The sequence below is a fragment of the Diabrotica undecimpunctata genome, chromosome 3 (assembly GCF_040954645.1).
Source record: "Diabrotica undecimpunctata isolate CICGRU chromosome 3, icDiaUnde3, whole genome shotgun sequence".
Classification (NCBI taxonomy): domain Eukaryota; kingdom Metazoa; phylum Arthropoda; class Insecta; order Coleoptera; family Chrysomelidae; genus Diabrotica; species Diabrotica undecimpunctata.
Genome location: NC_092805.1, coordinates 67,311,048 through 67,887,763, shown reverse-complemented (window position 1 = coordinate 67,887,763; position 576,716 = coordinate 67,311,048). Strand labels below are relative to the sequence as shown.

The following is a 576,716-nucleotide window of genomic DNA, read 5'->3' as shown; positions in this document are numbered from 1 at the left end:
TAAAAGACCACCTAACTGTAGGGGGGCCTGGCTGGTCCTACTCCGCGATCTACGTTGGCAGCTGGGGCGTCTAACGTCGAAGAAGGCTGGCTCGTCGAAGGTATCCGCACACCGGCGGTCTCAGGTCTGCAGAAGGCTCGGATATCGGCATGTTAGCTGATGTGTATTTGCTAACATCCGATGCATCTCCTCGCTGTCTTCATGAATGTCTTCTGTGCAGGCGGGTCGTGGATTCGATTTTTGTTGGGCGCCATGTCGTATCGGAACTAGTAACTATGTGGATTTTATATAGTTACTAGTTGTTATCCAACATTGCACAATGTTACGCAACATTGCGCAATGTTAGTCCGAACGCTCTTTGTTTGGATCTCGTCTTGAAAAAGACAAGATCTGTTATTTACTCTTGTAGGGGCAAAGAAATAAAACAACAATATTTGGTAAAAAAAACTCAGCCACAGAGTCTTTAGAAAATACGCAGAGCCCTTAGAGCAAAGTGCTCTAGGAGCGCCCGTGAGGGGCTGACCTCGACTAGGCAACTACTGACTCGAGATCCGAAATGTCCAATATTTAAAGGTGTTTTAACTTTTATATGAGATTTTTTGATCCCTCGTTCAATCAAATTTAATAAAAGTTCCAGAAGGACGGGCGATGCGCATCAGGGTGCGTATATGTTGCACCAGGATGACAAGAAGGTAATTATCTAGTCAATTACTGTCGTAGATTCCTGGAATTGAAGAATTAAATGTTTGATTGTTGAAACCCTTACTTCGTGGAATGCACTCATTTCAGATAAAATAAAACGTTTTATTTTATCTAAAGAATTAAACTTTATTTTGCAAATAGGCAAAGAATTAAACTTTATTTTGCAAATAGATAAAATAAAACGTTTTATTTTATCTAAAGAATTAAACTTTATTTTGCAAATAGGTAGGTACTTATTAAACTTTTATTGGTTATATATAACCAATAAAATAAACATCTTACATTTCTTGCAAATTCATTAGTACCTGTTAACCTCCATCACTCCGACACTGGCAACCTAATTTAGGGATTAGTAATCCTCACAACTATTGTATTCTATTCTGCTCCAACCTTTATACCTGGTGGTCATACTTAATTTAAAATTGTTTTCCTATATACTTCTGTAAACTTGTTGACAAATATCTGTTTTTCATTGAGTCACCCGTATCAACAGTTTAGGGATTTGCATACATAATTTATTGTTTTATTACTCTCTCATAAATAAAAATACACTATAAGAAACATACTAAATTTTAAAGTACTTAAGCAGGTATATTATGCGTTTATAGAATCGGTAATTGGTTATGGCATAGTAGTTTGGGGAAATGCGGGTACAACAATTCTTTCAAAACTCAGAATAGCACAAAAATGGGTCATACAAATTATGCTGTTCAAGAATAGAAGGTATGCAATTAACTTATTATATAGAGAAAGTGAAATATTAAATATTGGTCAACTGTATAATAAGTGCGTAATTAGATTTATGTTAAAAAATACATATTATAAAGTAAACATACAACACGGTATAAAAACAAGAAATGTAACCCTAAATAACGTAAAAGTGAGCAGTCCTAAACATACACTATGTCAGAACCATATATATACTGTAGGACCAAAATTATTTAATAAGTTACCAAAGAATATTAGGGCAAAACCTTACCATAAAGTAAAAACAGAAATCTTTAAATGGATTAGAGACAACATAAAATAGGGAATTATTTAAAACAAAAAATTACTTTTAGTTTAATTTTATTAGAAAAATTGTATGTTTAATTTATACTGTTTTTATTATTTTTTGTTAAATGATTGATAAAAACCTCATTAGTTAATTGTAAATGATATGGAAAATGACACACTCACAATATCCTAGATATCATAGTGTGTCAAAACGGTTAGCAGTAGGATTTAGTGTTAAGAAGGTGTAAAAGAAACTAAATTATTGTTAATTTTTACTACTATTTTATTACTGAAATGTGATTTATTGTCTAGTATTTGTATTTACACTGTACTATTGCTAATAAATAAATTAATATATATATATATATATATATATATATATATATATATATATATATATATATATATATATATATATATATATATTGTTATATGTGAATGCGATGTAAGAAAACTACAAGTTGCTCTTATTTACCGGCTAGCTTTATGAAGATAAAAATAATTTTTTTTTTTAGGTTGATTAATTTGTAATATTGATAAATTTAGAAATGCTTTTAATAAAATTTATTGAACGCCTGAAAATATAAAAAAAAATTTGACAAACATTTATTCTACTCACCTTGTATTCTCTAAATCTCACAGGATCCTGCCTTTTTTTTATGCAAAGTGAATCTTTTCTATTATTGATAAAAGAAAATTTCGTTTGTTTATCTAAAGTATAGAAAGAAACGTGCTGTATTTTGAATTTGAATTTTTACTTATTTTTCTTAGAACATGCAGACTCTTAACTCAAGCGAGTTCTGTGACCTGTAGTGCTTGATAAAGAAATACAAAATTATATAAAGCAAAAATCACCACACAAGAAGTTTTATTTTTAATGTACTGTGCAATTATTCACAAGTGATCAATTAAATATTACACAACGATATCTTGTATAATATATAAAAAAATTATTTAAGATTCTTCCAATAAATAAGCCAATACTTAACCGTTTAATACTAATATGAATGGATTTAGATTTATGACGTAATACAATATTGAAGTAAGTATATGAAATTAGTGCTTTGTGAAGTTGCAACAAGAAATACTTGTTCTAATACACAGACCACTAATAACTAGACGTTTCACGTAGGTAGCTCAAGGTCAAACTAAACTAAATGTCATTTGTAGTACCGATACAAATCTTCAGATGTCGCTTTACTCTGCCTTTACCTTTACTCTACAGTTTAGGTTTAGAATACAACTAAAAATTATAATTATCAATATGTCAATCGCTAATTGTCAGTAATTGATTAGCGTCTATATAGTCAGATTTTAATTTGAATTTGATGGTTATTATTGCAAAGAAATTAAACTAAACTTGGTTTAATATCTCTGGGTTATTGTTAGCATTAACCTTAAATTAGTTTGTAAATTACAAATCACCTACCTCAGTGATCTGTGTTTTAAATGTTCGTGGCGGTGTTCAAACAATATTTTGCAGATTAATAATAATTAGTTAAATATGGTTTTTCACAATAAATATTGTATCCTACAATGTACCAATTCGTCATCAATTAGACATGCCCTTCCAAATCCTGATAAAGGCATTATACGATTTAGGAAGTGGCTTAGTGTTATAAAAAATCCATGATATGATATGATGAATTCCAGTACAGTTTTTAAAACAAAACGAATCTGCCACTGACACTTTGAAGATAAGTTTTTTTCTTCATGGAGCCATAAATTGTATAAAAATGCAATTCCTAGCTTACATTTGTATGGTGAGTCCAATAAATATTTGATATTAGAGAACAAATAACTGATTGATGATTGATTTTAGATTCTTCTTCTAATGTACATCCCAGAAGTATTTCAATGTTGAGTGTGGAAGCAAATGTAACCGAAAGTAAGTAACACTAATATGTAATTAATAAAAATTATTTTACTTGAAGTGAATCATGGTATAAATTATTATATTAACTTTTTATTTTAGTTAAGAGTCCTTCAACAAGTAGAGATGCACAATCTACACACATGTTTCAATCATTTGAGATACCCCATTGTAGTAAGTATTACGAAGATAACAATAATTTTCAAATTGGTTACTATTTTATGAATTTTTTTTAGTTGCCGAACACAATGATGCACAGTTACCAAACGAAGAAATTTTAATACAAACTGATGAGAGTAAGGATTTAAAAGGTAATTGGAGTTAAAATTTTATATTTTGTATTGTCATCAGCAGATTTGTAAATAATCTCTAATATGATTAACTATAAAATTAACAGTTTGCTTAACCTTCGGATAGTGATACCAGAGTTTTTAAGTTTAGTTGCCTCAGTGTCATAGACCAGCTGGGGCTAAAAACTAGAAATAGGAGCTTGCCTGTGTTTATAATCTCCCATTGCTAAAATCTAACAAAGATATATGAAGGTACTGAAACATTCTAGTACTTACCATAAATTGTTTAATACTCACATCAAAAAACAGTCTACTAAGTCTCTCACGCAGTAATGCCACTACACGAAGGTTAATATAATGTAACGATTTTGCCTTGTAAGGATTGAATAAAGAAATTAACATCACATTTATTTTTAGGTGTTGCCTTAAGGTATTGCCTTATTTTTAGGTATTGTGTTAAGAATATCAGACCACTGAAAATATTGCAGCAGTGTAATATATCAAGAGGTACAATTACCCCTAAAAAGAAAAAATTATATGAAGCATTAAAACAATTACACCACAAATACTCTTTAGAAAGAAATAGCAGAAAATCTTTTCAACGCAGACTGTTTGAAGCTGAAGAGTTTTATAAATAAAATAAGTTGGGTGATCTTCAGAACGTTAATAGAATGGCAGCTCTGCTAATTCAAATTCAGTACAGAGAGAGCTGTAAAGTAAAAAAGCTTAAACGATTTACTCTTAATAAGAAATTTTTGGCTTTGTCTTTATACAAACAAAGTGCTCGTTCATATAGTATTCTTTCCAATATATTTATCTTACCCAGTAAATCAACATTAAATAGACTTCTGGCTCAAACTATTGGAGGCCCAGGAATTAATAAGTTCATATTTGAGTCACTAAAAGCAACAACATCAAAAATGGAAGGAAGGAAAAAAGTCCCTTCATATCGATTTGTTAAGTACGAAACTAGCCTCAGCTTGCTATGCAATAAGATCTGTTTTAAAGAAGATTAATTTAGCATCTTCCAAAATAACACATTTTTCTTTTTTCGAGTCTCACCTTCGATATCGTCTTCTTTCTTGGGGTTCTAGAACAGCTGCCCAATCTGACAGCTGTTTTTAAATTACAAACAAAAAAGAGCAATACGGTATCTTTTTGGTCTCGGTAGAATAACATATTGCAAAAGATATTTAAAAAATCACGGGATTTTAAGTCTTCCTTCTTTATATATTTTAGAAACTGTTTGATTAATTCGTAAACGCATACATGTTTTTTTAGCAAGACCAAATCATGACTATCCCACCAGAAATTCAACCTTTAATGCGTATTTACTGATCCCGTCCACTGCGTTAGTAAAGAAATCTATATTGTAGCGTGATTAAATAAAACGAGCGGTTCGAATTTATATACATATATTTATTTATAACTTTACAGTTCGGTAGTATCTTAACAACTAACTCTACTTCTAACATTGTTACCTATATATACTACAGTTACTAGGTTCGAGAATATTCTTGCGTTGTCCCACCTCTAATTCGCCTACGTGACCGGTTATTCTCTCTCGCACTCGATACGCCGCGAAATTTCAAGAGAGTATTAGAGATGCAATGCAACCGTTACCTGGGCCATGGGCATGTTCGTAACACTGCTCCCCTCTTAAATCTGATCGTCCCGATCAGCAACTCTATATGTAGGCACAGGATGGCGGAATCTACAGGACTCTCCAGCTCTGCATGAACCCTTTAGAAAGAAATAACAGTCTACTGACTTTGAAGGATACGATCTCATCGGGTTAATGCAACACACAGTAATTCGTACGCCGGTTTCTCGGAAGATTACTTCAAGCATGCTTCTGACAATCTTCCAGTCCAGATTATCTAGTGCATGGCCTATCTTGGGTAAGGCCAAATTCTTGATGTCGTAATTGCACACAATTTTCTTTAAATTAGTTAGAGCACGCCATATATCCTCGTAGCTTGCCCTATCTGTATAAGACTTCCTGGCCACCATATACAGCAAAGATCGAGAACCATCTTCTAATCTCAGTACTCTTCCAACTTTAGGTTGCTGGTTTTTTAACTCGTCCAAACGACCGAATTTCTTATAAAATACGGATGAGATTCCGTTAGTCATCTCAAGATCTTGGGTAACACAGTGGGCTAGAGAGACGTTATGCGGAACACTAAAAAGATCCTGCTGAACTTCTGTGGTCACGCCGAATCTAGCACTCTTTCTCTCTGCGTAATTTGACATAAATTCATTAAAGCTTGGTCGCCGGTCATCTTTGATCTCATGTTGAAGGGTTCGTGCTTCTTCTGTTTCATTTGAGCCAGCATATGGTGCAAGACGATTTATGTGAACTACTTTTGGTTTACCTTTCGGCAACTTCTTAATTCGGAATATTACGTCATTTATTTTCTTTTTAATTTCATATGGACCTTCCCATTGTCTTTGCAGTTTGGGAGACAAGCCTCGACGACGTTGTGGATTATAAAGCCAAACAAGATCACCTACTTCATAGCTTTCACTCTTACATCGAGAATCATATTGATCTTTCATTCTGTCACTGGCTATCTGGATGTGTTGTCGGGCAAGTTCATGAATGTTGTTCATTCTTAACTTCAGGCGGTCGACATAATCTTCGCTTGCAACATGTTCTTCGGAAGGTCTGCAGCCAAACTCTAGGTCGCAGGGCAAACGAACTTCACGACCTAACATCAGGCAGGTTGGAGTCTGGCCTGTAGTTTCATTCACGGCCGAGCGGTAGGCCATTAGGAATAAATGAATATGCTGGTCCCAATCTCTTTGATGTTCTGATACAACTTTGGACAGGTGTTTACCCATTGTTCGGTTCATTCTCTCGACCATTCCATCTGACTGAGGATGCAGGGGTGTCGTTCTGGTCTTATTGACACCAATCAATTTACAAACGTTTTGGAAAAGGGTTGACTCGAAGTTTCGCCCTTGGTCGGAGTGGATCTCCAAGGGAACACCAAATCGGCTAAAGAATTCTTTAACAAGTACTTCTGCAACGGTAGCAGCTTCTTGATTTGGTATCGCATAGGCCTCAGTCCATTTCGTAAAATAATCCATGGCTACCAGGATATATTTATTTCCATCATTTGTCTCTGGAAGTGGACCTGCAATGTCGATTGCTACTCTTTCCATAGGACTACCAACATTGTACTGTCTCATGGGTGCCCTCTTTTTACCAACTGGACCATTACTAGTTGCACACAATTCACATTTCCGGCACCATCTTCTTACATCATCTTTACAGTTCACCCAATAGAACCGTTCTCGAACCTTTTGCAGAGTCTTCGTGATACCAAAGTGTCCACCTGATGCACCGTCATGCAACTGACGCAATACTTCTGACACTTTACTTTTAGGTACAATCAACTAAAGCTTAGTTTCTGTACCATCATCGTTCTCAAAGGTTCTATACAGAAGATCATCTTTCAGCACAAGACAATTCCATTGGCTCCAGTAACACTTGACTTCTGGACTACATGCACTAATGTCTTGCCAAGAAGGTCTTTCACTTCGACGCATCCAATCCAATACTCTTTTTATACATGGATCATCTGCTTGAGCGTCTTGTAGCTGTTGAGGCTGCCATTGATCATTAATGACTGTGGTTCGTCTCACGGGGCAAAGTCGTTCTTCTAATTTAAGACAGAATTTAAGACAGTGATTACAATTTGCACTGCACGGCCGTCTCGAAAGGGCATCAGCATTTGAATGAACTCTGCCAGCCCTGTGTTCGATCTCGTAATCATATTCTTGTAATCGTTCTAACCATCTTGCCATCTGGCCCTCTGGATTACGAAATTGTAGGAGCCATTTTAGAGCAGCGTGATCCGTGCGAAGAAGAAACTTTCTGCCATACAAGTATTTATGGAAATGCTCACAAGCCTTCACTACGCCTAGCAATTCTCTCCTGGTAACGCAATAGTTTCTTTCTGGTTTTGACAAGACTTAGTAAACGAAGCTAAAGTAAGCGATGACTTTCTCCTGCCCATCTTAGATTTGGGAAAGAACAGCTCCTATTGCACTGTTGCTTGCATCGGTGTCCAACACAAATTTTCCTGCCTGTCTAGGGTAGCTTAAAATCGGTGCGCTGGTCAGAGCCATTTGTAAGTTTTCGAAAGCTCTTTGACACTCTTCGCTCCATGTATATTCTTTGCCTTCTTCTGTCAACTTTGTTAATGGCTTGGAGATGTTGGCAAATCCTTTGACAAAACGTCGGTAATATGTACATAGGCCAAGAAAACTTCTAATTTCGTGTTTATCTCTTGGTACAGGCCAATCTTTAATTGCTGAAAGTTTTTCAGGATCTGCTGTTACACCATTACTTGCTACAATATGTCCCAAGTACTTCACTTCTCGTCAAAACAAGTGACATTTCTTTGGACTTAACTTTAAATTCGCTGCCCGCAATCGTTGAAAGACTTCTGTCAGATTATTGGCATGTTCATCGAAGGATCTTCCAACTACAATTACATCATCCAAATAAACCAGGCATGTTTTCCATGTTAGACCTCTTAAAACTGCCTCCATTAATCTTTCAAATGTGGCCGGGGCATTACATAAACCAAAGGGCATAACTGTGAACTGCCAAAGCCCTGATCCTATCGAGAATGCGGTTTTTTCACGATCAGCTGGCTCCATCTCTACTTGCCAATAACCACTTTTCAGATCGAGTGTGGAGAACCAACGAGAACCAGAAAGTGTATCCAAAGTATCGTCTATTCTGGGCAAAGGATAACTATCTTTTTTAGTTACTGCATTGAGCTGTCGGTAGTCAATACAAAAACGTGTTGAACCATCTTTCTTCTTTACTAGCACTACTGGTGATGTCCATGGACTATTTGATGGTTCAATTACCCCTTGTTTGTTCATATCTTTGATGATGTCTTCGGCTTCATCTCTTTTCGCAAATGGAAGTCGTCTAGGTTGTTGTCTGATTGGCTGAGCGTCTCCGGTATTAATTTTATGCTTTACTATGCTTGTTTTGCCATTATCCTTCTTATCCATGGCAAAAACATCTTGAAATTCTATCAGCATAGCCTTCACTTTTTTAGTTCGTTCATCATCAAGATCTTGGCACGTTTAAATCATCGTCTCAACAAGCTCCTTTGGATACTTAGATTTCGATGGTTTCTCATTAGTATTCATGGAACAAATCGAAGCCACGGGAACACACTGTCCAATCAAAGTTCTTTTACTTAACTTAATAGCAGTTCCCTTTAAATTCATAACTCTTACAGGAACGATATCTCGAATTCTCACCAAAGCTTTTGCCGTTAGGAACTCGGCATTATTCACATCTTCGACCATCCTTAAACTTCCCTCTCGGCAGTAACCATCAGGTCTGGTCATCAAAATTTTCTCACTATTACCGGGTATTGTTACGTCACAAGTAGTTATTAAGCTGATAACATCTTCTTTGTCTTCATGAAACGGCAACTCTTCTCCATTGATCTCGAGAACTCCATCTTTGACATTCAATTCAGCACCAACTTTCCTTAGTAAATCCATCCCCAATATGAACTCATCGGAGATCTCTGCAATTAATACTGTATGTTTCACTGTGGTCTGGCCAATGGATACTGTCATATTAGCCTCGCCATATGTATTAATTATCTCACCAGTTGCTGTTCTAAGCTTTACTGTTGCAGGCAATAATTTAAGATGGCCTCGTACTACTTCTGGCCGTGCAATAGTTCTCGTTGCACCTGTATCTACCAAAAACGATCTACATTTATTATTGATACGACCCTCTATGTACAAGCTATGAATTCCACCTGAGGACGTAATGTTCACAGTTACTATGGGGACTGTATTTCTCGAGGTCGGCAGTTGCCCCTTGTTGTCGACCCGTTGTAGTTTTCCGACTGTTGTATCGTTTTCTTGCAATTTACGGCGAATGTGACCTACGTCGTTACCATTCCAACATCTGGGTTCACGTCTCTTCGGCATCATGTTACGAACTACTTTCCGTACGATTTCCTCCAGACGTTTCTCGTTTTGTTCGTCGCTTTCTTCAGAGGTTCGTACTCGATAGCTCCGTGAAGCTGTTTCATGTTCCAAGGCAATAGCGAACGCTTCATCTAAAACTTTCGGTCTTGCTAGTCGTAAAGCTTTCTGTAGTTCACTGTTTCTTAACCCATTGACGAAGGGATCTACAGCAATTTCTTCCAAAATGTTGTCTGGTGCCTCTGGATAGGCCAACAGCGCTATACGAGCAATATCTGCTTCAAATTCTTGCAAACTCTCACTTGCTCGTTGGATTCTACTTCTTATTTGTACTTTGTAGACTTGTTGTAGATGGACATCTCCGTAACGTTTGTCTAGTCGAGTGAACAAGGTCTGGTAGCATTTTTCTTGACCCTTAGGAATCGATCTTAGGATATCTGCAGCATCACCTCGTAAAGCAGCAGTCAAGGAAACAGCTTTTTCTTGTTCTGTCCAATGATTGGCTGTCGCAATAGCTTCAAATTGTCTAAGGTATATGAACCAAGAAGACTTTCCATCAAATGGTGGCAATTTGAATCTCATATTATGTGTCGTTTCGTCTCTAGGTAATTCTTGTTTCACTACCGGATCTAAGGCTATTGTATTAACTGGTGGTAGTACTTTTGTGTTAGTTATCATGGTCTCTAATTGTTTGATCTTCTCTTCTACGTCTTCTATCTTGTCGTTTACATTTTTCTGTATCTTATCGAATGTTCTTGAGACTTCTTCAAATTTCTCATTGTTTTGATTACATACTTCTTTAATTATTTGAGAAGTCTCATCGAATTTTCTAGACACATTTTCAAATTTCTCGTCATTTTGTCTAGCTATTTCTTTAATAATTTGAGACGTTTCATTGAATCTTTCATCATTCTTTCGAGAAGATTCTACTATCATTTGAGACGTTTCATCGAATCTTTTGGAAACAGTCTCGAATTTATCATCAGTTTTTTTCGAAGTTTCTTCTATCTTCATTAAAACTGCTTCTTCTGCTGACTGAAAATGGAATGTCTCTGGGTCATCTCCATTCTTGTTAAGAACAGTTTTTAGTCGTTCTTGGAGTATCTTCTTGGACCCGCTGCAGTCTTCATCGCGTTCTTCCAGTTGCTCACGCAACTGTTTTACTGAAAGTTGTACTAGCAGCATCTTTGGTCAGGCACACACGTACTTTTTAAATGTTCTTTTCGTACAAAGATCACTACCGAACTACGCGGATGTTCCCGACGAACAATACTTTTCAAAAGTTCAAAAGTCTTTTTCAAAAGTCACTGCTGAATTTATTTATTTTACTCACACCGTAACACCACTGTAGCGTGATTAAATAAAACGAGCGGTTCGAATTTATATACATATATTTATTTATAACTTTACAGTTCGGTAGTATCTTAACAACTAACTCTACTTCTAACATTGTTACCTATATATACTACAGTTACTAGGTTCGAGAATATTCTTGCGTTGTCCCACCTCTAATTCGCCTACGTGACCGGTTATTCTCTCTCGCACTCGATACGCCGCGAAATTTCGAGAGAGTATTAGAGATGCAATGCAACCGTTACCTGGGCCATGGGCATGTTCGTAACAATATTATATTCAGTAAAACGATTATACAACCATCTCCCTTTGCAACTTAAATCTGCAACTTCTTTCCTTAAGTTCCGTAAAAGAACAAAAACCTATCTATCTGAAAGACCATATTATTCAGTAGAAGAGTTTTTTAACGAATAGCTTTATGTACAAGTAACTAAAGTATTTGTATAAATATATATTTGAGTATCACATGCAGAAACTTAAACGTATTAGATGCAATTTATTTAAATTTTGCAATACATTGTGTATTTTATTATCTTTTATTTTGTGATATTAACCATTTATGTAATTTCAGTAAATTTTAAATTGTTATTTTTCTGAGTCTTTGTAAGCTTTGTCCATAAAATTGTACAATTTTCAGTGGTAATAAAGCATATTTCTATTCTATGCTAACTTTATATACAAAGTTGTTTTACATGTAATAAATAAATAAATAAATTATATTTTGTCTTATTTTTTCGTAAACGGTATTGTGTATATTTGAATTTAAAAATAATTTGCAGTATTTAAAATTTCAAATACAATTTTTTTTTCAAATATACCAAATTATATTTAAATATTTTAAGCTTTATTTAAATTTTCCCACCAAAATTAAATTTTGAATTTCCCGCGTAATTTATCGCTTGAATTAGTTCCGATACAAATCTCTTGGAGCGCTGAATTTCATATCCAACTAAAGTATTGTCGTGAAGCATCTAGAGGTTAGGTGATCTGTGTTCTAATACGTGTTTGTTTGTCAAAGTATTTATAACCTCACTCACTATCTTTTTAGAGCGAAAACAAAGGTTTATAATCCTTCAATTTTTAGTTTAATATCGATTAACTGTTTTGTTTAATGATTTTAGGAAGCAAAAGAAACGGCGAATTATATTTGGTTAATATTACAAGAGCGATAATAAAATTTTTGTGAACTTGACTTCAAATTATTTTTTTTTTTTAACACAAAGATGATTTAGAATGATATAGGCTGTTTAAAAAGGTAAGATTATTTCTAAAGAAATTTCAAAACTTGCGTTTAACTTTATTAAAGTTCACTTTCGTCTTTCAGATAATCCCTTCTCTGAAAATTTTATGGAAATCTTCAATAACAAAGATTGCATCTTTCAGTGACGTCTTCTAATGGATTAGGGCCGCAAAATTGTGATATAAAATAATGTTCTCTGTGCAAACTATCAGAATTATCTCTCCAATGGTTGAGAAATATTTATAAGTACCCAAAATGAATTTTAAATGATCTTCAGTCAAAAATAAACACCAAACGGTCTCTTTATTCAGCGAGAATTCAAATGAGTGGAAAAAACTCACCTTTTTTGTAACTGTTAACCTCTTTATGATGGCTGCTAACAATTCCCTTATCGGAAAATGTACTGTTAATCTGCAGGCTCTGCTGAAATTTGATCAGAAACGATGGTTTTCTTATCGGCAAGGTAATTTGAATATACTTTGTTATAATTCAGGACTTTTTCAAGGTTTTTAAAATAATTTTGAAAAATTGTGACTGCTGAAAAATCAAAAATTTTCTGGACCTCTTCGTAACTATTGATTTTCTATCTTCTTATTTTTCATTGCTTACCAGATCTCCAAGCATTTTGACAATGTTTTTAAAGATCTGACAGGATTTTTGTATATTTTTGACATTTATGATTAAAATAAAAAATATTTTAAATTTTAATAAATTGTTAAATCTTGAGAACTATATTGACTTCTGAAATGAATTGAAACAAATACTAGAGAATTTAAGCTTTCTTTTGACATATAATTTCTACAATAAATGATAATTTAAATATTAAAATTTTTACTAACAAATTTGACATACACCAATTTTAACATGAATTAGTTGCTTTTATTTTGCTTTTATTTAATTTTAAAGCTATCTGAAAGCACTTTTGATATTGAATCACTGATAATTGTCTTCAGATTACCTGTCCATTAAAGATTATATCATTCTGAACTCTTATTTATGAGCTATATCCTATTTCACCTCCTAACACGTTTTATTTTCCGAGCTCTATCCATGTTAACTATGTTTACTAACAAATTGAAACTTCTTACTTTGTGAATAAATGACTTAAATATTTTATCTGTTTTAGGACTGTTGAAGATTCTATTGACTTGTATATATTAAAATTTGGATTATAATGAAAAATGAAATTAATTAATAAATACAAATTTATGGTTTTTATTTCCATTCGATCCGAAGTGGTTTGATATTTGCTTTTTGTATCTTTATGTTGTGGCTATATTGGCTTATTCTGTAAGTATCTCTTACATAAATAATATAATATATATAACGAACAATAACTTTAATAAGTTTAAATCATAATCAATTTCATGATCAACAATTGTTTTTGGTTTAATTTTTTATATATATTTTTTTTTTAATTGAAAAGTGTTTATCAACCAACTATAACTCAGTGGCTATAATAACTCACGTATTAAAAGAATCTTATTTCTATTATGCTAAATTTGTTTATAATAAACCAACTGGTTTTAATTATAATAATAATAAAATTATTTTGAAAACAAATAATTAAATCTGGTGATACAATATAGTCGTTATTGGTTTGTTATATATATATATATATATATATATATATATATATATATATATATATATATATATATATATATATATATATATTATTGTGATATTTAAAGTCTTGGTGCGCCAAGCAATAATTAGCTAATTAATTTTTTTTTGATTAATTAAAATTATTTAAATGATATGATTATGACTCTATCACAATTTTTAATTCTTTTATCTCAGGGTTAAATTCGTGCTTCAATATCTATGCTATTACATGTGAAAGGTAAGGTCCAGAGAATACCGGAATAATAAAAAACACATATGATCTAACACTATATATTGAAATAAAAATAATGAAATAATTCACACTCAAAGGTTTTCAATAAACAAATCTCATATAAGGATTCTCAAAATTTTGTTCTCCGTACGTGAACAATCAAAATTAATGGTACAAACAATATTAATTGAAATCTCAAAATCCCAAACTATTCTAACTCTCCTAATCAAAATATTTATATCCTTTCTCAATTACGTGTAAAAATTTTGTTATCAATAAAAGAAAAAAACTGCAGAAACAAAAATATCTCTCTCTGATGATGAGTGGTCCAAATCCTTGTTCCTTGTAGACTATAAAATCTCCTCTCAACCGCTCCCTATGTAAACAGCAATCTTACACAGATTGTTGCAAGTATATCGTCCTTAATGATCTCCTTCAAAAGCACAAATCATTCAAATTATGATAGCCTTTCTCCTCTCGATAAACTGAATCTCTCGTTGGCCCGAGTGAAAAATGACTCTTGGAATATCTTCTCTTTACGATAAACTGAATCTCTCGTTGGCCTGAACAGTGACTCTTGGAATATAAGTAGAGAAATATGACTTACAATATTTTGCTGCTTCAGCTTCTGTCAGATACACTAACTCCACAAAAACTCACTAACATTCCACTACTGCTTGCTACATTTCAGGAACCGCCAGAGAACAATCACCGTTCCTCTCACAGACTTGGAAACCAACTGATCTTTTTCTCTCTCCTCCTCAATCTCGCTAAACTTTTTCCTACATACTTATCCCACCTTTTTCAATCTCCGCCAATCAAAACTCGTCACAATTCCCCCATTTTTTTCATTTCGATACCAAACAAATTTTTACCTATAATTATAAAATTTCCTAAAACTTATTTACAAATAATATTTTCTATAATTCTTAAAAACTAACAAAAACCTCTATCTAAAATCTCTTCTATTTGTCCCTAATCACTGCATTAATGTATTTTGGAAAACCCCGTTCAATTGTCTTTTTGTTTTCACTTAAAATTATGCGGGTCACTCAAGTATAACAAAGAAATAATTTATGCAAAGCTTACTTTTTGTTTGGTACAGGTAATTCAAGAAATTAATAACTCTCCTTCTTCGAAATGTTTGTTGGATATTATCCTACTTATCTGAATTATTTTAATGTTATTGAATTTTGAAATATTTTTAAACAAACCAATATTTTTCTCGATTTTCCATATCATAACAAATCCCCGCCATTTGATCTGCCGAAAACTCTTTGTTAAATTTTAAAAATGACAAAAGTTTTCTAGGATCAAATTATTTCACTATGTTATTAAAATCTACTTATGATACTGACAAATGTCGTGAATGTTAAAATACCCCGTATATTGCCTGTCTTTATACGGGATTGGATATATTTTCGTTTTAAATTTTTCCAAGTATTTTCCCTTAAAAGAAAGTTCATAATTTTTAACCACTTGATTTACTTTATTAACAAAATCTCCATGGTTTCCTAAAATCTTCTCTATTTCCTTCTCCATGTTTTTTCCACAATTTATTTTTCTTTCATCCACCTTTTGTTCACATGTGTTCACTGTCCATAATACTTCTTCACAAAATTCTGGATTCTCGTCCATCAGTGCCATTTTTTCTTCTGTTTTCTTTTTATCCTCTAATTCCCTTTGGTATTCCGAGCACCATGTTTCTATTCCTTTCACTTCTCTGATGATACCTTCTTTTTCTTCCTGCTTCCATTCTGTTTTATCGTCGGTTGCCAACAATTCTTCTGTACCTTCTATTTCCTGTTTTTCTCTGGTCTCCATCTTATTTTCCTGCTTTCTTTTCGAACTCTTCTTCTTTTTCTTCCTTCTCTTTTTCTTTTCTGTTAGATCTTGTTCTTGTACTTTCGGTTTATCCTCTACAGTCATATCGATTTCTTTGCGTTTTTCCTGTGCATTGATCCTTCCAGAATTTGTTTTCCTATCTGTTTGCTTTTCTTCTCCTGTGTTGTCTGGTTCTGCTCTGATTTCCAGTTTATTTTCCGAACAATTTATGGTGATATCTTTTTTCCTCAATTCATCAATTCCCGCTATCATATCATGATTTAAATCTTCAATCACCACACATTTCATAATATGGAATTTGTTTCCCACTCTTATCTGTACTCCCAAGCCTTCGTTTACTGTCGTCAAATTTTTATTGTTTGCACCCACTAAATCAACCCTAGGAATCTTATACACAAATCTGTCCAAATTTAATTCTTTTACTAGTTTTTTATTGATTAGCGATATCTCCGATCCAGAATCAATCACAATTTTAATCGCTTTATGTTTTATAAATGCATCTAAAAATATTAGATTAGAATTAGAAATTTGTCTGTCGTTTCCTATTGCTACATGATTCATCTCCCTTCTATTTTGTTGTTGGAAGCTCTGGTTATTTCTATCGTCCCTTTGTTCGTTAGTATTCCTATTCGGAGGATTTTGTGCATCTCTATTCCTGTTGTGATTTTCATATGTTCTCTGTTGTGTGTCATTCCTGTTATCGTAATTTTGTTGTCTATTGTAATTATTGTAATTTCTCGGCCTATATTCGTTTGTTGATCTGGGATGTCGGTTTCTCTGGTCATAATTTGATGAATACCTTCTTTCCGCTCCATTATATTGGTCATGTTGTCTTCTATTTCTCATTTCTTTTCTTTTCGCTTCTTTTAATTGAAGGAATTGGCACAAACTATCAATATCTTGATAGTTTCTCAAAATCACGTGATCTTCCAACGTTTCCTCAAAATGTCTGCTGATCATTTCTACCAGCTGTTTGGTAGAATATTTGTATTCTAGATATTTTGAATTGTTATATATCTGCAAAGCATATCTTTCTTCAGATATTCCCATTTTTTCGTGATATTTTCCATTCTGTAGCTCTTGGTTGATTTCTCTCTGTTTATTTTTCCCCCAGAAATAGTTGAGAAATTTATTTTCAAAATCTGTCCAATTTTCAAACTCATCTTCCTTGCTTTCATACCATAACGCTGCTCCTTCTTTCAAATGGTTTCTAATTGTGTCTTTGCAATCGTCAAAATATCTAATATGTTGTAATTTGGTTTTCAAATTTTTGACAAACGGTACTGGGTGTGTTTTCCGAATATCCCCGCCAAATTGTATTTTCGCCTCGCTTGTTCCATGGATGATAACTTCTTTTCTCTCTACCCCTCTTAGTTCAATTTCTGCCATTTGTTTTTCATTTTGCTTTAATCTTCTTTCTACTTCCTTCCTGTCTTCTTGTAGCGCATTTTCAAATTTTATTTCTAATCCCTCCAAATTATCTTTAATTCTCATTTCTTGTTCTTTCATATTATTTTTAATTTCATTAATCTCTTCTATTTGTTGTATCAGTTCTTTCTTTGTCCCCTCAACACATCCTTTAATTTCCTGTTCATAGTTTTCCAAACGCTGCTCTATATTTCTGTTATTTAGTTCTATTGTTTGTTTTGTTTCTTGTTGATTTCTATCCATTTTATCCATTTTCTTTGATGTTTCATTTTGGTTTTTCTCTATTGTTTGTTTTGTTTCTGCCATTGTTTGTGACTGGAGTTGCATTAGTTGTAATATTTTATCTATTCCTGATAGTTCTTTTCTCTCCTCAACTATTGTCACATTTCCTTCATTATCCGATACTTCTTCCAAAATTGTTTCATCTTCTCTGTTATCCTCCTTCCTTTCCTGCATTTTACTTTGTCTCCTTGTGACAGACATGTTGTTACTTTTTGTTATTGTTTTTGTCCCCGCCAAATGTGAAATTTTACAACACTCTATATGTTTCAGAACACGACAATATTTCTCCCCAAATGTATTAAATTTTCACGACAAATATCAAATATGCAATCAGTAAAATTCAAATAATTCAAAATAAATATCAAATGTACGATTGGTAAAGAAAATAAAATCAAATAATTCAATAGCAGTAAATATCCACTAACTACGATCAATCAATAAATCAAATTTATATTCCCTGGAAAAATTGTCAAAATACTTTCAAATTCAAATTCCCTCAATGTTATATGTTTTTATCTCTGGATCACCTGTACTTATTCCAGATCTCTTTCCCTTCCTTCAAATGTAAAGCTGCGATATCTTGGTGCGCCAAGCAATAATTAGCTAATTAATTTTTTTTTGATTAATTAAAATTATTTAAATGATATGATTATGACTCTATCACAATTTTTAATTCTTTTATCTCAGGGTTAAATTCGTGCTTCAATATCTATGCTATTACATGTGAAAGGTAAGGTCCAGAGAATACCGGAATAATAAAAAACACATATGATCTAACACTATATATTGAAATAAAAATAATGAAATAATTCACACTCAAAGGTTTTCAATAAACAAATCTCATATAAGGATTCTCAAAATTTTGTTCTCCGTACGTGAACAATCAAAATTAATGGTACAAACAATATTAATTGAAATCTCAAAATCCCAAACTATTCTAACTCTCCTAATCAAAATATTTATATCCTTTCTCAATTACGTGTAAAAATTTTGTTATCAATAAAAGAAAAAAACTGCAGAAACAAAAATATCTCTCTCTGATGATGAGTGGTCCAAATCCTTGTTCCTTGTAGACTATATTATCTCCTCTCAACCGCTCCCTATGTAAACAGCAATCTTACACAGATTGTTGCAAGTATATCGTCCTTAATGATCTCCTTCAAAAGCACAAATCATTCAAATTATGATAGCCTTTCTCCTCTCGATAAACTGAATCTCTCGTTGGCCCGAGTGAAAAATGACTCTTGGAATATCTTCTCTTTACGATAAACTGAATCTCTCGTTGGCCTGAACAGTGACTCTTGGAATATAAGTAGAGAAATATGACTTACAATATTTTGCTGCTTCAGCTCTGTCAGATACACTAACTCCACAAAAACTCACTAACATTCCACTACTGCTTGCTACATTTCAGGAACCGCCAGAGAACAATCACCGTTCCTCTCACAGACTTGGAAACCAACTGATCTTTTTCTCTCTCCTCCTCAATCTCGCTAAACTTTTTCCTACATACTTATCCCACCTTTTTCAATCTCCGCCAATCAAAACTCGTCACAATTCCCCCATTTTTTTCATTTCGATAACAAACAAATTTTTACCTATAATTATAAAATTTCCTAAAACTTATTTACAAATAATATTTTCTATAATTCTTAAAAACTAACAAAAACCTCTATCTAAAATCTCTTCTATTTGTCCCTAATCACTGCATTAATGTATTTTGGAAAACCCCGTTCAATTGTCTTTTTGTTTTCACTTAAAATTATGCGGGTCACTCAAGTATAACAAAGAAATAATTTATGCAAAGCTTACTTTTTGTTTGGTACAGGTAATTCAAGAAATTAATAACTCTCCTTCTTCGAATTGTTTGTTGGATATTATCCTACTTATCTGAATTATTTTAATGTTATTGAATTTTGAAATATTTTTAAACAAACCAATATTTTTCTCGATTTTCCATATCATAACAATATATATATATATATATATATATATATATATATATATATATATATATATATATATATATATAAATTAAGGATCACTAGGAAGAGTGGTGGGTTTTTTCGGTCAAAAGGTGGAGAAAAAAAAAGATGATGGCTACTTCATCTATTTATTGAAGACGTTTCGCTTTCTTAATTAGAAAGCATCATCAGTTCATCTAAAAAGAACAATATGAAAAAACCACACAAACATGGAAAAGTTGTTACATGTGTTACCTTAAAAAGATATGTAGCAGTCAGTGATATTAAAATTGTAAAGCCGCTTAAGTAAATGGACATTATACGATTACGATGTATAAACAATAAATTGAACTAAATACAGTTAACAATTTGTTCAAACTTGGCACAGCAAAAGAACATGTGGTTTTTTTCACATGTATAAGTAAAAAAAACATTGAAAAAGAGTATGAAGAACTAAGAAAATCAGTGATGCACTTCCAACAATATAGCAATAGTTATGATTTAATTTTAACTTTAGGTAGCATTATTAAAGTAATTAATATTGAAATTGAATAATTTAATGTATAATGAAATTACCACTCCTGGCTTCTTGAATGCTGTCGGTAAAATGGTGTTATATTAAAACAAACGCGACAACAACGTGAAAAGACAGTAACCTTGAGGTCATTAATTATGACAGAACAACAAGGTGAAATACCAACCCTAATAATAGAGCGGTTTATTTAAATGATAGGATGAGTTTGGGTGACAACATGTTTGTAAGGAACCAATAAATGAAAGGAAAGGTGCTTACTAACACCAAATTTCCCCTCAGTGATCGGTTAAGAAAAAACAAACAAACAAGTGAGGTCAGTCCAAAAACTCCCTTTTATTAAGAGGTATGTGGATGATTTATTATTAGCCTTACCCCGTGACCCCGTCACCAATAGTATTCCCTTCTTAGACATGCGTGTCATTAGAATGGGAAATAACACCTTAACCACAAGTTGGTATAGGAAACCGATGCAGTAGGGCACCTAGAATTTGCCTCTGGGGGGGGGGTTTGGTTGATCACCAATTTTTTTTTATGATTTTGCCTCCATTTTGAGTCCTTAAAATGTGTAAGTAACAGTGTCGGAATAGGGTCCTGGGGGGGTTTTAACCCCCAAAACTCGGTGCGCCACTGAACCGATGGCCTCTAATAGGTTTCTCAACTACCATTTTTGTCATCCTTTCAAATATAAACTAAACCTAATCAAAGCTTTAAGCTGTCGGCTAAATAGATTGACACATCCGATTAATCGAAGGGAATCACTTCAATTACTAAGAAGTATTCTGATTGAGAACTCCTATCCATCCTCTCTCATTAATAAATACCTTTATTTACAAAGCTATGGCTCCTCTTTAGATGACATACCCAATGGTGACCAACTTAGAATAATATCATATAATTCAATTAATAGCATTGTTCTGCCTGATACTGATCTTGGGACTCCTACTACCCATTATTCATCTTTACCTTATTTTCCTCAAGTTACTGAGAAACTTATTAAACTGTATAAACAGAATAACATACCTGTGAAAATTTCTGTTAAGAATTCTAAGACTGTTAGAAATTTGTTTTCAAAAACTAAAACACCCTTGTCCCTTTTTGAACAAGTTAATACCATTTATCACATACCTTGTGCTGAGTGTGACTCATGTTACATCGGTCAGACTGGGTGCTCTTGCCCAGCATGCTATCAATACCAAGCATAAGGTAGACTTTAATGAAGTTAAGATTCTTGGCACAGAACGCGATCTCGTCAAATGACAGTTTTTTCAAATGTGTTCAATCCTTAAACACCCTAATGCTCTTAATAAGAGAACAGACATTAGTAACTTAAGCCAAATATATCATGCTTTAATATTGCAGAATTAGGCTTAATAAGCTATTTACTTTATCATTGTCCTTTAAGGTGTACAGGTCTACAATATTTTCTTATTAAATAATTTAAATACATATAAACATATTAAAATAAATTTAAATATAAAATAAAAAACAAAGAAATATTTCTTACTTATATTAACTTACACTTATGCAACTTTTGACATAGTCACTCGTTGCATATACACACATACATATAAACATATAAAATAAATTTTAAATATAAAATAGAATATAAGAAATATTTCTTACTTATACCAGCTTACACTTATGCAACTTGCATTACTTTTGACATAGTCACGTGTTGCATATACACAGATTTGTATTAATTGTTTTTAATCAAATAGTTTAATACAGATATATAATTGATGTGATTCATAGAATCCTTTATCATTTGCAGCTCCAAGTGTATGAGCCTTGGACTGTTGGAAATTATAATTGATCCTCACCTGTGGCTGATTGAACCTGAGCCACAACGTTGACGATTTATATATGAGTTTTGGACTGACCTCACTTGTTTGTTTGTTTTTTCTTAACCAATCACTGCGGGGAAATTTGGTGTTAGTAACCACCTTTCCTTTCATTTATTGGTTCCTTACAAACATGTTGTCACCCAAACTCATCAAGTTTGAACAAATTGTTAACTGTATTTACTTCAATTTATTGTTTATACATCGTAATCGTATAATGTCCATTTACTTTTTACAATTTTAATATCACTGACTGCTACATATCTTTTTAAGGTAACACATGTAACAACTTTTCCATGTTTGTGTGGTTTTTTCATATTGTTCTTTTTAGACGAACTGATGATGCTTTCTGATTAAGAAAGCGAAACGTCTTCAATAAATAGATGAAGTAGCCATCATCTTTGTCTTTTTTCTCCACCTTTTGACCGAAAAAAACCCACCACTCTTCCGAGTGATCCTTAATTTATATTGGATTGACGGTCGTATTCCTTTTCTATATATATATATATATATATATATATATATATATATATATATATATATATATATATATTGTGACAATTGGGGTTTATAGAAAATAATTTATAAGTTATATACTACATAATATTAGATATAAAAAAGTATTTGATTATTTTAAATAAGTTATATACTAGAGAATTTTATAAAAATATATTTATGTGAGGGCATTTTTAATAAATTAGCATATATTAATTGTAAAAAGTTGTATTTTAATGTTGTAAATATATTTAAGTGAGCCATGTGCATAGGCAACCAACTATACAGTAAGTGATAGACAGATATACATACTCTGAAGTGACGTTTAAGAATATTTACGAATATAAAGTGGGGTTATAATAATATATTGTTTGAATTGTGTATTTTATTAAATTAGAGTGTTAGTTACTAATTTGAATGTTTATTCTGATCTGAAAAGCCTAAATGTCAACAAAATTATCAATGGAACATTAACGAATTCTCCAGAGTGCAGAGTGTGACCATTGTTTACGGTCGAACATTCTGGAATAATGATTATGTCGGTGGATGGAACAGATATTTTTTTCGAGAACATCCATATCGAAGAAATAGAACGGGATGGAACATGATCTCTTACCAGATGATTCTGGAATATCCAAAAAGATATAAATACCCGTGATTTGGATTCAAGAGGGCAGTTTTTAGTCAGAAGTCAGACCAGTTTATTATGAAAGTTAGTAGACACATTTAGTTAGTAAATTGTTCAGAATTTTCAAGAAGTCAGTCAGAAAAGTTTAAGAAGAAATATGAAAGTTAGTTGGAGTCAGTGAATCACTTACAAATAGTCCAATTGTTTAATATAGTGAGTTAAATGAAGATTAAAAATTATGCATATATTTAATGCACATTTATAATTATACACAAATAATTATTGAAGATTATAAAAGTATATTAGAAGAATATTGGATGGACATTGGAAGGAATTAAAATTATATTATGATTGGAGATTAGTATAAATCAACTTATAATAATTGGATATTGGTATATTGAAAAGAAGAATAAATATAAATGGTGTTTGCTGGTTTGCTTGGTGGTGTATAAATGCTGGTGAAGAAAACTATATCTTAAATTGGTAGAAGCTGATAATTGGAAAAAGTAATTTCACAAAAACAAGGATAACCGAAGTACGAAGACATTCAGTGGTGATTAGAATCTATATAGTGGAAAACAGTTCATTTAGGCATTCAGTGAAAGAAAGGTACAAAATTTTGTTAATATAATTTAGTTAGTGTCATAACAATTTCAATTTTGAAGATAGTTTGTTTAAATTTTACATTGTCTATAGAATTTAATTAGTTTTATAAGAATATCAATTTAAAGATAGTTTATTTTAAATTTATATTGGCTAGGTTAGATATATATGTGTGTTTCATAATAGTTATAATAAAGATAATTTAAAAAAGTACTTACAAACTAATTCTTTGAGAACCGCGATAAAAACCCTATATTATTAAAAATACTCATTGCTCATCATTCAAACAAACAATACATCATAACAATATATATATATATATATATATATATATATATATATATATATATATATATATATATATATATATATATATATATATATATATATATATATATATATATATATATATATTTAAAATATATTCAATGGTTGAATAGCAGAGGTTTTATCGGTCAATAATTGGCAAATAAAAGTCGTCAACTACTTTATTGATTTATTCGAATACGTTTCGCTTTTATTTTTAAAAGCATCATCAGTTCACTATAAATAAAAAAGATTTTAAGATATAAGTAAACAACCAACAGGGTTCATACTTACAAAAACAATTTGTAGGGTTTTTGTAGATGTTATAAAAATTCTACGATAACTTAACATTAAAGATTAACAACTAAACGAGAGAAACGAAACAAAAAAATACAAGAAAAACTGTAAGAACATTTTTATTTTTTTTTATAGTGAACAGGCTCGTAAAACGTGGGAAAACCTAAGAGACACGTTTAAAAGGAAATATAAATAGCAGCATGAAACCAAGAGCGGTCAAGGAGCGTCAACTTCTACTAAATGGCCTTATTTCCAAAACATGATATTTTAAAATATATTATAAGACCAAAGAATAGTTCTGGAAATTTGCCTGCTACAGCAGTTGTCGAAGAGAATAATTCGCCAAGTTCTACAAGTCTTTCAGGGGCAGTTGAAGAAATTCAAAAAGACGATGAATTAACTATGAGCTCAACAGAAACAGAGGCATCTAGTGCACTCAAAAGACGTCAAAAAGAAGATAAATTAACAATGAGCTTATCAGCAGAAACAGAGGTATCTACTGCAGTCGCCAAAACTTATCAAACATCAAAACAAAAAATCAACGAAAACGCAATAATTCTGATTCACAAGCACTTGAAATTGAAAAAAAAAGAAGATACACCTGATAGAACAACACCTGCTTACAAAAAAAAGAAATACCAAGATGATCAGGATCTTTCATTTTTTTTTGAGTTTACTTCCAACTATTAAGCAACTTAATCAATTGGAGAAAATGAAATTAAGAATTAAAATAATGGAGGACGTAACTGAAACACTGGAGGCACACAATTTTGTGAATGAAGTGAGGTGTTCAGGAATCATACTATCCCCAGTGGTTCTAATTTGACATCAGGTGCATCGCCCACCACACGCATCCACGAGATCCCACTATCCAAAATACTTGCCTGAGTCTCAGATGCAATCTGCCCAACATCATAATAAGTCATCACCTCAATACAACCCGGATTTGGATTATATAAACTTGTGACTTGTCGACAATTTCAAGTTCAAAATTTTAAATGTCAATTTAAAAATTTTAACATCAATAATTAAAAAAAGAAATAAATCAATATGTTAATAAAAAATAATGTAAATTTACTTACCTTATTGTGACACTAAAAATTTTTTTTCGGGCCTGATGCATTCTCTGAAGTTAGATTGACCGAATATGATTTCTTCTATTCCTTCAAGAATATAATAAAACGTTCTATACTCATGCGGTGATACTCTTTGAATTTATGAGGATAGTTACGTAATGCTTGAAAAGTTTTATTAAAATCTACTGAAGATCTGTCTTCGTTAAATTTATGTATCTATGTACGTTTTCTTCTACGTCTTTTAAGAACGTTGCTTTTTAACAACAGCCAACACATTAAATCTTCATCGGAACTCATTGTCGGTGGTCGGACATTAACTAAACGAGTATAGGCACTCACGTCGGATCGAAAAATCTGCCTACATCGGATAGGAAGAAATACGGTTCCAATATAGGTGTACCCTTACTATATTTTGTCAATTTAGTTGCCTTTCCAATTAAGAGATGGCGTTCATTCGATCCGAAAGATCAACATGGTCGTGGAACGTCTCGAGTATGTATGGTATGGTTTGTGATGTATCAAAAAAAGGTATTTTAATACATGTAGCGCCATTTTTGTAAAACTTTTGTAAACACTCGATGTATGGCGTGTTGCCAATATTGCTTATTGAAATCAAGAAAAAGTCGTTGCTATCGAACGAAACATGGCGTTTGTTATTTCAATGTACCCCAGAAAATCCTCACTTACACTATAATTTTCAAGAGGTTTGGGCCCAGCATTCAGTTTTAAACTTCTATAACCTGAAGGTATCAGTTGTGAGTTTTTTTTTTGGTAACGTAATCACGTAGGGTCGAGTAAAATTCGCAGTTTGTTTTGTGGACTGAAAATGGCGGCTACGAATTATTTAGCCAGTGTGCCAAAATTAATGGGTCGCGAGAACTATGATGATTGGTCTTTTGCGATTGAAAACGTTTTTGTGCTTGATGGTTTATCGAAATGCCTGGAAGAAAATGGTGAAACAAATTCAGACACGCAGAATAAAGCGAGGACAAAGCTTTGTTTATCCATTGATCCATCCATTTATGTGCATATTCGAGAGGCGGCAACGGCGTTGGATGTGTGGATAACATTAAAAAAACTGTATGGTGAGAAAAGTTTTACACGAAAAATTGATTTACTTAGGACTCTCATAAGTTTGCGGTTGGATACTTGTTACAGTATGGAGAATTATATAGGGCAGATGATTAAAACAGCCCAGAAATTAACTCGGAGTCGATTCGAAATTACTAGTGAGTGGATTGGTTCATTGTTGCTTGCAGGATTGCCAAACAGATTCATCCCAATGATAATGACTCTGGAATTCAAATTACAGGGGATGCAATAAAGTCCAAGTTAATTGATATGCAGAAAGATGGAACTGGTAGGAACGCGGGCAGCGAGAAATTTACTGGTAGTGCTTTTGCCAGTCAAGGCATGTTCCGAAAACATCCCAAAGACGGCGGTGGCAGTGTTAAAAATGACAATAAAGAACATGTGATTTGTTTTGGATGTAAACAAATAGATCATTACAAAAACAAGTGCCCAGTTTTGAAAAGGGATTTTGAGAGTTTTCAAAAAGAGCAGAGAAAACCGGAGGATAAGAGTGCTTTTAGTGCGGTCTTTTTAAATAGTGAATTTAACAATTCAGATGAGTATATTGACTCTGGAGCAAGTGTGCATTTAACGTCAAGAAATGACTAGATAAAAAATGCATCCCAGGATATACAGCTCAAAGAAATTTTAGTAGCCAACAATGAAAAAATGCCAGTGTTGTGTGCTGGAGAAGTAGAGTTAACTACAGTAAGTAGCAATAAAAACTTTGACATTGTAGTTAAAAATGTTCATTGTGTACCCAATATTACAACCAATTTACTGTCAGTTAGCCAGTTGATTTTAAATGGTAACAAGGTTGTTTTTAAACAGAAGGGTTGTGAGATTTTTAATAGTAAAGGTACAAGTGTGGCTACAGCTGATTTAATTAATCAAGTTTATAGACTTAATTTTGTCAAGTCTGAGCCAGTGGCGTTCTCTATGTATGCTCAGGACTGTTGTGATTTGTGGCGTAGACGTTTTGGTCACATCAACTTTGGAGATTTGGGTATAATGTGGGACGGAGCAGTTTTTTTGGCATAATACTCTGCGGAGTTTGACTTGTCAATAAGGGATAAAGAAGTAGTGGATATTGGAAAATCATCGCTTAGTAGATACATTGTTTAAAGACATCGGATTTAAATTCACAAAGGATGACAATCGACGAGCTTTAATTGAGCAAACTAGTATTGCTGCTCTAAGAGCCAGATTCCTTCGTAAATATATGGAAAATCTTGAAACTGTATTTACAAGAGAAGTTGTTTTTTAGATGAACAAATTCTTGGCAAGTGCCAAAAGTGTCCGAAAACCAGGAGGTTAGGATGGTAAACGTTTTGTAATTGTTCACGCAAAAAATTTTTTTCGGTAGCAAATTTATTATTTTGTTTAAAATCTAAAGTAGCTGATTATCATGGAGAAATGAACAACGAACTTTTTACTGTGGAAAAGAACACAATTAATACCTAATTTAGAAGAGCCATCATGCCATCATTGGTTGTAATGGATAATGCTTCTTACCACAGTCTCCTTTTAAATAAACAACCTTCAACTACATCAAGGAAAGATGAAATTATTAGTTGGTTGATAAAAAATAATATTAAATATGACCCACATTTTTCAAAAGCTGAATTGCTACAAATAGCCAAAACTAACAGCAAAGAAAATATATATGTAATTGACCAGAACAATGTAATGCATATATTTGGGGGAAATGTTTCAGACATACTAATGAAATTATCAAGAGTGATCGCTCAGATTCAGACAGTGACGGGAATTAAAATACATGAGTTTCTATTCCGGTTGGCAGTTTATTATTATATAGTTACCCAATATTTTATTTCAGTCTTATTTGAAGACATGTTTGGTATTAATATAATTGGTATTGATATTTGGTATTATTGGTATTTGGTATTAATATAATACTTTCTCTAAGAATATGCTATGGTATGGGGCGTTATCTATTATAACTATTAGGGATGGTTCAGACAAAATTTTTGATAGTTGATTTTCAAATCACGATAAAAAATGTGCTTGATTCATTTCTTAAGGCCGTTCCTCGCGATTCTTGGCATAGCTAAATTCCAATGTAAAAGTTTATATCAAATAACGCAAAAACTATGGCAGATATTGAGATGATTCTTTTTTTATATGAAAGGTCTTAAAAAGTTCTAGTGCACTATTTGGATGTAAATTAATAAATTGTTTAAACAATTTTTTTTTTCAAATATTTTTGGTTAAAATAAACGTAAAATTTTTTTTTTTTAAATAGGGCACTACCGAATTTGACCCACTTTCCGAATCTGTTTTTATTTTTAACATAAAGTGTAACACAAAACAGCTATTTGGTATAAACTTTTTAAAAAATCTCAAAGTTCTGCTAAATGTTACTCTCTCTCGGTCAGTACAGGCTGTCTTTGTCGATAGCTTCTGGATTCTCGCCGACAGGTAGGTAAGAAATATACACCCTCTCATAAATAATGTTGAATAACATTATTAGGGCTTATTAAAGAGTAATACCCAAATATTTTGAAGTATTTGAATATGGAATTTGATTTCCATATTCATATAAATATTCCAATAACTATTTATAGTTATTGGAATATTTATTTTAAACGTTTTTGTTAGTAAAGTTTACATAATATATGGAGTTTGTTTCGTCACTTGCTTGTCCAGTCATATTAGTCCAGGGTAATAAGGATTTTCTCGTGACACTCAATAATCCAGGTAGCTGACAACTTTTTTAGTTATTGTAGACCTATAAGAAGAAAACCTATCTGTTTCCTGCCTAAAGTTCTTAGCCGTTTTTTAATGATTAACAATTTAATGCAAAAACGCGATTTTTTCTATTTTTTGCACTCCATTAGAAAGCTAAATATTTGACATAGAATTACAAAATTTTATTTTTTAGAATATTGATAAAGCTTCAAAATGCCGATTTTTGAAAGTTGAAAAGTCAATTTGTTGCTTCGCAAACTGCAAAATAAGTGACAATTGATATTTGTTAAAAACTTTTAGTAAACTTAAACTTTAGAGATGGGGTACTTAACAACCCCTCAAAATTTGGGACCGATATATTAATTAGTTTAAAAGTTATTGTATTTGTTTATCTCAAAGACCTTTTTTACAATAACATAAGATAGAAAATAATAAAGATAGTAATTCTGTGGGTGACAAACGAAAGCAAAAGACTTATACTATCAATATGCATTAAAAAAAATAAAAGAATAATTTATTATAGTCAAAAATCCTGATGTCAAATTTTTGAAATTATGTAGTTTATTAACATTTAGAATAACTTTTAAAACATTGTCCCTAGAAAAAATCTTTTTTTACATTCGAAAAGCTAGTATTTTCACCCGAACTTTCAAATAAAAAAATTTGGCCTAGGTTAATTTGGGCCAAAGTTAGCCATGTTTTTTTGTTAATTCACAGCTAATTTGATTATAATAATTAAGGAACCTCATTGACGCCATGTTAAAGAATGGGATTTGTATTTTTTGTTAAAAAATTTGCACAAACATTGTACCTTTACAGGACCCTCTACGAATTTTCGAAAATGTAGTTCAAATAGTGACTAGGAAGAACCCACAAATCCATGGCGTTTAAATACCGAACAAACAATTTTAAACTAATAAAATTTTCTATATCTCCGGATCTACTCAATGGATTTTGATCACTCTTTTTTTAATTTGTATGTAATTTCTACGTACATTACAAATATGTAATTTGTTTATATATTAATTAATTAATAAATGGTTTAGTTTGTTTAAACAATTCGTGAAAAAATAATTTTCTTCCAAAAATCTATTTTTTTAATACTAGTATCATTAATAATCATAGAAAAACTCGCGTTTTTTGCATTAAATTGTTAATAATTAAAAAACAGCTCCAAATTCAAGGCAGGAAACAAGTAGGTTTTCTTCCTATAAGGTCTACAATAACTAAAAAAGTTGTCAGCGACCTGGATTATTGAGTGTCACGAACATGGTCTATTTTTTGCTTATTTCCCTAGAGTATATATTTGATTAACATCTGTGTAATTTTTCTGTCGCTTCCTCGCTGGTTTTGCATATTGCTATGATGATAGCAGTATCATCGGTAAATGTTGCAATTGTATTATTTTCTAGAACAATAATATAACACGTATACAAAAGGTAAAGACACTTCTTTGTGGCAGCCCTGCTGTAATTTCTTTATATAATATATATATATATATATATATATATATATATATATATATATATATATATACATATGACTATAATATGATATACTCCCTACAAAACGTCTTCCGACGTCCATTTTTCATTCAATTCGGTTGTTCCATTGTTCTTTAAGTTCTTTCGAGCTCATTGAGTTTCTTATTCCTTCCATCCGTGTTTTCTAAGGTAGTCCTCTCTTCTGAATTCCTGTTCATACAGGTACTGTCTTTCATTCATTGGACATGTCCGTACCATTTGAGCTGCTTTCGTTGTATGCCATCCATGACTGTCTGTACCTACTATTCTCATACTTTATTGCATCCAGTTCGGCTTCATATCTTTCTTCGATGTCTCTGTTAATCGTCTCGTTTCACAACCGTGTAAATAAAAGCATGCTTTTTACCACAGTTTCATGGGTTGTAGTGCTAGAGAGAGCATGTCAGCTGAGCCAAAATGAAAAATAATCCTCCTTATTGCTTCCACTGGAATAAGCTTGACCGTTCAACTGGGCCCGGACTACCTCCTTCTAATTCTTTAAACTCCTGTTTTGAAATTAATAATTTCAAAATAATACTCATTATTTTGTCTAATTACCTATTTAGTTGTCAAAACAGATACATTATTACCTAAAGAAGTGAAAGTGGTTCAATTTAGAAATTATACAGTAAATAATAAATATTTGAAAACTGATGCACATATTCCTCCCGCGATTTGGGCTTCAAGTACTAATTTTATAAATCGCACTATTAATAGACGTAAATCCTTTCATTTTAATTTCATGAATGTTTTTATTCGCTACATCTCAACATTTTCCATTTCAGAATATTTATCATCAAACTGTAATTCTACGTTAAAAGCCAATTTGTCAGTAAAAAAGTAACAAAAAAAACAAAAGAAAATATAAGACATAAAAAAACGAATTCGGCAATACTGTGACCTCAAAATATCTTGTTATACATACCTGGATGTACCTTTGCTAAGTTGTGAATTAATTATTTAATAAATAATATTACTCTGGTATACTCGTATTATTCTAATTAACCCATAAACGCACTGAATAGAAGACCTCCCGCTCGCTTTAATGTATAGACCCAAGACTTTTCACTACAGGGGGTGGGTGTCCGGTTGTAAGTAGGTAAAAAGCCCAACTCTAGTACAAGATGACGTGTAGAATATTCTTCGTGAATGGATTTTGTTTCGTAAAGAAAGATATTTTTGAAATAGATATCGCACTGAATTTTACCGTTAGGATTTTCGAGGATAAGCCTTAATAGTAATCCATTATAGCCGATTTAGAGGAAAATATAACTTGTGCACCCTTAATGAAGCCATTTTCATTATAATATATCTACAAAAAAATTATTTCAACGCCGTCATGTTTTCAATATGATTACGGTTATATTATTATGGTGAATATAAATATCTTACGGTTTTCCATCACTTTTAATAGATTTTACACATATTTTATTCTCATCTTGCCATAAGCGATAGATCTATATATTAAGTTTCATCTATAAAAACAAACTTGTACAGTTCGTCATGTTTATATTTTGTATATAATCTCAAAGATTCTGCTCTCTTCACAGCAATATGAGATTGTTTTATCAGTCCTCGCCTTGGATCATCTTTTAGCCATTTAAAACCAAAATCTTTCAGTACAATATTGAGTGACACACTACAACCACTAAACAGATCTGTTTCCTTTAATTGAATCCATAAATGGGTCAAAGTCACATGAGTGGCAAAAGGAAGAGTTGCAATTCTGACTTTTGGGTCCCCAGACAAAGACGAGTATTGTATTGTATTTCTCAACATTAGGTAATATTAAATCTTCTTAACAATATTAACTTTGTTGTTGAGATTTTTTTTTAATTTATTTATTACCGTTCTATACTCGTATTTATGTTTATACTAGTAATAGTCGGTATGAGGTTTAAGCTGTTCAATGTTGAGTCCATGAATCTCCTCAATAGTGAAAAAGAATAAACATTTCAATAAAAAAAAAGAGTGCGTGTACTTGATAGGCACGTAAGAAGTTAGACTTCTATTATTTGATTTCAATGAAATAAATATATTTTAAACAGTTTATTTGTTTTTTTTAATATTAAACTCATTTTAAGCAAAAAAGTCCTTAAAATAATACCAAAAAATAAAAAAAAAGTAAGGCAACAACACGAGGTGTTCCAGAGCTATGTGGTCCCGTAGCGGTCACCCATCCAAATCATAACCGCGTTTTACAATAATGCTACGTGACAATAGAATAAAATTGATAGACAATTAATTATTTTGGCAGAATGTACAAATAATCTAAAGATTACCTTTTAATCTTCCTTTCATCATATCTTTATTAATCGCATTCCCGACGAATACTAATCCAAATACACAAAAATTATAATAATATATTTACTAAATTTAACTTTATAAAATAAATTCACCGGAATAATAGCCATTTCGTAATTATTACATTCCTTTAACTATAATACATATAATAAATTGCATATTAACCAATTTTTTGCTGACGCTAAGTTGAAATTCTTTCCCCGTCTAAAAAATATTTTTTCTCAAGCGCGCCTATAGAAGCCTTCACTTAAAAACACCTAAATTTGATATTATGATATCTTAGATATTTAAAAACTTGTTGGGTTTCTTTTAATTTTGTGTCTAGCATAGTATTTATTTATTGATAATATATATTTTTGAATGGTTACATCTAAGACATGTCCAAATGCATTTTTTCTTTTTAATTACTATTTTAGACGTAACTCCAACAATAAGAAGACATATGCAAGCCTTACATATAGTTCGCTTCATGTCTATTTCCCTAAAACAAAAAAACTCACTTTATATACAAAAAAAACAAACATTCGAATTTTCAAGTTTATCAAGAAAAACCTCTTTTAATCTCATATAGTCAGTTCGCTATTCCCACTCCGAACTGACTAGTGAATTTAGTAATTATTTTTTTGTGAAATTAGTTACTTTTTGACAGACTATAAGTTGCTGGAAATTACTAGACAACGAAGCACACGTGCTCTTAGCTAATATTAATGTAAACAAACGTAAATAAAATAGAACTTAACAAATTACCGACAATCAATATTTACACCATATATGTATTGATAAAAAATAATAAAATTATTTATTGTACAAAACAAAAATATTTTGAGGAAATAAATTTCACAAAATTAAGCTGTCACCAGTCAGTCAGAAAAGGTCTTAGGACATACTTAATGGTTGTTGACGTTTTCATAGGATGGAATCAACATAAACTTTGCTTTTATTGTCTTATAAAATAAGTATACTTATGTATGCAAAGAGGATTTAAGCACAGCAAATACATGATATCAATGTTTAAAAAAGTGATGATACTATAACAAACAAAGCAAATATTAACCATTTTCCAACAATTCATTCATTATGCTAGATATTCATGTCCAATGATATAACTTGCGTGTAAGTACAGACAAGTTTCAAGTTAAAAATTATTGACAATCTTGACAGAATTTTAGTGAATAAGTTATATAAATATATCCATATATATATATATATATATATATATATATATATATATATATATATATATATATATATATATATTCCATATATTCTTCTTGATGTTATTCAGTTCTAGGCGAACTGAAGAAACCACATATAGCTCCCGCGGAAATTTTAAATCCAATATATATATATATATATATATATATATATATATATATATATATATATATATATATATATATATATATATATATATATATATATATATATATATATAAACTAAGGTACACTCGAAGAGTGGTGGGTTTTTCGGTCAAAGTGGAGAAATAAAAGACAAAGAAGATGGCTACTTCATCTATTTATTGAAGACGTTTCGCTTTCTGCTCAGAAAGCATCATCAGTTCATCTAAAAAGAACAATATGAAACCAAACATCCATAGAGAAGTTATAACCAAAGTGTGTTACCTTACAAAGACATGTAGCAGTCAGTGATGTTAAAAATATGAAAAAGCTTACAAAGCTGGACATTCAGAGTTAACGTTGTATATAACAATTAATTGAAACTAGGTAAAGTTTGCAATTTGACAAAATTAGCACAGCAAAAGAACATGTGATAAGAATACATGTATATATAAAAAATTTTATAAAAACTTAGTAAAAAACATTAAGGTTTATTTTAAAGTGTAAAGAACTAGAAAGATCATTAGATTGCACTTCCAACAAATTTATTTAAAAAATTATATTTTAATTTTAACTTTAGGTAACATTATAAGTTATTAAAGATTAATAGTAATAAAGATAAAATGAAGTTACCAGTCTTTAGCTTACTGAGGCTCGTTGGTAAATGAATTTAAAGGTTTGACACCCACGCACAACAACGTGAGTAGAAATGGCCTTGAAGTCACAATGACATAAACAGCAAGGCAAGCTACCAACCTCTATGTATTAAGGCGGTATATTCAAAGAATGTGATAAATTTGGTTGACAACTTGTCGTTAAAAAACCAAGCAGTGAAAGGAAAAGGTGGTTAAGATCACCATTTAACCCTACAGTGATTGATCTGTCAACAAAGAACAAAGCAAGAGAAGTCAATCCAATATATCATATATTATAATATTATGACGTCACTAGTTAGCCAGCTAACAGGTGAAGATTAATAAAAATTTCCACAGTCCAAAGGTTCAAACATTAAGGACCGTAATGAAAAGGATTCTATGAATCAGATTCAATTTAAAATTTTATCAAACAAGTTCATCAAAAAGAACAATTACTTAATTATGTAAAAGTGATATTGACAAATATTAATAAAAAGTAAGTTGATAAATCTTAATTAAAGAAGGAATAATTTATTTATATTTTATTTTTATTTTTATTTAAATTTATTATAAGAAAAAGTGATAAAGAAAACCCCAAAATGGGACAAAATTTAAGTAAACAACATATCAAGCCTAATTCTGTAAAATTAATGCATGATAAATTTGGCTCAAATTACTAATGTCCGTTCTCTTATTAAGAGTATTAGGATGTTTTAATATTGCACACATTTCTAAAAACTGTCTTTTAACGAGATTGCGTTCAGTGCCAAGAATTTTAACTTCATTAAAGTTTACTTCATGCTTAGTGTTAATGGCATGTTGGGCAAGAGCACAAGTATGCTTAGATAAATTGATATCACTGCGGTGTGTCGTAAGACGCCCTCTCAGTGATCTCCCAGTCTGACCGATGTAACATGAGTCACACTCAGCACAAGGTATATGATATATTACATTCACTTGTTCCAGAAGGGACAGAGGTGTTTTAGTTTTAGAGAACAAATTCCTGACAGTCTTAGCATTCTTAATAGCAATTTTAACAGGTACGTTATTATGTTTGTACAGTTTAACGAGTTTCTCAGTAACTTGAGGAAAATAAGGTAAAGAGGAGTAATGGGTAGTTGGATTCCCAAGTACAGTATTAGGCAGAACAGTGTTATTAATTGAATATATATATATATATATATATATATATATATACATATATATATATATATATATATATATATACATATATATATATATATATATATATATATATATATATATATATATATATATATATATATATATATATATATATATATATATTAAACTTAGAGCTAAGATTAATATTATTATAAAAATTAATATTAAACTCACCAGTCTTCCGGGTTGAACCGCGTCGATATCCATTTTGCCGAGCTTTCGACATCCTCTCTGATGTCTTCTTCAGGGCTTCCGAGGTCTCAGTCTCCCGAGCCCCCAGACACTACTACACTCACTAGTCACTTCTAGTTCACTCATTAGTTCACTACTACGACTGGGACCAGGGGACGGTTCATTTATACCGTCGATGGTGACGTGGCCTAGGTGGGGGTTAGGGTGGGGATTGGCGCGAGCATTTTCGACAGTGGGATTTTGATTCGAAGATGGAGGGGGCGATATTTTGTTTACGAGAGGTCTCCATGTAGAAGGTAACCGTATGGCGTCATCTCTTTTATTAAAGCAATTTGGTCTTTTTTCTATTTCTATGGCTTCTCGGATAATTCTTGGTTTATAAAAGCGGATGGGGGCTATGGTTCTGGAGTTTTCGAAATCAATTTTGTGACCTGTATGAAGATGGTGTTGACCGAGAGCTGAAATTGAATCGGAATTGCGAACAGAAATGAAATGTTCATAAATCCTATTTTGAATTCTACGATTTGTTTGGCCTATATAGGATCGGGGACAGTCTGCACAAGGAATTTCATAAACTCCGTGCTGTTCATTTGGAATATTATCTTTGATTGATCGGACAAGAGATGAAAGTTTTTGTTGGGGGGTAAATATTGTTTTTATTCCTCTTGGTTTAAGAATTTTGTCGATTTTGTCAGTGACACCTTTGATGTAAACGCTTTCGTATGATAAGGGTCTGAGTCTTTGGATTGAGATTGAGTGGGAGATTGATGTCTGTGGATGCTCCTATTGATGTGATTTTCGCGGTAGCCGTTTTGAATGAGGGCTTGTTTTAAACAAGAAAGCTCAGCGGATCTACTTGCATCATCGGAAAGGCGTATTGATCTGGATACAAGGGTATTAATGACTGAATTAATTTGTGAAGGTGGGGGGTGAGAGTTGGCATGCAAGTAACGATTGGTATGTGTGGGTTTTCGGTAGACAGAGTAATAAAAACCTTGGGATTGGTGTTTCTTTATGAAAACATCGAGAAACGGTAGGGATGAATCAGTTTCCACCTCCATCGTGAACTGGATACTAGGATGTATACCATTCAGATGGGTTTGGAAAGACACCAAAGCATCCCTGCCATGGGGCCAAATGACGAATGTATCGTCACCATATCGTAGCCAACATGTGGGTTTGAGCATTGATGTGGATAGTGCTCGGGTCTCGAAGTCTTCCATAAAGATATTGGCAATCACTGGAGATAGAGGGGAGCCCATTGGGGCACCATTTATTTGTCTGTAGAATTGATTTTGGAAGATGAAATAGGTGTTGGACATACAATGTTTAATGAGAGACAAGTGGTCTTGTTGAATACTGTACTTAGTTTTCAGAATGTTTAGAGTTTCATCTATAGGAATGTTTGTAAAAAGTGAGACAATATCGAAACTTACTAGAATGTCTGACGGTGATATAGGGTATTGTTCAAGAAGTTCGATGAAATGAAAAGAGTTTTTGACGAAGGATGAAGCATTTTCGACGAAAGGTTGTAGAGTTTTGGCCAAATATTTGGCCAATGGTTGTGTAGGGCAGTTGTATGCACTGACAATGGGACGTAGAGGAATATCGGGTTTGTGAATTTTGGGGAGGCCATATATTTGAGGTGTTCTTGAAGACTTTTCACGAGGAATTAGAGATTTTTTGATGTCAACAGGAAGAGAGGTTTTATTGATAATGGCTTTTGTTGTTTTCTCCAGATAGGTTGTTGGATTATTAGGAATTGGTTTGTAGTCTGGAGTGTTAACGAGATTTGAAAGTTTATTGATGTAAGAAGAAGTGTTTAGGATGACGGTGGCGTTTCCTTTATCGGCGGGAATAATGACTAGATCTGGATTTGACCGAAGTTCTTTCAGGGCTTTTTTCTCGGATTGGCTAATGTTCTGAGCAGGAGGCTTTGAGTTTCTAAGAACTCTAGAGATGTCTTGTCTGGTTATTTCAGCATCTTCGGAAGATAAACTGGAGATGGCTTCTTCAGTTTGACAGATGATTGTCTCAATTGGAATGTGACTTGGGGTAACAGAGTAATTGAAACCTTTTGCTAAAGCTTGAGTGGCAATGGCAGAAATAGGGGTATCAGAAAAGTTATGGACCACTGTAGTGGGTTCCAGCGTTGAGGTTTTTGGAATTTGTTCGGAAATGAGATGCAATAATTTGCGCTTCTGAGTTTCACTCTTAGATTCGAAAGTGTTTAGGGCTGATTGTGTATTGATACGGTCGAAACTGTTCCATAATATAGGATGTACATTGAAAGAATAAATAGAAAACCAGATATTGAAAATATTTCTATTTGTGACATCTAGTTTTCGTCTAGTGGAATGAATAGCTTCACGGAGAAGAGCAAAACTGGTTTTCCTAAGAATTTGGGAGATAGAAGAAGAAGAAGAAGTGTGGTGTTTAAGTTTCACAAATTTGGGAATGACTTTATGGTCTCGGCAGGCTTTAAGGAAAGTTAAATCACAAAGAAGACGATTTTTACGTAGTAGTGGGTTACTATATGATTTAGTGAGCTGGTAAAATTCCTCCCCGTAGAGGCGAATAAAATGTTCGGAAAGATTTCCGCGGTTAGTACAATTAAACTTAGACCTAAGATTAATATTATTTTTTATTATTAATATATATATATATATATATATATATATATATATATATATATATTAATATAATAATATTAATATATATTAATATAATAATATTCAGATCTATCCGCCATTCTACATGGAGACCTCTCATAAACAAAATATCGCCCCCTCCATCTTCGAATCAAAATCCCACTGTCGAAAATGTTCGCGCCAACTCTCGCGCCAATCCCCACCCTAACCCCCACCTAGGCCACGTCACCATCGACGGTATAAATGAACCGTCCCCTGGTCCCAGTCGTAGTAGTGAACTAGTGAGTGAACTAGAAGTGACTAGTGAGTGTCTGGGGGCTCGGGAGACTGAGACCTCGGAAGCCCTGAAGAAGACATCAGAGAGGATGTCGAAAGCTCGGCAAAATGGATATCGACGCGGTTCAACCCGGAAGACTGGTGAGTTTAATATTAATTTTTATAATAATATTAATCTTAGCTCTAAGTTTAATTGTACTAAACGCGGAAATCTTTCCGAACATTATATATATATAATATATATATAATATATATATATATATATATATATATATATATATATATATATATATATATATATATATATATATATATAATATATATATATATATATAATATATATATATATATATATATATATATATAATATATATATATATATATATAATATATATATATATATATATATATATATATATATATATATATATATAGATCTAGCGGTTAATGGGGGCTCCGTACTAAAACAGTATTATACTAACTCCAGGCGAATATACATCGTGTATATTATTATCTGGGTAGCGCTTTATGTGGACTCCGACCAACACGTCGGATTAAGTGGACTCCGTAATAGGTTAAAACACTTTTGGGATCCGTATACATTTCTTTGCGTATACAACTAAACTCCTCCGATGTTGCCAATAATTTGATTAGTCGTAGATTTTTAAATTTTACAGCAGGTACGTTTTGGAACTTCAAATTTATTTAAATATCAATCAATTTAGTCATCGAGAAATTTCACAAATAGGTACTCGGTTAATGTAGTTAAATATTTTATGGTGGTTATTTATATTACTTGCTTTAATTATTTTCAAACTTAAAAAAGTATTTATTATAAGCTTGGAAATGGCTAGTTTTCGTTTTATTTATTATTATTTTTTGTTAAAATGAATATGCACTTAAACATTTAGTCTCTAAATGTACTAACATCGAGTAGAGTAGTCGTGTAACAGTTTAAGAAAGTAGAAGCCCTTCGGTAGGATTATAATAAACTACATAAAATTAAAAGAAACTCTGTAAACAGGAGATCTTTGTAATTTTTCAATTCCTGCAATTTATGACGTGCAATATTTGTTTCATAAAGTAGTTAAATTTAAACTATAATAATTTATGGGAAGCGTTTAAAGAAGTAATCGCTAACCTTAATTAGAATACGGCACAATAAAAAGATGAAACTTACTGTATTTTTACTTATTATATTCACAAAAAGAATATCCAAAGTAAAATTTAACACGTTTTTATGGAGTTGTAGTGAAATTTGACTTCTTATTACGATACCGGATCCTGTAAAATTTTAAATACATTAAATCTCCCGTAAATTATTAAACTTATTCTTAGAATAAAATAACAAACTTCTTAGTAATTAGGTACAATATACCGTTCACAATTATGTGATAATGTGTAGGTGTCAAGATTGCACGGTCATGTGCCATAAGGTTTCATCTTTCATATAAACATCGATAGTTTTTAACTTTGGGTGTATTTGATTCCACCGTGCTGTAACCGATCCGACTTGAAAAGTGTTATTTTACATAAAATTAGCACGTTGGCCCTAATAATGACCTATAAATATACATTGTTAAAAATTGTATACATTTATCAATTTAAAACATTCTTTGTCGTCTTCTGATCTTCATCTCCATTCGTTCCTAATTAAGCACATGTTATCCACAGGATACCTCTCTCATTTTTAAATCATTACTCTTTTTGCCTTTTGCCATGGATTTCTTTATTTTGTTTATTCATATCGTTTTTACTCATAACAAATATTGAGTAGATTATTGTATCATTAAACTTTCTCCTTATATGTCCGTATCATATAAGTTGTCTAGTTATTTTAGCGTATATAATGTCGTATGTTAATTCCATTTTATTTAACAATAAAACAGCAAAACTTCTACAAAATTATTTCTATCTTATCACTACAGCTGTTTCGGAGAGTGCCTTTCTCAAGTCTCAAGTTTCTCGAATCCATCAATCATCCATTGTATTTCTTATACTTTCATTTAAATCCTCTCCAATCAAAGATTTTGAAGTAGCTTTGCTTTATAGTCCATTTTTGTTGCTTTTTGTCACTGTTTCTCCTTTCTCTTTATCATTATCAATACGTAGCGCTACAACACTGGGTAGGTCTTCGCTGACTACAACTTATCTCCAAGTTGATCGATTTTCCACGAATCTGCAATCAAATGAAATGTTCATTTTTTGAGATATGATTGGATGTTTTCTCTCCATTGTATACTGACATGCCCAAGTGGCATTCTTCTGTGCTAACTTCCTTCCACACCAGTTCTACAAGTTTGACATTTTGGCGTCTATGCACGTGTCCGATATACCTTAAGGGATTTATTTTCCTGAACAATATCGTTATGCGAGATTTCTTTATTCAGTATGTTTTCTTATTCTATACGGATTTGTAGCGATATGATAATGAGTTCTGAAGCTATTTTCTCGTGGCATTTTAAAGTAATTACTATTTAAATGGGAATAAGCCACAATTAAAGCTTAAAGTTAGTTTATTGACGTTTCAATTTCCACTTCGGAAATCGTTCTCAAAATACAATCATTAGTGAGAATGATTTCCGAAGTGGAAATTGAAACGTCAATAAACTAACTTTAACCTCTAATTGTGGCTTATTCCCATTTAAATAGTAGTTATGATAATAGGGTTAAATAAAAATTTCTGATTATTTTCCTTTCAAATATTCGGAGTGCTTCCTTATTTGTTTTAGTCATTCTCCATGACTCACATCCATGTATTAAAATAGGTCTGAAGTTTGAATTATGCTCTGTATTTCTTTAGTGGCATTATTACTAACCGTGATTAGTGATCTAAGATATTTAAAGTGCTCCATACTTTCGAAATTGTAGTTGTTGACTTTAATGTTTTTTCTAAATTTATTGAATTGGTTGATTGGTTTTCTGTTGATTCGCTTGTATTTGGTTTTCATTTCGTTGATTTTAAGTCAAACATTTTTTGTGCTCTCTTCACTTTATTGAAGTTTGTGGACGGAAGAGTTTCTCATTAGAGTTATGAGTTCTATATCATTAGCATATGCTAGGAGTGCTTTGTCCCTTGGGCCGTTAATGGATTACATCTTAAATAGGCGTTATTTCTATTTTAGTAAGCTGTTCATTAATTTTTTGATTATTGGAATCGAGAATCTGTATTTTATTCGACTGTTTTATAACACAAAGTTTCTTGGAGCATATTTTCATCTTTGGTTTCCAGTATCATTATTACAAGGATTTTGCTGGATATGGACATAGTGAACCCGGTGGTATGTACATGATGTTTTCATAACCAACGTTCAAAAATTTTTCTTACTGTAAATTTTTGATTATTTTACTAGGAAATATAGTGTTGTTTAATAATAATAAAGTTCAAGCAACAATTCCTATATGCATTAACTCGGTAATGATAATTCTGCTCCCCGATACCAGGTAGCAGTCCCGAAAACATTAAAACTGCTACACTCATGCTTCTCATTATCCAACAATTAGCCAGTCCAGAACTATACGCCTTATGATGGTACTGATATTGCTGCTGCTCTTCATAAGTGCATAGAATATGCAAGGAAGGTTTTGACAATTTAATAGGATTTTGTGTGTTAGAATATTATTTCTGCGAGAAAGTAAAGAATATCTATTTGCTATCCGGATTTAATCCATAAATTAAATAATAGAATGCTCTAAAATAATGCTAGTAGCAGCAAAAAAAAGCGGTCTAATAGTCATCATCATCATCACCAATCAGCCCTGAGTTGTGCATTGTTGAACATAGGCCTCCTCTAGACTTTTCCATCTGCTTCTGTTCTGCGCCTCTGGTATCCAATTAGTCACCATTCTTTTGAGGTCGTTGGTCCATCGCTTTGGGGGTCTTCCTCGGCTTCGCTTTTCAGCCCGTGGTCTCCACTCAAGCAATTTTTTTGTCCAACTGTTGTCTTTCATTCTTGCAACATGTCCTGTCCATCTCCTTTTTTGTTTTTTGTAATATGTTCGATAATGTCTTCCACTCCGGTTCTTCTACGAACTTCCTCGTTTCTTATTCTATTGCTTAAGTTTATTCCAAGCATTTATCTCTCCATCTTTCGTTGTGTCCTTCTCAATTTTTCGGCTGATGTTTTTGTGAGAGTTAAGGTTTCTGCTCCGTATGTGAGGACTGATAGAACGCACTGGTTAAAAGCTTTTCTTTTTAAATGGATCGGTATATTTGTTTTAAATACGTCTCTCATTTTTCCGAATGCAGCCCAACCCAGACTTATTCTTTTGAGTAGCTCGCATGTTTGGTTTCGCGTTAACCTTATTTTGTGACCCAAATACACATATTTTTCTACAAGTTTTATGGGCGACTTTTTGATTTCTATTAGCTCATTGGGGACGATATTGGTCATCACATTTGTTTTTCCATAGTTTATTTTTAAACCGACTTTCTGGGTTACTTGCTGTAGTTGTTGTAGCATAACTCTGGCTTCTCCTAAGTTGTCTGTTATGAGAACAATATCATCGGCATATCTGAGATGATTGAATATCTTTTCATCGATTCTAATACCCTTTGATTCCCACTCTAGCCTTTTAAATGCGTACTCCATAACTGTTATAAATAGTTTTGGCGACAAGGTCTTCTCAGTGCAATGGAGGTTAACGGTTGTTGTCGCATTTGTCGCATGTCGTATATATTTCGAATAATATTTGCATACCTTTGATATATTCTGCATTCTGATAGTGCTTTTAAGATAGCAACTGTTTCGACTGTGTCAAATGCTTTGTGGAAGTCGACAAAGATAAGAGCAAGGGGTCTGTTATATTCGATAGACTTTTCAACTAGAGTTTTAAGGCATTGCAAATGGTCGTTTGTTCCGTGTCCCGCTCGAAATCCTGCCTGTTCTTCTGATTGATAGAAATCGAGTTTTGCTTCTAATCTGTTTGTCAGTATTCGAGTAAACAGCTTGTATAGGTAGTTAAGCAAACTAATTGGCCTATAGTTTTCGAGATCTGCTTTATCCCCTTTTTTGTGGAGGATAATTGTAACCGAATTTTTCCATTTACTTGGAATGTTTTCACTATGCAGACATAGATTAAAAAGTGTTTGGATTCGGGACATCAAAAGTGGACCTCCTAGTTTAATTGTTTCAATGACTACACCATCTTCCCCCGGACCTCTATTATTTTTCATATTTTTGAGGGCATGTTGAATTTCCTCTCGTGATATATCTGGTATATCCTCCGATCCTACATTATGTACCTTTTGTATTGGTTGTTCGATGAGCTCTGGAATAGGTTGACTTTTATATAATGTTTCATAGAAACTTTCCACTATATGTAATATGCTTGGTCTATCTGAGATAATATTTCCATTTTTGTCTTTAAGTTGGAAGATTTCTATTTTGTCATTTTCTATTTTTCTCCTCAATGCTTTCATGCTTTTGTTGTCTTCTATAGTTTTTATAATTTTCTCGTTGTTGTATTATCTAATATCCCGTCTGATGGCTTTAGAGATTTCTTTATTTATGTTGTTTATATCTTGTGAGTCAACATTTCCTTCACTTCTCAGTATTCTACGATCTTCCATTTTTTGTTTCGTTTCATTACTATTTTTTTGTTCTTTTCCATGTTTAGGGCCAAATTTTTCCTGAGCTTGTGTTAATGTATCTACTATTTTTTCGTTTAGGTTATTTATGTCTTCTCTTGTTGTATTTCTGAGTAAGTTACTGGTGATATATTTTTCAAACTCAAGTTCATTCGTTGGGCGCATCCAAGGTTTGAATTTTTTACTTTTTATCATCTTCAGTCTTTCTTGCTTAATATTGACTTCTACAGTTGCTCGAACCATTCTATGATCGCTTGCAACCGAAAATTGATTTAAGACTGTAACATCTTTGACTATATGTTTTTTGTCAGTGATGATGAAGTCGATCTCATTTTTTGTCTTACCATAGGGGCTCTTCCAAGTCCATCTTCTATGGATCTTCTTATAGAAGAAGCTATTCATTAGAATTTGTAGATTTGTAGATGCTATAGATTGTTTTCTTATAGGAAATTTAAGAGTATTTCGCCCCCTTCGTTTCTACCTGGTCTGCCAAAATTTCCGAGGGCATTTTTTAGCTGGGTCAGTGCTTATTCCTATTTTGTCATTAAAGTCGCCACATATTACCGTAAAATGTTCTTGATCTTCTGAAACAGCTGTGTACAAGTCATCATAGAACTGTTCTATTTCTTCGTCAGCGTGACTCGATGTTGGTGCATAGACTTGAATGATCTTTATGGAGTAACTTGTGTTTAGTTGTAATTTTGCAAGTATAACTCTTGTGGAAACTGCTTTTACTGATATGATATTCTCAGTTAGTTTTTTATTAATAAAGAGCCCAATGCCTCCATTCCCATAGTTTTCTCCGACATGATAGAAAATGTGACCGGATTTTAAAGTGGTTAGGCCTTCTTCTTTCCTTCTGACCTCAGCGACTCCAACAATGTCCCAATTGATTTTATCAAGTTCAGATTCCATTTCTATGAATTTTTCTTCTGATAGCAGGGTTCTTGCATTGAAAGTTGCAATTTTTAGAGATATATATCTGTTAGATGGTTTTCTAAAATATGTCAGAATTTTGCCCCCCCAGAATCCGTGGGACTGACTGATAGTCTGACTGATGGTCTAATAGTCACTAATGAGAAAAGCAAATAAATGTTCTTTAACATACAAAAGAGAGGATCGAGAGTAGGGCATAACGGAACAATAAAGCCATATAATTTTGAAAGATTGCAGCGTCTTAGATGCCGTAGGTAATGTTGTTACATAAAAAATAAAAGGGAATATTTAGGTAGCTAACTGATGTTTATGTATATATAACCCTCTTTATTAGACCAGGATTGCTAGAAAAGCCATCAGAGGTATTTTCCGACTTACAGAGGTCCGAGTACTAACCAATACCGAACAGAGCTAATTCCAAGATCTAACACATATATAAAGATAGCAACGTCGTACAAGAAACTAAATCTCAGTGCTAAAGTTGCGCTGGCTTTATCCAAAGACTCTATAATAACTGCATTGCCAAGTTAAATTGGGAGGATGCCCCAAGAGAAAAAATGCCTTTAAGACTTCCACAAATGAAGGAGGAGGTAACATATGGTCAGATTTAGGAATAATCAGACCTACAATCAATACTTATCTGTTGTGGAATATCAAATCAATTACATGTAATTAAACGAACTGGGCTTAAAAAAAATATCCAAGGAAAGGCACTTCAGAAATATTGACATAAATTTTAAAAACGTCATTTACCTGGCTGTATTTTCAATAGGAAAGGGAAGACAAAAAGAAGAAAAGGCAATAGAATCTTGTTCCGTTCTGACTATACGATGACGATGATCTTTATATAACATATAAGGAGAAAGAGAGAATAATGTTTATGTTTAATTTAGAACTCTCAGGTTTTCTCCCTTTTGAATTGGGTATGTATATGTATTACCATAGAAAATAAAAGCAAGAGAACTATAATTATAAAACGAAAAGATTACGAAATGAAAAGATTATATAAATCCCTTATATTTACACAGACTGTTTTACAAAAGGTGAACAAATGAGCATAAACGGACAGCTGTTTTACAAACTTAATATTATTAGACGCATTTAGGATCAATTTCACTCAAAATATGATATGCTAAAATACGATACGACACGAAAAAGGCAGTGACTTTTACAGCTGATTGCCACATAAATATCAATGTATTGTAGTTGTTGACTTTAATGTTTGTTCTAAATTTATTAAATTGGTCTCTTCTGTTGATTCGCTTGTATTCGGTTTTCATTTCGTTGATTTTAAGTGAAACATGTTTCGTGCACTTTGTTAAAGATGTTTGCGGACCGGAGAGAGTTTCTTATGAGATCCATATCATTAGCATATGCCAGGAGTGCTTTGTACCTTGGCCCGTTAATGGATTACATCTTAAATATACGTTATTTCTATTTTACTAAGCTGTTTATTGATTTTTTGACTATTTGAATCAAGAATCTGTAGTTTATTCGACTGTTGAATAAAACAGACTTTCCGGGTGCATATTTTTATCTCTGGATTTTTGTTTGCCGTCTCCTTATTACAACGATTTTGCTGGATATCGACATAGGGAACCTGGTGGTATGTACATGATGTTTCCATAACCAACGTTCGAAAATTTGTCTTACTGTAAAGTCATGATGATTTTACTAGAAAATATAGTGTTGTTTAATAATAATAAAGTTCCAGCAACGATTACTATATGCATTAACTTGGTACTAATATCTCTGCTCTCCGCTAACAGATGGCAGTCCCGAAAACATTAAAACTCATGCTTCCCATTTTCCAACGATTAGCCAGTCCAGTACTATACGCCTTATTATGGTACTGATATTGCTGGTGCCCCTCATGAGTGAATAGAATATGCAAGGAAGGTTTTGGCAATTTAATAGGATTTTGTGTGTTAGAATATTATTTTTCCGAGAAAGTGAAGAATATCAATTTGCTATCCGGATTTAATCCATAAATTATTAGAATACTATAAAATAATGATATTAGCATAAAAAAAACGGTCTAATTGTCAGTAATAAAGCATATAGATGTTCTTTAACATACAAAAGAGGTGACGTAGAGTAGGGCATAACGTAACAATAGACCCATATAATTTTAAAGGATTGCAACATTTTAGATATCGTAGATAACGTTGTAACATAAGAAATAAAAGGGAATATTAAGGTAGCTAAGTGATGTATATATAACTCTTATAATACTTTTAAATTCAGAGGTCTAATACGACTTTCTTAAATCAGGATATATAAAACAGTGATTAAACCAGTGCTAATGTGTGGATATGTGGCCAGAACGCTAACAAAACAATGTACGTAAAACTCAGGTATTAATTAGATCAGGATCGCTAGAAAAGCCATCAGAAGTATTTTCCGACTTATAAAGGTCCGCGTACTAACCAATACCGAACGGAACTAATGCCAAGGCCAAACACATATATAAAGACAACAACGTCGTGTAAGAAGCTAAATCTCAATGCTAAAGTTGCGCTGGCTATATCCAAAGGCTCTAGCATAACTACATTGCCAAGTTAAATTGGGAGGATGCCCCAAGAGAAAAAATGCTTTTAGGACTTCCACAAATGAAGGGGGAAGGTAACATGAGGTCAGATTTAGGAATAATGAGACTATCTACCGACCCATCATATTTATCAACACATGCCTGTTCAACTACCTGCTATCCTACCTATAGTCAATACTCATCTGTTGGGGACTATCAAATCAATTACATGTAATCAAACAAACCAGGCTTAAAAAAGTTATCTCAGGAAAGGCACTTTTAAAACGTTATTTACGTGACTTATTAAAATTTAAATTTTTAATGAAAAGTAAAAGATTAGCCATTTGTTATGGGGTTCAGAGAAGAACCTTCACGATGTTAATTTTTTGAGATATGATTGGATGTTTTCTCTTCATTGCATACTGAGACGCCCAAGTGGTATTCTTCTGTGCTAACTTCCTTCCATAACAGTTTTACAAGTTTGACATCTTGGCGTCTATGCATGTGTACGATCTACCTTAAGCAATTTATTTGCCTAAACAATATCGTTATAAGAGCTTTTTTTATTAAATATGTGTTCTTCTTCTATACGGATTTGTAGCGATATGATAATGAGGTTAAAACAAATTTCCTATTATTTTCCTTTCAAATATTCGTAGTTCTTCCTTATCCGTTTTAGTCATTGTCAATGATTAGCATCTATGTATTAAAATAGGTAAAAAGATTAAATTATGATCTGTATTTCTTTAGTGGCATTATTATTAACCGTGATTATTTATCTAAGATATTTAAAGTGTTCCATATTTACGAAATTGTAGTTGTTAACTTTAATATTTTATCAAGATCTATTAAATTGGTCTCTTCTGTTGATTCGCTTGTATTTCTTCTTAGCTTGACGAATTCTTCTTTTTTCATTCTGTGAACTACTATCTATCTATCTTCTACGGCACTACAGCCCAAAATGAGCCTTGGCCTCCTTTATTTTTTGCCTCCACCCTTGTCTGTCTGTGGCTGCTCTTCTCCATACACGGACTCCTAAAAGTGCTTGTGCGTCGCTGCTTACTGTGTCTTCCCAGCGCTTTCTTGGCTTTCCAACTGGTCTCTTTCCCTGCATTCTGGCGTTCAGTGCTCGTTTTGGTAGCCTATCCTATCCCATTCGTATCACATGTCCGGCCCATTGCAATCTTTGTATTCTAATGAAGTCTGACAGGGGTGTTTCCTTATACAGTTGATAGAGCTCGTTGTTATATCGAATTCTGAAGATTCCGTTTTCCCTCACAGGTCCTAGTATTCTCCTCAGTACTTTTCTTTCGAATGTGTCGAGTTTGTTTTTGGATGTTTCCTTCAGGACCCATGCTTCGCTGCCATAACATGCTATTGGCCGAATTAAAGTTTTATAGATTCTCATCTTTGTATTTCGGTGGACACTTTTAGACCGAAATATATGGGAGAGGGCAAAATAAGCTTTGTTTGCCTGCGTTATCCTTTTTCGTATTTCTCCATCCTCTGCTCCATCGGCATATATTTCTACTCCCAGGTATGTAAACTTTCCAACCGTTTCAATGTCATCTTCATGCATAATGTTTTGTGGGATTATATTTCTTCTCGTCTGTACCATTATTTTTGTTTTTTCTGTGTTAATTTCCAGACCTAGCCTTTTCGTTTGTGTTTTTAACTCTGCGTATGCTTCCTGTGCTCCTGTTGATGTTCTACTCATAATATTAATATCATCGGCGTAGGCAGCCAGTTGAACCGTTTTATTGGTCAGTAGGTTTTCTCGTCCAGTTTGCATTTGCCTAACCGCATACTCCAGTGCCAGGTTAAACAATGTTGGTGCCAGCCCATCTCCCTGCTTTAGTCCCTGCGAGATTTTGAAAAAGTCTGTCCGGTTGTTTTGTATTCGTACACATGCCTGAGTTTCATCCATTGTGGCTTTAATGAGTCTAATCAGCTTATGTGGTATTGCTAATTCTGCCAATATATAGTATAGTCTGTCCCTTTTGACTGAATCGTATGCCTGTTTGAAGTCTACAAACACGTTGTGAACATCAATGTCGTGTTCCCACGATTTGCTCAAGACCTGCTTGACTGTAAATATTTGATCCATCTGTGAACTACTAGTGGGTTCTTTTTACGGAATTTTTTCATCACGTTTAGGTAATCATCAACGGTATATAAACGTTGTTGAAATTTTAGGGCATTTTCAAAATCTCCAAAATCACTACCATTGGGTAAAAGCTATGACTAGGAAAGAAATAGCGTAATGTAATTTTTTCAATGGTAGGATGAGTTTCCAAACTCATTTTCAGAATCAACTATTTTAATGCTGCGGTTTTGGCCGCCACAAGAGTCTGACCACAAAATTACATGTTTTGCAGAAGTAACATTTTCTTCAATGTGTTTCTTAAGACAAATGCCTACGTCCTGGGCTCCCCGACCAGCTTCACCTTCTATCCAAATATAACAATGACCTTTTTTATCCTTGGCGCTATGGATACCAAGGTTGTAAATACATAATTGACGCTTATAATATACAATATTTATTAGAATTCTCGAAAGGGGAAGAGTTTTTCTTTAAATCAAAACAAAAGGTTTCCACTTCTGGTTGATCGTTGCTTATCTTCATGTCTAGCTTTCTTTCTTCTAAGTGCACATTTTTTCTTTTTTTAACGCTTAATTGTTCGTTATCTGCGCAATTTTTAATTTCTAATTCGAAACAATCACATCTACTACAAGCATCTTTTTTCAACTTTTTTCTTTGAAGATTAAATCGTGTTAAAAACATTTTTTTGTAAAACGAAAATTTAACAAGGTCATTGTCTGCTTCTTCAATATACAATTCATACATTTTACTTAATGTTATGTCTTTTGTTAAGTATTCTCTTTCTGTGTTAGCTCTTCTGTAATGTGACTATTATAGAAAAATTTAAGCAATAACTGCCACTACTTCTTAACCTAAACGCCTCAACAAGTTGCCAACGTCACCATTGTTAACCACGTTTATGTACATATGTTGCCAAATATTCGATTTACAATCATTAAAACGCTCGCAAGAGGCGCGTGGTCCAAAACTAATACACAAAAATTAGTCGCTTGCTCTAGTTATGCAAAATTCAAAATCCAAAATAAAAAGAAAGGTACTTAATCTTTTTAAATATATCTGGTTATCCGTTACTAACAGGTTAATGGGATTTATTACGTAGATAGTTTATGACTTTTTCTATCTTCTTCTTTAAGTTCCATCTTCTATCGAAGGTTGGAAATCATCATGGCTATACGGACTCTGTTGACTGCCGCTCTATAAAGTTCTGCTCTACTGCATTCAAACCATTCCCTTAAGTTTTTAAGCCAGAATATTCTTCGTCTTCCCACATTTCGCTTTCCTCGGATTTTGCCTTGCATAATAAGTTGTAATAATGCGTATGTTTGCCCTCTCATCACATGTCCTAAGTACTCAAGTTTTCGTCTTTTGATAGTTAATAATATTTCCGCCCCATTTCCTATCATTCTAGTTACTTCCACGTTTGACATTCTTTGAATCCATGATATTCGTAAAATTCTTCTGTAACACCAAAATTCAAAGGCGGCCAACTTATTCAGATGGACTTGTTTTAGTGTTCACGCTTCCAAGCCATAAAGAAAAGTAGGGAACACGTAATATCGAAGCATTCTCAGGCTCTAACTTTATATCCCGAAAACAAAGCAACTTTTAAAGTTTAAAAAATAATGCACGTGCTATTTCAATGCGTGTCCTAATTTCTTTTGTTTGGTCTACATCTGATGTTATCCTGTTGTTCCTCTTTTCCACCAGAAAGCGCCATAATCCACAATTTAAGAAATTGGGACTGGGTCTAGTGATGCATAACGCCGTTCATATAGCAATTTGTTATCACATGTTTATAGTTTTTCAAAAAATGAACTCCGATTTAAAGATTAAAACGTAAAACAAAATATAAAAACCTATTGAACCTTATTCAGAAAATTTCAGAAAAGAATAACTTTTGTGAAAGATTGTGGGACACAGTCATATTTTAAGATAAAAACTTCAATTCAGAGAGTGGACATTCTTAATAAATGTATAATCTAATATGGAAGCATGTTTATGTTTTACAGACTTAGAAAGCACTTAGCACACAAGTATTTATTTTTTTATGTACTAGGTCGTAAAATAAGTATACTCAAAACAAATAAATATTATCTACCAAGTATTCTACTCCACTTTAATATCAATGCATCAGATATATTATAAAGATTTCGTCGTAGTTGTAAATTAATAGGAGATAAAGCCAAATGTAGAGCATATAGTGAAATCTGAATATCTTAGAATAACTATATCGAGCGGGAACATTATTGATGAGCAAAAGGGAGACCCATCGCTGAGAAAGTGACAAAGCAATTGGCAAAAGCAAAGGGTACTTTGTACTAAAGTACCCATACTCTAAAGCATAAGCGGGTCTTTTCGTACTCTTTTAGTAAGTGATTCGACCGTTACTTGATGGAAATTCATTTTATCTAACAATTAAACAGGTATGCGTTTACACGTCATATTTTGTAACTGAATAAGTTGAGGAGGGGATAACTGTTTGTCTCAAGTTGGTCATTCAGAATTATGTCTGTATTTTTTAATTTGCTAATTTCCATAGATTTTAATATTCATGGAATCTACAGATAGCTTAAGGCCTTTATTATAAATACACTTTTTTAGTAATAAAAATATATAAATAGAACCTAGAATACGCCTGTAAAAGTATGTAACTTTTGATCTCTGGGATAAACCCATCTCCTGAACAATGGTGCCGATATATGTAGGTAAAATTTTCTACACCTATTTTAACCTGTTTATTTCCTCATTATCAATATATATATATGAGTTGTAACCGATACCACAAACTCATTTACTTATAGAGACTATATATTGACTGTTATTACTATACAAATCTGACTAGAAATATCGTCTTAAAATAACAGTAACAGCAAAGTGAAAGATTAGTCATTTTTTATGAAGTTTAAAGTAGAAGCGTTCACGAAAATTGAAGTACTAATAAGACCACCGCAATCGGGCGTACCCTGGGTAATGAATAATTAAGTAATCGTTAATTCTTAAATCACCCGTTCAATATGTTTTTTGTTAAATCGGTGCTTTTTAGGACCAACTATTCTAATTATGTGTATAAATATTAAGAGTATATCTAGAGATAAAGACACTCCACTTTACATAAAAACTTATAATGAGGGAAAACAAAACCAGTCAGCTGAGAGAACCTTTTAACGATGTTGAGCTTGGATCCGCTATCCACGTATATAATGAACAATATTACGGCTCCTGGCTGAGGATCTGAGCACAAAACTATAAAATTTGAACTAAAAATACAACAATGGCTAATATCCAAAGTCTTTAGACAAGCAAAGCAAAGACAAAGTTGTTGCCTTGCTTAAACCTGGCAAAAACTCCAACGACCACAAAAGCTATCGGCCAATATATCTATTTATTTTGTCAGCTATACAGAATACTTCTGTACATGATCCTTAATATAAACCGATAATAGAAGAAAAACTCAAATTAAAAGACAAAAGTGGCTATATATGACAGGTTAGATCATATATGTCACAAATACTAAATCTTGCCCAACACAGCGAAGAGAAGTACGAAAAATACCAGGTATGAGGAGTGATATTTGTTAATCTAAATGCCGTTTATAAATAGTTATTTAAATAACTTATAAAATATTTAGTTATAAATTAGTCAGCCAAATTCAGGGAATATTAAGACTCATATCCATACATAAGCTCTACAATATCGTAGCTATCAATCCACCTAATATCCGAAGATAAGTAGCTAGAGAGCAAAAAAAACAAAGTCCAGATTCGTGACATCCACTCCACGAATACCAGCCCATTTTATGACTAGAATCAAGGAAAAACTGGCTATATCAACACATCTGCAAGATATACAAACAAAAATAAGCTGCTCCTCTCCATCTGATCCCTCGAACGGAACTTCCTTATGGTAGTTATCTTCCTTAAATCTGCCAGGAGGACTCTTGCCTGCAAACACCGGTTAACTTATGTGCATGTGGGGTGGTACAAGACTTATCACACTTTCTTAGTTAACTTTACCGTTCAAATCGCTCTTTTTGAAGGGACAAGGTTTATTTATGTAAACTGAACATGTAAAGTACAGTCAGTAAGCTATTACTTATAAAGATTATTGCAAATTTGACACTAACTCCACTTAGGAGTTAGTGTCAAAGTGTCACTTCCACAAGTGGTATAATTCATGTTAGAAAAATTAATCATTCTTCCCTTTTTTGTGCACTACTACTCATTTTAACAAAAAAATATCTATTTTAGCACTTAAATATTTATTTTGAGATAACCTTCTATTCAGAATTAAAAAATAGAATAATAAGAAATAGAATCCAGAAAAAAATAAAATAATAAAATAGAAGAAATAAAATAATAAAAAAGCTGTATATAAGATATCATGAAACAATAAAAGCAGTTCTTATTAACCGGATTCTTAAATAAAACGTATAAAGACATACTCACGTTAACAAAATACATTAGGAAATTTTCGCATATGAAAAAATACATCCAACTTGGTAATGAAATCCTTTTGTATCTATAAATCTATTTTTAGAAAACCACGTACCTACCAAAAACAGGTATTTGGTAGTACACATATATGTTACATACTGTCATGCGTATGAATGATAACAAAAGTAAGGAGTCTATATGAACCGTTTAGAATATACGCTGGAAATAAACGGCTTAATCCCATAGTTGCCAAACTATCAGAGCTTACTTAAACCGATATACGTATGGTTCCAATATACACGGAACAAGATCTGAACGACCCCTATAATATATACACGTGAACTAAGCGATATACATTTATGATACAGGGGTACTTAGGGGCTCCACAAAATTTTTAAAAATTGTGAAACTATACATGTTGACGAATCGACAGAGCCAATATTATGGAATGGTCAAGTGAGCTCCGTATATCGGTGGCCACTTGACCACGGAGCTCACTTGAACCTGAATTTTAACATGGACGGAGTCCACTTTATGCCGTAGATATATATATATATATATATATATATATATATATATATATATATATATATATATATATATATATATATATATATATGTATATATATGTATATATATATATATATATATATATATATATATATATATATATATATATGTATATATATATGTATATATACATATATATATATATATATATATATATAGATATATAGATATATATATATATATATATATATATATATGTGTATATATATATATATATATATATATATATATATATATTGTTGTACTTTTGAATGTCCATAAGCAATAAAAAACCGATATACAAATTTTATTACTTAAATAAAAATTAAAATTATTGATATTTCATAAAGACACGGGCATATGAATTTTCAAACATCCTGTATAAGACAAAATATGTATTTTAAGTTGTTCGAAGAATTGTTCATTAGGCCTCAGAGACAAGACTTTCAAATATTATCGATAAGAAATTTAAATAAGTCGGTTATTGTGAAATGGTTTTACCCGGAATAAAAGTGTATATAGAAAGTGTTGAACAATAGACCGGGATTTGCGGTGGTTTTCTCCCCGAAAGATTATATCGGTAAAAGTTTATTAACAAAAGACATTGAATTGAGAAACAGGTATCGTTTGTAGCTATTAGTAAGAAATATTTGTAAAGTAGATAGATTTAGTTAGAATAATTAAAGAAGGTTGTTTTTTGGAATTACCCGAATGACGTTTTATAGAGAGAGTTGGGTGGTAACGATATACGTTACAAGAGGTGGATGATTTTTATTGGTCAAATTTTGAATGCAAGGAGGTTGGTTTTTGGCTATGAGATAGGAGAGAGAAAAAAAAGGGAGTTAGTCAGTTTTCGTCGTCCAAGAAGGAAGGAGCTTTGTGATTTGTGTTTGTTTGAAGTCCCGAAGACGTAATTTACCGGGTGTGTTTATTTGCGGTGTAAAAGCTGACCAGTGTGAGGAACGGGGTACAGAGAGATAGAAAACCAAAGGGCATAAGAATATTAATAGCAGACGAAGCCGGAAACATTTGGAGATACAAGGACAGATAGGAGAAAGGTGTACGTCATCTGGACCACAATAGGAGCAGAAGCAGAGAAAGGTTTTTTTTTTGTTGTGGCGTGGCCATAGAATTGCAACGGCAGAGAAGGAAAGGTCAGTCAAATTTCATTAGGGCCGGAGTGTGATTTTCATTTATTAATTAAATAAATTGAATAAATAATAGAGACAGTTAATTTTGCGATCACTTAAAAAAAAAGGAATTATAAAAAGAGCTTAGTTATAACACATATTAAAAATCAATGTAAAATAACATTTGGGTCCATGATAGAAAACAACTTCTTATATATTTAAAGTTAGTATATTGCAAATATTACAGGATTGATTGTTATATAAAATTTCATTAAAATAAAGGACTTCTCACATATAGTTCAGTTGAAATTCTATGTATTTTTTTCAGGTCATATTACCTATCCCGATTAGGACGTAAATTTGAGAATATTTATAATCCACGATCAAAGGTAAATCGTACAATTTAAATAGCCTGAGATTGTAATTAATTAATGCTGATTTATTGTGATTAATTGGAGATTAGTTCATTTAATAAATATAGACAGGATTTTTCCTAAGTAAGCAATATAATACAATTTAAATAGCATAACAAAATGGCCCCCAACGTGTAAAGCTTTGAAAAATATTTCTAGTTGGCAAATTTGAAAGGATAGGAGTAGACGAGCAGATATTTGAAAGTTTATATGCCGGGGATAAAGTGAAATATTATGTAAAAATTGAGGACATAAAGATTTATATATTTTTTTTAAGATACAATTTACCATAATTGATTTATTCGTGATATTGACAATTTATAGGTTACCATAATTGATTTATTTGTGTGATATTTAAATTTGATAATTTTACCATACTTGAATTATTTGATTGATTTTGACATTTGATAATTTACCATTTGATTTATTTGTGGGATATTGAAATTTGATACTCGTACTCAAGAGTTATTACATTTGAACAGGAAAAGTCCCGTTTGTTGCAACAGACCAGTAGAATTTTATATTTGGCGGGGATATTATTGCACAAATTTCAAAGTTTCATATTTGGCGGGGATAAATAATCTAACGAACATGTCGACCACAAGGAGTCAAAGCAAAACGCAAGAAAGGAAAGAGGATAAGATAGAAGAGGAAACAATTATTGATGAAGGATCGGATAATGAAGGAAATGCTACAATAATGGAGGAAAGAAAAGAAACAGGGATGTTAGAAAAATTATTAGCTATGATGCAAATACAGACACAACAAATACAAGAATCGTCACAAAAAATGGATGAAAATCAACTGGAAACAAAACACATAATGGATGAATCACAACGAAGAACGGAACAAAAATTGGACAATTTAGAAGAAAACCAAAGAAAAATGGAACAAAAAATGGAAACGCGTATGGACAAATATGAAAACGAAATAAAAGTCTGTTTAGAAAGAAGTAGGGAAGAAACAGAGAGGAAAATAGAATTGGAGAGAGAAGAAATCGAAACTAAAATGAAGGATATTCAGAGTATGCAAAAAAGGGAATTAGAACAGATAGAAATAAAATTTGAAAATGCGCTACAAGAAGACCGGAAAGAAACGGAAAGGAGATTTAAACAAATTGCAGAGATGGAGATAAGAGGAGTAGAAAGAAAGGAAGTCATCGTACATAGCACAGAAGACGTAAAAGTACGATTTGGAGGGGATATAAGGAAAATACACCCAGTGCCTTTTATAAATAACCTAAAGGAAAAAGTCAAAAACATAGGACCGTTTGCAACAGCAAAGGAAACCATCAGAAACCATCTCAAAGAAGAGGCAAATCTTTGGTTTGTCAGCAAGGAAGAAGAATTGGACAATTGGCAAGATTTTGAGAGAAGATTCTTAAATTATTTCTGGGGAAAAATCCAGCAACTACAAGTAAATAAAGAGTTACAAAATGGAAAATACCATGAGAGGATGGGCGTATCAGAAAAGATGTACGCATTACAACTCTATAATAATGCAAAACATTTGCAATATACTTATTCATCAGAACAATTGGTAGAGTTGATATCGCGACATTTTGAAGATACCTTGGAAGACCACATAAATCTCCAAAATTACAAGGACATTGACAGCTTATGTCAATTTTTGCAAATGAGAGAATCACGTAGGCATGAAAGAAGAGAAAGAAGACCGCAAGAAAATTATAGACAAAGAGAAAACCAAGAATATAGAGATAGAGGTCAAAATTTTAGAAGAGATTATACAAGACGAGAATTCATACCTAGACGGGGATATGAAAATAGACCGAACGGAAGAGAGAATTATGAACCCAGAACCCAGAGATGGAATGAAAACAGGGATCGGGAAAATCAGAGTAGAAATAACCGCCCATACCAAGGAAACAGATACAATAACCCACGGAATGAACAGGAATCTCGCGGTAATCGATACGGGAATGATAGACCAAAAGAGAACAGAAGAGAAATAAATAATATGCAAAGAGAAGAAAATAAATATGAGAGAGAAGATGACGGGAGAGAAAACACAGAAGAACAACAGGCGTGTTTTCAAGAAGGCGCTCACTAAAAACGAAGAAACAAACAGGAATTTTTTGTCACCCCAAGGAATTTATTAAACTGGCAGGAAACAATGAAAAGAGAAATGGAGTTAATTTAAAATTTGTGGATGGATTTATAAATGAGAAACCAATTAAAATTATGATAGACACAGGCTCTGAAATAACACTGGTCAACAGAAAATTAATCGAAGAAGTAAATTTAACAAGTCTAATTTATAAAATACCTAGGGTGAATTTAGTGGGCGCAAATAAACGGACATTGGCAACAATAAATGAAGGTATACGAGTAATGGTACGATTGAAAAAAAATATGTATGCACTTCAATGTGTAATAATGCCGAATATGTCACATGACATGATTGTAGGCGTTGACGAATTAACGGAAAAACATGTAGTGATCGACTTCAAAACCAATACGATGAAAATAACAAAGGAAGAAGAAGAACAGGATAAGGAACAAGAGAAACAAATTACGGACGAATCAGAGAAAGAACAAACGGTGGAAATGAACTTGGCGACGAAGAAAGGAAAAGGAAGAAAGAGGGGAAAAGGTCTGAAAAAGATCACAGAAAAAAAAACCTGGGATTCCTCAAAAGATGAGACGAGCTCAGGAGAAGAAGATGGAAAAATTTTGACAAGAAATGAAAGCAAAACTTGGGATTCCTCAAAAGAAGAGACGAGCCCAACAAAAACAAAAACAAAGGAAAATGAAGAGGACACAATGGAGACAGTGGTGTTTGAAGAAGACACGGAGTACACGGTGAATATGTGCGAAAAAGTTGATGGGAGAGACAAAAAATTGATATGTGGAGAAGGCAAAGAAAATGATTTGCGTATAATTTTAAGAGACTATGAAACGCTGATAAATGAGGAAAACCGAGTGGCCACAAAATACGAGCACTCATTTGAGGTGAAAAACTTGGGAAATTTTCGATCGAAGACTTATCCAATTCCTTATAAGTATCGGCAAGAAGTAAAGCAAGAAATCAAAAAAATGTTGGAAGATCAAATCATTGAGAGATGTGACTCACCCTATATTAACCCAATTGTGATAGTGAAGAAGAGCAGTGGAGAGTTAAGACTCTGTTTAGATGCCCGAAATATCAACCAACACACAGTATCACAATATGAATCACCGTTAAATATCGAGGCCATTTTTGGAAGAATCACGGGATCACATATTTTCTCAAAAATTGATCTAAAGCATAGTTTTTGGTTAATACCTTTGGCTGAAAAGTGTAGAAACTACACTGCCTTTTCAATTGATGGTATAGTATACCGATTTAAGGTAGTTCCGTTTGGATTACAAAGCGCATGTGCAGCACTTGTACGAGCTTTGCATACCATTTTGAATCACCATGAAGAGTTCATCGTCCATTACATCGACGATTTATTAATTTTTTCACAAGATATGCAGAGTCATGTGGAACATATCAAAATAATTTTGAAAGAATTGGACACAGCGGGATTAAAACTAAACATTGAAAAATGTCAATTTTTTCAAAAGGAAGTGATTTATTTGGGTTTCAAACTTGACACCGAAACTGTAAGTCTAGCCGAGGACAGAGTAAAGCTCATCGACGAATACCCAAGACCAACAAATCTAAAAACATTGCGAGGGTTTCTCGGTACGATAAATTATTTCAAGAAATTAATTCCCGATTTAAGCCAAAAAGAAATTCCTTTAATAAAATTGTTAAAGAAAGGGACAAAATGGAATTGGAAAGAAGAACAGGAGGAAGCTTTCAAAATATTGAAACAAGAATTTGCTAAAGGAACAAAAATATATCACCCTATTTACAATTTGCCGTTTATACTCCGTACGGATGCGTCGATACAGAAATTTGCAGGAGTGTTGTCGCAAATACAAAACGGCCAAGAGGTTCCGATATGTTTTATATCTCGAGTGACTAAAACACATGAGAGAAAATACAGTGTCACCGAGTTGGAATTCGCCAGTGTACTATTTTGCGTAAACAAATTAAGGTTTTACTTATTGGGAGCTAAATTCACCATCGAAACGGATCATGCAGCATTGATACACATCATGAAGAATCGATTGGTAAATAACAGAATACACAGAGGCATTCTGCTCTTACAAGAGTATGATTTCCAATTTCGATACATCAAAGGGAAAGACAACATAATAGCTGACGCTTTAACACGGGACGAAGATACAGGAAAAAAGGAGACAATTACATTACATGTGGGATTGAATATACTGACACAAGACGAAGGGATATTTTCGTTAAATGAGATAAGGACCGACCAGGAAGGCCTAGAAGAAAAAGAAAAGAGAAGAGCAGAGCTAGAAAACGAGATATTTTTTAAGAGAATAGACGGAAAGGAATTATATTTAGTGACACCGACATTGGCAGAAAGAATCATCAAGAAACTACACGAGGAAAAGGGACATATTGGCAGTAGAAAGGTATGGCTTGTATTTAGGGAAAACTACATCAGTCGACAAGATTACCGCATTGCAAAAGAGATCACACAGAAATGCGAAGTATGCCAGAAATACAAGAGCAGGAATTTTAAAAACGAAAATATTGCAAAGAGCATTGTATCCCGGAACAACCTGGACATTATAGCCATCGACATGTTAAGCGATCTAATTGTGACCACGCAAAGGAACAAGCATATTCTGGTGATGGTGGATGTGTTCTCAAAATACGTAAAATTATATAGTTGCCGCACCACAAAAGGGGAAGAAATATTAAGAAAAATAGACAATTTCATCGCTACGGTAGGAACCCCAAGAAAAATTTTACTAGACAATGCAACGTACTTCCGAAATGATCGTTTCAAGGGACAGCTTAGAGAACGGGGAATCGAGACGAACTTTGTAAGCATCAGGCATCCCCAAAGTAATCCTTCTGAGCGATTTATACAAGAGGTAACGAAATTTCTTCGCATTGCAACGGATGGTCAACATCGGCGATGGGACAGAAAATTGGAAGAAATAGAGATGTACCTAAATTCCATGCCAAGTACAGTAACGAAAGAAACACCAGAATACATCATGAAAGGCGTCATGCCGATAAGACCGTGGGAAGATCCAGAACAAAGAGAGTATCGACAGGTTATAGAAACCGTTCAGAGGAGATTAAGAAGAAGCAATGAGAAATACATCCAGAGACAGGGCCATAATAGGAAACGAAGACCAGTAACTTTCCAAAAGGGTGACAAAGTAATGGTAAGAGCATTAAGAGTGTCAAATCTTCAGACCGGTATCTGCGCAAAATTGATGCCTGTTTTCGAAGGGCCATACATAGTAAACAACGAAGATGGAGTAAACAGCTATGAGTTGAAACATATGGATTCTGAAAAGATCAGAGGTATTTATAATATCCATGATGTATATAAATATCACGAATGAAGATTTAAATTTGTATAAAGTAGATAGTAGGATAGGATAATACGTAGCATAAGTACAGATAGCATACAGGAAGTGCGTTTATTTTGCCTCGAGAAAATTTAGTTGCATAAATTGATAAATTTTATCGATTACAAAGGCGGGGATTTGTTGTACTTTTGAATGTCCATAAGCAATAAAAAACCGATATACAAATTTTATTACTTAAATAAAAATTAAAATTATTGATATTTCATAAAGACACGGGCATATGAATTTTCAAACATCCTGTATAAGACAAAATATGTATTTTAAGTTGTTCGAAGAATTGTTCATTAGGCCTCAGAGACAAGACTTTCAAATATTATCGATAAGAAATTTAAATAAGTCGGTTATTGTGAAATGGTTTTACCCGGAATAAAAGTGTATATAGAAAGTGTTGAACAATAGACCGGGATTTGCGGTGGTTTTCTCCCCGAAAGATTATATCGGTAAAAGTTTATTAACAAAAGACATTGAATTGAGAAACAGGTATCGTTTGTAGCTATTAGTAAGAAATATTTGTAAAGTAGATAGATTTAGTTAGAATAATTAAAGAAGGTTGTTTTTTGGAATTACCCGAATGACGTTTTATAGAGAGAGTTGGGTGGTAACGATATACGTTACAAGAGGTGGATGATTTTTATTGGTCAAATTTTGAATGCAAGGAGGTTGGTTTTTGGCTATGAGATAGGAGAGAGAAAAAAAAGGGAGTTAGTCAGTTTTCGTCGTCCAAGAAGGAAGGAGCTTTGTGATTTGTGTTTGTTTGAAGTCCCGAAGACGTAATTTACCGGGTGTGTTTATTTGCGGTGTAAAAGCTGACCAGTGTGAGGAACGGGGTACAGAGAGATAGAAAACCAAAGGGCATAAGAATATTAATAGCAGACGAAGCCGGAAACATTTGGAGATACAAGGACAGATAGGAGAAAGGTGTACGTCATCTGGACCACAATAGGAGCAGAAGCAGAGAAAGGTTTTTTTTTTGTTGTGGCGTGGCCATAGAATTGCAACGGCAGAGAAGGAAAGGTCAGTCAAATTTCATTAGGGCCGGAGTGTGATTTTCATTTATTAATTAAATAAATTGAATAAATAATAGAGACAGTTAATTTTGCGATCACTTAAAAAAAAAGGAATTATAAAAAGAGCTTAGTTATAACACATATTAAAAATCAATGTAAAATAACATTTGGGTCCATGATAGAAAACAACTTCTTATATATTTAAAGTTAGTATATTGCAAATATTACAGGATTGATTGTTATATAAAATTTCATTAAAATAAAGGACTTCTCACATATAGTTCAGTTGAAATTCTATGTATTTTATTCAGGTCATATTACCTATCCCGATTAGGACGCCAATTGGAAAATATTTTGAATCCACGATCAAAGGTAAATCGTACAATTTAAATAGCCTGAGATTGTAATTAATTAATGCTGATTTATTGTGATTAATTGGAGATTAGTTCATTTAATAAATATAGATAGGATTTTTCCTAAGTAAGCAATATAATACAATTTAAATAGCATAACAATATATATATGTATATATGTATATATATATGTATATACACATATATATATATATATATATATATATATATATATATATCTATATATCTATATATATATATATATATATATGTATATATATGTATATATATGTATATATATATATATATATATATATATGTATATATATATATATATACATATATATATATATATATATATATATATATATATATATATATATATATATATATATATAGATATATAGATATATAGATATATATATATATATATATATATATATATATATGTGTATATATATATATATATATGTATATATGTATATATATATGTATGAAGTGTTTTCATCTCTGCTGTTTCTAACATCCTTTTTGTTCTCTCTGTGGCAGGTCTTATTTCTGCCGCCTATGTCATTATTGGTCTGATGGCTGTTTTGTAAATTCTGCCTTTCGTTTCTTTCCCGATATTTTTATTTCTCCATATTGTTTCGTTTAGGCAGCCTGCGGCTCTGTTTGCTCTATTCACTTGATCTTCCACTTGGGTTTCAAGCTGTCCGTAGCTAGATAATGTGATGCCTAGATATTTAAACTCCATCACTTGTTCTATTATTTGACCTTCCAGCTCCAATTTACATCTTAGTAAATTTGCTGTTATAACCATGCATTTTGTCTTTGTTGGGGAAATTAACATGTTAAATTTTCTGGCGGTTATATTAAATTGGTGCAGCATACGTTGTAAATCATCTTCACTTTGAGAGAGTAGTATTGCGTCGTCTGCATTCTTCTTCTTCTTCTGGTTCCTATCCGTTTCTGATGTTGGAAATCATATTGGCAATCATAACCTTGCTCGCTGCGGCTCGAAACAGCTCCGTTGAGGTTTTCTTAAACCATGTTCGTAAATTCCGCAGCCGTGATATTCTCCTTCTACCGGGTCCTCGCTTACCTTTGACTTTACCTTGCAATATGGACTGCAGCAGGGAGTAACGGTGCTGATTTCTCATAACGTGTCCCAGATATTGCAATTTTCTGCGTTTGATCGTGAACACAATCTCTGGTTCCTTCTTCATTTTTTCTAGAACTTCCTTGTTCCTGATCCTTGCTGATCATGCACCGAGCAGTCGTCTGCATAGCAGATTATTTTAAGTTGTTTTTCTCCCATTTGCTATCCTTTTTTAGTTCTTACTTTTTTATTATTTCATCCATAATCAGGTTGAACAATAGAGGACTCAGGGAATCTCCCTGTCTTATCCCATTGCCAGTTTAAATAGGGTCGGTTAGTTCTTCTTCTACTTTTACTTTTATTGTGTTGTTTTGGTAGATATTTTCGATCGTTTTGATTATTCCTAGAGGTATGTCTCTTGCATTCAGTAAGTGGATAACGTCTTTTAATTTGACCCGGTCAAATGCCTTTTTAAGGTCCACGAAACATAGATATGCCGGTTTGTTGTATTCTAATGTTAATATGTATTCTAATGTAAAACCTTGTTCTTCTGATAGTGTTATAATTTCATTCAATTTATTTGTTATCACTTTGGTTGTTAATTTGAGTGTTGTGTTTAATAAATTAATTCCTCTGTAATTTTCCGGGTCCGATTTGTCTCCCTTTTTGAAGAGAGGTATTAGGATGCTTGATCTCCATTCTTGAGGAATTCTGTTTTGTTCCATTATTTTTTGAATTAATTTTAGTAGTTGTTTGTTCAGATCTGGTCCTCTATACTTTAGGGAGTTCGTTCGGTATTCTGTGCTCTCCTGGTGATTTTCTATTTTTTAATTTCCTTAATGCTTCCTTTACCTCTTCCTCCCCAATATTTATTTCTTCGTTTTTTCGTCACCTCTGGTGTTGGTGGTTCATCATCGTCACCTTTAGCAAACAAGGATCGAAAGTAGTCTACCCACGTTTCCTTCTGAATGTGTTTCGTTTTTATTAGTTCGTTCATCTCTTTTCTTTGTCCTCTGATCATTCTCCATATTTCTGTTTGTGTTCCGTAGAAATCGTGTTCCATCTGTTTTGAGAAACTCTGCCAGTGTTCCTTTTTTATTTTTCTAACCAAAGTGTTAGTTTCATTTCTGATTCGTTTATAGTGGTTGTATGCCTGTTGTGTTTGTTGTGTTCTGTATTGTAAAAAGGCTTTCTTCTTTTCTTCACATTTTGTCTTCACTTCCTCTCTAAACCAATGTGTTTTCCTTTTTGATATGTTAGTGTTTGTTACTTTCCTCTCTCCAAGTGATTCTGTTGCTGCGTTAATTATATTATTTTTGAGTTTTTCCCAGCTTTCCTCGATGTTATCGTTTTCTAATATTTTATTCTCAGCGATCTTCTCTGATATTCTTTTCCTGTATAAGTATTCCGTCGATTCCGTATTTAGTCCTTCGACTTTGATTTTTGTGTGTGTTGGCGCCGTTCTCTTGGGTGGGAAGTATTTCAGAATCCTAAAATGATACACCTGATACAGAAAATTATCAGCATTTTCTTTCGCTACCCAATCAGAACCATCCTCCAGTACATACGAATCTTTCAACCAATATTATGAACGTACAACAACAAATCCAAGCCCTCAATTTGGACAATTTCGATCCAAATGTGAATTTCCCCGAACAGAAATTCCTGTAAACCCCTTTCACACAATGAGTTTTAAAAATTTGTATTATATCAATGACGCTACGAATACTTTTAAACTTCTAATTGACACCGGTGCACGAATTACAGTTTTCAAAGAGAATACTACACGAAATTATCATAACCGATCCCCAGAAAATGTTACCATTCAAGGCATAACCGACGAAAAACTCTTAATTACAGAATCTGTCCTTATTCCTTTTACCGATGACAACCCTCACAAAGTTCTCATTTTTAATCTAGACATTGACTTTGACGGCATAATAGGCCTAGATTTCCTAGACCATTACGAATGTATAATAGACCTTAAAACCAGACAACTTCATACAAACTTTAAAACTCTTACCCTGCATAAAGTTGGACAAGACACACATAAACCCACAGAAAATATTCCGATGACATTTTCTACAAAAATAGTACCACCAAATAATTTTCAAACATATCCGAAATCAAACACAAACATTAAAGCTCAACAAATTAGCAGCTCACTTCACGAAACCACTCATGATCAACAAAGACACATCCCAAGACCAGAAAAAAAAACGAATAAAAGAAAAAATAAACCAAATTTCGATTGATAGCCGAACAGAACAAATATTTAAATTAAAATGCAACCTATTCAATACAGACGCAATACTGTCATCCCAAGAAATCGAAAAAGTTCGAATTTCTCACGCATTAGTCCATGTAGACGAAAATGGAGACTTTTTAACTTCCGTCATTAATGCTAATGCAATGCCAAAAATAATCGAATTTTCGAATATTTCCATCGAACCTATAGAAAACTTGGAGACAATCTTCACCTACGACGAAAATCACTGCGAACATCCAATTATAGACAGAGAACAAATAATTAAAGAACAACTGAGAATTGACCACTTAAACTCAGAAGAAAAGGAACAAATTCTAAACATTTGTACGGAATTTTCAGATATACTTTACGTAGAAGGTGACAAGCTAACATTCACAAATGAAATTAAGCACGCAATCAAAACGAAAAACGCGAAACCGATATACACGAAATCTTACAGATATCCACAGGTTCATAAAGAAGAGGTAAAGACACAAACCAACAAAATGCTAGAGCAAGGAATAATTCGGCATAGCATATCGCCCTGGTCAAGTCCAGTGTGGGTTGTACCCAAAAAACTTGACGCATCTGGCAAACAGAAATGGAGAGTCGTTATTGACTATCATAAACTTAATGAAGTTACAATAGAAGACCGTTATCCACTTCCACAAATTTCAGAATTGTTGGACCAACTTGGAAAATGTCAGTACTTTACAACATTAGATTTGGCGTCCGGATTCCACCAAATTGAAATCGATCCAAAAGATATCCAAAACACAGTATTTTCAGTTGACAACGGACATTACGAATTTGTTCGTATGCCTTTCGGATTAAGGAATGCTCCTTCCACATTTCAACGAGTACAACATCCTGTTAAGAATTCAAAACGAGAGATGTTTAGTATATATGAACGACATAAGCATCTATTTAGCAGCCATTCACGGGAATATGTCACGACTGACAGAAGTATTTAAAAGAATAAGAAAAGCAAATCTGAAGATACAACTGGATAAATGTGAATTCTTAAGAAAAGAAGTCGTATACTTAGGACACCTCGTAACTGAACACGGAGTAAAAACAAATCCTGCCAAGGTATCATGCATAAAAAGTTTCCCAGAACCCAAAACAACTAAAGAAATAAAATCATTCTTAGTCCTAGTAGGTTACTACCGTAGATTTATCCCGAATTTTGCCAAAATTTACAAACCACTGACTAAATTACTTCAAAAAGATGTCCCTTTTGTTTTTAATGCCGAATGTAAGGAAGCATTCAACGATCTCAAAAATATTCTAGCTACATTATCCAGTGCAGAAACCAAATATTCTACAATAGAGAGAGAATTACTAGCTATAGTATGGGCAGTAAAACATTTCAGACCATATCTTTTCGGTGGCAAGTTTACTCTTATCACTGATCATCGACCTCTTACATGACTATTTTCAATCAAAGACTCAGGAAGCCACCTAGCACGCTGGCGCCTAAAACTTGAAGAATATAACTACAAAATAGAGCACCGTTCAGGAAAAATCAACAGAAACGCAGATGCACTCTCAAGAATAAAAATAAACCATTATAAGGACTGTGCAGATTTTCAATTAAAACTTGCCCTGCACGCATCTAACAAAGATGAAACCGAGACAGAAGAAGACGAATAAGAAAAAGAGGACACAGAAGAAGGAATAGAAAAGATGTCCAAAAATTCGAAAAGTTTCTAGAATTATATAGAACAAAATCCATTATCGATTACTTCAAAATAGAAACGTCAAACGCAGAACTGTTAGATAAATCTCACAAGAATATCGTTACCTTTTTCTGGCAGAATAAACTTGAGGATCTGCACGAAAAAATAATAAGTGACATATTTGAAGAAAATATAGAATATAGAATACAGTAATCAAAGGATCAATATCGTATCTAGTAAAACCGTAAAAGATCGAAAATATTTCATTATCCCATTACCTTTCGATCCACAAGGAGTAATGTCATACTTATTTCTCATACTTTATGCGGACCAACAACAATTTGACGAATCAAAGACTTATTGCATAGAAAATAATCTCGAACTTCCCATTCTAGAAATATTTTCCTATATATTTGCAGACAAAGAACTTAAATTAAAAATCTGCCAAAATGTAATTAAACAGGCAAGTGAAGACTAAACCCCACGAATATCATAGAACATTACCATTGTGGCAAAAATAACTTGCACAGAGAAACCGTTAGACGTATAAAAGAAAAATATAATTGGAAGAACTTAGCAAAAGATGTCGGAAAATATATAAAAGCTTGTGAAATTTGCCAAAAGGTCAAAATTTACAGAAAAAATCTAAGTGGACCATTAGTTATAACGGAAACACCGAAAACGCCATTTGAAAGGATCAACATAGACATATTTGAATATCCCACTAGAAACTATGCATTAACCATTAGAGATGAACTAACTAAATTCACTCAAGCATACCCTTTAACCGATAAAAAAGCAGTCGCCGTAGCGAGTACACTCCTTCTATTTTTCCAACATTACGAAACACCTTTAAGAATACACTGTGACTGTGGTCGAGAATTCGAAAATGCCATAATTAAACATCCATAATAAAGAAGATTAGCAAATATGTTAGAGACCTTAATAACCGTATAGAATACTTTTATAAAGTAGCCAGAGAGAAAACAGAAAGAGCAAAAGGAAAAGCTAAAGAAAGATTTGATGAAAATATTTCAACACAACGTCCTGATTTTGAAATCGGCGACAAAGTATACGCAAAAGAATCCCAAATAAAATCAAAATCTGAAAATTTATTTAATGGACCTTTTCAAATTCAAGAAATATTTACAAATTCTGCCATTACCCTAAATCCCCAAACAAGTAAACTTCTACAGTAAATTTTGACAGGTTAAAACCATAATTTGAATAAATTTCTTCTTTACAGATTCTATGGACTATTTTCAGTCGTCTACTCCCAATTTCACCTCTCTCCCATCAATAATACAGTCGGAATCTTCTATCACTAAGAAAGTACCATTCGAATATCTAACGATAAATGGACATTACTTGTTTACAAGGAATTGCTCCCTATAAAAATTGCCATATCCAACAACGATAGAATTGTAGAAAACTTGATAGATAAATTTACTAATGCCGATACACCAAGAAAACTTGCATTTCAATCCGAAGTACAAACACACATTAGTTTGATAAGACAAATTTCAAATTCCGTAAATTTAAAATATAGAGAAGTAATTGCCGATACACGAGCCTATAATCGACGCCAAAAACGAGGATTAATCAATGGTGTTGGAACCTTATTGAAATCCATTAGTGGAAATTTAGATGCATCAGACGGTGAATATTTCAATCAATGTATAAATAGGATCACTACAGATGAAAATCAAATAGAAACACTCCTAAAGAACCAAATTTCTGTCATAAAATCTTTTAACACTACTATCCAAAAATTACAAATATACGAAGAAACTTTTAACAAAGACAAACGATATCGAAACCACTCTTATAGACATTGCTGACAACATATCATTTTACCGCGCACAATTACAAACCTTAAATTTGTGTGAATCGTTAATGGAAAGCTGTAACAAGATTATACTTGATTATACCTGTCAACCATTGTGACGTAGGATGCTGTCAACGGTTGTCTGCCATATTCATTGGCATTGTCATATTGTCTAGATAGCAATCAACATGTGTGTATCTGTATAATGTAGTTTTAATAATGTCTATTGTTTTATTTTTCATCGGAATACACCACATCAAGCAATGTGTTTTATTATCATTTACATCAACCTGTGCGTTGCTACCTATTTGCAGTGAAGTTATTACGAAATGAACCCTTACTTCTCGAGAATCACATCCCCACCTAACCATCCCCTTAAACCTGGCTTCCAACTAGTGGCCGAGAATGAACAGTATTTCGTAAGTGTTAAAGTGCTTTTGATACCGTAGATTTCGCTGTAAGTATTTTTTTGAATCATTAACCCTACTTTCACAGCACGGCACCGTCCATTTCGCGCGGTTTTACGCTTGTCCGCTTGTCCATGCCGGCGTATCGATTTTGCATCGACGTGATCATGACAGTACGGAAATCAATTCATTTCGATTATTCTAGCGAATACTCGTTTTCGTTTGTCGTTCTACGCAGTGTTGCCTATGTCTAACATAATTTCGCAGTTATTCAAATTTTTTCAACATTTTGTTGCCAAATGTAAAATTTTATCCAATTTGTTCAGATTTTCTATTAAAATATATAATTATACAACTTTTTCAATAAAATAACTTTTATTGCGTATAATTATACAAGTTTTTCAATAAAATAATTTTTATTGCGTATAATTATACAAGTTTTTCAATAAAATAACTTTTATTGCGTATAATTATACAAGTTTTTCAATAAAATAACATTTATTGCGTATAATTATACAATTTTTTCAATAAAATAATATTTATTGCGTATAATTATACAATTTTTTCAGTAAAAATAACTTTTATTGCGTATAATTATACAATTTTTTCAATAAAAATAACATTTATTGCGTATAATTATACAACTTTTTAAATAAAATAACATTTATTGCGTATAATTATACACTTTTCTCAATAAAATAACTTTTATTGCGTATATAATTATAGACCTCTTTCAATAAAATCTTTTATTGCATATAATTACAGTAGACTCCCTCTATAACGGGAACTGAAATGGCAGACTAATTACCTCGTTATAAGCCGCTCTCGTTATATCCGATAACAATATTACTGTGCATACATATGAATATGTAGTTTTCTAAACCATTAACTTCCTGTAGTTAAGCCATTCCGAGCAATATAAGATGCTAATAAATATTGTTTGAATGGCGTTTTTGAAAAACAGATATTTACTTTTATTGTCAATGAAATACATTCAAACAAAAAAGAGTTGTTTACTTTTATTGCCAATGATATACGTTAAAACAAAAAATCTGTACTTACATTTTTTCCAACTACATAATGTATAAACCGTATTTCCAAGAATAACATAAACTACTGCTTCTGCAATTTTAAGAACTCTCTCATTTTTAACTGCTTTAAATTGTCCAGTTTCATTCTATCTATCATATTTTCTAAAGATGTGAAACAGTTGTATTTATTCATTGTAAAGAAGTTTATTGCGGGCGGCAGTTACGTTTATTGGAGGGCCGTTTAAAAAGGTATTTATTTATAGCCACGACTGGACCAAAACCGTAAAAAAAACACGTTTTTGGATCTTATTTTCTCTCGTTATAACCAAATTTGCCTCGCTATAGAGGGTTATAGTTCAATAGAAATTTCACGGCACATCTAATGTATCTCGTTATAAGCGAAACCTCGTAATAACCGTGTTCGTTATAGAGGGAGTATACTGTATATCCCATTCTCAATAAAATAACTTTTATTGCTTATATAACCATTTCAGTTTTACAATAAAATAATTTTATTGCATATTTAGTGATATTTGGTTGTCTGTTATATCTTGAACAATGCCGAAAGCCAATTCACAAAATCTTACAGGAGAGTGTTCTGCTCCTACTATGATGACAATGTCTCAAGATGAGTTTCAATCTTTACTTTCAGTACTTACTAATTCTAATAAACAAGTATCTGAAGATCTTTTGGTACAAATCAGAGATCTTACGAGAACTCCTACACATATAAGTAGATACTCTATACCATTCCTGGTGCAAAATGTGGTGGGAGAAACCGGTTCCAATCAAGGTCGGCCAAGGTCATATGAAGGTCAATTTCAAGATCGCATGATGGTCAAGTTCAAGGCCATCTAAAGGTTAAATTCAAGGTCACCCAAAGGTCAAGTTCAAGGCTACGTAAAGGTCAAGTCCAAGATTACTTGTAGGTCAACAGTTCAGGTCAAGGTCGGACAAGTTTAAGACCACAATACTTGTTGTGCAAAATAGGATCAAAAGCGGTTAGACTGATTCCAATCAAGGTTGGATAAGTTCAGGATCACCAAGACAAAGTGTGTTCAATTGTGACCTGAAGGTCACAATTCACTAGAACGTCAGGATAAAGTAACCTGAAGGTTGATCAAGGTAACCTTAAAGATACTTTACAGATGTAGTTACACTAATGTCAGTCAAAATCGTATAAGTTCAATATGAAAAAGTTACGTGAAGGTTACGATAAGGTCACTTAAACGTCACGATAAAATGACCCGAAGGTTGAGTTCAAGGTAACCTCAAAGTTACGTTCGTTATCCATCTTAAATAAATAACACTTGTCTGTTACCACGATCCATTTAGTATCGCAGTACGACAAACGACATTTGTGTATTATCTTCGTCCTTGATGAAACCTTTATAACCACCCTGTCATCGTAGTCACTTAACGAGTTAATTTAGTACCAGGTATACTGATTTGTGAAGATCCTATTTAACCTTGTATAATTTGATAAATTATACCTCAATCATTTTTTAATTTAGTTTCTTCTAAATTTTTTAAATAAAGTAATTGTAAATGCAAATTTTAGTAATGCCGCTGCGGCAATTTATATTTGTTTTATCTCGAAATAAATTTTTTTACAAAATTGCAATTACAGTAAACTTTTTTAAATTTACTATAACATATTTTGTTTTGGTCACAATTCTATTCTGCATTTTGTCGCCAACATTGTTCGATGTTTACTCGGACTAGTTATTTAAAAAAGCACTTGAGAAACAAATATATGGAATAAAAATCAAACGGGAAACTACGTAATGTGATTAGATATGCACACGATACAGTAATTCTATCAGATAATATTGAAGGTCTTCAAATTCTGCTTGATCCTATTCACGAGGTAGGAGAGGAAATGGCCATTAAAATAAACTCAAACAAAACCAAATTTTTAGTGTTTAGTCGTGACCCAGATCCCAAGTTGAGAAAGTTCACAAAATGATATATTTGAGAACTGTGATAATGGACCAACTAGATCCAGACATAGAAATAAAACGTAGAATAGCAATGACTAAAACTACTTTTATGAAAATGAAGTCATTTCTTTGCAATAACCATCTCAGTTTAGAACTAAGGCAAAGAACGGTTAAGTGCTATGTTTGGTCCGTACTTTTGTATAGTGCAGAAGTGTGGACGCTAAAAGTATCGATCATGAACAAAATTAAAGCATTGGAAATGTGGGTTCATAGACGAATGCTGAAGATACCTTGGACAACAAGGAAAATTAATGAAGAAATACTAAGGAGCGTCAACAAAGATAGAAAACTGCTAATTCTATTTCACTTTGTATAATCTGAGAATATACAAATTATATTTTTAAGTAATATGATTATAAAGGCCAGGTAGCACCGCTACTGATAAGATAATAAATAGTTGTTTCTTTACAACATTGTACTCTCATTATCGCATAAGATTAGTACAATCAATATTATTTTAATTATTGAAACCTATTTGTATAGTTATTAGTATCAAATTAATAAAAACAAAGGTAAAACATAAAAATATATTTATTTACAATTATAAATTTTTAGCATATCTGTTTGATATGAAACAAATTGATTATTTAAATTTTCTTTCTTTTTTGTTAACTGTTTCTGTTCTTCCGCTAGTGTTTGTTCTCTTGCTGCAATTTGTCTTGTCTCCTCCGATACAGCACATATCTTGTCGTATAATAACGACCAGGATTGTTGATTATTATACGACTGATTGTACCGGTCAGTCATCTGTCTGTTGTATTCTTCCAACTGCTCTATGGTGAGAGTTGTCGAATACGACGAAGCTGATGGTCTCGAGGAAGAGGATGTTTCTGAGCTAGAGGATGGTCCCGAGGAAGAGCCCTCAAAGGGCCTCAAGAATTCCTTTAGAAACTCTTGACTATCAATGTTAGTCAAATCAATCTAAAACAAAAAGTACATTAGAATAATTTATTTAAAATTAAGACAGAATGTAAAAGCTCCTAGACAGAGTTAAAGAAGCTCATAAACAGGGTTAAATAAAATGGAAAACAAAGAAATAAAATACTACAAAACAAAGGAAAATAATACAGTAAAATAAAAACAAAAATACTACCATAGGCAAAACTGTTTTCTTGTGACACATATAATTTATTATGTTTTATTTAAGATTGAGTCACAAGTAGTGGTATCAATATCCAAACGTAATGTGAATAGAAACATCCAAAACATACAAAAATCCAGAAACATACAAATGCAACAACAATACAGAAAATTAGAAAATAACAATAAATCGTACACATTTTACAAATAATGAATACTTACATGAGTTTTCGGCGGCTTCGTCAAGAGCTTTTCCAATTCCGACACTGTTTTCTCTATTTTGGGCTTTTTAATTTGAGTATTTGAAATAATTTTGATATTTTTAGGCATCCTGTTTACTGTATTCACATACTGATAATGTAAGGTAACATTTCGGCTTTTATATACACAAATTAGTTTTAAAAATGCATCTGAAATGTATCCCAATTACCCAACCTACCTTAACATGCCGTAAAGACGCATTCACAATAATCGTGAAACAAAGACCTCTGACGTCAGAAAATAATAAACTTTACAAATTATTCCCAACCAAGCAAGCCTTTTGTATACACAAACTAGTTTTAAAAATGCATCTGAAATGTATTCCAATTACCCAACCTACCTTAACATACCGTAAAGACGCATTCACAATTATCGTGAAATAAAGACCTCTGACGTCAGAAGATAATAAACTTTACAAATTATTCCCAACCAAGCAAGCCTTCTGTAAACTGAAGTCGACCTCCAAACGTGATTTTGCTATAATTTAAGAATATTATGAAAGTCATAAAAAAGTAGAAATTTTCCGTACTTACCGATACATGCATATATACGCAATTATTATATAGTATTTATAAAATCAGTTGAAACACCCAAAAAATTGGTTGCGGATAAACATTAAAAGAATAATATCATATTACCAGACATGGGCGCATCATTTATTTTTATATTCAAATATAGATTAATGAAGAACAGAATAAGCACAATTTTAATTTACTTAAAACTGTCGTAAAGTACATAAGTGTATAAAAAAGTTTTTAACATGTCATATTTAGCAACAAAAATAATTTATATATAAGCAATAGGCCATATTGACAGTATAATGATTTAAAACAGTTACTTCGTAAAATAATAAACATTTTAGCTGTATAGCACTGGCATGAATCAACAGCGTTTCTTATCTGTACACCATCGCCGTCGGCTGGAAGCGAACCTCCAAGTAGTTTGTTAAATATTGGTGATTTTGAATAACATATCAATGTCCAATATTTATTTGATGGGATGTATCTTTCATTCTTTCTGTCTTCTATCTCTTTCCTACGAAGTACGGGGATTGTTCAAATACGTTTGAAACATTGACGCGTGTTATTTATACTTTAACTTGATTACTGGTAAATGTAATATTGAACTGCCCTTATAAATCTCGTCGGAGTGAAATGTTTCAACTGACTTTATAAATACTATACTTATATATGTTTATAGTCATTCCTTTGTTTTATCCATAAAAACGAGCTGTAAATATATCCTTTGAAAAATGTCGGAGAAAATGCATTCTCTCCGGCAAAAATTTTTTTTCTCAAAGTGAAGTAGTCCAAACGCGATCAAGTATGCATGAATTTTATTTCAGAATTATTATTTTAACAAATATAGGGCGATTCAAGTAGGTAATTAAAAAAATAGGAAAATTTATAAAAATAATAGTCTTCCGTTTTATATTGCTAACGCGGCTTTGGGATTATAACAGGGTAGTTTTTGCTATATCTGGGGTCTACGGTATACAAGGAAGGTAACAGGGTCAGTACTACGCTTCAACCGCCTATAATTACCTCTGGTTTTCCCAAGTTACTAGTTTTATTCAAGCTGCGTCGACCTGAAATTTATACCAGTAATAAATAAATAAGAGGGTTAATGATCCAACCTTTAAAGTCCACTGCTGAACATAGACCTCCTCGTGTTTCCAAACCCGTCTATTCTTCATTACTCTTTACACTATGGATTTTTTTTGTCCCAATCTATTTTATCTCTTGTTTCGAATTATTATTTTGACAAATATAGGGTGATACAAATAATTAATTAAACATGAGATGAATTATATCAATTACAAATAGATCAGAGGGTTCATATTTCGACCTAAAAAGTCCATTGCTGAACATAGACTTTTTCGTGTTTCCAAACCCGTCTATTCTTCATTGCTCTATACACTATGAATCTTGTTTATCCCAATCTATTTTATCTCTTGTTTCGTATTATTATTTTGACAAATATAGGGTGATCCAAATTATTAATTAAACATGAGATGAATTATATCAATTACAAATAGATCAGAGTGTTCATATTCCGACAAAAAAGTCCACGACTGAACATAGACCTGCTGGTGTTTCCAAACCCGTCTATTCTTCATCGTTCTCATACAGCTGTTAGTTCATCTTGTAAATAGTTGACCGACGCTTCTTTTGTCTTTTTTCAATCTCCATTCTAGCTATATGCCCTATCCATTTTAGTCTGACTATCATTTCGATGATATTAGTCACTTTGACTCCTCTTCTGCTTAGTTTAATCTTCCTCACAAAGGTTTGCTAGTATGGTCCATTCTTTCCTATATGACTTTCAGTATAAATGTTAAATGACTTTCACTTGAAAGTCGAGCAGTTTATTCAAGGTCAAAGTCATTCAAGGTCATCTAATGTCAAGATCGAGGTCAAGGTAAGTGTCGAGGTCAAGATCGAAATCAATGTCGAGGTTAAGGTCAAGGTCAATGTCAAGGTCGAGGTCAAGGCCGAGGGCATGGTCAAGGCCAAGGTCGAGGTCAATGTCACGGTCGAGGCCAAGGTCGAGGTCAAGGCCGAGGCCAAGGGCAGGGTCAAGTTCGAGGTCACGTTAAGGTCAAATTCAAGGTCGAGGTCGAAGTTGATGTCAAGGTCAACACCGGATATCCTTGACAAGTATTGTTGGAATTGGTATAAAAGGCTAAAGCAAAACAGTGTTTCAGAGTAAGTTAAAAGCCTTCACTGAAAGCATTACGTTACGTTAAGTAACTCAGTCAGTGATATTCAGATTTAACTCGGTGTGATATTTAACAGTTCGGTATGTTATTTAACAGTTCGGTGTGTTATTTAACGGTAAGTTAAGTGTTTTAAGTGTTAACAGTTTAGTAATTTGTGATACGTTTTCAAAAAAAATGGATTTAGAAGCACTAAATGAGTTTCTTCTTTTAGAAGGACAACGAAAACCTATTATAAAGTTAAGTAAACTTCAAGTAAATGTTCCATACAAAATTTCTGAAGCTAAGGTGACTGCATCGAAATTCGGAGATTCTGTTGTTTTGGAACTGGATGATAAGGTTGTGTTTTTACCACCTAGATCTACCGAGGTGCTTAAAAATCATATTTTGGAATTGGGAAATGGAAGGTATTCGCTAGTATTCATTGGAGAAAGGGACACAGGCAAAGGTAATCCGGCAGCTTTATTTAAATTTATAAAATCTTAAGGTGAGTGTTAGTTTAAAATGTCAGAAAGGTTTTCTAATGATGTAAACAAACTAGTTAAAAAGTTTTATGAAAAAAATTATGATTTTACTGTTGAGGAAATTGAATCATGGCTTAAACATGTTGATATTGCAATTAGTTTATGTTTTAAAGCATTAAAAACAAAAAAATTTGAAATCGGAAATATTCGCATGTGGCAAACAAAATTAAGTCATTTAACAGTTGTTTATAATAAGCTTAAAGAATTAAAAGATAATAATTATACAATTAAATGGGAAGATTTAGCCACAGTTTATCATGGAAGGGTTCAAAGTGATGTAATAGTAAATTTAAAACAGATGTTTTAAAGTTTTTAAATGATGCTATGTCTTTATTTAAAACTAAAATTTTGTTAATTTTATCTAGATTTAACATAATTAAGGTTAACAGTACGTTTTGTGGCAAGTTTATAAAAAAAACAGTAGATGATGAAGAAACGATAGATACATTGATAAATGGGAAAAACTCATATATATATATATATATATACAAGGATTTCCACAGTTTTCACTGTATTCCTTCACTCAACCGTTTTCTCCAATTTTTCCTGTTTAGCCAGTCCCCTTCCTGTAGGTTTCTTCTACTCATTGCTTCGTCCACCTCATCTCTGAAAGATCTTCGGGGTCTGCCTCTCTTTCTTCTTCCTATCGGGCTCCACCCTGTTATTCTATTTATCCACCGATTTTGGTCTGCTCTTCTGACATGTCCGTACCAGGTTAACCTCTTCTGTTCGATGTAGTCTATTATGTCGGAGTTCATGCCCATTCTCCTCTTAATCTCCATGTTATTTATCCTATCTCTTCTTGTTACTCTGCAGCTTCTCCTTAGAAATTCCATCTCTGTTGCTCTTATTTTGTTTTTGGTTTTCTTATTTATTGTCCAATTTTCACACCCATAAGTGAGGATACTTCTTGTCATGGTATTATATATTTTTTTCTTTGTTTTCATGCTGATGTTCTTATCCCATAGTACCGGGTTCAATTTTCGTATGCAGTCTCTTGTTTGTCCTAGTCTATTTTTTATATCTTCCTCCGTTGTTCCTTTGTTTGATATTATGAAACCTAAATACTTATACTTGTCTGTTCCTTTGATTTGTTTACCTTCGTCTATTTCCAGCTGTTTTATTTCTGTATTCTCCGTTGTTAGGTATTCAGTTTTCTTTAGGTTTATTTCCATCCCATTCTTTGTATATTCCTGCTCCAGTTTTCTCATCATAAAACTGAGGTCATCCTCGTCTTGTGCGATCACTATTTGGTCGTCGGCAAAACTTAGCGTATATAGATATTCGTTCCTTACTGGTATACCCATTCCTTCGCACTTTCTTTTCCATGGTTTCAGGGTTTTTTCCAGGAATATTTTGAACAGGGTGGGGGATGTGGAGCAACCCTGTAGTAGTCCCTTTGTCGTCTTAAATGGACTGCATATTCTATTGCCCATTTTGATAGCTACTTCGTTATTCTTGTAGAGTGCTTTTACCGCGTTTATTAATCTTCGTGGAACTTCGATGTTTTCCATTGCTTCCCATAGCTTGGTTCTAGGTATTGAGTCATATGCCTTCTTAAGATCAACAAAAGCCAGATGGACGGATCTATTTTTGGCCATTCTTTTTTCTATTAGTTGTTCGACCGTGTAAATGTGATCTAAGCATGCTTTCCCCGCCGTGAAACCTGCCTGGTCTTCTCCGATTTTATCTTGTACATATATTTCTAATTTTTCCTTTATGGTCTTTCCATACAGTCTGCCTATAGACGATATAATGCTGATTCCCCGATAGTTTTCGCAGTTTTTTCTATTTCCTTTCTTGTATATTGATGTCATATATGCTTGGGTCCATTCTGCCGGTAAGTCTTCTCCATTCAGTGCTCTCTCAAACATTTTATGTATCATACGGAATAACTTTTCCGATCCGTTTTTTATCAATTCATTTGGTATTCCGCCGGGACCTTCTGCTTTTTTGTTCTTTAGAGTTTTGATCGTTCTTTTTACCTCAGCTAGACTTAATTCGATTTCGTCATGTGTGTAGATTTCTATTCCGTCTATTTCTGATTGTTTGAATTCGGGGCGGTCTTCGGTTAGCAATTTTTTATAGTATTCTTGCCATTCGTTTTCTTTGATTTGACCGATCTTGATTTTCTCTGTCTTATTTCTTTGGAGCGACTTTAAGATGCGCCATGACTCTGAATTTCTCGTTCCTCCTATGTGCTGTTCTATCTCTGTGCATGTTTTTTCCCATCTTTCATTTTTTTCATTTGCTACTTTTCTTTTCACTTCTTTATTTTTTTTTCTGTAGTTCCAAGTCCTCATAGTTTTTTGTGTTCAGGTATTTTATATGAAGTTCTTTTTTCTCTTTTATGCATGTTAGTGTGTCTTCGGTTAATTTCGTAGTTTGGTGGGTGTATTTTTGGTCCGCTTCTCCAAGAGCTTCTAGGGCTGCTGTCTTCATGCAGGTTTTTATGTGTTCGTATGTTTGTTCTAATGATTCATACCGAAACTCTTCTAGCTTTTGGTCCAATATTCGCTTATATAGGTCTTTTATTGAGTCTTCTTCTAATAAATTGATTTTGAATTTCTTTTCTTGTGTTGAGCACGTATTGACAGGTGTAGCCGGAGCCGTAAATTGGTCAGACTCTCCCTGGGTCGGTTTCTGTTGGGTCCATATGAAGGGGAATTCCATCCAAGCGATTACTAGTTTGTGATCTGTGCCGCATTCTGCGCCTCGCTTTACTCTCACGTCTTTTATTTTTATCGAGCTTTCGTGGTTTACTATAACATAATCAATAATAGACCTCAATTTTCTTGTTTCTTGTATCCAAGTGTATTTGTGAATGTCTTTATGTTTGTAGAAGCCGTTTGTGATCTTTAAGTTGTTTATTTCGCATATCAATCAATCTCAATCAATCTCTCCCCGTTATCGTTCATTATATCTTCTCCAAATCTACCAACTGTTCTGTCGTTTTCTTTTCTTCCTGTTCTTCCATTTAGGTCACCGGCGATAATTATTTCTTGGTTCTTCTTTCTCTTTTCGATTTCTTCTTGCAGTTGTTCTATGAATTGTTCTTTTTCTGCAATTGAGCTGTCTTCTGTTGGACCGTATACTGCTAGTAAGATAATTTGTCTTCCGTATACTTTTAAGTTAAGCTTGGCAATTCTTTCGTTTATTGGTTCCCAGTTTTCGATTGCGTGTTCCCATTTCTTTTTCAGTATAATTGCAATTCCTGCTTTTGCCCTTTCTTTCTTATCTATTCCGCTCCAACAGTGAATGACTTCTCAACTCAATGAAACTCAATTACCATCACCAGAACATTTTTATAATAAACTAAATGATGAAGCTTTACCTAATGACAAATATGAACATGCACTTAATGTTTGGAAACAATTCAATATACAAAATTTGGGAGAATATTCAGATTTATATTTAAAAACAGATATATTTTTATTAGCAGATGTGTTTGAAAATTTTAGAGATATAGGTCACAGGACTAGTGGCTTAGATCCAGCATGGTACTATACCATTCCCGGATATTCCTTTGACTGTATGCTTTTGTACACAAAATGTGAATTAGAGCTACTAGGTGATGTAGATATGATATTATTTATCGAAAAAGGAATTCGTGGTGGTATTAGTCAATCTTGTTCAAGATATTCGGAGGCTAATAATAAATATATGACAAACTATGACCCAACCAAACCAAATAAATATCTTTTTTATGTTGATGTTAATAATTTATATGGTTGGGCAATGTCTCAACCACTTCCAATAAGTAATTTCAAGTGGGTTAATACAAATATTGATGTAACTGATATACCTGATGATGCATTTTTTGGATATACACTTGAAGTGGATATAGAATATCCGCAAACACTACATGATTTACATAAAGATTTTCCATTCTGTTCAGAACATCAAATACCTCCGGGTTCAAAGTTACCAAAATTAATGACAATACTATCAAATAAAAAAAATTATATTATTCACTACCGCGCTTTAAAACAAGCAATAGCGCACGGATTGATCATTACAAAAATTCATAGTTTTACAATTTAAACAATCTGCATGGCTTAAACCTTCTATTGATCTTAATACAGAACTTAGAACTAAAGCTAAAACTAAGTTTTGTCCTCGACGCATCAAGGAATTTGGATATCGGTTAAAATACTTGGGAATTCCAAGGTTGGCCAAATCCAAATTTCTAATTGATTCGATGCAGGGAAATTCCACTTTCGCTAAGTAAAACAAAGGATTTGTTTTACATAAAAGCAGGTAGATTTTCTCTCATCGGTCAGTCGAGCTTGCCTCTTCTACTGTAGACCTAGTCGGTGCTATTATTGTTCCAACTAAGTTATTGTTTTATTTCTGATTTTCTGTATACCTTTTTATTTTAGCATTATTGTATATTCAGACCTTTTCAGGTTAGAATATTACTTTGATCTATATTTGTTCATATACTGATTGTTTGATATTTTAATTAGTTATTTTGATTGTTTATTTTTCTTGTATTTTGTGTCTAAGTTGTTCTTCCGTAAGTTAAGAACACTTAGAAATATTTATCTTGCTTTTTTCTATTTTATATTTTGATTTGTACTTTGTCTAAGTAGTTCTTTCCGGTAAGTCAAAGAACTCTTAGAAATATTTCTCTGAATATTTGACTTGTTGTTTTAATTGTTTGTCTAAGCCGTTCCTTTCCGGTAAGTCAAAGAACTCTTAGAAATATTTGTATAATCATTGTTGCATTATTATTTCCGATATTTTATCTAAGATATTTTTCTTAAGTTAAGAAAATACTTAATACATTTGTTTCTTTCATTTTCTATTTTATGCTAAGTTGTTTCTTCCGTAAGTCAAGAAACACTTAGCAATATTTTCATATCTTTTCTATATTTGATTTTTCTTATTTTCTTTTATAAGTCGTTTCTTCCGTAAGTCAAGAAACACTTATAAATATTTGTGCATTTATTTTACTATATTTGATTCTCTTGTTTATTTTCTATTCTAAGTTGTTTCTTCCGTAAGTCAAGAAACACTTAGACATATTTCTATAATCTGTTTCATTTTTGCATTTCTCGTTTTATATTTTGAGTATTTTATTTTTCCACTCTAAGTCGTTTCTTCCGTATGTTAAGAAACACTTAGAAATATTTCCATATTTTACTCTCACATTTACATATTTCATTTATCTATATTTCTGTCCTAAGTTGTTTCTTCCGTAAGTCAAGAAACACTTAGAAACATTTTTTTCTTTGCATTATATTTTTATACCATTTAATTTAATTGTTTACTAAGTTATTCCTTCCGTAAGTCAAGGAATACTCCATTTTTGCTCTGTTACTTTGTAACTGTTCCTTGGAACCGTTACCTATAACAGATATTTGTCACTGGAACTGTTATTTATAACAGCGGTAGTATTTAACCTTTCTACCAGCGACAAACCAAAGATGGTGAATACCCGATCCAATTCCGGGGATAGGAAGAAGCCCGAAGAGCCGGCGATGGGTCCTACAGGCCCAAATGCCCCCTCTCGGCAACAGTTTGAGCAGAATCATTGTAAGCTTAAAGTTAACAGTATTTACGGCAAAACGATGGAAAATATCCGGAAACATAGAATTGTGAAATTGACGAGACAATGGCAAGGTCGATATGGTGCAAAAAATTTAATAGCTAGTCCCAAATTTCATAACAGAACAATATTTGACGCTGATTTAATGGCAATTGAAATGAAAAAAACTGAGCTAATTTTTAATAAACCTTTATATATTGTAATGTCTATTTTAGATATTTCAAAAACATGTATGTATGAATTTTACTATAATTACATATTACCAAAGCTAGGAAATAATTGCAAAATTATGTATACAGATACTGATAGTTTTATATTTAAATTAAATGTAACGACTTGTATAAAGAAATTATATGTACTGATATTCATAGATTTGATACAAGTGACTATGCTTCTAACAATCAATATAATATACCCCTACATAATAAAAAAGTTCCAGGTTTAATGAAAGACGAAGCTAGTGGTAGAATTATAACGCATTTTGTTGGTTTAAGATCTAAAATGTATAGTTATAAATGTGAAGATAATACTGTTGTAAAAAAATCAAAAGGAGTTAAATATTGTGTTATTAATAACAAAATTACGTTTAATGATTACATAGAATGTCTTCAACAAAATTCGGAAAAATTTATTTCTCAATGTTTAATTCGTTCAGATGCTCATAATGTTTTTAGTATAGAGCAAACAAAAATTGGTTTAAGTCCTTTTGATGACAAAAGATTTTTAATTAATAATTCATTTGATACCCTTCCTTGGGGTCACTATAGTTTAAATCTGACATTTTAAACATTAATGATTTTGTAAAATCTTGAAAATAAATATTAATTTAACTGTTCTTGTTATTGTTGTATTATTCCCACCTCTATAATCCTACATAAAAAGAAATTAAACTGCAAAATCAATGCAGTCATCATGTGTAGTTCAAGAATTTACTTGGGTGAGAGAAGATTTTACTTGAATAGAGCAAATCCTAATGAATATGTTGCTGTAAGTATACTTGAATCATCTTTCGAACCATGCATCAGAATATGTGGAACTACAAATGGCTCCATCATTTTTAATTATGAAGAGTGGAAACAATTTTTATTGAATAAAGAACTAATTGACGTTTATTTTCACTATTCACAAAAATCAGAGAAAATAAAATTTGAAAAGATTTGGTTGCAGTTTGAAAATATTAATAACATGAGGATGTTAAATATATCAAGGGATATAAATACAGTTTGGTTAGGAACAATCTCTATTTCGGAACTCTGGAAAGTATCACCGATATTAAATTGCATTTTGGATGCATATAAAAATATAAATTTCATCATTTCATTTAAAATTTTGCAGTTGGGAGTTAAAAACTGCAGTAATATTACAGATGCTGTTTAAACGTACTTAAATATATAAAAGATACAAATCCACTAGTATACACCATAGCAATAGAAATTATTTATAGATATCCTGAGCTACTTAAATGAAAAAAGTTACATTTAACAAGAATAATGAAATGTATATACTACGCACTTGGAATTTTTCTTATCAAGACGCTAGAAAAGGAAATTGGGGACAATATGTAGTTGATAGGTATCGGTTTCATCGTCGCATCAAAGAAATGGAAAAATGTATTTCTCCAATTTTAAGTAATAGTCATAGAAATAAAATGTATAAAAATTATTATTGTAATGAATAAAACATAATGTAATAATTTATAAGTTTTTATTTAAAAATATATATGTAAATTATACAACATTATTTTTATTAATCCAAGACTGATGTTTCAATCCAAGCCATTTTACAAGAATCTTATTTCCTTTTCGTTTCACCACTTTTTCAATTAAATATACATCTGGATATTTAACTTTTTGTAATTCTTCTCGATAGAATGATCCTTAAATTTCTTCATGTTGTTCATCTTCTAAAACGTATGTTACAGGATGAGTTAAATTAATTTTAACAATTTTAAAAATTTCAGTAGTCCAATTAGGAGTATAGCCTTTGTTGAATGCATGACGGACCTTGCTTATACGCACATAATCTCCCTTCTGAAATTTTGGTCTCCTAGAATCTACAACTTTTATATGATTAAATGCAGTAATATATTTCGCATTGTGATCGTTTACCTTATTAGGTATAGCGTTAATAGTAGAGTGTTTTGTATTATTATATTTTGATATAATTTCTGGTAATATATCCAACCATTTGTAATTACCTTGCATACTAAATCGTTTCCAAAGTAACGATTTTAAAGTTCCAATTACTCGTTCAGCCATACTTGCTTTAATGTTAGAAAAAGTACTGTAATGATTAATTCCAAATTTTTTCATTAATGTTTGAAAATCTTTATTGTAAAACTCTGTGCCCTTATCAGTCTGCAAGTTTTGAGGAGCTTTTTTCATTTGAGATAATATGTCTTTCATTGCATTTGTAATTTCTTTTCCGGTTTTAGTTTTAACAGGTGCAGCCCATACGTATTTACTAAATACGTTAATAACAACTAAAATGTAATTATAGCCTTTATTTTCTTTAGTAAATGAATTCATAATAGCTAAATCTGCTTGTATAAGATCATGCAATCCTTTAACGATTACATGTCTCCGGGGGTAATTAATTCGGGCTGGAGCATGAAGTTCATGAACAACTTGAGCCTTAGACATTTTTTTCTACAGGACACTGTAACAACAGCTCTATGCAGATATTATTCGTTTTTCCTATTTTAAATTGTATCACATCACCTTTTCTAATTGTGATACCGGCCAACTCATGAAATTTATATGTTTTTGAACTTATTTCAACATCTCCATCTGCTGCATAATGTGCAACACTTTCAATTTTAGCTGTTAGAGGACTTTTAAATGCTGTTCCACCGTTATCGAGTACGTAATATTTTTTATTTAGACTCGTTTTCTTTTCTCCTCTTAAACGAATTAGACACTTTACATGAAAGTCAAATGAATCACAAATATAAAAAGCTGACTTTAATTGTGGTAAAGGCGTTGACACAATATCATCTGATGAGCAGGTAGGTGACAATGTAAGATAATGTTGATTAAACTTGTTTAAAGGCATTTTTTTTTAAATAATATATTATTATTATTATTTTAAATAATAAATAATAACCTGTTTATATACTAAAGCAGGAGGGACATGTACTATATATGTAGAAAAACTCGGATTCACGTTAGTTGTTCAATATGTATACAGAAACGATTTCTATAACAGAGTTTAAAACAGATATTTCTAAATCTTGAATGGGATGCTCAACATGAACTAGTATATGGAAGAGGATATTTTGATGACAACTATTGTATACACCTGTCAGCGAAATATAAAAAAGGGTATGAGACTTGCGATTTGTTTTTAGAAAAGCAAATTTGTCTACATGGGTTTGTATCCTTGTTAAGAAAAGTGGAACTGGATACTTATTTAGATCGCTTAAAAGATTATCTTCCGTCTGTGCTATATGAAAGTGATGTTGATAATGCTGATAAAGAGTCATCAAAATAATTGTATTTTACAAAAATAAAAAAATTCAAAATATATATTGTTTTTTATTTACGTTTTTACTAACGGACAAGATAGTGTCAATTCAACATAAATTTCATTATATGACTTAAACTGAACAAGTGGAACTGATAACACATCATTTTTTGTAAAAACATTGTTATCAACCAAATCTTCTAAGATGGTTGATGAACTATTATACTTCATTTTAAGCGGTTCTGGGAAACATTTAATTTTTTTTATTTTTCCAGTTACAGGCATAGTATCTAGAATGTTTTTGCCATCCAATACAAAGTAATCTTTGCTAACATTTAAGTCTTTACGTCCACGAATAGTAATTATACACACACTACAATAATCGGCAGGTCGGCAAATGTAAAATTGAGATTGTAGTGGCTCTGAGACAATTTCATCGACATTACAGGTTTGAGATGTTAGGCAGTGTTGGTTGAATCTGTTAAGAGGCATTTTTGCACTGAATGATATTTAACAAAAGTTGCAATATTTATGCACTTTATGCGATAACTCCACTTTCCCGCAATTCCTCAATTATTGAAATAATTTCATTGTTGTGTCCGTTATTACCCGCTGCTTGAGAAGCTACTAGCAATCGTAATCTATCAATCAACTCATTAAAATCATCAAAATATTTGTATTCAATAGGATTTTTATTATAGGACATTAACGTCATTTTCCACCATTTTTGAAAGATTTCAACGTTAATTTTCCACCACGTTTGGAAGACATTCCCCGCGTAAGCACACCTGATGGTATTGAACCAGATCTAGGACGTATGGGTTCAATTAAGTTAGGTTTTACTATGTAGAGCCACTTGTCTTTTATATCGTTTGGAAATGTACGAATAGGTAAAGCCCTATTATTATTCCTACGGTAAGCATTAGTCTGTTCTATAATATCAACATAGTAGCTTATGTCTTGCTCAGTATACGTAACAGGTTTTTTTAAAAATAACAACTCATAAACTCCGAGAGTACCAGGGTAACTCACTCCTTTTATTCCAATAGTAGACCCATCAAAGTAAATCTCTGAATCTCCAATGAAAAACTTTTTTTCTTTAGGATCGTAGAATATGCCCAAAATATGATCATATTTACCTGTCACATCACGCACCATTCCTTCAATAAAATCTCTTGGAAGTGGTGCTGTAAATTGATCAAAATAATCATGCGATACTTCAGGATCGGTTCGATAAAATTGTGAAATAGTATCATCTATAAATTCATTCAATTGTGTTCTGGATTCATAAGGTGTTTCAATCAAATTAGTGGGTTCCGTAGGGCGAGTGCTGGATCCTAATTGTGTGCTGCTTAGTTGAGGTGGTGGTGTCAAAAATGCTATTTTTCTAAAGGTGGATGGATCTCTCCTAATAGGACTTAAGTTTTTATTTCCAAGAAGTTCTTTTTCTGATTGTGGTGTAATAATTTCTTGTTTAACAAATGGTTGTTTTGTTTCCAATGCGGTAAGCAATTCTTTATTCGGTTTAGTAATGGGTGTATAGTTTTTTTCCAACTGTATTTGTGAATCAGTTATACCACTTTTTAAACGTTTATATTTTTGCTTCAAGCTTGCCTACCTTTAATTAGTTGTTTGGCAAGCTGAGGATCCATTATAACTGAGGAAATATAAGTAAATTATAAAGCTTATATACTAATATACGCATCAAAGCCTTTTCTATATCGACCAGATGATAATTGACAATCTTTGTCAATGGTTAGAAAACAAATTTATCTTTCCAACAGTGAGAACACACATTTTTAAAATATTGAAAGGACATATCAATATTCACATGATCATCATATATATGTTTTAAATTTGTCATATCTTGTTTAAAAATTATTAGAAAATTTGCATTATCTCTAATGAGTTGTTTAGGTATTGCTGAATAGGTTTGACATAAATAAAAAGCATCTGTGGATCTATGACGACCAAAGCAGTAGTAACTTTGAATAATTTTTTGATAGCATGAACCTACATCATCAAATATAACAACAGAATTATTTTTTATATCTTCCGGAGCAATGATGTCGTCTACATTACCATATTCCTCATAACCTATTTCTTTAATCGGACTAATTAAAGTTCGCAAATATGCATATTTTGGTTGATGTAAACTTTTAGAATACACATAGATATTTTCAAATCTTAAACCATTAGGATGATCAATTAAAGATAACATAGTATTGGTTTTTCCTGAACCACTAGCCCCAACAATAAGACCTTTTTTAGAATCACCTCCAAACAAACAACCATGTTTTCCCGTTTTAAATGCATCGTTATTATCATGATTTTCAATAGGTAAACGATTCTTTTGTTGAATGATCTTCATAACGTTCAAGTGATAACTGATAGTATAAATAGGTTGTAATATATATATACTATATATATATATATATATATATATATATATATATATATATATATATATATATATATATTATTGTGATATTTAAAGTCTTGGTGCGCCAAGCAATAATTAGCTAATTAAATTTTTTTGATTAATTAAAATTATTTAAATGATATGATTATGACTTTATCACAATTTTTAATTCTTTTATCTCAGGGTTAAATTCGTGCTTCAATATCTATGCTATTACATGTGAAAGGTAAGGTCCAGAGAATACCGGAATAATAAAAAAACACATATGATCTAACACTATATATTGAAATAAAATAATGAAATAATTCACACTCAAACGTTTTTCAATAAACAAACCTCATATAAGGATTCTCAAAATTTTGTTCTCCGTACGTGAACAATCAAAATTTATGGTACAAACAATATTAATTGGAATCTCAAAATCCCAAACTATTCTAACTCTCCTAATCAAAATATTTATATCCTTTCTAAATTACGTGTAGAAATTGTGTTATCAATAAAAGAAAAAAACTGCAGAAAACAAAAATCTCTCTCTCTGATGATGAGTGGTCCAAATCCTTGTTCCTTGTGGACTGTATTATCTCCTCTCAACCGCTCCTATGTAATCAGCAATCTTACACAGATTGTTGCAAGTATATCGTCCTTAATGATCTCCTTCAAAAGCACAAATCATTCAAATTATGATAGCCTTTCTCCTCTCGATAAACTGAATCTCTCGTTGGCCCGAGTGAAAAATGACTCTTGGAATATCTTCTCTTTACGATAAACTGAATCTCTCGTTGGCCCGAACAGTGACTCTTGGAATATAAGTAGAAAAATATGACTTACAATATTTTGCTGCTTCAGCTTCTGTCAGATACACTAACTCCACAAAAACTCACTAACATTCAACACTACTGCTTGCTACATTTCAGGAACGGAACCGCCAGAGAACAATCACTGTTCCTCTTACCGACTTGGAAACCAACTGATTCTATCTTTTCTCTCTCCTCAATCTCGCTAAACTTTTTCCTACATACTTATCCAACCTTTTTCAATCTCCGCCAATCAAAACTCGTCACAATTCCCCCATTTTTTCATTTCGATAACAAACAAATTTTTACCTATAATTATAAAATTTCCTAAAACTTATTTACAAATAATATTTTCTATAATTCTTAAAACTAACAAAAACCACTTTCTAAAATCTCTTCTATTTGTCTCTAATCACTGCATTAATGTATTTTGGAAAACCCCGTTCAATTGTCTTTTTGTTTTGACTTAAAATTATGCGGTCACTCAAGTATAACAAAGAAATAAATGCAAAGCTTACACTTTGTTTAGTACAGGAAATCCAAGGATTTAATAACTTTCCTTCTCCGAAATGTTTGTTGGATATTATCCTACTTATCTGAATTATTTTAATGTTTTTGAACTTTGAAATATTTTTAAACAAACCAATATTTTTCTCGATTTTACATATAACAATATATATATATATATATATATATATATATATATATATATATATATATATATATATATATATATAAGTACCATAATGGTAAAACGTGCGAAAGCACGTGGAAAAACGTGAAAACACGTCGACTAGGAAAAGGATTAGTCAACAGTCTCATTAACAAACTTCCATTCGAAGCACATATACCTGGATATCAATTTTGTGGTCCTGGAACTCACTTGCATCAAAGATTAGAGAGAGGGGATGAAGGAATTAACGCATTAGACGCTGCGTGTAAAACACACGACATTGCGTATTCACAACATAAAAATTTAAGTGAAAGACACGAAGCAGATAAAATTTTGGAAAATAAAGCGTGGGAACGGGTAAAATCAAAGGACGCTAAGCTAGGTGAAAAGATTGCAGCTTGGTTTGTAACGACAGCAATGAAAGGTAAACGTAAATTGGGTATGAGATTTTCTAAAAAACCAAAAAAAGGAGGTGCATTGAAAAAAAAAAGAAAACGCATTATTCGAGCTCCCAAGAAAGGTGGTTTTTTACCTTTGTTGTTACCATTGCTCGGAGCGTTAAGAGCTGTCGGGGGAGGTGCAGCTGGAATTGCCAAAGCGGTTAATGATGCCAAAGCTGACCGTGAAAAACTTGCTGAACAACAAAGGCATAATTTGGTAATGGAACAAACGGCAAAAAAAGGAGCGGGGTTTTATTTAAGACCATACAAAGGTTACGGAATAAAACGTCGCGGCAAAGGTTTCCGTTTAAAGCCGTATTCAAGAAACTCCCGGTAAAGCTACCTAAACGAGCAATGACTGATGTAGATCTTGTTAAATATGCTGGTTTGTTACATATTCCTCATTTTCGTGGAGTTTTTATGCGTGATTCTGTACCTCATGTAATACGAAAACATGAATCAGGTATAGTAAACCACGATACGAAAGACGGAAATGGTACACATTGGACTGCATATGCTAAACAAGATACAGTTATCACTTATTTTGATAGTTATGGAAATTTACCTCCTCCTACTGAATTAGTACGATATTTTAAAAGTAATGGAAACGTTACTATAGTATATAACTATGATGTCATTCAAAATTTTAATTCTTTTAATTGTGGTCAAAACTGTTTAAGATTTTTATTTAATTACTATAATTAATCATTGAGCATCATTTATACTTGAACCACCATGTCAGTCACATTCACCCTTACTGGAGAATCATCAATTCTCAGTGATGATTACAATCCTCCCATTTATCTTGATGAGAATTTCAATTATGAAATTGGTGTTGCAAATTTTGACACTTTCAACAGTATTCCAAATGTCGATATTCATAATAATGTATTTGTGTGGGGTAAAAACAGCGAATTTACCTTTAAAATTCCTGTAGGTGCCTACGAAGTTGATGATATTATTAAAATTATTAAAAATGAAATGATTCAAACCGCTAGCATAATTAGTAGGAAACCCGATATAAATACAAATAGAATTAGTATTAAAAGTAGTGATTGGATTAATTTTGATGTTGATAATTCTATAGGAAGTTTACTAGGTTTCGAAAGAGTTAAACTAACACCAAATAAACTTCATATATCCACGAATGTGGTAAATATTTTAAAAGTTAATACTATCTGTATTGATTGTAATATTGCTGTTGGATCTTTCTTAAATGGAAAGGCTGTGCATATTATTCATCAATTTTTTCCTCAAGTTCCTAATGGGTATAAAATAGTCGAGCAACCGTTAACCATCTTGTATTATCCTGTAAGCAACAAGACGATAAGCAACATAACTGTTCGAGTTTTAGATCAAGGAAATTAAGTTAATTTTAATAAAGAGACAATTACTGTTCGGCTACATCTTAGAAAAATTGAGTAAAATGGTTTTGCAGTTTCATCAAAGTAATTATCCCAAAGATTCCTATAAAAGACGTCATCTCATTAAAACAATAAGGAGAAGGATAACATCTAAGCTGTTAACATTTAAAAATCGTAAATTTTTGAAATCACTTGGTTATCAAGTTTTAATATAATGGAAATGTTACATGTGTTGGGTCAACCTTTTAGCGATCCAACTATTGAAGATTATCAGTATCACACTTATCAACCATATACATCAAATTTAAACTATAATGATGAAATTAGAATTCCTATCCAAGATCTAGACGCCTATACTTTACCATGTAACAGTTATATTTACATTGAAGGTCAAATGTTAACCGATAAAAATCAAGTTCCAACAAAATTTCAATTTATTAATAACGGTATATCATATTTATTTAGAGAATTAAGGTATGAGTTAAACGGTGTTATAATTGATTCTGTACGAAATATTGGTTTAATTTCGACTTTGAAAAATTATTTGTCTCTTAATGAAAATCAGAGTACACTCTTACAAAATGCTGGATGGTTTCCAAAAGGTGATAAACTGGTAATTGATAACCATGGGAATTTTAACGTATGCATACCGTTAAAAATTTGGTCCGGATTTTTCGAAGATTTTCAAAAAATTATAATAAACATGAGACAAGAATTAGTCTTAATACGAGATAAAGATGATATTGATGCTATTATTGCTTCAGATGAAACAGAAAAACCAAAAATTGCAATTAATAAACTATATTGGAATGTACCTCATATTTTACCCAATATTAGCGAACAATTGCGATTAAACAAAATAGTTCGTAGTAACATAGAACTACCTATTAAATTTAGAAGTTGGGAATTGGTTGAGTATCCCACTTTAAATAATTCAACACGTCATACTTGGCCAGTAAAAACAACTACAAAGCTAGAAAGTCCTCGACACATTGTAGTAGCTTTCCATGATGGTCGAAAAGGAAAAATGCTGAAAGATATGAGTAAATTTGATCACTGCAATCTAACAAATATCCGTATGTTTCTTAATTCGGAGCGATATCCTTATCACGATCTCAACTTAGATTTTGACACCAACCGTTTTGCAACGTTGTATGAGATGTTTGCCAATTTCCAAGAATCTTATTATCATATTCAAACTAATCAACCAATATTCAGTCCAGAAGAATTTAAAAAGAATGCTCCTATAGTGCATACTGATTGTTCAAGACAAAAAGAAATAATTCAAAGTGGCTCTGTTGTTTTGAGAATAGAATTTGAAACTAGTAAATCTGTAGGAAACAATGTTTCCGCTTATTGCTTAATATTGCATGAAAAAGAATTCTCTTACAATCCTTTAACTAAAATTGTGAGAGCAATAAAAGGTCTGTATCATAGTCAAAATGTTAGTTGTTAAAATGAATCTGGTAATAGACGTTCAAGGGTTTAAAATAGAAAATAATAAATTTGTAGTGAAAGAACTTGCTGCTTTTAATGGAACACAAATTTGTCATTATGTATTCAAGTCTCCGTTTTCTATTAGAATGTTGTCTTCCGATTTACACAGACAGGCAACTTGGTTAACAAGAAATCATCACTGCATTGATTGGAATTTTGGTTTTACACCCCTTTATCATTTTGCAAATATTTTAAAGGATATTACACAAAACGCTGATGCAGTTTACGTCAAAGGGTTGGAAAAGAAAAATTATTTAAAAAAATACATTGCTGTTCCTTTATACGAATTGGATGAACAACCATCATTAGAAGTTAAGGAACCTGCTTGTTTTTATCATAATAGTAAAAAATGTATTTGTGCTTTATCTAATGTATTTTGGTTGTATAATACTTTTTTAATGCAAAAATAAAAATATATATTACATTATTTTGTTTTATTTCTTAGTTATAAATATTGTAAAACAAACAACCAATTAGCATTAAAATCATTTATTAATACAAAATTACATAGTATACGGTTTAATTTTTCTGCGAAATTTACTTAAGTGTAGTTTACTAAATGATTTAAACATTACTTGCTTGTCTTCGAATTGTTTTATTTTTTCTTTTAGTTCTTTAATTTTTTCCATAAATTCCTCCAATTCTTGTTTAAACGCTTTGTTGTGTTGAAATGAAAACTACAAAATAAAATATATTATTTATTTATTGTATTTACATGTATTTACAGTATCTACCCCTTCATCTTCAAAACAATGTTTAGGTAGAACATCTTTGAGTTGATGTAAAAAATCAGTCAGCCCTAGATTTTTAATTTTTTTTAAAAAGCAACACATGCATATTTTATCAGATAAATAATCTTCGCAGATTTTCGCTCCCGTATGATATGTTGCTGATTTTTTATTACACTCTTCTACCGTATATCTTCTCATTCTTATGGTAGCTCGTTCGGCTTCGTATTCAAAATCGTATGCCTTTTCATTCAAAACCCATTGCAAATTTCGGACAGCTTCAGCTACGTTGAGAGTTTTTGTACCATCTAAACATGCATCCATGACTAAATTCTAAAAATTAATAATGTTAGCAACAATATTGATTGAAAAATATTTATTACCTTTCTAATCTCACGACGAACAAAATTTTACTAAATTTCTGAAAATTATTTACTGTTTAACTTATATTACGACGAACTAAATGTTACTAAGGATCGCTTTTAAAATCCTCAATTTATGTAGTTTACATTTTAAACACTGCGCATGCCTTAGTTGCTGAGTAGAGGTGACCTTGATTTACATAAATAAAAAGTAAGTACATTTGATGTTTAAGAACATTAACAGGTTAATAGCAATGGAGTGTTGTCACAAAGCAAAATTAATGGTTCAACATCCGCAAAAACCTTTGTACAAGTTTACTGAAGCAGAATTAGAAAACTTTACCCTACCATACTTTAGAAAATGTGTGGAACCGTTGGAATTACTTCGATCTTGGTATAAATTACCCACAAAAGCAGTTCAAGATTTTGAAGTTCAGACTCGTCTGCCATGTTTTGTACATTTTAATCGTCCCGAGTGGAGAACAGAAATTGAAGGTACAGCACCGGCGCAATCCAGTTGTCATTTATGTAAGTCTGCGCTTGAAAATTTAAGAGATATGTATAACAGTGTAATAAATAGTTAATAAATAATTATTTTTTTAATAATAGTTTTTATTATACTAATATCCTATCCTAACCTTGACTGTCACTGTGACCTTGAACTTGACCATTACACGACCTTTAATCTCATTTACGTGACCTTAAACTTAACCTTTGGGTGATCTTGAACTTGACCTCCACGTGACCTTGAACTTGACCTTTTGCGTGACCTTTACCTTCACGTGACCTTGGATTTGACCTTTATGTAACCTTTACCTCCACGTGATCTTGAACTTGATAGACCTTGATTAAAACCGGTTTCCACCACCACATTTTGCACCAGGAATGGTATAGAGTATCTACTCATATATCAGGTGGAAATTTCGTTAAATGTACTGCTCGTTTGGATGGTACTATTAACGCTGATGTTTAAGCATTTCTTGACAATGTAATCACTTTTAAGGACTGCTCCAAAATAAGTGATGAGAATGCTCTTCGTGGTTCATCCATGCTGCTTAATGGTTTTGCTGCTACATGGTGGCAAGGTACTAAAAATACAGTTCTCACATGGGAAGATGCTGTACAGGCCTTAAAAGATGCCTATTCTTTAATATTTCGAGAAGTATTCTCCCCTGAACAAAATTCTAGTGAACCTACTGAATTATTTGTTTCTTATATTCGAGCTTTGCTTGCAAAATTACCTTATACCCTAACTGAACAGGTTCAGTTGGATATAGTTTATGGCTTACTGGTACGCAAATTACGAAAAAGGCTACCAAGAAATAAATTTAAAAAAAAAACTTTTTAAGGAAAGGAACTTTTAATGGAATCTCGAAAAATCGAAGCATCCTTAAAGGATGGTTTAGTTGCTACCGACTCTGATCGTCGACAAAAACCTCAATTAAATCCAGAAAAGGACCCTTGCAAAATAAAATTCAAATCGAAGTATACGTTTTGTAAACATTTTATCCATATTCAGTCAGAATGCAGAAAATTTAACAATATTAGTCAAAAGACTAAGCAATCTAATTCTAATGATTCAGTTAGCACGTATGTACTTCCTAGTCGTCTAAATACGAATCCTAGCAATTCAAATGTACCTCCTCAACGTTCTTCCAGTGTAGTTTGTTATGGTTGCAATACTCCTGGTTATGTTCGCACTAATTGTCTTAACTGTAAAATTTCTGTAAATCCTATTACTACAGAAGCAGCCTCTTCTGTAGAGCTTCTTTTAGCAGAAACTAACAATTTGAATAATCGCCCCCTCTTACCAATAAATGTCTTAGGTTTGAGTGGTTGCGCATATGTTGATACTGGAGCAAAATGTACTATAGCTGAAATTAAGCTATACAATCATTTTGTAAACAAAGGTCTACACTATGTTTCCAAGGAAACATTCTCTGCCACCGTTTCATTTTATTACTACAAGAATACGAATTTGAATTCAAATATATCAAAGGGAAAGATAATATCATCGCCGATGCTCTAACCAGCGATAAATATTTTAAAAAAGAAGAAAAAAATGGAATTTCAGGTTGGAATAAATATTCTAAGAGACGACGACGGAATCTATTCTTTAGAGGAGGTCATGAGAGACCAAGAGAATTTGACAAACATGAAAAAAACAGAGGAAAGAGAATTATATGTGATTACGGACGAACTGGCTAACAAAATATTGATTGACATACACCGAAACAACGGACACGTCGGAAGCAGGAAAATATTTCTTGTGTTCCGAGAAAATTAAATATGCAAAGGCGATCATAAGTTGGCAAAGAACATCTTGAAAAGGTGTGAGATCTGCCAGAAATATAAATCGATGAACGTTAAAAATGAAAATATACCTAAAAATATAACATCTGGCCAAAAATTCTAGTAGCCATCGATGTGCTGAGCGAACTGAAACTCCTCGTCGAAATAAGCATATTTTGGTGATCGTGGATATTTTTTCAAAATATGTAAAATTATACCCTTGTCGAACAACGAAAGGAAATGAATTATTGCGGAAAATAGACAATTTTATAGAAGAAGTTGAGACACCGAGGAAAATACTAGTAGATAATGCTACGTATTTTAGAAACGATAGATTTACAGGTGAGCTACAACAAAGAGGAATAGCCACTGTATTTACAAGCATCAGACATCCTCAGAGTAATCCATTCGAAAAATATATACAGGAAGTAACTAAGTTTTTACGAATTGCATCTAACGGACAACATACAGGATGGGATAGAAAAGTGGAAGAGGTAGAATAATACATTAACTCTATTCCAAATACAATAACCAAAGAATCGCCGATGTATGTGATGAAAGGAAGAATGCCACCTAGACCATAGGAAGTAACTACAAGATTAAGGAGAAGTGGAGAAAAATATATCCAAAGAAAGCAAAGACAACGACGAAGAAGAACTGTAACATTTCAACAAGGAGATAAAGTAGTGGTGAAAGCATTGAGAGTGTCAAATTTGAATAACGGCGTTTGTGCAAAATTGATGCCAGTGTTTGAAAGTCCATACGTCGTGCAAACGGCAGATGGTTTAAACAGCTACAGATTAGGGCACATAGCGAATGGCAATATTAGGGGTATATTTAACATCAACGATATATACCGCTATTTTGAACAAAAAGTTTAAAAAAAAATGTAAATAATTTAGATAGAAGTATAGAAATAGGAGATAGGACATAAGTAAATTTTATTGAGTAATTTGGGTCTGAGAAAAAATTTTTTTTCGCCAATCTCAATTTATTTTCATACCCAAGGTCGGGGAAGTTATTGTAGATAAATAAAGGCATAGAAGAAGAAGAAGGGAAATCTAAATATATATATATATATATATATATATATATATATATATATATATATATATATATATATATTATATATATTTAGACACACCGGTATTTAGGCGGTACGTCCTTCCGGTAGGGATCTATGGAGGAGTATCACCGAGACTCAAGCCATTATCTCTTGCCGTACTGCTCCACCATAGGCCGATCAGGCACCAACATATTCTAGTCTAAGCCGCAGATTCATTTAGAATTTTAAACTGCTGCGTTAGCCTTTTTGTTTTCTGTACTCCGAGCTGGGGATCGAACTCACATCCACTGAAACACTCGCAGTGAAGCGAATGAGAACCGGCCGCCCAGCCCGCTTGGCTATCTGACCGACTAAATATCTATCTAAATATCTAACTGTATAATCATTTGTGTCACAATCACGATTTGTGAGTGAAAGTGGGTAGACAATGCATGGGGGTTTTATGGAGATTGTTAGCAGCGATTAAGATCGAGGCAAAACAAGTATTTAGAAATCGGAGGGTAGAATTTCCTAGGAACATGTAAAATTATTACGACTGGATATTCAAAGACTTTCAAAGGATATTTGTGTTGACCAATAAAAAGAAAGGAATGTTCATTGAGAGAAGGTGGCTGCATCAGAGGAGAAATTTTGGAAATAGAAAAAACACCAGTGTGTTCGAGATAACAGATAGGAGTAGGTGCCGGTCTACGTTAACAAAACCTTTTTTGGCATCCGTAAAAGTTAAAAAGTAGACAGTGATTTTTTTTTTTTTTAAGCAAAAGATTAACTCAATTAATTGTATCCTGACATCGTATATAGAAATTGTTCCAAGGTGTTCACCTATATTTCTAACGATATTTTCTTCTCCCAATGTTTATCAACGTCTACAAAGACTAAAGTGAAATTTGACATAACCAATTTCGTAATGTGTTTTAAAAGTATTTCTTAGAACCAGTAATAATTTATTGTGTATCTATACTCGGTAATTTGCTAATTTGCGGTATTTTTTATATTGTACATTGAATTAAATACTCGTTTCAGAGAGTATTTGTTTAAACAATTTATTCTATCATTAAAAATTTGCATTATTTCTTTGGTATAAACACAATATTTTTTATTATATGGTTATAATTTATTTTTGAATTTTATTTATCCATGAGCTTCCTCTGAGTATTGGTTTTGTATTTCTGTTGTTTGAATGACGTAAAACCCTGAGATTACTTATTAATTTGAGCTAGCCCAAGAAGAGTTTTGATATATTAAGAAAATTAAAAATAAATATAATTATAATTTTGCATAATTACATTAAGAAAATAAGTAGAATCAAAACAATATATATATATATATATATATATATATATATATATATATATATATATATATATATATATATATATATATATATATATATATGTATATATATATATATATATATACAGTAGACTCCCTCTATAACGAGAACTGAAATGACAGACTAATTACCTCGTTATAAGCCGATCACGTTGTATCAGACAATAATAATACTGTGCATACATATGAATCTGTAGTTTTCTAAACCATTAACTTCCTATAGTGAAGCCATTCGGAGCAATATAAGATGCTAATAAATATTGTTTGAATGGCGTTTTTGAAAAAAAGTTATTTACTTTTATTGTCAATGAAATATATTAAAACATAAAAGAGTTGTTTACTTTTACTATCAATGATATACGTTAAAACAAAAATTTGTACTTATATTTTTTTCCAACTACATAATGTATAAAGCGTATTTCAAGGATAACATAAACTATTGCTTCTGCAATTTTAAGAACTCTGTCATTTTTAACTGCTTTAAATGATCCAGTATCATTCTATCATATTTTCTAAAGATGTGAAACAGTTGTATTTATTCATTGTAAAGAAGTTTATTGCGGGCTGCAGTTTAGTTTATTGAGGGGCTGTTTGAAAAGGTATTTATTTATAGCCACGACCCGACCAAAAACGTAAAAAACACGTTTTTGGATCTTATTTTCTCTCGTTATAACCAAATTTGCCTCGCTATAGACGGTTATAGTTCAATAGAAATTTCACGGGACATCTAATGTATCTCGTTATAAGCGAAACCTCGTAATAACCGTGTTCGTTATAGAGGGAGTATACTGTATATATATATATATATATATATATATATATATATATATATATATATATATATATATATATATATATATATATATATATGTATATATATATATATATATATATGTATATATATATATGTATATATAATATATGTATATATAATATATATATATATATATATATATATATATATATATATATATATATTTAGTACACTATAACTTACAGTCTTTGAACCGTTTTCCTAGAAATATTATTAAGAAGGTTTGAGTAAACAGTAGTAGCTGCATTATTTGTCCTATTTTCAGTGATCATCACATTACATATCTGAAACAAAGAATAAATAACAATTCCCACAAAAAGCAATATTTAACTAATAGGAGAGAAAACGAAGCACTAAATCTACCAATTTTCCGCAGTAAGATGAATTGATGGAATTGCATTCGATTCGGGAAAGTTTGTGAACAAAATTGATGGTGGTAAAATGAAAATTACATTTTGTGCACAAAAAATGCATATCCAAAGTACATAGAAAATGAAAAATTTGCAACTACGAAAATATCGTCAGGAATAAGTTTTATTTAATTACTCGGGTGTTTTTGAAGTCGCTGAACACGAATATGGAAATGACGATGTTCCTCGAACTATCTGGTACCCTTGGTAAACCTCGTCTCCTGGAGTAACTTAAGGGTTGTCACTCCCGAAGGTACTTTTTAAAAAGGCCCTTTTAAAGGTACAACTGACAGAGTAACAGCACTTTATTTAATATAATTACAACTGACTTTAAAATGAAAATTTACAGTATTTATATGAAATTAATTGATGACAACTTGTCTGCAATATGTGTCGAAACTGCTGATCGGCTGGACTATTGAACTGCAATACTGCTGACAATCGGGGTTAATGTATCGTAATTTCTCCATCCCCTGGGGAAGTTTTGTGAGGGATGAACAAAACTCTGTGAACTGTTTCTGAGGACTCTGGGCTTTGGTCAGGGATGTCTTCTGCTGTGGTTGGATTCTGCTCATCTTTTTCTTTTTTCAGTTTGCGTAGCTTGAGAAAACCAAAAATTAAAAGGATTGCTACCAGTATATATATCGGTGGTGTCCATATGTAGCTGTGGTCCATTTGTGTTGGAAGGATGGATTGGAACCTTTCTTCTTCCTGTGATAACTTGTGTAGTTCGTCTAAAGGAATTCTGTCCAATTTTAGGGGTTTGACTATTGGGTGGTTCTTCAGAATACTGGTGGTCTTGACTTTTGGTAATGTTAGTGGTTCTTCTTTAATTGTTGTTTTGGAATTTATGTAAACTTCATTATTGGTTCGTAGTTCACATCCTGGCGGTAACTCAATTAGATAGGTCCCTTCGAGTACTTCTATTTCAGTGGTGGTGCAATGGGTAGACACTTTCGTAGCCTTTGGAAAAACGGCAATGTAGTGTGCATCGGATACTTTTTGAATGATCGTTGTAGTGACAGTGACGGGAACACTTTGGCATTGGGCAGCATCATTGATTAACTGGAGAATTTGGATGATGCAGTCATTAGTCTGGTCATTCTCTTGTGGAAATTTCTCAGGACAGATGAATGATTTGGATTCGCTTCTTTTGCATGGTACATCCATATATTGAAAAAGGTCTGAGTTGTGGACTAGGTATGGACCAGGTGGAATGATTATTGTGTGATTATTAGTTGGAAGGGAGTATAAATGGAAGTATGTGAACGACTTGGAATGAAGAATAGGAAAATGTAAAATAAAAACAAGGGTGTGATTCGTGTAGTAACCATCAATGTCTATGATTTCATAGTATTTGGTTAAGTCTTCTTCCTGAATATAGGGAATCTGTGATGCAGGGTGGTGTTCAAGCATCTTTTGCACGGTCCATTTTATTTCTTCAGGTTTAATGAGACCGTTGTGTAAAGTTTTGATTCTTGCAAATGTAATTGCTGTTTGTAGATCATCCAGTATTTGTATAATTGTTTGTAAATTTAGATTTATCTGGTCAAGGATATTTCGAACTTGCATATAATCATTAAAATCGAAAACGAATTGGTTCATCTCTAAGCTAATTTTGCTTGTCTCTTCAGCTATGATTTCTTGGTTGTGTGTAAGTAATGAAATTGTTTGGTTAAAATTTGTCATTATTCTTTTATTGAGACTGAGTTGGCTATTGATGTTAGTAATAATGTTCTGTTGGTTATTTTCAAGTGATTTAATGGCAGCGTTGTATCTTTCAGCATCTTCTTGATCTAGATTACCAGAAATAGATTTTATTACACTTCCCAATCCGTTTATAAGTCCTCTTTTGCTTCTGGATTTTGGATATATTGTGTCTAGTTTCTCTTTTGCTGTTTGGAGGAGGTACTGTACAGTTTTATCAAAGTTTTGTAGGCTGTCAAAATATGGTTGACTAAGTCCATTTTCTATTGCTCTGTTGGTGGTGATATACTGAGATTCTATGGATTCAATCTCTTCTGCGATGGGTTCTAGATGGAAATAGTGGATGAAGTCATGAGTGCTGGTCTGTATCCTCGCTTGTCCAAGTTTAACTGGGAGGATTCCTGGATTGTCCTTCAGGTTTTGAATTTGAACTTGTTGGGCTGCTACTAAGGTACATCTGTAAAGCAGTTTTAGCATTAGTCTTTGGCTGGTGTTTGATGTTCTTTTTGTGTATTGACGTATCTTGAGTGTCTATTGTTACGGGATTATTATTTTTCACAATGCGGGAAGAAAATCTCGGAAGAAGTTTATTTCTTTTTACTGTTTTTCTAGTGTAAACTTTTGTGCTGGGTTTATAAGTTATTGGTGTTTGTCTTTTTTGATTTATTTTTTCAATATTTTTCTGTTTGGTTTCTTGTAGCTTTTTGTTTATTTCACTGTAGATTTCTTTTGTCTTTAATCTGTGGCTCTGTGTATAGTTATTTATTAGAGTTCTGTTAATATCGATGTCAAATAGATCCTGGGGATCGATATGGCCATTTAGAATTTCGATCGGCTTTTGTTTAGTTGATGAATGAATGGAATTGTTGTATCCTAAAATAGCATACAACATATGTTCTTTAATACCCAGAGTCTTCCTTTTTTCTCTAAGTATTCTTAGGTGTTCCAAAATTGTAGAGTGAAAACGTTCTATCATTCCGTTCGATTGTGGATTATCTGGTGTTGTGTAGTGAATCGAAATTTTGTGTGTATCGACAAATTCCTGAACAAGGCCGTTTTTGAATTCGGTTCCACTATCTGCGATTATCATGTGTGGGAGTCCATGGTGGGTTATAAATAGCATGAAGGCATTAAGGACATTTATTGCGTTGGATCCTTCTATGGGATATGCTTGGCCATATTTCGAGAATGCATCAATTATTGTAAGGAATTTTTGTCCGTTAGCTTGGAATGTGTCCATATGAATGATTTCTAACGGTTTTGTTGGAGTTGGTGTTACCATAAATTTCGGCTTAATTGGATTTCTGTCATACTTGTTAGCTTGGCACGTATCACAAAGGTTGATAACTTCTTCGATGCCTTTCTTTAGCGTAGGCCAGTAGTAGCGTTTTCTTATTTGAGCCTCGGTTTCGTTAATTCCTCTGTGGTTAGTCTTCCCTTGATGGTAGTTCTCTATAATTTCTTTCTGTCTCTCTGTGCTGTTTATATCTTCTAGGAGGCTGTTGCATTTGACAAGATCGAATGCGGAATTTTTAAAAGTTTCTCGTAGAATATTGCATAGGGATTTGTAGAGTTCATCATTTTCGAACAGAATGGCGTACTTCTTTTTCGGATCTATATAGTTCTTGAAAAACTGGAAAATGTCGTTGTGAAGATCATTTTTTCCCAATTGGACATACATTCTCTTCTTTGTTACAAAACACTGCTCTATGATTGGTTTCGCCGGGCTATAGTTTACTATCTTGAGAATTATTTGATTATTGTAACAATTTAGTGGTTTCTCGCTAATTGGAATTCCCATTATTGGATTTTCTGCCGTGGAATGTTTGGTTACATCTGTATCGTTATCTTCTTGTAAGTATTGGGAGTTTGATGGCTGAGCTTTAGATTTTTGCTGTTTGCTGTCTTCATGTAGGATTTCGTCTATTATCTTTATTTCTTCGGGAGTTAACGTTGCAGTTTGATTTTTTTGGATGATTTTATCTAAGTCATCTAAAGGGGTTGACGGATTCAAAGTTTTTTGAGACTCTTCGGCTGGGTCGGTTAGAAATTCTTCCAGATCGGATAAGGAACTGGGGTGATTAATCATGGAGATATCATCGTCATCTTTTGAGAGGAGTTTCATTATTTCTTCCATATTCTCGTCTACACTGTTTAATTCTTTCGTGTGAATTTCGACACGGGATAAAGCATCTGCATTGGTGTTGGATTTGCCTTTTTTATATATTACTTCGTAATCAAATTCCTCCAGCTTTAATCTCCATCTGACAAGCTTTGAGTTTGGATCTTTAAGTGAAAATAGCCATTGTAGAGGTCGATGGTCAGATAAAATTTTGAACTTTCGTCCGAAAAGGTATGGGCGGAAGTATTTAGTAGCCCACACAATTGCTAACATCTCCTTTTCGATAGTCGAATATTTCAGTTCTGTTTCATTTAAAGTTCTGGATGCATAGGCGATAGGTTTATCATTTCCTATTGGACCTTGTGATAGTATGGCTCCTATAGCGAAGTTGCTTGCATCAGTCGTGAGGTTAAAGGGTTTAGTGAAGTCTGGATATTGCAGAAGTGGTTCATTAATCAATAAGCTTTTACAGGTTTTGATACAGTTTAAGAATTCTTCGGTGTGTTCAATTTTTGCATCCTTTTTAAGACATATGGTAAGTGGTTTTGTAATTTTGGCAAAGTCCTTTATGAATTTTCTATAGTAACCAAGTAATCCTAAAAATCCTCGAATTTCTTTTGTTGTTTTTGGTACAGGATAGTCTATGATGGCTTTAATCTTAGTCGGGTTTGGTTTAATTCCCTCGCAGGTTACGACGTGACCTAGAAAATCGACTTCTTTCTTAAGGAATTCACATTTGTCAACTTGTATCTTAAATCTTGTTTCTCTTAATCTTTCAAAAATTTTCTTAAGATTTACCATATGTTCTTGAAGAGAGGTTGAAAATACAATAATGTCGTCCATGTAGACCAGACATATTTCTCCTATTAGTCCTTTTAGTACGTTCTCCATTACTCTCTGGAATGTTGAGGGTGCATTTTTGAGTCCGAACGGCATTCTCATGTATTCATAGTGGCCATTTTCAACGTTAAATGCAGTCTTCTGGATATCTTCTTCGGCCATTTCAATTTGATGGAATCCGCTGGCTAGATCTAGGGTTGAGAAGTATTGGCAGCGTCCTAGTTTGTCCAGAATGTCTGTTATATTTGGAATTGGGTATCGGTCATCGATGGTTTTCTCGTTCACCTTCCGGTAGTCGACAACTATTCTCCATTTAATTTTTCCTGAGGCATCTGGTTTCTTTGGAACGACCCAGATTGGAGATGACCAGGGTGATTGACTCGGTCTGATAATTCCTTGATCAAGCATCGAAGTGATCTGCTTACGTACTTCTTCTTTATGGATGTGTGGATACCGATATGACTTGGTATAAACTGGAACTTCGTCTTTGGTTCGTATATGGTGCTTTATTTGGTTAGTAAATGTTAAAGGATCGTCTGGATGATGAAATATCTCTGCAAACTTCCTGCACAGTCGTCTTAGGTGAGATTCTTCTTCGGTATTAAGATGATCGGTTCTAAGGAGAGGATCGACATCTTTTAGATTACTGTCTTCGGTAGGTATGATATCTGACGTATATATATGATATTCCTCGAGATTTATGGGTTGACTTTTGATGGGATCAGTTAATGCTACTTGGATGTATTCATCGGTGTTATTGACTAGCTCGGTCCAGGCGAGTTGATTACAGGCAATGGTGAGAGTTTCTTTTAGGATGGCACCTTCGACTTCTTGTCTTGGGATGACGATTGTACCTGATGTTTCCTTTACTGGTAAGCGGACTTGGGTAATTGATTGGGGCTCTAGCTGGACTGTATAGAATTGGGCTTTGTTTGTGACGTAGTAATTAATAGGAAGAATAGAATGCTCTGTGGTAAGAGTAGCTTGGGTAAAATCGAGATTTGCTTTTAGAAGTTTAAGATTATCGAGGCCGATAAGACCGTCAAATGTCTTGTGAAATTTGAAAAGATAAAATTTTAGGTTAATATCGGAGTTAAATTCGGGAAAAATTGGGATTTCTACACAATAATCCTGTGAATGATTTTGAAAAATTGATGTAACGATAAATGGTTCATATTTAATATTATTCTTGTAGAATTTATTGGCTATATCAGGATTAAGGAAAGATTTAGTGGCTCCTGTATCAATAAGAAGTTTAAGAGGGGGATTTTGAATTTTAATGTAAGGAAGCTCTCTTTTGTCGGCATAGGAATGCAATTCTACTACGTTTCTTCTTTTTCGTCTTGAAACGTTTGAAAATTTACATCTTCCTCATATTCTTGGCTTTCTTGCTCATAATAAGTGTAATCTGGGTATGTGTCATCGTCTATACCTTCATCGTAATTATTTTCCTCTTGTTCGATATTAAAGAGTTCTTCTACGGTGAATCGGGGGCTGGCAGTTTGTTGAAAGCGGAAGTTTCTTTGAGATTGGGGTCTATTAAAGCCGGTTTGGCGTGTAGATACGCTCATAGGTGTTGGCTTATATGATTGAGATGGAACTGGTTTATGAAAATTGGGTTGATTAGCCCTAGAATTTTGTGCATATGGAGTGAGTTGATGATTTTGTTGGAATCTAGGGGGTTGAAATGTCCCTCTTGGACTATTATTGAATGATTGTTGTTGCACAGGAATTTGATTTGGTCTAAAGAATGGCTGTGGCCATTGGGGCTTAGGCACCTCAGGCTGCCATCGTGTAGGAGCAGGTGTATGAGTTAAATTGGATCTCTGTGTTTGTGAAGTCGCAGATGGTTTATTAGAAGATGGCAAGGAATAATTATGAGTTTTTTGGAGATATCTAATGTTATTTTCTTCCTGAATATATTGGATAGCAAGAGCGAGATTGGGTGGTCTCATGGATCGAATCGTTGATCCTAGGGGTTCTCTTAGGCCTACCAAAAATGTGGTTAGAGCTTGTTGTTGGAAAAATTCTTTTTTACTTCTTTTAACTTCCTCGTTTTCCGTGTGTAATTCAATATGATTTGAAATGATATTTAAAAGACTCATAACTTTTTCATGAAATTGATGGGGGTTTTCGTTTGGAGCTTGCCGAAGGTTAACTAAATCTCTAGTTAATGAGTTTTCGTTTCGTTGGTCTGCAAAATTTTGGACAAAAATTGATTTTATTGATGGCCAGTCTTTACAGCCGTATACAGAAATAATTTCTCTGGCTCTTCCTTTAATTTTGTTCATAATTCCCCGGGTAAGCATATGATTTTGAAAATTTTCGGGATTTGTATGATCCCAGAAATGGTTTAGAAGCATGGAAATAACATCAATAAAATTGTGGAGTTCATTTGGATTGCCGTCGTACTCTGGTACGATAGAAAGGTCTTTATTAACATCAAAAATGGGTGCCATATTAGAATTATTTGAAATGGATGCTGGTGTAATAATTATAGAAGGTATTTCAAACAAATTTGTGGTTTTAAAAATATGATTATTATCAACTAAATGTAAATCTGGTTTAATATTTTCACTAGATTCTATATTAGATTCAAAAATTGTTGAAAGAGAATCGCTTATTCTAAAGGATGATACTTGTGAATTGATATTAGAATTAGAAATAAGATGAAATTTGCTTACAGTAATAGGATGATGCTTGGATGCATTCCTTTTAGGTACAAGTTTCTTTTCTTCTTTAAGTTTCTTTTCAGCTTTCTTCATAAATATGTTTCTGTGCCAATTTGCCTGGAATCCGTGGGTTAAATAGCTGCAGTTTTCCCTGGATTTGGGTTCGGTAGCGGGTAAACGTTTGAGAACGACGAGGATCTTCTGGAGACTCTCCCACTAATCTACTGAATGCGCCACTTAAGGGTTGTCACTCCCGAAGGTACTTTTTAAAAAGGCCCTTTTAAAGGTACAACTGACAGAGTAACAGCACTTTATTTAATATAATTACAACTGACTTTAAAATGAAAATTTACAGTATTTATATGAAATTAATTGATGACAACTTGTCTGCAATATGTGTCGAAACTGCTGATCGGCTGGACTATTGAACTGCAATACTGCTGACAATCGGGGTTAATGTATCGTAATTAGTATGTTACTTTCATTCTAAATCAGTGAACAGTCATAACTCGTGGATTTTCGAGATCGCTGAATACAAATATGATAATGACGATGGTCCTCTAACTACCTGGTGCCCAAGGTGAAACTCATCTCCTGGAGTTTTGTTATTTTCATTCGAAATCAGTCGAAAGCCATTACTTAGGTGTTTTAGAGGTCCCTGAATACGAATATGATGACGGCGATGATTCTCTAGCCACCTGGTGCACAGGTTGAACCTCGTCTTCTAAAGTTTTATATTATTTTCATTTGAAATCAGTCTTAAGTCGTTATTCGGGGGTTTCGAGGTCGATAAACACAAACATAATGACAGCGATGATCTTCGAGCTACATGGAGCTCAGTGTGGATACCGTCTCCTGGAGTTTTATGTTATTTTTATTCAAAATCAGTCAAAAGTTATAATATATTCACGATATAATATCGACATTCCTGTCGATATTTTCAGTGTTGAAAATTTTTTATTTTCTATGTACTTTGAAAATGCATTTTGCTTATGAACAAAATGAAATTTTCATTTCACCACCATAAATTTTGTTCACAAACTTTCGTAACACTTCCCCGAATCAGATTTCAAAAAGTTGCACAGCGACTCATCGTACTGCGGAAAATTGGTGTGTTTAGTGCTTTATTTCCTCGACTATAAACATGCCACAAGAAAACGAAATAACCATGTAAATTTGTACCTGATAACAACTCTGTTTCGTTTTCCTTTGGACAAACTGTATATAAGAAGCAACATGCGATCCAGTTATTTTTGTAATCCCACCATTTTAGAGAATCAAAGCGTTCGAGTACTCATAATCATTTTTACGTTAGTTTCTTACCTTGTTGATTTCTCAGATTTTCCACGAATAGTTTTCTATTTGACAGAAAAAGTTTATAAAGTTTGAGCGAAGTATCATTCGTCATTTTTGATTGTCATTTTATCTATAAGTTATATAGATAAAATGACAATCGAAAAATCGGACAGAAAGGCATCAGCAACTAATGACAATGGTGTCAGGTCATGTAGATCAACCACTCCATTATCATGATGCTAATACGCACATATTTCCAATAAAAGAAAGTACACAACGGCACATGGAACTCTCTTTAAATTAGACATACCATGTTGGAATTGTGTCAGACACATTGGATGTCAGAAACCCTCAAGGCGTAAATCTAGTTTCAGGTAAATAGCTATAGAGCGTTCCACGTTAAGAAAATAACATTGCGGAGATAGGGCCATGTATTTCTTATGGACGATAAAAGCGCAGCGATGCCACGATGAACACGAAGCACGATTCAGGGTTGTATAATTATTTGTATTTTCGGTTTCACAGATATAAATTAAATTAATGTTTTTTAACGTAATTGACCAAAAGTGCCCATTCGAAACAAGAGATGAAAAGTAGGGAAAATGATTTTAATTAAATAAATAGTATTTACAAAAGATAATTTTATTTTATCTTATTTTAATTATAGTAACGACAGGTTATTTGTTTTTCGGTAAGAATATCATATACCATGAATCATAGAAATCAGTAGAAAATATTGTTTAGTTAAATCATGCACTTTGCCGGCTATTAAAGATTTAAAAGCAAATAAACGGACCGCTTGGAATGCATATATCTAATTACTAATTGCAACTTAAAATAATACGGTGTGCGTATGTCAGCGATTTTATGTCGTTCTCTGAGACTACATAATGATAATAAGGCTTTGTGGTTCTTCAGTTGTTATTCTGACTTTACAGTTAAATGTTAATGGAAAATGGAAATTCGAAAAATATATCGACAATCTAGTAAACCGCATGCCTGAGAGTTTTGGCAACACTGATCTCCATAAGCCTAATGTTATTTTCTTAACGTGGAACGCTCTATAGTAGAAAAATATTACTACCTAAGAGCAAGAATATTGAATATTACAGAGAAAATAGGTGGGAAAAGTTTAGAAATCGACACAAAAAACAAAGACCTAAAGAATGACACAATAGTACTTGAAGACATGCAAAAACGTCATACAAGAAAGAAAAACCAAGAGTTTATGGATTAGATATGTGTAGAAGTAAATAAGGAACTATAATAAACGACAAGAAGAAAACCTGAAGTAACGGGAAGAAAGCTATCAATAACAAATGAGACCAATAACGGCTAGATTGAATTTTCTCACATGGACACTGAGAAGAAGCTACCATATCCTGAGATTAATTAATTAACTAATTAGTATGCAATCAACAAACTAAAAAATGAAAACTCACCAGGGTCAAAGAAAATTACAGCAGAACTGATTAATTGGTGAAAGCCTAAGACAAGCCCAACACAAAATATTAATTGAAATCTTGGGACTCAATGGAATACAACTATAGAGGCATCACCCTGCATTTTTTTATCACCATTCAAATTTAAAATTCTCTTAAATTTCTCACCCAGGGCATTCTTCTCCGGACCGGATTCCTTCATTTTTCAATCTTCCCTTCATTACATTCTGTAGTAATATGTATTCTTGTCCCCACATTGGGGACGTTGGTGACCATCATGGCAATCTGTATTTTGCAAACTGCTGCTCTGAACAGATTTGTGGTTGTTGTGTTGAACCACGTACGTAGATTTTTCAGCCAGGAAATCATTCGCCTTTCTGGTCCTTGTTTACCTTCTACTTTTCCTTGTAGAATTAATTGCAGCAACCTACGTCTTTCGCTGTTCCTCATGATGTGATCAAGGTATTGGATTTTGGCTGTTTTTATTGTGGTTTACAACTCTTTTCCTTTTTGCGTTCTCAATAAAACGTCCTGATTAGTAACGTCGTCGATATAGGTCGATCTTCAGGATTCGACGATAAAACCACATTTCAAAAGCCTCAATTTTCATGTAGGTAGCGTCTGTGAGAGTCCACGACTCAACTCCGTACAACAGTATAGGAAATATATAACATCGTAGTAACCTGATTTTTGTGGGTAATGATAAATCATGGTATTTGAATAGCTTAGCCACTTTTTGAAATGCAGGTCTTGCTTTTCCTATCCTACATTTTATTTCTAGGGAATGGTCCCAATTTTCATCGTCGTTCGTTCCTAGTTTTTACTCCTTCTATTGGTTGACCATTCACACTAATTCTTTAAATTTTCTGTTCCTTCTTAGAGATCATCATACATTTTTTTTCTTAATATTCAGTGAAAGTCCAAATATCTGACTCACTTCTGTGATTCTATTCATTAACTCCTGGAAGGCTTTATAACTGTCAGCGAATACCACCGTATCATCCGCGTATCTGATGTTATTGATACATTCTCCGCTAATTCGAATTCCGGCTTCAACATCCACTACTGCTTCTTGATAGATTTCCTCAGAGTATATGTTAAACAGCAAGGGGTGATAGTATACGATAGACGATGTTTGATTCCAGTAAAGATTGCTAATAATTCTTAGATCACAGGTGTTTATTCAAATATTTGTTAATATCTCCATCAGCTTGTCGTATTTGACTGTATCGAACGCTTTATGGACGGTACGGACGATATACGATGGAAGACGTTAGAAGAAAGGATACCAGCACGATGGAAGGAAAACATAATAGTACCCATCCACAAAAAACGGGACAAAACAAAATGCGCGAATTATAGAGGAATTTCACTCCTAAACACGGCATATAAAACCCTCTCAAACATCATTCTTAGTAGAAAATGTCCTAGGCGAATATCAAGCCGGTTTTAGGGCAAACAGATCAACAATAGATCAACTATTCACGCTGAGACAACTTCTAGAAAAGGGTTGGGAGTATAACAGACCCATACACAATCTTTTCATAGACTTTCGACAGACATATGATAGCGTAGAAAGAAGCCAAGTATGTAATGCCATGGCGGAGCTCTCAATACCAAAGAAACTCATTCGGATGACCAAAGTCTGTATGGAGGGTGGAATATCTAAAGTACGTGTAAATAATAAACTGTCTGGCATCTTTGAAATCAACAGTGGACTCAAACAGGGTGATGCGTTATCTCAACTACTTTTTAACCTTGTATTAGAGAAAGCCATGAGGTCGGCCGAAATAAAAACAGAATTGCTATCGGTTCAAGGTCCCAAGCTATTACTCGCATATGAAGATGGCATAGATCTCGTTGGAGACTCCATCCTATCCACGAAAGACATCTTCAACAAAGTGGAAGGAGCAACAAGTGAAGCAGGGCTGAAGATTAATGAAGAGAAGACGAAATATATGTGTATAAATACACGAAGAGACAGAATAGGACAAAATGTGACGATAAACACCTTCAATTTTGAAAGAGTACCACGTTTTAAGTATATGGGGGGCCTTAATCACAGCTGACAACGATGTTACTGAAGAAATAAAAGACAGAATCCAATCTGCAAACCGCTGTCTATTCGCACTGGATAAGCTCATAAAATCAAAAAAACTTACAAGAAGTTCAAGATCAAAATCTATAAATCCATCGTCAGACCTGTAATAACATACGGATGCGAAACGTGGACCATGACCAAAGCAAACGAAGAAAAGCTCAGACGCTTTGAACGAAAAATACTTAGATAAATTTTCGGACCTCGCCATGACATCACCACAAACCAGCATAAGATCAGAACCAATATCGAATTAAAAGCAATCTACAATGACGCCGATATTGTCCAAGAAATTAAATCACAGCGACTAAGATGGGCAGGCCACGTGCACAGACTGCATAATGATAGACTTGTAAAACTGGTATGGGAAGAGATTCCCACAGGCCACTCGGGCGTCCCAGAATGCGATGGAGAGATAACATCCAAGCAGATCTCCGGAAAATGAACATTCCATTTGACCCTAGGTTGATGGAAGACCGAACAAATTGGAAAAAAGTTGTACAGTCAGCCAAGACCCACCCAGGGTTGAAGCGCTACGTGATGATGATGATGAACGCTTTATGGTAACCAATTAAACATGCATACATATCGCAATTCACATCTCTGCATCGTTGAAATAGCACTTGCATGCTAAAGAGAGCCTCTCTCGTACCCACTGCATTCCGAAAACCAAACGGTGTACTGCTGATTTTTTTCTTCGCATAGTCTATATATCCTTTGATGTATGATTTTTAGAAATAACTTTAAAATGTTGCTCATTGAGCTGATGGTCCGGAAATCATTGCAGAATACGGATTTTGTTTTCTTCGGCAAAGCAATAAACGTTGACTTCAGCCATGATCTTGGTATTCATCATTATTTTGGCTTTACAACCCTGTGTGGGTCCTCGCCTCCCCAAGAATTTTTTCCAGTCGTCCCTATCCATCGCCTTCCTCCGCCAAACACGTATTTCCATATTTCTCTATGATCTATGTTATCTAGGAATCTTGTTCTGGGTCTTCCTCTTCTTCTTTGACCAATAGGTCTATCAAGGAGCGTTTTTTTAGCTGGGTCGGTTTGCTCCATCCGCATTACATGGCCTACCCACCTCAGACGTCCTATCTTAAGAGCAGTGGCGACGCCTTCTGCCTTCAACAACACAACACCTACCAACTCTCCTACGGCTACTCAATCCCAATTTTCAATTTCGTCCACCCCCCAAAAAAACAATTTCTCTCAACCCCCCAATCTCATAAGAGAAGCCGACACGTTTACCCCACCTGTCACCTTTTATCGTGACAAAAAGCCTAGAGGAGTAAACCTCGATAAAAAAATCCCTACTATCACGGTGGAAGGCATCGTGCCAAAGATATGAGAGATGCGAGGGTTAGAGCATCACAAACGATCCCTTCGGAATACCTGGCGACCTCCCGAAGTAACGTAGCCTTAGCTCGGTAAGGGCGCACTGTGGCGCCAGACATATAGCACGTCCCCACTCGTGGGAATTGAATGGACTTTACACACAAAAGGAAGGATGAAAACGACGAAGACGAACATAAGCAAACGAACAAGGAAGAAATGAAGACAAATGAAAACGACAATGCGGTAGAACAGCCGCAAGACGGCAGATTGAGCGAACCGGAAGAACAAAAGAAATTCGAAGAGATGCTGAACTGGCATAAGAGTCATCCGAAGATGAACAGGTCAGGTCTCCAAAACATTCAACATTGGTGGGAGAGGATATTTTAAGAGCAATGAACAAAATAGACGAAGGGAAAGAAGAAAATTCAGGGGAGGAAGAATCATCTATAGAAATCACAGACGTGGTGGACATACAATAGGAAGAGAAAAATGATGATCAAGGAACCACAAACTGGCAGTACATGGAGAAAAGTATCCTGACAGCCTCGCTGTTCGACGATGACGACCAAGAAGAGATGAAAGAAATTAAAAAGAAATATAAAATTAATGGGTAAATCCCAGTAGTTGGCTGTATACCATAGTTAAAAAACTAATATAGAAGTAAAAACTTCAAAATTTGTATATTGGTATAAAAACATTTATTAAAACTTGTTAAAAGTGTCGTTCAAAAATTATAGATGCATAACGTTTTCGATCTAGCTCAGATCATCCTTAGTGTATTCTTTTCTATCCTATATCTACATATTTAAATTTAAAATATAATGCCACCCTAGGTCGATGACAATGGTTGTAATTGTTAATACTTAAAGAGCAACGTGCTTCCTTGCTCGACTTTAACAGGTTGTTACGATAGATAATGACGCATCATATGACTCAAAACTGTAAACATATTTATTACTAATATCCTTATTCATTTGAGTATTTTCTAGTAAGAAGATCCACGGGTCTCCCTCGGCTAAAAAAACAGTATGGCGTGACCTTCCAGTCTTTTTGCCAAGGGTCAGGAAGGTCGACGTCGAATGCTCAAAACAAGAATGGAATATTGGCTAGAATCCAACCGCAAACTACCAAAATATCAGTTTGGGTTTAGAAAAACTCATTCCACAATAGAAAATATTACTCATCTAGTCACTGACATTAATATTTCATTCTCATTAAATCGTTCTACCATAGCTTTGTTTATGGATATTGAGGGAGCCTACGATAAAGTAAATCTAGGAATTCTACATCAACAAATGGTGCGAATTGGTTTTAGTTGTGAATTTTCCAGAAAAATAATAAAATTATATCGTAATCGCATAATAAACCTTAAAATAAATGAGGAAATTTTAGATACAAGAACAACAAGTCTAGGATTACCTCAGGGTAGCGTTTTAAGTCCTATATTGTATACAATCTATACCTTTGACCTAGAAAAACTAACAGACGAATTCAGGGACATTAAGATACTGGAATATGCTGACGATATATGCATTTACATTAATAATTGTGATCTTGAATCTGGTTAGAGTTCTTTAAATCAATTTTTTCTTCGATTTAACCAATGGTGTCACGAGAAAAGTTTAAAGATTTCACTAACGAAATCGAAATCATGTATATTTACCCGGAAACGTACTATTCCCAATCAGATTGTTTTACAAGAGCATAGTTTTCCCGTTATTTCTCATGTAACATACCTAGGAGTAACAATTGATAGAAAATTAGTCTGGAAAGAGCACATAGAAAGAATATTAAAAAAAGCCGAAAAAGGATTAAATATATTAAGAGCTGTAAGTTCTTACAGTTGGGGAGCCGATTCAGAAATGTCCCTGTTATTATACAGGTCATTTACTAGATCGATTCTGGATTACGGATGCTTTCTATACTCTCAAGCAGCCTCCAGTAACCTAAAAAAGTTAGATAATTTAGTGAATAAATGTCAAAGATTGTCCCTTGGAGCCTGTAAAAGTACACCAATTTCAAATCTTCAAGTTGAATGTTGTGAAATGCCTTTAGAGCTAAGAAGAAAATATCTCTGTAATAAATTTTTGTGCAAAATTCTATCTAAAAATAGTAGTCTAGTTAGTAAAGTTCATAACCTATTTATAATGGATTTAACTAATAAGTACTGGAAGAAAAAAGAATCACTGGTTTTATGTAAATCATATCAAGACTGCTTACAATATAAAGACAATATGTATAAAAACGAACTGGTACCGATATACCAAACAAACTTAACTGATGTGCCTGAGATAGAAATACGCTTTCTAAGAGATTATTCTAATTACCCAAAGTCGTTGAGAAATGTGATGTTTAATTCAGATATAGAAAATGATTTTAAAAATTATCATATCATATTTACAGATGCATCAAAAAAAGACGAAAAAACGTCCTGTGCATTTTGGGACCCTACACAAAACTATTTCGAGGCCAAAAGACTTCTGAATGAATTTTCAAGTTATTCAGCTGAACAACTCGCTATATTAGAAGCATTAAAATATATTAAAAACAATTTATTTAATAATAATAAATTTTTAATAATATCAGATTGTAAAAGTGTTTTACAAAAACTTTCAAATATATGTACTAATATTAATATTAATTATATCTTACAAAATATATTAACCAATTTTAAATACTTGTATGAGGAAGGAAAAATAGTTAAGTTTGTTTGGGTTAAAGCTCATTGCGGGATCATCCACAATGAAAAAGTAGACATACTTGCCAAGGAGGCATTAGATTCCGATACTTTTGTAAATTATTCATTAGTTCCTGAAGACCTTTATATTATTTCAAAAAATATAATTGGGCAGCAATGGATGAATAAATATGATCATTCCAAAAAGGGACTTTTTTATAAAGGCATTCAGCCGAAAATTCCTACCAAACCATGGTTCTGTGATTTTATAACAAAAAAAGATGCAATCAGAATTATCTGTAGAATTCGATTCAATCATTCCCTAGCACCATCTCACTTATTTAAATTAAAAATTGTAAATTCCCCAAACTGCGAATGTGGAGAATATGGCACACTAGAATATATGATATTAAATTGTAATAAAAATAGAATAAAGACCAAAATTTTTATGGAAGCCATTATGAAAATAAAAATTTTAGTAAAACCCACCAACCTTTATGGGTTAATAGTTTCTAACAATTTAGAAGTTTATAAGTTGCTATATCAATACATAAGCAGTTTAAAAATAAGAATTTTTTTTTTTATTATTTATTTATTTATTGCTAATTTACAATCTACTTCAATACAGTAATAAGTAAATATGATGTATGTTCTTGGCTTGTGGCAGGTGTCGTCCATTGACGACTCTCTGGAATTTACCTAGCAGCTAGATCTTCTGGCCAAAGTCTTTTTAGACGTCTGTCAACCAGTGGGGGTTGAATAATTCGTCTATGAGATGGTTTGGATGCTCTGCGCTGCGATTCATGTATCTTCTGGAGTGGTCGGCAATCACATCATTGATGAAGGGGATGTTGAGGTCTGCATGAAGGGTTTGGTTTGACACATACCATGGGGCTTTAGCTAACATACGAATAGTTTTTGACTGGAATGTCTGCAGTATTTTGGTGTTAGATGGTTTGCTACAGCCCCACAGCTCAATTCCGTATGTCCACACTGGTTTGAGTATTGTTTTATAGATGGTCAGTTTGTTTTCTAATGAAAGTTGCGATCTTCTGTTGATTAGCCAGCTCATATTTTTAACTTTTAGGTCGAGGTGTCGTCGTTTGGCTGCAATATGTGATTTCCAAGTAAGTTTTTCGTCTAGATGAAGGCCCAGGTACTTTACTTCTGTTTTTATAGGTATAGGTGAATTATTTAGGTGTAGTTGTGGACATCTAATTCTTCGATTTGTGAAATTTACTTGACAAGACTTGTTTGTGTTGACATTTATTTTCCAGCATTTAAGCCAGTCTTCTAGTTCATTGAGATGATTTTGCAATTTGTTAAATGCTAATATTTCGTTGATGTCTGATGCTAGTATACCAGTGTCATCCGCAAATGTTGCCATTAGTGTATTTTCGCTAATAGGAATATCAGCAGTGAAGATTTGATAAAGGAATGGGCCAAGCACACTGCCTTGAGGTCCTCCGGATTTTATTTGGTGGTAGTTGGATAGAGCACCTTCGAATTTAACTTGGAAGTATCTGTCGGACAAATATGATTTAAGGAGGAGGTAGATTTGGTCAGTTAGCTGAGCTTTTATTGTAAAGAGAAGACCCTCGTGCCACACTCTATCAAATGCTTGCTGTATATCAAGGAATGCTGATAGACAGATTTGTTTCCCTTCTAGGCTCTCTTTTATTTTGTTGACTAATCTATGGCACTGTTGTATGGTTGAGTGATTTGACCGAAAACCAAACTGATGATCTGGGATAAGGTTTTCTATAGGTATTATTGTTTCTATTCTGTTAAGGATTAACCTTTCGAAGACTTTTGATAAAGTCGGAAGGAGACTTATTGGTCTGTACGAACTGGCTTCAGTTAGAGGTTTAGCAGGTTTAGGTATCATTATAATTTGTGCATACTTCCATTGCACTGGAAAATAGCAGAGTCTCAGGAGGCTATTAAAAATAATGGTTATTAAGACGACACCTTTTCTTGGGAGTTTTTTTAAGATTTCGCCAGTTATAAAGTCAAATGCTGGAGCTTTATGAGGGTTAAGCAGGTTGATTTCGTTACGGACTTCGTTTGGTGAGAAGTATTTTAGTGGTAATGATAGCTGACAGGGTGCATTAAGGAAGTCTCTAATTTTTCCGTCGTTAATATCGTTGGCCTGTGGGGTGGAGAAGACGGTTGATAGATGTTCTGCAAATCTGTTGGATTTTTCTATATCTGAACGAGCCCAGGTTCCATCATTTTTCCGAATTGGTGATTTCATTACTACCGGCCTTTTGAATTTCTTTGTGGCTTTCCAAAGAGAGTTGTCATCAAGAGAAAGGTTTGTGACATATCTTTCAAAAGATTCGTTTTTGGCTGTTTGGATAGCGGAATGAAGTCTGTGTGTGAGCCTGTTTAGATTTGTTTTATCTATCGCGTTTCTTGTTCTCTGCCATTTGCGACAGGCTTTTCTTCTTTCTTCTACTAGTGTTCTAGTGTGGAGGGGTATACTATACCTTTCATCAATGGCTTTTTCCTTTTCAGGAGTAGCTTTCCAAGCGGCTTCTTGTATTTGTTCCGTTAGATATTTTACAGCTTCTTCAATATCGTTTTTGTGTTTGAGTCGAATGTCAAGAGATATTTTTTCATTGATTTCTTCTTTGAATTGAACCCAATTCGTGTTACTGGAACATAGCCTTGGTGCAAGAGTTTTCCAAATTATATTGGTACTTAAAGTAATCAAGATGGGACTGTGGTCCGAATGTAGATCAAAACTGGGGGTAATGTCGCTGTGTATTTCAGGTATTCCCTTAGTTATAGCAAAGTCTAGCAGATCAGGAATTTTGTTGTTATCAGTGGGCCAGTATGTGGGGGTACCAGTTGTTAGGTATTTCAGGTTATTATCTTGTATGATCTTTAATAGATTTCTGCCTTTTGGAGATATCAGTCTTGCTCCCCAGGTTGTATGTTTTGCATTCCAGTCCCCTGCCACTAGGAAATGTGAGCCAAGTTGTTCAAAAAACTCTCTGTATTCCTCCAGGTTGATGGTATGGCGTGGTGGGCTGTAGATAGAAGCTATTGTTAATGGGAAGGTGAGCGCTTGCACTTTTATGATAGTACTCTGAATTTTGTTGGTGATATATGGAGCAAGTTCGTAGTGTTTTATAGCTGTACGGATTATTACAACTGAACCAGCGTGGGCTGTTCCATCTGGATGGTTTGCGTAATAGACAGAGTAGTGTGGAATTTTTATAAAAGACCTCTCAGTTGTGTGACTCTCAGATACAAGTAGGATGTCTATTTTGTTTAATTTTAGAAATAGTATAATTTCTTGCACATGGTTTGTTAGACCATTTGCGTTCCACTCTGCTATTCTAAGTGAGTTAGCCATTACGACGTTCTATTTATCACTGTTGTAAGCATGCTTAGTATCATGCTGTTTTGGTTTATCAATTGTTCAAACATATTTTTAAATTCGTTGAGGAATTCTGTAAGTTTATTTGAAAGGTCTGAATTATTGTTGTTGTCTTGTGAAGAAGTATTAGTTGCAGCAACTTGAGCATATGTTACATGTGATTGGCGTATGTGGTGAGCATTATTGTTATTATTATTTAGGCTTGCAACTCTAGGTATAGGAATGCTGCTTGTTATATTTTTGTTTTTCGAATTTACTAGGTCTTTATATATAGCACATCCTTTATAGTTTGCTGGATGATTGCCATTACATAAGGCACATGTTGCTGATGTGTCGCGTGCTTTTTTGCAGGTTTTTGTATCATGTGATCCACCGCATTTAACACAGGCGAATGGCCTCAGGCAGTAACTTTTTGAGTGCCCGTATTTTTGACACCTTGTGCATTGTACTATTGTATTTTTTATTCTAGGTGGTTCTACTGTTATTATGCAGTTTCGTAGGACTTGCAGGTTAAATATGTTTTTGTTGTTTTCATTTGGCTCTATATCGACAAAGAATAAGGGCAATGGTTCTTTGGTAACTCTATGTCTAACATTAATTATGTTGCGAACTTTAAAACCCTTATTATTTAATTCATGCGAGATATCTCCTGTGGGTGTTGAATGATGTAATCCTCTTATGACAACTCTATAGGCCCTCTCTTGTTTCGGTTGGTAAGTGTGATGTACAATGTTTTCTTTTCTAAGGTGCTGTATGAGTCTCCTGTAGGTGTCTGAGTTTGTATGGTTAATTTTTACTGTATTATTTGAAATGGTTTTGGTGTAATAGGTTTCGGCCGCAGTTGCAGTTGAAAAGTTTGCTATCATAGCACTATAGTTAGTAACTCCATAAATATAGATTGGTGGCGGTGAGGGATCTTTTTTGGTTATATTTGTGTTTGGTGTATTTAATAAATTGTCTGTTTGTTCATCTAGATTTTCTTTTGAGAGGGAATCAAATCTGTTTTGTGTTTGGATTTGGTTGGGAATTTCTGAAGTTTTTTGTCTTTTCACCCTTTTTCTCTTATTGCCAACTTCTTGCCAAGGATGTTTATTTTCGTTTTCTGTTTCGTTAAGTTCTACGTCGCTATCGCTATCCGTGTAGTTATTGATGTTTTGTGATGATGAGAGTGAGCATTGAGGGTTTATGGATACTGTTGTGTATTGGGACTGAATAGGGTTTTGAGTGTTATGAATATTTTGTGCAGTTGATTGACTAGGAAATTGTACTTGGTTTGGTATAGCTATTTGGGTTGGAATAGATATTTGGTTTAGGCATGACATTTGATTTGTTGTCTGGTTAGCAGATGGTGTTTGATTAAAATACAAAAATGGTACTTGCGGTTTTACTGCTGTTTGGTTTGACTGGCTCTGGTTATTTATTGTTGGGACATCCTGTATAGTATTCATTTGTTGATAAATTGGTTGGCCATTATTATCAAATCCTAATAAGTTCCCCGAAGGGAACATATTTCTTTTGGTTGTTTGACTAATCACTTAGTTTTTGTTACTTTTCACTTTAACAATTTTTTGATGCTGATAAGATAATTACTAGTTAATTAGGTAGTTTTACGATAAGAAAGTTCTCTAGCGCTTTGAATGACGGTACGTGTTCACGCTTCGAGAATCAAATTACTACTACGAAAAATAAGAATATGAAACAATAGTTTATAAAGACCAATGTATACCAAAACTTGTACATAAATGAAAAAAAAAGACAAAACAAAATATAAAAAAGCATATTAACAAAAAAATAATATTAATAATAATAATAATAAACAATAAACAAGACTTTGCTTGGCCTCTTATCTCGTCCATGATGGATCTTCTCCAAGTTTGTACTGGGCGACCTCTTTTTCTTTTCCCTTGGGGATTCCACTCTAGGGCAGTCTTTGCGATACTGGAACTATTTTTTCGGAGTGTGTGACCGATCCAACCCCACTTTCTGGACTTAATTTCATTTTGTACCCTCTTTTGTTCGGTCAGGTGTAGCAGATCTTCGTTTCTGATGGTGTTAGGCCAGAATATACGAACAATTCTTCGTAGACATTTGTTAACAAAGACCTGCAGTTTGTCTGTGAGGGTGTTTGTCACTTTCCAGGTTTCACATCCGTAGAGTAGAACAGACATGACATTTGATCGGAATATTCGGATCTTTATCCTTGTAGTATACTCGCCAGATCTCCAAACAGGGTTGAGCGTGCTGAAAGCTTGTTGGGCTTTTCGTATCCTCATACAAATATCGTCTTCTGTTATGACACTTCCAAGATACGTACAGTTTTCCACATTTTCAATCTGCATATTGTCGATAGTAAATAGCGTGTTGTTCCTTGCATTTATTCTCATGGAGTTGGTTTTACTAATATTGGTTTTCAAATCTATTTTATTGGCTTCAGTGGAAAGTGTTTCCAATTGGTAAGCCAGATCTTGGAACCTTTGACCTAATAGGCAGATAATAATAATAATAATAGTCTCCCGTTTTTATACCGCTCGCGGCTTTGGGAGTATAGCAGGGTAGTCTGCTATATCTAGGGCCTACGGTATACAAGGAAGGTAACATGGCCAGTGCTACGCTTCAACCGCCTATTATTACCCCTGGTTTTACCCAAGGTACTCATTTTATTTCAGGCTGAGTCGACCTGGGGCCTATAGACATTTTTAAAAATGTCTAGTTATTCTTGCCGGCGGTAGGATTCGAACTCCGGACCACCGGCATGCGAGGCAAGCATCCTACCGCTTGCGCTACGCAGGCCCAGATATCGTCCGCGTATTCTAGATCGCTTAGGCGTGTGGTTAACGTCCATTGTATCCCTCTTGTGTCGGAGTCTAGTTTGGAGAGAACATAGTCTATAGCTGTGTTAAAAAGAAACGGAGAAAGCACGCATCCCTGTCTAACTCCAGTAAGTACGTCGAATTCGTCACTGTTGATACCATTGTGTGTCACGCTGCATTTCGCATCAGTATATAGTGACTTTATAATAGAAATTATTTTTTTTACGGGATGTTTCTTAGCTCTAAAATTTTCCATACAGCAGCGTGAGACAAGCTATCAAAAGCACGTTCAAAATCAACAAAAACCATGTATAGGGGTGTGTTCCATTCAACCGATTGTTCCATTATTACCCTCACAGTATTAATGTGGTCTATGCAGGAGGATTCTGGTCTAAAGCCTGCTTGATTAGCTCAAACTCAACCTTGTTTGTTATTCTTTTCAGTATGATGGTCGTGAAAATTTTATTTATGACAGTAAGCAAGGTTATTCCTCTCCAATTTTTGCACAGTGTGAGGTTGCCTTTTTTTGGAAGCTTGATAATGTTACCTTTTTTCCAGCCCGTTGGAATGTGGTTTGTTTCCCACACCTCTCGGATTATGGGGAGCAAAAGTTCAGCAGTTAGATGCGGATCAGCTTTAAGTATTTCAGCAGCAATGTTATCGATTCCCGGTGACTTGTTTCTCAGAGATTTGATAGCTGCTATTATTTCCGTTTTGGAAGGGGCCTCGCAAGAAATATGCAAGTCTATATTCTGCGGGTTTTCGACAATTTCGTCTGCGTTATCTTTGGGAATACCTAGCATCTCCTGAAAATGCTCTTTCCATCTCTCTACTTGGTCATCTATTGTAGTAAGTAATTCGCCTGTCTTGGATCTTACAATGTTCGAACAGTTGGACCCTTTTTGTGTTAGTCGTCTAGTAATTTGGTAAAGCTCCCTAGTTCTGTTGTGTTGTGCAGCTGTTTCTGCTTGTTTTGCCAGTTCTTCGGCCCACCTTCTTTTGTCTCTTCTTGCTTTTCTTTTAACTGATTTATTTATTGTTTGATATTCCTGTTGTCGGTGTGCTCTTCTTTCTACAGTTCTTGCTTGCAGGATATCTTTTTTTCGTTGTTTTCTTTCCTCGATAAGATTCCATGTTTCATCTGATATCCATTCCTTTCTATCTTTCTCTTTTTTACCCAGTTTGTCTTCAGCTGTTTCTGTCAAAAGTAATGACAATATTTGTCATGACAATATAAGTAATATGCCATACCGTATAAAGTAGTCTATTGTTTAAGCAAAACACGTAATAAATTAGATTAAGACATCTTAATCAAAAAATTAGCTTTGAAAACTGCAAGAGAAAATTAGAAAAAAAAATGTCAACATTTACAAATTGCGAGATCTGAAGAAATAAGTAAGTAATAGAAGTAGTAATAAGAAGTAAGTAATAAATTCATGGGGAGCACCATGTTTGAAAAGGGCAAATATTATGCATTGTGCATTTTTCATTGTAACTTCCCTATTTTTTAAACCTAATCTGTAAAATTTTAATATCTGTAATATTGGTTGATAATTTAAAATGATACACATTTGTTTTCTTTTTTTATTCACAACATATAAACTAAATATTTTCAAAAATTATCACATTTGCTTTAGACGAAAACCGTTTTTTCTGTTCGCTTTTGGTCATTAATTTTTTATTTATTTATTTTTATTATGTGTTTAGTGGAATTATGTTTATGTAGCTCTTGATACAATTTAAATTAGCATTACATTATATTAATTAATCTTAATAATTTAAATGCTTTTTTTATCTTATTTTAGGCCAATTAAACTCATAAACCAATATATATATATATATATATATATATATATATATATATATATATATATATATATATATATATATATATATATATATATATATTATGTGATATTATATTCAAGTTGCTTCGCTATGACGTCAAAGTGTGAGAGTAGTAGACTCAATATTCATTTGCTCTCTCTGCGCGTTAGCATACCGGTGTAAGTGTATCGCGATTTAGCCCATAATAATATATCATGTGTATTATTGCCATTTTGTATATTTAAGATAAGTGAGGTTAACTTACTTCATTCTTCTAACAGCATTAATCCAATTTATTCTTCGATCTAGTTTTTTTTGGGAACGAGGAAAATAAAAATATTTCACATCACTATTTCTCCATATATTTTTACACTAAACAACACAACAACTAGCGTGATACGGTATTTTTTTTTAAATATATACGATTTAAACACACACAAAAGCGTCCTGATAAAATTTCAAGCAATCGCCACAATGAGCAGGTCAGTCGATTTTGCTTTGAGACTTTGTTAACCCTCGGAGCGAAAAAACTATTTTGATAAATTGTTTGAAATACTAAATTCTTCGACAACTAGTCAGGGCAAAGAATATAATCAAGCATTTAAAAATTTAGATTTAAAAAAAAAATTTTAGAAGACTATTTACAATTTTTTGAAAATGTCAGGTTCTTACATAAAAAAAATGAAGATGTCACCAACCGCATGAAATCTATTAAAGGTTGGAAAATATCTAATAGTGTTTCACTTGATTTGGGCACAAGTAGGTGATGCTGGTTTTGAATATTTAATGTCAAGGCGGTTAAACCAAGATGCCTTAGAAAATTTGTTTGGAAAAATCAGACAACAAAGTGGAAATTGTGTTAATGCAACTGCTTCACAATTTCAAGCTTCCTTTAAGAAACTGGTGTGCGGAGATATTATTAACTCAGGGTCAGAGAACTGTCAAGGGGATACAGATAGTGTACTTTTAAAAATGTTTGATTTTCCCAAATACTCTGTAGATACTGAAACATCTAAACAGACACCTGAATCTGTGCTATTTATTGATACAGATTATCAGAATGATAAAGACATAATGGAACAAAAATTTTATAACATATGTGTGTGGATATTTAATGAAAAAGTGTTTAGAATTCCATAGTTATGAAATGTGTGGCAGATCCGGTGACACATTTGGTAATCTAAAAATGCCTACTGGTGATTTTGATAACTTTATTAGTATAAGTGATGGATTCGACCGTTACTTGATGGAAATTCATTTTATATAACAATAAAAAACTGAAAACTTTGTTTTCAAAACTTCCACAAAATTTATTATAAAATCGTATCACTACAGTTGTTTCGGCAGAGTGCCTTTCTCAAGTGATCTATTTTTATTCTATTGTTATATACACTGTCCTACTAATCGCAAAGGGGGTATCTATATTAGACCTCAAACTGAGAAAACGACGTTTTAAGTTCAAGCCTCATATATTTTGGTATTTTATTAGGTAAAACCTTCAAACCTTTTTTATTGAGTTTCTTATTTTATTCTTTAGCTGAATGTAGTTTTAATAGTAAAAATTATTATTGTACATTAATTATACCAGATACTGCCAACAATACAACAAAAAATACTAAAAATGCTAGAATGTTTTAGTTGTAACTGCAATTCACTACGCGTAATAAGTGGTAACTGCGTAGTTACGTCCAAAGTAATTAAGTAAAAGCGTATACAACTAATATGGCTTAGTATTAGATTAGTATTTACACTGGATACTACCAATGATAAAATAATATATAAAAGATATAACTATATCTATACGACCATTAACGCTTAGTAATCTATCTAATAATACATTTGATCAGTTCAAAGTTCTAATGATCTTTTTTTTAATTTTGTTTATGTATTCCCATTAACAGTATATGATATACCTATTTCATCAAAATTGTTTGACTGGTTAGAGAAGAAGAAAAACATTTTATTTTTATGCAAACTTTTAATAGGAACTGTAACAGTCGTTACTTTTATTACAATTGGTATTTAAATAATAAACAATTTATATGAAAATAATTTCAGAGATGTAGTATGGGTTGCCTAACTTTAAGTGTTCATTTGCCCATTAAGTGTGTATTGTTAATAATTTAAGTTGTCACTCTGTTCTAATTTGGTACCATTGCGGACAAGAGAAATGACAGGAGATTAAGGGAAGTGGAAATTGGCTCTTCTTGGTTAATTAACCGTGAATTAAAATTCACTTTTGATCGGGAGTTTGAAGTGGTACACACAGGTGGCAGTTAGCGAAAGAAAATCCAATTATTGCATAGAATTTCCTTCACTTCAAGAAGTTAAATATTCTAAGTATACCATAACGATTTAATTGACGGTGTTTTCGCAAACTCGGGAGGTGAAGTGAGATTTCTAGCACGGAATTGATTAGCTATCTGGTAAATAATAATTTTTTATATTATAAACATTAGAGTATTTTATCTATATCCTATTATTCAGATTCATTATTTCATATTTTAATATAGTATTTTGTCCAAGGCCATTATATTTTTACTCTATGTGAAGCAAGGTCACGCTACATCCGATTGGATGGTTTTTTTATCTACCATAATTATCTTTTTGCTCCGGTTTCTTATGCTGAAAGAAACTTTCCTCACTTCTTCTTTGATTTCTTTTTATGAATGTTGAGATTAGAAGTAACGGGGAATTGTTTTCAGCCACCTACCATGGAATTATAAATTTCCCTCAGAACATCCGAGGGAGAGTACCACTTCAACTCTATTAGAATCAGGGTCATTGGGACAAGCCACAGGGAGTATTGTCTACTCCACCCTCATTTTTTCTCCAGCCTGCACCTAGAGGTAGGGCAGGACAGTCATCATCGAACTAAGCCAATTAGCACCAGCTCCGTGCTAATTTCGGACCTCAAGGAGGACTTCGCTGGGACACCGAAACCATTCGGGAGTATCCTTCCAGACAGCTGTAGGAGGACAGTTGGTTTTTGATTCAGAACTATATATATATATATATATATATATATATATATATATATATATATATATATATATATATATATATATCTTGTTTCACCAGTTCTAGTTTTTTTTTATAACATATATATATATATATATATATATATATATATATATATATATATATATATATATATATATATATATATATATATTAATTAATATAACTCCCCTTGGTGTAAGGTATCGGTAAGTTTGAGCTCAAATTCTACCCAGAGATTATCTTCCATTGTTTTTTTGTATTAACCATTTATTTCATTATTAACTTTAATTATTTTATTATTTGTTTATTTAACTAATTTTTTATATTTCATCTTGCGTTATTAACTCCGGTTATTATCCCTTCAGGATAATATACCGTTTCAATTGTTTAACTTGGCTTGTTCCCATTTATATATATATTATTTTGTTTGTATGTGAATTTAGAGGTGTTTAACAATATTGTTGGTCATATTGTAGGTTAGTATGATATATTTACTTGGCTATACGTTCTTCCAACGTTAGCATTATTTTTGTTTAAGGTTGTTTTTTAACCTAGATGTAGGTTGTACACTCTATCTCAGAGTTATTCTGTGTAGTTTTCAACTTTTTATTATAGTTGTTTTCAACATTTCTTTTTTTAAATATTATATTGTGAAATTTCATATACTTTTTGGTAACTTAGAGATTGTCAAAATCTAAGAAGTTATATTTAATAAACTTGAACTTGTTTTGCATATAATTTTTTTATTAATATTTCCTTACCTTTTTACATTTACAGCATTTTTGTTTATTAAATCAACTTTAATTAATATTAGCAGTATACGATACCTGGAAGAGTGACCGTTACTCTTTTTAGAGTAGTATCCCTCTTCTGGCGCCCTCAATTTGTTTTCTTTGTTAATTTTCATTATATATATTCATTTTTCATATCTTCTTTTCTATCCATCATACATATTTTCCTGATTTACTGTCTTAAAAAGGCATGCAAATTGGCCGTATCCATCCTTGAGTTTCTAGTGGTCATTCTCTTGCCTACATTGCTAGCCTAGCCACATTCCGTTCAATATTTTTTTTCATACTTCTTTACTTAATTGTTATCTATTTTATCCCATATATCTAGACCACTCTTCTTATACATCTCTCCTCCTATACACCCCAGTATTTTGTTACAGAACTTTGAAAAAACAGTAGAAACAGAAGTAGTTTACGTTGAAGCAACAGGGAGTTTCTCCCAAAAAGCTAATCTATTTGGCGGTAAAATCCCCTTTTGGGACTGAATGAGTGTATGAATCTGAATGGATTTTTTTTTCCTCTGAGACTCCCACAGGATTTGCGTGACTAGGCGGTAGATTAATCCCATCTTTCATCACCGACTGAAGTAAAAAATGTAAGGGTTTCCACTCTTCTGTGCCTTCATATGATGTTTTGTATTGTAAATGCATAACACCTTTTTGAGTTTTTAGCAGCATAACATTCTTCAATAATGGGCGCTCATCTGAAAATCAAGAGACTGTGAGTACCTATTTAAAATGTGTTTGGTTTACAAATAATGTTATAATTTAGTATGAGTTTAGTATTTTTAATCAAGAGAAGTGTAAAAAATTTTTTTAAGTTATAGATTAACACACCCTTAAAGATTAATTAGTTTCTTTATGTTAATTGTAAATAAGTGTTACCTGTTTTTTGTTCCACTTTTTGATCTGTTGGAGTGGCCCAATACAGGCTTAGATCTAGGTCTGCTTGGCTTTTTCTGTTCGTGATTCTCAGGCTTATTTTTTGCTTTTTTGTTTTTTTTTGTGAAAGATCCCTCCACATAAAGAAATATGTGTGAGTCATCTCAAGGACACTCACATTAGGTGAGCTGCTACTTGTCTGGACAGGTTTTTAAAATCTTTAAAGTCATAGACTTTCTTCGCAATTTTTCAACCATTAGGTGGAATGAGTCACATGACATAAGCGAGCAGTTGTCCATCCACAATATAATCTGTTTGACGTCCCGGCAATAAGTTGTTAAGAATTTGTAAACAATACTTATTAGTTCTTCTTTGTTTCTTCCTCGAATGGCATCATGCCATAAACAGACTACGCTAGGCCATGAGTTTTTTTTTTCCAACCGGAACAAAACCTTTCATTGTACACTGTCAGTCTTTTTGTAAAGATGACATTTTTGAACATTTCTCATCTGGGTAGCATGATAACTTTCTCCATGTCCACAGAATAAATTATACATTCATCGTTTGAGCCTTTGTTGGCATCCTTTTGTTACTCTTCTCTTGCAGCGATTGCCTTGGTTATATGGGTATTCCAAAGCACACATGTTTCACAATCATCGAGTTTCGAATTATTCTGAGAATGACCGTTTAACTTAAAATGTTCACGCACCTCACACTCCTCGTGTCCAAGTTTAACAAAAGAAATGTTTTGCTTGGGAACTTCACTCCTGTACAGATCATATGAACATTTCGTATTTGGGTTCTTTTTTTGGAAGTTTTCATGCATTTTTATGATAGTCAAATCGCTTGGTAGATATCTTCTATTTGGAGCATGCTCTCGTCTATGATGCGAGATTGTAGGTTCATAAGAGTTAATGTTTTCTATTATCAGGTCATGATTTGCTTTGTTTGAGGGCTCCTTCCTCTTCTTCTTCTCGTAGCACTACAACCCGGGGTGGGTTTTGGCTGACTGCACCACTTGCTTACATCTTGAACGGTTTCCATAATAGTCGGGTCAGTGGGTAGCCCCATTGTTCTTAGATCTGACCATATATTGTCTCTCCATCGCATTCGTGGACGTCCTAAGGGCCTTCTTCCCGTGGGGGCTTTCTCCCATATTAATTTGGCAAGGCGGTTATTAGGAAGTCTATGGACATGGCCAGCCCATCTTGGGCGTTGGAATTTAATCTCTTGGACTATATCGCTCGCTCTATACATCTGCTTGACCACAGCATTTGTTCTCATTCGGTATTGGTTGCTATTAATGTCATGATAAGGCCCAAAGATTCTTCTGAGGATTTTCCTCCCAAAACATCTAAGTTTTCTTTCAGTTTCTTTGGTCAAGTTCCACGTCTCACACCCATACATGAGCACCGGTTTAATCTAATCTAATAATCTAATCTAATCACCGTTTTATATATTCTAATCTTTGATGTTCGTGTTAGGCTTTTAGATTTAATAGTATTGTGGACGCTGTACATACATCTGTTTGCTGCCTGAATTCTTGCTTTAATCTCTTTCGCGATATCATTATCTGCAGTGATTGTTGCTCCGAAATATTTAAAACTCTCCACTCTTTCAAAGTTATATGGGTCTATTGTAACATTTTGCTCTATTCTATCTCGTCCCTTTTGTCTGTTGATGCACATGTATTTGGTTTTCTCTTCGTTTGCTCTTAAATCAGTTTTCTTTGCCTCTACCTTCAATTTATTAAAAGCCTCCTTCACATTGGTGACTGTGTTTCCCACAATGTCAATGTCATCTGCGTATGCTAGTAGTAATTTTGGTCCATTTACTGTCAGTAATTCTGTTTTAAGTTGTGCTGCTCTTACTACTTTCTCCAGGATATTAAAGAGTAGAGGTGACAGCGCATCTCCTTGTTTCAGGCCACTACTTATTTAGCAGTGTTACCTGTGTTCCAAAAAGTTTTTTTGGAACTGAAAGTTCTGCCATTGCATTCCACATCTGATCCCTTTTAATGCTATCGCACGCTTGCTGGAAATCTATGAAGAGATTATGGATAGTTCTATTGAATTCCCATCCTTTTTCAAGCAGCTGTCTTAGAGTAAAGATCTCATCTACGGTCGATCTATGTTTTCTGAAGCCGGCTTGGTATTTCCCCATGAAATTTTCTACAAACGGTGTCAGCCTACTTAATAGGATGTTCGATAAGATTTTATACACCGTATTAAGTAGGGAGATGCCTCTATAATTAGTAACTTTTCTTTTCTCAGGGGCATGGGAAATTTGGCTCTTTTGCTTCAACATGTTTTGAAGTATTTTATCATTATTCTTCTTATATTCCAAAGTATTTAGGAAGAATTCTTGCAAACTTTTACCTTAGTACCATCGTCAGTTTTTAAAAAATACTCGTTTGTCCACTGGCGCCTTGAATCAGACCCACTTGTTTTTCTCTTTACAGTCATTTGGCTCAAGGAATTCAAAACAAATGTCTTCCTTTCTTGAACACACTCAATAGCCCAGAACTGGTTATTGATTTCTTTTTGTCTGTCTTCTGAGATTTTGAAAGGACATTTAATTTTACAATTACTCGATGCAAAAGTACACTGCGCATAATGCACATTCGCTTTCTCCAACATTTTAGCTTTTTTCCTTTTTCTAAGCTTTCCCTTTTTTGTATATAGATTTAAGTCAGCATTTTTTATGATTTCTTCCTCTCCTTGTTCATCAATTGTTATCTCTTCAAGTTCCACTTTTTCACCATTTTCATTATCATTTTTTTTCCAACTCAGGATCATCCACATCAAAAGAAATGTTGGCTTCAGATATGAGGTTTGTGTTTAAAGGAAATATATTAACTCCATTGACTGTGGCAGTTGTCCATGTATTTTTCTAAAACAAAGTAATCACAACGTAATCTAGCAAGGCTAACACACATGTCATGTTATCATGTAATAAAATTCATATACAGTAGACTCCCTCTATAACGAGAACTGAAATAGCAGACTAATTACCTCGTTATAAGCGGATCTCGTTATATCCAACAACAATAATATTGTGCATACATATGAATATGTAGTTTTCTAAAACATTAACTTTCTATAGTGAAGCCATTCGGAGCAATATAATATGCTAATAAATATTGTTTGAATGGCGTTTTTAAAACAAAGTTGTTTACTTTTATTGTTAATGAAATGCATTAAAACAAAAAAGAGTTGTTTACTTTTACTGTCAATGATATATGTTAAAACAAAAAATCTGTATTCTGTAAATATGTATAAAGCGTATAAAGTTATTTTGTCATTTTTGGCTGCTTTAAATTGTCCAGTATTCTATCTATCATATTTTCTAAAGATGTGAAACAGTTTTATGCTTCTTCATTTGCGTTTTGTCCTTGGATAAAGTTTCTGACAACCTTTAAAACACTTTCCACATCTTGTCTATTAGGACCCATATTATTAGGTGTGAATGGTCAACCCAATACAATGACACTTGTGAATCATAAATTTTACATTTCCGACTAAGAATCATAAATTGTAAGAAGTTTATTGCGGGCGGCCCGCAGTTAAAAAGGGTATTTATAGCTACGGCCGGGCCAAAACGTAAAAAACACGTTTTGCAATCTTATTGTCTCTCGTTATAAGCAAATTTACCTCGCTATAAAGGGTTATAGTTCAATAGAAATTTCACGGGACATCTAATGTACCTCGTTATAAGCGAAATCTCGTAATAACCGTGTTCGTTATAAAGGGAGTATACTGTATTTCTTTTCATTAGTCCATAGTGACATGTTTTTGTGGTTCTTCAAAAAATATTAGGCTGTTTTAATATTATTTAGAAAGCAAAAAGTAGGCCAGCCATCAATTAGTTCAATACTTGTTTAGGCTCCATTTTAATATATTAAGTGAGACTAGATATAGGCTGGTTTGTTTTATACATAATTGGTAACTGAACTTCTAAAAATTAAAACTCTAAATCGCTACCAACCTATGTCAGTAAAATATCCAAATGTACTCACCTTGTCAATTTCAACTTCATCATAGCTTCTTTCATTTGCTACTTCAGTCGAGTTAAACTCTTGTACACTGCCATTATCATTAATTATGTCAGTTTTCAAAACACTCTCCTGTTGAACAAAAAGTAATTTTAATTACTTTAAATCCATCCTTTTAATGACAAATTTGTCCTAAAATTTAATTAAATTCCTTAATGTAAAAACAGTTGTATATAAAGTTAAAACAAAATCGTTATCTGATCAAAGGAAACTAAGACATACATATAGCCAAAAGTTTTATATAGCCTATCCTATAATAAAATTATAATACTTATAATACGTATATACGTACGTTTACAAAAACCTAACCTTAAAATGGTGATTCCTAGCCCAGTGAATACATAATTAATAGTTGGTCAAATGATCGAATCTGAACTCACCTTGTTTTTATTACTACCCTTTTCAGCTAGTTTTAAGCCAAGTTTAGCAATAATAAGTTTGCCTCTGCTTCCACTCATGTTCGTAATATTTAAACTAATCACTGATTGAAATGAAGTTAACCAAAGCACAATGACTGCGCGCAGGTGGAGCTACACAGGTGTTAATAATTAATGGTAGTTAGTAAAAAAACTGCTACCAATATACCGAAGGGATTATGCTAATATTACACAGAGATATACTAATGCAATAAATGCGTATCTACCAAAAGCTAAAGGAAACAGCTGTATCTGTGAAGATACTACTTATATATCTTAGTATATGTTGGTTTCACCCAATTATGCCTAGGAAAATAGATTGTAGTTTCTACCAACATACTAGGGGAAAAAGGTGATAGTGATATACTAAGGCAATAAAGGTGTATCTAACAAAAGCTAAAGGAATCAGCTGTATCTGCGAAGATACTATTTTTATATCTTAGTATATGTTGGTTACATCCAATTATGCTTAGCAAAATAGGTTAAAACTGTAGATACGTCAAACAAAACATATTTACGGTCAAAAAGCCTTAGGAACTTGTAGAAGAAGGTCCAAGAATTTACTAGACATCAAAATCTCAATTTACCCAAAAATGTCAGAAACCCCCTTTGCGCTTAGTAGGGCAGTACAGCTAATATGCCAAAATTCTTTCACAAGAATTTTGGCATATTAGCTGTACAGCCGAATATTATTAAAATATATGTTTCTCTATTTAGTACCATAAATTTTAGCCACCCTTGTGAATAATTTCCACTAAAATATTGTATAACTTTATTTATCCATGAACGTTTGTACTATTCATTAAAATTCATGAATAGAAATTTCAAGACTGAAAAACATGAAAATAAAACTAAAAGAAAAAATAATAAATAGATTATTTGGAAACATCAATAAAATATTATTTACTTGTTTATAACAATATAACAAGTCAAAATACTCTTTTATTACAATGATCAGATAATATCGATCAATAATTAATATACATATTTAGGGGTTTTCTTCACATCCTCTTATGTTTTTAGTGAGATGTAACTAAAATATCATATCATATTCCATACAAATGTATTGGACTGTTACTTCTAATTAATTAATAATTAATTATATTGACATTAATCAAGATGAAGTAAACAACGATGTAAAATAACATTTAAAATCCTATTTGAACAAAAGCAATTGTTTATAGAATAATCCAATCTCCTGAATTGCTTTAGCTAATTTGTATTCATATTCCTCCTGTCCACTGTGTCAGAATTTACATTTCCATGTTCCTCATCATAGATTTTTTATTTTCATTTCATTATGGTTCAAATATAGGTATGATCTGATTTCTCAAGCATGCAAATCAGTGCTCATGAAATAGAATTTGTTTAACTTCTGAAATTCTAAACTACAAAATGATACTTTGTATAACTTAATGTGTACTTACTTATGTTATTCATGTATATTTTATTTTTATCTGTAATTGTATTAACTTGTTTTTAACATATTCATTAACGATATTGGTATGGCTATCAAAACTCACACTTCCTGCTATTTGCTGATGATCTTAAGTTATTTTGTTGTATACATAATAAATCGGATAGAGATCTCCTGCAAGATGATGTAAATAATATATGTTTATGGTCAAAACAAAATGGTTTAAGCTTAAATCCAACTAAATGTTCTTGTATTTCATTTGGTCATACAAATAATCTAATAGCTAATAGATATGTTCTTAATGATGTACTCTTGGATTCAGTTACTGCGATAAGAGATTTGGGTGTATTATTGGATTGTGCATTGACATTTAGAAGCTATTTTCTTAAAATTAAGGAAACAGGATCTTGATTTTATTTATCGTAACAGTCATGATCTCTCACCTATTGTATTCAAATTATTGTATTGCTCTCCGGTACGCTCAGCTCTTGAATACTGCTCTGTTGTTTGGTCCCCATTTCATCAAGTATACATTGATGGATTAGAGAGCGTTCAGAGGAAGTTTCTAAGATCTTTAGCTTTTAAAGCACATATTAATATAAAAAATACTGAAAATTATTTCATAGATTATTCTATAATAATGTCTCAATTTAACATTGCTACATTGACGAACTGCAGGTTGAGAGCTGATATGTTATTTTTGTTTAAAATTCTAAACAATGTTATTAATTGTCCCTCGTTATTAGCCAATGTACACTTAAACACAGTACATAGAACTCAACACTGCACTCTTTTATATTCCTTTTCATAGGACTCATTATGCTCGTCATTTTCCCTTGCTGAGAATGCTCAGCTCTTGCAATGACCTCCTATTGAATCCTTTCTGCCCAAACATTAATGCTTTCAAAAGGCAACTTAAGAATGTAATTACTAATCTAGATATGTGATATTTTTTTTATATATATTTCTTCTAAGTTTTGTGATTTGACATACTGTTTCAATGTACAAATTTTAACTGTTTACTTGTTTCTTCTTTATTGTTTTGATGTTTATTGTACATGATCTTTACTTTTTACTATTTGTTGTATTTTATTGTAAATGGTTCTACCATTGAAATAAATAAATAAATAAAATAAATATTGTATATATCTATAATGTTGTATTTTTGTATAATTTTGACAGTGGGTCTGTCACCTTTGTTATTAATAAATAAATAAATGTAATATATAATGTAACATGTAATAATAAATGTAGTTCATTTAAAAATTTATTTTTCATTTCCAAAAATACATTCTTAACATTAGCAGGATGGTGCTACTTTTAGCACTTTGTATGATGCCATAAAAGAAATGTGTAGATAATGTTACAATTCAAGACTATATGGCAATTACATCTAAATTTTGTCCTTCGTTAAATTTAGCTATTTTCATAAGTGTTCAAATTTTACAGTCTAGAAAAAAAGGCAAGAAGTAGAAGATTCAGAGATCAGTTTAAACAGGATGTTTCTTAATGTACTTCACGGGGCCAAAAGTTTTACACAAATGTTTTATGTAACAACTTTTTTTTACCCAGCCCTAATATATTTATATAATTATAATATACCAGACAGCTACTCAAAAAGTGTAACTAATTTGTCTGATACTACTGTATATTCATATTTTAGGGTATATGAAAATAGAACCGGTGGCACATTTTGTAATCTAAAAATGTCTACTGGTGATTCTGTTGACTTTATAAGTAGGTATACTTGACATTCTCTTTCACAGGAATTTTTATACATTAGCTGTACAGCCGAATGTTATTAAAACATATGTTTCTCAATTTAGTACCATAACTTTTAGTCACCTTTTTGAACAAATATCCTCTGACAACTCAAATATTGTACAACTTTATATAGCCGTATATGTTTGTACTATTTATTAAAATTCAATAAGAGAAATTTCAATACTTAAAAACATGAAAATAAAACTAAAAGAAAAAAATAATAAAAAGATTATTTGGAAACATCAATAACACATTATTTAATCGTTTATATGGAAATAATAAGTCAAAATAGTCTATTACAATGACCAGGTAAGATCAATAACTAATCAATATACCTAATTAGGAGTTTTATTCACATCCTCTTGTGTTTTTAAAGAGATATAATTAAAATATATTAACTGATTCCAAACTCTGTATTTGAATTGATTAGTTTAGAGCACCCAACATAATAAAATATATTTTCCTCAAGGCACCACGTCACAGTGTTGCCATATATTTTTTTGTAAAATATGAATGATTAAAAAAATATAAGTAAAGTTACTTTTACGAAATTATTATTTGTGTTATGAGAAGCTACAAGTTTAGAATAAGTACAAAACAGCATTCATAAATATTTTTCTTTTACTTTAAATGCAGTTAAACATTGTAAATTATTTGTGGCAATTCAGTTTTAAGTTTTAAAATAAATTTAAGTTTAGTTTATCTTAATTTTTTATCTTTAATTTAATTTAATTAAAAACTATGAATTTTATATCATTTCAATGTATTTCTATTATGTATGAATTTTTTTTAAATTCATCTTTATGTAATGTGAGAGTATGAAATAACTGAGGATATGGCAACTCTGTCATCATTTAAGTAAGCTTACATTAAATGTTAAATATAAGTTTCGATAGGAGGCAACAGCGCGTTGTGCGAAATAAAAGTGTTAAACATTTTTACCAGTGTTTATTCCGATTTTTGAGGTAATAGTGAGAAATAAAAATCCAAACTATACGTGAAAAATTGTATGAGGACATAAACTCTCTGCAGTGCAAAGAAAATTGGCAAAAAGTGACCTATAAGAAGACAAGTCTTGATCAAATTGAATGCGACGTTGCCGGTTATCCAAAAAGTTTCAAAAATCCAAGAAAGGAAATCCGCTAATTAATAATATTAACTAAATAAACAAAATTTAGAAGAAATAAAATATTTAATAAATTTAAATTTCATACTCAATTATTGCTTGAGAAGTTCTAGAGCTTCTGACGGGTTGACCGGAGAACTAGAACTTACCGCTTGCTATAATATAGAGTAAAAAATACATAAAAAAGAAATAAAAATGGATAGCGATGATGACTACACCTCAGAAGACAATAAAAAAAGAAGTCGAAAGGAAGATGATGAAGATATTTTCAACAAGAGCAAGAAACTTACCAGAACACCAACCAAACAACAGAAAGATGAAAACAAAATAGATCAGCTTTTAAAAATGATGCAAAATTTAACAGATCAAACAAAACATCTAACAACGGAGGTAAAAGGAATAAAAGAAGAACAACGAGAATATAGAAATGACCTCAGAGAATTAAAAAAAGAAATAAATGAATTCAAACAAAGTAACCAACAACTAAAAAAGGAAAATGATGAAATGAAGCAGGAACTAAAGATAGTGAAAATGAAGGTAGAACAGCTCGAGAAAGAGAGAAAGGCTAACAATGTTATTGTCCAGGGTCTACCGATGGATACAAATAACCCAAATGTAGTCAACGAGATTATGGCAAATTTCGTGGAAAAAGAATTAGGCATTAAAGTAGAAATAGAAGATGCTTATAAAATAGGCGACAAAACATGTCTTGTAAAACTAAAAAACAGAAATGAAAAAATTAAAATCATGAAGAACAAAAACAAACTAAGGGCATCAAAGCCAGAAATATACATCAATAACGATCTAACGCAAGAAGAGATGAAGATCCAACAAGAAATACGGAAAATTGCAAAATTTCAACAAGAAAAAGGTATGAACACCAGAGTAGGTTATCAAAAATTAAATATTGACGGGGCTATATGGAAATGGAACAAAGAGAAGAATGAACTGGAAAAGGCAAACCAAGACACGCCAAAAAACCGATAAAACAACAAATATCGTACACACAACAAAAAACGGAAACGAAAATGACAAAGGAAAAGGACATGAATAGATTAGATAAGATAAAACAGACGAGCAGGAAAAAATATAATAGAAAAATGAAAAAACGCGATGAACTAAAAATAAGTACGTGGAACATCAGAACAATGCTTGAACCAGGAAAAATGCAGGAGATTGTCTCAGAACTAGAAAGATACCAAATTGATATTGCAGTGATTCAAGAAATTAGATGGGCAGGTCAAGGAGAAATAAATAAAAAAAACTACACACTACAGTATTCGGGACATGGAAAACAAGGTCAATATGGAGTTGCTTTCATAATTATGGGAAAAATAAAAAATAACATTATGCAATTTAAACCAATAAATGAACGTATGGCTTACCTGAGAATTAACGCCAAACCATTTAATATATCAATCATAAACGTATATGCTCCAACTGAAAGTGCTGCTGCGGAGGAAAAAGACAAAATGTATGAGGAACTTGAACGAGAAATGGAGAATTTACCTAGAGAAGACACAATACTGATAATGGGAGATTTTAACGCCCAAGTAGGTAAGGAAGACTACATTAACCAAGTAGCAGGTAAACACACATTACACGAAAAAACAAATGACAATGGTCAAAGATTATGTAACCTAGCAGCTAGTACCAATATGATTATCATTAGTACAAATTTCGAACATCCTAAATACCATAAAGTAACATGGATTTCCCCAGACCAAAAAACATGGTCCCAAATAGACCATATTCTGATTACAAGAAGGAAACAAACATCGGTTACGGACGTGAGAACTTACAGAGGTGCGCATGCAGACACAGATCATTTTATGGTGACTGCAAAGGTAAAACAAAAAGTCAAAAGAACTCTAAAAAACACGACAATGAAAGACAAATGGTACGTAGAAAAACTGAATGCTCCAGACATAAGGATTAAGTATGCTGATGACATGAACAAAAAACTAAAGGAACAGTGTAAATATACAAAGGATATAGAAACAGAATGGAGAAATTTAAAAAAATGTATAAATGAAACAGCGGATGTACACATAGGAATAAAAAGAAACAAAAAAAAACAAGAATGGTATAATGAAGAATGCCATAACATGCTAAAAAAGAAGATAGAAATTAGACAAATGTGGATAAGAACAAATAGACAGGATTATAGGGAAGAATACAATAGAATAAGGAATGAATGTAAGAAAAAAATAAGGAAAATTAAACGTGCCTGGTTAGATGATAAGATAAAAGAAATAGAAAAAGAAAGTAAGAACAGAAACACAAAAGCATTTTATAAGAAAATTAGCGAGCAAAACAAAACTTTTAAAGGAAAGATAAAAGGCATAAAAGATAAAAATGGAAAAGTATCAGAAAATGATGAAGAGTATAAAGAAATTTGGACTCACTATTTTAAAGAATTATTAACAGAGCAAGAAGATCAAGACCTAAATGAAAACGTAGAAGAAGAGACAATGATGTTAGGAAACCAGCTAGAAAGACCAACAAAAGAGGAAGTTGAGGAAATTATAAATAGCAGCCGTAATGGTAAATCTTCAGGATCAGACGGGATCAATATGGAACTTATAAAATATGGTGGTGAAGAATTAAAAGAAAAACTGTACAATTTAATAAAAGACATATGGGACGAAGAAAAAATGCCGGAAGAATGGAACAAAGGACAAATTATCACGATTCATAAAAAAGGAGACCAACAAATGTGTAATAACTACAGAGGACTGACGCTATTAAACACAGCATATAAAATTATGTCGACCTTAATACATCGAAGACTGACCAACGCTATGACGAATATCATAGGACACTATCAATGCGGATTTATTAAGGGAAAGTCTACAACAGATGCCATACATACAGTTAAACAAATTATGGAAAAAGCTCATGGATATAAAATAGAAATTGAACTGCTTTTTATAGATTTTCAGCAAGCATTTGATACAATAAAAAGATCAAAATTAATGGTAGCTCTGAAAGAAATGGGAATACAAAACAAATTAAGACGATTAATAAAAATGACAATGAGTAGAACTGTAGTGAGTATAAAAACTCAAGTAGGAGACACAGAAGAATTTGTCATAAATAAAGGGGTTAGACAAGGAGATTCGTTATCAGCAACCCTGTTTAATCTTGCCCTGGAATACATCGTCAGGAAAATAAACAAAGGTACCCTTAGAACTAGAGAAGGACAAATAATAGCATACGCTGACGATATTGTGCTAATAACAAAAAATAGAAAAACAATGGAAAAAATGTTAAATGAAATGGTAACAGAAGGAAAAGTAATGGGATTAAAAATAAACCAAGAAAAAACAAAAATAATGAGATTTGATAAAAACTTCGAAAACAAAAAGGTTAGACTAGGCGAATACATTTTTGAAGAAGTCGAAAAATTTAAGTACTTGGGAATATTAATAACAAACAATGGAGAAAGAGAAACAGAAATCAAAGAAAGGATTATTACAGCAAATAAGACCTTCCATGCAAATAAGAAATTACTAAAAAATAAACTATTGAGTAAGAAATCGAAAATGAAGGTATACAAAACAATAATTCGACCGACGATGATGTATGCAGCCGAAACCCTCAGCATGACAAAAAAAACAAGAGGAAAACCTTAGAATACAAGAAAGAAAAATACTAAGAGCAATACTGGGACCAATAAAAATAAATGAAAATGAATTTAGACAAAGAACGAACCTTGAGCTACTGGAAGAAATTAAGGAAGATATAGTGTGTAAAATAAAACAACAAAGAGCAAAATGGCTAGGACACGTATGGAGATCAGGATCAACTACGACGATATTCTCAATATTGGAATGGACACCAGCTGGCAAAAGAAGACGTGGAAGACCAAGATCTACATGGTTACAAGAAGTTGTAAATGATCTCAACAAGGCGGGCATACGACAGTGGAAAGGAAAAACCAGAGATAGGACACAATGGAGAAAAATAACTGAGAAAATTAAATAAGGAACATGAGGACTGATCTACCTCAAAACATACATCTAGAGAGCGTAAGCGGCGTAACCCCTAAAGGGGTGTTTAGCCACATATATATATATATATATATATATATATATATATATATATATATATATATATATATATATATATATATTTATTAAAAATTGTTGCATAACTCTCCATTTGATTTTTTTATAATATAAGACAGTTCTGTATTCTGTAACAAATAGTTATGAAACATTAGAAAACAAAATTATAAATACAACGCAGTGAAAGAAACAGTTTTATGTTTTTTTTTTTTAATTTCTCGAAGAATGAAGGATTAACAAGAAAAGAGTTTTGAAATTGGTTGACTCCAATATTTGTAGGTATACTGTATCCAGAAATTTAGTGTCTCATTATAAAAGTTATTTTAATAACAGCTGTAAAACTGAATAATCCCTTGTAAATACTCTATTGTTGTATAATTATCACAGCTACCAAAGCTGCCAGGGCCGGCATAATAGCCAAGCATAGCACGACTGTATATAGGTATATATAATCAGATCAAATATTATCATTCAAGCATAATGTCAAAAAACTCTTTTTATAAACATACAAATTTCCCATAATTATTGTTATTAATCATTATTTTAAGTCTCAACGAAGAAAATGTTTTGTGTGTGTTTTGTGTTTTATTGGCACTAGTTTTCACACTGGCCAGTCAATTTCATAATGATTTTTTTAGACTATAACTTATCACTAACTCAGGGGAGTACTGTGTAGTGTCTGTGTTAAGTAAATGTCTTGTTACTTTAGTAAAGTCGACTTCATTGTCTTTACAAAGAGACGCTAATTGTATCTGAACGTCTGAGGTCCCTTCGGTGAGTACCGATTTACTCGTTTTAAAAGGTTCATATTTATTCATGTTGACTTGTTATGTTTGTTTTCCGTTTCATGTCTGAAAAAGTTGGCAAAAAATGGGAAATATTCTTTATTAATAATTTTACGAAAAAAAATTATTCTTCATTAAAGGTTATGCATCACATAGAAATCATTAACAGATAATCTTATAAAATATTAATTGGTAGATAGGAAAAATCAAAATTATTAATTAATACTGAAGAGGAAAGTGATTTTAAATTTAGATATGCAAGAAAATGTAATTTTAAAATGTTTGTAGCTATTAAAAATTATGTCCAAGTTTAGATTCATGGCCTTCTAATAATTAAATAATACATTTAAAGTAAAAAGTAAATAAAAAAATACTTTTGCATTTGTTGATTTTGTATATTGAATAAGGTAAATTAGAAATAAAATTAAAAATTAATGCACCTACTGATACATCATTAAAAGACCATGAATCTAAATTTAAAAATAATTTTTAAATCCTACAACCAAATTAAAATAACATTTTATGCTGCACCTAAATTTAAAAGCACTTCACTTTTAAGCATAAATCAATATTTTTGATTTTCGGTGTATACCACTTAAACTTTTATAAATTTGATTATATTGATTATTGATTTCTATGAAATGCAGAAATGTTTATGAAGAATAGTTTTTTTCATGAAATTAATAATAAAGAAATTTCCCATTTATTGCCAACTTTTTCAGACATACTTTATACCTTACTAACAATTAAAACACTTCTTTCCTTACATGAAGTATAAAATATAATCATATTTAGCTATATGTATGTATCTACATTAATTCATTTTAATTTTCACTTCACCATTTTATTATTTCACTTGCAATTTTTTTAACAAAACAAAAATTGTTTATGACTTTCAAAATTTGGATATATTTAATAAAGAATCGAGACAGAAAATATAATAATTAATTCTAATACCCCATCAGTTTATGTATTTTTTCCCTTAATTATCTAGATATTTATTTAAATTAAATATGTAATATAAATGACAAATAAAATATAAAATTCGTTAAGCCGGCTCTTTTTACTATTTACCTGAAGAGGCAAATCCCTTTATGGCTTCGACTTTATCAGCGGGATACTTTTAAATTCTGCATAAGTCAGTTCTTATAATTGTGAATGAAGTATGCATATCAATTTCGTTAAATAAATTTTCAAAATAAATCAAAGCCGGCTCTGTCGCGTCCATAAGTCCAGTGCCATGCAGGTCACCGAATTTTGACTAAAAAGATCAAAGGTACTGCTGTAGAGTGAGAATACTGATTGTTGTTATTTTTGTTATTTATACTGTGCCACCTTTATGATACTTGTAAGGTTATGTTAACAAGTAGTGGTAAAAATGCTAAAAAATAATATAAAGGTAATGGTGGTAATTTACCTGATACAAATAATTCATTCTTTGCAGTCCTTCCTTCTGGATGTACTTTTTAAGTTTATTTACAGGCATAACACTTCTGTTTTAAAATTCAAATTGCACTAAAATTGTAAAATTCGCCTTGTCAAAATCTCAAGAATCAGGGAAATATTTTTACTTTTATAGACAGGCAACTGTGTCAAAGTGTGTTCTGTGTGGTTCTGTGCAATGTTCAATGAACTGTCAATGTCAATTGTGGCATTCAGTTTTTATCATTGACAATTGACATATAAACTTTCAGTTAACCTGTTTTGTTAAAATAAATGATTGATATGGGGCAGTCATCGATCGATGGGGGCAGTCAATGACGTATAATATATAGACTAAGCAGTCCCGTATTCTCCCTATATAATGGGGTGTCCTAAAGATCTCCGCTCAAGGTATGTTTACCAGAACAGCGGCGTGCTCATTTCTATTTTAATGACAATAATTATTTTTTTAATTAAAATTAAATATTTGTGATTTTTTTTTGTGTTCTCGTCTATAAGAGAAAAAATTATTTTTATAATGTTTGTAAAGTACATTACCTGAATTTTAATCATTTTACCAACAGGAAATATTGAAGTTTCGCCTAAAGATTAAAAATTCTCATTTTTTAAATTGTATTAAGGACTATTGATTATTATTTAGTGTGAAGGAAATTTTGATAAGTAAATCTAATCAGGTTTGCATTTTTATTAAGTGTTGCGAGTCTATTTAGAGAGTCGAAAGATTGCTAGAAGTCTATAAATAGTAAGTGAAAATTTATATCACGTTCATATCACTTTTCAATCAGCTGTGTTGGCATCTATGGTTGATTTTCTTTTTCTAAAGCCTGGCGGATATTACCCTAGTGTATTTTCGGTAATTTATCTATTTCCCAATATGCTTAACAATATTTTGTATGTGGTGTTCAGTAACATGATTCCTCTGTAGTTACTGATATCCTTCGGTCTCCTTTTTTAATATCGTTATTAGATGACCCTTTCTCCACTACATCAGTATACTTTCTGAGTATTTTTTATTAGTTTAAGAATCCAGTGCATCAAATTGTCTTCTTAATTTTTGATTAATTCATTTTTTATCATTTCCTGGTGGTTTTCACTGTTGCAATAATTTCCTTGTATAAAGCAACTTTTGAAGTTTATATTAAGGAATTAGGAAGAAAATTAATAGGTTACTTGAGTGCAAATAAACAAACTTTTGAATTCTAGTTTAGTGTTTTGTTGTAATTAATTAAAAACAAACAAAAAAACATCAAATCAATTATACATTTTTAACAAAAAACATACAAAAGAAATAAATCATAAAACATTTTGCAACATAATTAGTAATTTAATTAACGCATTAATGCACATAACATAATAAATACAGTTTCAATTATTTTCTAAGACATACAATATGTTGTATATAAAGATACAATATGTTATAATAATAAATAAGTTGTATACCAAAGACTTCTATAATTGTAATGGTGGTGTGAATATACAAAATAGGACAAGATAATGCCCTGCCTAGATCGCACAGGCCGATCAGTCTTACATCATTTTTATTGAAGGCAACAGAAAAAATTCTTGATAGACATATTGAGGAAAGACCTTTGAGGGATCATTCTCGCAATGGCAACCAGCATGCATATCAAGAAGGAAATCAACAGAAACAGCAGTGGACAAAGTAGTTCAGAAAATCAGTCACTCAATTAATAATGGAGAGAATATTTAGAAGGCACATTTAATATTATTGCCCTATCAAATAGATCCACTATCAATGTGTGTTACTATGTGTAACTGGATCAAAGCAATGCTGGAAAATATATTGTTGAGTGAATAGAAGATTGTCACAAAGGTGCAAGGAGAGATTTTGACCAAAACTGCTGAGGGTGTCCACAGGGGGGAGTGTTTTCTCCCCTCCTCTGGTCACTCCTGGTGGATCACTTGATGTCACTTCTTAAAGCACACGGGGGAAGAAGTACATGCCCATAGGGATGATCTAGTAATTATGGTAAGAGGAAAATATGGTAATTTTCATTCCAGCACACTCCAAAGAACATTAAATATCCTTAGTAGGTAGTATGACATGGAAAAATTCTCTAGCAATCTTAGTAAAACATGTAGGAGTAATATTAGATAAGCAGCTTACATGTAACGCCCAGTTGGAAAGAATAATCTACAAAGCAAAGGTTTCCCTTTCTACATGTCAAAGAGTATGTGGGAAAATTTGGGGTTTGAAACCCAAACCGATGTACTGGCTATATATGACTAGTCAGATCTATGATTACGTATGGCGCACTTATATGATACAACAAAAGACCACTTAATAGAAGCTGAATAAGCTTCAAAGACAAGCATGCTTAATCATAACATGAGCAATGTTGACTACCCCAACTGCCTCATGGAGGTCATGCTTGATCTCTCTTCATTACACATATGGATGGAGAAGGATGTGAAGATAGGAGCATACAGAAGGTGGATAAGATGTCAGGAAGCAAGGCAAAAGAATACCTGGATCAAATCTGGAGAGATAATTAAAAATTACCTAGATTTGGAAATAGTACCAGATGCAATGCAACCTAAATATAATTTTGAAAAGTCGTTTACCATCCTCTTTATGGGAAGGTACAAATAGGAGTTAAATAAAATCAATGCATTGACCATTGATAAATTGTTGGCAGCACCATCAAAAGTTAATCAATAGACTTTTATGCTTGAATCATAAATAAAATTTAAGCAAAGATTTACTAAGGATGCTTTTTCTTATCCACCAAAACTCTCAAAATAAAAAATTTGCAACTGGCACTTTAAAATTGTCATTTAAGGCTACTAACATAAACACCAGTGCCTCTCATGCTTCTGGTATATTATCAGATTCTATATCTGTACCAAAATCTACAGAGCCAATAAATTTTTTCCCACCCCATTTTACTAGCTTACGAATAGACATTTCGTTCAGAACTAAATTACACACAAGTGTTTTATTTTGCTTCCCTGCTTCTTCAACTTTGTTTTTCAAAGCATTTAAAGCTTCTTTGAAAAATCCGGGTGCGCCATCAACAGTTTGGTACCATTTTGTTATGGTTGATGGGTGTGGTAATGAATTATTAAAAGCTCTTCTTACAAAATCATAGGCTTTTGCTGAATACAATTTAAAGCCAGTGCAAATGACCTTAATTCTGAAGAATATTTGGCACCCTTTAAAAATCGCTGAAACAAAGCTTTGGCTGATTCTGGTAAAGAGGCCTAAAACAATAAAAAATACAAAAATAAAAGAATATAATAATAATTTAATTTTGTTCCTTATAGTATATGTGAAAGAAAACTTACCAACAACACAGATTCAGCATTTTCTGTAACATACAATTTTTCTTTTAATGATTGTACCAATGCGTTTAATGTTGTTGCTTGTCGTTTTCATCTTTTAGTAGATTTTCTTAGGGTGTCAATTTGTTTCTTTTTTTTGCTATATACATGTTTACTGATTCCATGTATCTTTTTCTTTTTCTTAGGCAGTCTAAAATAGACTTTACATTACATGATTTTATCATATGACAATATCATATGAGATTTGTTATGATTCCTCGTTTCTATGATGTTTTAAAAAATCGTGTTTACACTGCATGATAAGTTATGACTTATGATATGAGTGACAATGAGTGAGATTTTCTTGATTTTTCTTTTTGTTTATGGTCATAGAGATATTAGACACAGTATAGGTATCAACTATTAGATTTTTAAACCATTATAATGGAAAATAAATCGTTGATTGCAATGACTTCCCAACTTTTAATAATAACACGCCGGCAACAACTGCATACAGATTACAGCAGTAAGAAGAAAAAGATCAGACGCCTTTGGGCTTGCAGGTGGCTCTTACGAAGAAATCGTGGACAGGGTATATCAAATTTAGTGTTGATATTATACCAAATTAAAAATAATTAATAAAGAAACTAAACTAAAAGTATGACTAAGAAGACTATAAAACACTAAACTAAGAATAAAATAAACTAAATAAATAATAAAAGAAAAATACGATACAATAGCACACATTAGATAATAGGTTCAATATCAATGCAACAAACAAAAAATAAATAAATAATAAAGAATGTTGTCTCTTGGTAAGGGAATGTAGCTGAATTGACATAAGAATAAGGCGGGATATTTAAATATGTTGGTGTTACCCGTATTATTACCGAAAATCATATGATTTTATCATGCGGAATAGGTATCGTCCTATTCTCCTGTGACAAGCTATGACGAGCCGCATGACAGTGCTTATGACAAAATCATATGACAAATCACACAGTGTAAACATGTAAATTTTACTTTATGATCAAATCATATGACAAATCACATGATAAACTCGGTTCGCCATTTCCAGTCCGAACTGTCTAGTGAATTTAGTAATTATTTTTTTGCGAAGTTAGTTACTTTTTGACAGACTAAAAGTGGCTGGAAATTACTATACAACCAAACACACGTACTCATAGCCAATATTTATAGTAAACAAACTAAATAGTAAATAAAATAGAACTTTGTGAATTGCCGACAATCAATATTTATTGATCTGCACCATATAACAAATAGTTATGTTGAATTATAACAACTAAAATATATTTTTTATACTACCCAAAATTTGATGGGTTTAGTATACATTTCCACTATTTAGAATAATTCTTCTTTTTTTAAAGAAAGAAGTCTGCAATAGTAGGATACTTGAGCTATTAATACTGAGAAGTAGGAATTGTTGTGTTGTAGGTTTCCGACAATGAATCTGTCAAAATATGCCCGAGCTAAGCGAATGGAGTTTAAATCATGTAGTGTAAAGTGTGTATAAAATAGTAGGTAAATGACTCTCAAAAATTTTAAATAAAATTTGCTTGTCACAAAAAATATGTAAACACACAACTTCATATCAAAACAATAACAAAGGTAACTATCTCCGCGAACAAAACTCATGTTGCGGACACTTTTTAAAGCATTCACGAGTCTATATATTATACGTCATTGGCACAGACCATACATACTTTTGTATGGTTTGTGGAGTATAGTATCAAAAATTATATTGACAATGTCAACTGTCAAGTCAGATCATTTAATCACAACGAATCTTGAATCTACAGTATTGTGCCTTGTGCCTGCCTGTGTCTCTAATTTGTCAAATCATCTTTAGTTTCATAAATATTGTAATTTTACAATTCTTTGAATTCCAGACATTATTCAGCAGTTTTGACAAAAACCTTAAGTAAATTCTTTAACGGAAGGAGTTTAAATTTTACTGGCAAAATGGTAATTATTTACTGGCAAAATTGTATTAATATTATTAAGTAATTTCTTATTTAAATAGTATATCGCACCTCCAGATCTATAAGGGCACAACTCAAAAAGTATAGTTTTGAGTAAATCACTTTTGAAGTTTTAGACAAAATAGTTTATGCTATGAAATCACATATATTGTAAATACAAATAATTTTACTACAGCTAACTATTTTTATTCACCAGTATTTTACACCAGTATCATTAAAAAAACTTAAAAATAAATATTTTAATTGTTTTTTGACATGTGCCTATATTACCACTCAAAAATGTACATCTCAAGCATGTCAACCCCAAAAGTGCCTGTTTTGCCATTAATAAAATGGATATGACACTATAGGTCATCTTTAGGTTTGTTAATAAAACAATATAAAACAATTAAAATGTTTATTTCATTATACAATAATACTTGAATTGGCATCAGAAACAATCTTACTGCCTAAAATTATTTAATTCTATTCTACTAACTTATTCTCATTACTCTATTGACATAAATAATGAAAATACATTTAATACAATGTTGGTAATCATTGGACTTGTACTATTAAAATATTATGTATTTCAACAATGTAAATTACTTTAGTAATATTTAAAAAGATAATTAACTTTTGTGAAATTAAGATCATATGCAACTGCATCATTCAATATCATCTGCATCGTAATCATTAAGATAAGCTGATGAATTCAAATTTTTATAAAAATTATGGTAGGGCTTTGTAATAAGATTTGCTTCGCAGAGTGATAGCAAATCATTTTTCTTTATAGAGGAGGATATAGAGGGTGGATGGGAGAATGCTTTTTCAAGCACCAAGTTATTTAATTTTCCACGATTACGTGATCTGACATTTATTTTTAAAAACTGAGAAAAATTTGATTCCTCGTCATATTCAGTTTTGTACAGTAAAATAAATGGTTCATTTTTATTAGCATGCATTACTTTTATTTGATTCCATGTTACTTCTGCCCTGATAATCTTTTAAAATCAATTACATCATCTGTAACTATTTCTGTTATTTTAAATGGACTGCCGGTTTTCTTTGCATTTTGCAGTACCGTAACCCACTGGGAAGGAAGATAGTACCAGATTTTAATTGCCTTTGTTTTTGCTTTTCAATTAGGGCATGCATAATATCCCCTTCATTTTGTGTATGCCCTACTTCCAAATACTTATGTGTAATACTTTTGATACCTAACTCCTGAACTGCATACAAATACAAACTGGCCAAGTACTTGTTTTTGTTTTGTCCTACACAATTATCACTGTAAAATATAACATCTTTGTCTCGGCAGTGATCTTTTAAAAACATTAATAAACATGAGCCAATTTCATTGCTACCACGCTTAGCAACACCTTCATGCCAGACGAAACAGAAACCTTGGCTGCTTCCAATTTCATAAATAGTGAAATTAAAAGTGGACAATTTTCTTTTATAATAAAATAGGGAAGCATCACCCTGTGGTGTTTGCATCACAGCTTGCAAATCGAAACAAGCACAAACACAATTTCCTTTTTTTGCTTCAGCGGCATCAAGTAGTTTTTGCTTCCGAGCTAATTCTTTGTTTCTTAGGTGTTTGTCATGTTCAATTTTTAGTCCTTCTTGTTCATCAGGACTAGCATTTTTGAATGTTTCACACTTTACACATAAATTCTTTTTTGGTTTAAAGAATCCTATGTTAAAATTATTACTAAAAATATGAGCATAAAGAGCATAAGTTACTTTTTGAGTACTAGTGTCATTAAACTGTTGCACAAACATTCTATGCATTTCTGCTATTGTAAGTTGGCCTTCAAGGTATTCCCTGTCTGTGCTCTCAAATAATGGGATGGAATGTGAGGGAAACTATTGATGTGGTCTTTTATTTTTTGTACAACAGCAGCAGTAATAACTGGGTGATTTTTATGTTTCCCACATTTATCCTTTTCAAGAACTCCAACAGACAGGCTTTTGGCAATATCTGTGCGAAATGCCTAAGCAGTGATATCAAGAGTTGATAAAAAGAAATGTTTACAGACTCGTTGCAATCCCTGACTAGTATTAAAATTAAACGCATGATTATTACTTCTAGTGCTCCCCTCCCTTATATACCTATACTTGGGCTCAATTATTGTTACATGCCTTACAATAAATTCTCTTTGGCGATTAATATCACACATGCCCCAGTAATTATTAAAAATATCTTTTCTATCATCGTGGCTAACCTTAGTAGTACACTTCAATCTACATTTTTGTTCATTACAAGGTGGCTTAATACTTCTACTAGCTACTTGATTTCCTTTAGCATTTGTGTATGACATCCCAGAATTGCGCTTTTCTTTGGCTTGAGCTGACTTCCAGCGTCTGATATTGCGTTTTCGTTTTCTTGTCTTGTTCTGGTCTAAACAAAAAAAATATGATTTTGATGTCTTTAGCTAATGCTACAAATCTATGACTTTCATTTAAGTGAATGCAGTTTGGAAATTGTTAAATGACAAATTCATTAGCTTACCTTGAGAATGTAAATCCTCATAATATGTTTCATTGTCAATAACAGGTACATACAGGTTAAAAGATCAGCAGAGATATTTAGTTGAGGCTGAGGCAGTTTTTGGAGCTGACCACGTTATATTTTGTAAATTACGCCTTACGTTTTCTACTAATAACTTCATGATGCCGTTGGGGCAATTTAGCTGATGGAACAGCATTTTTCTTTAGTCTTCTCAATTTTGTTTCAGGTGTTATTATAAAATAAATTTGGTATCAATATATTAAAATATAAATAATATTTTAATCAACTTTCTTTGTGGTAATACGGGCCCAACTAAAAATTTAATTGTTTACCTATTACTTCAAAGGGCACAACTCAAAAAGTGCCTGTGTTTACGGTACAAAGGAACAATAAAATATTGTTAAAAAGGCACATCTAAAAAAGTGCCTCTATATTAATTTAAAAATCTAACATGACGCATAGAAAAAATAGGGGTATAACTCAAAAATAAAATTAATGGACAAGATTAGAAACAGGACGATATTACCATTAAAAAGATCGTTCAAAACTACATATAAATAAAGGCCTAACTCAAAATGGTGAATTTTTGAGTTTGCTTCTATAGATCTGGAGGTGCGATATATGTTTTATACTTGGCAAGGGTAAGATATTCACTGTATATTTAAAATAAAATAACCCTTCTATATATATAAAAAAAGTTGTGGCATTGTTTAAAGCATTATTTTTTAGTCCATTCTAGCTTACAATGGTGGTGCTATGGTGGCGATGAAGGGAGAAAACTGTGTAGCCATTGCAGCAGATAGGCGATTTGGTATTCAAGCCCAAACAGTAGCTACAAATTTCCGAAAAATCTTTGAAATGGGACCACATTTATATGTAGGTCTTCCAGGATTAGCAACAGATACTCAAACAGTTATGGAAAAACTCCGTTTCCGAAAAAACTTGTATGAACTTAAGGAAAATCGAAAAATATCTCCAAAAGTATTTGCGTCTATGATATCAAATATGTTGTATGAAAAAAGATTTGGTCCATTTTTTGTGGAACCTGTAATAGCTGGACTTCTACCTGATACTTATGAACCTTTTATCTGTAATATGGATTTAATTGGTTGTATAAACCAACCTTCAGACTTTGTTGTTGGTGGAACAGCCTCAGCACAGTTGTATGGTATGTGTGAAGCACTTTGGGAACCTAACCTAGGACCTGAAGATCTTTTTGAAACAATCTCTCAAGCACTCATTAATGCCTTTGACAGAGATGCCATTTCTGGTTGGGGAGCTACAGTGTACATCATGTAAGTATTAAATATTGTAGTTACTAACTAAGTAAATATTAACATACCCCGCTCTTTCTTTTACACTTTCTTTTTTTGTGTGGATCCTTTAGGGTTTTTCAAATTATGGGTATTTTTGTTTAGCAAATGTTGAGTAAATGGCTTGTTACTATGTATAGATTTAACACAAAAAGGGTTGGTTTTATATAATTTTATGGGATTGTATATAAATCTATTAATATCTTATATAAATATTTTTCTCTTTGAATAAATCACTAACAGTTTTCGTTTATTTTTTTAGAGAAAAAGATAAGGTGACTATAAAAAATTTGAAGACACGTATGGACTAGTTGATTATTGTATCTTTTTTCATTTATATTTAATTGATAAAATAAACTATTTGATAAGATGTGTTTGCTTGTGTTTCATATTTTAGTCTAATATCTGATATCTAAACCTTTTTTAACAATGATAATGTAAGTCAGATTTCAATACAAAGTTCAACCACAATTTTATCCCTTAGCCTTTTTGTGTACTGAAAATATCAAATGAGATAAGCAAAAAGAAACAGAAATTTAGAGTGTTTGTTTTTTTCTAAAAATAGAGTTTTTTGTATTTTCCACAACTTTTTCAAGTTAACATTTTTTGAAAATGTTGAAAACTAAAACTTTCAAATGCCATGACGAAAATGATGCCATTGACCTATTAACATTACATGTTTAGGCCATAATTACACCCTGAGGGCACCAGTAGCCCTTATGCCAAAATTAATTTTTTTTTAATGGCATAGGCATTAGTCATTCAGCCAGTTGCAATAGATTCTCTAATCAGACAAATACACAATCCTATCCCTAATACAAAATTAATAGAACAAAATATGATAAGGAAACATATGGGCTCACTTGCTTCTCATCTAGGGTCCCATCTAGATATTTTTAAAGACAAACAAAACTGGACAATGGATAAGGTGTTATAACATTTAGGGTAAACGAAGGATGCAAATCTGCATGATCATGGAAAGTTTCATGCTTGAGTACAAATCTTATAAAACCGTGCACGTGTCTGACAAGAGATCTATAATGATATTGTATATTTGTTGTCAGCCGTAGTTGTTTGCTGTAGCCAGCAGATGCATACATATTAAATTTTTGTAGATAGAGTTTGAGAAGTTTTTAAAAATATAATCAATTTGTAAAATGGCATAAGGGAGAAAAAATTTTATACAAGATTTTCTTAAATTTCTTAGGAAACTCCACAGTTTTTATGTATTTTATTCTCCTTGATTTCATCTTTCATATTCAGGCATAAGGGATTAAATCGTTGCTGAACTTCTATTGAAATCTGCTCTTTTTTGGTCACCGCCAAGGAGGAAGACAACATAAAAATGAAAAAAGACACTGAAATAATGCAATGCTACAACTGCCAGGGATTCTTCCACAGATCAAAGGTCTGCCACTGCTGATCAAGATGTGCTAAGTGTGGAGAAAATCACTTGAGCAAGGAGTGTCAGAAAGACAGGAGCACAGACCCAAAATATGCACACTGTAGCAAATTACAGGGGTTGCTCCAAGGGACCCAAAAAGGGAAATTATGCCCAACAACCAACAAGAGATACAACATGAAACGTCAACAACACGAAATACATTCAGTGAATAAGGGCAAGCAAATCACAATCCAATTGTATTGATCTTGTGTGCAGTAGAAACAAACTACTTGTAACCCTAATAGCACACGAACGTCCATAGTACGGACTTTAAAAGGACGTCCGTTTTGGTCCCAAGGACGTCCTTTATTGGTCCGAATATCGCTGTGCCAAACGTCCTGAGCGGGCGTTCGTTGGACATACAGGGACGTTATCTGGACCTTAATCAGACTTACTTGAGGGACTTTTAAGATGTCTCTCGGACGGCTATTTTAGCGCTGAGAATATACATTAGATGTCTAACACCATCGTATGAAGTAGGTACTAAAAGTGGCGTCATCCTGTTCATATTAAGAATGTATTTTGGGAAATAAAAAATAAATGTCAAAAGGAATTTACAGTTATTATTACATATTACATTAGATATACTATATATTTATTTTCATAAATAAATAAATCCGCTGTCAAATTATACCAAAATGCAACTTTGTAGAAATAGACAATATATAAAATTACAGATAAAAATAAAATATACATAAACAAAATAAATTAGTAGACATTTATTTAGACAAAGTATCATTTTACATTTTGTGTTTCAGTATTTGAAATATTACCTAAAGCTATAGATACGGTAAGTTAAACAAATACATCTCATGAGATAATAATAGATGAAAATGCCTAAAACCGGATCACCATTTTGTTTTTCAGTTCATGTGTATGAAAAATAGCAAAAAAATATTATAAAAGTACATACCATTTACTTTATAATGTTTTTAATCATTTATATTCAACTTTCATTAATAATAATTAAAAATTAATATAAAAAATATATATTTTCCAAAATCCAGCGTTTGGTGAGTTCGAAAAATAGTTGCTAAAAGTGGACCCCCTTAAAAATTATTAATAAAGTTTTACCAAGAATTGAAAAAACGTATTAAATAAGGGAAAACATGACTACTTTCTAAATATTGCAACAATTTCTAATATAATACATCGAATATACAAAAATATTTAGGACAATTATTAATTTATCTACAAAAATCGCAGATGTAGGGATCTTTATCAGCCCCAGCACAATCCACATAGCCCTCAACGAACACATAATGCACAAGACCCAAAGTTCTCCTTTACAATCTTGCGAATATTTTCTATCACAAAGCATCACCCTCTTTAGATGGTGACATTCCCGGAATAATGTCCAATTTAGATGTTCCAGAAGAGACACTGATTTTATCTTCGGTGTACGATTCTTTTATATTTTTCTCAAAATTTATACATTTTTTTACTGTCTCTTTAACTTTTATAGAAATTCCTGCTGCCGAAAAATCTTTTCTGTTACGGTTGGTTTTGAAACTTTGAGCACGTTCTTGCTGTTCAGTTTTCATGGATACCATGATACTATGATTAAGAAGATAAGATATTGCGCATAAGTCGTGACGTAATTGGAGACTTGCACGTTCGTAATGTCAGTTTTTTGTATGTGTCAATAAATAATCTTTATTAAATAGTTTGGAGATATCTTTTTGTGTACGATTATTGTAATTATTAAACCTTTATTTAATATTATTATTTTGCTAATTAAATAATTTCATCACAGAATGCATAAAAATCCCATTTAACTTTAACAAGAATTCAAATCTGATCTCCAATGACGGCATGCGCGAACACGACCGATTTTGTGCTACGGGAAGATCCTATCTTGTTAGTCATAGTATCATGATGGATACTATAGCTTATTTAGCTTTTTTAGATTCCATCAACTTGGATCTATAAGGAGAAGATGTGATGATTGTTAAACTGCAGGGTTTTCGTCCCCTATCAGCGGTCTTTTTTCTATTTTTGGAATAGGAGTGATCTCGAACGGGCTTATCGTAGACGATTTTGGACTATGAGGATTGTCAAATGTAGATGGTAATACAGGAGTGCCCTGACCTGCCGAAGATGTTGACGGTTGATTCGGGTCAAACTCTGCATTAACTTGTGATTCATCCATCGTCATAACACGTTGTTCACTGATTCCTGTAAAGCTTTCATTACTTGCCGTTTTTTGCTTTGACATGGATTCGTAAAAAAATGAATCTCGCATTTTTTTGCTTCTTCAATATATTCGGCATCAGAAAACAGCTCCTTGTTCAGTGGATATATACCTGTGGCTTTAAACCCATTTTCTAATCCAAACTTTTGTCCAAAGGTTGAAGTTTGTATGAAGATTGAGGTGGTATGGACACAATGGTAACAGGTTGTATTTTTGCCAAATCCATCACTTTAATATTTTGAGTGTGGCTATAATGGTCATCTAGAGTAACAACACAGGTTTCTTTTTTGTTGAATGGACAAAGTCGATAAAGTGCTTCAACCATTGAGTGAAGGAGTTGGTTTGAATCCAATCTAAAGGATGCACTGCAAAAATTGTTCCTGATGAAGCTCCTTTTTTCAATTGTTCACTCATATTTTTTCTCGAAAAAATTAATAAAAGAAGAACGAATAGGCCAGTGGCATTCATACAAGCATCAATCGTTATAACACTCCTAATGTAGGCTCCACGTTCTCCTTAAGTCAGGGAAGTACCTAACCTGTCTTTTACATTTGAGGCCTATAACTTTGGGTATTTTAGATTGCACCACACTGATTCCGCTCTCGTCTACGTTATAGATTATATCAGGAGTAAATTCATTTTTAACGTACAAATCCTCCAGAAGTTTATAAAATTTCTGCGTATTTTTCTTATTGAACCCGAGAGCCCTGCTATAAAATGTTCCAGTGGGCTTTTTTTCTGACAGTTTGGTTTTGTGCCGTTTAACAAATAGATTGGCCCACTTTTTACCAGCTCTTTCTTCTTTGAATGGATGATTAATGCTATTTCTCTGGGCCATCTGCGCGGTCCTTCTTCTTAAATCTCTTCTAGTAAGTCCAAAAAACGATGTTTTCATTGCACGACAATATTGGACTAGCTCGTCTTCCAGATTTTCGCCCAATATTGTAGGTCGGCCTCTTTTTGTTTGTGCTGCTTCGATAGACGTACCATACTTATCTTTACTTAATCTCATTGGTGTTGTCTGCGGCACATTAAAATGTTTACTCACCTTCTTCTCAAATGTTATAAATGTGTACACTTATAACAGCGGAGTTTTAAATCTAAAAGATAAGAGGTCCGATTTAGGCAACTACGGGGGGTCCGGTTTAGGCGGCTATATCATACATTTTCTTAATGTCATAATTTTTTAACCAAAACATGATGTGAACTGTATTAGTGAGAAACAATAACTTCAAACCCTATTATTTAAAATACTAAATATATTGAATAGCTTACCTGCGAATATCTCGGAGAAATAATGAAAAATATAACACAATGTAAAAACTTTCCACACAATCAATACACGTTCAGGACGAATGGCAAGCGATAAGTGACGTAGGCCGTAGCCAGCTTGTGCGCTTCACCAAGCAAGCAAGCAATTTAATTAAACCCAGCCTTTGAGACATGTTCACCCCTAAGAATTAAGTTCGGGTGTAAAAATTCATTGGAACGAGGTGTATTAACTCGAGTAAAAACAGGAGTCACTCCACCGCGCTCCAATGCTCCAGACCATCCCTTTCCCCCCTATAGCACTCTGATGCGCGATAGGGGCACAACTATCAGCCAAATGCTCTTCATGTGGGAGTCCTAGGTAATAACCGAATTCTAAACCCTAATAATCCTAACCGAATTCAAAACTCAGGACAGCGCATTGTCGCTATAATCCTGTTATCTTACTGTGGCTTATCCGCGAACTAAAATTGCTTACTTGGGCCTCAAGTCTCCGCTCTGAGCTAGGCTCAGTTCGGCGACTTGGTGCTCAAGAGGTTGGGCCCTACGTGCCCGAGTTTTTAATGGTTTTTGTTATTATTTTTTTGTGGCTTGCGTCGGTTTCTGTTAGTAGTTTTTTGATTTTTTTGGTGGCCGAAACCGTTTTTTGGGTTTTTTTTTGTAGGATGCCTGAAACATAAAATCAGAATTAGTGCATATTAGTATAATAATTATCTACTTAAAATTAACTGAGTCCACGCTGTACGTTGCGATTGTCCACGAGTTTTTTGAGCTACGAACTATCTTCTTGGTGCGTTGTTTTTGTTGTTTTTTGTAGTGTTTTCTCTGGTGTTTTGTTTTCTCTCTGGTGTATTTACTGATTTTCTCTCTAGTACGTTTGGTTTTATTCTACTATTTGTCGTTTGGGCCTCTTGTGCTTCCATCTGTGGAAAGCGTCGTACCTCATGATCTCTCGCAATATGTGATTAGGATGGTTCTCTATCTGCGCGAACTTTGTCCTTGCTTTTTCCTTCATTATATCAGTCACTCTAATTTGTTGTAATTCTCTGAAGAGGAATCTTTCTGCAACGTATCTCGGTACGTTGACTGCTTCTCTTAGGCTGCTGTTATATGCCGCTTGTATTTTCTTTTTTTTTTGTGTTACATATGTGTCCCCATGCGAGAGATGCATATGTTAGTATAGGAAAAATTATACTATTTATTAATCTTATTTTGGTTTTTATTCTGAGTTTGCTTTTTCTTTCTGCTAGGCCTCTTATTGATGCTCTTGCCATGTTGGCTTTTTGTATTGTAGCGTCTACGTGTTTACTAAACGTTAAACCTTTGTCCATGATTACTCCGAGGTAATTTGCTTCGCTTTTCCACTCGATGGGATTGTCTTGCACAGTCACGTGTTCTTCTGGTTGTTGGTGCCTCTTTTTGAAAAGTACAGCCTGTGTCTTTTCGGAATTTATAGCGATTTTCCATTTTAAACTCCATTCTTCTATGTCATCTAGCGCTGTTTGTAAGTTGTTTACCGCTATGTCTAATTTCTGTGTTTGGCCGCTATCGCTCTGTCGTCGGCATAGAGGCTTAGTAATGTACCTGGTGTTCTAGGTATATCTGCTGTGTATATCGTGTACAGTAGAGGTGACAGTAGCGCTCCCTCTGGCACTCCAGCCTCCGGGTTTCAGAGTTCAGATAGAACTTGTTCTATTCGAACTCTGAAACTACGATTGCTAAAGTACAAAGAGATTAGTCTTGTCATTGCTCCGCTGTAGCCGTATCTTCTCATTTTGTAGATTAGTCCTTTATGCCAAACTCTGTCGAAAGCTTTGCTTACATCTAGGAAGGCAGCTCCTGTGTATTGTTTATCATTAAATCCAGCTGCTATGTACTCTGTTAATCTGAGTACTTGTAGTTCACTGGAGTGTTCTGATCTAAAACCGAATTGGGCTTCGGGTATTATATCTAGTCTGTCTGTTTCAGCTTGGAGTCTGCTGAGTATTACTCTCTCTACAATCTTGCTGATGGCAGGTAGTAAGCTTATTGGCCTGTAGTTTTGCGGGAATGTGCTGTTTTTTACGGGCTTTGGTAACATTATGGCATGGGCCTCATTCCATCTGTTTGGGAATTTCTTGAATCTTAGCATCGCATTGATTATATTTGTTAAATATACTATGGCTCTCGCTGGTAAGCATTTTAGAGCCCTGTTCGTTATTTGATCTGGACTAGGTGCCTCTTTCGGCGAGCTGTTTTTAATTAGCTAGTTTAACTCCTCCGGTGATGTAGGAGGGATGATTTCGTTTGGATTTTCGGGTCTTTGTCTTTCGACTTCTTCTATGAAGTCGATGTCCTCGTCTGGGTGGTAATTAATTTAATATACACTCTCTCTAGAGAGTACTCCTCATTACCTCTGCTTTTTCCACTGTAGTGTAGACTATTCCGTTGTTTTCTCCATGTAATGGAGGGATTGGCTTTCTGTCATTTCTCAGTATTCTCTGAAGCCTAAAAATATTTTGCATATTTGGTCCTTGTTCCTACATATCTCTTATGTGGTTTTCCCAGCTTTCACTACGGTGTTGTTGTAGTGCTGTTTGCTTTGCTCTGTTCTTTTTCTTTATCAAATCTTTTATTTCTTGCGGTATATCCTTAAATATTCCCGTGTGCATTTCTACTTCCTCTTCTGTAGTGCTGTTACTGAGTGCTTGTTGGATGATGTTTTCCAACTCTAGGACTCTGTCTTCTATTTCTCGTGGGTTATCTATCACTGGAACTATATTTATTCCAGTAATTACGAGTCTTTTGAAGTTCGTCCACTTTGTTTTCTTTTTAACTCTTTTGATTGTACTTTCCTCTTCCCACGTTGCTAGTTCTAATCGGATGGGATTGTAGTCCGTTGTGCCTTCGTTTAATGTTTGTAATTCTGTGTGTAGTCCTAGGTTTCTTGCTACTACAATGTCTATGTGTGTAGGAAATCCGTTTCCTGGGTAGTGTGTTGGGTCTGTAGGGCCCATTGCCATAGCGTCGTCATTGTTTTTAAGTATGTGTTTAGTAGTTTTCCATTTGTGTTCGTAGCTCTGTCGTTCCAGTTTGGGGATCTTGCATTTAGGTCCTCTATTATAATTGAGGGTTCGTCATTTAGGTCGTCTTCGATCAGTAGATCTTGTGGTCTTACGTAGGCAGAGGTAATTCTGACTTCTCCTTGCCTCATTTGTATTCTTACTGTTGTTGCTTGCATAGTATTTATTTGTGGTGTTAGAATTCTGATATGACCTATGCCTTTTTTCACTAATATTGCTGTGTTATCGTTCCTGTATATGTCGTAGCCCGGAAACTTGATGTTGATGTTGTTCGTGAGCTTTGTTTCCTGTATTGCCATGACATCCATTTCATATCTATTGACCAGTTCGTCCAGTATATTCTGGTTGGTCCTTATGCCTCCTAGGTTCCAGGAGCCTATCCTAGTCCGTCTTGCTGTTGTTTCGAGATCAAGATGGTGTTCTCGGTATTTGGCGCTTTCTCTGCCTGTGCGTAGGAAGGTCCGCTTGATGTTTGTTGCGGAGCTTGTTGTCTTTGTGGTTGTTTTCTTTTCCAGGTTGGACATCTGGGGCATCCTCTGAAGTTTGCCGGGTGTCCCTGGCAGTTGGCACATTTTGCCTTCGGTTCTCGGGGCATTTGGCAATTTATTGTGGAGAGATTTTCTCCGCATCGTACGCATCGAGGTGTCTTAAAGCATGCTCTCTGCGCGTGGTGGTACCCCTGGCAGTTGAAACACTGTGTGGGCCTAGTTCCTTTTCTGAGGTCCTCGATGTGGAGCTTCATATGCCTCAGATTAGTGCTGCGCCTGGCTTTTTCCACGTCCTCTTTCTCAAGTGTCAGCACAAACATTGGTAGTTTTTTTTTTTGTCGCTCTTTTTCTTCTTTTTCTGAGCAATGTCTAGTATTGCTCCTGTCTGGCTGACGCTCTGTAAATTAATTACAGGCGGCTTTGGATTCCACGTTGGTTTATCGTGTTTTGTGGTTGGCTCTCCGTCGGTTTCCATTGCTTGTGCTTGACATGGAGTCGGAGGGCGTGGTGTAGCGCGCGCATCTCTTTCCTGATGACTCTCTGGTGCTGTTGCACTAGGGGTCGCTAGCGGAGGGAAGTCTTCCTTCACCTTGTGTTCTCTTTTTTGTCTTCTTTGTGGTCGTTTTTGTCTTTGGGATTGTTCCCGTAGACTTTTCTGTGGTTGCTTTTGCCTTTTGGGATTGTTCCCGTAGACTTTTCAGATTTTGACGTCTTTTTGGCCTGGGTTTCCCAGGTATCTTCTTTGCTGCTCTCTTTTGGAGCCGTTTCTGTTGCCTTCTTAGGTTTTGTGTTTTCTTTTCCATTGTTAAGTTCTTGGAACTTTGAGTCAATGTGGCCAATTATTGTTCTTTACGAAGCTACTATCGTATCCTGCAGTTCTTCTATTTTTTGTTTTAGTGCTGTTATTTCGGAATCCTTTTCTTTCAATAACGACTTAATCTTTGCCAGTTCGGACTTTTCGTTCTCACTGCTCCTTTGTCTTATCCTTTTTGTTATGGCTCGTTTATCGAGGGGTACGTCGTCCTCCGTGGTGTACATTTCTTTTTCGCGGTTTCCCTCCGCGCGGTCTTTTGTCCGCTTGTTGCGCGTGTTAGTGCGCTTCACCACTGAGCCATGGAACTCTAATATACCATTTGCACTCATTGCCGCCACGATTCAAATTAAAACGTACCAAGAAGGCTAGGGGTCAACACTTTAAACACTTACGGGGGGCTTTAAACACTTACGAAAATTATAATTTTCTTATTAATTCTATTAATGAATCTGCTTCAAAATCTATCCCTCAATATAAAATTCTTAAACTCAAAAATCGTCCCCCACCACCATGGTGGGACCCTGAATGTGATATTATAATTAATGAAAGAAAAAAGGCTTTAAAAGCTTACAAACTTTCATCGAGTTTTGATAACTACTTAAAATGTCAGGAAGTTACTGCTCGAACAAAAAAGCAGTTGAAGCAAAAAGCTAAATCCAGTTGGATCAAATGGTGCTCCAATTTAAACAAAAATACCTCTGCTAAGCAAATATGGTCACAGGCCAACAAAATGAATCGAAAACCGCAGAATAGTATAAAACCTTTCAGCAATGAAGTTTTAGATGACTTCTTTAATAAAGTCTCTCCTCCCTGGGTTCAATATTTCTCTAACCAATCCGAACAAAGTCACCAATCCAATCACTTTTTGTTGAAACCTTTCACTAAATCTGAATTAGATTTCGCTCTCAAAAATTGCAATAATACCTCCCCAGGGATTGATCAAATCAAATACCCTATGTTAATCAACCTACCAAGAGCCGCTAAAGATCTGCTGTTACAGGTATTTAATGACATCATTCAAAATAACATCGTTATTGATTCATTTAAAAACGCCATTGTGGTTCCTATCCTAAAGTCTGGTAAAGATCCAAATATTGCAAATTCATACAGACCAATATCGTTACTTTCCTGTGTTTTTAAAACTCTAGAGAGACTCATAAAATTTAAACTGGATTGGTGGTTACAAAAAAATAATTTGCTACCAGAAAATCAGTTTGGTTATAAAAGAAGCTTTGGAACACTAGATGCTCTAACAACCATTGTGGTAGATGTACAAAATACCTTAACCAGAAACAACTATTTAACAGGACTATTCTTGGATATTGAGGGAGCATACGAATCAGTTTGCTTGTCAACTTTAAGAAATAAAATGGTTAATTTATTTCATATGCCAATCGCATTCGTGGATACAATAATTGGATTTTACACAAAGAGGATCATCTATGTAAGAGATCATAATAACAAGCTAATTGGACCGCGATATAATTATCAAGGTATACCACAAGGCTCAGTTTTATCTCCAATCTTATTCAATATATACAGCTCTGACATACATAACATCCAAATAAATAACAGTTCATTCAAAATCGTACAGTATGCCGACGATTTCTGCATCTATACAGAAAACAAAAAATATGAAACCTGTATACAAAGCCTCAGCAAAGTATGTGAATCCCTTTTTTCATGGTTCTTAGAGAATGGTCTCAATTTATCTATAGAAAAATCAGTAGTATCTATCTTCACAAGACACAACATTCCTACAAATGAAAATATCATTCTGAACGATCAATGTTTTAAGCTTCAAAATCATGTCAAATATCTAGGCCTTATTTTGGATAAGAAGTTAACTTGGAGACAACACATAGAGTACATGCTTGATAGATGTAACAAAGGCAGCAATTTCCTCAGAATGACAACTAAAACGTGGTGGGGTTGCGATGTAGAAACATCCTTGTTGTTTTATCGCGCATATATACGATCTATTCTAGATTACGGTGCTACTCTTTATGGTTCCGCCTCTAAGAACCTTTTAAGAAAAATCGACACGTTTCAAAATTCTATTATGAGGATATGTTTGGGTGCTATGAGATCAACCCCTATACAACCCTTATATGTTGAAGCCGCTGAGCTACCCCTGGAAAATAGAAGAAATTTTTTAAGTGAAAAAAGCCTTCTTAAAATTCTATTAACTAACTCCCAGTTATTTTCAAGCGTCCGTCAACTTAACGAGTCAGATCTTACAAACAAATATTGGGAGAAAAAACCTTCCCCGCCTTTATGCATGGCATTACAGAATAATCCTATTTTTTTCAAGAAATTTGACACGGTTGACAGAAGCTTAGACTACTATTCTTTATTCCACAGAACTCAGGTTATAATACCCACTTATAGTGAGAACACCATTATGAGTAGCAATCTTCTAATATCTCTATTGCAGGATTATAGGGAAGCCACAGTAATATACACGGACGCATCAAAAACAACAGAAGGGACGGGATGCGCATACTTTTTACCTGCTACAAACGTAGATTTCAAGTATAAACTACCATATGAATTTTCAATCTTTTCAGCGGAATCAATAGCTATACTTGAAGCTCTAAAATACGTTAAAAACACCTGTAATAGACATATCTTAATTCTGTCAGATTGCCTTTCAGTTTTGCAGAGCATAAAAAACATTGAATTACCCTCAACATTTAGCAACCCCTACATATTTGAAATAAAAGACCGATTGTATCATTTATCATCGACTGGAGTCAACATAAAATTTATTTGGGTCAAAGCACATATTGGTCTCAAACACAATGAATATGTAGATCACTTGGCTAAAATGAGTGTAACAACTGGCTCTACGTTGAAATATATGCTTAACACATCAGATGTAACTACGATTTTCAAAAAAAATCAGCAACTTAGATGGAAAGAGCAATGGAAACATTACTGTTCTACAAACTCTAAAAGGTATACCTCTTTACAACCAACTCTACCTCAAACAACCTGGTTTCAGAATTTCAAAGCTCCTCGTAAATATATTACTACTATAAATCGAATACGCTTTGGACATGCATGCTACCCATGCCATTTATTTAAAATTAAAGTCATCGATGATGATAGTTGCAAACATTGCGGCAAGCTAGGTGACCTCGATCACATCTTCTTTGAATGTCCTAAATTTATTCAGCATTCAAACTCCCTGTATACAAAATTAACTAAATGCAATACATACGCTCCTTATAATATACAGTCTTTGTTAGCCATAGGTTCTGTAACAATATATAATTTAATTATAGAATTTTTGTCAGACACATGCATAGCTTTATAAATCTGGTACTCGTTCATGAAAATTTTCATGAGCGTGTATAGGATTAGACTTGTACCCTTTGTTTATCCTATATGTAACAATACCTTATCCGTGGTCCAGTATTGTTTGTCTGTTAAAATAAATGTCTTGACGGACCCCTAGACGAGAAGCGAGTGTCCTTGTATTTTCCTTCGACGTGTTCTTCTATTAATTATTCGTCTATTTCGTTTTAGGGATATCGCTGTGCATTTGTCTGAGAGAAATAATCTGTACTTATCTGTCTATACTTTTTTAAGGAATATATTATAACCTTTCGAGACTGGCTGAATGACGAAAGTCAATGCCACAAAAAAAAAAAAAAAGGTCCGCTTTAGGAGGAGGGTCCGGATTTGGGAACTTTCCTCTAATGATATCGTATGGCAGGTTCGGCGTTGTTTGCCTCTTTAACCCTATTTCAAGTAGCCAATGTCGATGCACACACTAGCCCAGAGGGCCGACGGCTTAACGTACCCTCCGAAGCACGGTAAAAGGCTCGTATCATTTTAGAAAGGTGCCGAGATTCGAATTCGTGCGCTCTTGGTTACGAAGCCAGTATCTTGCCACATGTATGACAAATAAGACCATAAAATATTTGAATCTCAATTAGTTATACGATAGGGAACATGAAAATATGAATTCTGACACAGTGAACAGGGAGAAATATGACAACAAATTGATGAAGCAATTTAGGAGATTGGATTAATTCATTAGCAAAGCTTAAAAATAAAGATTAATTTATTTTTAACTCTTCTGGTGAGAAGCGAATCCAGATTCAAGAAATTGATCATACCAGAATAAGAATATGGTATACACATAAACTGCGTTAGGCTTTCACGGCCATCGTCTAACTTGTTAAACTGTTTGTTCGGGCTGTTAGGCCATTGTCTTCTGAGATTAGTTCTCGACTTTCGCCAACACTAGGGGTTGGCATCTTCTGGAGATGTTACTGCTTCGTTTGTAAGGTCAGTTTCAGGTTACAAGCGAAGCAGTAACGTCTCCAGAAGATGCCAGCCCCTAGTGTTGGCGAAACGTCGAGAACTAATCTCAGAAGACAACGGCCTAACAGCCCGAAAAAACAGTTTAACAAGTTATGGTATACACAATTTACGAGAACAATAGATCAGAGATCTTTTTTCAACTCTACTCTTTGATACATGTTTGTGATACATGAGTAAAGGGAAACCAGAACATAGTTAAATTTTAAGTTGAGAGTGGACAAGAAAAAATTATAGTTTTTAGACATGCAATGCTACGGAAATCTCTGATATGCCTCTTAATGAAATCAAGCTGTTTCATAGTGTTGTTGCATATAAGATCTATATGCAAATTGAAGGACAAATTTCTCTGAAAATCAACACCTAGATCTGTGACATTATTTACCCTCTCAATAAAAATATTATCCAAAAATATTTCACAGTCAGTCAAGAATTTGATAGCCTCATGAACAAAAACTGTGAAGAGAATAGGTCCCAAATAGGTACTACAGAGCTAGATAAGTATTCAGTTGAAGAAAAGTCCTTCAGTTTAACACACAAAGATCAGTCTGGCATATAACTATATTCAACCAGTAAATAAGTTCGCTAGACACTACAAAAAAATTCCAGTTTATGCAACGATCTACCCTGTCAAATATGCTTTAGAAAAATCAGTATAAATGGAATCGACCTGAAAAATGTTTTTTAATGCATTTATAATGTAATCAGTGTAAACTAGTAGATTAGCAGAAGTTGAACTACCAGGCCAGAAACCATGCTAACCAGTATGAAGCTGATTCTTCAGATTAACTGTCAAAAAATTAGTCAGTAAAGCCTTAAACATTCTAGGTATAGCAGAAAGAATTGTAATGGTACAATAATTAGAAATCAATCCATAAATTGTGATAAAAAGTGACCCTAGGTCAGAGATTTTTTAAAAATATTCCATAAAGATAATGCACTTATCTTTATTCATTCATGCAATTCTTTAAAAATAAGTTATGATATTCTATCTGGACCAAGACCTTTAATGGTATTAGGACACCTGTAAGCATGCTAGAATGTCACAAATTTTAATAGTGTTACGAACATACTCTCGGCATGGCCCACGTAACGGTTGCATTGCATCTCTACTACCCTTCTCGAAACTTCGAGGCGTATCGAGTGCGAAAGAGAATAACCGGTCACGTAGGCGAATTAGAGGTGGGACAACGCCAGAATAATCTCGAACCTATTAACTGTAGTATATTTTTACGATAAATTCTGACCCAAAACCGTAAATATATTTATTACTAATATTTTCATTCATTTACGTATTTTTTAGGTAATGCCTACCTGACACACGATGGGTCCCCCTTTGTAATAAAAACAACAATTCGAACCTTCTGGAGACAAGCCGATTTAACCATACCGGTTCTGAGAACAATTCGCCGCTCTGTCTAGAAGGCCGTAGACGTTTCTCGTCTAACAGTAGTGAATATATAACAGGACTTTTTGGAGAATAGAAAACAGTTAATTCTCAAGACGCGCTCGCGAATTTAAATGTTACGTTCGCTTTTTAATAAATTATGTATGTTTAGTGATAAATAAATTAATATCAGTTATTGTGCTTTTTAATAAATTAAGATAAGAACCTTTTGATAAAGACATTATAAATTAAATAGACATAAATAAAAATCATCACATTGGTGTCAAAAGTGGATATAAAATAAATTGTGAAAATGACGACGATTTATGAGCTGACAGTGACTAATTTAAGAAGACATCTCGAAGACAGAGAATTAGCTTCTACCGGAAAAAAGGCTGAGTTAGTCCAACGACTAAAGAACGCTTTGCTAGAAGAAGGACTAGATCCAGAGACTTATATATTTGAAGACAAACATGATGCTGTCCTCTCGTCGATTTCGAAAGTTTCTGGTGACATCGCATCATTGGAGAACAAAGTTTCTGGTGATATTTCAAAAGTTTCTGGTGACATCGCATCATTAGAGAACAAAGTTTCTGACGATATTTCGAAAGTTTCTTCTGATGTAGCCAAAGTTTCCGGCGACATCGCTTCGTTGGAAGACAAAGTTTCTAACGAGATTTCTTCGCTGGAAAGCAAAGTCTCTGCTAACATCTCTTCGGAAATCTCTAAAGTCACTTCTGAGATGTCTGCCCTGGACGATAGAATATCTTCGTTAAAAAACCAAGTTGCTGCCGATATGTTGGCCTTCGAAGAAAAGATATGGAAAGAGATGGAAAAGAAGCTGGAGGAAACAGGGACGGCAGAGAGAGGAAACAATCCGATTACAGTGGAGATAAAAGAAGACGAGACGAAATGTAAGTTGGAGACACGGCCGAAATTTGAAGGAAGTGGAGGTTCTATTCATGTTAAAGTCCCAACTTTCGACGGAAAATCATCATGGAACAACTACATGAAACAGTTCGAATCAGCCGCAAGAGTGAATGGATGGTCTGAAAAAGAAAAGGCTGTAAACCTGACTATCGCTCTTCGAGGAGATGCCTTAGATGTGCTTCAGACCATAGCCGTAGAGGAGACCGATGATTTCGAACAACTGAAGAAGAGGTTAAATATGCGATATGGCCACGAACATTTGGAACATGTATATCAGTCGCAGCTTAAAAATCGTAGACAGAAGAAAGATGAGGCTCTTCAAGAATATGAGGTAGATATTGCCAGATTAGTACGATATGCTTATCCAACAGCTCCCGAAGACATGATGGAAAAATTGGCCGTTCAAACGTTTATTGATGGTCTTCGTGATCATGAAATGCAGAGAACACTACGATTAGCTCGTCACAAGACGCTGGTTGATGTCTTATCCGCCGCCCTCGAATACGAGTCAGCAGGCCTCTGGAGGATACAGTAAAGTTAGGACTGTAAAAGAGGAAGGAGATGAAGATAAACTTGACCAGCTCGTTAATATGATGAAAATTATTACATGCAAGAAAACGAAGACCATAAAATCAAGAAACTCACCATCAGGAAAACCAGAACGAGTCGGCTTTAGGGGAGCAGCTTCGACCCGGAACTTTTCCAAAGACCCTCTTATACTAATAGCTTCTTTGAAATGTCGTGAAGATAGTGTATATGTAGATGGAGAAATAAATGGTAAAAGACATACGTTGTTGGTGGATACCGGAGCGACCAGAACCATTATACGCCCGACAGTTATAAACAGCCGAAAGAAACTGTTACCAACGAGGTTGCAACTTCGGACCGCTACAGGTGAAAATGCCAACATTCATGGAGAAATCCAGGTACAATTGGGAATTGGAGCAGAAAAGTTTGTCCATACTGTTATAGTTGCTGACATCGAAGAGGATGTTATATTAGGAATGGACGTAATGAATATGCATGGATTCCAATTGGATTTTAAGAATAAGGTAATCAAAGTTGGCAACGAGGAAGTATTTCTCCATCCACATAATGACAACACTGTGCAAGCAGCCATTAAAGAAGATACAGTCGTGCCTGCGAGAAGCGAAACGATCATAGTAGCGCGGCTACAGGGAATTGTGGACGAAGGGAGACCTGTTATGATGGAGCCTTGGAACCACGAAGATGAGGTTGGCCGTGGAATCATAATTGGAAAGGAATTGGTGACTTTGGCTAAGGAAATTCCTGTGAGGCTTATCAATGTCAATGACTACCCAGTGACCATCAAGAAAGAGACAAAGGTAGGAACTTGTGTACCTGTGACATCCATAATCCGTCAGGCGACAACATCTGATAATGCCAACGACAAATTCGACCAAATGGTTGCAGTTGCAGGACAGTCTCTAAATCAGATGGAGAAAAGGAAATTAAGGGAATTTCTTCGGCAGTATCGTGATATTTTCGTACCGAAAGGAGGAAAGACGGGAAGAACTACCGTTGTTAAGCATAAAATTGATACTGGTAATGCTAAGCCAATTCGTCAAACAGCTCGACGATTACCACAGGCGAAAAGAGAGGAAGCTGAAACGATTGTTCAGGAAATGAAGAAAGACGGGGTGATAGAACCTTCTACGAGCCCATGGGTCTCTCCGGTGGTCCTGGTTAAGAAGAAAGACGGAACGACGAGGTTCTGTGTGGATTACCGTTTGCTGAACAACGTTACCAAGAAAGATAGTTATCCTCTGCCTCGGATCGATGACACATTGGACACATTGGCTGGAAGTAAATTGTTTTCTACTTTAGATTTGAAGTCTGGATACTGGCAGGTAGAAATGGACCCAGTCGATAAAGAAAAGACAGCCTTCACCACAGGATCTGGATTGTGGCAATTCAACGTTATGCCATTTGGACTTTGTAATGCTCCTGCGACATTTGAGAGGCTTATGGAAAATGTGTTGAGAGGGTTATCTTGGAAAACATGCCTGGTTTATTTAGACGATATAATCGTCTTGGGGGAGACATTCGAAGATCATTTGAGGAATTTAGAAAACGTTTTTAATCGACTTAAAGCTGCCCAATTGATGCTAAACCCCAAGAAGTGCCAGCTATTTCAAGGTAAAGTCAATTATCTGGGTCATATAGTCAGTAAAGAAGGAGTGGCCGTGGATAAGGGAAAAATCGATTCCATTAAGGAATGGCCAAAACCAACTGACAAACATCAAGTGAGAAGTTTTCTTGGACTATGTACTTACTACCGGAGGTTTATTAAGAAGTTTGCAGATATCGCTAAGCCATTAACGCGACTTACAGAGGAAGCAAGAGAATACCGCTGGGATACAGACTGCCAAAATGCCTTTGAGACCTTAAAAAAACATCTAATAACAGCACCAATTTTAGGGTATCCACTGCCAGAAGGAGAGTTCATCTTAGATACGGATGCAAGTAATGTGGGAATTGGAGGAGTGCTGTCTCAGATTCAAGGAGGACAGGAACGAGTCCTCGGATATTTTAGTAAAGTTCTTTCAAAACCTGAGCGGAATTATTGCGTCACGAGAAGAGAACTTCTAGCATTAGTTAAATCAGTAGAGCACTTCTATCAATACCTCTATGGCAGAAAGTTTCTAATCCGAACCGACCATGCCGCCCTTAAGTGGTTGATGCAGTTTAAGAATCCAGAGGGTCAGATAGCCAGGTGGATCGAACGACTCCAAGAATACGATTTTAAGATTGAGCACCGAGCCGGAGTTAGCCACAGAAACGCTGATTCTCTTTCCAGAAGGCCATGCCCAGCAGAGTGTTCCCACTGCAACAAAACGGAATCCAAGGAAGCAGCAGTGCTAAGAACGACGATTGTCAACGACGACTGGAGCACTAAGATAAGGGCAGAACAAGAGAGAGATCCAGTTATACAGAAAATCCGAAAATGGAAAGAGGAAAACCGTCGACCACCTTGGCAGGAAATATCAAACCTATGCTCAGTAGCTAAGACGTATTGGGCCCAGTGGGACTCATTTATCATCGCAGATGGCTTGCTCAAACGAGTCCTGGAAAATGATGACGGTTCAGAGAAGAGAAGACAGTTGGTGATCCCAAAGAGCAGAATAGCCGAAGTACTTCGTCAGTTACACGACAGTCCATCGGGAGGGCATTTTGGTGTAAGGAAAACCCTTCAGCGAATTCGGGAACGGTTTTATTGGATGAACAGTTCCGACGATGTAAAAGACTGGTGTAAGAAATGTACTATTTGTGCCACGAGTAACGGGCCTTACCGAAAAAGGAGAGCTCCTATGAGACAATATAATGTTGGAAGCCCGTTTGAAAGAATAGCTTTGGACATCGCTGGGCCATTTCCAGAAAGTGAAAATGGAGGCAAGTACATGCTGGTAGTAATGGATTACTTTACTAAGTGGGTCGAGATTTACGCACTTCCCGATCAGAAGGCCGCCACCGTTGCAGATAAGTTGATCCAAGAATATATCAGCCGATTTGGAGTGCCTTTGGAGATACATAGTGACCAAGGCAGGAACTTCGAAAGCGATCTATTCCAAGGAATATGTGATAGACTAGGCATGAAGAAAACAAGAACTACCGCGTATCATCCGCAATCGGATGGTATGGTAGAACGAATGAATAGGACAGTTGGCAAGTATTTGACAAAGATGGTGTCCGATCATCAGCGAGACTGGGACCAATACCTTCCGTTCTTCACAATGGCCTACAGATCTGCTGTTAACGAATCAACAGGCCAGACACCAGCCAAAGTCCTATTCGGACGCGAAATGCGACTACCTTGTGATCTCGAGTTTGGATGTAAACCTGGAGAAGATGTAGCAGGTGAAGATTATGTGATCGAATTACGAAGAAGAATGGACGATGTACATGAGTTGGTCCGTTCCCACCTTCAGATCGCTAGCGACAGAATGAAGAAACGGTACGATACACAAGCCGAAAAGGGTTGCTTTAAGAAGAACGACAAAGTATGGCTGTATAATCCCAAGAAGCGAAAAGGTTGTTCTCCCAAATTGCAGCAGTTTTGGGAAGGTCCATACCTCATTATGGAGAAGATCAACGATGTCATCTACCGAATAAGCAAGATTCCGAGGGGAAAGCCAATGATAGTACACCATAACCGGTTGGCGTCTTTCGAAGGTGACCACAACGTAGATGAAGAAGTGGAAGTAAACCAAGTCCACGATGTGTCTGACCTCACGTTTGAGGAATTCATGGGTGCCTATGGAGGTACCGGTAAAGCGAGACATGGTGTTACCACTGAAGAAAAGCAAGATCTACTTGCGCTCCCCGATGACTACTCGCTGGCCCTTACCATCCCGGCCAGTATCAAAGACGCACCAGGGTTGGCATCCGTCTTTCGAAGGAAGTTTGGTCGAGTTGCAGAACTTCAATGCCAAGTGACAGCTCCCGGTAAAACCTTGAAACTCCAAGATGCATCACGTTACCTTTTCTACCTGGTAACAAAAGACACTGCCCGTGACCAACCTACCTACCGAGATGTATGGGAAGCCTTACTTCAATTGAGAGAGCACGTACTGGAGTCCGACGTGCAAAAGTTAGCCATGCCAAAGTTGGAGTGCCGCCAATTAGATTGGAGGGTTATCCGAAATATGGTGGAAGAGATCTTTAAAGACACCGAAGTCCAGGTGTTAGTCTGTTGCAATCCGCATAGTTACTGGTGCGGAGAGAAAACCGTCCCTTGTCATTTTTATACAACTGGAAGTTGTAAAAGAGGGTCCAGTTGCCGATACCAGCATACCGTTCCGGTTCCAGTCCCGACAAGGTTCCAGGAGGAACAATCTTTTAAGAGGGGGGCAATGTTACGATAAATTCTGACCCAAAACCGTAAATATATTTATTACTAATATTTTCATTCATTCACGTATTTTTTAGGTAATGCCTACCTGACACACGATGGGTCCCCCTTTGTAATAAAAACAACAATTCGAACCTTCTGGAGACAAGCCGATTTAACCATACCGGTTCTGAGAACAATTCGCCGCTCTGTCTAGAAGGCCGTAGACGTTTCTCGTCTAACAGTAGTGAATATATAACAGGACTTTTTGGAGAATAGAAAACAGTTAATTCTCAAGACGCGCTCGCGAATTTAAATGTTACGTTCGCTTTTTAATAAATTATGTATGTTTAGTGATAAATAAATTAATATCAGTTATTGTGCTTTTTAATAAATTAAGATAAGAACCTTTTGATAAAGACATTATAAATTAAATAGACATAAATAAAAATCATCACAATATATAGGTAACAATGTTAGAAGTAGAGTTAGTTGATAAGAGAGTACCGAACTGTAAACTATAAATAAATATATTTATATAAATTCGAACCGCTCGTTTTATTTAATCTCGCTACAGTGGTGTTACGGTGTGAGATTTGCAAATAAATTCAGCAGTGACTTTTGAAAAAGACTTTTGAACTTGAAAAGTATTATTCGTCGGGAACATCCGCGTAGTGATCTTTATATAAAAGAACATTTAAAAAGTACGTGTGTGCCTGACCAAAGATGCTGCTAGTAGAACTTTCAGTAAAACAGTTGCGTGAGCAGCTAGAAGAACGCAATGAAGACTGCAGTGGGTCCAAGAAGACACTCCAAGAACGACTGAAGACTGTTCTCAACAAGAATGGAGAAGACCCAGAGACATTTCAGTTCCAGTCAGCAGACGAAGCCGTTTTAACTAAAATAATTGATGGAAAATTCGAGAATGTTTCCAAAAGATTCGATGAAACGTCTCAAATGATAGAAGAAACTTCTAAAAAAATTGAAGAAACTTCTAAAAAAAATGATGATAAATTAGAGAACGTTTCCAAAAGATTCGATGAGAAATTCGAAAATGTATCTCGAAGATTCGACGAGAAATTTGAAAATGTTTCTCAAATGATGGAAGAAACTTCTAAAACGAACAATGAAAAATTTGAAGAAGTTTCTAAAACATTTGATAAAATACAGAAAAATGTAAACGACAAGATAGAAGACGTAGAAGAGAAGATCAAGCAATTAGAGACCATGATAACTAACACAAAAGTACTACCACCAGTTAATACAATAGCCTTAGATCCGGTAGTGAAAGAAGAATTACCCAGAGACGAAACGACACATAATATGAGATTCAAATTGCCACCATTTGATGGAAAGTCTTCTTGGTCCATATACCTTAGACAATTTGAAGCTATTGCGACAGCCAATCATTGGACAGAACAAGAAAAAGCTGTTTCCTTGACTGCTGCTTTACGAGGTGATGCTGCAGATATCCTAAGATCGATTCCTAAGGGTCAAGAAAAATGTTACCAGACCTTGTTCACTCGACTAGACAAACGTTACGGAGATGCCCATCTACAACAAGTCTACAAGGCGCAACTAAGAAGTAGAATTCAACGAGCAAGTGAAAATTTGCAAGAGTTTGAAGCAGATGTTGCTCGTATAGTGCGGTTGGCTTATCCGGAGGTACCAGACAACATTTTAGAAGAAATTGCTGTAGATACCTTCGTCAATGGGTTAAAAGAAAGTGAATTACAGAAAGCTTTACGACTAGCAAGGCCGAAACTTCTAGATGAAGCGCTCGCTATTGCCTTGGAACATGAAACAGCTAGTCAAACTTCACGGAGTCATCGAGTAAGAACCATTGAAGAAGGCGACGAACCAAACGATGAACGTCTGGAAGAAATGGTACGAAAAGTAGTTCGTAACACGATGCCGAAGAGACGCGAGCCCAGATGTTGGAATTGCGGTGACGTAGGTCATATTCGCCGTAATTGCAAGAAAATGATACAACAGTCGGAAAACTAGAACGGGTCGACAACAAGGGGCAACTGCCGACCTCGAGAAACACAGCCCCCATAGTAACTGTGAACATTACGTCCTCAGGTGGAATTCATAGCTTGTACATAGAGGGTCGTATCAATAATAAATGTAGATCGTTTTTGGTAGATACAGGTGCAACCAGAACTATTGCACGGCCAGAAGTAGTACGAGGCCATCTTAAATTATTGCCTGCAACAGTAAAGCTTAGAACAGCAACTGGTGAGATAATTAATACATATGGCGAGGCTAATATGTCAGTATCCATTGGCCAGACCACAGTGAAACATACAGTATTAATTGCAGAGATCTCCGATGAGTTCATATTGGGGATGGATTTACTAAGGAAAGTTGGGGCTGTATTGAATGTCAAAGATGGAGTTCTCGAGATCAGTGGTGAAGAATTGCCGTTTCATGAAGACAAAGAAGATGTTATCAGCTTAATAACTACTTGTGACGTAACAATACCCGGTAATAGTGAGAAAATTTTGATGACCAGACCTGATGGTTACTGCCGAGAGGGAATTTTAAGGATGGTCGAAGATGTGAATAATGCCGAGTTCCTAACGGCAAAAGCTTTGGTGAGAATTCGAGATGTCGTTCCTGTAAGAGTTATGAATTTAAAGGGAACTGCTATTAAGTTAAGTAAAAGAACTTTGATCGGACAGTGTGTTCCCGTGGCTTCGATTTGTTCCATGAATACTAATGAGAAACCGTCGAAATCTAAGTATCCAAAGGAGCTTGTTGAGACGATGATTTAAACGTGCCAAGATCTTGATGATGAACGAACTAAAAAAGTGAAGGCTATGCTGATAGAATTTCAAGATGTTTTTGCCATGGATAAGAAGGATAATGGCAAAACAAGCATAGTAAAGCATAAAATTAATACCGGAGACGCTCAGCCAATCAGACAACAACCTAGACGACTTCCATTTGCGAAAAGAGATGAAGCCGAAGACATCATCAAAGATATGAACAAACAAGGGGTAATTGAACCATCAAATAGTCCATGGACATCACCAGTAGTGCTAGTAAAGAAGAAAGATGGTTCAACACGTTTTTGTATTGACTACCGACAGCTCAATGCAGTAACTAAAAAAGATAGTTATCCTTTGCCCAGAATAGACGATACTTTGGATACACTTTCTGGTTCTCGTTGGTTCTCCACACTCGATCTGAAAAGTGGATATTGGCAAGTAGACATGGAGCCAGCTGATCGTGAAAAAACCGCATTCTCGATAGGATCAGGGCTTTGGCAGTTCACAGTTACGCCCTTTGGTTTATGTAATGCCCCGGCCACATTTGAAAGATTAATGGAGGCAGTTTTAAGAGGTCTAACATGGAAAACATGCCTGGTTTATTTGGATGATGTAATTGTAGTTGGAAGATCCTTCGATGAACATGCCAATAATCTGACAGAAGTCTTTCAACGATTGCGGGCAGCGAATTTAAAGTTAAGTCCAAAGAAATGTCACTTGTTTCGACGAGAAGTGAAGTACTTGGGACATATTGTAGCAAGTAATGGTGTAACAGCAGATCCTGAAAAACTTTCAGCAATTAAAGATTGGCCTGTACCAAGAGATAAACACGAAATTAGAAGTTTTCTTGGCCTATGTACATATTACCGACGTTTTGTCAAAGGATTTGCCAACATCTCCAAGCCATTAACAAAGCTGACAGAAGAAGGCAAAGAATATACATGGAGCGAAGAGTGTCAAAGAGCTTTCGAAAACTTACAAATGGCTCTGGCCAGCGCACCGATTTTAAGCTACCCTAGACAGGCAGGAAAATTTGTGTTGGACACCGATGCAAGCAACAGTGCAATAGGAGCTGTTCTTTCCCAAATCCAAGATGGGCAGGAGAAAGTCATCGCTTACTTTAGCAAAGTCTTGTCAAAACCAGAAAGAAACTATTGCGTTACCAGGAGAGAATTGCTAGGCGTAGTGAAGGCTTGTGAGCATTTCCATAAATACTTGTATGGCAGAAAGTTTCTTCTTCGCACGGATCACGCTGCTCTAAAATGGCTCCTACAATTTCGTAATCCAGAGGGCCAGATGGCAAGATGGTTAGAACGATTACAAGAATATGATTACGAGATCGAACACAGGGCTGGCAGAGTTCATTCAAATGCTGATGCCCTTTCGAGACGGCCGTGCAGTGCAAATTGTAATCACTGTCTTAAATTAGAAGAACGACTTTGCCCCGTGAGACGAACCACCGTCATTAATGATCAATGGCAGCCTCAACAGCTACAAGACGCTCAAGCAGATGATCCATGTATAAAAAGAGTATTGGATTGGATGCGTCGAAGTGAAAGACCTTCTTGGCAAGACATTAGTACATGTAGTCCAGAAGTCAAGTGTTACTGGAGCCAATGGAATTGTCTTGTGCTGAAAGATGATCTTCTGTATAGAACCTTTGAGAACGATGATGGTACAGAAACTAAGCTTTAGTTGATTGTACCTAAAAGTAAAGTGTCAGAAGTATTGCGTCAGTTGCATGACGGTGCATCAGGTGGACACTTTGGTATCACGAAGACTCTGCAAAAGGTTCGAGAACGGTTCTATTGGGTGAACTGTAAAGATGATGTAAGAAGATGGTGCCGGAAATGTGAACTGTGTGCAACCAGTAATGGTCCAGCTGGTAAAAAGAGGGCACCCATGAGACAGTACAATGTTGGTAGTCCTATGGAAAGAGTAGCAATCGACATTGCAGGTCCACTTCCAGAGACAAATGATGGAAATAAATATATCCTGGTAGCCATGGATTATTTTACGAAATGGACTGAGGCCTATGCGATACCAAATCAAGAAGCTGCTACCGTTGCAGAGGTACTTGTTAAAGAATTCTTTAGCCGATTTGGTGTTCCTTTGGAGATCCACTCCGACCAAGGGCGAAACTTCGAGTCAACCCTTTTCCAAAACGTTTGTAAATTGATTGGTGTCAATAAGACCAGAACGACACCCCTGCATCCTCAATCAGATGGAATGGTCGAGAGAATGAACCGAACAATGGGTAAACACCTGTCCAAAGTTGTATCAGAACATCAAAGAGATTGGGACCAGCACATTCATTTATTCCTAATGGCCTACCGCTCATCCGTGAATGAAACTACAGGACAGACTCCAACCTGCCTGATGTTAGGTCGTGAAGTTCGTTTACCCTGCGACCTAGAGTTTGGCTGCAGACCTTCCGAAGAACATGTTGCAAGCGAAGATTATGTCGACCGCCTGAAGTTAAGAATGAACAACATTCATGAACTTGCCCGACAACACATTCAGATAGCCAGTGACAGAATGAAAGATCAATATGATTCTCGATGCAAGAGTGAAAGCTATGAAGTAGGTGATCTTGTTTGGCTTTATAATCCACAACGTCGTCGAGGCTTGTCTCCCAAACTGCAAAGACAATGGGAAGGTCCATATGAAATTAAAAAGAAAATAAATGACGTAATATACCGAATTAAGAAGTTGCCGAAAGGTAAACCAAAAGTAGTTCACATAAATCGTCTTGCACCATATGCTGGCTCAAATGAAACAGGAGAAGCACGAACCCTTCAACATGAGATCAAAGATGACCGGCGACCAAGCTTTAATGAATTTATGTCAAATTACGCAGAGAGAAAGAGTGCTAGATTCGGCGTGACCACAGAAGTTCAACAGGATCTTTTTAGTGTTCCGCATAACGTCTCTCTAGCCCACTGTGTTGCCCAAGATCTTGAGATGACTAAAGGAATCTCATCCGTATTTTATAAGAAATTCGGTCGTTTGGACGAGTTAAAAAACCAGCAGCCTAAAGTTGGAAGAGTAATGAGATTAGAAGATGGTTCTCGATCTTTGCTGTATATGGTGACCAGGAAGTCTTATACAGACAGGGCAAGCTACGAGGATATATGGCGTGCTCTAACTAATTTGAAGAAAATTGTGTGCAATTACGACATCAAGAATTTGGCCTTACCCAAGATAGGCCATGCACTAGATAATCTGGACTGGAAGATTGTCAGAAGCATGCTTGAAGTAATCTTCCGAGAAACCGGCGTACGAATTACTGTGTGTTGCATTAACCCGATGAGATCGTATCCTTCAAAGTCAGTAGACTGTTATTTCTTTCTAAAGGGATCATGCAGAGCTGGAGAGTCCTGTAGATTCCGCCATCCTGTGCCTACATATAGAGTTGCTGATCGGGACGATCAGATTTAAGAGGGGAGCAGTGTTACGAACATACTCTCGGCATGGCTCAGGTAACGGTTGCATTGCATCTCTACTACCCTTCTCGAAACTTCGAGGCGTATCGAGTGCGAAAGAGAATAACCGGTCACGTAGGCGAATTAGAGGTGGGACAACGCCAGAATAATCTCGAACCTAGTAACTGTAGTATATATAGGTAACAATGTTAGAAGTAGAGTTAGTTGATAAGAGAGTACCGAACTGTAAACTATAAATAAATATATTTATATAAATTCGAACCGCTCGTTTTATTTAATCTCGCTACAATAGTTAGGGAGTGAATATGGGACTGATATTGGGTCTTTGAGTCTACTTGTCTAGACAGGAGAAAGAAGGATTGTGGACACTGTTAAAGAAATTGGCAAAAGCGTTGACAATGACTGCGGCCCACTCAAAACAAAATCATTCAACTTCATTTAACTTGGAATATCAAAATTGTTTCCCTTGTGTAAAATTACAATTGTGTGGTCTGCAAACAGAAGCAGCCAAGTCAATTATTGATTTTTAAAATTAAAATTGTAAGTATGAGAAAGATCAATATTTGATATAAAAAATTTGCCTGTTTATTTCAGTCGTAGATAATTTTTTTTAGGTAAAGTGCCATAATATCGGATAGTTGCCTATTATCGGATAGTTCTGTTTTAAAGAAACCTGTAATCTGATTAAGAAACCTCTGTTCAGTTTAGCATTGGGCTGAACCCAGGTCGCCGAATAATATTTTAGCGTCTCTAGTAAAACATAGAGGGCACTAGAGTAAGTTATCCGAATTTTTGAATTAGGAATTTTTACACGTGCTAGTCGTAAACGCAATTTTTACACATTCAGGTAAGTTTTTAAATTTGACTATGTAGTTTAAGTTAGTCTATAATATGTCTACTTTAATTAAGTGCATATGGACAGTGGATTACTAAGGTTTTTTTAATCCATAAACATAACCTTCACAACAGGTGATAATTTGCCTAATATCAGATGGTCGCACTGTCTTAATATCAGATATCCGATATTAGGACAAAATATTTCTTAATTGTTTTTATATAGAATATCAACTATAATTTCTACGTAGTTAAGGTCGTGTTAACAATTACATTTTAATGTTTTCGTCGACAAAAAGAAAGAATTAGGCTATAATTCTTGCACTATGTCTGCTTATTTTATCTCATTTCTTACGCTTTTTTTTAAATTACAGAAATAAAATGTCATCGAAATCCAAACAAAAACGAAAGAAATGGAATAGTAAATCCATGCAAGCAGCTGTTACTGCAGTTAAACACAAAGAAATGGGGTACTTGCGAGATTCAAAAACTTTTAAAGTACCCAAGAACACGTTGGAAGACTACATAAAAAATAAAATAAAGTCACCTGAAGAACTTATTCAAACCAATATGGTACGTCCACCAGTATTTTCCAAAGAAATTGAAGCGGATTTTGTCGATTATTGCCAAGAAATGGATAGAAGATTTTACGGACTGCGATCTTCTGATATTCGAAGATTGGCCTTTGAATTAAGTAGCTATTCGTAACAATTTAAAACATCCGTTTTCAACTAATCAGAAAAAAGGAGGTTACAAATGGTTGCGTTCATTTTTAAAGAGGCATCCTGAACTAACGTCTAGGAGACCACAGGGTTTATCCACAGATCCACAACAAGGATACATAAACCTTATACCGTTGAATTGATCTCTGAAAGGACTACTCATTTCTTCAAAATTTCGATGAAGTCATAAGTTCGATAAATATAACAGAAAAAATTAGATGTATAACAAAAAAATTATAAAATCCGTAAACTAATGTTCGAAACCAAATCTTGACTGTCTTTTTCTTTTTAAAAAAATTATTATTTGAAAATAAAAATCGACCTGGCTTTGTGCTTTTTCAAACTTATCTCAGGTACAAAATTATAGATTTTATGCGTTACCTTTGGGACAGAGTGTATATACACTTCGTTATTCGGATCCAAAGTAGTGATAGGAGAAAAGAAGCATGTGTTTCCTCGATTCTGTAGATGGTCACTTTATTTACATAATTTCCAGATCTTACTTCCTAATATACAACAGAGACAGTATGTTTAATTAATATAAATGACGCAGACACAAATAAATTTTTAAAGTATATTTTCTACTTATTTAATAGTTGACAAAAGTTTAATTACAAAACATGTAATAACAGCTTGTTACAATAAAAAATTATTACATATCACTTAGAAAAGTAAAACCTTAGTACTGAAACATAATCATAGTGGAATATTGTTATATGGAAGAGTGGATAAATCTAACTCCACGACACATCATAGCCCTTCCAATTATTTGACGGTGTAAAGTGTACCATTATTCCGTTGTAGTGAAAGGTAACAATTCCTTTATAAGAAGTTCTTGGAATGCCACTCTGTAATAAATATAATACTTTATATATAAAAATATCGTGTCACGATGTTTGTTTACGTTAATCTCCGAAACCACTGATCCGATTCCAATTAAATGTTTTGAAAGTGTATTGTTTGGTCCAATTTAAGGATAGAATATTTCTCATCTCCCTAAGTGACCTATATTATTTTTAATTGTAAATTCAAGATTTTTTAAAATACTCCACCTCTAGAGTTGTAGATATATTGTAGAAATATTTTTTAAATTAACGTATAAACTATACTAAACAGTGGTCAATCTAAAAAACTGATATATGATGTTATAGTTACATCTCTTATAAGAGATAAGGGACGTAAAAAAATAAAACAAACAGAAGAAGAAAATAAGAAATGATCCTGGAATTCCTAAAATATCAGCAGGAGGTTCATAGTTTAGGAGAAGAAAATATAGATCTGAAAAATAATATTGAGGTGTTTAAAAAAGAAAACGAGGGAATCCAGGATAAACTAGTACTAGCACTAAAGCAGGGGAATAAAAATTATGGAAAAATCCTACAAGGAGAACAAAGTCATAGGTTAGGGCCTAACAATCGATACAACCAACACTAACACATTAAAGGAATCAATGGGATTTTTTTCAATAAACATTTACAGATACAAGTAACAGTGAAGGACGTAGTGAAACTAGGCGGAAATACGTGCCTAATAGAAACTCTATAAACTACATAAGCCATTTAGAACAAATTAGATGTCTTACAGAATTGGATTCGGCAAAGCCAAAGGTAAAAAAAATAAGGAAAAAAATTCCAGAGGAAGTTAAAGATAGGCACTTGGAATGTAAGAGGTACAAACATCGAAGGGAGATACAATGAGGGAACTCTAAAACTACTTTCAAAATAATTAAATAAATATTAGGTTCATATCCCAGCATTAAAAAAACAAAGCAGAAAGAAAATTTCGCAATTGAAGTAGATGACTATATCCTTTTTAACAGCGGGAGAGAATACAGATTATTCGGAGTATGTTTTTTCGTTAAAAAAAAATTAAAATTATTTTTAATTTTAATTGTTTTTCGTAATTAACCATTTTGGGCATGTTTCAAAAAGAATTTCTAGTATAAGGATTAAAATGGAAGTATTATAAAAGTGTACAGTGAATATAAAAAAATGAACAAAAAAAAAACTGTTTAATAAAGATGTAGAAAAGTACTTTAACTTATTGTTAAAACGAGATATAAAGCTGATAATCGAGGATTTTAATAAAAAGATAGGAAGAGATTTTAATGCAAATTAGTAACGATAATGGGCAAACATTGATTAACCTGACAAATATTAAAAGTCTATCAGCAGTAAGTAAAAAGTGCCAACATAGAACATCCATAAAGGTACCTGGTTAGCACCAAATAAAAATTACTCAAACCAATTAGTCTCAAGTATTCATACAAAAAGAGAATGAAAAAATGGTAACAGGTTGCCGAAATTCGAACGAGTTAGAAATTACACTCATCTGAGAATAGATGTAAACCAAAATGGAAAAGAAGAATGTGAACTAATAACAAGATTAAACGATTTAAAAAATCTGTGGCGTTACATAAGGTCATCAAAAGATTTTTCAAGAAAATCAAAATTACATAATTTAAGTGTTAATGATGGTATGTAAAGCAGTGAATGATAACAGATGTTCTGATTTTTAGAAACAATGTTCTGAGATTTCGTATAAAAATGGTATTATATTGTTCATATTAACAGTATTGCAAAATAGGAACCGGTGAAAGACTGGAGCCCATAGGACTACCAACAATTTGTAGATAGAATTAACATTAAATATGAAAATATTAGAATCAAACACAAAGTTGACAAGTGTTTTGAAATGTAACAAGTCAATAGTAGTATGTTGTGAAATCGCATTCCAATGCTTTTCAACACTGCTTATGATTAAATCCAAAAATAAATTGGTGAATAGAGAAGTTACATCAAAACTAACTAACACATAATTAGGTGGTAATTAAAAATTATTGATAAAAAAACTAAAGTCAAATGAATCTTTAGGGCAGATATTGTTGTTGAAATTATAAGTTACGATGTCAGTAAGAAGCTGTGCTGTTGGTCCATTAGGAGTGCATAAAGATGAAACTATTGGTCTCATAGATATAGTTGATTTATGTATTTTAGGTAGAGCATAAAAACGTGCACAATGAAATTATATATTTTGAGCTCATTATTTGCTTTTTGTTGCAGTGTATAAACATGACTCCTTCTAAATTTAGTGTAATACGGAGTACCATTTAACAGTTCTCCAGATTTTTGTAGGTAATCTTCTTCCCACATTGCAACAGTTACGTTACCCTGATGGTTTCCAGGGCAACAACTAACAATAACCACGGAGGAAGCTACAGCTACTTGGAGAAAGGAATGCCAAACTTTGAAACGTTTAAAACACATGGAAAAGGTTAAAGCGACTGAATAATAAAAGTAAAATGTAATGACATGTCTCGCAAAATAGGAAACCAAAAAACGTATATCCATGGAAGGCAACCGTATATACGTATTTCTGACTATTGGTCGTCTTCGGTACAATGCAGCCAAGTTAGAAAAAGAGCATGTTAACTTGAGAAAGGATCCTTTCCCTTTCTCAAGTTAACATGCTCCTTATATCCTAGAATTTTATACAAAATAATCTAAAGAAATCTCAATTAATTAATTTTTTCGAAAATTGCTAAAACTCTAGGTCACTGCAATTGTAAAGTAAGATCAACGACGTATAATATATATTTATTATGTCACTGGGTAAGATAAACATACACTTTCTATAAAAATAAAATGACGTTTAACAAACGTCAACGCTTTACCAAAATAAAATAACTAAATAATATTAAATAAAATTAAATAAAGGTAAATAGAATTAGGTAAAAAAAATTCAATCAAGTTAGTTACATATCGCTACATGAAACAGAATTATGTAAAATTAAATAAATTTTTGAGCGTTTTTGGTGGGGATAGAATAGTTCGTCGGATCGTAACGTATGATAGATCATTCAAAAGGAGAGGCGGTAGCGAATATGTTGTATTTGGTCCAATTGAGGCGTGTGATACGTTAAGAGTCTACATTAGCGCGTCATCAAGACGGAAAACGCGTTCCAAGATTGCAGCTTCAATTTTGAATATTTTGTTGAGATATTTGGCACACATATAAGTGATATAGTAAAGAATGGCGGTACAGATCCCAATTTAAGAAATATGTTAGTATGTGGAAATTACTCTATAACTAAATAAAATATTACAAAAACGAGTCTGTACCGCCATTAAGAAAAACAAAAAAATACACTTTCTTCAAATAAACTTTTTTATCCCATGCCTAGATTTTGTGTCACATTGGAATTACTAAAATCACCTAAAATCAATGATCTATAACAAGAAATCGAACTTAACTGAGTGAGTTGGCAACATTAGTCAGCGCCATCACATTTGCACACCTGCGTCTGTTTTCTGTGTAAGTGATAGCACGATTCTGCTATGTTATCTGTATCGATATCTGTTTAGCCAGATATTGGAATATTATTTTGGATGTGGATTATGGATATTATTTTCTAAGATATTGAAATTCGTTATTGTTGATTCATAGTGAAGTAGTGTTTGTTTAGAATGAATTTATTATATTTGTGTAATAGAACTAGGTTGTTGGACTATTTGAAAAAATAGATTATTATTAATTGTGAGTTTTATAGTTATATTTTAAGTAAAAATATTTCAAATTCTAATGCGAGTATACAGGGTGTTTCAAAAAGGTATTCCATAAATTAAATCACGCATTCCGGGGACAAAAATAAATTGATTGAATCCAACTTACCTTAGTACAAAAGTGTACACAAAAAAAGTTACAGCCCTTTGAAGTTACAAAATAAAAATTGTTTTTTTGCATTATCTCCTAAACTACTTGATATTTTGAAATAAAAATGGACACGTTACTTTCCTGTTCTGAAAGCATTTTTCATAAAAAAGAAACAACAAAATCTAAGCGCACAGAAAATTTTTAAGGGGGTGTGCAGCCCTAAATCCCTCAAAACTTTTGAGTACGTTCAAATCAAATGAATTTTGTGGCATCATTAGTTTAACACATTATTTTTAAAATTTTTTGCCTCTTATCACTTTTTTTAAATAACTGTTTTTATTGAGTTACGACCCTTTTCATTAACCTTTAAAAAATTACGTGCAACTAAATAAATGGCTTAAATGAATTAACAAGTACAAAAAATGTTTATAACCTCTATAAATATGATATTACAATAAATGTTCAAAATGATCCCCATTTTCTTCAAGACACATTTGGTATCGTTTTAATAAGGAAAACCGAATGCGCTGAAAAACCATATTTTTCTGACGAAATTGATTTGCAGCTTCAATTATTCTAACCCTCAATTGTTGTTCGTCCTCTTTTGTTACAGAATACACTATCTCTTTCATAAACCCCTAAAAGCAAAAGTCCATGGGATTAAGATCTGGACTTCTGGGTGGCCAAGAAATAGGTGCGTCACGACCTCTTCCAATTCACCGACCAGGATACTGCCTGCAAAGCTATTCCCGGACTTCATTACTGTAACGCGGTGGAGCGCTATCTTGTAGAAACCACATATTTTGCCTTATTGCAATATTCACTTCTTCCAAATACTCTTGTAAATCTTTTGCCAAGAACTGCAAATAATTATCACCATTTAAATTGCTGGGAAGAAATATTGGGCCTATTAGATTGTTATCCACAATTCCTGCCCAAACATTAACTTTGAAAGTCCTTTGGTGATGAGTCGTTTTTTTTTAGCGTGAGGATTTTCGTCGGCCCAAATGTGGTCGTTATGATGGTTTATTATTCCATTTCTACTGAAGGTACCCTCGTCGGTAAACAAAATATTTCTAATAAAATTAGCATTTCCATTAGTGTTTTCCATTAACAACTAATCGCAAAATCCAATCCTTTTAGGATAATCTTTAACCAATAACTCTTGAACCGTTGTTAAGTGATAGGGTTTAAGCAGCTGATCCTTCAAACGCCTCCAAACCCTTATGCGAGGAACATTTAGTTGAGCAGCTATTACCCTTGTACTTGTTCCAGGGACTTCTTCAATTATTTCTAAAATGTCTTCATCAATTGCATCCATTATTGGACGACCACTATTGCCAGCAACTTGCGGTTGGAATGTACCCGTTTCCCGTAAACGACGATTAATCGTCTATCGGGTGCATTTCGATTTTAGATATTTTACTGCATAACGCCTTGGGCTGCACTATTTCCTTGACATTCACTTACGATATTCCCGATAGTTTATTGAAATCATAATTTAATCTGATCCAACTTACCCAAAGTTAAATACATATCTGCCATTTCCCGAAATGTGTAGGCCATTGTAATATCAAAATTTTTAATATTAATCCTATTCACACAATAAATGATAGCTTCAAATTATTGACTATTATTGATGGAACTGTTTGTAATTATTGTATCCGTAGAAACTAATTGTAATTTTATGGCCAACTAGGAAAAAACTAGTTTTTCGAAAAAATGATAAGAGGCAAATAAGTTTTAAAAATATCTAATGTGTTTATTTGAACACATGATGCCACAAAATTCATATGATTTGAAAGTACTCAAAAGTTTGGGGAGATTTATGGCTGCACACCCCCCTTAAAATTTTTCTGTGCGCTTAGATTTTGTTTCTTTTGTATGAAAAATGCTTTCAGAACAAGAAAGTAACGTGTCCATTTTTATTACAAAATGTCAAGTAGTTTAGGAGAAAATGTAAAAAAACATTTTTATTTTGTAACTTCAAAGGGCTGTAACTTTTTTTGTGTACACTTTTGTACTAAGGTAAGTTGGGTTCAATCAATTTATTTTTGTCTCCGGAATGCGTGATTTAATTTATGACATACCTTTTTGAAACACCCTGTATAGTCTTAGGAGGATTTTTTATTCTAGAAATATAAATATTTTTAAAACAGAAAAATTTCTCAAGCGAAAGATAAAGTCACGCCTTCCAAGAAAAAGTCCAGTAAAAACCGTGCTAAAATGATTCGAAAATCGAAATTAGAGCCACCACAAATTTTAATAATGTAATTATAAGCAATCTACTGTTGTCGTAAATAAAAAGTGTGAAAAGTGGTTTCCCATTTTTGTTGGTTTCTTTTGACTGTGATTTTCTCATTAAAATGAAATTGGTAATAAATCTGTATTTATGTACAGAAATAGAAAATAGAAAAGTACAAACGCCAATTTTTTCCGGTAGGTAGACATTCATTGGCGTCAATATTTTCGAACTTATATTTTTTATTTGCTATACACCACTATGCATCAATCTGTAGTTCATTTCTTACGGCTAAACAATTTCAAAAAAAATTCGAAGTTATTATTGTTACTTTTACTATTATTTATATTAAAACAAAGTGTAACGAAACAATTTTGTCTTATATTATTTTAAATTTATTTTAGTATTCTGCCTGAACCTTTAAGTGTCCGAAGGATAGTAGACATAGTATTTATCCGCTGATCACTGACACATTGGAATCTGATGATAATCTTTTAAACAATAAAATGACTTTCTAACAAGACAAGGCATCCCCACATTATCATATACGCGTAAGACAATTTGTGAATCAACGTTTTCCAGGGCGCTGGATTGTCAGAAGGGATCCAATAGAGTGGATCGGACACCGGATCTTTCGCCTTTAGATTTTTTTTGTGGGGACACCTAATATCAAAAATATACGCCACTCCGCCTATAGATCTTGCAGAGTTGCGACAAATAATTGTGACAGAATGCCCATTATTCACACCGAAGGTACTTGCAAATGTACGAAGAGGCTTTGAAAATATACTGTATTATTGTATGGAGGTCACAGGAGGTCATTTCGAACATTAAATTGGTTAATTTAATGAAATTTTATGTTTTTTGTTATTACTGATGTTCAACCAATAAATTAGCCAAAATTATCTTCAAAGTTATTTCGTAAATTAAAAAAAAAGTATCGTGTAGAGGAAAAAATACCTTTCAGATGGTATGCCTCTCGACCACACTTGCTATTTAAAAAAAACTAGGGGTTGATGCGTGGCAGTAGGGAGTTACATTTGAGGGCATGAATTTTGCATGAAAATTCGTCCCGCACCCACTACAAATTGACGAGTTTTTTTTTATTTTGAAAAAACTCTTGGTTTCTGAGTTTATGGGTGGTTCAAATTTTTGTTGGAACACACTGTATATTATTATTAAATTTATGATAGGTACTTACTAACTCTTAAGCTAAGATGTTTTATACTAATTTTCGTAAAAAAAAGGTTTGTTAAAATTTATATGCTTATGTTTATTCTTTTTTGTATAATAAATAAATAATAAAATATTTTCATAAAATCTTAATGCTTTTTTTGCGTTTCTTTATACTTTTAAATCCGATCCGAACTCTAATTATAATTATCACAATATTGTGCCTTCCTTTTTGATAGTCTCACGTACTGCCGACGCACTGTTGCCAAAGGTTCGCAGAACTTTCGAAAGACGGTGCGGCTACTATTTCTCGAATTAATAGTGATGACGCGCTGATGTAGCCTCTTAATATTAGTGCCTGTTATTTCCCTAATTTTTTAAGAAGGTTTAAGTTATCATGTTTCTCTACCTGTTCAATCTCTTCGCATCTGTCACTATACCATCTTTCCTTGGGATCTCTGATCTTTCTCCTTATTTCTGTATGTATAATATTATACATGTTTTTGTCTTTGGTTTTATAGGATCTTCTTGCTTCCATGAGATCCAGAATCTCATCGGTCATCCATTCATTTTTGTTCTTGATCAGCTTAGGTGTTAGTGTTGTCTCACATGTACGTATAAGAGCATCTTTTAACATATGCCATTTCCTGCTCGTATCTTCAGTAGGAATAATTTCTATTTTGGTGAGTGCTTCTTTAATTTTTAGCGTGACTTGCTCTTTTGTTGATGGATCTCTCAAACGGGATACTTGTATTGTCTCTACTTTAGTTTTAGCCACAAGCTTTTTTACCACAAGATTTTTTTCTAAGATGTAAAGGAAAACTATAGCAACCTATTAAAAATGAAACAGGCATTAGACAAGGAGATTCGCTGAGCCCATTAATATTTAATCTGATAATGGATGAAATCATAAAGAAAGTTAAAAAAAGAAGAGGATATAGAATCGGAGAAAAGGAAATTGTTACGTTCCAAATTTAAAGTAGAAAGTCCCACCTCTATTTTATCAAAATTTAAATAATTCAAGACGTGTAAGAGCGGTTGCCTATAATATATTATAAGCAAGGTGGCGAAAATAAAATTAGTAATTTTCAAATAGGGGTAATGTCTGGCAAATTGTGCTGAAGTTAAGGGAAAACGTCCTCTTTTTTGTGAAGAAACTAATTTAGATCGTTCTTTCTAGAGTCATCTTGGAAGAATTGGGATCACAAAATTGAAATGTTTGAATCTCGGTATTATTCGGTGACCTCCGTGTATCAAGTTGTCAACTGTTCGGAAAGACGACGGAAAGGGAGTGATTCTAGGTGATTCTAGGTTTGACGGTGTTACTGAAAGGTTGGGCTAGATTAAAAACGGCATTTTGTTTTTTGCTGCTGTTCCATGTGGGATCTGGACTAGTCAGAACCGTGTGGATATTCAAGGGGATTTGCTGCCTTCGTGGAAGGGTTTTTTTGGAATATCCACAATTTCGCTAAAAAAAAGCGGATCTACAGTACACGTGAATACTGGGAGTCGCATTTAGATCAAGAAATTAGCCTTAATCACGAGTCCAAATAGCCGACTACGTTTCGGTCCAATTTGGGATATTTCAAACCCCTAATCTCGCTAAGAAGGGTGAGTGTTAGAACATTTCGTTTTTAATTAATTAAAAAGTTGTAGTTATTTTTTTTATCCCATCTCTAAAAAGCTATTCACATTTTTATCAGTTTTCATACATTCAAGTTCGGAGAGAAGTTTTTTTGTATTGCTCCATTATCGCCAAAAGGCAGATAAACAAAGTGTTAAAATCAATATATTTATTTCCAAATAATTATTTTAGACACAGTTGGTAATTAATGTTTTCTTGCTTCAGGGTTTGTTTTTTTCTGCTTCTTCTTCTTCGTATTTTTCCGTCTGGCTGTAATTTTCAACTTTTCAACATTGTCACACAAGTCTATGTACATCGGCAATCGTATGGGATTTTGGATTGAAGACACGCTGAACTGTAACTGGAATTCCACGCGGTGAAGTATATGAAAATTCGAGGTATGGATCGATAAATTAATTTTCAACGAAAGATTTAAGCGCCTTCTAATTTGGTTTGCGGAATACAATAGTTTTTTTTAAAGATTATTTGCTGTTAGTTTTTATTTTAATATTTACAAATACTTTACAGTTTTTTTTTAAGATTATTTGCGGTTTATTTTATTAATTAAATATTTACCCATACCTATTTTAATTTTGTAAACTGCGTCTAAGGGGGGGGGGGTTATATATTTGAGATTTATTTTTTTATATTATTTTCTGCGCACGCACTTGAGCTTACGTGGTGTCCTATTTGCGTTAATTATTTTTTTTTTGTTGGTATTGAACCGCACACCCCTTAGCGTCCGGTACTTTTGATACGTCTTACCTTTTATTTTGTTCTGTTAAATAGAAATAACTTATGAATTTTTGTTAGGCACGTAGAAGCCGCATTTTTATATTATTTTTTTATTAAGCCTATGGTAAAGTTAAATAATATTGTAATATGTATTTATTTTCAACTATCTTGGTAATCTATTTATTAAAATTTACTAAATTCTAATCTGACAATTTCATTTATTTTTTTATTTATTCAGGTTGTATACTGTTACTTAGTATTTTAGTAGTAAACCTATTGGTAAGTTGGTGGTTTATTGAATAGTAACGTAGGGAAGGCTGTGGGCCAATTTACCTGGCGCCCTTGATATAACTTCGGATTTTTTTTGTTTTGTGGACCGCACGACCATCTCCACTGTTTTGTCTAGCCGCGAGCCATTCCCAGATTGTCACCGTATAGTACTTTTCTTTCCGGGTGTACGTCTGATTTATATTTGGTACATTTTGTAACTTTTTTTATATAGATTCGGTTTTGTACGCCACAAAATAAGGATAATATGCTACGCCGACAACGCCATAATAACAGCCGAAAATGAAGATGACCTACAAAGATTAATTAAAGAATTCGAAGATACGGCGCTCATATACAACATGGAGATCTCAACAGAGAAAACTAAAGCGATAGTGATATCAGCGGAACCGAGACGATGTAAACTAGTCGTAAATAACAAAATAATAGAACAAGTGATGGAAACTGAATACTTGGGAATAAAACTGTCAAGCTACGGAAAAGTGGAAGAAGCGGTACAAAAACAAGTGAACATGGCAAACAAGGCAGCAGAATGTCTCAACAACACAATCTGGAGAAACAAATACCTCACAACGGAAACGAACACCAGGATATATAAATCAACAATAAGACCGATAATGACGTACACAGCGGAAACAACAGCAGATACGGCGAAAACACAAAGACTACTGGAATCAACAGAAATGAAAGTCTTACGAAAAATAACAAACCAAACTCGTAAGAGACAGAGTAAGAAGTGAGGAAATACGAGCGAGATGTGGTATAGAGGAAATAAACGTGTGGACAAAAAGAAGAAAAGTGGAATGGAATCAACATATCGAAAGAATGACAGAAAATAGAATAGTACGAATAGCAAGAGACAAATCGCCAAATGGAAGATCATTGGGACGACCGGGGAAAAGATGGTCAGACAACGTCAATTGAGGCTAAAAACCGAAGTAAAACAGGCATTTTGCCTATTTATAAAGTAGGAAGAAGAAGAAGAAGCTTTTTTAGGTTAATTCTAAACCTTCCTACAACTGGGTTGTGATCTTATCTCACATCAGCTCCGGTGTATGATTATACTGATTTTATGGAATTTCGGTATCGTTTGCAGATGAGAAGGTAGTCGATTTGGTTTCTGATGACGTTATGTTGGTTGTCTGCTGGAGATTTCGATGTATAGAGTCTCCTGGGCGGCAGATCATAATAAGTATTCTCGACAATAAAATCGGTCTCTTGGCAGAATTGAGCCAATCTGTCTCCTCTCTCGTTACGGGTACCCAGTCCAAAGTTTCCAATAAAATCACCTTGACTTCCTCTACCGATTTTTGCATTTAAATCTCCCATGACTATTGTAACGTCTCTAGACTTGGTTACTTCTAAAAGTTAATACATGGTATCTCATAAACATCATGTGATTTTTTGAGTTTTGTAAACCATGAGATATCAGATATCAACTTTTATTTGTCACTTCATTAATGTCAGTGTCCCGTTTTACGTTTTGGTAAGTTATATATATATATATATATATATATATATATATATATATATATATATATATATATATATACATCATACTATCATTTTCGCATCGATACATTATGCTTTTACCATCAATTTAGCATCGTCTTGCAAAGTAGCATCTGTATATCGACGCTACTTTACAAGACCTTAATAACTTTTTTGCTGTACTTGTTACAAGAATTTTAACCATCTCATTGATTAGAGTGTTGATACAGTGTTGATATTTTAAAATATCCGCTTTCTCTTTTTATCCCTTACTGAGTTATACAAGTTTATTCCAGAAAATGTTTGAGTCTAAAATGATGGTACAGTGAAAATATTATATATATTTAGTTCAGGGTTTTACCGTTTACTCGATGCCATTATATACATGAAAATGTATATCCCACTTTCATTATCAATCATTTTAGCATCAGAAATTTGGCATCGCTGTTGAATATAATATTACCCACAATGAAATAGTAAATTTAAGAATATATATATATATATATATATATATATATATATATATATATATATATATATATATATATTCTTTTCATCCACAAATCATTCTGGCATCATGGCTGGTTAAAAGTAACGGGTTATGATATATTGCAACTACCTATTGTATCTTCGCTCCAATTGATCCAGTCGCGACGTACAGCCCCTCAAATGATAGAATTTAACCAATAAAATACAATAAGACAGAAAAATCAAATATAGCAGCATGTCAAAAAGGCATTAATTATATATCTTCGTTTTTATAAGTCCAATCGTGACGTACAGTATCCCAAATGACAGGATTTAACGAATTGAAAACAATGAAAAAAAAAATTAAATACAGCAACATGTCAAAAGGGCCGTAGTCACGTATCTTCGGTCCTATTAGTCCAATCGTGATGTATAGTACCTCTAATGATAGGATTTAACATAGAGAATACAATGGGATACAAAAATCAAATACAGAACAATGTCAAAAGGGCCTTAGTTGTGTATCTTTAGTTCTATTAGTCCAATCATGACGTGCAGTACCTCAAATGAAAGGATTTAACAAATAAAATACAATGAGGTATAAAAATTAAATAAAGTAGCATGTCAAAATGGCTTAGTTATGTATCTTCGGTCCTATTAGTCCAATCGTGACGTACGATACCTCAAATGATAGAATTTAACTAACAGAATACAATGAGATAGAAATCAAATACAGCAAAATGTTAAAATTGCCTTAGTTACGTATCTTCGTTTTTAGTAGCCCAATCGTGACGTACAGTACCTCAAATGATAGGATTTAACCAATCGAATACAATAAGATAGAAAAATAAAATACATCAGCTTGTCAAAAGAGCCTTAGTTATGTATCTGCGGTCCCATTATTTAATGAAGCCCTCACAAACCTAGACATGGGAATCCGAGTGAACGGTGAATACATAAATAATATCCTCTACGCCGATGACACTGTGTTACTAGCAACCAGCCTAAACGATCTGCAGGCCTTACTAGACCGAGTGCGAACTGTGAGCGTAACATACGGACTGAACCTCAATATTAAGAAAACTAAATTCATGGTTGTCAGCCGTACAAATTTAGATCCCGGGGCACTAATGGCAGGTAGCGAAGAGATCCAGAGAGTCGACAGATTCACTTACCTCGGAACTACCCTCAACGTACAATGGGACTACGCTCAAGAGATTAGATCCAGAATTGAAATGGCACGGTCTACATTTATTAAGTTGAGATCCTTGCTGTGCTGCAGTGATCTCAGTTTGGGAACCAAGATGCGGATAGTGAGGTGCTACGTTCTTCCAGTGTTACTATATGGAGTTGAAGCCTGGACACTGACGCAAGCCACTGAAAAACGAATCGAAGCCTTCGAGATGTGGATATACAGAAGGATACTAAAAATATCTTATGTGGACCATGTCACCAACGTTGAGGTCCTACAGCGCATGACAAAAGAAAAAGAAGTGCTTAATTTAATTAAACAACGTAAGCTTGAGTACCTCGGCCACGTGATGCGGAACGAAGAAAAATATTGAATTCTTCAACTTGTTATGCAGGGTAAAGTATTTGGCAGAAGAGGACCGGGACGCCGTCGTATCTCGTGGTTGAAAAATCTCCGACAATGGTTTGGGATGACCTCAGCGGAGCTGTTTCGCAGAGCAGTCAACAAAACCATGATAGCCTTGATGATCGCCAACATCCGGACCGGATAAGGCACTGAAGAAGAAGAAGGTCCCATTAGTCCAATCGTGACGTTTCGTACCTCAAATGATAGAATTAAACTAATAGAATACAATGAGATACAAAAATTAAATAGAGTAGCCTGGCAAAAGGACCTTAGTTATGTATCTTCGATCCTAATAGTCCAATTGTGACGTACAGTACCTCAAATGGTAACATTTAACCAATAGAATACTACGACGTAGAAATCAAATACATCAACACGTCAAAAGAACCTTAGGTATATATCTTTGCTCCTATATATGTTATGTCAAAAGAGCCTTAGTTGCGTATCTCCGGTGCTATAGGTCTAATCATCACATATGGAGCCTAAAATGATAGGATTTAACGGAGATAATAATATAGAGTGTAAACTATATTTCCAATGCTTTATGAAATATAACCAGTTTATAATATTCCGGACAACGTAATAACACCTTATTTTAGAATATTGGTCGATGAATTGAAATCATTGTTCAAGAAACGAATTATTCATGTGCAGATGTTTTACTATAAAAATATGTAAAACCAAAATCTCGATTAAAAAAGTTGTAACCAGTTACTCTCTCAGTTGCAACATTTAAACATAATAGTTGTATCTTGGTTTAATCAAATGAAGAGAAAAATTATACACAAGTACTAAAACCACAAACTATTCTCGATTATAACTTGGTGAAAAAGATTGTTGATTTTAGTGATCAAGTGGCTTCTTACCAAAGCCTGCAAAATGCTGAAGTGGTACCGGAAAGTGGCAATGGAATTAATATTTAATACCGCAGTAGTCAATGCTTAGTTGGTAAATAATAGAAAACGTAAAAAAAGCGACAACCTATCCTTGAATATTCAGACTGGAGTTCGCGAAGGCATTTAAAAATAAAGAAATGTAACCCTCACGACCAGTTACACCCAAAAATACCATTTAACACAAAGCGATGTAGATAATACAAAGAGAAGAAAGTGTACAAGATGTTACAAAGTTTTAAGAAGAAACCTGACTAGTAGAAAAGCCGATAGAAAAGTTAAAAAAGTTAAAACTCTGAAGAATGTGATTGCAAAACTGAAATATATCTAGTGTGCTTCAATGAAGCACATTAAAAAACAATTTTACTTATACAGGAACTATTATTGAGTAAAAACGTATTATGCCTCAAGTGGCCTTATAGTATTGGAAGTCGTAAGTTGATAGTTTCCAGTAGAACGTTTTTATTGTTAATTACCTCCCTAAAAGTGAGTTATAGTATTTATAAAGAAATGGATGTAAATAATATGCCTTCGACATCTAAAAAAGCTAGATGTGAAGATAAATGTAGATTGACCACTGCTGAATTACAATCATTGTTAGAAGCATCTGGCGAGGACGATGTAGATTAAATGAATTGTGGAAGTGACTCTGACGAAATACTTGCACAAAGTCGTTCAGAAAAATCGAGGATTGCGTTTTGGAAAGAGGCAACACAAACAGAATTTAAGACTTTTCTCAGGCTTATGTTCCATACGGGAAAAATTAAGATGAACCGTCTGCATGACTACTGAAAAAGTATGGGTAACTTCTATAATAGTGTTGACTTGAGTACACAATTGTTCATAGCCCATATGAAGAAATAACCGAATCCTCTCTTGTCAAAGAAACTAAAAAAACGTTAAGTGGTCGAAAAACCAAAAATTAAAAAAACTTAATAATATGTTAAAAGTTTTTTTAATATACCCTAAAACTGAAAGCGCAAAGAATCGATTGCAAGTTACAAAATACTTGTAGTCATACGAGTTTGGACAAGTACAGTTGTTTAAATAATCGCTTTCTGTGATAAAAAAATTGAATAAATTGTAAAATATTTTTTGATCTGCTTGATATTTAGCACACTTTAATAACTCATCAATTGCCATGATTTCAAGTAGCTATATTACCTGTCGTTAGTCAAAAAACAAAGTTATTAACATTTATAAATTACTACAAACATAATATCTTAGAGTTTATGGTTTTTTGGAATTATCTCAATTATTTATGTATTTAAATTTGGTATTTCTCTACATAGAAAACTTTTTATGTTCTACAACTTTTATTTAAATTATTTTTCTTTAGAATGTATACAAAACGTTTTATAAGCAAAAATTTTTTGCCATTTATGATTGTTTAAAAAAAACAAAGCAAAATCAACTGTACGTCTTTACGAATTTTTCGTCGGCTACCCCTCATACTATTTAGAATTTAAATTTCTGTATAAGATTTTTTTAAACTATTTAGCGAGGATCGTGAACTACTTTCTTATGGCATGGTCAAAGTCAAATATTATTTTTTTATGTGATTAAGCCACAATTATTGGTCGATATTGAGATGAAAATTACATTTTTAATTAACTAATATTTAACGATACGATTTCCAATATTTAACCTTGTTTATTGAACAAATGATGTAAAAATGTGTATGCACATTTTGTACAAAAAACGTTTTTTGAGAACGATTTCCTGAATGGAAATCAGAATGTTAAACATTAAATAATTAAAAATGTGATTCTAATCCCAATCACAACCAATATTTTTGACCTAATCCCATAAAAACCTAATATTTATCTTAAACTATTCACTGAGAGCTTCGATTAAACAGCTTGGAAATTTAAATATGTAAAATATTCCCCTACACAACTCTCTGGGAAAAATATCTAAATTGAATAATAACAACTGAACATTGATATAAAAAACTTGTTGGTTGACCCCAGCCGGCCGGCAGGTAGTTTCAATGTCTTCATTTGAACTTGACCCAAACCGATCGATATTTTTATGTTTTCAAATATTATTTAAGTATTAACACTGGCAACATCTATTGTCTTTAAAATGATACCAAATACAGTAATTTTACCTCCCAATGTTAAAATGATGGTTTGATGTAAAAAATTTAATTTATAAAAAAATCAGATTATTGAAAAATCGACAACGGTGCCAAGCCTACAAAGGTGCACTAAACGAACATACACGACTTATAAATAGAAAATGATAGCATTTCTTGGTGATGCTAAATTACTGCAACGTGGAATGAGCTTAAAACGATAGCGGGATGTATATATATATATATATATATATATATATATATATATATATATATATATATATATAGAAAAGAAATTTAATCTTTGCAGATTAGTTAAATAGTAAACTCTTAAATATTGGGGAAATCTGCAAGAAAGACTCTAATGTGTATCAATTGTTTCGCCGAACGTTTTCGCCAAAGAGAATTAATTTGGCTTCTTCAGGGCTGAAAGAGAATAAATTATAATTAGCTACCATATATTATCTATTAAAACATTATTGATCTTACCGTAACTTAGAATTGTAGAGTTAGAATATTAAAAAACTTAGCTAGTAACATAGTGGTGTTTTTTGTTACTATGTGCAAAAAAAGTTTTTTGTGAGGTTTGAAATGTATGGTAGCTTTGAACTTGACACGTAAAGGCTTACCCAAGGTTAATCGAAATACCCAATGTAACTACATTTAAAAGGAGGTAATTCTTTGAATTGTCGGCAATAACTAAATTTTTGATTTTTAGATAGTTTAAAAGTGAGGTTCTGTTTTAGCCAGAACGCAAGCGCTGACAACTTCATTGTTCTTATGAATCTTTATGTCGTTAAGGTTCATTGGTAAAAAACGAATGAATTTAAATCCCAGTATAGGGAAATATTATTTTGATTTACTTTATTTAATTATATTATATTGTTCATGTATTATTGCATCTTATTGAGATGTATCTAAGAAAAGCAAGGGAATGTTATATATTTTTTTGTGTTAATGAAAATTAATTATAAAGGTATGTTAGTTGTTAATGGATATATCAGTCAAGTTAGTTATCTGTGATATAGTATTGTTCTTGGTATCTGATTTAAGTAACAAGTGGTATATATCGCTTATAGATTTATTGTTCTCACGGTGGAGAATTGTGGTGTTAGTATAGTCCATGAGATGACAAGTGGAATAGACATGTTTGGCTAATGCACAACGGTCAGGGTGAAGTCGAGAATCACTTTTGTGTAGTGTAATACGTGATTTCAATAATTGAGATGTTTGACCGATGTAGGAAATGTTGCAAGAGAGACATGGAATGTTGTAGACAATATTACTAAGCCTATCTATGGGAGTCTTATCTTTTATCTTAGAATAAAGATTATTAATTGTTAGAGCTGATCTACAAGCCACATTAAGTTTAATGTTGTTATTATTATTGCCAAAGCTATTTTCAACACTTTTCAGAATCCTTGTTAACCCCGGAGTGATATCTCTGAAATATGGTAGTGAAAAATATTTGTTTATAGGAGTATTCGAGACTGGGTTCCCACTTAAGACATCAGGATCAGCATTGTTAGTCGCGAAGGAAGGTGTAATATCTTCGTCATGGATAGTATTAAACAAAATCTTATTATCTAATGGTGTTGGATAAGCGTTTGAAATAAAAAGTTTCTGTAGGATTTGTAGGTTTTTTGTATGAAATGAAGGATCTGATAGTTTTGTTACTCTATTTTTCATCTGTTTCATTAAGGGACGGACCAATTACCATCTTCCCTCTCTATAGTGAACTGGATGTAGGGGTCATAACCATTAAAAGTATCTAATAGTTCATTGGCTATACCCAATGACAAGGTAGATGAACTATTAGATACTTTTAATGGTTATGACCCCTACATCCAGTTCACTATAGAGAGGGAAGATGGTAATTGGTCCGTCCCCTTTCTCGACATAAGGATGATCAGGGAAACCAACAACATCAAAATAGATTGGTATCAAAAACCGACCCATTCTGGTAGATACCTTAACTACAACTCATACCATAACAATTCTACCAAAGTCAACTTAATCAAACAGATGAAAAATAGAGTAACAAAACTATCAGATCCTTCATTTCATACAAAAAACCTACAAATCCTACAGAAACTTTTTATTTCAAACGCTTATCCAACACCATTAGTTAATAAGATTTTGTTTAATACTATCCATGACGAAGATATTACACCTTCCTTCGCGACTAACAATGCTGATCCTGATGTCTTAAGTGGGAACCCAGTCTCGAATACTCCTATAAACAAATATTTTTCACTACCATATTTCAGAGATATCACTCCGGGGTTAACAAGGATTCTGAAAAGTGTTGAAAATAGCTTTGGCAATAATAATAACAACATTAAACTTAATGTGGCTTGTAGATCAGCCCTAACAATTAATAATCTTTATTCTAAGATAAAAGATAAGACTCCCATAGATAGGCTTAGTAATATTGTCTACAACATTCCATGTCTCTCTTGCAACAATTCCTACATCGGTTAAACATCTCAATTATTGAAATCACGTATTACACTACACAAAAGTGATTCTCGACTTCACCCTGACCGTTGTGCATTAGCCAAAACATGTCCATTCCACTGGTCATCTCATGGACTATACTAACACCACAATTCTCCACCGTGAGAACAATAAATCTAAAAGAGAGTTCATTGAAATGTCTTATATTTTCCTTAACGATTTCTCCATTAATGTTAAGAGTGACATCAAGAATCTAAGCGATATATACCACTTGTTACTTAAATCAGATACCAAGAACAATACTATATCACAGATAACTAACTTGACTGATATATCCATTAACAACTAACATACCTTTATAATTAATTTTCATTAACACAAAAAATATATAACATTCCCTTGCTTTTCTTAGATACATCTCAATAAGATGCAATAATACATGAACAATATAATATAATTAAATAAAGTAAATCAAAATAATATTTCCCTATACTGGGATTTAAATTCATTCGTTTTTTACCAATGAACCTTAACGACATAAAGATTCATAAGAACAATGAAGTTATCAGCGCTTGCCTTCTGGCTAAAACAGAACCTCACTTTTAAACTATCTAAAAATCAAAAATTTAGTTATTGCCGACAATTCAAAGAATTACCTCCTTTTAAATGTAGTTACATTGGGTTTTTCGATTAACCTTGGATAAGCCTTTACGTGTCAAGTTCAAAGCTACCATACATTTCAAACCTTACAAAAAACTTTTTTTGCACATAGTAACAAAAAACACCACTATGTTACTAGCTAAGTTTTTTAATATTCTAACTCTACAATTCTAAGTTACGGTAAGATCAATAATGTTTTAATAGATAATATATGGTAGCTAATTATAATTTATTCTCTTTCAGCCCTGAAGAAGCCAAATTAATTCTCTTTGGCGAAAACGTTCGGCGAAACAATTGATACACATTAGAGTCTTTCTTGCAGATTTCCCCAATATTTAAGAGTTTACTATATATATATTCATGGCCGCCAAAGCAGGTAGCACCTCTGTACGCTAACCATTGCAGTGGTCAAGTTTTAGGAGACATTCGTTGGACTTTCCGAGTTTGAATTTGTATCAGCCCAAGTGTCTGATGAGGCTGAGATGGGCCGAAATGATTCATAACACTTTATTGATACCGATTCGAGCACGTGAAGTTTAACGAATTTGTCCTCCTAGGCCATTTAATTCAATAAAGCGATAGCAGCTGTTGCTAGAAGATTTAATCTTTTGCATATATATATATATATATATATATATATATATATATATATATACACGTATATTATACATTATACGTCATTATCGAAGTTATTTTATAATATAATTTTCATGTGGCTTCCATCGGTATGTCTATCAACATATATGCGCAAAAATTTATATGCTACGGGTCAACCATTTAGGATTTATGTATATCTTAAAATAAAATCCAATTACTCAATTACTTAATAAATTTACCTATCGGCAACTCTTAAAATATATACAAAACTTAGCTATAACTTTGTTACACAAATTAATTTAAGTCAAAAGATTATTCTATTATAATAAAATAATCCAATTAATTACATTTTTTGTTTTTTTTTGTAATTTGCGTTGCTGCCAAGGATACAAATGTTTCCTATATTAACTTAAAAGTAAGTAAATGCCTTTCATTCGGCCTATCAATTCGTCTTATTAATGCTTATTTTCACATTTCAAAACAAATCAGTGGCGGAACTAAAGGACCCCGGCAAACAATTGATTTCTGAGTTTTGGCGCAATAATAACTTTGGATCCGCATGACCAAAGCTAACTCTCTGCAAAGTTTCAGCCAAGTCAACTAAAACCACTTTTACATAAGAAAAGTAACGGGGTCCTTCATGCAAAAAAAATCAAAACTTTTTTTCGGCTTATTTGTTACTACGCACGAAAGAATAAACAGGTTTGACTTCCATGTAAATCCTCACAATATTAATTTAATGCGAATAATAAAAAAGAAAATTAATATATGTATTAGTTTTTATATCGTGACAAATCAATTTTGTTTATCTTCATTTTTATGTGAGACTGTTTAAAACTTTTATAAAGAGTTTCCCTTATTTCTAGTATTAAACTCCTAACTAAATATTTAAATTGGGGATATATAAAATTGAATACCTACTTTAAAGTCATCCATGAGTCCTAATTTTTTAGTAATAGTTTTATATTCTTCTCTAGTTCTATAGATAAGTCGAACAGGCGTATTAAATTTAACCTGATTTAGATCTTCAAAACCGATAACTGGGCTCTGGTAAACTTTTTTAACAAAATCAATGTCATAATTTTCCTAAAACGAAAGAGTAAGGCAATCAAATCAATAGATATAGAAATATGGAGGACAGATGATAACTTCATAAAGGGACTTTTGATACTAGTAATCTACTAGATACTAGACTAATATAATACATACATAATAATACATTGACGAATTTTTAAGATTTAAATAGTACTAAACACACAAATTCTATTCAGTTCTACACGAAACGTATTTCAGAGCGGTTGTCTTTCGTGTAGTGTGTGAATCTAATTAACAAATTAGTCAGGTATTTAGGTACTGCATATAGTATACATTAAATACGGTAAGTACATTGGACAATTATTATGAATAATATTTCCGACGGGGACAATTACCGTCTGAGAAGGATCCCCTAGATAGAGATGTCATAGAGAATATCATGGATACAGGTAACAAAATTTATAATTTAAATAATAAATATAATTCCACACACATTGGACCATACTATGTTATTGTAGAACTTTGTGATTTAAATAGTCGATTATCAGCTGTCAAAGTTCGGTCATTATTTATTTAAAAACTCAATATTTAAAAAAGACATTATCAGAAACAAGGTAAAAATTATATTTAAAACATATAGTATAGCAAATTTCATTATAGGACATCAATTGATTAAAGATAATAATTTAGTTTCTTACACTCCAAACGTTTTTAATCATAAAAAAGCTATTATTAGAGAAGTGGACACCTTTTTGGACGAAAAATACAAATTAGAAAATATTGAAAGCGACAAAAAGGTTGTTAACGTTAAAAGAATGAAACGCAAACTTATTGATTCTGATAATTAAGTACAGTTTATATAAAGACAAATGGTGGTTTTAAAATTTATAGGAAATAACCTACCACAATGTGTTAAGATTAATTTAGTAAGATTTATTGTTGAACTTTACATTTACCCGGTAATGCAGTGTTTTAAGTGTCTTCGGTATGGTCATACAGCTAAATATTGCAAAAGCACAATAATTAAATGTAAAAACTGTGGACAAATTAATGATGACAAAGAAGATGCCGAATGCACTTATAACGATTATTGTATATATTGTGAAAAACATGATCATAAATCTGTATCAAAAGAATGTCTAAAATATCAGGAACAATTTAAGATTAAAAAGATTATGTCTGAACAAAATGTATCTTTTAAGGAAGCCGAAGTTTTAATAAAGAATCCATCTTACTCCAAAATTGTTACAAATAATAAATTCGAAATTTTAAATAACCTCCAAAATTTTCCAGAATACAAAGTAGTAACACAACACAAGTAGTAAACACTGGGTACCATGTCCCTCTACCCAACAACCTAAAAAGCGAAAAGCAGTCTCTCCAGTTTCCGTAAATAAATAATCCCTTTCAAAATTAAAAATATAAATGCAAACTCTATTATTCCTAATCCCCACAGGGAATCTTTTCAATCATATAAAGAAAAATTAGAAATACAAATCTTACAGAAACTCCCAGATATTTTTGAAAATCTGTTTAAAAAATGTAATTTAATAATCCCAAATCAACAAATACTACAAGAGCCACAAAGAGAATTAGGAACAATTTTAGGTACATTACAATACATTACAATGATTCTGATAGTGACGATAATTATTATTAAATGAAAAATATAATCCAATGGAATTGTAACTCAATTAATAAAAATAAACCCAATCCCTTTAATTTTCTTAACGAACCGTTTGACATAATATTTCTAAATGAAACTTGGCTATCTCAAAATACAACATTCAATTTACCAGGTTTTAATATTGTACCGTTTTTTAAATAAAACGAGCTGTTCTAATTTATATAAATATATATATTTATAAGTTTACAGCACGATTATATTTTATCAACTAACTTAGCTAATATCAGCGCTACGTATATATACAAGTTATTATGTACTAGAATATTCTGGAATAGTCTACCTCTATTCACTTGCATTAACGCTTCGATTATATCCCAGTCGATACATCCGGAAGGTTCTCGAAGGCAGATCATCGTCGTCTCGAGATGCAACCGTTATATGGGTTACTTCGAAATAAGCAAGTTCGGTACACTGCTCCCCTGTTAGATCTGAGCGTCCCGATCAGCAACTCTATATGTAGGCCCAGGATGGCGGAATCTACAGGACTGTCCAGCTCTGGATGAACGCCTCAGAAAGAAATAACAGTCTACTATCTTTGAAGGACATGATCTCTTCGGATTAATGCAACACATGTATGTGTGTCCGTAGTTCGTACGCCGGTTTCTCGTAAGATCACTTCAAGCATGGTTCTGACAATCTTCCAATCCAGATTTTCTAGTGCATGGCCCATCTTCGGTAAGGCCAAATTCTTGATGTCATAATTGCACAAGATTTTCTTCAAATTAGCTAGAGCACGCCACATATCCTCGTAGCTTGCCCTGTCTGTATACGACTTCCTGGTCACCATTCCTTTAATCATCTCAAGATCTTGGGCCACACAGTGGTCTAGAGAGATGTTATGCGGAACACTAAAAACATCCTGCTGAACTTCTGTGGTCACTCCGAATCTAGCACTCTTTCCCTCTGCGTAATTTGACATAAATTCATTAAAGCTTGGTCGCCGGTCATCTTTGATCTCATGTTGAAGGGTTCATGCTTCTCCTGTTTCATTTGAGCCAGCATATGGTGCAAGACGATTTATGTGAACTACTTTTGGGTTACCTTTCGGCAACTTCTTAATTCGGTATATTACGTCATTTATTCTCTTTTTAATTTCATACGGACCTTCCCATTGTCTTTGCAGTTTAGGAGACAAGCCTCGAAGACGTTGTGAATTATAAAACGAAATAAGATCACTTACTTCATGGCTTTCATTCTTGCATTGAGAATCATATTGATCTTTCATTCTGTCACTGGCTAACTAGATGAGTTGTCGGGCAAGTTCATTAATGTTGTTCATTCTTAACTTAAGGCGGTCGACATAATCTTCGCTTGCAACATGTTCTTCGGAAGGTCTGTAGCCAAACTCTAGGTCGCAGGGCAAAGGAACTTCACGATCCAACATCAGGCGGGTTGTGGTATTATTATATATTAGGATTTAAATACCTTCATTAAAACGGCCGAATCATTGCAAATACAAGGACTCACTGGAGATAGAAAAGTTTTAAACGATAATAACATTATGGAAATTTCGGATGTAGAATATACTTAAAATGTAGAAGATTTTAAGTCAGTTTCTTTACCTGTGACAAAGAAACAACAACCTATAAAGAGGGAAAAACATAGCGACACGGAACAAAAAGAAACCATGGCTCTACTATCAATGAATTTTTAAATATTTCAAGCAAAATTGGACCGAGTGAGTTGGACGGAAGTATAGGTACACTATAGTCGGACAATTTTCAATTAAAGGTGACTAATCTACAAATGAACTAAACGGTAGCGGCAACCATGTAAAATGTCAGCAGTAAATTCTTACCAGGGTGATTTTTATTGTGTATGCTTCGCCCATGTAAATAAGTGAAAAAGTAAGAAAATTTGCCCCCGTAACAATATAAATTGGTGCGATTCACGAGTGTATAGTGAGACAAGTTCATTGAATAGTTTGAAACATCGGTAAACTTATCAATATTTTGCTGGTCTATATATATATATATTTACGTTCTTAGAAAGAATGAGAATGAGAGAAATATGATATTTTAGTTTATTCAATCAACATTTCTTATGCACATAGGCGTAGTGTGTTCTATTTCTTGGGAATATATTTATTAAATAAACTTTATTATTAACTTTAAAATAGCTTTGAGGTAAGTAAAGTAAATTTGAGGCAAGTTTATTCTTTATATAGTATTAATCCATTAACGGCCACTCAATATACGAATTTACGAGAATATACGAGAAATTTCAAAATTAATTTATTAGATTGGATTAAAAACACATAAATTAAGACTAGTTTACAACTAAAAAGATTTTCTTTCTAATTTTCAAGGAAAACAGTACAATTTTTAATAAAGGAACATATTGTATCTTAAATGTAAATTAAAATTTAAGGTGAAAAGTTTCGGAACATTCGGGGTGTAGATGCATTCTACACCTTTTACATAAATAAATAGTATTACTTTTGCACATCCTAAATTCTTGCACTATCGTCTCTTTTTGTAATGTTTCCAAAATTTCGAATCTCGTTTCATCTGGTAAGGCAAATTTAGATTGACGTTCATGTAGTAAGTTTGACACTGATGTAGAGGTTTCTTCAGTATTATAAATATAAATCTATGTCGGCTCCTGCTTTCTCTTATAATGTGCACTCCTTTATCCTCATCCTTTGACCAATGCATATCAACTTGAAGTAGAGTGTTAACCAGATGTACTAATGTACATGTATTAATATTTTCTTTTAATCTATGTTATTCATTTCAAAATCGTGACGGTTATTCTGGAATTCATAAATATTTGTAAAATATAGAATGCTCTCAATTACTTTTTTATCAAAAAAGAGTGAAAAAACTTCAATATAGCCTCCATGGTTGGCTTTTGTATTGTCTAAATATCAATCAGACTCATGTTGAATTACTACTGAGCACGAAGGAGTATCTGTTTTTACAACTTGAGACAAATTTGGATTTACTATTTTTGCCTGATTTTTTCTTTGCACGTTTTATCTGTGGTTCAGGAATATCATAATCAGAATCGTCAGAATTCCCAATCACTTGTATTTCATATGTACCTGCAATATCCGATTGTATTGGTTCTTCACAAATAATATGTAATATATATACATATATATATATATATATATATATATATATATATATATATATATATGTATATATATATATATATGTATATATATATATATATATATATATATATATATATATATATATATATATATATATATATATATATATAAACTTTCTAATCTAATCTCGGCGACAAATAAACCACATTAAGTGAGTCAGCATTTTCATAATCTGAGTCTTCTTCTAAAAAAGCTATTAACTCTTTAGTAGTTAGTGCTATCTTCATTGCATATTACGAGAATTTACTGAAATAAACAAATGCACTACTATATACACGCATTCACATGATAATAGTTTAGCTTACTTCATTTTAATTTATATGAACTTCATAATACACTCATGGACAAAAATATCGAATATTTTGGAATTTTCCAATTTTTTTTTGTAGTCACTATTATTGACGTGACAACGTCTTAAATTAGGTTGTGCTCGGAGTCATTCATGAAAAAGTGTAACGCCCGCTCACGTCTGTTACGATGAGTCACCGAACGAGAGAGAGGCCCGCCGGACCGGCGAATGCCTTGCGTCTCTCTCCCACTCAAACATGATCGGTCCGCTGCGCGCGCAGCACTAGAGAATTAGGCGCGTTGAATCGGTGCGTGCTTGTGTCTCTGCAGACACATTACAGCAGAAACAGTTCCTTTCATTTCATATTTCTCCTATCATCGTCCTATCCTCAACAAAATCACTCAAATAGAAATTAGTTAAGTTTAAGTTTACATGTACAATGTTTTAGTAAACAAGATATATTTCTATTGTTTAAATTTGTGCAATTCTTATTTTCATTCAATTCCTTGTTCCTATTGTGCAATTTAATAATATTCATATCAATAAATATTCTACCGAGAAAAAGACGTTGTCACGTAAAATCTTCGCCCGTAAAACCGACTTTACAGGCAACCGATTTTTTTTTCAAAATGATTTTAGATTACTGATAATACTCATATAGTAGGCTGATGTACTCAACTGGTTTGAAATATTTTGATGTTTATTTTGACGTTTATTCAGTGGTTAGTGTCATTTGTACATTTTATCATAAAAAATCTTCTTCACGTAAAGCAAAAATCGTACTAATTCGGTTATTTTTAGTTTAATTTATTAAGTTTAATTAAATATTGTTTTTATTTAACTAAGTTTAAAATAAGTATCCCACCAATCTGACACTGCGATGAAGCCCAAGTAGCACATATTGTAATTTTGTAAGAGGAAGGATATGCACAAAAAGATATCGCACGACGTCTTAGCAGAACTGAATCTATAGTTTCGAATACTCTAAAAAGGTACCGCGAAACAGGAAATTTTGTACGAAGGCCTGGTCAAGGATGCCCAAGGTGCACAACCGCAAGCGTTTTTTGGTTCTTAATTTTACACAAAATGGTTCATTGACATCAATGTACCTCAAAAATAAGCTATTAAATGTTAGACAAGTTAATGTGAGTTCACAAACAGTTAGACGAAGATCAAAAGAAGCAAACTTAAAGCCCAGACGCCCCGCCAAAGTTCCACGTCTTCTCCAAAATCATAAAGCTCGTCGTTTGGAAATTGCAAGAACACATATTTAGTGGAATATCGACAACTGGAAAAACGTTCTTTTCACTGATGAGACCAGAATCCTATTATGGAAGCCAGATGGTCAAAACTACGTCTACAAAAAAGTTGGAGAACAATTCGCCAGCTGCAGTCTCGCCAAGACCGTTAGTTTTGGAGTTGATGGCATAATCCTTTGCGAAGGTATTAGTTGGGAGGTAAGTACCGCACTTGTGGAAGTGATTGGACGGATGACTAGTAATTCGTACGTTTAAACATCCTGCAAAATCATGTTTTGTCATATGTTGGTTACATTGGATATGAAAGATTCACGTTAATGCACGATAATGCTCGACCACATGTCGCTGCCATAGTGAGTAATTATCTTGATGAGGTCCAAATTCGAAGATTGGATTGGCCACCGTTTAGCTCGGATTTAAATCTAATAGAGCACATGTGGGATCACCTAAAACGCAGAATACGACAAAGAAATCCCGTTCCAAATACGATATGATACGATTGCCTTTCTCAAGTTTGAACTTAAGAAAGGCAATCAGCCGAAACAGCTGTAGTGATAAGAATTTAAAATAAATTTTGTAGAAATTTTGAAAACAAAGTTTTCAGTGTTTTATTGATTTATTTATTTTTTTCACAATTTTCTCTGCATAAAAACTTAAAATTGTTCATTAAACATTGTTAAAATAAACTCTATTTTACAATAAACGACTTGATTCACCAGAATTTATTTTGAAAAAACAAAAATTTGAAAATTCCAAAATATTCGATATTTTTGTCTATGAGTGTATATTTTTATATTTATATAAACAAATAAACACAAGAAAACTTTCAAATTAAGTTAAAAAATATATATAATGTTTACAGCACAAAGCAATTCTATAAATAGAGAATGATATGTAATGACGAGATCGTATGTTTGTATTGTTTAATCTAATGAAAAAAATAAGTATTTTCCAAAGTTTTCTGTTTTTTGAAGTTCTGTATTAGGTCCTCTCTAATAAGAATAAAATTTTACTTTAATTTGTTAGACAACTATAAGATACCTGTCAAAAGACACATGATAATTTAATAATTATATCGGTCTTAGTTTGAATTTTTAAGTAATTACTTATGTGTTTAAATAAATAATTAAAAACAAATATAACGTTTATAGCAGACAGCAATTCTATAAAAAAATAATGAAGTGCAACGACGAGATCGTATGTTAACATTTCAGATTGTTTCGTCTAATGAAAAAAATAAGTATTATGCAAAGATTTCTGTTTTTTGAAGTACTGTATTAGGTACTCTATAATAAGAATAAAAATTTACTTTATTTTGTTAGACAACTAGAAGATACCCGTTAAAAGACACATGATAATTTAATAATTATATCGGTCTTAGATTTAATTTTTACGTAATTATGTGTTTAAATAAATAATTAAAATTTTTTTTGGTATGCCTCTGCAAAATTGATAAGTGAAATATTATTTCGTTGAAAAGTTATCGTTAAGTGCGATGTTGCCAAGTAATCACCTTCAATTAAAAATTGTTTTAGTATACAACCCTTCTTAGACACGCTCGAACTTTTGCAGAAAATAGCAGTAGGGCATGAGGAAACAGCGATAACCCTCATAAAAACAAGATTAACAAATAAAGCCAGAAATTTAATAACCACAGAAGACACTATTTTAGATATACAGGCAACACTCAAGAGAGAACTAAAAGGTGACACCCCGAAAATGGTGATAGCTAAACTCGGAACAACGAAACAAGGACATAGAGATGCAGCTGTGTACGCATCTGAGGTTGAGGAACTAGCGAACAACTAAAAGTGACATACATAGCAGAGGGAATGCCAGGAGATTTGGCTAAGAAATACACAACAGAAGCGGTAGTGACTAAAATGAAACGTAATGCCAGCACAGACAAAGCCAAGCTAATATTAGAGGCAGGCAACTTTAAAACCTCACAAGAGGTAATGTCAAAATTTTTATCGATCGACGAGACAGAAGATAGCACACAAGAAAAAGTGTTAAATTATAGGAACAAATACAATTTTGATATAAGGAAAGAAGATAAGAATATAATATATGGATATTATAAAAATAATTTCGAAGGAAGAAAAGAATATAAGAACAAAAATTATAGAAATGTTAGTGAATATGAAAGACATGATATGAGGATATATCGTAATAGATTTAATAGGAACAGAGGAGAATGGCAATCACAACGAAGAAGAAAGAATAATCACTGGACACAGGTGAGATGCCACAGAAATAGAGGCACAGCGAGAGAATATTTAGCACCGCATGCGAATACGAATACAGTGCCAGAAGTAGATTTTTTTGACAGGAATGTGGCAGACTGGATATGGTTCGACCTTAAGGGTTGAAACCTACGTCGAGCAGGAGGCTGCTAAGAGGATAAGCTAGGGTGGTACTTGAATCCCAACCCGCTAAGAGTCCTGCGGCTCCAGCACGACAATACGGTAACTACATAATGGATTAAAATGGAGAAACGAATTTGGAATTATGATTTTTTTTAATAAAGTAAATGGAAAAATTATTGAAAAAGAATTTTGTCACAATGAAAGACGATTCCCTACAATTATTATATTTATATACAAGAGAAGAAAAGATGTTGAGTAAATTAAGTACGCCACAGGCAAAAAAAATGATGAATCAGATTATTTTGAAAAGTATATGTCAATATTATTACATATTTGACGAAATTAATTTCGAGATCGAACCGAAAAACAGAAGAAGCAGTTACAGTAATATCGAAACAAGAAGTTGCGAAGGAATTTACAAAAGGATTATTAGATAAACCGATTACGGGTATGTTACCTATAGGAATCATAAATGTAAATAATCCAGAAATATAAATTAGAAGTTTTATTCCGAAGATACAAAACTAGGAAAAATTTTATATATTTTATATGGAAGAAACAAAGCAAAGAGTAAAAAAGCGTCGAACGACTATGTAGTAAAAACCATTAATATTTGAAGAAAAAAGGCCCATAGAAAAAAGTGCAAAATATGCAGATGTTTTTTATTTGGGAAAAGACCCATATGTACAAAGCAAAAGTTAGTTTGTAAAAGACGAGAAACCGAACAAAAAAAACCGTACCTATAATATTTTATAGCGAACACAGTATTCGTAATATAAACATTACATAATGACATTAGGTTAACTTTATAGCCGACATATTATATAGTAGTCTAGATGATATTTGATACAGTTGGAATGCGCGTAGTTAGCAAGTCCATAAATTTTAAAATGAGTACAATATTATAACTGACCAGGTTAATTATTTTATTATTATGATCCGTATATTCAAAATTTTATTTACGATACAAGAGGAAATATCAAGACCTTCGGAGAGACTTGGTGAGATTTTGGCTCACAAATGTGAGTGCAGAAGATTATAAAGAAAATGATATTAATGAAAAATGAGAATAAGAAGGGATGAAAAATAAAAATCAGCCAATGAAATACGAAAAGGTTAAAAAAAAAATAATTTTTTAAGAAAAAGGTATAAAAATTTGTATAGTTCAAGATAAACATAATACAAGCACTACATAATACATAGTACAAGATAAACAGGTCAAGAAGAGTTATAATTAATGACTTCCACATGTTACCTATAGGATATGGAAGAATAAATAGGATATATATATATATATATATATATATATATATATATATATATATATATATATATATATATATATATATATATATAAGAAGTACTTGTGACTCGTTTGGAAAAAATATATAAATGTTTTGGATGGGTAGGAGTCAATAAAAGGGGCTATTTTTTAACTATTTATTATCAAGAGCTGCTAAAAAAGACAAAATATCTTACAAAGTTGAACTAGAAAGAAAAAAATTTTTGTTAACTCACCAAATAAAATTAGTTTGGTAAATAAAATTGCTGCTAATACATCTCAAAAATTTTTGTATTATTTATTTTTGAAATGTATTACCAGCAATTTTATTTACCAAACTAATTTTATTTGGTGAGTTAACAAAATTTTTTTTCTTTCTAGTTCAACTTTGTAAGATATTTTGTCTTTTTTAGCAACTTTTGATAATAATTGTAAACACAATTGAAAGCTCGAGATAATAAATAGTTAACCAATAGCCCCTTTTATTGACTCCAACCCATCCAAAATATATATATATATATATATATATATATATATATATATATATATATAGTACAGAACTATAAGGAAATACTATTTCTGGAACGAATTACGAAGAAATGTTGAGAAATACGTGAAATGTGAAGAGATGCGACGACTGCCAAAGGCATAAGCACTCAATCATAAACAAGGAACCAATGAATATGTACATGGATGAAAATGGGAATAGACATATATTGACTTACAATGCGAGCAACTACATAGAAAGATACATAATACAGAATAAAATAAGCCGAAACAGTAGCCAAATCATTGGTAGAAAATTTTATTTTGAGGTATGGAGTAGCCAGAAAAATAATAATAGCGGACCAAGACACAGAGTTTATAGCTAGAATAATTATTAAGAAAGCAATACTTGGCATTGCTGCAAAAAGAGTCAATGAATATACTCGTAATATACAAATGTACTTTTGAATGCGAATAATATATAAAAATATATTTAAATGACTATAATGTGTAAATATACTTTTAAGTTCGTACAATATATATTTAAAATGTGTATAACAAAAAAATGTTAGACTGTATAGTAGTCATCGAGCAAAAAGACAGAAGAGGGAATGTAAAGGTAGTGGGGGCAAAAATATTGTTAGACAGGAAGTGCCGTCTTGAGAGGCCACATTAAACAAGGAAAGAGAGACTCTTTCCTTGTTTAAGAAATCAAATTTAGTTGGGTTATGTTATTGCTGATGTTATTGTTTGTCCCAACTGTCACATGAAAGATTATTTGTATTTTCTATTGAAGTTTTTTAACAATTGTTTCACATTTTAGACTATTATTGTTATTATTTAATTAAAACTTTATTATGTTCTAGTGTTAAAAAGACTGTATTATGTATTAATATTACGTAATATTAATATTATGTAATATAACAAATAAATAGATAAATTAGAACCCCTACACCACTGTATGATTATTGTGAAGTGTCATGAAATTTAAATTTGGCGCATTCACATTTCCGGATATGTCCGCCATCAGAGGCCACTTTTTTGGTCTCCTTTTCATAACGATTAGATTCCCTCTTTTGTCTTTTTGCTCGATGATAGTAGTTAAACAAAAGAAATGGGGATAAATGAACAAAACGACAAAACTTTATTGTGAGATGTCAAAGTGATTAATCGTGTATACGAAAAGTGAAAACAGAACTATTACTTGGTACCAAGAATTAATATAAGATTTTATCAGTGTAATTTTGATTTATTATGTAAAATATGTAAATATTATTGTAAATATTATGTGCACATAATAACATAATAGGGGGTAATATGTAATATAATCTAAATGATTTAACGTAAGGAAAAAAAATAACGTAGGTAAAATATTAAGCTAATAAATAACATAAGACATAATGAAGGATAATAAATAGTATATTACAAGGGAGACATGTAGAAAGAATGGAAGAAGGCGAAATACCAAACAAAATATTCAAACAGATGCCAGTAGGAAAAAGAACAAGAGGAAGACCGAAACTGAGATACTTAGAACAAATAGAAAATGATATAACAACCTTAAAAATAAAAAACTGGAGAAAAAAAGCACGAAACAGATCAGAATGGAGAAGAATCCTGGAACAGGCCAAGACCCAAAAAGGGTTGTCGAGCCAGTGATGATGATGATGATGATGATGATATTACAAGGGAACAATCAGGGTAACCTTATAATATGCTGATGTTAGGTTAGGTTAGGTTACTAAATTTAATAAATACTAAATAATAAAAAAAATTTTTTACTAAATATAACGAAATATGTACCAAAATTTGTATAAATATGTATACGGTAGCATAGGTAAACAGTACTTATTTGAGGTTGAAAATTTGAGAGAAATTTCTTCTGTAAGGGGGATGGTGTGGTATTATCCCTAAAATATTACAATTCATATAAAAAATAAGTTAAAAGAAACGTGTAACACATTTCGCATTTGTTTATATAAAATATGTTTTTAATAAATCAAATCGAGGACACACACAAGAAACAACCTCGGTTGGAATGTGTGAGTCAGCAGAATCGTGGATCGCTTGTTGTTGTCGTAGGCTGATAAAACAAACTTGATCCACTTATGAATGACTGCTGATATATCAAGGACTATTATAAAAGAGACAACAATTATTATCTCGGGAATCAGAACTAAATTAACGTCAAGATGGCAAGTCGATATACCACGTATTGGCGCAACGTCAACTAATTACTAATTACATTTAGGATAAGTAGGATAAGCTTTATTTATTACAGGATTGGAGTCTGATCTGTAGTTTCATTCACAGCCGAGCGGTAGGCCATTAGGAATAAATTAATGTGCTGGTCCCAATCTCTTTGATGTTCGGATACAACTTTGGGCAGGTGTTTACCCATAGTTCGATTCATCCTCTCGACCATTCCATCTAATTGAGGATGCAGGGGTGTCGTTCTGGTCTTATTGACACCAATCAATTTACAAACGCTTTGGAAAAGGGTTAACTCGAAGTTTCGCCCTTGATCGTAATGGATCTTCAAGGGAACACCAAATCGGCTAAAGAATTCTTTAACAAGTACGTCCGCAACGGTAGCAGCTTCTTGATTTGGCCTCAGTCCATTCCATAAAATAATCCATGGCTACTAGAATATATGTATTTCCATCATTCGTCCCTGGAATTGGACCTACAATGTCGATTGCTATTCTTTCCATAGGACTACCAACATTGTACTGTTTCATGGGTGTCCTCTTTTTACCAACTGGACTATTACTGGTTGCACACAGTTCACATTTCCGGCACCATCTTCTTAAATCATCTTTTCAGTTCACCCAATTTTATTCACTTATCCACTTATTCACGGATGGTACAGATTTGTAATTTGTAGACTTGTTGTAGATGGGCATCTCCGGAATGTTTGTCTAGTCGAGTGAACAAGGTCTGGTAACATTTTTCTTGGACCTTAGGAATCGATCTAAGGATATCCGCAGCATCACCTCGTAAAGCAGCAGTCAAGGAAACAGCCTTTTCTTGTTCTGTCCAATGATTGGCTGTCGCAATAGCTTCGAATTGTCTAAGGTATATGGACCAAGAAGACTTTCCATCAAATGGTGGTAAATTGAATCTCATATGATGTGTCGATTCGTTTCTAGGTGGTTCTTCTTTCACTACAGGATCTAAAACTACTGCATTAACTGGTGGTAGCACTTTTGTATTGGTTATCATGTCTCTAATTGTTTGATCTCTTCTACGTTGTTTACGTTTTTCTGTATCTGATCGAATGTTCTAGAAACTTCTTCAAATTTCTCATTGTTCTGACTACATACTTCGTCGAATCAATCTTCTAGAAACACTTTCAAATTTCTCGTCGTTTTGTCTAGCTGCTTCTTTAATAATTTGAGACGTTTCTTCGATCATTTGAGAAACGTTTTCAAATTTCTTGTCGAATCTTCTAGAAACATTTTCGAATTTCTCGTCGTTTTTTTCTAGAAGTTTCCCCAATCATTAGAGAAACATTTTCAAATTTCTTATCATTATTTCTAGAACTTTCTTCGATTATTTGAGAAACATTTTCAAATTTTCCATCAATTATTTTCGTCAAAACTGCTTCCTCTGCTGATTGAAACTAGAATGTCTCTAGGTTATGTCCATTCTTATCGAGTACATCCTTCAGTCGTTCTTGAAGGATCTTCTTGGACCCGCTGCACTCTTCATCCCTTTCTTCTAGTTGTTCACGTAACTGTTTTACTGATAGTTCTGCATGCCCCATCTTTGGTCAGGCACACACGTCCTTTTTTTAAATGTTCTTTTTTACAAAGATCACTACCGAACTAAGTGGATGTTCCCGATGAACAATACTTTTCAAAAGTTCAAAAGTCTTTTTCAAAAGCCACGTTGAATTTATTTGTATAAATAATTACACCACACCTGACATCAACTCTAGCGTGTTTAAATAAAACAAGCGGTTCTAATTTATGTAAATATAATTATTTATTTATACGTAAACTCAGCTACAAAAAATATAGAGGCATATCCTTACTCTGTGTGAGCTATAAGGTGTTTACGCGGATCATAAACAGGAGATTAAGTCACTTCACAGAACAAATTATAAGAGAATACCAGGCCGGAATCAGACCAGAACGGTCTACTATTGACCAGCTATTGAACGTAAAACAAATATTAGCTAAAGCCTGGAGCACGATGTAGATATCTACCAAATCCTTGTAGATTTTCGACAAGCCTGTGATAACATAAACAGAGATAAAATATACTTAATTATGCGAGAATTTGGTATACCAAGGAAACTGGTAAAATTAGTTTAAGTCACTTAGAGGCGCAAGTACGAGTTCAAAATCAATTGACAAACCCCTTCCAGATAACTAAGGGACTAAAACAGGGACATGGGCTGGCTTCGACTCTGTTTCAACATATGTATGGAATATTTTATAAGAAAAATGTCTGTAAACCCAAACAATTTATTGTTTATTAATTCTAAGCAGATTGTGATGTACATATGTAGACGATGTAAACTTGATGGGATGAACCGCAAGAGCAATCACAGAACTTTATGTGGAGCTTGAAGAAAATACGGCAGAAATAGGGCTAGCCGTCAAAGTAGATAAAACAAGCAAGAAAACTAAAGAAACTCCAATACAAGCAAGGAAACAACGAATCTTGCAAAATTTTACAATAGATGAAACAAATATTGAAGTAGTAAAACAGCACAGATACCTGGGCGCATTGGTAACTGAGGACAACATCGTGGAGGAAGAAATACGGAAAAGGATAATGCTTGCTAACAAAGCATACTTCTCCCTGTTGCGGGTGTTTGGATCAAAGACATCCATAGTAGACAAGATTGCGCTGGGCAGGTCAACTTATAAGAATGGAATGAGTTAGTGAACCTAACAAAGGTGGTGGCAAATACAAAGAACAAGATCAAACAAAGCCGCAAAGATACGGCGGATTTGGTGCAAAATGAAAAGAAACATTAGAGAGTTAATGTCTAGTGCTACAGAGTATATTGAAAAAAGGGAAGGTATAAGAAGATGCGTAACAACAATAGGGACGCAAACAAAAATAGCTGTAGCAACAACTACGAGGTGCTTAGGGACCCAGGTAGAAGTAAATTGGGAAGAGAACCCAGAATTACAAAGAAAAAGGATTGAGGAACTATATAAGAAAATGGATACGAGAGAGAGCACCGAGGAAATAAGTGAAGTACTAGATCAAGAATGGCCAGAGGAAGTTTATGATAAAGTAACCATCTGTGAAAAAGGAATTTTAGAGGCACCGGACGATGTGGCAATCTTGGTACAGAAGATGCTGCTGACGCAAGAGTGAAGGGGGATTTTAGTACAAGGTACCCAGACCTCCCCGGATTATACGTGGAAGAAGATGAAAATGGAGGAATTGGGACTGTCTCAAATAACATTTATAGTAGAGGAAAATAGAAGAGAGAGGACATCAAAATAAATTGTCCACAAGCTGAAACAAAGGAGAGGAGAAGAATCAATGGCTGTTAAATTCTTGGCGGCAGCCAAGAAACTATTCGACCGTATGGACAGAATGGATAGAGAAAAGATAGGGATAGCAGCACCAGCAGCACTAGGAAAGAAGGTAACGGCAACGATATACGGCAAAACGTTTAAGGAAAGGCAAATAGAAGCCACGGAAAAGAAAGGGATGGTAATCATCACAAAACCGAAGGACAAGCTCTATGCTGAACTTGTAAAAGAGTTAAGGAATGAGCTAGGAGAAAGAGAGGATGTCGTCATAAATAAGGTTAGACAAACCAGACAAGAAGGTGTGGTCCTAGAATTAGATGGAGGCAGGAAAATGGCGGAAAAAGTCAGGAATTTAGTAGCATCAAGACAAGAATGCGCAACAAGAGTAGTGGCAAAAGGTGGAAGAGTAAAGAAGGGTCTGATGCTGGCGGACATGGATGGCCTAACCACAGAAAAAGACATCGTCGAATAGGTGAAAAAATTTGCTGGTAGAGAGGAATCATGTGAAGTAGTTGGAAAAATAAGGTCAAACAGGGGAGAAAGTAGAATTTGTTATGTGGTATGAGGTGGATGAGGACATGGCCAAAAGACTTTTAGTGGCAGAAAGAATAAAGATCGGGATGGTACACGTCACGGTAAAGGAGATGGTGAAGGTGACACGATGCTATAGATGCCAAGCACATGGCCACATAGCAAGAGACTGTGAGGGAGAAGCAAAAGGGGGCTGGTGGAAGTGTGGGATGGAGGGCCATGTGCAATCCCAGTGTCAAAGTAACACTGTAAAGTGCTTTAACTGTGACGAGGAAGGTCATATATCTAGCTCCACTTGGTGTCCCAAATTCAGGGGAATTATCAGAAGAGCAAGAGATGAAGGTGGAAGAAGGGTAGGAGGTTACTGACTGAGCGACAAAATGGGGAATAAGCGTGAAAGAGAGCGTGTGTTAAGAGTGCTGCAAACAAATGTTGGGACGGCTAGGCTAGCTCACGACTTCGCTGTGGTCTCCGCAATCGAAAAAGAAATTCATATTCTGATAGCGGTGGAGCCAAACCCCACATTAGTGTGCAGTAGGGAATGGTTCGTGGATACGTCGGGCGTAGTAGGAGTGAGGATACTTAATAGAAAACTGAGAGTATATTTTATTGATACGCATGAGAGATTTGTGACGATACGTATGGAGGGAGTAAATGTGGTATGCTGCTACATTTCGTCGAATTGTACAGTGGAGAACTATGAAAGTAGACTGGATGAGATTATGAATGAGGTAAGATTATTGGGAAGAGAGTGTGTAGTTCTGGGGGACTTCAACGCCAAAGCGGCAGAGTGGGGTTCTCTCAGAACTTACGCTCGCGGACAAATGCTTATGGAATGGATAGGAACTCTGGACTTAGTTGTCTTATTAAATAATGGTCGCGAACCAACGTTCGTGAGGGAAAATTCGCATACATATATCTATGTCACCTGTGCCACACAGAATGCGGCGAGAAAAATTAGAGACTGGACCGTGCTGCCCCGGATGACACTGCTACAGAACACCGCTACATTGGCTTTTCGATCGTCGGAATAGGGAAAACCAACGTGGAGTCGTCAGCGAACCAAACAGGAAGCAGAGGTGGAGATAGAACGGACTGGCTAGCGTTTGATGAGTATTCTAGATGGTTGATAGAGAGAAGATGCCAACCACCGTCGGCAGAAGGACTTGAAACAATAATAAGAGAGACTATGAGAAATTGCATAAACAGGGTAGATGAAAAAAGAAAAATGCCTTATTGGTGGTGCGAAGAGATCACCAATAAGAGGAAGGAATGCATTGCCATCAGAAGACAGGCTACGAGGGCAAGAGGTAGAGGAGAAGTAACCGAAGCTCTCAGAATGGATATGGTATACAATGGGCGAAAGAAGGAACTAAACAGGAAGATCCGAGCCGAGAAGAAGAGGCACTGGCGAGAACTTGTGTGACAAGTTGGATGAGGAAGTTTGGGGTCAGGGGGTACAAAATCGTAATGAACCAGTTCAAGCTTCAGCCCTCTGTATGAGATGCCACTGGACAGGAAGCTTGAGGTTACCCGAGAGCTATTTCCACCCGACCATTGGCATGGAGTGCAGTGGGACGGCGAAGCTGAGCGAGCTGTACCTTTTACCGTAGATGAACTCAACGAAGCGTTGAGTGCCCTAAAGACACGAAACCACCAGAAGCGGTGAAACGCATTGGCAGTATGGAGCTGACGTGGCTTTTGAACCACATGAATGTACTGTACATGTACCACAGGAGACCTTAACGGCAGAACCGGAAGGAAAGAAAACGATAAAGTAGTGGGGAGATTTGGAGAGGATGAACAAAACGATAACGGAGAACGTCTGATTGAATTATGCGAACTAAACAACCTAAAAATCACCAACGGATTCTTCAGACATAAAAATATTCATAAATATACATGGACGCAAGAAACACGAAAGCTGAAATCGATAATAGACTACATAATAATCAAACAAGATACCACAATAAAGATCAAAGATGTGCGAGTCAAAAGAGGAGCAGAATGTGGAACGGACCATAGACTACTGACAGCAAAAATGGGCATTAATTGGAAACATAACAAGACCCCCTCCACAGAAGAACCGTTGAACACTATAAGAGAAAAACAATACAATATAGAACTACTCCAAGAACAATCAATAAGAGAACTATACCAACAACGTCTAGACCAAAAATTAATAGAATTTAGATACGGCAACATCGAAGAAATATACGAGCATATAAAGGCGAGTATAATGCAAGCAGCATTCGAAGCCCTTGGGGAAAAAGAACATATAACAAATAAACAGCACTATTATGAAATAAATGAACCAACAAAAAGAATAATTGAAGAAAAAAGCAACTATACAGAAAATGGCTGACTACAAATAACGATGAAGTTTATAAAGAATATAGAGAAAAAGATAGAGAAGTGAAAAAACAAATAACACGGCAAAAGATTGAAGAATGGGAAAGAATCTGCTTAAATATTGAAACATATAGGAGGTACAAGAACTTCGGAGTCATGGAAAGTACTGAGAGGATTGAAACAAAACTCAAAAGAAAAAATTAAATTGGGAAATATACAGGACAAAGAATGGAAGGACTACTACAAGGAACTATTAACAGAACAAAAACCACAATTCATTGGAAAAGAAAACAGGCTAAGACGAAGCAGATTCCCACAACAAGAAATAGAAATAACAGATAGTGAAATGAGAACGGCCATAAAAGCAATCAAAAATAAGAAAGCACCGGGACCTGGAGGCATCTCACCTGAGCTTATAAAATACGGATCAAAAAAATTACACCGGATGATACAATGGATATTTCAGAAAGCCATAAATGGAGAACAGCTCCCAAAGGAATGGACGGCGGCATATATGACATCTATATTTAAGAAAGGAGATAGAAAACGATGCGAAAACTACAGAGGAATAAGCGTAATATCATCAATAGTAAGATTATATGGGAAGATACTGCGAGAAAAGATAGAGCAAGCGATAAAAGGCAAAATCGGGGAGGATCAGGCAGGCTTCACGGCAGGAAGATCATGCATAGACCACATATACACACTGGAACAACTGTTGGAAAAGAAAAAAGCAAGAAATAGAGATATACACTTGGCATTTGTGGACCTGAGAAAGGCGTATGACTCTGTACCAAGGTCAGAACTATGGGAGGCAATGTACAAATTAGAAATACAGACGGAACTCATAGAAGCTACAAAAGCTCTGTATAAAGAAAATAAAGTGTCTATTAAAATGGGAACAAGAATCATAGGAGACTTCACCACAACAAAAGGGCTCCTGCAAGGTTGTTCCACATCTCCAACCCTATTCAAAATATAGTTAGAGAAAGCCTTGACTACATGGAAAAGAAAATGCGAAGGCATGGGAGTACCGGTACGGAACGAATACCTATATACGTTAAGTTTTGCAGACGATCAAGTAGTGATTGCACAAGACCAAGACGACCTCAGCTACATGATGAAGAAACTACAAGAAGAATATACCAAGGCTGGCCTAGATATTAACCTCGCGAAAACAGAGTACCTATCTACAAGTGAAGAAGACAGAGAAGATCTACAGATTGATGACAACGTAACAATCAAAGGAAAGGATAAATTCAAATACCTGGGGTTTATAATCACGAAAAAGGCAACAACAGAGGAAGAAATTACACAAAGATTAGGACAAACAAGAACAGCAATCCGACAACTTAACTCAGTATGGTGTGATAGACACGTAAATATGAAGACAAAAACGCAGATTTATAAAACATTAGTGCGAAGTATTATGACATATGGGGCTGAAAATTGGATCATAAACAAGAAAAACAGCAGTAAGATAGTAGCAACAGAGATGAAATGCCTGCGAAGATGCTGCAGAGTAACAAGAATGGATAGGAGAAGTAATGACGAAATAAAGCAAAGAACATCAATAGAAACAGACATACTAATATATATAGAACAAAAAAGACTAAAGTGGTATGGACATGTAAGAAGAAGTAGCGACAGCAGATGGATAAAGAGAATAACCGGATGGAGCCCCATAGGAACGAGGAAAAGAGGACGACCCCGAAAATCCTTGAGGGACCAAGTAGACGACGCCATGAGTAAGAGAGGAATAAACGATGGAGAATGGAACAACAGAGAGAGATGGAAACGGTTGAGCGAGGGAAGGCAGTGAATACTGTAGAATCCCTATATATATATATATATATATATATATATATATATATATATATATATATATATATATGAATGTACTGCTTGAAACTCAGCGATTTCAGGCAAATTGGAAGATCTCGAGACTCGTGCTACTCCCAAAGGGGGAAGACAAATATCGACCTGTTTGACTTCTGTCTTGCATAGGTAAATTATACGAGAGGCTCCTAAGAGGGCGAATAGACACAGTGATTGAAGAGTAAGGCGGACTGTCACCCAGGCAGTACGGTTTCAGTAAGAACAGGAGCACGGTGGATGCGCTGATGGAAATCTCCCGGGAGTTACGGGGGGTGGGGGTTAACCAGAGGTGGGCAATCCTACTGTTGTTTGACGTCCGGAATGCGTTCAACACATTAAAATGGAAAGAGGTAATGAAGGCTCTACCAGAGAGAACGTGTCCGAGGTACTTGATGAATTTGGTCTCCGACTATTTGTGAGAGAAGAAAATTGTGGTAGAAAAAGTAGTGGTTGACGCGACGGCTGAAGTGCCGCAGGGGTCGGTCCTAGGACCCACGCTGTGGAACTTAGCATATCACGGGGTTGTGAGCCAACAATACGGAGAGGGTGTAACCCCTTTAGCATTTGAGGACGACCTCGCTATGCTGGTAGTGGCGCGGAACAGGGAGGATCTTATCTTTGGTACACAGCGTACATGCAACCAAGTCGAGGAATGGATGAAAATGCAAGAGCTAGAACTGTCTCCGGGTAAGACCGATGCTATAATTCACAAGGGACCAAGGAAAAGGGACGGGATAACATTTAAATGTGCAGGAAAGAGAGTGGTTCCAAATAACTGCGTGAGGTATTTAGGGGTGACTCTGAGTTAAAACGGAAAGTGGGGGAGCACCTAAAAGCGGTGACTCAAAGAACTGCGGTGAGATTCGCCGCATTGGGAGGGATCATGCCCAACATCGAGGGGCCCAAAATTGAGAGGAGGAGGGCCCTTCATTCTGTTGTGCAATCGATCATCCTCTACGCTGCGCCTGTTTGGAGTTCTGCAGTTTTAACAAAGGCGTACAGAAAGCAGCTCATCCGAGCAGATAGGAAGAGTCTATTGAGGGTGGCGTGTGCATACAGAATAGTCTCTGTCGAGGCGTTAGGAGTTATCACCGAGTGTATTCCGATGCACCTGCTAATGAAGGAAAGAGGAAGAATATACGAGAGAAAAAATGAAGATATAGCAACAGAACGTTTAAAAAAAGAGGAAAGGGAATGGCACATAATGGTATGGCAAGCGGAATGGGATGAGATGAGAAGGGTGGCGCAGTGGACAAAGTCGTTGATTCCTAATCTCAGAAGATGGGCACCGGCGTTTGGATTATTTCCTGACGCAGATGCTCACAGGACATGGTTGCTTTAGGGCATACCTTTACATATTTGGAAAGGCAGAAAATGACAAATTCCTGTCTCACACACTCTATTGGTATGCGATACGTGGATAGGTGAGAAGAGCCTGCTTCAGAGAGAGCAAGGAAGTAGGGTGAAATCAGTCAAAGAACTGTTGGAGGAGATGCTTAGGTCGTCACATCGGCGGAGAGCAGTTCAGAGATATGTGAGGAGAACATTGGAAAGAAAGGAACAAGAAGAAAGGCGACCCGAAGATAGGCAGGGTGTCCAGGACCAAACAAGGAGATAAGGCAGAATGAGAAGGGGTGAGATTGAACATAAACAGGGAGCAATAGAGGGAGAGAATACCGTCGCAGTGGGAAAGTGTTAGAATGCGTGAGAATTGTGCGTGAATGAAAGATCGGGTGAATGCCGTGCCCATGTTGCGTCCCAATCAGGGCGATCCGGCCGGTAATTCACCGCTGAGAAGGATGTTGTTTTAGCAGGTAGGTCTCTGGCATTGACGGCGATGGTGTCCAAACAACCCTAGTGCGCGGCCTCGGATATCATCGTGGCCACGCTGGAGGAGTCCTGCATAACCGAAACTGGAAGGCGGTTCTGCCCACCTTCTAGGACCGAGGTATGTTTCGAACATTTGGACCCCCCTCATAAAAGAAAGAAAAAGGACCGTGGTATGTTTCCAACATTTTAATCACCTCCTCAGAAGAAAAAAAAGATCTCGGATACTTGTATGGATGGGTCATGCCCTGAGAAGTGACAATGGGGGAGCTACTATAAATATAGCTCTTTCGACGCCAGTTAGAAATTGTCCACCGGGTCGACCGCGACAAAGACTGGTTAACAACATCAATGAGATGTATATCACCATTAAAAAGAGCTGTAATGTACGACAGCGCGACGAGGCATATACAAGGAGTCTAAGACTCTTAAAGGGTTGTAAGTGAGTCTAGAAATCTTAAAATTTAAGCAAAGTAATATTTTTTTATTTATAAATTCACGATACTTTTGATTTTCCAATAGAACTGGAGACGATCTTAACCGGCTAGATCCTTTCTTATTCACGACAAATCTCGCTGAAAGCGGTACCTCCTGTTAATTCTTAGTTAGAAGGAAAGGATGTGGTAATATAAAATTGGTGTCCAAATTTTATACACACATATTTGGTGCCCCACTCGTCCGATAATACTTACTTTTTTATAAATCGGGTCATCTCAGTATCTCTAGTTCTTTCATTTTCCACCATATGTGGTTTGTTTCTATCTGTTGCTGCTTGGTATTTTCCAACTTTTTTCTCCGAATATTTACTAACAGTATTTTTCTTGTGCAATTAGTTATATTAGTTATATTACAATTTGGACACTATTTTGCTTTCCTTTTTATATATGGGACATATTTTAATCTTTGTGTATTCATCTGTCAGTGGGATTTCTTCTTTTTAATTTGTCCTGTTAGACTTTATAATTGTTTTTCTAATGTGCTAATATTTTTAAGAATAAATTTAATACTTATATATGTTTGTTTTTATTTTAATAATTGATAATGCTTTATATTCCGTTATAATCAATATTCAGTGTAATTCTATAATAATTACTCAAACAAATTAATAAATATAAATAGGAAGTACTACTTACTTTTTGTAAATATGTCAAATTTTGCTTTGTGAAAGATACAAATTCTTCGTTTAGTTTAATATATTTTAAATGCTTCTCAAAAAACATTCCGCTGGAAAATAAAAAATGTCAAGAATTAAAGAGTACCTTGGTTATTGAGTTTGGCATACAATTATAATTGCCCCAGAACATTTACGAGAATATGTGATGGATTCTTACTTGATGGAAGTTCATTTTATCAAGCAATAAAACACTGAAAACTTTTGTTTTAAACACTTGCACAAATTTTATTATAATTTATTATCACTACAGCTGTTTCGACAGAGTGCCTTTCTCAAGTGAACTAAGTTTGTTATGCATCTAACACTTTATAGTCTTTAACTAAATACGTTGAGGAGGTGAGAACTGCTTGTCTCAAGTTGGTCATTCAGAATTATATCTGCATTTTTTAATTTGTTAATTTCAATAACAGAAAAACAGATTCTACTTAACGCTTCACCTTCTAGATCATAATCACTCTTTTAATAACCAATTTCAAATTCTTCGCATTCAATATAAAGACCTTAAGCTATCACTATTAGAATCTATGGAAATTAACAAACTAAAAAATACATATATAATTCCGAATAACCAACTTGAGACAAACAGTTCTCCCCACCTTAACTTACTCAGTTAAAGACTATAAAGTGTTAGAAGCATAACAAAAAAGGCTCACTTTGTAACAATTTATTATTTGCTTATTTGGAGTTGAAAGGGTGGACTGAACAATTACTAGGTCTGGACATAGGGTAAGCAAACAAATTCAAACGTTTGCGAACGGCTACTCGTGTTTTGCTCAGAGAGCTAAGTCATGGATAAGGATTCCTTTATTTGGGGAGGATTAACTACAAAAAAAAATCAAAAAAATACTTACAGAGATGTCCTGGGCAATACTACACAAGAAGATTCCTAAACTATTTAAAATAGAAAGCCGTTTAAAAGAATCCTGTTGATTTTTGGAAAGAAAGATTTTTCTCTCCTAAAAAAATTTGAAGAGTGAATATCTTTTTAAAAATTTTTCTCTCATAAAAAATTTGAAGGGTGAATATCTTTTTAAAAGAAATAATTTTAAACTCCTGGTTTAAAGGGAAACATTACATCTTTATTTTTATTTCACATAAACAGTTATTACAAATAAAAATATCCAAATTTATCAACAAACCTTACATTGAGTTTAAACAAAACAGAATTAAAACTATGTTTATCAACAATTGTTACATTGAACCTTCTAACAAAACAGACTTTAACATTTTGGTTATGTACCAAATGACAGAAAAGGATATATTGACTGTCGTATGTCGAAATAAAATACCAAACTTTTCTGAATTAATAATTAATTATCAAGGTTAACTTTATTTAAAAACAAAACCAAAATATGACAATTAGCTGATCCATAAAACTTACATTTATTTATAAACTTTTAAACTGTAATGAGAGCAAGTCTTGGTATATTAAAGATAAATGTATAGGTTAGAAAAATTTAACAAAACTACTTTTCTTCACTGGCTGATTATTTCTTTTTAAGCTATTAAGAAACCTTGTTACCTTGGATTTGAATAAAAAATATTGTCCCACACAAACTTTAAACGATCTAGATCCGACCCATGGGAGACACAAAATAAAAGCTGGACAAATCTTGGGAGAGGTCAAACATCAAACATGGTTTGGTTATCCTGGTCAAAATGTTTATGGTTAAAAAGGTTATCCTGGATAACAGCTATATATATATATATATATATATATATATATATATATATATATATATATATATATATATATATATATATATATATATATATATATATATATATATATATACATCGGTATAAAACCGAAACCGATGATAGCAATATATATTCTTCAAAACTAGGCTCCTTATTTTTCACTTAAAATCATGTAGTCCCACTTTGCCCTCAGAAACGCTGTGATCAGATTCCTTGACACGGAATACAGCATCCAACAAACAGGTGATTAACTAATTCAATCAAACAAAGATCGTTCGAAAGTCGCTTTTTCGTTCTTTTATTATATACGGGGTAAAACGAAAATGCTACGACTTGAGAAAGGCACTCTGTCAAAACAGCCGCAGTGATAATAAATTATAATAAAATTTGTGGAAGTGTTAAAAACAAAAGTTTTCAGTGTTCTATTGCGTTACTTACGAGAACACAGGTTCAACGTAACCGCTATTTATGTACTTATATATTCATGAAAGAATTAACTCGCTATATGACAATATATAACAAGAAAATAAAGAATATTTTCATTACTATTAACTACAACGGTTGAAAACGGGCACGATTTATTATTACACATTATTTATGAAATGAGTTTTTTGAAAATAATTCATAATATTCACCATGTACAATCTTGGTGCTGGTATAAATGGAAGAATCTGTAGTAATTGGTAATGCTACTTGTACTTACTTTGAAACACCAATTTTTCCAAATGTTCTTGTTCTGGAGATTTCAGGTCGAATACATGATCTACCTTTTCTTTGAAGGGGATCCCTAATCCAGTCGTCCCAATAACTAAGGAAACGATATATTTTAGGGTAGAGCTTTGAAAGTAACAATTACAACATGCATAATCTATACATCTATATCTCTATATCTCTATATATCTGTAGATATATATATATATATATATATATATATATATATATATATATATATATATATATATATATATATATATATATATATATATCTACAGGGTGTCCCGGAAAATAGCGCGTTCCTTAAAGGTATGGGCTGAGTGTAGCATTTAAAACAAAAAAGTCTTATAACATTTTTTTTAAAGTCAACCGTATTAAAAAAAAATATATATTAAATTTAATCCATTTGATTAGTGTCCACAGAAAAGCAAATAGATCCGGCAACGTTGCGCTCCAAAAGGTATGGGCAGAATGCGATAGTTTAATTTATTTTGATAGGGAAAAGGTACATTATTTGTAAACAGTTGTAATTACCCGTAGCTCAGGAATAAATAGTATTGTCATGTTTTCGATTCGTGAGTATCACGATATGTTAATTACGTACGGTGAAGCCCACTGTGAAAGTAATAGGGTTGTTAGACTTTATGTTGAACGCTATCCCGAACGACGACATCCTAATGCCCGAAGTTTTGTGAACGTGTCCCAAAGGTTATCAGAGACGGGTTGTGTGATATCTAAAAAAACTAGCGGTAACACGAAGTAACCGTAGACTAAATGCAGAAGATGTGATTTTGGATATAGTCAGTAATAATCCAAGAGTAAGTACTCGATCTGTGGCTAGAATGGTTGGCATTTCAAAAAACATTGTTCACAAGACATTTACGGAACAACTGTTACATCCTTACCATTACCAACGAGTGCAAGATTTACACCGAATTTACCTCGAAGATTAAGATTTTGTAGATGGTTTCAAAACAAAATCGCCAGAGAACCCGAATTTCCGTGCAAATTGTTGTGTGCAGATGAAGCTTGTTTTACGAGAAATGGTGTGTTTAATTTTCACAATTGTCACGTGTGGAGTGATGAAAACCCGTATGCTATACGTAGGACAAATTTTCAAAAACAATTTAGTATAAATTTATGGGCTGGGATTATTGGTAATCGTCTGATTGGACCGTACGAACTTCCCAGAAGATTGAATGAAGAATCCTATTTAAATTTTTTGCAGCATGTTCTACCGATACTTCTTGAAGACGTTCCGTTACAAATACGCTCTGAAATGAGGTTTCTTCATGAAGGGGCTCCAGCACATTTTACGAGACATATTAAAGATTTCCTCTACATCACTTTTCCTCGTCGTTGGATCGGTAGAAATAGACACGTTCTGTGGCCACCCAGAATACCAGAATGCAATGTTATGGACTTTTATTTTTGGGGACATCTAAAATCATTAGTATACGACAACCAGGATGAAATTAAAACAGAAGCTCAATTGCGACAACGAATTTTTGATGCTGCTGAAATAATCAGACATAATTTACATACTTATATTATTAAGAATAATTGGATTCGTCGAATAAACGCGTGTATCTGTGCAAATGGTGGCCATTTCGAACATTTATTGTAATAATAATTTTCCATGTAAGTAAAAACAGTATTCAAACTTTAATTATTAAATATTTAATAAAAACAAATACATGCTTTTTCTGTATCACTGTTATCAGTATCAATACATATTATGCCTAACGATCGATGATTCATGATAGCTGATTTACAGTAATTAACGAAGAATAACAAGGAACGCAACGTTGCCGGCTGTATTTCCTTTTCTGCGAACAATAATCAAATGGATTAAAATTAATAATTTTTTTTTTTTTGAAAACGGTTAACTTCATAAAAAAATGTTTAGGACTAAAAAAGGACTTACATAACGTTAACTTCATAAAATAAAAAATAGGACTTTTTTGTTTTAAATGCTGCAATCTGCACATATCGTTAAGGAACGCACTATTTTCCGGGACACCCTGTATAAAATATATATAAATATATATATTGTGACAATTAGGGTTTATAGAAAATAATTTATAAGTTATATACTACATAATATTAGATATTTGGTTGTTTTAAATAAGTTATATACTAGAGAATTTAATAAAAATATATTTATGTGAGGGCATTTTTAATAAATTAGCATATAATAATTGTAAAAAGTTGTATTTAGTAATTTTAATGTTGTAAATAGATTTAAGTGAGCCATGTGCCTAGGCAACCAACTATACATACTCCAAGTGTCAAATTAAGAATCAGAATTACGAATATAAGTGGGGTTATATTATTTGAAATATGTATTTTATTAAATTAGAGTGTAAGTTACTAATTTAATTATATATTCTGATCTGAAAAGCCTAAATGTAAACAAAATTATTAATAGAAAAGAATGGAATTCTCTGGATCTCCAGAGATGACCATTGTTTACAGTCGAACATTCTCGAAATAATGATTATGGCGGTGGATCGAACAGATATTTTTTTCGAGAACATCTATATAGAAGTTAATAGAACGAATGGAACATGATATCTTACGAGATGGTTCTAGAAATCCAAAAACATATAAATACCCGTGATTTGGATTCAAGATGGCAGTTTTTTGAAAGTTTTTAGTCAGAAAAGTTTTAGATAGTGCAGTCAGAAGAGTTTTAAGAAGTTTTTAGGAGTTTTTAGTCAGAAGTCAAGCAGTTTATTATAAAAGTTAGTAGAAGATAGACACAATTAATTAGTGAAGTCAATTGTTCACAGTTTTAGTAAGTCAGTCAAGCAGTTTAATAAGAAATATGAAAGTTAGTTGGAGATAGTCCAATTGTTTAATATAGTGAGTTAAAAGAAGATTAAAAATTATGCATATATTTAATGCACATTTATAATTATACACAAATAATTATTGAAGATTAAAAAAAGTATATTGGAAGAAATTAAATTATATTATGGTTGGAGATTAGTATAAATCAACTTATAATAATTGGATATTGGTATATTGAAAAGAAGAATAAATATAAATGCTGTTTGCTGGTTTGGTTGGTGGTGTAGAAATGCTGGTAAAGAAAAATATATCTTAAATTGGTAAAAGCTGATAATTGGAAAAAGAAATTTCACAAAAACAAGGATAACCCAAGTACGAAGACATTCAGTGGTGATTAGAATATATATAGTGGAAAACAGTTTCATTTAGGCATTCAGTGAAAGAAAGGTACAAAATTTTGTTAATATAATTTAGTTAATGTCATAACAATTTCAAATTTGAAGATAGTTTGTTTAAATTTTACATTGTCTATAGAATTTAATTAGTTTTATAAGAGTATCAATTTAAAGATAGTTTATTTTAAATTTACATTGGCTAAGTTAGATATATATGTGTGTTTCATAATAGTTATAATAAAGATAATTTAAAAAAGTACTTACAAGCTAATTCTTTGAGAACCGCGATAAAAACCCTATATATTATATTATTAAAAATACTCATTGCTCATCATTCAAACAAAAAACACATCATAACAATTTGGCGCCCAACGTGGGGCTCTCTATTTAAAAGAATTAGTTTGGGAAGATAAGTGCTCTCATATAATTAAATTAATTATCAGTAGAAAGGAAAAATTATAGATTTTATTTTTAATTATATTTGAACAAGTAAAGTCTCAAAATGTCTCAAGGAAAGAAAGGTACAAGAAGCAAAAAGAATGAAGAAGATGTGGAAGTAGAAACACAACCTATACAAGAGGAGAGTTTAGTTGATGTCATTAATGATGCAGATGAACAAGACAATAGAAGAGAATTCAAAAGAAATCAAAGAAGACATAAAAAAATTGGAAAAGAATTCAAAAGAAGTCAAAGAAGACATGAAAAAAATGGAACAGAAATTGGAAGAGAATTATAGAAAATTAGAAAAGAAAATAGAAGATAATAATAATAAAATTGTAAAACAAATGGAAAAACAAATGGATAAAAAACTTGAAGCTGCAGAGAAAAAAGTTACAAATGAAATAAAAAGTATACGGAATGACTACAAGAAAAGGATAGACAATGAGAGGACAGAAGTAAAGAGGATTATTCAAGATAATAAGATAGATATAGAACAGAAAATAGAGTTACAGAAATGTAACTTAGAAGTAAAAATTAACGAAGACAGGAGAAACACAGAAGAAAAATTAGACGATATACAACAAAATATCCAAATAAATAGTAATCAAATAAGAAATGTGGAACAGAGAATAGATGATATTTCACAAATGAGAGACATAGGGAGACCTTATTTAAATTTAACAAATGAGACTGGGATTAAATTCTCTGGTAATATAAAAAATTTGCATCCTAGAGTATACATAAATAGTTTAAAACATAAATTAAGATTTGTGAATAATATTAATGATATTAAAGATTATATTAGAATGACATTAAATGACAATGCAGCAACTTGGTTTGCTAGTATTGAAAATGATTTAGATAACTTTCAAACATTTGAAAATAAATTTTTAAATTATTATTGGGGTGAATTAGAGCAAGCAAAGTTTAGAGAAATTCTATATTTTGGAAAGTATAATCAAAATTTAAAATCAAATATGGTAGATTATGCATTGAAATTGATAACAGTTGCAAAATATTTAGAACCACCACTTAGAGAGGATGAAACAGTCTTAAATGTATCTAGACATTTTGATGCTGATGTTGTGCAAACCGTAACTGTACAAAATATTCAAACAATAGATAGTTTTATTAATTTTATTCAAAGAATACAAAGAGGCAATATGACAAGTAATAATAACAACAGAAAAAACAATAATGACTTTCAATATAATAAAAATGATAATCAACAATATAGACAATCATATAATAATTATAGATATGGTAATAATTTACAAAATTTTAATAATAATAACAGTAATTATAATAGACAACATTTTAATAACAGTACTAATAATAATAGACAAAATTTTAATAATAATACTAATTATAATAGACAACATTTTAATAAAAGTACTAATAATAATAGACAAGATTTTAACAATAGAAGAAATACAGAGCGACCTAACTATAACAGACAGGTAAATTGTGTTCGAAGGAATAGAAGCTGCGAAGACAGGGAACGAAGTACTACAAGGCAGGAAAATGTGAGTAGAAGTCATAGTAGGGAAGGACATAGGACATCAGATTCAAGTGGTCAGATACAATCTGACAATTCTAATAATCAAAATTTTGTGCAGTAAACTTTCTGAATTACAAGTTAGGCCATTGCTATTATGAAAAACCTTCTGAATTTATTTCTTTAGATGAAGAGAAAATTATTGAATCTATTAATTTAATTTATATAAATGCTTTGGCCAAAAATAAAATGATTAAGATTATGATAGATACTGGTTCAGAAAGTACTTTAGTCTCGGAGAATTTTATTTTTAATACATTAAAACTATCAGATATAATAAAGATTCCAAAAATTAAAATTATTGGTGCAAATAATAAGAAGTTGGGTGAAATTGATAAACTAGCCAATTTTAAAATTAATATTCTTAATAAAGAAATTAATATGCAAGGATTTATTGTCAAGGATTTATGTGTTGATATATTAATGGGAAATGATGAATTGGAAAAGAAGAAAGTAAAGATAGATATTGAAAAAAAAATGGTAACTTTGGAAGGGCAAATAATTAAATTTATGCAGAAAGATGAGGTAGAAGAAGGAATAAGAGTTGATAGGATATTATTAAAAGAAAATAATGATGTTTATGAAGAAGAAATGTATTTTGATGATAGGGAAATGTCCCAAAAGAATGTAAAGAATAATTATTGTAGTGAATATTTAAGGAATGGAAGTTTTAAGCAGATGGATGCCTACGAGGCGGAGTGCGTAAAATTGGAAGCAAGGAATAATGAGTACATAATGAAGAATAATTTTATTGGTAAAGAAGAAGATATAATGAAAGTTTTAAATTGCCCTGAAGAATATAAATCGATAGTCATTTCCATATTGCAGCAACACAAGGGACTTGTCAATAAAGAAAATAGAATTGCACAAAATTATATCCATAGTATAAAAGTTAAAGAAGAAAAAGATTTTAAAACAAAATCATACCCAATACCATATAAATACAGAGAAGAAGTAAACAAAACAATTAATAATATGTTAGAAGATGGGATCATTGAGAAGGCAGACACACGTTTTATTAACCCCATAGTAGTAGTACGAAAAAGATCAGGTGAAATCAGGTTATGTTTGGATGCAAGGAATATTAACAAGATTACTGAAAAGCAATTTGAAGCACCAATGAGTATAGATGGAATATTAGGAAGAATTACAGGAATGTCATTTTTCACTAAAATCGATTTACAGCATAGTTTCTGGTTAATACCTCTAGAAAGAAAAAGTAGACAGTATACAGGATTTCAGATAGATGGAGTAGTATATCAATTCAAAGTAGTACCATTTGGACTTCAATCATCTTGCAGTGCTCTATGTAGATGTCTTCATGATATTTTGGATCAATATGAACATTTTGTAATTCACTACATTGATGATATATTAATTTTTTCTAAAACGGCTGAAGATCACGAGAAACACCTAAAAATTATAATAAATAGATTAGACAAAGTTGGACTAAAAATAAATCAAGAAAAATGTACATTTTTTCAAAAAGAAGTCATATATCTAGGTTATAAACTTAACACCAAGGAAATCGAAATGGATCCAGAACGGACACAAGTCATTCAGGAATATAAAACACCACACAATTTAAGAACTTTAACAGGATTTATTGGAATAATTAATTATTATAAAAGGATGATACCAGATCTAAGTATAAATATCATGAAGAGATTGAATAATGATTTCTATACCTTTAACACAAATATAATAACACTAATAACTTACTGATATATCCATTTTATTCAATAGACTTGATTTGTTAAATAGATGGTAGATTTCATTATTTTGAATCAATTTGACATCATACTTGTTGAATTTTGTACATATGGAAATTGTTTGGTACCCTAAAAATCATAATTTGGGGTTAGATACAGAATTGATTGTGTAAATGTCTTTATAAAAAGTGTAAAACTTACCAATTCATATGGATAAAAGCCTGTTGAATGGAAATAATTCCTAGATTTTGTCTATAAATAAACAGAACACAATATCCATTATATTTTTAATTAAGGTTATATTTTATTCTTTCCATTTGACATGACAGTTTGACCATAGAATAGCCGAACTGTGATCCGTTGTTCTCTGTTTTGACATAGACAGCGAACAGGGATGTATTTAACACATTTTAAATAAAAAAAAAATTTTGATTTAATAAATTTAATAAGGTATGAGAAAATTAATATTTAAAAGAATAATAAGTAAATTATTTATTTTAAATATTATTTTTGGGGTATTGTGACAATTAGGGTTTATAGAAAATAATTTATAAGTTATATACTACATAATATTAGATATTTGGTTGTTTTAAATAAGTTATATACTAGAGAATTTAATAAAAATATATTTATGTGAGGGCATTTTTCATAAATTAGCATATAATAATTGTAAAAAGTTGTATTTAGTAATTGAGCCATGTGCCTAGGCAACCAACTATACATACTCCAAGTGTCAAATTAAGAATCAGAATTACGAATATAAGTGGGGTTATATTATTTGAAATATGTATTTTATTAAATTAGAGTGTAAGTTACTAATTTAATTATATATTCTGATCTGAAAAGCCTAAATGTAAACAAAATTATTAATAGAAAAGAATGGAATTCTCTGGATCTCCAGAGATGACCATTGTTTACAGTCGAACATTCTCGAAATAATGATTATGGCGGTGGATCGAACAGATATTTTTTTCGAGAACATCTATATAGAAGTTAATAGAACGAATGGAACATGATATCTTACGAGATGGTTCTAGAAATCCAAAAACATATAAATACCCGTGATTTGGATTCAAGATGGCAGTTTTTTGAAAGTTTTTAGTCAGAAAAGTTTTAGATAGTGCAGTCAGAAGAGTTTTAAGAAGTTTTTAGGAGTTTTTAGTCAGAAGTCAAGCAGTTTATTATAAAAGTTAGTAGAAGATAGACACAATTAATTAGTGAAGTCAATTGTTCACAGTTTTAGTAAGTCAGTCAAGCAGTTTAATAAGAAATATGAAAGTTAGTTGGAGATAGTCCAATTGTTTAATATAGTGAGTTAAAAGAAGATTAAAAATTATGCATATATTTAATGCACATTTATAATTATACACAAATAATTATTGAAGATTAAAAAAAGTATATTGGAAGAAATTAAATTATATTATGGTTGGAGATTAGTATAAATCAACTTATAATAATTGGATATTGGTATATTGAAAAGAAGAATAAATATAAATGCTGTTTGCTGGTTTGGTTGGTGGTGTAGAAATGCTGGTAAAGAAAAATATATCTTAAATTGGTAAAAGCTGATAATTGGAAAAAGAAATTTCACAAAAACAAGGATAACCCAAGTACGAAGACATTCAGTGGTGATTAGAATATATATAGTGGAAAACAGTTTCATTTAGGCATTCAGTGAAAGAAAGGTACAAAATTTTGTTAATATAATTTAGTTAATGTCATAACAATTTCAAATTTGAAGATAGTTTGTTTAAATTTTACATTGTCTATAGAATTTAATTAGTTTTATAAGAGTATCAATTTAAAGATAGTTTATTTTAAATTTACATTGGCTAAGTTAGATATATATGTGTGTTTCATAATAGTTATAATAAAGATAATTTAAAAAAGTACTTACAAGCTAATTCTTTGAGAACCGCGATAAAAACCCTATATATTATATTATTAAAAATACTCATTGCTCATCATTCAAACAAAAAACACATCATAACAATATATATATATATATATATATATATATATATATATATATATATATATATATATATATATACATAATATATATATATATATATATATATACATATATATATATATATATATATATATATATATATATATATATATATATATATATATAATATATATATGTATATACAGGGTGTCCCATAATTAATTGGACATTAGCTAATGGGTGATAGCTGACATCAAAATAAAGCGTTTGAGCTCAAATTGCTTAGGAAAAATGTTGCTAGTTTTCGTTCTACAGGGAGATTCATTAATATTTTTTTATATTATTTTTATGGATGTATTGAAAACTATTCAACCGATTTAAGTGAAAATAAAAATTCACTCTCAACATTTTTCCCAATTGCACCTAAAGAAGTATAACTTCAAAAACATGAACTAACATTCAATTCTACACAAAAAAGGTACCTAGTCTTCTTTCACATAAAAAAAGTACAGCGTTTTCGAAATAAACGTATTTTGTTAATGATGCATGTCTCTATTTAATTTTTTGCAAAACAAGTATGCTTTGAACTTAATGACAACGTCAAGACGTAACTACGAATTTATTTATTATTAGTTGTCAAAGGTAACTACGAATTTATTTATTATTGGTTGTCAAAGTGCAGTGCGAGTCATTATTTGTCAAAGTGCTATTAAGTTTTTTTATAAACCACTTAAGATAAAGAAAAAATGCCACGTCATAGTGAATTTTCTAATTCTAATTCTAATTTTCTCATTTCTAATGTAGAAATGCGCGATATGATCTGTTTGTATGCCCAGGAAAATTTTTGTTCTCGTAAAGCAGCTGAACTCTATTTCGAACTTTATCCCAATAGAAGGCAACCAAACCATAAAACTATTAGATCATTGTTCGACAGATTAGGCGAAACAGGGTCATTTCATCCCAAAAACAGGAATGCTGGAAGACCGAGAGTAATTGATGCGGATATGGAGGATGAAATTGTTGTGCGTGTTGCAGAAGATCCAGAAACCAGTACAAGGCTTGTTTCTGCGGCCACTGGCATAAGCAAATCTACGATGTCAAGAATAATACGGACAGAAAATCTGTATCCGTATCGTTTTACTCCATACAGAATCTTTTACCACAGGATTTTCCAGCAAGGCTCCGATTTAGTCAGTTTATGATGGGGCGGCATTTAGACGATCCAATGTTTTATAATACAATTTTATTTACCGATGAAGCCACATTTACTAGAAGGGGTGTATTTAACTGGCGCAATAGCCATACCTACGCGACAGAAAATCCTCATGCATTTTAAGAACATCATTTTCAACACGAGTTTTCCATAAATATCTGGTGTGGCATATTTGGGGATTGTATTGTAGGACCATTCGAATTACCAACTACGCTTGACGGAGTAACGTATCTAAATTTTTTGAGAAAAGATTTACCAACTCTTTTAGAAGACATACCTCTAAATTTGAGACGGAACTCTTGGTACATGCATGATGGTGCACCACCACATTATAGCCTAGAAGTTACAAATTATCTAGATGAAATTTGTCCTCAAAGGTGGATTGGTAGAGGTAGTGTATACCCATGGCCAGCACGCAGTCCCGAACTAAATCCCCTAGACTTTCACTTGTGGGGCTACCTAAAGTCACTTGTTTATAAAAAAAATAAATAACCGTAAAGAGTTATGGCAAAATATTGTAGAGGGAGTTAACGTAATTAGGGCCCAAAGAAACTCATTATTTAAAATAAGACAAAACTTACACAAAAGATTTAGATTATGTAGTTTATCTAATGGTGCACATTTTGAACACTTAATGTAATTTTTTTTCGTTTCGTTTTGAATTATTCACTTTGTTAATTGTTTTATATTCACTTCATTGTTTAATTTAATTTCTGATTTTTTAAAAATTTGTTACTGAGTCAAAGGTTTAATAAAAATAATTGTTTCAATCATATGCATTTTGTTTGCAAAAATTATCTACTACTAATACATTTAATATTCACTTTTATTTAAGACCTTTTGAATAATGTTTGAATTTACATAAGTTTTTGTAAAATCTTTTTATTTTATGCACGTCTCTAAAAATACGTTTATTTCGAAAACGGTGTACTTTTTTGATTTGAAACAAGAATACCTTTTTTGTGTAGAATTGAATGTTATTTCATGATTTTTTCCTAGAATGTTTATACAGGGCGGGAAAAAAAATTATGGCTCCATTAATGAACCAATGTTATAGTAGGTGGCGCCACCTAGTGTCATCGGTAAAACTAATATCATTTTCATATTAAGCATACTAAATAATAGCAAGATACCAAATTTTACTTAAATCGGTTGAATAGTTTTCAATATAATAATATCCCTAAAAATAATATAAAAAAATATTAATGAATCACCCTGTAGAACGAAAACTAGCAACATTTTGCCTAAGCAATTTGAGCTCAAACGCTTTATTTTGATGTCAGCTATCACCCATTAGCTAATGTCCAATTAATTATGGGACACCCTGTATATATATATATATATATATATATATATATATATATATATATATATATATATATATATATATATATATATATATTATAGAGCGACGCCTATGGGTTTATTCAGGCCTTGGACTTAGAAGAGCTGACATGGTCAAAGACATTGAACTTAAGAGTGCTGACGCTATGTTTCGTAATATTGTGAATTGTATAATTGCAACTGTATATGTTTTATTTAGCTAATATTTTATTCAGTTTAGAATCTGATTTTATTGTAATTAGTCGTTTTAGCTCTAATAATTTCTTTTTTAAAAAAGGACTTTTGGCATTCCCAAATTTGAGTGGCGCAGTCAGTAGCTAGGTCAAACGGGTTTAACGAATATAAATTCGGTTCGTTTCAACGATTTATTGACCTTAATTCGGAAGTGTTATATTCCTGTGGGTGGATTGAATAGCCCTTTATAACAGGAATTGTGTTAAGTGGACTTTTCGAGTGAATATCGAAGATACCTGCCTAGTCAAACCTTCTGAGAGAACCAGCTTACATGGAGTGGACAATTCTTCTCTGGTAAGTGCTTATGTCGTATAGAGAGCCTAAAATTCTAATAAATTCTGATTCATCAGACTCATATTCTGACTCAAAACTCCCTATTAAAGATAATTTTTGTTCTAATTCCTCCTTAATAAATAATCGTACTTTTAATTTAAATTTTTACGTAAAAAATAAAAGAAAAATGACAATCCCACAATTAAAAAAGGAATATCTTGACATGATTCCAGATTTCCACAGAGAAAATACATTACTTCCTAGATTCGTGGAAATCTGTAAAAAATTGATTAATAAATTTTAAAATACAGTTGATTCAGATGATTTTCAGAATGAATACCTAATGTCTAGCATATTAGCAAAAGTAAAAGGTGAAGCTGCTATTAACATGCATGTGTAGTTAGGACCTGGCAAGATCTTAAAGATGCCTTGCTAAATACATACGCTGATAAAAGAGATATTTATACTCTTAGTATAGAAATGTCAGAATTAAAGCAAAATAATGAAACTCCCTTTGAATTCTTCAATAAAGTCCAACATCTTCTGAATTTACAAATATCTTTAATTACTACACATTCTAATGACCAAGAATTATTAATTTTATCAAACTATTTTAGAAATTTAGCCCTACGAGTATTATTACGTGGTCTAAAAGAACCACTTGGCACCTTCATGCGAACTAAAAACCCTAAGGATTTGAATTCTGCACTAAGTATTTTAACTAACGATTTTCAAATTTATTTAAATGAAAATAATTCTTCACAATCTAGGCAAACAAAGCCAAATTTTCAAAATAATCGTAATCCAAGACCAAATCTTAACTTTCAACAAAAATTTCCTCAAACGAACAGATCCTTTACATTCAATGAACCTCGACAAAGAATTCTAGCCCCACCTATAACAAACTCCACACAATTTCAACAAGCAACAAGACAATCATCAGCATCAACCTCTTTTTCAAATAATAACAGAGGAACTAAAATTTTTACAAATAACAGAAGTAGTAATGTCTTTAAATCAAATCCAAATCAAAGATTTCAAGCCCCAACTCCAATGAGTACCACTAGTCAAAATACTTTTAGACCAACAAATTTTGGAAATCAAAGAGGCTTCAATAATACATTTTCAAGTCAACCACAAAATATCATAGCTGAAGAGCTACATAATATCATAATATTGGCGATACCGAGGAAGTTGAATTAACTAATGAGAATAATTTTTTAGAGAACAAAGCCTCGGAAAATCTATAATTACTCAAGTTGAACTTTTAAATCTGATAAATAACGAAAGTGAATTGCCGTACATTGTATTTCCTGAGCATAATTTTAAAGTACTAATAAACACTGGGAGCAAAAAATCGTTTGTAACCCCAGAAGTCGCTGAAAAATATTTTAAAAATTCAATCTTTCGTAAACCCTTTCAAATTTCAACAGCACTTAAAGCAAAACAGGAAAATTACTGTACTAAAATTCCCTTATCAAAAATTTTTAATACTAAAAATAAATTAAATTTAAGTTATTGCGTTTTTAAATTCCATGACTATTTTCAATGCTTATTAGGTCTCGATAATTTAAAAAAAAATTAAATGCAAAAATTGATTTGGCCAATAACGTTTTAATTACTTCGCAGAGTAAGATAAAATTAAATTATTATACAGCCGGAAATAGTAGCAACACGAATTGTATAGTAGTGGCGCCACGAACCCAGCAAGTTATCAGTTTCAGTGGCGCACCGAGGGAAGGGGGGGGTTTGGGGGTTAAACCTCCACCCCAGGACCCTATTCCGACACTGTTACTTACACATTTTAAGGACTCAAAATGGAGGTAACCTCATAAAAAAAATTTTGGTGTCCAACCAAAACCCCCCAGAGGTAAATTCTAGGTGCGCTACTGATCAGTTTAAATGTTGGAAATATAAAAAATGGCGATGTAATTATACCATATACGCAAGTCGGTAAATTAGAAATTCCGGAATGCCTCACGACGGTAGAAAACAATAAGGCTATTTGCACGATTTTGAATTCTTCTGAATCTTATTTTAAATTGGATGTAACTTGTCTAATCATGGTGGAAAAGTTCGCTGAATACGAACAACTTTTAAATCCAAATTTTAATTCCATAAATGCTGAAGAATTCAAATTCGATATTTCTAAAGTTCGAACAGATCATATGAATTTTGAGGAAAGAAATTCAATATTAAAGTTAATAAAAGAATATTTAATAATTTATAATAAGATATAAGAGTTATCCAGAATCTCTATTGGAATCAAAAGGCACGTGTGAGGCTGAACAAATCAACAAACACAGAGGAATTCGAAATTTTACGAGGGGTGCGACAGGGGTGTATTTTGTCTCCTATGCTGTTCAACCTCTATGTGGAGAATGTTTTTGCAGAGGCACTTGAAGGCACTGATTGTGGTATAAAGGTCAACGGGTACCCGATAAATAACATTCGTTACGCTGACGACACCGCAATAATCACAGATAACGAACATGATATGCAGTTGATACTAAATAAAATAAACACCACAGGAAAAACATATGGCCTGAAGATAAATGCTGGAAAAACAAAGTGCATGACAATAAGAAAGGGCGCATTTTTCAGAGTACAACTGCACGTAGATAATGCTCCAATCGAGCAAGTGAAAACATTCAAATACTTGGGAATGATGGTGAATGACCAATGGGATCCTCAACAAGAAATAAAATGCCGTACCGAACAAGCAAGACAAGCTTTTTTTAAATTTAAACCGCTACTTTGTAACCGCAATCTTTCCTTCAATCTCCGTTACAGAATGGTTATGTGCTATGTATGGTCCATATTGTTATACGGCATGGAGACATGGACGTTGAAAATATCTTCCATTAACAAGTTGGAAGCCTTCGAAATGTGGACCTTGCGAAGAATATTCCGCATACCATGGACAGATAGGGTGAGAAACGAGGAAATACTGAGAGAGAATTGCTCAGCTTGATCAAGGCACGAAAGATTGGATACCTGGGCCACATCCTGAGAGGGGAAAAATACGCAATACCTAAACTAATTATCCAAGGAAAGATTGAGGGCAAGAGAGGAGTAGGTCGCAAACAAATGTCGTGGCTGCGAAATATAAAGAACTGGACAGGCGTAACTAACACTGGCGAACTTTTGCATGCCGCAAAAGACAGACGTCTGACCTTAAGATAATTCGCCAACGCACTATAGGTGCACGGCACCATAAGAAGAAGAAAAGAATATTCCGATATCTTCCATGTCGAAGGTAACCAATTAACTTTTACTAATAAAATTAAACATACAATAAAAACAACAAACGATATACCAGTATATTCAAAATCCTATAGATACCCAGAAATTTATAGGAAGGAAGTTGAAAATCAAATCCAGAACCTTCGGATTCCCCTTGGTCCTCTCCTATATGGGTGGTCAATACTTTACGACACTCGACCTCGCTTCAGGGTTTCATCAAATCGAGATGGATGAAAGCGACATTCAAAAAACTGCATTCAATACAGAAAATGGTCACTACGAATTTTTGCGAATGCCTTTCGGACTACGTAACGCCCCAGCAACATTCCAACGGGTTATGGATAATATCCTCAGAGGTATACAAAATGAAAAATGTTTGGTTTATCTTGACGATATAATTATATTTAGTACAAGTCTTCAGGAGCATCTAGTTAATTTAAAAGAAGTGTTTCAAAGATCAAGAGAATAAAATTTCAAAATTCAAATAGATAAATCTGAGTTTTTAAAGAAAGAAGTAGCATATTCAGGTCATATCGTAACGCCAGAAGGTGTTAAGTCGAACCCAGACAAAATAAAAGCGATAAAAAATTTTCCAATACCCAAAAATACTAAACAATTAAAAGGATTTTTAGGACTTTTAGGTTTTTATAGAAAATTTATCAAAGATTTTTCTAAACTTACTAAACCACTAACTACTCGCCTAAAGAAAAATGCTGAAATCAATGTAAGCAATTCAGATTAAATCCAATGTTTTGAAACTTGTAAACAACTTCTTTTAAATTAACACATATTACAGTATCCTGACTTCTCCCGTCCTTTCAATCTCACTACAGATGCTAGTAATTTTGCGCTAGGAGTCGTACTTAGTCAAGGAAAGTGTTAAAACTTTCGAGCAACCCGGTATAATATACTTTTAGTTAAATTTTAACCGACCTATATCTTACACCCCGAGAGAGGGGCTACAGGTAGTTGCGGACAGAAGACTGTCTCATCACAACATCGTTACAATAAGGACGCTAGTTTTAAATTTATACTTACGAAATATTTTACATGTGCCTTTTTTATTTCTTCAATATAGTTTAGTTTTAGTGATTTGTTTTTGTATTACTCTACGTGAAATTCTAATAAGATTTAACTTACATCTCCTACACAAATGGTCTAGCCAAATTAACCAGTTATCAAAATATATTTTGCTGTACATTCCATTGGAAGCTGTATTTTTTTCGACGAATTTGCATCGTCCCATTCACACAGCATCGGAAGAAGGCAGGTATAATCTTTCGTCAAAGTCAAGGTTAGTGCATAATTAATTTCCTATTACCCATTTTAATCTTATGGTCGTAAAAAGGTACATTTTGTATTTGATTTAATTCAGTGGTACCACAATATTAACGAAAAGACGCCCAAACGCCCCCCATTCCCCCAATAATAACGAAGCTACGTCTCAACGTAACCAATGAGAACGATGTTCAATAGCTGGTGGGTGACTGTGTTCTAAATTTTTTCAATTTATATTTTACGAGTTACCTCGTATATATTTTATCGATTAGCATAATAACAAAAATTCGTTTATTTTTCAATTTATACTTTACATGATCATTTGAAATCTTTATAAAATATATTCTGCTATCATAAAATGAAAATAGATCTTGCTACTGAGAATAATGACATCATCGTATACGCCGGCTATTAAAAATTTCTCACGCGATCACGATATAGTCGGAAGCGCGTGCACATTCTATTTGATGTGAGATAAAATATATTCGCACGGACGCCAGAAACACGTGCACATTCCTTTCTATTTTATAATTAAGCCAGGCATGTGATGCATAAATGAATAGTCTTACGAAATATTGCGCAACATAGTTTTAGCGTGGGAGAAGCAGTTGTGGAGAGGTAAGAAGATATAATTAAAAGTTTTCATGTTCACAGCTTTATTTCGTGAAACGTAGTCATTACAACATGAACAGTGTGGAAGTAAAAGCCAAAAGTGAAATGATGCTGCTTAATACTTTATATAATTTTGAGAATTTAAAAGTATTAGTTGGATTAAGTTCAGCTCGATCATTTGAGCCGTGCTCAAAGTTAAATTAAGCAGCGAGAATAATGAGATATCGTTCGGTATATGTGATTGGATCCAATTCATCGATGAACTTAATCGTAAATATAATCAGTTTTTCCTGATGCCTCTACAATGCTATTGTGAAGATGAACCTCGAGAATATTGTGAATTTAAGCTACAGATCAACTTAAATGGCTCAATGTTAAGAAACTTGGTGTTACTTTGCAGATATTTGAAAAAGATGTTAAAAATCTTATTGAAGGAAACGAAAAGTTAATTTTACCACGCATTCGTTTTCTCGAAGGACTGAGATTTTTAGATTACTATTGTAATGCGTTGAAAATTGCTACTTCATTCAAAAACGATTTACAACCAATAGACATTTTATATTCATTTTGTGAGGCTTCTTGTGATACTAGTATTTTAAGTTTAGCATTAAGGGAATATTTGTATTATTATAATGAAGATACAATTAGTGAATTAAATAACAGTATTTTTGAATAAAGGATTAAAACATTTATTTCTATTTATTATACCATGGTAGTGGGGGTGATTAAGAATATTATTTATATTGGCTTTTGGAGTGAAAGACATTTATTTCATCAATGTCTTCCATACGGTGTAGATTAGAAGAGTTTTACGAAAAAATACAAAAGTTAAAAGCCGATATACAGTGGTACGAAGATAGAACTGCAATTGAAAAACGATTTTAACGAGTTTAATTTGTCAGAAAGAAAGTTACCAAAAACAACACAATACCCGTTAAAAAGAATTCAACCGACAAGATGCCTCCACTAACAACCTCATTCATCATCCTCACAGCTATTGTTAACAATGTCCTTTATACAAACGTTCCAAACAACGTTAAGAACTAGGCGATATGTTTTAATGATGTAAAAACTGATTGTAATCGAACTAAATGGACTCCAATGGATCATGAAGTGGCGAATTATGGACAGCTTTCAGTATTTTTCAAAGCGATACCAAAATCAGGAGGAGCATTCTACAAGATCAAGCTAATATCCCCAAATAACACCGAAAGTGATTCAAAATGGTACAAAACTAATAATGATGACATCGGTCAATATGGTTTATCGATTATACTGTTAACTATCATATTAGTAATAACTGTATTTCTAACTATTAATATCATTATAAAATTTCTTGTAAATCGCAAATGTGAATCATCTTGCATTAAAATAAATATGTAAAAAAGGAAAATAGTGTTTTTTAATAAAACTAAAATAAAACTTTTAATCTTTTATTTAAAAAAAATCCAATTTATATAGGTAATATTTTGTTACACAACCATTGGGTTGTGATCCACATTTATCGAGGAGCAGGAAAATAGTCTAGTAGCGTGGCAGGGGTATTCATGTGGAGCAAAGCCTCCAGTGGAGTATGGAGAATCATCAAACTTGCAAACATCGATAATTATGGGAAAGACGTCAAGCATATAACATTTGTATCTTAAAAATTCTGCTTGTTGTTCTCCGCGAACGTAGATGTAGTCAGCTGCATACAACAACTTAGATTCCAGTATTTTATTTATTTTTGAATATTTAACATCCCCATTAGAATACCGAAGACCATGCACGTTTTTCTCCAAGTACACAGCAGTCTTCTTATCTTGATTACTTAATGTAGCAAACGGTTGTGGAGGTTTAAATATATAATGACAATGTTTAAAGCCAATTTCAATGCTGAGTTCTTTGGGAACAAACCACCCATCTACGGCGAATCCTTGAATGTCAACTAATGCGATCCTCATGATGGCTGATAGTATACTGAATTGGGTATGATTGAAAGTCAATTTAAATGATATTTTTGATAACTTCAGTTAGAGGAAAGTATTCGAGTAGACTGTCGTGAACAATTAATCAGTACGCTCGAGTGCCTGCAGGAAAACCTTCATCTGCTTCGATTTCCAACTTAATATCAACGATTCCCGATCTAAATGACGTATCATCCTGTTTGGAGCAGTCGAAAGTAAACAAAGCATATTTTTTAAATGCATTATAATCCAAGATTGGATGTTTTGTTGACGAATGAGTATAACTGGGAAAGAATTCGGTATAGTTGTAGTGAGCTATAGCATAATCATTTTTCGCAAAATCCAATTGCATTCTCTCGTTAGGCCAATATTCACCATTAATAACCACTCGTACGCTGGACACCTTAATGTTATCGAATAACGTTGGATCGACGTGAATGTCATCTCGTTTAGAAGTTTGAAAAGCTACAATGACATAGCGTGGACGTTCAACAGCTGAAGTTGTCTTTACACTCCATATCTCACGTCGGGATCCAGCAGTAAGTGAAGGTAGTTCATTAAGTTCCCATTTACGGAAAGGTATAGTTATCGGCGTATTATTCTTAATCGGAGTCATTAGGTCAATTTTCACATCATCATTCGGAAAGACATGTTTGACCTTCAGTTCCATGCTGGTAACAGTTAGACACTGTTGTTGTTGTGGCATTAGGTTCTTCCACTAAAATACAGTCTCTATCATTACGTGCTCGAACAAATCGAAACACTTGACGACCATAGGTTAATTTATTGTAATCGTTAAAAATGTTGAAAATATGTTTTATCGGAATCAGTAAACTAAAGCTGTCTCCCGATAAATGTGGATTATTGGGATAGTTCCATCCTGCAGTACTGAGAAACTTGGAATCTTCAGGAGTGCGAATAGTGCTAACTACACCAGGATCTCGAACTATTTCCATGTCGTGTGAACTTTGGATGTATGTACATGTATCAAACAAGAAGGCTCCAGCATTCGGTGCAAGAGAAACAGTTCCATTACCCACTTTCTTTATACTTCCTTTAATTTCCAAAAGTGTTTCGTGTATGGCAAAAAATGCATCTGAAAGATTTATGATAAACTCGACAACGTCGCTATTATTAAATGACTTGATGTAAGGTGTATATGTACCAAATTCTTCTTTTCTAATAGTATCGTCGAACTGAGGTTTCTGGTAAAGATCTAAAATAGGTGGTTGAGGTTCCTGAACCTGTCGTCGAATGTATTGACGTTTTGACATCTTTTAGCTGTAATCCAATGGAAACAAGAAAGGCTTTATTGACAGCAGACACGTCACGTCGCTTGTAAGATTTGCGTGAGACTAATGGATATTGATGTGTAGAGCTTTGTTTTATAATTAAACCCATCTATATCGTTTCCTTAAAATCCAAATGAAGTGTACTTTTCTCTCCTGTAAAGTTGACGGGTCTTAATTCTTGATCAACTACACTAACGGCAATTTTGGTAATTTCACGTATGCTGTTGCTTACTGGTATGTATATAGGATTATGAGAACGTTCGTCAATAGAAAAACCTGGATCAACACTTATCGGAAAATGTAGAATGGTGTGCGCAGGTCTATCCTCGTAGAAGGCTCCTTCGGTAATGTTGCATTCAAACAGTAGACTCGATACTTTTATAATGTTTACAGGTTGATCTGAAGAATGCATTTTTCCTGGTTCCAACACTCTATTTGACGAGAAGCCCAATAATTTTCCAAGACTATCGTCTTTATCGAAAGTAATGGTGTGATCCAGACAGAAAATTTCACATTTAAGCGTATTGTTGTTCGGTCTTAAAGTAAATTCCCGAACCGAGTTGTATTTACGTATCAATTCATTTTGAATGTACGCTTCTATATCTGTAATTTTATAATATCCTGATGGAATTTCGATATGGCGCAACTTTGTACGATCATTTTGCTCATAGAAATAAAACTTTTCACCATCGATGTTTGGAATTGAATTAAATGTATGAAATCCCAACACTGCTACATAATACTGTCGAAACGGATCAAGCACAAGAGGTACTTGAGGAGTAAACGAAAACTCGTTTGAAGTACTTGTCAAGGTCAACAATCGAGACATGACTGATATATGGTAAAAGGTGTAGTAAGTTAAATACCAAAATATGTTAAAAATTTCTTTATTTTTTCTTATACTGTTACATGTTTTTTGTTTTTCTCATAATATGGCACTTCACAAAATACACATTTACTTTCCATATACATGCCGCAAACATCACTCCATTCATGTTTATCATAGTCTTTCTTGCAGGGTAAATAATCTTCTAGTGCGCGACGAATATCTTGAGGTAGTTCATACCAAACAACGCTTGTTATATTTTCCATAAAAATGCAAATGGCACTTCTCAATATATCGTTAGATGGTTCCATTGTAGAGAAACTTTAAACAAAGATGTCCACAGTTAATTTGGTTATAACTTTGATATTGATCGTTATTGTAGAAAATTCTTCCACCGTTCAAGTAGGATACTAGTTCTCGCGGTGGCTTCAAGCAAACATATGAATCAAAGTACTCTATATCGTTGTTTATCTTTCTGTAAGCTACCCAATGTGTACCGGGGTTTGTGGAAATGTCGAGATTAATAATAGCACATTCATGTTTACGAGGGCTACGTGGTAAATTATCTCGCATGAACACGCCGCGGAAATTTGAAATTTTAAGCAGTTTAACAAATTTTTTCAAGTCCACATTGGTTAAAGGTCTATTAGGTAGCTTCAGCGGAAGTTTTTTGCCTTTTTTAAATATAATCCAAAGCCACCTTTAGCGTTTTTTCGTAGGTATAATCCTTTGCCTAGATGTTCCATAGCTTTATTGTGGCGTTTATCCTCTTCTAGTTTCATTTGAGCATTCTTAGAATCTATTACAGTCTTGGCAATAGCGCTCGCTCCTCCAGCCAAACTACCGAGAGCGGATAGGCCTGCAAAGATTAGGATCAACGGCAAAATACCACCAGATTTTGGTTCGAATGGAATGATTCTTGGAACACGTACATTTTTCTTTCCACCTACATTCTTAACGGCTGTTCTAGCTGCTGCAAGTGCAAGTAGAGCGGATTTACGTAGATTTGGTGACAGAGGAGCACGTTTCAACGTTTTAATGATGTGCATGATGCAAAGATGCGTCTTTTGCTTTAACTCGTTCCCACGCTTTGTTTTCCAACACCCAATCTGCTTTATGTCGATCTTTCAATGAATTACTTTGGGAATATGCGATATCGTGATCTCTCGCAGCTCGATCTAACGGATTTACCCCTGGATCTCCACGAGCTAGACGTTTCTGTAATTTTGTTCTAGGTCCTAGATATTGGTAACCAGGAGCATGCAATTCAAACGGTAGACTGTTGATCAAAGAATTCAACACTCCTTCGCCTTGAACGACCAACATTGAAATGAATCGCTTTTTTGCAAAATGTCTTTATATAACCATGTGTACAAAATACATCTCAATGTACAAAACATGGTACAATGTACAAAACATGGTGCATTGCTACCACATTCTTTTCGTAAAATCATATGTGGTCCAAGCGGATGTGGAAAAACTAATGTTATGTTGGCATTACTTTTTGACCTGAATGGCGCTAAATTCAAAAATGTTTACGTTTATTCAAAGTCGTTGTTTCAACCCAAGTATAAATTTTTGAAGGAAGTGTTGGAGTCTGTGAAAGAAGTAGGTTATTTTCCATTTAAAGATAATGATGATGTTATAAGCCCAAGTAAAGCTAAACCAAACTCAGTATTCATATTTGATGACGTATCAACGGATCCACAACAAACAATACGTGAATATTATTGTATGGGTAGACATAAGGATATCGATTGTGCATACCTATGTCAATCATACAGTCGAGCAGATAAAGAACTTTTGCGTGATAATGCCAACCTTATTGTATTGTTTAAACAGGATGAGCTCAATTTGAAACACGTCTTTGATGACCACGTATCACCTGACATGACATTTGACCAATTTAAACAATTTTGTTCCGAATGTTGGAAGGAAAAATACGGTACATTCGTCATTGTTAAGGATTTCGATACTTCTAACGGACGATATCGTAAAGGCTTCGATAAATTTATAAAATTGTAGGTATGATCGAAAAACACGCATTGTATAACAATATGTCAGACAAAGAGGTAGCTGCGCGCAAGCGTAAAGTTGCCGAACTAGCTCGTGTCATTCGCAAAAAGTATTTGGCATTAAAGTTAGGTAAAACAGAACAAGATGAGTCGCTAAATAAACTCTTTAAGCCCATAGCTAAACCTCTAAAATATATTGCGCAATCGTCAAAAACGTTGCATCATGCTATTAATAACAAGCTTAGACACGTTAAAAAGGAAGAGGTGAAAACGGAGGAAGAGATAAAAAAAGAAGCCGGCGATGACGATGTATTTTCCGATGCAGTATCAATAGATCAAGTTAACGAACATGAAATGTTTGATCCTAATAATGTTTCGAAAGAGGCTATTGATGAATATATCAAGCAATATCCTCCAATGAGCCATAAGTATATAAAAGAATTTTAGATGAAAGATAATAAAATTGATAAAAACTACGGACCTATTTACAATGATGAAATTGGCTGGATGTAGGGTAAACGACGAATAAACTTTAACAAAAACAAAGGTAGTATACAAGTCATCAGTGATGGTAGTGGGGAAGGAGGATGGGTGCCGGGAACGCCAGGTCTATACCAACTAATTTTCTATGATAACCCTGAAGATTATAATGATAAAGATTTAAAGCACTATAAAAGTTTATTAAATAGTACAGAAGTTCATCTGGATTCCAAAAGTCGTCTTAAAGGTGCAACTGGGAAAAAATATCATCATATTATCAAACCGCTATTTAAACCTACCGATGAAACAACAAAGAAATCGCCACCGAAAACTCGATCTACTGCATTAAAGAGACAACCTTTCGAAGGTCTTGTTCGTTTAGCAAAAACGACTCGTTCATCATCGATAACAACGTCTCCTCGAACATCGTTATCTTCACCATCTAGCGCCAAAGGGTCAGGGCTCGTCGATAATTCTCATTTGATCTACAACGATAATCCTATTGAATATGTATATTGGGATGATCCAAACGAACTATGCGACAGACTCAAATTGCTGATTGCTTCCCAAGAAGCAGGAAACACATCCCACAATAACGAAATTGTTGCCATTATCAACGAATTACGTGAAGCAGATATTATATATTAATGTTTGGATTATTGGAACATCATTTCCAACATGAATGTTGACAAGTTTGGTCGTCATCATTATCGTTCTAATGAACGAAGTTGTTAAAAAACTACGTGAAGGCTTAAAGCAATCCATTTTGGATTTACAAAACCAGATACATGAAGTACATAAAGACATTAAACGAGATCCTCCTGTAGCAGGTATTCATCTTTCCAATAAGAAATATGTAGATGACAGCATTGTTCGTGCGAAAACTTTCTAAGAAAATTTGATACAAAAAAATAGAATTCAAAAAGATACTCAACTCGAACAAAAAACCTCAAACTCCATCAGTAAAATAGAAGATAATTTAAGTAAAAAAGTTAACGAGTTGTCTGATGAGAATAAAATGACTGCTTCGAAAATATTTGATTTATCAAAACAAATGCATGAATTTAAAAATGATCTTGATATATTTAAACAAGAAATGACGAAGAATATTACAGATGCTGCCAACCAAAATGCACAAATTATGATGAAAACGTTGGAAATAGAAAAAAAGATTAAAACAGCGGATCTTAATTCACATGATTTAGATGAGCGTCTTAATGTAATGGAAGATTACCTCTTACACTATAAAGCTAACGGGACAACGAATTAGCGTTAGTTCAAAGAATCGAATCGTTGGAAGCTAGACATGGCATTTACCAAGGAGAAGATACAACTAGTTAACGAGCTGCACAAGCCTGAACGAAAAAATTATCCTCGTCGACGAACAATCATTAAAGGATTAGATGATTTGTGGCAAATGAGACCTTATGCCAGTCAAAATAAATCTTACAAGCTCATTCTTGTTGTAATTGATTGTTTTTCAAAGTTTGTGTGGACTCGACCATTAAAGACGAAAACAGGTGAGAAAATTACTCGAACATTTTCGGATATTCTCGCTCATACTCGACGATGTCCGAAAAATTTACAAACAGACCAAGGCACAGAATTTTTCAATTCCAAGTTTCAAAATCTCATGAAAAAGCATAGTATTAATCACTATAATACCTTTAGTGTTAAAAAAGCAGCCATATGTGAACGAGTTATTCGAACATTGAAGGAAAAACTTTACAAGTATTTCAGTCTTAATGGAACTTACAAATGGATTGATACCTTGCCTCAAATTACAAAAGAGTACAATAACACGAAACACAGCAAAATTCGACTTAGACCTATTGATGTTAATAAATCTAACGAAAAGGAAATTTTACGAAAATATTATACTCACTTGAAAATTGCTGGCCCAAGAAAATTGAAAGTTGGTGATGTGGTTCGTATTAGTAAAAATAAACACATTTTCGATAAGGGATATAAACCGAATTGGACAACAGAACTGTTTAAAATTACTGAAATTAAAATAACGAATCCCACAACATACTTGATTGAAGATATGACTGGAGCGCCTATCAAAGGATCATTCTACGAAGAAGAATTACAGAAAACAAAAAATAAAGACATATTTAGTAGAGAAAGTACTGCGCAGACGTGGAAATAAGATGTATGTTCAATGGTTGGGACTCGATGGTAGCCATAATAGTTGGATTAACGTTAAAGATATCATTTAGGATCTACTTTTACATACATCGCGTAGATATACACTAAATGAGTGCGGGATGACAAAAAGTATAAATTTCATAAATGCTGCAAGCTCACTCTCAGTTGTTCCTGCCAGTTCATCAATATGAGTTCTCAAGATAGTGGTTATAGTTCATCAGACGATATGGTTGTAGCTGCTGATTCATCATCAGATGATATCGATTATGATGCTGAATTAGATAGAGTTTTGGCGAGATTCGAAGAAGCAGCAAAAAATGAACCATATTATTTACTAGAAGCATCCTTTCCGCTTGACAACTGTATAACCAAAGTTGGCCTTTCTCCAGCTCGTCATTTCTCACCAGCCATTATTTTGTGTCAGCACAACAAGAATGCAAGAATTAGTTTAAGCACGTTCGAGTGGGATGATATAATCGGAGTTTTTAAGCAGAAGATTAGCGATTTCTTTAACAGCACCTCTCAAGATGATTACAATCCTATCGAGTTTCAGTGTGGAGACTATTGTAAAATTAAACAAATAGTGTATGATTCAACCAAGTTCCTCGTTATTGAAAAGCATGGTCTGGAATACTATCTAGATGAAAGTGATGTCAACCAAATCCTAGAAGTAAACAGCAGTCTGGTGTGTCATCGTGTATCGTTATTGGACAATTTAAACTTTCATGCTTATTATAGAAATGTTATCAACTTAATAAAATCAAACTTTTGCAGCAGAAGCAGTTTATATGGACCACTTGAAGCTTTAACTGCGTTTTGCGAAATTTCCACAGACACTTTGTTAAGTCATGCTTTAAGAGAATATTTATATTATTATAAAATTAAAGTTGTAAATGATTTTATGTAATAATCAAAATAAATGCTCTTTATGCAAACATGTCTTTTTTATTTTCACGTCGAATGTCTCACAACGCTGTATAGTACATCCACTAATAATTTTCCAACATAAACATGCCTCATTCTGGTATCAAAGAGACCGCCTTTCAAATCAAGGCTGTCAGACATATTTCCTAAAATTCCTAAGGTTATATTTAAAAAATATTCTCTATTCGTTATTATTCAATTGCTAGTCGACGAACGACACTCTTAAAAAATAATATGAACATATTCTCAAAACATATATCTATAAATTAATTAACTAGGTACTAATATTTCCATGGACTCTTTACTAATGAATTAAAGCAACCGTGAACTTTGTATATATTACTTATACTCTAAGTAATTTTCGAATATCGGCAACATTGTAGTCTGGAGAGAATTTGAACGTTCCGTCTATATCGACGTTGCCATGTTGGTGAATTTAGAGGCAATACTTTTATAGATATAATGATCGACTTTTACGAAATCAGACAACTTTTAAGAATCCAAGTTCTCAAAAACGGTTTCAAGAATTGTATTATTTTTTTTCAAATTTCATTGATTTTATACCTTACCTGGAAACATGAAAAATTGCAGATATATTAATATGGTATTAAAGTTATATTCACTAATTTTAAACTCATGCATTATGGCAACAGCGAAGCGCAAAGCCATAAATCGTAATGAACACCTGTTTGTCTCGCTATGTGATACCCTAAAATATTACATTTTGCAACCAGCTATCAGAGGCGGAGGCTTATTATAAGGTAAGTAATATTATATTTTTCTAGGATGGCATTTTGGAGACCATTTATTTGATACGAATGATCAAGATGCATCAACTTCTGTGATATCAATAAATAATGACAATTATGTTAATGACAGCCCCGAATTAAAAAATAAAGATTTGCACGTACAACCCCAAAGAATAGTTTTAAATATGTATGAGTGTTTGAAAAAAGAAAATATTGGGATGGCTGATAATGCAATTGTTTCGAGAATTCATGTATTAACAAAAATCATATATATACAATTATTAAATTAGACACTGTTACAGATCATTCCTTAAAACGAAAGCGACCAAATAAAAAATTGGGTAGGATTGACACTGCTGCAAAAGACGTTATTCAGCGAACAGTTTACAATTTTTACAAAGAAAATAGAGTGCCTACTTTAGAACTGATTCGTGAAAAATTGAAAAATTTCCCTGAATATAATTATACTACATCTTTGGAAACACTGCGCGAGATTTTGATAAGTTGTGGATTTAAATATAAGAAATTAGATAATCGAATGGTAATAATGGAATCTCGGCGTATTGTTGAACTTCGACGAGAGTATTTGAGTAAAATAAAACAGTATCGTAATTCAAACAGAAACATAATCTATTTAGACGAAACCTGGTTCGATACGCATGATGTTATCAAGTACAGCTGGGTTGACAACACAAACAAGTGTGCGTTAAATACACCGTGTTCACTAGGAAAACGTGTTATTATTCTTCATGCCGGAAGCAAAGATGGTTTTGTATCTAATGCATTGCTATTGTCGGCCAAAAATATAACAAAGTCTTCTGCCTATTATCACGAAGATATGACAGCCGATTTATTTGAAAAGTGGTTTGTTGAACAACTCTTGCCCAATATTCCGCCGAATTCAGTGATTGTTATGGATAATGCGTCGTATCATTCTCGCATATTAAATAAAATACCTAAAATAATAACACGAAAAAGGACGAAATTTTAAAATTTATGCAACTCAAAAACATCACTGTTCCTAAAAAGATTCCAGTAAAGAAAGAATTAATTAGAATGATCAAAAGTCAGAATTTTAAAAACGAATACGTTATTGACACCATTTGCAGCAGGCACGGCCATACTCTTTTGCGATTACCCCCATACTATTGCATTTTTAATCCAATTGAAATGGTTTGGGGTACCGTAAAAAAACGATTGCGAAAATATAATCAGTCACCAACATTAAGCGCAGTGGCCATTGAGAATATTCGAGAAATAATTAGTGGCATTAATAGCGATATGTGGAAAAATTGCGAAGCTCATGTTGTAAAAATAGAAAACGAATATCCTGTTTTACCGGCAATAGCACCAAAGGTTATCCAACCTGGATACGATTCGACTTCAGAAGACTCTGACGATTCTTTTTAGTCCTTCTAATTAATTTCTTTACAGCTATCGCGATGCATCTTGAACACTAGTATTCATTATTATACAGTGTGTCGCATTTAAGATGAAGACACCTCTATATATCGGCTATCAAAATACATACAGATTTGAAATTTTGCACAGTCATACATGTTGATAGTGCACATTTTTTTAAGATAGTCATCTGAAATTTAAATTTTAAACGCGGCTTACTGCGAATCCACAAACAGGGTAAATTTTCGATATTTTGCTTCGCGTTAGAGAAATCGGAAAAACTTATTTGGAAAAGTTGTTCCACTTATTGTAACCGCACATACCAAATTTCATGACAAAATTCGCAATTTTAGCTTTTCAGTATTATTTGTAACCTCGATCCTAAATCTACAATTGGCTGTCTAAAGATGCATCTCGGGACAGCCAACTGTCCGTTTTAGAATCCTGACTACAATTGAAGAGCTTATTTCCAAAGTGTCTTAAATCCATACAATGAAATCCATGAAATTACAGATTTTCATATAAATTTTACATACAAATTATACAATTTTACAATTTTCATATGCACTTTTAAATGGTAAATAAGAAGTTGTTTTGGTAAATATAACTTTATTCTAGACTTGAAGAAATCTATAAAGTTTAAAAAAAGAAAATTAAAAAAATCGAAATTTTGGATTTAAGACACTTTGTAAATAAGCTCTTCCATTAATGAAAAAAGTAAAAGTGCGAATTTTGACATAAAACTTTGTTATGTGGGGTTATAATAATATTTGGAACATCTTTTCTAAATAACTTCTTCCGATATCTCTAACTCGAAGCAAAATATTGAAGATTCACCCTGTTTGTGCATTAACAGTAGGCCGTGTTTAAAAATTAAATTTCAGTTGACTATCTTAATTGCTGGATAGACAATCTTTTAAAATTTTCTGACAGAATGAGCCATTATTTACAGATAATTGTAAAAAAATATTATGGTTTATGTAAAAACCAATATTCTCATAAATCACTAAAATTAACAAGCTTTAATTTGAAAGAATTAATTTGTTATTTATTCGATGTTGTGAGCCCGCTCCCATTTGAAAAAAAACTGATTCTGTCCTTTGAAGAGTCCTATTCAAAAATGCCCCGTTTAAACAAATCGAAGGTTGAAGGGTGCCGGACATTTTTGCCGGAAACAATTCAAATTCAAAAGATCACCTTTTTCTGCTACGGAAAATATTGCCCCGATTTCTCACCAAAATCAATGCTGAGACTTTAGTTTAGATACTCTTGAATCTCAAAAATACTCATTTACATATTTTTCAAGCCTCGAAAATGCATATTAGGTATCGCATTTTTCGGATTTTAAATCGCCTATATCTCCAAATCGATTAACTTTTGAGAAAAATGACATAGATCTTATTTAGAGTCACCCAAAAACCTAAAAAATATTTTTTGGAGCACAAAAGGTGATATTTTGAATTTGTTTAAAAATTGTTTAAACAATTTCTGCCCAAAAATTGAGAAATTTTCCTGAATATAATTATGTAAAAATTAATATAAATTATATGATTTTTCTTGAAATATGCGTTTGATGAACTGATCCCTTTTCTTAATTTCCACGCCAATGGTCGGCACTGGCATCAAAGAATCTCAAAAGCCGACGCTTGGCAAACTGACATTGGAAAAAGTATAAAAGATAAACTGAGACTTAAAATTACAGGAAAAGAATATATATTTTTTAAAGTTTTTTATTTTCTACTTATGATTACAAATTGATTTTTAACAAAATTACAATTATCGATCTACATATTCATTTAAAAATAGCCGGTCCATTTTCCTGTGGAGAATAATAAAGCTATAAAAAAAATTGGTTATGTTTTCATTTATTAATTTTTGTTTTTACTCAATCATTGTGGTTTCGTAATGACCCCAAGGTAAAGTGTCATGAGAATTTTGTTGCAAGTAACGTTTATCATCATACGGACTTAATGCAATTTTTTCTTGTGTTATTGTAAAAAGATCATGGGCGTAGGAACGAAACGTTGATTGGGAAACACTTTTAGTTGTAAATTCGTTTAAACACTTAACATAATCATCGAAAGTAATGTCATTTTTTACCGTTGAATATTTTACACCCTTAGATTTTTTTGTGACACCTAAATTATTTGCAAGTCTTTCAATATTTGCATCATCCATATTATTCTTGTATTTATCCCACAATGCATTTCGATCCTCATCCGTCGTACTAATCTTAAACGAATACATTTTAGATCTAAGTCCGACAAAATGAGTCATAATGCGACCGTTTGCCTCATGTTTCATCATTCCGAGAACTTTTTTGTTGACTTGAGGTATTCCATAAATATTATTCTCAGAATAGTCTGATGTATCGAATTTAGATAAATTTGCTTTAATAACATCTCTGTAAACGTCATCACATTTTAATTCATAGATAAAACTGTCAGTGTCCCCATACATTAGCTTACAATTTTCAACTCATGGCTTAAGCAAAGCGCTCTGTTTGAATTTCAACACTTTATGGATTTTTGTTAGTTTGAGTCCTGCATTCAGAGCTTGTTTTAGATTGCGATAGTGCAAAGTGTACTCTTTTTTATGGTACAAGGTGGTCATAAGTTTTGGAAGCTTACTTCTTGGTGGAACACGATGTTCGCATCAAAACTGTAAATCTCGATGTAAGTCATGCAAGTGTTCTGGGTATTCCAAATCCACTTGTAGTATGTATCCGGTATCTCCATCATCAGGAATAGACAAGACATCAATATTGGTATCGACCCACTCGAAACCCCCATATGGTAAGAATTGAGACATTGCCCAACCATACAAATTGTTGACATCTAATTATAGCAAATATTGTTTTGCATTTTAATGGGCTGTTTTTAACTTTTTGCAACATTGACTCAAAATCGGCATAGACGACAAAAGGAGTTGTTTGTTTATAAATATGATTTTTAAATTCAACATTCTGATATGATGGAAGAGAAACTTTACATTCATTAATTTTCTCACAGTATTTTGCATGATCATTTAATCTGTCAAAATTACTAAAATAATTCAAACACCTATCACATAAAATTTTTTTATTACGGTTCTTACTTAACTGCCTGGACATAAGTCGAGACATATCTTTAATCATGCAATAATGATACTTAATTTCTACAGATTCATCGTGAGCCATAGGTGCTTCGTAGTCATTCAATTTTGGAAAATATTTATCCTGCACAATCAATAAATTTACATGTTTAGTTAATTTGGTTTTGCATAGCCTTACCGGTGTTGTTACGTAAAATGTTCTCTCTTTAGCAACATTCATTTCTAACCCGTAAACGTTTACAGAAATGTTATTTAACTTTTCAAATTTTGAAATACCCTTTATAGTCATAGGTGTCTCTAGCCCATCGATATTTAAGACAGTCGCATAATGTGGATATGAAGATGTACGATCTGAACTGCATTTAGCTGGATAAATCGCTGAAACTGTGCTCCAAAAAACGCATTCTTCTTCATCGTTTATGATATTAATACATGCATGCTTCTTTTGGATTGGTTCTGGTAGTCTAATGAACGACGAAGCTCCATTTCCCACTTCATATTTATTTATATTGACTTCCAAAGAAACTATTTTTTTCAAAGCCCACCCTAATCCCGTTTCTTCAAATTCCGATAGCTTAGACATTAATTTATCGACTATGTTTGTGTGAAACCATAAAACCAAGTCCGTTCCTGCGTCTATGGCTTCATTCTTGGTATTAAAATATTTAAATTGGTTAATATCACCTTGATTTGATTTTCTAATAAATTCTCCACATAATGTCATATTACATTTTATCATATTTAATTTTTTTAAAATGTTTTTAATTCGAATTCTAAATATCTTAAAACAATCCCCGAAAAATTGCATTAAATCTTTGTGTCCTAGATTAATAATTATTCCTGTGCTGATTCTACTCTTGAATGCGGAATTTACATCTTCTTCGGTAATTTAGTTAATTTCAAGTCCCCACACCGAATTGCTTTAGTAAACAAAGCCAAATGCCTTTTAATGTGATTTAACCAAATATTCGCTTCTCGCGGTGTATAATTTCGAAACAAAACATCACGCGCTTTAATTAAATGTTGTACAATGTCACTACTAAGATCACCAATGTTTAAGTAAAAAGCAATAAATCAATAAATGAAAAACTCACCAATATTTTTTAATGCTCAATAATCTCGAAGTTCGCTGCTGGCTGCGTTGTTCAGATGTCCACCACTCCTCGAAATACCAGAGAATACTTGTTACTGGAAAATTCCGGTATGAATGGAACGTAGTCCTTTGTTACGCGGTTTGGTAGGAAAACCACGTTCTCCTCCAATTCCAGTAAAACTGCTTCCCCGTATTTCGCCTTCACCAACTTAGCAGCTACAATTTTGAAAGGCGCACTAGTGTCAGCTCCTTCAGTTTACAAATTGTCTTGATTTTCTTCTCTGTAAGCGGAGAGGATGCATTAATCTTTTTTAGATCCATCTGCAACAATATGTATTTTCTTAATTTAACAATGAAATATCTTTGACTTCTTCTTCTTCCTATGCCGTCCCCATTAACGGAGGTTGGCGACCACATTTTTAAAGGCTTCTCTATCTTTTGCAACGTGGAATAATTCGTCTACAGTCATGTTTGTCCAGTCTCGAATATTTCGCAGCCATGACTCCCTCTTTCTACCTATTCCCTTTTTGCCATCGACTCTACCCTGCATGATGACCTGCAGAAGACTATATTTAATATTTCTTAGTATGTGTCCAAGGTATGCAGTCTTGCGTACTTTTATCGTTCTCAACAATTTTTTGTCTCGACCCATTCTTCTCAGCACTTCCTCATTGGTGACCCTGGCAGTCCATGGGATTCTCAACATTCTCCGGTATATCCAAAGTTCAAAGGCTTCAATCTTTTTAACTATTTGCGCTTTTAGTGTACATGTTTCTACCCCGTACAATAGTTGCGACCAGACGTAACATTCAACAAACCTCAGTCTCAGCGCAATATTCAGATTTTTGTCACAGAACAATTGTTTGAATTTTAAGAACGCTGCCCTTGCCATTTCTATTCGTACCCGGATCTCTTGGTCTGGATCTAATTCTGTGTTGATGTAAGCTCCCAGATATTTATATTTTGTCACTCTCTTTATTTGCTGTCCACCAAGAGTTAGTTGTTCATTATTTATTGGACTCCTTGATACTATCATAAATTTGGTCTTATCTGTGTTGATGTCAAGTCCCATTTGAATGCATTCACTATTTATTGCATCTAGTAAAGTTTGTAGATCTTCTATACTCTCAGCCATAATTACCGTGTCATCTGCAAATCTCATGGTGTTTATGATTTCTCCACCAATTCTTATTCCCTCTTTTCTTTCCCATAAGGCTTTTCTGAATATGACCTGTGAGTACACGTTGAAAAGCGTCGGAGACAAGACGCATCCTTGCCTAACCCCTCTCGCAATCGGTATATTATTTGTTTCTATATCGTTCACCTTTACTACTGCTTTCTGGTTCCAGTATATAGCCTTAATAAACTCAATGTCTTTTTTGTCTAAATTGATGTTTTTTAATTCATTTATTAACTTCATATGCTGCACTCGGTCAAAGGCCTTCCTAAAGTCTATGAAGCATACATATGCACTCTTGTTACATTCCCGACATTTCTGCAAGAGTACCGTCAACGCAAATAATGCCTCTCTTGTACCCATGCCTCCTCTGAAGCCAAACTGAGTTTCATCTATCTGCTCCTCACATTTCTTATAAATTCGGTTTTGAACAATTTTCAAGAGAATCTTTAAAGGGTGGCACATTAGGCTTATCAATCTATAGTCATTACATGATTTGGGATTGTTGTTTTTTGGTAGTGGTAAAAATATCGATTTAAGCCATTCTTCCGGGATGTTGCCCTCTACATATATGTGGTTGAGAATTCGGGTGAGTCTCTTTATATTACCGTCATCTAAGGCTTTTAACAGTTCAACTGGAATTTGATCAGGACCCGGTGCTTTTCCTTGTTTTGCATTCTGTAGGGCATTCTTTACTTCTGAGGGTAAAATTTGTAGGTATTGTTTTTCTTCACCTATATCTTGTTCATTTTCTCTCTCGTCATGGAAAAGATGGATTATATATTGTTCCCATACTTCCTTTATTTTGCTCTCTTCAGTAAGTATTTCTCCATTATTATCTCTTGTTATGAGTGTTCTTCTTTGTCTGGTGTTGCCTGTAAGTTCTTTCATTTTTTTATGTAAGTTTGAGGTGTCATGTTTGTTGCTGAGTTCTTCCAATTCCTGGCATTCTTTGTTCATCCATTCCTCCTTAGCCTTTCTGATTTCATATTTGATTTTATTCTTGATGGTTTTATATTTATTTTCATCTTTATTTTTGTATTTTCTTTTTTCAGTTATTAGCTCAACTATTTCCGGTGTCATCCAGTCTTTTTTAGTTATTTTCTCTTCTTCGCCTAGGACCTCCTTTCCCGCTTTTAGTATGGCTTTTTTCATATCTGCCCATTCAACGCTTCCTTCAGTTAATTTATTTATCTCTGCGTTTAGTTGCTGTTGGCAGTTGTCGTCTTTTAGGTTTTTGATGTTAATTTTGGTGGTTTTAACTTTTTTCTCCGGTTTCCTGAGTTTTTCTTTGATTAGCAATATTATTTTACAAAAATTCTATCTAGTACAATATGTATATTTTTAATTTAACATATAAAACTTACTTTGTATATTTGCCGGCACTACACAAACACAGAACTTCTCCGAACGGTACTTTGTATAATTGGTGACGCTGCACAAAACACACAACTTGTCTGAAGGATGATCAGAATTGAACTAACGATATATGCAGAGCGTATGCTATTTATCTAACTGCCTCTCCCACGCTAAAACTATGTTGCGCAATATTTCGTAAGACTATTCATTTATGCATCATATGCCTGGCTTAATTATAAAATAGAAAGGAATGTGCACATGTATCCGGCGCCCGTGCGAATATATTTTATCTCACATCAAATAGAATGTGCACGTGCTTTCGGCTATATCGTGATCACGTGAGAAATTTTTAATAGCCGGCGTATCCGATGATGTCATTATTCTCAGTAGCAAGATCTATTTTCATTTTATGATAGCAGAATATATTTTATAAAGATTTCAAATGATCATGTAAAGTATAAATTGAAAAATAAACGAATTTTTGTTATTATGCTAATCGATAAAATATATACGAGGTAACTCGTAAAATATAAATTGAAAAAATTTAGAAGTTTTACGCTAGTGGTCGTAGGTTTTAATTAAAAAAAATACGAGGAACAATTGCTCTCTTTGTCTGTCATTCTTCTTCTTCTCTTTGCCAATTCATAGAACATAGTCACCGACCAGCGATTGAACATCGTTCTCATTGGTTACGTTGAGACCTAGTTTCGTTATTATTGGGGGAATGGGGGGCGTTTGAGCGTCTTTAGTTAATATTGGGGGAATGGGGGCGTCTTTTCGTTAATATTGTGGTACGACTCCACCATTGGCCTCCAACGTCACGAGGATGTCCACCATTGGTCGAGGACACGTTTCTGTGGCATCATTGGTCGAGGAAAACGTTCTAACGTCACGAGGAGGGCGTTACTATGTCACCATTGGTCACTGGGGGTGTTGCTATTCCCTCCACTGACGCTGCTATGCTGCCATTGGTCCCTCGTCGCTATACCGCCATTTCTCTGATGTTTATTCAAATTCTAAGCTGTCATTGGTCGCTGGGGGTGTTGCTATTCCCACCACTGACGCTGCTATGCTGCCATTGGTCGACGACACGTTCCGACGTCACGAGGACGTCCACCATTGGTCAGCAAGACATGGGAGGGACGTTCCTATGCCATCATTTTCTGAGGGGCGTGGCCTAGAGACACGAGTTACGTTCCGACGTCACCATTGGTCGAGGGGCGTGGCCTCGAGACACGAGGCACGTTCCTACGTCACGAGGGGGGCGTGGCTTTGATACATGAGGATACGTACGCTTGACGATCGACGTGTGACGTCACTTCCGCTCCAGAAGGAACGTTATACATCTACTAATGTCTCCTAAAGCTTCACCACGGTAGTGATTACAGTACATAGGCGCCACCTGCTTTGGCGGCCATGAACGAGAACGATATAATAATATCGTTTTCTGTCCTCTGGGCTATGCTTAATATGTAAAAGATTAAATCTTCTAGCAAAAGCTGCTATCGCTTTGTTATTAAATGGTCTTATATATGGCCTAGGAGGACAAATTCGTTAAACTTTCCGTGTTCGAATCGGTATCAATAAAGTATTATGACTCATTTCGGCCTATCCCAGCCTCATCAGACACTTGGGCTGATACAAATTCAAACTCGGAAAGTACAACGATGTCTCCTAAACTCCTAAAGCTTCACCACCGCAGTGGTTAGCGTACAGAGGCGCCACCTGCTTTGGTTACGTGCCACGTGCATGGTTAATTCTATCTTCTATTTTAAAACAAATTTTTGGTAGTCCTATGGGCTCCAGTCTTTCACCGGTTCCTATTTTGCATTACTGTTAATATGAACAATATAACACAATTTTTATACGAAATCTCAGAACATTGTTTCTAAGAATCAGAACATCTGTTATCATTCACTGCTTTACATACCATCATTAACACTTAAATTATGTAATTTTGCTTTTCTTGAAAAATCTTTTGATGACCTTATGTAACGCCACAGATTTTTTAAATCGTATTTTTAATCTTGTTATTAGTTCACATTCTTCTTTTCCATTTTGGTTTACATGTATTCTCAGATGAGTGTAATTTATAACTCGTTCGAATTTCGGCAACCTGTTACCATTTTTTCATTCTCTTTTTGTATGAATACTTGAGACTAATTGGTTTGAGTAATTTTTATTTGGTGCTAACCAGGTACCTTTATGGATGTTCTATGTTGGCACTTTTTACTTACTGCTGATAGACTTTTAATATTTGTCAGGTTAATCAATGTTTGCCCATTATCGTTACTAATTTGCCTTAACAGCAATTTTAACAGGTACGTTATTCTGTTTGTACAGTTTAATAAGTTTTTCAGTAACTTGAAGAAACTAGTTTCACTACCTCCTTAAGAAATCATTGGAATTATATCCAACCTAACTGTCCTGTATCCTGCGATGTATTTACAGAACTGTTGCAATTAGTATTTGATCTGGATACAGATAGTGGCGGCCATTAACGAGAACGATATAATAATATCGTTTTCTATCCTCTGGGCTATGTGTAATATGTAAAAGATTAAATCTTCTAGCAAAAGCTGCTATCGCTTTGTTCTTTGTTATTAAATGGTCAAATATATGGCCTAGGAGGACCAATTCGTTATGACTCATTTCGGCCTATCCCAGCCTCATCAGACACTTGGGCTGATACAAATTCAAACTCGGAAAGTCCAACGAATGTCTCCTAAAGCTTCATCACCGCAGTGATTAGCGTACAAAGGCGCCACCTGCTTTGGCCGCCATGAACGAGAACGATATAATAATATCGTTTTCTGTACTCTAGGCTATGCGTAAGACCATATTATGGATTTTGATAACATTAAAATTGTGCGTACCTAGTGAAAGTAATAAATTCAAAAGGACTTTTTTAGAAATGGTTTGTATTAGCAGAAGTGATAATAATATAAACAAAAGATCGGAAATTCAGAATCTAAACAAAATTTATAATTATATTATTTCTTTTAAAGTTTATTTATAACGCCAGTAAAATATCACATTTTGATTTAATTTTACATATACTTGTTAAATTTTTTCAGACATCTATCAATGATGAATAAATCTTCTTTTTTATTACTAAATAAAAAAGAATTTTTAAACAAAATTTTAGTTTTTGGCAATATAATTGTCAAAAATGAAAATTTTAAGTTGGCATTAATGACATTGAGGCTTATTTGTAATTTGTCGCTATTCTAACTTATTTATAAATTTAATTGTTTTTGTGTTAAAAAAGTTTTTCAAAATTATATTACAAAATTTAAGAGAAACATTTATTAGATAAGAAAATTTTTAGAATAGTTTTTAGAATAAATATGTTTAGCACCGTAAATTTATTAACAAAACTAATTTTATTTGGTGAGTTATTATAATTTTTTTTTCTAGTTCCACTTTGTAAGATATTCTGTATTTTTTAGCAGCTCTTGAAAATAATTGTAAACACAATTGAAAGTTCGGGATAAAAAATAGTTACCTAATAGCCCCTTTTATTGACTCCAACCCATCCAAAACATTATATATATATATATATATATATATATATATATATATATATATATATATATATATATATATATATATAAAGTAGTTAGGTATTATTGACTGACACGTTATGTAAAATAAAGTTTTATTTTGAGGTTGCAGTCATTAATAGGGCAGGAAAGTGAAACTCTTTGTTCTTATATCAAGCTTTCGCAAAATTTATTTGCTTCTTCAGGATATGCTAAAATATGGTATCAGTAAATACAATGAAATTAGAATTAAATAACATTGTATAAAACTAGTATAAAAACTTACAACATGAGGTTAATCCATTAAATTTTTAAATTGACAAAACATTAAAACTTAACTTATTAAAATTATATATTTATGTAAGTACAATATTTTAATTTTATTTAATTTTGTTTAAATTCATTATGACATTGATTATTATATTGATGTTTGATTTATGTCAGAAAGACACTCGTTTCTGTTTATTATATTTTTTGTTGTTGATAACTAGCTCTTGATTGTTATTATGGTTACGTACAAAGTGGCGCCAAATATGAATATTTAAATTTTTTGAAATCATAGTATTTATCTTCAGAAAATCTAATATTAGAAAATTATAGTATTCATTTTCGTAAGACAGAATGTAATTATAGATATTGCTTAGTTTATCAATATCAGTTTTTTTATTAACGCATTGATATTTATTTATGCATACCATTTCTAAGAATTCTCTTTTATTTAATTGGTTTTCACGTCTTAATATACGTTTTTACGCCATTTTGTATGTAACTATAATAACAATTAAGAGCTAGTTATCAACAACAAAAAATATAATAAACAGAAACGAGTGTCTTTCTGACATAAATCAAACATCAATATAATAATCAATGTCATAATGAATTTATACAAAATTAAATAAAATTAAAATATTGTACTTACATAAATATATAATTTTAATAAGTTAAGTTTTAATGTTTTGTCAATTTAAAAATTTAATGGATTAACCGCATGTTGTAAGTTTTTATACTAGTTTTATACAATGTTATTTAATTCTAATTTTATTGTATTTACTGATACCATATTTTAGCATATCCTGAAGAAGCAAATAAATTTTGCGAAAGCTTGATATAAGCACAAAGAGTTTCACTTTCCTGCCCTATTAATGACTGCAACCTCAAAAAAAACTTTATTTTATATATATATATATATATATATATATATATATATATATATATATATATATATATATATATATATATATATAGTTGAGAAAGGCACTCACTCACTCAATTTCGTGGAAGTTTTGAATTTCAGTGTTTTATTGTTACATAAAATTAAGTTAATTAAAATTTGATAACATATGACATTATAGAATTGACCTGAACTAAAACTAAATATTAAGTAAAAAGAAAAAACAAGTCATTATTATCGTGACCAAGTAATTAATTAGTATTGAATAGTATTGAATATTGAATGAATTAAAGAAAGTTGCAGATAAAAATAACACGGTAATCGTCATAATCACAAATGTACTTAAAATAAATAAACACTCACGCCCGTGGCCATTTCTGATAAAGTTCCAGCCAAATATTTTTTGTAAGCATCCAACCTAATCCAGGAAAAAAATCTGTCCGATATAGTAAATCAGGTCGCTTAAGATTTATGAGACTTTCTTTTCCATTATCATTCCAGGCGGAAATACACCAAAGCGACGAATCCTTTAATAATAAAGAATACAAACCCAAAAAATATTCAAAAAAATCTGGAGAAACTTCAAGATCATCTAAAACAAACGTTTTATTAATTAGGAAATAAATGCGCAAAATAGATTCATTATAATTTTATCATAATATAATCTATTAGGTACACCTGCTAATGTGATTGTTCTAATTAAAGTTTTTTGTCTATGTTATATTACTTTTTGTCTATGGTAAAATGTTGAGGCGAGCGTCACGGAACTAGCGTCACGAGAAGACGTGACAGGCAGCCTCACAAAATTGCGGTTCTTAACATCGATTCACTTTTCTCGATAAATTCGTTTCTAGTCATCATATATTTATTCTAAACAGGCTTAAGTTAAAAACTGCATAAAAAATAACTAACATTAAATATTAACTAACATTAAATAACTACTTCTTAATATTTTTCTGAAGCAATTTTCTTGTGGCATTTTAAAGTAATTACTATTTTAATGGGAATAAGCCACAATTGAAGATTAAAATAAGTTTATTGAGTTTATAAGTTTCACTTTATAAGTTCGGAAATCGTTCTCAAAATACAAACATTAATAAATTAAACAAAGTTTTTTGATACTTGGTGAAAAATTCTTCTAATAATTGAATTGTATCTGACTGATTTATATTGACAATTCAGACATATATTATGCATTTTATATTAGACGATTTTAGAATGATATTGCCAATATTGCTGAGTTGCGTTCCTGTGACGACTTTATTGTAAGATAGTTTATTCGATTACATGAAATCAACTTTAACAGTAGAATTTTACTGTCATCATGGCATGTGGTTGTCTTTTTAAAGACAAATTACATATGATTTTTTCTGACGGATATTCAAGAATTATATGTAAGAATTATTCGAAGATACAGCACGAAGTCCGACTGAAATAAACAATCCCCACGGCCCAGAAATAACAAACCAAGAAGTAACTATGGCCATTAAGCGGATTAAAGATGGGAAATCGCCAGGACCTGATGAAGTGCATGGTGCAATCTTAAAGCTATTAGAGGCACACCAAATCACAGTTCTTACGAAGCTATTCAACAGCATCTATGAGACTGGTTACTTACCAAAAGACTGGCTACTATCAATTATTTATTCTACTTCCTAAAAAAGTCAACGCTAGAAAATGTGTATATGTCAATATAGCTTAATTAGTTTGATGAGCCATGTACTTAAAGTACTCCTTACAATCATTCACTCGCGCATATATGTTACGAGCAATGTCCGAAATTGGACAATCCTAGCATTGTACAAAAAATCTTGTCCACTTCTAGCATTGTACCCCTTTACTGTACAATCTCCGAAATATATATAATCGGCGGACTTTGTATAAAAGAATTGCTGTACAATGTTCGAATTTCAATAAGTAGCCATGCGTCAAAATTTTAGATAATATATCAGATATCGATTCATATCGATTTTTACGATTATTCCCCATTTGTTATTAACGACAAACAAACATCAATTGAGGTTAGAATTAAATTATTTTAAATTATCATACATATCTCTTGAAAATCTAAGATGCTTTACAAACATCTTCCCTATATTATAGTGATGTATCTATTTCTTGAAGCTTTGAAATGTTTCACTAACAATATCTCTATTGTAGAACAATTTCTTCTTTGACTCGACTTTTCAATTTTTGATTTGGTGTGTCGCTTATCAATAATAATCGATTCGAACCGATGAGCGTTTCGACAATTATTTTGATTATTTCGGACATTGTACAGTTTGGGGGTACAATGCTAGAAGTGAACAATAATTTATGTACAATGTTAGGATTGTCCAATATCGGGCTTTGCTCGTAACATATACACCAAATTAGAAGAAAACCTGAGGAAAGTTCAATTTGGATTCAGAGCAGGACTCGGAACGAGAGAAGCACTTTGTAGTTTGCAAGTTCTAATACAGAGTACCAGTGATGTCAACTGAGATGTGTATGCATGTCTCATTGATTTCGAGAAGGAATTTGATAAAGTCCCACATGGAAAACAAATCGATATCCTGAAAACATCATGACTCGATGGTAAGGATATAAGACTAATCTCAAACTTATATCTCCAACAAAAAGCAACAGTGCGATTAGAAAATGAACTGTTCGAGATCTTCACAGTCGAAAAAGAAGTTAGAAAGGCTTTCATAATATTATCACCGGCATTATTTAACATATATACTCTGAAAACATCTTTAGGGAGGCCTTGGACGAATCAGAAGACAGAAGATGGGATTGCTGTAAATGGCCAACTTATAAACAATATTAGATATGCAGACGATACAGTGTCGCTGGCAGATAGTATGCAGGGGCTCCAAAGAATGATGGATAACGTTGCAGAAACATGTAACAAATACGGCCTAAAACTAAATTTCAATAAGACACAAATAATGATTATTAGTAAGAACACCAACATAAACGCCCAAATTACAATAGGCGGTACACCGTTAGAAAGAGTGGAAAAAATATGCTTTTTGGGCTGCAATATTAAGGATAATTGGGATCACAGCTACGAAATAAAAACTTGTATTCAAAAAGCCAGAAGAAGCTCTTTCAACAGCCTTAGGAAGATTCTCTGCAATTTATCTTTAAGTATCAATACACGCATAAGAATTCTTAGATGTTACGTCTTTAGTGTCTTCCTCTATGGAGTAGAAAGCTGGAGCCTTACCGTTCTTCTAGTTGGGGTTTTTTAGCGACAGTTCCCGTGGTTTTTGTTTTTTCTTCCGTTTGGGGTTTTTTGGGGATTGCTCCTGTGGCTTTTGTCTTCTTAATGTTGGCCTGAGTTTTCAGGTTTTCTTCTTTGTGGCCTGGTTTGCTTCTAATTTATGGATTAGAAGCAAAACGAAAGTAAAAGACGCAGGAGAACATGCTGCCAAATTAAAATGGAGCTTCGCAGGACACAATGCCCGACTGAAGGATAAGAGATGGAACCACGAAATACAACAGTGGAGGCCATGGTTAGGAAAGAGAAGCAGAGGAAGACCACAAATGAGATGGGCTGATGATATTAAGAAGATCGGAGGACACAACTGGAAGCAAGTGGCGCAAAATAGAAGACACTGGATTGATTTGGGGGAGGCCTATGACCAAAGTTGGATTACTGAAGGCTGAAGAAGAAGAAGAAGAAGGCATGGTTTTCCAGGTTATCTTCTATTTTCTTGGGTTTCCCTTCGTTTAATTGATTAAACTTTTGGTCCATATGTTCAATGATTGACCTCTGTGAGGCAACCATTGTATCCTGAAGTTCTTCTATCTTCTTACGTAGGGCCGTTATTTCGGCGTGCTTTTCCTTAAGAGGTATCCTTAGTGCCTGTAACTCAGACTTCGTCGTCGCTACTCCTTTGTCTCGATCTTTTGTTTGTTTGCCTTTTTGAGGTGTCGTCATCTGTTGTGTTCGGTTCTGTTTCGCGGTTTCCCTCCGCACGGTCTTCTTATTTCTCTTCTTTTTTTTTTTGGGACGTTTGAAGTCCCCGTCGTTGATGTTATCGTCGTCTATCAGCAGCTCCTTGAAAATTTCATAATTACAGTTACCTTCGTCTATTTGGGGCAGCTCGTCACAGATGTTGCATTGGAGTTTCCTCTCACTGCAACCATAGGGGCTGGGGGACGCCTTTCGGTTTGGCGGGGATCGAAAGCGATCCATATTTTGGGGGGATATCCTACTTTTTGGACGAAAGCTTTTTTGTTGACCTTCTGACCCGTCTCTAGCACGGCTTCTGGGTGTCACCCAGTGACCTCACACGCGGTTGTTCACGCTCTAGGCAGAACTAGAGCGGTATCCACTTGCTTTTCTCACCTCCCTGACCTTGGGGCCGTGTCTGCCACATATAGGTTTCTAAAAAACTATATCTCACAGTGTCATCCCAAACGGTGGCACAGGGAGTATCCCGACGGGCTAAAAGCCCGTATGCTTCTTCACTTTCCTACCCCTCAATTTTGGCCTCCATGAAAACTTGATTAAAAAACAAGTAGGTTTCGGTTTCGGCGTAGGTTTTTGCCTTTTATCTGGCCTCGGCCGTTGTGGGCGCCGTGTCTCCGCTTAACCGTGCCTACAATCACGGTTAGACTGAAAAATCTGGCTTCGACTCGGTCGCTGCAGCTCCTCGGCGGTGTGTTCGCTTGGCTCTCGCACGTATGTACTGTTCAGCGGCTGCTGGCGCTGAACTGACTACTGAGTGGTTCCGGCATCTGAAAATGGTAATTTATAGGTTTGGTATAAAGTGCTGAATCGATGTTCCCATGAATATTGGCCAACTGTTCGTACAAAGTTCTTCTACTGCGTGCTCAGCGGTTTCTATGGGAATGAGATGATGGAATCTGAAGTCGGCGAACTTAAGCTAGTTCAGGTTAATATTTTCACATAAAACAGCTCCCCTTATTAGTGAAAAGTCAATGATTGCTTTGACTTTTACAGAGTAATTGGTGTTTCTGCTTCTTCTTCGCTTTCTTGTTGGGCATTGGATCTTCTTCTGAAGGAGGTTAAGCTTTGAAGTTTCTGTCCAATGAAATTTCTGCGTGGTAGTGAAATTGAAGGCTAATCCTGGGACAAGGAGATTGCCATTTTTGGGAATATTTGGGTTCGGTATTTGCAGAAAAGGTATAAGATAACTAGGATAATAATCAGGGATAAGGTTAATACAGTCAATAAGGGTAGATGTTCCTCAATGAATGATTGGCTTATAATATGGTCCAGTTCTTCTGAATATTGGTGCAATTTGCTGAGAGGTTTCAAAAGCTGGGCTTCACATATAGCATCGGTGTCTATGTGATACGGAAGAATGTCCGTACACATTCTTTGGTTTTGACTGATTTGTTTGCATTTTTCGGTGTCCATGGGTAAGACGTATGAAATTGAATCATCATATCTCGCTATGTATTTATGAACAGTTGAAAGTATATGATGAAAACCAGTTTGATTATCTAATATTGGTATTGAATATAATTGAATCAAGGTGAAGATTTCGGGATCAACTAACGGAATTTCAAGAACAAAAACCATTTTTGAATCAAGCTGATAAGCTTGTAGTTTTATTATGTCAATATACTGAGCTATATTTGACATATAAGTGGGTAGAGGCAATACGTTATTTTGTAATGACTGAGATTTCTTTTATTGCGTTCATTTTGTCTATCGGTGAAATAATAGAACTACATATGTAGAATTTGCAGGCGACAGAATGTGATAGAATTTAGTATATCATTTAAATAATTTTCTAAAAATACGTAGGTTTCCATTAAGGACTCACATAAATCTAGTATTTGTAACTATGCTTGGTAAAAGGAGATGTCATTATTAATGTCCAGAAGTATAGTCTCGATAGTTTTTAAGTCTTTGTTAAAAGTTTCTTCTTCTATTTGCAATTTTTGCATTGTAGTGTTGAAAGTTCTTATAACTGAAGTGGTAACAGATATTTGATTTTTTAAGTGATTTTCAATTTGAGTTTCATCGGAATTTATCCTATTTATACATTTATTAAAGTATTCGCCGTCAGAGGCATCTAAGTTTCCAGTAATAGATTTCCAGATTGTTCCAATACCATTTACTAAACCGCGTTTTAGGCGTTTATTATAAGATACTGTGTCAGAGGATATTTCTATATAAGTTAACGGAGTTTAAGATTTGTTTTAGCAGACTAAGATGTGTCTGTACTTCGGCTTGAAAGGCAAGTTTTCTCGGTGTATTCGTGTTAGTAAATTTTTTTAATAGGTTTTCCAAAATTCTGTCATTGTTGGATATTTTAGTTTTGATAGGGAATAATTAATTGTTTGTAAACATGTAAAGTCCATTTGTCGTTAGATATTCGTATAGTTCCTTTTTCATGAAAAAATATTCAAATTGTGTTATTAATGGGTGTGAGGAGAATTTGGAATTGGACTATAAAAAGGAGCATAGAATCTGTGTGTGTGTGTGTGTGAGAGAGAGAGAGATGGCATTAGACAAAAAATCTTTTTGCCACAGAAAAAGAGCATAGAATCTGTAAAGGAAAATTATTCAAAATAAGTTTTTAGTCTGTCAAAATTTACTTTAGAGGTTTGGTTAGTTTTGGGGTTAAGGATAATTGTGGAATTTGTAAAAACTTCTTGAATTTCGAAAGGTCCATTAAAAAGATTTTTCGATTTTGATTTAATTTGGGATTCTTTTACGTAAATTTTGTCACCAATTTTTAAATCCGGTCTTTGTTCTGAAATATTCTCGTCAAATCTTACTTTCGCCTTTTCTTTCTGTCTTTCTGTTTTTGCTCTGGCTAATTTGTAAAAATATTCCATGCGATTATTCAGGTTTCGAATATATTTACTCTTTAGTGTTTTTTCATTGTATAGAGTTTCTGGTGGTCGGCCTACAGTGTGCCCAAATATAAGTTCATATGGTGTAAAACCGTGGGTCTTATTTTTTGTATTATAATAGCATATATTGCATAAGAAAGTATAGCGAAGGGATGATCGGTTGTGTTCTCGGCTTAATTTGCCCATTTCTGAGAGTGTGGCATGAAATCTTTCTACAGATCCATTAGATTGTGGACGGTTAACACTGGAAAATGTTTGTTTGATGTCGTATAATTCGCATAGATCTTTGATTATAGCAATCTCGAATTCTCGACCGCAGTCACAATGAATTCTTAGTGGTGTTCCATAGTGTTGAAAGAAGAGTAGGAGTGTCTTGGCTACTGTTACTGTCTTTTTGTCTTCCAAAGGATAGGCTTGCGTGAATTTTGTCAATTCGTCACAAATAGTTAAAGCATAGTTCTTAGTAGAGTATTCGAATATATCCATATTTATTCTTTCGAATGGTGTTTTGGGAGTTTCTGTCATGACTAGTGGTCGACTTAAGTTTTTCCTGCAAATCTGAACTTGTTGGCAAGTTTCACATGCTTTTACAAATTTCTCTACATATTTTGTTAAATTCTTCCAATTGTATTTCTGCTTTATTCTTCTGACAGTTTCGTTTATTCCTCGATGTAAATTGTTTTTACCACAATGGTAATGATCTAAGATTTGAGGGATTTCGTCTTCACTGGCTGTTTTAATTATATTTTGACAGATTCTTAAATTTAAATCTTTGTCAAGGAAAATAAAAGAAAATATCTCTAGGATAGGTAGTCCGAGCTTATTATCTACACAATATATTTGTGATTCATCGAATTGATCTTTGTTTGCAAAAAGTACAAGAAACAGATATGATATTACTCGTTCGGGATCAAACGGTAATGGTATAATAAAATATTTTCGATCTTTTACAGTTTTGCTGTGTACAATATTAATTCTTCGGTTACTATATTCCATGTTTTCTTCGAATATGTCATTCATTATTTTCTCGTGGAGTTCTTCAAGTTTATTTTGCCAAAAAAATGTAACAATATTTTTGTTGGATTTGGCTAATAAGTCCGTATTCGATATTTCAATTTTAGAATAATCGATTATTTACTTAGTTCTATACAGTTCGATAAACTTGTCAAGTTCTTCGGACATTTTTTCTATATTTTCTTCATCGTCGTCTTCGTTTTCTTGAGTTTCCGTGTCATCTTCATTTGATGCATGTAATGAGATTTTTGATTGAAAGTTTGCACAATCTTTGAAATGGCTAATCTTTATTCTTGAGGGGGCATCTGCATTTCTGTTTATTTTTCCAGCACGATGTTCTATTTTATAATTGTATTCTTCGAGTTTTAGGCGCCAACGCGCTAATCGGCTTCCGGGATCTTTTATCGACAAAAGCCATGTAAGGGGCCGATGATCGATAATAAGCGTGAATTTTCGGCCAAAAAGATATGGTCTAAAATGTTTGACTGTCCATACGATAGCTAATAGTTCTCTCTCTATAGTCGAATATTTTGTTTCGGCACCGCGTAATGTTATGGAGGCATAAGCTATGGATAAATCTTTTCCAATGGGGCCTTCCGATAGAATGGCTCCAATCGCGAATGCAATAGCGTCAGTTGTTAGCAAAAATGGTTCCTCAAAATTCGGATATATAAGTATTGGATCTGATGTTAAAATATTTTTGAGTTCATTAAAGGCTTCTTTGCATTCAGAATTAAAATTAAAAGGTACGTCTTTCTGAAGTAGTTTCGTAAGTGGTTTAGAAATTTTGGCAAAATTTGAAATAAATCTTCTGTAGTAACCGGCTAAGCCTAAGAATTATTTTATTTCTTTGGTGTTCTTTGGTTCCGGGAAGTTTTTGATGCAAGATATTTTAGCTGGATTTGTTTTTACACCATTTTCTGTTACAAGGTGGCCCAAATATGCTACTTCTTTTCTTACAAATTCGCACTTGTCTCGCTGTATTTTTAAATTTTCTTTTCGTAACCTTTTAAAACTTCTGTTAGTCGTGACGTGATCATGAATAGTGGGTGAGTAGATAATTATGTCATCCATATACACTAAGCATCTTTCGTTTTGTATTCCTAAGAGGATGTTGTCCATTACTCTTTGGAATGTAGATGGAGCATTCATTAGTCCGAATGGCATGCGGACAAATTCGTAATGTCCATTTTCGACGGAAAATGCCGTTTTCTAGAGGTCTTGTGGCTCGATTTCAATCTGGTGAAATCCAGACGCTAAATCTAGTGGTGTGAAGTATTGGCATCTTCCTAGTTGGTCCAATAGTTCTGATATTTGTGGTAGAGGATAACGGTCTTGTACTGTGAGGTCGTTATTTTTTCGATAATCAATAACAACTCGCCATTTTTGTTTTCCTGACGCATCTAATTTCTTCGGTACGACCCAGACTGTACTCGACCAGGGTGAGACGCGTTTCTGGATTATTCCTTCTTCTAACATTTTATTAATTTGCGTCTTTACTTCTTCCTTATGTATTTGAGGATATCTATAGGATTTACTATAGGATTTAGTGAAGATAGGTTTAGCGTTGTTTGTTTCGATTTTGTGCTTGATTTCGTTTGTGAAGGTCAGTTTGTCGCCTTTGACATAAAATATATCTGCATATTCAGTACATATATCTAGAATTAGTTCTTGTTCTTCGCAATTTAGATGATAAATTCTTAGTTGTTCTTTAATTATTCGTGTTCTATCTACTACGGGTTCTTCAACATAATTTCCGTTGTAGGATAGGATTGTCTCCGAATTTTTGAAAGGTGCGATTGAAATGTCTGAAAATTCGATTGTCTTCGGCATAGCATTAGCATTTAGGACGGAAGTTAAGAATTATTCATTTACGTCCACATGTACTAATGTATGAGGTAATCAAACTTTTTCTATTTCTTGAGCTGATAATATGGCATCCGTATTTGATAAGTTGCATTTTAGTCTGCATATTTGTTCGGTCCGGCTATCAATGGTAATTCTGTTTTTACCTTTTATTGGTTTTCTATCCGGTCTTTCAAGATTTTTGTGTTGATCTCGGTTTTTTACGATAGTGTATTTGTCATTTATAGGGTTTTGGTATTTTAAATTTGATTCCTGTTTAGAATCTGATTTAATTTTTATTTTAGGTTCGTTTTGTCTTGTTTTTGTAGGGTGTGTCGGTGATTTGTCTTTAATAGATGTGTTTGTCTCGTGTCCTACTTTGTGAAGGGTGAGAGTTTTAAAATTTGTATGTAACTGTCGGGATTTGAGATCTATTACACATTCATAATGATCTAGAAAGTCTAGTTTAAAGACTTTGTGACGATTATCGTTAGTGAAAGGAATCAGGACAGATTATGTTATTAACAATTTTTGATCGGTTATACCTTGAATAGTAACGTTTCAGGAAATCTATTATGATAATTGCGTGCTGTGTTTTCTTTGAAAACAGTGATTCCAGCACCTGTGTCAATTAAAAGTTTAAAAGTGTTGGTAGCATCGGTAATGTAATATAAATTTTTGGAACTAAAGTATAAAATGGGGTTACATGAATGTCTGTTCGGGAAAATTAAGATCCGGATGAAAGTTGTCCAAGTTAAGTGCTTGGATTTGTTCTTGGATATTCGTAATATCCGTTGAGTGGTTCGTATGATTGGGAGGATGATTTTGATTCTGAAGTGAAAGAAAATCCTGATAATTTTCTGTGTCGAGTGTGTTATTGGTTTCGTAAAAGTTAGGAGGTCAGGTCTCTACTGTCTCCGAAATGTAGATTTCGTAATTGTTTTATTTATGTATGAGAAAGTGGTTTTCTAGAATTAATAAGCTGTGCAGCTTTACCTTTGAGTTTATTTTTATCCGTGAATCGTTAATAGAACGCGGTGATCGCCTGTAGCCATCTTAAAAGCACAGTCGCACGCATCTAAAAATGTAGAAAGACAAATCGGATCGCCTTCAAATTCTTGGATAAGGGAAAGTATTTCCGAAAGCTTATATGGTTTAATTTATTGTTGAGTTTGGGAACGTGTGTTGGACATTTTTCGAGATATTTTTAAACGAAAATGAAAAATAGAAGTATGAAGAAATATAAAATGTATCAATAAAAATTAAAAATGTTATATAGAGACAAAAATGTATCAATATAAAAATATCAAATAATATATCAATAAAAATGTATCAAATATATCAGATAAAAATATATCAAGAGAAAATATACCAAAAATATAGCAAATAAAAAAAATATGTCAATAAAATATCAGTATAAGATAGTATGAAAGAAATATGTTAATATCAATAATTTCAAATATTAGATAATCAACTTTTCGTAAATTATTATAACAAAATTATTAACGAGATGATTCAAAATCCACTTAGATAAAGAAGAACATCGGGACGCCTTGTTCTCTCTGTTCGGCTACCATGGGCTTCACTATGTGTTCCTTTCGTAGATTACAGGAGTGAGGTTGTTCGGAGATGTTTCTTCTTTAAGGGTCGTCTTGTTCTCTCTGCTCGGCTACCAGGGGTTTCACTAGGTGTTTCTTCCGTAGATCACAGCAGTGAGGACTTGAGTAGATTCTTTGTTCCGTTAAGGGATGAGAATCCGCCGCTGCCAATGAGTATACACGTGTTCTAGCAACGTTAACCGGATTCTACTGTCTGCGCCAATTGTTAGATCACTAATCACGTATTTGACATTTTAAAAAAGAACTTTATTTGTTAGACATTAAATATTAAACGATAGTACAAAATTAAATTAATTTAAAACGACTACAATAACTGGACTGGTCGAAGTTGCAGCTAAGAGTGGTTCTGGCATGTTATCGTCTCATATACGCACTGCGTAGATTACATACACTGTCCCGAAGTACTTCCGTTTATTATACGGAGGTAATGACAAAGTTTTGAATATTAAAGTAGATAAATTCATTAATAAGATCCATAAAAAACATTAAATTTAGAAATAAAGATAACTTGCAATAATGTTTTAAATGCGAAGAATGATATTAATAAGATTAAGTGTGAATTGCAGCAGTTTGTTCCTACTAACATATTAACTGAATATGAATTAAGGTTAAAAAAGAGTTTTTCAAATGTTCTTAACAAGGTGAAACTTACTAACATAAAAAAATTTTAACAGCATTGACAAAAGTAAATGTGCCCTTAGAATTATAATTATTGTGATATTGTGATAAGTTAGATATTTGTTTAGCTGATGTAGAAAATATCATCGATGAGGTGACAGTTGAATCTAAGGATATTCTTAGGGCACAAGTAACAAATGTAGTAACTAATTACTTACAGAATTCAAAATCTAAACGTCCGCCCCACGACAATGAACAAAATGTTTAAATATGTAAAACAATATTTAAAGTTACATTCAGACATATACATTTTACGATCTGACAAAAGTGGATGTACGGTAGCATGAACAAAGAGGAGTATATCGACAAAACCTTAACTTTGTTAAACGACAAATCGACCTATAAGAGTTTGGATAAAGATCTTACGTCAGTGATACAAAAAAAACTATAATTCATTTAATTCATTTAATAAACATCTTCAGTTTACAATTTAAACTGAGACAGATTTTAGTATATCATTTTTAGACACAATGGTAATAAGAACAAATGGCAATATTTTGACATTGGATTGGTACCAAAAGCCGACAGCATCAGGCAGGTATATAAATTACTATTCAAATCATACCACCCGTCAAAAATAGAATACCGTACTAGGTATAAAAAACAGGATAATGTCCATTGTTGATGACAACTTTTTACAAAAAAATCTGGACATGTTATACAAAATTTTTTGTAACAACGGCTATCCTAAACAAACTTTAAAAAACTGATTGACAGCAGTAATTTCTATGATGGTCCGGTCAATGATTCTAACAACAAATCAATTGAATATAAAAAACTCACCTTTATTAATGGTCTAACTCATTCTGCCATATACATATTCAAAAATGTTCCTAATATGAGTATAGCTAAATATATTACCATGAACAGCAAACAACTATTTTCAAAAATCAAAGACCCAGTAACAACCTTATACAAAAGTAATGTTTATGAAATACCGTGTCTATGATGTCAAAATAGCTACATTGGCCAAACATCACAAAGGCTAAAATAACGCATAAAAGTGATTGCTTCTTGGGAAAAATACTTGCGCAGTAGTTGAGCACTATGAAAACACCCGTCATATGCTAAACCAGTGTGGTCCAACCTCAGGCACGCGGGCCGCATGCGGTCCGAGGCTCGTTAAACTGCGGCCCCTGCAAACACATTTTAAAAATATTGCCATTGATAACTTTTACCTGTTCCAACCCTGTCCAACTTTCTGTAATCTTAAGAAAGTAGTTAACCTTGAACACCCACTCGATGATAGGGCAGTTAGCTTCAGTCAGCTGCACGTGTCGTGTTGAATTAACAGTGGCGAATAAATTGAATGTTAAATTCAGAATGAATAGTGCCAAAAGCACAAAACAAAATACGACAAATATCAAGGTGAAGCTCGCAATACTCTTGTAAAAGAACTTAAAGCTAAATTGAATAAACAAAAATCTCTATTTACAAAACAGACAGCTGTTCAATCATCAACCTTAGCAGCATCATTTGAAGTATGTTTAGAGCTTGTCAAAAGTAAAAAAGCATTTAGAGATGGAGAAATGATCAAGCGGTGAGTCGTTAAAATGGCGCGATCCTTTGGAGATGAAAAGATGGCCAAAAATTTTGAATGTGTTTCAGTTTCCCATCAAACTGTATCTAGAAGAGTTGATGAACTGAATACTCATGTATTTAAAAAAATGGTCGACACAGTTCGTGATTGTTTGTACTACTCCTTAGACCTGGACGAATCTGTTGATATTACTGACAAAAATCAGCTATTAATTTTTGTTAGATGCATCAGTGAAGATTTTTGTGTAACTGAGGAACGGGACGCATAACGGGATTGGCTGGACTTTTGCGGGAAAATGATGTTAACTGTGTTATGTTTCATTTGCGGGAAAATTGTGTTAACTGTGTTATGTTTCATTGCATTATCCATCAAGAGGCTCTCTGTGGAAAGATAATTAAAATCAACGATACTATGAAAACTGTAGTGCAGATAGTAAACAGCTTAAGAGGAGGAAACAGAGCTCAGCGCCACCGAAAATTCATCTCTTTTTTGGAGAAATTAAATACTGAATATAAGGACGTCCCCTACATTCAGAGATACGCTGGTTGAGTGCAGGTAAATGCCTTAGAAATTTTTTTTCTTTAAGAAAAGAGATCTTACTGTTTTTTTAAACAGAAATTGTTATTAACACGGACGTATTTATAACAAAGCTTAAGAACAAAACATTTCTTCATGAACTGGCATTTCTAACAGACATTACCTCTCACTTGAACACATTAAACCTACAACTCCAGGGGAAAAATAAAACAGTATCACAGTTGGTTAGTCAAATTGAGACATTTCGCGAAAAACTTGATCTTTTCGAGAACAGCATGAAAATAAACGACCTCACACATTTTCCTGCGTGTTTCTAAATAAATCAAGAAGAAACCATGGTCGATTTCTCAAGGTTTGGAAAAGTTCTTACAGAAATAAAAAGAGAATTCGATGAAAGGTTTTCGGAATTTAATGCACTAAAACCCGATCTTGAGCTTTTTAACAATCCAATGGGAGTAAACATCCAGAACCAATCAGCAGAATACCAATTAGAGCTGTGCGAACTACAGCCCCATTCGTTTTTTCAAGAAAAGAAAAATGAAGACATTAGTACCTTTTGAAAGTTAGTCTCCAAGGATCGTTTTCCTAAACTTCGTAACTTTGCGTTGAAACTCTATTCAATGTTTGGTAGTATGTATGTATGTGAAAGTACATTTTCTGCTTTGAAGCATATAAAATCTAAAATACGTAATCGCTTGGAAAACGATTCTCTGGAAGCGTGTATTAGATTTACTACGACTAGCATAGATATAGATGTGCAAAAGTTAATAGAGGATAAGCCCTTGCCTCAAATATCCCACTAATTTTTTATTTTATTAAATTATTTATTAATATTAAATTTTAAACATAACATGTAAATTGTAAACCATAACAAAATACTTGTAAATAATATTTCGTTTGTATATTATTTTTTAAAATAAACTTTTTTTGAACGAGTCGAGTCCTCTGGCCGTTCATAATAATTTCAAATTTAGTACGGCCCGCAACGTCTAAAAGGTTGGACCACACTGTGCTAGACTATAACAGAGCTCACATTTTGGCACAGACTGACAACTACAAAAGTAGATTATTACTTGAGATGTATCACATTAACAAAAATAAAAACACTTTAAATTATAAAACGGACAGTGGGCAGTTAAGTAACATATATTGTAATGTATTGAACAAAATTTATAAATATTCAAAATAGCTAACATTCACCTTAATAACAACTAACCTTAATATTTCATCAAAGAAATCCATGCCTTTTTCAAGAAGTGGATATGGACTAAAACATTTTATCAAAGACATAATACGGTTATTATGTCTTTGATATAACCGTATTATGTCTTTGATAAAATGTTTTTTAGTCCATATTACTTCTTCAAAAAGGCATGGATTTCCTGCCGAGACGTCGAAAAAAAAATATAAAAATGTCTTAGTATCAAAACAATTTTTTTATGAACACAAGCCCAAGAAAATCCACTAAAAAATATATATTATTAGCTTTCACGATAATATCGTGTTCTAAATAAATAGTTTATATAACTTAGAACCCATCGTTTTATTTAAAATCGGTGTCACGTATGTGGGATAATTTATTATTTAAACATTAAATTAAACAGTGACTTTTGATTTTTTTTTAAAAGTATTGATCATTGGGAACATCCACGTAGTTCGGTAGTGATTTTTGTAAGAAAAGCATTTGGAAAGTAAGTGTGTGCCTGACCAAAAATTCAACAAGAATGGGGATCACTCAGAGACTTTTCAGTCAGCATAAAAAGCAGCTTTAATGAAAATTGAAGAAACTTATAGAAAGAATAACGATAAATTTGAAAATGTTTCTCAAATGATTAAAGAAACTTCTAGAAGCAGCTAGACAAAACCACGAGATATTCGAAAATGTTTCTAGAAAATTCGACGAGACTTCTCAAATAATTAAAGAAGTAGGTAGAGAGAACAATGAGAAATTGGAAGAACATTAGACAATGGAATTCATGGTAAACTATCAAAACGTGCATAACTAAAATATAATTGTATATTATGTAATGTTTATGTAATTAAATTGTTTATTGAGAATGGCAAATAGTCGAAACATGTAAGCAATAATTAAGTGTTTTATTTATAATAGACCGACAAACCCAGGATTTAAAAAAGTTTATATTTAAAAATTCACGATCAGGAAATAACAAACAATATATATATATATATATATATATATATATATATATATATATATATATATATATATATAAGAGATTTAATCTTTGCAGATAAGTTAAATAGTAAACTCTTAAATATTGGGGAAATCTGCAAGAAAGACTCTAATGAGTATCAATTGTTTCGCCGAACGTTTTCGCCAAAGAGAATTAATTTGGCTTCTTCAGGGCTGAAAGAGAATAAATTATAATTAGCTACCATATATTATTTATTAAAAACATTATTGATCTTACCGTAACTTAGAATTGTAGTTAGAATGTTAAAAAACTTAGTAACAACATAGTGGTGTTTTTTGTTACTATGTGCAAAAAAAAGTTTTTTTTAACGTTGGAAATGTATGGTAGCTTTGAACTTAAAACGCAAAGGTTTACCGAAGGTTAATCGAAAAACCCAATGTAACTACTGTTACGTAAAAATATGAGTCATATTAAAAACCTGTAAACATGTTTATTACTAATATCCTTATTTATTCGAGTATTTTCTAGGTCATGAATACCTGACACACGATGTTATAAAAACAAAGTTCGAGGCGAGTCGATGGGAAATCCAGTTTGCCCTTACCGTTTTCGCCGCCCAGTCTAGTCGAGAGGATTGTCGACTTTTCGAGATAACGGCAGTTTTTGTATATAAACGAAACATTTTATATGGAGGGACAGTTAATGAAGAAGATTCGCGCCCACGATTTAAATGTTACGTTCGTCTATATAAATTATGTATTATTAGTTAAATAAATTGTTATAAATTATCGTGCTTTTTAATAAATTAAAATAAGAACATTAAATTAGAATTAATTCACAACAAATGGTGTCAGAATAGTGGAATACATAAGATAAATTGCGAAAATAAATTACAAGTGAATATTTGTAAATTGTGAAAATGACGACGATTTATGAGCTGAGAGTGACTAATTTAAGAAGACATCTCGAAGACAGAGAATTAGCTTCTACCGGAAAAAAAGCTGAGTTAGTCCAACGACTAAAGAACGCTTTGCTAGAAGAAGGACTAGATCCAGAGACTTATATATTTGAAGATGCGATTTCGCCTCTCGTCGATTTCGAAAGTTTCTTCTGATGTAGCCAAAGTCTCTGGTGACATCGCATCATTAGAGAACAAAGTTTCTGGCGATATTTCGAAAGTTTCTGGTGACATTGCATCATTAGAGAACAAAGTTTCTGACGATATTTCGAAGGTATCTTCTGATGTAGCCAAAGTTTCTGGTGACATCGCATCATTAGAAGACAAAGTTTCTAACGAGATTTCGTCCCTGGAAAACAAAGTTTCTGCTAACATCTCTTCGGAAATCTCTAAAATAACTTCTGAGATGTCTGCCCTCGACGATAGAATATCTTCGTTAAAAAACCAAGTTGCTGCCGATATGTTGGCCTTCGAAGAAAAGATATGGAAAGAGATGGAAAAGAAGCTGGAGGAAACAGGGACAGCAGAGAAAGGAAACAATCCAATTACATTAGAGACAAAAGAAGACGAGACGAAATGTAAGTTGGAAACACGGCCGAAATTTGAAGGAAGTGGAGGTCCTGTCCATGTGAAAGTCCCAACTTTCGATGGAAAATCATCATGGAACAACTACATGAAACAGTTCGAATCAGCCGCAAGAGCAAATGGATGGTCTGAAAAAGAAAAGGCGGTAAACCTGTCTATCGCTCTTCGAGGAGATGCCTTAGATGTGCTTTAGACCATAGCCGTAGAGGAGACCGATGATTTCGAACAACTCAAGAAGAGGTTAAATATGCGATATGGCTACGAACATTTGGAGCATGTATATCAGTCGCAGCTTAAAAATCGTAGACAGAAGAAAGATGAGGCTCTTCAAGAATATGAGGTAGATATTGCCAGATTAGTACGATATGCTTATCCAACAGCTCCCGAATACATGATGGAAAAATTGGCCGTTCAAACGTTTATTGATGGTCTTCGTGATCATGAAATGCAGAGAACACTACGATTAGCTCGTCACAAGACGCTGGTTGATGTCTTATCCGCCGCCCTCGAATACGAGTCAGCTACGCAGGCCTCTGAAGGATACAGTAAAGTTAGGACTGTAAAAGAGGAAGGAGATGAAGATAAACTTGACCAGCTCGTTAATATGATGAAAAGCATGACATACAAGAAAACGAAGACCATCAGATGCTGGAATTGTGGCGAAATAGGACACGTACGAAGCTCCTGTAAGCACCCTAGGTACGACGCAAATCAAGAAACTCACCATCAGGAAAACTAGAACGGGTCAGCCTTAGGGGGGCAGCTTCCACCCAGAACTTTTCCAAAGACCCTCTCATACTAATAGCTTCTTTGAAATGTCGTGAAGATAGTGTATATGTAGATGGAGACATAAATGGTAAAAAGCATACGTTGTTGGTGGGACAGTTATAAACAGCCGAAAGAAACTGTTACCAATGAGGTTGCGACTTCGGACCGCTACAGGTGAAAATGCCAACATTCATGGAGAAATCCAGGTACAATTGGGAATTGAAGTAGAAAAGTTCGTCCATACTGTTATAGTTGCTGACATCGAAGAGGATGTTATATTAGGAATGGACGTAGTGAATATGCATGGATTCCAATTGGATTTTAAGAATAAGGTAATCAAAGTTGGCAATGAGGAGGTATTTCTCCTCCTCCCCACAAGCAGCCGTTAAAGAAGATACAGTCGTGCCTGCGAGAAGTGAAACAATCATAGTAGCGCGGCTACAGGGAATTTTGGACGAAGGGACACCCGTTATGATGAAGCCTTGGAACCATGACGACGAGGTTGGCCGAGGAATCATAATTGGAAAGGAATTGGTGACTGCGGCTAAAGAAATTCCTGTGAGACTTATCAATGTCAATGACTACCCAGTAACCATCAAGAAAGAGACAAAAGTAGGAACTTGTGTACCTGTGACATCCATAATCCGTCAGACGACAACATCTGATAATTCCAACGACAAATTCGACCAAATGGTTGCAGTTGCAGGACAGTCTCTGAATCAGATTGAGAAAAGGAAATTAAGGGAATTTCTTCGGCAGTATTGTGATATTTTCGTACCGAAAGGAGGAAAGACGGGAAGAACTACCGTTGTTAAGCATAAAATTGATACTGGCAATGCTAAGCCAATTCGTCAAACAGCTCGACGATTACCACAGGCGAAAAGAGAGGAAGCTGAAACGATTGTTCAGGAAATGAAGAAAGACGGTGTGCCCATGGGTCTCTCCGGTGGTCCTGGTTAAGAAGAAAGACGGAACGACGAGGTTCTGTGTGGATTACCGTTTGCTGAACAACGTTACCAAGAAAGATAGTTATCCTCTGCCTCGGATCGATGACACATTGGACACATTGGCTGGAAGTAAATTGTTTTCTACTTTGGATTTGAAGTCTGGATACTGGCAGGTAGAAATGGACCCAGTAGATAAAGAAAAGACAGCCTTCACCACAGGATCTGGATTGTGGCAATTCAACGTTATGCCATTTGGACTCTGTAATGCTCCTGCGACATTTGAGAGGCTTATGGAAAATGTGTTGAGAGGGTTATTTTGGAAAACATGCCTAGTTTATTTAGATGACATAATCGTCTTGGGGGAGACATTTTAAGATCATTTGAGGAATTTAGAAAACGTTTTTAATCGACTTAAAGCTGCTCAATTGATGCTAAACCCCAAGAAGTGCCAGCTATTTCAAGGTAAAGTCAATTATCTGGGTCATATAGTCAGTAAAGAAGGAGTGGCCGTGGATAAGGGAAAAATCGATTCCATTAAGGAATGGCCAAAACCAACTGACAAACACCAAGTGAGAAGTTTTCTTGGACTATGTACTTACTACCGAAGGTTTATTAAGAAGTTTGCAGATATCGCTAAGCCATTAACGCGACTTACGGAGGAAGCAAGAGATTACCGCTGGTATACAGACTGCCAAAATGCCTTTGAGACCTTAAAAACGCATTTAATAACAGCACCAATTTTAGGGTATCCACTGCCAGAAGGAGAGTTCATCTTAGATACAGATGCAGGTAATGTGGGAATTGGAGGAGTGCTGTCTCAGATTCAAGGAGGACAGGAACGAGTCCTCGGATATTTTAGTAAAGTTCTTTCAAAACCTGAGCGGAATTATTGTGTCACGAGAAGAGAACTTCTAGCAGTAGTAAAATCAGTAGAGCACTTCTATCAATACCTTCATGGTAGGAAGTTTCTAATCCGAACCGACCATGCCGCCCTTAAATGGTTGATGCAGTTTAAGAATCCAGAGGGTCAGATAGCCAGGTGGATCGAACGACTCCAAGAATACGATTTTAAGATTGAGCACCGGGCCGGAGTTAGCCACAGAAACGCTGATTCTCTTTCCAGAAGGCCATCCCCAGCAGAGTGTTCCCACTGCTACAAAACGGAATCCAAGGAAGCAGCAGTGCTAAGAACAACGATGGTCAACGACGACTGGACGCCTACTAAGATCAGAGAAGAACAAGAAAGAGATCCAGTTATACAGAAAATTCGAAAATGGAAAGAGGAAAACCGTCGACCACCTTGGCAAGAAATATCAAACCTGTGCTCAGTAGTTAAGACGTATTGGGCCCAGTGGGACTCATTTATCATGGAAGATGGCTTGCTCAAACGAGTCCTGGAAAATCATGACGGTTCAGAGAAGAGAAGACAGTTGGTGATCCCAAAGAGCAGAATAGCCGAAGTACTTCGTCAGTTACACGACAGTCCATCAGGAGGGCATTTTGGTGTAAAGAAAACCCTTCAGCGAATTCGGGAACCCTGTAAGAAATGTACTATTTGTGCTACGAGTAACGGGCCTTACCGAAAAAGGAGAGCTCCTATGAGACAATATAATGTTGGAAGCCCGTTTGAAAGAATAACTTTGGACATTGCTGGGCCATTTCCAGAAAGTGTAAATGGAGGCAAGTACATGTTGGTAGTAATGGATTACTTTACTAAGTGGGTCGAGATTTACGCACTTCCAGACCAGAAGGCCGCCACCGTTGCAGATAACTTGATCCAAGAATATATCAGCCGATTTGGAGTGCCTTTGGAGATACATAGTGACCGAGGCAGGAACTTCGAAAGCGATCTATTCCAAGGAATATGTGATAGACTAGGCATGAAGAAAACAAGAACTACAGCATATCATCCGCAATCTGATGGTATGGTAGAACGGATGAATAGGACAGTCGGCAAGTATTTGACAAAGATAGTGTCCGATCATCAGCGAGACTGGGACCAATACCTTCCGTTCTTCACAATGGCCTACAGATCTGCTGTTAACGAATCAACAGGCCAGACACCAGCCAGAGTCCTATTCGGACGCGAAATGCGACTACCTTGTGATCTAGAGTTTGGGTGTCGACCTGGAGAAGATGTAGCAGAGCAAGCGAAAAGGTTGTTCTCCCAAATTGCAGCAGTTTTGGGAAGGCCCATACCTAATTATGGAGAAGATCAACGATGTTATCTACCGAATAAGCAAGATTCCGAGGGGAAAGCCGATGATAGTACACCATAACCGGCTGGTGTCTTTCGAAGGTGACCACGACGTAGATGAAGAAGTGGAAGTAAACCAAGTCCAAGACGTGTCTGACCTCACGTTTGAGGAATTCATGTGTGCCTATGGAGGTACCGGTAAAGCAAGACATGGTGTTATCACTGAAGAAAAGCAAGATCTACTCGCGCTCCCCGATGAATACTCGCTGGCCCTTACCATCCCGGCCAGTATCAAAGACGCACCAGGGTTGGCATCCGTCTTTCGAAGGAAATTTGGTCGAGTTGCAGAACTTCAATGCCAGGTGACAGCTCCCGTTAAAACCTTGAAACTCCAAGATGCATCACGTTACCTCTTCTACTTGGTAACAAAAGACACTGCCCGTGACCAACCTACCTACCGAGATGTATGGGAAGCCTTACTTCAATTGAGAGAGCACGTACTAGAGTCCGACGTGCAAAAGTTAGCCATGCCAAAGTTGGTGTGCCGTCAATTAGATTGGAGGGTTATCCGAAATATGTTAGAGGAGATCTTTAAAGACACCGAAGTCCAGGTGTTAGTCTGTTGCAATCCGCATAGTTACTGGTACGGAGAGAAAACCGTCCCTTGTCATTTTTATACAACTGGAAGTTGTAAAAGAGGGTCCAGTTGCCAATACCAGCATACCGTTCCAGTTCTAGTCCCGACAAGGTTTCAGGAGGAACCATCTCTTGAGTGGGGGGCAATGTTACGTAAAAATATGAGTCATATTAAAAACCTGTAAACATGTTTATTACTAATATCCTTATTTATTCGAGTATTTTCTAGGTCATGAATACCTGACACACGATGTTATAAAAACAAAGTTCGAGACGAGTCGATGGGAAATCCAGTTTGCCCTTACCGTTTTCGCCGCCCAGTCTAGTCGAGAGGATTGTCGACTTTTCGAGATAACGGCAGTTTTTGTATATAAACGAAACATTTTATATGGAGGGACAGTTAATGAAGAAGATTCGCGCCCGCGATTTAAATGTTACGTTCGTCTATATAAATTATGTATTATTAGTTAAATAAATTGTTATAAATTATCGTGCTTTTTAATAAATCAAAATAAGAACATTAAATTAGAATTAATTCACAACACTACATTTAAAAGGAGGCAATTCTTTGAATTGTCGGCAATAACTAAATTTTTGATTGTTAGAAAGTTTAAATGTGAGGTTTTGTTTTACCAGAACGCATGTGCTGACAATTCAAGTAGTTCTTTTGAATTTTTATGTCGTTAAGGTTCATTGGTAAAACCGAATGAAGTTAAATCCCAGTATAGGTAAATATTATTTTAGATTTTCTTAATTAAAATTTTTTTTTTATAATTATATTATATTGTTCATGTATTATTATAATATCTTATTGAGATGTATCTAAGAAAAGCAAGGGAATGTTATCTTTTTTAGTTAATGAAAATTATTATTAAAGTAGGTTAGTTGTTAATGGATATATCAGTCAAGTTAGTTATCTGTGGTGTTGTATTGTTCTTGGTATCTGATTAAAGTAAGAAGTGGTATATATCGCTTAGATTCTTAATGTCACTCTTAACATTGATGGAGAAATCGTTAAGGAAAATATAAGACATTTCGATGAACTCTCTTTTAGATTTATTGTTCTCACGGTGGAGAATTGTAGTGCTAGTATAGTCCATGAGATGACCAGTGGAATGGACATGTTTGGCTAATGCACAGCGGTCAGGGTGAAGTCGAGAATCACTTTTGTGTAGTGTAATACGTGATTTCAATAATTGAGATGTTTGGCCGATGTAGGAATTGCTGCAAGAGAGGCATGGAATGTTGTAGACAATGTTACTAAGCCTATCTATTATCTAGAATAAAGATTATTAATTGTTAGAGCTGATCTACAAGCCACATTAAGTTTAACGTTATTATTATTACCAAAGCTATTTTCAACACTTTTCAGAATCCTTGTTAACCCCGGAGTGATATCTCTGAAATATGGTAATGAAAAATATTTGTTGATAGGAGTATCCGAGACTGGGTTCCCACTTAAGACATCAGGATCAGCATTGTTAGTCGCGAAGGAAGGTGAAGTATCTTCGTTATGGATAGTATTAAACAAAATCTTATTCACTAATGGTGTTGGATAAGCGTTTGAAATAAAAAGTTTCTGTAGGATTTGTAGGTTTTTTGTATTAAATGAAGGATCTGATAGTTTTATTACTCTATTTTTCATCTGTTTAATTAAGTTGACTTTGGTAGAATTATTATGGTAAGAGTGGTAGTTAAGGTATCTACCAGAATGGGTTGGTTTTTAATACCAATCTATTTTAATGTTGTTGTTTTCCCTGATCATCCTTATGTCGAGAAAGGGGACGGACCAATTACCATCTTCATCTCATTGAGAATGATAGATCTTACATTTCACTTACATCCAATCCCACCTCTTCTCTACAAAGGAAATGCAATATATTAATCGCATCCTTAGCCTCTTCCAATGAGATTGACCGTAACACAAAGAAAAAACTAACAACATATAATGGGAACATTGCAAAGTTTTATGCTTTGCCAAAAATCCACAAACCAACACTATCGGTTCGTCCCATAGTAGCTTCCATTGGAACTCCCACTGAAAATATCTCAGCTTTTGTTACAGACATACTTACTAATGCATATAATTATGAAATTCAATATTACATTAAAGATTCTTTTGAGATGGTAAATAAATATAATGGTTACATACTACCATCAAATTATGTTCTCGTTAGCCTTGACGTTGTATCCTTATTCAGCAACGTTCATCTAGGAATACGTTTGACATCAATAGAGATCAACTGGGACCGTATTAGAGGTTGTTGTTCCATGTCTTATGACAGATTCATCAGCATCGTCGAATTTCTCTTTAACAACACTTACTTCTCATTTAATGGTAAATTCTATCAACAAACTTTAGGTACCCCTATGGGAGCAAAGATTTCTCCTATCATTGCAACTTACGTTATGGATTATGTATTAGACTCAGTCATTCCTTTACTATCCTTTCAAATTCCATTTATTAAAAAATATGTTGATATCATTTTGGCTATACCCAATGACAAGGTAGATGAAATAATAGATACTTTCAATAGTTATGACCCCTACATTCAGTTCACTATAGAGAAGGAAGATGGTAATTGGTCCGTCCCCTTTCTCGACATAAGGATGATCAGGGAAAACAACATTAAAATAGATTGGTATCAAAAACCGACCCATTCTGGTAGAAACTTTTTATTTCAAAGGCTTATCCAACACCATTAGTGAATAAGATTTTGTTTAATACTATCCATAACGATGATACTTCACCTTCCTTCGCGACTAACAATGCTGATCCTGATGTCTTAAGTGGGAACCCAGTCTCGGATACTCCTATCAACAAATATTTTTCATTACCATATTTCAGAGATATCACTCCGGGGTTAACAAGGATTCTGAAAAGTGTTGAAAATACCTTTGGTAATAATAATAATAACAACATTACACTTAATGTGGCTTGTAGATCAGCCCTAACAATTAATAATCTTTATTCTAAGATAAAAGATAAGACTCCCATAGATAGGCTACATTGTCTACAACATTCCATGCCTCTCTTGCAGCAATTCCTACATCGGCCAATCCTCAATTATTGAAATCACGTATTACACTACACAAAAGTGATTCTCGACTTCACCCTGACCGCTGTGCATTAGCCAAACATGTCCATTCCACTGGTCATCTCATAGACTATACTAACACTACAATTCTCCACCGTGAGAACAATAAATCTAAAAGAGAGTTCATTGAAATGTCTTACATTTTCCTTGACGATTTCTCCATCAATGTTAAGAGTGACATTAAGAATCTAAGCGATATATACCACTTCTTACTTAAATCAGATACCAAGAACAATACCCTTGGGTAAACCTTTACGTTTTAAGTTCAAAGCTACCATACATTTCCAACGTTAAAAAAAAACTTTTTTTTTGCACATAGTAACAAAATACACAACTATGTTGTTACTAGCTAAGTTTTTTAACATTCTAACTCTACAATTCTAAGTTACGGTAAGATCAATAATGTTTTTAATAGATAATATATGGTAGCTTTTTATAATTTATTCTCTTTCAGCCCTGAAGAAGCCAAATTAATTCTCTTTGGCGAAAACGTTCGGCGAAACAATTGATACTCATTAGAGTCTTTCTTGCAGATTTCCCCAATATTTAAGAGTTTACTATATATATTGTAACGAAATAGCCCATCTCCGATACGTCATAATTCTTAGAAGGAAAGATCTAGAGAACACAAAAATTGGCATTTCAATACCCCCCCGTCTTAGAATGGTTCTTTCGATGAGACGAATTAGAGGTGGGACAACGCCAGAATATTCTAGAACATAGTAACTTTGTTATATATATATATATATATATATATATATATATATATATATATATATATAATATGTAACGTTTTTAGGAGTGAGTTTAGTTGTTAAAATACTACCGAACTGTAAAGTTATAAATAAATGTAATTATATAAATTCGAACCGCTCGTTTTATTTAATCTCGCTACAGTTGGTGTCCGTTGTGAGATTTGGAAATAAATTCAGCAGTGACTTTTGAAAAAGACTTTTGAAATTTTGAAAAGTATTGTTCGTCGGGAACATCCGCGTAGTTCGGTAGTGCCCTTTGTACGAAAGAACATTTAAAAAAGTACGTGTGTGCCTGTACAAAGATGCTGCTAGTACAACTCTCAGTAAAACAGTTGCGTGAGCAGCTAGAAGAACGCGATGAAGATTGCAGCGGGTCCAAGAAGATCCTCCAAGAACGACTGAAGAATGTTCTTAACAAGAATGGAGATGACCTAGAGACATTCCATTTTCAGTCAGCAGAAGAAGCAGTTTTAATGAAGATCGAAGAGAGTTCCAGAAAAAATGATAAGAAATTTGAAAACGTCTTTCAAATGATAGAAGAATCTTCTAAAAAAAATGATGATAAATTCGAGAACGTTTCCAAAAGATTGGATGAAACGTCTCAAATTATTAAAGAAGTAGGTAGACAAAACGACGAGAAACTTGAGAATGTTTCTCGAAGATTCGACGAGAAATTTGAAAATGTTTCTCAAATGATGGAAGAAACTTCTAAAAAGAACAATGAAAAATTTGAAGAAGTTTCTAAAACCTTCGATCAGATACAGAAAAATGTAAACAACGTAGAAGAGAAGATCAAACAATTAGAGACCATGATAACTAACACGAAAGTGCTACCACCAATTAATACGGTAGCTTTAGATCCAGTAGTGAAAGAAGAATCACCTAGAGACGAAATGACACATCATATGAGATTCAAATTGCCACCATTTGATGGAAAGCCCTCTTGGTCCATATACCTTAGACAATTTGAAGCTATTGCGACAGCTAATCATTGGACAGAACAAGAAAAAGCTGTTTTCTTAACTGCTGCTTTACGAGGTGATGCTGCGGATATCCTAAGATCGATTCCTAAGGGTCAAGAAAAATGTTACCAGACCTTGTTCACTCGACTAAACAAACGTTACTGATGTTGCTCGTATAGTGCGGTTGGCTTATCCGGAGGTACCAGACAACATTTTGGAAGAAATTGCTGTAGATACCTTCGTCAATGGGTTAAAAGAAAGTGAATTACAGAAAGCTTTACGACTAGCAAGACCGAAGATGAAGCGCTCGCTATTGCCTTGGAACATGAAACAGCTAGTCAAACTTCACGAAGCCATCGAGTAAGAACCATCGAAGAAGGAGACGAACCAAGCGATGAACGTCTGGACGAAAAGAAGTTCGTAACACGATGCCAAAGAGACGCGAGCCCAGATGTTGGAATTGTGGTGACGTAGGTCACATTTGCCGTAATTGCACGTAATTATACAACAGTCGGAAAACTAGAACGGGTCGACACCAAGGGGCAACTGCCGACCTCGAGAAACACAGCCCCCATAGTAACTGTGAACATTACGTCCTCAGGTGGAAAACATAGTTTGTACATCGAGGGTCGTATCAATAATAAATGTAGATCGTTTTTGGTAGATACAGGTGATACGAGAACTATTGCACGGCCAGAAGTAGTACGAGGCCATCTTAAATTATCGCCGGCAACAGTAAAGCTTAGAACACCAACTGGTGAGATAATTAATACATATGGCGAGGCTAATATGTCAGTATCCATTGGCCAGACCACAGTGAAACATAGAGTATTAATTGCAGATATCTCTGACGAGTTCATATTGGGGATGGATTTACTAAGAAAAGTCGGGGCTGTATTGAATGTCAAAGATGGAGTTCTCGAGATCAGTAGTGAAGAGTTGTCGTTTCATGAAGACAAAGAAGATGTTATCAGCTTAATAACTACTTGTGACGTAACGATACCCGGTAATAGTGAGAAACTTTTGATGACCAGACCTGATGGTTACTGCCGAGAGGGAAGTTTAAGGATGGTCGAAGATGTGAATAATGCCGAGTTCCTAACGGCAAAAGCTTTGGTGAGAATTCGAGATGTCGTTCCTGTAAGAGTTATGAATTTAAAGGGAACTGCTATTAAGTTAAGTAAAAGAACTTTGATCGGACAGTGTGTTCCCGTGGCTTCGATTCGTTCCATGAATACTAATGAGAAACCGTCGAAATCTAAGTACCCAAAGGAGCTTGTTGAGACGATGATTAAAACGTGCCAAGATCTTGATGATGAACGAACTAAAAAAGTGAAATCTATGCTGTTAGAATTTCAAGATGTTTTTGCCTTGGATAAGAAGGATAATGGCAAAACAAGAATAGTAAAGCATAAAATGAATACCGGAGACGCTCAGCCAATCAGACAACAACCTAGACGACTTCCATTTGCGAAAAGAGATGAAGCCGAAGACATCATCAAAGATATGAACAAACAAGGGGTAATTGAACCATCAAATAGTCCATGGACATCACCAGTAGTGCTAGTAAAGAAGAAAGATGGTTCAACACGTTTTTGTATTGACTACCGACAGCTCAATACAGTAACTAAAAAAGATAGTTATCTTTTTCCCAGAATAGACGATACTTTGGATACACTTTCTGGTTCTCGTTGGTTCTCCACACTCGATCTGAAAAGTGGATACTGGCAAGTAGACATGGAGCCAGCTGATCGTGAAAAAACCGCATTCTCGATAGGATCAGGGCTTTGGCAGTTCACAGTTATGCCCTTCGGTTTATGTAATGCCCCGGCCACATTTGAAAGATTAATGGAGGCAGTTTTAAGAGGTCTAACATGGAAACATGCCAATAATCTGTCAGAAGTCTTTCGACGATTGCGGGCAGCGAATTTGAAGTTAAGTCCTGGGTTTTCCCTCATAATTTACTATGGAATCACTAACAGGGGAATTTTACTGTCATCATGGCATGTATTTGTCTTTTTAAAGACGAATTACATGTTATGACCTTTTTTGGCGGATATTCTCAAGTTAACGTTGATTTCATGTAATCGAATGAACTATCTTATAAGTAAAGTCGTCCCAGGAACGCAACTCAACAATATTGGCAATATCATTTTAAAGTCGTCTACTTTAAAATGTATAATGTATGTCTAAATTGTCAATATAGATGAGTCAGATAAAATTAAATTATTAGAAGAATTTTTCACTAAGTAACAAAAAACAAAATTTGTTTAATTTACTAATGTTTGTATTTTGAGAACGATTTCCGAAGTGGAAATTGAAACGTCAATAAACGTATTTTAACCTTTAATTGTGGCTTATTCCCATTTAAATAGTAATTAATATATATATATATATATATATATATATATATATATATATATATATATATATATATATATATATATATATATATATATATGTGTGTGTGTGTGTGTGTGTGTGTGTGTGTGTCTAAATAAATTTGTATCTGTGAATAGTTACCTTCGACGATAATTACAGCACTGAAGTTAAACTTAAAAAAAATTTGGTTAAGAGCCCAACCGTAATGTCTAGCAATTTTGAAGTAACCTTTTAATTTCTTTTCCTTTGGAGGAACTTGTATTTCAGATTGATCTGGCTGTTCGATAAGAGAGACTTGACCTCTGTATTTGAGAATCGCCTTTTTCGTTTCTGTATGATTACAGTCCTGAAAAAATTATATATTTAAAATTGTGGCTTACAAAAATATTTGTATTTTATAATTTGTCAAAATGTCGTAAGGCAGGTTTTAGACCCTCGGTTTTTTTTCAACAAGAAATTACAATAGTGATTTATAAAACAAGCCAGCAAAAAATTTATGGAGAGTAAGATATGATATTGCACGAATTGTTCCACTCAGGGTCGCCGCAAGCATCAATGATGCCTTTGTGCAAAAAATAAGCACCTCGTCAACCCAAATTAATTAAAACAAAATGTTTTTATTACAGTTACAAAATTTTACTACGAATGAGATATATCTTATATTGAAGGTATTTTAAATTGAAAATACAAATAGAAAGTATACACAAAAATCAATATTTATATAAAGTAATATATAAAGTAAAAAATGGGAACATTTATTGGCGATTGCACATAGATTAGATTAAAAATAATAGTAAATAAATATCAATACAATAATTTATAAAAAATAGAAAGTATACATAAAGATCAATATTTTTATAAAGTAGGTACTTAATAAAATAACATAATAGTAAGTTTTCTTGCTTTAATACTGGCAAATTTATTAATTATATCACTCATGACGATGATATCTAATATTTTGTGCTCCATTGATATTAACACTATCAAAATAAGGAGATAGGTAACAATTACAAAATTATTTGCATTGGTACATAGTAAGTAAATAGTATAAAAGATAAAACTAATAATTAGTATCAATATTTACAAATTATTTATTATTACTATCATCAGAAGAATAGCAATCCTCGATTTCGGCGGATTGATTAGACGTTCGAAGACTTTGGTAAAATTGGTGGCAATTTTCACGCATTAGCGGTAACAAACTTAACAAATCGGCTTTATTCTTAGGGTTAATTGTCAATGGATTGTCATAGCATCTTAGTAGATTTAAATTGTTAATATTTTCTGGCCTTCCTCTTTTACCTCTTCTAAAATCCAAGGTCTTGAATTCTTCATTTTCATCTAGGCTAAATTTAATTTTAAGAACTCCAAATAGTTTTTCATGTCTAATCCATCTTATTTTTAACCAATTGATTTTACTCCCTCCATTACTTGTAGTTTTTTTTTAATTAAAATGTCATTTAAAAATTGGAAAATGAGAAAAAAATCGGTGTGTTAATTTGTGAACTCGAAACGGCTTGCTATCACGAACTGTTCTTACAAATTGATGCCAGTCACGAGGAATCATGGGAATATCTGTTGGTTTTTTTTTATCTTTCTATTTTAGCGTGTTCGATGTCATACTCTAGATGAGTGTGACCAGGCAGTCGGAATTTTTGATCTACCACTTTAATATCCGGTAAGGTTGCTACTACGTAACTCATCATTACGCTCATATTAATATTGCGGTTTTGTCCACCGCAAATGTTAGAATAGGTTATTACTTGTGACACATTAGACGGTAAACTGCACAGTTTCTTAAATAATCAGGACGCAATATCTTCTGATCCTCTTTTTGCAATACCTTCATGCTACATAAAACAATCGGTTATGGCTATAGGCTAACTGTTAAGTTAAAAGTAGACAATAAACGTTTATAGAAAGAAACGTTTGCTATCAAAGATAGTGTTAACACTTGCTGCAAATCGAACAAGAGAACTCGTTTTTCAGATGATATTACAGCAGCAGTTCACAACTTGTTATACAGATACCGACAGTGTGATCGTGGAAATACGTGAACAAGAGATTGTCATAAATATTTTGACACTAGTGACTACACCAAAGATAATATTTATGGTATCCCCCAGGTTAATAAGAAGGTGTTGGGTATGATGAAAGATGAGAATAATGGCCGAATAATGACCGATTATATTTGGCTCCGATCGAAATTGTATACGACAAAACTAGCTACCACAGAAGATGAAATTAGAACAATGAGGGGGAAGTTTACACGTTCAGCTCCGTCTCTTTTTTTAAGGGGAAAACAGTGGGCCACTGAGATGTATTTGTGTAAACTAATTAATTTTTAAGGTACACTTTAAAAAGTCATTTATAATAAATATGGGTACAAAAAAAATTAATTTGGTCACAAAAAAAAACTCACCGCGTGAGTCGCGTTGGTGGCCACAGGGCAGAAAATGTGTCGGTTGAACTTTTCTTCATGAAAATGTCTAAAACAATTTTCTAAGCACAATCCCGGATGTTCAGGGCACTCCGCACAATGAAACAATGAGTTTTCTTTCTTTCTTTTTTAGTTTGCCAGCAATATTTACACCGTCGTCGTTTTGTAATACCATTAGCTGATTTAGGGCAATGAGATGGCAAATGAAACGTCAAATTTTTCTTGACTTGAGGGATTTTTCGGTTTGGTCCCAAAAGACTATCAATCACCGACAATCGAAAGTCATACAATGACATTTTTTTGTTAGAATTATTATAGAAATAGTATGCGTTGATTAGCATAATTTGAAAAATATGTATGCCTATTTTTTTGTACCACCTCATAGTTTTGTGTTCGCAACTTTAATAATTTAACATCTGGTAGCCTAAGTCAATACCACCTTTATTTTTGTTATATTTAGCGACTAAACGGGGCTTTTCTTTATCAATTCCTTTTCTAGATATTGTTGGAACCATTTCATGACCAAATTCGGAAGAGATCATTAAAATATCTCGCTGATCTTTCCATTTACACACACATATCCCTTTATTATTGTAAGCACTCACCAGTTCATTTTGTTTTAATTTTTGAGGAACAACTTCGTGTGGATTTCCCGCTCTTCCTGTTCTCAATGTTCCTGTAAGATAAGTTTTAACCGAAAGTAGTTTTTTACACAATGGAACACTATTATAAAAATTATCCATATATAAGGAGTGACCAACATTTAGCACTAAATAGAAATAATCCATAAAATTTAGCACTACTTTTTCCGTATGATTACGTCCTCCAACTACAGGGTCACTAGCTCCACTATAAACTAATATGCGTTGAATCATCCCGGTACATTCTGCCACAGTATACAGTTTGATATTATACCATATTTGTGTCGTTTGCCCTTGAGGAATTGACGAAAACTAAGTCTTCCTCTCCATAAAATCATAGATTCATCCAGGGCTAATTTTCTTTCTGGATAATAAAGATTTTCCATTTTATTATTAAAAAAATCTAATAATGGAGATATCTTGGCAAGTTTGGACTGGTTATTGTCACTATTATTGATAAAATGTAACGCACGCAAAATTAACAAAAACGATTTCGGCGCATGTATTGTCCAAACACTGGAATACTAAATAAATGATTTTTCTTCCAATAATCATTCATACGATTAATTTTTATGGTTCCCATGTGAAACAACAAACCAAGAAAAATTTTAAATTCCTCTGCAGTTATATCCTTTCAAGCTGCAATTCTACTTTTCTCAGATTTACTTAGAGAAAGAATATCAACGGCATATAAATTGCTATTTTGAATAATCAGGTCATAGAATAATTCACATGCCAATAAATTGAAGTAATCAATAGGATTGCTGCCACCCACATTAATTTTTAATCCTGGTATTGCTGTAAATGGTAGCACTGTAGGATGTTGAACCTCTGAAGACCATTCAATAATATTTTGAGACTCATTATCACCATCATCTTCTTCAGATTCTTCTTGTAAATTAGGATCGTCTGTCCGATCATCTTGATCACAATATAAATCTTCATCACTAGCGTCATGTGAATCTTCTAATATGTGTAATAATTCATCATCTGAGATTGGCTGAGAAGTTTCCCACCTACCTCGTTTAGAAGTCGAAGGTTGGCAATATTCATCACTCATTTTAAAAATAATTTAAAATTGAAGTCTTTAGCAAAACACGTGCAATTGTAACGAGTCCGTTACTTAAAGAACCATTTACCTTTTTGTCACTGGAATCCTTTAATTTAATTATAAATTAAATTCATTTTTGAAATATTCTTAGACCAAATATTTAAAACTCCCAGTAAATTTTATTTTCTGATATTGGCATTAAACTGCGCCCTCAGCGGTGAAATTCTGAAAGTACATTTATTCTGCGACGTGTAAAATCTCAACTTGTCACTTGTTAACTGGATGTGAGTGAATAAACATCTCAGAGTAGAGCGGCTGGGAGTCCATTTTTTTTCCCGAATTTAGTTTAAGTTTATTTTTTATGTGAAGAGCTGTTATTTTAGAAGAAACCATTTGAGTTATTTTGTTGTGTTGTACGAGGATATTTTCAGTTGGATCACCCTAGCCGGTAAGATAACATTACAAATAAATTATAAGGAAAAATCCTTCATACCATCCGCCATTGTTAGTAAAATTCAGACTTATTTTAATTTCGTCTTTGATAGGTATCTCATATATTTGATACATGTTATATTTCACCTTATTTCATTAAGGAAAAGTTTTATACCTAAATAAATTATAAGTATTAGATTCTATATCTATCTCAAATTTTTATTTCCTTTCAAGAGTTAAAGTAAACAATTATGTATTTCAATTTCATACCATTTAAACCGGCTAATATTTCTTTTTTTTTTCTATTCTATTTAATATAAAGATCATGTTTTCCGTTAAAATTATCTATTTAATATATCCATACATTATAAAAACATTGTCACACCATTCGAAGGTCACTATTTACCGAAAACCATTAAGGTTTTTATTTCAATTTAAGGTCACTTGCTGACATTTTTTGTATCGCCTTCCAAGGTTGATAACCCTTGTGTTTTTCCTTAACTTTTGTATGTACAAAAACTTGGAGTAACACAACTATTTTTTTAGCCTACTCAAGAATCCAGTTACAAGTCAGGGGAAGAATTATTTTTTAGTTGGGGTTATACTTAATAAAGATAAGGGGAAGGAGTTTCAAGTTGGTTTTTTTATGGGAAATTAAGAAGCAGTTTAAAGGGACGTATTTGTCCAATAGTACCTGATCCAGGGAATACAGGTTTGGTATCTTGTTACCACCTGAGTCCAGTTCTCCACTCTTCGAGGGAAACCGACAGGAAGAACTGACTTATTTTTTTTTATTATCATTCAATTACTTTAAATAATTTTTTTTATGTCCTCTTCAAGGTTTAACTTTTGGTTCAATTTTTAATAACAAAAACTATCCTTAATAATAAATATTTTCAATTTTTCCTAAAAAAAAAACATTTTATCATTGTAATTTAATTTAATTATTTATTGTTTACCAAGGGATGAGGTTATAACTCTCCCTTGAATTTCTCTTTGTTAGGTTATTGTGTGCACACATATCCCGGAGAATTTTTACTTAAAAACCTAAACAATTTTTGAACGAAAACTAACTATTAGTGAGTAGTATATAATTATATTTATTATTTATACATTATTATTGGATCTAACTTTTGTCACAATTTGAAATTTTTAAGGGGTATATCAGGGGTAAATTGTTTTATAATTATTCAGGGATTTTACTGTAAATATAGATAAGTTAATTGTATATAAGAGGTGATGGGTCATATATAAGTATTTAAAATAGTCTGTACATAAAATTGGTAGTTATTAAAGTTGGGTTAAAACAATTCAATATTTCAATTAATACCTATCTTTCATATTTCAGCAATACAAGATATCTCGGAAGAAAACATTTAACTTCCTGGCGCCCAACCATTCACTAGAGCAGCTTTTATTTTTTCATCTGTTTATTTCTTGGTGGTTTTCTTGTCATTAACTCTTATATCATACGGTCTCTGTAGGGCATGCAAATTGGCCGAAGCCTTCTGTGAGTGTCAAGTGGTCATTCTCCTGCATAGTCGCTAGCCAACACTTAATTCTGTTATATTTTAAAATTCATATTTACTTCATAAAATTCATATTTATTTCTTTTACATAATTTATTTCTATCTAATCCCTTCCATCTTCCGTTATTCCCCATATTAGTTCGTTGGTGTATCAAGGTGCATTTTAGAGTTCACCCTTTTGCTACACTGGATAGAGTCACCCAGACTTCCTCTAGCACAATTGTTGCTACATAAACATATTTTTGTTACATTGGCGCCCAACGTGGGGCCTATTCTCAGTTCAGACCGTACATTCTGTAATATATTTCTCGTTGCAAAATATTCTTTATTATTTCTAATTTGTTCCTGTTGCTCTTTGTTTATTTTTTTTTAACTTCCTTATTTATTTATCTTTTCTTATTAGATTTACATTTATAGGTATACTTGTATTGCTGCAGTTTACTTATATTCATATTTAAACCCTCACCTTCTTAATCATTGTGTACAGTTAACAATCTATTTTACTATTATTGAACTATAAGAATTTAATAATTTAGATATTACTATTTTTATATATATATATATATTAGCCAATATTGGTGGGTTTTTATATTCAATTATTTGTTAATCATATACTTGTTGAAACCATTGTGTGTTGCTTCAAGGATTGTGTTATATTTAACTTAACTTTACTTAATTTTTTAAACGCTTAATTATATATAGATATATATTTTTTGGATAACTTTAGTTCCTTGGATTGATTTTGTGGTGTGTTGGTATATATATATTCATATTTTTTTTGGAAACTTTAGATTATTCTTCGATTGATTTTGTGGAGTGGTAATACATTATTTCCTTTGTCTATTCCTTTATTCATCTATTTTTTTTCACAATGTCTGCATTCAAGGTAGAACATTTATTAGTCAAGGAATTAGATTATGAGTTGAGAATTAGGGACATCAATATTGATGAGTCTTCCAATGTGGATTTAAAACGCAAACTATTGCGTGGGGCTTTAAGGCAAGAAGAAGGAAACAGAAGCTTTCGACAAATTTCTGCCACAAGTATTCCTTTTCTAGAACAGCAAGAAGAGATTGATGAGACTGTGGATGATTTGGCTAAAAGGATATCCGATTTTAGAGGGACTGTCCAAGATAGCCTATACTCCAGGCTGATATCACGTCTAGCTCATGTCTCAGGCCGTGTTCATTTATTGTCGTGTTCGAATGAGGATCAGCAATCTTATAAACGCTCAATTTCAATCCGAATTCTTAGCCTAGAGGGTGAACTTGATTCACGAGTAAATCCAATTGCTACTTCAACTCCTATTTCTTCTGTCCAAGCAGCTAACTCATTTCTACACCCCAAACCTGTTCAGGTACATAAATGGGGCATTACATTTTCTGGTGAAGGTCATTATGACCAAGTAATTTCTTTTTTGGATAGGGTGGAATGTCTTCGAGTATCGAGAGGAGTAAGTGAAGATGATCTTTTTGCAGCTTCTGCTGAATTGTTTACAGGCGCAGCTTTTACGTGGTTTAGAAACAACCGCAATAATTTTTCTAATTGGTCTGATTTGGCTCAGAAACTTAAATCTGATTTTCTACCATATTCTTTTCAAGATGACCTTCTAGACCAAATCAAAAATCGTAAACAGAAGCCAAATGAGTCTGTTACGATGTTTATCAATAACATTGTGGGTATGTGTAGTCGCCTTGAGACTCCTCTAACAGATTCTGCAAAAATTAAGATTATTCTAAAATGTCTATTGCCTTTTTATCACCAGCAATTAGCTTTAGTAGACATCACCAGTATAGCAGACATCACCGAGAAATGTAAACGTTTGGAGGAAACTTTATCTTGGTCTTCTCAACCTCCCACCACTTCCAAACACTCTTCTGACTCTTTCGGTCACCAAAATCCTTTTAGGCACCGTTCTTGGCAATCTAAGGGCCCTGAGCGTAATATCTCAGTTGTAAGTTCTGTAGTGTGCTGGAATTGTCGTGAGTCTGGCCACACTTTTTATGATTGCGGCATCCCTCGTACCCGTGTTTTCTGCCACGGTTGTGGTAGGGAAAATACCCTCAAACGAAATTGCTTTAAGTGTTCGGGAAACGAACGATCGGAGGTCCGTCCCCTGAGCGTTTCTCCGTCCACACCCCCATCAGGGAATCAAACCGTTACATCAAACGAAATCACTGGTCCAACCACGTCAAGTCACCCAAACCCATCTTCCAGTCGGAAAGGGAAAGGGGTTGTTCAAAAAAAAACCAACACACACCACACCAAGTCATTCCAAGAAGTAACTTCTCAATATAATACATTTGATTCGCATAGATTATCTTCCCCAAATATCTTCCCAAATCTTAGTAATAAACATAATAGTAGCAGTGTAGTAGTTCCAGTATCTATACCAGAGTCTACCACAATTCAGGAGGATTCTTTTATTTCTGATTCTTCTTGTTTGCCTATTGCATCCTCTGATTGTGTAGGTAGAGATAATAAGTTTAGTTTAGTACCACTTAAAATTTTTGATCAATCAGATAATAATTGTTTTGATTTGAATTCGCTATTAGTGAGAAAACATAATGATAATAGACCTTATCTTCCTATTAAGATTTTAGGACAATCTTGTTTAGCTCTTTTAGATAGTGGCTCGAACATTTCTGTGATAGGTTCACATTCATTAGCTTTACTGAAAAATGCTGAGATTTCTATTATGCCCATTTCTTCTCTGCAAGTGTCTACTGCAGATGGTACAGTTCAGTCTATTACAGGCAAATTTGAAACTGAAATCACAGTAGCAGATTTATGTAAACAAATTACATTCTATATTATTCCTTCAGTTCAGAATTCTATAATTTTAGGTATGGACTTCTTAAATGCTTTTAATAGCACACTAAATTGTTCTAATTTTTCCTTTTCTATTTCTCAATTTAATCTGTCCTTACTTAGTGCTATTCAGGATTTTACTAGTTTATCTAGTTCAGAACAAAGTCAATTAGAGAATATGATCTCTAAATTTACAACCCTTTCGTCAAAAGACAAATTAGGTCGTACATCCTTAATATCTCACACTATCGAAGTGGGAGATACCACACCTTTTAGACAATATCAGTATCCTATTCCTCAGGCTTGGCAAGTTGACTTGGAAAAGGAAATTGATTCCATGTTAGAGTTGAATATCATTGAACCTTCCACGTCTTCTTACTGTAGTCCTTTGTGGTTAACCAAGAAAAAAGATGGATCTTTTAGGGTTTGCTTCGATGGTCGAAAGTTGAATAATATTACTACAAATCGGGATGCTTATCCTATTCCCAGAATGCTAGGTATATTTCTTCTATCGATCTATCTAAAGCTTTTTTACAGATTCCTTTGAGTGAGGAAAGTAAAAAGTATACAGCTTTTGCAGTTAGTGGGAAAGGATTATTTCAGTTTGTCACTATGCCTTTTGGTCTTGTTTCAGCTCCTCAGACAATGTGTCGTCTGATGGACTTAGTCATTGGTCCTCAGTTAGAGCCCTATGTTTTTTATTATTTGGATGACATTTTGGTTGTCTCTCCTGATTTTTCTCTTCATATGGAAATTTTGGATAAGTTGTTTTTACGTCTCAAAGAGGCTAATTTAACTATTAATTTAGATAAATGTCAGTTTTGTCGTCCTAGTCTTAAATTTTTAGGATATGTAGTCGACAGTAAAGGTTTAAGGACTGATCCTGATAAAGTTACAGCTATCAAAGATTTTCCTATACCTAAGACTACTACTCAAGTCCGTAGGATATTAGGCATGTGTGGATATTATCGTCGGTTTGTGCCGTCTTATTCTACTTTGTTATCTCCACTTACAGATCTCCTTAAAAATAGGAAAAAAGGCCAAACTATTACATGGACTTCAGAAGCCGATGATGCTTTCCGGCGTATAAAAGAAGCTCTTACTAGTGCACCTGTCATGACATCTCCGAATTTTAAAGAGCATTTCTATCTCATGACAGATTGTTCCAACACTGCTTCAGGTGGTGTACTGTTTCAAATGAAGGATGGTTCGGAACATCCAATAGCTTATACCAGCAAAAAGCTCAATAAAGCACAGAAAAATTATTCCACCACAGAGAGAGAACTTCTTGCAATTATCCATGGTCTTGATGCCTTTCGGTACTATCTTGAGGGTCGTAAGTTTACTATCATCACAGATCATAGTTCTTTATTATGGTTACATTCCATGAAAAATCCGTCACAACGTTTATCCCGTTGGATTTGTAGGCTTTCTGTCTTTGATTATAATATTGTTCATCGCAAAGCCAATGGTGTTGTGGTTGCAGATGCGTTGTCACGTACATTCGATATCAATCTTTTAGATCTGTCCACTTTATCTCCAGATAATTGGTATCGAAAGATGATTCATAATGTCACCCAAGAACCTACTAGATATCCTGATTTCAAGGTAGAGAATAATATCCTGTATAAACATGTAATCAGTCCAGTTGAGTCTTTATCGAATATGTCTGATTGGAAAATAGTAGTCCCAACAGCAAATAGGGATGAAGTCTTGAGAACTTTTCATGATGATGTGACATCAGGTCACTTTGGTTTTTATAAAACATTTAGTAAAATAGCTGAGTTATATTACTGGCCTGGTCTGCGCAACTCAGTTAAGAAATACATCTCTAGATGTGGAGTTTGTGCAACATGCAAGCCGAGTAACCTACCTCAAGCTGGATTAATGGGTTCGTTTAGGAACATTAATTTTCCTTGGCAAATGATCTCTTTAGACCTTATTGGACCGTATCCACGTAGTTATGCAGGTAATACGTATTGTTTGGTTGTTGTAGATTACTTCACCAAATTTCCTTTAGTTTGCCCTCTTCGTAAGGCTACAACTCCAGCTATTTTGAAGTTCTTAGAGGAGCAAGTGTTCTTACTATTTGGTATTCCCCAAATAGTATCATGTGATAATGGTCCACAATTTATTTCTAAAGCCTTTAAAGATCTTTTAAGTAAATATAAGGTCCAAAAGATATTCTACAATGCAGCTTATCATCCGCAAGCTAACCACACTGAACGTGTAAATCGTAGTATTGTTACTGCTCTTCGATCTTACACTTACACTGATCATAGAGCTTGGGATCAGTACATTCATTCAGTTGCTCAAGCCATTCGAACTTCTGTTCATGAAACCACTCAGTGCTCTCCAGCTTATGTTAATTTTGGTAGGCATGTTCCATTGTCAGGTGATTATTTCGGTTTAATTTCTGAAAATTCAACAACTCTTCCTCAAATTTCTGAGAAACTTCACCGTATGGAAGATCTCCAAAACTTACCTCCAATATTCGCTGACATTAGGAAGAAGTTGAAAGCTTCTTACCATAGAAATCAGCATCAGTATAATTTGAGGAAACGAGATTTGCGATTTTTTGTGGGCGATCGAGTTTTGAAACGGAATTTTGTAAAATCAAATAAAGGTGATGCCATTTCTGCTAAGTTTTGTCAGAAATATGTTCCCTGTACTGTCGTTAGGGTAATATCTCCTTTAGTATATGAATTAAAAGACAATTCGACAAATAGACGAATTGGTCAATTTCATATAAAGGATTTACTCCCTGATAATACAACAGATGAGGCAACATCTTCATCTTCAGAGGAAGATTAACTTAATGTCTATTAAGTTAACTTATTCCTATGAGTGTTATTGTTTTGGCTCGGTTTGGTTACGATTTGATATTTTCTTAGATTTTTGTTATTAATCACCAGATTTGATATATCTACAAGCTTATATTTTGATTAGTATCTGTTATAATAAGTTAAAATTATTAAGGCCATTAGAGTGTTTACTTATATTAGATGTTGCATTGGTATGGAACTAAATATTGTAATGCTACTATACTGTGCTATATGTTTATGTGTTGTATAACCTATGTTCCCATTTTGCTTACTTGTTTTGCCAGGTTGGAAAGAATGTTGTAATTTTTTTTATGGATTTGATTCCGTTTATTGGTCATGATCAAGTTATATAGGAACATGTATCTGGATTTGCTATGTGGGACGTTTTTTTTATGTCATTAGGAATTTATATAGACAATCATTATGCATAATTTGAGAACACTCCTATATTATATAGACTATTCTGCCTGTGTATAGGTGAATGAATACGTGGGTTCGAAGTTTTAGTTCAATTGTTGGCCTCAGTTGTTCAATGAATTTCGGAATTCACCATTTTCATGACAAGTTGTACAGTTATCTAGGCATTAGAACGTCTTAGGATTTGAACATTTAGCTTTAATCCTTAATATTTTCAGACTTTGGTCTAATATAAGAATTGTTGTTCCTTAGCTGATTTATTATTCTTACTTATAAAATAGTTTATTCAAGTCATGGATTGCTCCCTTTACAGCTAACATGTTTAGATTACAGTTATGGATAGTGATTCCATATTTTGGCAACAAATGACCATTTATAGTTATTTTCACTTCTTTCCTCAGGCACTTATCTATATTTTGGTATATTGAATTAGGAATTATCTTGTTCTCTTTTATTAATATCAGAACGAATTATAAATCTGCAGTTTCTTCAGAAATTGGTCTACTCGTTCTTGATGTTCTGTTTTGTTATTACTCCTACCTTAACTCTTACTGTTTTGCTATGGTTGTTAGAGTTACTGGCACATTAAACTCTTTTTTAGTGCTCTTATGTTAGATATTCTTATAAATTTGTTGTAGCTACCTGCTATAGTTATCGAGTATCAGCATAACTTAATTTTGTTGTTTTTTCTAGTTTTTATTTTTGGTCTTTATTTTGGATCCCAAATGTACTGATGGCAGATCATCAGGATGGAATCGATTTTATGGCTGTCCTTTTGTTTAAGCCGTTAGTCCCACATTTTGATCCAATAATTTATTTGATGAATTTTTAGGTTAGGCACATATTACCGGATGTGGGTATATGTGGACCTACCCTATTTGGTTTATTTGGTTATAGTGTGAATTGGGTCATTATTTGCCTGATTGATTATCTTTGGATATGCTACTTTATAAATCTGTTGTCCACTGTATGGTCAATTTTGGATTTACCATCCAATTCGACACTTATATTGTTGTCTATACATTTGGTATTTTTATTGTTACTTATATTGTTTTATATAAGTACGTTGGTATTTTTATTATTACTTATTATTGTGTATCGGTCCACCTATTTGCCTGATTGATTATTCCTTGGATATGCTCTTCTATAAATCTGTTGTCCATTGATGAGTCAATTTTGGAACCAGGGTCCGATTTCACATTATTTTGGATTATTTTTATTGAGTATTTGTATTACTAGTCTATACTATGCTATGTTGGAGTTACCTTACTTTAACTTTACTCTAAATAGTATGTGACTTTTTACTTAGTTACATGTGGGTATCTTTAGATGAAACCATTTCTTTATTCCTACATCCCTCATAATCTGCGGTTAATTATAATCATGTGAATCGATGTAGATTGTTTTGGAAGTATTTTAGTGAGTTAATATAGTTTATAGCTGTACTTGGCAAATTGTTGCCATGGCTATAATTTTTTATATATAAGTTTATTTTTTTTTTCTCGATTCTTGATTGCTCCACATATGGTTGAAGTATTGGTTAACCTACATCTAACCAATCAGTCAAGTAAAAGGAAAAAAAATTTTTTTTCACTTAAAAATTTTTTTTCTCCAAGTAAGAGGGGAATGTAACGAGTCCGTTACTTAAAGAACCATTTACCTTTTTGTCACTGGAATCCTTTAATTTAATTATAAATTAAATTCATTTTTGAAATATTCTTAGACCAAATATTTAAAACTCCCAGTAAATTTTATTTTCTGATATTGGCATTAAACTGCGCCCTCAGCGGTGAAATTCTGAAAGTACATTTATTCTGCGACGTGTAAAATCTCAACTTGTCACTTGTTAACTGGATGTGAGTGAATAAACATCTCAGAGTAGAGCGGCTGGGAGTCCATTTTTTTTCCCGAATTTAGTTTAAGTTTATTTTTTATGTGAAGAGCTGTTATTTTAGAAGAAACCATTTGAGTTATTTTGTTGTGTTGTACGAGGATATTTTCAGTTGGATCACCCTAGCCGGTAAGATAACATTACAAATAAATTATAAGGAAAAATCCTTCATACCATCCGCCATTGTTAGTAAAATTCAGACTTATTTTAATTTCGTCTTTGATAGGTATCTCATATATTTGATACATGTTATATTTCACCTTATTTCATTAAGGAAAAGTTTTATACCTAAATAAATTATAAGTATTAGATTCTATATCTATCTCAAATTTTTATTTCCTTTCAAGAGTTAAAGTAAACAATTATGTATTTCAATTTCATACCATTTAAACCGGCTAATATTTCTTTTTTTTTTCTATTCTATTTAATATAAAGATCATGTTTTCCGTTAAAATTATCTATTTAATATATCCATACATTATAAAAACATTGTCACACCATTCGAAGGTCACTATTTACCGAAAACCATTAAGGTTTTTATTTCAATTTAAGGTCACTTGCTGACATTTTTTGTATCGCCTTCCAAGGTTGATAACCCTTGTGTTTTTCCTTAACTTTTGTATGTACAAAAACTTGGAGTAACACAACTATTTTTTTAGCCTACTCAAGAATCCAGTTACAAGTCAGGGGAAGAATTATTTTTTAGTTGGGGTTATACTTAATAAAGATAAGGGGAAGGAGTTTCAAGTTGGTTTTTTTATGGGAAATTAAGAAGCAGTTTAAAGGGACGTATTTGTCCAATAGTACCTGATCCAGGGAATACAGGTTTGGTATCTTGTTACCACCTGAGTCCAGTTCTCCACTCTTCGAGGGAAACCGACAGGAAGAACTGACTTATTTTTTTTTATTATCATTCAATTACTTTAAATAATTTTTTTTATGTCCTCTTCAAGGTTTAACTTTTGGTTCAATTTTTAATAACAAAAACTATCCTTAATAATAAATATTTTCAATTTTTCCTAAAAAAAAAACATTTTATCATTGTAATTTAATTTAATTATTTATTGTTTACCAAGGGATGAGGTTATAACTCTCCCTTGAATTTCTCTTTGTTAGGTTATTGTGTGCACACATATCCCGGAGAATTTTTACTTAAAAACCTAAACAATTTTTGAACGAAAACTAACTATTAGTGAGTAGTATATAATTATATTTATTATTTATACATTATTATTGGATCTAACTTTTGTCACAATTTGAAATTTTTAAGGGGTATATCAGGGGTAAATTGTTTTATAATTATTCAGGGATTTTACTGTAAATATAGATAAGTTAATTGTATATAAGAGGTGATGGGTCATATATAAGTATTTAAAATAGTCTGTACATAAAATTGGTAGTTATTAAAGTTGGGTTAAAACAATTCAATATTTCAATTAATACCTATCTTTCATATTTCAGCAATACAAGATATCTCGGAAGAAAACATTTAACTTCCTGGCGCCCAACCATTCACTAGAGCAGCTTTTATTTTTTCATCTGTTTATTTCTTGGTGGTTTTCTTGTCATTAACTCTTATATCATACGGTCTCTGTAGGGCATGCAAATTGGCCGAAGCCTTCTGTGAGTGTCAAGTGGTCATTCTCCTGCATAGTCGCTAGCCAACACTTAATTCTGTTATATTTTAAAATTCATATTTACTTCATAAAATTCATATTTATTTCTTTTACATAATTTATTTCTATCTAATCCCTTCCATCTTCCGTTATTCCCCATATTAGTTCGTTGGTGTATCAAGGTGCATTTTAGAGTTCACCCTTTTGCTACACTGGATAGAGTCACCCAGACTTCCTCTAGCACAATTGTTGCTACATAAACATATTTTTGTTACACAATGACTAACAGTAAAACCAAAAAACATCTAACACTGAAGGCGTAGAAAATATTACTGAATGCATAGCAAAATAAACCGACGGGATTAGATTATAATAATACAACAAATTATTGCAAATGCAATATAATCTAAATACATCTGATTCTTTCAAAGCTTACCGATGCTTTTAATTTTATTACTTTACAACCTTTTATTACAGCTAATTTTGTCGTTTTCGAGCACGTCTAGCTTGAATATTTAAAAAGTATGCAATGCAATTGAGGGTTTCATATTTTATCATCCAATTTATCAATGGGACAGAAGATATTTGTTATAATTTTTGAAAAATCCGCCTAGATAACATTCATACATTGTCATATACTCAGAATAAAGTTTAACATCAGAATTCGAAAACCAAACACAAATTCCAGTATATGCCAGTGTTTCGAAGCGGCCAGCAGATATTTGTTGTAATTCGTGAAAAATCCGTTGAGATAACGTTCATACATTGTCATATAGTCAAAGACCGCGCGACTCGCGTTGGTGGCCTCTGAGGCTATATTCACTGAACGCGACAGTCGCGTTGTCGGACTTGAACGTGTTAAAGAAGACGAAGAGTATGAGGATGATGAAATTGATACAATTATTCGAAATTAGGGTGTGACTAAGAAGGCGAAGGGGGTCAAAAAATCAGTAGTAAACACTAAAATTACATTTGAAGACTATATAGAGTGTTGGGATGACCTTACATATAAGACCGCCACGCAGAATCTTATAAGATCAGATAGACATCATGTATATACAATTATCCAGGAAAAGGTTGCGCTTAGCTCCAATGACGATAAAAGAAATCACATTCCGGAATCTTATGATACTTTACCTTGGGGTCATTATTTGATTGATAATCCGATGGATGTTGATTAGAGTTAACATAAAGCATGATTTCGCTAAGTCCTCAATTTTAACATTTATCCTTGATGATTTGATTAACTTTAAGATGGATGCAAATTGTATATTATCATTTTTTTAAACTTTATTTTTCCTTTTATCACTCATCGTTTTTTATATAATAATTAAGCATAGCATATCAATGGCTGAAAGCAACAGTGGGATCTTTTAAAAAAAATTCAATTTTCAACAATATTACAGCAAAGCAACCAAAAGAGTTAAATTTATCATAACAATACTTAGATAACATGTATTAAAACCCAACTTAACGGCTATGGTGAATAAACCAGTGTTATACTAGAAGCAGTTAAATAATTTAGTCAAAGCAACACTAAGACAAACTGTCTTAGTGTTGCTTTGACTGTACCAAATACATGTAGAAGTACAGCATCGTCCATGTCATTATCATCGAAATCAGATTCCCCAAACATTTCAATATTAAGGATATCTTCCATTCTGCTGTAAAAGCAATCAAAATAGTTCATAAAAAATCTACCTAAACCAGGCAAAAAATATAAAAGGACACTGTCTAATCATTCAAATTTGTAAACAACCAACAAATCTGAGTAAAAGTAAGGTTAGAAACACACGTTAGACGTTAACGTTTTACCGTTTTACACTTCACAGTTAAAACGTATAGTGGCCGTAAACGTAATTTCTTTACGTTGACGTTAGTGTTAACGTTTACGTGTTACCTGCTTTAACTCTCTATTATAATTTATTCATCACACACAAATTTATTGCACACCTGCTGTTTTAATCAAAAACTTTATCAAAGTATCAAATATAGTGAAAGTGCTATAAAAATGATTTCAGCTGGTCAATTTATGTGTATTCTTGCAACTAAACAAGTGGACAAAACTGAGACTATAACAGGTAAGCATTTCCCTTTTTAAGATAAAGTTTTTGTTTTCATTAAAATGTTTCCGTGTAACAATGATTCTTTCTTTTCAAAAAATTCGAATAGCACTATTAAAAATGATGACGTAGTGAAGCGTATACAAACGCTTCACTGAACTTGGAACAATGCAGGTTTGCTGATGAGGTGGAAGAAATATTGAATTTCAGAATTTTAGGTACAAATGAGGTTTTTATTATTACTTTTACTCAGATTAATTCCATTCTGTGTTCTTTATTGCTGGTAGTTATGACATATTGAATTGGTAAAGCGTAGTCATTTTCTTTCAGCTAACAGTCCAGCTCATGATGGAGAATTTGAGCCCTTTTATTTAGACTCAGATTATGTACCAGACGCTGATGAAGGTATTCCTGCAACTTCTCGTACATTAATAAACTGTAATAATGGTAATTCAGACTTAGATTATGTAGCAGACACTAATGAAGATGTTCCTGTAACTACTCGCATGTTAATAAACTGTGAAAATGGTGATGAAGTGTTACCTATCTTTGACTTAGACTATGTACCAGACACTGATGAAGGTATTCGTGCAACTTCCCATACATTAATAAACTGTAATAATGGTGATTCAGACTTAGATTATGTAGCAGACACTAATGATGTTCCTGTAACTACTCGCAGGTTAATAAACTGTGAAAGTGGTGATGAAGTGTTACCTATCCTGGGTGTAGCTTAAAATGTCCAGAACAAATTTTAGAAGTTAAGCGACAAAGTTTACTAAATTCTTTTAATGGTTTAAGTGACAAAGGAAAGCAAAGGGGTTACTTGGCTCGCTGCATCATGAAAGTTTTGCCCAAGAGAAAAAGGTCCAGCAATGCGAAGAGAAAGGAAAACTTTAAAGGAATCTATCAATAATGTACAGATTGTACACAGAAAAATGTTGTACAGAACAGATTCAGACTGTAAAGAAAGATATATATACTAGAGTGGTTAATACAAAGTTTAATTTAAGTTTCTTCAAGCCAAAAAAAAAGATTTATGTAATTTTTGTACACAGTATGAAAATATTGATGAGCAGCAACGTTCATTAAAAAAAGAAGAATATGAACGTCATCAATCAGATAGTGCTTTGGCTAGGCAGGAAAAAAACCGAGACAAAACTATAGAAGTCAATAAAATTATAGCTATTTTTGATTTAGAGGGGGTGTTCCAGCTTCCTTGTGAAAATACATCTGCCTTTTTTTAGCACATCAGGGGCCCATTGCTTCTTTTGGAACGAGGGTGTGGGCAAGAGAGGGGCAATAGAAATTTCTACATGTCTATATAAATATTTAAAACATCATTGCGTAGGAAAAGACGTCATTTTCTGGAGTGATAACTGCACTGCTCAGAATATAAATAAATATCTCCTCTGTATGTAGAACGAGCAGTGATCGTTCAGATAAGATTCATGTTGAGCAGTGATCGTTAGGCTGATATCTCTATCGAATAAGATTTTTTTTTGTTATTATGGTTTGGTCATACTGTACGAATGGTATATGCTCTTTTTAAAGAGCAGGTGTATGATTGAGGTGGGATCCATGTATTGATCGGCCACTGTAGACTTATATATTATGGTGAATGTTTGGTGGTTTGGTCATACTGTAAAAATGGTATACGTTCCTATTCGTTTTATTTCCGGCGATAGCAGCTACTGTACGTTATATCCAGTTTAATGGCATATGAATTATTTGGAGATAAAGAGAGAGGGGCTTTTTTTCGATAAGGTCTGTTTTTACCTCCTCCCCTTTCATTTAAAGTGTTACATATAGCAATCTGGCCAATAGAAACGGAGATATGCTGTAATGCCGTTTTGGTATTGTCTTTGCGTTTTAACATATTCATTATCCTCTGACCTTTCGTTTGACGCCTCGTACTTTACAATTGGACCATTAACAATGAAGATATGATCTGGTGCCGTTTTGGCATTGTCTTTGCGTTTATTTTTTTTAACATATTCGCTACCACCTCCCCTTTTCATCGATTCCTTGCACGTTGTTGTACGTTGAGCCGTTTAGAAGTTACAAGTTTGTGCCCTTTTGGCAATAGGCCGCCATGTTTTTTTTCTGTGTCTACGTATTTGTTATCACCTCTCCTTTCCAACGCTAACATGCACGTTGTTGTACGTTGAGCCGTTTCAAGCTTAGTGTCCTTTTGGCAATACGCCACCATGTTTTTTTCTATCTCAACGTGTTCCCCGCCCCTTCCCCTTTCCAACGAGCCATCGTACGTCGCGATCTGACGACCAGTCGCGCCTCCACCACAAAAAGCGTCAAAAATGACCAGAATCGACCTTAGAATTTCTTATGGAGATTTACATGGGAAAATGACCTGTTTTGTGCTAGAACCCGTATAGCCCTTTTACTGTCCTTAATCAAGCAGAACTCGTGGGTATAGTGGATTGAACGTTACCGTCAACTCTGACTCAGAGTATAACGTGGATCTGCACAATCGAATATTTTGATTGCGAGAGCGTTTGGCGCTTCCGCTGGACTGAGGTGGAAGCGAGTATAAGTCTGCGTGCGATCGAATTCGCGTATTTCATTTTCTGTTAGTAATAATAATTTTTCTTTTACAGACGTCCGCCGGAAATTCACTCTCGCGAGATCGAGAGATGATATAAATTCTTGAATCTAAAATATCCAGTATTGTGTTAAGTAATTCAAAAATTTGAAAGATTGCATCAGGAGAAAGCCGGAACGAGTACGGTACGAAGCAGTGAAAGGAAAGGAGAACAAAATTTAGCAGAGGAGCAGAAACATTCTTGGGGGACGTGGACGAGTTTTCCTTTGATCGAAACACCAGCAAGTAAGGAAACGTGTTATGGGTGAAGACAGTGTATAATCATCAGCAAAGGTCAGTCATTTTCTGTTATGATATGAATGTATTGTTTTTCGTGTTAAATACGACAGGGCATATGGAACTACATATTTCACTATTATAAAATCATCAAATTTCAATCAGTTTTGTTGACTTATTATAAATCATTCTAGTTGACTTTTTTTATGATACAATAATACTGATAAATAAAAATTGTTTTTATATCAAGAAAATTGAACATCGAGAACATTCTGTAAAGCAGAAGTAGAGAGATTCACAATTATTGATTTAAAAAAATTTGGAGAGAAAAAGAAATTATTCTTTTTTTTTTGTAATTGTTATATGAAATAAAGATAGGAGAATAAATAAAATTTGCAATATTGAATATCGATTTCCGTTTTGATAAAATAAACGATTTTTATAATTTCTAATCGAAATCCACGTGTGTATTATTTTGATTCTCTTTTGTCTATCTCTATAAGGAAACCACTGAGAAATATTTGAAGCCACAAAAGTAAGTATTGATAGGATCATTCAGCCCTGAGATTTATATTTTATTTATGTTTTGATTTGTTTAATTAATGTAATAATTAATTGATTAATTAATTGAAGAAGATCTATAAACATCAATAGAGTCAAAGTAGATCATAATAACATGGCGCCCAATGTGAGGCATTGAAAAGTATTTCTAGTGGCAAATTTGAAAGGATAGAAAAAGAAAAAACCGGTAATTGAACATTTATCGGCCCGTGGTTAAAAGTGAGATATTTGCATTTGATGACATAAAATTTTAGATCTCTTTAGGTACAAATTTCCCATAATTGTTTTATTTGATTGATATTTACATTTGATATATTTTATTGACAATTTATTACATTTGAGTGAGAAAAGTTTCGTCTTTGCAACATACTAGTCGAATTTCATATTTGGCGGGGATAAACGTCTAAAAATATGTCGATCACAAGAAGCAGAAGCAAAGAAAACAAAAAACAGGAAGAACAGTTGGAACAAGAAGAACATTCAGAACAAGAACTCGTTTTAGAAACAACAATCACGGAAACAGAAAAACAGAAAGAATCAGGAATAGAGAAATTATTACAACTGTTGCAAATACAATCACAAACAATAAATGAAACATCAAAGAAAATGGATAGAAATCAACAGGAAACAAAACAAATAATGAATGAAACATCAAAGAAAATAGATGAAACAAAAAGAACAATGCAACAAAATCAGAAGGAAACAAAACAAGCCATAGAAGAGAACAACAAGAAAATGGAGGAACGTATAGAAAACTATGAAAAGGAAATAAAAGGATGTTTGACAATGATAAAGAATGAAATGAAAGAACAAGAAATGAAAATTCAAAATAAAATGAAGGATATACAAAATTGCCAGAGAAAGGAACTAGAGAACTTAGAAACCAAATTTGAAAACGCGTTATAAGAAGACATGCGAGAAATAGAAAGAAAAATGGAGGAAATCAAGAATCAACAAAATTCCGGGGAAAGAAGGGACACGATTATCCATAGTACAGAGGAGGTGAAAATACGGTCACCCCAAGGAGTTTATTAAATTGGCAGGAAACAATGAAAAGAGAAATGTAGTTAATTTAAAATTTGTGGATGGTTTTATCAACGAGAATCCAATTAAAATTATGATAGACACTGGCTCGGAAATAACACTGGTCAACAGAAAATTAATAGAAGAAATTAATTTAACAAATTTAATTTACAAAATACCTAGGGTAAATTTAGTGGGCGGGCGCAAATAAATGAACATAGGCAAATATAAACGAAGGCATACGAGTAATGGTACGATTGGGTAAGAGTTTATATGCACTACAATGTGTAATAATGCCTAACATGTTACATGACATGATTGTAGGAGTTGACGAATTGGCAGAAAAACATGTGATAGATTTCAAAAACAATACGATGAAACTAACAGAAGAAAAAGAAGAACAGGACAAGGAACATGAGAAACAAAATACGGACGAATCAGATAGAGAACAAACAGTGGAAATGAATTTGGCAACGAAGCAAGGACAAAGAAGAAAAAGGAGAAAAGGTCAGAAAAAGATAAAAGAAGTTAAAACCTGGGATTCCTCAAAAGAAGAGATGAGCTCAGGGGAAGAAGAAGAAATAATATTAACAACAAAAGAAAATGAAATTTGAGATTCCTCAACAGAAGAGATGAGCCCAAAAGATTAAGAAGAAATAAAGTTAACAAATGAAAACGAAAAGGATATAATTGAAACAGTGGTATTTGAAGAGGAGGTACATAAAAACGAGGATGCAGAATGCACGGTAAACATGTGTGAAGAATCTGAAGAAAAAGACAGAAAATTGATATGTGGAGAAGGAAAAGAAAATGAATTGCGTTTGATGTTAAGAGACTATGAAACTTTAATAAATGAGGAAAACAGAGTGGCTAAAAAGTTCGAACAATCATTTAAGGTTAAAAACTTTGGAAATTTTCGATCGAAGGCGTACCCGATTCTATATAAGTATCTACAAGAGGTGAAAGAAGAAATTAATAAAATGTTGGAAGAACAAATCATCGAAAGGTGTGACTCACCGTATGTTAACCCAATTGTGATAGTAAAGAAAAGCAATGGTGAATTGGGATTATGTTTAGATGCCAGGAATATTAACCAGCACACTGTATTACAATATGAATCACCTCTAAACATCGAGGCCATTTTTGGAAGAATTACGGGGTCACACATATTTTCTAAAATTGATTTAAAGCACAGTTTTTAGTTGATACCTTTAGCTGAAAAGTGTAGAAACTATACCGCTTTCTCAATTGATGGTATTGTCTACCGGTTTAAGGTAGTGCCATTTGGATTTCAGAGCGCTTGTGCAGCACTCGTACGAGCTCTACATACCATTTTAAATCGCCATGAAGATTTCATAGTTCATTAAATCAATGATTTATTAATTTTTTCACAAGATATACAAAGTCATTTGGAACACATAAAAATAATTCTGGAAGAATTGGACACCGCGGGATTAAAATTAATTAAAAAATGTCAATTTTTTCAAAAAGAAGTAATTTATTTGGGTTTTAAATTGGACACCAAAACAGTAAGCTTAGCCGAAGGCCAACAAATTTGAAAACATTGAGAGGTTTTCTTGGCACGATCAATTATTTTAAAAAGCTAATTCCCGATTTAAGCCAAAAGGAAATTCCTCTAATAAAATTGCTGAAGAAAGGGATAAAATGGAATTGGAAAGAAGAACAGGACGAAGCTTTCAAAATATTAAAACAAGGAATGAAAATATATCACCCCATTTATAATCTAGCTTATACTTCGAACTGATGCGTCCATACAAAAATTTGCAGGAGTTTTGTCACAAATACAAAACGACCAAGTGCCGATATGTTTTATATCTCGAGTGACTAAAACACATGAGAGAAAATATAGTGTAACAGAATCGGAGTTTACCAGTGTACTATTTTGCGTAAACAAATTGAGGTTTTACCTATTGGGAGCTAAATTCACAATCGAGACGGATCTCGAGACGGATCTGGCAGCTTTGGCACATATCATGAAAAATCGATTGGTGAATAATCGAATATATAGAGGCATTCTATTATTACATGAGTATGATTTTGAATTCCGGTATATCAAAGGAAAAGACAACATCATAGCTGACGCTCTAACACGGGATGAAGACACCGGAAAAAAGGAAGCAATTACTTCACATGTGGTACTATATACATTAACATAAGAAGAAGGTGTATTTTCGTTAAATGAGATGGGATAAACAGTTAGCGTTGAGGCATATGGACTCGGAAAAGATCCGAGGAATTTACAATATTCACGATTTGTACAAATATCACGAATAAAAGACGGAACTGCATAAATTAGATAGTAAGCTAGGGTATAAGACAGATTAAGAGAAGGCAATATACAGGGAGGTTGGTTTGCTTCGAGAAAAATGAGTTGCAGATGCGGATAATTTATATCGAATACAAAGGAGGGGATTTGTTATATTCCTATTTGACATGAAAAATAAAAAAAACTATATTGCTATTTAAAATTTAAATTAAAATAAAAAATTTCACGTCTCTCAACCACGAGCATATAAATTTTTAACGCCCTGTATATGACAAATTTTGTAAAAATAATTATTGCTAGTTTTAAGAGAGTGTTTCGCAGAATTGTTTACTAGCCCCATGAACAATGTATTTCAAGCAAACAATTAGAGACGATTAGGGTTAATGGTTTGAAAGTGTTCGTCGAACTGTTTATTAAAACAATTAAACATTAAACAAAGGAGAGAACATTAAGATTTCGAGATATGAGGGTAGGTTACTCATTAATCCGTACGGTACATAGAAGATAGATAAAATCTACCTTTGTATTAAGATTCTCAAAAATAGATAAGAACGTGACTAGTTGTAGAAATTAGAATAAGGATACGAAATTTTATTTCTTTCTTGGAACTCCATAAAGACAAAAAGATAAAGGTCTCGTCATTTCGGAAGGCATCTAATTTGCATATTATCGCACTGGGCAGAGGTCAAAATTTGACATTTCTACCTAAGCCACGCCTTAGCAGTAAATAATTTCAATACTCAGTAGCGCAGCAGTGCAGTTGAGAACAAGTTGTGTGTGTTAAATATTAGATAATTTTATTTTCAAACAATCTTGCTGAAAATGGACGGAAAAAAGCGTAGCGTTATTAAAGAGCATGGTCGTCAAATAATATTTAATGTGTATAATTATTTTAAAAATATAAAAAGTGAAATGGACACTCTGCTAATGGTAAAAAATAAGACTGCTGAAGCAACAGGTAAGGAGTTTCATTCACAAGGCATTTAGTATTAATTTTTGATATTCAAATTCAATGTTCCAACACTTTTTACTTTTACTTCTCAATGTCACTTATTTGTCAATCTTTTATACTCTGCTTTTGTACCCCATTTTGCCTACCTTCGCTTCTCTTTTGTATTGGTTGTGTCGAAAATACCATTTTCGAATTATTTGTTTTATTTTTTATTTGCACTTTCGTTACAGTCGTTATTTTGAGCTATTATTACGTTTACTTCGTTATTTTGTTTACTACTTCTTGTAGGTAGTTCTATTACTATGTGGTCATCTACAATTCCATTTGTTTCCATTACTACTTCATTTTTATTTACCATAACTTTTTGTAAAATAATAACCACATTTACTGTAAAATAATTTTGCCAAATTGTCATTATTCTCCTAGATAGTTCATTTAGTAATAGATCGTCATCATTTTCCATATATGGAGAAAGAGTTCATAGGCTCTTGTTTTCGTAGAAAGCTCTTATTTATTTATTTTTTAATTTTCTACTATCGCTTAACTTCTTAATGTACTTTTTTGTTTCTTTATGTTGTCTTAAAGTAATTACTATTTAAATGGGAATAAGCCACAATTAAAGGTTAAAGTACGTTTATTGACGTTTCAATTTCCACTTCGGAAATCGTTCTCAAAATACAAACATTAGTAAATTGTAAAAATTAGTAATTTACTAATGTTTGTATTTTGAGAACGATTTTCGAAGTGGAAATTGAAACTGTGGCTTATTCCCATTTAAATAGTAATTACTTTAAAATGCCACAAGAAAATAGCTTCAGAACAATTTTGTGTTGTCTATTTAAAATTTGAAGAATTATTTCTGCAACATACCAATTATTTTGAATTATTATTTACGTCATCATCATCATTATTAATGGCGTCACAACTCTTTGTGAGTATTTGCCGCATTTACTATTGCCTTCCAAGTTTGTCGGTCCTGTGCCACTATTTCCCATTTTCTCACTCCCATTTTCTCCAGATCTTTTCTTACTGCATCTTTCATTTTACTTATACGCTGATTATACTCGTATTTACGTCGTTATAGGCATTTCTGTACGGACCGTATCCAGAATACTACAAGAGAACAAACGGTCTCTAGATAATAAAAACAAAGTTGAATTTTCTTTTAAGAGACCTTTACGAAAGTCACCTGTGACAGATTTACCAGAATATCAAATTACAGATATTCGGCGTATAATATACGATTTTCATAGAACAGAGAATTGTCGTGTTACTGTTAATAAATTAAAGAACAAAATTGGGAGAGATTTGGACATTAAAGTATCAGAAGCCTCGCTACGAAGAATTCTTCGAAATATGAATTTCCGTTGGAAAAGAGCACAGGACAACAGAAAATTGTTGGTTGAAAAGACGGAAATAAGGGCTTGGAGAATCAAATATTTAAGACTTATCAAACATTATAGAAACGAAGAGAGACCCATTGTTTACCTCGATGAGAAATATGTACACAGTGGACATACTTTGTCGAAATCTTGGAATGATAATTCTAGTAAAGGGTTACTGATGAAGGGTCGACGTTTAATAATAGTGCATGCTGGTGGTGAAATGGGATTTATTCCAAACGCGCTTTTAATATTTAAGTCTGGTAGTAAATCCGGTAACTACCACTTAGAAATGAATGCCACGAATTACCGCAAATGGTTAAAGGTAAAACTAATTCCAAATTTACCGCCTAACTCAGTAGTTGTTTGCGATAATGCCTCATACCATTCGGTGCAAGTGAATCCTGCGCCTAATAGTAATTCAAAAAAAAAAGATATGATTGATTGCTGATTAAAAACAATATAAAATTTAATCCTCAAAGTTTTAAACCCAAATTGTATGCGTTGATTAAGTACCATAAAAATCGTTTCAAAAGGTATGAACTCGATGAACTTTTGCGTGAATATGGTCACACTCCTTTACGGCCACCTCCATACCATCGGGATTTAAATCCGATAGAGCTAATAAATATGGGCTGCGATTAAAAATAATATCGCACAAACTAAGATAACTTTTAAATTGGAAGATGTGAGACACCTGTTGGAAAAACGAGTTTCCGAAACAATCCCAGATGAGTGGAGAAAACGATGTCATCATACAATTAAAATAGAAGACAGTTATTTAACATCCGAAGTCCAAATAGACCGTCAAGAAGATATTAATCCCATTATGATAAACTTAGGAAGTGACGATAGTGACAGCGAGTGTTCTTCGGAAGAAAATTAAATAAGATTTTGTTGTTCTTCTTTGAAACTTTCACATTAGGTATATAAATTTTTAAAGGGTATGTATATAGAATTATTTTATATCTTTAAAATTTTCATTTACAAATTTAGATGTGCATATATTTTAGAAGGACAGCAATATTGACGGTAGTCTTTATTATATCGCTAATATATATTTCCAAGAAACGTCTTAAATCGGATAGGTTCATGAAATTAGGCCCTTCCCAAAGATAGGAACATTTATGTTCATGTTCATGTACATGACTTCATTATATCACTAAAAGGCTTCCAAGAAAAGAATTAAATCAGGTAGAAGTTCTAGGTACATGTAATTGGGACCGTTCATTAGCATATAATTATCGTCACTCTTTAATATTTTGGTATTTTATTGGTATTTGATATTTTGGAAAATACGCTTGACAATTAATTGCTATTTTAAAAATCCATTTTGTTAAACTTATCAATATTCAGAACTTAATAATTCTTTTGTACAATAAAAATAGTTTGATTGTTCAGGTAAAACGTATTACGAAGGTATTATTGTTTTTGTCCCATCAAATATCTTACTGATCCTTTTTCAAATGTTGGCTATATGTTCAAAATTATTGAAAACTAAAAAATCGCCTTTATTTGGTATAATATGTTTTAGCTGTATCTACTAAATAGTGCGCACCACTGTCTTTTAGTTAAAATTTCAGTATCCAATCACCAACTTCAAAGGCGGTTCTTATACAATTTCGACATGCCTCATAATATGCAAATTACATGCCTTCCGAAATGACGAGACCTTTACGTAAATTTGAAAATTTGTTTAGATTAAGGAGAGAGGTAGTTTTGGGTAAATAATGCGACATGATTAAAAGTTGGTTTTGATTGGATGGAAAATTAATTATGGGGGGAACGATTTAGAAGTCGGAGAATGAATGTGGAGAGTGAGGCAGTGTGTTTTGTTCGATCGAAAGGATAAGTCCAGTTTTGATTGCAGTGTACTAAAAAAGGAAAAGACAGGTTTCTGTTTGAGAAGTTACAAGCATCATCAAAAAATCGTGGAACGAGTAATAGGCCAAGTCGAAAGATGATATAAATTCTTGAGTCTAAAGTATCCAGTATTGTGTTAAGTAATTCGAAAATTTGAAAGATTGCATCAGGACAAAGCCGGAACGAGTACGGCACGAATCAGTGAAAGGAAAGGAGAACAAAATTTAGCAGAGGTGCAGAGACATTCTTGGGGGACGTGGACGAGTTTTCCTTTGATCGAAACACCAGCAAGTAAGGAAATGTGTTATGGGTGAAGACAGTGTATAATCATCAGCAAAAGTCAGTCGTTTTCTGTTATGATATGAATGTATTGTTTTTCGTTTTAAATACCACAGGGCATATGGAACTACATATTTCACTATTATAAAATCATCAAATTTCAATCAGTTTTGTTTACTCTAAAAAATAATTAAATAATAAAAAATAATAAATCATTGTAGTTGACTTTTTTTTATGATACAATAATATTAATAAATAAATATTGTTTTTATATCAAGAAAATTGAACATCGAGAACATTCTGTAAAGCAGAAGTAGATAGATTCACAATTATTGATTTAAAAAAATTTGGAGAGAAAAAGAAATGATTCTTTTTTTTTGTAATTGTTATATGAAATAAAGATAGGAGAATAAATAAAATTTGCAATATTGAATATCGATTTCCGTTTTGATAAAATAAACGATTTTTATAATTTCTAATCGAAATCCATGTGTGTATTATTTTGATTCTCTTTTGTCTATCCCTATAAGGAAACCACTGAGAAATATTTGAAGCCACAAAAGTAAGTATTGATAGGATCATTCAGCCCTGAGATTTATATTTTATTTATGTTTTGATTTGTTTAATTAATGAAATAATTAATTGATTAATTAATTGAAGTAGATTACATCTATAAACATTAATAGAGTTGGTTATCCTTCTTTTTATGAAATTGCTTTCCAAAATAGACCACAATCTTTCAATTATCAACTTCCACCATTTCAAATGATTTTTTTTCTTATTAAAATTTATACTTGAGTTTTTGTAAAATATTATTTTTTCTTTATTGTGATTGACTTTTACTATTAATAATTTATATATCATTGTTTGTTTGATTTCTTTTCTATGAAAATTTAACAAAAACTTGACTTTTTAAAAATTAATTGTGAGAGTTCTCTTTTCTCAAAAATTAATCCCACCACGCTCAAAGTGACAGCGTATTTATAGATATTTCAATGCTCGCGAAAAATCTCGAACGAAAAGAAGTTAGATTTTTTCTATTTCGAATTTCTATCGAAATTTAGGCTTTTCAGATCAGAATGAGAACATAGATATAAATTAAACATCTTAAATTAGTAAATAACATTATTTTAATCCATAATTATTATTTCAAATGTCCACTTTCTGTTCAACTTCACCTGGATTCACTGTCACATATCACTTTCATTCACAAAATGTCCCAATATAACAAATTTAGTCATCTTAATCTATTTATAACATCATAACTATCAAAATAACCAAATACATTGCAAAATAAGAACTTTTAAACAAACTATTATGCTATTATTATTAATTTTTTTAAGGATGCCCTCATATAAATACTTTTTATAATATTCTCTAGTATATAACTCATAAATTACTTCTTTAATCGCCATTTAAGTTCATTTTAGGTTTTGATTTACATTTTGATTACCTTCCTTTTTCTGATATTTAATATTATTTAGTTTTCTTCATTTCGTAAAAATTGCTCTTTTTACAAATGGCCGGTTTTGGAATTTTTTGCATATAATCCAAGTAAATATAAAGTATGAGCTGATGCACTTCTGACTTGACATCATGGATTTTTTTACTATACCATGTTTATATATATATATATATATATATATATATATATATATATATATATATATATATATATATATATATATATATATTGTTATGATGTGTTTTTTGTTTGAATGATGAGCAATGAGTATTTTAATAATATAGGGTTTTTATCGCGGTTCTCAAAGAATTAGTTTGTAAGTACTTTTTTAAATTATCTTTATTATAACTATTATGAAACACACATATATATCTAACCTAGCCAATGTAAATTTAAAATGAACTATCTTTAAATTGATACTCTTATAAAACTAATTAAATTCTATAGACAATGTAAAATTTAAACAAACTATCTTCAAAATTGAAATTGTTATGACATTAACTAAATTATATTAACAAAATTTTGTACCTTTCTTTCACTGAATGCCTAAATGAACTGTTTTCCACTATATAGATTCTAATCACCACTGAATGTCTTCGTACTTCGGTTATCCTTGTTTTTGGTGAAATTACTTTTTCCAATTATCAGCTTCTACCAATTTAAGATATATTTTTCTTCACCAGCATTTATACACCACCAAGCAAACCAGCAAACACCATTTATATTTATTCTTCTTTTCAATATACCAATATCCAATTATTATAAGTTGATTTATACTAATCTCCAATCATAATATAATTTTAATTCCTTCCAATGTCCATCCAATATTCTTCTAATATACTTTTATAATCTTCAATAATTATTTGTGTATAATTATAAATGTGCATTAAATATATGCATAATTTTTAATCTTCATTTAACTCACTATATTAAACAATTGGACTATCTCCAACTAACTTTCATATTTCTTATTAAACTGCTTGACTGACTTACTAAAACTGTGAACAATTGACTTCACTAACTAATTGTGTCTATCTTCTACTAACTTTCATAATAAACTGGCCTGACTTCTGACTAAAAACTGCCATCTTGAATCCAAATCACGGGTATTTATATCTTTTTGGATAATCTAGAATCATCTGGTAAGAGATCATGTTCCAATTCGTTCTATTTAATACATGTCTGAATTTTCTGGAACAAACCATTTTGCAAACATGGCCATCTCCGGTGATCCAGAGAATTCCATTCTTTTCTATTAATAATTTTGTTGACATTTAGGCTTTTCAGATCAGAATAAACATTTAAATCATTAAATATATATAAATTAAACATTTTAAACTAACATTATTATTATAACCCCACTTTATATTCGTAAATATTCTTAAACGTCACTTCAGAGTATGTATATCTGTCTATCACTCACTGTATAGTTGGTTGCCTATGCACATGGCTTACTTAAATATATTTACAACATTAAAATACAACTTTTTACAATTATTATATGCTAATTTATTAAAAATGCCCTCACATAAATATATTTTTATAAAATTCTCTAGTATATAACTTATTTAAAATAATCAAATACTTTTTTATATCTAATATTATGTAGTATATAACTTATAAATTATTTTCTATAAACCCCAATTGTCACAATACCCCAAAATAATATTTAAAATAAATAATTTACTTATTATTTTTTTAAATATTAATTTTCTCATACCTTATTAAATTTAATAAATCAATTTTTTTTTATTTAAAATGTGTTAAATACATCCCTGTTCGCTGTCTATATCAAAGCAGAGAACAACGTAGCACAGTTCGGCTATTCTATGGTCAAACTGTCATGTCAAATGGAGAATGGATTTTATCAGAGAATAAAATATAACCTTAATTAAAAATATAATCTATATTGTGTTCTGTTTATTTATAGACAAAATCTAGGAAGTATTTCCATTCAAAATAACTTTCATCAATATAAATTGGTAAGTTTTTCCACTTTATTATATTAGAAAGACATTTATTTATAGAATCAATTTTGTATCTAACCCCAAATTATGATTTTTAGGGTACAAAATAATTTCCATATGTATCAGACAATAAATATGATGTCAAATTGATTCAAAATAATGAAATCTACCATCTATTTAACAAATCAAGTCTATTGAATAAAATGGATATATCAGTAAGCTGTTAGTGTTAAGTTTATAACCTAGATATATCATTACTTTTTGAAAAATTGTACATTTTTCTTGATTTATTTTTAGTCCAACTTTGTCTAATCTATTTATTATAATTTTTAGGTGTTTCTCATGATCTTCAGCCGTTTTAGAAAAAATTAATATATCATCAATGTAGTGAATTACAAAATGTTCATATTGATCCAAAATATCATGAAGACATCCACATAGAGCACTGCAAGATGATTGAAGTCCAAATGGTACTACTTTGAATTGATATACTACTCCATCTATCTGAAATCCTGTATACTGTCTACTTTTTCTTTCTAGAGGTATTAACCAGAAACTATGCTGTAAATCGATTTTAGTGAAAAATGACATTCCTGTAATTCTTCCTAATATTCCATCTATACCCATTGGTGCTTCAAATTGCTTTTCAGTAATCTTGTTAATATTCCTTGCATCCAAACATAACCTGATTTCACCTGATCTTTTTCGTACTACTACTATGGGTTAATAAAACGTGTGTCTGCCTTCTCAATGATCCCATCTTCTAACATATTATTAATTGTTTTGTTTATTTCTTCTCTGTATTTATATGGTATTGGGTATGATTTTGTTTTAAAATCTTTTTCTTCTTTAACTTTTATACTATGGATATAATTTTGTGCAATTCTATTTTCTTTATTGACAAGTCCCTTGTGTTGCTGCAATATGGAAATGACTATTGATTTATATTCTTCAGGGCAATTTAAAACTTTTATCATATCTTCTTCTTTACAAATAAAATTATTCTTCATTATGTACTCATTATTCCTTGCTTCCAATTTTACGCACTCCGCCTCGTAGGCATCCATCTGCTTAAATTTTCCATTCCTTAAATATTCACTACAATAATTATTCTTTACATTCTTTTGGGACATTTCCCTATCATCAAAATACATTTCTTCTTCATAAACATCATTATTTTCTTTTAATAATATCCTATCAACTCTTATTCCTTCTTCTACCTCATCTTTCTGCATAAATTTAATTATTTGCCCTTCCAAAGTTACCATTCTTTCTTCAAAATCTATCTTTACTATCTTCTTTTCCAATTCATCATTTCCCATTAATATATCAACACATAAATCCTTGACAATAAATCCTTGCATATTAATTTCTTTATTAAGAATATTAATTTTAAAATTGGCTAGTTTATCAATTTCACCCAACTTCTTATTATTTGCACCAACAATTTTAATTTTTGGAATCTTTATTATATCTGATAATTTTAATGTATTAAAAATAAAATTCTCCGAGACTAAAGTACTTTCTGAACCAGTATCTATCATAATCTTAATCATTTTATTTTTGGCCAAAGCATTTATATAAATTAAATTAATAGATTCAATAATTTTCTCTTCATCTAAAGAAATAAATTCAGAAGGTTTTTCATAATAGCAATGGCCTAACTTGTAATTCAGAAAGTTTACTGCACAAAATTTTGATTATTAGAATTGTCAGATTGTATCTGACCACTTGGATCTGATGTCCTATGTCTTTCCCTACTATGACTTCTACTCACATTTTCCTGCCTTGTACTACTTCGTTCCCTGTCTTCGCAGCTTCTATTCCTTCGAACACAATTTACCTGTCTGTTATAGTTAGGTCGCTCTGTATTTCTTCTATTATTAAAATCTTGTCTATTATTATTAGTACTGTTATTAAAATGTTGTCTATTATAATTAGTATTATTATTAAAATTTTGTCTATTATAACTAGTATTATTATTAAAGTTCTGTCTATTTGGATTACTGTTATTATTATTAAAATTTTGTAAACTATCACCATACCTAGTATTATTGTTATATGATTGTCTATATTGTTGATTATCATTTTTATTATATTGAAAGTTATTGTTGTTTTTTCTGTTGTTATTATTACTTGTCATATTGCCTCTTTGTATTCTTTGAATAAAATTAATAAAACTATCTATTGTTTGAATATTTCGTACAGTTACGGTTTGCACAACATCAGCATCAAAATGTCTAGATACATTTAAGACTGTTTCATCCTCTCTAAGTGGTGGTTCTAAATATTTTGCAACTGTTATCAATTTCAATGCATAATCTACCATATTTGATTTTAAATTTTGATTATACTTTCCAAAATATAGAATTTCTCTAAACTTGGCTTGCTCTAATTCACCCCAATAATAATTTAAAAATTTATATTCAAATGTTTGAAAATTATCTAAATCATTCTCAATACTAGCAAACCAAGTTGCTGCATTGTCATTTAATGTCATTCTAATATAATCTTTAATATCATTAATATTATTCACAAATCTTAATTTATGTTTTAAACTATTTATGTATACTCTAGGATGTAAATTTTTTATATTACCAGAGAATTTAATCCCAGTCTCATTTGTTAAATTTAAGTAAGGTCTCCCTATGTCTCTCATTTGTGAAATATCATCTATTCTCTGTTCCACATTTCTTATTTGATTATTATTTATTTGGATATTTTGTTGTATATCATCTAATTTTTCTTCTGTGTTTCTCCTGTCTTCGTTAATTTTTACTTCTAAGTTACATTTCTGTAACTCTATTTTCTGTTCTATATCTATCTTATTATCTTGAATAATCCTCTTTACTTCTGTCCTCTCATTTTCTATCCTTTTCTTGTAGTCATTCCGTATAATTTTTATTTCATTTGCTACTTTTTTCTCTGCAGCTTCAAGTTTTTTATCCATTTGTTTTTCTATTTGTTTTACAATTTTATTATTATTATCTTCTATTTTCTTTTCTAATTTTCTATAATTCTCTTCTAATTTCTGTTCCATTTTTTTCATGTCTTCTTTGACTTCTTTTGAATTCTCTTCCAATTTTTTATGTCTTCTTTGATTTCTTTTGAATTCTCTTCCATTTTTTTTGTATTCTCTTCCATTGTCTTGTTCATCTGCATCATTAATGACATCAAAGCTGCCATATTGACATTTTCCTCTCTTTCTGGATTCATTTCTGCAGTATCTTGTGGAACTTGAACTAAACTCTCCTCTTGTATAGGTTGTGTTTCTACTTCCACATCTTCTTCATTCTTTTTGCTTCTTGTACCTTTCTTTCCTTGAGACATTTTGAGACTTTACTTGTTCAAATATAATTAAAAATAAAATCTATAATTTTTCCTTTCTACTGATAATTAATTTAATTATATGAGAGCACTTATCTTCCCAAACTAATTCTTTTAAATAGAGAGCCACCGCGTTGGGTACCAAATTGTTATGATGTGTTTTTTGTTTGAATGATGAGCAATGAGTATTTTAATAATATAGGGTTTTTATCGCGGTTCTCAAAGAATTAGTTTGTAAGTACTTTTTTAAATTATCTTTATTATAACTATTATGAAACACACATATATATCTAACCTAGCCAATGTAAATTTAAAATAAACTATCTTTAAATTGATACTCTTATAAAACTAATTAAATTCTATAGACAATGTAAAATTTAAACAAACTATCTTCAAAATTGAAATTGTTATGACATTAACTAAATTATATTAACAAAATTTTGTACCTTTCTTTCACTGAATGCCTAAATGAACTGTTTTCCACTATATAGATTCTAATCACCACTGAATGTCTTCGTACTTCGGTTATCCTTGTTTTTGGTGAAATTACTTTTTCCAATTATCAGCTTCTACCAATTTAAGATATATTTTTCTTCACCAGCATTTATACACCACCAAGCAAACCAGCAAACACCATTTATATTTATTCTTCTTTTCAATATACCAATATCCAATTATTATAAGTTGATTTATACTAATCTCCAATCATAATATAATTTTAATTCCTTCCAATGTCCATCCAATATTCTTCTAATATACTTTTATAATCTTCAATAATTATTTGTGTATAATTATAAATGTGCATTAAATATATGCATAATTTTTAATCTGCATTTAACTCACTATATTAAACAATTGGACTATCTCCAACTAACTTTCATATTTCTTATTAAACTGCTTGACTGACTTACTAAAACTGTGAACAATTGACTTCACTAACTAATTGTGTCTATCTTCTACTAACTTTCATAATAAACTGGCCTGACTTCTGACTAAAAACTGCCATCTTGAATCCAAATCACGGGTATTTATATCTTTTTGGATAATCTAGAATCATCTGGTAAGAGATCATGTTCCAATTCGTTCTATTTAATACATGTCTGAATTTTCTGGAACAAACCATTTTGCAAACATGGCCATCTCCGGTGATCCAGAGAATTCCATTCTTTTCTATTAATAATTTTGTTGACATTTAGGCTTTTCAGATCAGAATAAACATTTAAATCATTAAATATATATAAATTAAACATTTTAAACTAACATTATTATTATAACCCCACTTTATATTCGTAAATATTCTTAAACGTCACTTCAGAGTATGTATATCTGTCTATCACTCACTGTATAGTTGGTTGCCTATGCACATGGCTTACTTAAATATATTTACAACATTAAAATACAACTTTTTACAATTATTATATGCTAATTTATTAAAAATGCCCTCACATAAATATATTTTTATAAAATTCTCTAGTATATAACTTATTTAAAATAATCAAATACTTTTTTATATCTAATATTATGTAGTATATAACTTATAAATTATTTTCTATAAACCCCAATTGTCACAATATATATATATATATATATATATATATATATATATATATATATATATATATATATATATATGTATATATATGAAAATTACTTAGTTCTCGGGAAGAACCACGTTGAGAATTTATTACTCGACGTTTCGGCACCCATTTTGGAGCCATTATCAAGAGTGATACAGTTCGGTTCGAGTTCGGGGTCTCAATCTGCCTACTCCCCTCACTCGAGACGTACCAGTATCGTGTTCTGTATTACAAGAACTGTCTCTCAGCACTGAGGTCTCAATCTGCCTACTCCTCAGTGTCGAGTGACACTCAGTGTCGAGTGTCGATTATATATATACTTATATTATTATATTATACTCGCTGTATGCGCGGGAGCGGTATGCACTATATTTATTATAATTTGATGCAAACTTTGTTGTAACTGGTAGAGGGCGCCACTTATGCCACATATGTTGTATAAATTTGCACTTAACTTTTTTGCTCTTTAAGCTACCTGTATTTGGGGAAAAAAATTTTAAAGATACATTATTTTAACGAAAAAAAGGTATACTTGTTAATAACTTGAAAACTCAACAGTTTTCGAGATAATCGCATTTTAAAAATAAGCTGCATAATTCTGATCTAAGGCAATTACTCCAGGCAACGAAGAAAAAATAGACAAAAACATTAATACTTCTGAATTTTGGTATAAAATACCTTTAACTAAAGTTAATAGTTAACGAAATATTAAATAAAATAAATATATCAACAGGATAATTAATAATAGGATTTGACAAAATAACAGAATAATAGGATTTTACATCAAACATTTTACGTTACATGTTCAATTAAAGTCATAATCAAAACATTTTGTTTACAAACCAAATTAAGAAATAGTTAAACTAAATAACATAACTTTTTGTCAAAGTAAGTGTTCTTACTAACGAACTAATATTATGTTGAACTAAAGTGCCTGTGTGTTTACTATATTTATAACAATATTGGTTATTAGGACAACGATGATGTTTTTGTAAAAATGCTGAGTCTTTCAGGTTAGATTTGTAGCAAAAATATTATGAAACAGGACACATATATGTTATTCAATACCTGTGCTCTAGTTTCTATTTGTCCTAATAAAAATGGGTAAACAATTTACGTAATGAACAATAAGTATTATTTTCGGATTTTTTATGAATTAAATAATTATATCAATATTTCATCACATTGCCAAGGACTACCACGACCAATCCAACGTTCAGAAAAGTTGAATTTAAGTATGTTCTAATGCCTTCTCTCTAGAATGTGGTGGTGTACCATCTTGCATAAACCACATATTTTGGGTTTTTAGCATTTTACAATAGAGAAAAAGTAATACAACGCCATTATAGAAACTTAAGAAGCGATAGCAAAGGGAATGTAAACATGATCACGGCCAACGTCTGAATACGGACACGGCACCTAAAGAAGAAGATGAAATATCTTTTCTCCAATAAGACATTTAGCACCCGTAACAAAACATTTTGTGATGTTACATTATCATATTTGAGTTGTTTTAATAAGAATAAACTATGAATTATGCTTATCTACAGGTATTCAGTGCTTTACCGCACAAATATCAAACTAAGAATTATTGTGCAGCTGCCTTATAAAATGCATTTATCCCAAAAACGGTTGAATTTTTAGGTTACTAACAAGTATACCTTTTATTTGTGAAAATAATGTATCTTTAATATTTTTTAACACAAATAGAGCTAACTTAAAGAGCAAAAAAGTTAAGCACAAATTTATGCCACACATGTGGCATATGTAGCGCCCTCTATTAGTTACATTAAAGTAAGTATAAAATTATAATTTATCCTACTGAGAAGCATCCAACTGTAAATTTTTGTCCAAAAATATTTACAAACGTAAAAGTTATAGCAAAAAATAAAATTTTAAATTCCCTCTTTAACACCCTGTATCTTTCTTAATATCAATATTTTATTAAAGCAAGTTGGCTTAAATGGTAATATTTTAAAGTGCAGAATCTACGGTTTCTATTTGTAAAATTACTTAAGGACCACCCTGTATATATATATATGTATATATATATATATATATATATATATATATATATATATATATATATATATATACATATATATTAAGGATCACTCGAAGAGTGGTGGGTTTTTCGGTCAAAAGGTAGAGAAAAAGACAAAGAAGGTGGCTACTTCATTTATGTATTGAAGACGTTTCGCTTTCTAATCAGAAAGCATTATCAGTTCATCTAAAAAGAACAATATGCAAAACCAAACATCCATAGAAAATTTATTACACGTGTGTTACCTCAAAAAGATATGTAGCAGTCAATGATATTAAATATGTAAAGAAGCTTACGACAATGGACATTATAAAATTATATTGTATAAATAATTAATTGAAACTAAATACAGTTTACAAATTAACTCAAACTTAGCATAGCAAAAGACCATGTGGTAATTGTACATGTATATAAAAAATATGTAAAAAACTTAAGCTATCTAAGGATATATATATATATATATATATATATATATTGTTATGATTGTTTATTTTGACTTTAATCTTAGTTTATTGAGCCAATAAAAAAATATAACTTATTTGTTATCAAAAGTAAAATAAACTCCTTATATTACCTGTGTTCGATGGATTCAAAGATTTTCTAGTTGTCCTTTATCGGGACAGAGAAGAAGGATAAGAATAAAAAAAAATATTATATTACAAAAATTTACGTTTCTTTATTTTATATGAACGAATAAAACAATGATCAAATTCTGTAGTTATCTTGTCAATCAGCATACAAGAAAATAAATCAAATTTTATAACAATAAGATTTTAAATCTACATACATTTATATTAAGTGAAAACCAATTTTACTTAAATTTTTCTTTACTTGAAACAAGAAAACAACAAAACTTTAAACTTTTGATTAGCCTAACAAAACCTCAGTTCTTAAATTTGAATGCCGGTATCCAACTCACGAACCACACCCTATCTTGAGACAAACGACTGTTTCCTTCGATGACCAAATTATAACTGACTTCTCCGGTTCTCATGATCGGCTCACAAATTCCCATTTAAAAACGACCGTCCAATCAAAAGCTCAAATTGTGTTTACCATGATTTTGGAAAAGCCTAATTTCGGTTTCAGAGAAAAACTAAATAGCTTACTTTAAAATTGGTTTTGTCAATACACAATTTATACATATTTCAAAAGATTAGAATATGGTCATTTAATACTCGATTATACAAGCAATGAAAAGATTAACTTACAGGTAAAATGTCTTCTAATTCTAAACAAAGGTTTTTTGATAATTTTGTTTGAAACGGAAAAAGGTCGTTTTCCAAACAAATTTCTATTCTTATCTACACTAAATCTTATCTTAAATTACTATATACAATTTGTTTATATTGATATCTTAAAATTTTATTTCGATGGATTTTTTTATTTATTTTTCTTTGGTTGGGAAAGAAGAAACATAACAATATATAATATATATATATATATATATATATATATATATATATATATATATATATATATATATATATATATATATATGTTGGAAATATCGGGTATGTGGTCTATATTAAATAAAAAATCTTTGTTTTTTCTAAAGCTCAATATTTCGCCATTTATTTGATGGCTTCATCGGGAGTAACTGTAAAAAACAAACATTTCAAAACACTGACGTACACTTAGATTTACAATACTTACAGAAATTAAAAGATTATACACATAAATAAAATTAATACTAAAATAACATTATTGTTGATGACACTGTACATTTAATAAAAGCATGTTAAAATTTAAAATATCTTTGAGCACGTTCGTTAACAATCAATAAGATGGAACAAGTAAAAATTATTTCAAAATGCAAAAAATAACAATGTAAGAAAACATTAGAGGAATAGTATTTCTTTAATTATTCATTAAGGTTAGTTAGTATGATTAATCATTAAGGTGAGTGTAGTTTTAAATTTTGTTTAATATATTGCAATATATGTTGCTTAATTGTCCCGTGTCTGTTTTATAATTTAAAGTTTGTTTATTTTTGTTAATGTGGTACATCTCCAAAAATAACCTACTTTTGTAATTTTCAGTCTGTGCCAAAATACGAGTATTGTTGTAGTCTAACAGATGACCGGTGTTTCTGTAGTGCTCGACAACTGCGCAAGAATTTTTTCCTAAGCGGCAATCACTTTTATGCTGTGTGATACGTTGTTTTAGCCACTGCGATGTATGGCCAATGTAGCTTTTTTCACATACTAGGCACGGTATTTCATATACCACATTACTCCTATATAAGGTTGGTACTGGGTCTTTAATTTTAGAAAAAAGTTGTTTGCTATTTATGGTATTGTATTTAGCTATATTAATATTGGAAACATCTTTAAATATGGATACGACAGACTGGGTTAGACCGTTAATAAAGGGGAGTTTTTTGTATTTGATTGACTCATTGTTAGAATCAAGGACAGGACCATCATAAAAATTACTGCTGTAAATGAGTTTTTTTAAAATATGTTTAGGATAGCCGTTATTTCGAAAAATTTTGTATAATATGTCCAGATTTTTTTGTAACAAATTATCATCAACAATGGACATTACCCTGTTTTTTATACCCAATACTGTATTATATTTTTGACGAGTGGTGTGGTTTGAAAAGTAATTCATATACCTTCCCGATGCTGTTGGCTTTTGGTACCAATCCAATGTCAGAATATTGTCATTTGTTCTTATTACCTTTGTGTCTAAAAATGGTATACTAAGATCTGTCTCGGTTTCAATTGTGAACTGAAGATGTTCATTAAATGAATTAAAAATGTTTAATGTGGTATTGATGTGATAAGATGGAACTGCACATATGATATCATCGACATATTTATATATAAATGGTAATTCGAAAGGTAATTGTGTGATCACATTATCTAAGAGATGATCAGTTACAATAGTAGCAAGGATGGGACTAATCGGGGAACCCATAGGTGTTCCAAAAATTTGGGAGTAAAATTTTTCATTGAAACTGAAAGTGTTATTAAAAATGAACCTGAGAATTAGTAAAAAATTACCTTTAGATAATGTCGTGTAGTCTTTTTATAAGGTTCCAATTTGTTTCTATAATGTCCGTGACCATATTTAATGGAATGTTTGTAAATAAAGAAACTACATCCAAAGAAATAAAACATAATCTTTTGGTAACCGCATTCCCCTAACAGCATCGACAAAGGTAAATGTGTCCGTAGAATTATAATTATTGCGATATTCAAAGGCATCATTTAATATATCAGCAAGAAATTTAGAAATGTTGTACGTAGTGGACTTTAAAGAACTTACAATAGGCCTGAGAGGAACGTCCAATTTATGGATTTTAGGCAAACAATAAAGTTTAGGAAAACATGAGTCATAGATTGTTAACTTTTTTTCAACTTGTTCAGTAAGTTGATGTTGGTTTTTTAATGTTTTTATTAAGTCATTATATTTTTTCTGTATCACTGTATAGTACTCCCGATGAAGCCATCAAATAAATGGCGAAATATTGAGCTTTAGAAAAAACAAACATTTTTTATTTAATATAGACCACATACCCGATATTTCCAACATATTTATAAATTGTTTTTTGGTCGAAATAATCACGTTAAATATATATATATATATATATATATATATATATATATATATATATATATATATATATATATATATATATATTATATATATATAAATATATATATATATATATATATATATATATTATATATATATATATATATATATAAATATATATATATATATATAAAATGTTTTGGATGTTTTTTATAAATATATAAAACCCATCCAAAACATTAAACATTTATATATTTTTTCCAAACGAGTCACAAGTACTTCTTTTTTCTTATATATATATATATATATATATATATATATATATATATATATATATATATATATATATATATATATATATATAATATACATAAAATATTTCAAATAAAACATTTAAAATATATAAAACACTTACCTGACTAACAATTATTGGAAATTGATCCATCCTAGTTCTATACTGAATTAGACTATCTAAACATTTAGTAACAGTTATTCTATTGCAGGCAAAGACCAACACTGGAATCTTAACATCACGGAATTCATATAAATCCATACTATGTTGATAATTTTCATTTTCTTTCTTGATTTCTAATATTTTTTGAGCATCTTTTATCATGACATTATTTTTTAAAAATTCTCTTGATATGTCTTGTTCTAAGATCACAATCTGCTGGCTCAATTTACTAGGTATTTCACTATACATGTGAACAGGATGGTAATAGTACGTTAAATAAAATATTGATGACCATATTATTATCAGCAATCCTAATATTAGTGTAGTGCGTTTAATTCGCATCATTTAAGAATGATACAATGTATCCTAGAACAAAATAAGAGTGAAATTTCACTGTTATGTAATTACTATATTTTTGACAGTTAAATTTATTGACATGGAATAAAATTAAAATTAACGCCTTTAGAAGAGATATAATCCCAACATATGAGTTTTAGTTGTATAATCTAAGAAAAAATAATGAAACTGAACTAGCAACATACGTGAAAAAATGTATCAAAGTATTATACAAATAAATAAATATTATAGTAAATATCCCACTGCAGGACCACTACTTTCATAACGTAGTTCATCAAACTTACATTTTTACATACTTACATTTAAAATTAGGAGAATACATTGATAATAGGTTGCCAGTCAAAAAGTGGCCGCAAATATTTTTAATTAAATTAATAGTAATTAGTTTTTGAGAAATATTTTATTTTGTTCATTTATTTTTTAAATAAATTAGGCTGCTCATTTCGTACATGCATGTTTTTTATATAAAATTAAAGCTAATTTTTTTCTTAATATGATGAGATAAGGTTGCCTGAGAAAAAATGGTCGAAAATTAGGGTTGTCACCTGTTAAAAACGCGAGGTATCAAAGATAAAGTAAACTAGACCTATGGCGCAGCGACCCCGGATTTGACAAATGATAATAAGTATATTATATATCTATAGACTCTTGCTGTAAAAACTCACACACCTGACACTTCTAAACCTGTAGCGTTGCGCAATAGCTGATTATTTTATCTTTGATACCTCGCGTTTTTAACAGCTGGCAACCCTAATTTTTGACCATTTTTTCTCAGAAAACCTTATATCATCATATTAAGGAAAAAAAATTACTTTAAAACTTTAATTTGATATATGGTCATGACCAGCGTATTTTATTTAAAAAATAAATGAACAAAATAATTTTTTTGTAAAAATGAATTACTATTAATTGAATTAAAAAAATTGCGTCCACTTTTTTACTGACAACCTAATATCAATGTATTCTCCTAATTTTAAATGTATGTAAAAATGTGAGTTTGATTAAATACAACAAAAATAAAATAATAAAATAATTTACAAAATTAAATGTAGTGATCCTGCATTGGGATCTTAGGCTATTAGTATCTCATTTAGCAAAAAAAAATACTGAAAATTTTTGTTTTCAAAACTTTCACAAAATTTATTTATTATCACTACATCTGTTTCGGCAGGGTGCCTTTCTCAAGTAATCTATTTTTGACATGTGTTTACACTTTATAGTCTTTAACTGAATAAGTTGAGGAGGGAAGAACTGTTTGTCTCAAGTTGGTCATTCAGAATTATGTCGATAAATAAATATATTAAAATTGATACAAAATAATAGCTACGAACAAAACTTAGTATTACATATGCTATTTATCGATTTTAAACAAGCATATAACTCACTAGATCGAACGATGCTATATGAGGCGATGAGAACATTAGAAATACCAGAAAAGCTTATAAGGCTAGTGAGAATGACGTTTAGGAACACAATGAATAGGGTAACAATGAAAGGAAGCTTTTCAAGACAGTTCACAGTGAATAGAGGTTTAAAACAAGGGGATCCGCTATCAACGAATTTATTCAACCTATTATTAGAACAAATCGTAAGAAGATCAAATATAAGCACAAACAGGACTATTTTCAATAGCAGGGAACAGTGCATAGTATACGCGGATGATGTGGTGATACTAACGAGAACAAAAAAACATTTAGAAAAAGTTTTCCAGAAATTTGAAGAAGAAGAAGCGAAAAGATACGGATTTATAATAAACCAATCAAAACCGCAATATATGGAAATGAGAGGAGACATAACAAATAATAACAAATATATCAAAATTAAAGAAACAGAGACTGTCTATAGTTTTGAAAAAGTGTCAGAATTTGAATACTTAGGAGTAACCATAACGAACACAGGAAAAGAAGAAAAAGACATAGACAAAAGATTAATGAAGGGAAGCAGAGCGATAGGGTCACTAAATTCATTACTGAAAGCAAAAAATGTGTCAAGAACAGCTAAACTGCGAGTCTACGAGACAGTAATCAGACCCACGGTGATGTATGCCAGTGAAACGTAGATTATGAACCAGCAGGAAGAAAAGGAAGTAGATATCTGAGAAAGAAAGAAGTGCTTAGAAAAATCTTCGGAGGAATAAAGATGGCAGAGAATATTTTGAGAAGACGAATGAATAAAGAAATAATGAGGATGTATGGAAAACCAGCAATTACAGCAAAAATTCGAGCCCAAAGAGCTAGATGGCTTGGTCACATTATACGAATGCCAGAGAATCGAAATGTTAAAACAAAGCAGTAGAGCAAGACTTGTCAGAAATAGGCATGACAAATTGGAGAAGAAAGCAAGAGACCGACAAAAATGGAGGGAAATAACCAAGTTTTTAGAAGCCAGGGGCCTATAAAGCCTGTAGCGCTGCTATATACAGATTGAACGAATTTAAAACGGAACATACAATTTAATATATGTCTGTTTGAACTGCATTTGAAATAGTGGACCAATATAAAACTTGGACAAAAATAAATCCATACCCGGTGATAGACATTGTATAAAATATCGTTCAACTATCTGTCTCCTTTAAAGGAAAGAGGAGCTTGCCTAATAGTCGGAGAGATAGAGCCGAAATTTTGAACTGATCAGTAATATGACATTTCTCTATTGGAATTTATTCATTGTAACTGAGTTAAGACTTTGCCTTACAGGCGGATGCCCCTCGTGGTACAGGGGGTGACTATACAGGGATGAAGTTGTAATTTTTTTCGGAAAAATTAACGATCGATAATATGGCTGAAAATTTGCCCAGAGTAAGATCTTGGTATAACTAGACGAAATCCCAAAGGGCGGACGCGAGAGTGGATACATAAGGGGTGGCGGACAGGGATGAAATTGCAATTTTTTGGGGAAAAATTAACGATAAGTAATATGTGCGCCATTTTCATGGCTCATTATTTAGCCCCTAAAAACTGTAAATCCTAAAGAGCGGACAGCTGGGTTGGTACAGAGAGCCATAAGACGGGGTCAAATGTACCACTTGCCTGCGCATTTTAGGTCTCGGTAACAATTTTCAAACTGATTTTATTATATTTTTATATCGATTGATTTGAAAATTTGTATGCTCACTTCTGTTACTATTCTGAAAAGCGTCAAGTAGAGTTTTCCTCAAAATTTTTCAAAAAAAAATCCGTAAATGAAAATTTTCGTAATTTTTTGAGGTAAAATCTAATTTATAGAATCCTTTTAGAATTTTCTGTCAGTTATACCATGAATTTTTCCAAAAATTTTCAAACAATTTTTCCGATAAGAAAAAAAAATTTAGAAAAACTTTAAAAATTTCGTCATTTTTCTCACTCTCACTGATGTCATCACATTCATCATCTTCGTTACTTTCACTTTCAATAATATCACATTCATTATCTGCTTCATTTTCAATCACTACTTCTCGAATTGATTCTGGCATCTGAGGTCCACTAAACCATTTGACTTTATATGTTTCATCTTCAAAGTCCCAACCATGTTCTTCAACAATCAATTCTGTTGGTACTTTTTTATGAGCATTTGTCCAAATATTTGAAATATAACGGGCTCGCAGTAGATGTTGGTGTAATTCATCTTGACATGGTGGTAAGCTTGAAGCATCGAAATTTTTTATTTTTTTTTTAAAAGGCTCGTTCATATCATGCAACTTATACTGCCGGTTAAATAGTGAAAATCTGACATCGTTTACTTTTCTTTTTGGAATTCTCATCAGTCCTGTTCCATATAAGTGACATATGAAAGTTTCTAAGGTTTCAAAAACTTCATTACAATCGAAGTCAGTTTCACCAAGTTGGATAAAAGCATCTTGATACTTATTACATTTAGCGCATGCGTCCAGAATTACTGATCTAAATGGAACGCGCATCATTATTATTCTAATATTTTAAAATAATAATTATGCAAAATTAATGTCCAAACAGAATTTGTAAAATTATAATTATCTAATGAAAAAAAAAATCAATCAATTTGAAAGTTAAAAAAAATATTGAAAATATCTAAGTACAAAGTAAATTTCAAAACTTAAAAAATTGATAATTCCACTATTAAATTGATTTTTATTAATAATTATTTGTAAAATGTTAAAGGAATTCTACAAATTGAATTTTACCTATTGATAAATAGAAATAATATATTTTGTATTTGATTATTAATGTAATAATAAATCAAATTTTTCTTATATCTGAACAACCATTATTTATGCAATATAATTTTTTTTTTTTTTTTTATTTCAACTTTAACGTGCTCGGCTACTATGGCCACTTACACAGGTACTATAACATGAATTTTCATTACACAAACATTAAGTGTTACATTAAGAATATGTTACAATAATACGGAATGATAATATGTTACACAATGTCTAAATTAAAATCTAATTATATTTTTTGATATAAGTGTTCATCTCTAAGGAATTGTAGCACAGCTTTTATTTGGTCAGGGTTGTTTACGATATCTCGTACTTCACTTTTGAGTGTGTATTGTAATCTTCTGGCCAAATGTTGATGGCATTCAGTGAGAATATGTTTGATTGTCAAATATGATTGGCAGATTTGACAGGAGGGACGGATGCTAGAGGACATTAGGTAGCTGTGTGTGAGTTTTGAATGTCCTATCCGAAGTCGTCTTATCACAATGAGATCTCGTCTTGAGAGGGCTGAATAGTCAAATGTAGGCTGACTGGTTATTGACGGTTGTATTTCGTGTAAGATCGAACGGTTAGAGTTCCAATGCTGCTGCCAAAGGAGTCTGGTTCTTCAATATAAATTTAAAAACCTTTTTATTGTAATAAAAAATAAGTAAAATTACTATTTGTTATACCAAAAATATTTAATAGTTAACATTATAAAATTACTTTAATTTAATAAAATATCAAATATCAAACATTTATTAAATTAAAAATTAATTCGTAAAATATTTATATTTAAGAAAAAAATGTGATTTGTAAAGTAAATATGACTTTAGTTTGAAAAAAAAACATTATCATAATATCATTTTAAAACTACAAAATATTCTATAAAAGATTCAGACGATGACGTAGAGTTTTATCAAATGTTTTAGAAAAGTTTTTCTAATTTTTTTTTCTTATCGGAAAAATCGTTTGAAAATTTTTGGAAAAAAATCATGGTATAACTTACAGAAAATCGAAAGGATTCTATAAATTAGATTTTACCTCAAAAAATTACGAAAATTTTCATTTACGGAAATTTTTTTGGAAAATTTTGAGGAAAACTCTACTTGACGCTTCTCAGAATAGTAACAGAAGTGAGCATACAAATTTTTAAATCAATCGGTATAAAAATATCATAATAAAATCAGTTTGAAAATTGTTACCGAGACCTAAAATGCGCAGGCAAGTGGTACATTTGACCCCGTTTTATAGCTCTCTGTACCTGTACCAACCCAGCTGTCCGCCCTTTTGGATTTGGAGTTTTTAGGGGCTAAAAAATGAGCCATGAAAATGGCGGACATATTACTTATCGTTAATTTTTCCCCAAAAAATTGCAATTTCACCCCCGTCCGCCAGCCCTTATGTATCCACTCTCGCGTCCGCCCTTTGGGATTTCGTCTGGTTATATCAAGATCTTACTCTGGGCAAATTTTCAGCCATATTATCGATCGTTAATTTTTCTGAAAAAAATTACAACTTCATCCCTGTATAGCCACCCCCTGTACCACGAGGGGCGTCCGCCTGTAAGGCAAAGTCTTAACCCAGTTACAATGAATATATTCCAATAGAGAAATGTCATATTACTGATCAGTTCAAAATTTCGGCTCTATCTCTTGGACTATAAGGAAGCGATAAGTGGTTTGACAGCATAATAACTGCTTGTGTAGTCTAGTTTTCACAGTGATTCGAGGCAACCTATTTGGGTGGAGTTTTGACTTGTTCTTGAATGAATTCAGAATCCAGCAGCCCGCTGAAGTATTGGATTTTTATAATATAATTATTTGACAACCTTTTGTTGGCCAACCACCTAGAGCGGAGTTGAGCCGAAATACATTGATTTCGTATGTTCCGTTTTAAATTCGTTCAATCTGTATATACGGTATAGTTGGCTTTCTTTTGTTTGGCTTAAGGGAAGACACATTGAAATGCATAAAAGAAAAGAAAAAACTACACATAAAATACCTAAACACCAAAAAACAGGAAGACTTAGACCTATATAGAGCGAAAAACAGAGAGGTAAAGAAAAGAGTAACAAATGAAAAGAACGAACGATGAGAACAAGCATGCACAGAGATAGAACGACATATCGGAGGAACGAGAAATTCAGAATCATGGCGAATATTAAAAGCACTTCAACGAAATAAGACAGAGAAAACCCAGATCGGCAAAATTAGTGAAAACGAGTGGCAAGAATACTACGTAGAACTACTTACAGAAAACCGTCCCCAATTTCAGGAAGAGAATATAGAACATGCAGGAAATGGGGCATACGACCAGATAGAAATAAGCCTGGTAGAAGTTAAGAGAGCAATCAAGACATTGAAGAACAAAAAAGCCAAAGGACCCGGAGGAATACCAAACGAACTAATTAAAAACGGAACGGAAAAGTTATTCCGCATGCTACATAGAATGTTCGAAAGAGGACTAAATGGAGAAGAAATACCTGCGGAATGGACACAAGCATACATCACATCCATACATAAGAAAGGAAACAGGAAAAAATGTGAAAACTATAGAGGAATTAGTATAATATCGTCGGTAGGTAGACTTTACGGGAAAATTATTAAGGAAAAACTAGAAACTGAAATAATAGGAAAAATTGGAGAAGACCAAGCAGGGTTCACAGTAAGAAAATCATGCCTAGACCATACGTACACATTAGAACAACTGATAGAGAAGAAAATGGCAAAAGGTAGACCGGTCCATCTGGCCTTTGTTGATCTAAAGAAAGCATATGACTCAATACCTAGAGTCAAATTATGGGAAGCAATGAATGATCTCGGAATCCGACAAACACTAATAAAAGCAGTTAAAGCACTATACAAAGAAAACAAAGTAGCTATTAAATGTGGAAATAAAGCCTACAATCCATTTAAGACGACAAAAGGACTTCTACAAGGCTGTGCTACGTCCCCTACTCTGTTTAAAATATTCTTAGAAAAGACACTCAAACCATGGAGGAGAAAGTGCGAAGGAATGGGCATACCAGTAAGAGACGAATACCTATACACCTTAAGTTTTGCCGACGATCAAGTAGTCATCGCACAAGATGAAGAAGATCTCAGCTTTATGCTCAGAAAACTAGAAGAAGAATATAAAAACAACGGAATGGAAATAAACTTAGAGAAAACCGAATACCTAACAACAGAAAACAAGGATATGAGAAACCTAGAGATAGACGAGGGAAGACAAATAAATGGAACAGATAAATTCAAGTATTTGGGAACCATAATATCGAACCAGGGAACAACAGAAGAAGATATAAACAACAGACTGAGACAAACAAGAAACTGTATAAGACAACTAAACTCAGTGTTGTGGGATAAGAACATTACGATAAAGACAAAAAAGAGAATATATAATACCCTGACAAGAAGTATCCTGACATATGGGTCCGAAAACTGGACAATAAACAAGAGAAATAGAGGTAGAATAAGAGCAGTAGAAATGGAGTTCCTGAGGAGAAGCTGTAGACTTACAAAAAGAGACAGAATTGAAAACGCAGAGATTAAGCGGAGAATGGGAGTGCAATCAGACATAATCGACTATATAGAGGAGAAGAGACTATCTTGGTACGGCCACGTCAGAAGAGCGGACAGAGGACGCTGGATAAACAAAATCACAGAATGGAGCCCGATTGGAAGAAGAAAGAGAGGAAGACCCCGAAGGTCATTCAGAGATGAAATCGACGAGGCTATGGAGAAAAGAACCCTGCGAGATGGAGACTGGAATGACAGGGAAAATTGGAGAAAACGGTTGAGTGAAGGAAGACAGTGAAAACTGTGGAAATCCTTAGTAGTAGTAGTAGTTGGCTTTCCAGTGAGAAACCGTAGATTCGTTAACGACACATAAACGGTTGAATAAAACAGTTCGGTGATTCAACGCTCATCTCTACAGAACAGAACTAGTTATGTGATATGCCATGCGTATATCACGGTTTATAGTGGGTTGTTCTTTCATAAAGCATAATAAATAAAGACAAAGTCAGTACTAGTAAAGCATTAAGAAGGAGCAGGTGTATTATATTAAATTTAAACTGGACGAAAAATTACGTCTGTTAATTAAAAATAAGATATTATTTGGTATTTTCCAAATAATATCTTTGAAACCATATTTTCGTTTAGATTTTTTGGAGGTAGTAGGTGTGAAAATAAAAATTAGTTCTATAAAAATGAAACAAAGAAAGATAAAATTAGTATAAAATTTGTTCTAAAAAAATGAAATCAAATAAAAAATAATTCCAACACTACTGTTTAAATTAAAAATAATTCCAAACAAGTAGAAATTCTAAACCAAATTCTTAGGTAATTAAATGTTCAAACAGACCATCAAATTGTAACGAACAGTAACCCAATCTATTATACAAAGCATTTCTCATGGTGTTGAGTTCATCTGCCGATATGTTTTGGCTAAGTTGGATTATCTTTTCCTTCAGTTCCTCCAAGTTGGTGGCTCGCTCGAACTCATGCCTGTACAATTTTGTGTTTAGCATCCCCCAAAAATAAAAATCTAGAGGAGCTAAGTCGGGTGACCGAGGGGGCCATTTTATTGTACCGTCTGTACTAATAACATGTTCAGCAAAAATTAACACTAAATAGTTAAAGTTAATTTGAAGACGTTGAAGTGAAGGAATAATTTGATTTTGCAGTAATCGGAGATATTTGACTGCGTTTAAATTGCCTTCAATGAAAAAAGGACCAATAATAATGGTCTCCCAAAATTCCAGTCCAAATATTCAACTTTTGTGGATACTGCGTACGCACAAACACACTCAAATGCTTCTCGTGAGACCAATAACGTACAAAACGGATGGATTATGTTTCTTGTTAATGAGGACTCATCTGTAAACAAAATATTTTTTAAAAAATTATTATTTGCATGGCATCTTTCAATCATAATTTCACAAAATTGCATCCGTTTAAATTTATCATCAGGAAATATTTCTTGAGTTTTCTGCACTTTATAACAATGGTAGTTGTTTCTTTTCAAAATATTCCTCACTGTTTTTGCATTCAAATAAACTTCATCGGCAATTTGTTTACTTGATCACGGCGTCGCTTCAGCCAATGCACAAACTTGAATTTCTCTAATTTCTCGTTTTTGAGAAATTATCTTTTCGTGAGGTTGAATTGATGGGCAGCATTTTTACATCTGCCATTAGTACAGCCAAACTTTTCAAATTAATGAATAATGGCTAATACAGTTTTTTCTATAGGTATTGGCCTATTTTCAAAAGCCATAATAAATAAATTGATAGTTTCTTGTACTGAATTGCCCCCAAAGTACCATTTTATTATTTTTACCCGTTCTTCTCTTGTATTAACAGTCGGCTTATTTAATTCTTATGTTCACACTTACAAAGTTACCTCCAAAAAGAAATACATATCATAGCTGTCGACCTGTCTCGTATGCAATTTACCATTCAAGAGAAGTTTTATTCAAAATTGGGTTACAATTTTGTCACATAAAAATGCGAAGCTGTAAATTTTTCATGGATTTAAGAAATTTTGTACCAGTATTTGTGTCAATATTGTTTCATTTTTAATATCATCATCCAGTTTTGAATGGCAATATAACCGCACCACTGATCGCCAATTTTTTAAATCAATTTAAATCAATTCAATGTTTTAATTCAAATATGTAATAAGGCAACCCTGCTGCCGTTTCTTACGTATAAGCTGGATCGGAAATAATCGTATGGTGTTCCCTAATGGGCGTGTATAAAGAATGTGGAGGGGAGACCAAGGGGAAATATGTTTTCTTTGTCTATTCGCTAAAAATATGATTTTATATCTGTGTTAGATATCCTGTTAAATTCTACCATACCGACCATAAACTTTTACCTATACTGTATATATATATATATATATATATATATATATATATATATTAAACTTAGAGCTAAGATTAATATTATTATAAAAATTAATAATAAACTCACCAGGCTTCCGGGTTGAACCGCGTCGATATCCATTTTGCCGAGCTTTCGACATCCTCTCTGATGTCTTCTTCAGGGCTTCCGAGGTCTCAGTCTCCCGAGCCCCCAGACACTACTACACTCACTAGTCACTTCTAGTTCACTCACTTAGTAGTGAACTAGAAGTGACTAGTGAGTGTAGTAGTGTCTGGGGGCTCGGGAGACTGAGACCTCGGAAGCCCTGAAGAAGACATCAGAGAGAATGTTGAAAGCTCGGCAAAATGGATATCGACGCGGTTCAACCCGGAAGCCTGGTGAGTTTAATATTAATTTTTATAATAATATTAATCTTAGCTCTAAGTTTAATTGTACTAACCGCGGAAATCTTTCCGAACATATATATATATATATATATATATATATATATATATATATATATATATATATATATATATATATATATATATATATATTGTTGTGGTATTCAGAATTGAAGAGAAAAAGAATATTAAATGTACGATGAAATCAATATTTCAGAGATTATAGAAAATTAAAAAATTACTCCGAGCTGCCTGAAATTAACCAAAGATAAGTCATAAATAATCTTTTGTATAAATATAACAATGAATAGAAGTTAACGATGCTTTTTCCCCATAAGCCATAAAGTGCGCCATGAAAAGGACAATAAAAATAGTTAATAAATAAATGATTGTTCGGAATATGTAAATACCCAATAGAAATTAAGTGTCCTTGTAGAAATAATATGAATTAGGAAAGTTTGTAGGTATTTCTGATTTTATGTGGGAGTGGTATGCAAATTTCTGATTGGCCGAGAATTTGGAAAGTGGTGATGGGTGTGTATAATGAGAGGTTGGATTAATGGATAGAGGAGATGAGAGAGTCAGTTAGTTCCAGTTTCTTAAAGTGAATGGTTGGTTTTCGAGGTGGTATTCAAGGGTAGTAAGTGATAAAGAATAAGTTGTGAGTTGGTGAAGTAATTGTGTCCGACGGTAGCTGATCTGGTACAAATTTGTAAGTAAACTTTTCCTACTTGTATTCTACGTATCGCTGTTTATTTCGGAACGAGAGATTAAGTTTGGCGAGAGGAAAAGAGGCTGACATCATTGGAAAGGTACGAGCATTCGAAGGAGAGCATTGAAGACACTAAATTGCAATATCTTGTTTAATATTGCCAATTACATAGGAGGCTGCTGAGAACTGATAGTTCATTTTGCATAGAACAAGGAATTGGACAACTCAAGGCAGAGGAAGCGTTTCAACGGGAGAAACATTCATAATATATTAAATTTGAGAACTTTGGGTTAAAAAATATTATATCATATTAATAACGTGTGAATAAGTTGTCGATAGTCGAAGGAGATCAAATTTGTTCTGAGAGGGGACACGGAGCTGTGGAGAGAATTGGATAATTCATACAAATTTTTCTTGGTACAATCGTTATATCAAAATTGCATTAGGAAGGACACTGAATATTATTTGATTTGTTTATGTAGAATAATAAGCTGTATCTTAGATTGTAGTTGTATTATATTATCCATGCATTATTGAAGGTTCACGTACGTAGAACGAATTTTGTTTGATAAACATTGTATACTAATAATTTTTGGAGGTATTTTAATCAGTTTATTTTATTACATTATTTTCATATCATATTATGTTATTCTTTGGACCTAACCCATCAGCTGTAAAGTATAGATATTGAAGCACGAGTAAAACCTGCGATAACAAAATTGAAAGGTGTGATATAAATCATCAATCAAAAATTGTAATAATGTTTTATATATATTTTTTGTAAAGTTTTAAAATTAAAATTCTAGATATCACATTAATATATATATATTGTTATGATATGTAAAATCATAAAGCGATTAAAATTGTGATTGATTCTGGATCGGAGATATCGCTAATCAATAAAAAACTAGTAAAAGAATTAAATTTGGACAGATTTGTGTATAAGATTCCTAGGGTTGATTTAGTGGGTGCAAACAATAAAAATTTGACGACAGTAAACGAAGGCTTGGGAGTACAGATAAGAGTGGGAAACAAATTCCATATTATGAAATGTGTGGTGATTGAAGATTTAAATCATGATATGATAGCGGGAATTGATGAATTGAGGAAAAAAGATATCACCATAAATTTTTCGGAAAATAAACTGGAAATCAGAGCAGAACCAGACAACACAGGAGAAGAAAAGCAAACAGATAGGAAAACAAATTCTGGGAGGATCAATGCACAGGAAAAACGCAAAGAAATCGATATGACTGTAGAGGATAAACCGAAAGTACAAGAACAAGATCTAACAGAAAAGAAAAAGAGAAGGAAGAAAAAGAAGAAGAGTTCGAAAAGAAAGCAGGAAAATAAGATGGAGACCAGAGAAAAACAGGAAATAGAAGGTACAGAAGAATTGTTGGCAACCGACGATAAAACAGAATGGAAGCAGGAAGAAAAAGAAGGTATCATCAGAGAAATGAAAGGAATAGAAACATGGTGCTCGGAATACCAAAGGGAATTAGAGGATAAAAAGAAAACAGAAGAAAAAATGGCATTGATGGACGAGAATCCAGAATTTTGTGAAGAAGTATTATGGACAGTGAACACATGTGAACAAAAGGTGGATGAAAGAAAAATAAATTGTGGAAAAAACATGGAGAAGGAAATAGAGAAGATTTTAGGAAACCATGGAGATTTTGTTAATAAAGTAAATCAAGTGGTTAAAAATTATGAACTTTCTTTTAAGGGAAAATACTTGGAAAAATTTAAAACGAAAATATATCCAATCCCGTATAAAGACAGGCAATATACGGGGTATTTTAACATTCACGACATTTGTCAGTATCATAAGTAGATTTTAATAACATAGTGAAATAATTTGATCCTAGAAAACTTTTGTCATGTTTAAAATTTAACAAAGAGTTTTCGGCAGGTAAAATCGAGAAAAATATTGGTTTGTTTAAAATATTTCAAAATTCAATAACATTAAAATAATTCAGATAAGTAGGATAATATCCAACAAACATTTCGAAGAAGGAGAGTTATTAATTTCTTGAATTACCTGTACTAAACAAAATGTTAAGCTTTGCATAAATTATTTCTTTGTTATACTTGAGTGACCCGCATAATTTTAAGTGAAAACAAAAAGACAATTGAACGGGGTTTTCCAAAATACATTAATGCAGTGATTAAAGACAATAGAAGGGATTATAGAAAGAGGTTTTTGTTAGTTTTTAAGAATTATAGAAAAATATTATTTGTAAATAAGTTTTAGGAAATTTATAAGTATAGGTAAAAATTTGTTTGTTATCGAAATGAAAAAATGGGGGAATTGTGACGAGTTGTGATTGGCGGAGATTGAAAAAGGCGGGATAAGTATGTAGAAAAAAGTTTAGCGAGATTGAGGAGAGAGAAAAGATATAGTCAGTTGGTTTCCAAGTCTGGGAGAGGAACGGTGATTGTTCTCTGGCGGTTCCTGAAATGTAGCAAGCAGTAGTGGAATGTTAGTGAGTTTTTGTGGAGTTAGTGTATCTGACAGAAGCTGAAGCAGCAAAATATTGTAAGTCATATTTTCCTACTTATATTCCAAGAGTCACTGTTCAGGCCAACGAGAGATTCAGTTTATCGTAAAGAGAAGATATTCCAAGAGTCATTTTTCACTCGGGCCAACGAGAGCGTCAGTTTATCGAGAGGAGAAAGGCTATCATAATTTGAATGATTGTTGCTTTTGAAGGAGATCATTAAGGACGATATACTTGCAACAATCTGTTGTAAGATTGCTGATTATATAGGGAGCGGTTGAGAGGAGATAATACAGTCTACAAGGAACAAGGATTTGGACCACTCATCATCAGAGAGAGATATTTTTGTTTTCTGCAGTTTTTTTTTCTTTTATTGATAACACAATTTTTATACGTAATTTAGAAAGGATATAAATATTTTTATTAGGAGAGTTAGAATAGTTTGGGATTTTGAGTTTTCAATTAATATTGTTTGTACCATAAATTTTGATTGTTCACGTACGGAGAACAAAATTTTGAGAATCCTTATATGAGATTTGTTTATTGAAAACTTTTGAGTGTGAATTATTTCATTATTTTTATTTCAATATATAGTGTTAGATCATATGTGTTTTTTATTATTCCGGTATTCTCTGGACCTTACCTTTCACATGTAATAGCATAGATATTGAAGCACGAATTTAACCCTGAGATACAAGAATTAAAAATTGTGATAGAGTCATAATCATATCATTTAAATAATTTTAATTAATCAAAAAAATTAATTAGCTAATTATTGCTTGGCGCACCAAGACTCTAAATATCACAATAACTGGCTTCCAAAACGTGGGGCTTGAAAATATCGCAGCTTTACATTTGAAGGAAGGGAAAGAGATCTGGAATAAGTACAGGTGATCCAGAGATAAAAACATATAACATTGAGGGAATTTGAATTTGAAAGTATTTTGACAATTTTTCCAGGGAATATAAATTTGATTTATTGATTGATCGTAGTTAGTGGATATTTACTGCTATTGAATTATTTGATTTTATTTTCTTTACCAATCGTACATTTGATATTTATTTTGAATTATTTGAATTTTACTGATTGCATATTTGATATTTGTCGTGAAAATTTAATACATTTGGGGAGAAATATTGTCGTGTTCTGAAACATATAGAGTGTTGTAAAATTTCACATTTGGCGGGGACAAAAACAGTAACGAAAAGAAACAACATGTCGACCACAAGGAGTCAAAGCAAAATGCAAGAAAGGAAGGAGGATAACAGAGAAGAGGAAACAATTATTGATGAAGGATCGGATAATGAAGGAAATGCTACAATAATGGAGGAAAGAAAAGAAACAGGGATGCTGGAAAAATTATTAGAAATGATGCAAATACAGACACAAACAATAGAGAAAAACCAAATTGAAACATCAAAGAAAATTGATAGAAATCAACAAGAAACAAAACAAACAATGGATAGAAATCAACAAGAAACATCATAATATTGTTTGTACCATAAATTTTGATTGTTCACGTACGGAGAACAAAATTTTGAGAATCCTTATATGAGATTTGTTTATTGAAAACTTTTGAGTGTGAATTATTTCATTATTTTTATTTCAATATATAGTGTTAGATCATATGTGTTTTTTTATTATTCCGGTATTCTCTGGACCTTACCTTTCACATGTAATAGCATAGATATTGAAGCACGAATTTAACCCTGAGATACAAGAATTAAAAATTGTGATAGAGTCATAATCATATCATTTAAATAATTTTAATTAATCAAAAAAATTAATTAGCTAATTATTGCTTGGCGCACCAAGACTCTAAATATCACAATAATATATATATATATATATATATATATATATATATATATATATATATATATATATATATATATATATATATATTATATAGTCACGAACCTGCATTCTATGTAGCCCATATAACGGTTGCAGGCCGGGGAACTGTCGACCGCTGGAGAGTTCGACCCGATAAGCGATGAGACGAATTAGAGGTATATATATATATATATATATATATATATATATATATATATATATATATATATATATATATATATGTTAGATCACTAATTACGTATTTAACTTTTTAAAAAAGAACTTTATTTGTTACACATGTGTGTGTGTGTAGTTTCATTTTATGACTAGAGACATAATCTATTAGCCTATTATGTTTTGAGTTATTAATTAATTTTTTTTTTACAATTGTCATAGAGAGAACCCGTAACAACAATAAAATCTTATCTTCTATTGACTTACATATAAGTACGTACCTACGTTAAATTTTTTTTTTATTATCATTATATTTTTTTTTATTATTATTTTTTTTTTCTTAATTTTTTTTTACTGGAAGGAAAAGGAAAATATATGGTTTTGCTGATTTATTACATACGCCTAGGGGTCTATCAAGGCGATTTGCACAACACAAAATTAGACCACGGATAGAAAGGTTAACAACTGGGTTAAAACAAAGGACTTATATAACTAACTTTTTATGTTTGAAATATATACACTGTTACCATAATACATTTAGAAATTCAATTTCATTTCACGTATGTGGCGAAAAATTATTTCATATATATGCAAGTTATTGGTTTTTATTAAATCTGATAAATTAAAAGGTCTTTTAATACTAATTTTTTCCTTATTGATATACTCGTATATTTTTATTATAAATTGGTTTATACATCGTATATTTAATGAGCAATTTAAAACTAAATGCTCAATTGAGCCTTCTTCGCCACATTTGCAAAATGGAGTTTCGGTTAAATTATTTGTTACACATTAAATAGTACAAAATTAATTTAAAATGACAAAATGACTACAATAACTGGACTGGTTGAAGTTGCAGCTAAGAGTGGTTCCGGCATCTGAAAATGGTAATTTATATATATATGATTAATTTATATATATATATTTATATATATATATATATATATATATATATATATATATATATATATATATATATATATATATATATATATATATATATATATATGAAGTCTGAATCGCTGTTCCCATGAATATTGGCCAACGGTTCGTACAAAGTTCTACTGCGTGCTCAGCGTTTTATATGGGAATGGGATGATGAAATCTGAAGTCGGCGAACAAGCTAGTTCAAGGTTAATATTTTCTCATATAACAGCTCCCCTTATTAGTGAAAAGTCAATGCCATTGCTTTGACTTTTACAGAGTAATTAGTGTTTCAGCTTCACTTTCTTGTTGGACATTGGGTCTTCTTCTGAAGGAGGTTAAGCTTTGAAGTTTCTGTCTAATGGAATTTCTGCGTGGTAATGAAGTTGGAGGCTGATCCTGGGACAAGGAGATTGCAATTTTTGGGACTATTTTGGTTCGGTATTTGTAGAAAAGGTATAAGATAACTAGGATAATAATCAGGGATAAGGTTGATATAGTGAATAAGGGTAGATGTTCCTCAATGAATGATTGGCTCATAATATGGTCGAGTTCTTCTGAATATTGGTCCAATTTGTGTTGTGCAATATTTAAGTCATCTACGTTGATCTTACTGAGTTTTAGTGGTTTCAATTTTGATAGGTGACTCTTTGTCTCAAAATGGTCACAGCATCTGTGGGGTACGTTATCTGGGTGACTTCTATACGTGATATTTCTATATTTCTCCATTTGGTCTCTAGCATGAGTTCTGGTACTGCCGATGAATGCAATACATTCGGGAATTAATCCTAAGATTGAATTTGTTTTGATTATTTGTGTAGTGACGTCGTTTCTTACACATTTGATTGTTACTGGTAATGGATCGGAAATGGTTCTTCTTCTTCTTCACGTGCCATCTCCGCGACGGAGGTTGGCAATCATCATGGCTATTCTGATCTTAGATGCTGCTGCTCTGAATAGTTCAATTATTGATGTGTATTCGTACCATTCCCTCAAGTTACGCAACCACGAGATTCTTCTTCTTCCTACACTTCTCTTGCCCTGGATTTTCTCTTGTATAATCAATTGAAGTAGGTTGTATCATTCATTACGCATAACATGCCCCTGGTATTGCAGCTTTCGTGTCTTGATGGTTTCCAATACTTCCATTCTTTTGTTAATTCTTCTCATGACTTCGTTGTTTGTTACATGCTCATGAACCCTGAAAATATCATGGAGCGAGCATGTAACAAACAACGGAAATGGTTAGTAACCATAAATTTCGATCAATTTCTTGTACATTGTAACCTTCTGCCAAGAGCATGGACATCTGGCAAGTTGCTGAGAGGTTTCAAAAGCTGGGCTTCACATATAGCAGCTCGGAAGAATGTCTGTACACATTCTTTGGTTTTAACTAATTTGTTTGCATTTTTCGGTGTCCATGGGTAAGACATATGCAATTGAATCATCATCTCGTGCTATGTATTTATGAACAGTTGAAAGTATATGATGAAAATCGCGATTTACTAAACCGCGTTTTAGGCGTTTATTATAAGGTACTGTGTCAGAGGTTATTTCTTTATATTATAAGTTAACGGAGTTGGAGATTTGTTTTGGCAGACTTGCAACGATATATTTTTTGCTTATTACATGGGGTATTATTATAAGGGGTGGAAAATTGGGTATAGAAATTACTAGGGGTGGAGATAGGGCAAGCAAAATAATCGTTACTCGTTCGAACGGCACTCAGGGTTTGTTAGCAGAGCTGGGGTCGTGGATAAGTAAACGACAAGGGGTCGGATTGGGGCAACTACAAAAATATGAAACAAAAGGTCATGAATCTCTTGGGACAAAAAAAAAAGAAACAGGAAAAACCTCTAGTAATTTTAAAAAGGGCGCCACTTCGAGGTACCTAATTATAACCATTACAAAGCTAGTTGTAGCTAGGGAAATAATTATTAGAAATGCAAAACATATCTTTTTCAAATGAAACTCAAAAAAGGTTAGTTAAAAAAATAAATATATGTTAAGAAACAAAATTTAACATTTATTTTTGTGTCACCACAAACAGTAATAAAAACAAGACAATACAAAAATATAATAACAATAGCCGCAAAATACAAAAATACAAAAAAAAACTTACATGTGTCATCTGTTTACAATGGGGAATTGCTACAAAAACTTTCAAAATTATTATTACATGGAGGTTAACCTTTTTTTTTAAACAAAGCAGATCAATATCAAAAATACTAAAACGAGCTGTCATAAATTAACAATAAATTTAAAACGACAATTAAAATAAAGCAGCTAAAGTTAAAACCTAGAATTTTACAATTTTAAATATTACAAGTTTTTAAATTTTAACGATTTTAGCAATTATTACTATTTTTTTTTAAATGTCTGTCTTTACTTTAAAATCTAAACAAAAGTTACCTGGATTTCACAAAAACACTTTAGGTTCCTGAGGCCAGAAACTGGAGTTGGACTCTCTGGACACGAACAAAAGGACTGTATCTCACACTGCGAATTACACCGACCATTTGAGGCCGAAGCCGGCACTGAATACAAAACTTATGACTCTGCCTCATAAAAAACAGGAACAGGTAGAATTAGACTGCATTAACTAATTAACTGCTACTTAAATTGTTTTCTATAACGTAAGACGAAGATTTTCCTGACAAGGGAAAAATCAAAAAACAGAACACTACAAATTCGACGTGAATTTGGACATAACGCTGAAAACCATCGGTCTTCACTGCGGCTCCAACGAACGGGACGAAATTATCTTTAAAAATTGATCGCATAAGTTGGAATAAACAAACGATGGTTGAAACGCAAATCATTTATTAGAAAACGCAATTACACGTAACGGTAGAAAGGCTTAGGACTAAGTAAGTAAGTATAAAATGATTTGTTATCGACTTGGCGACGTGAAAAGAAGGAAATATCATTTGGGTTTTAAATTGAAAGATATGAACTAAGAAACATTGAAAAAATTCTTCGTTATTTTAATGCATATATAAGGGGATTTCAATTTAATACATATACGAGGGGATATTCTCAAATGCTACAATACCTCCACGTAAGAGCGAAAACTGGACAAACAGGGAAAGTTTTCGTTTAAGGCAAACAACATTCAGGTTGAAACAACAGTAGCATTTTCTAACTATTGTAACAATACATCATGACTTCAGGGAAACAAACAAAACAAAAAAAGGACATACAAAAATCATAATCAAAAACTATTCATCATCACTGTTTATGGCACTAACACAATAACATACAAAATAAAACTGGATGCTCGATTTGATGAATCGGCACCAGGTACAGTTTGTTGGCTCTTAAGCACAACGACACAATGGCAGATTTCTATGAACATGGCTCTAGCCTAACCAGAAATGTGGAACAGACCAGTGTTGAAGTTTCTGGAAGCGAAAAGAGGGGTGCTTCCAGCTCAACAAAGGCGGGTGGCCAACAGCATAGCTTCTAGCAAGCTTCGCTATGGTTATCCACTATATAGATAACCAAAATAGCATACGATAATAAAGTTGACTCTGACAGTCAACCAATGAATGAATTTCCAACCACTGGTTGAAAATCAAACTGACACAAACAGAAGACAGGATAGCCAATAGTTCCATAGGAATATCCTCTGGGATCGATCAAAGCGAAACATTTCCAAGTCAGGAAACTCCCAAAGGGACAAAAGAAGAAAATAAATCCAAAACGCTAATACACAACCTTGGAAAAGAAGAAGAAAAAGGGGCACATGGCATACAAGCCATAATCGATACTCAAATAGTTCAGTCTCAAACTAATATTTCCAAAAGAATAAAAAAAGTCGTAACAGTCTTCCAAAGAAAACAAAAAGGTTACGACAACACTTCAAAAGAACAGAATCATCACTACAGATCTCCAAAGGGACAGAAGAATCACTATAAACTTCCAAAGGGACAAAAAAATCATTACAGTCCGTCATCAACAATAAAACTTCCAACTGGGTACACAAATCTCAAACTCAATGGCAAGAAGAGAAAAGAAGAATATATATACATAAGGCAAAAACTAATGCTTATTTTCCTTAAAAGCTCAACAGGTCACCTAGCCCTAGTGGAAAGTGGATGCTGCTACGCAGTCTTACACAACAACAGAAATATCCAAGGATACACAAATCCAGGTCACGTGCCTGTACGTCCTATGTGATATTTCAAAAACACAATACTCAAACCACAAACTAATACATTTCTGACCACTAACATACCTCCACTACAACATCTGACCACACAAAGACACGGAAAGACACAAATCTAACTGACAGAAGAAAACATAACAATACTTTCGCTATATATTCTCAACAAATCGGCATTAGCCAGGAATACACGAAGTCGTATCATTATTTCCTCATACTTGTAACACAAAAAAGAGCTAAGGAAAACATGGGGAAACACTGGACTAAACAAACAGAAGAAAACATAACACTCCGCTCTGCCACTAACAAATCGGCCATAGCCATGGACAAAACGAAGTCGTATCATCATTTCCTCCTACTTATAACACAGAAAAGGAACCGGGAAAAACACGGGACTAACAGACAGAAGAAAAATAACAATACTTCCGCTCTATGTCACTAACAAATCGGCCTTAGCCATGGACAAAACGAAGTCGTATTATCATTTCCTCCTACTTATACACAAAAAAGAACCAGAGAAAAACACGGGGACACACGGAACTAACATGGACTGTAAACAGGTGTCTCGGAGATTAAAAAATTTCATCACAGCACCCGTGCTATGAAATCTTTCACAAAAATATATGATCTATATTTTTGTACTACAGCAGATTTAAAAATGCAAAAAATATCCACACACTTAAAAGAAAGACGAAATAAATTATTTCATTAACGTAAACAAAATTCATTTCTCCTTATAAAAGGTTTACTTTAGACGAGTCTGGAAATAAACAGACGATTATCTTAACATTCAAAATACTACCATAAAAATGCGCACTTAATAAACATTCCAAATACGTATTATTTCGATCTCAGAAAATAGATGGAAATATTTCTACGTAATTTTTCAAAGACAACATAAACAACGAATATAAGAACTCTGGAAAAAATTCTAAAATAGTAGCAATGGACTTGATTTAACGAAAAATTGGATAAAAGCAGATACACAATATAACTGAAAAAAAAATGGTTCAAAACAAAACAAACTCAATGAGCTACACATACAGGGTGGGACAAAAATATTAAAACAATGTTTGGATGAAAGCACATACACAATGTAACTGAAAAAAATGGTTCAAAACATACAAACTCAATTAACTACATATACAGGGGGTACAAAACAACAGACTCGATAAACTACACATACAGGGGGGACAAAACAACTAATAATCATGAAAACTTGACTTTTGAGTGAGCTACACAAAATAACACAAAATAAAACACCTTGCTCTTGTTCTGAAAACTAAATGAGACTGCTCTTAGGTGAAACTAAACAGCACCTCCGATCACGAGTATTACACTTGTAATCATTCAGATACAAGACAGGAAACACAAAAGGGGACTCAGGGGAACACAATATCCTACTAACCCGTGGCATTACAAAAACACTGACAGAGAAGGAAACAGTGAAATGGCTTAGGACAAGGGGTAATGGGCAAAACACATCTACACAGCTGGGACAAAGGACAAAACTCAACTATACTCATCAGCTCAAAGAAAAGTCACTCTAACAATACACACATCTACTCAAAATGACCGAACAAACTGAAATTACAAAAAACCGATTATTCTGTAAAGTATGTCAAATCAATTAAAAATAAATGCAACAATAACGGTATTATTTGTTACTGTTAATATCTTTTAAAAATCAATTCAATATCAATACTTCATTTAAAATTCATATTTAAATATTCAATCTCAAAATATTTGCTTTTATACACTAATATATACTAATACAAATACAAATATATAAAATACTTTTATACTAATACAAATACATAAACAAACTGTTTGTGAGACACTAGGGCACTATCAGAAGGAGGAGGTTTCATATAAGTGGCAGAAAACAAGGAAAAATTGAAAAAGATATATGGCTGGGGGAAAGGAATCTGTCTTACTTTGTTAAGACACTACAGATGCAGGAATATTCAAAAGCCTACAAATGTCCCACGCCAAGGGCGCCAAAATTGTAACGATATATTTTTTGCCTACCACAACCACATGGGGTATTATTATAAGGAGTGGAAAATTGGGTATAGAAAGTACTGGGGGTGCAGATAGGGCAAGCAAATTAATCGTTACTTGTGCAAACGGCACTCAGGGTTTGTTAGCAGAGCTGGGGTCGTGGATAAGTAAACGACAAAAGGTCGGATTGGGGCAACTACAAAAATATGAAACAAAAGGGCATGAATCTTTTGGGACAAACAAAACAAAAAGGAACAGGAAACACCTCTAGTAATTTTAAAAAGGGCGCCCCTTCGAGGTGCCTAATTATAACCATTGCAACAGCTAGTTGTAACTAGGGAAATAATTATTAGAAATGCAAAACGTATCTTTTTCAAATGAAACACAAAAAAGGTTAGTTAAAAAAAATAAACAAATGTTAAGAAACAAAATTTAACATTTATTTTTGTGTCACCACAGTTATAAAAACAAAACAATGCAAATATAATAATAATAATAGCCGCAAAATACAAAAATACAAAATAAAACTTACATGTGTCATCTGTTTACAATGGGGAATTGGTACAAAAACTTTCAAAATTTTTATTACATGGAGGTTAACCTTTTTTTTTAAACAAAAGAAATCAATATTAAAAATACTAAAACGAGCTGTCATAAATTAACAATAAATTTAAAACAACAATTAAAATGACAGCTAAAGTTAAAACCAAAATTTTACAATTTTAAATATTACGATTTTTTAAATTTTAACGAAAGCAATTATTACTATTTTTTTTAATGCCGGTCTTTACTTTAAAATCTAAACAAAAGTTACCTGGATTTCACAAAAATACTTTAAGTTCTTGAGGCCAGAAACTGGAGTTGGACTCTATGGACATGAACACACGAATAAAAGGACTGCATCTCACACTGCGAATTAGACCGACCATTTGAGGCCAAAGCCGGCACTGAACACAAAACTTATGACTCTGCCTCATAAATAACAGGAACAGGTAGAATTAGACTGCATTAACTGCTACTAAAATTGTTTTCCATAACGTAAGACGAAGATTTCCCTGAAAAGGGAAAAAGCAAAAAAAACAGAAAACTACAAATTCGACGTGAATTTGGACATAATGCTGAAAACCACCGCTCTTCACCGCGGCTCCAAGGAAAGTGACGAAATTATCTTTAAACATTGATCGCATAAGTTGGAATAAACAAACGACGGTTGAAACGCAAATCATTTATTAGAAAACGCAATATCAGGCAGTTCGAATAAAACATTAAAAGAAATACCGAGGAAGTTACATCTGTAAAATATAAACAAACTATAAAATGATTTATTATCGACTTGACGACGTGAAAAGAACGAAATATTATTTGGGTTTTAAATTGAAAGATATAGAAATGTAATCATAACACCTAGACAAACGCAACGCAATCCCAACGCCACGAGACCTCCGCCAAGACCACACAGACGGAAGCCAACAACACCATTTAGATTATAAGTTATTACCTAAAACCTTATAAATAGAGATACAAATAAAAAAGCACATTCATTCATTAGAGTCACTTCATAGCTTAAACAGCTTAAAGTTCAACAGTAATTATTGTTAACATTTTTATTTAAGCATGGTTTGTAAAATTGTATACTTTAAAAAATAAAGTTTTTTTTAAGTGTTTTAAGCGAGAAAATATAATTATATGAACTAAGAAACATTGAAAAAATTCTTCGTTATTATAATGCATATATAAGGGGATTTCAATTTAATACATATACGAGGAGATTCTCAAATGCTACAGACTAACATGTGTCTGTACTTCGGCTTAAAAGGCAAGTTTTCTCGGTGTATCCACGTTAATAAATTTTTCTAATATGTTTTCCAAAATTCTGTCATTGTTGGATATTGTAGTTTTGATAGAGAATAATTCTTTGTAAACAAGTAAAGTCCATTTGTCGTTAAATATTCGTATAATTCCTTTTTCATGAAAAAATATTCCAATTGTGTTATTAATGGGAGATTGGACGATAGAAAGGAGTCCATATAATCTGTAAAGGAAAATTATTCAAAATAAGGTTTCAATCTGTCAAAATTTACTTTAGAGGTTTGGTTAGTTTTGGTTAAGGATAATTGCGGAATTTGTAAAAACTTCTTGAATTTCGAAAGGTCCATTAAAAAGATTATCCGATTTTGATTTAATTTGGGATTCTTTTACGTAAACTTTCTCACCAATTTTAAAATCAGGTCTTTGTTCTGAAATATTCTCGTCAAATCTTACTTTCGCCTTTTCTTTCTGTCTTTCTGTTTTTGCTCTGGCTACTTTGTAAAAATATTCCATGCGATTATTCAGGTCTCGAATATATTTACTCATTGGTGTTTTTTGATTGTATAGAGTTTCTGGTGGTCGGCCTGCAGTGTGCCCAAATATAAGTTCATATGGTGTAAAACCGTGGGTCTTATTTTTTGTGTTGTTATAACATATTATTGCATAAGGAAGTATAGTGAAGGAATGATCGTTTGGGTTCTTGGCTTGATTTGCTCTAATCATTTCTGAGAGTGTGGCATGAAATCTTTCTACAGACTCATTAGATTGTGGATGGTTAACACTAGAAAATATTAGTTTGATGTCGTATAATTCGCATAGATCTTTGATTATAGCATTCTCGAATGCTCGACCGCAGTCACAATGAATTCTTAGTGGTGTTCCATAGTGTTGAAGGAAGAGTAGGAGTGTCTTGGCTACTGTTACTGTCTTTTTGTCTTCCAAAGGATAGGCTTGCGTGAATTTTGTCAATTCGTCACAAATAGTTAAAGCATAGTTCTTAGTAGAGTATTCGAATATATCCATATTTATTCTTTCTAATGGTGTTTTTGAAGTTTCTGTTATGACTAGTGGTCCACTTAAGTTTTTCCTGTAAATCTTAAGTTTTTGGCAAATTTCACATGCTTTAACAAATTTCTCTACATCTTTTGTTAAATTCTTCCAATTGTATTTCTGCTTTATTCTTCTGACAGTTTCGTTTATTCCTCGATGTAGATTGTTTTTACCACAATGGTAATGATCTAAAATTTGAGGGATTTCGTCTTCGCTCGCTGTTTTAATTATATTTTGACAGATTCTTAATTTTAATTCTTTGTCAGCAAAAATATAAGAAAATATCTCTAGGATAGGTAGTTCGAGATTATTTTCGACACAATATATTTTTGTTTCATCGAATTGATCTTTATTTGCAAAAAGTACAAGAAACAAGTGTGATATTACTCGTTCGGGATCAAACATTAATGGTATAATAAAATATTTTCGATCTTTTACAGTTTTGCTGTGTACAATATTAATTCTTCGGTTACTATATTCCATGTTTTCTTCGAATATGTCATTCATTATTTTCTCGTGGAGTTCTTCAAGTTTATTTTGCCAAAAAAATGTAACAATATTTTTGTTGGATTTGTCTAATAAGTCCGTATTCGATGTTTCAATTTTAGAATAATCGATTATTGACTTAGTTCTATACAGTTCGATAAACTTGTCAAGTTCTTCGGACATTTTTTCTATATTTTCTTCATTGTCGTCTTCGTTTTCTTGAGTTTTCGTGTCATCTTCATTCGATGCATGTAATGAGATTTTTTATTGAAAGTTTGCACAATCCTTGAAATGGTTAATCTTTATCCTTGAGAGGGCATCTGCATTTCTGTTTATTTTTCCTGCACGATGTTCTATTTTATAATTGTATTCTTCGAGTTTTAGGCGCCAACGCGCTAATCGGCTTCCGGGATCTTTTATCGAGAAAAGCCATGTAAGGGGTCGATGATCGGTAATAAGGGTGAATTTTCGGCCAAAAAGATATGGTCTAAAATGTTTGATACGCTAGCTAATAGTTCTCTCCCTATAGTCGAATATTTTGTTTCGGCACCGCATAATGTTCTGGAGGCCGAGGCATACGCTATGGGTAATTCTTTTCCAATAGGGCCTTACGATAGAACGGCTCCAATCGCGAAAGCACTAGCGTCAGTTGTTAGTAAAAATGGTTCCTCAAAATTGGATATATAAGTATTGGATCTGATGTTAAAATATTTTTGAGTTAGTTAAAAGATTCTTTGCATTCGGAATTAAAAATAAAAGAAACGTCTTTCTGAAGTAGTTTCGTAAGTGGTTTAGAAATTTTGGCAAAATTTGGAATAAATCTTCTGTAGTAACCAGCTAAGCCTAAGAATGATTTTATTTCTTTGGTGTTCTTTGGTTCCGGGAAGTTTTTGATGCAAGATATTTTAGCTGGAATTGTTTTTACACCATTTTCTGTTACAAGGTGGTCCAAATATGCTACTTCTTTTCTTAAAAATTCGCACTTATCTGGCTGTATTAACATCTACACTAAGCATCTTTCGTTTTGTATTCCTAAGAGGATGTTGTCCATTACTCTTTGGAAAGTAGATGAAGCATTCATTAGCCCGAATGGCATGCGGACAAATTCGTAATGTCCATTTTTGACGGAAAAGGCCGTTTTCTGGATGTCTTGTGGCTCGATTTCAATCTGGTGCAATCCAGACGCTAAATCTAGTGTTGTGAAGTATTGGCATCTTCCTAGTTGGTCCAATAGTTCTGATATTTGTGGTAGAGGATAACGGTCTTGTACTGTGAGTTCGTTGAGTTTTCGATAATCAATAACAACTCGACATTTTTGTTTTAATGACGCATCTAATTTCTTCGGTACGACCCAGACTGGACTCGACCAGGGCGAGACGCTTTTCTGGATTATTCCTTCTTCTAACATTTTATGAATTTGCGTATTTACCTCTTTCTTATGTATTTGAGGATATCTATAGGATTTAGTGAAGATAGGTTTAGCATTGTTTGTTTCGATTTTGTGCTTGATTTCGTTTGTGATGTTCTGTCGGAAGACCTAATGTTTTCAATGCAGCTAAATTTTCTAAAAACGTGTCTACTAATTTAGCCAGATTTTTCGAATTAACTACCGATATTTTCTGTACGCCTAAGATCGCATCCCAATGCGCTGTCGCACAACGACCAACATTTGTGTAGCGTTTAACAATTAGGTCGTAAGCAATTTGATAATTATCGCTATTTATTGACAAATTACGAATCAAACTAAGTGGAGTCCCTTCTAAACATCCTTTCAAATACTTAAATTTTTCTACGTCTGCTAGGCCTGCGTTATTATGTACAACCGAATTATATAAATCTAAAAACGAACTAAACTCCTTAAAATCACCCTTAAATTTAGGCAGCTCTATTTTAGGCAAGCGAATATTAGATTGTGGAACTACTACCGATCTAAACGGTTCTGGAGTTTCAAATTGTGGCTCAAATAATTCCGCATTAAATAGTTTTATTTTATAAAATTGTTCCAAAAATAATTCCCGAACATTTTCTTCAACCCTCGTATCCGCGTCTGGTACAGAAAGAATGTTACTAATAATATTAGTGTGATGTTTTAAGAACTCTTCGCGAATCGAATCTAAATCTTCTAGTCTAATTTTAAATAAAGTTCCAATAATATTATACAAACGAAAATGTACAAAAATGTGGTATAAAACCCGAAATTACCGATTTGTATGCGTGCATGGGTTCACTGCCGGGTTACGTCTTTTCTTTTCAACGACTGGTGCTCTTCTCTTTAGCGAAATGCATTTCCGAGCCTCAGCGGTACTATTAAGGGATCGGAAGAAGACAGGGGAGGAAAAATGTATTGATTAATTTATACAACCATATTTGAATTTAAACAAATATAATATAATTAAAAAAGAAAATCTAAAATAATATTTCCCTATACTGGGATTTAATTTCATTCGGTTTTACCAATGAACCTTAACGACATAAAGATTCAAAAGAATTGTCAGCACATGCGTTCTGGCTAAAACAGAACCTCACATTTAAACTTTCTAACAATCAAAAATTTAGTTATTGCCGACAATTCAAAGAATTACCTCCTTTTAAATGTAGTTACATTGGGTTTTTCGATTAACCTTGGTTAAACCTTTGCGTTTTAAGTTCAAAGCAAACATTTCAAACGTTAAAAAATTTTTTTTTTTCACATAGTAACCAAAAACACCACTATGTTGTTACTAGCAAAGTTTTTTAATATTCTAAATCTACAATTTTAAGTTACGGTAAGATCAATAATGTTTTTAATAGATAATATATGGTAGCTAATTATAATTTATTCTCTTTCTGAAGAAGCCAAATTAATTCTCTTTGGCGAAAACGTTCGGCGAAACAATTGATACTCATTAGAGTCTTTCTTGCAGATTTCCCCAATATTTAAGAGTTTACTATTTAACTTATCTGCAAAGATTTCATACTATTTTTGTTTTTTCTTTCTGTTATCTATGGATCAGTTAAAACACACCAATAAAAGATGTCACAAACGAAGTTTTACTATCAATAACTAAATTTTAAAATGTATTTTGTTCATTATTTTATATGTTATATTTTATATGTGTGTTATTAAATGTTGAGTGTCATAGCTTTATATAAATAATCTCGACGACTAGTAAGTTGCACTGACAATTTGTGATATATTTTAAATGTTGTTTGTATATATATATATATATATATATATATATATTGTTATGATGTATTGTTTGTGAATGATGAGCAATGAGTATTTTTTAATAATATAGGGTTTTTATCGCGGTTCTAAAAGAATTAGTTGGTAAGTACTTTTTTAAATTATCTTTATTATATCTATTATGAAACACACATATATATATCTAACCTAGCCAATGTAAATTTAAAATAAACTATCTTTAAATTGAAATTCTTATGAAACTAATTAAATTCTATAGACAATGTAAAATTTAAACAAACTATCTTCAAAATTGAAATTGTTATGACACTAACTAAATTATATTAACAAATTTTTGTACCTTTCTGTCACTGAATGCCTAAATGAACTGTTTTCCACTGTATAGATTATAATCACCACTTTATATTCCTAATTATGAATTTCTATCTGTCACTTTCAAGAGTATTTTTGGTTGCCTAGTCACATGGCTCACTTAAATATATCTACAATATTATAATTATTAAAATACAACTTTTTACAATTATTATATGCTAATTTCTTAAAAATGCCCTCATATAAATAATTTTTATAAAATTCTCTAGTATATAACTTATTAAAAATAACCAAATACTTTTTATATCTAATATTATCTAGTATATAACTTATAAATTATTTTCTTTAAACACCAATCATCTCAATACCCCAAAATTAAATTTAAAATAAATAATTTACTTATTATTTTTTTAAATATTAATTTTCTTATCCACATACCTTAGTAAATATAATAAATTAACTAATTTAATTTCTTATTTAAAAATTGTTCTATTAAGTACGCCTATGTTTCCATGTCTACGTCAAACTGTCATGTCAAATGGAAGTTTGTATGTTTATTTATAGACAAAATCTAGGAATTATTTCCATTCAACAGGCTTTCATCCATATGAATTGGTAAGTTTTACACTTTATTATATTAGAAAGACATTTATAGAATCAATTTTGTATCTAACCCCAAATTATGATTTTTAGGGTACAAAATAATTTCCATATGTACAAGACAATAAATATGATGTCAAATTAATTCACAACAATGAAATCTACCATCTATTTAACAAATCAAGTCTATTGAATAAAATGGATATATTAGTGAACTGTTAGTGTTGTTATTATTAGTGTTATACTTAGATCTGATATCATCCTTTTATAATAATTAATTATTCCAATAAATCATCTTAAAGTTCTTAAATTGTGTGGTGTTTTATATTCCTGAATGACTTGTGTCCGTTCTGGATCCATTTCGATTCCCTTAATGTTAGGTTTATAACCTAGATATATTACTTCTTTTTGAAAAAATGTACATTTTTCTTGATTTATTTTTAGTCCAACTTTATCTAATCCTTTGATTATAATTTTTAGGTGTTTCTCATGATCTTCAGCCGTTTTAGAAAAAATTAATATATCATCTATGTAGTGAATTACAAAATGTTCATATTGATCCAAAATATCATGAAGACATCTACATAGAGCACTGCAAGATGATTGAAGTCCAAATGGTACTACTTTGAATTGATATACTACTCCATCTATCTGAAATCCTGTGTACTGTCTACTTTTTCTTTCTAGAGGTATTAACCAAAAACTATGCTGTAAATCGATTTTAGTGAAAAATGACATTCCTGTAATTCTTCCTAGTATTCCATCTATACTCATTGGTGCTTCAAATTGCTTTTCAGTAATCTTGTTAATATTCCTTGCATCCAAACATAACGTGATTTCACCTGATCTTTTACGTACTACTACTATAGGGTTTATGAAACGTGTATCTGCCTTCTCAATGATTCCATCTTCTAACATATTATTAATCGTTCTGTTTACTTCTTCTCTGTATTTATATGGTATTGGGTATGATTTTGTTTTAAAATCTTTTTTTTCTTTAACTTTTATACTATGGATATAATTTTGTGCAATTCTATTTTCTTTATTGACAAGTCCCTTGTGTTGCTGCAATATGGAAATGACTATTGATTTATATTCTTCAGGGCAATTTAAAACTTTTATCATATCTTCTTCTTTACAAATAAAATTATTCTTCATTATGTACTCATTATTCCTTGCTTCCAATTTTACGCACTCCGCCTCGTAGGCATCCATCTGCTTAAAATTTCCATTCCTTAAATATTCACTACAATAATTATTCTTTACATTCTTTTGGGACATTTCCCTATCATCAAAATACATTTCTTCTTCATAAACATCATTATTTTCTTTTAATAATATCCTATCAACTCTTATTCCTTCTTCCACCTCATCTTTCTGCATAAATTTAATTATTTGCCCTTCCAAAGTTACCATTTTTTCTTCAAAATCTATCTTTACTTTCTTCTTTTCCAATTCATCATTTCCCATTAATATATCAACACATAAATCCTTGACAATAAATCCTTGCATATTAATTTCTTTATTAAGAATATTAATTTTAAAATTGGCTAGTTTATCAATTTCACCCAACTTCTTATTATTTGCACCAATAATTTTAATTTTTGGAATCTTTATTATATCTGATAGTTTTAATGTATTAAAAATAAAATTCTCCGAGACTAAAGTACTTTCTGAACCAGTATCTATCATAATTTTAATCATTTTATTTTTGGCCAAAGCATTTTTATAAATTAAATTAATAGATTCAATAATTTTATCTTCATCTAAAGAAATAAATTCTGAAGGTTTTTCATAATAGCAATGGCCTAACTTGTAATTCAGAAAGTTTACTGAACAAAATTTTGATTATTAGAATTGTCAGATTGTATCTGACCACTTGGATCTGATGTCCTATGTCTTTCCTTACTATGACTTCTACTCACATTTTCTTGCCTTGTACTATTTCGTTCCCTGTCTTCGCAGCTTCTATTCCTTCGTACACAATTTACCTGTCTGTTATAGTTAGGTCGCTCTGTATTTCTTCTATTGTTAAAATCTTGTCTATTATAACTAGTATTGTTATTAAAATTCTGTCTATTTTGATTACTGTTATTATTATTAAAATTTTGTAAACTATCACCATATCTATTAATATTATATGATTGTCTATATTGTTGATTATCATTTTTATTATATTGAAAGTTATTATTGTTTTTTCTGTTGTTATTATTACTTGTCATATTGCCTCTTTGTATTCTTTGAATAAAATTAATAAAACTATCTACTGTTTGAATATTTTGTACAGTTACTGTTTGCACAACATCAGCATCAAAATGTCTAGATACATTTAAGACTGTTTCATCCTCTCTAAGTGGTGGTTCTAAATATTTTGCAACTGTTATCAGTTTTAATGCATAATCTACCATATTTGATTTTAAATTGTGATTATACTTTCCAAAATATAGAATTTCTCTAAACTTTGCTTGCTCTAATTCACCCCAATAATAATTTAAAAATTTATTTTCAAATGTTTGAAAATTATCTAAATCATTTTCAATACTAGCAAACCAAGTTGCTGCATTGTCATTTAATGTCATTCTAATATAATCTTTAATATCATTAATATTATTCACTAATCTTAATTTATGTTTTAAACTGTTTATGTATACTCTAGGATGCAAATTTTTTATATTACCAGTGAATTTAATCCCAGTCTCATTTGTTAAATTTAAGTAAGGTCTCCCTATGTCTCTCATTTGTGAAATATCATCTATTCTCTGTTCCACATTTCTTATTTGATTACTATTTATTTGAATATTTTGTTGTATATCGTCTAATTTTTCTTCTGTGTTTCTCCTGTCTTCGTTAATTTTTACTTCTAAGTTACATTTCTGCAACTCTATTTTCTGTTCTATATCTATCTTATTATCTTGAATAATCCTCTTTACTTCTGTCCTCTCATTGTCTATACTTTTCTTGTAGTCATTCCGTATACTTTTTATTTCATTTGCTACTTTTTTCTCTGCAGTTTCAAGTTTTTTATCCATTTGTTTTACAATTTTATTATTATTATCTTCTATTTTCTTTTCTAATTTTCTATAATTCTCTTCCAATTTTTGTTCTATTTTTTTCATGTCTTCTTTGACTTCTTTTGAATTCTCTTCCATTTTTTTCGTATTCTCTTCTATTGTCTTGTTCATCTGCATCATTAATGACATCAAAGCTGCCATATTGACATTTTCCTCTCTTTCTGGATTCATTTCTGCAGTATCTTGTGGAACTTGAACTAAAATCTCCTCTTGTACAGGTTGTGTTTCTACTTCAACATCTTCTTCATTCTTTTTGCTTCTTGTACCTTTCTTTCCTTGAGACATTTTGAGACTTTACTTGTTCAAATATAATTAAAAATAAAATCTATAATTTTTTTTTACTGATAATTAATTTATTTATATGAGAGCACTTATCTTCCCAAACTAATTCTTTTAAATAGAGAGAGCCCCGCGGTGGGCGCCAAATTGTTATGATGTATTGTTTGTGAATGATGAGCAATGAGTATTTTTTAATAATATAGGGTTTTTATCGCGGTTCTCAAAGAATTAGTTTGTAAGTACTTTTTTAAATTATCTTTATTATATCTATTATGAAACACACATATATATCTAACCTAGCCAATGTAAATTTAAAATAAACTATCTTTAAATTGAAATTCTTATGAAACTAATTAAATTCTATAGACAATGTAAAGTTTAAACAAACTATCTTCAAAATTGAAATTGTTATGACACTAACTAAATTATATTAACAAATTTTTGTACCTTTCTGTCACTGAATGCCTAAATGAACTGTTTTCCACTGTATAGATTATAATCACCACTTTATATTCCTAATTATGAATTTCTATCTGTCACTTTCAAGAGTATTTTTGGTTGCCTAGTCACATGGCTCACTTAAATATATCTACAATATTATAATTATTAAAATACAACTTTTTACAATTATTATATGCTAATTTCTTAAAAATGCCTTCACATAAATAATTTTTTATAAAATTCTCTAGTATATAACTTATTAAAATAACCAAATACTTTTTATATCTAATATAGTATATAACTTATAAATTATTTTCTTTAAACACCAATCATCTCAATATATATACAGAACCGTATAACAGCAATATACAAAAAGTGAAAATCCAACTACAAATAGTGAGGTGTGGTAACGCAAAGGTACGTTTTTGGGTATACGTCCACGGAGCGTCTTCTTGGGTAGTGGTCCTATTAAAAGCAGTATTAAACCGCTTATTTGGACGTCCCTTGGAGGCGTTCCTAGCTAGCTCGCGAAAGGTTCGACGAGTGCCTAGCGAGCACTAAAGTTTATCCTGTGAAGAACAAGAGTTCTTTTTCTAGCGAGGTTCTATCGTTGTCGTCCGTGAGTCTGCCTTCGACGAGCAGGATATACAGACAAAAAATCCGCTCATCTACAAATTCTTTCCCAAAAACGGGCCCTGGCCCACTAAGAACTTAGACACCTGAGGTGGAGAGCCCATCACCTCAGTGATGTCATTCCCTCCACTGCCAAGCATGCCTGACATCTCAGACGAGTCAAACGACTTCTTACCTAGACTAACTGCCATTCTTCAGGAGGCCTTCGTAAGGTATCCTGATGCATTCACCAAAATCATAACCGATTTAATCATCTTATTATCTGTGACGCTCCTCACAACCCAAGTACTATCCGCCCGTCCGCAAATCAAAACCGCACGTTTTCAATTACCATGGAATGTCCATTGTCGACCATATCTTATTCACGAACAGCTTGCTCCCACTTCTAGTCAAAACTGACTTTAACTCTCCTCCACCAATAAGATCTGCTATATACAGGATAAATTATCTTAAAACAAATTGGTAACTCTTCCAAGAGCATCTCAATCTAAACTTCCCAGAGTTAGGCAATATGTCAAGACACAACCAAATTGACACAGCGATTTCCAAAATTGAGAAGCTTCTCCAAGAAGCCTCAGCCCTGGCAATCCTAAAAACAAGATATAATCCATATACTCCAACTTTACCACCCAAAATCATCGCACAAATCAAATCCAAACGTAAAATAATCAGAGAGTATAAAAGATTCAGAGATCCCCTCATCAAGACAGAGTACAACAGGCTCTCGGCGGTTATAAGGTTGGAAGTGAACAAGCTGAAACAATTACAGTGGAGGCGTGTCACAGCCGATCTTGACCACCGAGGAGGTGCTGTATTCTGGAATAAATTTAAAGTCCTAACGAAACAGAAAAGTCAACCACGATCTCACCTCATAGTTAACGACATCATCCTCAACAATCCACAAGATAAGGCCGAAGCCTTCAAAAATACATTATAGGCCGCCCTCGTTTCCCCTAATAACCCCAACTTCAGCGAAAGATCCAAAAGAGACACCAAACGGAGAGTGGAAGATATATTCTACTACCCTCGGGCACATGATGGAGCACATCCTCACCCGATGATGGCCCCTGTGACTGAGGACACCGTCAAGAAGATGTGTAACAATGGAAAAAACACATCTGGCCCTAATGGCATCCACAGAAGATGCCTCAAAAATCTTCCAGAGAATATTATCCCGTTACTCACCAACATTATCAATGCATCTCTAACGCTGAGCTATTTTACAATTCCGTGGAAAGTGGCCAGTACAGTCACGATTCCCAAACAAGGGAAAACCTCACCAACCCTAAATCGTACAGACCTATTTCTTTACTGAGCACCCTAGGTAAAGTCTACGAGAGGATCCTTAAGGTTGATTTGCACCCCCAAAAGACAAACTACAGATTCAAAAAATTTGAAAAAAAATTGAGAAGGTATATCTGACAACTAGAAGTGTTTTGACAAATTTTGAGCATACTTCATGTTTTCGTTTTCGAAAAAACTCTAAAAAACTACTTTTTTCCAAGTATAAAGCGGGAAAACCAGACATACAATTTTGTTAATTTTCTTACAACATAAAGATATAACCCTAAGAAATACTTATGAATTTTTTGAAACTTTTTGAATTTATTTTATGAATTTTGAAGTTTTGTCACAATGGGAAAAAATAATATGTTCCGGCTTACAATAAAGCCACCGGTAAGAAACTGGAAAAAAATTTAATAACAACATATATAAAACTGTAAAAGTGGAAAATATTTGCAATAAAACATTGAATAGTTTTTCCTAAACATATGAAAAATCTTGTTAAACAAGAATTATACCTTGAACTGCCGCCATCAAATCTTATACTAGAGAGATGGCTCCATCTCAAAGGTTGGTAGTATTTATCATCGATAGATTGCATTACTTTCGGCCTCGAAACGCTTCAAGCGAATCGTCATACTAACAGGGTTGCCATATCAATTATTTTGTACAACACTTTGGCAGATTACAATAAGAATGTTATCGGTTTGAATGAATTTTATCTGGCATGCTGAAACTTACAGAATAATAGATACTGTACTATTCCATCTACAAGTAATATATCTATAAAAAACGTAGTTAGTGTTTAAAAACCTATTTAGGCATTTTTAGTTAATTATTTTAGTATTTATAAACAATAGTGTTGCTTGCATAACGTATTAGTGGTAATTTTTATATTAGTATAAGCATGTTTTTCTTAAGAAATTCACATTTGTCAACTTGTATGTATTTTAAATCTTATTTCCCTTAATTTCTCAAAAATCTTCTTAAGATTTACTATATGTTCCTAAAGAGAGGTTGAAAATGTCCATGTAGACTAGATATATTTCGCCTGTAAGTATTTTTAGTACGTTCTCCATTACTCTCTGGAATGTTGAGGGTGCATTTTTGAGTCCGAATGGCATTCTCAGGTATTCATAGTGGCCATTTTCAACGTTAAATGCAGTCTTCTAAATATCTTCTTCCTTCAATTCAATTTGATGGAATCCGCTGGCTACATCTGGGTGGAAAAGTATTGGCAGCGTCCTAGTTTGTCCAGAATGTCTGTTATATTTGGCATTGGATATAGATCATCGATGGTTTTCCTCGTTCACCTTCCTGTAGTCGACAACTATTCGCCATTTAATTTTTCTTGGGTCATCTGGTTTCTTTGGAATGATCCACATTGGGGATGACCAGGGCAATTGAAGGTTTGATGATTTCTTGATCGATCATCCTTATGGATGTGTGGATACCGATTTGACTTGGTGTAAACCGGAACTTCACCTCTTGTTCGTATATGGTGTTTTATTTGGTTAGTAAATGTTAACTGACTGTCTGAATGATGAAATATGCATGATGCAAACTTCCTGCACTGTCGTCTTCGGTGAGATTCTCCTTTTGTATTAAAATGATCGGTTCTTAGGAAAGGATCGACATCTCTTAGATTTATTGGTTGACTTTTGATGGGATCAATTATTGCTACTTAAATATATTCATCGGTGTTATTAACTAGCTCGGTCCAGGCAAGTTGATTACATGCGACGGAGAGAGTTTCTCTTAGGATGGCACCTTCGACTTCTTGTCTTGGGATGACGATTTTACCTGATGTTTCTTTTACTGGCAATTTGACTTCTATAATTGTTTAGGGCTCTGGTGGACTGTATAGAATTGGGTTTCATTTGTGACATAGTAATTAATAGGAAGAATAGAATGCTCTATAGTAAGTGTAGCTTGGGTAAAATCGAGATTTGCTTTCAGAAGCCTTAAGATTAAGACCATCAAATGTCTTGTGAACTTTGAAAAGATAAAATTTTAAGTTACTATCCGAGTTAAATTCGGGAAAAATTGGAATTTCTACACAATAATCTTCTGAATTATTCTGAAAAATTGATGTTGCAAGTGGTTCATATTTAATATTATTTTTGTAGAATTTATTGGCTATATCAGGATTAAGGAAAGATTTAGTGGCTCTTGTATCAAGAGTGGGATATCAAGTTTAAGAGTGGGATTTTGAATTTTGATGTAAGAAAGCTCTTTTTTGTCAGCAAAGAAATGCAATTCTACTAAGTTTCTTTTTGAAATAGAAAATTTACATCTTCGTCCTCATGTTCTTGGATTTTTTTGTTCATAGTAAGAGTAATCTGGGTATGTGTCTATATACCTTCGTCATAATTGCTCTTGTTGTTCGATATTAAAGAGCTCTTCTACCGTGAATCGGTGGCTGGCTGTTTGTTGAAAGCGGAAGTTTCTTTGAGATTGGGCTCTATTGCCGGTTTGGCGTGTGAATACGCTTATAGGTGTTGGTTTATATGATTGATATGGATCTGGTTTATGAAAATTGGGTTGGTTAGTTGTAGTAGAATGTTTTGCATATTGAGTGATTTGTTGATTTTGTTGGAATCTAGGGGGTTGAAATGTCCCTCTTGGATTATTATTGAATGACTGTTATTGCAAAGGCATTTGATTTGGCCTAAAGAATGGCTGTGGCCATTGGGGCTTGGGCACCTCAGGCTGCCATCGTGTAGGAGCGGGTGTATGAGTTAAATTGTATAGTTTGTGAAGTGGCAGATAGTTTGTTAGAAGACGATAAGGAATAATTATGAGATTTTTGGAGATATCTAATATTATTATTATTTTTTTAATATATCGGATAGCAAGAGCGAGATTCGGTGGTCTCATGGATCGAATTGTTGATCCCTAGGATTCTCTTAGATCTGCCAAAAATATGGTTAGAGCTTGTTGGAAAAATTCTTTTTTACTTCTTTTAACTTCCTCATGTGTGCAATTCAATGTGATTTGAAATAATATTAAAAGATTCATGACTTTTTCATGAAATTGTTGAGGATTTTTGTCTGGGGCTTGACGAATATTGACTAAATCTCTAGTTAATGAGTTTTCGTTACGTTGGTCTGCAAAATTTTAGACAAAAACTGATTTCGTTGACGGCCAGTATTTACAGTCGTATACAAAAATAATTTTTCTGGCTCTTCCTGTAATTTTGTTCATAATTCCCCGTGTAAGCATATGATTTTTAAAAATTTTCGGGATTTGTATGATCCCAAAAATGGTTTAGAAGCATGGAAATAACGTCAATAAAATTGTGATTCATTTGGATTCCCGTCGTACTCTGGTAAGATAGAAAAATCTTTATTAACATCAAAAATGGGTGCCAGATTAGAATTATTTGAACTGAATGCTGGTGTAATAATTATAGAAGGTATTTCAAACGAACTTGTTCATATTCGTATTCATATTCAATGTCTAAATATTGCACAAGAAGAAGTTATAAGAATAACTAGGACAAAACCGAAGTCACTAAGAATCGTCTGTAATAGTTGATATACATTCGAAGATCAGTTCAATAAATTAGCTGATTTAATTTCCTAGTTATCAGATAGATTCGCATCGATTAAGGATTGTCTCGAAGCCTTGGAACAACCTTCTCAAACTAACTCAATTGAGTAACTCGAGGATTGTAACAAGAAGCAAATATTCGTTATCAGTTTCCACGTTTTTCCGTTTTTCGTATTGGCAGGTTAACAATAGTAATAAGCCTAGACCATTAACGGTTAAATTTGCAGATAATGATAGTCCATTATTTATGTTGCACAATAAGATGAGGTTGTTAAGAACCAAATTTTCTAGAGTTCAATTTTGAAGGATGACATAACTAAATATCAATTAAACTATTTGAATAAATTGCGAGAGGAACTGGAAAAATATAAAGTACTTAACAAAGAACTAACAATAAAGTATATTAATAAAGTTTCAACTATTATTAGTACTAACCAACAAAATGCCGCAAAAACGAATAAAGACAACAATAAATATTTTTTAGACCAATATTGCTTCTTTACATGCTAAGTTTTCTGACTTTTTGTCATTTAAATCTTCTCATGCAGATATTCATATTTCCGATATACATCATAATATGTTTGGGATGGAGTTCCTCTGAAGTAGGTACGGGAAGTTAATGATTTTGGTGTTACGGTCAACCAAACATTAAGTTGGTCTACTCAAACAGCAAAAGTAGTTAGTAAAGCGAACTCTGCTTTATACTTTATATCAAAAGCTTTTCATAGAATGTCTCCGGACTTGTTTTTATAGTAGAAGCGCAATGCGCACAAACCATCTTACTAAGGACGAAAAAATGCGCACCTGGATGGGTAAACCTCTGCACGGACGACATCCCAATGAGGTCAGTCAAGACCATGTCGACAATATAGCGTCGAACTATTGGCTGACATCAGGAAAGATGTTTCCTGAAACAGAAGGTTCACTACTGGCCATTCAGGATCAGGTTATACCAACCAAAAATTACCTGAAATATATCGTCAAAGACCCTCAGGTCCAGAATGACAAATGCCGATATGGATGTTAAGCTCTGGAAACCATCCAACATCTTACCGGGGGCTGTCAGGCATTTGCTGCAACTGAATATAATGAACAAGACGACTCAGTAGGAAAAATCATTCATCAAGAGATAGCTATCAAACTGGGACTTAGCTTAACCTCAGGAAACGATCCAACATCTTACCGGGGGCTGTCAGGCATTTGCTGCAACTGAATATAAGGAACGGCACGACTCAGTAGGAAAGATCATTCATCAAGAGATAGCTATCAAACTGGGACTTCTTCAAACAAACCATCTTCCATATTATCAATACGTTCCTGAAAGTATACTTGACAATGACAACTACAACCTATACTGGGACCGCACTGTGCTCACAGACCAAACAGTGGCACATAATAGACCAGATCTCATACTAGTTAATAAACTAAAGAGACAAACAACATTAATTGATGTGGCGATACCCAACAACAATAATCTTCATGTTAAACAGAACGAAAAAATCGCCAAGTACAGGGATCTGGAAATTCAAATACGAAGACAGTGGAGAATAGAAAGTACCCAGACAATACCTATTATTCTCTCTACTACTGGAGGCATTCCAAAAAACCTCCAAGAAAACATAAAAAAGCTAGGTCTGAATGAACATCTCTACAAAACCATGCAAAAAGCTGTACTACTCTCAACGTCCAGATGCGTACGAAAATTTTTTGGAGATACTCCAACATACCAAGTCACCTAGGGCACGATAACACGGAAAGAGTCCCACCAGAGCTCAATCCGCTTGATACCGTAGGTATCTGGGATGAGTGAATTTTCCCCTTAGAGGGAGTGTGAGCCGTATGGCTAAATCTGGGATAATAATACTCAAAAGCAAACTTAATGGAGAAGTTTCATAGTGTTGATAATATGTTTTTCAGTCAAATAGAGTCAAAGTATAGAATAAAACTGGTAAATCAGCAAAAGAAAGAATGAAATCCGTTAATAAATGACGGAGATATGGAATATTAAAGTTGAGAATTTCCGCGCGAAATGATTATCGCTTCGACTTTGTTTCTGACGTCACATCTCCGTATTGGAGCGGCAGAGTGCAGACTGTGCAGAGTCCCGAACGCCGAACGGCCCATTTATTCTGTATTGAACCAGCAAGAAGTGTTACACGTGTAGTAGGTAGCGTTCAAATTTTATTTTATCGTAATGGAAAAAGGATTTGTAAAAGGTCAAAGTGATAATTTGCCAAAAATTGATATTTATACAGTGAGTGACTTTTTTTCTTCCAATCCATCTTATATAAGTGCTGAAATAAAAGGAGTAAAACTTTCTAAGTAAGTATCTATTTACTTTCGCTTAATATTATAGTCGTCTACATACTACTTAACTACTAATATAGAAATTCTTTGGCTGATAAAGCAAAGATATAATAATGCAAACATTATTTTTTTACCAATTTGTTTAATGTTTTTACCGACCAATCAATAATTCTTTACTTGCATATTAATTTTATAAGAACACTTACTATTTTTGCATGAAAAGATTTAATATCAGTTGTTATCAGTAGTGGCTTGTAGTTATTATAATATCATTAATATATCATTATAATGGTCGTCCATAAGTAAGGTTGATTAAAACAATATTAATTAAGTAAGTACCTAAGTATTGGTAATTTTTCAGAGCCTGCAGAGAATCCTATCGAGATGAGGCTGTCGGATATGTCCAGGTGAAACGTGAAGGCAATAAATGTACTGTAAAATGCAGAATTTCACCTGAACACAAAGTAAAAAGTAAACCTTATCACTGTACATTGGTTTGTGACGAAAGTGAGGAAAGGGTTGAAAGTGTTGTTTGTCATGACTGTGCTGCTAATCAAGGTGGATGTAAACATACAGTAGCTTTTTTAATGTGGCTTTTTAAAATTAGTGAGGCACCTGCAACTACTTCAGTAAAGTGCTACTGGATTAAACCAGCGCTTTCTAATGTTGGAAGTAACGTTAAATTTATTAAAGCCAAAGATTTTAACAAAGACTGCGCAACAATTTCGGAAATAACAGAAGATAATGAATTTTGTAATACTTTTATTAGCGAATGCAAGAAACGAAATGCGAACAACATACAAATAATGACATATTTTAAGGATGTAAACTTGGAGATGAAAGCTTCACTACACTACCTGATTTGTAAATACAGGAGTAGTAAGGTTCAGTTTAGTTTAAATGATTTTATAACATTTTGCAAACAGAATATTACTGAAAAGCAATGTAACTTGATTGAAAAGGCAACAAGCAACCAATCTGACTCTCCACTATGGTTCGAGCTGAGGTACGGCAGAATAACGGCTTCTATTGCTCATGAAGCGTCAAAATGTAAAACTTCGGATGGGGTACTCGTAGAAAAAAATTTAGGAGCATATCAGTTTAAAGAGCCGATAGCAATGCAAAGAGGTACTTAATAAATTTGTATGTAATATGTTGGTGTACATAATACTTTTTAATTTTTGTTTTAGGAAAACGCCTAGAAAACGATGTAAGGAGAGAGGTAGAAAAAATTAAAAATATTAAGATCAAGAAGTGCGGACTCTTTCTCTTAAGCGAATATCCTTTGTTGGGTGCCTCTCCAGATGGTATTACAGAAGACCATATTATTGAAATTAAATGTCCGATAAAGAACAAAAATTTAACCAAATATATTAATTCAAATAACTTAACACCAAAATGCGAAGCCCAAGTGCAATTACAAATGCACTTTGCAAAAAAACGGAAAGCTTATTTTTGCATCGCTCACGATGATTTTGAGACTTCTAAACAAGTAGATGTTTTTGAAGTATTTTATAATGAAGAATACTGCAAAAATTTAATTAAACAGTGTACATTGTTTTGGAAGTATGTTTTTGATTTATTGATTGTAGATTAAAAATAAAACACAATACGTTTTAATTACATGTTATTAATTTATTTTGAACGTTAACCATACCACATGCAATCACAACAATGAAATCCAACATACAAATGACTTTAGTATCGATACAAGCGTGAGGGGCTACCATGGAAAAATTTCTTAATCTACCTATTGATCTCTCAACATTTATACGTAGCGCTGCTATACGTTTCGTTTCCATTACTTCCAATTTTGAACTAACCGTGTTTGCAGAAACGCTTGGAGGTCTTATAAGATGGCAACCTTTAGTTTCTAGCAAATGAGATATGTTTTTAAAACCCCTGTCAGCCATAACAGAATATCCCGGTGACAAATTCAACAAAAAGTCACAATCTTCAAATATTAGTGTGTCACTGGCCCTTCCACCATAACCATCCGAAATGTAGTTAATTAATCCATCAGGTGTAATGGAAATCAAATATTTAATTGTATTGCAATGTTTATATTCAGACCAGGTCAAAGACTGTTGCTTGGCACTCGAAGGTTTTTCTATTCGTATTTCAAAGCAATCTAATACACTGACAGTTTTAAAATATCTCTTTCTAAAAGATATGGGTAATTTCTCATAAATTTGTTTCATCGGCGGAAAAAAAATAAACTGTTTCATGCGGTTGGCTATTAACGGAACTGTTCTGTTAAATATTTTTCCTATTAAACTTGTGCTGACATCGAAGTCAATGGCCAGACGTATATATGGGTCGTTAAGACGATTTTTTTTTAATGAAATTAAAATATCTCTTACTGGCGAAGCAATGCTTTCAGATAATTGTTTCGTTAGAAAATATACTTCTTCTGGTAATCCCAAATAAAAACCGACGTTGGTATTTATTTTAAGTATAGTATCTTTACAAAAGTTAGGTTTGATTGTATTTGGCATGCTATCTGAACTTGTGCTACTACATGATGACACAGACATTTTTGAAGGAGAACTTTCAGGTGAGGAACAGATGTTTTTTCGCTTATTTTCCATGTCACTTTTTTTCGTTCTAAACCTTACTGTTTGCACCTCCTTGTTTTTTTGTGGAGTTTTTATATTAACTTGCACTCTTTTATGTTTATATTTTTTCTTTGGACTACCTAGTACACTTTTCAAAATACAATCCTCGGATAAAGGATCCTTTGGTACACTTTTCTCTTCATATATTGGATCACAATTAATGATTTCGAAAGGTTGACAACCTGAGGTCGATGGAACATCATCTTTTAAAATCTCATTAAAACATTCTGCTTTTCGTCTTTTTTCATATGCTCCACTTTTTCTTAAAGGTTTTACTACTTTCTGGCAATCAAACTTGTGAGGGTATATTTCTGATTTCAATTTTAATGTTCCACCGACCAATTTAAACTTTATTAAATTTTCTGTATCATTTTCAATCTGTAATAATAAAATGAATAGATATATAGAACAAAATTTAACTAGTTTACTTGTTACATTATAAAGGTATAAACATAAATTTTACATATTGCAAATACACTTTAACGAATTGTTAAACATTCTGCAATAAACATAGCTTAAGACTTTAAAGTCAATTTTGTGATCGTTCTGGAGTTTTTGCAAGGTAAAATTTTCTACTTATGACGGTGGCATATTACTGCATGCATTTATGGACTTTGTAGAGAAACAAAAAAATTAAACTAGTGTATTTGATATTACATAAGTAACATATATAATATTATATTGTTTGCAATTACACCATTAGTTAATATCTATTAATTATTATATCTTGATAGTAAATAAGAAAGTGTTAACTCACATCAAAATGTTCTTCACATACGTATTTGATACTTTTGGGTCCAATTAAATCTCGCTTCATTAATTTGCACCATTTCTTTCTCTTGTCTGTTTGCAAAGGTACATGGAAAAATATTTTGTTTGGTGTTTTAATTGTTGTGCTCGTGCAATTAGGCACAATACAGTATTTATAGCAGCCTTTTTTAATATTACTCATCATATAAATCAATAACACTGTTTCTTCACTCTTTATACACCACTTTCAAACTTTATAACAACAATAAAATGGTACACATTCGACAACGAACAAACGATGAGTAATCTAAGCGAGGCGCCGGTCGCTCCGTTCAGTTTATAAACCGTTACGGAGATGTGACGTCACAAAGCCCGTCTGCTGAAATAAAAATGATGAATGCAACGCGCAACTTTACATGCCTATAACTTTTTTATTTTTAGAGATATCATAATTTTTTTTGATAGTGTAATTTAGGTGTGCTTTAATTTTTATTTGCAATCATAAAAAAAAATGGTAAACTTCTCCATTCCAAGCACATAGTAAGGCAATAAACACATACGCAATACCACTTTTCACATACTCATTTGGCGTTATAAAGTGGTCGAATACGGAAACTGAAGAACTAATTTGACCAAATAGAACCGGGATAACTAAATACGCATCAACCACCCCAAATCATACATCCAACGCATGACACTACCACGCACACAAGGCGAAAGAAGAACATTGTGTTTTCGAAATATCACCCACTACTTAAAGATAAAAAAACAGCAAAAAACAAACACAAAAATATATAGAGCAGCAATTAGACCGGTGATAGCATATGCAGCGAAAGTAATATGTCTTACGAAAAAAGATATAAAGAAAATAAAAATATAAATAAAAAGTAAAATATAAAGAAAAAGTAAGAATTATTAAAAACAAAATGATAAGAATAAACAGCCCAATAAAGCCCGAAAAAGAGAATATAGAAGACTAATGAAACAAAAAATAAGAAATAGAAATATAACCGAAGGGGAAGACGTAGTGAAATTTATTAATCCACAAAGACTGAGATGGTTTGGACAAAGAAGAGAAAAAGATGCACTAAAAGAGCAATTCGTTATCTATTTGGTCTTAAACAAACAACTCATTGCAAGACCTACTTCAAAAATCACGGAATTTTGACGCTTCCCTCTTTATTTATTTTGGAAACGGTTTGTTTGATTCGCAAGCATCTAAACATTTTTCCCGATAGACCTGATCATGGCTACTCCATTAGAAATTCGGATTGTAACGTTTATTTACCGATCCCGTCCACTCAGCTAGTAAGGAATTCTATTCTATATAGTGCAAAAAAACTTTATAATCACCTTCCAAGAGAAATTAAATCCGCGACATCTTTCATTAAGTTTCGTAAGATGACAAAAATCTATCTCTCTGAAAGACCATATTATTCAGTTGACGAGTTTCTTAATGTATAACAAAGAAACAAAATTAGTATTGTTTGTTTATAATTACATTTGAGTGTCTCAAGCAGTGGCTACAATTTGTCTCATTTGTTGTTGTCTGTACAAATTATGTAAGTGATACAATAATTTTACTAATTTAAAATTGTATTGTTCTGTTTTTTTATTATATTTGTTTTTGTTTTATACTTTTTGACTGACTTTTTTTTAGCTTTGTCCATAAAATTGTTCAATAATTTTCAGTGACAATAAAGCATATTTCTATTCTAATTAGGAAGATAACAAACCTGAAACCAGTAATAAACAGACCAAAAGAAAGACATGTTCGCATGTTTTAAATAACATTTTTGACGATTGGCCATTTTTCATATAATTTCCAATAAAATATTTAATAATACCATTATAAATTTAATGGTAACACGACATTCACAGATAGCGCCGCTAAGTACCTCTTATGTTTAGATAATAACTATGTATCATTTTTCAATGATATGTGTGGATGAAACTTTGTGTTCCTGCAAATGCGTAACTTTGTTTATTTGGTATAATATATTCCGATTGACACAGCGGAGCAGTAAAATATTATACATAAAGATGTTGTTAAAGATATCTTTGCTTACTTGGTCTACTAGGTATTTGATAAAATTACTGTTTACACAACTTGGCAACTCAGCCAATGGATATAATGATAGAAAACTGTAATTTATATTAGGGTTTGAAAATATTACAGAGTCATCATGTAGAAATCTACAATTAAGAAAAAATTTACCAAAGCTCATGCAGCAGTAGAGCCATCTCTAGTATCAGAAACAAATTAATTGTGGGTGAAGATCAACCTCTGAAGGACAGACTCGTAGAATTCCTAGACGCTCACCTTGCCATTCCAGACTACCAATTCGGATTCAGGGCTAAACATTCCACGCAAAATGCATTGGTTGAAGCAACAACTTTCATTTCACAATCTCTTAACGAAGGGAATCACGTCATAGGCATATTCCTAGACGTCAAGAAGGCATTCGATCAGGTCTGGCACACAGGCGTGATTGAAAAACTCCACCTTGCTGGATTGCCCACTTCTTTCGTTAAACTAATCAATTCCTATCTCTCTAATCGTACGATCAGGATCAAAGCAGCTGACCACTTATCCACACCATCACACAGAGAGCATGGACGATTATTACAAAATTACCTCGATAGAGTCATTAGGTGGTGCAATAAATGGAGTGACCATAAATCCCTCCAACACACAACTAATTTTATTCAAAACTTTTAAGTGTCGCGATGTCCGGGACCGAATAACTCTGTTAGGAGAAGACCTTATTCTCAGAAACTCGGTTTCCTATTTGGGAGTTCATTTTACTAGGACTCTCAACTGGAAAACCGACATTAAGATACCCTAGATAGGGTGAGAAGAAGTTTTAAACTCCTGGCAGTGTTGTCCGGTAAACTGGGTAAGACATCATCCAAAACTTTAGTGCACACCTACAAAACATTCATCAGACCCATAATCGAATACAAGGCATGCATCTATGCTTCTCTAAAGACCTACGAAATTAATGCCATCGTGGCAACCGAAAGAACAATCCTTAGATACTGCATGAGGCAGAGCAGGCTATATCCATCAGCATATCACACCAATTAAGGACAGAATCCTATCCCTCAGCAGGAGATATGTCCTAAGAGCCATTGCAGGCTCGAAGAACAGAGCCAAACGAATACTAAAGACTCCTTGCAATCACCGAGGGCTAATACTCACCAGGCTTCCTAAAAGCAAAGTTCCTTTTTCTCCAGCTAAACTTCTTAACAACACTGGACATGAACTCCCTGATGGGTATTTTGAAATTTTAGAATCATTCCCTATTAAATATCGCAGTTAACTACTGCATGCCAAAACGCTGATAAAGCGCCGTTCCTACTGGATGGCTGGTAACCCCTGAAGTACCTCGTCTGACATGCTTGGCAAAGTTCACCCAAATTCCTCTTGTGCGCTTCTTACACACCGTTCACACAAACACGCCATCTTCTGAATCTACTAGCTCCGTAGTAGTCCACTACTTCTCCACCAAAACATCATTCATCAGGTTTGCTACACCTCCATTACTCCGAGAAAAAAAAAGAGTACCCTTTCCTTGAAGAGGCGCTAAGCCTAAACAAGGTTAAAACTCTGGCTCCTATATATATATATATATATATATATATATATATATATATATATATATATATATATATATATATATATATATATAGACCACGTCAGCGCATACCGTTCCCGGACATACAGCGAGTATAAAGCAGCCACACATGGTAAGACCGGTTGTCACTCGACACTGAGGAGTAGGCAGATTGAGACCTCAGTGTCGAGAGACAGTTCTTGTATTTATACAGAACACGATACTGGTACGTCTAGAGTGAGGGGAGTAGGCAGATTGAGACCCCGAACTCGAACGGAACCGTATCACTCTTGATAATGGCTCCAAAATGGGTGCCGAAACGTCGAGTAATAAATTCTCAACACGGTTCTTCCCGAGAACTAAGTAATTTTCATATATATATATATATATATATATATATATATATATATATATATATATATAAATATATATATATATAATAAACTAAGGTACACTCGAAGAGTGGTGGGTTTTTCGGTCAAAGTGGAGAAATAAAAGACAAAGAAGGTGGCTACTTCATCTATTTATTGAAGACGTTTCGCTTTCTGCTCAGAAAGCATCATCAGTTCATCTAAAAAGAACAATATGAAACCAAACATTCATAGAGAAGTTACAACAAAAGTGTGTTACCTTACAAAGACATGTAGCAGTCAATGATGTTAAAAATATGAAAAAACTTACGAAACTGGACATTCAGAGTTAACGTTGTATAAAATAATTAATTGAAACTAGGTATAGTTTGCAATTTAACAAAATTAGCACAGCAAAAGAACATGTGATAAAAATACATGTATTAAAAAGTTATTATAAAAACTTAAGTAAAAAACATTAAGGTTTATTTTAAAGTGTAAAGAACTAAAAAGATCATACGAATGCACTTCCAACAAATTTATTTAATAAATTAGATTTTAATTTTAACTTTAGGTAACATTATAAGTTATTTAGAATAATAGTAATAAGATAAAATGAAGTTACCAGTCTTTAGCTTACTGAGACTCGCCGATAAATGAATTTACAAGTTTAACACCCACGAAAACACGTAAAAATAGGTGGCCTTGAGGTCAGAGTGACATAAACAGCAAGGCAACCTACCAACTTCTATATATAAGGCGGTATATTCAAAATTTGTGATAAATTTGGTGGACAGCTTGTCGTTAAAAAACCAAACAATGAAAGGAAAAGGTGGTTAAAATCACCACTCACCCCAACAGTGATTGATCTGTCAACAAAGAACAAAGCATGCGAAGTCAATCCAAAATATCATATATTATAATATTATGACGTCACTAGTTAGCCAGCTAACAGGTGAAGATTAATACAACTTCCACAGTCCAAAGGTTCAAACATTTAGGACCGTAATGAGAAAGATTCTATGAATCAATTTCAGTTTAATTTTATCAAACAAGTTTATCAAAAAGAACAATTACTTAATTATGTAAAAGTGATATTGACAAATATTAATAAAATATAAGTTGATAAAACTATGTTAAGGAAGGAATAATTTATTTTATTTTATTTTTATTTAAATTTATTATATGAAAATGTAATAACAAAACCCCAATGTGGGACAAAATTTAAGTAAACAACATATCAAGCCTAATTCTGTAAAATTAATGCATGATAAATTTGACTCAAATTACTAATGTCGGTTCTCTTATTAAGGGTATTAGGATGTTTTAATATTGAACACATTTCTAAAAACTGTCTTTTTACGAGATTGCGTTCAGTGCCAAGAATTTTAACTTCATTAAAGTTTACTTCGTGCTTAGTGTTGATAGCATGTTGGGCAAGAGCACAAGTATGCTTAGACAAATTAATATCACTGCGGTGAGTCGTGAGACGCCCTCTCAGTGATCTCCCTGTCTGACCGATGTAACATGAGTCACACTCAGCACAAGGTATATGATATATTACATTAACTTGTTCCAGAAGGGACAGAGGTGTTTTAGTTTTAGAAAACAAATTCCTGACAGTCTTAGCATTCTTAATAGCAATTTTAACCGGTACGTTGTTATGTTTGTACAGTTTAAATTAAACTATTAATTTTATTAATTAAATATAAAAATTTAAAAATTTAAAATATTAATTAATTTTAATTATTGTTAAACGACCTTTTTCCGTTTCAAACAAAATTATCAAAAAACCTTTGTTTAGAATTAGAAGACATTTTACCTGGAAGTTAATCTTTTCATTGTTTGTATAGTCGAGTATTAAATGACCATATTCTAATCTTTTGAAATATGTAAATGATAGATTGACAAAACCAATTTTAAAGTAAGCTATTTAGTTTTTCTCTGAAACCGAAATTAGGCTTTTCCAAAATTATGGTAAACACAATTTGAGCTTTTGATTGGACGATCGTTTTTAAATGGGAATTTTGTGAGCCGATGATGAGACGGGAGAAGTTAGTCATATTTTGGTCATCGAAAGGAAACAGTCGTTTGTCTCAAGATAGGGTGTGGTTCGTGAGTTTGGATACCGGCGTAACGAAAAGAAGTGAATAGTTTGAAGAAGGAGATAACAAGTAGATTAAAAGAGGTCCTTGTATCTACCGTGGGCATTTTATAAAGTATATGTGAAAGTATTCTTACGGCATCAAGTTGACAAAAGGAGGTCCTGGTGTCATAAATAAATAGCTGAGTTTAGAGAAGTGAATCAGGTGTTTTTTGTGTAGTCTGCAGGAGGTTTGCAGAGACGTTAAGAAAGAGCCGAGGTGCCAAAGAGGAGAGATCACATCGTTTGAGGAGACTGGACTTTTCTGGGTATTTTCCAACATACAACTCAAGAAGAAAATAAGCTGTAAGTGTTTGTACAATTGAATTTTATATCTGTGAAGGATCGTTTCGACATCATGGTCATTAGCATTAAAATTTAAGAACTGAATTTTTGTTAGGCTAATCAAAATTTTAAAGTTTTGTTGTTTCTTGTTTCAAGTAAAGAAAATTTTAAGTAAAATTGGTTTTTTCACGTAATATAAATATATGTAGCTTTATAATCTTTTTATCATAAAATCATTTTCTTTTATGCTGATTGATAAGATAACGACAGAATTTAATAATTGTTTTATTCGTTCATATAAAATAAAGAAACGTAAATCTTTGTAATATAATATATTTGTATTCTTATCCTTTCTTCTCTATCCCGATAAAAGACAACTAGAAAATCTTTTGAATCCATCGAACACAGGTAATATAAGGAGTTTATTTTACTTTTGATAACAAATAAGTTATAATTTTTTATTGGCTCAATAAACTAAGATTAAAGTCAAAATAAACAATCATAACAATATATATATATATATATATATATATATATATATATATATATAATATACTTGAGTTTTCCAAAACTATATTTTTAAACACAAAAATAGTAACAATACGTTTTACTATGATAAAATCAGAATCTAGACTAATTTACAAATATGATTTTTATACAGAATGAAATATAATATTAAAAGTGCAATGACAATGCAATAACATTCGGAACATATGTAGTCTTAATCAGCGTTCTTCAGTTCACTGGACTTGGGTCATTACCTCATTAAAGTTTATTTCGTAATTTATGGGTCGATAACTCCTCCTCTCCTAGAACGAAGCCTGTCGTGGAAGTTCGATTGTTTGCCCTTCTTCTTCCTTCTTTGTAGAATTGTTTTTCTTCGTTTTCGCTATTTTCTTTTTGAATAGAACAATAATTGTTATAATTATTCCAATATACAATAGAGTTGTCCAAATACTTGGAATGTGATACACAGGCGTAGTTTGTAATATGGGTCTTAATTCATGATTTCGAATATCTTTAAGAGCGTAGGCGCAAAATTTCGGGCCAATGCTTTTTAAATGCATCCATTTTTTTCGAATCCTGAGAAAACTAATAAATATTTTTAAAAATTTTAAACGCAGAATAAAAGATTGCATTATTACCGAGGGCCGAAAGTCCCTTAGAATAAACAAGAAGTTTTTTCGAATGAGATATTTAAAATTAAAAATCACACTAAATTTTCTTTTCTTTTTCACACCTGTAACTTATTAAAATAAACGTTATAGAAGTTTTCAGGGACTTTCGGCCCTCAGTAATAATGTAATCTTTTATTCTGCGTTTAAATTTTTCAAAAATACTGATTACTTTTCTCAAGATTCGAAAAAAATGAATGCATTTAAAAAGCATTGGCCCGAAATTTTGCGCCTACGCTCTTAAGTTTTAATGAATTTAGCGTTATTTCCATTGGTGCTATTTTAAGAATGTCGAAATTTAATTGTGGTGCCTTTATCATCATTGGTTGTCCTGATGTGACATCTTGAAAGGTTAACTCTTTATTCTGGAATATAATTTTAGATGGTGTGTTCTCTATGAGATAAATTCCGTTTAGGATTTTTATTTGCGTCTCTTCTGCACATTTAATGAGTATTTTTTCTTTTTTAGAAAAGACAGCTAAATATTGGTTAATTTCTGGGATAATTTTGATATAGTTTAATGGAATTTTCGCTTTTAAGGTTGATCTTCACCCTCGATTAATTTGTTTCTGATCCTAGAGATCTCTACTGGGGCATACTACTGTGGTAATTTTTTTAACTTAATCGTAGATTTCTACATGATGACTCTGTAATATTTTCAAACCCTAACATAAATTGCAGTTTTCTATCATTATATCAATTGTCTGAGTTGCCAAGTTGTGTAAACAGTAATTTTATCAAATACCTACGCTATAACTTATAATACTAGTAGACCAAGTAAGCAAAGTTATCTTTAACACCATCTTTATGTATAATACTTTACTGCTCTGCTGTGTCAGTCAGAATATAATAATTATCTAAACAATTTTATCGACAAAGAAATTATTGCGGCTATATCTGGGAATATCATATTACCATTAAATTTGTACATCATATATTACATTTTTGTTGATAGTTAAAAATTAAATGAACTGGTATTATGTAATATTTATACTATCTCAGTCTTTATGGATTAATACATTTTACTATGTCTTCCTCTTCATCAAATTAGTTCATAATAGAAATAGCAAGCAATTTTACTTGAATTTTACAATGAATCATTTACTTGAATTTACAGTCCGTAAACAAAAAATCCTTTTTGATTCGCTTTCCGTATCAGTTATTTTTAATGGGACTGATTGTATTTTTATTTTAATTTTGTTTATGCTTCTTAATACCATAGTGAAAAGTAATCACATTTTTATCTCGAAAAAGAAAATATAACGATCACATCACAGCTACAGAGGGAAATTAATTACATTTACTTTTAAGTAAAGTGCATACTCAATTTTTAACTGTAATTAATTTGTTCCCAGCTCTGATATCTAGTTGTGATCGAGAAAACCATCAGAACTGTGGTGAAAAAGAACAACAACTGTACTGTCAAAGGCATTCAGGATGAAGATCTTAGAGGAAGACACAATAATCATCACCAGATTAATCCATCTCTACGACGACGTCAGGGATCATATTAACTCCATTCCGAGAATCGAGAGCCATTATTGTAGATCTCGTTCTAAACGCGAAAATATAGAAGGCGGTCTTACCATTGCTGCTTTACACCGAAATTATGTTAATAAATGTGTTTCTGAGGATAAACAATATATTCAACACCAAATGCATGATTACATTTTTGTGATAGACTTTAATATCTCCTGTCAGCCCAAGAAACTGGTCTTTGTGAGGACTGTACATTCTCTAATAATACTAATAAGATATCTAATCTAATAAGATAAACCAAGTTTACAAGCGAAACAAAAACCAGATGAAAGAGAATATCCTTTCAAGATCAGAAAAAGAAAAAGACAAACAAAAAGTTACTGAGATATTTATAGTTGCAGTATATGACTTGCAGGCTGTAATGCCTTGTCCACAGGGCGAGGTCTCTAGTGTTTATTATATTTCGAAATTATACTTAATTTTACAATTACCGGTTTGTGGGTCTTTTGTATTGAAGTAGTGATATATAGCGAGTATATTTTAATATACAATACATACAACACAATACAAAATATACAAAATATCAAGTTTTAAATTTTCAAGATTTTGGTTTTACGTGGTAGATCAACTATTAGACGGTCGGTAAGGAATAAACAAAAGATTAATATATTTACTTACCGTTTAACTAAATGTAATCATCTCTTACTATTCTTTTTAAAAGGCATATTGTCCAAATACTAAAACTAATTCTAATACTAATATAAAAATTACCACTAATACGTTATGCACTGTGGCGTACCCAGGGGGGTTTTGAGGGTTACACCCCCTTCCCCAGGGCATATAAAGTAAAAAATATATAAAGAATAGTAGGAAAATGTAACTTGTCTTTCACACACAATACAAAAAATCCAAAACGCTAATTGAATAATTAATTTACCACGTTAAATATGTAGAACATAATAATTATTGTATAAATACACAATAATTAATAATATTTTTCGTTATATTTAGTTATAGACATTGTGGACTATCACGGGTTGTGTTCTATCTGCATGTGCTAGCGGTAGAAAAGCACATCTCTATGAGAAAAGAGAGCATTTGACAACAGCTATAAAAAAAGAAGAAAGGGAAAGATCAATGGAAAGATGGCAAGAACAGGAGAACAACAAGGCAGATGTTGCCCAGTGGACGAAGATGCTGATCCCGAGCCTAAGGAGACTGGTTAGATTGTCTGTTTTAGGGCGTATCTTCACAGGTTCAGAAAGACAGATACAGATAAATGAATATACTGCGAATATTCCGACATTGTTACTCACACAATGCTGGAGTATAATAGATGTACAGTGGAGAGAAACAGAATGTATAAAGAAATAGGTATAAACCCTGTGACTGTAAGAGAGATAATCGTGAAGATGGCGGGAAGTACGGAGGGATGGAATAGTGTTCACAATTACATCCGAGCAGTCATTAAAAAGAAAGAAGAAGAAAGGAAACACCAACCGGGCAAACGACAGAGATAAGATCTGATTACTATTTTAATCGGAATAAGCCGCCAAAATTGGAAAAACCACTGCCAGGGAATGGGAATCCACATAGGAAATGACGTAGTATTCTCCCTGAACTTTGCGGATGACCAAGTCGTCCTAGCTCAAGATTCTTATGATCTAGAATTTATGATGAAGCGTCTATACAGAGAATATGTAAAATGGGAGTTACAAGTCAGCATGAAGAAAACAGAATATTTAGTTATTAATTCAGATGCAAGGTTCGAAGTGTTGATCGACGAGGACGTGGAAATCAAACAAGTGGAAAAATTTAAATATTTAAGTGCACTCATTGCTAAGAACGGCTTGGAACACCTTGGCTAAGAAATTAAACACCGAATTTATCAGGGACGTAAAATTGTAGGATGTCTGAACTCCTTATGGTGGGATCGCAACATTTCCAAAAAAAAAAAAGAATAGGGCAAACCATGGTTGAATCAGTTCTTTGTTATGGCTCTGAAGTATGAACAATTAATGCAGACCTGAAGAGAAGATTGTTATCAGTTGAAATGGATTATTTAAGAAGAAGTGCTAGAACATCAAGGCAGGAAAGGAAGACCAACGAATATATAAGAAATAAGATGAATGCTACAGAAACGGTCATTGACAGAATAGAAAGAAGAAGTTCAAAATGGTTTGGACACCTATTGAGAATGCCTGACGAACGTTGGACCCAAAAACTTCACAAATTGAAGTCCCCTGGAAAAGAAAAAGAGAGAAGAACTTGACGCTCATGGAATGAAGGAATTAGAAGAGCGATGGAATCAAAAGGTTTGGAGGAGAAGGATGCCTTAAATCGGCAGGATTGGAGGAGAAGAACGGGAATACGGCGATAGCCGTCTCCGAAATGTATTGTATTTACAAGTTGGATTAATGTCAAACGTTAGGTAATAAACTTATTTTAACCTTCAATTGTGGCTTATTCCCATTAAAATAGTAATTACTTTAAAATGCCACAAGAAAATAGCTTCAGAAGAATAGATAAGATTTAGATAAGAGAAGGGAGTGTTCCAAAAAGTGAGTGTCGTCAGTCTTACAGTGACCTCCCCACCTCTTTCGGAGTACGGTACGTGCCTCCACACCCCATTCGGGATACGGTAGGTGCGACAGTCAAATGCACACATGTAAGAGAGGGTGGTTTTAGTTGGTAGGCAGGATAATAAACACCTGAATATTTTTCACTGCTCTCTTTAGTACTTTAAATTAAATTTTAGGGACTCACAATGGAGGTAGCATAAAAAAATTTCAAAACCCAACCCTCAGAAAAATTGTTAGTACGCCAATGGTTATGCAAGGAGCACTATTGTTTATAAATACTAAAATAATTAACTAAAAACGTCTAAATAGTTTTGTAAAACTAAATAGGTTTTTTATAGATATATTACTTATAGAGTGTAAATTTTATAATATCGTACTTTCAAAATAAAAGTTGCAGTATCTACTATTCTGTAACTCTGTAAGTTTCAGCATGACTGGTTCAAAATTCAAACCGATAACATTTATATTAAATTGTGTTATAATCTGCCAGATTAAATTTTGTTATAAGTGTTGTACAAAGTAATTGATGTGGCAACCCTGTTAGTATGACGTTTCGTTTGAAGCGTTTCGAAGCCGAACGTAATGCTATCTATCGATGATAAATACTACCATTGTTTTAGATGGAACCATCTCCCTATATTACAATTTGAAGGCGGAAGTTGAAATCCCTGCGTTCCGCAGATTCCAGGTGTTTCCTGGCCCGGGAAACTATCATAGTACCTGTTAAGGGTCCCTTGTCCAGGGTCATGGATGAAGAACACAACGGCGTCCAGGGCGGAGAAGAAGGTCTTTACAACGGTCTGGAGGGCGGAGGTGGCAGCCCCATGGTTTTAGGGTTTATATAAAATCGAACCTGGAAAGCGGCAGCTGGTCTTTCAGTATTTGTATTGAGCGGAAGTCATGTAGGCCAGAACGGTCAATACATAACAGTATCCGGTGCGGTGGTAACCACTTAAACAGCGTGTACACAGCGGTGTAGAACTACTACACTATTTTTCCCAAGTTTATCAATATGGCTGAGGAATTAAACGATGGCCCCGAGTACGGGCGCCTCTTAAATGGGGCAAGGGTGCTAAGAACCTCCCGCTTGGCCAAATTTGATATCGAAAAAATCTGTAGAATAGGCACATGGAATGTGCGGAGTTTATATGAACGCGGAAAAACACACAATGCCATAAATGAGATGAGAAGACTGCAAATATAAATTCTGCGTATTAGTGAAATGCGATGGCCCGGATGTGGCCAATGCCATGTGGATGATCATGAAGTGTATTATGCAGAAGACAGTAATTATCATCGTAATGGTGTAGGATTCATAGTCTCGAAGGAGGTTAGCAAATGTGTCAGGGCGATATGCCAGGTATCTGAACGGGTCATAATGATTCAGTTGAACGCGAAACCCAGAAATATAAATTTAATACAAGTGTATGCACCGACAGCGGAAAGTGAACTAGAAGAACTTGAAAAGTTCTACGCCGATGTAAAGACTGTTACTGACCAACTCAAGACTAGAGATCTTACCATTCTGATGGGTAACCTTAATGCTAAGATAGGAAAAGGCAGACATAGTAACATTATTGGATGTTATGGACTTGGCGATAGAAATGAAAGAGGAGATTATTTCGCAGATTTTTGCAAAGAACATAATCCATGTATAATGAACATCTTTTTCAAACTACCTAAACGGAGATTATATACATGGAAATCTCCAGCAGATACTCCCCGTAATATCGTCAGAAACCAAATTGACTACATAACTATCAGTGAGCGTTACAGAAATGTAGTAAAGTCTGTAAAAACTTTTCCTGGTGCCGATGTTCCATCTGATCACAATCTGTTGTTAGCCGAAATAAAATTTAAACTTAAACGAATAAAGCAAAAACGATAATTTAGAGAGCAATTTTGAGAATTATGAACGACAAGAATTCATCGAGGATCATTGGAACCAAAGTAAAACGATTATAAGCAACTCAACTCCAAACTTAAAAGAGAGCAGTCAAAAAATGAAACAGTGGATGAACGATGAGATTTTGAATTTGATGAAAAAAAGACAATTTTAAGAACCAAAACGTAGAAATGTATAAAATAATTAATAAACAGATAAGGACTAAAATAAGAGCTGCAAAACAAACATACTTCGAAAACAAATGTTTAGAATTTAAGAATTACAGAAAAACATGATTCATTTAATATGTACAAAAAAATAAAAGAACTGTCAGGTCAGAACAAAAAACAGGCAAATACCATCGTTGATAGAGACGGAAAACTGATTATCACTAATTCGCATCAAATAGACAGATGGAAAGAGTATATTGAGGAACTCTTTAGTGATTAAAGGCCCGAGCTTGAAATTAACGAAGTAGTTACAGGATCTGACATAACTATTGGCGAAATTGAACAAGCAATACGATTAGCAAAGACCCGAAAAGCGACGGGACCAGATGAAATACCGAGTGAAATAATAAAGCTCTTCGAAAGTTCAGGTAAAATATCTCTCCTTCACCTGTTTAATAAAATTTATGAAACTGACTATACATCAACGGATTGGCGGCTGTCGACTTTTGTGACGATACCTAAAAAAGCAAATGAAAAAAGATGTAGTGACTACCTAACCATCAGCTTGATGAGTCATGTTTTAAAGATATTTCTACGAATTTTGCACTCTAGGATGTACCAAAAAATAGAACAACTTGGTGACACACAGTTTGGATTCCGCAATAACGTTGGAACAAGAGAAGCACTATTTAGTATTCAGGTTATGGTACAGAGATTCAGAGATGTCGGACATCCAGTTTATATGTGTTTTATTGACTTTGAGAAGGCCTTTGATCGAGTAAAACATACTGAAATGATATCTGCCATTCTTCAGCAGGTAGGTATTGATGATAAAGACCTCTGCATCTCTTTTTCGAGCTGCCGTCAACAAAATTACAATAGCCAATTTGATAGCCAACGCTCGATAATCGAGCTCGGTACATGAAGAAGAAGATATAGATATTCATCCTTTTGTTGAAGAGTATTGTTTAAAAAATTTATTTCTTTCTAAAATCTTTTCCCGAATAGTAATCAACAGTATATACTCAACGTATCATGTTTTTTATGTAAACCGGTAGCTTCGGACCTTGTTAATGGTTCTTCATCTTGATTTTAAGGAAAAATGATGTAAACAATCTTTAATTTCATCATAATTTTCCTTTCAGATCATCAGAACGAGCAGACCAACTGGTGTCACAAATGGGATTAATACAAAATACAAAAATTTTGAAATGCATTCTACCTATTTGTAGAACTTGAAAAAATATGTACAATTCCTGAACGATATTGAAAAAAGTGGTCATATCCATGCAAATTTCGGCAGTAGCGCTTTCGATTAAATTTAATGAATGATTTGCGCATGGTATAAAGTGGACGGAAAAAAATATGTTGTTTTATTCGAGATTGTAGTGCATTATATTTACCTGGTATAGTTATTACACGCATTACTAAACGCATAACTCTGTCTCCGACAGTTAGTGATATCTAAGCCTAAATTATTTTAAAATTCTAAAATAATTTTCTTTTCTAAGTTTTCACTAGTATTAAAAAATATGGATACAAATCTCAAAAATCCCTCTTTTATACCACTTAAAGAACATAGTAAAGAATGACGGTACGCTGATCTATGTGAGATATATCAGGTGTTGAATCAATAATTAGAGAGTAAAATTTTGCTTTCTTTAATTTGTTCACTCTTAGGAGTTGCAAATCTTTCAATACAATAGAAATAAATTCATCACATATTGTAGGGATAAATATTTTATTATACCAATCTTGCAGTTAGATTGAACTCGATAAATATTCCAAAGCACGTATATAATTACCATTATTTTCACACAATATCATTTTTACCACGAAACGTTAAAGTGTAAGAAATAAATTTGATTGTCGCTACCATACGTTAAAGTACTTTCCTTCAATATTTTTTTTCAAATATTATTTTTAAACACGTGCATAGTAAATAGGAATGGGGACAATATATTCATACATTAAATATATCAATATCGCTTACACAGTATTAATACAGCATATTGGCACGTATGTAATATAATCCAGAATATATTACATACTAAAAAATACTATGTCTACGTAGCCCTTGTCAAGATCAATAGCGCCGATATAGGTAGTTAAAATTTTGAACACTTATTTTAACTGTTTATTATCCATATAAACGAGTTGTGACTGATATTACAAACTTATTTACTCTGCATAAAGATACTCTTTAATACCTACAGTTATTAGTACACAAATCTGATTCAAAATATCGTCGAATAGTAATAGTCTGTATATAAAAATTAAATTTTTAATGAAAAGTAAATGATAAGCCATTACTTAAGGGGTCAAAAGAAGAAGGCTTCACGAAGATTAAAGTACTAATAAGACCATTGCAATCGGACGTACCCTGGGTAATGATTAACTAATTAATCAGCTAATTATTCAATCACCCGTTCAATATGATTTTGTCAAATCGAACCTTTTAGGACAACCTATTCTAATTATGTTTATAAAAATTGAGCGCATATCTAGAAAACTTATAGGTAAGACATGCGTCTATCACAAATGTGACGTATTTCTAGTGCAGATAAAACCATGTGATAAATAGGAAAGTGCTATCTTTGCCGGCAAAGAAGCAAAGAAAAACTCAAAGTGAGAGAGGAAAAACCAGTCAGCTGAGGGAACTTTTCAACGATGTTGAGCTTGGATCCACCATCTACATATATAACGAAAAATAATGCGACACAATCTATAGTTGTTGTCTTGCTTAAACCTGGCAAAAACTCCAACGACCACAAAAGCTATCTTCCAGTATATTTTGTCAGCTTCTCAAAATCCTTCTGCAAATGTTCCTTGATATGATTTCACCGATAATAAAAAAAACTCAAATTAAAATGTAGAGATGCTAATATCATGTACGTCACAAATACTAAATCTTACCCAATACAGCGAAGACAGGTGCGAAAGATATCAGGTATCAATCTAAATGCCACTTACGACACCTTAAATTAAAGGATATTTCTTCAAAAACTATATCTCCATAGATAAATAATAAACTTACTTGTATTATCCGCGTCTACCTACACAACAGAAGATTTTTTATATAATTCAATGGTAAGAATAGCAGATGGAGAACGCAGAAGAACGGTCTCGCTTGGGGTAGCGTAACAGCATTTACAAAAATTCATACCAATAGATACTAGGACTTTTATTATGTAGACGATACATCTATTGACGACATTGGGGTAGCGTAATGGTACCTCATTACGCTACCCAGCATGACATATTGTCATTCATAAAACATTGTTTAAAACTAAAAGGCAAACTGAGTACCAGAAATAATATTTTCCACATGCTTGTCAGTTGAAAATGGGGAGCATATCCCTTTACCCTTAAAATGTACACGCTTGCACTCTATGCCTCTGCTGCCGAATATACCTCGCCAGTCTGGGTGACACCGACACATCCTTGACACGTAGATTAAACTATAAATTAGTCAGCCAAATTCAGCGGATATTAAGACTCCACATCAATGCATAAGCTCTACCCTATCGAGCTTTCAATCCACCCAATATCCGAAGAAAACTAGCTAGAGAACGAAAGAAACAAAGTCTAGATTCGCAAGGTCCACTCCACGAATACCAGACTATTTTACGACGACTAAAATCGATGAAAAACTCATGCCAAAGGTACAAGATTCATCACACCTCCTTAGTTGTCTTATACTAGAGAAGGCTTGCACAGAACGCGATCTACTGCACGCAATTGACTTTCTCATTCAAACCGCTCTTTTCTGAAGGAACAATGTTTAATTATTTGAACTGAACATATAAAGTACAGTCAGAAGCTATTGCTTATAAAGATCATTGCAAATTTGATACAAACTTAACTTATACTGATTACTTATTACCCCTAAATAGGAGATAAATCATTCAGAAGTATGTAGTATTGGTTAATAATACCTATCCTTTTTAGATCAATTAAGCATTCTTTCTTTTTTGAGCGCTGTTACCGATTTAACATAAAAATATTTATTTTAGCACTTAACCATATTTATTTTGAGAGTACCTTCCATCCAGATATCATATGGAGTACACAAATAAGACCAAAAGTAAAATAATAAAAAAGCTATATACAAGATATCGTAGAACAATGGATGAAATAAATGCAATTCTTATTAATCGGATCCTTACATAAAACGTATAAAGACATACTCACGTTAACAAAATATATTACGAAATACTCGCATATGAAAAAAAAAAAAATTAACTAATTCGGCAATGAAATAATAAAATTATGTTAAACAAAAAAAAATAACACTTTTAAAAATACAGAGACAATAAAATTTTCTAAGCAAGTGAACATTCCATTAAATAATAAACCCAAGGTCTTTTGTATCTATACACCTTTTTTTTAAAGAAGCACGTAGCTACTAAAAAAACATGAGAGCAGGAGTTAGAACTATGCATATCAGTTACACACCGTAATGCCTAACAACAATAAGGGGCTCAGATGAACCGTTCAGCGTATATTATACGAATATATATATATATATATATATATATATATATATATATATATATATACGCTGATATAAACCGTCGCAGAGTTGCCAAACTATCAGAGCCTACTTAAACCCATAAACGTATGGTTTGAATATATATTGAAAAAGATCTGAACGACCCCTATAATATATACACGTGAACTACACGATATACATTTATGATACAGGGGTACTTATGAGCACAAAATTTTTAAAAATTATGAAGCTTTGTATGTTAACGAATCGACAGAACCAATATTAGGGAATGGTCAAGTGAGCTCCGTATATTGGTGTCCACTTGACCACGGGGCTCACTTAAACCTGAATTTTAACATGGGCGGAGTCCACTTTATGCCGTAGATATATATATATATATATATATATATATATATATATATATATATATATATATATATATATATATATATATATATATTTAACGTGATTATTTCGATCAAAAAACAATTTATAAATATGTTGGAAATATCGGGTATGTGGTCTATATTAAATAAAAATCTTTGTTTTTTCTAAAGCTCAATATTTCGCCATTTATTTAATAGCTTCATCGGGAGTAACTGTAAAAAACAAACATTTCAAAACACTGACGTACACTTAGATTTACACAATTTTATTTAGATTTACACAAGTATTTGGTTATTTTAATAAGTTATATACTAGAGAATTTTATAAAAATTATTTATATGAGGGTATTCTTAAGAAATTAGCATATAATAAGTGTAAAAAGTTTTATTTTAATAATTATAATATTGTAAATATATTTAAGTGAGCCATGTGATTAGGCAACCAAATATACCTACTCGGAATAAATGACAGTTAGAGAAATTAATAATTGCGAATGTGAAATAGGGTTAAATGTTAGTTTAAAATGTTTAGTTTACATATAGTCACTGATTTAAGTTTATATTCTGATCTGAAAAGCCTAAATGTCAACAAAATTCTCGATAGAAAAGAAAGGAATTCTCTAGAATACAGAATTTAACCTTTGTTTACGGTAGAACTTTCTCGAATATGGTTATGTCTATGGACATAATCGAACATATACTGTTTCGAGGACATTCATATGGAGGAAATGGAACAATTCTAATAGGATTTCTTGCCAGATGGTTCTGGAAGATTGAAAAGGTATATATACTCGGTGATTTGGATTCAAGATGGCCAGTCAGTTAGTAAGAAAGTTAGTTAGAAGACAGACACATTTAGTTACAGTCAATTGTTCAGTAAGTTCAAGATAGTCAGTCAGAAGGTCCAAATGTTCAATATAGTGAGTTCAATGAAGATTAAGAAACAGAATAAAGAAAATATTATTGAAGATTAAAAATTATGTTATGTATAAATGGTGAATGGATAATGGAAGGAAGTATTAATTGAAAATTAAAATTATATAATATATTTGGTGATTGGATATTGGTATATTGAAAAGAAGAATAAATATAAATGCTGTTAAGAAGAAAAATTTTTTAAATTGGTGGAAGCTGATAATTGGAAAAAGTAATTTCACAAAAACAAGGATAACCGAGGCTGAGAACGAAGACATTGAGTGGTGATTAAAATCTTTATTTTGGAGAACATTTTCATTTAGGCATTCAGTGAAAGAAAGGTACAAAATTTTGTTAATATAATTTAGTTATTGTCATAAGAATTTCAATTTTAAAGATAGTTTTTTTCAAATTTACATTATCTATATAATTTAATTAGTTTCATAAGAATTTTATTTTAAAGATAGTTTATTTTAAATTTTACATTGATTATGTTAGATATATATGTGTGTTTCAAAATAGATATAATAAAGATAATTTCAAAAAGTGCTTACAAACTAATTCTTTGAGAACCGCGATAAAAACCCTATATATATATATATATATATATATATATATATATATATATATATATATATATATATATATATTATTAAAACACTCATTGCTCATCATTCACAAATAATACATCATAACAATTTGGCGACCACCGCGGTGGCTCTCTATTTAAAAGAATTAGTTTGGGAAGATAAGTGCTCTCATATAATTAAATTAATTTTCATTAGAAAGAAAAAATTATAGATTTTTCTTTAATTATATTTGAACAAGTAAAGTCTCAAAATGTCTCAAGAAAAAAAAGGTACCAGAAGCAAAAAGAATGAAGAAGATGTGGAAGTAGAAACACAACCTATACAAGAGGAGAGTTTAGTTCAAGTTCCACAAGATAGTGCAGAAATCAATACAGAAAGAGAGGAAAATGTCAATATGGCAACCTTGATGTCATTAATGATGCAGATGAACAAGACAATGGAAGATAATTCAAAACAAATCAAAGAAGACATGAAAAAAAATGGAAGAGAATTCAAAAGAAATCAAAGAAGACATGAAAAAATTGGAAGAGAATTCAAAAGAAGTCAAAGAAGACATGGAAAAAATGGAACAGAAATTGGAAGAGAATTATAGAAAATTAGAAAAGAAAATAGAAGATAATAATAATAAAATTGTAAAACAAATAGAAAAACAAATGGATAAAAAACTTGAAGCTGCAGAGAAAAAAGTAGCAAATGAAATAAAAAATATACGGAATGATTACAAGAAAAGGATAGAAAATGAGAGGACAGAAGTAAAGAGGATTATTCAAGATAATAAGATAGATATAGAACAGAAAATAGAGTTACAGAAATGTAACTTAGAAGTAAAAAATAACGAAGACAGGAGAAACACAGAAGAAAAATTAGACGATATACAACAAAATATCCAAATAAATAGTAATCAAATAAGAAATGTGCACCGGAGAATAGATGATATTTCTCAACTGAGAGACATAGGGAGACCTTATTTAAATTTAACAAATGAGACTGGGATTAAATTCTCTGGTAATATAAAAAATCTGCATCCTAGAGTATACATAAATAGTTTAAAACATAAATTAAGATTAGTGAATAATATTAATGATATTAAAGATTATATTAGAATGACACTAAGTGATAATGCTGCAATTTGGTTTGCCAGTATTGAAAATGATTTAGATAATCTTCAAACATTTGAAAATAAATTTTTAAATTATTATTGGGGTGAACTAGAGTAAGCCAAATTTAGAGAAATTCTATATTTTGGAAAGTATAATCACAATTTAAGATCAAATATGGTAGATTATGCATTAAAACTGATAACAGTTGCAAAATATTTAGAACCACCACTTAGAGAGGATGAAACAGTCTTAAATGTATCTAGACATTTTGATGCTGATGTTGTGCAAACAGTAACTGTACAAAATATTCAAACAATAGAGAGCTTTATGAATTTTATTCAAAGAATACAAAGAGGTAATATGGCAAGTAATAATGATAACAATGATATTAGGATGAATAATAATAACAGAAAAAACAATTATAACTTTCAATATAATAAGAATAATTATCAACAATATAGACAATCATACAATAATACTAGATATGGTGATAATTTACAAACTTTTAACAATAATAACAATAATCAAAATAGACAGAATCCTAATAACAATACTAGTTATAATAGACAAAATTTTAATAATAATACTAATAATAATAGACAAGATTTTAACAATAGAAGAAATACAGAACGACCTAATTACAACAGACAGGTAAATTGTGTACGAAGGAATAGAAGCTGCGAAGACATGGAACGAAATAGTACAAGGCAAGAAAATGTGAGTAGAAGTCATAGTAGGGAAAGACATAGGACATCAGATCCAAGTGGTCAGATACAATCTGACAATTCTAATAATCAAAATTTTGTTCAGTAAACTTTCTGAATTACAAGTTGGGCCATTGCTATTATGAAAAACCTTCTGAATTTATTTCTTTAGATGAAGATAAAATTATTGAATCTATTAATTTAATTTATATAAATGCTTTGGCCAAAAATAAAATGATTAAAATTATGATAGATACTGGTTCAGAAAGTACTTTAGTCTCGGAGAATTTTATTTTTAATGCACTAAAACTATCAAATATAATAAAGATTCCAAAAATTAAAATTGTTGGTGCAAATAATAAGAAGTTGGGTGAAATTAATAAACTAGCCAATTTTAAAATTAATATTCTTAATAAAGAAATTAATATGCAAGGATTTATTGTCAAGGATTTATGTGTTGATATATTAATGGGAAATGATGAATTGGAAAAGAAGAAAGTAAAGATAGATTTTGAAGAAAAAAATGGTAACTTTGGAAGGGCAAATAATTAAATTTATGCAGAAAGATGAGGTGGAAGAAGGAATAAGAGTTGATAGGAAGAAAATAATGATGTTTATGAAGAAGAAATGTATTTTGATGATAGGGAAATGTCCCAAAAGAATGTAAAGAATAATTATTGTAGTGAATATTTAAGGAATGGAAATTTTAAGCAGATGGATGCCTACGAGGTGGAGTGCGTAAAATTGGAAGCAAGGAATAATGAGTACATAATGAAGAATAATTTTATTTGTAAAGTGGAAGATATGATAAAAGTTTTAAATTGCCCTGAAGAATATAAATCAATAGTCGTTTCCATATTGCAGCAACACAAGGGACTTGTCAATGAAGAAAATAGAATTGCACAAAATTATATCCATAGTATAAAAGTTAAAGAAGAAAAAGATTTTAAAACAAAATCATACTCAATACCATATAAATACAGAGAAGAAGTAAACAGAACGATTAATATGTTAGAAGATGGAATCATTGAGAAGGCAGATACACGTTTCATAAACCCTATAGTAGTAGTACGTAAAAGATCAGGTGAAATCAGGTTATGTTTGGATGCAAGGAATATTAACAAGATCACTGAAAAGCAATTTGAAGCACCAATGAGTATAGATGGAATACTAGGAAGAATTACAGGAATGTCATTTTTCACTAAAATCGATTTACAGCATAGCTTTTGGTTAATACCCCTAGAAAGAAAAAGTAGACAGTATACAGGATTTCAGATAGATGGAGTAGTATATCAATTCAAAGTAGTACCATTTGGACTTCAATCATCTTGCAGTGCTCTATGTAGATGTCTTCATGATATTTTGGATCAATATGAACATTTTGTGATTCACTACATAGATGATATATTAATTTTTTCTAAAACGGCTGAAGATCATGAGAAACACCTAAAAATTACAATCAACGGATTAGACAAAGTTGGACTAAAAATAAATCAAGAAAAATGTACATTTTTTCAAAAAGAAGTAATATATCTAGGTTATAAACTTAACACTAAGGGAATTGAAATGGATCCAGAACGGACACAAGTCATTCAGGAATATAAAACACCACACAATTTAAGAACTTTATAAAAGAAATTCCATTACTTGAACTGCTGAGGAAAGGTGTAAGATGGAGATGGGATCACAGAAGAGAACTAGCATTCCAAGAAATCAAAAACATTTTTCTATTTAAAAATATATCATCCTGACTACACAAAACCATTCATTTTAAGAACAGATGCATCCATAGAGAGATTGTCAGGGGTATTATTACAAATATATGATGGGGTCGAATACCCAATACAATTCATTTCAAGAATTACAAAGCCACATGAAAAGGGTTACTCAGTTTCAGAATTAGAACTAGCAAGTATCATACACTGTGTCACAAAATTAAGATTTTATTTGTTGGGTAATGAATTTACTATAGAAACAGATCACCAAGCTTTAACATCTATATTAAATAACAAATATGGAAACAGTAGAATACATCGGTGGAGTCTAATACTTAGTGAATACTGCTTTGAAATCAAATACATTTCTGGAAAATCCAACATAGTGGCAGATGCTTTATCAAGGTTAGAAAATACATCACAAAAAGGGCAGCGAACAATAAAAATTGGATTAAATCAGTAGAAAGCACTGGATTATATTCTAAAAAAGAAATTATAACAGATCAGATCAATTTGAGTGAAAAACAAAAAGTCCTTAAGAAAGATGGAGTTTATTATACAATAATAAATGGCATAGAAGTATATGTAATAACTAGAACTCTGGAAAGGAAAATATTGAAAAATTTACATAACAATTACATGCATATTGGTTCAAGAAAACTATGGATGCTATTTAGGGACAATTATTTTGCAAAGAATGACATAAGTATAGCAAAAGAAATTACTACCCAATGCCAAATATGTCAAATAAACTAGAAAAGAATTTCAAAAACCAGAACACATATAGATCTAATGTTGTATATGAAAAACTAAATACAGTTTCCATGGATTTCATCTCAAATTTAGTTCCAAGTCCAACAGGAAAAAAGCATATACTAGTGATAGTTGATTTATATACAAAATTTATTAAACTATATCCCTGCTCCAGAACAAATGTTAAAACATTGAAATTATATATTAATCAATTTTTCGAAGAAATAGGACCATTTAGAAATTGCATAATAATAATGCTACATATTTTAACAACCAAAAATTTCGGGCATTTTGTGAGAAAAAGGGAATCAATATTCATTTTATAAGTATCAGACATCCTCATGCAAATCCTGCAGAAAGATATATTAAAGAAGTTATAAAATATTTAAGGATAGTATGCCACAATCAACATGAAACGTGGCAGCAACATATACCACAAGTAGAATATTTTTTAAATAATACACATAATTTAAATACAGAGGAAGTACCAGAATATTTAATGTTTGGCCATATAGGAAACAGAAAATGGATTAGTGAATATAATCAGGATATGTTAGAACAAGTAATGCAGAAAGTGAATAACCGAATTAGGAGGAAAGCTGACAAATATATCAGAAGACAAAATCAAAAAATAAAAAAACCAATCACATTTCAAAAAGGAGACCAAGTGTTAACTCGTTCACTTAGAAAGAGTAATGCTGGAGAAAACCGTTGTAAGAAATTACAACCAATGTTTGAAGGTCCATACAGAATTGAAAATCAGAATGGACTAAATAGTTATGTGTTGATAGATGCAGAGAATAGACTAAGAGGCATGTATCATATCAATGACATTTTTAAATATTATGAAGAAAATGAATAATGTTTTCTATACTTTTAACACTAATAATAACAACACTAACAGCTTACTGATAGATCCATTTCATAGATAGATGGTAGATTTTTTTGTTGTGAATCAATTTCACATCATACTTGATGATTTTGTACATATGGAAATTGTTTGTGGCCTAAAAATCATAATTTGGGGTTAGATACAGAATTGATTGTGTAAATGTCTTTATGAAAAGTGTAAAACTTACCAATTTATATTGATGAAAGTTATTTTGAACGGAAAGATGGAAAATAAATTGAAGGAATTCCTAGATTTTGTCCATAACACAATATAGACGCTTAGATGATCTTTATTCATTGTAAAATGTAAATACATAAATTTCCATTTGACATGACAGTTTGACCATAGAATGGCCGAACTGTGTTCGGTTGTTCTCTGGTTTGACATAGACAGACAACTAACAGGGTTGTATTTAATAGAACAATTTTAAAAATAAAAAAAAAATTAAATTAGTTAATTTATTATATTTACTAAGGTATGTGGATAAGAAAATTAATATTTAAAAAAATAATTAAAGTAGTAAATTATTTATTTTAAAATTAATTTTTTGGGGTATTGAAATGATATAGAATATAGGAGAAAAAATAGTGATTAAAAATAATTTATAAGTTATATACTAGATAATATTAGATATAAAAAGTATTTGGTTATTTTAATAAGTTATATACTAGAGAATTTTATAAAAATTATTTATATGAGGGTATTCTTAAGAAATTAGCATATAATAAGTGTAAAAAGTTTTATTTTAATAATTATAATATTGTAAATATATTTAAGTGGGCCATGTGATTAGGCAACCAAATATACCTACTCGGAATAAATGACAGTTAGAGAAATTAATAATTGCGAATGTGAAATAGGGTTAAATGTTAGTTTAAAATGTTTAGTTTACATATAGTCACTGATTTAAGTTTATATTCTGATCTGAAAAGCCTAAATGTCAACAAAATTCTCGATAGAAAAGAAAGGAATTCTCTAGAATACAGAATTTAACCTTTGTTTACGGTAGAACTTTCTCGAATATGGTTATGTCTATGGACATAATCGAACATATACTGTTTCGAGAACATTCATATGGAGGAAATGGAACAATTCTAATAGGATTTCTTGCCAGATGGTTCTGGAAGATTGAAAAGGTATATATACTCGGTGATTTGGATTCAAGATGGCCAGTCAGTTAGTAAGAAAGTTAGTTAGAAGACAGACACATTTAGTTACAGTCAATTGTTCAGTAAGTTCAATGAAGATTAAGAAACAGAATAAAGAAAATATTATTGAAGATTAAAAATTATGTTATGTATAAAGGGTGAATGGATAATGGAAGGAAGTATTAATTGAAAATTAAAATTATATAATATATTTGGTGATTGGATATTGGTATATTGAAAAGAAGAATAAATATAAATGCTGTTAAGAAGAAAAATCTTTTAAATTGGTGGAAGCTGATAATTGGAAAAAGTAATTTCACAAAAACAAGGATAACCGAGGCTGAGTACGAAGACATTGAGTGGTGATTAAAATCTTTATTTTGGAGAACATTTTCATTTGGTTACAAAAAAGGTACAAAATTTTGTTAATATAATTTAGTTAGTGTCATAAGAATTTCAATTTTAAAGATAGTTTGTTTAAAATTTACATTATCTATATAATTTAATTAGTTTCATAAGAATTTTAATTTAAAGATAGTTTATTTTAAATTTTACATTGGTTATGTTAGATATATATGTGTGTTTCAAAATAGATATAATAAAGATAATTTCAAAAAGTGCTTACAAACTAATTCTTTGAGAACCGCGATAAAAACCCTATATATATACATACAGTGGATAATGTGAGCTCCGTACTAAAATGGTATTATACTAACTCCAGGAGAATATACGCCGTGTATATTATTATCTGAGTAGCGCTTTATGTAGACTCCGATCAACACGTCGGATCAAGTGGACTCCGCAATAGGATAAAACATTTTTGGGATCCGTATATAACTTTTCGCGTACACTTTTACACTCCTGCGATGTTGCCAATAATTGTATTAGTAGTAGATTTTTAGCTGGTACATTTTGGAACTTATTATTTGCTTTAATTATTTTCAAACTTAAAAAACTATCTATTATAAACTTTGAAAAGGCTAGTTTCCATTTTATATTATTATTTTTTGTTAAAATGCATTGGCACTTAAACATTCAGTCTCTAAATGTATGAACATCGAGTAGAGTAATCGCCTAACAGTTTAAGAAAGTAGAAGCCCTTCGGTAGGATTATAATAAACTACATTAACTTAAAGAAAACTCTGTAAACAGGAGATATTTGTAATTTTTCAATTACTGCAGTTTATGACGTGCAATATTTGTTTCACAAAGTAGTTAAAATTAGACTATAATAATTTATAAATAAATCTTTAATATAAATTTTTGCTGTCTAAATTAAATATGTCGATTTTTAATTAACAAACTATTTGATGCATTAAAGTCGCGTAGAGATTTTCATCAAACGCGTAGAGATTTAATTTTAAAGCTATTAGTATAAAAGTCTAAAAAACTATAAAAGTCTAGGGAACATAATATCTTACTGTAGGTTTATTTTATAGATTATCGTAAAGCGTTCGACAGAGTCAAATGGATATACTTATGGCTGATGCCAAAAGAAATATGCGTACAACACCTATTTTCGCTTATAACTGAACTGTACGAACACACTAGTTGACCAATTAAAGTAACATTAAAAGTAGATTGAAAATCAAATGTATGTAAGTATCTGAGAAAAAATTTCTCAAACGATATTAATATTCAAGTAGATGTTAAACAGCATCTGACAAAGCATGCCGAACCATAGGGTGCCTACTGTTAAATATATAAAATATGGATATTTAAAAAAAAAATACAGCTCGTTCCAGAAAGAATTGTAAATATAACCTCAATCTAAAATAAGAAGGAACGTGGAAGAAAAAAATAGTGGTAAACCTAAATACAGAAAGTCAAACAGAAGATGTAATTTGATGTTTTAAAAATATCTGACACTGAAAACCCTATAAATTTCATAGTATGTATATAGATATTGAGCGCGGCGATGCTTGTACCGTCTGCTGGTCTTTATCGGAAACTTTTACTACTATTTGTATAAGATTTTGTGCAAGGTTAGGTGACAAGTATCATACCACGAAAAGTATTTTTATTTTCTAATTTGTTCAACAATAAAAATGCGTTGCTGTATGTCTATATGCGCCAATACAACAAAGGATGATAAAAATAAAGCACAGGACAGGGTATCAAATTTTAATATTTTCCATGTAATAGTAATTATATACCATGGTTGAAATATACGTAAGTATGAATTTAAGTATTTAAAAACAAATATTAATATTAGTTATATGAAACTGCTGTTTCACAGAATGGAACTATTTAAAACAGTTTAATTTTCCTTGAATTTGTAAAATTAACCACAAACCATTTACTTTTTTAAATCTGGCCCCTATCGAAAATCCAAGTAAACCAGTAGAACTCAGAGTTTAGTATTATGAAGACCTTGAAAAGATAGTGGCAATAAATACAACATGTGCATTAATCATTATGAAAGATATAAATAAAAGATTTGTCAACGGCATAGGCAGGAAGTAAATCTGTGAAAGTACTAAAAATAAAAATAAAAATGGAGAACCCTTAGAAATGTGTGCGCATAAAATGAATACACAATTAATAACATATTTTAGTAATTAAGATCAATGAAAGTATACTATTATCAAGCGGACACAAATCAATGATATACTACATTTTGTCAAACAAAAATTTTCATTACAAACAAGTATTAAACAGGAAAAATTAACTGTGGACAAAAATTAATTCAATTATAAAGAAATATAAACAAACCATGAAAATTTGATGATTGGAAGGAAAAAATATATCAAATTAGGTTAGAGCAATAACTAAAATAAAAGAATCAAGTGGAAACAATGTCATATTAATTTGAAAAATTATAATAACAACATAAAAAATTATAATACCAGAAATAAAAGAGGCTCTATGAGAAAGAAAAATAAAGATACTTTATTGAAAGACGTAAAAGTAAAATGATAAGAAAAACAAAATGCTTATATAGAATGTAGACCGCCGTAGGGTTTGAAATAGATGTGAAAGAGAGCAAAAACCAAATCAAAGAATTGATAGAGATTAAGTAATACATCCCTAGAGAAGATTGAATAATATATCACAGATAAATAAACGGAACAACAGAAACTGAGAATAAACTTCTAACTCCAGAAATATCATTAAATTAATCAACACAAATCGTACGAACTGAAATACGAGATACACTCGCGATCATAAAATCCGGGTCACCTTGAAAATCACCGATATTTCATTTTTAACGAGCTTTATCGTAAATAATAATAACACAAATACATACTAATGCATGTTTCTGAGAATTGTTGCGGTTTCCTTTGTAACAAAGAATTCCAATAGTGCCGATTTCGCGGTAAAGTGCACACTTCCCAAAATGAACGCTACCTGTAACTCCGCTTGTTTTAAATGTCTCGTGTGTACTTCTACTTTCTGTTCAAATGCAACGGACAAAAGTTTATTATTGCCACCATTAGTGTTTATTAGTGCCATTATTATTGTTTATTTTTTGACAAAAATGTCTTTGACTGTTGTTGAAACGGCACAAATTGTTGCACTTGTGGAAGACGGATACACTCAATGGCAAGTCGCAAGAACTGTTGGCGTAAGCCTTTCTACGGTTCAACGAGTGCTTCAACGCTTTCAGGAGGCAAGTTTGCTAACCAGGCGACCTGGCTCTGGACGAAGAAGAACGACCAAGGCACTAGATGACCGTTTCCTTGTGTTTCAGGCTTTACGAAACCGGACCTTAACTGCGGTTATGCATCAAAATCGTCTAGAGGAAGTACGAAATTGCAATTTTAGTGTTGCAACAGTCAGAAGAAGACTTCGTTCTTCTTGACTATCTTCTCAGGTAATGACTAGAGGACCGCCACTTCGCCGGGTGCCTCGAGTTGCACGACTAGCTTTTGCTCGACAATACGCGCATTGGGGAATTAACGATTGTAGCAAAGTGTTATTCTCAGATGAATCCCGTTTCTGCCTAACTGGATCCGATGGACGTGTAAGAGTTTGGAGGAGAACCGGTGAACGATTTTCACAAGCTTGCATTGCTCCAAGAATGTCATTTGGTGGAGGCTCGGTCATGGCTTGGGGAGGTATATCTTCCGACTTCCACACAGAATTACCCTTCATCGAAAATGGGTCCCTAACTGGACGAAGGTACATTACGGAGATTCCGGAAGAACATGTTATGCTTACCATGACAGGGCTTGGAGAAGACGCAGTTTTTACGCAGGACAACGTTCGACCGCAGGTTGCCAGGATCAGTATGCAATACTTGGACAAGGTTGGAATTACGAGGTTACCCTGGCTAGCTACATCTCCAGATCTGAATTACATCAAACATCTCTGGGACGATTTGAAAATACGTATTCAAACCCATACACCTCCTCCTAACAACGCACAGGAGCCTAAGGATCTGTTAGTGAGAGAGTGGAATAACATACCACATCATGTAATCCGGAGAAAAATTGAGAATATGGCCCGTCGTCTGCAAGAGGTTATTAGAGCAAGGGGAGGCAATACACGATATTAGTCATTGAAATTCCACCGATATTTTACCACGTTCTGTATTTTTCATTTTTTCTTTCGTATGTCTGTTTCGTCAATTTGGTTTGTTTTCTGCTTTTTCAATAAAAACAATAAAAAACCCGTGTTTTCTTTCTTTCAGACAAACATTGATGACAAATAAAAAATACATTAGCCTAAAAAAAGGTTATTACTGCAAGATGAAAAAATATTCAAGAAACTTGAAATTTTCAAGGTGACCCGGATTTTATGATCGCGAGTGTATAATCACATAGTTAATAAATAGATCCTCCATGGAAAAATACAGTAGAGTATGACTATTTTTGTATTCTAACACTATGGTAAGAAGCAGTTAAAAATCTAATATTTTTCCCTCTACAGTAAAATGCTGAGGTAAGCGTCACGGAACTAGCACCACAAGATGACGTCGTGAATGGTAGCTTCATAGAATAGCGGCTCTTGACATCGATTCACTACTCTTGATCAATTCGTTATTAGTCATCATATATTTACTCTAAAAATAACTAACAAAATATAGACATTAAACGAGAAGTAAAATTTAAAAGAGTAAATGTCACTAGAAGATTTGATTCGTAACGATTATCAAAATTTAATAAAAGTTATAAATGTCATTTGATTATTAACAACATTAAATCAATGTATGTTGTCTGTTGACAACATACATCTGACATTAGAGGGTAAGCCGTTAGAGAAGGTCGACATAAAAGAGGAAATAATGGTCACTTCTACGAGTCATCATGCAAGGAATAATAGAAAGAAGAAAAGTCTTGGAAAGAAAGAAAAAATCTAGCTGAGAAATATTAGAGATTGGACCAACCTCAGTGTTGAACAAATATTTCACGTTGCAAAAGTTAGATAAGAGTTTAAAAAAGTAATCGCCATTCGCCAACCTTCAATATTGTCTTCATTATATTGTGCCGTATTTATAAAATACGGCTCAATAAGAAAATAAAGCTTACTATATTTTTATTTATTATATTCATAAAAAAATATCGAAAATAAAATTTAACACGTTTTCATGGCCTTGTAGTGAAATTTTACTTCGTATTACGATACCGGATCCTGTAAAATTTTAAATACATTAAATCTACCGTAAATTATAAAACATATTCTTAGATTAAAATGAAAACTTCTTAAGGCTGTTTTATCGGTGCATCAAAACCTAGGGACAGTATTTTCTCTGTTATTTACTGACAAAATGTCTCGAAATTTTGACATGTTATTCGAAATTATGTTGCCTTTAAACTGATGGTTTTACTTTTTTTATTTTTTTGAAACTTCTGTTGAAAAATTGGAATATACTGTTTAACGTTCTATTATAACCAAACTTTTTACGCCCATCACTCGAAAGAGTTTTTTTTTCTGTAATCGTTGATTTTTGTTTCACCTTTCTGTGTCCAGTAATAATCGAGAAAAGCGTGTTCCAACTTTAAAGAAAATTGCTAAAAAATACTGAAATCTAATAGTGAAACGTGTTACTCATCATTGGGCTTAGTTTCATCGTTATCGCCTTCGTGACGTCAAATCTCATGAACGTACGGTCAGTTAGTTCGTGTTAAAACTAATTTGAATGGAGAATAATGTATTTGTTGTCATTAAAGTACCCGTCGGCCGGCGGCACTGAGTAAAGATGGTCTCGCGTAAGCAGTGTAGAAAAGTAAGTGATACGCCCATTTCAAATCGCAGTTGGCTTGAACTGCTAAAACAGCCTTAATATTTAGGTAATATACCGTTCACAATTATGTGATAATGTGTAGGTGTCAATATTCTTTTAAACGAGATTTATAAAGTTGTGAAGACACCGCGACATTGCACGATCATGTGTCATACGGTTTCATCTTTCATATAAACATCGATAGTTTGTAGCTTTGGGTGTATCAGTTTGGGATTTACTTAGTTTGGGATTTGTATGTCCGTATCATATAAGTTGTCTAGTTATTATAGTGTATATAATGCCGTATGGTAATTCCATTTTATTTAACAATCTTCTTCTTCTTCTGATGGCGCTACAATCCTTTGTGAGTCTTGGCCTGCTTAACAATGTTCTTCCATTCTGCCCTGTCGGATACTTTCCTTCGCCACTGACTGATGTTCATGGTTTTAAGATCCCTCTCTACGTCGTCTATCCATCTTTTACGGGGCCTTCCTCTTGATCTGATTCCTTGGGGCTTCCATCTCTGGACTACTTTTACAGCTCGATTATCTGGCATTCTTTCTAGGTGACCAAGCCAGTTTAGTCTTTGTGACTTTACAAATCTGACAATATCTGCGCTCTGGATTAGTTCATCCAGCTCGTGGTTCATTTTAATTCTCCACGAACTATCGCTGCATTGGGTTGGTCCAAATATTTGGACAATTTTTATTTAACAATAAAACACTGAAAACTTTGTTTTCAAAATTTCCTCAAAATTAATTATATCTTATCACTACAGATGTTTCGGCAGAGTGCCTTTCATAAGTCTCAAGTTTCTCGAATCCATCAATCATCCATTGTATTTCTTATACTTTCATTTCAATCCCATCCAGTCAAGATTTTGAAGCAGCTTTGCTCCATTAGTCCATTTTTGTTGCTTTTTGTCACTTTTCTCCTTTCTCTTTATCATCATCGTTACGTAGCGCTACAACATTGGGTGAATCTTCGCTAACTTTTCTCCAAGTTGATCGATTTTCCACGAATCTGTAATCAAACGAAATGTTAATTTTTTGAGATATGATTGGAAGTTTTCTCTCCATTGCGTACTGAGACGCCCAAGTGGCATTCTTCTGTGCTAACTTCCTTCCATACCAGTTTTACAAGTTTGACATCTTGACGTCTATGCGTGTGTCCGATCTACCTTAAGCGATTTATTTTCCTGAACAATATCGGTATAAGAGCTTTCTTTATTCAGTATATGTTCTTATTCTATACGGATTGGTAAGCGATATGATAATGAGGTTAAAACATTTTTTTTATTATTTTTCTTTCATATATTCGTAGTTCTTTCCTATTTTGTCCATGATTCGCATCTATGTATTAAAATAGGTCTAAAGTTTGAATTGTGCTCTGTGATTCTTTAGTGGCATTATTATTAACCACGATTATTTATCTAAGATATTTAAAGTGTTCCATATTTTCAAAATTGTATTTGTTAACTTTAATATTTTATCTAGATTTATTGAATTGGTCTCTTTTGTTGATTCGCTTGTATTTGGTTTTCATTTCGTTGATTTTATGTGAAACATTTTTCGTGCTCTCTTCACTTTATTGAAGTTTGTGGACGGGAGAGTTTTTTATTAGAGTTATGAGATCTATATCATTAGCATATGCTAGGAGTGCTTTGTCCCTTGGGCCGTTAATGGGGTATATCTTAAATAGGCGTTATTTCTATTTTAGTAAGCTGTTCATTAATTTTTTGACTATTAGAATCGAGAATCTGTATTTTATTCGACTGTTTTATAACACAGAGTTTCTTGGAGCATATTTTCATCTTTGGTTTCCCGTATCATTATTACAAGGATTTTGCTGGATATCGACATAGTGAACCCGGTGGTATGTACATGATGTTTTCATAACCAACGTTCAAAAATTTTTCTTACTGTAAATTCATGATTATTTTACTAGGGAATATAGTGTTGTTTAATAAAAATAAAGTTCAGGCAATAGTTCCTATATGCATTAACTCGGTAATGATAATTCTGCTCCCCGATACCAGGTAGCAGTCCCGAAAACATTAAAACTGCTACACCCATGCTTCTCATTATCCAACAATTAGCCAGTCCAGAACTATACGCATTATTATGGTACTGATATTGCTGCTGCTCTTCATAAGTGAGTAGAATATGCAAGGAAGGTTTTGACAATTTAATAGGATTTTGTATTTCTCTGAGAAAGTGAAGAATATCTATTTGCTATCCGGATTTAATCCATAAATTAAATAATAGAATGCTATAAAATAATGCTAGTAGCAGCAAAAAAAGCGGTCTAATAGTCACTAATGAGAAAATTAAATAAATGTTCTTTAACATACAAAAGAGAGGATCTAGAGTAGGGCATAACGGAACAATAAAGCCATATAATTTTGAAAGATTGCAGCGTCTTAGATATCGTAGGTAACGTTGTTACATATGAAATAAAAGGAAATATTCTGGTAGCTAACTGATGTATATGTATATATAACCCTCTTTTAAATCCAGAAGTCTAATTCGAATCCCTAAAATCGGGATATATTAAATAGTGATCAAACCAGTGCTAATGTGTGGAGACGTGACGAGAACGTATTAATTAGACCAGGATTGCTAGAAAAGCCATCAGAGGTATTTTCCGACTTACAGAGGTCTGAGTACTAACCAATACCGAACAGAACTAATCCCAATATCAAACACATATATAAAGATAGCAACGTCGTACAAGAAACTAAATCTCAATGCTAAAGTTGCGCTGGCTTTATCCAAAGACTCTATAATAACTGCATTGCCAAGTTAAATTGGGAGGATGCCCCAAGAGAAAAAATGCCCTTAAGACTTCCACAAATGAAGAGGGAGGTAACATCTGGTCAGATTTAGGAATAATGAGACTATCTACCGACCCATCATATTTATCAACACCTGCTATCCTACCTACAATCAATACTTATCTGTTGTGGACTATCAAATCAATTACATATAATCAAACGAACTAGGCTTGAAAAAAATTATCCTAGAAAAGGCCATTCAGAAATATTGACATGAATTTTAAAACGTCATTTACGTGGCTGTATTTTCAAAAAGGCAATAGAATCTTGTTGCGTTCTGACTATACGATGACGATGATCTTTATATAACATATAGGGGGAAAGAGAGAATAATGTTTATGTTCAATTTAGAACTCGCTGGTTTTCTCCCTTTTAAATTGGGTATGTATATGTATTACCATAGAAAATAAAAGCAAGAGAACTATAATTATGAAACGAAAAGATTACGAAATGAAAAGATTATATAAATCCCTTATATTTACACAGACTGGTTTACAAAAGGTGAACGAATGAGCATAAAAACACAGCTGTTTTAAAAACTTAATATTATTAGACGAATTTAGGATCAATTTCACTCAAAATATGATATGCTAAAATATGATACGACAGGAAAAAGGCAATGACTTTTACAGCTGATTGCCACATAAATATCAATGTAAATATGATGATTGAAATATGAAACCCAAATATGATGATTTTGCCACAGCATATGAATATTGTCTCGTACTGTTATATAGCAATTTGTTGTCACATTTTAACCTGTTTATTTCCTTATTATCCATATATGAGTTCTAAACCGATATTACAAGCTCATTTACTTTTCACAAAGAGACTATATTAAGTACAGTTATTACTAAACAAATCTGACTCGAAATATCGTCTAAAAGTAACAGTATGTAAAATTTAAATTTTTATGGAGTTCAAAGTAGAAGCCTTTACGAAATTTAAAGTTACAATAAGACCACCGCAATCGAGCATACTATTACTCTGGATAATGAATAATTATTTAATCGGTTAATTCTTCAATCACCCGTTCAATATGATTTTTGTCAAATCGGTCCTTTTTAGGACCAACTATTCTACTTATGTCTATAAATATTAAGGACATATCTACAGATAAACACACTCTACTTTACTTAAGCTTATCAGACATATACGCTTAACACAAATGTGACGTATTTCTACTGCAGGAGGGCAAATAGAGGGCCAAACCTAGGGTATTTGGTATTAAGCTGATCGCTGAAAATAACGAAATAAACATAATAAATGCCGGCAAAGAAGCAAAGAAAAACTTAAAATGAGAGAGGACAAAACCAGTCAGCTGAGGAAACCTTTCAACGATGTTGAGTTTGGATCCACTATCCACGTATATTATGAACAATATTACGGCTCCTGACTGAGGATCTAAACACAAAACTAATTATAAAATTTGGACAAAAAAATATAACAATGGCTAATATCCAAAGTCTGTAGACAAGCAAAGCAAAGACAAAGTTGTTGCCTTGCTTAAACCTGACAAAAACCCCAACGACCACAAAAGCTATCGGCCAATATATCTATCTATTTTTTCAGCTATACACAATACTTCTGCATATGATCCTTAATATAAACCGATAATAGAAGAAAAACTTAAATTTAAAGATAAAAGTGGCTATATATGACAGGGTAGATCATGTTCGTCACATACTAAATGTTGCCCAACACAGCGAAGACGGATATAAAAAATATCAGACATGAGGAGTGGTATTTGTCAATCTAAATTCTGCTTACGACACCTTAAATTAAAGGACATTTCTCCAAAATCTATGTGATATCCCCTTAGGTAATAGAACATTAGAAGATTTTCCGTATCACTCAATGGTAAGAAAAGATGAAGATGGAGAACGTAGAAGAACGGTCTCCTTTGGGGTACCGTAATGGCACCTACACTGTATAACATTTACACAACCCATACCAGTAAATACTAGGACTTTTATTATGTAGACGATACATCTATTGTTGCACAACCAAAAACTTTTGTTGCTGAAGTGGAGAAAAATCTAAATCATACCTTAAACACAATAAAAATAGATTATAAATCAATTTTAAGCCAAACCCTGGAAAAAGTCAGGTGTGCTCCTTCAATGTCCCTAACAGAGACACTTTCACAAATTTAAACATATACCTGAACCAATAGTGTCATGAAGTCATTAAACACACTTTGTAATTTACAGAACTTTGTTTAAAACTAAATGGCAAACTAGAACCAGAAAAATAGTATTCTTCGCGAACTTGTCAGCTAAAAATGGAAAGCACATCATTCCACTCTTAAAACGTAGACGCTTGAACCCTATGCTTCTGCTGCCGAATATACCTTGCTTGTATGGGTGACATCAATACATACTTGACACGTAGATTTAGCTATAAATTAGTCAGCCAAATTCAGCGGATATTAAGACTCTTATCCATACATAAGCTCTACAAAATCGTAGTTATCAATCCACCTAATATCCGAAGATAAGTAGCTAGAGAACAAAAGTAACAAAGTCTAGATTCGTAACATCCACTCCACGAATAACAACCCATTTTATGACTAGAATCGAGGAAAAACTGGCTAGATCAACACATCTGCAAAATATACAAAAAAAATAAGCTGCTTCTCGCCATCTGAACCCTCAAAAGGAACTTCCTTATGGTAGTTATCTTCCTTAAATCTGCCAGGAGGACTCTTGCCTGCAAACACCGGTTAACCTGTGTGAATCTGGGGTGATAAAAGATTCATTACACTTTCTTAGTTGACTTTTCCATTCAAATCGCTCTTTTCTGAAGGGACAAGGTTTATTTATTTGAACTCAACATGTAAAGTACAGTCAGTAAGCTATTACTTATAAAGATCATTGCAAATTTGACACTAGCTACACTTATTATTGACTACATATTACCCCTAAATAGAAGATAAAACATTCAGAAATATGTAATATGGGCGAAGTGGTATAATTCTTGTTAGATAAATTAAGCATTCTTCCCTTTTTTGTGCACTACTATCCATTTTTACACAAAAATATCTATTTAAGCACTTAAATATTTGTTTTGAGATAAACTTCTATCCAGAATTATATGTAGTACACAGATAAAACCAGAAATAAAATAATAAAAATCTGTATACAAGATATCATAAAACATTGGATGAAATAAAAAAAGTTCTTATTTATCGAATTCTTAAATAAAACGTATGAAGACATACTCACGTTAACAAAATACATTAGGAAATTTCCGCATATGAAAAAAATCCAATTTGGTAACGAAATCCTTTTGTATCTATAAAGCTATTTTTAGCAAAGCACATACCTACCAAAAACAGGTAGTTAATAGTATACATATCTGTTACACACTGTAATGCGTATGAACGATAACAAAAATAAGAAGTATACAGCCATTGTTTAAATAGGACTAGTTAGACAATCCTTATGGAACAAACGTTTGACTTTTACTCTGCCGTCATATGGCGGCCTCTAGTCATAAATTTAAAAAACTATTAACAGAAACTTAATTCTCGGCAGGATTCTATTCGAGTATATTTTTACCTGTCTCATGACTAAGGCAAACCTGTACACGGATGCCAGATTGTGAAGAAAATATAAGACTTTAATAAAATGCTTATTGTTATTATCGTTGTATGCGTCTAGTGAAAGATAACTTGACTATTTCGAGAGAATATTTCAAATTGTTTTTATACTTTGAGACTTGCTAAATCTAAATCGGTTAGTAATCTATTTAAATAAAGTAGGTAAATGCTGACTTTTTTTTAATTTTTATTAGTTTATCAGATATTTATTTTGGTTATATGATTTGCTAGAAAAGGATTAAATATTTAATTGAAATACACTCGATTGCTATCGTCTTAGAACACTCATGTGGAGGTTTATTTTTTAGTCAAGATTTAAGTTTTATCATTGTTTAAAAAAGAAAATCTTTTTAAACAATGGTTTTATGTATGTTTTAAGAAAATTAAATTTTCAATCTTTTAACCTTTAAAATGACGTTTGAAAATATAGTAAATTTATGGGTATGGTTTTTTGATAATGGTTTTGAAACAAATAAACACATCGATATGCCACAACAAGAGGCAACACATATTTAGGGACAAATTAATCTATGTGTTGGGATAAAAGGAATAATAATTAACAACACTTTAATAAATAGTATCCTTTATTTTATTTATTTATGTATTTTATAATATAAACACCAGTTTTGTATTTCTGTTTACATGAATGAGAAGTTTAAATGAATGAGCTGTTTATTAATGAAATAATTTTAAATTACAAAGTGATAGAGATACAATAAGTGATAAAAATTGATTGTAACATTGTTTTCATGAACTAAAATAAGCAATGTTTGTAGTGCGAAACACTATTGGCACCGTGGATGGTTGTTTTGCTATCGAAAACGTATGAAAAACGCGTGGTGCATTAACAAACCTTCCTCTTCTACCTCACTATATTTTTTTGGTTTGCATTTAGATAGTTTTGGTCAAAATGCTTACTGCATAGAAATTTTTTTTTAAATCGGGTAGCTCCAGACTTTCCAATGCAGCATTACCTACAACAATATTATTATTAACACAACTGAAAAAAAAAGGCAATTTTCTGCACAATAAAGTAAAAAAACAATTTAAGTTCTGTATTCAAAATATAAATAACTTGGCAGTTATGCCAACATATTTGTAATTTTTTTGGTAGTATGGGTATGGGTATGGGATCTAGTCTTTCACCCATTCTAAGTAGCTATATCAAGGATGATGTTATCAGTGATTGTATCAACAATTGCACTTTGTTCATTCCTTTTTTTAAAGATATGTAGATGATTTAGTTTTGGCACTTCCTAAACACAAAATTATTGAAATAGTCAACATTTTCAAGTATCATAATCAACATATACAATTTACAGTTGAGGAAGAGGTAGACAATTCTCTAGTTTCTTAGAGTAGGTTTCAAATCCAGTGCTTTATACAGGTTGGTGAATTGTTTGCAGTTGGTAAGTTTGGTATGGTTGATTCGTAGTTGTAATAGTCGATGCTTCTCTTCTAGTTATGAAGTCTAGGGAGAGATGACCAATAAAAGATTGAAGTTTATGAAAAGTTGTTTTGCTCTTTTGCTCTAAGTTTTGTCAAGTATCCTCTACCGACTTTTTAAAAACGAATTTCGAGATTCGTTAGCTAGTTGAATTGGAGTGACTTCAGTCACCCCATGGTTGGTAGCTTCTTTGGCAAAATGATCTGCTGTTTTATTACCAGTAATTCCGGTGTGAGAAGGCAGCCATATGAGAGAGACTGTTACATCGTAAGCAGAGAGATTTTGGTATATGTCATGAATGTTTTGAACTAATAGGTGCTCAGTGAAAATTGTATTGACTAAATGGATATATGAAAGATAATCTGAACAAATGGCAATATGTCTGTTTTGATGTGAGATGCATTTAAAAGCCAACACAATACTATATAGTTCACCTGTGCAAACGTTGCATATTAAGGGTAACCGAGATGATCTTACAAGTTCATGTTTAGTGGTTACTGCACAACCAATACCAGTGGTAGTTTTAGAAGCATCTGTATAGAGAATTAAATTCTAAAAATGCTTTCTTTATAAGAAGGTTAGAAGATTCAAGTTTGTTAAAAATAGTGAGTGAGGTATATATTGAAGAGATATCTTTAGCCCAGAGGGGAAGTAAAGGTAGAGGAAATAAACTAGTCAGAAAAAGGTCAATATTTTTAAGTAGTGGACAAATTAATTGAGGTATAGGTTTTATGATAAGGTGTTGGTTATTGTTAGTGGAAGAAGACGGCATTGTGGCAATTAGGGAATGAACGGGATTAAATGGATTTGCGAATGTAGATGCAGCATACGAAAGTAGAAGTGATTATCGTCTTCGGTAGGAGAAAGTTCATTAGATTTACGGTATACACTCTCAATAGGACTAAAGCGAAAAGCGCTCAGACCTAGAAGTAGTTTTATTGGCACCCCATTGAAGATGACTGAGGGTTTTAAAAATGTTCAACCTTTTAAAACAATTGATTTTAAGTTCAGAGATTTGATTTTTTGAAGGGAAGTGGAAGGGAGTGGAAATCCCTATGGAAAATTTTATTAATTTGGCTTTGTATAAGTTTATATGAGGTTGGGACAGATTTAACATGGCAGTAAATGATTAGGTCATCAGCGTATTGAACATATTTGATAAGAGGCAGATTTCGTTGATGGCAGAATGAATACAGTTAAACTTAATGCAGATTCTAAAGGGACACCCTAATTTTGAGGAAGAGATTAAAAAGTTTACCCTTGGCAAGGACTTTAAAGATTCTTTCAATTAGATATTTTTTTACAAATGAGAAAATATTACCATTTAAATTATAGTGGGAGATTTTGTCAATGATTGCTTTTCTGGAGATTGAATAAAATGCCCCTTCAACGTTAAGTACAGTTGCTACGGCATCTTGTTAATTATAGATTGCTTAAGAAATGTGTGTTTGAAAAATAAAAAAGTTATCAATAGTAGACCGATTACGTCGGAAGCCGGATTGAGCGTCGGGAATAATATTATACTGTTTAACGAACCAAGTGAGTATTTCATTGATCATTGTTTCAAGAAGTTTGCAGGTAATACAAGTAAGAGAAATCAGAAGAAAGATATTGGAGTTATAGATGTTTGGTCAAATTTTTTAATTGGAATGATTATAGAATTGCGCCAAACATCTGGGAATTTTTGTGTGTTCTAAATAAGGTTATAAAAATTTCGAGAAGTTTGGAGAGAGATGTATTAGAGAGATTTTTTAAAACTATATAAGGGATATCATCGGGATCATCAGCAGATTTTGTACATGAAAACAAGGTAAATATTAGTTTATTTAGGGTAAACAAGGCGTTTATAAACGTGACATCGTGTGGAGTTGACGAGATGGTGGAGAAAGATTGAGCGCGTTAAAAAACTGGGAGTAAAAGCCATATTACTTTTATTGAATCTGTCTTCAACCCCATTAGCGAGTGTGTCGGAAATGAATTGACTGTCAGAGATAACTGTGTTGTTGAAGATGATAGGAGAAATAGTTAGGATAGAAGAATAAAGGATGACTAAATTCATAGGATGAAGGTTAGTTTTATTGCCTTGGATTTGTGAAACAGTTTTTTTTATAAATGAGAGTGGAATTATCATATCCACTGGTAACTTTAACATCCTAATATATAAGACTAAATAATGTAAACTAAATTGTAACCTATAACTTTTAACGGGTTTTTACCCAGATATTTAGTGGCTCAAATAATGTACACCTAGACACTGATGGTGGAATATGGATTCCGAAAACGATTTGTCTTCATGACATAACTCGTTTGTGTTCGTTTGTTTTTTGTAATGATCTTTCTTTTATCTTAGTATAGATTAGGGCAAGATCTTTCATTAACGATTGTCAGCGGTATGTCAGTGGTAAATTTACTGGCTTCATTTAGAGGGTCGTTGGTGCCCTAATGTAAATTTTTCAAGATCATTCTAGAAAACCCTAATTTTTGTGTTTTTATAGGATTTGAGTGCAGCTTTTAGTTCGAAATAGTTTATACGAGAGTTCGGATAATTGGTATCTTGTGAAACTGAGGATGAATAATGAAAGGGCGAAGGAAGAAAAGAGTATATATGGTTAGGTCCAGATTTGTTGCAAAACTTTTATTTTAAATTTTCTGCCAGAATCTTGACTGTCTCTTAATTGTCAAGGATAACCTTTCGATTAAAAAAGAGATTGGATATTTTAAGGTTATTTTTTATTAACATTTTTTTTCCACACTGGACTTGGGCTAGTATTTGAAGTACATAAAGTTTTCTTACTTAATTAAATATCGTGTCTAAATTTGGCAAAAGATAAAGTAAAAATATACAGAGAGCAGAAAAAATGAATAAATACGAGAGAAAGAGAGAAATTATATTCATCATGTATGCTGTAATTAGATTTGACATCAGAAGATTTATCAGAGGATGCACTTATATATACTTTTGTAAGTCGGAGGTAGGCTGTTCTTTTAACTTTTTTAAGATTCTAGTGATACGGTTTTTTAGTGATCTTTTCCTTGTACCTATGTAGAGCTGCAATGAGTCCTTTTGAATACCATCTATGTTGGAGGATTTTTAAGCTTCTTGTAGTGGGGTGATACATACAAAAGAGTTCTTTTGTATGTATTACGGATTATCTTTGTAAATCATTTCTATAGCGGAAATATAATAAGGTTTCATCGAGTAATCCAATCAAAGATTAGATTTGGACATTTTTTGGCTGGTTTGGGTGGCATCTAAAATGCCGAAGGAGGAAAAAAGCTTAATAGAGCAAGAATAACGGATGAAGATAGAATGGTAGGAGTATCAGGAGGACTGTCATTGAAGTGTCCCCTTTTTTGTCCTACCGCCAACATGGGCTTTGAATTAGTACGACGAGGGATGGATAAATCCATAATGGCAGCCAGGATGGGTATGTAGTTAACGGAGATGGACTCAATTTCCGAAGATAGAAATTCTTTTGATGAAGTTAAGGATTTAGGATTAAGGACTCCTTAGAGTTAGCTGAAAATGAAGAAGAGGGAGGAGCATTAGCTGCAATAAGTGTATGATCTGGTCAACTGGAGACTTTGCAATCGGACCCCACGGAACGACCCGTAAGCTTACAAAGAAAACACTATAGTCTGTCAGAGAATAAAAATATTTTAAAGGATGTATTTTCATGGTTAATTAACAGAGAAGATTACACTTCGAAGTTCCCTTGTCAGGGATTACAAATGTTCAGATGTGTAGTCCTGGTTACCCAGACCGTAACACAATACCTAAATGTGAGTACCTAATAGACCCTCTCCAAAACTGGAAAGAAAGAAAAAAGGATCTCACCTATTTCTTGGGATTTTCACTGGTTTTCTTTAATTACACCAATATAGCCGCAATTAAATTCGACTATTGAAATATAAAACCAAATTTGATACTCGTTTTCTTATCACATTGTGATTAAAGAACTTCGCTTCGTATTGTTAACTCGTCGATGAATTACTTTATCTGTTTAACACTGTTTAAATCTTTAAAATCCGTGAGGAACTTTAAAAAGGGTGTTTAAGCTTTGACAGTTATTTGACGTTTTTTGATTCGATTATTTGAAGCTTTATTTGTAAACTTCAACATTTTATTAAAAAAACAGTTTGAAAAAGTGCTTTTTAGCTTCTAAACATTTATACTACTTCTGATATTTTTCATGTCATACGGCTGTACGTAGGCTCAATGAAAAGCTGGTGTAAAAGCACAATTAAAAAAAAACAGAAATTTACATAACCAATAACAAGAAACAAGCTGAGATATTGCAGCGGACAGATCTCCCTTGCATTTTTCTGTGGCGATATTTTACGAGTACCATTATTTTAATGTTTCAAAACTAATTTACTTCTTCACTGTGTATGCCATTTATAAATCGAATTATAAAATTTAGATATTCTTTTACAATGTGTTTAATTTTCAGCTCTTAATGTTAATAAACAATGAAAATATTTGCAATTTCTTAAACAAGAAAAAAAAATGCTATTTGATTTCCTCTGGGCAATAGAAGGTTTTGGTTTTTTTTTAAATGTTTTTTTTATTAGCTTTATATTGAGCCTAGATACAAGTGTATCACATAAAAAAGTCAAAGTTATTAGAAATTTTTATATGCTCAAAATTTGTTATTCTTCAAACTGATTTTTAAAAACAAATTTAATATAATCTTGATGTTTGTTTTTAATAATTTAAAACAAAGCCATAAAAATCGATTTCTATTTACAAAATAACCCTAGAGTGACTGTTTGGACAAGTACAGTTGTTTAAATAATCGATCTCCTGGATAAACAAATTGAATAACTCTTAAACTGTATGGTCGTTCTGTATGATATTTAGCACACTTTAAAAACTCATTAACTGCCATAATTTTAAATAGTTGTATTACATATCGTTATACAAAAAAGAAAGTTATTTATATTTATTTTATTTATATTTATATTAACATTTATAAATTTTACTTTAAAAATAAGGGTTTTTAAATTATCTCGGTCAATTCTTTATGTATTTTAATTATAAAAATCTCAATATTAGAGAACATTTTATGATCTATAACTTTTATTTTAATCATATATCTCTAACATGAATAAGTAACGTTTTATGCGCATAAACTTTTTTCACTTTTTACGATTGTTTAATAAAAAAGCAAAGCAAAATTGGCTGTAGTCTTCACATAATTGTCATCAGCTACCCCTCATATACCTTTTAGAGACTTTAAATATCTGTTTAAGATTTTTTCAGCTTTTTTAGAGTTGTAGATCATAAAAAGTTACGTAATTTTTGAGAGTATCCAAATTAAAATACATAAAACTATTAACCGAAATAGTTGCAAAAGAAAACCTTATTTTTGCAGTTATTTATAAATTATAATAACTCTTTTTTGCGCAAAGACATGTAACATAGCTCCTTGAAATTATGGAAATGAATAAGTTATTAAAGTGCGCTAAATATCAATCAGAGCAAATAGTTTATAGGTTATTTAATCTGTTTATAAACATTTATAATAACGTTGATATCGTTTACGCCACAAACTTATTTAGAGGCTTATGAAAAACTGGTGAAAAACACACTTTCTAAAAACAAAACAGAATCTTCTATGACCATTACTAGGCAAGAGAGCATTTTATATTTAAAACCAAAGCATTTTATTATTAAAATCATACTTCCATTGTCTATCAACAGTAAGAGCTGAAAATTGAAGGGACACTAAATGAAGATCTGAATTGTGCGTTCCAACTTACATATGGCATATGCGGTAAATAAGTAAAAATTTATAACCCGTTAAAATGATGGTATTCGTATCGTAAATACCGCTTCGAAAAAGTAGAATGGAGAACCATTTGAGCTCGGTTTTTTTTTTAGATTTGAACTTTTTCAAAATGAAGCGCGATTGCAAAATTTGCAATATCTTGGCTTTTGTGGCACGTAAAACATAAATTTTTTTTAAACTGGGATAGCTCAACAAAAAGTTGTTTACATAATCGCTTTCTACGATAAACGTATAGTCACTATTTTTATTAGTTACATTACATACCATTATGCAAAAACAAAGTTATTAAAATTTATAAATTTCTGCAAAATCAAGGGTTTTTTGCAACTATTTTGGTGAATTCTTTATATATTTTAATTGAGAAACTCACAAATGGAAGAACTTTTTGAATCTACAATTTTTATTTTAACTATTTTTCTCTAAACTGGATAAAAAACGTTTATAGCCAAAATTACCTGTATATCTTCACAGATTTATTATTAACTAACACTCATATACCTTTTAGAACCTTTAAACATCTGTATAAAATTTTTACGTGAAACCAATAATTTTTTCCCAGATGGACCTTTGTATAAATTAGTTCTCCGATAAAGATGAACTTATTTCTACTTTTCAATACAATAACTAAAGATAGCTAAATAAATACATATTTAAATATCTAATACTTTGTTTTTGTTTATCAACTTGATATTTACTCACTAATTTGTTTTTCCGAAGTTTATTATATCATAATTATAATACCAACGAAAACGTAAAATTCAAATTAATGCATCTCGAATATGACGCGTGCACCCTGGCGATAATAAAAAATGATGAATGAAAAAAAAATAAACATTTTTTCAATTTAATTGCGTAACGGAAACGGTGTAAAATAAAAGAATATAAAAAAAGTTTCTATTTACTTACCAGAGTGTAATATCCATCTTAGGCAAGCCGAAGGATTTTTGTCGGAAATCTGAACATTCTTAATCAATGAATTTTGTATGGTGATAAACCACATTTGTAATAACAACAAATATTTCCGGCCATCTGTAAAAAACCATTTATTTATTATGGAAGTAACATTATTTTAATTTAAAATCAGTTTTTTCAAATATTATCGAATGTATGTATTATCCGGTTAAATTTATTTCTGAATAACTAATTTGTTCATTTCTCATACAATGTTTTTTTATGTTTTAAACACATATAATTAAAATGTTTTACTTACCTCGGACCAAATTTTTGTAATACACTTCCAAATAAAATAAAATATTTAAATTCTTTAAACTTATTTAGATATAGGAAGATTTAGAAGCCACAGTACGTTTATGTACAATTTTAGTTGACACGATATTTACTAGTTGATAGTAATAACTCTATTTTAAATGAACACGTTGTGATTCATGGTCTGTTTTTTGTAAGTAAACCTGTTGCTACTAGGTCAGTGAAATATTGCAACGCTGGTGAATTTAATTCAGTGGATCAAAAATGGACGTTTAGTTTAGTCCTTAACTTTTTCACATAGCACCATCTAGTATAATGTATATCAAACAAACAATGGTATATTAAAATCTATTGAGACAGAAAGAGTGGTGACATCTAGTGACTGTCTCAATTAGAATCAAACAAATTTATACATTGCGTTGGCTAACTAGTCCTATTTAAACAATGATACAGCTTAATGGCAGAGTTGCCAAACTATCAGAGCTTACTTAAACCGATATACCTATGGTTCCAATATACAGTGAAAAAGATCTGAACGACCCCTATAAGATATACACGTGAACTAAGCAATATACATTCATGATACAGGGGTACTTAAGAGCTCCACAAAATTTTTAAAAATTATGAAACTATACATGTTGACGAATCGACAGAGCCAATATTATGGAATGGTCAAGTGAGTTCCGTATATCGGTGTCTAGTTGACCACGGAGCTCACTTGAACCTGAATTTTAACATGGACGGAGTCCACTTTATGCCGTAGATATATATATATATATATATATATATATATATATATATATATATATATATATATATATATATATATATATTGTTATGCTATGTAAAATTGAAAATTATATTGTTATGCTATGTAAAATTGAAAATAATATTGGTTTGCTCTTAATATATTTCAACTGATAAACTATAAAAGATATTCCGAAGAAATGAAAGTCCATTATCTTTGGATTACCTGTAGTAAACAAATTTTAAGATATGCATAAATTATTTTCTTTGTAAAATATATATTCGAGTGACGTGAGGTAGCTTAAGTGAAATAATGGAACAATGAAAGTGGATTTTCCAAATAGACTTGTACGCCGATACGGTGAATAAGACAATAGAATCTAAATATTTAAAATGTATAATTCTCCGTTAGTTTTTAAGAATTTGTCGAACCGATTAGCATGTTAATAGTTTTTAGGAAATTTATAATTGTAGGTAAAATTGTTTGTTTGTTATCTAAATTGTAGATGGGAATACGTATGACGAACTTTGATTGGCAAAGAGTGGAAAAAGTGGGAGATTTATGTAGGAAAGAGAGTTTAGCTAGATTTTAGAGGGAAAAAGATAATCAGTTGTTTTCCAAGGGTGCAAGGAAACAGTCGTGTTTCTTTGGCGGTTCCCAAGTGATAGTAAGCATTAGAAGTGAATGTTTGTGAGTTTTCGTGGACTAAGTGTATCCTGACGGAAGCTGATCCAGTAAAATATTGTAAGTCATACTTTTCTACTTATATATTCCAAGAGTCACTGTTCAGGCCGGAACGAGAGATTCAGTTTATCGAGAGGAGAAGAGGCTAGCGTCTTTTGAACGATACATGCATCTGAAGGAGATCATTGAAGACGAGAGGCTCGCAATAATTTGTTGTAAGATTGCGGATTACCTAGGAAACTGCGAAGAATAGATAGTGTAGGCTACCAGGAAGAAGGATCTGGACAACTCATCTTCAGAGAGATATTTTTTTTTACCATTCGTCAGTTTTTTCGTTATCAACAAAGTTTTTTTTTTAATTGCTTCAGAAAAGATAGAAATATTTATCAGGAGATATAGAACAACAATTTTGATTTGAAATTTTAATTTATATAGTATATAACATTAATTTTTGAAGGTTCACGTACGTAGAACAAAATTTTGATAATCATTGTATGAGATATTTTTTGTTTAAGATATTTGAATGTAAATTTTATTTCAATATATAATTTTGTATCATATACGTTTATTATTCTGGTATTCCTCAGACCTTACCTATCATATGTAAAGCATAGATATTAAAGCACGAATATAACCCTAAGATAAGAGAATTAAATAGTGTGATAAAATCTTAATTGCATCATTTAAATAAGTTTAATTAATTAATTAATTAGCTAATTAATTGCTTGGCGCATCTCTGACTTTTAATATCACATTAATATATTATATATATATATATATATATATATATATATATATATATATATATATATATAAACTAAAAAATTAGTTCTGTATAGTCCTGTATCTCAGAAAAAAGGCATTATACAACCTATTTTTATATAAACTTTTTTTCACTAAATAAGGTCTACTATAAAGAAAGTCCTTATAGCCATAAAGTGTAATGGCGTCGAAACGTTGTCTACCAATAAAGTTTTATATATCGTTGAATTTCTAATAAAAAGATAATATCAAATCTGCAGAAAACTGAATTTAGTACTATTAGAAAAAATGAAGTTGATGATGGTTCCAAAAAGACGAAACGTCGGATATAAAATTTTTTATAACGGTTTAATAGAGCATTAAAAGCGACAATGAAAAAGTGTTATTAATTTTATTCTTAGTCTGTTAATAACTCCAAAAATAAATAAAAACCAAATCGCATAATTTTGGTTTTTTGTGAATTTTTGCAAAACGGCTTAAGATATCCTTGATTTTTTAGTGTCAAATTATTGCGCTTTTGATTACGCAACTTTGCCCCAGTTTAACCTTCGCCCTATCTCCTACCGTTTACGAAATCCCCATATGTTGCATCTAATTTGACTCACCCTGTACAATATAATTAACTTTTTGCATAAATATTTTAAAAGTTTCTAAAATGCTTAATGTTTATGATTCATCAAAAACATTTTCTGTTTACCATTTTTTTAGGTAATGAGATCAAAAAAGAAAAGGTTATGGAATAAAAAGACTATTGATATTTTTGCGATACAGCAGTCCAGATTGAAGTTCAAGAAATTTTGTCATGTTCAGTTGGTAGTAAAAAAAGAAAAATACTTTTTAATAAACTCAGAAGCAAGAGAAAATTTCTAAAAAGTTGTACCAATGATCGTGTTGTCCCTGTGCGAAAACCTTTATTGGGAGAACTAGAACCAGCAACAATATCATCCTATTTACTTTGCAAATTTTGTAAAGGTTTTTATACAAGAAAATTTCGTTATAAACGTGTTAAGAAATGCCCTCATAATATAACAGACACCACAGAAAGAATTAATGCTCAAACAGAAGGACAATTTTTATTTTCGACATACAGTAGAATCCGGTTATAACGACGTCCAAGGGACCTGTGTCATTGCGTCGTACTAACCGGAAGTCGTTCTAAAGAGATGGCAATTTTGATTTTTGTTTTTTACGACATAATATTTACATATTAATGTTTACATGATACATTACAGAAAAAAAGACATTCAAATCAAAATATTTATTTCTAATAGGAATAAAAAGAAATGAAAAAATAGTTTCACATAAACTTTGCAAAATACATATGTATGTACCTACATATCTATACACATATAATACGTACATATATAAATATGTATAACTAAAAGTGAAATACCTAGTAGAAAAAGTCTGTAATCTTTGACTGTTTTTGATTTTTATAAAAACAAGTACGAACTGCATTATGCAAACGAGACATAAGACTTTTCATATTGTCGTCATTAAAATTAGAATGCACAAACACATTCAACACTTCTGCAGCTTTGAGAGCTTCATTTACACTCGGAAACGTACAATTTTCTTCCAGGCAGTCATCTGTATTATCGTCGCTATCTTGGCTGTTGACGATAATATTTTGTAGAATATTTTCGTCAGTAGGCTCCTCACACGTTGCGAGATCATCATCAACAGCAGAATATTGTTCAAGTTCTTCATTTGCTATAGGTAGTCTTTTATTCAGAGCTCTCGCCCAGAGAGACAGCGGAACCTGATCATCATCGTCGTTGTCGGCAGCCACTGGGACACTGGGACTATCTCGAACAAATCCAGCATGTTTATAACAGTTGGAAATCGTCGCTGTCGTAAGCTTGTTCCAGGCATCATAAATCATTAGAATGGCATCCAGTATTGTGATCTTCGGAAACTTGGCACTCGTGTCTTCATTTGCATCAAGACTGACGACAATTTTTAGAACCAGATTTTTACGAAAGTTTGATTTTAATGCTCGAATTATTCCTTGGTCCATAGGTTGCAACACAGATGTTGTGTTAGGAGGCAGGAAAGTAAGAGTTATGCTTTTCAAGTCACTGACTGAGGGATGAGCTGGACAATTGTCAACCAGAAGCAGGATTTTTTTCTTATTTTTAGTCAGTTCACGGTCCCAATCGCGTACCCATTTGATAAAGATATCAGATGTCATCCAGGCCTTGCGATTGCTCTCATAATATACCGGCAGAGATTGTACATTTTTAAAACATCTTGGGTTCTTTGATTTGCCGATAATTAACAACTTCTTTTTTATCGTACCACTCATGTTAGCTGCAACCATCACAGTTATTCTGTCTTTCGAAAGTTTTCCTCCCGAGCATTTTTCCCCTCTAAATTTTAATGTTTTATCTGGCGTTAGTTTATAGAATAATCCAGTTTCATCTGCATTAAATATTTCGTCGTCACTAAATTTTTCGCGCAACTTAGGCCAAACTTTGGTTAGCCATTCGTTCACATCGTTCTGCTCAACTGACAAAGACTCTCCAGTAATTTTTCCGCCGACAATATTGTGTCTATTCTTGAAACGGTTAATCCAACTTGCCGAACAATCAAAATTAAAAATGTTTAGCTCTTTAGCAAAAAAATTTGCCTTTTGTTGAAGCATAGGCCCATTTACAGGTATTCCTCGATTACGTTGCAGTTTAAACCATTCTAAAAGTGCACAGTCAACTTGTTTTTGAGACGACACCCTCACACGTTTCGGTTTTAAAACATTCGCATTGAATAAAGATTCTATCTTGTGTTTATTTTTCTTAATTGTCGATATTGTGGAATGATTTACACCGAATTTCTTTGCAATCGTTATATTTGACTCGCCAGCTTCTAAACGTTGTATTATTATACTTTTTTCTTCAATGGAGAAACATTTTCGTTTTCTAGAAGCCATTTTTGTATGCGTAATCACTAATAATCGTCTGCGAATTACTGTCGAATAATAAACAGTCGCATTCCAGTCAGCGACGTTGTGGTAAAGAAGGTGCGCGGGGCGGAGACAGCTTCTTATCTACGATTTTTTTAATGGGTTGTCGTAACCGGACAATATTGTTTAAAATTCCGTCGTTAAAAGCGGTCGGTCGTTATAAGCGGAGTCGTAATAAACGCATGTCTTTTCATGTTGGCTTAGATTAAAACCAAACATTATGCCTTATTTACGTTGCTAAAAGCGGTTAGTTGTTATATGCTAAGTCGTACTAAACGGACTACACTGTATTCCAAAAGTGATATTTTGAGGAAAGAAGTATTTCCAAAAATGAGATCAGATATGATATCTTTCACAGATAAAACCGATAATTTAATTTGTGCTGTTACAGAACGTTATTTAAAAAGTCACCGAGATAAACAGTTCCTATGCATCGAGAAAAATGAGGCAACTGGCATCTCTTCTAATCGAAATAAAGAAGAAAATAAATGTAAAAAATTTGCTTGGTGCACTAGATCCGATTAATTTTGATACTATAATAAAATGTACCAAAATAATAACTAAATATGATACTGATACTGAAAGTTATGGAGCGCCATCACTAGCTGCTAACATGGGCACACAATTAAAAGAATGCGTTGATGTATCTTATAGTATACAACTTAAAAGTTATAGCACAGAAAGTGAAATAATAAAAAAATTAAAAGTTTTGAAAGAACTAATTTCAAGTGAATGGCAGTATGAGATCACTAGTCTTGCGAATAAAGATCTACAGCAAAAAAATGGAACAATCAATCACTTATCCCTCTAGCTGAAGATCTCACATTACTAAAATCATATCTGAATATTGAAGGAAAAAAATTCCGAAACATATTACAACAGGATCAAAGTAACGAAAAACCATTTAGAATACTTCAGGAAATTTGTTATGTACAACAAACGAAGAGTAGGTGAACTACAAAGAATGACAGTAAATTGCTACACAACTAATATCAACAATCAAACCTCTACATAATTTGATAGTTGTATCAGTGAGAGTGAAAGCTTTCTCATGAAAGCTTTCAAGAGAATAGTGATAAAGGGAAAACGAGGAGGGGGAGTTCCTGTATTATTTACAGAAGAAATGTCTAAAAATATAGAATTACTTTTGGCCCTCAATGACAAAATTATCAAACAAAAAAACGTGTATTTATTTGCTAACACTATGCTGTATATAACTTATTTATTTTTAGAACATAAGAAAAACGCTCGGAAAGGTCGATTTTTAAAATAATCATAGTATATTATAGCGTCAATATTTCGAACTTTATGCGATATCTTTTCAGGCGACAGGCATAACTTTGATTTTTTTAAATAGGAAAGTACATCATGTGACACCTTATTTAAAAGCTTTTGAAATACTGATTACAAAAATGTATATTATTTTAAATAGATGCAAAATTTCGCTCGAATTATTTGCAGACTTACAGACACGCAGAATGAAATATTACTGTATTATCTATAATCGAAAGTCTCTGAGAACTTCTATAATATTTATTTTAATAAATCACAGAGGTGAAAAAAATTGTAGTCTGATTTTTTATTTTAAATATATCATTCAAAAGAAACTTTTTGTTAATTATAAGGGACTTTCTGCCCTCGGCAATAATTTAGTCTTTTATTCTGCGTTTAAATTTTTTAAAAATATCTATTAGTTTTCTCACAATTCGAAAAGAATTCGACCGAAATTTTGTGCCTATGCTCTCAAAAAGGATTAAGCATTATACATTTTTGTACTATTTGAATTTATGCGACGATCCACTGTTTTAAAGATGGGTTGAACAGATGTTACCAGTTGTATGATCCTCACTATGAATGTGTATCGTAAGTTATTCAACAGGGCATAGAATATACATGGTTAGAAAATATATGCCAAAGTCAGCGCCTCTATGCGGAAAATCTTTGAACTAAAAATTGATGTGGACCATACAAAATGAGGTCCCACTTTTTTTGTAAAAAAACAGTTTTTGCTATCCCTACATGTCTACGAAAAAGTCTTACATTGATTGACTAAGTGAGGTCCATATACTGGACCTCACTTCAACTGCAGTTTCTTTTGATATGTGGCTCACTTCATATGCTGGGAGAAAATATATATATATATATATATATATATATATATATATATATATATATATATATATATATATATATATATATATATATATATGTATATATATATATATATATATATATATATATATATATATATATATATATATACATATATATTGAGAAATATACCACAGATCATTAAAGAAAATCTTGGCAAAAACAGTAATGAGAAAGCCTGCAAATTTATTCCTTACAGTAAGTGCCTAATTTAGAAAAGAATATATGGCAATATATTGGTTCATCGTTACCTCTGACTGCAAGGAGAAAATATGTTTATCCTACACTTTTTTGACAAAATTCATTATCACTTTACCAAACAATATTTGGTATGTTAAATTTGAACTCTGTCAATTGAAAATGATCTACTTGATTGTACTGCTCTCAAACAGTTATTCGACTGTGATGTTACTCTCGAGAGTAGTTCCATAAAAGACAGGTACCTTAATAGATAAAAAAAACGAGAAATATATTCATCTAAATTACATCAGTTACCTATGCATTAAATAATTAGGAAAACATCAAAACTTTATTGTTTTGCTTCCAAATCAAAAGCTTTTAACAAAAAAAAAAACAAAAAGAAATAAAGAGTCCTAATTTTGGAACAAAAATTGTACATACCTTCAAAATCATACTGCACTTGCACACAAATCATGTAAGAATTAAATTTTGTATTAATGTATTATTTTGGTATTATGCTTTAATTTTTTGATCTTGTCAAAATTTGCCAGAAATAGATGCCAACAAATCAAATATAAAAATTAAATAAACTTTCACGTTTATACCAAGAGACAATCTGGACCTGGACATGTACTATGATCCGGACATAATTAATAAGAAGGCAACCAGAATATAGCCGCAAATGTCAAATAGAACTTTTCATCAGCTGTGAGATTTTAGACAAGCACAGAATAAGAAACAATCAGAATGCCCACTCTCCATAGAAAATTAAGTACGCGCAGACGTTCCGCCATGTTTTAGTCAGAACCACGGAACGAATGCTGTTCAGTAAATAAATAAAAATTATTCTGGCGACTGGCGTCCAAACGAATCTGCTTTACATGTATTTCTCCCATAAGAAGTTGGAAATGTTGATTTTTTAAATATTTTAGAGAATAAATAAGGACTTTCGCTTCCGAATATCCATTCTGTGCGATTCGTTTTATTTGTTGTTCGTGAATTTGTTGTTAAACTCGGTTCGCTAATCCCAGTCCGAACTGTCTAGTGAATTTAGTAATTATTTTTTTGCGAAGTTAGTTACTTTTTGACAGACTAAAAGTGGCTGGAAATTACTATACAACCAAGCACCCGTTCTCATAGCCAATATTAATAGTAAACAAACTAAATAGTAAAAAAAAATAGAACTTTGCGAATTACCGACAATCAATATTATTTATCTGCACCATATAATAAATAGTTATGTTAAATTATAACAACTAAATATATATTTTTTAAATATATACTACCCAAAATTTGATGGGTTTAGTATACACTTCGACTATTTAGAATAATTCTTCTTTTTTTAAAGAAAGAAGTCTGTAATAGCAGGATACTTGAGCTATTAATACTGAGAAGTAGGAATTGTTGTGTTGTAGGTTTCCGACAATGAATCTGTCAAAATTTGTCCGAGCTAAGCGAATGGAGTTTAAGTATAGTTGGTACATAGTCATGGTACAATGAATACACATGTGTATTCATGTAGGTTGACGGAAGTCCTGATGAATGACTAGAATGACTGCTGTCAACGTGTCAACGTCAACATATATTAGGTTTATCATGGATCATCCCTATTTATATTTATTTTTATTCTTTGGTTATGTGTTAGACTAGACCATAGATAAAGAATATATATTACTGAACTAGACTGCCCCATAGATAATGAACAAGGAATATATTATTATACATTCCGACCAAATAAGTAAATTGTTGAAATTACGTTTATAGTATGGATTTTGATTGGGCCAAACCGTACCCTGAACTATATAAAATGTGCAAAACTTTTCAAATGTTTGACTTATTAAATCCCATTAAAGTTAAATATAAGCAGTTGAAAGTATTTTTACAAAGTGGACCTGAGTGTGGTCTAGTAGCCCTTGCTATGTGTATTGGAAATCCGACCAGAGATATCATCGAAAATTTATATAATACAGCAAAATTGAAAAATTATACTCATAATGGTGAAATGTTTAGCATTAATGATATGACTGCTTTGGCAAGTGAATATTTGCATGGGGAGATCAAGATTTTCAATGGATTTTTGGACTGCGATGTTATAAGGAATTTCTTACTGGAGGGTGGTGTTATGCTTGTACCGTATCCTTTGTTATTAATTTAATTAGCATTTCAAATATATATATTTATTGTATTTTAAAATCTTACTAAAAAATATTTTTAAGTTAGGTGGATAGGTTATCCTAAAATAAATATTTAATTGCTAAAATAGATATTTTTGTGTAAAAATGGGTAGTAGTGCACAAAAAAGGAAAGAATACTTAATTTAACTAACAAGAATATACCACTTCACCAATATTACATACTTCTGAATATTTTATCTTCTTTTTAGGGGTGATATGTAATCAATATAAGTGGAGTTAGTATCCAATTTTCAATGATCTTTATAAACAATAGCTTACTGACTGTACTTTATATGTTGTTCAAATAATTAAATCTTGTCAATTCAGAAAAGAGCGATTTGAATGGCAAAGTCAACTAAGAAGGTGTGATGAATCTTGTACCACCCCACATTCGGACAGATTAACTGGTGTTTGCAGGCACTAGTCCTCCTAGAAGATTTTAGGAAGATAACTACCATAAGGAAATTCCTCTCGAGGGTTCAGATGACGAGGAGCAGCTTATTTTTTTGGTATATCTTGCAGTGTATATATGTGTTGATTTGGCCAGTTTTTTTTCAATTTTAGTCATAAAATGGGCTGGTATTCGTGTAGTGGATGTTGCGAATCTAGACTTTGTTTCTTTCGTTCTCTAGCTACTTATCTTTGGATATTAGGTGGATTGATAGCTACGATATTCTAGAGCTTATGTATGGATGTGAGTTTTAATATCCGCTAAATTTGGCTGACTAATTTATAGCTAAATCTATGTGTTAAGTATGTGTTGGTGTCATCCATACTGGCAAGGTATATTCGGCAGCAGAAGCATAGAGTGCAAGCGTCTACGTTTTAAGGGTGGAAGGATGTGCTTCCCATTTTTAGCTGACAAGTTTGCGGAGATTATTTTTCTGGTCCTCAGTTTGCCTTTTAGTTTTAAACAAAGTTCTGTGAATGACAAAGTGTGATACAAACTATCTTCAAGGTATTTATAGCAAGTCCAGCGTTTAAGAATTGCATGACACTATTGGATGTTCAGATTTGTGAAAGCGTCCTTGTTAGGGACATTAAAGGAGCACACCTAACTAACTTTTTCCGGGGTTTGGCTTAAAATTAATTCATAGTCTATTTTTATTGTGTTTAAGGTATAATTTAGATTTTTCTCTACTTCAACAACAAAAGTTTTTGGTTGTGCAACAATAGATGTATCATGTACATAATAAAAGTCCTAGTATTTACTGGTATGGGTTGTGTAAATGTTATACAGTATAGGTGCATTACGCTACCCCAAAGGAGACTGTTCTTCTGCATTCTCAATCTGCTATTCTTACCATTGAGTGATATGAAAAATCTTCTGTTGTGTAGGCATAAGCGGATAATACAAGTGAGTTTACTACCTAAGGAGATGTCACATAGATTTTGGAAATGCCCTCTATTTTAAGGTGTCGTAAGCGGCATTTAGATTGACAAATACCACTCGTGATACCTGATCTCGCAATATTTAGTATTTGTGACATACATGATCTTCCCTGTCTATAGCCACTTTTTCCCATGTCTTTTAATTTGAGTTTTTGTTCTATTGTCAGTAAAGATATATTAAGGTTCACATACAGAAGTATTTTTTATAGCTGACAAAATAAATAGATATATTGGCCGATAGCTTTTGTGGTTGTTGCAGTTTTTGCCAGATTTAAGTAAGGCAACAACTTTGTCTTTGCTTTTATTGTCTAAAGACTTTGGATATCATCCATTGTTATGTTTTTGATCCAAATTTTATAATTAGTTTTGTGCTCAGATCCTTAGTCACGAGCCGTAATATTGTTCATTATATATGTAGATAGTGGATCCAAGCTCAACACCGTTGAAAGGTTTCCTCATCTGACTGGTTTTGTCCTATCTCATTTTAAGTTTTTCTTTACTTCTTTGCCGGCATTTATTATGTGGTTTTCAGCGATCAGCTTAATAACAAATACCCTATGTTAGGCCCTCTATGTTTCCTGCACTAGAAATATGTTACATTTGTGTTAAGCGCATATGTCTGATAAGGTTAAGTAAAGTAAAGTGTCTTTATCTCTAGATATGTCCTTAATATTTATAGACATAATTAGAATACTTAGTTGGCCTAAAAAGGGCCGATTTGACAAAAACCGTATTGAACGGATGATTGAAGAATTAGCCGATTAATTAATTATTAATTACCCTGGATACGCCCGATTGCGGTGGCCTTATTAGTACTTCAGTTTTCGTGAAGGCTTCTTCTTTAAACCCCATAAAAAATGGCAAATCTTTTACTTTTCATTAAAAATTTAAATTGTACATACTGTTACTTTTAGACGATATTTTGATCAGATTTGTATAGTAATAACTGTAGTTAATAAGGAGTCTCCTTGTAAAAGTAAATAAGTTTGTAATATTGGTCACAACATATATGGATAATAAGGAAATAAACGGTTAAAATAAGTGTACAAAATTTTAACTACATATATTGGCGCCATTGTTCAGGAGATGGGTTTATCCCAGAGATCAAAGGTTACGTTACATGCATATTCCAGGTTCTATTTACGTATTTTCATTACTAAAACAGTATATTTATAATAAAGGCCTTAAGTTATCTTTAGATTCTATAAAAATTAGAATCTATGCAAATTAGCAAATTAAAAAATACAGACATAATTCTAAATGACCAACTTGAGACAAACAGTTATCCCCTCCTCAACTTATTCAGTTACAAACTATAACGTGTAAACGCATACCTGTTTTATTGTTAGATAAAATGAATTCCATCACTTACTAAAAGAGTATAAAAAGACATGCTTATGCTTTAGAGTACTTTAGGCTACTTTAGTACAAAGTACCCTTTGCTTTTGCCAATTACTGTCTCACTTTCTCAGCGATGGGTCTGCCTTTTCCTTATCAATAATGTTCTCGCTTGTTATAGTTATTCTAAGATATTCAGATTTCACTATATGCTCTACATTTGGTTTTATCTCCTATTAATTTAAAACTATGACGAAATTTTTCTTATGCATTGATATTAAACTGGAGTAGAGTACTTTGTAGATAATATTTATTTGTTTTGAGTATACTTATTTTACAACATAGTACATAAAAGAATAAATATTTGTGTGCTCTGTGTTTTCTAAGTCTGTCAAGCATAAACAGGCTTCCACATTAGATTATACATTTATTAAGAATGTCCAATCTCTGAATTGAAGATTTTATCCCAAAATATAACTATGCTTTATACAAATATTATTCTTTTCTGAGATACCGGTATAAATATGAATTTTGAATTTCGCAATGATTTTTTTATGATTTTTTAAATTATTTTCTTGTGGCGTTGTCACTGTTGGAGAATAATGCTCGGAATAAGGATCCATAGGTTTTTATATTTTATTTGACGTTTTAATCTTTAAATCGGAGTTTATTTTTCGAAAAACTATAAACTTGTAACAACAAATTGCTATATAACAGTACGAGGCAATATTCTTACGCTGTGGCAAAATCATGATATTTGCGTTACGTTGATATTTATGTGGCAATCAGCTGTAAAGTAATTGCCGTTTTTCCTGCCGTACCATATTTTAGCATAGTTTTCTGATTTATTTTATACACGAGCGGTTTAGTTTGTGTAAAATGGATATCCACAATTCGTCTAATAAAAACAGCTGTGCTTTTATGCTTATTCGTTCACCATTTGTAAAGCAACCTGAGTTATGAATAATTACTTTTTTGTATTTTTAGAAAGCATACTTTCGGCATACTTCTACCGGGCATATATTAATGTGTGAATATTAGGGATTTATATAATCTTTTTGTGTATATAATTTGTTTATTGATTTTACTTTTTAGATAAAATTTCATAATTATAGTTCTCTTGCTTTTATTTTTTATGGTAGAGATAATTCATATTGTCGTGGACGACCTGACGTCATCATTTAGTGACGTCGATCTACGGACGAAACAATAATATCAGGCATTGCTAAAAACATGCAGTTCTCTTCAGTGCGTTATCGTAGCGAGACAGAGACGAACTAGTTTTTTGCGTTAGTAAAATAGCTTTAATATATTTATTTTTTTTTTGTGAAGAATCGTTTTTAATATTTTATAGTGAGGTACTATTTATATTCAGTGCGTTTCAAGTCGTTTTTAACATTTTACAGTGAGATCCTAAAAATATATGTTAAATTATGTTTATTTTAATATTTGTTGCAAAAAATTAATATGTTTTGTAAACGCTTATGATAAATTAATGAATTAAACTGAAAAGTTCTTTAAAAGTGTGTACAGCATTTAGTTCCTAGAGTGTATAAAGCCAAAGGGGCTCAGCTAGAAATTAAATGCTTCACACACCTTTAAAGTATTTTTTTTTCAATTCATTTTTTTGTAAATGTTTTGCTTAAACATAAATAATATTTAACATTTTATCTATTATCTAAAACCTAGAAGTTTTACAGGGAAGTAACAATGGAAAAGTGGTCCATGGACAAGGGGGCAAATTATTTTTAACGTTTATTTATTTCCACAAGGAAACTAAGTTCCTGTAGCTGGCTGTATACCATGTATCACAAAAAATTTAAGTAAAAATCCTTTATAAAAGGTATATAAATTAAAAAACCCCAAACGGGCTATGTCATGAAGACAAAACGTTTTCGGAAACCATGTTCGATCATCAGTGTCCTAAAAAGTATAGAACCACTTTAATTAAAAAGAACATGAAGTTAAAATTTTGACCAAGGTTAATATAAAATGTGGTTAATACTTACTAGGTGTACAATGTTTTGAGCCACTAAATATCAGGGTAAAAACCCGTTAAAATTTATCTGTTACAATTTGTTTACATTATTTGGTATTATATTTTAAGATGTTAGAGTTACCAGTGGATATGATAACATGGCGACGTATGACCACATCAAGTTGCTGGTCCTTACATTACATCCCATCCCATTACAAATTGTAACAGATAAATTTTAACGGGTTTTTGCCCTGATATTTAGTGGCTCAAAACATGTACACCTAGTAAGTATTAACCACATTTTATATTAACCTTGGTCAAAATTTTAACTTCATGTTCTTTTTAATTAAAGTGGTTATATATTTTTTAGGTCATTGATGATGGAACATGGTTTCCGAAAACTTTTGTCTTCATGACATAGCCCGTTTGGGGTTTTTTTAATTTATATACCTTTTATAAAGGATTTTTACTTAAATTTTTTTGTTTATTTATTTATGAAACGTGAAAAAGATTTGGGATATTGCACAACTCCTTTACCCCTAATAGAGCGAGTGGCTCAAGCAACTGGTATCTCAGAAAGTACAGTGAAGAGGATAATTAAGGAAGGTAAAAACAAACCAGCAACTTCACAATTTGTATCACCCAGAACAAGTATTTGCAAGCCCAGCCCCAAGTCATCAGCCAATCCATTTGAGGAACACGTCATAAGAAATACCATTTACACGTTCGCTACTATCCACAAAAGAAGACCTACCATGAAAGCTGTTTACGAATCTGTTAGAAACGAAGGAATTGTAACTGGCAAACTATCTTCTTTCAGAAAAATTGTGAAGAAATTAGGATTTAGGTGGAAAAAAGTGGAAGACAATAGGAAAATTTTAATCGAAAAAACTGACATAAGAGCAAACGAACAGAATTTCTAAGAAAACTCGAAAAAGTACAAATCTCAAAGTAAGATATTTATTTATTTACATTATAACTAATTTTAAAGTAATTCACAATATTTTTGTAGATAGAAATGTTGTATATAGTGATGAAACTTATATACATAGTTCCCACACAGTTCCAAAAGGTTGGTATGATGGACGAAACAAGTGCATAAAATCTCCGGTATCTAAAGGGCAACGACTGATCATCTTACATTGTGGTGGTAAAAATGGATTTGTCGAAAATGCTGCTCTCATTTTTAATTCCGGACAAAAAACTGGTGATTATCACGATGACATGAATCACCAGAATTATATGAAGTGGTTGAAAGACAAACTTCTTCCCAATTTACCTTCCAATTCAGTTTTAGTAATAGACAACGCCTCATATCATAATGTGACTTGAAAAATGTCCTACATAGGCTTCGAAAAAAGACATCATGAAAAAATGGTTGACAGAAAGAAACATATTGAAGCGAAACAAAACCGGAGCTCTACAGTAAGGTACTCATTGCTAAACCTAAAAATCCAGTATATGCTGTAGACCAATTATTAGCACAGCTCGGCCACTCGGTTTTACGTTTACCACCATATCATCCGGAACTTAACCCAATTGAAAAGATATGGACCATTTTAAAAAAATGAAGTTGTAGCAAGAAACACGACTTTTAAATTAGCAGATGTTTTAGAACTAGCAAAAATCAGGCTAAATGAAATCACGCCAGAAATATGGGCAAATACTTGCAGGCATGCTGATAAAGTAGAAGAAGAGTACTTCAGCCGAGAATACGTCCTGGATGAAGCGCATGAAATCATTATAAATTTAGATGACGATAGCGAATCATCTGAAACAGAACTGTCAATACCGACGACGACGACGGCTACAACAATGACCTATAAATACCAACAACTATTTATAGGTATTCCGTCCCTCCATGTATATTTTTTAGTTCTTTTAACATTTTATTAATTATTTCATTTCTTATCTAGTTTTAATTAACGTGTATGTGTGTGTCTTATCGTGCGTAACCTAATATTCCGGTTGCACAGTCACATTGAGTATAATATACTACATTATACAGTAGACTCCCTCTATAACGAGAACTGAAATGGCAGACTAATTACCTCGTTATAAGCGGATCTCGTTATATCCAACAACAATAATATCAAAGAATATAGACGCTTATAATATTGTGCATACATATGAATATGTAGTTTTCTAAAACATTAACTTTCTATAGTAAAGCCATTCGGAGCAATATAAGATGCTAATAAATATTGTTTGAATGGCGTTTTTAAAACAAAGTTGTTTACTTTTATTGTCAATGAAATGCATTAAAACAAAAAAGAGTTGTTTACTTTTACTGTCAATGATATACATTAAAACAAAAAATCTGTATTCTGTAAATATGTATAAAGCGTATAAAGTTATTTTGTCATTTTTGACTGCTTTAAATTGTCCAGTATTCTATCTATCATATTTTCTAAAGATGTGAAACAGTTTTATGCTTCTTCATTTGCGTTTTGTCCTTGGATAGTTTCTTTCACAACACTTTCCACATCTTATCTATTAGGACCCATATTATTAGGTGTGAATGGTCAACCCAATACAATGACACTTGTGAATCATAAATTTTACATTTCCGACTAAGAATCATAAATTGTAAGAAGTTTATTGCGGGCGTCCCGCAGTTAAAAAGGGTATTTATTTATAGCTACGGCCGGGCCAAAACGTAAAAAACACGTTTTTCAATCTTATTTTCTCTCGTTATATGCAAATTTACCTCGCTATAAAAGGTTATAGTTCAATAGAAATTTCACGGGACATCTAATGTGCCTCGTTATAAGCGAAACCTCGTAATAACCGTGTTCGTTATAAAGGGAGTATACTGTAATATCAGTACTCTCTAGAGAGTGTTATATAACCCCATAAAAGTAAATAGTTTATCACCGCCTATCCAAGTGCAAGAACGAAATTCCACAGTTCAGTCCAGCGCGCTGGAGAAAGAAGAAGAGAGATAGAACATACATTATTAAAGGTAGTGTACATTTAATTTAAATACACAGACAATTTAATTAATTGATAACTTTGTATTTAACTTATTTCGTCTTAAAGCATAATACCAGCAGAAGTGGTTCTAATTTATTTAAACAATAATTGTTTTTAAACAAATTCTATAAATCAATTTCATCTGCCGCACAAATTTATTTTCAGATCATTCTGAATAAAACAGTTTTATTGTAATTTTTCTCTAAAGTTGATCGTTTTCAACTTATACAATTTAAAACTGAAAAAAAAAACGAAAATGATGATTTTTAAGGCTCAAAACACACTTATTTTTGAATTCACCAAACCTTGTTCTATCAGTTTCTGATACTTTAGTTTAGCCTATTTGATTTTAAAACTTTGTTTTTAGTTGTCTAAGGCCCTTATCCCAACCTAAAAATGGATTTATACAAAACTGTTTAATAAATTAGGACCTCTTTTTGTATGGGCGACCTCTTGAACATTATTCTGCGGTCTTTTATGAAAGTGATTATGTAAAAAATCTCATTCGAATATTTTTCCCAATGAATTCGAGGTTTTCGTCTCGTATAAACATATTTTGCTGAATTTAAAACCAAAATCCTATTATTTTTCTATCATACATTAATTTGTTATTTATCTATTTGTTCTCTAGATTTTTTTAGTTATTAAAAGGTTTATTTACAAGCCAAATTAGTGCAACGTAAATATTTTACATTTTTACACAGCAATTCTGAAGACGGGAAGTCGTAAATTTTTATTACATCTTTCAATGTTAGATAAAATAAAAATGCGATGACTAACTGGAATGTTTAAGATTAGAGAAACATAATATGTCATGTTTATTGGAAATACTCGACATTATTAGCACGTGCAAATCCTACCATGTCGCCCAATTTCCTATGAAATTAAAATTCGAAAGGGAGAAAATCAGCGAGTACTAGATTGAACATAGACATTCTTCTCTCTTTCTCCCTATGTGTTATATAAAGGTCATCGTATAGTCAGAAAACAAGGTTCTATTGCCTTTTCTTCTTTTTGTCTCCTCGTTCCTAGTGAAAACTCAGCCACGTAAATGACGTTTAAAAATGTATGTCAATATTTCTGAAGTGCCTTTTCTGGGATAACTTTTTTTAAGCCTAGTTCGTTTGATTACATTTAATTGATTTGATAATCCCCAATAGATAAGTTGTTGATTGTAGGTAGGATAGCAGGTGGTTGAACAGGCATGTGTTGATAAATATGATGGGTCGTTAGGTAGTCTCATTATTCCTAAATCTGACCGTATGTTACTTCCCCCCTTCATTCGTGGACGTCCTAAGGGCATTTTTCCTCTCTGGGCATCCTCCCAATCTAACTTGACAATGCAGTTATTAGAGAGCATTTGGATAAAGCCAGCGCAACTTTGGCGTTGAGATTTAGTTTCTTGTACGACGTTGCTATCTTTGGTGTATAGTACGTATCTATTTGTTTGACCTTGGCATTAGTTCTTTTCGGTATTGGTTAGTACTTTTCGATCACTAAGAGCGTCTGCACTTAGAATGGGATTAAAAATAAACGCACAGAAAACCAAGTATATGTATTGTACTAGATCAGGCAACCAGATACCTAGACTATTAATTGATGATCTGGAACTGGAAGGTGTCGACTCCTTCGTCTACCTGGGCTCGCTGCTGACCAAAGACAACAATATCAGCGAAGAAATTAAAAGAAGAATAGTGCTTGCCAATAAGTGCTATTATGGCTTGAGGAAACATATGGCCCCAAAACTACCCAGAAAAATTAAAGTTACCATATATAAAACACTAATAAGGCCAGTGTTAACATACGGGTCTGAAACTTGGTCACTTACACAGAACGACCAAGAATTGTTTAAACGTTTCGAGAGAAAAATTCTAAGAAAAATATATATGAAGGAATCCTAGAACAGGGTTTGTGGCGTAGGCGCTACAACTTTGAGTTATATAGAAGTTTTGGGGAACCTGACGTTGTAAAATATATTAAATTAGCACGCCTTCGATGGGTAGGACATGTAATTTTAGGCGAGATGAAGATGCAACGATCAGAAAAATTTTCGACCGAAGAGGACCAGTGGGAAGACGAGCCAGAGGAAGACCAAAACTTAGGTATCAAGATAACATAGAGGATGAACTAAAATCCATCGGAGTAAAAGCATGGAGAAGAGTTGCCAGAGACAGGGGCGAATGGAAGATTGTTCTGAAGAAGGCTTTGGCTCATAACGAGCTGTAATGCCACTGATGATGATGATAGTGATTCATCAATTTAGTCATCGAGGAATTTCATAGATACGTGGCTAATGTAGTTTAAAATTTTATAATATATATTGTTAACCGACATATAACTTTATTTTACTTTTATGTTTAATAAGTAAGGTGGTAATTTATATTACTTGCATTAATAACTTAGTAAGCGCCTATTGTAAACTTTCCATTTTTATGCATTAGTATTTTTTTTTAATGCATCGCACTCAAACATTTATTATATAAATGTACGGATATCGAGTGGAGTTTTTGTGTAACAGTTTAAGAAAGTTGTAGTACTCTAATATTTTGTTACCACATAAAATTATAGAAAACTCTGTACACCAGGGAGATCTTAGTAACTTTCCGATTGCTACAGTTTATGACATGCAATATTTGTTTCATAAATTAATCAAATTTAAATCACAAGAATTTATAAATCAATCTTAAAATTATAATTTTTACTGTCTAATTTCAATATGTCGATTTTTAAGTCTAGTGAATCCATTATCCCACTATACATTGGTCTGGAATCTTCAAAAGACATCTCAGTCCAGGGCGCCGCCTGACTAACTTTAGTGCAGGATTCGTTCTTCGTACTCCCGGCGATAGTTCCCGAGGTACTTTAAAATGCCCTCTCGTCGCCGAGTCTACGCCGAACGCCTACCTGCATCCTTTCATACAGCTTACTGATGCATGGAAGCAGACAGATGTGGCGATACTTTTCCCTAGCTTTGGGAAGCAGTATTAACCTCGATGTCCTCCAAGGCTCAGGAAAAGTTTGTGCTTCCAGCAGTGCATATAATTCAATACCACAACACCTAATTTAGTTTATAAATGCACTGTAAAAATACAAGTAGTGTAACTGTAGTGTAGACCATTTAACGTAGTATTAGATTGATTAGATTAGATAACGTAGATTGAAAGTCAAATGAGAGATTAAGTCACAAAACGGAAGTATCTGGAACAAATTTTTCAAACGATATTAGTATTGAAGAATACGTTAAACAGCATGTGTCAAATTATGCCGAACCGACAATGCGCCTCAACTACACAATATGGTTATTTAAGAAAAGCTCGTTCCAGAAATAATTGTAAGTCATTATAACATGTCATAGAGCTGCCGTATAGATAAGAGCTGCCGATATAGATAAGTGTTGCAGTAAAAATAAATACTTAAATAATTTTAATTTTACCTAATTAAATATTTTTGGGGTAGAACCCAAAAGAAGTATTCATAGTTACTTTTACATACATATTTTATTTGACGTTTCTATCTCCGAATCGGAGTTCTTTTTTAAACATGTATAATATTATGACAACAAATTTTTATATTAAAATTGACGACAAACACATGAAAATAACGCCTACATAAGATGTAATCCATTAACGGCCCATAACGTATCGTGTAGCGTAACATTAGTGAGTCATTACTCAGATAAAATATTTTGGTGCCTTATGGTAACTTGATTCTTTCCAACATATATTGTTTATTGTATTATTTTCGTATAAACCAGTTTTACAGTTTTAGGTTCGGTGTTATTGTTTTAAATACTTTGTCGCTTGTATAAGCTATCATTATTTTCAGTTTAAATAATTGTCTTTTTGTATCTTTTTAATTTTATAGGTCAATAATTTACAAGTAAATGTATATATAATATTCTTTTTTCTATCACTTGGTTTAAATATAGGTCACTTATATTTTTATTGGTTATTTACTTTTAGTCGTAATACTCAAGTCGAAAGGGATAAACCAGTGAGGTGAGTTCTAGATTGAACATATTATATTGTCCTTTCAGATAGTCACATGTAGAGGTCATCGTGTGTGCAGAAACCAACAACGAGTACCAAAGATTTCAGGAATCAGGAGTTGTATTTGTAATCTAAATGCCGCTTACGACACCTTAATTTAGAGGGCATTTCTCTATGACATCCACTTAGATAATAAACTCACTTGTATTATCCGCGTATACCTACAGAACAGAAAACTGTTATTATTGGTAAGATGGAGATTATTACCATTCAATGGTAAGAATAGCAGATGTAGAACGCAGAAGAACGCTTGGGATAGCGTAATGCGTAATGACATCTACACTCTATTACATTTACACAAACGATCAATCCATACCAGTAGATACTAGAACTTTTGTATATGTAGACGATACATATAAATGATGCCTTAAATATAATAAAATTACACTACGAGCAGTTAATTTCGAACCTTCGAACAGTGAACACGTTATCGCTTTGAATCAATTATATTGGCAATTGATATTTAATATCAGTGTTTAATTCAATTAATAAAATGTGAAATAATATTTGTTATATTTGCATATGAAGTGATTAAAAGTTAGTAAGTTTTTTATTCTACATATTGGAAAATTAATTATTAATTTTGGACTATCTATCGTCTATATCAAATTTCAACTAGTAGTGTTTTAAAAAAACTATCACCAACTACAAAATAGTTTATTAGTTTTTCGTTTTAAATCCAGTTTCACCAGCCAGCTGTAAAGCTGACCGTGGACGTATTAAATCCTTCAATAATTTTAATACGTTGGAGGAAAATTAAATAGCTCAACGTACTCATCAGCAGTAGCAAATATGCAGTTTCCATCGAAAGAACAAGCGATTGTCTTCAGTGCCTTGGATAATACTAAATTGCAGGACTATTTAATTCCATTGGGCAAGATAATTTAACCTAAGAATATAATATTTTCATCCAGATTATCAAATAACCGTATTTGTATGTATCTAGCAAATAAAAAAGTTGTTGAGATGACTTCATGACAAACCACGGTCATATAAAAATTCAAAATGTAACTGTACAGGCTAGAAGATTAATTACCCCTGCGGAACGGATTGTTCTTTCAAATGTGTGTCCCACTATCCCGCATAGTTTCTTAATCAACTACCTACAAAATATCGGACTTAACATGATATCTCCAATTCTTCTTCTTCCTATGCCGTCCCCATTAACGGAGGTTGGCGACCACATTTTTAAAAGCTTCTCTGTCTTTTGCAACGTGGAATAATTCGTCTACAGTCATGTTTGTCCAGTCTTGAATATTTCTCAGCCATGACTTTCTCTTTCTACCTATTCCCTTTTTGCCATCGACTCTACCCTGCATGATGACCTGCAGAACACTATATTTATTATTTCTTAGTATGTGTCCAAGGTATGCAGTCTTGCGTACTTTTATCGTTCTCAACAATTTTTTGTCTATATCTCCAATTACATTTTTAAAAATCAGCTCTACATCACCTGAGTATAGTCATATTCTCAGTTTCAGAAGACAGGTATATGTAAGTCCTCATAGTTTAGAACTACCTGATTCGTTTACTATAAATCATGACGAAACAACATATCGAATCTTTCTGTCTCAAGATAGTATGGTATGTTACAACTGCATCGCTGCAATGAAAACTCACAAGTTCATGTTGAAGAATGTTCTATGGAAACCAATAATGATAATTTATCCCAAACTGAACTTAGCAATGTCATTATGCCAACTCCAACTTCATCTTCTACAGATAAAACAGAATCAATCAAACAAAAATCCGATAAAACATCTAACCAAAAAACTATCACCAACATAATTGATATCGCAATAGACACAATAGGTATAAATAGTCAGCCAAAACGGAATATTCATGATATTCTTACACCGCCAGACACGGATCTAAAAGAAAACCATTTTTCGACACCAGCACCTAAAATGAAGAAAACGAAGACCAGTGAAGATTGCACAGAAACTATACCATCCAGTCAAACTCTTTTCGAACCAGTAAAACACTTTATTGAAAATCAATCACAACCATTTATCCTCAATTTCGATCAATTTTGTTTAGTCTTAAGTAATGTTAGTGGTGTACAAAATCCCATTAATATAATTCAGGACTTTACTACAGATATCCCAGCACTTATTCATATGCTAAACATAATTTACCCCCATTTAAAAGGAAGATCTGCTAAACGAAGCATTACCACAATAAAAAGAAAAATTAGTAATAACAGCAATTTAGAGTCCGATAGTGATACGTCTCAATTCAGTGCCTAAACAATTCATTTCTTTTCTTTTTTTTTTTCTTTTCTAAATAATTAAATTCACAACACTACTCCAATGGAATATCGATGGACTCTTCCATCGACTTGCCTTTTTACAGAAACTCATCTCTGACCATTGCCCAGATATAATATGTATTCAAGAAACTAACCTTAGTCCAAACAAAATACAATTACATTCCTAAGCAGTTCAATTGTTTTAGAAATGACAGAATAAGCAATTGTAATTATTCTTTTGGTGGGGTTGCCACTTTGGTCAAAAAATCTTCTGTAGCAAGCCTATTTCCTGTAAATACCACACTTAAAACAGTAGTAATAAAACTTGTAGTACCTTCAACTCTCTACATCTGTAATATTTATTTACCATCGAGTGCAGTACTTACTTTCATCATCATTTTGGCTTTATAACTCTGTGTGGGTCCTAGCCTCCCAAAGAATTTTTTTCCAGTCGTCCCTATCCATCGCCTTCCTCCGCCAAGCACGTATTTCCATATTTCTCATATCTTGATCTATGTTATCTAGGAATCTTGTTCTGGGTCTTCCTCTTCTTCTTTGGCCAATAGGTCTATCAAGGAGCGTTTTTCTAACTGGGTCGGTTTGCTCCATCCGCATTACATGGCCTACCCACCTCAGACGTCCTATCTTAATGTGTTTTACGATATCTGGTTCCTGGTATATTCTATAGAGTTCGAAGTTGTATCGTCTTCTCCAGACACCTATTTCATTTACCGCTTCATAGATTCGGCTTAGTATATTCTTTCGAAACATCCTAACATGTTTTCATTGCTTTTTGTTAAAGTCCAGGTTTCTGAACCATATGTTAGGACTGGGCGTATTATTGTTTTGTAGAGTTTTACTTTTGTATTTCTTAAGCTTCTTCTTAAAATAGCATCTATTAGCCGTGCAAATTCTGCGGTTTATCTCTGCGGTAGTGTCATTTTCAGTATTGACGAGCGTTCCCAGGTATACAAATTCGTTAACTGCTTCGATGACGTCGTTTTCTATAACAAGTGGCCGTAGTCTTTGTGGTTGCGTACCTATTTTCATGTATTTTGTTTTATTGGTGATTATTATTAAACCCATTTTTGTAGCCGCTTCCTTTAGTGTTACGTGCGCCTCTCGTGCTGCGTTTTCCGTTCTCCCAACAATATTGATATCATCAGCATATGCTAGGATTTGCACAGATTTGTTATATATTGAACCGGTAGTTGTGATTTGTGACGTACGTATTACTTTTTCCAGAGCTAGATTGAATAGTATACAGGAGAGTGGGTCTCCCTGACGTAGCCCGTTATTTGTTTTAAAAGGTTTAGAGAGTCCCCCCTGGATTCGTACTTTGCATTCAACTTTTTTAAGGGTTAGTTTGGTTAGACTTACCAACTGATTTGGTACTCCTAGGTCTATCATTGCTCTAAGCAATTCTCTTCTATTTACAGAGTCGTAGGCTGCCTTGTAGTCTATAAATATGTGGTGCGTGTCTACACCGTATTCCAGTGTTTTCTCTAGAATTTGTCTCAGGGTTGAAATCTGATGAATTGTTGATTTACCACCTCTGAAACCAGCCTGGTATTGTCCTATTATTCGCTCTGCATATGGTGCCATACGATGGCATAGTATATTGGAGAATACTTTATACGCTGCATTTAGGAGCGTAATTCCTCGATGGTTAGAGCATTCAAAGATATCTCCCTTTTTGTGTATGGTGCAAAGTATTCCAATATTCCAATTATTGGGAAGGGACTGTATCCATATTTCTTTTATAAGCTGCTGTAGCGCTATTATGATATCGTGGCCACCTTTTTTATATAATTCCGCTGGGAGATTATCTATTCCGGGTGATTTGTTTCTGGCTAGTTTGTTTACAGCGTCTTTGACTTACAGGATCGTTGATGGATCCTCCTCCCTCTCGTCTGCTCCGCTTACCTCACAGCTTTCGTCTTCCGGGTTTTCTTTTTCTTCCTCTATATTAAGTATCTGGTTAAAATATTCTTTAACTTTATCTGGTTAACTGTCTTATAGAATGTTCTGAATTCTTTCTCTCTGTTGAGGTTTTCTATATATTGAAGTTCCTTTTTTAAGTGGTTTCGTTTCTTCATTCTGTGTATTTTCTTCTCTTCTCTTTGTCTGGTAATTCTCTATACTTGTTCTAGTTCGGCGGGTAAGCATTTTTGCATAGGCTTCATTTTTTTCTGTGTTGCGTCTTTGCATTCATCGTCAAACCAGTGATTTTTTCAGGTACAAGTTTCTGTTCCTATTTCATCTGGTGCTGCTGACTCAATATCTTCCTTTATCCTGTTCCAGTAGGAGTCTATATCTCTCTGGTCTTCTTCGCCTAGACTTTGATTCCTTAACCTATTGGTAATATTTTCACAGTAGTTTTGCAACAGTTGCATCTCTCAGCTTCTTTACATTCCATTTCTTTCTATCTATTTCTTTTTCTTTGTTGGAGTTTGAAATTCTAGCCTTTAGTGGTGAGATCAGTAAACAATGGTCTGAGTCTATGTTTGCGCCTCTATAACTTCTGCAGTTTGTTATGTCCGTTCCGTGTCTTGAATCTATTAAGATGTGATCAATCTGACTAGTTGTTCTTCCACCAGGGGAGGTCCAGGTTACCTTGTGTATATTCTTGTGTTCAAAATAGTTGCTAGCGACGGTCATGTTCAGTGCTGCTGCTAAGTTTATCAGTCGTAATCCATTATCGCTACTGATGTTGTGCAGGCTATGTCTTCCTATAGTCGGCATAAAAACTCGCTCTCGTCCTATTCTTGCATTCATATCACCTAGCACTATCTTGATGTCATTTCTGGGGCATCTTCTGTAGGCTTGTTCCAGGTCTTCGAAAAACTGTTATTTAATGTCTTCTAGTTTGTCGTCGGTCGGTGCATGTGCATTAATTAAACTGTAATTAAAGAATTTACCTTTTTTACAGTATTTACTTTTGATGACATAAATAGTTTTATCGAACAAATACCATCTCCTCGTATTATAGTCGGTGATTTTAATGGTCACAATAACATATGGGGGTCAGTACGTACAGATAGTAGAGGTATATTACTGGAAAAATTAATCTCTGAGTTACAGCTCTACTTACTTAATGATGGAACTCCTACACGTTTTAACATTCAGACGGGAGATTCATCTGCAATTGACTTAAGTTTTTGCGATCCAGTTTTGTCTCCTCAGCTCTCGTGGAAAGTCCTACCATATACATATAGTAGCGACCATCATCACATTATTATCCGAAATTTGACTAGATAACAATCTACTCACGAGTTTTTACCCAAATGGAAAACTGAATCAGCAAACTGGACAGAATTTAAAGACTTCATCGATAAATCTATGGAAAACTTTATTGCAAAAAATAACATCAATGATACTCTAGAAGACTTCAATAATATCATTATATAGAGTGCAAAACAGTTTATAGGTAAAATAAAACCGCCAAAAAATCATACACCCGTACCATGGTGGAATCCTGACTGTAGTGAAGCGATTAGGGCAAGTAAAAAAGCTTTTAATATGTATAAAAAACATAAAAATCTAGAAAATAAGATTGCATATAAAAGACTTAAGTCTAAAACTCAACTATTAATTAAACAAGCAAAAAAATCCAGTTGGATGAAAAATGTTTCTAATATAAACAGCTCCACGTCAATAAGTGAAGTTTGGAAAAAAATTCGCAAAATTTCCGGTTTTCAACAGCCACCCACAGTATCGAGCCTAAAAGTAAATAACCAAATAATTACATCACCAAAAGAAATTACATATTGGCACAAAATTTCAATACAAAAACATCTTCCAGTGAAAACTATGACACTGTTTTTCTTGAAAACAAAATACAATTGGAAAATTATAGTACACTTTCATATGAAATTAACAATAATCCTCTAAATCTTCCTCTAGTCCTGGACCAGATGATATACCATCTATTTTTTTAAAATAACTTCCTAATTCAGCCATAAAAGTTATGCTACAGATATTTAATTTCATATGGCAGCAACACCAGCACCCCACAATTTGGACTAAGGCTATTGTTCTTCCATTTCTTAAACCTCAATGTCCCCGTCTAGACCTTGAATCTTACAGACCCATAAGTTTGACGTGCTCCATGGGAAAATTACTAGAAAAAATTATCAATACAAGGCTCACCTGGACACTTGAAAGTTCAAATCTACTAACGAATGAGCATAATGGTTTTAGACAAAATCGATCAGGCATAGATAATATACTAGATTTAGAAAGCGATATCCAGGAAGCACTAGCGATGAAACAACACTGTATAGCAATATTTTTCGATATAAAGAAAGCATTCAACACGTGCTGGAGATATAATATTTTAAAAAAGCTGCACTCATGGAGTATCTGGAAACTCTCTAGAATTTATTAAAAACTTTTTATGACAAAGAGCATTTCAAGTCAGAGTTTAAAGTTCATATTCCAAAGAACATATTGAAGAAAACGGAACCCCTCAAGGTTCTATAATTAGCCCGACATTATTCCTAATCGCCATAAATGATATAATTAAAAATTTACAAAAACCTTTGAAAGCTCGTCTTTATGCAGACGATTTGGTGGTCTATATCAAAGGTAAAGATTCTTCACTTATGTCGAAATACTTACAAAATTTTCTAAAACAACTGGAGGAATGGTCCTGCGACACAGGATTTAAATTTTCCATATCTAAAACAGTGGGAATGGTATTCACTAATAAACACGCTTTCAGTAAACCAATAAAGTTTTTTAATTCAGAGCTCATGTTTAAAACAGACATAAAATTCATGGGAATGTGGTTGGACAAAAAACTATCCTGGAAAAAACACATAGATCAACTTGTCGCATCGTGCAATAAAAGATTAAATATATTAAGAACTTTATCTAACAGGGATTGGGGCTCTGATTACGATACACTAATTAGTCTATATAAAGCATTAATTAGATCTAAAATAGATTTTGGCTCCATTGCGTATATTTCTGCATCCGACACTAAAACTAACTAACTGTAAACTAAAACCATTAGATAGTATACACAATACCGCATTAAGAATTGCTCTGGGAGCATTTAGAACAACACCGGTAGAAAGTTTATATAGTGAAACTGGAGAACCATCTTTACTACACCGTCGCATTTATTTAACATTAACACATGCAACTTCTATAGCATCCAATCGAAATAAACCTATTTTTGATAATACATTCAATAACAAACATACACTTCAAAATAGATCTAATTCACACAAACCTTTCTATGAGAGAATTCGATTCTATCTACATTCATTCTACAAATCCGGCTGTTATTAAAAATAACCTCAATTCAATCATAAACAAACATGGAGAAAATTGCTGCAGGATATTTACAGATGCATCCAAATGCAACACAGGAGTTGGTGCTGCATATGTAACGTCTAACAATCAATTTCAATTCAGACTGCCCAAATATTTCAGCATCTTCTCTGCTGAAATTTATGCAATACTCAAAGCTCTTGAACAAATCAACAATAATAAAATACCAAAATGCTTGATTCTAAGTGATTCCCTTGGTGTTTTACAAACCTTAAATCGTATGTATCCTAAAAGCCCCCTAGAAAAAATGGTAAAATCTGAACTAAAGTAAGCTGAAGAAAATTCCAGACGCATTACCTTCATATGGATCCCATCTCATATTGGTATTGATGGAAACGAAGCTGCAGACCAGTGCGCGAGTAAAGTGTCGGAAAGTGTCAAAACAGATGTAACGGAGTGTCGAAATCCCGCGGGTGGTATAAAAACGTCTATAAAAAATGTAATTACGTCTACGGAAAATAAAGGCAATGTTTATCCACGGCTACCTAAAACTCGAAACCGAAAACTGCAAACCATCATTACTCGTCTACGTTTAGGCCATACAAGATATACGCATTCGTACCTTTTTACCAGAGATAATCCCCCTAAATGTGGCATTTGTGACGAAACAAACAGTGTTAAACATTTTTTAATTGACTGTCCACTTTTTGCAAATGAACGCAACAGGTTCAATATTCCAAACAATATCAATAAACTCTTAGGTACAGACTTAAATTATGCTGATTTGGGAAAATATTTAAAATGTATAGGATTATATTATAAAATTTAAACTACAGTAGACTCCCTCTATAACGAGAAGTGAAATGGCAGACTAATTACCTCGTTATAAGCGGATCTCGTTATATCCAACAACAATAATACTGTGCATATATATGAATATGTAGTTTTTTAAAACATTAACTTTCTATAGTGAAGCCATTCGGAGCAATATAAGATGCTAATAAATATTGTTTGAATGGCCTTTTTGAAAAAAAGTTGTTTACTTTTATTGTCAATGAAATACATTAAAACAAAAAAGAGTTGTTTACTTTTATTGTCAATGATATACGTCAAAACAAAAAACTGTATTCTGTAAATCTGTATAAAGCGTATTTTCACGAATAACATAAACTACTGCGTCTGCAATTGGAAGAATTCTGTCATTTTTGACTGCTTTAAATTGTCCAGTATTCTATCTGTCATATTTTCTTAAAGATATGAAACAGTTTTATGCTTCTTCATTTGCGTTTTTTCTTTGGATAAAGTTTCTGACAACCTTTAAAACACTCTCCACATCTTGTCTATTAGGACCTATATTATTAGGTGTGAATGGTCAACCCCCTACAATGACACTTGTGAATCATAAATTGTAAATTTCCGACTAAGAATCATAAATTGTAAGAAGTTTATTGCGGAGGTCAGTTAAAAAGGGTATTTATTTATAGCTACGGTCGGGCTAAAACGTAAAAAAACACGTTTTTCAATCTTATTTTCTCTCGTTATAAGCAAATTTACCTCGCTATAGAGGGTTATATAGAGGATTATAGTTCAATAGAAATTTCACGTTATATCTAATGTAACTCGTTATAAGCGAAAAGTCGTAATAACCCTGTTCGTTATAGAGGGAGTATACTGTATTAGAATTGTACACCTACACTGTATTCCCGCTAATCATCTTATGGTGGATGCGGTAAACTTTTTCAATAAAAAAAAATACACTACGAATCAATTTTAAGCCAGACTCCGAAAAATCTTAGGTGCGCTCCTTCAATTTTCCCAACACAAAACTGAACATCCAATAGTGTAATAAAATCTTTCAACTCTGGACTTAGTTATAACGATATAAACTATAGTTTATCTAAACTTTCTATAATTTTTATCAATGCATTAGGTACGTTTATTTTCCTCAAGCATTTCCCTATAATATGTCTTTCTATCGTGTCAAATGCTGCTCTTAGGTCTATGAATGCTAATACTAGTTTTTCCCCGTATCTATGCTTCTTTCTATTGGGTTTCTAATGATATATATGTTGTCATTTGTCTGTCTTCCCGGTCTAAATGCTGTTTGTTCTTCTCCCAATACCATTTCTACTTCTTGTCTCAGTCTCTTCTCTATTATTTTCGTATATATTTTAAAGCATACCGATGACAGACATATTGCTCTATAGTTGTCGCAGTTCACATGTTCTCCTTTTTTGTATGTTGGCACGATGATATTGTTCTGCCAGTCTTTAGGGATTGTTTGTTTTTCCCACGCCTCTTTATATATTTTCCATAGCCAGTTTATTCCTTCTTCTCCCATGTATTTTACCATTTCCGGTTCAATTTCGTCATCTCCACCTGCCTTGTCTATTTTTATATTTGATAATCCTTCTATTACTTCTTCTCTACTTATTTGCTCTAGCTCTGTGTTTTCTTCGCCTTCATTGATTATATTGTCTTCTTTTATTACTTCGATATCAAATTTTTTCTCATAATATTCTTTCCATACCCTAGCTATTTGTTCTGGGCTTATTTGTATTTGGTTTGAGGTATCTCTTACTGCGTTTATTTCTTTTCCTGAGGTATCTCTTACTGCCTTATGTGTCGTATTGTCCTCCAAAAATTTCTATTATTTGTTATATATTTTTCCTGAAGTTCTTCTCCAAATTCTTTCCATGTTTTTGCTTTTGCTTGTGTGACTGTCTTTTTTGCCAATCGTCTCTGCCTATAGTATTTTTCTTTATCTTGTTCTAATCCCGTTTCGATGTATTTTTTCCATGCTATTTTCTTCTTTTTTATTTTTGTCTTCACTTCTTTATTCCACCATCTTGTCGTTTTCAACTGTTTATATTTTTTGATTCCACACACTTCAGTTGCTGTTGTCTTTAATACTTCACTGTATGTATTCCATCTTTCTTCCATTGTCCATGTTTCTTTTTGGCACTCTATTTGTCTCAGTCTTTTGTTAGTTTCCTCCGTGTAAAATTCTCGCACACTTTTTATCTTTAATTTGTTTACATTTAGTTTCTTGTACTCTTTTCTTTCCACTTCCTCCATTTCTGCAGTGACCATCCTGTGTTGTGTAGACAGTTCGGGTTCCTTTTCCGTTAAGATTTTTTTTTGTATTTTGTTCTAGGTTTCTCGTATAGACTATATAGTCGATTAAGCTTTTCGCATTTCTCTCTTCAGCCAGAAATGTATATTTGTCGTTAATGGTTTGTTCACTGAATGTGGTTCCTATTATCAGGTCATTGATTTGGCAGAATTCCAGCATTTTAATTCCATTTCTATTTAATGTTTCTTCTCCATATTGTCCAATGCATCCAAATCCCCTGTTAATATCATTACCTACTCTTGAATTCCAATCGCCTAAGATTATTATTTTTTCTCTTGTCTCTCTTAATTTGTCTAATGCGTTTTGGAGTTCGTTGTAGAATTCTATCATTATCTCTTCTTCATTACCTTCTGTTGGTCCGTATATTTGTATTATTCCTATCTTGTCTTTTAGTACTATTTAGGCTGTGATTATTCTAGACGATACTGCTTCGTAGTTTGTTATTCTTGATTCTATTCTTTTATTCACTATTATACCGACTCCTTCTTTTGCTCTGTGACCCTGTGGTACTCCGGAATAATATAGACTATATTTCTCATTGATATTGATGTGTCCTTTCCCTAACTTTTTTGTCTCGCTTATTCCCATTATTTGTACGTTCATTTTTTCCATTTCTTCCGTAGCTTCTATTTCCTTGCCGGTCAGAGATGTCACATTCCATTTCGCTATTCCTATATGATATGTCTTGTTAAGATGTATTTCCTTATTACTGTATTTTTCTTCTCCATTATTGGTGTTAACGTTGATTTCATGCTCCCTGGTTTTTGTATTAACATTATATCCGTAATTTATTTTATTACCGTTTTTATTTTTAATGCTAATATTTAATTTTTCCCTACCTTCATTACTAATGCTATGCCCATTTTTGATATTCCCCCTAACGATAATATTATCACTACTGTTAATGACTACTGGCCTAATACCCATATTCCTATCACAAGTCATATTTCTAATGGCATACTTATCATTTACATTTCTAAACCTATTCCTATTACTACTTAAAACTAAACATTTATCATCATTGTCCGGTTTATTTTGTAATTCTTCTTTCTCTATTCGTTGCTTGACCTCTCCTTGGTTCTTTTTATGTTGCTCCGGTAGTTTTGTTGAACTCTCTATTTCCACTACTTTTCTTCTTTATAGCACCATCTCCATTCCTTGCCGTCTACTGTGATTTTATTGTATCCATTACTATTACTATTTTAACCATTTTCCCTCATTTCTCTTGCTTTATCTCTTAAAGCTTTCAGTTTCTCTCTCTCTCTCTTTCCTTTTGTGAGATCCTCTGTAATCCATATTTTTTTGGTCTTCACATTCTTAAGTTTGTATTTGTTTCTTAAGATTGTTGTTTTTTCTTCTTCGCTTTCTAGTTCAATTAAGCATGTTTTTGTGCTCTTTTAATATTAGTTTTGACTTCAAGATGATTTTCTAACATAGTAGTCATTCCTTCTTTCTTCTTTGTGATGTAGATCGAAAGGGAAAAGTTATTTATATACCTTGTATAAAGGATTTTTAAATTAAACTTTTGTGATTCATGGTATACAGCCAACTACATTAAATTTTATTTTACTTGTGAATTAAATTAAAATTTGCATTTAAAAATGAAATTTTCATCTTTTATACAAATGTCGATAGTTTTTAGCTTTGGGTATATTTGAATCACACCTACTGTAAAAGATCTACCGTAAAAAATTTTATTATACGTACAATTGGCACATTGGCTCTGGAAATGACCTATAGTGCATGAGATCGATTTATCTTAGTCATTGTGATTTATTCTCCTGGACAATATTGTTCTCCTATCGACCCAACTATCATGAACGACCCTATGAGATAAAAGCAAGTTGTGTCCACAACCAAGACCCACCCCGAGTTATAGGCTACGAGAAGAAGTAGTAGAGAACAATTAATTTTTTTAAGCAAATTAAGCAATCCCTTAATTTGCTGCATAAGTAATACATATTCTATCTATCATATTTATCAACATATGCCTGTTCAACTACCTACTATCTAACCTACCATCAATACTTATCTGATGACGTTTTTCGTATCAATTACATGTAATCTAACGTTTAAAATGCTTAAAACGGTTAAAAAAATCATCCCAGTAAACGAATCCAGGAAACAAAAAGCAGAAATGGCAGTATAATCTTACATTGTGAAAATATGTTTGTCATTATTTTTTTGCGCTTTGTCCTATTGAATATATTAAAGGTTTTGTTGTAACTAATAATTATATTCGCTTCTATATTAAAATCATCGTGTGAAAATACGTATAATGTAAGGATCTTGAATTTTTTTATTTAGAATTAACGTGTCATGACATCTTTGGTCATTGACACGCGAGCAAAGGTTTACAATAGTACCTACAGAGTTTACAATAGTAAAGAATAACTTAATTTAAAGTCAATTCCATGTAATCAAATGCACTAAAGGCGCGTTTTCACGGGTCGATCTGGATTGAACGATTTAGGTCGATTATGAAATCGAAAGCAAATTGAATATGTAAACCATAAATCGACTTGGCCGTTCGGCGTAGTGACTCGATTCGACGGAAGTAGAAAGGCTGTCTACTTTTGACGGGCGATTGTCGCCGAATCGATGTCGAACGACTGGAATCGAATGTGTAAACACCTGGTCGAACGGAAACACAACGTACCGGCAGCCGAGTAGAGTACTTCTAGCGTGTATAAAGTTGTTGTTTTTAGTACGACAAGCTGTAATTTTGGGGAAAAATTACTAAAAAATGGTCAGATGCAGACATGGCAAGATTTTTGAATGCTTATCAAAACTATGATGTATTATGGAATCCACAAATTGAGCTTTATCGCAATCTGCAAACGAGGCGAGCAGTATTGCAAGCAATTCTACAACATATGAATAAACCGAATATGTCTGAAAATGACTTGAAAAATAAAATAAAAAACATTACCACAACATACAAATTGCACAACAAATTAATTGTATACCTACATTAATCATTTCAAGTAATGCCATTTTGTACCACAATTAATTCAACATTTATCGCCTATCGTGTAAACCTTTTTGCTTTCCACACAGATCGAATTATGGTCGAACGATCCAAATCGTTCAACCTAGATCGACCCGTGAAAACGCTCCTTAACCGTAAACATAGTCATTCAAGAAAACAAACCTCAAAAATATTGAAAATAAATTAAAAATGGCTTAAGCGTTAAAAAAATTAAACGCATTGTGAATAGAAATATAGAAGACATCTATAAAAAAGCAGAGCAGCATAAGCTCACAGCATAAGAATATTGCCTTGTACATGTTATCAATTCCAATTGTATCTTAAACATCATAGCATATAAGACCAATAGCCCAGTCTGGTTAAAAAAAAGGTGGAAAAATGTTTCGCAGATATCTGAAGCTTTTAAGACATAGGTGGGGGATACTAGATGATGAATAGATGAAAAGATACTCCTAGTTTTACCTTGTGTTTTTTTAAGCAATAATTTATGGTCACAATTTGATTTTTTGTCTATAAATTTTTTCCCTTATATTTTAAATAAACAATATTTATGTCATTTTTTTATGTCAAGAATATCTTTATTTTCCCGTTTTTTTAATTAAAATTGATAAATAATTTACGGAGATAATTGCAAAAAAGCAGTTTTTTTGCATTAATTTATAAATTTAATTAATTTTTTTATTAACAAAATAAAATGGTATTAATACATTTAAACATCAAGGAATTACCATCTTTTAGATTTGTGCAAAATTTCCCCCCGATCAGTCAAATATTTTATAAGTTATTTAATTTGTTTATCCCTGAGGCTAATTATTTAAACTATTGAGCTTGCCCTATGCATGATGCTAGACACATTCAGCAAATTTCATAGGATTCTTTAAGACTTAGACTATCTCAAAAGTTAAATGCATATTGAGTTTTCATCGAAATTATTTACAAAATAAACGTTTGAAAAAGGGGTATGTTTTTTACTTATAAACAATTGTAATAACTTCTATATTTTTCAAGCTACAGATTTGTACGTACAACCATTGGATAGCTGGTAAAAAAGCTCACATTAAAAAATAAAAAACCTTCTAGGACCAATAGGAACGAAGTTAGTGACTATTTTTAAAAAAATCATATCTCCATTGTTTATAAACATTAAGAAGTACAATTTGCACAAATTTTGAATGAAAATCTAAACTTTATATTGAAACTTATAGCTATAAAATTTATCTAATTTTTCGAAACGACGGTACTTGTTTATAAACATTAAGAAGTAAAATTTGCACAAATTTTGAATGAAATTCTAAACTTTATATTGAAACTTATAGCTATAAAATTTATCTAATGTTTTGAAACGACGGTACTTTCAAAAGATCGACAGAGGAAAGTGGAGACGATATCTGTTTCAGCTCCGTTTTTTGTTTCGGCATCGGAACTTCAAATTGCAACACGTAGGAAAAATTTACATTATCTCGGCTTCCTTTGCAGCTGCAAGCTTTTTTTTTTATTCTGGGGTAGCTCGTCGAAATATGAATAACTACATAGTTTTCTTACTTACTTCTCACTTACTTTTTTTTAATTTGCTCGAATAGTCTGTCGCAGTATTAATAATGATGACATAATTTTCACCCCCCATAAATCTCGGAAAATCCCGGAAAATCAACATACGTTTTTTCATTTTATATCAATGATGTAATAATAATTATATATTTTATAAATTAAATTTCAGGTAATTTTTTACACATTATATTATTATATTCCTTATATTAATTATAATTGTTTGTATTTTTATAATTACCAATATTGATTTTTATTCTATATTTCTTACAAATATGATATACAATATTAATCTAATCTGCCTTACTGCTTTGATAAAATAAGTCGATTTTTTCATCACTTGCCTTATTAAATTTTACAATGTTTAGTGAACTTTACTTTTTTTATTTTCTTTACATACATTGGTTTAAAAGTTAAAATTTGGATCATTTATTCGACTTCACTGTCAGGTCTGAACCTATTTGTTGCAGGTTGTTTGTCTTCACTTATTAAGTCAGCCATACATTAACATATTAATGGGCGATCTTAATGCCAAGGTATGTCAAGGTAAGGTAGGAGAACAAGTAGGAAAATATGGGCTTGGAAACAGAAATGACAGAGGAGATCGATTGATTCAATTTTGCCAAAGTGACTTCGTAATAACAAATACCTTTTTCAAATTACCTCCTCGACGGTTATATACATGGACATATCCACAACATACCAAAGAAAAAATAGTAAGAAATCAAATAGACTACATTATGATAGCAAGGAGGTATCATAATGCTGTTAAATGTACTAAGACGTACCCAGGAGCTGATATAGGCTCAGATCATAACCCGGTAGTTACTGTGATAGAGGCGAGACCAAAAAAGATTAGAAGACCACACACAAAGGCATTAGATTTAAATAAACTTAGAAACAAAAATATACGACAAGAAACAGGAGAAGAAATAAATGAAAACCTCCGTTCACTGCAGCAACAAATTAATGATACAAACAACGTTAACCAAAATTAAAGTACATAAATAGCTATACAAACAGCAGAAAAGAAACATCTTACAAAAACAACAACAAAGAATAAGGGGTGGATGACACAAGATATACTACACTTGATGAAACAAAGAAGAAAGATGAAGAATTACCCAGACAAATACAAAGAAATAAATAAACACATAAAAAAGAGAATAAAAGAAGCCAAAGAGGAGTGGATTAAAGAACAATGTGAAGAAATGGAAACCTATGAGAAAAAGTACGATGCGTTCAATATGCACAAAAAAGTAAAAGAGATAACAGGAAGCATATAGAAATGCCAAATACGTAAACTTAAAGACAAAGATGGAAATCTTATTGTAGATCTAGAGAATAAAATAAAAAGATGGACAGAATACCTGAATGAATTATTTGAAGATGATAGAAACAACTTAACTCAGATAATCAATGCAACTGGGCCAGACATATTGAAAGAAGATGTAGAATACGCAATAAGAAACGCTAAAAATGGAAAAGCAAATGGACCTGATGAAATTCCTACAGAACTGTTGAAGCTTTTGAATGATAAATCCGTAACCATAATATTAAATTTTGCAGCTAGGAGCTAAAACAGTTTCCCCTCCACTTTCCTATGTCGATCTTTCGAAAGTAACTTCGTTTCGAAAGGTTTTAAGTTTCGAAAAATTGAATGAATTTTATAGCTATAAAATTCAATAGAAAGTTTAGATTTTCATTCAAAATTTGTGCAAATTTTACTTCTTAATGTTTATAAACAATGGATAATTAACAAAAAAATTGTCGCTAACTTCGTTCCTATTGTTCATAGAAGGTTAATTTTTTTTGTTAAATATGAGTTTTTTTATCAGCTATCTAATGGTTGTACGTACAAGTCTTTAGCTTGAAAAATATAGAAGTTATTACAATTGTTTATAAGTAAAAAACATACCCCTTTTTCAAACGTTTATTTTGTAAATAATTTCGATGAAAACTCAATATTCATTTAACTTCTGAGATAGTATAAGTCTTAAAGAATCCTATGAAATTTGTTAAATGTGTCTAGCATCATTCATAGGGCAAGTTCAATGGTTTAAATAATTAGTCCCAGGGATAAACAAATTGAATAACTTTTAAACTATTTGACCGATCAGGGGGAAGTTTCGCACAAATTTAAAGGACGGTAATTCCTCAATGTTGAAATGTATTAATAGCATTTTATTTTGTTAATAAAAAAATTAATTAAATTTATAAATTAATGCAAAAAAACTGCTTTTTTGCAATTATCTCCGTAAATTATTTATCAATTTTAATTCAAAAAACGGGAAAATAAAGATATTCTTGATATAAAAAAATGGTATAAATATTGTTTATTTAAATTATAAGGGAAAAAACTTATAGATAAAAAATCAAATTCTGACCATAAATTATTGTTTAAAAAAAACGCAAGGTAAAAATAGGAGTATCTTTTTATCTATTCGTCATCTAGTAACCCCCACTATGTCTTAAAAGCTTCAGATATCTGCGAAACATTTTGCCGTGAAATCGATGATTTTTGTATAACCAGACTGGGCTACAAATAATGTAACTTACATTCCAATTAAAAACATTTAACGGGTTTTTACCGAAATGTTTAGTGGCTCAAAACATGTAGGTACACTTAATAAGTAATAACCACAATACCACAAAACGTTTTGTAATGTAGCCCGATTGGGTGTTTTAATTAAACACCTTTTATAAAGGATTTTTAAATGAATATTATTTCATGTTCTAAAATTTTATTATGAAATAGTATTCATAATTTCTGCCGTTTTTATCATTAGTATATGCAAACACTTTAATCTGTTCTGCTTCTTTTTCTAATTTGTCAAAGTCATCTCTTTGTATGAAATCTATCAATGAATATATTAAAACTGCTGGATATAGGGATTCATCCTTTTGTTAAAGAGTGTTGTTTAAAACATTTATTTCTTTCTAAAATCTTTTCCCGAATAGTAAGCAACAGTATATACTCAAATGTATCTAAGGAAAAATGAGTTACTGTTGTCCTAATATTCTAGTTTAGAAAGTTTTATTGTTCCCTAATAGTAATAGATAATCAAATACAATAAAAACCTTAACTGAAAGTCAGATATGACACAGCAAAAGATAATTCACCTGGTTTCCATAAAGGTCATAAAGCTCATTGGGCTGCAATTTCTGGATGTATTTTAACTGAAAATGATTTTTATGTAATTGCACGCCACGGTAAAGTTAGAAACATTGCAATCTGGAAACTAAAAGTTTTAGCCGATAGTAACAGACAATTATTAGAAGCTTGTCCAAATAGAATAAAGCAGGACATAAAATACAAATTTCCAGAAGGTGGTATAGCAGGCCCTCTTGGTTTGAATGAAAAAAGTATTCTAATAAAATACTTATAATTATATATGTGTTACATTGGTATAATTATAACAGTATATAAAAGTACTTTGTATGTATTATAATAATCATTTAAACTAACCTTTGACTTATGTATTTTCAGATACTTTACATGCAGAATAAACTTTCTGTATTGTTGTTTCTTATTCATAATGAGTACAAGATGTTTAAAAATCGCTCCGTGGAATTTTCCAATATTGAGTGTTTTACTTTTCCAGGTCAAAAGAGCGATCAGTGGGATACAAAGTAACTAAAGAAGAATATAAACTTACAAACCAACTTAATTGTAAATACGAAATACTTTTTAAATTATTCCATACAAGTAATAAACTGTTCTCAATCTAAAACGCTGGTTATTATCGGATAGATAAGAGTTTCAAGCTTCTTAACTGTCGAGGTGTGCTTTACTCTTAACGTCATTACGTTTCAAAATAACTGCTCAGAAAAATACAGATAAGAAAATGGATAACGACGGTTATAGTACAGATGAGGGAGCGAAAATGAAAAGAAGATTTAATTTTCAGAAAAAGCAAAAAATAGGAAGATCTCTAACAAAAACAAAAAGATCTCAGGAAGACGTACTTATTGGATATATCATCATTAAATCTTCGCTTGTCACTAAAATTGAAATTTTAATATTAAATTAAAATCAAACGAAATCTTGCCTAAAACTTAAAAAAAAGATTTTTAAATGATAGTTATGGCTTCATGTGGTTGCCTTGCTGATAGCTTCTAATGTTGGCTTCACATAATAACTTGCTGATGAGTAGCATTAAGGTTGGTGGTGATGCCGGGATCGATCCCGTTGTAGTCTTAAGTAGCTATTAAGTTCTGCATATCTGCTATGCTGCTGCAGTTGTCATTCCCTCTGCAAGGTGCACCACGAGGTTTTTATAAAGTTCCACCCAACAAGGGGAACAAGAAAAATTTATTCAAGCCAAACAAATAATGTAACGAAATATCCCATCTCCAATGCGTGGTACGTATCACAATTCTTAGAAGGATGGATCTAGAATATTCAATCGTTGGCATTCTCGATGCGCTTTCGACGGGAAGAATACAGGTGGACTTCTCTAGAATATTCTAGTACATAATAACTTGTATATGGACGATATTTTGCAATAACCAGTCAACCAATAAAATTACAGTTTTGAGAAAATTGCAAATGAAAGTTTTGGTTACATTACAATCGATTACACTTTTTTAAAACAATATATCCTGTAAGTCTTTGATAGTATTGATGTAAAATATGTTTCCCTATGGTCCTAAATAAAAAGAACTATGTAAATTTGCCGTTTATTACACAAAATATAAAAAATTAGAAATCACAAAATATATGGCACATTAAAATTTGCAACAACAGATCAAGGCACTTAACACATTCTTGCTTATTAACAAAACTACATGTTAGGAACTTTGCACGTTGGGCATGTGTTATGGAACTTAATATATTATTGCAAATAGTCACAATATAGTTTTACCGAAAAAAGAACAGTTTATGTTACTGAAATCTCGAAGGCATTTTAGGAACTTTAGGAATGTTTTAGAAAGTTTAAGAAGTTTAGTTTTCTTATAATACTAAGTTAAAGTCTGCATTTTTAAATCTGTAGGTATAATAAGTATTCACTGTTCTTCCAGTTCAAAATCAATATTTTCACCGAATCCTTCTGCATCGTCAATAAAATCTCTTGATTCGGTATTCTTCAAAAAATTATAAAACGGCTTTGAGTCGGATGGAATCAGCTTCATCATTTCCTTTAAGTCTTTGCCCTTCGCTAGAGATAATTCTTTTCCATTAGGCCAAAGAAGGGGCAACTCGATATCAAAATCCGGTTTTACTTTTCTACCCTTCACACTTTTTGTAATATCAACGATTTGTGGTTCTTCATAAAATGTAGTTTTCATAGTTAGCTCTGTAGGTTTTTCTTTTTAGAGTGTTATTGCGAATGTGATTAGCCAAGATACTTTTAATTTGTTGATGTCAGATTTGCGGTTTGTTATTTGATTTATAATATTTTCTATCGATAAAAAGTCTTTTGTATCAAGTCTGGTAACAATAAATTTATTTTTGCGTCGGCAATTTTTCATTACATTTATATAATCAAGGTCTGTATAAAGTCTGTTATGTGTCTTTAACGCACATTCTACGTCACCAAATTCAGAATCGTTCGGGAGATAAATATGCCCAGGCTGAAGAAACTTAAGTGTTATTTTGACAAGACGAGGATGCGTTTGAAGAATATGCTGTAACATAAGTGTCATCTTATGCTCCTATTTTGACCACCACACGAGTCCGACCAAAGAATCAAGTGAGTAGCTGTTGGTTTTAAATGATCTGCAATGAATTTTTTAAGACATGAGTCCACTTCTTGAGTACCGCGTCCTCCTTCATGTTCCAGCCATATAAAAAATATCCTTTTCCCGTGCTTCCTGAGTGTATGCCAAGATTGTACAAATTTAACTGACGCTTGTAATAAATTATGTTTGTGGGCAGTTCTGGAAGATTATGAGTCTTTTCTAAATCAAAAGTAAGCGTTTCTAGTATAGCATCATCTTTAGACAACTGCAAATCCATTTTCATTTGGTCGCGTAGTCTGTAAGCATGTTGCAAGTGATTTTTGTGGTCATTTTCAATTTCCGTAAGTACGTTTCCACTTGAACTTTCAACCTTTGCCTTATAGGAATCACAGAGAACACATGTGTCTTTGTGCGGTCTTTTGAATTTTAAATTAAAATCTTCCATAAAACATTTCCTAAAACGGGATATACTTACGCCATCTGGGTGTTTTGCTTTATATAAGTTGTAAACAGTTTGTAGATTTAAGTGTGATGCTAAAAAATTTGGGGTGGTATCATTTCGGCAGTAGTGAGATCTATACCTCGAGAATTTATCTATAAATTCTTTTATTTCTCTTTTTTTCTCATGAGATAGTTTATTTTTGCCTGTCGCTTTTTGCCCTCTTTTATCTTTTAAGGACAATTGTTCCTTTTTTTTCTTTAGTGCTGAATCAACTCTACCTTGGCTTATTTGAAATGTATTCAAAAATGTTTTCTTGCATATACTGACATCGCATAAATTATATATCCTGGTTGATGTTGGCTTTGAAGTAACAGAAGTGCTTCGTTTCTTGGAAATCTCCTTTACACAGCCTTGCAATAAAGCACATCTTGCTTCGTAATACCCAGAAGACCAAAACTTAACAAATTCAGCACGTCTGTTTTCTACTGATAACTTTTCAGTGCATTTTCTGGGACAGACACAGTTAAATAAGGAACCAGAAAATATTCTGGCTGCTACATTTTTTCCGCTTTCATTCACATAGTTTTTATTAGTATTTACTCTTTTCTTTTTTATTTCTCTGCTTTGATCTATAAATTTTCTCTTTCTTCCGCGTTTTGGTCTTTTAATGGTATTCATGTCATTTTCTACATCTACCGCTATACAATCTGGGTCTGCAATGGTGGATTGTGCCAGTGTTTCATTGGCTTCCGAAATAGTAGATGGCATATGATCGTCCACAGATTCTCTCGTACCAATCACAACATTAGTTTGTATTTTTTCTTCCAAAAAACTAGTTGGCATGGTAACTTCCATCGATTCTACTGTATCTGTTGGAAAATGTTCAGTTGTTTCAACAACAATTATTTCTTCTGTTTCCCCCAGAGATATGTTTGAAAATATATGACTGCATCGTGATTCATTAAATTGTATGGAACAATCTGAAATATCAATTTCTTCAACATTTTGAATATCATTTAAATTGACAGTAATTGGTTCATAAGGAAAACATTCTAGTAATTGTTTGTTAATATCTTGATTTTGTAGATTTTCTAACTGTAACTCTTTATCTGTACCTTCATCGTCATCAAAACAGTTTTCTAAAATTTTCTGGGTTCTTGTCTTATTCATTCTGAAAAAAAAACATTTTTATAAATAAATATACAAAGCAGCCAATGTTATGAGCACTTTAACATTATGTAAAGGTAAATCACAATTCTTTTCTTTTTATATTTTTTTATTTACTGAAGTTTAATGTTATATTTTAATTTAAGTTTTTTTGTAATAATATTACGTTACGACCCGTTTCTTACTCCTACTTCTGGAAAGGATGTCTTATTGGACGCTTAATCCGGATTAGCAGATTTAGTCGACTACTAAACCCACAGATTTTGGTAGTAGTCTAGATTAATAAATTGTACTATGAAAGTTAAAAAATAATCATGTGTAATCTGAATTTTATTTTAGCTATTTGTTTACACAATTTATACGGTAACATATAGTTTACAAATATAACAGTTAAGAAGATACCTAGATGAAAATAATAAGTCATCCTGCTATTTTGCAGTAATGATTTAAGTAACTTGACACTAATAAGGATCTTTTGTTTGTTCAGACTTCTTGAGGTTATTTATTTTGCAATATTATATTAAGCTACTTAATATTAGACCAAATTAAATACGATTAATGATTTTTCATTTTGCAATAAAGTTTCAAGCATAAAACTCACAAAATTATGGAATTGGCGACACAATTGAACGTATATTTGTTGATTAAATATATTTTAACCACCGAATTAACTTGCACATTAGTAATACCTTCAGACAACTGAAATATTTTTAATTTTCTCGAAAATTTTGTCGCAAATCCTAACCACAAAAAATGTTACATGGAATTATTATAAAAATCAATGCTTACCTTACAATTCAACTGAAAAAAACGATGTCTAAATAATCCAGGTATACCAATATTATTATACAGTTGTGTTTCTATTCCTCAATGCTTAAAATACAATAAAATCACATCACACAAACAAACTTGTGATCTTTTAAAGCAAAATGAAAGAGGCTTGTTTCATTTTGCAGTAACAGTTCAAGTGACTTGACACATTTATGGCTCAAACGTTACTGGCGTACTATAATTCATTTTCGATTCAAGTGCTTTGAACTGTTACAGCAAAATACTGTATACCAGAAATGACTTACACTATACTTTCAAACTGTTTTTTTTTTCTAAATAAAATATGTCAAATACACTTGTACTGTTGTTGAAAAATATAGAATGAGACTTAAAAACTATTGACATAAAAATCTCAAATTTTGGTATTTTGTTAGTTGATTGATTATTGCAGATTGCCGTCCATATATAAGTTAGTTAATAAGATATTATCGTGCTGTAAACTTATAAATAAATATATCTACATAAATTAGAACCGCTTGTTTTATTTAAAAAGGGCACAGTGGTGTCACGGTGTGAGGTTTAAAAATAAATTCAGCAGTGACTATTGAAAAGTATTGTTCGTCGGGAACATCCGCGTAGTTCGGTAGTGATCTTTGTAAAAAAAGAACATAAAAAAGTGCATGTGTGCCTGACCAAAGATGCGGCTACATTCCATTTTCAATCAGTAGAAGAAGCAGTTTTAACGAAGATCGAAGAAACTTCTAGAAAAAATGACGAGAAATTTAAAAATGTTTCTCAAATGATCGAAGAAACTTCTAGAAAGAATGATGAAACGTCTCAAATTATTAAAGAAGCAGCTATACAAATCGACGAGCAATTCAAAATTGTTTATAGAAGATTCGACGAAGTATGTAGTCAGAACAATGAAAAATTTGAAGAAGTTTCTAGAACATTCGATAAGATAAAGAAAAATGTAAACGACAAGATAGAAGACGTAAAAGAGGAGATCAAACAATTAGAGACCATGATAACTAATACGAAAGTTCTACCATCAGTTAATGCAGTAGTTTTAGATTCGGTAGTGAAAGAAGAATCACCTAGAGACGAAAGGAAAGCAAAGAAAATCATTGGACAGAACAAGAGAAGGCTGATTCCTTGACTGCTGCTTTACGAAGTGATGCTGCGGATATCCTAAGATCGATCTTTAAGGGTCAAGAAAAATGTTACCAGACCTTGTTCACTCGACTAGACAAACGTTACGGAGATGTAACAAACAAGATGTAACAATGTCTGGAAGAAATGGTACGAAAAGTAGTTCGCAACACGATGCCGAAGAGACGCGAGCCCAGATGTTGGAATTGTGGTGACTTAGGTCACATTCGCCGTAATTGCAAGAAAATGATAATGAACAGTCGGAAAACTAGAACGGGTCGACACCTCGAGAACTGCCGACCTCGAGAAACACAGCCCTCATAGTAACTGTTAACATTACGTCCTCCGGTGGAATTCACAGCTTGTACATCGAGAGTCATATCAATAATAAATATAGATAGTTTTTGGTAGATAGGTGCAACAAGAACTATTGTATGTCTAGAAGTAGTACGAGGCCATCTTAAATTATCGCCTGCAACAGTAAAGCTTAGAACAGCAACTGGTTAGATTAATACATACGGCGAGGCTAATATGTCAGTATCCATTGACCAGACCACAGTGAAACAGAGTATTAATTGCAGTGATCTCCGACGAGTTCATATTGGATACGGATTTACTAAGAAAAATTGGGTTTGTATTGAATGTCAAAAGTGGAGTTCCGATATCAGTGGTGAAGAGTTGCCATTTCATGAAGACAAAGAAGATGTTATCAGCTTACCAACTACATACTTGTAACGTAATACCCGGTAATAGTGAGAAAATTCTGATGACCAGACCTGATGGTTACTGCCGAGGGTAATGTTTAAGGATGATCGAAGATGTGGACAATGCCGAGTTCCTAACGGCTAAAGCTTTGGTGAGAATTCGAGATGTCGTTCCTGTAAGAGTTATGAATTTAAAGGGAACTGCTATTAAGTTAAAGAACTTTCATAGAACGATTTGTTCTATGAAACTAATGAGAAATCATCGAAATCTAAGTATTCAAAGGAGCTTGTTAAGATGGTGATTAAAACGTACAAAGATCTTGATGATGAACGAACTAAAAAAGTGAAGTCTATACTGATAAAATTTAAGGTGTTTTTGCAATTGATAAGGATAAGGGCAAAACACGCATAGTAACGCATAAAATTATTACCGGAGACGCTCAGCCAATCAGACAACAACCTAGACGACTTCCATTTGCGAAAAGAGAGGAAGCCGAAGATATCATCAAAGATATGAACAAACAAGGGGTAATTGAACCATCAAACGGTCCATGGACATTACCAGTAGTTCTAGTCAAGAAGAAAGATAGTTCAACGCGTTTTTGTATTGACTACCGCCAGCTCAATGCGATAACTAAGAAAGATAGTTATCCCTTGCCCGAAATAGACGATACATTGGATACTCTCTCTGGTTCTAGAAAGCAGGTGGTACCTCTGTGCTCAAACCACTGAAAGTGTGAAGATTTTGGAGATATTAGTTGGACTTCTCGGTTTGAATTGGAATCAGCTCGAACGGCTGACGAAGTAGAGATACTGAAATAACTCTTATATCGTTCTATGGATTCCGTGAAAATTCGTTCCGATTCAGACGTGAAACGTTTAACTAATTTGTGCATCAATGCCATAACATATGGCTTATATTTCATATATATATATATATATATATATATATATATATATATATATATATATATATATATATATATATATATATATCGAGAAAAGGAGTACGACCGTCAATCCAAAATAAACTAAGGTACACTCGAAGAGTGGTGGGTTTTTCGGTCAAAGTGGAGAAATAAAAGACAAAGAAGGTGGCTACTTCATCTATTTATTGAAGACGTTTCGCTTTCTGCTCAGAAAGCATCATCAGTTCATCTAAAAAGAACAATATGAAACCAAAAAAAAAAACATCCAAGGAGAAATTACAACAAAAGTGTGTTACCTTACAAAGACATGTAGCAGTCAATGATGTTAAAAATATGAAAAAACTTACGAAACTGGACATTCAGAGTTAACGTTGTATAAAATAATTAATTGAAACTAGGTATAGTTTGCAATTTAACAAAATTAGCGCAGCAAAAGAACATGTGATAAAAATACATGTATTAAAAAGTTATAATAAAAACTTAAGTAAAAAACATTAAGGTTAATTTTAAAGTGTAAAGAACCAAAAAGATCATACGAATGCACTTCCAACAATTTTATTTAATAAATTAGCTTTTAATTTTAACTTTAGGTAACATTATAAGTTATTAAGAATAATAGTAATAAGATAAAATGAAGTTACCAGTCTTTAGCTTACTGGGACACTTATCAATAAAATCTTTTTCTTACGATATAATAGTAAAATTCAATAACATTTTTTACGAAAAAATTTAGTAAGATAGGTCAAGATAGCACAATTCTTGTTAATTTGGTTGAGCTACTCTAGTAAAAAATGAAGATTCTACGTGCCACAGAAGCCGATATATTAAATATTTTGCAAGCGCGCTTCTATGATAACTTTGTTGTTCTGGTTGATAACTTCTTCGTCCTGGGGCCATTTTTCCTTCAATTTTACGTGCAAAATGCATTGGAGTAGCTCGTATCTGCCTTGATTTCTTAATATATGTCCCAAGTACTGCAGCTTACGGTCCTTCACGATGCTGACCAAATCCGCGGTTGTGTTCATCCTCCGCAGTACTTCTTCATTGGTGACTTTGTCTGTCCATGGTATCTTTAGGATCCTTCTGTATAACCATAGCTCAAAAGCTTGAAGTTTTGAAAGAGTTTCCTTTTTCAATGTCCACCTTTATACTCCGTACATAAGCACTGAGTACACGCAATATTTAAAGTCTTATTTTTATTTCTACTTATAAGCGTGTGACATAAAAAATATCAAAGTTAATATAAATGTTTAGAAGCTAAAAAGTCCCCTATTCAAACTGGTTTTTAATAAACAATTTAATAATATGTTGAAGTTTTTTTAATATACCCTAAAATTGAAGGCGCAAAGAATCGATTGCAAGTTACAAAAGACTTGTAGAGTCACTGTTTGGACAAGTACAGTTGTTTAAATAATCGCTTTCTGGGATAAACAAATTGAATAATTTGTAAAATATTTTTTTGATCTGCTTGATATTTAGCACACTTTAATAACTCATCCATTACCATAATTTCAAGTAGCTATATTACCTGTCATTAGGCAAAAAACAAAGTTATTAACATTTATAAATTACTACAAACATAATATCTTAGATTTTACGGTTTTTTGCAATTATCTCGGTCAATTATTTATGTATTTTAATTTGATATCTCTCTACATCAAAAACTTTTTATGGTATACATCGTTTATTTGAATCATTTTTCTTTAAAATGTATACAAAACGTTTTATAAGCAAAAAAATATTTTTTTTAACTTTTTAAGACTGTTTAAAAAAACAAAGCAAAATCAACTGTACGTCTTTACGAATTTTTCGTCGGCTACCCCTTATACTATTTAGAATTTAAATATCTGTATAAGATTTTTTTTATGTGATTAAGCCACATTTATTGGTCGTCATTGAGATAACAATTACATTTTTAATTAAGTACTATTTAACGATTCGATTTCCACTATTTAATCTTGTTTATTGTACAAAGTATGTAAAAATGTGTATACACATTTTCTACAAAAAACGTTTTTGAGAACGATTTCCGGAATGGAAATAAAAACGTCAAACATTAATTGATTAAAAATGTGATTCTCATCACAATCACAACCAATTATTGTGACTTAATCTCATAAAAACATAATATTTATCTCACTATTTGATAGCTTCGATTAAGAGCGTAGGCGCAAAATTTCGGGCCAATGCTCTTTAAATGCAATCATTTTTTTTTTAATCCTGAGAAAACTAATAAGTATTTTTAAAAAATTTAAACGCATAATGAAATAATACATTATTATTGACGACCGAAAGTCCCTGAAAACGTCTTTAATGTTTATTTTAATTTACAGGAGTGAGAAAGAAGAGAAAATTTAGTGTGATTTTTATTTTCAAATATCTCATTCAAAAAAACTTTTTGTTTATTCTGAGAGACTTTCGGCCCTCGGTAATAATGTAAGCTTTCATTTTGCGTTTAAATTTTTCAAAAATATTTATTAGTTTTCTCAGGATTCGAAAAAAATGAACGCATTTAAAAAGCATTGGCCCGAAATTTTGCGCCTACGCTCTTAAACAGCCTGTAAATTGAAATATGTAAAATATTCCCCTACACAACTCCCTGGGAAAAAATATCTAAATCCTGCCTAAAAGTAACCGGCCGGCAGGTATAATATAGTCATTTTACCTCCCGAGGTTAAAATGCATGTTTGATGTAAAAAATTTAATATATAAAAAAATCGGATTATTGAACAATTGACAACGGTGCCAAACCTACAAAGGTACACTAAACAAACATACACGACTTATAAATATAAAATGATAGCATTTCTTGGTGATGCTAAATTATTGCAACGTGGAAAGAGTTCAAAATGATAGCGGGATGTATATATATATATATATATATATATATATATATATATATATATATATATATATATAAAACCGAGCTTTGAGGATTATTGGGATACGCAGCGGTGAAATAAGTGTACTCTTTTAACCGAGTTTCAAGCTTTTGAAAATGTTTATTTTAATTTTCAGGAAAAAACTGAAATAAAGTGCTAATGTTAGTAAAACAACCTCGAAAAAAATTTTTTATTAAAAGATGTAAAAGTTGTTTTTTTTACTTACGTTATTGAGGTTAGTATTTCTTGGATATTACACTAAAATGTGACAATTTTACGCACCACTCATAAAATGAGTTAAAAATTAAAAAATACATGGTGTAAAAAATTTTTAAATTGACAAATTATATAAACTGACACATAAGAAAAAGGCAAAATCAAAAAAATTTGTTTAAAGGCGAGGTGTGCCAGCCAACTGTGAATTGTGATTAAAAAAAAATGTCATTTTGGACATTGAAATGACGCAACTTCTTCTTTTATTATTTTATCTTATTCTTATGAAGTATTACTATTAATAGAATATAAATTAAAATTTACCAGAAAGTTATTTGAAAACAAAATTGTAAATTAAAATTTTTTTTTAAGATAGAAGAATGAAATTTGAAAAATTACAATAAATCAATTGTCGAGACATCATTGGAATAGATAATAGTTGTCCAAATATAATAGGTAGGAATAGATAGTGCTTACTTGATTTATATCACTCCTTTTGTTCATTACATTGGAATTCTGAGAAATGAATGCCATTTCTAAGAAAAGTCTTTTAGTGTAGTTAGACTCTATAGCTAAAACTTTGACAGATTCATAATTCATTTTATGATGTTCTTTGTTAACATGTTCTGCTAAATCAGATCTTTCAGGATATAATCTGCTATCACTCCGGTGACTAATTAAGCAATTATTTAAACTGCGTGAGGTTTGTCCTACATATACTAAATTACAGTTGTTACAAGGAATTTGGTGGACAAAGTTGAAACATTTCTTAATGTCATTCTTATCTTTAACTTTAGAAAATATAGATCTTGAAGTTAATGAGGTTTTAAAGGCTATTTTTGAGTTGGTAAAATCTTTGAACAATCTTGCCAGTCTGGGTGTTATGTCTTTAATATATTTTAAAGAAGTATATAAGCAATTGGTGTTCGGTTCTTCGCTTGTAACAGTAATTTGCAACTCATCATTTTGGCGTACTATGTCAGGTGTTAAACTGAATAATATCTTGGGGACTAGGTGTTTTGGGTACGAATTGTATTATTAAACCGTATATATATATATATATATATATATATATATATATATATATATATATATATATATATATATATATATATATATATATTGAAATGATATAGATATAGGAGAAAGAAAAATAGTGATTAAAAATAATTTATAAGTTACACACTAGATAATATTAGATATAAAAAGTATTTGGTTATTTTAATAAGTTATATACTAGGGAATATTATAAAAATTATTTATGTGAGGGCATTTTTAAGAAATTAGCATATAATAAGTGTAAAAAGTTTTTTTTTAATAATTATAATATTGTAAATATATTTAAGTGAGCCATGTGTATAGGCAACCAAATATACATACTCTGAAAGTGACAGACATTTAAATAATAATTACGAATATAAAGTGGGGTTATTTGTTAATTTGAAATGTTTAGTTTACATATAGTTACGGATTTGAAATAGTGTAGTTTATTAATTTAGGTTGTTTAAATTTACACATAAGTTTATATTCTGATCTGAAAAGCCTAAATGTCAATAAAATTCTCGATAGAAAAGTAAAGAATTCTCTAGAATACAGAATTTAACCTTTGTTTACGGTAGAACCTTCTCGAATATGGTTATGTCTGTGGATCGAAGATATACTTTTTCAAAAACATTCATATAGAAGAAATAGAACAATTCGAATAGGATTTCTTGCCAGATGGTTCTGGAACATTGAAAAGGTATAAATACTCGGTGATTTGGATTCAAACGGAGTCAGCACGTCAGTCAGTCAGTAACCAGTCAGACAATTAGTTATTAAGAAGACAGACACAGTTAGTTACAGTTAGTGATTAGGAAGAAAGTATAAAGTATGCAATAATCAGTGATTTAGTATTAAAATTTGATAGTATTGGAAAGTATATTAGAAGAATATTGGTTGGATATTGGTAGAAATTAAAAATTATATTATGATTGGAGATTAGTATAAATCAACTTATAATAATTATATGGTGATTGGATATTGGTGTATTAAAAATAAGAATAAATATAAATGCTATTAAGAAGAAAAATATCTTAAATTGGTGGAAGCTGATAATTGGAAAAAGTAATTTCACAAAAACAAGGATAACCGAGGCTGAGAACGAAGACATTGAGTGGTGATTAAAATCTATATAGTGGAGAACAGTTCATTTAGGCATTCAGTGACAGAAAGGTACAAAATTTTGTTAATATAACTTAGTGTCATAACAATTTCAATTTTAAAGATAGTTTGTTTAAAATTTATATTGTCTATATAATTTAATTAGTTTCATAAGAATTTCAATTTAAAGATAGTTTATTTTAAATTTACATTGAAGTGTGGCTATGTTAAATATATATGTGTGTTTCATAATAGATATAATAAAGATAATTTAAAAAAGTGCTTACAAACTAATTCTTTGAGAACCGCGATAAAAACCCTATATATTATATTAAAAAAAAACACTCATTGCTAATCATTCACAAACAAAACATATAACACTATATATATATATATATATATATATATATATATATATATATATATATATATATATTTTTTTTTTTTTTTTTTTTTTTTTTTTTTTTTTTTTTTTAGCCCTTTTTCTATCCGAATTGTCGAATAAAGGCCTCTCCCATTTCTCGCCATTCATCCCTGTTGTGTGCTAGGCGTTTCCACATTGGTCCTGCGACTCTTTTGATATCGTCGCTCCAGCGCATTTGAGGTCTTCCTCTTGGTCTCTTCGCATCGTACGGTCGCCAGTTTCCGACTTCTTTGTTCCATCTACCATCTTCGAGACGTTCGTTGTGTCCAGCCCATTTCCATTTTAATTTAGCTGCTTGTTTCGCGGCGTCCTTTATTTTTGTTTTGTTCCGGATTGCTTCGTTCGTTTGCCGATCTATTAGTGAGATACCAAGCATCTGTCGTTCCATGGCTCGCTGAGTTTTTCGAATCTTGTCCATGTTCTTTTTTGTGAATGTCCAGGTTTGAGCTCCGTAAGTGAGAACGGGAAGGATACAAGAATCGAACACTTTGGTTCGAAGGTTTTGGGGTATCTTTTTGTCTTTCAGTATGTATGAGAGCTTTCCAAATGCGGCCCATCCCATTCTTACTCGTCTGCTTATTTCGGTAGTTTGGTTTTCTTTGTTTACCTTGATATTCTGACCCAGATATATGTATTCTTCTACATGTTCCACTTTTGTTCCTTGGATGGTTATCATCGGTTGATCATCTTTATTCGATATATATATATATATATATATATATATATATATATATATATATATATATATATATATATATATATATATATATATTATTAAAAAACACTCATTGCTCATTAAAACATCGTTCTCAAATAACACATTATCACAATATATATATATATATATATATATATATATATATATATATATATATATATATATATATATATATATATATATATTGAAATTGAAATAAGGGAGGCTGAACCGTAATTGGAAACGGTTGATAAAGCTGCACCTGATGATGATGATGATGATGATATATATATATATATATATATATATATATATATATATATATATATATATATATATATATATATATACATATATATATATATATATATATATATATACATATATATATATATATATATATAGGTATATATATATATATATATATATATATATATATATATATATATATATATATATATATATATATATATATATATATATATATATATATGGGGTGGTCCTTAAGTAATTGTACAAACCAAAACCGTAATCTCTGCACTTTAGAATATTACGATTTAAGCCAACTTGATTTAATAAAATGTTGATATTAAGACAGATACAGGGTGTTAAAGTGGAAATTTAAAATTCTATTTTTCGCTATAACATTTACGTTTGTAAATATTTTTGGATAAAAATTTATATTTGGATGCTTTAAAGCAGGATAAATTATAATATTATACAAACTTTAATGTAACTGATAGAGGGCGCCACATATGTCACATGTGTGGCATAGATTTGCGCTTAACTTTTTTGCTATGGAGAATTTTTGTTATGGCTGCAAAATGTATTATTGAAGAAAATATTCTTCATCTTCTTCTTTAGGTGCCGTGTCTGTATTCAGACGTTGGCCGTCATCATGTTTACAATTTCCCTTTTCTATCGCTTCTTAAGTTTCTATACCTACTGGCGTTGTATTACTTTTTCCCTATTGTAAAATGCTGAAAACCCAAAGTATGTGGTTTATGTAAGATGGTACACCACCACATTCTAGAGAGAAGGCAGTGAGAACATACTTAAATATAACTGTTCTGAACGTTGGATTGATCGTGGAAGTCATATTCCTTGGCAATGTGGTGAGATATTGATATAATTATTTAATTTATAAAAAATCTCAAAAGAATACTAATTATTCATTACGTAAATTGTTTACCCATTTTTATTAGGACAATTAGAAACTAAAGCCCAGGTATTGAATAACACAGATGTGTCTTGTTTCATAATACTTTTGCTACCAATCTAAACTTAAAGACTCAGCATTTTTACAAAAACATCATCGTTGGCCTAATAACCGATATTGTTATAAATATAGTAAACACACAGGTAATTTAGTTCAGCATAATATTAGTTCGTTAGTTAATCATAATAGACAATTTGTTAGAGATGTAATTATAGCAGTGGCGGTTCCTTCATAAGTGCACATGTGCACGTGCACTCCCACAATAATTATTTTCATACAAACATTTATATAAATATTTAAAATTTATTATTCTATAAATAATATTTTTAATCAACTAATTAACCGTAATGAAATCAGAAATTACAGATCCGAGCAGCTTATGAAATAGGTAACATTTAGTTATTTTTATTCTATTTAGACATGCGGAAACTTCACGGGTTCGAGACATAAGACACAATCTCCAGAGCACTGCTCAGCTAAAAATTAATTTTCATTGGTCCAATACCACCGACCGCACTTCTCACTTCCCCGCAATAGCCAAGCGTTGTAGCTGGCCTGGTGTGCACAAATCGATTGTGATCGGTGATCCTAAATCCTATTGTCATTGTAACTTGTACGGACGGCAAATACACATTTAAATTTTGCGGTGTTAGTGTTGCTTATCAAGTTTCAAACAATTTAAGAATGGAGAGCGTGAATGTTAGCGTGGATTATTTAAAATCAATTAAATTTTCTTCACTATCTTTAGAAGAAAAATTAAAAATTAAAAGTGCCGGTCGTCCTAAACCAAATTTGTTAATTTCGAAGGTAACAAAATGCAAAAGTCGGGATTATAAACGATCATTTAAAATTGAGATTTATGAAAAAACTGACTGGTTGTGTGGGTGTGCTACTACCAATACTCTACTGTTTTCCGTGTTTACTATTTGGAGATGAGGAATCAGAATGGACAAAATATGGCATTAAAGACTTAGTTCATTTATCCGAAAAAATTAAAAAGCATCAACATTCAAAGTCACACATATCTGCTAAATTAGGTTTCAATTTATTAGGTAAACAAGATATTCGGCAACAACTAAATAGTGCATACCGATTAAATATTGCAAAACATAATGAACAAATAAAAAATAATAGGTACGTCTTATCAAAAATTATAAACTGTGTCAAATTTTGTGGTGCTTTTGAACTTGCTCTCCGCGGCCATGATGAAAGAAAGGATTCAATAAACCCTGGTATATTTAGAGGTCTCATAAATTTTTCCGCCGAATTGGATTTAGCTCTCAAAGACCATTTGCAGCAAGCTACTGTGTTTAAAGGAACGTCAAAAGACATTCAAAATGATTTACTCGATTGTATGCTTTCAGTGTGTCAGGCACATATCAAAAAAGAAATTGCTGCTTCAAGATTTGTTTCCATTGTGAGTGATGAAACGAGTGACATTTCAAATATTTTTCAAATGGTTATAGTTTATCGTTACACTTTACAAAACGGGACCCCTGTTGAAAGATTTTGGACTTTTTTAAAACCAAATAACCACGATGCTGTTTCCTTAGCTGGCTGCATAGAAGAATGTTTAAGTTGTGTTGTATCAAGTTCCGATAAGTTAATTTCTCAAAGCTATGACAGAGCAAGTGTTATGAGTGGCGTTCATGGGGGTGTGCAAAAACTCATTCAGGATAAATTTAGATATGCCAATTATATACATTGTTATGCGCATGAGTTAAATTTGTTAATGTCTCAGGCAACAAGCATAAATACTAATGTACGCATATTTTTTGCTGATTTGACCGACATTACTAATTTTTTTTTCGAATTCACCTCAGAGAGTTGCCATATTAGATGAAGTTGTGGGAAATAGGGTTCCATCAGCATCTGCTACAAGATGGAATTTCAAAATTAGAACGGTGAACATGGTGTATGAAAATAGAGAAGCCCTAATAGAGTGCATGGAATGAATACAATCCACATCCAGGCAATCTGGTACCATAACAAAAGCAGGTGCACTTTTAAGGTTATTGAATGATAATAAATTTGTATTTTGGTTAAAAGTTTTTCATCGTGTTGCTCCACGTTGCCCCACGTTGACATACTATATTCACAAATACAAAAAACTGCTACTGATTCCGTAATCGTAAAACGATGCCTGACTACATTTGAAGAAAATATACAAAAAGAAAGAGACAATATTCACACTATAAGAGAAACCGAGTTAACAGACATTGACGATAGTCAATCCAGGAAGAGACGGAAGAAAGATGACAGAAATTCTTATGTCTCCACAATTATTCAAGCTAAGGAAGTTTGCGATACTATACTATCTGAAATTAAAAGGTTTTTGTTTACAGGACATTTGGAAATAGCAAAATTATTTTCAGTGGACAATTTTGAAATATACAGCTCAAATTTTCCTACATTGACATTGGAATCAGCAATTAACAATTTTCCCTTTTTAAATAAAAACAAATTAAGGACTGAATTGGAAATTGTTTATAGAAGATCCGATTTTAAAGAACTTTCCGGAGCAGTTCACTTACTTAAATTTTTGATTGAAAACAATTTGTAAGATTTTTCTGAAATTAATTTAATTCTTCAAGTACTTGTTACGATGCCAATGACAACAGCAGAAGCAGAACGATGTTTCTCTACATTGAAACGTATCAAAACTTTCCTTAGAAGTACTATGGGCCAGGATCGACTAACTGCACTCGCCATGTTATCAATTGAAAAAAAAAATGATTCAAGAAATTCCAAATTTTAATGAATTGGTTATTGAAGAATTTATCTCAAAAAAAGACAGGCGACTTGATTTTCAATACAAAACTTGCTTGTAACATTTAAAAACTAAATTATAATTTTAAGTTTAATAAAATACATTATTTATTGTAGTTTCTTAATAAGATCCTTTGATTTTTACAATTTGACGACACTCAAAAAACTTTTGCTTACGGAAATAGGGCTGAAGCGGAGGCCTATGGTGTTATCTATTTTTATATGGTATATATAATATGTGTGCACCCCCAATACTTTACACCAGGCGCCGCCACTGAATTATAGTTACTCGTAAGCTGTAACGTAAATATATGAATAAGTAATGTCATCGATAGGTTATTCCGTGTTTATATAAGTAACCAATGAATCAGATACATCACAGTTTAATACATTATTTAACCTCTGCGACAAATAAGATGTAGTTCCATAATATACCATAAGGTTTGGATATGTATCCAAAAGAATATATTCATCCATTATACATTATAGCCACCACGTAGCCCAGAATTTAATCCGCTTGATTTTGGTGTATGGGGCGTATTAAAACAACGTGTCTATAAGAATCCCATAAAGAATCGCAACCAACTATGGGAAGAAATAAATACTGCAGCAGTTTCTTTAGAACCAATGATGCTATTTAATATGAGACGATCTTTTATGTAATATATTGACAAAAGAATTAAAGAAAATGGTGGACATATCGAACACTTACTTTGACAAAAAGTTATGTTATTTAGTTTAACTATTTCTTAATTTGGTTTGTAAACAAAATGTTTTAATTATGACTTTAATTTAACATAAAACGTAAAATGTTTGATGCAAAATCCTATTATTCTGTTTTTGTCAAATCCTATTAATAATTATCCTGCTGATATATTTATTTTATTTAATGTTTCGTTAACTATTAACTTTAGTTAAAGGTATTTTATACCAAAATTTAGATTTATTAATGTTTTTGTCTATTTTTTCTTCGTTGCCTGAAGTAATTGCCTTCAATCAGAATTATGCAGCTGATTTGTAAAATGTGATTATCATGAAAACTGTTAAGTTTTGAAGCTATTAAAAAGTATACCTTTTTTTTTGTTAAAATAATGTATCTTTAATATTTTTCGTTACAAATACAGGTAACTCAAAGAGCAAAAAAGTTAAGTGCAAATTTATGCCACATATGTAGCATATGTGGCGCCCTCTATCAGATACATCAAAGTGTGCATCAAATTATAATTTCTCATATTTCAAAGTACCCAGTTGTTAATTTTTATGCATAAATCTTTACAAACATGAAAGTTATAGCGAAAAATATAATTTTAAATTTGCACTTTAACACCCTGTATCTTTCTTAATATCAATATTTTATTAAAGCAATTTGACTTAAATCGTAATATTTTAAAGTGCACAATTTACGGTTTTCGTTTGTACAATTACTTAAGGGCCACCTTATATATATATATATATATATATATATATATATATATATATACGGTCAGAGGGAGTTGTCAAACTAAACTCTTTAAAACGAGGAATATTGACATGCAAAACTAAATACAATCAAATCAGATCATAACATAACATTTATTAAGAAAAATATTATTATTTATTTTTAAAATCATTGAAACTTATGGCGAATCCCAACCACTTAACCATTTTCGTCTTGAATGTCTTCTTAGAGTATCGCCATCTAAGCGATACCGATTATTCCTGAAATTTTCGGATGCACCTAGTTGGTCTTTATGAACTGCATTATTTTTAATAATGTTTAATTCGCCATTTTCTTGAAGATAAGTTACATCAGTAATATTTGGAAATCCATTAGGAAATGTAATAGGGGTTATATTAATCATGTATTTTATTTTCCATAGCCTCTGGTTATTTTCTGGGATGTTTTTTACTATAGTATATGAATTTACCTGAAAATAATAATATATAAAAATACGATTTAATATTGTATAAAAAATTGTATTAACAGTACATGCCAAAAACTTTGAGTGAAAAACGCTTAGAATATTTACAAGAAGTTTTCGTCTACCTGAAAATGAAGGATAAATGGTCAATGAAGGTACCTGCGAACATCCATTATTGAACCGGTCCGTTTGAAAATTTTAAGATAAAACATCATATGGTTAAAATGTCACAGGAAATGCAAAGATATATTATGAGACAATAAGTACACTGAGAGTTATCATTACTACCGATTGTTTTTGAATCTAAATGCGAAAAGTGGAAAAGATTATATTTGCCCTTTACTGGCTGTATAGTGAAACTAGTTTATACGTGTGGATATTCATGCATATACTTATACACAGCAGTAGTAGAGCAAGCGGGGTTCAAACTCACTTTGGTAACCTGTCCATCAGGGTCTCCGATGGAACGTATCGATGGCCTAGTTTGACCTTGGGGATGTACAAGAAGTACAAGAAGTGATCGACAATGACCAGAGGGTTGTAAGAACTGGTCGCTTATCGCTTGATCTCTTCTTCTTCTCTCCCGAAGAAGTTATCGACAATGACCAGAGGGTCGTAAGAACTACTCGCTTATCTCTAGATCTCTTCTTCTCAGCCGAAGAATTGTCACCTACGTTACCTGTATGTTTTTACACCTGTCTCACTTGTCTCTTCTTTGTCTTACCTGTCCTGAAGAAGTAAAAGAATCGGTCGACAATGACCAGAGGGGGGTGTCTTTGAGTGGACCACCTTGTATGTCGAGTGCAAAACTCATCGCTTATCGCTTCATCTCCTCTTCTTTTCGTTAAATTTGTACAGGGTGATCGAAAAAATAAATTTGTATTGAGACTTGGAAATATTTTAGGTGTTGTTGCGTTAAAAATTTTTTTTGTGTACGATGCTTGCTTAGATATATCTGTCTAGCCTAGCCTAGCCTATACCCTGGCCGCTTAAAACATGGAATCCAAGGTCGCATGATCACTCAATGCAAGCATCGACAGGCGCTCGAAACTGGACCTTATGGGAAACTGTTTACACCGTCACTATTTGTGTCATGATACTATAACTTAAATGTTTTATGTATCATGATTTGTGTTTCACTTTCGCTGGCTGGTGAATTTTGTGAAAATGTTTAAAATGAATGTAAATCAATAACCTCTAAAAAACGGTATAAATATATTATAGCAACATTCTTAGTTCGTTTTTGTTGAGCGGTGTAAACGTGGGAAAAGTGGTAACATATGAAGAGGAATATTTAAGAGTGCGTGCCATTCACATGATCATTCCATCTTTTCAGCGGCTCAACTATAGCCGATCTTATCTTTACTTTTGAAACTTGTAGGAAAAGGAAAAATAACTATGTATCACATAAATGCTTTATTGTGTATATATATTTTAATGATATATGTGGGTAGATGTAAATAAAACAATATTGGATTGATACTATAAATTTTATTTGTTTTGAAACAAGTTATTTATTTTAAATAAATGTATCCAGCAAAATTTTGTCAGTAATCAAGATGTGTCTTGAGGTGTACATGCTAGACGAGTTTTATTCAAGGCTCTCAACTTTTAACAATTGGAAGGGGAATAAATCTGAAATAGAGTTAGCTGCTTGTGGATTTTACTTTCTCCAAGTGGAAGATATAGTAAAGTGTTTCAAGTGTGGCGTAGAGATTTACAAATGGGAATCAAATGACAATATAATTGAAGATCACAAAAAATTTAGTCCTAATTGTACTTTTTTGGAAAGAGTGTATCCTATTTTTCTTAAAATCAACAACAACAACAACAACAACGATAACAAAGAAAATTTGAGTGAGAAGAATATCTGTACATCTGTGAAACATAACATTTTATCCTTTGAATATGCCTGTACCTGTGCAAAATAAATGTCCAAAGTGTGGGGGTGACACTGAAGAACGAAATGACCTGTGTATAAATTGTGAATTGGAAGAGAGTGGTGCTAAAAATATACCTAGTAGAATGTATGTAAAGAGACAGAGACCGCAAAAATAATGTAATCGCATGATAAAAAATTAGAATAATAAAATAGCTGTAAATATAACATAAAGCTCATTTTTAATTTGCCCTTTGAATATGCCTGTACCTGTGACATATAAATGTACAAAGTGTGGTGGTGAAACTGAGATTCCAAATACACTTTGTGTAAATTGTTACTTAAATAGTATATTTAGACAATTTGGTGGTGACAAAAATAACCCAAGTCATCTATTTATCCAAAAATAAGTATGCCTGTACCAGTAAAGTATAAATGTCCAAAGTGTGGTGGGGAGACTGAAATATCTAATAGGAATTGTATAAACTGTGACTACATAGAATATTTGAGATCCAGATCTGGTGCTAAAAATATACCAAGTAGTATGTTTGGTGAAATGTGAGGTCAGTTGTCTGAAGAAGAGGAAAAATATATAAAGACTTATATTTAGAATAACTATGTATTAATTTGTAAATCGTCTACGAGTACGCTACCAATATGTTAAACGCTGTCATTAATAAATTACCTTTTGAAATGCACATCCCTGGAGGTTATAGGTTTTGTGGACCCGGCACCAAATTACAGAAACGACTAGCACGAGGAGATAGGGGAATAAATGGATTAGACGAGGCGTGTCGTGAACATGATATTGCATATTCTCAAAATAAAGATCTATCCGAACGACATAAGGCTGATAAGATTCTAGGTGAAAAAGCTCTTGAACAGTTTCGATCGAAAAATACAGCATTTTCAGAAAAGTTGGCAGCACTGGGTGTAGCTGGTGCAATGAAAGCAAAAGTGAAATTAGGTATGGGTCTAGGTTCTACTAAATATAAAGCTGTAACAAAAAGTTGTAGTAAAGAATTGAACAAAGCTAAAAATAATTTAGAAAAACTAACTGAAAATATAGACCATTGTACTTTATTACTCCAAGGATTAACTATTTCCAAATCAAGTAAACGCAAACAAAATGTAAAAAAAAATAAACAAAAAATACAACAAAAGCTTTTAAATCATAAAAGAGCAAAACAATTAGAAAATAATATGGATGTGGACATTACAGATGATTTTGTTGATGATGATGATGACCTTCTTTCCAAAAGAAGAGAAAAACGAAAAATAATTGATGACAATGTAGTTGGTGTCAAAAAAGCAAAAATCAACTTAAATTACTTATTAAACAATACCCAAAAAAGAAAACGAGACATAAACAATGAAGATGAGGATGATGATCCAGTTAAGAAAAAAGTTAAGATATAATAAGTAAATTGTATTAAATTAAAAAATATAATAAAAAATTTTGCTTGATCTTTAAATTTTTTTATCACATAATTATAATGAAAATCATATAAAATGGTTTTGGAAATATCTAAAATACACATCCCTATATATATATCGGTTTATTAAAATTGACTTTTTGTTTTGTCATTTCAATTATTACAGTACTTTCATCGAAAATAGTACAACTATGAAAATTAGGTTGTGAGATATAGAAATTTGCTCCATATCTTCCATTATATCTGTTTACAATTTTTATTTCTCTATGTTTTCTGACATTTTCAATACTTTTTCCGTAAGGGGCATTTATAAAAAGTTTAAATAAATTTTTTTCAAATTCATTTTTGCTTTCCTTTCGCAAGCCAATGTTTAGATCAATATATTTTTTTAACCAAGGGGATTGTTTAAATTTTAAACATCGATGAATTTTTATTATTTTCAAACCTAAATTAACAATCTGTTTCAGATATCTTATATTAAAGAGAATTTGGTAGATCTGAATTTGATAGATCTCAAATGTGGTCTTAAAAGAAACGGATGGTAAAAAGAAAAATCAAAGAAGTGGTTTTAATTATGCTAAATGAGACCAATTGTGCCGCAAATTCCTCGGCATAATGTAGTAGGATCTGAAGTCAGTAACATATAGAGGATACATTATGTTTTTTAAATAACAACAAAGTAAATACAATATTACATGTTTCAGTACATATTAGCAACTTCCGTAATATGCTATTTTCTAGTTCTTGAGTCAATTTTAATATCTCTAAATCATCCACCAATAAATCGTAGTCGTCAATACAATAATCATCAGACATAGCTCTGTGTTCTAAAATATGTATGAGAGTGCTAAGTACAAACAAGAATAGGAGTTAAGGTTATAATGTAAAAATAAGAATGTCGTGTGTATCGAGATGGGTTGACATGTCAAAACGTCTTAATAGCGCATCGGTGGAAGCCACGCTACAAACAAAAAGGCCTTACCTATGAATGAAAGACTACTTCAGGTATCAAATAACTATATTAAAAACCAAAAAATACAACTACAATTAACTTTAAAACCTAAAACTACAAACTACTAATCTACACAAAAAATAAATCTTCTTACGCAGTGGCATTGAACATTATTTTGTGACGTTCACGTTCCGCCATGCGAAAGCGCTTCTTCTGCGCCTTCGACATTTTCGGGGGTTGCTCCCGAATAATGTTCTTAAATAATACCCCGACTTTAATGTAGGGCAAAGGTGACCCGTACCATTCATCGTCCCAGCTTTCATCCACAGACGGTTCGGGATGGTACGAATCTCCACTACCACCCGTCTGTTGGGGGTCATCACCTATTAAATGTAGAGACAAGTATCTACGTCTGATGTGCGGCAGTGGAGATTCATGCCATTCATCGTCCCAGCACTCATCCACAGACGGTTCGGGGTAGTACGAATCTCCACTACCGCCCGTCTGTTGGGGGTCATCACCTAATAAATGTAGACAAGTATCTACGTCTGATGTGCGGCAGTGGAGATTCGTGCCATTCATCGTCCCAGCACTCATCCACAACAGCTGTGGACCACAAAGCCATTATCTACAATAACAAAAGAGATAACTAGGTATGATGAGTATACATACAAAAAACTAGGTGATAAAATTAGTGATAATTGATCAATTATTGCATTTTTCATGGAAAAATGTTTAACAGACGTTTCACCATCTTGAGGTTTGATGAAAAGTCCATAAAAAATTACATTAACTTTTAACATACATGAAACTAAATTTTTTTTAATTTGAATTGAAAAACTTTTAAAAGCCTTTTCCATAAACAGTTTAGGGTCTTTATATTTTAAATTTATGATAACGCCTGTCTTAACTCTGCTATTAAAACAAGATTCCAAATCCTGCCACAATAACCCTCTGTTAATATTTTTTCTAACATTTAATCTGTTTTTAAAATTTTCTAGATATGTTTTAAGGATGGATAGATTCGCCTCTACACAATGAAAATTTCTAACACAAGTAGCCCTCTTTTTTATACATTTTTTTAACAATAAAATCTGTTTTTTCAAATATTTTATATAGTTTTGTAAATCAGTTTTAGTTTTAATTAATCTACTTACTGTTTCCATCTTCTGCACCATTTCAGTGGAAATTTGATCGATCACTTTACTACTACTCATGTTTAAAGACCAACTCGTAAACTTCAGAACGACACAAATACCAGCTAGCAAAATCAATCCTGTATTTATACTATATTTTAAAAAATGCATTGACTCAAATCTACAACACGCTATGCAACGTGATTATATTTTTATTTCTTCATCGAAAACACATTATACATGCAATAAACATATTTAACGATAACGCTGACGTCAATGCATTTTTAGGTCAAATTGGTCACGAAGTATTTTTACTACATTAAAAAAAAATACATTGACGCAAATCTACAACACGCTATGCAACGTGATTATATTTTTATTTCTTCATCGAAAACACATTATACATGCAATAAACATATTTAACGATAACGCTGACGTCAATGCATTTTTAGGTCAAATAGGTCACCAAAATACATTATATGCAGATAAGCACATTTTATTTAGATAATGATAAATTAATTTTGGAATAATAAACGTTTTAATGATAAACATGTTTTGTACTATTTTCTGCATTGCAATAAAGATCAAATAGGTCAGTCAATTACGTTAATATATATTTTTTTATTCTTACTATTTAAATTCGGTTAATTTTAAATTGATCTATCAGTTAGTCAGTGAACAGTCAGTGAACTATCGAAATGGCCAATGTACCATGCCAGTTGGTTATTGTATCTGAGGATCCAATTAACCTACCAATAACGGACGCCTTTGTAATTGTGAAGCAGTTATTTATGTAAGTATTTTACTTATTTTTGGTTGTTTTTCCATTTTCCTTTTTTGATTTGTTCTACATGATTTTATTTCGCTCTTACTGGTTTATTTTTTTTATTATAAATATTTCATGGGATTATTATAAGTTTTTCGAATCGGTCTTTTTTTATTTTGTTTTCTTTGTTTGATTCATGCTGCTGTTGGTTCATTATATTTTTTCTATTAAAGGTATGGCGTAAAGGACGTTTCCCTTAAGGGAGACAGAATATTTGTCCATCTTACATACTCGCCGAATAACAAAACATTAAAAAAAAATTTGGATACCTTCCATTAAGATAAGATGAGAGTTAAAGTGGAAAATGATAAAGAGTTCCAGGTGCTGGAAAATATATGTAAGAAATACCGTTTTAACCTCCTAGATGATGAGGTGGAGGAGTTTGAAAAGTACCAACAACAAAGACAGTTGGTGGGGACAAAAAGGCCATATCTTCCTCCCCCTCCCCCTCATTTTGGCCACTCGTCTAAGTATTCAAATCCAACAAATTCAACTTCTCCACCTGCCACATCAAATGACGACGACGACGACGATCCTCAGCCATCCCCAACAAAAAAAAAGAAAGGTGACGACGAAGACGACAACGACGCAAAACCAAGACATAGTGGATCTGGAAGAGCTGAACATGGAAGATTTTCTTAGTCAGAAATAGAAAAGTAAGTGATTTATTTTTGTGTTTCGGTATAATTCTAAATTTTACTATTTTTGTTTCAGATGCTTTAGGGAAATAAAAGTATGTACATAATTATATCTTATTATTTTATTAAATAAACTAATTTTCTAATTATTATCTCTGTATTTTATTTCATTTACACCTTTTACTTGATTAAAAAATATTGATCAATCTTTTTGCGATATCGACCATTATTTATGTCGCTATCTTTGAAAATGGATAAGAATCCATAATTCTCTTTCCAGCATATTGAACATATTTTTTTTAAATCTTCAAAAGTCATATCTGTTCCGACGTGGTCATTGTAAATGTGTTTTAGGTTTAAATCGTCTTGTTTAAATACAATTAAAATATTTGCATTGTCTCTTATAAGGTGTTTAGGTATTTTTGCATAACTCTGACTCAAATAAAATGGATCCACCTGAGAATGTCGAGACATGCTAAAGTATTCTCGAATAACATCTTGGTTGTCACAAGCAACATCATCAAAGATAAAAATTGAATTGGGCTTCGCTTCAGATGGGTGCATTATATCCGTACTTCCACTGTAAGTATAATATCCTATTCCTTTAATTGGTTCTAGCAAAGTTTCTAAATATTTGTACTTTGGTTGCATTAATGATTTTGAGTAAATATACACATTTTCAAATTTTAATCCATTAGCATGTTCCAATAGACTTATCATCACATTGGTCTTACCACAATTTGAAGGGCCAACTATAATACATCGAATAGTTGAAGGGAACAAAACCCCATGCTTTTTAAACTTATTCTCAATTGGTTCCAATAAATTATTCTCCACATCAAGCGTAGTCTTTTGTTTTACAAGCTTCATGTCTGGTATCAATTTGAAAATAAATGTCTTGTGTGTATCTATTAATAAAAGACTATTTTTAATTTTTTTTTTATTGTCAACACAATATTTATACCAATAATGAATATTAAATACATTGTTTAGAGCACATTGTAAATTTTCATTGTTATGTTGAAAACATGGATGTGATTTAAAAATATGATTCATAGTCTCATCGGAAAGTATATTAGGTTCATCTTGTACACAATCAATGCGATTTTCCATGAATTTTTCCAAATATTTTTTTGTTTCATGATTTCTTACCAATATTGTTTCGTCTATTACGTTGTCGTGTAAAAATTTTGAAATTTCTTCATATTTTAGATGAGTATCACAAAAATGCCAAGATTGCCAATTTAAACCATGATTTTGAACACATTGTTGTTCGATACATTTTATATATGATTTATTTACCATAGCTTCTGTTACTGGTAAAACAACAATTCTGTGTATAATGTTTTCTGTAGTAGGATCTAAAATAGCAATTTCCCTACAAAGAAATACATCTTCCCCAGGAAAAGAGAAACCTTGGATATCCACAATGAACATGTCTTCACTCTCTCGATATTCTCTAACAACAAACAAAATCTTGCAAGTGGAACGTCTTTTACATATTTTTCTATCCCCTCTTTATTATATTGCGTCACTTTTATCTATCCATGAGTTGTAAGAACTATCAAAACCTAACCACTTAACAAAAATTTTATTCCCTTTTCTCTTTAATACCTTTTCAACTAAATAACTGTCTTTGTGTTTAACTTTTTGTAACTGTTCTTTATAAAATACCCCAAGAATTTCTTCACCTTTATAGTCTTTTAAATAATATGTAATAGGGTTTCCCAGTTTTATTTTATAAACAGTGAAAATTTCATTAGACCAATTTGGATTGTATTTTTTGTCAAAAACTCCTCGATGTTTTGAAATGCGTACATGATCACCAATATGAAATTTTTGACTTTCCAAATCAACCATTTTAATGTGATTGTATACAGTGTTTAACAATAGTTTTTCATGCTTCTTCTTAACATTCACTGGTTTCATTCCTATTGTTCTGTGAACTTTATTGTTGTATTCATTAACAACTTGTTGTAAAATATTAATCCATTTGTAGGTACCGTTGAAACTAAACTGTTTCCAAATCATTGATTTAATCGTGCGAATAACTCGCTCAGCAATCGCAGCCTTTTTCTCACTGTATACATTGTAATGATTAATATTATATTTTTTCATCAATTTTTTCATATGTGGATTAAAAAATTCAGTTCCCATATCTGTTTGAAGATTATTTGGTTTTTGCTGTTTAAACACATACTCCATACATTTGGCTACTTCAACACCTGATTTATTTTTTAGTGGTAAAGCCCATAAAAATTTTGAAAAACAATTTATTACAACCAAAATATATTTGAAATTTCTGTTTGTATTTGAATATTTTTGCATATCAATCAAGTCGGCTTGGAACAAATCATTAAGAGATTTTATAATAATTCTTCGTCTTTTAAAGTTAATTCTTGCAGGTTTGTGTAACTCATTAACGATATCTCTTTTAACAGACATGATATTTATTCTATAATGTTTGCCTCTTTTAGTTCTTCAATAATTGAATTTATTTCATTTGTATGTCCTGTATGGCCAGCTAGCTGTGAAGATAGTAATAAACGTAATCGCTCTACAAGTTCATTTGGATCATCCCAGTGGACGTAATCGATTTTATTGTTGTTTACTTCCATAACCAATCCTTTACCTTCTGTTATTGGTGCAATTATTTTTTTATATTTTTCTAATCTACTACCATCTATCTGTTTACTTGATCTGTAATGCCTTCTGTGAGCATTCGTCGCTACAACTATCTTTTTATAGTTATTCTCATCTTCATCTGTAAAACTAGCTGGATATTTCTTAAACAAAAGCTCATATAAACCTGGTGTTCCTCTGTACCTTTTCTTTTTTAAAAGAATATCAGCACCATCTAAATCTATTTCAGAATTCCCAATCAGTAGCTTTTCAGATGTTTCATCAAATCGAATTCCATATTTATGATCAAATTCTTTGTTTAGAACATCAGCGTGCATATTTGTAATATATTTCCTAGGCAATGGATCATATTGATCCCAGTAGTCTACACGCGCCTGGTTAGCAATATCTTCAAATCGATTTTCAGAGTGTTTATCATTTTTAATCTGTTCTTTTATATCATCCACTTCAATGTTGTCCAATATCGATTGTTTGATTTCACTTGTTTCAAAGTCAGTAGTTTCATTATCGTCATCATCGTTTTTAATGTACCTTAAAGGTTCATCGTTTTTTGTTTCATTTTCTGGACTGGAATTTTGTGAACTATTTAACTTGTTCTCGATATTTTTCAAGTGTTTTGTAATTGGATTAAATAAATCTTCTTGGATTATTTGTCCTTGTTTTAATTGTCTTAATTTACTTTGGATGTTTCTCCGTTTAGTTATAAGTTGTCTTTTCAAATCTTTATTCATCGTAAAATGTAGGTATTCGCTTAACTTCTGAACAGCTCTGGATCAGGTCTCGAACAGGTCTTGAACAGGTCTCGAACAGCTTTGAACAGGTCTCGAACAGCTTTGAACAGGTCTTGAACAGGTCTCGAACAGCTTTGAACAGGTCTCGAACAGGTCTTGAACAGCTTTGAACAGGTCCTGATCAGCTTTGAACAGGTCTCGAACAGCTTTGAACAGGTCTCGAACAGGTCTTGAACAGGTCTCGAACAGCTTTGAACAGGTCTCGAACAGGTCTTGAACAGGTCTCGAACAGCTTTGAACAGGTCTCGAACAGGTCCTGATCAGCTTTGAACAGGTCTTGAACAGCTTTCAGATTTGGTACTAGTCTAGCCCCCAATTAGACACTTATGTTTAACATCAACAAGGTTATGAAAATATTTATTGTGTACAGGGTGTTAAATAAGAGTAAACTTTTTTTTTAACTTTTTATTTATACTTAAAAAAACCCAAAGTACAGATTTGCTTCATTAGATGAACTACAGTTAAAACATTTGAACTACATTGGTTAGAGGATTATAATTAACAATACGGTCATGTATAATTATACAATAAGCAGTTGTGTTAGCTGGTATATTCTTATTAGTTTCTATTTCTATTCTCATATCGACACTTCCTGATTTAATTGATTCATTTTGTCTGCTGCAATCAATAACAAATATCGGAGCAACAGCACAGAATTGTAACATAGTAAGGCATGGATCTCCTATGGATTTGTAATAGTACGACGGTTGAAATTGTGCATACATTTCATATGCAAGGGCATAATGTCTTTTACTAAAGTTCAAGTTCAAATTGTCATACGGGTACATTTCAGAATTTAGAAATAGCTTTAAGTTTGTAAGATTACAGTGATCAAAATAGCTGTTCTCTTCTTTTATTGCATTCTTTTTGGCAGTTTGTAATGCAAACAAAACAAATCGTGGTCTCTCCAATAGACTGGTAGTTTTTACATTCCAGTTAAATTTCATTGTCTGAGGCAGTAGAGGAATTTCATGATATTCCCAGCTTCTATATGCAAGCTCCAAACTGGACCCATTTTCAATAAATTTATATAAACGTAACTTTTCTGAATCGGACACTTGAATATGAGGCATTTTCCATATTAATTTAAATATTTCCACTTTTGGTTTCAGTTCAGTTTCTACTGTAGACATTACTGCATTTAAATCAGTTGAACTTCTTATCAATACGAGTTCTTGGCGTATGTTAATAAGAATTTTTGTAAAATCTTCAAAAAATCCAAGTACAAGTTTGAGTGGAATACAAACATTAAAATTTCCTGCTTTATCAGCAACTGTTGGTGTGTCACTAATACTCCAACCTATACAGTTGTATCGATTAGATTCAGTTTGTGTGAACGAAGCATAGTTTTTCATTGTCGTTGTTATACCTAAATTTCTCACTCTATCTATTACACAGCCTCCAATTTCATATCGTATTTCATCAAATAAATGCATCAAACCATTATTAATAAAGCGCAAAGTATTGCTTTCTTTCCCATCATTCGTTAAACGTCCTTCAATATACAGATAACTCTCAGAAGGTAGGGTGTATATATCTTGAGTCTGAATTGGTATTCTTATTTCATCACAATGATTAAAAGTTGCATTGGCATAGGGTAAATGACTGTGCATTTCTCGACTCACAACTGAATTGTCAACCAATACACGATCTCCAATATTTAAAATGTTAAAACTCATATTCCCTCTTCTTACAAGTACACCTCAAGAAAATCCCAAGTATTCTAGTATTAATAAAAAACTTTAGTCTACACCAAGTATTTCTTTTCTTTTTCCCTGTCACTGTCGTCGTTGTTGTGTTTTATTTTAAATCCTAGTGAGGTTAAAAAGACTTTGTTTTCAGTTGTCAACGGTTTAAGAGTCTGCTTGTCACTAATGTTTTTATCAACACTCTTAATATTATATACACTGTCCACACCTGGATTAAATTTGCTACAGTTGTAAATTAAAACCATTATTTATACTTTTTTTAAATGTAGTCTTAACGTAATAACTTCTCGTGTGAAATTAACAAGATTACCGTCCTGGTCAACTATTTTAATGAAAATTTCATCAATATATCTATTTGTGACAGGTAAATAAATTACCTTTTTTGGAATTTCCACAATTTTGTAACCCGGTAAGACATTTGGATAAAACATGTGGATGATATGACCTTGGTTTTCATTGACGTATGAATTAGTGATTAGATTACATTCCACACAAATGGAATTAACCTTTGTGATATGCACAGGATTCTCAGCTACGTGAGTCTTTAAAGGTGAGAGCCGTTTTGGTGTAAATCCCAATAAGGGAGCAATGGTATTTGGTTTTTCAAAATGGATTACTTTGTTGCTTTTTATTTCACATTTGAGTGTATTGTTATTAATTCTCAATATCAAACTTGTAGGTTGATCTATATTATGATTTTTTCTAGGCACACCTTTACCAATTGTATTATTTTTTTCTTGACTCTTTCCTTTATTAATTTCTGTATCATCTTTATCTGGTGTTTGATCTACTTTTAATTCTAATTCAGTTATTTTTTCAGTTAAATAATTTGAAAGATCTTCGACTTCATAAGAACCATGTGGAATCGTTATATCGTAACCATCTATATAAAACTTGTTGTTTGTTTGGTCTACATTTGGAATTGTATTGTATGACATGAAATCTATTAAACCTAGTACATACTGTTCATTTTCGTTTAAAATAATTGGTGGGTAAATTTTTGTTGATAACACCGATTCTCTTCCAGATAACACAAAAGTGTACGACATGTTCAAACGATAATCATAGAGTAAATAAAAGAATATTCTTTTAAAAAGGGTATTTATTTAAACAATCTAAACACAATTGTCCACAATTTACAGTGTTATAAGTTTGATAAATTTTATGATTATAAACAATTTGACAATAACCATTTGAATTAAAGTATGATATAGCTTCCAACGGTGGTCTCAGATTACCAAAACTATCAAAATATACGACTTTGGATTTATTCTTCTTGTAAGCTGTCCAATGAGTTCCAGGTCCGTCTTTATTGTCTAAATTAATAATTCCACTCTCATATTGCCAAATTTTTTTCGGAAACCCATTTCTCATAAATACAGCTCTGAAGTGGGGGATTTTCAATAATTTTGCATATTTTTGTAAATCTACATTTGTCAAAGCATGTTTTGGAATTTTTATTTGATCCATTTTCTCATTCATAAAAAAATACCCATTCCACTTTTATATGGTTTCAAGTATAAACCTTTTCCAATTGCCAGTGCTTCCATTTTACGATTATGACGTTGTTTTTCGAGTAAATCTTCTTTAGCTGCTTTTGCGTCGTTAATAGTCTTCACGATAGCTGATGTACCCCCAGCAATAGTGCCCAATGCGCTCAACCCAGCAAATATCGGTATTAGAGGTAATATACCCCCAGTTTTTGGAACTTGGATTACTCGACCACGTGGTTTTTTAATGTTCTTGTAAGATTTCACAATTCGTAATGCTTGTTGAATAGCTTCCCTTAACGTTCTTGGTTTGCTTTCCAATAGTTTCTTTCTAATGTCTCGAATTACTCTCAATAAACTAAATGACTTTTGCTTTGAAATTTTTCTTTTAGAAGATGAGGAGGAGGATGTGACCCTTCTTTTAGTGGTGTTTCTTGTCTTTTTCTTATTACCAACCATCTTGACTGTTTCCAACCAACTACCCATAATACACACAACAACAAGTCTTTTATCTCATTAAAAAAACGACAATAGAAAATGTAGCATATATTAATTATTATTAATTACATAAAAAAATTTTAAAATTACTGTCTTCTAATGTTGTTGATTCCTTCGATTGGAAATGGTAGCGGTCTCCTTCCCAATGGGTAATCGGCATCTCTATGGGGTTCTAAATGGTTAAGCCTCCCTAGTTGTTGTGCTTGAACACCCTCATCTCTTTGCCGATACCTACTAAATTCTCTCGTGAAGAGTCTTGTCCTGGCATTGTCTCTTTGCTTACTATGGAATTCAACAACACAACTCTTAACTCCCATTTCACTGTTATCTTTACTTTTTTTCGCTGTTGAACTGTTAACACACAGCCTATTAACAACGATACAGATCAGACTGAATTAGTTATTGGTATATGTGCGTATATATATAGTATCTACATATTTTTTTATTATATTTTTTAATTTAATACAATTTACTTATTATATCTTAACTTTTTTCTTAACTGGATCATCATCCTCATCTTCATTGTTTATGTCTCGTTTTCTTTTTTGGGTATTGTTTAATAAGTAATTTAAGTTGATTTTTGCTTTTTTGACACCAACTACATTGTCATCAATTATTTTTCGTTTTTCTCTTCTTTTGGAAAGAAGGTCATCATCATCATCAACAAAATCATCTGTAATGTCCACATCCATATTATTTTCTAATTGTTTTGCTCTTTTATGATTTAAAAGCTTTTGTTGTATTTTTTGTTTATTTTTTTTTACATTTTGTTTGCGTTTACTTGATTTGGAAATAGTTAATCCTTGGAGTAATAAAGTACAATGGTCTATATTTTCAGTTAGTTTTTCTAAATTATTTTTAGCTTTGTTCAATTCTTTACTACAACTTTTTGTTACAGCTTTATATTTAGTAGAACCTAGACCCATACCTAATTTCACTTTTGCTTTCATTGCACCAGCTACACCCAGTGCTGCCAACTTTTCTGAAAATGCTGTATTTTTCGATCGAAACTGTTCAAGAGCTTTTTCACCTAGAATCTTATCAGCCTTATGTCGTTCGGATAGATCTTTATTTTGAGAATATGCAATATCATGTTCACGACACGCCTCGTCTAATCCATTTATTCCCCTATCTCCTCGTGCTAGTCGTTTCTGTAATTTGGTGCCGGGTCCACAAAACCTATAACCTCCAGGGATGTGCATTTCAAAAGGTAATTTATTAATGACAGCGTTTAACATATTGGTAGCGTACTCGTAGACGATTTACAAATTAATACATAGTTATTCTAAATATGTCTTTATATATTTTTCCTCTTCTTCAGACAACTGACCTCACATTTCACCAAACATACTACTTGGTATATTTTTAGCACCAGATCTGGATCTCAAATATTCTATGTAGTCACAGTTTATACAATTCCTATTAGATATTTCAGTCTCCCCACCACACTTTGGACATTTATACTTTACTGATACAGGCATACTTATTTTTGGATAAATAGATGACTTGGGTTATTTTTGTCACCACCAAATTGTCTAAATATACTTTTTAAGTAACAATTTACACAAAGTGTATTTGGAATCTCAGTTTCACCACCACACTTTGTACATTTATATGTCACAGGTACAGGCATATTCAAAGGGCAAATTAAAAATGAGCTTTATGTTATATTTACAGCTATTTTATTATTCTAATTTTTTATCATGCGATTACATTATTTTTGCGGTCTCTGTCTCTTTACATACATTCTACTAGGTATATTTTTAGCACCACTCTCTTCCAATTCACAATTTATACACAGGTCATTTCGTTCTTCAGTGTCACCCCCACACTTTGGACATTTATTTTGCACAGGTACAGGCATATTCAAAGGATAAAATGTTATGTTTCACAGATGTACAGATATTCTTCTCACTCAAATTTTCTTTGTTATCGTTGTTGTTGTTGTTGTTGTTGATTTTAAGAAAAATAGGATACACTCTTTCCAAAAAAGTACAATTAGGACTAAATTTTTTGTGATCTTCAATTATATTGTCATTTGATTCCCATTTGTAAATCTCTACGCCACACTTGAAACACTTTACTATATCTTCCACTTGGAGAAAGTAAAATCCACAAGCAGCTAACTCTATTTCAGATTTATTCCCCTTCCAATTGTTAAAAGTTGAGAGCCTTGAATAAAACTCGTCTAGCATGTACACCTCAAGACACATCTTGATTACTGACAAAATTTTGCTGGATACATTTATTTAAAATAAATAACTTGTTTCAAAACAAATAAAATTTATAGTATCAATCCAATATTGTTTTATTTACATCTACCCACATATATCATTAAAATATATATACACAATAAAGCATTTATGTGATACATAGTTATTTTTCCTTTTCCTACAAGTTTCAAAAGTAAAGATAAGATCGGCTAGGCTAGGCTAGGCTAGACAGATATATCTAAGCAAGCATCGTACACAAAAAAAATTTTTAACGCAACAACACCTAAAATATTTCCAAGTCTCAATACAAATTTATTTTTTCGATCACCCTGTACAAATTTAACGAAAAGAAGAGGAGATGAAGCGATAAGCGATGAGTTTTGCACTCGACATACAAGGTGGTCCACTCAAAGACACCCCCCTCTGGTCATTGTCGACCGATTCTTTTACTTCTTCAGGACAGGTAAGACAAAGAAGAGACAAGTGAGACAGGTGTAAAAACATACAGGTAACGTAGGTGACAATTCTTCGGCTGAGAAGAAGAGATCTAGAGATAAGCGACTAGTTCTTACGACCCTCTGGTCATTGTCGATAACTTCTTCGGGAGAGAAGAAGAAGAGATCAAGCGATAAGCGACCAGTTCTTACAACCCTCTGGTCATTGTCGATCACTTCTTGTACTTCTTGTACATCCCCAAGGTCAAACTAGGCCATCGATACGTTCCATCGGAGACCCTGATGGACAGGTTACCAAAGTGAGTTTGAACCCCGCTTGCTCTACTACTCACAGCGAATCGAAAAAGATCGTAATTAGAATAGACAATCATGAGTTGTGATTTTAGTTATTTCCACAAAATAATAAATATTTTTATGAGTGAAAATTTCGATTTTTATACTTAACTCCTTTAACATTAATTATTTCCAATATAGAGTAATATTAAATGGATAAAATTGAAATATGGGAAATACTATTATACCAAATCAATATAGTTTACATATACGAACTATTGCTCTAATTATGACATATGTCGGCGCACTTTTAATGAAATAGCTTTAATACAAAATAAATGGTAAAACAAATTTAAATAACATAAAAAACAAATACTTTTTATGATTCGTTTCAACTTCTACAATTATAATATGTTCTTATATTGTTTCCCATGTATGAATTTTAAAAGTATGAACTATAAATGACTATCCCTGATCCTCAAAAAGAAATTAAGTTATAGAAATGTTCTTTAACAATTTAATTAACTTTTCACCTTCCCTGTCCTGCTATCTTGTAATTTGGATCCAATTCACTAACTATCAGTTCTAATCTTATTTGCTTTTAAACCTCAAGTATTCGGACCAATATTTTATCCTGTGTCGATAATATATGTATTATCAAAAAACCAATTTCTTTATACTTGCAGATGTTACAAACTTCTGCTTAACTGGAAAAATATCTGCTGACCAATCACTATCATCACTTTTAAATTTTGTTATTTTATACATGTTAACTTTTACTTGTAAAACTTTTATTTACTAACCGTAGACAACCTCTCTCTTCAAAAACTCAGGATCAAGTGCCCTTCTTTTCTCATGTTTCTAATGCGGAAGATTGCCTGTTACCTGTTACATTTGTTGTTTACTTGGTATAATAGTCTCCCGTTTTATTTATTACTTGGTAATCTATTAAATTCAGAAATTATTTGAAGCAAATTGAAATCTGAAAATTCAGCTGCATACGTTTTTAATAGTGAACTTTTTAATAAAAATATTTGTGAGCATGTGCTATTTCCGGTTATATCTGAAATAGTCTCCAACTTCGGTATTTTATTTGCATTCGGACTTGGATTATTCTTTCAAATTATCAAACCTTAGCGATTTGCAACTATCTGCCTGCCAAGGAGTGCAGGTAGGCCAGTAATCAGTTTGCATTTTCTCCGGGTCTATTTTAAAATCCCTGCTTTTATTGCGGTGATGAGTTTGTAGTATATACGAGGGCATTTATGCTAATTGGTAATGGGTTTATGTATACCTCCCAAAATTCCCATTTTATTTTACTCATTAACCCTTCTATAAAAATCAAATTTCTAATCTATATTCCAAACAAATTTCTCTTTGTAATTTCTAGGCATTAACTAAATTTAACTTTTATTATCTGTATGCATCTTCAAAACATCGCTTAATAGGTAAAAACACAATAGCGCTTTCTATTTTCGGATACATTCAGTTACAATTGGAAATATACTCCGTTGTACAATATTATTTTGCCATAAAAACTTTTTATACAGTGTGTCATGAAACAGTGGTCCAACTTTCTTATTTCAAATACAACACCCTATATAATATTCAATTTTTGGATTCCCAAGAATTTGAATATGTCCCAAGTACTTCACTTCTCGTCGAAACATGTGACATTTCTTCGGACTTCAAATTCGCTACCCGCAATCGTTGAAAGGATTCTGTCAAATGATTGGCATGTTCATCGAAGGATCTTCCAACCACAATTATATCATCCAAATAAACCAGACAAGTTTTCCATGTTAGACCTCTTAAAAGTGCCTCCATTAATTTTTCAAATGTAGCAGGGCCATTATATAAACCAAACCATGTCTACTTGTCAATATCCACTTTTTAGATCGAGTGTGGAGAACCAACGAGAACCAAAGAGAGTATCCAATGTATCGTCTATTCTGGGCAAAGGATATCTTAGTTACCGCAATTGAGCTGTCGGTAGTCAATACAAAAAAGAGTTAAACCATCTTTCTTCTTTAATAGAACTACTGGTGATATCCATGGACTGTTTGATGGTTCAATTAGCCCTTGTTTCTCATGTCTTTGATAATATCTTCGGCTTCTTCTCTTTTCGCAAATGGAAGTCGTCTAGATTTTTGTCTGATTGGCTGAGCATCTCCGGTATTAATTTTATGCGTTACTATACTTGTTTTACCCTTATCCTTCTTATCAATGGCAAAAACATCTTGAAATGCTATCAGCATAGACTTCACATTTTTAGTTCGTTCATCATCAAGATCATGGCACGTTTTAATCATTATCTCAACAAGCTCCTTTGGATACTTAGATGTCGATGATTTCTCATTAGTATTCATAGAACAAATCGAAGCCACGGCAACACACTGTCCGATCAAAGTTCTGTTACTTAACTTAATACCAGTTCCCTTTAAATTCATAACTCTTACAGAAACGACATCTCGAACTCTCACCAAAGCTTTTGCCGTTAGGAACTCGGCATTGTCCACATCTTCGACCATCCTTAAACTTCCCTCTCGGCACTAACCATCAGGTCTGGTCATCAGAATTTTCTCACTATTACCAGGTATTGTTACGTCACAAGTAGTTAGTAAGCTGATAACATCTTCTTTGTCTTCATGAAACGGCAACTCTTCACCACTGATGCCCCAACTTTTCTTAATAAAGCCATCCCCAATATGAACTCGTTGGAGATCTCTGCAATTAATACTCTGTATTTCACGTGGTCTGGCCAATGGATACTGACATAATAGCCTCGCCATATGTATTAATTATCTCACCAGTTGCTGCTAAGCTTTACTGTTGCAGGCGATAATTTAAGATGGCCTCGTACTACTTGTGGACGTGCAATATTTCTTGTTGCACCTGTATCTACCAAAAACCATGTATATTTATTATTGATACGACCCTCGATGTACAAGCTATGAATTCCACCGGAGGACGTAATGTTAACAATTACTATGGGGGCTATATTTCTCGAGGTCGGCAGTTGCCCCTTGGTGTCGACCCGTTCTAGTTTTCCGACTGTTGTATCATTTTCTTGCAATTACGGCGAATGTGACCTACGTCACCACAATTCCAACATCTGGGCTCGCGTGTCTTCGGCATCGTGTTAAGAACTACTTTTCGTGCCATTTCTTCCAGACGTTCATCGTTTGGTTCGTCGCCTTCTTCAATGGTTCTTACTCGATGGGTTCGTGAAGTTTGACTAGCTGTTTCATGTTCCAAGGCAATGGCGAGCGCTTCATCTAAAACTTTCGGTCTTGCTAGTCGTAAAGATTTCTGTAGTTCACTGTCTCTCAACCCATTGACAGATATCTACAGCAATTTCTTCCAACATGTGGTCTGGTACCTCCGGATAAGCCAACCGCGCTATACGAGCAACATTTGCTTCAAATTCTTACAAATTTTCACTTGCTCGTTGAATTCTACTTCTTAGTTGTGCTTTGTAGACTTGTTGTAGATGGGCATCTCCGTAACGTTTGTCTAGTCGAGTGAACAAGGTCTGGTAACATTTTTCTTGACTCTTAGGAATCGATCTTAGATTATCCGCAGCATCACCTCGTAAAGCAGCAGTCAAGGAAACAGCCTTTTCTTGTTCTGTCCAATGATTGGCTGTCGCAATGGCTTCTAATTGTCTAAGGTATATGGACCAAGAAGACTTTCCATCAAATGGTGGCAATTTGAATGTCATATGATGTTTCGCTTCGTCTCTAGCTGATCTTCTTTCACTACAGGATCTAAAACTACTGCATTAACTGGTGGTAGCACTTTTGTATTGGTTATCATGGTCTCTAATTGTTTGATCTTCTCTTCTACGTCTTCTAACTTGTCGTTTACATTTTTCTGTATCTTATCGAATGTTCTAGAAACTTCTTCAAATTTCTCATTGTTCTGACTACATGCTTCGTCGAATTTTCTAGAAATATTTTCGAATTTCTCGTCATTTTGTCTAGCTGCTTCTTTAATAATTTGAGACATATCATCATTTTTTCTAGAATTTTCTTCGATCATTTGAGAAACATTTTTAAATTTCTCGTCATTTTTTCTATAAGTTTCTTCGATCTTCGTTAAAACTGTTTCTTCTGCTGATTGAAAATGAAATGTATCTCGGATATCTCCATTCTTGTTTAGAATATCCTTCAGTCGTTCTTGAAGGATCTTCTTGGACCCGCTGCAGTCTTCATCCCTTTCTTCTAGTTGTTCACGTAACTGTTTTACTGAAAGTTCTGCAAGCCGCATCTTTGGTCAGGCACACACGTACTTTTTTTATGTTCTTTTTTTACAACGATCACTACCGAACAACGCGGATGTTCCCGACGAACAATACTTTTAAAACGTTCAAAAGTCACTGCTGAATTTAATTTTAAATCTTACACCGTGACACCAACCGTGTTTCAATAAAAAGAGCGGTTCTAATTTATATAAATATATTTATTTATAAGACACCAACCGTGTTTCAATAAAACGAGCGGTTCTAATTTATATAAATATATTTATTTATAAGTTTACAGTACGATAATATCTTATCAACTCCACTTAATAAAGGCGCTGCTTATATTATGTACGAGAATATTCTGGAATAGCCCATCTCTATTCACTTGCATTGGCGAATCTATCTCCATCCCGGTCGATACGTCCGGAAGATTCCCGAACACAGATCGTCGTCTCGAGATGCAACCGTTATATGGGCTACGTCGAAATAAGCATGTTCGGTACAATACGTTCTGTACTCATTTATTATCAACCGTATACGACTGTATACGGTTGATAATAAATGTTATACGGTTGATAATAAATATGTTAAGCATATTGGGTAACTTTTTCAACATTTATTATTAACATAATAATCCATTTATAAATATAGCTTATCGTTATTAAATTCAAATAATTTTTAATAGCATACTTTTTTTAATTTTTGATATTTTGATTTATGTTTAAAGAATTAAATTATAATTTATGTTTGCGATATTTCAGTAGCAACACAAACCTTATTATTAAAAAATCTGCAAAGACACAAATTCTATAGTTCTCTAAATATCTACAAAACGAAACATGCTAGGTATATAAAACCTGATACCAAAAGAAATTTTCTACAAAATGTAATACTGTGCCCATTAAAATAAATGAGAAGATTTTTTATCTGAAAATAGTGATCACACTATATATTGTACGGCTCGATGTCAAGGATATTAAATTATTTAAAAATAACCCACAGCCCTTTAAATAATACCGTTTTACTCAATAAAATAGTCAATATTTCAAAAATAAATAAACAAAAATATATTTAAACATGATTTAATATGCAGAGTGTTCCATTTAAAAAAAAAACAACTTTGGTTCATTCCGTTGTTCTGTCACTGTATAATCGAAAACAATTTTAAATTATAGACGTCTTTGTTATACATCAGTTTTGTTTGAAATATTTTTTATACAGTGTGTAAAAGACAAATGGAATAAATTCATTATTTAGGTTACTGTACATATTTATAAAAAATCCCGAAACACGTCAAATTTAAATTATAACTTGACATTCTTTAACGTGAAAATGCAACCCCTACCTTCAACCCCCTTAGAATGACAGGTACAACCCCCAATTTTAAAAATAATAAGTATAGGCTTGTGATATATCGTTTGAAAGGTCTTTTCATTCTCCACTCAAAAATGTTGTCGCTTTCAAGTTTATTAAGATTAATTAAGATAAAATAAATTAAAATCATGTGGTTACCGAAATTCGCTACAATACAATCAAAAACTAAAATGTAATGCAAAACGTAATAAAATGTAGAACACGAAAAAGAACTATGAATGTTAATGAAGTAGATGTTCAAAATGTTCACCGCGAACGTATTGGCAACATCCTAATCTCAAATAAAACTGTCTTCTAACATTATTTAACATAACAGGCGTGATCGACCTAATCGCAAGCGTTATTCGTTCTTTTAAGTCATTTAAATCAGAAGGTTTAGTTTTGTACACATGGCTCTTCACATATCCCCATAAAAAGAAATCTAATAATGTAAGATCAGGTGATCGCGCTGGCCATTCAATCGATTCTCGCCTCTCTATCCACCGATTGGGAAATATTGTATCGAGGTACTGCCGGACATTAAGTTGGTAATGTGGTGGTGCTCCATCCTGCTGAAACCATATCGTATTCGCTGGAACTTGAGGGTTTCCTGGATCAGGATATAAATTTGCCAACGTTGGAATGACATAATTTTGAAGTAGTGCCAAATAATTGTTGCCATTCAAGTTGCCCTCAATGAAAAAGGGACCAATGATATTGTTTCCTACAATCCCTGCCCAAGCATTAACCTTTTGAGGGTATTGAGTGTGTTCTTCTCTCATCCAGTGAGGATTTTCCGTGACCCAGTAGCGGCAATTTTGCCGATTAGCATGACCGTTAAGTGAGAAAGTACACTCATCAGAAAACATAACGTCTTCTAATCGGATAATATTGTTATCCAACATATCCATCATTTGCTCACAAAAAAAAGTTCTATCAAAAGCGTCTTCCATGAGCTCCTGAGTAGGTATCATATTATAGGGTTGCAATTTATTTTCTTTTAATATGTTTACTATCGATGTATGGCTAGCATTGAATGTAGTGGATGCCTGTCTACTCGATGTATGTGGATTTTCCTGAAACTCAAGCAACATATCTAATTTGAGTTCATCACTCAGTGCGTTGGCAGCTGCTTTTTTTATCTGCCTTACATGACCAAACTCGCGAAACTGCTTCTCTATTTTACTTATTGTTCCTTGGGATATAGGCGGTAAATTAGGAAATTTCTCATGAAATAGGCGAGTTACTTCCTGTTGTGTTCGGGTGTTATCTCCGTAACCAATCATTTGTAAAACTTATTTTATGCATTTCTGTTAATCTAACCATTTTTCAGAATTGAATTGAACGAACTTTTTACTTAAATTAAAATACTGACAACTTAAATAAAACAATTTACTAATGCGTGTTAAAATAACGTTGCCACGGAAATTCTTTTTAAAGTTCTTTAATGGTTACCATCTAAAAACCACATTGCTATGGTTTTTGTTCACTTTCTCATTATCAAGACCTAAACAGGAAATAAGTTTTGAGTATATTTTAGCGAATTTCGGTAACCACATGATTTTAATTTATTTTATCTTAATTAATCTTAATAAACTTGAAAGCGACAACATTTTTAAATGGAGAATGAAAAGACCTTTCAAACGATATATCACAAGCATATACTTCCTATTTTAAAAATTGGGGGTTGTACCTGTCATTCTAAGGGGGTTGAAGGTAGGGGTTGCATTTTCACGTTAAAGAATGTCAAGTTATAGTTTAAATTTGACGTGTTTCGGGATTTTTTATAAATATGTACAGTAACCTAAATAATGAATTTATTCCATTTGGCTTTTACACACTGTATACTTCATAGTTTAGCCATAATCAAAGAAAGTTAGAGGTAATCTAAAGTTAAATGTGTCGATAGCAATTAAAGTAAACTGTATACCCAAGCTTAATCAAGACATTCAGAGCGATGCTCGGAATTATGCATCAACAATTTACCCATGTAAATTACCATCATTCTTGTACTCTTTGCGTCGAGTAAGGACGATAAATATACGAAGACGGTTGTATGCTCTGGTGGAATACTCTGGTAATTATTTTTCCTATAATTGCCAGAGTAGTCGGTGCGTTTTGATTTAGAGAGACTCAAATTAAATCGAAACGCAACCGTCTTCGTATGTGTAATCTAAAATATTTAAAAAAATTGCATAATGAATGAGATAATTAGTGAGGTAAAAAGATCTACAATTTAGTGATATTCATTTTTATATAAATTTGTAGTTTTATTTTTCTAAGTCTAAGTACATTTGTAAAAGTTCTCTTTTACAAAATCTCTTTAATTAAACTTATTGTGCTTCTTATATATTATTTTTATAGTGTTATTATTTTATTAGTGTTGTGCGTATTTTCGTCAAATTTCGGATAAATTGTCTATCCTTTTCTGTTACTGGAAGCAAATTTTTAAAATGTATTTTACGTTTCATCGTCAAATAAGATAAGATAAGCTTTTTGTTTTGTGTTTGTATTTTCCTCTGGGATCTAGATTTGTCTTTATCGCGAATCGTGAATTTTAATTACATTTTAAATGGTTGTGTTTATATGATTAAACAATCCAAAATTTAGTATAAAATATTCAATACAGTTCAGGTTATACTTACTTTTTTATCAAGTTGAAATTCTTTCACGATGTGCTTTTCCCAATAAGGTGCTCCTCTAAATGGTTTTTTTAATTCCACTCTAAATAACTTTGGAGGATTTGTGGTAAAGTCAGTGCGCACAGCTTTTCTAAAAGTTAATAAGTTTGAAGATAGTACTTTTAACGTGTTTATCAATAAAACGACAGTCAAATAAAAATTGGTATATTTTAGAATATAATTATTTTAATTATAGTTATAAACAAGAGTTTGGCTGCCGTGATGGATATGGCGAAATGCATGATGATAATACTACGCATTCCATTACATCAAAGACTCATTACATAATATGTAACACTATGTGTTTGATAGTGAACGATATGTTAAAGTCGTTTAATCTAATATAACTTTAAATATCTATTTACATACCATAAACGTCGATTTCAGGGGCGGCCCGTCAGGGTAAGCAAGGTAGGAGCTGCCTAACCTCTTCAAATGTACAATAATAATTTATTTATTAATATAAATTACTTATTTCAAAATTGTGATTTATAAATTTTGCCATAATACCTATTTAAAATAAAAGAAGCTATTTCGGTTGAGTTTACCGAAAGTACAAGCTGAATATAGCCGCAAATGTCAAAAATATTTCGGTTTGGCAGTGTTGGCATGTTTTTATAATGCATATGTTGTATGCTTCAAATATAAAGAGATAAAGCTTTTAAAAAGTACATTTTGGTTATAGTATTTTATGAATTCTGCAATTTTTAATCTATATGAAGAAATGACGAGTAAATATTTGTCTCTTTCGAGATTAATTGCAAACAGCTGTTGTAATCTGGCAACTGCTGATTTGACGATTGCCAAATCTATCCCCTAATCTATCAAAAGGTAATTGCTAAAAAAATTTCTAATAATTAACTGCAATTAATTACCAAAGAAACAAATATTTACTTATTGTTGTTTTATATAAATCAAAAATTGCAGAATTCATAACATAATATAAATAAAATGTACTTTTCTAAAGCTTTATCTTTTTATATTTGAAGCATACAGCATCTACATTATAAAAACATGCCAACACTGCTATACCGAAATTTTTTGTTCCATGTTTGACATTTGCGGATATGATCAGCTTGTACTTTCGGTAAACTCAACCGCTATTTCTTATATTCTCTCCGAAAACAATGCATTTGCCCGCCTTCAGCCTTCGGAAATTTTCGTTGTAATTGTCAATCCACCTGAGTTGTGTGTTGCTGTTGTGTTATATCTAGAGACTGGATTATATGCAAAATGCATATATATATATATATATATATATATATATATATATATATATATATATATATATATAGAAATGTTTCTTCAACGTCGATATTCCCAAAAAATCGGTTGCCTGTAAAGTCGGTTTTACGGGCGAAAATTTTACGTGACAACGTCTTTTTCTCGGTAGAATATTTATTGATATGAATATTATTAAATTGCACAATAGGAACAAGGAATTGAATGAAAATAAGAATTGCACAAATTTTAACTATAGAAATATATTTTGTTTACTAAAACATTGTACATGTAAACTTAAACTTAACTAATTTCTATTTGAGTGATTTTGTTGAGGATAGGACGATGATAGGAGAAATATGAAATGAAAGGAAGTGTTTCTGCTGTAATGTGTCTTGAACGCCAAGAACGCTCGAGAAAGACAGAGACACAAGCACGGAAGCACGCACCGATTCAACGCGCCTAATTCTCTAGTGCTGCGCGCGCAGCGGACCGATCATGTTTGAGTGGGAGAGAGACGCAAGGCATTCGCCGGTCCGGCGGGCCTCCCTCTCGTTCGGTGACTCACTGTAACAGACGTGAGCGGGCGTTACACTTTTTCATGAATGACTCCGAGCCACAACCTAATTTAAGACGTTGTCACGTCAAAAAAATCTTTATTTCGAAATAAAAAGTTACAATTTTTGAGAAATTCTACAAACTACTACATTTAATGATTTAAACTTGACTATTGAAACATAATAATTACAATAATAATTAAAATATTGATGTCTTCCTATTTATAACGTCGGATATCGGAATCTGCTGATTCTTAATAGTAAGGGAGCTTATGGCTACATTTCTCCTCCCTCCATTGGTTGGGACTTCGTCCTCGAAGTTTTGGTTACTTCGGCTATCAGCTCGTCTAATATCTGGATCTGGGCAGGATGCAATTTTTCTCCAAATAGGATTTTGGAAATTCGTTTTCTTTTCCTAATTAGGAAGATTATTAGGAAAGCTAAAATAGTTAAAAATACAGTATACTCCCTCTACAACGAACACGGTTATTACGAGGTTTCGCTTATACCGAGGTACATTAGATGTCCCGTGAAATTTCTATTGCACTATAACCCTCTATAACGAGGACAATTTGGTTATAACGAGAGAAAATAAGATCGAAAAACGTGTTTTTTTACGTTTTTGGCCCGGCCGTGGTTATAAATAAATACCGTTTTAACTGCCCCGCAATAAACTTAACTGCCGCCCGCAATAAACTTAACTGCCGCCCGCAATAAACTTCTTTGCGCAATAAATATAACTGTTTCACATCTTTAGAAAATATGATCGATAGAATGGTACTGGACAATTTAAAGCAGTTAAAAATGACAGACTTATTCCAATTGCAAATGCAATGAAATGTTATCCTTGAAATTACGCTTTATACATTATGTAGTTGGAAAAAAATGTAATTACAGATTTTTTGTTTTAACGTATATCATTGACAATAAAAGTAAACAACTCTTTTTTGGTTTAATGCATTTCATTGACAATAAAAGTAACAACTTTTTTTCAAATACGCCATTCAAACAATATTTATTAGCATCTTATATTGCTCCGAATGGCTTCACTATAGGAAGTTAATGTTTTAGAAAACTACATATTTATATGTATGCACAGTATTACTGTTGTCTGATATAACGAGATCGGCTTATAACGAGGTAATTAGTCTGCCATTTCAGTTCTCGTTATAGAGGGAGTCTACTGTATTACAACAGAAGTGGTGCTCAGTCCTATTGATAATCGGGGTAGTACTTCTATGGTATCTATTGGTTGAATTTGGCCATGTGTCTCTGGGATTGTTAATTTTTCAATTTTCATCTCATGGTTTGGTATTAATTTTATCAGAACAATTTTTGGAATGGAAATGTCTTGAGACGTCTTTTTATTAAATTGGATACCTTCAATCATTATTGGTACATCTGTCGTCAAGAGGCTGGTTGAATTAATTTCTATCTGCTGGATTCTCATTGGGTGAACTATTCCTAGCAATATGACTTTGCTGGTTTCTTGGAAAAAGTTCTCTGTGATTAATGTTTTTGTGCAATTATCTACATTGGGTATGTTACATTTGGATTGTACATAGTTGGAACAAACTATGTTATCGCCTTGTCCTATACAAGTGTTGAACCATTTATTATTTGTATAGTAGCTTGCAGGTGGCAGAATCATAACATGATCTTTGTTTGGAATGGGATAGATTTTATAGGTAGTATAAGGAATTTCATGGAGTATAGGGATTTTAATTATTATGAGCATTGTATTTGAAGTTACACAAACTAAAGTTTTTGTTGACTCTATAAGTTCATAAGGGTGTTCATTACTATTGGGAATTGAATTTCTGGGATAAATTTTGAGAAGGTTCTCTTTAAGGTATATTATTTCCTTTAAAGTGAATAATTCTATATTGGAGATATTAAGTTCAGATAAAGTAATGGTTCTTATAAGTTTCATTAGAAATTCGTTTATATTTTGGAGATTTATTATCTCATTGTGTAGAATGATATAGCTGTCAAAATCAGCTGATAATTTGTTGAGTGCAGATATGAGAATTGAATTATCAGAATTTAGTTTTTCTAAAAGTTTATCGAATCTCGTGTTAAAAGAGTTTCCATAAGATATTTGGTTATTAAATTTTTTTATGATTTCGTTTTGTTTATTTTCTAAAGAGATTATGTGTGATTTTAACAAGTCTAACTCAGAGTCGTCTGGATTTAAATCGTTATTCAGAATCTTCTGAATACTCAGTGGATGGACCAGGGCGAGTATTGTCCTGTGAAAAATTTGGGTCTTGAGTAGGTTTGCCTACATGTTTTCGTATTCGTTTTACATATTTAAGGTGAGTGCTTGTTAAATTTTGTTTATCTGTTTTACCGATTATTTTTGTTTTGTCTTGTGTTTCTGGATGAATAGTGGAGAAAGGGGCTTGTAATTTGGACTTATGTTTTTTCTTAGAAACATATAGGGATTTTGTAAGGTCTATTTCCGGAATATCTTCGGCATTTTCGTTTTGTCTATCTAAAAGTTGTTGTCTTTTTTGTTTTTGTTTATTATATAGTTCTGCAATAAAGGGTTGGAGTTCTTCTTTATGTCTTTGATTATATGTTTCGTATATCGGAAGGTCAAAGTCGAAATGTATTTTTTCTGCATAGGGTCCGTACAGAATTGAGAACGGGGAATAATCTGTGGAACTGTGGATTGATTGGTTGTAAATAAGGATGGCGTGTGTTAGAATGTCGTCTAACGAATCATTTGGATTTTGGGCTTGTAAGGTCCTAAGTTTTTCAATAAGAGTTGAATGAAAGCGCTCTACTGGAGAGTTTGAGGAAGAATTGTTTACTGTTGTAAAATGTATTTCGATTTTGTGGATATTTAGGAATTCTTTAATGACTGCGGAATTAAATTCGGTGCCGCTGTCGCATACAATCTTTTTTGGATAATTGTGGTGCGAAAAGTAGTGTCTTAATTTATTTAGTATCGAAATGGAAGTTTTGTCGGTGAGCTTATAGCATTGACCGTATTTGGAAAAAGAATCTATTATTGTGAGATACAGGTTTTTATTGCAGTGGAATAGATCGATATGTAATATATCAAAAGGTTTTTGACCTAACAACGGTCCTAATTGGGGAAGTTTACAAGGGCGTCGTTCGTATTTATTTTTTAGGCAAATTTCGCATTTATTGATAAAATTAGAAATAGTTGTCTGCATTGAGGGCCAATAAAATTTTTGTTTTAAATGTTTGTAGGTTTCAATTATTCCGTTGTGATTTTCTACGTGATATTTCTTTATGCATTCTATTTGTTGGTTTTCTTCTTCTATGTCCTGAAGTAGTATATTGCAAAATATTGCTTTGACTGTGGAATTTATTTTTTCTTTAAAATAGTTACAGATAAAAGGTCTAAATTCGTGAGGGATTGTTATTGCAAATTTTTGATTTGGTCTAAGGATATTTTGGAAGGTATTTGCTATTTCTGTTTTCCAATTATTTGTCAAAGTGACAGTGTAACGGTGTTTGTTAAAAATTCTTTTGTATTTAATTTCAAAATTATTTGACTCTGGTTTAAAAATAATTTGGTTTGAGGATAAATTAATTGGTTCAGGTGAAATCTCTATTCCAGTGATAGGGTTCTCAACTGATGTATGTTGTGTGCATCGAGCAAAAAGACAAAAGAGGGAATGTAAAGGTAGTGGGGGCAAAAATATTGTTAGACAGGAAGTGCCACCTTGAGAGGCCAAATTAAACAAGGAAAGAGAGTCTTTCCTTGTTTAAGAAATCAAATTTAGTTGGGTTATGTTATTATTTGTCCCAACTGTCACATGAAATCTTATTTATATTGAAGTTTTTTAACAATTGTTTCACATTTTAGACTGTTATCGTTAATATTTAATTAAAATTTCTCGTCTAAGACACATTCTGAAAACTATTTTATAGCTACTGTTAATAAGTGTCGGAAAATTTAAATTTGGCGCATTCGCATTTCCGGATATGTCCGCCATCAGAGGCCACTTTTTTGGTCGCCTTTTCATAACGATTAGATTCCCTCTTTTGTCTTTTTGCTCGATGGTTGTGTGTTAGTACTGTTTTGTAAGTTGTCAAAATCGGCAAGGAAATCGTCTATGTCGAAATTGTCGGGTGGTTCAGCACATTCTGAATTCGGGGGTTCAGCACATTCTGAACTCGAGCTTAGGGCATTTATTTGGACTCGGCTAAGAGCATCAGCAACTTGATTCTCTTTGCCTTTTTTATATTTAACTTCAAAATCATATTCTTCTAGTTTAAGTCTCCATCGGGCTAATCTAGAAGTGGGGTCTTTAATTTTGTAGATCCATACGAGAGGATTGTGATCTGTTTCTACAGTGAATTTTTGGTTGTATAAATACATACGGAAGTGTTTACAAGAATCTAGTATGGCTAAAAGTTCTTTTTCAATAGTGGAGTAGTTTTGTTCTGCGGAATTTATAGGGTGATTATTTTGAGATAATACTGATCCTATAGCTATATTAGAGGCGTCTGTAGTCAGTACAAAAGGCTTTTCGAAGTCTGGATATTGTAAGACTGGAGAATTAGTTAACAATTGTTTGCATTTTGCAAAACATTCTAAATAATTTGGATTTGTGGGGTCGATAGTTGCTCCTTTTCGAGTACATCTCGAAAATGGGGACGTTATTTTTGCAAAGTTGGGTATGAATCTTCGGTAGTAACCGATTAAACCAAGAAATGATTTAATTTCTTTTACTGTTTTTGGTAGAGGATATTTTTGTATAGCTTCGATTTTTGCTGGGTTAGGTTTGATTCCTTCGGTTGTCACTACGTGACCTAAGAAAGAAACTTCTTTCGTGAGAAACTCAGATTTGTCTAACTGAAGTTTTAAATTATTTTTTCTGAAAGTGTCAAAAATAGTCGCAATATGAACTAAGTGTTCTTGCAGTGACTTGGAAAAAATAATGACATCGTCCATGTAGACGAAGCAAAACTTATGAATAAAGGGCCTAAGAATATTGTCCATTAACCTTTCGAATGTTGCTGGGCTATTCTTTAAACCAAAGGGCATACGTAAAAATTCAAAGTGACCATGCGGAACTGAAAAGGCTGTTTTCCGAATAGAATCATGAACTTCAATCTGATGGTAACCTTGAGCTAAATCTAATGTTGTGAAATAACTGGCTTTTCCTAAGTTATCCAGTATCTCATCTATCTGAGGAAGTGGGTAGCGATCACTTTCAGTATGATCATTGAGCTTCCTGTAATCAATTACTAATCTAAATTTTTTCTGACCTGAGGCATCAGCTTTTTTTGGTACTATCCAAACTGGAGCTGAGTACGGTGAAATTGACGGTCGAATTATCTTATTATCTAATAAATTATTTATTTGTTTTTTTATTTCTTCCTGCATTGCTTTGGGATGCCGAAATCCCTTTACATAAATCGGATTTTCATCCTTCGTTTTAATTTCGTGTCTAACAGCTGACGTGAAAGTTAAATTTTTGTTTTCATCGTAAAATACATCTTTATATTTTTTGCAAAGATTTATAATTTTATACTTTTCTTCGTTATTTAAGTGCGAAGTACGGATTTTATTTTCATTAAAATGCGTCGTCGGAATTTTTACTATATTATAATTACAAAAGTTCTCAACTTCGATTCTCTTATTAAATTTCATAGGCATAGGTAAGTCGATAGTGTGTATAAAACCGTTTTTGCAACGTGAATAGAATGGGGAATTTTGATACCTTGAAAGTGTCTTTCGTGCAATAAAACTTCACCATTATGAACGCTTACTGGAATTTTTTGGTATAAAGTTTCAAATGGAATGCTAACATGAGGATTCTCAAAGATTAAAGTATGAGTTGCGTAGCTAATTGTGGCGTGGAATCTTTTCAGCTCGTAAGTTCCAAGGAGGATATCAAAGTGCTGACTAAAGTCGGCGACTTTTACGTCGAATGTTTGTGGAATTCCATATTCTAGGAATAGTGGCGTCTTAATATTTAAGTCGTGCTTGGAAGTAATTTTCATTGACGTTAGCGAAAAAGGTTTTCGATAAATATGATTTTTATCAAATAGTTTGAGAGCTCGCGGATTTCAAATTGAATGGGAACCGACGGTATCGATTAAAACGCGTAGATGTGTTTTGGGTGTAACGAAGCAGGGTAACCCAGGGGAACTTTCAATATTATGTAGGTTTATACAGGGGGTGGATGATCGTCTAACGGGATGGCTTGAAAATCCTGATGATTTTCATCATGCAAATCGGGCTCTTGTTCGGATTCGTAATTTTCGAAATCATTTTCGAAATATTGGGTATCATTTGAGTCTATGTGAAAATTGTGGCTTCTATTAGTTGTAATTGTCATGGGCTGATGGTTTCTGGTTGTGGTAGTTTGAACACCGCTCATTGGAGTAGCAAAATTTGGTTGGGGTCGAGGAGCTTTATATTTATTTAATCTTTGTTGGTTGTTTTTCGGAACATTGTTTCGTTGGAAGGATTGAGTTTGTTCGTGAGAACTGAAATTTTGTCTCTGAGGAAAATTATAGTTCTGTTGTGGAGTGAAGTTAAAATTGGGCTCTGTGTTGTGAGTTGAAGGTCTCACATAATTTGGATGCGTGGGTTGGAAGTTTGAGTATGTGGGTTGGAAGTTTGTGGATCTTTGATTATTCGAAGATTGATAGGGTTTATTTTTGAGTGGGGCCTTTTTGTTTTGTTGGCTCTTAAGGAAGTTCATGTATTGTTGTTGATTTTTGTGGTTATCGTAGGCAATACACTTTTGAAGGGCTTCTTCTAGGGAATTTAATTCAAAATGCGATAAGTATTCGCAATAAGGCTCGTTGATTCCGGTACAGAAAGTTTTGAGGGCAATGTTTTTGAAGTATGGAGTTTTAAAAGTTACTGTCGCGGGATTATCGTTTAGGGTGATGTGTTGGAGTAAATCATTCAGATTTGTAGTTATTCTCTGATGATAATTGTCGTAGGATTCACTATGTTTTTGGACGGTGGTGGATAGTTGTGTTACTAATATGTCTTCGGAACGTCTGTCTCCGTATTTAGTTAATAATGCTGGACGAATTTCTGTCCAATTGGTTTTATTAGACTAGTTTAAGAAATTTCTAGGTTCTCCTTTAATTCGAGATACGATATGGGAATTTAAGATAAATTCTTGGGACGGATTTAAATCTTGGGTGCCTAAGAAAACTATTAAATTATCTACTGCTTTGATAAAGGTGGAGAGGTTGTCTCCAGAAGAGAATTCGGGCAGAGTTGAGCAAAGGCTAGCAATATCGCTATTGGTCATCGGCATTTTGGAACGTAATTTAGATGCAGGCTTAGATTTAGAGGTTTGTAGATTTCTTTTTATTTTTAGATTTAAATTGTCGAATAGTAAACTTAAATTTTCGATACTATTTTGGGAAATATCATTCAATGTACTCATAAAATATATGCAAACATGAAAAATATAAATGCAAGTATATATAAAAAATTCGTTGAAGTAAAATGTTATAAATAATATAAATTTAATAAACAATAAATAATAAATTCAATGTGAATGTTTAAGAATTCAATTAAAATAAAACTAAAAACGACTATGTTTCTGTATGAAATATCCTGTGGTTCGCAGCGCCAGAAATGTTTCTTCGACGTCGATATTCCCAAAAAAAAATCTTTATTTCGAAATAAAAAGTTACAATTTTTGAGAAATTCTACAAACTACTACATTTAATGATTTAAACTTGACTATTGAAACATTATAATTACAATAATAATTAAAATATTGATGTCTTCCTATTTATAACGTCGGATATCGGAATCTGCTGATTCTTAATAGTAAGGGAGCTTATGGCTACATTTCTATATATATATATATATATATATATATATATATATATATATATATATATATATATATGCAGAATATTTCTGGGTTTTTTAATAAATGCATATGCTATTCATATTTACTTGATTAAGAGCATATTGCCACATATTTGAAAAAATCACATAAATAAAATGGTTTTCTATACATATTTAGATAATAGTTTCTTGGAATTATTCATAGCAGGTACTAGGTAAGGTAACTACGAAATAATTTTATTACAAATATCTACTAAATCTACAAGTTTTATTGTTTGAGAAAACCCATCTGGGAATTATTTATCAAAAGAATAGGGCCAACATGCAGGTAGGTAACTTGTGATTGTGAATATTGTGCTTATAAAATAAAAATAATTTCTTTTTTGAAAATATGCCGAAAGTAGCGAAACAAAAATCAAGTCTATTGATAAAAAGGTGAGTCCACTTATATTTTAACGATTCAAAAATATAATTTAAAATCTCATTTTTGCAAGAAAATCGGTATACATATACTAAACATGTAACAGTTTGACTATTGGCGGTAGTTTTATTTATTTTTACGCACAACAGGTCGTTAAGGCCTAGGGCATTTTTTTTAAAACATAATCCTAATATTAACTAATTACAATTATTTTAAACAAAACTTTAATTTAAATATGTATATACAACATTCTTAACTACTCTGAAGGACCTGGTGGACAATATTTCTCATTTGGCTTCTATTTTGTGCTTGTCTTTTTCAGTCCCTCACCTTCACGTGTTTAAGGTCTTCCTCCACTTTACTAATCCACCTCGTTCTGGGTCTACCTCTTCTTTTGGGGCCGATTATTTCTGGTTATTACTAGTTTAGGCATTCTGTTTGCTGCCATTCTTTCCACATGTCCCAACAATCTGATTCTTTTTGACTTGACGAACTTGGTAATGGTAGGTTCTTTATATAAAGCCATTAATTCATTGTTGGTTCTTCTCTCCCAACCATCTTCTGTCTTTCGTCCTCCGAATATGCGTCTCAATATTTTCTTTTCTTATCTTTCCAGAGTATCCTCTTCCTTCTGGTTTAATGTCCATGTCTCACCGGCATATGTTACTGTGGGTCGAATTACTGTTTTATATATTCTGAGTTTACCTTGCCTAGAAACGTATTTTGAGTTTAGTAGGGCTCTTAAACTATCTAATTTTTTATTCCCTTTTGCTATTCTGGCTTCGAGCTCCCATTTCTCTTTTCCATTTTCATCGACAACTACACCCAGGTATTCAAATTTGTCCACCCTTTTAAAACTATAGCTTTTACCACTTACAGACCTCGCACTAAAGTCTTTTTTTCCTTCTGTCCCTCCCATGATCATATATTTGGTTTTGTCTTCATTTAGTTCCAATCCGAATGTCTGTGCTTCTTCAATGATTTTCTTCACAACTCTCCTTAATTCTTTCTCGGTTTTTGCTAGGATCGTTAGATCGTCAGCAAATGCCAAGCACTGGTGCTCATTTTTCATGATCGTTTCTTCCACCTTCATGCTGCATTTTCTGATTACAGTTTCTAACACTAAGTTGAATAATGTAGTGGATAAAGGATCTCCCTGTCCCAAGCCTTTTGCAACCGTAAATTGATCTGATATGTGACCCTGCCAAGCAATTTCACACGTGGTTATTTAGTGTCATTTTAACTAGCGGGATCAGTTTCTTTGGTATACCCAAATGTTCCATTGGTCGACACATTTTGACTCTATCGACTCTATCATATGCTTGTCTAAAATCAACAAACAAAACATGCAGGGGAACTTTACCTTCATAACAAGTCGTTTGTATCTCCTTTAATGAGAAGATTTGGTCTACAGTAGATCTGTCGTTTCTAAAGCCGTCCTAATACTCATGTAGGATTCTTTCCGTATAGCAATTTAGTTCTCAATATTCTTGCCAAGATTTTGTATACCGTGTCTAGTAAGGCTATACCTCTATAGTTGTCACACTTCTGTTTGTCTCCTTTTTTATGCAGAGGGCATATGCGGGCCTCATACCACTCCGATGGGATTATTTCCTTTTCCCATACTTAGTACTAGTAGCTGATATATTTTTCTTTGTAGTTGTTCTCCACCAAACTTGATCATTTCTATGCATATGTCATTTTTACCAGGACTTCTGTTATTTTTCATTTCTTGTATTGCTGTCACCACCTCCTCCTCTGTAGGCTGCCTTTCAACTATCGCATCTTCTCCAACTGGTTGTCTACTGCTTCGTGCTCCACCTCACCATTTAATAATTCTTCAAAATGTTTTTTCCATTCCGTCATTATTTCTGCCGGATCGCTAATTAAATTCCCGTCATTACCTTTCATATAACTATAGTGGCTTTGGTAACGTTTTCCCATCTTTGTAACTTCTTGATAGAACAACCTCACCTCTTTGTTTTTAAACTTCTCTTCTATCTCGTTTAATTTCAACTCATTGTGGTATCTCTTTTTCCTTCTACACAAAGCTTTCAATCTTCCTCGAATTTTTCTATATTCTTGTTTTTTACACTCTCTATTATCTGTTAATATTTGTTGTCTGATCTTCTTCTTTTCCTTTGCTATCGCCTGACACTCTTCGTCAAACCAATCTTTGTTTGTATTTCTCTTGGAGTCGCACGTAACTATTTTCTCGCTGGCTTCTCCTACGGCAGATTTAATTTGTTCCCAGGCTTGATCTGTCTGTAAATTTTGGTCACATTGTTGTAGAATTTTATTTATTTCTTTTTTATATTTATTTTTTTTTAGTACGGCTTTTTAGGCGGTAGTTTTAGTTTCGAGAAAAAAAATATAAGTTATCTTAAAAATTTGAAGTCCATATTATTGCATTAGACTCCTATTTACTAAACCGTTTTATTACAGATTCCATGTGGAAAGAAATTCCAAATTTCCCAACACCTGAAAACGGCTCTCCACCAATATAAACTATCTAAGGACTTCAAGAAACCACGCCAGCAGCTTCTGCAGAACAACATTATTCAAAATCGTCACACATCGACGGGGCAAGAAATGTTTGCAAAAGATGTATGCAATTTTTTTGTAAGTTGCAATATCCCACTGTATAAATTCGATAGGTGTGTCAAAATTTTTTGAAAACATATTGTAAAGTTGAAAATAAGTCAGTACAGGTACCAAGTTCTTCAACTCTTCGCAAGAAATATGTGAGGGCATCTTACAAAGACGTTATTGAAGGTATTAAAAGCAGAGTAAGAGATGAATAACTGTGGATATCTGTCGACGAGACTACTGACGCCAAGGGTCGGCAAATCGCGAATTTAATTATTGGAGTTTTAAACAGTTTAGCTGATGACTCCAACAAGTCGTATTTAATCAGCGTAAAATGTTTAGAAAAAACCAACTATGCAACAATTGCTCGATTTGTTAATGAATCTTTGACAAATTTCTTTTTACCGAATCAAGTACCTTCTGAAAAAATTTTGCTACTAGTCAGCGATGCAATTTCCTACATGGTTAAAGCTGTTACTAGTCTTAAGATTTTTTTCCGAATTTGATTCATTGTACATAATGTACATACTTAGCACATGGTTTAAACAGGTTGGTAGAGAAAGTTAGACTCGAGTTTCCAAATGTAAACACTTTAATCAACAATGTAAAGAAAGTATTTTTAAAAGCACCATTGCGAGTAGAAGTATATAGGGAGATGCTTCCCGATATCCCTTTGCCACCGGAACCAGTACTGACTAGATGGGGGACGTGGTTGAATAGTGCCATATTTCTTGCACATAATTATATTGATATCAAAAATGTTATATCAAATTTTGATCCTTCTTGTTGTATTGCTGTTCAGAAATGTCAAAATATTTTTAGTGAGAATTCTGTTCAGAATGAACTGTCCTATATAAAAGCAAATTTTGACATAATTGTAAACTCTATTACAAAACTAGAGAGTAAAAAATGATCTTTAAATGATAGTATTTGCATTGTTGATTGTGATGAAGGCTTTTCTTTATTGCGATCAATAAATAACATAATCAATGGAAGCTTTAACGAAGTTATCAATGTAAATCCCTCGTTAGTGTCAAATTTTAGATTTGCACCAATTACATCTTGTGATGTTGAAAGATCGTTTTCCTCATATAAACACATATTAACTGATAGAAGGCATAACATTAATCTTGAAAATATTGAACATTTTATGATTATATACTGTAACAGCAAGAACGAGGACATTTTCTTGTGAAATTTCATTTATATTTTTTATTAAATGTAATAATAAATAAACACTCTCTAAGTTATACTATAATTTTATTTCTCACCAAATCTCAAGCACTAAAAATTTAAAAATATTTTTTTTAAAGTGCATATTGCACATAATAAAGGCATATTTGGTTACTTTTTAAGTGCATGTTGCATGCATATTTTAACCATTTTTTAGAACATATAATCCAGTCTCTAGTTATATCAGGTGCCAGTGAAATTATAATTGTTTTTTGTTTTTCACTAGGAGGTAACTATTTAATAAATAGATAGGATAATTGAAAAGTGAAGTGAATAAACAGGCAAATTAAAGTAGGTAACTAAAAGAAAATGAATATTTTAAACTATATAATCTGCAGTTTGATTGAAACTCCTTTTTTAAGGGGCCAAAATCAAGAAAGATCAGAAATTATTGTAATGGGTCGGTCTTTGCCAAATTTACAAATTTTATCCACAGATAAGAAGGATAACCCACCATTTTCGAGATCGTTTAAAACAATATGGTATGAAAATCATAAATGGTTATGCGATAGTTTTTTTCGAAATTCATGGGTGAGTCAGGGATTTTCAGATTTGAAAAATTTATCAGCTAGTACCAGAAAACATGAATCTTCGAAAGCACATTTAAACAATTGCTTAGATATAAAAAGGTCAGAAAAAAATATGCAAACTATTAACAGTGTTTTAGCTGAACATATTACTTTATCAAATAATTTATGTAATGAAGAAGAAAAAATAGAATTTCATTATCATATTTAATTAATGTTACGATTATTTTAGCAAAACAGGAACTTGCATTTCGCGGTCGGGATGAGAGCCATAATTATTCAAATATGGGTAATTTTAAAGAAATTTTTAATTTTGCAGTTAAACGCGATTAGGAAATCCAGGATCATGGATCCAAGTGTTCACGGGTTTGTCAAAAACAATACAAAACTATGTAATATATTACTAGATATTATATACCTACACTTCTCAACAATTCAAGTGGATATTATGAAAATGTGTATTTTATGTTTTGTTCATAAGGTCAAATAAAAAAATGGAGTGCTATAAATAAAGATTTATTTTTACTTCGTACCTGTTTTCATACAGAGGAACCGAAAGAAAGAAATTCTTTAAGAAAAAAAATAGAAAATAAACAAAAATTGTAAAATTAACAACCTAAAATTTCTCTTCCTGCTCAATTTCTAATATCCCGAAAAGAAAAATTAATAGTGTGTGGGTCCACCTCTGTGTCGCCTTAGTACTCTAACTCTATTTGGAAGACCTCTTATTAAATTATTGATGAACTGCTGCGGTATACGTTCCCAAATCGCGCGTAATGTATTGGCTAACTGATCTAAGGTTTGGGGCGGTTGAAGGAGCTTGTTTTGTTTTCTAGACATTTCGGCCCTAACATGTTCAATGCATAAACTGCGTTAGGCTTTCACGGCCATCGTCTAACTTGTTAAACTGTTTGTTCGGGCTGTTAGGCCGTTGTCTTCTGAGATTAGTTCTCGACGTTTCGCCAACACTAGGAGTTGGCATCTTCTGGAGATGTTACTGCTTCGCTTGTAACCTGAAAATGACGATGCGTTGTACTACGGATGTTCAAATCAATTCATATCAGGTGAACACGGTGGCCACTCCATTCTTGTAATGCCATGAGTAGATATAGTATACAGATCTGAACACATCCCCTAAATCGCAACCCCCGTCCGATCGTGACGTACGAGGGCTCGTTGGAACGGGAAGAAGGCGGGAAATATGTTGAGACAAAAAACAAAGATGGCGGCATTGCCAAAGGGGCGCTAAAACGTATCTTCGTTGCTATTGGCCTGATTTTGACGTATGGGGTGTCAAATGAAAGCGTTGGTGCCACAGAAGCCATGTCAACGCTCGAACATTCTTCTTCTTCTTTTCCGTACAGTGCCTAAGGGAACGTGACATTCGACGCAGGACGTGACAGTTATGTGACATTCGACACAGAACGTAAAATGTCACGTGAAATGACGTGACATTCGACGCAGGACGTGACATTGTCAGTCAAGACGTCGCTTGACATAAAACGTGACATTCTACATAGAACATATTCAGTAGTAATATGAATCCCATCGAGTACATACATAGAGTAACAGAATTTCAAAGAAAACTTGATCAGTTAAAGAAAGACATTAAATCATATGAGGATTTTAAACAAATTACAAGATAATTAGATAGCCTCCATTTTGACAACAAAACGTGGAAACCCGAAGAGTTGAATCTACAGCGGCAGCAAGACACCTGGATTTACGCCTATAGAAAACTGCCACCAGCTACATATCCATTAAGACGTATTCAACCAACACCATGTTTGTCAGCAACAACACCAGCGAGTATATGAAAAGTGAAATAGACAATGTCTTTGCAATGTCCTGTGTAATATTAGCATCTGTATTCATCTTAATTTTAAAAATTATTTTTGAAATTGTAAGAAGAAAATTTGAATCTTCATGTAATATAAGACTCGATCAATAAAGATGTTTTAAATAAAAAAGCGTTTAATTTCTAATATATTTATTTATACATAAAAATTACAATGGTATTATGTTATTGGTAAACCAGTGACGTAGACGATCCACATTTCTTTCGGTGCATGAAAATAATCCAGCGGCATGACATGGGTTTGCAGTAGTGCCAACGTTTCCAGTAGCACGAGGCGTACCATCAAACTTGCAAACATCAATAATAATGGGGAAAACTCCAAAAACGTGACGTTTCTTATCTAAATATTCTGCTTTTTGTTCTCCTCGAACGTAGATGTAATCTGCTGCATACAACAACTTAGTTTCTAGTATTTCATTGATTTTGGACAATTCGACTTGTCCATCAGTGTATCGAATTCCAAGCAGTTTTTTCTCCACGTATGATACAGTCTTATCCCCATTACTTAGCGCATTAAATGGTTTCTGAGGCAAAAAGATGTAATGACTTCGTTTAAAACCTTCATACTTGAAAGCTAAGAAATCGAGCAGAGGACGCTTTTGTTGAGAATATATGTAGCTAGGATAGAATTCAGTATAATTGAAATAGGCCTCATTGTAGTCAGTTTTGCTAAAATCCAACTGCATTCTCTCGTTCGGATAATATTCTCCATTTAAAGATAATCTGATACTTTGGATATCGACATTGTCAAATAAGGTGGGATCGGCTGAATTCTTGTCACGTTTGTTGGTTTGAAAGAAAACAATGACATAACGTGGTCTTTCAACTGATGTGCTAGTTTTAACGGCCCAAACTTCACGTCTAGCGCCTTTGGTAATGGCAGGTAATTCATGTAATTCCCACTTTCTATATGGAATAACTATAGGTTGATCTTGTTGAATGGATTTCATAAGTTCCAATTTAATATCATCATTGGGAAATATGTGCTTGACTCTAAGCTCAATGTTAGTGATGTTAATCTTAACAGTTGTAACTTGGCCTTGAGTTTTTTCTTTGACAATTATGCAATCGCTGTCGTTTCGAGCTCGAACTAGTCTTATTGTTTGATGGCCACACGTAATCATTGGATAATCATTGAAAATGTTGAATATATGCTAAAGAGGTATCTGTATGTTGAATGAATGACCTGCAGCGTGTAGAATGGGATCCTTAGGGTAATTCCAGCCTGCCATAACCATATAATTAGAATCTTCTTGAGTGTAACATGTCATGGCACGTACAGCATTTATGATACCAGGATCCCGCACTGTTTCCATCTCCCTTGCGCTTTCGCTGTACGTACACGAATCGAAAAGAAAAGCACACACATTATTTGCTAGTTTGACGTCGCCAGTTCCGTTTATTGCGAGCGATCCTTTAATGCATAACAAGGTTTCGCTCATTGCAAAGAACGAGTCGACTTGATTGATGCTAAATTCTACAATGTTATTGCAGTTGAATGATTTGATGAATGGTGCATATGTTCGGTATTCGGCCTTTCGAATCGACTCGTCAAACATTGGCTTACGATAAATATCAAATATTGGAGGCATTATGCTGTTTGAACGTGATCGTTTTCCATACATAGTTGTCATGTTTTCAGTTTAAAACCAAGTGATTGCAAAAACAATTTGTTTGCAAATGTAAGATGTTGCCGCTTAGACGAGGACGTAAGATGTTGCCGCTTAGACGGCTGCACAACTAATGGTGTACTATGGGAAATAGATTGCCTTATTACTAATCCCATTTTCCTCTTGATCTAAGTTCCAACACCAATGTGCTCTCTTCTCCTCTAAAGTTTACTTGGTAAACTTGATCGTTGGTCTTGGTCTTGATCGACAGCCAACACTGTGATATTGGTAAGTTCTCGTTGCGGTACAACAGGTAAATACAACAAATTGTGTGGAGTTTCGTCAATTGCGTACCCAGGATTTGATTGTATGACAAATTCGTAGATCGTGTGAGCAGGATGTTACCAACGAAGGCTCCGGTACTAATGTTGCATTAAAAGCGTATGCTACTTTAATAATCCTAACAGGTCGATCTGAAGAATGTGTCTGTCCTGGATTTAGAATTGCAGGAGAAAATCCCAATACTGTACCAAGACTGTCAGGTTGCTTAAACGAAATCTTATATTTGCTGAAAATTTGACACTGCAACGTGTTATGGTTAGGTTTTAGACTAAATATCGTTTCCGGTTTAAGCACATTATCAGTACCCAATTTCTGTTGTATGTATTCTTCAATATCGGCAATTTCATAACATCCATCGGGGAAATAAAATTGTTGCAATTTGTTTTTGTCATTGTAGTAATAAAACTTGGTATTTTCAATGTTTGGCATACTGTTGTAGGAATGGAAAAATCGAAGAGCTATCTCATAATCTTTATTCGGATCCAACACGATCGGTGTGGGAGGTTGAAATGAGAATATGTAATTGGTGCTGTCTACTCTCAACAACTGCGACATGATGACTGACTCACGTCAATCTATTAATAGGTTATTATATTAGAAAAACAACAATATTTACTTTAATAGTTTTATTTGTTCCAAAGCAAGTTTACATAAATGACATGAAGCTTGAGAATCAGGTGGGCCATCCCAGTGAGTCCTCCAATCCGGTCTGTTATAATGTACGAAGCAGGGAAGTAGTATCTTTAGGTTAAATTCTCCTCGATATTCTTCAGGCAATTTATGCCATATTTTTAACAATTCTGTAGGTCGTACAGTTCGTATAATATAATCTAGCGGTATGTATTTTAGTTCTTCACTGAATTCTGTAAAACATATTTTGCGAAACATATGGTCCATAAGCAGTTCCGTACTTTTAGTAGGCTCCATTATATAAAAACTTTAAGCATAAATGTCCACATATAATTTGATTATAGGTTTGATACTGATGGTTATTATAGAAAATGTTGGCACGTGCACCACCCAGATACTTAACAAGTTCTTTGGTCGGCTTCAAATTACCAAATGAATCGAAATACTCTACGTTGTTGTTTATCTTTCTGTATGCTACCCAATGTGTTCCGTTATGTGTGGACACATCCAAGTTTACCATTGCACATTCTCGTTGTCGAGGACCGTCTCTAGGCAGAGCGTCATTCATGAAAACACCTCGAAAATGTGGTATTTTAACGATCTTCGCATAATGTGCAATCTCCACATCATATAGCGGACGATTGGGTAGCTTTATTGGAAGTTTTTTTTCAAATACAAGCCGAATCCACCTCTCGGTTTCTTACGTAGGTACAGACCTGAACCGATGTGTTCCATTGCCCTGTTATGGCGAATATCCTCCTCCAATTTCTTTTGAGCATTCTTAGCGTCGACTACTGTCTTCGCCACTCCAGCTGCACCCCCCGCTAAAGCCCCCAAAGCGGAAAAGCCTGTAGAGGTATGAGAGGTAGGAAACCTCCAGATTTTAGTGGTAGTATTCGAGGAACATCAACTTCTTTACGACCACCAGTTCTTTTGATTATGGATTTTGCTATTCGTACGGCCGTCAAAGCAGTATCTGTTAACGATGCTCCTCTTTTCATGGACTTTGCAATTTTTGAGACATCTCGATTGAAAGAGTAACGTCCCCGTCTTCCACGACGAGAGCATCCAATCCCCAACTTTCTTTTCGTTTTCATTCCGCCAGTTACAATTAAAGCAGCACTTCTTTCACCAATGCTAGCGTCTTTCGACTTGAAGCGCTCCCAAGCTCTATCTTCCAATTCTTTATTGGCCTTGTGGCGTTCTTCGAGAGATAAATGCTGCGAATAAGCGATATTGTGTCGTTTGCAAGCTGCGTCTAATGGATTAATTCCTGGATCTCCACGTGCAAGACGTTTTTTTAGTTTTGTTCCAGGTCCACAATACTGATAACCAGGAATATGTAGTTCAACTGAAAGTTTATCAATTAGAGAGTTCACGAGACCTCCTCCTTCAACGACCAACATTGGACTGATGTCATGCAAGTGGTGACATCTATAATATATATTACCGTACTTATATACTACACTTGCCACATGATGAAGGTCGTTCAGCAAGAGCAGACGCTATCAATTGATAATTTGGACATTGTCCAGAAAACAACCAACAGTAAACATGGTAAATTGCTACCGAATTCATTCAGAGCAATTATTTGCGGTCCAAGTAGGTGCGGCAAAACGAATGTAATGCTATCTCTTCTATTCAATCCGAATGACGCCAAGTTTAAAAATGTCTATATTTATTCGAAATCCCTCTTTCAGTCGAAATACCAACTACTGCAAGATGTAATAGCGCAAGTTAAAGGTGTAGGATATTACCCGTTTAAAGACAACGAAGAAATTATTAGTCCCAGCGAAGCAAAACCCCACTCTGTTTTTATTTGATGATGTTGCATGTGATGGTTAGCAAAAGATTCGCGAGTATTATTCCATGGGTAGGCATAAAGATATCGATGCCGCTTATTTATGCCAAACATATTCAAAAATACCGGAGCAGTTAATTAGAGACAACTGTAACATGATTGTACTATTCAAGCAAGACGAGATAAATTTAAAGCATGTATTTTATGAGCACGTATCACCAGACATGACATTTGATGAATTTAAAAAAATTTGTTCTGAATGTTGGTGTGATAGGTATGGTACTCTGGTAATTATAAAAGATTTTGCTCTCAATAATGACCGATATAAAGGATTTGATAAATATATAAAATTGTAAGATAATTGTTTAGTCGTTGACACAATGTCAGATGATACGGTTGCCATTGCATTTCGCAAGAAGAAAGTCGCCGAATTGGCTAGATCAATTCGCAAAAAATATTTGGCATTAAAATTAGGTCGAACAGAACAAGATGAGTCCCTAAATAAACTGTTTAAACCACTCTCGAAACCTCTCAAAGATATTGCACAATCATTAAAAACGTTACATCATATATTATATAATACAATAGCACTAAAGGCCTTCGAGGCCCATGGCTTAAAAAGTTTGTTCTTTCTTCATTTTCGCTTTCCTTTATGTACTGAGATCTTCTCTGGCTCGATATGTGATTTTTCTCCATTCCTTCTTGTTATTCATTTTTCTTTTCTGGCCTTCTAGTCCAATTTCTTCCATATCTTTTTCTACCTCCTGATTCCATCTATTTTATGGCCTTCCTTTTCTCTTTTTTAAAGTTATAGTGTAGTTCAGTACCCTTTTTGGAGTCCTCGTGTTCGGCATCCTTTCTAGGTGACCTCGCCATCTTAGTCTCTGTGCCTTTAGGACTCCTATTATGTTAGGTTGATTATATAATTTCTTTAACTCATCATTTGATCTTCTTATCCATAAACCGTCCCTTATTATTCCTCCATATATCTTCCTCGGGATTTTCCTTTCCCATATCTCCAGTAAATTTTGTTCATTTTTTGTCATTGTCCATGTCTCACTGCAGTACGTTACTATTGGTTGTATAGTTGTTTTGTATAACTGTATTTTTGCCTTTCTTGATAAAGACTTGCTTTTCAACATTCCACTAAAAGCATGTACACTTCTATTGCCTGCCATTATTCTAGCTTGTATTTCTTCTTTAATGTTAGGTTTGCGTGATATTATTGTACCTAGGTATGTAAATCTTTCTACCATTTCGAATTCGTATGATAATCTTTCTTCTACTTCTACTTTAAACTTTTGTCCATCTCTGAATTGATCATCTGTCCACTGCATACATTTTGTTTTAGTTTCATTTATGTAAAGTCCTATTTTCTTTGCTGCTTTTACTATTCTCTGTACTATCTCCTGTAGCTCTTTTTTTCCTCTTGCCAGCAACACTATATCATCCGCAAATGCCAAAACTTGGTGTCTTTTATGATATAGGAGTCCTTCTCTATTGATTTTCGCTTCTCGCATTATTTTTTCTAGGCATAAATTGAAGAGTAATGATGACAAAGGATCGCCCTGCCTTAATCCTTCGTTTACTATAAATTTGTCCGATACATGATTGTTTACTTTGACTCTGTTTTCTGTATTCTCTAAAGTAAGATGTATCATGTTACGCAACTTTCTGCTTACTCCCAGTTCCTCAAGGGTCTCTTTTAATTCCTTCCTTTTTATTCTATCGTATGCTTGCTGGAAGTCGATGAATAGCGCTATCGTTGGTAAGTTGTGTTCATAGCTTTCTGCTTGTAATTCTCTGATTATGAATACTTGGTCCGTTGTGCTTCTCCCTCGTCTAAATCCGCACTGATATTCGCCTATTATATTTTCAACTTCTTTTTCTAGCTTATCTTTTATGGATTTTGATAGGATTTTATATACGGTATTTAGTAACGCTACTCCTCTGCAATTACTGCATTCTGTTTTGTCTCCTTTTTGTGTAATGGGCAAATAATGGCTTCCTTCCAATCTTCTGGTATTCGTTCTTTTATCCATATCTCCTTTATGATCTTGTATATCCAATTATTTAGCAGTTTTCCACCATATTTCATCATCTCTGTTGTTATGTTATCGCTTCCAGGGGATTTGTTGTTTTTCAGATTTTTTATGATTTCCTCGATTTGTTCTTTGCTGGGTGAATTATCTTCTATGTCTTCTAAGTGTTCGATTCTTGCTTCTGCTTCCATACATTCTCTTTGGTTTGACTTATTATTGCCATTTAGTAATTCATCAAAATACTCTTTCCATCTTTCGGCTATTTCTGCTTCCCCGCTTATATTATTTCCTGCTTTGTTTTTAACGAATATGGGTTTTTGTTGGAAACCTTTTTTTTCATTTCTAGCACCTTGATATAGGTTTTTTATTCTTTTATTTCTGTAATTCTCTTCTATTTCTTTTAGCTTATTTTCTATGTGTTTTCTCTTCTTTTCTCTCAGCACCCTCTTTACTTTTTGTCTTTGTTCCCTATATCTATTCTTTGTCTCTGTTGTTTCTTTCGTGATCATTTTCATCCTTAATGATTTTCTTAGTTCTATTTCTTTTTGGCACTCTATGTCGAACCAGTCTTTCCTCTTTTTATTCTCTTGTTTATTACATTCTTTTGCTGCTTTGTTCATTATTTGCTTTATGTTTTCCCATTTGTTCTCAGTTTGCTCTTCTATTGTTATATTTTTTAGTTCTCTTTCCATTGTTTCCTCGTATATTTCTTGCTCTTTCTTTGTTGCTAATCGAATTGGGTTATGTATACATTTCTTTTTTTTTATTTTGTTTTTGTTTTTTGGTATCAGTTGCTTAATTTTGATGCCCACCATATAATGATCTGAGTCGGCGTTTGGTCCTCTGTATGTTCTTATCTTCTTTATACATTGCTGTTCTTCTTTTTCGATGAGCACGTGGTCTATTTGGTTTTTAGTCTTTCTATCTGGCGATATCCATGTTTCCTTGTGTATTTCTTTTCTTTCGAAGTATGTGCTCATTATGATCATATTTTTTTATCTTGCGAAATCTATCAGGAATTGTCCGTTCTCATTAGTTTCATTGTGTTTACTATATTTTCCTATTGTCGGTCTAAATACTTCTTCCTTCCCTATTTTGGCATTTGCGTCGCCTAGAATAATTTTCATATCATATCTGGGTATATTTTCGATTGTTCTGTTTAATTCATTGTAGAAACATTCTTTGACATCATTATCTTTTTCTTCCGAAGGCGCGTGAATATTTATGAGGGTGATTTTTTGGTATTTTCCCTTGAACCTGATACTACATATGCGGTCTGATAGTGGTTTAAACTCTACTATTGCTTCTTTTAGCTCTTTTCTTATCATAAAACCTGTGCCTAACGTTCGATTCTTTCCGCCGCTGTTAAAAAACATATCTTCTATTTCTAATATATCATTTCCCAGCTGTTTCGTCTCCTGTAAAGCTACTATGTCAAAATGGAACTTTTCAATTTCTCTCGCTAAGTGTTTAAGTTTGCCTTCTCCATATGTGCCTCTTACATTCCATGTTCCTAAAAGTAAGTGTTCTTTTCGTAATGTTTTCTTGTGTTTTGGTCCGGTTTTCATTTTTTTCCTCTTTCTTACTTTTTTTGTATTATCGCTAACCTTGTTCTGTGCTTGTTTCGTCAACTTTATTCCAGTAGTACATTTAGTTGCTAGTTTTTTGATGTTTTTTTACATATTGCGCCTTCTTTGTCATTCCACTTCCATTCGCTGTTATTTACCCATATTTTTTTTACTCCAATCTTGACTTCATTTCCTTTATTTCTTTCTTCTTGAGCAATGTTTCTAATTGTTTTCTGTATTTCTCGTTCTTTTATGGTTGCATCTTCGTTGATATATATTTTGTACTCTTTAATTTCTTTTAAGTTGTGCTTTTTTTCCATTATTTTTCTTTTTTCTTCTTGGTTTTCCAATTCAATTAGGCATGTTTTTTCGCCTAACTTGTGAGCATTCCTTATTTTAACCTCTACCCCTATATGTTGTTTGATGAAATTATTGATTGTTCCTTTTAACCCTGCTTGCTCATATGTGTCTATCTTTAGGCCGTACATAACTATGTTATTTATTCGTCGGTGTTTTTCCATAACTTCCATGTTTTTTGTTATTTCTCTAAGTTCCTCCTTGATCTCTATATTTTCTTGTTTTAGTTCTGAATTTTCTTTTCTCAGCTCTCTGTTTTCCATTACGAGCTTTTCTATCGTTTCCTTGCATTATTTTTGATTTCTTTTTATTTCCTTAATATCGGTGAGGTGGCTCACCATTATTAGTAATTGATCAATTTTTGTTGCCTCATTTTTTTTCTCTGGAGTTTTTGTTGGTGTTCTCGAGAACTTCTTGCTCTTTCTGAAAATGTTATCTTCTTCCTCGCTGTCTTTATATCTGTCCTTCCTTTTTGCCCCTCCTTCTGAAAGTGTATCATCACTGTCCAAATTTTTCATGAAAAATTTGGACGTTACATCAACTATCACTAATAAGTTTGAGCAAGCTAAAAAAGAAGAAGTGAAAAAGGAGGAGGAGGAGAATGGTGATGGTGATGATGTATTTATTGATGCACCTGATCTAGCGATACCTGATGAAAACATTATTCAAGAACCAATGTCTAACGAGATTCCGATGGATGCCACAGACGAATATATCGATCAATATCCTTCAATAAGTCACAAATACATAAAAGAATATTTAATAAAAGACGATAAAATTGATAAAAACTATGGTCCATTTTACGATTCTATTAGTGGTTGGATAATGGGAAAACGTCGAATAGACTTTGACAAACGCAATGGAGACATAATAATAATTCGAGAACGTGATTTAGAAGAACGTAGGTTAGGTGGTACGCCAAGTCTATATCAACTTTTATTTTATGCCAACCCCGAACAGTATAATAATGAGGATTTACAAAAGTATAAAACACTGTTGAAAAACACAGAGATTCATCAGGATACCTTAGGGCGTCTTAAAGGTTCCAGCGGAGAAAAATACCATTCTATCATTAAACCTCTATTCAAACCATCTGATAAAGCAATGAAAAAACATGCACCACCTGCAACTCGATCAAAAAAAGAACTCGAACACAGAACGAAAACAACAACACATCATCGTCATCTAGCCAAAGGAACGGGATTGGATGACTCTCGTTTAACATACAACACTGCATCCATGGAGTATATTTATTGGGATGATCCAAATGAGTTAGTTGAACGTCTTAAACTATTGGTGGCTTCGAAAGACGCAGGCAACACATCTCTAGACAACGAAATCGTAGCCATCCTCAATGAACTAAAAGAAGCTAATATAATAGAGTACTGGGGAATGACGACATCATTTCCATTATGAGTGTCGACAAATTCGGTCATCACTCTCGTACCAGTAGTAGTAATGCTCAAAAGGTGGCACGAGTTACATTTCCACATACGTCTGACGGAAATATTAATGCCGAAAATGTGAAAATTTGTAATGCCAAGGATCCATCAGACAATGACGATGCTGCAACGAAAAAATACGTTGATGGACAAATCAATGAGTTACGTAATCTGTACCAAACACATGGTGTGCTGTTGCAGCAAAAAACTAATGACATACAAAATTTAACCATCGGTCTAAACGATGCAAGAAAGGAGCTTCATGGAACTACGGTTCCACTTCTCGAGCGAAAGTTACAAAAAATAATCAAAGATGGTCTGGAAACACTAAAATTGCAAATATATACAGGACTAAAGCTTGCACATAAATAGCTTTATCACATTAAAGCTACATTAAGAGATGAACTTAGTAAACAAATAGTTCCATTTCTCGAGCAAAAATTACAAAAAACAATCAAAGATGGAGAGAATACACTAAAAAATGATGCGGAAAACAATACAATATGTTATTAAAAATAATCCAAGATGATTTGAAAATACTGAAAAAGGATATGGAGGATGCTCTCGAGCAAAAGTTACAAAAAATAATCAAAGATGGTCAGAATACACTAAAAAATGATACGGAGAACAGTATAAATATGTTGAAAAAAATAATCCAAGATGATTTGAATACACGGAAAAAGGATACGGAGAACAATCTAAAATCTGCTGCAGAAACAGTTGCAAAGCATACGACGTACGATATAAAGATGGAACAGAGGATAAAACAAGTGGAACAATCATTAAAAAGCATAGTAGATAACGTTCATTCATGGGATATAGACAAACGTCTTAAGGTAGTGGAAGGTGAGTTAAAATAATGTCTAAAGAAAAGAAAGAGGTGGTGTATGAGTTGCATAAACCAGCACGAAAAAACTATCCTCGTCGTCGAACAATAATCAAAGGAATCGATGACTTGTGGCAAATGGATTTGGCTGAAATGCGTCCTTATGCACAACAAAATAAAAATTACAAACTAATACTAGTTGTAATTGATGGTTTTTCAAAATTTGTGTGGACACGTCCTCTAAAAACGAAGACTGGCGAGGAAATTACTCGGGCATTTTCGGATATTCTCGCTCATACTCGACGAGCCCCAAAAAACTTACAATCTGATCAGGGAACCGAATTTTACAACAGAAAATTTCAAAATTTAATGAAAAAACATGAAATTAATCATTACAGCACCTACACGATCAAAAAAGCTGCTATTTGCGAAAGAGTTATTAGAACGTTGAAAGCAAAGTTGTACAAGTACATATTTCAGTTTACATGGATCGTACAAATGGTTAGATGCTCTACCCATAATTACCGAGGAATACAACACAAAACATAGTAAAACAGGATACAAACCGTCTCAGGTTAACAAATCCAACGAAAAAAACCATTTTAAACAAAAGTTATACTCATTTAAAGATTGTCGGTCCATGAAAGCTTAAAGTTGGCGACATTGTACGTGTATCAAAGGCAAAACATTTCTTCGAAAAGGCCTACACACCCAATTAGACTACTGAATTATTTAAAATTGCACAAGTTAAGATAACAAATCCTATAACGTATTTGCTTGAAGACATTGTGCTCGTTATGATGGTTTGCTGTTCCATTTCTACTGAAGGTAGCCTCGTCGGTAAACAAAATATTTCTAATAAAATTAACATTTCGAGTGTTTTCCATTAACAACTAATCGCAAAATCCAATCCTTTTAGGATAATCTTCAACCAATAACTCTTGAACCGTTGTTAAGTGATAGGGTTTAAGCAGTTGATCCTTCAAACGTCTCCAAACCCTTATGTAAGGAACATTTAGTTGAGCAGCTATTACCCTTGTACTTGTTCCAGGGACTTCTTCAATGACTTCTAAAATTTCTTTATCAGTTGCATCCATTATTGGACGACCACTATTGCCAGCAACTTGCGGTTTGAATGTACACGTTTTCCATAAACGACGATCAATGGTCAGAAATATTCGTTTATCGGGTGCATTTCGATTTTAGATATTTTACTGCATAACGCCTTGCGGCTGCACTATTTCCATGACATTCACTTACGATATTCCCGATAGTTTATTGAAATCATAATTTAATCTGATCCAACTTACCCAAAGTTAAATACATATCTGCCATTTCCTGAAATGTGTAGGCCATCGTAATATAAAAATTTTTAATATTAATCCTATTCACACAATAAATGATAGCTTCAAATTATTGACTATTATTGATAGAACTGTTTGTAATTATTGTATCCGTAGAAACTAATTGTAATTTTATGGCCAACTAGGAAAAAACTAGTTTTTCGAAAAAATGATAAGAGGCAAATAAGTTTTAAAAATAATGTGTTTATTTGAACACATGATGCCACAAAATTCATATGATTTGAACGTACTCAAAAGTTTGGGGAGATTTATGGCTGCACATCCCCCTTAAAATTTTTCTGTGCGCTTAAATTTTGTTGTTTCTTTTGTATGAAAAATGCATTCAGAAGAAGAAAGTAACGTGTCCATTTTTATTACAAAATGTCAAGTAGTTTAGGAGAAAATGTAAAAAAACAATTTTTATTTTGTATCTTCAAAGGGCTGTAACTTTTTTTGTGTACACTTTTGTACTAAGGTAAGTTGGATTCAATCAATTTATTTTTGTCTCCGAAATGCGTGATTTAATTTATGACATACCTTTTTGAAACACCCTGTATAGTTTTAGGAGGATGTTTTATTCTAGGAATATAAATATTTTTAAAACAGAAAAATTTCTCAAGCGAAAGATAAAGTCACGCCTTCCAAGAAAAAGTCCAGTAAAAACCGTGCTAAAATGATTCGAAAATAGAAATTAGAGCCACCACAAATTTTAAGAATGTAATTATAAGCAATCTACTGTTGTCGTAAATAAAAAGTGTGAAAAGTGGTTTCCCATGAAAATGAAATTGGTAATAAATCTGTATTTATGTACAGAAATAGAAAATAGAAAAGTACAAGCGCAAATTTTTTCCGGTAGGTAGATATTTATTGGCGGCAATATTTTCGAACTTATATTTTTTATTTGCTATACAGCACTATGCATCAATCTGTAGTTCATTTCTTACGGCTAAACTATTTGATATATACGTTTATAATAAACGTTATAATTAGTAGAGCTCAGATCGAGCAAGCAATTTTCAGGGTAGTATTTCCTTTATATTTCATTTGTTTAGATGTATACATTATTAATTTAGGTGATATATTGCGACTGCTTGTGCATTCACTAAGCAAAAACCAAAGTATTCTCGCCATTAAACATGTATTTGTATGTCAATGTTTAGCCGTAACAAAAGGAAATCAGATATTTGGAGCACCCTGTTTACCATAGTAAAATAAACATGTTCTTACAGGAATAGTAATGGTACAATTTTTCAAAATATTGAAAATACCATGATACAAATATCTACATTAATTTTGTGGAATTTACCAGTTATATTTTTAGTGGAACTAACAACATTCAAACTGACACGCAACCTGACAGTACAACTAGCAACTAGGTTGACCCCATAGTGAGCATTGTCGACAGTATTGATAATAGTAAAGCTTGTTTTAAAAAAAAATTCAAAGTTATTATTGTTACTTTTACTATTATTTATATTAAAACAAAGTGTAATGAAACAATTTTGTCTTATATTATTTTAAATTTTTTTTTAGTATTCTGCCTGAACCTTTAAGTGTCTGAAGGATAATATACATAGTATTTATCAGCAGATCACTGACACATTGGAATCTGATGATAATCTTTTAAACAATAAAATGACTTTCTAACAGGACAAGGCATCCCCACATTATCATATATGCGTAAGACAATTTTTGAATCAACGTTTTCCAGGGTGCTGGATTGTCAGAAGGGATCCAATAGAGTGGATCAGACACCGGATCTTTCGCCTTTATATTTTTTTTGTGGGGACACCTAATATCAAAAATATACGCCACTCCGCCTGTAGATATTTCAGAGTTGCGACAAATAATTTTGACAGAATGCCCATTATTCACACCGAAGGTATTTGCAAATGTACGAAGATTTGAAAATATACTGTATTATTGTATGGACGTCACAGGAGGTCATTTCGAACATTAAATTAGTTAATTTAATGAAATTTTATTTTGTTATTACTGATGTTCAACCAATAAATTAGCCAAAATTATCTTCAAAGTTATTTCGTAAATTAAAAAAAGTATCGTGTAGAGGAAAAAATACCTTTCAGATGGTATGCCACTCGACCACACTTGCTATTTAAAAAAAAACTGGGGGTTGATGCGTGGCAGTAGGGGGTTACATTTGAGGGCATGAATTTTGCATGAAAATTCGTCCCGCGCCCAATACAAATTGACAAGTTTTTTTTCTTTTGAAAAAACTCTTGGTTTCTGAGTTTATGGAGGGGTCAAATTTTCGTTGGAACACACTGCATATTATTATTAAATTTATGATAGGTACTTACTAATTCTTAAGCTAAGATGTTTTATACTAAGTTTTGTAAAAAAAAGGTTTGTTAAAATTTATATGCTTATGTTTATTCTTTTTTGTATAATAAATAAATAATAAAATATTTTCATAAAATCTTAATGCTTTTTTGCGTTTCTTTATGCTTTTAAATCCGATCCGAACTCTAATTATAATTATCACAATATTGTGCCTTACTTTTTGATAGTCTCACGTACTGCCGACGCAATGTTGCCAAAGGTTCGCAGAACTTTCGAAAGACGGTGCGGCTGCTATTTCTCGAATTAATAGTGATGACGCGCTGATGTAGCCTCTTATGTCTTACCATATCTTCAGAACTTTTGCCATCTTATAATACTTTTATAATATCACTTTCACTAAGACCAATACTGGTACAGATGAGTATGATAAGGGATTAATCATCTAATACCTTCTGCTGTAGACTGAGAAGATTCTTGAAAACCATAAATTATTGGATTTTTCAGGTGCTCCTCAAATGCATGAAATACTAGTCTGCAAGAATTATGATGTCTGTAGTTTTCAAGAAACTTAATTTTCCTATAAGAAATTTACCTCCTTTAAAGGCCTAATTTATTTTTTCAATTAGTTTAATTACATTAGCTATTTTACTCCAGGCATATTTAAAAGGTACTATGCATTCCTCAGAAAAATATTCGAATATTGTCTTTATACAAGAGTCCACTGCCTACTTAAACAAAGCACAGAACATTTTTATAAATTAATGTACTCAGCAACTATCACAATCACAATGAGATTTTTCCAGTGACATGTCACTTATTTTTTAACACTTTCTGCAGTTTCATTTTGTCAATATGAACATGTAAACTAGTGAAAAAAATTGTTTTCAGTTGATTCAAGTTCTGACCTAATTTTATTTATTAAACTTTGTCGCTAAATAAAAAATAAGATTCGACTTACTTTGGATAATATTTAAAACCATGATAATGTAATCCTTCTTCATACCAATTGAAAGCTCGTGAACTGATACTTCTACATATTAATTTAAAATGGAGAACAGTACTTAACAAAACCATTTTACCCTTTAGTTAGTATTTTTCATATAGGCAATCTATTTATGTTGAGTTTACCGAAAGTACAAGCAAAGAATATAGGTACAAGTACAAGACAAGCTGATTGTAGCCGCCAATGCCAATGTCAAACATGGAACAAAAAATTTGGGTACAACAGTGTTGGCATGTTTTTATATTGTAATTGTAGATGCAGTATGATTCAAATATAAACAGATAAAGCTTTATAGAAGAAAAGTACATTTTGTTTATATTGTGTTATGAATACTGCAATTTTTGATTTATATAAAACAACAATGAGTAACTATTTGTTTCTTTGGAGATTAATTACAGTTAATTATTAGACATTTTTTTACAAATTATCCTTTGATAGATTAGACGATAGATTTGGCAATCGTCAAATCAGCAGTTGCCAGATTACAACAGATGTTTGCAATTCGCGATTGAAACTGAATGTAGAGGGCAGGTCGATTGCAGTGTAATGGCCGATATCATGGTACAATGAATACACAAGGATACAATGGTACATCATGGTACAATGAATACACAAGGATATTGTGCATGACATTTGACAGCTGGGCCAGGAGTGTGACGTAGTCAAGACCGCCCGAACCACCTCGAACCCATTATTAAATATACAGCTTAACGCATGATACTATGATTAAGAAGATAAGATATCGCGCATAAGTCGAGACGTAATTGGAGAGTTGCACGTTCGTAATGTCAGTTTTTTGTATGTGTCAATAAATAATCTTTAATAAATAGTTTGGAGATATCCTTTTGTGTACGATTATTGTAATTATTAAACCTTTATTTAATATTATTATTTTGCTAATTGAATAATTTCATCACAGAATGCATACAAATCCCATTTAACTTTAACAAGAATTCAAATTCTACTCTCCAATGACGGCATGCGCGAACACGACCGATTTTGTGCTACGGGAAGATCCTATCTTGTTAGTCATAGTATCATGGCTTAACGCACAAATCATACATACTCACAAAGTATGTATGGTCTGTGGCTTAACGTACACATTAATTTTGAAATTATGGTCAAAAAATGATCTAATTTTTTTTAAATGTTTTGTTTTGGTTATAATTGAATAAAAAATATATTTTCAGTAGCGTAAAACCTTTACTTCTAGGGATTCAGGCGAAATATTTATTTTTGTTTTCATACATATACTAATAATATCCGTTGACATTTAAAAATCTGCAGAGGAAATACTGTGAATAGGTAAATAGTAGTGTATTTGCTTATTCTGATCCACTGTCACTCAAAAATAGGCAGTTTTACTGAAATAAAAACAAAATAGATTATAATAAAAAAAATACTACTACTACTACTAAGGATTTCCACAGTTTTCACTGTCTTCTTTCACTCAACCGTTTTCTCCAATTTTCCCTGTCATTCCAGTCTCCATCTCGCAGTGTTGTTTTCTCCATAGCCTCGTCGATTTTATCTCTGAATGACCTTCGGGGTCTTCCTCTCTTTCTTCTTCCAATCGGGCTCCATTCTGTGATTTTGTTTATCCAGCGTCCTCTGTCCGCTCTTCTGACGTGGCCGTACCCGGATAGTCTCCACTCCTCTATATAGTCGATTATGTCTGATTGCACTCCCATTCTCCGCTTAATCTCTGCGTTTTCAATTCTGTCTCTTTTTGTAAGTCTACAGCTTCTCCTCAGGAACTCCATTTCTACTGCTCTTATTCTACCTCTATTTCTCTTGTTTATTGTCCAGTTTTCGGACCCATATGTCAGGATACTTCTTGTCAGGGTATTATATATTCTCTTTTTTGTCTTTATCGTAATGTTCTTATCCCACAACACTGAGTTTAGTTGTCTTATACAGTTTCTTGTTTGTCTCAGTCTGTTGTTTATATCTTCTTCTGTTGTTCCTTGGTTCGATATTATGGTTCCTAAATACTTGAATTTATCTGTTCCATTTATTTGTCTTCCCTCGTCTATCTCTAGGTTTCTTATATCCTTGATTTCTGTTGTTAGGTATTCGGTTTTCTCTAAGTTTATTTCCATTCCGTTGTTTTTATATTCTTCTTCTAGTTTTCTGAGCATAAAGCTGAGATCTTCTTCATCTTGTGCGATGACTACTTGATCGTCGGCAAAACTTAAGGTGTATAGGTATTTCTCTCTTACTGGTATGCCCATTCCTTCGCACTTTCTCCTCCATGGTTTGAGTGTCTTTTCCAAGAATATTTTAAACAGAGTAGGGGACGTAGCACAGCCTTGTAGAAGTCCTTTTGTCGTCTTAAATGGATTGTAGGCTTTATTTCCACATTTAATAGCTACTTTGTTTTCTTTGTATAGTGCTTTAACTGCTTTTATTAGTGTTTGTCGGATTCCGAGATCATTCATTGCTTCCCATAATTTGACTCTAGGTATTGAGTCATATGCTTTCTTTAGATCAACAAAGGCCAGATGGACCGGTCTACCTTTTGCCATTTTCTTCTCTATCAGTTGTTCTAATGTGTACGTATGATCTAGGCATGATTTTCCTACTGTGAACCCTGCTTGGTCTTCTCCAATTTTTCCTATTATTTCAGTTTCTAGTTTTTCCTTAATAATTTTCCCGTAAAGTCTACCTACCGACGATATTATACTAATTCCTCTATAGTTTTCACATTTTTTCCTGTTTCCTTTCTTATGTATGGATGTGATGTATGCTTGTGTCCATTCCGCAGGTATTTCTTCTCCATTTAGTCCTCTTTCGAACATTCTATGTAGCATGCGGAATAACTTTTCCGTTCCGTTTTTAATTAGTTCGTTTGGTATTCCTCCGGGTCCTTTGGCTTTTTTGTTCTTCAATGATAAAAAAAATCTGTTTTACAATTCAATATGGTATTTTAGATGAGTTATAATGAAATTTAGTAAAACTGACCTCTGAATAAATTTAAACTACTAAAAGTGGTATAAACAAACCAGACAGTTGTTGATTTGAATAGAATTATTACATTTTTTCAGTAAATTTCAGCATTATGACTATGTCACAGTATATTGCCAAAGAATATTCTTTAAAAAGCAATATACTGTGACTACGTTATAGTATTTTAAATCAAATCGATATTGTTCTGTTCCTCAATGCAATTCAAGATCGACAAAAGATATTTCTCTATTTCTCTTTCCTAAACTGGAAAACTTGAGGAAAAAGAGGAAATCAATAAAAAGAAAATACCACTATCATTAAGTCAATAACATACTGAGAATACATAATTTATTTTCTTGAATAACAGAAATACAAATACTTACCATGTTGGGATACTGTCAACGCCACTTAAGTTGGCGAGGCGCACAAACCCAAAATTGAAGTCCGCTTAGGGTGGATTAGGTGAATGTCATCAGTCTCCTCCCAGTAGTCAGGTGCGTAACACAAAAGTGAAGTACGGATGTTATTTTTCAAACTTCTTAATTATTTTGGATATTTAAGTGTGTTTGTGGCAGTTTCTTTAAATGATTGCTTTAGAAAGTAATAGAAAGACTAATTCTGTTATTAATGGGCAATCTTGTGAGATCATATATAATGTGTTTAATTATTTCAAAAATTTTAAGCTCGGAGCAGATACCTTGAAAACTGTGAAAAAAACAACAGCTAAAGCAACAGGTAAGTTTGTACAATAAATTAATTTTAATTCGCTATCAAATAAACTGAAAATAATCGAGAGTTTTTATCTTTGCCTTTATATTTTATTATTCATATCTGCTTAATTCGTTGTCTTTTAGTTGTATAACGTACTTTCGTGGTTGTATCATATGGCATTCTTCTTTTCTATGTGCCGTGCTCGATTATCGAGCGTTGGCTATCAAATTGGCTATAGTAATTTTGTTGGCAGCAGCTCGGAAAAGGGATGCAGAGGATCTGTTAAACCATTCTCTCAGGTTTCTAAGCCATGACGTTCTTCTTTGATCTGTCCACTCTTCTTCCGTCTATCTTGCCTTGTATTATTAAGTGGAGTATATTATATCTCTCTGGGTGTTGAATAACATGGCCAAAAGATTCAAGTTTGCAACGGCATAGCTTTTTAAATAAACATATTTGCAAAAATTTGTGAAATTATAATTATTGTATGTATGTAAATCGGTCTTACTCTCGATAATTGAAACACATTTTTTAACATACTTAAATTATTACACCTATTAGCACGTGATAATATTGTGTACTGTCTTTCGGTATGGCAGTAAATAGTATGGCAAGATAGTAGTTGATAACGCCATGTAATTAGCTCCTGTTATTATAAATATTAACAGCGAATCTTCCAGTACAGAGTTTTCTTCTGATGATGAAGATGAAGAAAATTAATCATTAGAGAATTATTTTCAGTTACTGTTTTTCTACACTTGATACTCCTTTTAGTGTTATAATAAAACCAAAATATCAAAATTAAATAATAACTGTGTTACATTTATTTATAGAATACCCTCCATTTAATATGAAAGACAATATCAACGTGGTTTTATTTGTTAATTAAATTCGATCATAATTATTATTATGTTTATATGTTAAATTAAAGAGCTATTATAAACCAGTGGCTTTCTATTTAAATTGACTAAAAAAATAATAACAATTTCATCATTCTAATGATATATTAAAGCTTGCGGAAAAATATTACTACTTTTTTAATTGTGTAATAATTATTTGAACTGTACCATTACGCCACTGAAACTACTTGTAAACCAATAGGAGAATCATGGGGCGTAAACATAATCTATTTCTCAGTGACGTCGTGCGTATTCCGTCGCCAAGTTAACTGGCGTTTGCTGTAGTATCATGAGGTTTTTTCCTCATGATTTATTATGGAATCTTTTAAAGACAAATCATGTGCTACGATCTTTTTTGACAGGTGACTCTCCAAGTTAAGGTTGATTTTATGTAATCAAATGAACTATCTTACAATAAACTCAACAAGTTATTTATTTATGTTAATATACAATAAAGTACTTACATGTCAAAAAATACACTGAGGTGCAAAATTAACCGGACACTCAGATTTTTTTGTTTTTTGTTGGTGTTTAAATCAAAACTTGTTCAAATTCGCTTGAATTGTATTTTATGCCTTATAAGCGATAACATTTTTTTCTTTTTTGAACCTGTTTAAATGTTTTGTGCGAACACCAACACTTTTACATTTTGTTATTAATGTTAAATAGTGGCTTAGTATTAATTTAAGTTTATTGTAATACTGTACCTAATTATAAGTTCGGCAGTAGGTTTTTGCATTGTCTGCTGTTTAAAACTTGCACTAAAAAAATTATGATACCAGCTGTTGCTTTACAGGATGATGGTCGGAGCATTCGTTACGTCGCAAATGCCTTAAGAATATCTCGAAGTACACTGTTTGATGCAATACAAAGATTTTAGGAAATAGGACAATACACCAGGAGTTCAGGTCAAGGTAAACGATGAACCACAAGTCAAGTTGAAGATTGCTTTCTTAGATTACAAGCGTTACGCACATTATTACGTTGCGTACATTATCAACACCAGTGCTTGTTCAACGATTAAATCATGCCCAAAGAAACACAGTTTCCGTTTATACCAGTCAAAGACGCTTAAATGAATATGGATTAAAGTCCAGAATACCTGTCACAGGACCTCTATTAACAGCGGATCATTGGAGGCAACGTTTACACTTCGCTCGCGAACATCTTAATTTGCGTCATGACGATTGGAGTACTGTGCTTTCATGGATGAGTAAAGATTTAACACAAACTCATCAGATGGGCGGTCTAGAATATCGAGAAGAGCTGGTGAACGTTATCAGCAATGTTGTTTTACTCCTAAAGTTCAGTTCGGCGGAGGTGATATAATGGTGTGGGCAGACATTTCCCTAGAGGCTCATACAGAACTTGTTACAATTCAAGGGGGCAATTTGAACGTCCAACGATATATTCAGCAATGTTTGAAAGATCATGTAGTGCCATTTGCCCCATTTGTTGGAGAAAACTTTCATCTGATGCAAGATAATTCTCGTCCATACATCGTAAGAATAACACGGAGAATTTTGATGAAGTTGGGATTCGTTTATTACCATGGCCCCCAAGGAGTGCAGACTTAAATATAATAGAGCATGTATGGGATATTCTGGAATGACGTATTCGACGTAACCATGGTGAGTTTGAAACCATGAATGATTTGGAGCAAGCAGTTCGTGATGAAAGGGAGCAAATCCCTCAAGACTCAGACTTGGCCGCCTTAATCCTAAGTATGCATGATTGAATGAGATCTGTAATTAGAGCTCGTGGATCGTGGAGGTAATACACTCTACTAAATATCGTTTTCCAAAAAATGTTTATATTTAAAAAAAAATACTTTTTGTTCTTTTTTTTTTAGATTTTCAAATTTTTTGAATTGTTTATTGTTTTTTCTGTGTAACATTCTTGAGTTGTAATACTTTGACTTTTAAATTCGGTTTTTTATTAAATACTCAATTGGGAACATCTTAAAATTTTTTAAACGCCAGTTTTTGGGAAACATCTGAGTGTCCGGTTAATTTTGCACCCCAGTGTAGTATAAAATAAAAATGAACATTAAAAACATAAGGCATAATATAAAATAATGTATATATTAGGTAGTAAGACAAACATTACACAAAACATTATACCCTGGGTTCCCAGGTATACACAAAATAGGATTCTGGATTCATCAATACACAAGCCAGTTCCAAACATTTAAGTTAAAATTTAAGAATTCATCACTTGAAAACTGCTTCCCCTTCAACCAATGGTCTCTTTGCTTCACCACAATACTCAAAGATATCATTAGGCTAATTTCCATTTTAAAATGATAAAAATAACTCGTCTTAAACCAAACTAAACATGCAAAAGCAATGGTAAACATTAGTTGTTTATACCATTTATATCGGCCCATGGTACAACGAATACACACATTTAAAAAATTTAAAAAAAATACCCGATTTCATAAAATAATATAATAAAAATGTACTGTTTCAAAGCATATTTGAGGCATAAAACTTGTACATAATAAGGACATGGCAATACCGCAAACACAAAAGCACAGCGTACTTTGAAAAAGGTACAAAATTAGATATACAATGGCAAATAAAAACTTTCAGTTTTGCAAAAAAATACTATACAGTATAAATAAACAGTAACTAAACACCATTTGTATAAAGACACGTATGTAGGCATATATCTAAATTATTTTTCTATTATAAAATAGGTGACTCAGTCAGTATTGAGTTCATAACTTGCAATTTGCAATAGTCACCATTGATAACCGATATTATTGTTGAACTTTTGTTTTTATACAAGCTTTCTGTCTTGCCGGTGTAAAGTCGTCTGAAGTCGATATTATATTTTGCGTTTGAACTAATTTGTGTCTTATTTTCATATTATTATATTGTTTGATAAGTAAATTTTGCATATAATAATCGGTAGGTTATAGTAATGTGACCCTTGGTAAAGACCCTTGGTTTGATAATTTGAGATCAAAGATACTCCGGTCCTTGATTTTCCACAGTGGAAGGTGGAGAATAATTTTGTTTATAAGTTTGTCCCGACCACCAATTCTTTTAAGACTAATGATGTAGAGTGGAAAATTCTTGTGCCCAAACTACAAAGGTTTGAAGTTATGCAGTCTTGTCATGAGCCACCTACGTCTGCTCACTTTGGATTTTCCAAAACTTTGTCCCGTATTCAAGAAAGATATTATTGGCCCCAGATGCGTGTTGATGTGCTTAAGTTTGTCAGGTCATGTAAAGTTTGTGGTGCTCAGAAGACACCAAATTATGCTCCCTTAGGTAAAATGGGTAAGCAGAGAGAGGCCGTTTCTCTGGCAAATAGTTGCTATAGATCTGATAGGTCCCCTTGTTCGTTCAAAGAAAGGTTATATGTGGTTATTAGTAGTTGCTGATTGGTTTAGTAAATATACGTTAGTCCAACCTTTAAGAAAGGCCACGGCTAAGAATATTGTGAGTTTTTGGAAAATGATGTTTTCCTAATGTTTGGTGTTCCTCAATATGTGATTTGTGATAATGCCTCAAACCTGAACAATCCTCTCTTAATTGAGCTCTGTAATAGGTATAACGTTCAGAAAGTATGGTTTAGCCCAGTATACGCACCGCTGTGTAATTTTGTGGAGAGGAACAATAGAACCAAGGATATGAACGTAACGCTAGAAGTTACAACTTACGTAGAAGAGAAGTCCAATTTCAAGTGGGTGATAGAGTTTGGAAAAGAAATAAGGTTTTGTCTTGTGCTGTCAACAAGTTTATGTCCAAACTAGCGCCGAAGTATATTGAAGCAACCATCAAGGAAAAATTGTCACCAGTGGTTTATCGTTTGTCAGATTTAAATGGTTCTGATCTTGGTAAGTGGCATGTTAAAGATTTAAAGCCTTTTGTGTCAGATGAGGACAATATGTCATCCTTAAGTAATTTTAGTTCATCCTTCCCATGTCTTTGTTTTCGAGTTTGTATGTTGATTTGATTTCATCCCTTTGGAATATTGTTTCACTTTTGATAATTTTAGTACAGGTAACCTATTTTGATTGGAGACACATGTGAGAATCACATTTTGTCATAATGTAGGTATATAGATTTAGGGTCTATATCCTAATTTTTTTGTGGAACCGTTGCCGAATTCCTTGTCTCGCTAGGCGTATAGTGGAGATAGTAGACGCCTACCTACTAAGTGTAGAGCAATTTTTTTGATTTGTGTATCACATTTGGTTTAGGCAACGAGGTGACATGGCTATGCCTGCCCGACCAATCACTTGTGTTACTGCTGTGAATGTCTGTGAATGTTACTGGCAACGAGGTGACATAGCTATGCTTCCCCTAAGGCATAGAAACTCATGTCACCTACAGTTCATTTTAGAGTCAAAAATTTCAGTATACTCGACTTTAAAGAGTCTGGCGATCGATGGCACGCTAGCCCATTCTTTATAACTAACTTTGTTTTTGTTGTTTAATCCCATGCTAGCCATCATCTAAACGATATTATTAAGAAGTCTCGACTCACTTAAGAGGTCATCTTCTGATTTTGTTTTTGTTGTTTTGCCTTTATCAAAAACTGGATAAGATTATCAGAGTTTTTTCTTTTAAGAAGGAGCATTGTAGCGTTTTATATTTAAAATCTATATAATAGTATAAATTCTGTTTTAAGTTTTGTATTCAGTTGTTTTAAAATATAGATGTTTTGTCTCTGTTACATTTTCAGGTAAAAAATTATTCCGGTTAAAACTAGGAATCGAGGATGTTTAAAATAATGAATATAATACGTGCTATTTCTGCGAATTTGAGTTGTTTTTGTCGTTGAAAATCGTTGAAAACGATTTGTTTACATTCGAGTCCCCTAATAGCCAGGTTGAAAAGAGGTTCTTAGAAAAAATATTGCAAGTCAGGTATTCAATTTTTTTAAAACGTAATAAAGCTGAGAATATTTCAAGGTTGTTACGAACGATTGTCGAGGTTATTTTGTTCGTTTAGGTTCGTAGGCCACAAACTGGCTGGAGACGTGAAGGAAAATTATTTGGCGTTGAATTTTGTAAAAGGTAACGCAGAGGAGTCAAGCAAGAGATTTCAAACGAGAAGGACGTTTGGCGGATTTTGAATCCAGAGCCACGTCTTTGTGTGTAATGTCTTAAGACCGGTTAAGGTGATAATACTCTTTGCATAATGGCAGTTTAGAACAGAGTAATCATCATAAGATTTGTGCAGTACACCGGAACTTATAAAATTTTGAAAATGACTATAGGATGTTCCACCAGCTTTGTTGTCGTTTGCCTGCTTGATCCAACCCCATTTATGTCTTAGATCGTCGTTCCTGAAGTATGGTAAATACTTCAACACTAAAAGTGCATTTGACCATTTACATAATTTATTTATAGTTAAAAGTTTATAGTTATATTTTATAGTTAAAATATATAAGTTAAATATATAAGTTTATAGTTATAGTTAAAAGTTTAATTTATATTTAAAATGTCTGGATATATTTGTGCGATTTCCTAAGAATAATAGCAGGTAATTACTATTGCTTTGTAATTATTATTAGTTATTACATAATAGTATTGGTTTGACTTTCGAACAGTAAGCCGACGTCGACGTGTCTGTCCGAGCTATAAAAAATAAACTTTGGTCTGCCAAGGGATAGTTCAAAATGAAAACATTAAATTCGGTGTCAGTGCTATTTCTTTTATTGAAAGACGCAAGTCTCCGAAGGCTCAGGTCAAAAAATCAGCAGATGGTGGCCGGGTGTCAGCGCGCTCGAAGACAACAATACGAATATAGTATTTTTAGAAAATAAAAATATATAGAGGGTTTTATACACGAGAATATTTGATTTAAGAGAGTAGGCGCAAAATTTCGGGCCAATGCTTTTTAAATGCATTCATTTTTTTTCGAATCCTGAAAAAACTAATAAGTATTTTTGAAAAATTTAAACGCAGAATGAAAGACTACATTATTACTGAGGGCCGAAAGTCCCTGAAAACTTCTATAATGTTTATTTTAATAAGTTACAGGGGTGAAAAAAAAAAGAGAAAATTTAGTGTGATTTTTAATTTCAAATATCTCATTCAAAAAAACTTTTTGTTTATTCTAGTCTTCTCAAACTAAAAATTGTTGGAAACATAATTAGACCGATAATTGGAAAAATCTTAAAATTAAAACAGAACAAGACTTTAAAATTGTAAAAACATGGTTGCAAATAAACAAACTTACATTAAATTATGAAAAAACTAAATACTCATCTACTTTTTGCTATATACAAAAGATGTCTGACAATTTTTAATTCGTTAAATATAAATAACAAAGATCAAATATATGGATCGGAGTACATAAAATATTTAGGAGTTTTAAATGGGAATTACAAATAAAAAATATTAAAACTTTATTTGTTGTATATCTCAATATTTAGTGACATTTTTGTGACTTAGTCAGGAGAAAACTGTAAATTTATTAAGATTGGATATTGACAAAAGTTAAATATTTCATTACTTACAATATACTTAGAATATACTAATACTCTTATAGTTGTAAGTAATAAAGTATTATTTATAAATACAGAAAAGTTCTTTGTTTAAAATTTGTTCTGTTAAAAATTTGTAGTGCCAAAGTGTGGATAGAAGCTTGCAGACGAGAAGATTTGTTATTCAAAATGGATTCACTTTATAATAATTATAGGATTTGTGAACTGCATTTTGAATATTTGCAATATTTCATATTTATTGAAAGTCAACATAAATGCTCAATTTTATTTAATAGCGTAGGCGCAAAATTTCGGGCCAATGCTTTTTAAATGCAATCATTTTTTTCGAATCCTGAGAAAACTAACAAATATTTTTGAAAAATTTAAACGCAGAATGAAAGATTTTAAATATAAATTAAACTTTTAACTATAACTATAAACTTATATATTTAACTTATATATTTTAACTATAACTATAAACTATAAATAAATTATATAAATGGTCAAATGCACTTGTTGTGTCGAGTATTTACCATAGACGCCTACGGACTATCGAAAACAACCAGAATTAAAGAATAAGCACTTGTTTTTGTCAGTTAAACAACCAGAATCCGGCATGCGTATACAAAAATGGTACACGCTTTTGGACCGTTGTGTCGCTTCTCTGTGTTCGTAAGCACAACCCATACATACTCTGTAGTATGTATGGTCTGTGTTCGTAAGTTCTCTGCTATAACAAACAAGGTATGCTCACTTGCCGTTCTAATTTTAATCGACTTTGCGCATGACGTCATAGCGAGGCAAAGCCAGATGAATTGTGTGGATCTTATTTTAACGATGCATCATATGGCAACGTTGTTCCATTACTGTAATGAACAACTTCGAAACTTAAATTGTTAACGGTAAGTATACCTCGATGCCATATTTTGCACTAAGAAGTCATAACTAGTTACTTTCTGTTAAAACGTGGTTTGAAAATTAATAAGTAATTTGTAAAATTAATTAAAGAAATATATGAATCTTCGATTTGATTGTGTGTATTACAAACAAAATAGATATTGCTACAAAACATAAATTAAATATAAAAAGCCGGTAAAATGTAAAGAATTTGAAACAAGGAAAAGCAGGTCATATTCAGACTTTATGAATATCATTTAGACATTTATTTTACAATCTTCGTGATTTTTCTCTTGCGGATATTGTAATTATCTTTATTATTTTTATTTAGAATTCGTATTTTAAAATACATTTTACATATAAAAAAAAAGTAATTTTACATCTTCGCTAACATTTACATATTTTGCAGCTTCTATTAGGTTTTTTAAATAATTTTTAGTTATTTTTAATTTGTTGCCACTATAAATACGAAAAATATGTTCCAGTTCACTACATTTAGTTACAAATTCCAGTGTTGGTTTGAGTAAACCACCCTCACCCTTTGAGTAAACGATTTATCGTTAGCGTCCGGAATATATCCAAGTATTTCTTTTTTTTGTAACTTAAATGCAATGAAACCGGTTAAATTTTCTAATCCATCCCATTCCAGGTCTTTTATATTCGAATTAATAAAATCTTGATGACTGTCAATTAAATCTTCAGGGTTAATTTCTGTATCACTACTAGGAAGGTTTAGCGAGGAAAAGATCCTTTCAGTGACAATTTCATAATTAATTATACTATTAGTAGTAATATTCCACTATAGTTTTTCTTTTAACGAATAGTAGCTTCTGTAAATGTTTTGATCATATTATCGCTGTTTCTACAATAAATTTGTCTTGCTAAAAACACTTGAAGACCCATACTTTACGCATTTGTTTGTTTCTAGGAAACACAAAAAAACGACACTTCGAAAAAGAATTACTTTTTTTATTATAATTGTTTAAACAACCCACCACTGCACAATACATTATGGCAACCAAATAATTAGTCTTCTTTATAAAGTAGCTACAGGTAGTGTAACGATATTATTTTTTGCCTACCATAGGGTAAGATTATGGGGGGTAGAAAATTGGGAACAGAAACTATGGTGGCGAAGATAGGGCAAGCAAAATAAAAGCTACTTATGCGAACGCCACTCAGGGGTTAGCTGGAGAGCTGGGGTCGTGGATAAGTTGAAATAAATGGGTCGGATTGGGGTATCTACACAATAAAGGGCCATGAATCACTTGGGACAAACAAAACAAAAGGAAACAGGAAACACCTCTAGTAATTTATAAAGAGCGCTGTAATATTATTCCTAAAATATTAGAATTCATTTGTTTTTATAAATATGTTTAGTAATTCGAATCGAGGGCATTCATAAGGGAACAAACTTGACACGAATAAGTAAAGTGCTGACACAGGCAAGGCCAGGGCTATTAAAAGCTACAACAATCATTATCTAGAGATCAGAACTAATTTAACGTCAAGATGGCATGTTAATGCATCACGCATTGTCAACGTCAACTAAGTACTATTATATTTAAGATACTTAACATTGTAAGAGTGTACAGTAGTGTTTAAATAAATGGTTACATAAGTCAACAACACGTTATTTACTACGTACAACGTTATTTACCATAGCGCCACTTCGAGGTGCCTAATTATAACCATTACAACAGTTAGTTGTAACTAGGGAAATAATTATCAAACATAAAGAAACATATCTTTTTCAAACGGAAACTCAAAAAGGCTAGTTAAAAAAAGAATCAAATGTTAAGAAACAAAATTTAACATTTATTGTGTCTTACCACAAACAGTTATCAAAAATACACATGGAACCAAAAATATACTATATAAATAGTTGCTAAATACAGAATAAAAAAACTTACATGTGTCCGTTTACAAACTCCAGGGATTGGAGATACTACAAAAACTTACAAATGTTACCGCACAGAGATTAACCTTTTTTTAAAACAAACAAAACAAATAAATATCGAAAAAAATAAAGCTAGCTGGCATATGTTAACATTAAATTAAAAAAAAAACAATTAAAATGACAGCTTTTTATTAATTTGAACGAACAAGGGGACCTATCAGATATATAGCAACTATTTGCCAGGGAAACGCATCTGGGGCCAATAATATCTTTCTTTCTTGAATACGGGACAAAGTTTTGGAAAATCCAAAGTGAGCACACGTAGGTGGCTCATGACAAGACTGCATAACTTCAAACCTTTGTGGTTTGGGAACAAGAATTTTCCACTCTACATCATTAGTCTTAAAAGAATTTTTAGTAGGGGCAAACTTATAAACAAAATCACTCTCCACCTTCCACTGTGGAAAATCAGGGGGGGGATCGGAGAATCTTTGATCTCAAATTATCAAACCAAGGGTCTATTCTATCTACATCAACCTCTAAATAATTAATCTCTTGGGTAGTTTCTATTTTATTTTTCCTTCGGGAAGAATGCCATGTCCTATCCTCAAAGTTTAATAACAGTGAGAATTGACGCATAAAATCATTTCCCAAAATTAAACTTTAAGGGACAGAAGGTACAACAAAAAATTTTACCATATGACACACACCATCAGCCTCTACTGGAAGATTAATGGTACCAACAACTGATTTATTGGAACCATCTGCTAAGCGGACAAGCTTAGTAGATGTGGGATTATATTTAATTTTTTGGGAATTTAGAAATTCAACTCCGGCGGCACCTACAACGGATGTAGAGCAACCACTGTCTAAAAGAACTACAAAATCTTTCAAAAGATACGACTATCAAAATCTTTCTTTTCAAAAATTGGGTTCAATGGTGGCCTGTAAGGTCTATTGGTCTTAGATCTATTTGAAATACAACACTTAGGACAAGAAGATATGGTCACACCTTTATAACCACAAAGATAACAAGATACTGGCTTGCTTCTACAGTCACGGGAAATATGACCTGGCCTACTACAATTAAAACAAACAATCTTTTTCGGATTTCTGGGAGCTTGATAAGGGGGAGACTGCATTAATGGAGGTGGGGATGAAAAAGATTGCATCATTGGGGGTGGGGATGAAAAGGACTGATTTCTTACTTCAGTATTCTCTGGTGGACTGGGTCTATCATTTTCATACATATATTTGGTACTGGGTCTTCTTGTAGAATTATTTTCTCTGTCCCTTAACTACTCTACTTTTATCTTGCTTGTTTTGATTATTCACCACATGAACTTGTTCTTTGGGCTTTTCTGAATCATCAATTGAAATACCAGCAAGACCTTTAGTAGTCTGCAACAAGGGCAAGACATTCTGCTCTAAACGTTTTATAGTAGCTACTAATATTTCTACTGTAGCAAAATCTTGTAGGGCTATCAGTGGAATGTAGTCCACTAAAATATTTTTCATTATTTTCACTTTTTGGGCTTCAGTAGGGTATGTTTCCAAACGTTTAAAAGGGTTTTCCATCACTGCTGAATAAATGGTTATGGATTCATTCCTTTTTTGCTTTCTACTTTTAATTTCATCTAAGAGATTATCATTATAATCTGGGTACAAAAAAGCAGATTTGAGTAGGGCTACCAACTCATCCCAACTACTAATTTTATCTCTAACACTCCTATACTAAATAGCAGCATTACCTTCAAATAGTTCAATGGCTGAACGAAACAGGATGTCTTCGGAAATATTCCTAGACCTAACAGAATCTCTAACTTTCTCTAAAAATGTGGGGAGAGCTTTACTTTCACCATTAAACTTAATATGTAAATCAGAAATAATGACAGGAGTTGAAACCTGTATTATTGGGGCTGGGACTGTACAACTGGGAACTACAGGGACTGAAACTGGGCTACTAGTGGATGGTTTTACTAATTCAGCAGATATTTCGTCTTTTTCCAACACATCACCTTTCAATATCAACAAATCATCTTTACACTCATTGACAAACTTTTTACATATTCCTCAACATCATTCATAGGGAAATACTCTAATCTGGTATCTAAATGTGTATACCTTGTCTCAAGAAATATACAAGTAAATTGCATAGAGGAAACCTGCGAGAAAATAAAAATGGCTGTAGCCAATGCGGATGAATCAATCGCAAGTAAAATAAAAAGAAATCACAAAAACGAGTGGATGACGGAAGAGATACTTGAGCTAATGGAGCAGCGCCGACAGTACAAAATACATCAGAACCAACGTAAATACAATGAAACTCAACGTACGATAAGAGCAAAAATTAAAACCGCAAAGGAAATCTGGATGAAAGAGCGTTGTGAAGAATTAGAATCACTACAAGAAAAGGGGGACAGCTTTGGACTACACAAAAAGGTTAAAGAAATTTCGAATATATACAAGAAACACCACGAGACAAACCTGAAAAATGATCAAGGCGACTACGTACATACCCAGGAAGAACTAGCCAAAATCTGGACAGATTATGCTTCGTCCCTCTTTGCAGACAACAGACCGAATCTGCCAACTACTAACCTATCTACAGAAACTTTGTCCGGTCCTCCGATTATTCGCGCCGAGGTGGAGTACGCTATAAAAATAGCAAAACTGGGCAAGGCCCCTAGACCGGATGACATTACTACGGAAGCCCTAAAACTGTTGGATGATGACAACATCGACACTCTGGTAACAATCTTCAATGCCATATATGACACCGGCCACATTCCAACGGATTGGCTTTGTTCAACCTTCATAATGATTCCTAAATCACAAAGAGCGACAAGGTGCAAGGACCACAGACTGATTAGCATGATGATTCATTTACTTAAAATATTTCTTCGCATACTCCACACAAGAATGTTCAGAAAACTAGAAGAGCTGAGCAGCGAGACACAATTTGGTTTCAAGAAGGGACTCGGGACGCGCGAAGAATCATTCTGCTTGAATACCCTGGTACAAAACTGTATGGACCAACGAAAAGATATAGTCCTCGACAACGAAAAAGCTTTTGACACCGTAAAACACGATGAAATAATAAAAATGCTACACAATGCTGATATTGATGAGAAAGATATAAGAGTTATCCAGAATCTCTATTGGAATCAAAAGGCACGTGTGAGGCTGAACAAATCAACAAACACAGAGGAATTCGAAATTTTACGAGGGGTGCGACAGGGGTGTATTTTGTCTCCTATGCTGTTCAACCTCTATGTGGAGAATGTTTTTGCAGAGGCACTTGAAGGCACTGATTGTGGTATAAAGGTCAACGGGTACCCGATAAATAACATTCGTTACGCTGACGACACCGCAATTATCACAGATAACGTACATGATATGCAGTTGATACTAAATAAAATAAACACCACAGGAAAAACATATGGCCTGAAGATAAATGCTGGAAAAACAAAATGCATGACAATAAGAAAGGGCGCATTTTTCAGAGTACAACTGCACGTAGATAATGCTCCAATCGAGCAAGTGAAAACATTCAAATACTTGGGAATGATGGTGAATGACCAATGGGATCCTCAACAAGAAATAAAATGCCGTACCGAACAAGCAAGACAAGCTTTTCTTAAATTTAAACCGCTACTTTGTAACCGCAATCTTTCCTTCAATCTCCGTTACAGAATGGTTAAGTGCTATGTATGGTCCATATTGTTATACGGCATGGAGACATGGACGTTGAAAATATCTTCCATTAACAAGTTGGAAGCCTTCGAAATGTGGACCTTGCGAAGAATGTTCCGCATACCATGGACAGATAGGGTGAGAAACGAGGAAGTCCTAAGAAGAGCAAATACTGAGAGAGAATTGCTCAGCTTGATCAAGGCACGAAAGATTGGATACCTGGGCCACATCCTGAGAGGGGAAAATACGCAATCCCTCAACTAACTATCCAAGGAAAGATTGAGGGCAAGAGAGGAGTAGGTCGCAAACAAATGTCGTGGCTGCGAAATATAAAGAACTGGACAGGCGTAACTAACACTGGCGAACTTTTGCATGCCGCAAAAGACAGACGTCTGACCTTAAGATAATTCGCCAACGCACTATAGGTGCACGGCACCATAAGAAGACCTTGTCTCAAATCTAGCAAAATCAGCTTTTGTTGATTCTACATTTATTGATTGAGCACTACTATATAAATCTTCTATAATTAACATGATCTCATCCAACTCCTTCTTAGGATCTACTACATTATTAACCAAATCGACTAAACTTGAAGATAACTTGGCCTCCTTGGCCAACAAAGCCTTTAACATCTTTCTCTTATCATCAACTGTCTTATTTGGGACATTTTTACCTCTTATGAAAAGCTCATAAGATAACTCTCCTGATTTCAAATGATTAACCTGAGTAGACTTCATTTTTCAAAAATTAAATGAAAGCAAACACACAAAATAACTAAAATCAAACTAAACAACTAGTAGAAAATATGACAATTTTAAGAAACAACCGTTTCTATTTATCACCTGATAGTAAGTCTCACTTGCACACCCGCTTACTGGAATCCAAAACTCATCCAATTCGCTGTAACTTCTGCTCTTGACTTAGTAATCAGTCGGTAAACAAAAATGAGGTATCTAACCTGTCTCTTAAAAATTCACACTTCCACTAACAAGGACTAAAAAAATGGTTTTAAACAACATGGGACAACATGGACACTAACAAGCAATATAAACTTTACATACAAGGGAAGACAAAACACTAATAATATTGAAAACTTGACCTTTGAGTGAGCTACACTAAATAAACACCAAAATAAACCAACTCTTGTTCCGAAAACTAAATGAGACTGCTCCTAGTCAAAATTAAAACAGCATCTCTTGATCACAAATATTATACCTGTGGTCATTCAGATACAAGAAAGGATACACAACAAAAAAACAGTCTACTACTGAGACTAAACTTGGTCGAATCTTCTCTACGACTCACAATGACTACTCCTCGTACACAAACTTCAACTAACCTGTGGCATTTAATACACCGTCAAAGATGGTTAATTAGAAGACAAAATGCATAACACTACTTCACAACTACACAGCTCAAACAAAAAAAGGTCACTCACAACAATACAGACATTTACTCAAAATGACCGAACAAACAAAATTACAAAAACCGATTTTTCTGTAAAATCTGTCAAATCAATTAAGAATAAATGCAAACCAATAACTAATATTTGTTACTGTCAATATCTTTTTAAAATTCTTTTCAATATTAAAACATTATTTTAAATTCATATTTAAATATTCAACTCAAATATTTGCTTTCATTGCCAAATACACAAAATACATATATAGATATACAGTACATTACATAAAAAACGATAATACATATGTTATACAACAAATACATATGTTGATATACAAAACAATAAACAATTACTGTTTGTGAGACACTGCGACACTATTCAGAAAAAAAAAGGGTTTCATATACATGGTAGAAACTAGGGAAAATTGAAAAAGATATGTGGCTTCACGAAAAAGGACAAAAATCTAAAAAATGCCAGCCATGTTGGGCGCTAATTTGTAACGAAGTACAAATACCGCAAATCTAAAACATGCCCCACGTTGGGCGCCATTTTGTAACGAAATATTTTGCCTACCTCAGGGTACGAACATAAGGGTAGAAATAGGTGACAGAAACTATGGGAGCGAAGATAGGGCAAGCAAAATATTTCGAAAGACAAGGGGGTTGAGATTGGGGTAGCTACCAAAATATGAAACAAAGGGGTTACTTACGTAAATCTCCTATACAACTGGATTAAGACAACAAGAAAAAGCTTCTAGCTATTTTAAAGGAAAGGACGCCGCTTCGAAGAATTGACGCCGCCAATAGACTTGCTGGATTTAGGAAAAATATCCTAAAATAAAAAATATATAAAAGGGTTAGGAGATTTTCTAAAATAAATACAAACAATGGATCAGAGAAACAAATCAAACGTTTATTTTTGTCTCATACAAACAGTTATCAAACATATAAATTGCACAAAAAAAATATACTATATAAATAGTTGCCAAATACAGAATAAAAAAACTTACATGTGTCCGTTTACAAACTCCAGGGGTTGGAGAAAATACAAAAACTTACAAATGTTACCGCTCAGAGATTAACCTTTTTTTTAAACAAATAAATATCGAAAAAAAATAAAGCTAGCTGTCATATGTTAACATTAAATTAAAAAAAAAAAACAATTAAAATGACAGCTAAGTTAAACCATAAAATTTACAATTTATTAATTATTACAAATCCTTTTAAATTTTAATGAAAGCAATTATTGTTTTAGCAAAAAAATGTCTGTCTTTACTTTAAAATTAATATGTTAAATGTTACCTTGATTTCACTGTTTCGCACTTAACTTTCAAAAAAAACTTGTTAAACATCTATGGAACATCTATCTGGACATATTCTCCGACAGGGACAAAGCAACCATTTCCATACTCAGGGACGAACAATCAAGAGATGTAGAATTAGATTCGGTGGAGGAAGCAAGCTGACGACGGGGATATCCTATATAATCATTTTACAAAATTTCTTCAGTTCCGGTGTACTGCACAAATCTTATGATGATTACTCTGTTCTAAACTGCCATTATGCAACAAGTATTATCACCTTAACAGGTCTTAAGACATAACAAAAAAAATTGAATCGACTCGCGATTCCTAATTACTCAAACCTCTTTCTACTCTGACATCTCTTGCTTGACTCCTCCATGCCTTACATTTTACAAATTCGACCAAAATAAATTTCCCTTGCGTCTCACAGCTAGTTTTGGTCTATGAACCTAAACAAACAATCTACCCTCCTTGACCTCGTTCTTAGCAACGAACCGACAAAAAAATCTTGATTATTTACTTTTAAATTGGTTAACTGGAAATAAATTCGTCGAAATAACACATAACACGTATTATATTGATTATTTTAACTTCGTAACACGATTTTTTCTTTGGGGGATTTGAATGTAAACAAATCGTTGTTCAGCGACAAAAAAATCTTGAAATATTATAGTTAGAAATAACATGTACGAAATGGGGAATTTTAACTTCGTTGCAAACAAACAAACAGGGGCGTCTTTAGAAATTTTTAACATTTCAAACATAAATTTCAAACGCTACAACTTTAAAATGTATAATGTATGTCTGAATTGTCAATATAAATGAGTCAGATAAAATTAAATTATTAGAAGAATTTTTCACCAAGTAACAAACAAACAAAATTTGTTTGATTTACTAATGTTTGTATTTTGAGAACGATTTCCGAAGTGGAAATTGAAACGGCAATAAACGTACTTTAACTACTAATTACTCTAACATGCCACAAGAAAATAGCTTCAGAACAATAATATATACAACATATCAAGTTTTTTTTATTTAAGCTTAGAAAGCAACATTCTACACTGGTTTTCACAATACAAATTATGGTAAAAATTTGCCAATGTTCAGAATATTGCATTACCTTAATGCCAATCCATGCAATGATATTTTCAATATATTATCTTATAGAAAACTGAAAGAAACAGTATGTAATATCAGCAAGTAAACCTATTAATGTCATTCTTTTATTTATTTTGTTAATTATAGATTTAGTTATTATTATTTAAGTTTTTATCCACTTGTTTGAGTTCTTAAAATTTATACAGTATATACTGTAATGGCATTTTCCCGTATAAATAAATAAATAATGAAAAACCGCTTAAGATTAATAATAAACTTTATTGACTTCTACAATCAATTGATAAAATTTGTCTTATAGCTTTAGAAATTATCTTAAATCTACATAAGTATGTACCTATAGTTGAGATTTAATTTAATTTATTTGTAGCATCCCAAGAAATTTACATTTATACAAGGGATAACAACTTAACACATACACACCATATACATAATGCAAAATACTACAAATAGTCCTGCTTATTGGCTAAGCCAAAGCCATTAATAAAAAGAAAGGGGTAACAAAATAATACATAATGAATGTGGTTTTATTATTGTTTACCAATTAGAAATCTCTTCAGGTGAAAAAATTTAAGAGTATTGTTAATGTAAATGTTTCTTTTCTGTTTAATACTGTTTGGAATTGTATTTTAGATCAAGATTCCATTGTAAAAAATTGAGTTTTTTTCTACAGTTGATTTGGAACTACTAGCAATTAATAAATTATTTTGTCTTGTAAGGTAATCATGAATATTCCAAATTTGCTTGAAGACTAGATTAGATATTCTTAAATGTTATTTGTCTGAATGTATTAGGTCGCTTATTTTGCTGGCCTTTTAAGAAATTCATGTACTGTTGTTGGCTTTTATGGTTGTCATACGAAATGCATTTTTGGAGGGCTTCTTTGAGAGAGTTAATTTGAAAATGAGACAAATATTCACAATAGGGGTCATTTATGCCGGTACAAAACGCTTTAAGAGCAATATTCTTAAAATAAGGAGTTTTGAAGGTAACTGTGGCAGGATTGTCATTAAGACAGATATGCTGTAACAGTTGTTAGCTTCCTCCGTGGATGTGTTGGTTGTTGCTCTGGAAACCTAAGAGTCTTCTAACATTA

At 32.7% G+C, this 576,716-nt stretch overlaps 5 protein-coding genes and 2 long non-coding RNA genes across 10 annotated transcripts; 5 read left to right on the top strand and 2 right to left on the bottom strand.

The window, feature by feature from the left end:
- Positions 1-3,194: 3,194 nt before the first annotated feature.
- LOC140435631 (uncharacterized) lies at positions 3,195-4,090 on the top strand. The gene is made up of 4 exons (XR_011950204.1): positions 3,195-3,461; positions 3,521-3,586; positions 3,674-3,745; positions 3,808-4,090. It is a non-coding gene; the product is annotated as an uncharacterized lncRNA (long non-coding RNA).
- A 147,032-nt stretch (positions 4,091-151,122) lies between these two features.
- LOC140436886 (proteasome subunit beta type-3-like) lies at positions 151,123-155,525 on the top strand. The gene is made up of 3 exons (XM_072526045.1): positions 151,123-151,324; positions 154,568-155,133; positions 155,414-155,525. Exons 1-3 carry the CDS (start codon positions 151,322-151,324, stop codon positions 155,460-155,462), a joined length of 618 nt encoding a protein of 205 aa, XP_072382146.1. The 5' UTR covers positions 151,123-151,321; the 3' UTR covers positions 155,463-155,525.
- A 28,740-nt stretch (positions 155,526-184,265) lies between these two features.
- Positions 184,266-446,060, bottom strand: Mgat1 (alpha-1,3-mannosyl-glycoprotein 2-beta-N-acetylglucosaminyltransferase). Of its 4 annotated transcripts, none has more exons than XM_072526040.1 (8): positions 445,813-446,057; positions 344,908-345,312; positions 301,806-302,010; positions 272,520-272,748; positions 231,868-231,972; positions 229,423-229,513; positions 205,588-205,752; positions 184,266-184,553 (listed from the first exon to the last, which is right to left on the bottom strand). In XM_072526040.1, the coding sequence occupies exons 2-8, from the start codon at positions 345,289-345,291 to the stop codon at positions 184,440-184,442; spliced, it is 1,293 nt and encodes a 430-aa protein (XP_072382141.1). In that variant the 5' UTR covers positions 345,292-345,312; positions 445,813-446,057; the 3' UTR covers positions 184,266-184,439. The 4 variants fall into 4 exon arrangements, with proteins under 4 accessions (XP_072382141.1, XP_072382142.1, XP_072382143.1 ...); XM_072526041.1 differs by lacking the exon at positions 445,813-446,057 and adding an exon at positions 445,443-445,586; XM_072526042.1 differs by lacking the exon at positions 231,868-231,972 and having other exon boundaries at positions 445,813-446,060.
- On the top strand, positions 387,625-388,669 carry LOC140435848 (uncharacterized). The gene is made up of 2 exons (XM_072524564.1): positions 387,625-388,200; positions 388,263-388,669. Exons 1-2 carry the CDS (start codon positions 387,660-387,662, stop codon positions 388,667-388,669), a joined length of 948 nt encoding a protein of 315 aa, XP_072380665.1. The 5' UTR covers positions 387,625-387,659.
- Positions 446,061-446,996: 936 nt separating the features above from the next.
- On the top strand, positions 446,997-478,010 carry LOC140436885 (actin maturation protease). The gene is made up of 2 exons (XM_072526044.1): positions 446,997-447,504; positions 477,583-478,010. Exons 1-2 carry the CDS (start codon positions 447,137-447,139, stop codon positions 477,872-477,874), a joined length of 660 nt encoding a protein of 219 aa, XP_072382145.1. The 5' UTR covers positions 446,997-447,136; the 3' UTR covers positions 477,875-478,010.
- Positions 478,011-497,234: 19,224 nt separating this feature from the next.
- mRpL30 (mitochondrial ribosomal protein L30) lies at positions 497,235-554,468 on the bottom strand. The gene is made up of 3 exons (XM_072526039.1): positions 554,253-554,468; positions 522,766-522,892; positions 497,235-497,588 (listed from the first exon to the last, which is right to left on the bottom strand). The coding sequence occupies exons 1-3, from the start codon at positions 554,366-554,368 to the stop codon at positions 497,298-497,300; spliced, it is 534 nt and encodes a 177-aa protein (XP_072382140.1). The 5' UTR covers positions 554,369-554,468; the 3' UTR covers positions 497,235-497,297.
- On the top strand, positions 502,540-504,600 carry LOC140436883 (uncharacterized). Its single transcript, XR_011950319.1, has 3 exons — positions 502,540-503,778; positions 503,985-504,467; positions 504,526-504,600. It is a non-coding gene; the product is annotated as an uncharacterized lncRNA (long non-coding RNA).
- Positions 554,469-576,716: the final 22,248 nt, after the last annotated feature.

What these genes read in the sequence shown, in the direction of transcription:
- LOC140436886 (XM_072526045.1), top strand. An exon ending in GGAGCTACAGTGTACATCAT is followed by an intron (nt 155,134 to 155,413) that starts GTAAGTATTAAA and finishes TTATTTTTTTAG; the next exon opens with AGAAAAAGATAAGGTGACTA.
- Mgat1 (XM_072526040.1), bottom strand. Translation starts at nt 345,291, where the DNA reads ATGATGCGAATTAAACGCACTACACTAATATTAGGATTGCTGATAATA. An exon ending in TTCCAATAATTGTTAGTCAG is followed by an intron (nt 302,011 to 344,907) that starts GTAAGTGTTTTA and finishes TAATTTTTTCAG; the next exon opens with GACTGTAATCATACAGAAAC. An exon ending in GGAAAAATTGGTGTTTCAAA is followed by an intron (nt 229,514 to 231,867) that starts GTAAGTACAAGT and finishes TTTATTTTCCAG; the next exon opens with CGGAATGTTTTTTGAGAAGC.
- LOC140435848 (XM_072524564.1), top strand. Translation starts at nt 387,660, where the DNA reads ATGTGGCTTTTTAAAATTAGTGAGGCACCTGCAACTACTTCAGTAAAG. An exon ending in GCCGATAGCAATGCAAAGAG is followed by an intron (nt 388,201 to 388,262) that starts GTACTTAATAAA and finishes TTTTTGTTTTAG; the next exon opens with GAAAACGCCTAGAAAACGAT.
- LOC140436885 (XM_072526044.1), top strand. Translation starts at nt 447,137, where the DNA reads ATGGATTTTGATTGGGCCAAACCGTACCCTGAACTATATAAAATGTGC. An exon ending in GGTGGTGTTATGCTTGTACC is followed by an intron (nt 447,505 to 477,582) that starts GTATCCTTTGTT and finishes ACTGAAAGTCAG; the next exon opens with ATATGACACAGCAAAAGATA.
- mRpL30 (XM_072526039.1), bottom strand. Translation starts at nt 554,368, where the DNA reads ATGGTTTTGTTAAGTACTGTTCTCCATTTTAAATTAATATGTAGAAGT. An exon ending in GGTTTTAAATATTATCCAAA is followed by an intron (nt 522,893 to 554,252) that starts GTAAGTCGAATC and finishes ATTAACTTTTAG; the next exon opens with AAAAGCTGTGCGCACTGACT. An exon ending in AATTTCAACTTGATAAAAAA is followed by an intron (nt 497,589 to 522,765) that starts GTAAGTATAACC and finishes TATTATTTTCAG; the next exon opens with GTAAATTCATATACTATAGT.